The 486,469-nt window shown below is 43.7% G+C and overlaps 2 protein-coding genes and 1 long non-coding RNA gene across 11 annotated transcripts; 2 read left to right on the top strand and 1 right to left on the bottom strand.

Moving 5' to 3' along the window:
- Positions 1 to 70,089: 70,089 nt before the first annotated feature.
- LOC139277625 (translocating chain-associated membrane protein 1-like 1) lies at positions 70,090 to 186,148 on the top strand. 2 transcript variants are annotated; one of them, XM_070896345.1, is made up of 11 exons: positions 70,090 to 70,396; positions 129,492 to 129,555; positions 147,507 to 147,625; positions 158,924 to 159,040; positions 159,134 to 159,192; positions 164,492 to 164,576; positions 167,384 to 167,454; positions 169,785 to 169,889; positions 174,739 to 174,882; positions 179,213 to 179,373; positions 182,574 to 186,148. In XM_070896345.1, the coding sequence occupies exons 1-11, from the start codon at positions 70,277 to 70,279 to the stop codon at positions 182,645 to 182,647; spliced, it is 1,119 nt and encodes a 372-aa protein (XP_070752446.1). In that variant the 5' UTR covers positions 70,090 to 70,276; the 3' UTR covers positions 182,648 to 186,148. The 2 variants fall into 2 exon arrangements, with proteins under 2 accessions (XP_070752446.1, XP_070752447.1); XM_070896346.1 differs by lacking the exons at positions 164,492 to 164,576; positions 167,384 to 167,454.
- Positions 159,291 to 194,694, bottom strand: LOC139277626 (uncharacterized). Its single transcript, XR_011596121.1, has 3 exons — positions 194,616 to 194,694; positions 177,248 to 177,407; positions 159,291 to 159,732 (listed from the first exon to the last, which is right to left on the bottom strand). It is a non-coding gene; the product is annotated as an uncharacterized lncRNA (long non-coding RNA).
- Positions 194,695 to 196,862: 2,168 nt separating this feature from the next.
- On the top strand, positions 196,863 to 407,380 carry LOC139277623 (nuclear receptor coactivator 3-like). Of its 8 annotated transcripts, none has more exons than XM_070896338.1 (24): positions 196,863 to 196,915; positions 277,311 to 277,423; positions 323,749 to 323,946; positions 337,374 to 337,449; positions 354,904 to 355,011; positions 358,096 to 358,268; positions 360,896 to 360,996; positions 361,274 to 361,448; positions 364,398 to 364,586; positions 367,645 to 367,749; positions 369,336 to 369,476; positions 371,405 to 371,552; positions 372,799 to 374,113; positions 376,109 to 376,280; positions 379,157 to 379,357; positions 383,475 to 383,708; positions 384,700 to 384,829; positions 385,985 to 386,156; positions 388,666 to 388,971; positions 393,042 to 393,143; positions 393,936 to 394,143; positions 396,080 to 396,254; positions 397,607 to 397,793; positions 400,795 to 407,380. In XM_070896338.1, the coding sequence occupies exons 5-24, from the start codon at positions 354,923 to 354,925 to the stop codon at positions 400,804 to 400,806; spliced, it is 4,335 nt and encodes a 1,444-aa protein (XP_070752439.1). In that variant the 5' UTR covers positions 196,863 to 196,915; positions 277,311 to 277,423; positions 323,749 to 323,946; positions 337,374 to 337,449; positions 354,904 to 354,922; the 3' UTR covers positions 400,807 to 407,380. The 8 variants fall into 8 exon arrangements, with proteins under 8 accessions (XP_070752439.1, XP_070752437.1, XP_070752438.1 ...); XM_070896336.1 differs by lacking the exon at positions 196,863 to 196,915 and adding an exon at positions 203,020 to 203,111; XM_070896340.1 differs by lacking the exon at positions 196,863 to 196,915 and adding an exon at positions 203,051 to 203,070.
- The last annotated feature ends 79,089 nt before the right edge of the window (positions 407,381 to 486,469 follow it).

Below are 486,469 nucleotides of genomic sequence, written 5' to 3'. Positions count from 1 at the left end.
ATTACAGCTGCCACTTTTTCTTGTAGCTGGAGTAAAAATAGTTTCCGATACACCAAGGAATTACATAGAATTGTATAGAATTTACAGCTCAGAAACTATGCCAGTGTTTATGCTCTATGCAATCTTCCTCCCACTCTATTTACTTCATCTCACCCTAGCAACATAACCCTCTATCTTTTCTCCCTCATACACTTATCTAGCTTCCCTTTAAATGCATCTGTTATTCGCCTCAACCACTCCAAGTGATGGCAAGTTCCACATTCTCACCACGCTCTGAGTATACAAGTTTCTCCTGAATTACTTATTAGATTAGTGACATTTTGGCCCCTAATTTTGGACTCTCCCACAAGTGGAAACATCTTCTCTACGTCCACCTTATCGAACTCCTTCATAATTTTAAAGACTTCTATTAGGTCACCCCTCAGCCTTCTCTTTGCCAGAGAACAGAGCGCCAGCCTGTTCAATCTTTCCTGAACAGTCCTTCCTGAAGGAAGCAGGACAAGAGGGCACAACTTCAGGATTGTAAAAGTCAAATTTGAAATATACACAGAGAATGATCGACAACCTACAGCTGGTGTAGGTTGCCCTGGATACTGGCTGAGGCCAGGACATAGACCCATTTAAGAAATAGCTGGCTGCTGTAATGGGAAGATGGTTGGTCTGGCATTCTGAAAGGATGAGATCAAATGGGCCAAAGCTGTCGGCACATACCAGGTGAGCTAAATGGCCTGTTTCGGTGCTGAAAATTCCAGATAAAACAGCATTTCTGTCATCCAAACCTAACATAGGAACAGGAGTAGTCCATTCAGCAGCTCGAGCCAGTTACATTCCATTACATCATGGCCAATCTATACCGATACCCTATTTACATATCCATTGATAACTTCACCTGACAAAAATCTATCGATCGCAGTCTTGAAAATTCAATCGACTCAGCATTCACAGCCATTTGGGGGAGAGTTCCACATTTCCACAACTCTGCGTGTGAACAAGTACTTCCTCATTTCACTCCTAGCTATACTATGCCATCACGTTCTGGATTCCCTCATCAGGGGTAATTTATATATATTTACCCGATTGAATCCCTTTATCATTTTAAACACCTTGATTAGATCACCCCTTAACCTTCTAAAAGGAATACAGGCTGAATTTATGCAACCTGTCCTTATAATTTAACCCTTTAAATCCTGGTATAATTCTGGTGAATTATGGTATCATATTTGACCCTGAAATGAGCTTCCAACCACATATCTGAGGCATAACTAAAACCACCTATTTCCACCTCCGTAACATTGCATGCCTGCCTCAACTCATCCGCTGCTGAAACCCTCATCCATGCCTTTGTTACCTCTAGACCTGACTACTCCAACCCACTCCTGGCTGGTCTCCCACATTCTACCCTACGTAAACCTGAGGGGGCTGAAATTGCCCTCCTTAAGGTCCAGGTAATGGTGCGGATAGGCCTCACCAGATGGGCCGACCCATCCTAAACTACCCCCGGGCCGGAAGCAGCAGGAAGGGGTTTACAAGCCGCCTATGCTGCTGCTCCTTCAGGCATGCGCTGACCCCCACACCGACCGGCGGCGACCCCCTTTCCACCCCACACAGGGAAATAGCCCTGCAGGAGCAGAGCAGTCGCTGATCGGGGCCATTGACAGGTTCCCCTCCCGGCGGGAAGCTTTGTGTGCCTGGGCAGCACGTCCACCCATAAAGGGGAGGGCCCGTTGCCGGCGCCTCCATTTTATTTTAATTTTCAGCCGATTCCGAGGTCGGCCAGGCCGCCAAAGGCTCCCAATTAAGCAATGTCTTGATTGCAAAATTCTCATCCTTGTTTACAAATCCCTCCATGGCCTCGCCCCTCCCTGTCTCTGTAATCTCCTCCAGCTCCGCCTCCCCCCCCGCCTCCCCCGCCCCCCCCGCCTCCCGCCTCCCCCCTCCCCCCGCCCCCTCCGCCTCCCCCCTCCCCCCCGCCTCCCCCCTCCCCCCCCCGCCTCCCCCCTCCCCCCCCCGCCCCCCCCGCCTCCCCCCAAGATGTCTGCGCTCGAGCATCCCTGATTAGAATCGCTCCACCATTGGTGGCCGAGCCTTCAGCTGCTTGGGCTCTAAGCTCTGAAACTCCTCCGTAAACCTCTCTGCCTCTCTTTCCTCCTTTTAGACACTCCTTAAAACCTACCTCTTTCTGCCATAATTTCTTCTTATGTGGCTCGGTGACAAATGTAATTGTTTTGTCTTGTATCACTCCTGTGAAGCGCCTTGGGACGTTCTAGGGTTAAAGGCGCTATATAAATACAAGTGTTGTTCTTGTTGTTGTTGAATCTGCACTGTTACCCTTCCATGGGGAGGAGGGAAGTGTGAGATCAGGGCATGTGGGGGGAAAAGGGAAGAGCGGCGATCAGGAGGGAGGGAGCGACAGATTGGGACATGTGGGGGGAGGGCGTGAAGTCGCCGATTACGGCACGGGGAGAGAGGCCACGATCGGCGGCCGGGGGGGGAAGCCGAAGACTTCCTTGAGTGGCCTGCTCATCCTGGCATCCTGGCCCACAGGGACTGCTGTAAAAAGCACTTACCTCTGGAGCTGGCAGCTCCCATCTCCCTTTTACTGCCGGGTTTTGTTGAGCCCTGGGAAACCCGGCCGGCAACTGTTAAATTGAAATCAGACTCCCAGTTTGACTGTGGGAGCCTGATTTAAATATGCTAATGAAGTGTCCCGATTGTCGAGGGTGGGACACTTGCACGGGGGCACACTACATGCTGCCATAAAAATGGCAACGGGCAAGCACGCAGCGGGTTGGGAATGCAATACCCATGCTTTAATTTTAAACTCCCCCCCCGACCCTCTCCCATCTGTTGTGGGGGGGGAAGTTAAGGGTCGAAATTGCCCCTTTCTATAAGGGCTCTGGCTGCCTGAAAGCGGCAGCCACAGGTCGGTGTGGACTGGCCGCCTGTTCAAAAATGAGCCTTCCTCAGGTTTGTAGCGGTGCAGGGGACCGCTCCGCCTGTTTTCCCACCGTGGCGTGCACCCGCCGACCCCTTACCAACCACCAGCGACCCCCTTCCCGAAACTGCCCCGCAGGAAATTGCTCCTTTCCCGGAATCGCCCTGCGGGAGCGGAGCTGCCGTCGGTCTGTGCCCCCCGACAGCTTTTGCTGTCGGTACCCTTTCTGTGGCTTGGCGGTGCGGCCGTCCTTAAAAGGGGAGGTGGCACTGCCGGCAACATCACGTTGTTATTTTTTTTTTTTTTTGTCGGCTGACTGCCGAGTCGGGCCGACAATTACGCTCCCGCGTTTGGCCGGGCCGCCTCTTGGGTGCCAGGCCGCTGGTCTGGCCGAAACCCTCCCTGGTGGCCCAGAGTTGGCAGCGGCCCTCCCCTTTAACTTGCTGGGGAGGGATGTTGTGACCCGCCAGCGCGATGACTTCGTGCATCGGCTACTCTGATCCACCCCCACTTCCACCCTGCTAGTGACAGACACACCGTTCTCATTTCAGCTCCCATGTTGAGGCCACTTCCGACCCGCCCCAAAAAAAAAAGCACAAAGAGCTGAATTTCTCCGGTTAGGCCGCCCTAAGCACTGGGGCGGTTGGAACACTTCAAAAGCAATAGGTGCAACTCATTTCTGGCAGTGGGCAATTTCGGCCCCTTAATATCAAGGCCTCTGTCTCTGATGATGGATTCCAGTAACTTCCTCACAATTGATGTTAAACTGAGAGGTCCGTAGTTACCTGGTTTCTCCCTCCTTCCCTTCTCAAATAATAAAATGATGTGTGCAATTTTCCATCCAAAGACACAATTCCTGAATCTAGATAGCTTTGGAAAATTTTGACCAACACATGTGCAATTTCTTCACCTATTTATTTTTAATATCATGGGATGGTAACCATCAGATCCTGGAGATTTGTCTATCTTTAGTTCCATTACTGTTTCTGTTACCATTTTTAAAACTTATATTAAATTCCTCCCTTTGACTAGTATGTTGTCCTCTTCCTCCACTGTGAAAATGGTTAAAAAGTACTAACTTAACAAGTCTTCTGATAATCTGAAATTAAAAAAATATTTCAGAGCAAAAGTTTGCAATTCCCCTTAACCTTCTCTGCTCTAAGGCGGATAGCCCCAATTTCTCTAGTCTCTCCACAGAACTGAAGTTCCTCAACTATTTTAGTTGTGCACTTTAAACAAATGCTCCCCTGTAAGGGGGGTCACACTCCAAAATAATTTTTTTTTCCAGTGCCCCCTTTTTTGGAGGGGGGTGGTTTTAGGGCACTAAAAACAGAAATTATACAAGTACCCCCTGGCTAAAAGGGGTGGGGCAGGGGGGAGGGGCGGGGGCACTAAAACCAACAAATTAAAAAATTAAACTTTAAACTTAAATGATCAAATTAAAATTTGGTTCCCTTATCTCTGGTATCACTCTGGTAAATCTTCTCTGTGCCCTTTCCAAGGCCTTGACACCTTTCCTAAAGTGCGATAGCCAAAACTGGACACAATACTCTAGCAGAGATTTATAAAAGTTTAGCATAACTGAGCTCCTTGCTAATGAAGTAAGCCACAAACCTGCTTTTAGAGGTGTATTCCCGCTTTGAATAGGCCTCTGGCAGATCCGCCGGAGATTGCACGCCGGAAACAGGCAGGTTTCCGGTCAGCTTAGCCAATTCAGTGGGAAATCCAGAGAGATTATAATGAGGCCTGGAGTTAAGTCTTAAACTGCAAGCAAACCTCACCCCCGAAAACTGTACCGGAGTTAAAAATCAGGGCCAAAGTCACAAGTGTATTATATTCAATAGGTACCTGGAGTATTCTGTTTGTACAATATCTAGACTACAAATGATCAACTTTTAGATGGTGGCATGAGGTGATATTAACCCCGATTACTATTATGAACAGGGAGAAATGTCCGAAAACTGCAATTGTAGCAGTATGGCAAGCACCGTACATCACTCTGCCGTTTCCTGTTCTTCCCCACATCAGAAGATGTTGAAATCTTTTTATCCTCCTTAAAATAATAAAAAGCTGAATGAACCTTGCTAGGATTCAAACCCATGGCCCTCTGACCTCTAAATGGCTCAATAAACTACAAATTAAGAAAAGAGAGGGCAATTTATTACAAATACAGGTGATGTAATGCATAGAATATGTGGCATTATTAGAATGTACTGGAATAAATTAGGCAGTGTGTGAGTTTTTTTTGATTTGCTCTGTAGCCGTTGCCATGGCAATAATAAGAGGGACTGTTTTCACATTAGTTTAGGTCTTGTGTGATTAGCACATTCATTGGCAGCACTGCGGTTGCTATGGAAACATTTGTTTACCTTGGGATTTGTCGTACAACATGGAGAATTTTTTTTTCACTTTAAGAATTCAGCATTTTCTGCAAAGGGTGAAGAAGTTATTTTATTGTACTTTAAGGTGCTCCTCGCGTCTGGCCTGAAACAAAGCAATGGCGGGGAGCAAAACGGAGCAGGTATAATGTTTAAATTGGGGGAAAAAAAATCTTCGTTTTTATGGACTGCTCACTTAAGGCATGAAAATACTCTGTAAACTCTCCACTTCGGGATCAAGACATTTCCTTTGGTGGGGAAACCCAGAATAGGTCTTAAAATTAGAAATAGGCTAATTAAGAGTGCAATCAGGAAGTACTTTTTCATACAAAGGTTAATGGAAATGTAGAATCATCTTTCCCAAAAGGTTATAGATTCTGCGTCATTTGAAATTTTCAAGATTGAGATCGACAGATCATTTTTTGTTGAAGGTTTTACGGGATATTGATGAAAGGTGGGGAAATTGAGTTCAGATACAGATCAGCTATGATCTAATTGAATGGCATAACAGGCTCAAGGGGGATGAATTGCCACCTCCTGTTCCTATGCTCACCACAATACATCCAGCTGATCACCAACAGATTCTCAGCAGCAGCGAAGACCTCTGACCTCACTGTAATGTATTTGCTTCATGGGTTCTTTGCTTAAGAACTCATGAAGCAAATATATTACAAAATGGCGACGAGGATGGGATTCCTGACCTCTATATTCCTATGTCCTCTTGAGTTTCCTTGGAACCCTCACATCAGCCCTAGTGCTAGCTTTCTTCCTAAGATCTTGTCAAAGGCTCCCAAATTACTGACATAGCTTGTTGTCACGTCCATATTGCCTTCTTAGCTTAATCATCATCGTCATAGGCAGTCACTTGGAATCGAGGAAGACTTGCTTCCACTCTTAACATGAGTTCTTAGGTGGCTGAACAGTCCAATATGGGAATTACAGTCTCTGTCACAGGTGGGACAGACAGTGGTTGGAGGAAAGGGTGGGTGGGGAGTCTGGTTTGCCGCACGCTCCTTCCGCTGCCTGCGCTTGTTTTCTGCATGCTCTCAGCGATGAGACTTGAGGTGCTCAGCGCCCTCTTGGATGCACTTCCTCCACTTAGGGCGGTCTTTGGTCAGGGACTCCCAGGTGTCAGTGGGGATTTTATCAAGGAAGCTTTGAGGGTAAATAGTGCTTCTCCGCCATACTTTAGTGCCTCAGTGGGGATTCGTTGCCTTGTTGTTCTTGAGCTGGCGGATGGCCTTTTCTACCTCGTGCAGGGCTGGGGTTTTGTTGAAATGGTGGCAGGTAGCATGCTGCAAGCGAACCCAAGGTGGGCAGAGGAAACTCCTCCCACTCTCCTTCATCTAACCTCGTGGTGTTACAATTGGTTTCAGTGTTCCTGCATTATGAAGGGGGAATTTGGATCGGACTTCTGCTTTTGATTATCATACTGCAACTCTTGCTGGGAGTGCACCCATTTGGATGTTAATCGAGGACATAAATTGGATTGGCTGTTATGTTATTCCCTGCACCTGTCTTACTCTCAAGCTGCACCAGGTATTGAGACTGGTGCAGTGTTGTGTAATTCTGTAACAAATAGGTTGCCTAAGTAACTAAAGAGTTTACTTTGTGCAAAACAAAGTATTTCTTTAACTTGCTTTGAGTAACTATATTCAGAGTAACCTGGACAAGCAAATGAGTCAAATGGATACTCATTCTGTGAAACTACTTGTGACATCATTAACCATGGCAGAAAAAATGGACTAAATAATCTCAAAGCATGCATGCCAATTGAAATGATGCTAAAATAGTCCCAAGTTATGTGCATAACCAAGTGTGATTTCAGCATGGCACGGAGCCTGCTTTATTGACTTCTAACCTGTTTCTTTGTCTCAGTTAAGTATTATTCTATCTAACTGTGTCCGGCTCTCTATCTGAAGTTTATAATGAAAAAGGGGTCGCGGTTATATTCTGACAGACTCCGAGCTGAGACACCACAAGCAATTCCTATTACGAGTATTATCTTTTGAGATACTTTCATAGGTTATGGGTTGTGAGATCTCGCAATGTCCCTGAACTCAAGGGCGTCTAGTCCAAGCGGTACCAAGTTTGATTCAGTAATCCTGTCCCAAGTGGTGCTCGGACCTCTGAATGGGGGTTTGTTGACTGATTGTTATCTCATGTGATTCAACTGATGGTTAAGCCCTCGGAGAACTGGATGTAATCTACGCTGGATTTACACAGAACTTCTTGTTATTCAGTGATGCTAATGTTTTGGACATCACATTTTCTTCGAGCACTTTTCCATCTAACACCATTGTTGGGAGCACCATCAGCACAAGGGCAGCAATAGTTCAATGAGAAGGCCTATGTCCATCTTCTCACGGCAACTAGGGACGCGCAATGAATACAGCTTTCTAGTATCACCTACATCCCGAGAATGAATTTTTTTTAAAAGGTTGGTGCTAATGAACTATGAGTACTGAGGGATTTAAAAAGGTTGTCAGATGATAGGTGCCATTGTGTGTTCAATGACTAGTTCTGAATTATATGGGAAATATGGCACAATTGGTTATGTAAGGCCAAATTGGTAAGTTACAGTATCACATTTAGGCACAAGCATTTTATATAACAATCATAAGCCGTTTTTATTGTGAATGGACTAGTGTATATTACATTTATAGGCTTTGGCAGAAACTGATGTTGACGTGCTGACCCAATAATGGAACCATTTTGCTTGTTCTGAGACAATATAATTCTTCAATCAATGGTGAAGAATGGACTACAAAACCAAGGTCCAGCTGGGACACCTGGGGCTGGAATTTGGACAGCATTTCCGACGCGTTTTTCGGCAGTATTCCTACTTTTCGGTGGAAAACCAGGTTTCGTCAAAGTGTTCCGCCGGCGGTTTCGAAATACCGCTGGGGAGTGGACCGCTGGCGTGCAACACTGAAAAAACCATTTCTGCCCGAGTTTGGTGGTAGCGGTGTTCCGTAGTTGAGGAGAGAAAAAACGCCAGGGAGAAACCAGCCGGAGCAGCCCTTCGATCGACCGTAGGTATGAAACCCTGCAAAAAAAGGTAAGTTAAAGTTTAAAAAAAAAATTCTTTTGCATCGTTTCAGTGGAAAAGGGTCGTGTGAATATTTTTCGATGTTTGATTTTTTGAAAAATATTGTGTGTGTTTTCCCCTCTCCCTAGGCCCAACTCACAGCCTCGGACTAAATTTGATTAAAATAAGACTGAATTTGACCAGGATTGCGTTTTCCGCCGTGAATCCACGTGGAACACTGATTTTTCCCGCCGGGCGGATTTTTTTTACATTTGTTGATAAATTTTCCGCCGATCTTAATTGAATAATCATACCTTTTTTTTTGGTGGCAATTTGGTGGTGGTGATCTTTGACCAAATTCCAGCCCCAGGTCTCTGCAGAGTATATCATTCTAATGTGTGCCTGAGCAACGTGTATGTTAATGTTCTTGCTAATTTTTGCTGTTTTATTTGCTCTCTATATGGTCACCCAAGGATTATATTGTTCACTTTTTATGCAGGGATGGTAGATGGGTATACCAGCAATTTGTGAAAGGGCATGAACCTTTTGACTTAACTCTTTAGTCACACACTCGCACAGTCACATACTGAGCATGATAACCTGATGGTGCACTGCACTGCCACTGATCAATCATAGAATCATAAAATCATAGAAATTTACAGTATGGAAGAAGACCATTTCGGACCATCGTATCTGCACCGGTCGACAAAGAGCTATCCAGCTTAATCCCACTTTCCAGCTCTTGGTCCGTAGCCCTGTAGGTTACAGCACTTCAAGTGCATATCCAAGTACTTTTTACATGTGGTGAGGGTCTTTGCCTCTAACACCCTTCCAGACCCCCACCACCCTCTGGGTGAAGACATTTTCCCTCAAATCCCCTTTAAACCTCCTACCAATTACTTTAAATCTATGCCCACTGGTTGCTGACTCCTCTACTAAGGGAAATAGGTCCTTCCTATCCACTCTATCTATGCCCCTCATAGAAACATAGAAAATAGGTGCAGGAGTGGGCCATTCGGCCCTTTGACCCTGCACCACCATTCAATAAGGACATGGCTGATCATTCACCTCAGTATCCCTTTCCTGCTTTCTCTCCATACCCCTTGATCCCTTTAGCCGTAAGGGCCATATCTAACTCCCTCTTGAATATATCCAATGAACTGGCATCAACAACTCTCTGCTGTAGGGAATTCCACAGGTTAACAATGCTCTGAGTTTATACATCTCAATAAGGTCTCCCCTCAGCCTCCTCTGTTCCAAAGAAAACAAACCCAGCCTATCCAATCTTTCCTCATAGCTAAAATTCTCCAGTCTAGGCAACATTCTTGTAAATCTCCTCTGTATCTTCTCCAGTGCAATCACTTCTCTCCTGTAATGTGGTGACCAGAAATGTGTGCAGTACTCTAGCTGTGGCCTAACTAGTGTTTTATACAGTTCAAGCAAAACCTCCCTGCTCTTATATTCAGTGCCTCGGCTAATAAAGGCAAGTATTCCGTATGCCTTCTTAACCACCTTATCTACCTGGCCTGCTACCTTCAGGGATCTGTGGACATGCACTCGGAGGTCCCTTTGTTCCTCTACACTTCTCAGTGTCCTATCATTTAATGTGTATTCCCTTGCCTTGTTAGCCCTCCCCAAATGTATTACCTCACACTTCTCCAGTGTGAATTCCATTTGCCATTGTTCTGCCCACCTGACCAGTTCATTGATATCTTCCTGCAGTCTATAGCTTTCTTCTTCATCATCAACCACACAGCCGATTTTAGTATCATCTGCAAACTTGTTAATCATACCCCCACATTCAAGTCCAAATCATTGATATATACCACAAAAAGCAAGGGACCTAGTACTGAGCCCTGCGGAACCCCACTGGAAACAACCTCCCAGATGCAAAAACACCCATCAATCATTACCTTTTGCTTCCTGCTGCTGAGCCAATTTTGGATCCAACTTGCCACTTTGCCCTGGATCCCATGGGCTTTTACATTCATGACCAGTCTGCCATTTGGGACCTTATCAAAAGCCTTGCTAAAATCCATATACACTACATCAAATGCACTACCCTCATCGATCTTCCTTGTTACCTCCTCAAAAAATTAAATCAAGTTAGTCAGACATGGCCTTCCCTTAACAAATCCATGCTGACTGTCCTTGATTAATCTGTATCTTTCTAAATTAAGATTTATCCTGTCCCTCAGAATTTTTTCCAATAATTTTCCCACCACCGGGGTTAGGCTGACTGGCCTGTAATTACTCAGTCTATCCCTTTCTCCCTTCTTAAACAAAGGAACCACATTAGCAGTCCTCCAGTCCTCTGGCACCACACCTGTAGCCAGAGAGGATTGGAAAATGATGCTCAGAGCCTTTGCTATTTCCTCTTTTGCTTCTCTTAACAGCCTGGGATATATTTCATAATCTGCTAGTGCTTACCTCTGTCTTAATCCCTGTCCCTTCCTTTGCCAGGTCAATCAGTCTACTCAGTCACTACAGTCAGACTGATGAGGATAACCCTGAAGACAATACATTGTCCTTCTCTATTACACTACCAAGGACCAGCATAGAAATCAGCATCCGTGTGACTTAAGGAGTTTGAGGTGACTGCACTGAGGAATTCACTGAGTACAAGTGTGCAGGAGCAAGTGAATGTAGCATGGAAGGCCCAGGAAAGAGCTAACTGGCGGGCCAGCTCATGTCCTAGCTCTACTGAAGAGGACAGACATACAGACTTCAGGGGGCCAGATTTTAAAAGAAAGATTTTTCTGTGAGCCAGCAATTGTTGAGCGTGTTAGATTGTCTGTCAGGGAGCTTCCAGAACATGTTGGATAACATGATGGCGTCCACTAACAGCATTATGTGAGGTTCTCACACGTGACGTCGACACACTGCAGTCAACCATAGAGCATGTGGTCACCTCAATGTCCGTGCAGCTCAGCCCCCACTGCCCTCCCACCCATGTTGCTGATATCCCCTGTGGCACCAAGGACGGAGCCAAAGTTCGGGGCTACAATGGCCTTGACTGCAATAGGCAATGCTGTGCTGTGCTAGGTGCAGCGTTTGGTTGCAGGTCCTCTTGCAGGATGTGACACAACTCTCGCCAAAGCTTCCCTAAAGATCAAAGCCTCCTTATTCAGTACTCCTCAGGGAACTGCAGATGTGTTGTTCTCGGACTATAGACTCTGTTGGGAGGGTAATGATTCCTCCGAGATTGTCTCCTTCTGTTTGCTCTCTCTCCAGCTGCAGCTTTTTTTGCTACTGTCTCCTGCTCCCCCTCCACCTTCTCCCAGAGTGTGATTCCGAGAAAGACCCAAAGAAAGAAAACTGCAATTCCAGAAGCCCCGTAACACTTGAGAACGTACAGCAAGCGCTTTCAAGTCCTTTAAGTTCAAAAACACAGAAGCTACTGCAAGAAAAATGTTTCCAAAAGCTCTATATAGCTTGACAGCATGCGAAGATATCTTAAAGTGGCTGCCTCAGGACTTGTACTGCTTGTAGTTGGTGGGTGGGAGAAGGAAGTGGTGTTCATCACAATGACGTCACTTGACCACAATTTCAATTTACTCATTCGGCCTCTGCCTGTTTCAGACAGGACTTCTGGCCATCAGGATTGATGTCCCTCAGAAAATCTGACTAGCTGTAAAAGTAGCAGTAAGTGGGCAGGACAAACAGCCATTTTCTTCTCCACCTGCTACCGCCCCATGTCTGAGTGTAAATGGGGAGGCAAAGAGTTGAAAATTGCCCCCATTTTGTCAAACAATAAGCTATCAACTGTTTTGCCACAGATGTAATGAATGCTTCCAAAACATACAGTTGCAATGAAAACGTTGCGCTACTAATTGGCTAGCAGAACTTGCCAGAGAAGCTTTCATTACATCTACATCTTCAAAGTAGCACAGCTTTACATTCGCTGTAAGAGGCCATGAAAGGGTAGGGAAGACAGAAAACAATTAACCAGGGTTCCTGCCTGGAACACATTGCAGGAAATGCCTAGACTGATGATATAAATGGCAATTGGAAGGCTCATTAGTGAAATCAGTTTGAAAAGTCTCAATGTATGTCAGAGCCGTGGGCAGATTAAACCATAAAAAACCTCCAGAAGGCATTATTTTTCTAGCACTCCTTGTGGGCCAGGAGAATGATTGCTCTCCCGGCCCCTAAAGCCTTCCTTCTGCCGGTTGCGACCTCTCTCTAGCCCCTCACGTGATGGGAACCCCAACCCCCAACCTCCGATCTGAATCTAGCCCCGCCATCGTGGCCGTCCAAATCGCCCGTCCCCACAAATGAAGCCTGCCGCAATGATTGCATTTGCCGGGGGGGGGGGGGTGCGTTCTCAAGGGTTTCTGCCTGCAGCCTTCTGCCATTGGTTTCCTGCCTGGCAGCCAGACAGCCTTTCAATTTAAATGGCTCCCAGGTGGGAAACGGAACAACAAAGCGATAATGAGGCCCTGCTGTTAAATTCAGCAGGACCTTCATGTCCCCGGCTTGCCCCTGCACCCGCCCCGTCTCCCCGTAAATATCGGCATGTAATTTGCGGCCTCTCCGGGTGCGTACGATGTGCGCAGGTGCCCGGAGATTTGCCGCAAATTCCGGGTTTAGGCGCGAAAAGCACATGTACCGAAACCTGGCATTTGCGATCTGTCAAAATATCGCACGCATTCCTAGGAGAAGGGCCTTCGCGGGCGGAGAGTTGGACTATTTGCCCAACTCTTGCCCAGTGAATGTCTTTCAAACTCTTACGCGGATGGCCTGCTTTTACCAGCCTAAAAATATTAAAAGAAAGAAAAAATAAATGTCATTACTTATTTTTATATTAAAAACCCTGCCCATGAAGGTAAGTTTATGTTTAACACTATTAAAACAATTTTTTTTCATTCAAAAAAAATACATTTTTCTCTAAAACATTTAATTTAATTCAATGTTTATTTATTTTTAAAAAGTGAAGTGTTTTTTTAAATTAATATTTGTGTTTTATTTGTTTTTAGGGGCCTCCCCATTCATAGTAATGGGAGCTCGGAGCTCAGAGCTCCCATTGCTATGAACCTCTCTTATCCGGGACTCTCTTATCCGGCACCACCCCTCGTCCGGCACCATTCCCGGCCGCCAGGTGGCACATGCGCAGATAACTTTTTTCATACTCACCAATATTCTCTGTTCTCCTGAAGACGGAGACTCCTTCCTCGTCTGATTCTGAAGGCACTAATTGCCTAAGTGGCCTTGAAGGTGGGTATTCAAGTTGGTAGGGGTGGGGGGCGGGGGGAGGAGAGAGAGGTTCAACCTGTACTACTAATAATCATATTCGGAATTAAATTCTAAATAAAAGCTTGTTAAAAGTTAAAAAAAATATATGTTTAAAGCTGCCTGCTGGTTTTTCCGCATTGCTGAGCTTGGCCGCTATCTTTCTCCTCGATGCCGGGAACTCCTGTAACCACAGAGCCGCCATAGCTCCGCTTACCCTGGGCGGGCTTTGCTCTTAATGTAATCGCGGCTCAGCACACGGATTGCACTGAGTCCCATTGACCTGACTCCCGCACCCTGGCCGCGTCCTGGGCTGGCCGCTCCTCCCCTCTGCCGTCGGCGCTCCCTCTGGGGTCGGGCTGGTGGGCCGCGTTCTCGGACTTGCCGCTCCTAGCCTCCCCGCTGCCCTCGGCACTCTGCCAAATGAAAAGAAAATATCTCTTCATTACTTTAAATGAGTCTTGGAGATTGTGGGGGGGGGGAGGGGGAAGAGAGGGCGGGGGCGGTGGATTGCAGGGTCGGGAATATTTGTATCAGGGCTGGCTGGCTGGGGCTGGGAGTTGTAAAAGACAGTAGAACATGTGACCTCCCCATGTTCGGCGAAATCCCTTATCCGGCACAGGCCAGGTCCCGAGGGGTCTGGATAAGGGAGATTCAACCTGCACTGCATTTTCAGTGGTGGTCCAGGCCCACATGCTCTCAGGAAGCACTTGTGTTCTAATCACGCTTACCTACCCTGGTTCCCATATCCCTTCAACCCCTTTTCCTTCATCTACCTATCCAATCTAATCTTGAATGTGGACTTTAGTTTTTGCCTCGCCCATTAATCCTGGAAGTGAATTCCACATCCTCACAAATCTGTGCAAAGAAATTTCTCCTGCCCTCTGCTCTAAATCTCTTACATTTAATCTTGTAACTATAATTCCCTCATTCCTGTCCCCTCACCTACTGGAAACAGTCTGCTTCTAGCTAACCTGCACCATTCCTTTATAATTTTAATCACTTCTATCATATTGCCCCACAATCTGTGTTTTTTCGAATGAACATAGACCCAAATTTTCAAGTCATTCTTCATGTATATATTTGTTGCTAGCTGGCATCATCCTTGTGAGTCCACATTGTGTCCTCTCTAAAACTTCAAGGCCGAGAAATTGGCCTCCTTAGGTCTCCCGTTATTGCCACTGGGGGGCGATAACGGTGCGCTAACGACATACCGACCGGGCGTGGCAAGATGAACCACTCCTGCTAACTTGGAGCGTAACACCTTGCGCTACGACCTCCTGCGCCCAGAGATCGTAATGTCATTGCCGTGCGCATCACCCCGGTAGCGCCCCGGACCCGAACTTCGGGTCCGCCCCCTGCAGTATCGACCGGGCAAAAATACCGGCAGCTGCAGGAGGCGTTGTTCGGGAGGCCGGGAGCTTGGGAGGCGGAAGTTAAAAGGGGAAGTTGGTGTGGGTAAGAGAAAAATGTTCACAATGTGCTCTGCAGATTTTTTCAATTCTTCCTGGCCACGATCGATCAGCCCGGCACTCTGCTAGAGTGCTTGGGGATGATGGGGCTGGATCGTGGCTGCCGTCGAGGACCAGCTAACTGGTCGCGATGCAGAGCCTGCAGCGATGGCCCTTCCCTTTAAGGGAGGGAAGGAGCCTCGGATCGCGGCAGCGTTGTATGGGACATTGTGCAGAGCTGCACCATTACCGCCTCGCCTGCGTCCTTCAGCGCTCCAGGAAGGATGTGGAGCGCTTGATTTAACGCGCCTGGAGCACTAACACCGAATTTAGAAAAAGCTAGAAATCATTCGCACCTGGCACTAATTTTTCCAGCTTTCAAAACTTAACGCCCCAAATGGGACGATACCAAATTTGTACCTCCCAAAAGTTTTCCTATGTTTATATTGACATTGGGTATAAGAAATGGGGAAATCTTACATTTGCTGTATAGAGATTGCTCAAGCTGCAAGTCAAAGTCAAATACCCCACTGCTTGGAATGATAAAGAACATCTGCTTGCACCGCTGCCTGGAAAATGTGATTCTGAACTGATCCATCTGCTATACAAAATGAATTATGATTGGCTTACACGTTAGAACTTCTGACTCAACTGATGTAACCTGTCATTAGCGTGATCTGTGGACAAAAAAAATAAACTGATAAATCCTTGGTATCTGCCCAGTTCAATGTCTTATTCAAGTATCATGAGACTTAGGTAAAAAAAAAATTAAAAGCTCTGTTATTTTGAAGAAGTGATGATTTACTGACAAATTAGCAAATCTGATTAAAAAGTAACAGAATTGTTGGACTTCATGGCCGATTCTTGTTGTGTCCTTAAACATTAATACAGCTTTAGCAATTGTTCATAGTGAACCAGCATACAAAAATATGTTAAACTGGAGTATTGCAAGAAGAAAAATATTGTTTAGTATATTGTAAGAATAAACAGAAAGCATAATGCCATACAATTATCTGAATACCAGGGAAGTCATTAAGAAACAGCTAACCATAAATAGTAACCATGTGTCACTTTCCATTGTACACAATTGTTTTCAGCAGTTCAGTAATGGGGCTGGTAGTGCTGATAACTATGTGCAGTCCACCCAAGATTCTGGAAAGTAGGCCACTGTGCTTAGATAGTCATTATGAAAAGAACTATAGGTCAGACAAGTGCGAAGGCATTCATAAATTCACTCCTTATACAAGCTAAGTACCAGGCTTCAGTTTCCTTCAGTGTAGACTGGTATGTATTTTCAAAAATAAAACACTGTTTGGGACATATTTTTGGAAATAATGATTTCTTATTTGTCATCGCTCACTTAAGGAAACGCTAATGGATGGTCCTGAGCCAGCTGAAACACGATGTACTCACAATCAGTACGGATTAAAAAAAGATTTTGAGACCTTTGACACAATAAAAAGCTTCAACAGTATAGAGAAATGTGGAGACTCAATCGCATGGAAAAGCAAGCTGTCTTTCAAAAGAGTTCGCTAGTAGTTTGGTTAACTCCATTTGCAAAGAAGGAAATAACTAAAAAAAAGTTTTAGCCAGCCATTTTTTCTCTCACCAATTTTCTACTTTCCCTACATCTTATGAAGACTTTGAATCTTGCTCCAGATGCACAGGCAAAGAGGACCCAACAATGCCTACAATATTCACATATGAGCTTTGAAAGTGAAAGCTATTTAACTGTGTTGGCATCACAGCCATGCCCAACATTTACACATATGGACTTTCAGCAGGATAATGTTTGAGACTAGAACATAAGAACATAAGAATTAGGAACAGGAGTAGGCCATCTAGCCCCTCGAGCCTGCTCCGCCATTCAACAAGATCATGGCTGATCTGGCCGTGGACTCAGCTCCACTTACCCGCCCGCTCCCTGTAATCCTTAATTCCCTTATTGGTTAAAAATCTATCTATCTGTGATTTGAATACATTCAATGAGCTAGCCTCAACTGCTTCCTTGGGCAGAAAATTCCACAGATTCACAAGTTTCTGGGAGAAGAAATTCCTTCTCAACTCGGTTTTAAATTGGATCCCCCGTATTTTGAGGCTGTGCCCCCTAGTTCTAGTCTCCCCGACCAGTGGAAACAACCTCTCTGCCTCTATCTTGTCTATCCCTTTCATTATTTTAAATGTTTCTATAAGATTACCCCTCACCCTTCTGAACTCCAACGAGTAAAGACCCAGTCTACTCAATAGAAACCCTAAGCGATTATACTCTCCCTAACGCAAGGCACTTCGGCTAATTATAGCATTGTTGCCACCTCCCCCACCTGACACGAGCTAACTCAGTATAGGTTAGGGATTGAACTTGGGACTTCTCTGATCGAAATTGCTCAGGAACTTGGTGAACTATTACAGGAGCTGAACATGGAGTATTAGATGGGCAATTAGATAAGTTATACAGAGGCCTAGCATCCTCCAGTTGGGGCTAAGAAGCCACCTTGGTACTTTGTCAGCTGTGGCTCAGTGAGTAGCACACTCGCCTCTGAGTTCAAAGGTTGGTGGTTCAAGTCCCACTCCAGGAACCTGAGCACAGAAATCTAGGCTGACACTCCAGTGCAGTGCTTAGGGAGTCATCATCATCATCATAGGCAGTCCCTCAAAATCGAGGAAGACTTGCTTCCACTCTAAAAGTGAGTTCTCAGGTGACTGAACAGTCCAATATGGGAATTACAGTCTCTGTCACAGGTGGGACAGACAGTGGTTGAAGGAAAGGGTGGGTGGGGAGTCTGGTTTGCTGCACACTCCTTCCGCTGTCTGCGCTTGATTTCTGCATGCTCTCGGCGACGAGACTCGAGGTGCTCAATGCCCTCCCGGATGCTCTTCCTCCACTTAGGGCGGTCATGGGCCAGGGATTCCCAGGTGCCGGTGGGGATGTTGAACTGCACTGCCGGAGGTGCCGCCTTTCGGAAAGACATTAAACCGAGGCTGCATTTGCCCTCTCAGGGGGACGTAAAAGATCCCATTTTGAAGAAGAGCAGGGGGGCTATCCTTGGTGTCCTGGCCAATATTTATCCCTCAACCAACATAACAAAAACAGATTATCTGGTCAGTATCACATTGCTGTTTGTGGGAACTTGCTGTGTGCAAATTGGTTGCCGCATTTCCCACATTACAACAGTGATTACACTCCAAAAAGTACTTCAAAGATTGTAAAGCGCTTTGAGATGTCCGGTGGTTGTGAAAGGCGTTATATAAATGCAAGTCTTTATTTTTTTCCTGACCCTGCAGTATCTAAAAGTAATTTTATATCGAAGCTGGGGGGTGAAAAAGTGAAATTGAAATGAAAAATCATAACCTATTTGCACATTTCTCTCCTACTTACCTCTCATTCTGCTGTCATGTGTTCTGTTTTTCCTTTGGTGGGTAGTTTATCAATGGAATCTTACATGTTTTCACTGCTGCATAAGCACAAATAGAGGCCTCTTACCATTACTAGCACAACAGCCATTTCAGTCTATCACGTTTCTGGACTTTTTGACCATTTTTTTTTACAGAGAGGATCTAGACACAAATTATTTTAAAATTCGTTTTGAGCTAAGGCTTGCTTTAAAGGAGTTAATTTCTTGGGACTGCCCTATCCAGTGTTGTGAATCCAAAGTCAGATGAAATGTGGTTAATTAGCTAATTGCAATTGTTTTCTCAGAGGCCAAACAATGAGCAATTCGGTGGCTTGTTTCTGGAATAGATAAACACCCAGCACCCAATGTTTAGGAGGGCTGTGCAATAAAGCAGAATCTTAAATAACTACTAAGGTAGACTGACTTTCAGAAAAAGGGACTGCAAAGCCAATCAGTGTGGTGAGAAGGTTAAAAAGGACAGGAGACTGCAAGGAGAAATATTTGGTTTTGGGCCATGTGACAGAATGCAGAAAGACGTCACACTAAAGTGGGTTGGCATGACATGCTCTTTATTCTGTATCATTACACAAACATAAGTGGTACAGATTGAACAAGTAACTCTAATGAGATCTGTTACTCTGTATGTTTTACCTTACTTCAGAGTCAAACAGTTTATGAATTAAACCAAACCTTCTCTCGTGTTAACTTGATCCAACTTTGAAGAGATTGAGGAATACACATGCAAAGAGAAATTCAGTTGTTTAGCGCCAGAGAGAGGCGCTAAGGGGCCGCCAAATCCCAACCGCCGCGCTATAACAGCCTGCCGCAAATGTCATTGGTGGTTTAACGGCGGTGCTGTCGTTTAGCGCTGCGCACTCTAGCGCCAGCAACTTGGCGACACCAAAAATGTGCAACGTCCCCTTTGCGTTTCTGAAATTGACTGCTTTCACCTGCCATAGCGTCTCTCCCGACAGGGGGAAGCAGACAGTGCACAGAGGATCCCTGGCCGATATCGCAGGGAATGAAGAGGTAAGTGTTGAGAGTCCTATTTTTAACAATTACTTACCTCTCTTACCTGTGGAAGACTGTTGGTAGCCTCCCTTCCATTTTTTTTGCAGGTTTCACATGGTTGACCTCACCTCCTCTTTAGGCGCTAGGATGCCGCTATCCTCACGCCTCAACTTGAGAAGCACGCGCTTCCGACCTTTAGTGCCCGAAGAGGATTGTGCAAAGCTTCCATTAGCACTCCACTCTCTTCTTAGGGCGATACAACTGAATATCGCACTTTGAGGCAGAAGACATCGCCCGGCGCTAAAGGCAGCAGCACCTCAGCAGCTTCACCACCTCAAAATGGGCGATACCGTATTTCTAGCCCATTGTGATTTAGTCAGGAATGCAAGAGAATTGACTTATTACACTCCCAGGTCCTGCCACTGTACAAGTAAGTATCGGGCAGTATGGGTTAATGCCCATAAAAGTAAGGCATTTGGATTGTTTACAGGAGCAACTAATACCACTGAACTCAAGAATGCATCTAACACAGACCTGAATTCAATATAATTGGTGGCAGCTACCTTGGATACTGAGTTACACTGGTAATGAAGGACGTTGAAATGGTTAAAATGCAAAGACTGGAACATAAATAGTGATATGAAAAAATGTTCAAATCAAAAGTAGTAGAGCTTGAATTGGCGAGGTTGGTGGCTGATGAGAAAGTGAAGGAGAGATCGTTTCAGCTAACAGAATGTGAGCTTCAATTAGAGCACGAGTAAAGTAGACAGGAAGCGAGGGAATTGCGTAAAAGGAGGCTAGTATGAGAAGAAACAACATCAGGACAAAGCTACCAAGAAGGAGAAGGAGAATTGCTATGCTCTTGAACTGGAAGATAAATATGCATCAGCAGTTAGTCCGATAAATGGCGTACAAGAAGTCAGGGCCCAACTTTGTGTCAAATCTTTTTCAAATTTTAAAGAGAGATTAATATCTATAATTTTAACCAAATATTTGAATTGTTAACTGGTTACCTCAAGTGCTATTAAAAAAATGGTACAGGCAAGTCACAAAGTCAGTAAACAGAAAAGTGCTCAAAGCATTTTCACATGCCAATCCTGCTGATAGTATGTACTGTGATGTAAAGTATGTTGTTCTCGGGTTGGTATCCTCCCAGGGGATTTGCAGGATCTTGCGGAGACATCGTTGGTGGTATTTTTCCAGCGATTTGAGGTGTCTACTGTATATGGTCCACATCTCTGAGCCATACAAGAGGATGGGTGTCACTACAGCCCTGTAGACCATAAGCTTGGTGCCAGATTTGAGGATCTAGTCTTCGAACACTCTCTTCCTCAGGTGACCGAAGGCTGCGCTGGTGCACTGGAGGCGGTGTTGGACCTCATCATCGATGTCGGACCTCATCATCGATGTCTGCCCTTGCTGATAGTAGGCTCCCATTGGGCGGACCACATCATCCGCATGCCCGACACAAGACTCCCACGGCAAGCGAGCCCTAGGTGGACAGAGGAAACGTCTTAACGACACCCTTAAAGCCTCCTTGATTCAAAGACTGTGTGTCCCACCTGTGACAAAAACTGTAATTTCCATACTGGACTGTACAGCCACCTGAGAACTCACTTTTAGAGTGCTAGCAAGTCTTCCTCGATTTCGAGGGACTGCCTATGATGATGATGTTGTTCTCGGGACTTATGATTTAATACCTGAAGCATACAGGCAGAAATTTTAAAAACTAAGCAAGATGAATAGGGCTTTCTTAGCAGGGTCTTTGAGTGCTCCAGCATTAATTTTCCTGCGGCATGTTTCTGTTGCCGTCGCTGTTTTGGGGCTACATTGATGGAGATGACGGAGCGGATTAGACGGTGGTCTGTCCAGCAGTCGGCAGCTCCTGTCATGGCGCAGGTGATGCGTACGTCCTTGTGGTCCCTCGCTCCGGCGATGACGTAGTTGAGCAGATGCCAGTGCTTGGAGAGGGCGGGTAAGTGGAGCTGAATCCACGGCCAGATCAGCCATGATCTTGTTGAATGGCGTAGCAGGCTCGAGGGGCTAGATGGCCTACTCCTGTTCCTAATTCTTATGTTCTTATGTTCTTATTCCAGAAAATAGTTAGAGGGAAAAGTATCCAGCTCAAAGACACGTGACATAAAGTGAAGGCATCACAGAACAAAGGCCGTTGCCATTTAATGTTAAAGGGCAGATTTCTGGAAATAGCTCCAAATGATTTAAGAAGCTAGTTACTTGATTAGGAATGTAAAACTCAAGCAGATCGGCACACTGATCATTTTATGGCCTTGCAAAGACAGGTAAACCGTTGAATGATTGCAAGACTAGATGCCTCATGCTGTGCCATGGACAAGCTGCACAGCAAGCCAACTACTCAACCCGCCCCAGGCAATGCTAGAGGGGAACAGCCACCAGATGTCGACAATGAGATCACAAGTGTTTTAAATGTGGTGAGAGATGCCACAAGGCAAACCAGGGGTGGTCTCTTAGAAATCCCACGATGCAAACTGGGAAGCTTATAGATAAGCAGTTCAGGGAAGAAGAAAGCAGAGTGATTCAACACAGTGCATTAATCTGGAACAGGTAGCTGCAGAAGTCACTAAGTTGCACAAGGTCTAGGGCTCCACACAAATGAAGTAAGTCAGAAAGCTGTGGCGATTTCAGGTGGAGGCCTTGATGGGTTGTCTCCATGCACCGCAGAATGGGGAAAGGGGTAGCAAAGAGCATGCCAGGGATACACACATAGTACAAACCAAGAAGTGGCAGAGGGGATTGGAGGAAGTGCAGCTTGACAACCACATCCAAGGCCTCAGAAAAAGGCAGACAAAAATCTCACTGTCCACCTTGCAAACTGAATTTAAAAGGACCGTTGTAAGCTATTGAGGAAATGTAACTTTTTCAGGCCAATGTGTATTGATAACGAGTTCAATGATACGTAGCATCTATAACATCTGTAGGGCTGAATTTTGCCTATGCTGTTTTTTTTGGAGCAGACTAAAATCTGCAAATTTCACCAAGTTTATGTACCATTCTGAAGCAGGTACGTCCGATTTTTTTAGTTCCCGATTTTTTTACGTCACTGGGGGCGGAACCTGCCGGGTATGCCATTTAAGCGAGTTTGGCCAAGTAGGATTTTTTTCTAAATCAGCGCACTGCACCCTTCTGGAAAATCTTCCCTACACTTAAGGAAATCAGTGCAGAGATGAGAAAATCGGCAGAGAGAAGATGCCATTGTTTCAGCAGAGCTGAAGACACGGTGGGGGTGGGTGCGGGGTCTTTTCGGCCCAGGATAGGTGCGGGCCAGTGCGGGGTCCTTTCGGCCCGGGATAGGTGCGGGGTCCTTTCGGCCCGGGATAGGTGCGGGCCAGTGCGGGGTCCTTTCGGCCTGGGATAGGTGCGGGCCGGTGTGAGTCCTTTCGGCCCGGGATAGGTGCGGGCCAGTGCGGGGTCCTTTCGGCCTGGGATAGGTGCGGGCCGGTGCGAGTCCTTTCGGCCCGGGATAGGTGCGGGCCAGTGCAGAGTCCTTTCGGCCTGGGATAGGTGCGGGCCGGTGTGAGTCCTTTCGGCCCGGGATAGATCGGTGCGGGTTCCTTTTGGCCCGGGATAGGTGCGGGTCGGTGCGAGTCCTTTCGGCCCGAGATAGTTGCGGGCCGGTGGGGGAGGACCTTTCGGCCTGGGATAGGTGTGGGCCGGTGCGGGGCCTTTCGGCCCAGGATTGCAGCAGCACCGGCACAGTAGAGGTGAAAAAAATCTATAACTGCTAAAGAGGAATAAAAGAATTTCATATTGTTTCATATATTGAGATTTCAGTCTGTTGTTCCAAGTCTCACTTTGTGATCTATTTATAAAGGGGAAGTGCTTTATTTGTGTCTCAGCCCTTCAAAACACCTGTCGTTACCCTGCCAACCTCTGTTTTTCGGCACAGAGCTTAAGCTCCACCCACAGTTTAAGGACATCTGCGCCGCTCCAAAATGAAAGGTTATGCCGGCGAAACTTGGAACTTTTTTTTTTGCCGCAGTTGGGCCATGAAAATAATCGGATGTAGCTCTACAACTGCGCCAAAAAAAGTCCATGTGGAATTTTGGGCCCTGCCTTCCAGTAACTTAAGACATTACTGCATTTGAAACAGAACTATTTACTTTACTCAAATCGCTACTTGGAAAGTGAAACCGAATGAAACAGACCTAATTGTGTATATTGTCAAGTTTGTTTTCTGTGTACCATATGATCTGACTTTTCTGATTGTCATTTGCCTCTCTGCCTCAATAAACTGCATGAAGATTATTGAACTGTTGCTGATCTGAACTTGGTAATCAAAAAAGAGCAGGACTATGCTAAAGATATTGGCAGTGTGGTTTCCCCTAGATTATTGCCTGGTTTATTGCCTAGCCATTTTAAGATCTTTATGACCACACCTTAATGACCAAAATTTCTGCTGCCAGTACTTTTTATGATTCACGGAAAATAGCAACTAATAAAAAGCCACGCTATTTAAATAAGTGATCTGGATGAGGCAACAATTGTTGCAATGGAGCAATAACATAACTTAACTGTAGGCAGCAAGTATATGAGTTACTAACGGCCACAACATGATGCTGCATTATGTAAGAATGCTCTGTGTTGTTAGGGGACTGTAAAACCAACTGGTTCACAAAATAAATAGACCACATGAATATCTGTTCAACTGCTGCAAATGTTTGAAATTGACATATTTTTCAAATGGATGTGGTAATCCTTGGGTCTGTTCGCGATATAAAATAAAGCTTATTAAGTAAGATTAAAGATATAGGCTAGAATTTCCCCAAAGCCCACCAGCGCCCAAAAAACCAGGAAGGTTATCGCCGGTGAAAACTTCCCCAAAAATTTTTTTCAATCCACCCAGCGAAAAACATGGGTCTTGCACCTCCAATCTGGGCGTAAAAGTGCAATTTAGGCTAGATTGGGCGGTGCCTAAAGAAAATGGGCGAAAATTTTTTTAAATCTATAAAAATTTACCCCGAGGCTGCAGATTGGGCCTAACACCAAAGAAAGAATAAAAATAATTTAAAAAAAAACCTAACTAAAAAAATTCAAAAAACATTCCAAGGCACTTTTAAATTAAATCACCCCAACAAATTTTTTAAATAATTAGGAAAAAAAACAATCACTTACCTTTTTCTTGCAGACCTACTTACCTACCGCCAGCTCCGCTGATCCCTGAGGGTGTTTTTTTTAATATACTTACGTATGGGTCACCGCTCAGACAAAAATCGCGCCAGAGCGATCTTTGGACGGTGCATGTGGGACGTCGAAATCATCGGTGTGCCTCAGGTAAGGAATTTTCTGCTCACCTGATTACCGCCCACAATAGCCAATACCGCCCAGAAACCAGGCCGCAAGCCATAGGAAATTCTAGCCCATAGAAAGTTTCACTACTGACAAGAGCACATTCAAGGAATGCTGATCGACATGTTGGGGAGTTTCCATTCTCCCAAAGCGGGGAAGGAAAATAAGAGGATAAGTCAACAACAACAACAATTTATATTTATATAGCACCTTTAACGTAGTGAAACGTTCCAAGGTGTTTCACAGAAGTATTATGAGATAAGATTATGAGCGTGGAGGGCCCGACCTGCGAGGGAACATCAGCGGCAGGTCGGTGATTGGAGCGTGGGCAGATGCAGCAGGAATGGCGAGAGACTGTAGAGGAACGTGATCTGGGCCCAGGGGAGGTGCGAGTTCGGGGCCGGAGCCCAGGGGCAACACGGACCAGCCCACACTGCGATATGTGTGCGCACTAGGTCCATGCAACAGAGCTGGTTTCCAGTTGTCTTGGTTCACCCTTGCCATTGGACCAAGACCTAGCTGTTAAGCCCGTGTGGTGGCCAACTCACGTTAAAAACATTCACACACAGACATCTTCCACCTTTCAGGATGTAGTTTGGGTCTTTCATTGAAACACCTGCGAACTCGTCCTTTTTTTGGCGTGGAAGCAAGTCATCCTCGTTTCAAGGGACCGCCTATGATGATGATGATGAGATAAGAATTTGACACCGAGTCACATAAGTAGAAATTAGGACAGGTGACCAAAAGTTTGGTATGTTTTAAGGAGCATCTTGAAGGAGGAAAGATAGATAAAGATGCGGAGAGGTTTAGGCAGGGAGTTCCAGAGCTTGGGGCCTAGGTAACAGAAGGCATGGCTACCAATGGTTGAGCAATTATAATCAGGGATGCTCAAGACGGCAGAATTAGCAGCAGCACAGACATCTCGGTGGGGGGGGGGGGGGGGGGGGGTTAGTGGGGATGGAGGAGATTACAGAGTTAGGGAGGGGCAAGGCTATGGAGGGATTTGAAAATAAGGATGAGAATTTTGAAATCGAGGCATTGCTTAACCAGGAGCCAATGTAGGGGTGATGGGTGAACGGGACGATGCGAGTTCGGACACGGGCAGCCAAGTTTTGGATCACCTCTAGTTTACGTAGGGTAGAATGCCGAGAGTCTCATCGCCGAGAGCATGCAGAAATCAAGCGCAGGCTGCGGAATGAGCGTGTGGCAAACCTGTCCCACGCACCCTTTCCCTCAGCGACTATCTGTCCTACCTGTGACAGGGACTGTGGTTCTTATATTGGACTCTTCAGTCACCTAAGGACTCAAGCAAATCTTCCTCGATTCCGAGGGACTGCCTATGATGATGAGAATGAGAGAAGACAGCTAGGAGTGCACTGGAATAATCAAGTCTCGCGGTCAAGTCAATCCTTATGTGGGCCTAAACATCTCTTGGCTCTGAGCTTTAGCACATTGATGGTGGAGGCCTGGGTAGATTTCACTTACCCACCCTCTTGGTCACCAAGGAGTAGGTAACTATTTTGGGAATGGGTGTTATGTATGTAACTATGTAATACTTGCCACCAGAGGGCACGATTGTTGGTGTCCGAATGGTCACCTGCACACACGTGCAGGGTCAGCATAAAAGGTTGGCTGCCATGTTGTTTAGGCACTCTGGAGTTGTAAAAAAGAAGACTAAGGTCACACTAAGTTTAGCTCTCAGTACTGAGCCTCGTGGAGTTCTTCTATACACAACAATGGGGATATTGTTAAAGTATCTTTTTCTCTGCACAAGTTCCTTATGTCATGCATCCAACTTTAATGCTACATATCCCAGGTTTGATCACTTTTGTTGTCCAACTACTAGTAGGCAGTGAATGTGAACAAATTAATCAACTCTGTGCTCAATTTCTTTCTCTCACTAGAAATTGGAAACCCACCGTGTTGAAAAGCTCAAGAATGAGCCTACCACTCCATGTACAAAATATAATGAGCTTAACATCCTACATGACAGAGCCAACTGCATATTTTTCTCATGACAAACTGCTGTAACTACAGACAGCTGTATGTCTATAAACAGAACTACTGTAATTACAGAAGATACAAATGGGTATGCATAAGTTATCTGATTAGATGTCTGGAGAGAAGTGCATGAAAGGGAAAAAAAGAAAAACTGTTTGAATGTTCATCCATTTTTTTGCTTCTGAAGGCATTGGCTTGCAGTTTTTCAGGCACTGGTCACCTTCCAGTACTTCACCTGAGGGGAAGTCTTAAAATTAAAGCTGAGTTGATGTTGGTAGGCTCCTCAGTTTTAGAACGTATCACAGCTAAGCCCAATGCTATCCTCATCTGATTTTCACATACATGCACTGGAAAACAAGAGTGATTGAATAGCAATCTGGAGCAGGAACTGTGGTTGATTCCTCCTTCCCTTCCTAGCCGTAGGGGAAGCTAAATTGTAGCTCTCCTTATAGCATGCCACTCAGATCAGCTAACTCAACGCAGAAAGACACACTTGGACATCATAATTCCAATATGTGAAAATGCTAACCTATATGCTTGTTTTCAGATTTTACTTCTAACAATGATTCATTATTGACAGTTTTTGTTAATAAATGTTTTTTTTATCATTATCCCCTCCCACTTATGGGATCCTTATACCATATGTCAACCCCTGTCAAGAGGGCAGGCTCCTAGCTCTCTGTTTGTGTCACTGTATGAATGAGAATAGGAGGTGCCCCAGAGTAGTTTTAAGGAAGATCTTCCTCTAACTTTCCTTATCAAGGGGAGAACTTCTAACCTCTGAGCAGTGTTTTTTTTTTACAATGACATAGCTGAGATTCGGAACTCACTCGGGTATTGTGGGCATGAACCTGGTGTAACACAGTGGAACTCCAAAATGCTATGGCAACATGCCACCGATATAGGCATATCATGTCAAAGCAGCAAGCTAGTAAATGATTTGCCATTTTGAAATGATTTAGTTACTAAGGCCCCAAGTTTCCCCAACCCCTTTTTCCAGCACACTTACCCATGGCGCGCCGACTTTCTACTCCAAAAACCGAGGCGTATGAAAGCATGGGCCTTACGCTAAACATTAGTAAGACAAAGGTCCTCCACCAGCCTGTCCTCGCCGCACAGCACTGCCCCCGAAACATCAAGATCCACGGCGTGGCCCTGGACAAGGTGAACCACTTCCCCTATCTCGGGAGTCTCCTATCAACAAGAGCAGGCTTTGATGATGAGATCCAACACCGCCTCCAGTGCGCCAGTGCAGCCTTTGGCCGCCTGAGGAAAAGAGAGTTTGAAGATCAGTCCTTCAAAACTATCACCAAGCTCATGGTCTACAGGGCCGTAGTAATACCCGCCCTCCTGTCTGGCTCAGAGACGTGGACCATGTACAATAGACAGCTCAAGTCGCTGGAGAAATACCACCAGCGATGTCTCCATAAGATCCTGCAAATCCCCTGGGAGGACAGACGCACAAACATTCGCGTCCTCGTCCAGGCCAACATCCCCAGCATTGAAGCACTGACCACACTCGATCAGCTCCACTGCGCAGGCCACATAGTTCACATGCCAGACCCAAGACTCCCAAAGCAAGCGCTCTACTCGGAACTCGTCCACGGCAAACGAGTCAAAGGCGGGCAGAGGAAACGTTACAAGGACACCCTCAAAGCCTCTGATAAAGTACGACATCCCCACTGACACCTGGGAGTCCTTGGCCATAGACCGCTCTGAGTGGATGAAGTGCATCCGGGAGGGCGCTGAGCACCTCGGGTATCATCGCCAATAGCATGCAGAAATCAAGCGCAGGCAGCAGAGGGAGCGTGCGGCAAACCAGACTCCCCACCCACCCGTTCCTTCAACAACTATCTGTCCCACCTGTGACAGAGACTGTCATTCTCGTATTGGACTGTACAGCCACCTAAGAACTCATGCGAAGAGTGGAAGCAAGTCTTCCTCGATTCCGAGGGGCTGCCTATGATGATGATAACTCCAAAAACGGCGCCGAAAATGTAGCTGCTGATTCTCCCCGCTCCGTGGACCGTCCTAGGCTCTGGCGTGGCATGGCAATCACAGTGGGGGGCGGAGCTACAGCCCTGCATCGAAGTGCTGACAGCTGCGCGCATGCGCAGTCGCACCTTGCCCTCCCAGTGCGTCCCGATGCTCGCCGCTCCTATGTCCTGCCGCAAAGGCCGGTCGCTGCCTTCCCTCCCCATGCAGGTCGTGGAGCTGATCGTAAAGCAGCACAATATGGTGAACCTGCCCTTCACCGGCAGCGCAGGGCACTGTCACTTTGCCCACACACACTGCATCGGCCCTCTGCTCCTCCTTGGCCTTCGTAAAGACTGGAGACGGAATATGGCAAAAGGGGAGGGAACCCTGGCCCCAGCTCGCTGTACAGTCACTCAGTCCACTTCATCCTTGATGCACTCGATGCTGTCGCTGAGCTGCCGGAGTCTGGCCATCTGTTCCAGTTGAGCCACCGGACTGCCTCTTCCCTCTGTGGGCGCAGAACCTGGGGCTCGGTGCGAGATGTCCACCACTCTGACCCAAGCACTGATCTGCTGGAGGTTCTCCAGTAACTAGCTCAGAGCCCCGATCGCCACGTCCTCAGCCGTCCCCTCCTTGGTCACCGACAGCTTCAGGACGTGGATTAGGGGGGGGGGGGGGGGAGAGCCACCAACTCAGCCTGCATCCGGGCAGCCTTTAGTTGGTTGTTCTCGTTCTTGAGTTGTTTGACAGAGAGTCGGAGAGCCTCGTTGTGCTGCAGCAGTAATGGCGAGTCCCTGATCTGCACCGGGCCGGAACCCCCCCCGAAACCTGCACTGTCTCGGAGATCGCTCCTGCTGCTTGTTGCGAGCCTCCCGCCCCTAGCCCTGGCTGAAGGGCTCGCCATTGCGTGCTGCAGTTGGCGAGGTAGGACTTTTTATTTTTTAGTAATTGATTTATTTTTCATTTATTATTGATGATGGTTTTTATGCTTCTTTAATGTTATTGTGAAGATGTTTAGTGCTTTGCAAAATCCTGTCACTTCCCTCCCCCCGCCCCCGCCCTCCCCACCCGCGCTGATTTCTTAATTCACTACAAGGTTTTTCTGAGCGGACACAAGTGGCCTCATATGCTGGCCTAATTTAGTTTGGAGCTAAACTTGCTTAAATGGCCAAAACAGGCGTAAGTGGCTGGTAACGCCCCATTTTGGAAAAAAAAACTGAACTAAAAATAAACCTAACTAACTCACTTACACTGGAGCAAATTAAATGGCGGGATTTGCGATTTTTAAGTTGCTCCAAAATAAATGGAGCAACTCCTGGGGAAACTTGGGCCGTAAAGCCCTGAAATGGGGCCCTAGTTTCGGGCCGTGCCTAAAACGGCGCAGCCCGGACATGGACGCCCGTTTCTCGCGCCACAAAGTGCGCCTAAAAAAAACTTAACAATTCTCCGGCTCCCTGCAGGCCCTCTGGAGCTGGGCGCGGCGCAGCATGAGCTGTTGTGGGCGGAGCCAGGTCCCTGTGCTGAAAACAGTGCCTGGATCTCTGCACATGCGTGCTACAGTGGGCACGCATGTGCAGTAGCTCCAGGCGCCCAAAACTGTGGGAGGGGCCCGAAGTACGCAGCCCCTAGCCCTGGCCGAATGGCCTCACTGGGGCTGCGTGGATAAGGCTCCTCCCACCCGACTGGACCCGACCCCCACTCTCCCCCCCCACGACTCGACCTCTGCTTCCCCCCGCTCCCCCCCCCCCCCTCGGCGACCCGACCTCCGCTCCCCCCCCGGACCTCCGCGACTCTCTCACCCACCCCCCCACCCGACCTCCGCGAGTCTCTCTCCCCCACCCCCCGACCTCCGCGAGTCTCTCTTCCCCCCCCCGACCTCCGCGACTCTCCCCCCCCTCCCGACCTCCGCGACTCTCCCCCCCCTCCCGACCTCCGCGAGTCTCTCTCCCCCCCCCGGCCTCCGCGACTCTCCCACCCGCCCGACCTCCGCGACTCTCCCCCCCCCCTCCCGACCTCCGCGACTCTCCCCCCCCCCTCCCGACCTCCGCGACTCTCCCCCCCCTCCCGACCTCCGCGACTCTCCCCCCCCCTCCCGACCTCCGCGACTCTCCCCCCCCTCCCGACCTCCGCGACTCTCTCCCCTCCCCCGACCTCCGCGACTCTCTCCCCCCACCCCCCCGAATTCCGCGACTCTCCGCCGACCTCCGCGACTCTCTCCCCCCACCCCCCCGAATTCCGCGACTCTCCGCCGACCTCCGCGACTCTCTCCCCCCACCCCGCCGAACTCCACGACTCTCCCCCGACCTCCGCGACTCTCTCCCCCCACCCCCCCGAATTCCGCGACTCTCCCCCGACCTCCGCGACTCTCTCCCCCGAACTCCGCGACTCTCTCCCCCCACCCCCCCCCGACCTCCGCGACTCTCTCCCCCCACCCCGCCGAACTCCACGACTCTCCCCCGACCTCCGCGACTCTCTCCCCCCACCCCCCCGAATTCCGCGACTCTCCGCCGACCTCCGCGACTCTCTCCCCCCACCCCGCCGAACTCCACGACTCTCCCCCGACCTCCGCGACTCTCTCCCCCCACCCCCCCGAATTCCGCGACTCTCCCCCGACCTCCGCGACTCTCTCCCCCGACCTCCGCGACTCTCTCCCCCACCCCCCGAACTCCGCGACTCTCTCCCCCCACCCCCCCCCGACCTCCGCGACTCTCTCCCCCCACCCCGCCGAACTCCACGACTCTCCCCCGACCTCCGCGACTCTCTCCCCTCCCCCGATCTCCGCAACTCTCTCCCCCCACCCCCCCGAATTCCGCAACTCTCCCCCGACCTCCGCGACTCTCTCCCCTGACCTCCGCGACTCTCTCCCCCACCCCCCCGAACTCCGCGACTCTCTCCCCCCACCCCCCCAGAACTCCGCGACTCTCTCCCCCCACCCCCCCAGAACTCCGCGACTCTCTCCCCCCACCCCCCCCGAACTCCGCGACTCTCTCCCCCCACCCCCCCCGAACTCCGCGACTCTCTCCCCCCACCCCCCCCCCGACCTCCGCGACTCTCTCCCCCCACCCCGCCGAACTCCACGACTCTCCCCCGACCTCCGCGACTCTCTCCCCTCCCCCGATCTCCGCAACTCTCTCCCCCCACCCCCCCGAATTCCGCAACTCTCCCCCGACCTCCGCGACTCTCTCCCCTGACCTCCGCGACTCTCTCCCCCACCCCCCCGAACTCCGCGACTCTCTCCCCCCACCCCCCCCGAACTCCGCGACTCTCTCCCCCCACCCCCCCCGAACTCCGCGACTCTCTCCCCCCACCCCCCCCGAACTCCGCGACTCTCTCCCCCCACCCCCCCCGAACTCCGCGACTCTCTCCCCCCAACCCCCCCGAACTCCGCGACTCTCTCCCCCCACCCCCCCCGAACTCCGCGACTCTCTCCCCCCACCCCCCCCGAACTCCGCGACTCTCTCCCCCCACCCCCGCCGAACTCCGCGACTCTCTCCCCCCACCCCACCCGAACTCCGTGACTCTCTCCCCCCACCCCACCCGAACTCCGCGACTCTCTCCCCCCACCCCACCCGAACTCCGCGACTCTCTCCCCCCACCCCACCCGAACTCCGCGACTCTCTCCCCCCACCCTCCCCGAACTCCGCGACTCTCTCCCCCCACCCCCCCCGAACTCCGCGACTCTCCCCCGCCCCCCTCCCCCCCGAGACCCGACGGCACCTACCTGTAAATCCAGCCCGAAGTCTTGGGCCCAGCCGTTCAGCCTCCTTCTCTCCCTTCCCCTTCCCCTCCCCCCCCCCACTCCCTCCTTCCCTCCCGCCCTCCTCTCTCTCCTCCCCTCCCTCCCTCCCTCCTCTCTCCTTCCCTCCCTCTCTCCTTCCCTCCCTCTCTCCCTCTCTCCTTCCCTCCCCCTTCCCTCCCCCTTCTCCCTCTCTCCTTCCCTCCCCTCCCTCTCTCCTTCCCTCCCTCTCCTCTCTCTCTCCTTCCCTCCCTCCCCTCTCTCCCTCCACTCTCCCCCCCGCTCTTCTCGCCCCTCCTTTCCTCCTCCCCCCCTTCTCCCCCTCATCCTCCCACCCCACTTCTCCCCCTCATCCTCCCACCCCACTTCTCCCCCTCCTCTCGCTGTCAGAAACACAGACATTGACAGAGAGATAGAGACACACTGGGGGGGGGGGCGTCCCAGCACGCTGTTGGAGGGCTCCCGGTGTTGCAGTCGGTAAGTAGAAAATGTTTTATTTATTGATTTAGAACAAAAATTATTTCTTATTAATTTTTTTTGATTGATTTATTGGTTGATTTATTGATGTTTTAATCATTTATTATTGATGATGGCTCTTTATTTGTAAAACTGAAGTGTTTAATGTTTGTAAACTTCCCTTTAAACCTCCCCCCGCCCCCCATTCCCTACGCCTGATTTGTAACCTACGCCTGATTTTCGAAAGTGTAGACAAGGATTTTTCGAACATACAATAATCTTCACTTACTCCATTCTAAGTTAGTTTGGAGTAAGTTTTCACTGCCTAAACTTTGAAAACAGGCGTAAGTGGCCGGGCACGCCCCCTTTTGAAAAAAAAATTCTGTTCCAAAGTGAAACTGTTCTCACTGACTAGAACTGGAGCAAACTAAATGCCGAGAATTCAAATTTCTAAGATACTTCATTCTAAACCAGTTGCTCCAAAAAAACAGGAGCAACTTAGGCCGAAACTTGGCCCCATAGAAAGGAAGTCTTGTTACAACCATTTCCTTATCAATAAACTTTATTTACAGTATGCATTCACACCATATGTTATAAACACAAGAGAAGAAAGGTTTCCAGCAATATCACGAACCAGAGAATTATTTTAAGAGGACTCTGTCTCTCATTGGATCAACAAGACGCTAGCCACTATATTATTGAGTTTCAAGACTCTTTGCTATGTGTAAGTGGAAATATGCCATCAGGACAATTTGGCAAACAGTTACACCAAACTGTAATAACTACTACTTGTACTTTGTCACAATTCATTAACTTTTTTGTTATCAAGTTCCCATTGCTCCCCCTCACAAGAACAAGTAATAGAACTCATTTATTACAGTCTTACAGCACAACCTTTAAGTCAGAATTGTGTGCATCTTGACAGCCATAGTGAGTAACAATATCCCATTAATTGGAAAATGCACAGCGGAAGAAAATAAATCATTAAAGCAGCCAGACAAAAGGGTAAATTAGTTTTCCAAGGAAGACACATATCTGACTGGTCTGACCTGCCAGCTTTAAGATGGAAAAAATGTTGGGTTAAAAAGTTGTTCTGGATAATGGTTTTACTTACCATAATGGTCTATTTTTGCAAAATCTGTACTTTCCACATCACCATAAAGAAATCTTTCTGCCGTGCTGAGGCAGCAAAGAATTTCCTTTCCACACAGTTCTCAGTTAGATGCTAACATGCCCACTAGAGACAGGGATTTTATACTTGACCAACAACTGTTGGTCAAATCACCATACCACCCGCGCACATTAAATAAGCTGCAACATATTTGGTGGAAAGGACAAATAAGCTACCTGCATGCCATAACTGATTGACAATGCTCAGTACTAAACCACACTTTTTCATTCCTCATGTACATTCCTGAATAGTTATTGACACTCAGAAAAGGTGGGGTAACCAGCTATTATCTATCCTGCTTCCTAGTTGTTCATTCTCATAAAGCATTATCAGAGAACATTTCTGAGAATGGAACCAGAATAGATGTTTATCTTATTTGTCTTTCTATATATGTATCGCTGTACCCAATATAACTTATTGTGCCAAAACTAGTTTATACAAGATATTTATTAAAATAGTCATGCTTGCACCGTCTGCTGCAATGTGCTTCAACTCTGTCCTCTCATTTCTGGGGTCTGGGTACAAATCTAGCCCAGACTGCTGGGATGAAAGCATCCTCCTGTCAGCCTTGCTTGAGTGCCCATACTCTCACCTTTAATTCAGAAGGGTGTGGATTCCAGCTGATAACTTCAGAGCAGTACTGAGGGAGTGCAGCTCTGCTGCATCTTTTGGGTGAGATGTTAAATCAAGACCCCAGCTCCCTTCTTAGGTGTATGTAAATATCCATGGCACCATTTGAAGAAGTGCAGAGGAGTTCTTCGGGGGAACTGGTCAACATTTATCCCTCAACAAACACAATTGAAACAGATTAACTGATCATCTTATTGCTATTTGTGGGACCTTGCTGTGCATAAATTGGCCACTGCACTTACCTACAAAAAATAACAGTGACTGCACGTCAAAGGTCATTTATTGGCCATAGAGGACTTTGAGACATCCTGAAAGGTACTATATAAATGCAAGTTCTTTTGTTCTCTCTTCTGGATGCTACATAGAAATGTTTAATGTTTAAATAGTCTCAGCTGTGGGTCCACAGTAAAAGACTGTGCATAACTTGGTACAAATTGTCTTTAAAATATTAACTTCATTCAGAGAAGCCATAATGTGAGGCAATAAAAATGTTCGTGATTCAGAATGGGATCCTTTCCTGACTTACGCTGAGGCATACAAATGGGACAAAATAGAAGGAGCTTTACCCTGCATCTTCCCATGCTATACCTAGCCTGGGAGTGCTTGATACTAGCAATTGAGGAACAAAGTAGCAAAGCGCCCTATTCCCTGGCGACACCTCTCTCCTCAATAGCAAATAATAATTTTTTTTTAAAATGCGGTCGTAATTAAAGCAAAGAGATGAAAATAAGACAAACTATTGCCTGAAGTAGATTGAAGGATCTTTTATTTCTACCTTTTACCAATCTTGCTCACAGATAAGTAATTTTTCTATCCTTCACTCTGCACTTGATAATATACCAGATTGCTCAACTGGATTGATCTCACTAAATCATGCTACTATTTGACTTTGCCATTAAATTCCAAATAATCCATCCTGCCTCCTTGGCTATAGACACAGTAATTTAAATCATAAAAGACATAGGGATTGGAAATTAAGATTCAAACTGATAGGTCAGTGGGATAACTTCCCACTCAGCCTCGCAGGAGTCATAGTCAATTAAAACCAAATGCTTGCTAAAATATAGATCTGCAGACATGTGGGTGAATACAGTGGTAGTGTGATGATAAGCCATACAAACTGAAAAGGTTACAGAGTTGATACCTTCCATATTAAGATAGACGAATACCCTAAGTGTTGGCTGCTGGAGCTCTCATTCCCTCAAATCTAAGTGCACGAGCTTCTACTTTAGAAAGATTCAATGGATTTCAGCCGTATATTCTATAAAAGGCATAACAAACAGAACCTCATAGGATAGCCATGTAGATCAAAAAGTTATAGGGAAATAAAAATGATCTAAGACTGTGATTGGGTGAGAACACATTTTTATCTCCTTTTTCTCCCCTCCTTTCATCTCTTGAAGGTGGCAGTTCCTTGCTAGTCTTATGGTTCCATGATGACACATCATAAATTGATCGTTGCTGTCCCTCCTGAACAGATGTGCCAAGTGTGCAGCTGAATTTGAAAAAATAGCATATGGACTGAATGATTCCCAGGTTATAACTAGCCGTGGAGACAATTTGGATACCAATTAATCAGGTTTTGTTTTACGCAAGGTAATTGTGTAATTCCAACATGTATACATTAAAACAAATGCAGATAGAATATTAGAATCAGAATAGTACAGCACAAAAAGCAAACTTTTGAAAGAGCAATCCAGTTAGTCCAACTCCCCAGCTCTTTCCCCATATCCCTCCAATTTTTGATCCTTTAAGTATTTATCCAATTCCCTTTCGAAAGCTACGATTGCATCCGTTTACATCCCCATATCAGGCAATGCATTCCAAATTTGTTGCATAAAAAGCTTTTCCTCATGTCGTCTCTGGTTCTTTAGCCAATCAGTTTCCAATGGAAACTATTTCTCTTTACTTACTCTAGCTGCACTCTTCATGATTTTAAACATATCTATCCAATCTCCTCTTCGTCTTCTCTGCTCTAAGGAGAATAATTTCAGCATCTCCAGTTTATCCATGTATCTGCATTCCCTCATCCCTGAAACCAATCTAGTGAATCTGTTCTGTACCCTCTCCAAAGCCTTCACGACCTCACTAAAGTGTGGTGGCCAGAATTGGACACAATACTCCAGCTGGGGCTGGAGTGTTTTATGTAGGTTTAGCATAACTTGCTAGCTTTTGCACTCCATGACTCTATATATAAAGCTAAGTGTCCCATACACTTTATTACTGCTTTGTTAACCTGTCCTTCAAAGATTTGTGCACAAACACCCCAGGTCTCTGTTCTCGCACCTCTTTTAAAATTGTACCATTTAGCTTGTATTGTCTTTCCTTATTCTTTTTACCAAAATGTATAACCTCACAATTTTTTGCATTGAATTTCATCTGACATGTGTCCAGCCATTCCATGAGCCTGTCTATGTCCTCTTGAAGTCCATTACTATCTTCCTCACCATTTACTACACTTCCAAGTTTCGTACCATCTGCAAATTTTGAATTGTGCCCTGTACCCCCAAGTCCAAGGATGTGAAAATAGAATAGAAAAGAATCATAGAATAGTTACAGCACAGAAGGAGGCCATTCGGCCCATCGAAGCTGTGCCGGCTCTCTGCAAGAGCACTTCCTCCAGTCCCACTCTTTCTCCGTAGCCCTGCAAATTATTTCCCCTTCAGATATTTATCAAATTTCCTTTTGAAAACCCCGAAGTGGAGTTGAGGCCAGGATCTTTAGGACTGCTGATCAAGGGTCGTGCGGCTCTTTGTCGGCCGGCGCGGACATTATGGGCCGAAATGGCCTCCTTCTGTGCTGTAAATTTCTATGTTTCTATCAGATCAACCATGATCTTTGTTGAATGGCAGAGCAGGCTCGAGGGGCCAAATAGCCTACTCCTGAAATAAAATCTGAAATAAAAATAGCAAATGAAGGAAATACTCAGCAGGTCAGGCAGAATCTGTGGAGAGAGAAACAGAGTTAATGTTTCAGGTCCATGACCATTCTTCAGAGCTGGAAGAAGTTAGAGATTTAGCAGTTTTTAAGTAAGTGCAGAGCCAGGGCAAAAATGGGTGTGTGGGAGGAGGAAAAATGAAGGGAAAGGTCTGTGAAAGGGTGGAGGCAGGAGTAATTAAATGACAAAAGGAATGACGATACCAGACAAAGGTGGGTGGTAATTGGATAAATGAACAAAAGATGGGTCCAGAGGAGGTGTAATTGGTTACAGCAGAACCGTTACCAGTACCTGCCATCCAAGAAAGTGGGAGCGGTGGTTATAATCTAAAATTGAACTCAATGTTGAGGCCGGAAGGCTGTAAAATGCCGAATTGTAAAATGAGGTGCTGTTCCTCGAGCTTGCGCTGAGCTTCACTGGAACAGTGTAGGAGTCTGCGAACAGAGAGCTCAGAGTGGGACTGGGATGTTTCCAGCATTTTCTGTTTTTAAATGTGGGTCTATGAATCTGCTGTCGGATTAAAGTCTCCTGTTCCAGGAAAATAAACACAGGGAACCAGACTCTCACATTTGAACTACAGAGTAATTGGATTACTGTATTCACATTGTAGCCCAATAGCATGACAAAGACTACACCTAATGGAAATGTTAAAAATAGGAGAACAATGCTCTTGAGACAGGAGTTTTTTTAAAAAAAGGTAAGTGCAATAGCATCTAATTATTGTCATTTGTTCAGTGGTATCTTTGTATCTCTTTATGCTATCTCTCCAGGTTCTTTAAAATAAAAAAGTGCCAAGGCCTCAACCTGGTCAAAGAAACAGAGATCTTATCAAAGCAAACTTCTCTAATTTCACCATATGTTAAGATGAGGATGAGGCCAGGCTCCTCTGTTTCAAAATAGCCATCTGCATTCTGTGAGCAGCATCTCAACTGCAACAACATATTTTGTTTATATAGCACCGTTAACGTAGTAAACGTCCTAAGGTGCTTCACAGAAGTGTTATAAGACAAAACCGATAAATTTGACACTGAGCCACGTAAGAAGAAATTATGGCAGATGACCAAAAGCTTGTCAGTACATGCACCCTCTCTCATGCCCAGAAAGCACAAGACCAACTGTAGATCCAAAAATGGTGTCCTGTATAGTTAGATCAAATTGAGCAACTACCGCGAAAAAAAATGAAATCTCACCTTATTTCCACAAGTGGTATGGTGCGTATGTGAAAGCGAACTCTTGTGAAAAAGATAACAATTATGGGTGACTCCTCATTTTTAATGTGTTTTGGTATCTTGTATGTCTTAAAATAGCATCCAGCAAGGTCATAGAGCTGATAGGAAATCATGTTGCAGACAGCAGTAGTTATGCAATTTTTATATGTAGCGATTGGTAGCACATTTTTCTGGGGTTGGATGGCTCCAGTTTGGGGTTTGAAGCCATTCAAAATAAAGGGAGCTGTTCTGGGACTCAGACAGATTCTCCTGTTTGTGGCTCTTGAGGGAAAGAGACCCAAAATTGTAAGGCCTCCATTGGGCAGCAAATTTTGACATTTTATTTTGAGTAAAAAATATTTTTGGAAGTTCGCTCTGCGGCTTGTGTGAGTCATACAGAATAGTTCCAGGTTCAATGCCTTGTGTGTGTGTGTGTGTGTGTGTGTGTGTGTGTGTGTTGACTTAGCTGCGGCTACAGCAGAAATGCTACAATTGCCCTTCTCCGCCCTGGACTATGGATGAATGCAATTCAGAGTTCCTGCTTCTGATTAGTGCTCAGTGACCTGTACTGGAAAATGTCTATGTGTGGCTGTCAGGTTGGGACAACATCCAGCTCGGTACTGCTGCCACCCCATGGTTGAGAGCTGGCATTCAGTATCTGCGCTTACAGATGAAGGGTGGCCACTTGAAGTATTGGAGAGCTCCAGGTACTCAAGAAACTGGAGTTCAGGAGTGGTGAAGGATGGAAAACGAGAAAATTGGAAAGGAATAAATCCAATCATTTGTATGATCATGTTATTTTCACAAAACAATGGGACGTATTTTGAACATTTCCCCAAGACGTTACTGCCCCTTTAGAGGCATATTTCACTTAATTATTCAATTATACTACGAATTAAGGAAATCTCTAATAAAACAATCTAAAAGCATATTACTAAACCTTGCATACAATAGCCTCATAATGAATGTAAAATAACAGCTCGTGAATGTTACACAAAATTCATCGTTTTTCCATTTTCACAAGCAATCTATTTTACCCATGTTGAAAGCACTATCTTGTGAGTAATGACAATAGACAGACAGTTGTGTGAGATGGAAGTACAATGATGAGGTGTTATAATGTCTAAGGCCAGCCTTGATGATGAGCTGAATTGTGCTTTGCAGGACTGAAATGTATGTACCCACAGATGGTTTTTGTAACTGGAAGCCTTATCTGGAAATGTTGGTTAGCGAATTACATGAATGGGGATCAAGCCTAACGCAGGTTGGTGAGGCTAACTGCAATGCCCCCATTGCTGCCCTTGCTGAGATCAGCTAAATCAGCACAGAACAGGAACGGAAGTGGGACCTTCCTGGAGTACATGGTTAAGCTATTCTCTGGATAAACTTGCTGAGCCACCAGGAGAGTATCAGACTAACCAAATGGAGATGAGCATTGTCAATAATGACCAGTGGTCTGGAAAAATTATAATTTTGTAATGTCTCTGGAAACAGCAGTTTCAAAATTATAGGTGAGGTGGGATCGGCGCATGGGGGGTGCCAGGGCGAGCAGCAAACTCACATACTGGTACAGCCCGAGGCTCGCAAAGATTTCAGCTTCTGGGCCTCACTTCTATAATGTAGAGTTCCACCTGAAACCATTCAGGATTTGGGAGGTAACATTTGCGGTTGGGGAGGAGGTGGAGGAAATCTGAAGCAGGGTGGCCCAATGTTTCCTTGTGGGGCCCAGAAGAGCAATCCTGCTCCTCTTAGCCCAGAGGAACCCTTGTAAAAAAAAACTTAAAACTTACGTGGGCCTCGATCCAGCTCCCAGCAGGTTTGGCTTGGCCAGGAAGCCACAACTGCTCCTCGTCTAGGCCTCAAGGGAATATTTGCAATCAGGCCCAATTACATCATCAGATCCCGATCTGAAGAATGCAGTCGACCAGGTTCTCCCCCCTTGCTTCTCATCATTTATGTTGACTAAAATAGGGTTAAATTTCTCTTGAAACCTTGCGTTACCTTCAAGGAAATCTGCAGACTCTGAAAATGTAATATCTAAAATGCTCATTCAATCCTCCATTAATCCTATGACTAACTTGCTTTCTGAATCACACAGTGAACAAATATTTCACATTAAAAAGATTTCCTGGTAGATTGTTAGCAGAATTTGTCACCAGGTAATTATGTCATGCTGCTTGCTTATAGACTGTAAATAGCAAACAATAAATCTTGTCTCCCTTTACATTTAAATTTCAAATATATAAATTATTCCCAATAAACAAAGCAAGCATTTTCTTTACATTAATGGCCACTGCACTCTGCTGGAAGACAAAATTAATTTAAAATACATGAGGGGTAATTTTGGCCTTGTGTGATGGTAGAAAGCAGCAGGTGATAGTGAACTGGCTGCCCTTTTTATGTCTCTCCCAATTTTGATTTCCGTTGAAGTTAGTGGAAATAAGAATCAGGTGAGATGTAAAACAGGCTGCCAATTTGTTATCACCTCTTTTACACTATTGCACCATCATATTTACCTCCATGGTGTTTCTTATTTTTTATGTTTCCAGTGCAACAATGAGCTTCTGAGAGATTTTTTTTTAAATTATAGCAACACTTCTTTAAAAGCGATTTATAAAATAGAGCAGGGTACTTTCAATCCTTGTTGGGTTGGGTAGAATTATGGTAAAGTAATGAGGCCATTGTGTGTGACCCTTTTAACATGCTTCCCAGGAAATCCAAACGTGCAAATAGCAGTTCTGAATAGGTAGAAACATGTCGATACAGTTCTAACACACCACCCGCACATTCCTGCTTTAAGGTGAAGGAATGCAATATAATCACTGTTGAAACATTGTGACTGCTGAAAATACTTCACTCCATCTGCCTGTGCAAACTAATAGGATCTCTTGCAAAGAAAACATTGTTTGGGGGAAAAGGTGACGTGTCATAATAGTATATGTAATAGCCCAAACTAAATCACCATAGATTAAATGATTCAGTTCCCATATTTAATATTTTAACAAAAATGATCAATTCAGACATATAAAACAGAACATTCTGTTTGGTGGTAAAAATTCGGTATATGTGATCCATGAATTTGAAATGAAATGATGCATTTTACTGCTGAATAAATGTAATCTCCTGTAAAAACTTAACCCAATGTCTACAACAAAATAGGTACCATATTACTTTTATGCTCTTTTGCGTACCAGCTGTGGCTCAGTGGGTAGCACTCTTATCTCTGAGTCAGAAGATTGTGGGTTCCGTCAGAAGATCAAGTCCCAGGAACTTGAGTACAAAAATCTAGGCTGACACTCTAGTGTAGTACGGAGGGAGTGCTGCACTGTTAGAGGTGCCGTCTTTCAGATGAGATGTTAAAGTGAGTTTGTTCTCTCAGGTGGATGTAAACGATCCCATGGCACTATTTCAAAGCAGGGGAGTTATCTCCGGTGTCATGGCCAATATTTATCCCTCAATCAACAAATAACAAAAACAGATTATCCAGTCTTTATCACATCACTGTTTGTGAGAGTTATTGTATGCAAATTGGCTGGAATATTACAACAGTACTGCGTTGGCTGTAAAGCATTTTTGGACGTCCAGTGGTCATGAAAGGCGCTATATAAATGCAAGTCTTTCTTTCTGAAAATCCCAAATATCCGACCTTAAAAATTATATTGTGTGTGCTAAATGTATTATTAACTTAATCCAGGAATATCCACAATATTAATCTTCAAGTAAGTTAATTGAATCAAGAGAAAGATTAGCTTAATTTAGGAGTAAAGCTAAGCAGAGTGCTTGTTATACTCCATGGGCTGGATTTTACCAACCTCGGCGGGTCCGTGGTGAGCGACATCAGTGGTGGGTCCCGGCCTTGCTGCTAATTCCAGTCCGCTGTCCAAAATCATTTTACCTGGATGGGGCTTGTTAAGCCCGCTCAGCATGTTTCCCGGCCAATTGAAGGAAGCGGGTCTGATGACATCATTTAGTGATGCATCAGCAGCCAGTTTCCTTAAAGGGACCATGCACAAATTAATTTTGACATATGTGCTGTCAGTATTCTAAAGCACTGAGATGTTGCAAACACTGACAAGCACTGCACAAAGGCTTTCCCATGATGCCCTCCAATTGCTTATGGAGGGAGTCACAGCATGCAGGAAGGCTCTCTTCCCTTCAACGCGGCCTAGTTTCACACTGCATTGGTGGGCACAAGCAGGGATGTCATCAGGAGGACCAGGGTGCAGTGGCGCAAACCTTTCAATGATCTCAATAGACCACGAAACGATACTGCAAAGCCACACTCAACCGTATCCTGCTGTGCCACTCGTCACATCCCCATCACTCTGCCTTCCCAACCCTACTCCTGCACATTCTTACTCACTTCAACTTACCTTGCACCTCCACCTATCCCTCTCTATCTACTTTATTACTTCCCCATCTCACTAGCCACCCCTCACACTCATCCTTGTCCAATCATACCAATTAACAACACACAAGGGTAGACACTTGTGTGTTTTAGCCAATGTTCATGTAAAGTTTCTGTTAATGTGCTGTCAAGCATTGAAATCTTTATTTTCATAGAAACATAGAAAATAGGTGCAGGAGTAGGCCATTCGGCCTTTCGAGCCTGCACCACCATTCAATATGATCATGGCTGATCATGCAACTTCAATACCCCATTCCTGCTTTCTCTCCATACCCCTTGATCCCTTTAGCCATAAGGGCCACATCTAACTCCCTTTTGAATATATCTAATGAACTGGCCTCAACAACTTTCAGTGCTAGAGAATGCCACAGGTTCACAAATCTCTGAGTGAAGAAGTTCCTCCTCATCTCAGTCCTAAATGGCTTACCCCTTATCCTTAGACTGTGACCCCTGGTTCTGGACTTCTCCAACATCGGGAACATTCTTCCTGCATCTAACCTGTCCAATCCCATCAGAATTTTATATGTTTCTATGAGATCCCCTCTCATTCTTCTAAATTCCAGTGAATATAAGCCGAGTCGATCCAGTCTTTTTTCATATGCCAGTCCTGCCATCCCGGGAATCAGTCTGGTGAACCATCGCTGTACTCCCTCAATAGCAAGAATATCCTTCCTTAGATTAGGAGACCAAAACTGTACACAATATTCAAGGTGTGACCTCACCAAGGCCCTGTACAACTGCAGTAAGACCTCGCTGCTCCTATACTCAAATCCTCTCGCTATGAAGGCCAACATGCCATTTGCCTTCTTCACCACCTGCTGTACCTGCATGCCAAATTTCATTGACTGGTGTACCATGACACCCAGGTCTCATTGTACCTCCCCTTTTCCTAATCTGTCACCATTCAGATAATATTCTGCCTCCCTGTTTTTGCCACCAAAGTGGATAACCTCACATTTATCTACATTATACTGCATCTGCCATGCATTTGCCCACTCACCTAACCTGTTCAAGTCACCCTGCAGCCTCTTAGCATCCTCCTCACAGCTCACACTGCCACCCAGCTTAGTGTCATCTGCAAACTTGGAGCTATTACATTCAACTCCTTTGTCCAAATCATTAATGTATATTGTAAGTAGCTGGGGACCCAGCACTGAACCTTGCGGTACCCCACTAGTCACTGTCTGCCATTCTGAAAAAGATCCGTTTATTCCTACTCTTAGCAACATTTTGCGTTCTTGGACAGATTTGTGCGAACCTTTGGAAGTGGCTTAGTGAGTTTCAGTGAATGGTGAGACATAACAGTACTCCCTGCAATGCTGATGAGTGTGAAAGGAATGGGATGCTTTATGATGTTGGTGTGGGGTGGTGCCAACCTGGCACATCATGTGGCAGCCAGGATTGTACAGCGTCAAGTGAAGTAAATCTGGCCATGGTGAGACCATCCCGGACGTCCTGGGCAGCAGCAATGTGGCCGGGTGCTGATGCCCTGTGACCTTTGCAGCGTCAGTTGATTGCGGAGAAGGTTGGTGTTGTTCTTGGTGCTGCTGGTGTGCCTGGTGCTGCTGGTGTTGGGGCTGATCGTGGTGGGATTCTGAGGACCAAGGTGAGACAGTATAAACCGTACCCATTCTGATGTAATAGATGGCAGCTGAAATAGAGATGACAGAAGTAATCTGTCAATGGTGAGAGAGGTTGTTCCAATGAGGTGACACTGGAGAGTTTTCTCAAAACACTTTCAACCTGCATAAAGCTCAATAGGGGAGACTTTCACCTTCATTTTTGGCGTTTTTCTCAGCTGTTTTTGAGAGAGAAACCACCCGGCGAAAATGTCCCCCTTACTTTTTAAGTGGAACAGCCCACATCTCGAAACGATCACTAAGAGCAAACCGCTGACGTGCACCGCCGAGAGAATCGCCAGGGCATAAGTTTGGCCTCAACGGAAGCCCAACCTATTCGCTGAGGGAAGTGCCCCGTGGAAGCAGCCTGAAACGGGGCGGTAGGTGAGTACTCTGCAAAGAAAGGTAAGTTAAAGGTTCTTTTTTTTTTAAATTGTAAAACGGCGATTACTGTCTTGGGAATGTTTTTTTAGAGTTTTATTTTTTTTTGTGAATTTTTTTTTTTAACGTTTTCCCCCTCCCGAGGCCCAACCACAGCCTCAGAGTAAATTTAAAAACATTTTTTAAGAACCGCCCATTTCACCTTTAACTGAGAATACTGGTGCAAGATCCATTTTTATCACCGGGCGGTATTTCTTACCTTTCTTATGGAAATTTTCGCCAGCGTTAGTTGCAGAACGTTAGTGGTGTTTCTGTGTGGCAAATGGGCATTGAGGGACTCTAGGGAAAGTCTAGCCCAAATATGTCTTGCAAGTGCATTAAGAAGCAGCTTCTGAGCTTGGAAAGTGAACAGCTACGAGATGGAAATGTGCTATAAATGCTCCCAACTGTCAAGTCATGGTATGATTCCAAGGCCATTCAACTCCCGCCCTGCTTACCTGACATGATCGCCGAGCAGTGTGGACCCTGTGGGTGGCCTGGTAAACTCTGAAGGCGAGCTGAAAATAGTTGTTAACTTGAATTGAAGATTCCCCTCCCCCACGCTCTGCCACTGCGTGTCAGGTCTGCTCCGTGCTGACATACTCGACATTTGGGAAAGGCGTGGGATCCCGACCCACTGTCAAAAAATACAATTTACCACCTGACCTGCCACCGATCGCGACGCTGACTGCACCCACCCCACCCCCGCAAAATTATGTTCCATATCTTTCATCTTTCTGCAACAAAAGAATTAAGTGAATAGTTTCAAAGTGCATATTTTCAGAATTTTGCACAATTACTTTGACAATGTGGGACCTGGCTCAATCTCACAATGTGCACTGAGCAATGTAATTGTGCCATGATTGGGACACGTCATACGAAATTGGAATGAAGTTTCTGGATTTACTACAAATGATTCTTATACTACCAGTTTTGAAAATGACAAACATGACATGATTTTAGGCTCAAATTCTCAATCAGAGATGTAACACAACAAACAGGAGTGAGGGGAACTGAGTGGTGAAGAGGGTTAGACTCTGGCTTTTTACCCCTGGAATCAGGGCTCAAATCTAGCCCAGCCTGATGGGTGAAAGTTCTTTCCATCTGCTGCCTGTAAGGACGATATATGAAATGTCTTTAGACACTGTCCCTAACTTGGTACTAAAGTAATTGCCAGTTTGACCCAGTGAGGCCATAGGATGACTGATGTGGAAATAGAAGTAATGCCACACTAACACAGTAGGGAGTTTTCTTCTGAGACTGGAGCTGAGCATACTCTGCATCTTGCAGCGCTAGGCCTGATCTGAAAGGGCTTCACAATTCTTGCCTGACACGGGAAGAGTTCCATTCCCTTAGCACTCACATCACTTACCTTGATGAGTGAGAAATAAATGCAACAAATTCCTATTGGGACGAGTAAGCACAAAGTCGATGAAGTGTTGTAAGGAGAAACAACTGATTGGGATGTTGGCATAGTGCATTGGAATACCAATGTAATGCGAGATGTGACTTTGAATCCCCAATTCCTCACAAGCTGGAGTCATCAATCTCAGCAATGCAACTGTAGCACTGTACACTTTTATTCAGATCAATCTGCACAAATTGCTCTCAACTTAAACTAAGTCTAACCTGTTGAAATAAAAGCAAGTTTTACAGTTGTAGCATGGTTTATTGAGGCACTGCAGATGTCCAATGATTTTTTTGGACTATCTTGTCTTTGATATGTCAAAAACAGTAATATGTCATTTTTTTAATTACCATTTCATAAAACACAATTACTAAGTGTTAAATTCTATCAGTTTCATAGAAACATAGAAAATAGTGCAGGAGTAGGCCATTCAGCCCTTCGAGCCTGCACCAACATTCAATAAGATCATGGCTGATCATTCCCTCGGTACCCCTTTCCTGCTTTCGTGCCATACCCCTTGATCCCCTTAGCCGTAAGGGCCATATCTAACTCCCTCTTGAATACATCCAATGAACTGGCATCAACAACTCTCTATGGCAGGGAATTTCACAGGTTAAAAACTCTGAGTGAAGAAGTTTCTCCTCATCTCAGTCCTAAATGACCTACCCCTTATTCTAAGACTGTGTCCCCTGGTTCTGGTCTTCTCCAACATCGGGAACAATCTACCCGCATCTAACCTATCCAGTCCTATCAGAATCTTGTATGTTTCTATGAGATCCTCTCTCATCCTTCTAAACTCCAATGTATAATGGCCAAGTTGATCCAGTCTCTCCTCATATGTCAGTCCAGCCATCCCGGGAATCAGTCTGGTGAACCTTCGCTGCACTCTCTCAATAGCAAGAACGTCCTTCCTCAGATTAGGAGACCAAAACTGAACACAATATTCCAGGTGAGGCCTCACCAAGGCCCTGTACAACTGCAGTAAGACCTCCCTGCTCCTATACTCAAATTCCCTAGCTATGAAGGCCAACATACCATTTGCCTTCTTTACTGCCTGCTGTACCTGTATGCCAACTTTCAATGACTGATGAACCATGACACCCAGGTCTCGTTGCAACTCCCCTTTTCCTAATCTGCCACCATTCAGATAATATTCTGTCTTTGCATTTTTGCCCCCAAAGTGGATAACCTCACATTTATCCACATTATACTGCATCTGCCATGCATTTGCCCACTCACCTAACCTGTCCAAGACCCCTGCAGCCTCTTAGCATCCTCCTCACAGCTCACACCGCCACCCAGCTTAGTGTCATCTGCAAACTGCAGTTTGAGTCACTTGGGTGGTTGCATCTTAAATTGTTTGCTGCATTTCTTTATTTCCCCAAATGTCTCACTATAATCCTTGCAACCACATCTCAAGCACATAAAGACAATTAAATTGCAACTCTTGAGGAATGATAATGATATCTCACAAATTTTTGGCTCCTCGTCTTACCATATAATATACTGATAGTTACTTCTACATAGCTGCCACGTGTAATTCTCATTCAGTGCAATAGCCCATTTTATGGGTGGAAAAACGTGTTTAAAAATTTAAAGCAGGGTTTTATAGATGTTGTTACATAGCAAATAAAAGAAACTGATTGTAAATTGGATTTGCTGTATTTTACAGCTTTGCCAGTATGGCCGTTGCGGCTTTAAGATTAAGTTTAAATGAAGAAGGGACTAGGTAGCACAGTGGATTAAGCAAGGTGCCATTTAATTTCTAGTAGTTGTGGTGCTTTATTCCTCATTGCCTTTCTTAATTCCTCTGCAGTATTTAAATACAAATGACTACACCATCCTCCTCCAACATCTATCCTCCATTGTTTTGTTTTATGGGACCTTTGCATAATTCCATTCATGCTCAATTGAATGTTGCCAGCACATCTCTAGCAATGGTTTCTCTGTACTTCCTTGCACTGTCAGCTGCAAAGTCCTCCTGAGATCTATCGTTCCTCCTCTTCCTCATCTGCATGCTGTTCCTTAGTAACAACATCTGTAGGCAGGAGATCAGCTTCCATATGTAAAATGAGGACACCTACCTCTACCACCTCCCTTGACTTTTTGATCACTTCTTTGACCGTCAGATTTCTTGACTAACATTCAGTCTTGGAATGAGACGCAGATTTGTTCAGCTCAGTATCAGGAATAGCAAAGCCATCAGCTTCAGCCCATGCCACAAACTCCACTCCCTAGTCTGTATGGTTCAACTATTCACTAAAGTTGTTGACGTTTCAGGGAAGTCCCTTATGATAATTTACCTGCTAATATAGTTTAAACGGGACAACTATTAAAAGGGACTAAAACATCAGCTGTGACTGCCTATTTCTATATTTATTTGAATAGTGGATGTGTCACTCCTTACTTGGTAAGTGTATAAAAAACAATTTGCTGTAGCTTACATAACAATCATGATCCAAGACAATACTCCCACATTGCCATGGATTGTTGCTTTACGGTAAGTAAAGACTTTTAGAAAACATATTAGGAGTGCATTAGGAGTGCATTAAGGAACATTAACTTCTTTCCACGCTGATTTTTGCTCAATTTATGTAGGCAGCCTACAGTTCTAAACATTTAACAAAGCCCCTTATTTCAAAGTAATGATCAAACAAGTTGATGGCCTGATTCTTCAATAATCACCCTCATTGGACAAAGGTGTCTTTTACTGCACTTGATGCGGTATTGTTTAGTGCAATGTTATATGTCGAAGTAAATATTCTGGGGTTATTCTTCCATTTCTGTAGTTGTAGAATGAGATAAATACAGATGACTCTTGTCACCATTATATTACCTGTGCCTCATCTCCATTGTTTGCCTTAGCATTTGCTCACTATACTAATATAGTAAGGAGTTATTATATTTATTCTGATTGGAATGGCACTGCTGGTTTGTGGTATGAAATTTAAACTTGGGAAGATGAAATAAACAATTTTGAAGCTACAAGAAAGACAAAAATACTGTAGAAAAACAGAATGACATGGGCCTTATGAGTCAAGAATTTTGTATGTATATCAACATAGCGTTTGTTTTACCAAATACAAAACAAACTGTGGTTCAGTAACAGAGTGTCCATCTTTGATGAAAACGTTATCACCTGAGTGCAACAGTCAGTATCTGGAACAAATATTCATTAATGAGGACAAGCAAGGTCTGCAGTAGGTTTGATGGAGAAAGTGTTGTAAACAGCAATCCTTATTTAGAGTTATAACATAGAACCTTGGTTAGAATGTGAATCAGTTTCACTGAAAGAACACGTTCCTATCTTTAAAAACACCCAATGGATTTGTTACGAATTACAGAAATTAATTACTGTGCTTGCAGAACATATTAGAATTACTGTGACATAAGTACCATGACAGAAAAGAATATAGGTTTAAAGTAATTCCTCCTCCTCCTCATGCTCCTTCAGTCTGCACATACTATGTATCATTACCCAAAAATGTAGGAAGGCCTATGTTCCCAAGGTTCTGTTATAACTTGTCTCTGGGGAATGAAAAACAATGGCAAGGGTACACCCAAACTCTAATTTTAACTTTCAATGGGGTGGGTGGAGTTGGGTTGGGGAGTCCCTACCTCTGTTCAGCGCCTGCCATTTGTGTGTGGAAAATCATAGAAATATTTCATAAGTTTACTTTATACAACATGTTGGTGCCCTTCACTAAATATTTAATTTTCTTTAGTTATTGTTTTTGCTAATCTTATCTGGGGCCGATTCTATTTACAAAAACACAAATCTGATTTCAAGATTTAGGAGCATTCCTCTGCATTTTTTCCTTTAAATTGTTAATTTTTATTAAAATAAGTTGCCGACACAAAATACAATTTAAATTCTTTCAGTATTTCAGATACAGGACAGAGTTTCGAGAATTTAATTTGAGTAACTGCTTTTTATTTCTGTGCTGTTGACATACCAGGTTGTTTATTATTGCATCACCAAACAGTCCAACAACAACAATAACTTGCTTTAACGTAGTGAAACATCCCAAGACGCTTCACAGGAGCGTTATTAATCAGAATTTGACATTGAGCCACATGAAATATTAAGACATTCACCAAAAGCTTGGACAATGTGGTAGGTTTTAAGGAGCGTCTTGAAGCAGGATAGAGAGGCAGAGAAGCGGAGAGGTTTAGGGAGGGAACCCCACAACTTAGGGCCGAGGCAACTGAAGGTGCTGCTAATGGTGCAGTGAAGAAAATCAAGAGGATATCAAAACCATGGCAGCTGCAGCAAACCAGTCAGTGACATTAAAATATGTCTACAAACTTCAAAAGAAAGACATAGGGCCCGAACTTAGTGGCCTTACCGCCTATTGCTGCTGGCTGCGGCCGAGTTTTTTGGGCGTTCTCCCCTCGGTGTCATTTTCCACTGGGCCTCTCGCAGGCAGGAGGGGAGGACCGCTGGGAACCGGCCGCCGACGGTCGCTAGCGCGCAAGGCACGTAAGTGACCTCCCGCCCGCCAAACTGCCATTTTGATGTGGGCGGCAGCAGGGGGAAGGACCGCTGCGTGGAGGCAGGTCTAACCCCAACGGTAAGTAAGAAGATCTGCAAATGAAGGTTAGTGAACTTCTTTTATATTTTTTTTCAGCGATTTATGTGGATGGGGTCCCCTGAAGGTGTTCCAGTGTTTTTTTTATTTTTGGCTGTAAATTTTTATTTTTAGCTGCTCCCCCCTCCCTGGACCTGACTCAATCCTCGGCAGCACTTTGACGAGGATCGCATTTGCTGTCGAGATTGGGAGCTCCCATCTGCTGCCGCCCAGATTCACGGCACAAGTCATTTTTTTGCCGCCAGGAGGTACTGGCATATCTTTTAGAGGAATCTTCCTGGCAAAGTACTGCCAGGTCTCTCAGCGGTCCTTTGGGCGGGCCTTGGCTTTCACCAAGCTTGGGCCTTTTCATTTATATAGTGCCTTTCACGACCATTGGACGTCTCAAAGCACTTCACAGCCAATGAAGTACTTTTGGAGTGTTGTCAGCCAATTTGCGCACAGCAAGCTCCCACAAACAGCAATGTGATAATGACCAGATAATCTGCATTTTTGTTATGTTGATTGAGGGATAAATATTGGCCAGGACACCCAGATGACTCCCCTGCTCTTCTTCAAAATAGGATCTTTTATGTTCACCCGAAAGGGCCTCGGTTTAACGACTCATCTGAAAGACAGCACCTCCGACAGTGCAGCACTCCACTGGAGTGTTAGACTAGATTTATGTAATTCATGTCCTTGGAGTGGGAATTGAACCCACAACCTTCTGACTCAGAGGCGAGTGTGCTACCCACTGAGCCACAACTGACACTGTAAAGTATAAATGTTATAAACAATGGCTATGGTTTGTTTACAAAATTATTTATCTTTTTACCTTAGTCATATGAATCATACAAATGACAGAGACAGAAGAAGAGCATTTGATCTACTGAGTCTGTCTCATTTACCCTTGTTATAGATAAGCAACACAATCCACAATACTACCCACCCACCATGCAGCCATGTAATCTCCTGGGAAAGGCAAAAAAACAGATTAAAAACGTAGGCTAATTTGGAGAACAAATAATCTTGGAAAATTCATCTCCAACCCCTGAAGGCAATCAAACACACATTTTCTTCTTATTAATTCTTGTGATGTGGGCGTTGCTCGGAAGGCCAGCATTTATTGTCCCGAGTTGCCCTTTGAAGGTGATGTGCTGCCTTCTTGAACTGCATTGTAATGATATGTTACAACTGAGTGGCACATAAAAACCAGGTAAGGATGGCAGGTGTCCTTCCCCAAGGATATGAGTGAACCATTGAGATTTTACAACAATCCAATTGCTTAAAAGCCCCTTTTTTTTTTTTACTGATATCAGCTTTTTATTTCCAGATTTTTCTTAACTCAATACAAATTCTCAAACTGCCATGGCAGGATTTGAACTCACTTTCTCTGAATTACCAGTTAAGTAACATAGCCACTGCACTACTGATCCAGAGATAACAATGACCACTAGGTACATTACCCAACATCCCATCTACCTTTTGGATTCAGCACTATCAGCCTCCTCCAGGAATTGATCCAGCTCCCTTTTGAATTTTTGCAGCAAATCTGCAACCGCGACATGATCTGGAAACCTATTACAAAGGTAGGTCTATGCTTGCACGCATGTCCCCTCATTTTCCCCAACTTACCTAATTTAATTAATCTGTCTACATGTGCACAGTCTAGTCCCTTCATCATTTGTAAGCTTTTCTGCTCAATGGTTCTGACACCAGCACAGATCTTCAGGTCATCTGCAAACTTGCTGACAGTATCCCCAATGCCTTCATCCAGATTACTGATGTATCAGATCATACACAAAGAGTAATGGCTCTAACACCGATTCCTGCAGAATTCCAGTAGTAACTGGTTTGCACACGGAGCCACTACTATTTACGGAAATTGTAATATCAACTAAATCCATGGAGCTATTAACAAAATTCCATCATCCCCATGATAAAGAACATGATCAAGAACTACTCTTATTTAGAGACAAAAGATAGATAGGATCAAAGGAGAGGGAGAAGGGATCAAAGATTGAAACATAGGCATGATAATGGTCAACAATTCAGACGCTATATTAAAAATGATTTTATTTGTGGCAGCACACAACTTGTTCATAAGGTTCACATGCTGGCAGCCAAATGGCCAATAGTTGGCAAGTGATTTCCGTTTATACTGTTTGTACGCATTGCACATTCCAGATTTATTCTCTGATTTCTGGGAATGGTACTAGGCAGCAACAGCAGAAACTCTTCTTCTTAGAAAACAAAACAATATTTGAAGTCATTTTTCATAACTTCCTTTTAGACTATCTATATTGTAATGTAGGTGAAGAACAGCAGAGGGCAGACAGGCAGGCAAACTGCATCCATGCTTCAACCAATGCTGCTCTGGAATCATCCAATAGGGAGGTGTATGACAAATCAAATACCCCTTGGTCACTCACTCAGTGATTGTTCCCACCCTGTGAAAAGCACCTGAACTCCGTTTGATGTCTCCCCATAACAGCATCGACACAGTAATTGTGGGGTTTATGCAACATTTACAAAATATTCTACAAACACATTCTTCAATATTCCCTTATTTCCATAGCTAATAATGTTACTAGTGTCAGAAACTACTTACAAGGTAATTTTGTGACAGTGCTTTGTGGACTCCTCCCATTACAGAATGAGCTTCAGAGTATTGCTGATTTAAGAAGAAAAGCAAAAAAGTTATTTATTGCAGTTCAGTTTGATTCTTGGTTTTTCATTTATTTTACAGATCGAAATAAAAGCTTATTGAGAAGTAGTGAAGGTGGTTTTCTCGGGCGTACCGAAAACGCACCTCCTACTACAAGTTCTAGACGAAAGGGATTATATAGACAGATCAGACTCGGACACACACTTTTCGGGCTCAACTATATTGTGTTTAATAAGATTAACAACACCGCTCATAAACAGTGCAAAACAGTACAACCCTGGCTTATCCAATAAGCCCTGCCGTGCTAAGTTACCACGGCTTAAAAAAATAACCCTCCCGTGAAATAAACTAACACAGGACCCTTCCCAGCACTAAACCCCTTGGGTTTGGTTGGATCCTACAATCACCCCCTTACACAGCTAAGTGGTCTTGTGGATGTGAAGACGCAGGCAATATGCTCTCCCTGATTGCCCGCTGTCTTGCTTGCAGCTTCTTTCTGTACGTCTCGCTCCTGGTTCCGTACCGCCGACGCAGTATCCAAGTTCCAGTTTGAGTCGAGGTCCGTTGGTGAGGGTTGAAGAGCAGCGCTCAGCTTCTGGCGGTGTTTCGTTGAAATGAAGAGAGCTTCGAACTTGAGCTTGAACTTCAGCTTCAGCTTGCCAGAGCTTCCGCTTGAGCTTTTTCCTGAGCTGAAGCTTGTTGCAAAACGGCTCCTTATATCCTCAAAACCCATCACTGTTTCTCCCGCCAATACTGACTGATGGATTGACTCCGGTGATCTGTCTGGACTACCCCCGCTGTGGCCTGGAGTGGTTCGTGGCCTTTGAAATCTTTGAAATGATATTTAGTTTGCCCGCTCCCAGGCCTTGCATATGGAGAGACAATGGGTGCTGATTACTGGATGTCTGTCGTTTCCTGAGTTGATGGCCTCCATTGGCAGGTAATGGATTTCGATCTTAAACCGATACTGCTTAACTGGCTTATCTCCTGGAAGAAATGGCCCGGTCATTTCCTGCCTTATACCAGTTTCGGTTGGGACTGAGTCGCGGTGTCTCTGAGTTATCCTTTCAGGGTATGGTTCCCAGTAACGACTTTAGATGGTGATGACATCAATCGGCCTGGGTTCCCTTCCATCCAGCCGATCAGTGTGAAATGTCCGTTTGCATATGAACGCACCTTAGTCAGGTTACAGTTCTTTCTTGGAGGTTTTGGATTTGAGGATTTAAAGTAATATTCATAAAAATGTCCAGAAAACTGGTGCTACAGTAGCTAGTAAATTACTCTCCTTAGAAATGCTACAATGGCAGTCATCATAGGCAGTCCCTTGGAATCAAGGAAGAATTGCTTCCACTCTAAAAATGAGTCCTCAGGTGGCCGAACAGTCCAATACGAGAACCACATTCCCTGTCACAGGTGGGACAGATAGTCGTTGAGGGAAAGGGTGGGTGGGGCAGGTTTGCCGCACACTCTTTCTGCTGCCTGCGCTTGATTTCTGTATGCTCTCGGCGATGAGACCCGAGGTGCTCAACGCCCTCCCGGATGCACTTCCTCCACTTACGGTGGTCTTTGGCCAGGGACTCCCAGCTGTCAGTGGGGATAGGATGTTGCACTTTATCAGGGAGGCTTTGAGGGTGTCCTTGTCACATTTCCTCTGCCTACCTTTGGCTCGTTTGCCTTGAAGGAGTTACGAGTAGAGCGCTTGCTTTGGGAGTCTCGTGTATGGCACGCGAACAGTATGGCCTGCCCAGTGGAGCTGATCTAGTGTGGTCAGTGTTTCAATGCTGGGGATGTTGGCCTGGTCAAGAACGCTAACGTTGGTGCGTCTGTCCTCCCAGGGGATTTGTAGGATCTTGCAGAGACATCATTGATAGTATTTCCCCAGCGACTTGGTGTCTACTGTACATGGTCCATGTCTCTGAGTGTCATGCTTGGGTTTACTAGCCACGAGGTGGCGCCACTGTCGGAGGTCATTGGGCTATGTGCACGTGTGTACGACCCAGGTATAAAAGGCCAGCCATCTTGTAATGTGTTCACTTTGGGCCCTAATAAAGTAGCCAGGTTTGTAGCTGTTCAGAGTTTATAGTATTCAGTCTATTGAGTTATTGCATACACAACACTAAGCGATACAGGAGGGCGGGTATTACTACAGCCCTGTAGGCAGTAGGCAGTGACTGACTCAGAGATCCAACACTGTCACTCAACTCCAAATGGTAAACCTTTCTGATCGAGTCACTACCATTTTGTTAAGTGAGTGAAATAAAATAAAAATTTATTGAAAATCAGAAAATTATTTGTTTGGGTTTTGGTGATTTAATTTGCTGTTACATTCAAAAAAAGACATTATAGGCAGCATGTTTACATTGTACTGTTTAATATTATGGGCTAATGGCTCCTGATCCTACTTGCTCTATCTAAAATTCACTTCTGAAAAATGATCAATTAGACAAAACTTGGAGGGCTGTTGGCACCCATGGAACATGGCCCAGGTAAGAAAGATCCTTTTCGGGAGAGGATGGGGTGGGGCAGAAATTGGCAAAAGATAATTCATGCAAAGTTAAAGTTAAAAAGTTAAAATAAAATGGAAACATAGCAGCTACATGATAATCAGTGGTGACAAATGAGAAATATCTCCACAATTTCTGGAACTGTTTTGTGTCAGTCAGTGGCTCGTTTGGTAGCACCCTTGCCTCTCAGTCAGAAGGTTGTGGATTCAAATCCCACTCTGGAGATTTGAGCACATAAGCTAGACAGTGCAATGCTGAGGGAATGCTGCACTGTTGGAGGTGCTTTCTTTTAGAGGAGATGTTAAACTGAGACCACCTGCCCTCTCAGGCAGATGTAAAAGATCCTGTGGCACTATTTCAATGAAGTGCAGGGGAGTTATCCCCGGTGTCCTGGCCAATATTTATCCCTCAATCAACATAACAAAAATAGATTATCTGGTCATTATCACATTGCTATTTGTGAGAGTTTGCTGTGTACAAATTGGCTGCTTTGTTTCCTACATTTCAACAGTGACTACACTTCAAAAAGTACTTCATTGGCTGTAAAACGCTTTGGGGCGTCCGGTGAAAGGCGCTATATAAATGTAAGTCTTTCTTTTTCTTTTCTTTACCTTTCGCACTGCTTTTCAAAACATAATTTCAAAAAAAATGTTTTTTAAATGACAGACTACTATCCCTTCTAATATGGAAATTAAACTGATTAAAGGATTTAGCTTGGGTCAGGTCTGGAATTTGACAGTCATGATTGACTTAATGAATCTTTGAGGATAGGTTATAAAAACATAATTTTGAAACAATGATAAATTTCTAACCAAGAATAAAGAAGAATCGAGAATCCTGTCCTTGTCCTGCCTTATAAAAGTAAAGTAGACCTGTGGTGTAATATGTTACAGACTCAGTACCTGCACTTGAATCACGGATTCTTAGGCTTGCCACAGATGCAGAATTGCTGATCTCAACTGAGTGTCAGACGCAGCACTGACTGAAGTTGAGCTGTGTAATTGATGCTTTATATTTCAACACATTTAGCTGATTTATAGCAAAGAGGCATTGCCAGATGTTCTGGAGATGTCTGTAGTTTCTCACTTGACTTGTCAGCTGGAATCTAGGGTGAGCGGGCTTCCGAACTCTAAAGAAAAGAGAAAAAGGATAAAGGTATATATCTGGCAAAAAAAGTAAAAATGTAATTTAAAAAACATTAAGTTACAGAGGGAGTCACAAAATCCATCACAAGGATTTAGAAACATAGAAACATAGAAAATAGTTGCAGGAGTAGGCCATTCGGCCCTTCGAGCCTGCACCACCATTCAATGAGTTCATGGCTGAACATGCAACTTCAGTACCCCATTCCTGCTTTCTCGCCATACCCCTTGATCCCCCAAGTAGTAAGGACTACATCTAACTCCTTTTTGAATATATTTAGTGAATTGGCCTCAACAACTTTCTGTGGTAGAGAATTCCACAGGTTCACCACTCTCTGGGTGAAGAAGTTTCTCCTCATCTCGGTCCTAAATGGCTTACCCCTTATCCTTAGACTGTGACCCCTGGTTCTGGACTTCCCCAACATTGGGAACATTCTTCTTGCATCTAACCTGTCTAATTTTAAACGTTTCTACGAGATCCCCTCTCATTCTTCTGAACTCCAGTGAATACAAGCCCAGTTGATCCAGTCTTTCTTGATATGTCAGTCCCGCCATCCCGGGAATCAGTCATGTGAACCTTTGCTGCACTCCGTCAATAGCAAGAACGTCCTTCCTTAAGTTAGGAGACCAAAACTGTACACAATACTCCAGGTGTGGCCTCACCAAGGCCCTGTACAACTGTAGTAACACCTTCCTGCCCCTGTACTCAAATCCCCTCGCTATGAAGGCCAACATGCCATTTGCTTTCTTAACTGCCTGCTGTACCTGCATGCCAACCTTCAATGACTGATGTACCATGACACCCAGGTCTCGTTGCACCTCCCCTTTTCCTAATCTGTCACCATTCAGATAATAGTCTGTCTCTCAGCTTTTACCACCAAAGTGGATAACCTCACATTTATCCACATTATACTTCATCTGCCATGCATTTGCCCACTCACCTAACTATCCAAGTCACTCTGCAGCCTCATAGCATCCTCCTCGCAGCTCACACTGCCACCCAACTTAGTGTCATCTGCAAATTTGGAGATACTACATTTAATCCCCTCGTTTAAATCATTAATGTACAATGTAAACAGCTGGGGCCCCAGCACAGAACCTTGCGGTACCCCACTAGTCACTGCCTGCCATTTTGAAAAGTACCCATTTACTCCTACTCTTTGCTTCCTGTCTGCCAACCAGTTCTCAATCCACGTCAGCACACTACCCCCAATCCCATGTGCTTTAACTAATCTCTTGTGTGGGACCTTGTCGAAAGCCTTCTGAAAGTCCAAATACACCACATCAACTGGTTCTCCCTTGTCCACTCTACTGGAAACATCCTCAAAAAATTCCAGAAGGTTTGTCAAGCATGATTTCCCTTTCACAAATCCATGCTGACTTGGACCTATCATGTCACCTCTTTCCAAATGCGCTGCTAATTGATTCCATCATTTTACCCACTACTGATGTCAGGCTGACCGATCTATAATTCCCTGTTTTCTCTCTCCCTCCTTTTTTAAAAAGTGGGGTTGCATTGGCTACCCTCCACTCCATAGGAACTGATCCAGAGTCTATGGAATGCTGGAAAATGACTGTCAATGCATCCGCTTTTTCCAAGGCCACCTCCTTAAGTACTCTGGGATGCAGACCATCAGGCCCTGGGGATTTATCGGCCTTCAATCCCATCAATTTCCCCAACACAATTTCCCGACTAATAAGGATTTCCCTCAGTTCCTCCTTCTTACTCAACCCTCTAACCCCTTTTATATCCGGAAGGTTGTTTGTGTCCTCTTTAGTGAATACCGAACCAAAGTACTTGTTCAATTGGTCTGCCATTTCTTTGTTCCCAGTTATGACTTCCCCTGATTCTGACTGCAGGGGACCTACGTTTGTCTTTACTAACCTTTTTCTCTTTACATATCTATGGAAGCTTTTGCAGTCCATTTTAATGTTCCCTGCAAGCTTCTTCTCGTACTCCATTTTCCCTGCCCTAATCAAACCCTTTGTCCTCCTCTGCTGAGTTCTAAATTTCTCCCAGTCCCCGGGTTCACTGCTATTTCTGGCCAATTTGTATGCCACTTCATTGGCTTTAATACTATCCCTGATTTACCTTGATAGCCACGGTTGAGCCACCTTCCCTTTTTTATTTTTACGCCAGACAGGAATGTACAATTGTTGTAGTTCATCCATGCGGTCTCTAAATGTTTGCCATTGCCCATCCACTGTCAACCCCTTAAGTATCATTCGCCAATCTATCCTAGACAATTCACGCCTCATACCTTCAAAGTTATCCTTCTTTAAGTTCTGCACCATGGTTTCATTCTCTATCCTAATGTAGAATTCCATCATATTATGGTCACTCTTCCCCAAGGGGCCTCGCACAATGAGATTGCTAATTAATTCTCTCTCATTACACAACACCCAGTCTAAGATGGCCTCCCTCCTAGTTGGTTCCTCGACATATTGGTCGAGAAAACCATCCCTTATGCACTCCAGGAAATCCTCCTCCACTGTATTGTTTCCAGTTTGGTTAGCCCAATCTATATGAATATTAAAGTCACCCATGATAACTGCTGCACCTTTATTGCATGCACCCCTAATTTCCTGTTTGATGCCCTCCCCAGCATCACTACTACTGTTTGGAGGTCTGTACACAACTCCCACTGGCTTTTTCTGCCCCTTGGTATTCCGTAGCTCCTCCCATACTGATTCCACATCATCCAAGCTAATGTCTTTCCTTACAATTGCATTAATTTCCTCTTTAACCAGCAACGCCACCCCATCTCCTTGTCCTTTCTGTCTATCCTTCCTAAATGTTGAGCACCCTTGGATGTTGAGTTCCCAGCCTTGGTCACCCTGGAGCCATGTCTCCGTGATGCCAACCATATCATATCCGTTAACTGCTATCTGCACAGTTAATTCGTCCACCTTATTCTGAATACTCCTCGCATTGAAGCACAGAGCCTTCAGGCTTGCCTTTTTAACACACTTAGACCCTTTAGAATTTTGCTGCAAAGTGGCCCTTTTTGTTTTTTGCCTTGGGTTTCTCTGCCCTCCAGTTTTACTCATCTCCTTTCTGTCTTTTGCTTCTGTCTCTATTTTGTTTCCCTCTGTCTCCCTGCATTGATTCCCATCCCCCTGCCATATTAGTTTAACTCCTTCCCAAAAGCACTAGCAAACACTCCTCCGAGGACATTGGTTCCGGTCCTGCCTAGGTGCAGACCGTCCCACCTCCCCTAGAACTGGTTCCAATGCCTCAGGAATTTGAATCCCTCCCTGCTGGACCACTGCTCAAGCCATGTATTCATCTGAGCTATCCTGCGCTTCCTACTCTGACTAGCACGTGGCACTGGTAGCATTCCCGAGATTACTACTTTTGCGGTCCTACTTTTTAATTTAGCTCCTAGCTCCTTAAATTCGTCTCGTAGGACTCATCCCGTTTTTTACCGATATCGTTGGTACCAATGTGCACCATGACAACTGGCTGTTCACCCTCCCTTTTCAGAATGTCCTGCACCCGCTCAGAGACATCCTTGACCCTTGCACCAGGGAGGCAACATACCATCCTGGAGTCGAAGTTGCGGCCGCAGAAACGCCTATCTATTCCCCTTACAACTGAATCCCGTATCATTATCGCTCTCCCACTCTTTTTCCTGCCCTCCTGTGCAGCAGAGCCAGCTACAGTGCCATGAACTTGGCTGCTGCTGCCCTCCCCTGATGAGTCATCCCCCTCAACAGTACTCAAAGCGGTGTATCTGTTTTGCAGGGGGATGACCGCAGGGGATCCCTGCACTACCTTCCTTGCACTGCTCTTCCTGTTGGTCTTCCATTCCCTATCTGGCTGTGGACCCTTTAGCTGCGGTAAGACCAACTCACTAAATGTGCTATTCACGTCATTCTCAGCATCGTGGATACTCCAGAGTGAATCCACCTTCAGCTCCAATTCCACAACGTGGTCCGTCAGGAGCTGGAGGCGGATACACTTCCCGCACACGCAGTCGTCAGGGACACCGGAGGCGTCCCTGATTTCCCACATTGTACAGGAGGAGCATAACACGTGTCCGAGCTCTCCTGCCATGTCTTAACCCTTAGATTAACTTAAATTGGCAACAACAGTGCTAAAGGTTACTCACTGTTATAGAAGAGAAAAAAGAAAAACCAATTACCAATCACCAATTTATGAATGATTTGAACTTTAAAAAAAATATATTAAATAGATTTTTGAGAAGGATTTGGATTGGAGTTAATGGCTTTGTGGATTTATCCATTCTATTGTTGTCAGGGAGCTGAATTAATATTAGTAAATACTGTGGATTTTGGTCATAATGATTGAATTAGGCTGATCTGTATTTTTAATCATTATAATTGACTGTGCATCAAGACTGACAAATGCTGTTGTCCTCTGATCTATTTCTACACTGCAATTAACCTGTCAATAAGTGGAATTTGTTGTTGAATATATAGAAAGATAGAAAGAAGAATAGTAAAAGTGGAGGGCAGAAAAACCCAAGGCAAAAAACAAAAAGGGCCACATTACAGAAAAATTCTAAAGGGACAGTGTGTTAAAAAGATAAGTCTGAAGGCTCTATGCCTCAATGCGAGGAGTATTCGAAATAAGGTGGACGAATTAACTGCGCAGATGGCAGTTAACGGTAATGATGTAATTGGCATCACGGAGACATGGCTCCAGGGTGACCAAGGCTGGGAACTCAACATCCAGGGGTATTCAACATTTAGGAAGGATAGGCAGAGAAGAAAAGGAGGCGGGGTGGCGTTGCTGGTTAAAGAGGAAATGAATGCAACAGTAAGAAGGAACATTAGCCTGGATGATGTGGAATCGGTATGGGTGGAGCTACAGAATTCCAAAGGGCAGAAAACGCTAGTGGGAGTTCTGTACAGACCACCAAACAGTAGTAGTGAGATTAGGGACAGCATCAAACAAGAAATAAGGGATGTGTGCAGTAAAGGTACAGCAGTAACCATTGGCCACTTTAATCTACATATTGATTGGGCTAACCAAACTGGTAGCAATGCGGTGGATGAGGATTTCCTGGAGTGTATTAGGGATGGTTTTCAAGATCAATATGTCGAGGAACCCACTAGAGGGCAGGCCATCCTAGACTGGGTGATGTGTAATGAGAAGTGACTAATTAGCAATCTTGTTGTGTGAGGCCCCTTGGGGAAGAGTGACCATAATATGGTAGAATTCTTTATTAAGATGGAGAGTGACACAGTTAATTCGGAAACTAGGGTCCTGAACTTAAGGAAAGGTAACTTCGATGGTATGAGGTGTGAATTGGCTAGAATATACTGGTAAAGGATACTTAAAGGGTTAACAGTGGATAAGCAATGGCAAACATTTAAAGATCACATGGATGAACTTCAGCAATTGTACATCCCTGTCTGGAGTAAAAATAAAACGGGGAAGGTGGCTCAACCATGGCTAACAAGGGAAATTAAGTATCGTGTTAAAGCCAAGAGGCATATAAATTGTCTAGAAAAAGCAACAAACCTGAGGACTGGGAGAAATTTAGAATTCAACAGAGGAGGACTAACGGTTTAATTAAGAGGGGGAAAATAGAGTATGAGAGGAAGCTTGCAGGGAACATAAAAACTGACTGCAAAAGCTTCTATAAATATGTGAAGAGAAGACAAACGTAGATCCCTTGCAGTCATATTCAGGTGAATTTATAATGGGGAACAAAGAAATGGCAGACCAATTAAACCAATACTTCGGTTCTGTCTTCACGAAGGAAGACACAACTAACCTTCTGAATGTACTTGGGGACAGTGGGTCTAGTGAGAAGGAGGAACTGAAGGATATCCTTATTAGGCGGGAAATTGTGTTAGGGAAATTGATGGGATTGAAGGCCAATAAATCCCCGGGGCCTGATAGTCTGCATCCCGGAGTACTTAAGGAAGTGGCCCTAGAAATAGTGGATGCATTGGTGATCATTTTCCAACAGTCTATCGACTCTGAATCAGTCCCTATGGACTGGAGGGTAGCTAATGTAACACCACTTTTTAAAAAAGGAGGGAGAGAGAATGCGGGTAATTATAGACCGGTTAGCCTGACATCAGTAGTTTCATCCTCAATTATTAAGGATGAAATAGCAGTGCATTTGGAAAGCAGTGACATGATTGGACCAAGTCAGCATGGATTTATGAAAGGGAAATCATGCTTGACGAATCTTCTGGAGTTTTTTGAAGATGTAACTAGCAGAGTGGACAAGGGAGAACTAGTGGATGTGGTGTTTTGGACTTTCAAAAGGCTTTTGACAAGATCCCACACAAGAGATTGGTGTGCAAAATCAAAGCGCATGGTGGATAGAGAACTAGTTGGCAGACAGGAAGCAGAGAGTCGGGATAAACGGGTCCTTTTCAGAATGGCAGGCAGTGACTAGTGGAGTGCCGCAGGGCTCAGTGCTGGGACCACAGCTCTTTACAATATATATTAACGATTTAGATGAAGGAATTGACTGTAATATCTCCAAGTTTGCGGATGACACTAAACTGGGTGGCGGCATGAGCTGTGAGGAGGACGCTAAGAGGCTGCAGGGTGACTTGGACAGGTTAGGTGAGTGGACAAATGCATGGCAGATGCAGTATAATGTGGATAAATGTGAGGTTTTCCATTTTGGGGGCAAAAACACGAAGGCAGAATATTATCTGAATGGTGGCAGATTAGGAAAAGGGGAGGTGCAACGAGACCTCGGTGTCATGGTTCAACAGTCACTGAAAGTGGGCATGCAGGTACAGCAGGCGGTGAAGAAGGCAAATGGTATGTTGGCCTTCATAGCTAGGGGATTTGAGTATAGGAGCAGGGAGGTCTTGCTGCAGTTGTACAGGGCCTTAGTGAGGCCTCATCTGGAATATTGTGTTCAGTTTTGGTCTCCTAATCTGAGGAAGGACGTTCTTGCTGTTGAGGGAGTGCAGCGAAGATTAACCAGACTGATTCCGGGGATGGCTGGACTGTCATATGGGGAGAGATTGGATCAACTGGGCCTCTATTCACTGGAGTTTAGAAGGATGAGAGGGGATCTCATAGAAACGTATATGATTCTGACGGGACTGGACAGGTTAGATGCGGGAAGAATGTTCCCGATGTTGGGGAAGTCCAGAACCAGGGGACATAGTCTTAGGATAAGGGATAGGCCATTTAGGCCTGAGATGCGGAGAAACTTCTTCACACAGAGAGTAGTTAACCTATGGCATTCCCTGCCGCAGACAGTTGTCAATGCCAGTTCATTGGATATATTCAAGAGGGAGTTAGATATGGCCCTTACTGCTAAGGGGATCAAGGGGTATGGAGAGAAAGCAGGAAAGGGGTACTGAGGGAATGATCAGCCATGATCTTATTGAATGGCGGTGCAGGCTCGAGGGGCCGAATGGCCTACTCCTGCACCTATTTTCTATGTTTTTATGTTCAACAACACATGATCCGTGCAGTTGCATTTTAAACATTTAGAGCCTCATTTTGAACAGGAGTATCTTTAAAATGCCAAGTGGCAGAATGCTTGTTGAATATATCATCAGCTGATAATTACACATTCAACAATGTGTATTCTGCTCACCGAACAGCACATTTTGTTTTTAAATGAACTTGCTCCACAGTAAGTTGGGTGAAGAAAGCCAGAGAACAGGGACTCAGGCAGGTGGGTGGGGAGAGGCAGATCATCTGGACTCAAGTGGGTGAATAGTTGAGCAGCTGAGGAGTAGCAGAGCATGAGAATTGAAGGGACAGGTCCGGAAAGGTCGAGGTTTAAAAAGAAAAGGAAGAAAAACTTGTATTTATATAGCGCCTTTCATGACCACCAAACGTTTCAAAGCACTTTACAGCCAATGAAGTACTTTTTGGAGTGTAGTCACTGTTGTAATGTAGGAAACACAGCAGCCAATTTGCGTACAAGCAAGCTCCTACAAACAGCAATGTGATAATGACCAGCTAATCTGCTTTTGTTATGTTGATTGAGGGATAAATATTGGCCAGGACACCGGGGATAACTCCCCTGCTCTTCTTCGAAATTGTACCTTGGGATCTTTTACATCCACTTGAGAGAGCAGACGGGACCTCGGTTTAACGTCTCATTCGAAGATGGCACCTCCAATAGTGTAGCACTCGCTCAGCACTGCACTGGAGTGTCAGCCTAGATTTTTTTGTGCTTAAGTTTCTGGAGTGGGACTTGAACCCACAACCTTCGAACTCAGAGACAAGAGAGCTACCCACTGAGCCACAGCTGACACTTTAAGACTCAGAAGGGTGGGAAGAGGCAGCACATAAGGACTCAAGTGGACAAGGTAGAACATTCAGACTTGAAGACAAGGGGGAGAGTGAATAGGCTAATGCACTGAGACTCGGGGGCTAGTAAGGAGTTGCAGATCATCCAGGATTTAGGCTGCAAGCAACTCAGCTTCCATTAGATGATGCTAATTTTTGTGTTTAGAACCATCGTCAGCCAGAAGTGGCAAATGGACAATTCTACTTAGCCTCCTCATGAGGTCACTACTAATGGTCCCGTTCATTTTTTTTGGATGTGTGGCCCCTTTATGGGGCTGCACGGCCTGTTCAAAATACTACGCATATGTGGTTTTTCCTATTTAAAAGCCGGTGAGCCGGCTGTGTGGGAGCTGCAGAACGTTGTGCGGCCGCGTAGCCTAAAGGGAACATTGGTCACCACCATCACAGATGTCAGTCTTCAGACAATTTGTTTCACTCTACGTGACATCAAGAATAGGCTAATGCACTGGACACTTCAAAGGCTGTGGGCCTCGATAACATCCCAGCTGTAGTGCTGAAGACCTGTGCTCCACAATTAACTGTGCCCCTAGCCAAGCTGTTCCAGTACAGCTACAAAACTGGCATCTACTCGGCAATATGGAAAATTGCCCAGGTTGGTCCTGTCCACAAAACACAGGAAAAATCCAACCCAGCCAATTCATGCCCTAATCAGCCTACTCGCAATTAACAACAAAGTGATGGAAGGGGTCATCAACAGTGCTTTCAAACAGCACTTAATCACCAATAAACTGCTCAATGGTGCTCAGTTTTGTTTGCACAAGGAACATACAGCTCTAGACCTCATTACAGCCTTGATCCAAACATGAACACAAGAACTGGAATTTCAGAAGTGAGGCGAGAGTTACTGCCCTTGACATTAAGGCAGCTTTTGACCGAGTGTGGCACCAAGGAGCCAGAAAAAACTGATGTTAATGGGGATCAGGGGGAAATCGCGCCATTGATTGTCGTCATACCTGGCACAAAGGAAGATAGCTGTGGTTGTTGGAGGTCAATTATCTCAGTCCCAGGACATCAGGGCAGCATCCTGGGCCCAACGACCTCAGCTGCTTCATCCATGACCTACCCTCCATAAGGTCAGAAGTGTGGCTGTTTGCTAAAGATTGCTCAGTATTCAGCTCCATTCACAATTCCTTCAACAATGAAGCAGTGTACTGCCTACAGGATGCACTGCAGCAACTTTTTCAGCAGCATCTCCCAAACTCAAACTCCACCAGCTCGGTCAAGGGCAGAAGGTGCTCAGGAACACTGTCACCATCAAATTCCCCTCCAAGTCACACACCATCCTGATTTGGACATATATTTTTCATCATTGCTGGGTAAAAAAACATGGAACTTCCTACCTAATATCATTGGAGGAGCACCTTCACTACACGAACTGTAGAAGTTCAAGAAGGCGGCCCACTCCCACCTTTTCAGGACAACTAGGGATGGGCAATATATGTCAGTGACACCCACACCCCGAGAGAGATTTTTTTAAAAACTCAAGCAGATTAACTGTGCTGTAACTTTCAGCATGATAAAACAATTTGCAATTTGTTGAAAGAATGACCAAATGACTAAATTCCACTGATTACAAATGAAAGGAACCACACAGAAACATATGGGTTGCAGATTGATCAATGCAACCAAATGATCGCTGTAAGCAGTTATCACTAAAATCAAATTCCATGGCACTATCACTAACCCAGCTGTGTATAAGCCCTGAAACCCTGCCAGTGAGTGACTTAATTGAGCACAGTCTGAATAGACATCCATCATGCAAAAGATGCAAATTACAAGAAATACAGCAGGGAACTTAGTTCTCTAACTTTCATATGAAAAAAGACTTGCATTTATATAGCGCCTTTCACAACCTCATGACGTCCCAAAGCACTTCACAGCCAATGAAGTACTTTTGAAGTGTAATCACTGTTGTAATGTAGGAAATGTGGCAGCCAATTTGTGCACAGCAAGCTCCCACAGACAGCAATGTCATAATGACCAAATAATCTGTTCGAATGATATTGATTGAGGGATAAATATTGGCCAGGACATCAGGGATAACTCCCCTGCTCTTCTTCAACATTGTGCCATGGGATATTTTATGTTCACCTGAGTGAGAAGACAGGGCCTCGGTTTAATGTCTCATCAAAGGATGGTACCTCCAACAGTGCAGAACTCCCTTACTACTGCCCTGGAGTGTCAGCCTAGATTTTTGTGCTCAAATCTCTGGAGTGGGACTTGAACCCACAACCTTCTGACTTACAGGGGAGCGTGCTATGAGGGGTGGCCTTCCTTAACTGTAGTAATTTCACATTCTCAGCTGTCTGTGATTCACTGAAAAACTGCAGTAGGGGGCAAAGAAACCTAGGCTGAAGTGCCCAAACTACAGATCATGGTCCATATCCAACCAGCTACAAAGTCTGAGCAACTCTGTTGTACTTGCACTTCTATTTCTTGTATGCTGATAGAATTTCATGGACTGTGGTTTAGAAGAAGCTGTTCTTAGTGGAGCCATTGGTGATTAAATTATAAATCAGACACGTGGATCTGTTATGACACATATTCAAATTAACAGCAGTATTGATTTGAACATTATACATGGCCCACAAGGCTGTAACATGTGCCTTTGTGGCCTCAAAGACAAAAAGCTTGGACACTCCTGGTTTAAACAATCCCACACAAAGCAACAGGTTGCAGTAACTCACCCAATTTTCCCTTCCTATCAGGGATACTCTCAGCCTCCACTTACCTCTTTGACAGCTCAGCCAAGACTGGGGAAGTCTGTGAAAGGAGATGTCTCTGGCATGTTCCCATGTCAAACTATTCTGACGAAGGGTCATCGACCCGAAACGTTAACTCTGCTTGCTCTCCACAGATGCTGCTTGATCTGCTGAGATTTCCAGCATTTTCTGTTTTTATTTCAGATTCCAGCATTTACAGTATTTTGCTTTTGTCAAACTATTCTGTGCTGCAATATGTTTGTATACCAAGTAATATTTCACTAATCAGCTTACACTACAATATTCATTTATACAGCACTTTTAAATGTACAAACCATCCAAAGAGAACTACTCAGCAAATTGAAAAAGTCAGCACTGGCTAATGGTCAATTTTTAACAAAATCTTAAACACCAAACCCAATGTTTTAAAGCAGACATGCTGCCATGTAATCCTGTTCTCTCTACATCATGCCAGTGCATCTGTTTTACTTGGCATAAAACAGGTTGGATTAATACAGTAAAAAGTTTTCAAACATAAAAGTTTATTTTTGTTGAAAAGAAACTAGTGGTCTCTGAATAAGTAATTAACATATGCTTACAGATTGAGTTACTTCTCTTTTAAGTACCCAGTATGTGTTCAGTACAGCATCTATTGGCAATAAAGAAGGCCAAGACTTCAGAACAGGTCACAGTGCCCTGGATTTCTTTGGTATCACAAGTAGAAAATCACTTCTTACAAATTGGGAGGTTACATGTTTCAACAGTAATACTTCTGTGAACACATCTGCAGGAATATACAGATGAAGCTTGACAATTTCAGAATGTGGAATCATTTAGCAATACTGTTGCTGTTAGCAAGTAAAGGGGCATAGTTTTGAAGTCTGTGCTAATGGCACTATTCAAATGCAAGTTGGTTCAAAAATGTCCAAAAATGAGTGGATTCACTTTTGAGTGAAATGTAAATGTATTTAATTTTAGTTAATGTTATTTGAAAGGGAGTCTCAAATTGAACAAAAGAAAATAGCTACAAATGGAAAAGTTATTGCCACCACCTCATTGTTTTATATTGTTCATTTAGTATGATCTATGCCGTAAATACCTACTAAATGGACAGCCACATCACCAGTGAGAGACTCACAGACAACACCTTTCCTGGGAACGACTTGACAGTTGACGCTTCACCTGGCAGCCTGGCCAGAAGCCATTTGCACTTGCGCAGAACAACGAACGGTTCACTCGTCCCACCCTCCGCGTGTCTGATTGGCTGTCAACGTCAGCCCAAGAAAGCAACCGGCCATTCTGAGTGGCCGAGCGGGCCGTCGATCAGAGAACAATCACCGCGAGGGAGGGAGGGGGTTGTCAGCACGCCCAAAAGAGGCCGTTAGGGGGTGGGAGGGCGAGACAGTCTCGCGCTGCGATTGGTCGGCGCGGCTGTCAATCAAAGTGTGTAGGCGTCGGGAATGGGTCGGCGAAGCTGTCAGCCGAGCAGCGTCAGCGCCGTGCAGTTGTGGGAGTCGGAGCAACGAGGACGTGGCTTGGTTAACGTCAAAAGAGCCGAGAAAGAAAGAAAGAGAGAGAGCGAGGGGAAGGTTTTTTTTGTGTGTGTGTTTTATTTTTGTTTGCGTTTCAGTTTGGAGAAGGGGAGGTGAAAAATAAAAAGTAGTTTTGATCGTCAGCCATCATGGGTCTGAGGAAGAAAAGCAAAAATCCTGCCGTCTTCAGCCATGAGTTCGTGATCCAGAACCATGCGGATATCGTGTCGTGCGTCGCAATGGTGATTCTGCTGGGGCTGATGTTCGAGGTAAAGGCAAGGCTGAAAGAGCACAAGGGCAGAGGCCCAGGCACCCGACCCCGTTCAAGCCCTCCCGCGGCGACAGAGGGGGAAGTAGGCGGGATGGTGACCTCGAATGGAATAGGCCAGGTGTACACACAAACTAGTAAGCGTTACTCCCAAGACGCGCAGCCTACTTGCGTATTTTGGGGAGGTTTTAACACAGGGGATTGTACACATTCGTCAGGTTAACCTGCTGCTAAGTGGCTGATTGCTCTTCATTAAACTTCCTGTTCGTATTTTGAAAATGAAAGCTGTTGAGTTACAGGTGGTCAGTTTTATTGTAAACAGTCTGAGTCGTACTCTTTGCTGCTATTTCAACTTCTACAACATTTCATCATGTAATTCCGATTTTTCAAAAAAATGAGGCGTGTTCAGTGAGTGCTGAAGAATTTATAATAAGCCGTGCAGTTTTACTTCTAAAAGGAAGTGCTGTTACAGTGAAGCAGTTCGACAGAATCTTTGTTGCCTGCTGGTTGTCTTTGAAGTTATATTATAATCTGATGGTGATGGGTTGTTCGTTGTTGATAACCGCTTTTGATTCCTCCAATAAATACATGTTCTCCTATGACTGTGAACCCTGATATTGGTGAACAATGTTTTCCAATACACATGACAACATATGTCGGATTAACCTAAGGGCTGATCTTGCCTTCATTTCCTTTGTGTTCGCTTTTCTTCAGTTAGCTGGATACGACGTGCTTTGTCGTGCCATGGTGAATCATCTTTTGTCACTTTTTTCTGTCACAAGTATCATGCCCCGATGTGTCAGTTGAGATGACAGATTTTTTTTTAAAGATTGGTCTTTAGGCAATCAATCCTTCTATCATTTGAACTTAAAAAAAAATAATTTATGGAAAGTGGACGTTGCCGCCAAGGCCAGCACTTACTGCTTATCCCTAATTTGGCTAATCCATTTCAGAATGCAGTTAACAGTCAACCACATTGCTGTGGGTTTGAAGTCACTTTTATAGACCAGATTGGGTAACGATGGCAGATTTCCTTCCCTAAAGGACATTAGTGAACCAGATTGGTTTTTATGACAATCCGGTCATTTCATGGTCACAATTACTGATAGTTCCAGGTTTATTAATTAATTGAATTTGAATTCCCCAGCTGCAGTGGTGGGATTTGTACTCGTCTCTCCAGATCATTAGTCCAGACCTTTGGATTACTCATCCAGTAACATAACCCCTAGTTTTCTGTGCAACTGTAAATGATCCAGTTATCATACACATACAGTAAGAATATTCTAAATATTGCCTTGTAGCCCTTGTGTTTTGTTGCCAGTTTAATGCCACATTTTATCCCATAACCTCCACATTAAAACCATTAAAATCTACAACATTAATGGTCAATGTTGGTTGATGTTTTATATGGAATTTATCTAAAGCTTTGGGCCTAATTATAAAGTTTGTTCGAAACTATTATGATTTAAATAGACAGAATACTCTGGTTTACATCATGACCGGGGAATTCGAAATGCAGTGCAAATCGTAATTTACAAATTAAACTTAACTACAGCTTGTTTCTCTTGAGAAGTCACTAACTTTTGCTTTGACTAAATCATTTTTAAGAGGTGGGGAAAGGAGGTGAGCAATATGTATTAGGAATCGCTTTGATATGGTAAATATAAAAGCCACAGACTTTGTAATTAAAAAAAAAAGACATGAATGTGTTGGGTGCTTGCTCTTCTCACTTCTCATCTGCCATTTGATTATGGGATTGCAACAGTCGAACACAAAGTGTCAACTTGGCTCAGTGGTAGACTCGCCTCTGAATCAGAAGTTTGTAATCCTAAAGCGCTTTTCAGAACTTTTAAGTATAACAAGGCTGACAACTCAGTGCAATAGTCAGGGGTGCAGTGGATGAGATATTAAACTGAGATCTTGCCTGTATGGTCAGATGGGTGTGAAAGAACGCATGGCATGTTTTCTAAGAAGAGCAGGATGTTTCCCCAATATTCTGGGCAACATTCAACATCTGTCAGCCAACACTAGCAAAACAAATGAGCCTTGCTGTGTGCGCATTATCTGCTGCATTTGTCTACCAAACAATAGTGATTACACACAAGAAATAGGAGTAGACCATGCGACCCTTCAAGCCTGCTCCACCATTCAATAAGATCATGGCTGATAGAAACATAGAAAATAGGTGCAGGAGTAGGCCATTCGGCCCTTCTAGCCTGCACCGCCATTCAATGAGTTCATGGCTGAACATTCAACTTCAGTACCCCATTCCTGCTTTCTCGCCATACCCCTTGATCCCCCTAGCAGTAAGGACCTCATCTAACTCCTTTTTGAATATATTTAGTGAATTGGCCTCAACAACTTTCTGTGGTAGAGAATTCCACAGGTTCACCACTCTCTGGGTGAAGAAGTTCCTCCGCATCTCGGTCCTAAATGGCTTACCCCTTATCCTTAGACTGTGACCCCTGGTTCTGGACTTCCCCAACATTGGGAACATTCTTCCTGCATCTAACCTGTCTAACCCCGTCAGAATTTTATATGCTTCTATGAGGTCCCCTCTCATTCTTCTGAACTCCAGTGAATACAAGCCCAGTTGATCCAGTCTTTCTTGATAGGTCAGTCCCGCCATCCCGGGAATCAGTCTGGTGAACCTTCGCTGCACTCCCTCAATAGCAAGAATGTCCTTCCTCAGGTTAGGAGACCAAAACTGTACACAATACTCCAGGTGTGGCCTCACCAATGCCCTGTACAACTGTAGCAACACCTCCCTGCCCCTGTACTCAAATCCCCTTGCTATGAAGGCCAACATGCCATTTGCTTTCTTAACCGCCTGCTGCACCTGCATGCCAACCTTCAATGACTGATGTACCATGACACCCAAATCTCTTTGCACCTCCCCTTTTCCTAATCTGTCACCATTCAGATAATAGTCTGTCTCTCTGTTTTTACCACCAAAGTGGATAACCTCACATTTATCCACATTATACTTCATCTGCCATGCATTTGCCCACTCACCTAACCTATCCAAGTCGCTCTGCAGCCTCACAGCATCCTCCTCGCAGCTCACACTGCCACCCAACTTAGTGTCATCCGCAAATTTGGAGATACTACATTTAATCCCCTCATCTAAATCATTAATGTACAGTGTAAACAGCTGGGGCCCCAGCACAGAACCTTGCGGTACCCCACTAGTCACTGCCTGCCATTCTGAAAAGTACCCATTTACTCCTACTCTTTGCTTCCTGTCTGACAACCAGTTCTCAATCCATGTCAGTACACTACCCCCAATCCCATGTGCTCTAACTTTGCACATCAATCTCTTATGTGGGACCTTGTCGAACGCCTTCTGAAAGTCCAAATATACCTCATCAACTGGTTCTCCCTTGTCCACTCTACTGGAAACATCCTCAAAAAATTCCAGAAGATTTGTCAAGCATGATTTCCCTTTCACAAATCCATGCTGACTTGGACCTATCATGTCACCTCTTTCCAAATGCACTGCTATGACATCCTTAATAATTGATTCCATCATTTTACCCACTACCGATGTCAGGCTGACCGGTCTATAATTCCCTGTTTTCTCTCTTCCCTCCTTTTTTCAGCTGCACCTTCCTGCACTTTCCCCATATTCCACACTATCACTTCAAAAGTAATTCACTGGCTGTAAAGTGCTTTGTGACATCTTGGAGTTTGTGAAATATTTGTGTAAGTTCTCCTTATAAATGCAAGTTTCTTTTTCTTTAACTGAATAGAGGCTTTTTGAGATACTGACCGTCAGGTGCTCATCTCTAAAAGCATATCTTGGTTGTGTTTAGACCCTTCGTAGTTTTAATGTCAATAGCAAGTAAAATAATGGAATCTATTTTAAGGAGCAGGATGGAGGAAGTATTTTCTATAGCAATGTAGCAGAGGAAGTTCCTTGCTCATAAATCTTTGAGGATATTCTAAGAGAGAATATCTTGCATTCCAATTATAAGAACATAAGAATTAGGAACAGGAGTAGGCCATCTAGCCCCTCGAGCCTGCTCCGCCACTCAATAAGATCATGGCTGATCTGGTCGTGGACTCAGCTCCACTTACCTGCCCTCTCCCTGTAACCCTTAATTCCCTTATTGGTTAAAAATCTATCTATCTTTGACTTGAAAACATTCAATGAGCTAGCCTCAACTGCTTCCTTGGGCAGAGAATTCCACAGATTCACAACCCTCTGGGAGAAGAAATTCTTTCTCAACTCCGGTTTTAAATTGGCTCCTCCGTATTTTGAGGCTGTGCCCCCTAGTTCTAGTCTCTCCCACCAATGGAAACAACCTCTCTGCCTCTATCTTGTCTATCCCTTTCATGATTTTAAATATTTCTATAAGATCACCCCTCATCCTTCTGAACTCCAAGGAGTAAAGACCCAGTCTACTCAATCTATCATCATATGGTAACCCCCTCATTTCTGGAATCAGCCTAGTGAATCGTCTCTGTACCCCTTCCAAAGCTATTATATCCTTCCTTAAGTAAGGTGACCAAAACTGTACGCAGTACTCCAGGTGCGGCCTCACCAATACCTTGTACAGTTGCAGCAAGACATCCCTGCTTTTGTACTCCATCCCTTTCGCAATGAAGGCCAACATTCCATTTGCCTTCCTGATTACCTGCTGCACCTGCAAACTAACCTTTTGGGATTTTGGTGTTTCCCCCAGATCGGGGGGCACGGTTTAATGTTTTTTGTTTACTCCTAAAAGAGTTTCATGCACAAGGACCCCCAGGTCCCTCTGCACCACAGCATGTTGTAATTTCTCCCCATTCAAATAATATTCCCTTTTACTGTTTTTTTTTTCCCCAAGGTGGATGACCTCACACTTTCCGACATTGTATTCCATCTGCCAAACCTTAGCCCATTCGCTTAACCTACCCAAATCCCTTTGCAGCCTCTCTGTGTCCTCTACACAACCCGCTTTCCCACTAATCTTAGTGTCATCTGCAAATTTTGTTGCACTACACTCTGTCCCCTCTTCCAGGTCATCTGTGTATATTGTAAACAGTTGTGGTCCCAGCACTGATCCCTGTGGCACACCACTAACCACTGATTTCCAACCGGAAAAGGACCCATTTATTCCGACTCTGCTTTCTGTTCGCCAGCCAATTCTCTATCCATGCTAATACATTTCCTCTGACTCCGCGTACCTTTATCTTCTGCAGTAACCTTTTGTGTGACACCTTATCGAATGCCTTTTGGAAATCTAAATGCACCACATCCATCGGTACACCTCTATCCACCATGCTCGTTATATTCTCAAAGAATTCCAGTAAGTTAGTTAAACATGATTTCCCTTTCATGAATCCATGCTGCGTCTGCTTGATTGCACTATTCCTATCCAGATATCCCGCTATTTCTTCCTTAATAGTTTCAAGCATTTTCCCCGGTACAGATGTTAAACTAACCGGCCTATAGTTACCTGCCTTTTGTCTGCCCCCTTTTTTAAACAGAGGCGTTACATTAGCTGCTCTCCAATCTGCTGGTACCTCCCCAGAGTCCAGAGAATTTTGGTAGATTATAACGAATGCTATAACTTCTGCCATCTCTTTTAATACCCTGGGATGCATTTCATCAGGACCAGGGGACTTGTCTACCTTCAGTCCCATTAGCCTGTCCAGCACTACCCCTCTAGTGATAGTGATTGTCTCAAGGTCCTCCCTTCCCACATTCCTGTGGCCTGCAAATTTTGGCATGGTATTTGTGTCTTCCACTGTGAAGACGGAAGCAAAATAATTGTTTAAGGTGTCGGCCATTTCCACATTTCCCATTATTAAATCCCCCTTTTCATCTTCTAAGGGACCAACATTTACTTTAGTCACTCTTTTCCGTTTTATATATCTGTAAAAGCTTTTACTATCTGTTTTTATGTTTTGCGCAAGTTTACCTTCGTAATCTATCTTCCCTATCTTTATTGCTTTTTTAGTCATTCTTTACTGTTGCTTAAAATTTTTCCAATCCTCTAGTTTCCCACTAACCTTGGCCATCTTATACGCATTGGTCTTTGATTTGATACTTTCCTTTATTTCCTTGGTTATCCACGGCTGGTTATCCCTTCTCTTGCCGCCCTTCTTTTTCACTGGAATATATTTTTGTTGCGCACTATGAAAGAGCTCCTTAAAAGTCCTCCACTGTTCCTCAATTGTGCCACCGTTTAGTCCTCGTTTCCAGTCTACTTTAGCCAACTCTGCCCTCATCCCACTGTAGTCCCCTTTGTTTAAGCATAGTACGCTCGTTTCTGACACACCTTCCTCATCCTCAATCTATTACAAATTCAACCATATTGTGATCACTCATTCCGAGAGGATCTTTTACGAGGAGATCGTTTATTTTTCCTGTCTCGTTACACAGGACCAGATCCAAGATGGCTTGCTCCCTTGTAGGCTCTGTTACATACTGTTCTAAGAAACATTCCCGTATGCATTCTATGAATTCCTCCCCCAGGCTACCCCCTGCGATTTGATTTGACCAATCGATATGTAGGTTAAAATCCCCCATGACTACTGCCGTTCCTTTTTCACATGCCTCCATTATTCCCTTGATTATTGCCCGCCCCACCGTGAAGTTATTATTTGGGGGCCTATAAACTATGCCAACCAGTGACTTTTTCCCCTTACTATCTCTAATCTCCACCCACAATGATTCAACATTTTGTTCATTGGAGCCAATGTCATCCCTCACAACTGCCCTGATATCCTTTATTAACAGAGCTACCCGACCTCCTTTCCCTTCTTGCCTATCTTTCTGAATCGTCAGATACCCCTGTATGTTTAATTCCCAGTCTTGGCCACCTTGCAACCATGTTTCTGTAAAGGCCACCAAATCATACCCATTTGTAATGATTTGTGCCGTCAACTCATTTACTTTATTTCGAATGCTGCGTGCATTTAGGTAGAGTGTTTTAATACTAGTTTTTAAACCATGATTTTTAGTTTTTACCCCTCCTGCAGCCCTTTTATATTCAGTGGCCCTTTTTGTTTCTTGCCTTTGGTTTCTCTGCCCTCCACTTTTACTCATCTCTCTTCTGTCTTTTGTTTTTGTCTCCTTTTTGTTTCCCTCTGTCTCCCTGTATTGGTTCCCATCCCCCTGCCATATTAGTTTAACTCCTCACCAACAGCACTAGCAAACACTCCCCCTAGGACATTGGTTCCGTTCCTGCCCAAGTGCAGACCGTCCAGTTTGTACTGGTCCCACCTCCCCCAGAACCTGTTCCAATGCCCCACGAATTTGAATCCCTCCCTGCTGCACCACTGCTCAAGCCACGTATTCATCTGCGCTATCCTGCGATTCCTACTCTGACTAGCACGTGGCACTGATAGCAATCCCGAGATTACTACTTTTGAGGTCCTACTTTTTAATTTAACTCCTAGCTCCTTAAATTCGTCTCGTAGGACCTCATCCCTTTTTTTTTAAACCTATGTCGTTGGTACCAATGTGCACCACGACAACTGGCTGTTCTCCCTCCCTTTTTAGAATGTCCTGCACTCACTCGGAGACATCCTTGACCCTTGCACCAGGGAGGCAACATACCATCCTGGAGTCTCGATTGCGGCCGCAGAAACGCCTATCTATTCCCCTTTATGATAGGGGATTCAATCACTATCGCTCTCCCACTCTTTTTTATGCCCTCCTGTACAACAGAGCCAGCCAAGGTGCCATGAATTTGGCTGCTGCTGCTCTCCCCTGATGAGTCATCTCCCTCAACAGCACTCAAAGCAGTGTATCTGTTTTGCAGGGGGATGACCAGATGGGACCCCTGCACTACCTTCTTTGTACTACTCTTCCTGCTGGTCTTCCATTCCCTAGCTGGCTGTGGATCCTTCTCATGCGGTAAGACCAACTCACTACACGTGCCACTTATGTCATTCTCAGCATCGTGGATACTCCAGAGTGAATCCACCTTCAGCTCCAATTCCGCAACGCGGTCCGTCAGGAGATGGAGGCGGATACACTTCTTACACACGTAGTCGTCAGGGTCACCGGCAGCGTCCCTGAGTTCCCACATGGCACAGGAGGAGCATATCACGTGACCGAGCTCTCCTGTCATGCCTTAACCCTTAGATACACTTAAATTGGTAATAACAATGTTACAGTTTACTTAGATATAAAAATAAAAAGAAAAGCTACTCACCAGCCAATCACTTACCCCATTGGCTGTGACGTTACTTTTTGATTCCTTTCTACTTTTTTGCTTTCTCTCCCGCTGTAGCTGCACCGGTACGCCTTTTATAGGGCGCTCCCGCCTCTCACCAACTGCCGCTGGCTCTCGAGCTCCCGCTGGGCCTTTTATAGGCCGCTCCCGCCTATTTGGACTATTGAAAATCTTTTGACCGCGTCCTCCCATGAAAACTTCCAATTAACTTGAAAGCTATGGGAATCTAGAGCAGAGAATGGGACTGAATAAGAAGCTGGATTAATCCAAGGATGCCTGAGGACTGTACAACTTACTGGGGGATACTTGTTGAGTAAAGTTCTGCTTGGACCCCTGATGTTCAGAAATTGCCTGGATACTGAAATAATCAAATTTGTTCATGACAAAAAAAGTAGGGAGAGCAGTAAAGTTGGGGATGTAATGATTAATGAAAGGATTTAGATTGACTACAAAATGGGGCAGACAAGTGGCATATGCAATTTAACTGATAAATGTCAAGTATTGCATATATATTGACTGAAAAGACATGTCATAAGCAGTTGTCTGGTGACTGAAAAAGTCATTCAATTTTTGTTATGTGGAATTTTTAATTAGTTGTAAACACAAGCCAGAACATTCTGTTTCATTGGGCCCAAGTTTCCACAAGAAAAAAAACGGGCGCCCCTCCGAGCTGGGCGCCCGTTTTTCGCGCCTAAAACGGCGCCTAAAAAAATCCTCGGTATTCTCCACCGACTTACAGGTCCTGTGGCACTCGGCGCAGCCGGCACGAGCTGTGGGGGAGGGCGGAGCCAGGTCCCTGCGCTGAAAACTGTACCGGGACCTCTGCACATGCGCGCTACAGTCGGCACGCAAGTGCAGTAGCTCCAGGCGCCGAACTGTGTGGGAGGGGCCCGAAGCACGCAGCCCCTAGCCCTGGCCCAGTGGCCTCACTGGGGCTGTGTGAATGAGGCTCCTCCCACGGCCAGCTCCTGCTCCCCGCCCGACCAGACCCGACACTCGCCCCCCCCCCCGCCCCGCCCGAGACCCTCTCCCCCGCCCCCACCCGACACCCGCTCTCTCTCCCCCCCGACCCGAGGCCCGCTCCCCGACCCGACACCCGCTCCCCCCACCCCGACCCGACACCCGCTCTCCCTCCCCCCCCCCCCCCCGACCCAACACCCGCTGCCCCCCGACGGCTGACCCGACACCCGCTCTGCTCTCCCCTCTCTCTCCTCCCCTCCTCTCTCTCCCTCCTCCCTCTCTCCCCCTCCCTCTCTCTCCCCTCTTCTCCCCCTCTCTCTCTCTCCTCCCTTCTCCCCCCTCTCTCTCTCTCCCTCCCTTCTCCCCCTCTCTCTCTCTCTCCCTCCCTTCTTCCCCTCTCTCTCTCTCTCCTCCCTTCTCCCCCTCTCTCTCTCTCCCTCCCTTCTCCCCCTCTCTCTCTCTCCCTCCCTTCTCCCCCTCTCTCTCTCTCCCTCCCTTCTCCCCCTCTCTCTCTCTCCCTCCCTTCTCCCCCTCTCTCTCTCTCCCTCCCTTCTCCCCCTCTCTCTCTCTCCCTCCCTTCTCCCCCTCTCTCTCTCTCCCTCCCTTCTCCCCCTCTCTCTCTCTCCCTCCCTTCTCCCCCTCTCTCTCTCTCCCTCCCTTCTCCCCCTCTCTCTCTCTCCCTCCCTTCTCCCCCTCTCTCTCTCTCCCTCCCTTCTCCCCCTCTCTCTCTCTCCCTCCCTTCTCCCCCTCTCTCTCTCTCCCTCCCTTCTCCCCCTCTCTCTCTCTCTCTCTCTCCCTCCCTTCTCCCCCTCTCTCCCTCCCTTCTCCCCCTCTCTCTCTCTCTCTCTCTCTCTCCCTCCCTCTCTCTCTCTCTCTCTCTCCCCCTCTCTCTCTCTCTCTCTCTCTCTCTCCCTCCCTTCTCCCCCTCTCTCTCTCTCCCTCCCTTCTCCCCCTCTCTCTCTCTCCCTCCCTTCTCCCTCTCTCTCTCTCTCTCCCTCCCTTCTCCCCCTCTCTCTCTCTCCCTCCCTTCTCCCCCTCTCTCTCTCTCCCTCCCTTCTCCCCCTCTCTCTCTCTCCCTCCCTTCTCCCCCTCTCTCTCTCTCCCTCCCTTCTCCCCCTCTCTCTCTCTCCCTCCCTTCTCCCCCTCTCTCTCTCTCCCTCCCTTCTCCCCCTCTCTCTCTCTCCCTCCCTTCTCCCCCTCTCTCTCTCTCCCTCCCTTCTCCCCCTCTCTCTCTCTCCCTCCCTTCTCCCCCTCTCTCTCTCCGCTCTCCCTCCCTCTCTCTCCCTCTCTCTCTCTCCCTCCCTCTCTCAGCGGCACGAACGCTGCAGAATTCTCCCTGGCTGAAGCACTTTCACACAGGTAGGAAGATGGTTTATTTAATCTTTTCTTGGCTTATAAATGTTTATTCAGGTTGGATTTATTTGTATAATATTTGTAGAAGTATAAGTAAGGATTTATTGTCAAATTTAATGAGTTCCCTTCCCCCCCCACCTCGTTCTGGGCGCCTAATTTGTAACCTGCGCCTGATTTTTTAATGTGTAGAACAGGTTTTTTCAGTTCTACAAAAATCTTCACTGGCGCCATTCTACTTTAGTTTGGAGTACATTTTCACTGTGGAAACTTTCAAATCAGGCGTCAGTGGCCGGACACGCCCCCTTTTGAAGAAAAAATTCTGTTCTAAACTAGAACTGTTCTACCTGACTGGAACTGCAGAAAAAAAAAATGTGAAGAATTGCTATTTCTAAAATAGTCCGTTCTCCACCAGTTACTCCTAAAAATCAGATGCGAATCATGTGCAAGCTTGGGCCCACTATGTTAGATGTTCCTCAATTTTTACTGTTGTTTTTTGGAATCATATTCTGTGATTCTGTCCATTTTCCATGATCCAGGATGTAACTGCAAACTGGTGACTTTGGTTGTAAGTATGCAATGAGGAGAATTAGCATTGGGAGACTTGGAAAGGCATTGGGTATCATAGAAGATATGATCCTTCCAATGTTTTTAATTCATTCTTGCGATGTAGGCAAGGCTGGTATTTATTGCTTGTCCCAAGTTGCTCGTATAATGTTTTAATGGGCCCTCGTTTTTGAACTGTTGCAGTCTGTGTTGTGAAAGTGCTCTTGCAATATTGTTAGACTTGGAGGGGAACCTGGAGCAGGTGATGCTCCCATGCACCAGCTGTACTTGTTCTAGGTGGTGGAGTTTGGGAGGTGCTGCTGAAGATGCCGTGGCAGGTTGTTGCAGTGCATGTTACAGGTAGTACACGCTGCAGCCACACAATGCCGGTCATGAAGGGAGTGGATACTTGGGTTAGTGGATGACCTGCTGAACAAGCAACTTCTTTGTCCTAGATGGTGTCGAGCCTTTTGAGTGTTGTTTCAACTTCAAGTGGAAAGTATTCCATCACACCCCTGGCTTGTGCCTTGTAGATGGTGGTGAGTCTTTGAGGAATCAGGAAGTGGGTTGTTCGCTGCAGAATACCTAGCCTCTGACCTGCTGTAATAGCATGGAATTCATGTGGCTGGTCCAGTCGAGTTTCTGGTCAATGGTTACCCCAGGGTGTTGATGGCGGGCGATGCAACAATGGTAATACTACTGATGAAGGGAGATGGCTAGGCTCTCTTTTTGGAGATGATAATTGCTTTGCATTTGTGTGGCATGTCTGTTGAATCAATTACAAAAAAACCTCCGCAATAGAATGCTACAATCCATATTTAGTGTGTTCAGTTTTGGTCACTGTACAAAACGATATGCTGACAAGAAAAGAGTTACAATATTAATTACAAGGGCAAAGGGCATGAGTTATGAAATTATATTTGAAGCTTAAGCTTTCAAGTCTGGAATGGAGAGAATAAGAGAGCTCATTGCTGTATATTAAATATTAAGTGACGCTGGAATCTGGTAAATAAGTAGAAATGAGTGAAAAGTAAATTTTAAACAACTTTATATCAGGGCAACATTTCTTTACTCAAAGTGCCTCTAAAACTTGTATCTGTTTTTAAAACTCTGGCTGTTGTTGTTCTCTCCCAACTCTGCCAATAATCCTGCTCCCTCTCTGAGTTCACCCTTTCACCGTCTCGTGTTACTTGCTAAGTTTCTTTCAGTTTACTCTATACTGTTTGGTTCCCTTCATATTTCTACTTCTTGCAAGATCCTGCAAATCCCCTGGGAGGACAGATGCACCAACGTCAGTGTTCTCGATCAGGCCAACATCTCCAGCATCGAAGCACTGACCACGCTCGACCAGCTCCGTTGGGCAGGCCACATCATCCACATGCCTGACACAAGACTCCCAAAGCAAGCGCTCTATTTGGAAATCTTACACGGCAGACGAGTCCCAGGTGTGCAGAGAAAACGTTTCAAGGACACCCTCAAAGCCGCCTCGATTAAGTGCAACATCCCCACCGACACCTGGGAATCCCTGGCCCAAGACCGCCCTAGGTGGAGGAAGAGCATCCGGGAGGGCGTTGAGCACCTCGAGTCTCATCTCGGACAGCGGAAGGACCGTGCGGAAAACCAGATTCCCCACCCACCCTTTCCTTCAACCACTGTATGTCCCACCTGTGACAGATTGTAATTCCCGTATTGGACTGTACAGTCACCTGAGAACTCCCTTTTTGAGTGGAAGCAAGTCTTACTCGATTTCGAAGGACTGCCTATGATGATGGCTTCCTTCTGACCTGTTTGCTACTTGTGCTTGTTGTTAAATGTGTGATTTGTCATTAACTTGTTTGTCACAGCATAAAGCATAAAACACTCTTTTCACAATTAAAAATACTTATTCATGTCACTAAAAATAGAGCATTATAGGACAAGAATAGTTTAGGGTGTTGCCATGGTTATCGAACTCGCGGACTTGCCCTGAAATTAACCACTTTTTTTTGGTGTGCTTGTTATGTGTTAGGCCTATCTCACCAGGACCATGTGGAATTCACTATTACATTTGCTGTGTTCAAACTGTTACAATTAAAAAATTTAGAACATGGAAAAGGAAAGCATACTAATGTATGTATTGCTGAACCACTGAGATGCAGTAACTGGAAATGCTGAAAATATTCTATTATCACTGACACTCATATATATAATGTACTAACATTTGGAAACGGTTGGGTCGGACATGTGAAGTTAGTGCTGGTGTTTTTATGGTTATTTTGGAAATATTTATAGTAGATGTAGATACCAAAATCTACTTTATGTCTGAGAATATTGACTTGCAGATTTTGGTTAAAAACAGTAGCGGTTGAAGTAGAGACTGGCATAATCACATTTATTCTAGTCATACAGGTATAATTAAGCTAACCTCTGATTATCCATTCTTTTTGTGATTTAATCAATTTTATAGTTTAAACTACAACATGGTTCCATGGATCAAATTTAAAACACAAGGTTAGAAGTGGGGATGTTCGCGGATGATTGCACAGTGTTCAGTTCCATTTGCAACTCCTCAGAAAATGAAGCCATCCATGCCCACATGCAGCAGAACCGGTATGACATTCCAGCTTGGGCTGATTATGTGGCAAGTAACATTCACGCCACAAGTGCCAGGCAATGACCATCTCCAACAAGTGAGAGTCTAACCACCTCTACTTGATATTCAGTGGCATTACTATCGCTGAATAATCCTCCATCAATATCCTAGGGGGTCAACCATTGACTAGATACTTAACTGGACCAGCCACACACATACTGTGGCAACAAGAGCAGGTCAGAGGCTGGGTATTCTGCAGCAAATGTCTCCTCTCCTGACTCCCCAAAGCCTTTCCACCATCTACAAGGAACAAGTCAGGAGTGTGATGGAATACTCTCCACTTGCCTGGATAAGTGCAGCTCCAACAACACTCCAGAAGCCCGACACCATCCAGGCCAAAGCAGCCCGCTTGATTGGCACCCTATCCACCACCGGTGCACCGTGGCTGCAGTGTGTACCATCTATAAGATTCTTGCTATTGAGGGAGTGCAGCAAAGGTTCACCAGACTGATTCCTGGGATGGCTGGACTGACATATGAGGAGAGACTGGATCAACTGGGTCTTTCTACACTGGAGTTTAGAAGGATGAGAGGGGATCTCATAGAAACGTATAAGATTCTGATGGATCTGGACAGGTGAGATGCAGGAAGAATGTTCCCGATGTTGGGGAAGTCCAGAACCAGGGGACACAGTATAAGGGAGTATCAGAGAGTTGTTAACCTGTGGAATTCCCTGCCGCAGAGAGTTGTTGATGCCAGTTCATTGGATATATTCAAGAGGGAGTTAGATATGGCCCTTATGGCTAAAGGAATCAAGGGGTATGGAGAGAAAGCAGGAAAGGAGTACTGAAGAAATGATCAGCCATGATCTTATCGAATGGTGGTGCAGACTCGAATGGCCTACTCCTGCACCTATTTTCTATGTTTCTATGCAGCAACTCCCAAACCTGCAACCTCTACCACCTAGAAGGACAAGGGCAGCAGGCGCATGGGAGCACCATCACCTGCAAGTTCCCCTCCAAGTTACGCACCATCCTGACTTGGAAGTATATCGCCGTTCCTTCATTGTTGCTGGGTCAAAATCTTGGAACTCCCTCTCTAACAGCACTATGGCAGCACCTTCGCCACATGGACTGCAGCGGTTCAAGAATGTGGCTCATCACCATTTTCTCAAGGGCAATTAGGGATGGGCAATAAATGCTGGCCTTGCCAATGACTCCCACATCCCAGAACGAATATTTATTTTTAGCTCAAAATATACTTTGGGAGCAGTTATATTTTTCAAAGTTAATTTCAAGGAGAGGCGATACTTGTCTCATGGAATTTTCAGTGTGCAATTCGCTTACCAGTAACTAGATAAAAGACATGTGAACCTGTTCTTTGTATAGAAAGATTTAGAACATTGCAAATTGAATCCACTTTTAAGAAGGGTGAAAAATGTAGGTTATAGCAGATCACCTCGTTATTCTGCAACTATTTTACATTTTCTTTTGAGCTTCTTGTGTAATTATAATAGGAGTATGAAATATCCACCCCAAACTCTTTATACTGTTGTCTTTAGTGACCACACAAAAAGCATATTAGAAGATGAGTCTTGTTGTGGAGGGAGACGTCAGCCAAGGTTTCCACCCTGGATGACTATCCGTGATATCTGCTCGATATTGTGTGTGTGTGTGTGGTTGTTGGGTGCAGGCAGTTGCTCTATATGGTTAAATAGGCTGCCGGCATTTACTGTTTGGGCTCACACATGAAAAGTGCTACTGGGGTGAGATGCTAGAGAGAGCTTGATGTTTATGGAACTGAACCCCAGCAAGAATCCGAGGAGATTGTTTTGGGCAGTAGTTTTCATAAGTTACCTATTGCATTGTGCAGTGGTTCTGCAGGCTTCATTTAGGGCATTGCTCACAGTATAATTAATGTTACTACAATTTGAACACTAGCCAGTATATTTTGAATTATTTTTGAACATAGATGTGGGATTTTTGGTTCTCACTCATTTTCCCCCTTTTAATGAATAGGTCATTATCCAGCACTGGGACACTTTTCCTTTTGAGACTTTGATATCATCTTCCCTGAACAAGAGGGCCTCATTCTGTAATTGTATCTTTATTTTTTTCTTTAGTTGTCTAGAAAACCAGGAAAAAGTTGCTTTGTCATTGTGTTACATGCTGGGTTCACGTATAAATATTATGAACATATCTCCCGAGATATTTATCACAATCGAGGTTAAGATATTGCAAGATTGCTGTTTGCACATCACTGAGAATTTGGAAAGAAGTTTGTGAGAAATAGTAAAGTAGTTTTTTTTTTCAATTGGTTTGTGCAAAATAAGTGTTTTCTCATCCCCACTGCATGTAATTAAAATTTATTCCCTTCATATATTAATAAATAAATCTGTGCACGTGATGGTTATAGTTATATAAAAAAAAGACTTGGATTTATATAGCGGCTTTCATGATCACTGGACGTCTCAAAAGCACTTTACAGCCAATGAAGTACTTTTGGAGTGTAGTCACTGTTGTAATGTAGGAAATGCAGCAGCCAATAACTTCCACAAACGGCAATGTGATAATGACCAGATAATCTGTTTTAGTGATGTTGATTGAGAGATAAATATTAGCCTGGACACCAGGGCTAACTCCCCTGCTCTTCTTCAAAATAGTGCCATGGGATTTTTTACGTCCACTTGAGAGAACAGACGGGGCCTCGGTTTAACGTCTCATCCGAAAGACGGCACCTCCGACAGTGCAGCGCTCCCTCAGCACTGCACTGAATTGTCAGCCTAGATTCTTTAAATGCCGTCTTGAATAGATTTACCTGAAAGATTTTAAAAATTATTGATTTATATAAAAAGCTTCAGTTACTAATGGGAGTAGTCACTACTGGCCTTTCATTTGTTGTCATTCCTCAAACCACAGTCTGCCATTGCTGAAAGGCCTGGAGCTTAGTCTTCCTGTCCATTATTTAAAAAAAATATCCTCCTCCGTTTGAAATGTGGTTGTTTTTATATAGATTTTAAATGGGAGGCAGCCTTAATGCATGCTGTTTCCACGTGTGACTTACACAGAAACACACTGACTCGTGCAGGGAGCTATAGCCAGCTATCTTACTAGAGCTGGAACTGAGAGACTGATGGCTCTAGGAAGCCTTATGAACTCAAGCCTCAGGACTCTGAGAATGACAAATTACTGACAGAAAATTGTATTAGAGGCATTTGAAATACAGAAAATGGCATTGTACAAATAAATTTAATCAATTTCTTTTGTAAAGTTTCTAATTCTTAATGTCTTTATTATGATCTTATTTCCAGTTGTAAGTGCTCAACCTACCAGAGAAACCAGGATGGTAGCCAAAAGGGTTTTTAAATTGTATTTTGATTCGTTATTTTTCTTTTTTATTGGTAGATTTGCAGACTGCTCATCTTTGATTAGTTATTCTTGTACGTGCTCAGTTAGTCCCTATTGAAACTATTGCCTCTCCCATTACTTGATTGATTTTGTGCGTTTCACTACCTGTTAAAATGTGAATGGCTCGACTTCCTATTTATTAAACAGCAACAAATCGGGTGCAAATGGTGACTCATACTTTACTCATCAAGTGATAAAGCGCACATTAAGTGCAATGTTTTTACACTTTTCGTCGTCATCACAGGCAGTCCCTCAAAATCGAGGAAGACTTGCTTCCACTCTGAGTTCTCAGGTGGCTGTACAGTCCAATACAGGAGTTACAGTCTCTGTCACAGGTGGGACAGACAGACAGTCATTGAAGGAAAGGGTGGGTGGGGAGTCTGGTTTACCGCACACTCCTTCCGCTGTCTGCGCTTGATTTCTGCATGCTCTCGGCGACGAGACTCGAGGTGCTCAGTGCACTCCCGGATGCTCTTCCTCCACTTAGGGTGGTCTTGGGCCAGGGATTCCCAGGTGCCGGTGGGGATGTTACACTTTATCAAGAAGGCTTTGAGGGTGTCCTTGAAACATTTCCTCTGCCCACCAGGGATTCCCAGGTGCTGGTGGGGACTTTTTAAGCACTCAATGGTAGCATCAGATGTTTCCAAGTCACAAGCAAAGCGGTTCCACATTCTTTCCCATAATGAGCATAACATTTTAATATTTTCTGTATCAGCCATCTATATCGTCTCTCTCTGACATATGGGCGGTTTGGGCAAATAGCAGTTTTACCCATTTCCCTTACCCTTTACTGCAAGAGTTTTAATACAGGCATTCTGAGTTGGATTCTGCCCCATGTCTCAGAGGTGAATCGATAGAATGTAAAACCGTGGCACTCTGTTTTCCAAACTTTACAAGGACTCCTGAAATGTTCATGAACGTATTTTTTTAATGCATCTGTTGAAGTTTTGACTTCTGCATCGAAACTCCCAGTTTCAAAGAATTGGGAAGACTTGTCGACAATATGTAGCCAACTGTTCTGGGTGGAGTGAATCGACTGCAGCTGCTCACTTGTGCCTGTGTGCAGTATGATGCTTCCCTCGACTGTGTATAGGACAGTGACAGATGCAATAGAAGACTGCCTATTGTGTCCCTTGCTCCAGCTGTCGTGAAGGATGTGAGGTCATCCGGGTTAGAGGTCTGCTATAGTTACTGATTTTTTTTTTTCCCCCCTCAAAAATGTAGTGCTTCAGTGATTTAATTGCAGAAGCACTCAGTGATGTGGCATTGAGCCATACAGAGTTGAAAAGAATCATGGGTCTTTCAAATGATCACTTGGGGCAGAGGGTACTGCATTTGATCTCGTGTCTTCTGCTTAGGGAGAGGAAACATCTTCTAGGGTTCCAGTTCTGGTCACTATTCAGGAACCTTGTGTTGAAAATGTATATGATTGCCCCACAGTTCTGTTGCATGCTGAAATTGCCACACATGAAAGTCTGATTAAGTAAGAAAATTGGAAGTGGGGTGGATGTGGGGGGAGTGAGGGCATAGTAGACTTGCAATAAAAATGAATATGTCATACAAATCTTGTGTGAAAATAAATTATAATTTGCCGTATTTTTATGACATTCCAGTTTGACACTTTGTTCCTAGAAGGGGCAATTTGATAGGCTGTAAGTAGACGGACAGCAGAAGTAACACAGTCACAGTCTGACCTTTGTTCTACCCTAGTCAATGTTTTACCTTTTGAATTTCTTTGCAGTTTATATATGGAGTATTCGGTCCTTTTTGTTCATAAAACCAAATAGTTCTGTTCTTTGCTGTCGCTGATATTTTTGTATAAATTGCAAACATTCCATTTTCAATCATAGTTCTTTGTGTGCAAGAGTTCACCCCAGCTTTGTAACAAAGAACCCTTTTCTTTTGTTATAATTGTGGAATATCCTTAAGTTTAGACGGCTGTTTGTATCAGAACATAAGAAATGGGAGCAGGAGTAGGCCACCTGGCCCCTTGAGCCTGCTCCCCCATTTAATAAGATCATGGCTGATCTGATCTGATGAACTCATTCTACTTCCCTGCCTGCTCCCTTTATTCCCTTTATCGCTCAAAAATCTGTCTATCTCTGCCTTAAATATATTCAATGACCCAGCCTCCACAGCTCTCTGGGGCAGAGAATTCCATAGATTTACAACCCTCAGAGAAGAAATTCCTCCTCATCTCAGTTTTAAATGGGCGGTCCCTTATTCTGAGACTATGGGCTCAATTTAGGCCAGGATTGCTCCGTTAATTTTGGAGTAACTTGATTTTTCTGGCGTATCTTAAAAATTCCCATTTTGCACATTCAGTTTGCGCCAGTGTAAGTGAGTTAGTTATGATTTTTTAACTTTAGTTTAGTTTTTCTTAAAATCTACTTCGGCCAGTGTATGTGGCCACTTCAGAAAACCCTTGCTGAGAGTTAAGAAATCAGCGCAGTTGGGTACATCGGAGGCCATTCGGCGTGAGATAGGGGCGAGAAAGGAAGTGGTAAGGACCTGCACTTAAAGCACCAAGTCTTACAAAGCACAAAAAGTAATAAGCATTCAATAACAAATAAAAAAAAAAATAGAAGTAAGTCCTACCTACAACTGAAAACTCGGCCTGGGAAGGCAGTGGACCAGCCGGCGTGGAAGGCCATTCGGCCTGGGATAGGGGCGGGAGCGATTGAACTGCCGACATCGGAGCACACACAGCTGCAGGAAGCAAACTCGCCGGACAGGCTGCCGCAAGCAAATGGCAAAACACAAGCCGCTACAATTCCTTTCAAAAATGGCTGATTGCTAAATTTCGGCGCTACTGCGCATGCGCGGACATCATGACCCGACTCCAATGCGCATGCGCGGACATCGTGACCCGACTCCAATGCGCATGCGCGGACATCGTGACCCGACTCCAAAGCGCATGTGCAGACGTCCTGGCACTGTTTTCAGCACAGAACGCTGGCTCTGCCCCCGACTTGATTGGCTACGCTGTGCGACGACCGGGGAGAGGCCAGGCAGTGACCAAAGTGGGGAGGAATTTTTTCGGTGCACTTCTGAACGGAGAAAAGCAGCGCATCTCCGGTAAGTATGCCAAAAAAAGGGTGGGACAAAATTGAGCCCGATGTACCCTAGTTTTAGTTCACTCTGAGTGGAAATGTCCTCTCTGCATTCACTTTGTTGAGCCCCCTCATTATCTTTTATGTTTCAATAAGATTACCTCTCATTCTTCTGAATTCCAGTGAGTATAGGCTCAACCTATCTTCATAAGTCAACCTTTTCATCTCCGGAATCAACCTAGTGAACCTTCTCTGAAGAACCTTCAATGCAAGTATATCCTTCCTTTAAATATGGAGACCAAAACTGTACGCAGTACTCCAGGTGTGGTCTCACCAATAGTTGTAGCAGGACTTCTCCTTTTATACTCCATTCCCCTTGCAATAAAGGCCAACATTCCATTTGCCTTCCTGATTATTTGCTGTACCTGCATACTAACTTTGTGTTTCATGCACAAGGACCCCCCCCCTGTACTGCAACAATTTTGGGAGGGCAGCAGGAGCACTGTATCAGAACTCTCCTTTCACCTTCATTGTTTGGATTAAAATTCAGCCAAGTCCGAAAGATTACGGTCTTCTATGTCACTGGGTTGTAAGGATCCTAAGAAAATTGGAAGTCACTATTTAGTTTTTGGTGGACCAGATCCACTGCATAAAACTTCCCATAAAATAGCCATGTAACAGTCACATTCAAATGTATAAGGATTACTGGTGAGAAATGGGGAAAGTTCACATCTCTGCAGTCAGAGGTGCCCTTCCGAGGGTGTATTATGATCACACGGTAATTATGGATGAGGAAGACCATTCGGCTCATAGTTTATCCATTCAGAATGGCCCTAAAGTCTCTCATTTCAGCACCTAAATGATTCCACTACTCTATATCATGGAGTTCTATATGTTATCACTGTTTTTGTGAACAAAATCCTTCTTGATATCCGTCCTTTTACTCGTTTGGACCTGTGACCTCTTGTCCTACTCTCGCAATTTAATTTGATAGATTTCTCTTCCAATTTGTTAGGTATCTTTGACACCTCTTTAAGAGCACACCTTAGATTCCTCTTTAAGGCTAAAAAGCCCAAGTTTCTGCAGTCTTTCCTCATAACTCTTCATTCTACTGGCTTTGTTTATAGCTGCTGTGGTTTGGACACGTTGAGCGTTCAGTCCACTAAGATTCCTGGGTCTTTTTTTTTCAAAACTTCCTCCATAGCTATTTCAATACCATTCATGGCGTACTTGTGTTGGCTATTTTTCCTTCCTATTACTCCCTCCAATGAGCACTTCACATACTGACTGCATAGGGGGTCTGCCATGATACATTACTACCCTGTTCTCCCCCCACATACCCTCCCATGAAAAAAGAATAAAGTGCTCTTATCCTATTTTTTTTAAACGAAAGCAATCGCTTCAGTGTTTGATTGTGGTAAACCACTTAACTTTTGCTTATGTGCTTCATGCCATAAGGTCGCTTGTTTCTCATTGTTCGCAGGTAACAATTCTCTACATAAGTGAATCAAAGGGTTCAAGTGAAACTTGTAAGTAGACTAAAGGAACATGACAAGATCATGATCTATATTTGGGATTCCAAAACTGGCCTGTGCAGCTTAAAAATGTTCATATGAGTCTTATGATTCAATTGCAGTCTTTGCCTCACTCCTTGGTATTTGTAATGTATACTGTTGCAGGAACAGAATGTTGTAGGAAAGTACCCACTAGTGTGAAATTATAGTTTTGATACTTCAAGAAGGGTGCTGAATCAGGAAAGTAACATACTGGTGACATCAGAAAATAAGATTATTGATTGAAATTCCATAAATAAATATTTAAAAACAAATGATCTTGGATACATGATACAGGCTGTAATCAAATCTGTGGTTCAGGTGATGATTGCAAATAACCCGAGTCGATCATTTAAATTATAGTCTTCTGACCAATTTTCTACTTCAGCGCAGAGTACCAAATACTGGTATGTGATGTTCAAATCAAAAAAGAAGTTTGTTTTATTTTTTTAAATGTGTGATTTCACCAACACTCTTCCAAGTATGTCATCTGTCACGCTTGAAATAACCGCAAAATGGAGTCTGTGTATAACTGAATATGAGTGGCAGGATACGGCAGCTGCCACACTCCATTTTATGAATGTATGCGCACCATTTAAATGGAGGTGGAAAATCACTGCAACCAGTGATAACTGGTCTCGTTCTTGTGTAGACTCTGACATTTCCATAACCCTTTCTGGCGCTGCAATGTCCTGGTCCTGAGGATATCCAGTTCGCTGCTTTTCTTTCCTGCTCCCTTCCAGTCTGTAATATCTCCCTTCCCAATATGAGCTCCCAGGATGACTTCATGTATTTTTAAGTAAGACGTTCCACAAATAAACAGTACTGTTAGTTTGGCTCAGTTGGTAGAACTCTAACCGTTGTTAAAAGATTGTGGGTTCAAGCAGTACTGCATTGTGAGAGGTACTGTTCTTTGGATTAGATGTTAAAACAAGTGCTGTGAAAGATTCCATGGCACAATTAAGAGTGGAAGTTTTCCTGATGCCCGAGACAAAATTCCACCCGAGTACCACCAAAATCGATTCAGTGGTCATTTGACTTGAAGCTCTTTGTGTCCCTTTTGCCTACATAACACTACTTCAAAATAGTAGACAGCTGGACCGCTCCTTCCCCACTGGTGACCTGGCCTCTTCTGATGAGCATCACGGCTATGACTCTTCGACCCTGCCACTCCTTGCTGACCTCCCACTCAGAACTCCAGCGGACAACTGACCTTCCTAATGCCTGCCCCCAACCTCGGGCCATCTACCATCTAGGGCACTACTTGGCGCCGAGCTTGCGGCCAACATCTCGCCGTAGGCAATTAGGCTCAGACTGCAGTGCCTGGTCTCCAGTAGTCTTGGACCCCCTTGCCACTGGACCAAAACCTTGCTCAACTAAGCCTGGTGTGCAATGGCCACCCCATGTTAAAAGAACTCCCGCACAGGCATCTTCCACTCCGTTAACATGAAGTTCGGGACCTGGAACGTCAGGACCCTCATGGGCAACTCCAAGAGCGACAGGCTGCACCGCCATAGTTGCCCAGGAACTTAGACACTTTGACATCAACATCGCCGCCCGAAGCAAGACCCGGCAGGCAGGGGAAGGCCAACTCAAGAAACAAGGTGGAGGTTACATCTTTTTCTGGAAAGGAAAACCAGAGGAAGAACGCCGCTTTCACCGAGTCGGCTTCGCCAACAAAAGTGAGCTGGTCAGCTGCCTCAAAGACTCCCCCCTATGGTGTTAACAAACGCCTCATGATTCTTCGACTCGCCCTATCCACAGTCATCAGTGCGTACGCCCCAACACTTGATGCAACGGATGAATGAAGCTAAAGAGGGTTTTTATTCGAACCTCGAGACATGCATGTCCCGCGTTGACGCGGGCGACAAACTGATCCTCCTAGGTGACTTCAATGACTGGGTCGGCAAAGAGACAGCCCGCTGGGGAGGGGTGATTGGCAGAGAGGGGGTAGGGAAAGCCAACTCCAGCGGTACCCTACTCTTGACAAAATGTCTAGAACATGAACTTCTCATCACCAACACCCTGTTCTGTCAGAGGGACAAATACAAGGCATCATGGCAACATCCTCGCTCCAAACACTGGCATCTGCTCGACCATATCATCGTCTGAGCCAGGGATCGCAAGAATGTGCGAATCACCCGCGCCATGACAGGAGCTGACGACTACTGGACGGACCACCACCTAATCCGATTCATCATCGACATTAACATAGCCCCAAAGCGGAGGGGATAGCCGAAGCAGTGCTGCAAAAAAGTTAATGCCGGGGCACTCAAAGACCCAGTTAAGTGAGCCCTATACACTCAGCGCCTCACAGCTAACCTGGTGTGCCTTGATGATCCTGACTTGTTGAATGCCTACGGTGCTTGGTCTGCCCTCCAGGCCTCTATAACCAGTGCCTGCGAAGAGACACTTGGTTACTCAATCAGAAAACACCAGGACTGGTTTGATGAAAATGATCCGGAGATCCAAGAACTAATAGATTACAAGCGCAGAGCATTTCTGAGCCTCAAGCAACAACCCAACTCTGGAGCAGCAATGCAACATTACAGGCGGCTCAAGGCTGAGGTCCAACAAAAAACCCGGGACCAAAAGAACATGTGGTGGATGGAGAAAGCACAGGAGATGCAACAACTGGCCGACAGCCATGATGTGCAAGGATTTTTCATTGCAGTCAAGGCTACCTACGGTCCAAACTCCAAAGGCCCTACCCCACTGCTGGCCAAGAACGGGGAAACACTCATCAAGGACACCAAGGCAGTAAGGGCCCGCTGGAAGGAGCACTTTGAAGATCTCCTCAATCGAGACTCTGCCTTTGACTTGTGTTCTCTACTCCATCCCGCCGCCACCACCTCAGTGAAACCCCAATCTTGCACGAGGAACGCAAAGCCATAAAACAGTTCAAGAATAACAAGGCTACGGGTGCGGATGGAATCCCTGCTGAGGCGCTAAAGTAAGGCGGAGAGGCACTGTTGGCGCAGATACATGACCTCCTCTCTCTCGTTTGGAGGGAGGAGAGCATGCCAGGAGATCTCAGAGATGCAGTGATTGTGACCATCTTTAAAAAAGAGGACAAGCCCGACTGCGGCAACTACAAGGGAATCTCCCAGCTATCAGCCACTGGAAAAGTTGTCGCTAGGGTTCTCCTCAACCGTCTTCTCCTTGTGGCCGAGGAGCTCCTCCCGGAATCACAATGCGGATTTCATCCCCTACGGGGCACAATGAACATGATCTTTGCAGTGCGACAGCTTCAGGAAAAATGCAGGGAGCAGCGACAGCCCTTATACATGGCCGTTTCAATCTTACAAAGGCCTTTGACACTGTCAACTGTGAGGATCTATGGAGCGTCCTCCTCCATTTCGGATGCCCCCAAAAGTTTGTCAACATCCTTCGCCTGTTCCACGACGACATGCAGGCCGGGATCCTTACCAACGGATCCATTACAGACCCAATCCACATCCGGACCCGGGTCAAACAGGGCTGCGTCATCACTCCAATCCTCTTCTCAATCTACCTCACTGCCATGCTCCACCTCCGTCATCAAGCTCACCATTGGAGTGGAACTAAACTACAGAACTGGTGGGAAGCTGCTTAACCTATGCCGCCTCCAGACCAGGTCCAAGATCACCCCAACCTCTGTCATTGAGCTACAGTACGCGGACGACACCTGCATCTGCACGCATTCTGAGGCTGAACTCCAGGATATAGTTGATGTATTCACCGAGGCATATGAAAGCATGGGCCTTACACTTAACATTCGTATGACACAGGTCTTCCACCAGCCTGTCCTCGCCGCACAGCACTGCCCCACCCCAGTCATCAAGATTCACGGTGCGGCCCTCGACAACGTGGACCATTTCCCATACCTTGGGACCCTCTTATCAACAAAAGCAGACATTGATGCGGAGATTCAATATTGCCTCCAGTGCGCTAGTGCAGCATTCGGCTGCCTGAGGAAAAGAGTGTTCGAAGACCAGGCCCTCAAATCTCCCACCAAGCTCATGGTCTTATAGGGCTGTAGTAATACCCGCTCTCCTGTATGGATCAGAGGCTTGGACAATGTACAGAAGACACCAAGTTGCTGGAGATATATCACCAACAATCTCTCCAAGATCCTGCAAATCCCCTGGGAGGACAGGTGCACCAACATCAGCGTCGTTGTCCAGGCTAACATCCCCAGCATTGAAGCACTGACAACACTCGATCAGCTTCGCTGTGCAGGCCACATAGTTCGCATGCCAGACACGAGACTCTCCTAAGAAAATGCTCTAAGCGGAGCTCCTTCACGGCAAACGAGCCAAAGGTGGACAGCGGAAACGTTACAAGGACACCCTCAAAGCCTCCCTGATAAAGTGCAACATCACCGACACCTGGGAGTCCCTGGCCGAAGACCGCCCTAGGAGAAGAAAATGCATCCGGGAGGGCGTTGAGCTCTTCGAATGTCAACACAGAGAGCGTGAAGAGGTCCAGCGTAGGCAGCGGAAGGAGCGTGTGGCAAACCAGTCCCACCCACCCCTTTCCTCGAAGAATATCTGTCCCACCTGCTTAACCTACGCCGCCTCCAGGCTAGGTCCAAGATCATCCTAACCTCTGTCGTTGAACTTACAGTATGCGGACGACGCCTGCGTCTGCGCACATTCTGAGGCTGAACTCCAGGATATAGTCCGTGTATTTACTGAGGCATACGAAAGCATAAGCCTTACACTAAACATCCGTAAGACAAGGGTCCTCCACTAGCCTGTCCTCGCCGCACAGTACTTTCCTCCCCTCTCCTTCCCCCCCCCCCCCCCTCCCGAGTCAAGATCCACAGCGCGGCCCTCGACGATGTGGACCATTTCCCATATCTCGGGAGCCTCTTAGCAGCAAAAGCAGACATTGATGAGATTCAACACCGCTGCCAGTGCAGCCTTCGGCCGCCTGAGGAAAAGAGTGTTCAAAGACCAGGCCCTCAAATCTACCACCAAGCTCATGGTCGACAGGGCTCTAGTAATACCCGCCCTCCTGTATGGCTGAGGTATGGACTATGTACGCTAGAGATATATCACCAGCGATGTCTCTGCAAGATCCTACAAGTCCCCTGGGAGGACAGGCGCATCAACACCAACGTCCAGGCCAACATCTGCAGCATTGAAGCACTGACCACACTTGATCAGCTCCGCCGGGCAGGCCACAGAGTTTGCACGCCAGACACTCGACTCCCAAAGTAAGTGCGGAGCTCCTCCACGGCAAACGAGCCAAAGGTGGGCGGTGGAAACTTTACAAGGATGCCCTCAAAGCCTCCCTGATAAAGTGCGACATTCCCACGGACACCTGGGAGTCCCTGGCCAAAGACCGCCCTAAATGGAGAGAGTGCATCCGGAAGGGCGCTGAGCACTTCGAGTCTCAACGCCGAGAGCATGCAGAAATCGAGCACCGGCAGCGGAAGGAGCGTGCGGCAAACCAGTTCCACCCACCCCTTCCCTCAACAACTATCTGTCCCATCTGTGATGGTCTGTGGCTCTCGTATTGGACTTTTTATCTACCAAAGCACTCACTTCAGGAGTGGAAGCAAATCTTCCTCGATTCTGAGGGACTGCCTATGATGATGATGAAAATAGTTTGTTTTATGTGAAGTGCTTTAAAATGCTAATAATGGATTAGTTTTCAATTGCTCTATCAATGAGCTGGCACAGAGCTTGGGTTGAATGGCCGCTTCCTGTGCTGTTGATTTCAATGGTTCTATGATTCGGTCCCATGATGCAAATCCTTCTGCTTATGCGGTTGACCATACAGAAACTTGAGTTATCCTGCAAGTCAGTTGTGGAAATATTTATATTTAGTGGGAAGTCAACACCTGTCCTGCTTACTATACATTTCAAATCAAATGAAAATTACATTTCATATGTAGGAATGCTGAGCGTCAAATGATGGTTACACGGGCATTGTAGTACAAAATGTTGCAGCCTGGAGGAGTTCGTGTTCCATGTATACATTGAGTGCGAGAGGTTGCAGCCCTTCTTCCAATTTTTGAAGGAGCTGCCCGTGTGTGTGTGTGCGCGTGCCACGGCTCCCAATGATGGGGCGAAGAGAAGGGTGCTGCACAAAAAGGGAGAAGTCACAGGAATGGAAAATTTGTTGGCATTGTAGGTCTGTAGGGGGTTACAGGAATATAAAAGGGGGAGGGAAGAAGGATTTGAATGCAAGGATGAGGAATTTAAATTTGTAGCATTGAGACACGAGGTCAATGAGCACAAGAAATAATTGGTGAGTGGGACTTGGTGCAGGAGAGGATACCGATAGCAGAGTTTTGGATTATCTAAAGTTAACAGATGATGGATGATGGGAGTATTAGAGTAATGGTGTCTGGAGGTGACAAAGGCATGTATGCAGATTTCAGTGGCAGCTGAGATGAGATGGGGCAGATGGAAGTAGGTGTTTTTTGTGACTGAGTGGATTTGGGGTTGAACAAGTTGTAGAGTTGCAAATAGGCTGGTTCAGCCTGAGACAGTGGCCAGTGAGGGGAATTATGTCCGTGGCGAGAGTAGGGAGGAAGTTGCGTACATTCAGAACTGGATGTTGTACAAATGCAACATATTGGGCTCAAGTTTCGGCCTGAGTTGCTCCCTATTTTTTTGGAGCAACTAGTTTAGAATGGGAGTATCTTAGAATTTGCAATTCTCGGCATTTAGTTTGCTCCAGTTCCAGTGAGTTAGAATAGTTTCATTTTAGAACCGATTTTTTTTCAAAACGGCTGTGTCCAGCCACTTACGCCTGTTTTGCAAGTTTAGGCAGCAAAAACTTACTCCAAACGAACTTAGAATGGAGTAAGTGTAGATTTTTGTACGCTCAGAAAAACCTTGCCTACACTTATAAATCAGGCGTGAGGATGGGGGGGGGGGCGGGGGGCAGTGGAAGGGAAGTTTACAAACATGGAACACATCACTTTTACAAATAAAGAGCCATCATCAATAATAAATGATAGATAAATCAATAAATCAACCGAAAAAAAAATTAAGTTTCTACTCACCGACTGCAGCACCGGGAGCCCTCCAACTGGGACCGCCCCCCCCCCCCCCCCCCCCCCCATTGTGTCTCTCAGTGTCTGTCTCTCGTTCTCGTTCTCTCTCTCTCTCTCTCTCTCTCTCTCTCTCTCTCTCTCTCTCTCTCTCTCTCTCTCTCTCTCTCTCTCTCTCTCTCTCTCTCTTTCTGACAGCGAGGGAGGGAGGGGGGGGAGAGGCTGAACGGGCCCGGCCAACGAGAGGGAGCCGAGCCGAAGACTTTAGGCGGGACCCGCCCCCAGCTGCGAAGATGTGGTGGGGGGGAACTGAACCTGACCTGGGGAGGGGGGGGGCGAGAGAGAGCCGGGCCCGGAGCGGGTGGTGGGGTGGGAGAGAGCCTGCGGGAGCTGAACGAGGGTGGGGATGAGAGCTGGAGCTGAAGAGGAGGGAGGTCCAGTCGATCTTCGCTGCCCCAGTGAGCCCATTCAACCAGGGCTAGGGAAAGCGTGCTTCGGGCCCCTCCCGCACAGCCTCGGGCGCCTGGAGCTATTGCACATGCACGCACACTGTAGTGCGCATGTGCAGAGGTCCGAGTACGGTTTTCAGCGCCGGGACCTGGCTCCGCCCCCGACCCCTTGTGCTGTGCTGCGCCGAGGGCCTGGATCGACCTGACGGAGGGGAGAATATCAAGCTAAGTTTTAGGTGCGGTTTTCAGCATGGAAATCGGGCATTGCTCGCGGGGCTGCGTCATTCTAGGCGCGGCCCGAAACCTGACCTCATTGTCTGACAAATGAAAAGTTGCCCGGAACTTTTTTTAAATTTTCGTTTATATTTTAATGTAATTTAAATGTGTGCTGCAGCTGCACTTTTGTATTTTTAGAGAAAACTCAAAAGTAATCAAGAAAAACAGCTTAATTTGTGGAAAATTCTGGTAAAAATATACCAGTATTTATTCAATGAGCATGTACTCCTTGGGCAAAATAGAAATGCAAATGGCCATCTAACCAGATTACAGATAGAATAATGAATCGCGAGGGAGCATTTTGTATGAAGTACTGTTGATAGTTGACTCTCGTCCAGTCACACATCATTTTCACAGATTTAAATTAATGTGTGTGTGTGTCTCCACAGTCCACCGAGGTTTCTCAAAGATTCTAGATAAGGGGAACATATGAGCATTGCTGATAATGTGAACAGAGTACAAATAATTTCAAGAGTAAAGGGGATGAACTTTGAGGAAGACTTTTTAATCTCCATAGACTAGACAGGAGAGAGTTGAGTGAGAAATGTTGTTGAAATGTATAAAATATTAAGTATCCACAATATTTACTTTTAAATATGACAGGATAATAGCAACAGAGGTTAAAAGTGTAAAGTGATAAAAATACATTTAATTCTGATACCATAGAATTTCAACATGCAAAGTAAGGTTGATGAATGTCTGGAATAATCTGCCAGGCAAGGGATTGTAAAACTAAAGTAATCAGCTGCTCTGCTCTGAGGCCACGTCTTCTGGCACGTCTCAAAATTTCGACACCTGTTTGTTACACTTTGTCACGTATAAATTTCAACGTCATATTCTTAGAGTAAGAAAGCCACTCATTTCCTGGTTTCTTTTGACCTTCCGCTGGAACTGCGGATTTGCAAATAACTACTAATATATATAGAGAAGCAGTTGACCTGTGACCTTCCCAATCTGTGTGCGTCTTTCTGCACCTCACTGGACATCGCTATCCTTTTGGCTGGGGATGGTGTGTGGCCAGGGAGACCCAAGAAAGTGGGGAAAGAAAAGCCCTAACTAGAGGGATTCTCAAACCTTTTTGTGCATGGCACTGTCTTTGATAACTTAATAAGGTTGTCTTGAGAAGTCGAGACATAAAAACCAGGAAGTTGGCTCCTCCAGCCTGGATGATGCTCAGTTTTGCCCGCCATCCTTGGGTTAGGGAGGGGAAAATTGGTCTGTGTTGCCACCGTACAATGACTTCGTAGCATGGATATGCTCAATAGCTAATGTGCTATGGCTATGGATGTAGGGTGAGGACCGGTTAATTAGCTTGCTGACACTCACTGCCAAGAATCGCGCGTACATGACACTTGTGTGAGATACCAGAGTGCGCCTGTGCAATTGTAACCCAGTAATGCCTTCAAGGGAGAAGCTGATGGGAGGAAAAACTGGTGAAATAATTTTTTTTAAGTATATGATTCATAAAATAGGCTGAGACAGAATACTTTGAGACTACTCCAATGAAGTGGTGGTGTGCAAATATTCAACAATTGAAGGAATGGTATAAGGAAATTTATTAAAAACATGTATTCTAATCTTTGGTCAGAGGCAGGTTCCTCAATTATAGGCCTGTTATGTTGATCTTTTAAAGTAGAATAAATATTGAAGTCCATTTAACAGCATCTCATCAATAAATGCGCAAGATTTTATAAAAGATGTGTAGTATTATGGAATTTGCAGAAATAGATTTACTTGAGGTAGCAGCCAGTTGTTCATGCTTTTAAAAGTTTCCAGGTCACCATCCCTCAAAAAAAAAAACATAGGCACGTTGGAGTGCTGTGGTACCACTTGCATGGGTGGATGTTAGGCCTGTCTCTGTGCACTCGAGGCTGTTAAGCTCAACTCGCCTTATTTTGTTGAGTTGGGCTGGAATTTACAACTTTCTCAGGTAATGGTAGAAAACAGGAATTTCACTGGGCCTTGACATGTGCCTGGCATGTAGGAAGATGGGCGAAGGATGTGTCAATTCAGAGGGCAGCCAAGCTTCAGTTTTGTTTAATGGTTGTTAAATTTTGGTATCTGTGGCAACTTGTCATAGAGGATGTTAAGTGACCGATGGCCATGCCAAAGGTTTGAAGAAGCAATGCCTACTCACTGCATGTCAGGCAGATGTTCAAAAGACTTTTTTGTTCACTTTTTAAAGTGGTAGTTTTTCAGTAGGTGGCAAAAGGAAGTTTGCGGATATTCTTGAGAGATTTTCGGAAAGAATTGTCACTTAGTGCTATGATCCAGGAGCAAAGCAGCAGAGCTGCAATTATGAAAATATGTGGTTATAGTTAATCTAGAAAGGATTTTGAACTCAACATTCTGTTTTGTCTCTTTGTCAAGAGGATTTTGGCCAGGACTCTGTTTTATTTGCACTGCACAACGTTACAACATACCAGAAGAACTAAAAGTATAGATCTGTTTCTGCATGTTGAGGAAATACTGCAGATCTGATGTGAGAAACCTTTTGATTAAGAATAATCGATTTATCTGTTTAGCTAGATCAAAGAGAAAGTTGAAGTGCAAACTGTGACTAAGGATGATTAACTATAGAGGCTACTGTATCATGATGTCCGATTCCAACTGAACTATTCAGGTAGGTTTTAGATCCCCAGCAGTGCCACTTAATCACCCTGAAAAATGGATAGAACCAGCAGTACAGAGATCGAATTGGCCTAATGGGAAGATTAAACTATCTCCCTTATGAAAAAATCTATATATAATGGGCCATAATTTGCTGGAGGAGTGAATCTAACAGCATCTGTCACTAGTTAGATGTGCCTTTGCCCGTTTAATCTCGACTATACTTTGTGCTGCAAGTTGTTGGCAGTGCGAGCTGAAAAACGTGCAGAGTGAAACTGGTTATCTGGGGCCTGAGTGAACAGGACAATCAACTGTGTATCTCCTTAACCAATCAGATTGAAGAATTGTGAAATAAATGACTCAAGAACTGAGATGGAAATGTAAATTAGAATGGGTGAATTTAATGCCAAATCGGGTACAAAAAGAGAAATAATGAGAGGGAAAAAAAGATTGGGTTAAGAGAGGAAAGAAATAGACAAATGAAAAGTAAACCCTTTTTTAAAAAAAAAATTTTTTAATTTCACATTTTGAAAATATCCAACAATTGGCACCTGAAGGAATAGTTAACTAATAGTTAATTTTTGGTGTCAGAGAGGTTTACTGGCATAATTAACAATTAGCACACAGCTAATCCAGGCTTATTAAATATGTGCAGACCTAGGGCTCCACACCAAGCTCCTTCAGACCAGCTCTAACGTTCTGTGGCGAGTTTAGTTTGTATCTACCATGCAAGTACAGCAACTTCACGGTGCTCCGTGCATTTCAGTGGGAAGCCAGACAGTGAAATGCCGTTTTTGCAAAGCAAACGGAGGAGTGGCGCAACTCGTCCAGCAAGTTTTGGTTTTCTATGTTTAATCATGCATCTGCCCTCGACTGAAGTTGCAGTTACATTTGCGCATAGATAATGGATTGGGCTTTAACCTCGCCATTATTTTGCAAGCAAATTATGGCTCAATATATGAAAATGTCTGCATGCGTTTCCTGTCCACTTTTTCCATTACAAGTTCCTGTGTCAACATTGATAATGGAAACTGCTAAATTTGTTACCTTTATAATTGTACTCCCCTGCCAGTCAAGACACTATTATAAATGTGCACAGGAATTTATAATGGTAATATGAAAAGAAGAACAAAGTATCACTTTAAAATGGGGACTGAATTACACCTGTACACATTCTGGTCCAATTATCTGTCATCTGGTTTCAGCCAAAGATTACACAGTCTTGAGACCCCATGTGCAATACCATGGGAGATAGACCAGTGCTCTAAGAATCTGTCTGGCCAATTTTCTCCCCTCTCGTCTTACGGAAGCGTTGACATCTTAATGGGATATGGATGCAGGGTGCATTTCCGTACGGCGCCCAGTTGACCATTATTTACGTGTGAACTTCGCAAACTGTTGAACACAGGAGGCATCACTGAGCTGGATTCGATCCTCATCTGACTGGCACACATGCAATTCAAACAAGAGTCGTTGGATAAAGGTCAGGAGTGTTTTCTTCTTCTTCCCTTCCCAAGCCAGGAGCTCTGATGCTAGTTCTACAACATTTATAGAACTTAATTTATAAAAAGCATTCCTTGTAGAAAAATGTCCCAAGACACTTTGCAGAAGTGCGATCAGACAAAATCTGATGCCAAAGCAAAGGAGATATTTGGAAGGGTGGTTAAAAGGAAGGTCTTAAGGAGTGGTACGTGGAAACGCGGAAAGATTTAGGGAGGGAATTAAAAAGTTTAGGGCCTAGACTTCTGAAGGCATGGCTGCCAATGGTTGAGCAAAAGGGGCGGGGATGTACAAGAGCAATGAGTTGATGTCCTACTACACTACCTGGTTGAGCACAGCGAATTCAGCACAGACTGGATGGAACTTAATATTTTTCTGGCTTGTGTGCCTCAGCTATTCACAGGTTGAACTCGCTAAGTCATCGGCGGAGCATTCTAAGAAACAGTGTAAATATTTTAAGTTCCTTCCCCCCCCCCCCCCCCCCCCAATCCCTTTTTTTTTTAAGTATGAGAGTTCATATTTATCTCAGAAAATGGATTGGCCTCTGGGAACTTCAAATAAGTTTTAGACTTGGGTATAATATCAAAGTTTACAGATGGCACAAAACCTTGGAAATGTAGTAAACAATGAGGATGATAACAACAGACTTCAGAAGGACATACAGACTGAAAATGGGCACACCTGGCAGATTCAATTTAATGCAGAGAAATATGAAGTGATACATTTTGGTAGGAAGAATGAGGAGGCAATATAAACTAAATGATACAATTTTAAAGGGGATGCAAGAACAGAGAGACCTAGGTGTGTATGTACACAAATTTTTGAAGGTGGTAGGGCAGGTTGAGAAGGTTGTTAAAGTATATGGTAATCCTTCGCTTTATAAATAGAAGCATAGAGTACAAAAACCAGGAGGTTTAAACGTTTCTAAAACACTGGTTAGGCCTCAGCTGAAGTATTGGGCCCAAATTTGGCCAGGATTTGCTCTGCTTTTTTTAAAAGAGCAATCTGATTTTTTTTTGGAATATCTTAAAAATCACAATTCTGCATATTTAATTTGCGCCAGTGTGAGTTAGTTAGGATTTTTTTTTAGTTTAGTTTTATTTTCAAAAAGGGGCGTTACCAGCCACCTATGCCTGTTTTGGCCATTTAAGCTAGTTTGGACAGCTAATAGTTGTTCGAAACTAACTTAAGCCACCGTATGTGGCCACTTGTGGCTGCATGAAAAATCCTTGCGGAGAGTTGTTAAATCAGTGCAGGTAAGTACGTTTAAAGCACCAAGCACTAAATAAAGCACAAAAATAAGCATTCAGTAACCAATAAAAAATACAAGGAAGCTGAGAGGACCTGCACCAAGACTTACAAAGCATTAAACAAAGCCCAAAAAGTAATAAGCAATTAATTAACAAATAAAAAATAGAAGGAAGTGGAGAAGACCTGCACCTAAAGTATCAAGACATACTTTTTGTGCTGTGTTTAGTGCTTTGTAATAAGCATTCAATAAAAAATAAAGAACTGAAGTAAATAATTCAATTAACAAATAAAGAACTGAAGTAAATCCTATCTTCAACTAAACTCAGCAGCGGCCGCCTGTACGGGAGTCCCTTCGGCCAGGGATAGGGGCGGCGAGCATTGAGTTCTGCTCACAGCCTGCATGAGGGCAGTGGAACATAGACTTGTAACTTAAGCTGGATGCACAATTTTTATCGAGTGTGGTTCGCGTGCATCACCATTAAATGTAGATTTAAAGAATTGAAGGTTGCTCCACTTTTTAAAAACTTTGGGGAATTCCATGAGCATTAAATACTTGGATACTTGGAAGGCGAAGGCCAAATCAAAACAAATTATGAAAAGAAGCAGCTTCAATGGAAGAAACGGTCTGCTGAAGGAAAGAAACAAATCCAAAAGTGAAAAGAGACACTGATAAAGATAAAGAAAAACAGTTAGAAGGAACAAATCTCAAAAAATACTTGCCCAGTACAATGAAAGGACACCAGGAGTACTGTTTTATAATCCTCAGGAATCACGCTGGGAGGGTGAGGAGCATGCGTGCAGACTCCACTGCGCATGCGGACAGCTACAGGCACTGTTTTCGGCGCAGGGCTGTAGTTCCGCCCCCCCATTCCACTATATACGCTGCGCCACGATCTGGGACACTCAGCAGAGCGGCCAGAATGGGGGCACATTTTTTCAGCGGCGTTTCCAGCGCACAAGGTCGGCGCATCTCAGGAGAGTGCGCTGAAAAAAGGGGTTGGAGAAATTTGGGCCCATTGTGTTCAATTCTGGGCATCACAGGATGTCACGGCCTTAGAGAGAGTGTGCAGAAGAGATTTACTAGAATGGTATCGGAGATGAGGGAATTCAGTTATGTGGAGAAGATTAGAGCAGAGAAGATTAAGAGATCTAATTGAGGTGTTCAAAATCATGAATGGTATTGATAAGGAGAAACTAAAACCAGTTTCCAGTTGCAGAAGAGGTCACAGATTTCAGGTGATTGGCAAAATAACCAGAGGCGAGCAAGGAAACTTTTTATGCAACAAGTTATGATCTGGAATGTACTGCCTGAAAAGGTGGTGGAAGCAGATTCAGTAGTAACTTCCAAAAGGGAATTGGATAAATACTTGAAGGGGGGAAAAAATTACAGGGCTATGGTGAAAGAGCACAGGAGTGGGACTAATTGGATAGCTCTGCAGGCACGATGGATCAAATAGTCTCCTTCTGTGTTGTATCATTCTATGATTCTATAAGTTCTTAGTCTCCTTCTGTGTTGTATCATTCGATGAATCTATAAGTTCTTGTTACCACCTCGAGAATCATTGAGAGTTAAACCTGTTTTGAGCCTCCTTGTCTGATGTGGATCTATATTTTTGTGATTGCATGACGAAGTGGTCAATGCAGCAGCTTGGGATAAACTTCTGAAGTAAGGAGTCAGGCACGTAATCTGCTTGGATGAAATTTGCTACGTGTGTTCATTGCTTTGTGTTTTATTTGGTGTCAGTGGCAGGATAGTCATATTCATGCTTGCACTTGAATCACAAGTTAAACCAGTAACGATCATATCAAAAGTTGTGATGAATTGACTCTTTGTGGTTGTGATTTGGACATGACCATGTTGTTTTATGATGCATTATTTTGTGTTACTGAAAAAAGAGAAAAATATGAGCTGTTGCGGTTTAATAATTAGAGTAAATGATTTAAGTGTTCCCTGATGGTAATTTATGCAGTACTCAAGTTCTTCTTCCAGTGTCTGTCAGAAATTTCCTACTATATGTAACTTAAAGCTTAGTGTAATCTTGTGAACTTATGAGGTTCTAGTGCAGTAGCAATGATAGTTGGTGGATGTATCCTGACATGCATACAAATTTATGTTGCAAATAAAAACAGAAAATGCTGTAAAAACTCAAGTCAGGCAGCATCTGTGGAGAGAGAAACCGAGGTAATGTTTCTGGTTGATGACCTTCCATTAGAACTGTATTTGGTTTTTGTCACTGGTTTTTAAGTCCTGCACTAAGTCTCTTGTAATGGTCACTGATTCTGTGCCAGCAAGATCAACTTTCCATCCTTGGCTCTCTCCTATTCCTCATCCATAAGTTATCCCCAGGTAATGGCATCCATAAGCATGGGAACTGTTTTCATGTATGTGCCAATGATAACCAGTTTTATACTGCTGTGAAAGTTTTTGCTACACTGACTGTCCAGTTGCCTGTCCAATGTCAGGTTTTGGATCTGCCAACACGTGAAGCTAAACATTGATGAGACCAAACCATCCTGTTCAGCCAATGCCAAAGACTTCATACATTAGCCCTTGATCCCACCTCCATTCCTGGATGCCTGCTCATAATCTTGGCGTCCTACTCGATGCTAAGCTGTGTTTCAAATGCCACATCACCAAGGACCTGCCTACTTCCACCTCAATCCTTGTGTCAACCCATTGCCATTGTTAGCTCCAGACTTCAACAACCTTCCATAAACTTCAACTCGCTCATAATTCTGCTGTCCATCTCCAGTCCCATGTGAACCTGTCCTTGCCAACCTCCATTAGCTTCCCATCCCTCATCAACTTCAAAATGTTCATCCTTATCTAGAAATCGCGCCACAATCTCACTGCTTCCTATCTTTGCGTCGTCCTCCAAAGATCCCCCTTTATATCCTCTGCTTTTCCAACACTAGTCTGAATGTGCATTTTCTCCCCCCTCCCTCCACTCTACTGTTAACACAGCCTTCAGAAGTCTTGCCTCCACGTTCTGGAAGTTTGTCCCTCACTGCTTCCCCATTGCTGCATCCTTCCCTACCTTCAAATGCCTCTGGGAAACATACCTCTTTAATTACATTTTAGACATCGCCCCAAATTTTCCTTCTATTCCTGTTCAGGCTTGACCCCCCCACCTGAGAAGCAATAGGGGACATTTTGCTAAAGGTGCTGTTTGTTTAAATTTAAGTTGTAGTTGCTGTAAGTCTATGTTTATTTTGGGGACCTCCTGAACGAAATCTCAATACAATTGGGAAGGAAGTTGTGCTTTTGGTACCTCCTGTCTCTGCTGGTTTCACATCCTTCTGAGACTTTTACATTCTGCACTTTTTTTTTTAAACACTTTTTTTTGGTTTAAAAATTCTTGCAGCTTCCAGAAGTGGACAACATCATTTATTATTAAAAATCTCTGTCTTTGCTTTCTAACCACAGATAATTAGCTCTACAGTTAGTTGTTCACAGGTATTTGTATAGGATTCCTACTATGTTGCGAGTAATTTAGATGGCACGAAATATTGTATGCGAAGCCAACTAATCAAATTCCATTTACCCATCAATTATTTTTCAGCAGCAAAGATCTAACAACTTGCATTTATATAGCGCCTTTAACATATCAAAATGTCCCAAGGCGCTTAAGAGTGTTATCCGTTTTTTTAAAAAATTGACACTGAGCCACGGATATCAGGAAAGATGACCAAAACAGTGTATAGCGCACTAAATGTATATAACAAAAGGGGTTAATTACGCTCTTCAAATTTTAGTTCTGCTCTAGTTAAAACAAACTATCCCAGAAATAATTATTCCTGTAGAATTTCTTTTGTCAGGTATATTTCATGGCATATTTAATGCTGCTTATGGATTAAGGTTACTTTTTCCTGAACAAGTTTTCAAAATTCAACATAGAACTGAAGAACCAAATGATTCACTTATTGTAAAGCCTAAATCCCTTTAAAGATAAAGCAGTCAATCAATTGTGGTTGAATAAAAATACTATTTTGACAGGTAACAATAGCGTAAATTCTCTTACTATGGGCCCAATTTTCGGGCCACGCCTAGAACGGCGCAGCCCGGAGCTGGACGCCCATTTTTCGTGCCGCAAAGTGCGCCTAAACAAAAACTATTCTCCGGCTCCCTGCAGGTCCTCTGGAGCTGGGTGGGGCGCAGCACGAGCTGTGGGGGGCGGAGCCAGGTCCCTGCGCTGAAAACAGTGTTGGGACCTCTGCACATGCGTGCTACAGTGGGCGCGCATGTGCAGTAGCTCCAGGCGCCCAAAACTGTGGGAGGGGCCCGAAGCACGCAGCCCCTAGCCCTGGCCGAATGGCCTCACTGGGGCTCCGTGGATAAGGCTGCCTCCCATGCCCAGCTCCTGCTTCCTCCCGACCCGACCCCCCCCCGCTGGACCGGACCTGACCTCCCCTTCCCCGACCCCCGACCCCACCCCGACCCGCATCGGAACTGACCCCGACCCGACCCGTGCCCCCCACCCCCCCGACCTCCCTCCCCCGGACCCGACGCCACCTACCTGTAAATCTGGGGGCTGGGTCCGGCCCGTTCAGCCTCCCTTCCTTCTCTCCCTCCCCCCCCCACCCCCCTTCCCCTTCTCTCCCTCCCCCCCCCCACCCCCCTTCCCCTTCTCTCCCCTCCCTCCCTTCTCTTTTCCCTCCCATCTCTTCTCTCCCCTCCCCTCCCCTCCCCTCCCCTCCCCTCCCCTCCCCTCCCCTCCCCTCCCCTCCCCTCCCCTCCCCTCCCCTCCCCTCCCCTCCCCTCCCCTCCCCCCCCTCCCCCCCCCTCCCCCCCCCTCTCTCCCTCCACCCCCCCTCCTCCCTGTCAGAAACACGGACACTGACAGACAGAGATAGAAACACTGACGGACACACACTGGGGGGGGGGGGGTGAGGGCCATCCCAGCATGCTGTTGGAGGGCTCCCGGTGCTGCAGTTGGTAAGTAGAAATTTTTTTATTGATTGATTTATTGGTTGGCTTATTGATTTATTTATCATTTATTATTGATGATGGCTCTTTATTTGTAAAACTGAAGTGTTTAATATTTGTAAACTTCCCTTTAAACCCCTTCTCCCCCCCCCCCCCCCATTCCCTACGCCTGATTTTCTAAGTGTAGACAAGGCTTTTCTGAGATTACAAAAATCTACACTTACTCCATTCTAAGTTAGTTTAGAGTATGTTTTCACTGCCTAAACTTTCAAAACGGGCGTAAGTGGCCGGACATGCCCCCTTTTGGAAAAAAATCTGTTCTAACTGACTAGAACTGGAGCAAACTAAATGCCGAGAATTGCAATTTCTAAGATACTCCATTCTAAACCAGTTGCTCCAAAAAAACAGGAGCAACTCAGGCCGAAACTTGGCCCCTATTTCTTTGTCCTAAAGAAGATCCTATGGAATGCTAATGTGAATCTAAGTAACACTTGTGTGGAATCTTGGCCTGATTCAGTATCTGTAGTCAAGCAATTAAGATATCTGCTGATGGTCCTGGTTTTAAAGTTCACAATCCAAATCACTCTTGAATGAAAAGGTTCTGTAGATGCAAAGTAGATAAAGATCTATTGAGTAGTTATATTAGATTGAAGAATGCGCATGGAATCCATACATGCTTTAGAGCTGCAGCAACACACATCGACCAGGCCAAATTTCTATATTTATCATCAGTGGATGGAGCAGATCTCCCTGAAGAATGGTAATTTTGTCACCTAGCTCTCGCCACACCACTATCCTTTTTCAATAAAAAGGTCTTGGCACATTACAGTACCCATTAAATCCAAGGTTCTGGCAAAGCTGCTGCTTCACAAGCTTATACAGACTTTCTAAAGCTATTGCCATGGAAGTATTTCCCTTTTTGGCATTTACCTTGAATACCCTGGTATTGGCTAAGTCCAAGTTAACCCACAATATCTTGTATAGCACAAGGCTAGGGAGATCCTAATCTCTACCCTAAATGTCTACTAGAATCGGTCCTTTTGTAGACACTCTTTTAATCCAAAGGTCATGTGCATACTATCCAGCTTCTGATCAGTTTTAAAAAGCTCCAGTGTATGGGCTCAATTTCCCCCAATGCCGTTTTTTGGCATATTTCAAGACTTACGCCTGTTTATTTGGGGCCCGACTACGCCAAAAAAAACTTGAAAGTTTCCCTGTTCTAATTGTTGAAATTGACGCCACGCAGCCTGTCCTTTAGTTTCAGGGGGGTGGAGCCTAATGTCTGCGCCGAAAAAAGGATGCGCCCTCTTCTGCGCATGTGCGAAAAAAAGACGTTTTTTTACGTGACTGCTATGTGCACATGCCCAGTATACCTCCCGATCTGCATTCAGCCGTTTTTAAAGAGCCAGTTGTGTGTGAGAACTTCAATTCTGAGTGCTGTGAAAATTTAAAATCGGAGCTGCAATATGCAACGCTGCTCAAGGACCAAGAATTTCTCACGAGACGAAGTGGAGGCACTAGTTACTGTAATTGAGGCCAGATGGCACAAGCTGGACACCAGCAGAGGTCAAATAAAAGGTTTCACCAAAATAAATGAAGAAACGCTGGAACCAACTTGCAATGGTGGCCACCCCGAGGTCTGGAGGCCAGTGCAAAAAGAAGTGGCAGGACCTTGGTCAAGCAGTTAGTGTAAGTAATATTTTCATTTATTCAATGGAATTTCAATTGTAAATGTGACCATCTGTATGTCCCATCCAGCAGAAAGACACCCTCTCTTTAAAAAGTTATATTTTCATCTTTGCAGAAGAAGGTGGAACTCAAACAGGAGGAGGCCTGGTAAATCTTCACCCACTGACACCCGTGGAAGAGAGGGTCGCTGCTTAGATGGGTCCTGCCTGGAGAAAAGCAACCACCACTGCACAAACTGGGTCCACATTCGAGGGAGAGGATAAGTCCTGCATATTCCATAGTCTGGCTTTGCTAAATGTCAAGTACTGAGCGGGCTAGCTATGCTTCGGTTCAGGGGATGTCTGTCGGCTACGCTTCGGTTGATGCAATATGTTATCATTCATCGTGGTCCTTCAAATGAGCCTGCTGTGTGAGCCTACTCATGCCACCCTGCCCCTCCTCTGCTGCTAACCATTTGTCTATTCTGTTATATTTTGCAGAACTCGAGGCCAACCCTGACGATGCAGAAGCCGATTCAGATGATGATTCAGATGCGGACGAGCCTGAAGAGGAGAGCATCTTCCAGACCAAGAGCATGGGAGGGAGGGGGAGGATGAAGCCCCCACTGTTGTACTCACTCTGGAGAAGGTGCTGATGTTGCCCATTGAGGTGCCAGCCCCTTTCCTGAGTGGTACGAGTGTTGGGACATTTCATGGTTTCTCACACTCCGAGGCTGCGGGTCCCAGTGGGATGCATCGAGTCACACCCAGGGCCCCACTGTCTGAGGCTGCGGGTCCCAGTGGGATGTAGTGAGCCACACCCAGGGTGAGGAGGGAAAGGAGAGCTCGACGGCACACTCCTGAAGTGCAGGATGTAACAGATGTGGTTCAGATGATGGCAATGAGTGGGGAGAGCATTGACCTTACGCGATCGCTCCTGGACACCATCAGTGGGGTGGGTGATGAGGTATCGGGACTGTCTGGAGAAGTAACAACACTCGTGAGAAATGGGAACACTGTCCGGGCACATTAAGGATGGGATGTCGTAGGTAGTTGAGACGCTGTCGGGGCACATGAGGGATGTAATGTCGGAGGTAGCTACTGCAATAAGGGAACATGCCCAGACCCTACGGCCATTGACTGAATCAACTGCCACTCCCACTCCAATCCCCAGACCAACCTCTGAAGAGGCCCAAGCCGGGCCTTCCACATTATCGCCTTCCCACGCCCCCCCCCCCCCCCCCCCAATCAAGAAGTGCGCATTACCCAAGATGCTCGAAAGAATAAGCTTGGTACCAACCCGAGAAACACTGCGCCATTGCCTGCGGGCAGGATGGAGTCACCGAGCCCAAGCGCAGCGGGTGGTTTTAGAATAAGGTGGAGGAGAGATGGGTGCAGCCCTACTTTGCTGTTACTGTTGTAATTGTTCTCAAATTAAAAGTTTTTTGTAACTGATGTAAATTAACAAGTTTAAAAGTTTGTAAGTGATCTTAAAGATTAAGTGATCTTAACGGAATACTTTATAAAGTTTGATACAAGAATATTTTTCATTAAAGTTAAGTACAAACAAGTGTTAAACTTTTCAATAAAATATTTTAAATTATAACTGAATCATTTACATTATTTGCTCCATTAACACAACACAACATTACGGAGCAGGTCCAAACAGTAACCATGGTCCATTTGGAATAATTGCCGCTGAGCCTTCAGGCAGCAAAGCGTTCATGGTTGAGCTGCTGGTGCAAGGCTCGAGCAATCATTAAAGGGGCACGAAGGCCCACCCTCCTCCACCGTCGTGCTCAGGGGTCAGGTAGTTGCATGGCTTCCTCGTCGTCTTCCTCCTCATCATCAGCCACTCTCACCTCCCAGGTAGGTCTTCCACTATCAGCTGTTGCTGCCTCATGATGGCTAAGTTGTGCAGCATGCAGCAGACAACAGTGAACTGACTGACGATCGCAGGGGAGTATTGCAAGTAGCCTCTGGAATGGTCCAGGCATCGAAAATGCTGCTTCAAGATGCCAATGGTCCTCTCAAGCTGTGCATCGCAATGTGGGACATGTTATATTCTTGCTCAGCTTCCGTCCGGGTTACGCATAGGGGCGTCATGAGCCAGTTGGCGAGGCTGTACCCTTTGTCCCCCAGCAGCCAGCTCTGCCCCTCTGGCTGCTGCTGAAACATGGCAGATATAGCGCTCTTGCGTAGGATGAACGCATCATGAGTGCTCCCAGGGTATCTCGCATCAACTGTCATGATGCAATACATGTCGTCACAGATGAGCTGCACGTACATTGAATTGGATGCCTGTTCCTGTACATCTCTGAATCCTCCAAAGGTGTTCGCAAGGCGATGTGGGTACAATCAATGCAGCCCTGTGCCTTTGGGAAGCCAGCAATCCTGGAGAAGCCCACAGCCCTGTCACGCATTGCCTGGGCGACCATGGGGAATTTTATGTAGTCATTCCTCCGGGCATATAGTGCAGCAGTCACCTGCCAAATGCAGATATGTGTTGCATGTTGAGAAATGGTGCACACATCCTCAGTTGTGGCCTAGAATGATTCAGATGCATAAAATGAAAGTGCAGCTGTAACCTTTTACTTCAACTGACAAAGCAGTCCTCCTGACGCTTCTAGGGTGCAGGTCTGCATTTATTAACTCAGATCTCAGTTACAACTTCTTTGCGGAAACGCAGCCTTCTCACACGGTCTGCATCACTCAGGTGTAGGTATGAACACCTGTCTTGATATACCCAATGTGGGTAAGGACTCCTGCCCATCATTCCACGTGCTCTGAGGTTCCTCAGGCGAAACTGCCTAATCAATCTTCTCTTCTGCAACACAATCGTGCAGAAGCTTGCACGATCTATTGCATTGTCAATATTGCCCCCAATTTAATTGTAGCTTTGCAAGAAGCTCAAAATAGCAGGAAAGAAAGCACTCTCAAACCTTCTTTCCTCTCTCTCCCCAAGTTGGACGGCCTAGTATGGACCACACCCTGGTCTGCGCATGAGCAATAGACTTGCTTAGAATGGGAAGCTAGACATTCAATGAAGACATCTGGAGCAACGAATTCTAATGCAATTCTTTAATAATTTTATTTTTTTTCAAAGTACCACCTTACCGCTGACCGAACGTCTCCTCACCGGGCTCTATGGTCTACCACCCCCCTCACCCCTCTGGGCTTCTTTTGAAGCTACTGTATAGCCTAAGGTTTCTCATTACTTATATAAGTGTCTGGCAGTTCAGTTCAGCTTTCATCTCAATCCACACCCCCCCCCCCCCCCCGGGCTTCTCTTGAAGCTGAGTTTCTGTGTTCGGGCGAGTGAGTGATTCTGCTGGCCGACGTTCCGACCCTCTAGCCCAGTGAGGGGACGTTCGGCCGGTAGTGGGGTGGTACTTTGAAAAAAATCAAAATTAAAGAATTGCATTAGACTTTCATTTTCTCCGTTTGACTTTGAAACAATTAAGTTTCATGATGCATATTCTTTGCCTTCTTGACTCCCTCCAAAACGTCACCTTAAAAACAATGGCGTCTTTCTGTGCCGATTTTGTAATGTGTGCTGGTTTTTAGTTTTTATTAAGTGGCCAGAAATTTTTTGGGGTGTGGTCACATACGCCGTCCTAGGAAAAACGTAAGTTGGCCAAAATTGCTTAAACGTGAAAAACTGGCGCAGACGTCTGGTTCCGCCTCCTATGATGCAAAAAAAATCGTAACCTGAAAAAATCGTACCTAACTGAATTATGCTGGCGCAGAAACTTTGGGGAAACGTGGAGATTTTTATTTACTCCAAAAGAAAAACGTGCACGCGCAGATAATTGGGGTAAATTGAGCCCTATAAATGGAAGAGTAGTAATCTGAGTACTAATCCCTTTCGTTTTCTTTGGTGGGCTTTACTTTTGATAGGATTGAGGATCCTATTCAAGCACTATGCAATTTTTGTCCTGTGGAGCTAAGACTCTTCGCTCCTGGTAACCATTCTTTGTGTATAGGTTGACATGAGCTTTGTGGTTCTCCTTGTCATTAGCGCTGTAGTCGAATGATTCCAACTGGGCTAGTTTCATACAGAAATCGGCACAAGATATTGTAGGTCAGCTTTTCGAGGAATCTGCACATTAGTGTTTTGATCTGTTGTCTATAAAGGACATGCAGGTTGCCACAGCTGTGATGCATTCCATCTTGGGCTCTCATTTCGTTTCTTTGCTATTGTAATTACTAATGGGTAAGTACCTATGGTTTGGGGTATAATGAATAACAAAAATTATACTTTTCTTGACCATACAGTGGTTGTGTTAAGTTTTTGAAGTAAAGTATATATTGTTCAACTTTCTGGATCTGTATTTGGGATCTTGGTAGTGCATTTCTTCAGTGGGCAAATTTCTGATGTAAACTGTTACGACTGTCCTATCCTGTGAGGTCATAGCCTAAATTATCCGGTCAGTGTTCTTTTAACGCTACCATTAACCCATTTATTTTAATCTGAAAACATAGGCTGCTGTGTCCTGTCCAAAGTACTGAGCAGGAATGCCAGCTTTCTGGAAGGAGATGATCCCTTCATTTCAAGATGACACAAATAGGAGCTGCTTACAGTTTCAATCGTTACTTTTTTGATTTTATTTAGATGGATGACTTGATAAGTGGAACATGTGGAATAAGCCATACAGCTCAAGAGGATCTAGCAACTCAAAACTGGGCATCCATAAGGCACTGTGGACCATCAGCAGCAGCAGAATCTTATTTCACCACAATCTGTAACCTTATGGCCTGGCATATTCCTCATTACCATCAAGTCACGGGACCAACCCTGGTTCAATGAAGAATGCAGAAGACCATGCCAAGAGCAGCACCAGGCATATCTAAAAATGAGATACCAACCTGGGGAAACTACCACACAGGACGACATGCATGCTAAACAGCAGAAGCAGCATGTTCTAGACCGAGCTATGCGATTCCCACAACCAACAGATCAGATCAAAGCTCTGCAGTCTTGCCATATCCACTGGTGAATGGTGGTGGGAGGAGAAGGCTCTGTGAACATCCACATCCACAATGATAGCGGAGCCCAGCACGCGAGAAACATAGAAAATAGGTGCAGGAGTAGGCTATTCGGACCTTCGAGCCTGCACCACCATTCAATAAGATCATGGCTGATCATTCACCTCAGTACCCCTTTCCTGCTTTCTCTCCATACCCCTTGATCCCTTTAGCCGTAAGGGCCATATCTAACTCCCTCTTGAATATATCTAATAAACTGGCATCAACAACTCTGTGGTTGAGAATTCCACAGGTTAACAACTCTGAGTGAAGAAGTTTCTCCTCATCTCAGTCCTAAATGGCTTACCCCTTATCCTTAGATTGTGACCCCTGGTTCTGGACTTCACCAACATCGGGAACATTCTTCCTGCATCTAACCTGTCCAGTCCCATCAGAATTTTATGTGTTTCTATGAGATTCTCATTCATTCTTCTAAACTCCAGTGAATACAGGCCCAGTCGATCCAGTCTCTCCTCATGTCAGTCCTGCCATCCCGGGAATCAGTCTGATGAACCTTCGCTGCACTCCCTCAATAGCAAGAACATCCTTCCTCAGATTAGGAGACCAAAACTGAACACACTATTCCAGGTGAGGCCTCACCAAGGCCCTGTACAACTGCAGTAAGACCTCCCGGCTTCTACACTCAAATCCCCTAGCTATGAAGGCCAACATACCATTTGCCGCCATCACCACCTGCTGTACCTGCATGCCAGCTTTCAATAACTGATGTACCATGACACCCAGGTCTCGTTGCACCTCCCCTTTTCCTAATCTTCCGCCATTCAGGTATTCTGCCTTCATGTTTTTGCCACCAAAGTGGATAACCTTAGATTTATCCACATTATACTGCATCTGCCATGCATTTGCCCACTCACTTAACCTGTCCAAGTCACCCTGCAGCCTCTTAGCATCCTCCTCATAGCTCGCACCACCATCCAGCTTAGTGTCATCTGCAAACTTGGAGATATTACACTCAATTCCTTCATCTAAATCATTGATGTATATTGTAAATAGCTGGGGTCCCAGCACTGAACGAGTGCAAAAGGCTGATGCGTTAGCTACCATCTTCAGCCAGAAGTGCTGAGTGGATAATCCACTTTGGCCTCCTCCTACAGTTTCCACCATCACCAAAGCCAGTCTTCAGCGAATTCAATTAATTCCATGTGGTATCAAGAAACAACTCAGTGCACTGGATACAGCAGAATGTCCAGGTATGTCATGTCCACAAAAAGCAGGATAAATCCAATCCGGCCAATTACCGCCCCATTAGTCTACTCTCAATCATCAGCAAAGTGATGGAAGGTGCCGTTGACAGTGTATTAAGCAGTACTTACTCATCAATAACCTGCTTACCAATGCTCCTGCTTACCATTCGGCTCCAGACATCATTACAGCCTTGGTCTAAACATGGACAAAAGAGCTGAATTCCAGAGGTGAGGTGAGAGTGTCTGTCCTTGACATCAAGGCAACATTTGACTGAGTGTGGCATCAAGGAGCCCTAGTAAAGTTGAAGTCCGAGGGAATCGAGGAAAACTCTCCACTAGCTAGAGCTATATCTAACACAAAGGAAGATGATTTTAGTTGTTGGAGCCAAATCATCTCAGCCCCAGGATATCACTGTAGAGGTTCCTCAGGCCCAACTATCTTCAGCTGCTTCATTCCCACCATCACGAGGTCAGAATGGAGATTGTGCAATCATCAGCAAACTTGTTCAGTTCCATTCGCAACTCCTCAGATAACAACAAAGCAGTCCGTGCCTGCATGCAGCAAGAACTGGACAACATTCAGCCTTCATCATTGGGCTGATGAGTGGCACACAAGTGCCAGGCAATGACCATCTCCAACAAGAGAAAGTCTAACCACCTCCCCATGACATTCAACAGCATTACCCTCATCAAAACCCTCACCAACATCCTGGGGGTCACCATTGACCAGAAACTTAACTGGACCAGCCACACACATACTGTGGCTTCAGAGGCTGGATATTCTGCAGCAAATGACTCACCACCTGACTCCCCAAAGTCCACCATCTACAAGGCACAATTCAGGAGTGTAATAGAATGCTCTCCACTTGCCTGGATGAGTGTAGCTCCAACAACACTCGAAACTCAACACCATCCAGAACAAAGCGGTCCGCTTGATTGGCACCTCATCCACCACCTTAAACATTCATTACCTCCACCATCAGTGCATTATGTTTGCAGTGTGTGCCATCTACAAGGTGCACTGCAGCAATTTGCCAAGGCTGCTTTGACGTCACCTCCCAAACAAACCCATGACCTCTGCCACTTAGAAGGACAAGGGCAGCAGGCGCATTGGAACACCATCACCTGCAATTTACCCTCCTAGTCACACACCATCCTGACTTGGAAATATATCGCTGTTCCTTCATCATTGCTGGGTCAAAATCCTGAAACTCTCTACCTAACAGCACTATGGGAGTATCTTTACCTCATGGACTTCAGCGGTTCAAGAGGTGGCTCACTACCACCACCTTGAGGGCAATTAGGGATGGGCAATAAATGCTGGCCATGCCAATGATGCCCACATCCCATGAATGAATTTTTAAAAAAGTATCTGATCTATGCTCAGTTAGTCAAACAACACCCCTCTATTTATTTTTTGACTTCTGATTTTCCACACTTAGCCACTGGAAGCCACATAGAGTCTCCAGCCTATTACTGTACTATCCAATAACTCATGCAGACAATATATTTATAAAATCATTAATTCCCTTGATGGCTTAGTGCAGGGATGTCCAACCTGCAGCCAGTGGACCAGATGCGGTCTTCAACCCCGGAATCCAGCTCTCAAAGGCAACTTGGTACAATTTGTACTTGTATTTTGTTACTCAATGCTTTATCCTGTTTGAATTCTGTGGGCCGAGGAGTTTGGCTGTTCTTGGCACTGTTGGTGGATAAAATCTAGATCACAGAGTACTACAGGAGACTATTTGACCGATCGAGTCTGCGACGGCTCTTTTGAAGTGCAATCCAGTTAGTTCCACTCCCCCCCGCTCTTTCCACATATCCCTGCAATTTTTTCTCCAAGTATTTATCCAATTCCCTTTTTGAAGGCTACAATTGAATCTGTATCCATCACCCACCCTATTGGGTGGTGCATTCCAAATCCTAACCACTCGTTTTCCTCATGTCGCTTCTGGTTCTTTTGCCAATCACATTAAATCTGTGCCCTCTCATTATCGACCCTTCAGCCATTGGAAACAGTTTCTCTTTATTTACTCTCTCTAAATCCTTCATGACTTTAAACATCTCCATCAAATCTCCCCTCAGTACCCCCACCCTCCCTACTCCAAGGGTAACAAATCAGAACACAAAGATCTGTTGGTATCAGCCGTTTGAAATATACATTCTGCTTTTAATTTGAAGTTATTAGACTAGAGTTAATCTGAATTAAGATTATTTGAAAGAAAACCCTCCTGTGCCTTTTTTTAAAAAAAATTAAGGACCTGCATTTACATAGTGCCTTTCACAACCTCAGGCCATCCCAAAACAATTTACAGCCAATGAAGTACTTTTGAAGTGTAGTCACTGTTGTAATGTAGGAAATTATTCAACTTGCTTAATTTGAATTACTGGATAATTCACATTTTTTCAAGCAAAAAGACTTTGAATTAATTGTAGAATGTATACCAAATAATGGAAACATTTCTTTAAACATTATGTGTAGCTTCTGAGGTTCCACATATGAGGCAGCCAATGAAGATAAAAGCTCTGGCTTATAGTGAGTAAATGCATCATGTGGAATGAGCCATTTAAGCCAAGGTAGCCTTGGTATGTGCTGCGTTAAGCAGGATAGCGGTGTCAGTGTTATAGTTGTCCTTTGTGACCCCAGGCTATGGAATGGAAAATTGCTTGGGGTTCTCTGCTGATTACATTCAGTAGACCCTGCTGGCGATGTAAATATGTGGATATCTGTTGACTAAAAGAATGGGACCAGATTTCCCCATTTGACAGGTTCAAAAAGGCTACTGGAACATTGGCCTTTATCTCAAAGGTGCTGGAATAAATGGGGAGGAAGTTATGCTTCAGTTGCACAGAATCCCACGTGGAGTACTGCATTCAGTTTTGGGAAAGATGTATTGCTTTGGGAGGGTTACAGTGCAGATGCACAAGAATATTACCAGGTTTAACGGGTTAAATTATGAGACCAGGTTGCATTAACTTGGCTTTTATTCTCTTGCATTTAGACGGTTGAGGGGTGATCTAATTGAAGTGTTTAAAATGGCAAAAGGATATGATAGGGCAGATGCAGACAAAATATTTCCTCTGGTGGGGGAATTCAGAATGAAAGGTCATTATTGTAAAATTCGTGCAAGGTGATTCAGGAATGAAATCGAGAAACACTTTTTCACAAAGTTTAGTGGAAATATGGAACCCATTTCCCGCAAAGGGCTGTGGATGCTGGGTTGGTTGAAATGTTCAACAATGAGATTGATAGTTTTTTTTGTTGGGTGAATCGAGGGATGTAGATCAAACGTGAGTAAATGGAGTATAGGTGGTCAGCCATGTCTGATTGAATGGCGGAACAGGCTTGAGGGGCTGAATAACCTACTTCGTTCCTGTGTTGTACCTGATGGGCTCTGGATGAACACATTAACGCTTGCACAGGACATGAACCTCTCCCCATAGAACTATATCTCATCGTGAGTCGCTGGCTTCAACAGAGATGGCCTAAGAAGGTGAAAGCAGATTGGGGAGGATGCATGAAACATAATAATATAAGAACATAAGAATTAGGAACAGGAGAAGACCATCTAGCCCCTCGAGCCTGCTCCGCCATTCAAAAATATCATGGCTGATCTGGCCGTGGACTCAGCTCCACTTACCCGCCCGCTCCCCATAACCCTGAATTCCCTTATTGGTTAAAAATCTATCTATCTGTGACTTGAATACATTCAATGAGCTAGCCTCAACTGCTTCCTTGGGCAGAGAATTCCACAGATTCACGACCCTCTGGGAGAAGAAATTCCTTCTCAACTCGGTTTTAAATTGGCTCCCCCATATTTTGAGGCTGTGCCCCCTAGTTCTAGTCTCCCCGACCAGTGGAAACCATCTTTCTGCCTCTATCTTGTCTATCCCTTTCATTATTTTAAATGTTTCTATAAGATCACCCCTCATCCTTATGAACTCCAACGAGTAAAGACCCAGTCTACTCAATTTATCATCATAAGGTAACCCCCTCATCTCTGGAATCAGCATAATGAATCCTCTCTCAACCCCCTCCAAGGCTAGTATATCCTTCCTTAAGTAAGGTGACCAAAACTGCATGCAGTACTCCAGGTGCGGCCTCACCAATACCCTGTGCAGTTGCAGCAGGACCTCCCTGCTTTTGTATTCTATCCCTCTTGCAACGAAGGCCAACATTCCATTCGCCTTCCTGATTACCTGCTGCACCTGCAAACTAACTTTTTGGGATTCATGCACAAGGACCCCCAGGTCCCTCTGCACCGCACCATGTTGTAATTTCTCCCCATTCAAATAATAATCCCTTTTACTGTTTTTTTTCCCCCCCAAGGTGGATGACCTCACATTTTCCGACACTGTATTCCATCTGCCAAACCTTAGCCCATTCGCTTAATCTATCTAAATCTCTTTGCAGCCTCTCTGTGTCCTCTACACAACCCGCTTTCCCAATAATCTTTGTGTCATCTGCAAATTTTGTTACACTACACTCTGTTCCCTCTTCCAGGTCATCTATGTATATTGTAAACAGTTGTGGTCCCAGCACCGATCCCTGTGGCACACCACTAACCACCGATTTCCAACCCGAAAAGGACCCATTTATCCCGACTCTCTGCTTTCTGTTAGCCAGCCAATTCTCGATCCATGCTGATGCATTTCCTCTGACTCCGTGTACCTTTCTCTTCTGCAGTAACCTTTTGTGTGGCACCTTATCGAATGCCTTTTGGAAATTTAAATACACCACATCCATCGGTACACCTCTATCCACCATGCTCGTTATATCCTCAAAGAATTCCAGTAAATTAGTTACACATGATTTCCCCTTCATGAATCCATGCTGCGTCTGCTTGATTGCACTATTCCTATCTAGATGTCCCGCTATTTCTTCCTTAATGATAGCTTCAAGCATTTTCCCCACTACAGATGTTAAACTAACCGGCCTATAGTTACCTGCCTTTTGTCTGCCCCCTTTTTTAAACAGAGGCGTTACATTAGCTGTTTTCCAATCCGCTGGTACCCCCCCAGAGTCCAGAGAATTTTGGTCGATTATAACGAATGCATCTGGTATAACTTCCACCATCTCTTTTAATACCCTGGGATGCATTTCATCTGGACCTGGGGACTTGTCTACCTTGAGTCCCATTAGCCTGTCCAGCACTACTCCCCTAGTGATAGTGATTATCTCAAGGTCCTCACTTCCCACATTCCCATGACCAGCAATTTTTGGCATGGTTTTTGTGTCTTCCACTGTGAAGACTGAAGCAAAATAATTATTTAAAGTCTCAGTCATTTCCACATTTCCCATAATTAAATCCCCCTTCTCATCTTCTAAGGGACCAACATTTACTTTAGTCACTCTCTTCCGTTTTATATATCGGTAAAAGCTTTTACTATCTGTTTTTATGTTTTGCGCAAGTTTACTTTCGTAATCTATCTTTCCTTTATTGCTTTCTTAGTCATTTTTTGCTGTCGTTTAAAATTTTCCCAATCTTCTAGTTTCCCACTAACCTTGGCCACCTTATACGCATTGGTTTTTAATTTAATACTCTCCTTTATTTCCTTGGTTATCCACGGCTGGTTATCCCTTCTCTTACCACCCTTCTTTTTCACTGGAATTTATTTTTGTTGAGCATTATGAAAGAGCTCCTTAAAAGTCCTCCACTGTTCCTCAATTGTGCCACCGTTTAGTCTGTGTTCCCAGTCTACTTGAGCTAACTCTGCCCTCATCCCACTGTAGTCCCCTTTGTTTAAGCATAGTATGCTCATTTGAGACACTACTTCCTCACCCTCCATCTGTATTACAAATTCAACCATACTATGATCACTCATTCCGAGAGGATCTTTTACTAGGAGATCGTTTATTATTCCTGTCTCATTACACGGGACCAGATCTAAGATAGCTTGCTCCCTTGTAGGTTCTGTAACATACTGTTCATAAAAAAACAATCCCGTATGCATTCTATGAATTCCTCCTCAAGACTACTCCGTGCGATTTGATTTGACCAATCGATATGTAGGTTCAAATTCCCCATGATTACTGCCGTTCCTTTTTCACATGCCTCTATTATTCCCTTGATTATTGTCCGCCCACCGTGAAGTTATTATTTGGGGGCCTATAAACTACGCCCACCAGTGACTTTTTCCCCTTACTATCTCTAATCTCCACCCACAGTGATTCAACATTTTGTTCATTCGAGCCACTATCATCTCTCACAACTGCCCTGATATCATCCTTTATTAACAGAGCTACCCCACCTTCTTTCCCTTCTTGTCTATCCTTCCGAATTGTTAGATACCCCGTATGTTTAATTCCCAGTCTTGGCCACCCTGCAACCACGTTTCTGTAATGGCCACCAAATCATATCCATTTGTAATGATTTGTATCGTCAACTCATTTACTTTATTTCGAATGCTGCTATTGGTTGCTATTTCAGTATCTTGGTTACTCATTTTTTTTTTTATCTCTTCAGCCCCATTGCTTATGTTTTAAGTGCAACTTTTGGTACCTGCTGAAGTAAACAGCCAGGTTGCTAATGGGAACATTTGACTGTTCAAAATATGAATAGGAGAGAATAGATAGAACCAGCAATATTTGAAGCTATATGCACGACTCACCCATTGATAGATTGTTGCATAGGTTTGATGTTCCATTAATGATGAAAGTGAACTATATGCATTAAGTTTTATCAAGTTAAGAGTCAGGGATCGGTGTGCACACAGATTTGAATGTTTCTTCATTGAAGATACTTCACCATTATTGAACTAATTTTGTGACAATTGGACTTAATTATCTTTAAAATTGGAAGGAGATGGCAAAGTGTAGGATGTAGATTCACACCTGCAATTCTTAAGTCGCAAATTCTGCAGCTAGCGGATGATGAGAATTGACTGGTGGCATGTGATACATTCCAAGAGCTAAAGTACGGTGCCACACTTCTCGGTCTTGCTGTCATTTACCTAGATATCAGGCGGGTAAAGGCACTCCAGTTTGAAGAGAATGTGAGGTCGACTTGTAGGAGTGGCCAGTGACGCTGAACCTGAGTATCTAGTGTAAAAAAAAATGTAGGACCATTTATCATAACTGAAATTTTAGCTTGTCTTTTCTCTACGGCTGTTGACTGACTTGGAGTGTATTGTCAGCATTTTCTGTGTTTTTAATTTCAGATTTGCAGTTTTAATTTTTATTTGTACGATAGGCTGTGTTTTTTCTAAAGTTTCTCTTGGTATTACTGTACAGTAGTAAGATCCCTCCCCCTACAATTCTCTCAGACTAGCTTAACACGTAGCGCTGCTTTAGCAGTTTTTTTTTCCCCCCGTGAACTATTTATAAATTGAATTCAAACCTTTATTGTAGTTCCCCTGATGATTTAATAGATAATTGTTTGGTACAAATCGAGAAGTTCCCTTGTTTGATTCCCACCGTATAGCGAGTTAACCGAGACAGCAGTTGTGGTGTTTCAATCGGCTGCAGTGGAAAAATCAGCCACAGTTCCTGCTTCTGATCCTAATTAGTGGTCTGTGTTGGATAGCAGATGTGTGTTGGATCTCTGTGTCAGAAAGGATTGGGCTCCGCTCTCATCGCCTCCAAGCGCAGGCTCACCTATAAAACACCGACACTTAATCCAGCACTTTCAGAAAGGAAGGGGAGATTTTAAAAAAATGCTGTTTACTTTTATTTTCTGTTTTGCCCAGCACTTTTCTCCACTCCCCTTCTAAAGGCTTCGGTTTCTTGCTGGGGGGCGGGGGGGTCACCTTTCAGTGTTTTACCTAAGTAGCAGTTCTTCATGTGCGAGCCTAAGCAATAATTATTGTCAAGCTGTTCTACCACTACGACATCACAATTGAGCCCAATGCTGTATTCACCTAATATTTGAGTGTATACTTCCAGCAGATGCCACTTGAGGTTGAGTACGAAACCTGTAATGCATTTCCCTTTCTTAATTCCGAAGTGGTGAGACCAACTGAAATCAGCTAATTCAGCAGAGATGTGGTATCAACTGGTCTGTGGACATATTCCTGGTCTGTATGGCTCAGCTATCTGTGATTTAACCTACTGAACCATTGGAGGAGTAGTGTTTTTTGTGTGCACGGCTCCTTATAACTGGCTGCGCGGCCCATTCAAATTTCCGCAAATGCGCAGATTTTTTCCATTGGAAAGCCGGCAAGCGGCCTGCACGGGAGCTCCAGACAGCTGTGCAGCCATGCAGTTTGAAGAGAACATTGTGGAAGAGCTACCTTTTTCTTTACTGTGTTAAGCATTTTATTCAAATGTCAAACAGCGAAAGTTGAACAATGACTCTAAATTGCACCTAATTCAACTTGTGACTTTAAGTGAACACTTTAATCATTACGCATTAAATCTCTTTATAATATCTGCAGACTGTTATTTCTCAATAACTAACCGGTTACATTTGCAGAACTAATGTTGAATTGTCGATCCTTTTGTGCAGGCATCAAAAGAGAGAATTCTCAGAATATCACAGTTTGTATAATTTTTGAAAATAATTTGCATGAGTGATTCACTGGTTCAAATGAGATTCATCCGAGCTATTTACGATGTCATCTGAACCATTTATAAGATTGATTTTTAATCAATTCCACATTAAAACTCCTAATTTTTGAACTAAAGCGTAACCTTGTTCCTGTACCATATAATTTCCCCATCGCAATGAACTGATTTCTGTCTAATCTGCAACAGCCTTTCATCATCCAAGGGCTTAAACAGCTGAATTGCTGTCAGCAAAACGATAAAGTTTTTTTTGTTGTTTATATTGCTATTGTTAAATAGAGTAGATATTTTATATACATCACCCTGTAGCGAGTCTACAGCAAGTTTTTAAGCCGGTGAGGTTAGCAAATCCCCTGTCTGTGGGAGTGTGTGGCCAAGGAGGGAAGGAAGACAAATATCCTTACCTGAAACACAATGGCTAACATTCAAAATCTGAACTTGACTTAAAAGATAAAAAGATTTAGTCAATTTATGGAAGAAAACAATTTCTGGAGAAGCAAATATTCAGTAAAAGCTGTTTAGGACATCTTTAATTTCTTTGTTGTCTTTAGCTCAGTTGACTATTAAAATAATTTATTCTTGGGATGCAGATGTCACAGGCAAGGCGGGCATTTATTGTTCATCCCCAGTTGCTGTTGAGAAGGTGTTGGTGGCTCACTGCCTTCTTGCGGTGAAGGTGCTCTCTCAATGCTGTCGGGTAGGGAGTTCCAGGATTTTGATCCAGCAATGATGAAGAAACCACGATCCATGTCCAAGTCAGGATGGTTTGTATCTCTCGATACCCATTCCATCTTGAGTTTAAGATTTTAGATTGCTTTGCATCTTCACGATACTTATTCTTAACCATTTTAAGGTCAGTGATTCCATCTAAACCCCTTTGTCATGCCAATCCCTTCCCCTATTCTTAATAGTTGGCCCAGAAGAGGCGAGGGCCTAGGGGCAGCACGGGCCAGCCCACACTGCGATATGTGTGCGCAGTAGGTCCGTGCAGCAGAGCTGGCCTCCAGTCGTCCTGGGTAATCCTTGCCGCTGGACCAAGACCTAGCTCTGTCAAGCCCATGTGGTGGCTGGTGTGCAGTGGCCACCACACGTTTTTTTAATAAAAATCCACATACAGGCATCTTCCACCCTTGGGGATGCAGTTCGGGTCCTTCATTGAAACACCTGTGAATACATCCTTTTTTGGCATGGAAGCAAGTCATCGTCGTTTCGAGGGACCGCCTATGACGACGATAATCTTAAGAGTTTAAAATCACACCCACAGGATGTTGCTGCCAATTGGTTCCGATGGAGTCTACCTCTCCAATAACTATTTGTTTCAAAACTGGTTCCAATACTCCACAGATCTGAAAACCTGCCTCCTACTCCACTCTTTTAACCACATGTTCAGCTTTCCAATCTTCCTCTGCATGTCTAGCTTAGTGTCTAGCACATAGTATTCTTGAGAATACTAACTTTGATCCTTGCTTTTTATCTATCTTCCTAGCTCCTTGTCTTCCCGATGCAAGACTCCTTCCTGTTCTACCAATGTTGTTCTGACATTGACCATGACCACTGACTGCTGACCGAACACTGCCCAGTGTCTGCCTGCACATTCCTGGGTGTCAGAAGGAGGCCTCTTTGAAAGAGTGTCCCTTATCCTGCCACCAGAGAGGCGGCATGTGACACAGAGCTAACAGTCTTGCCCCATCTGATTTATTGAGTCTTGCACTATTAAAACTTTCTCCTCCTATGCTCGTTGCCCTCTAAGTGGTACCATATTCCTTGGGGTCACATAGTCTCTACCTATGTTCTTCTTCTTTCCTTCAGAAGCTATCTTGAGACTGATCCCCTCACATTCTAGACTGAAGAAAAAGTTGGCTAGGTTGAGCCCTGGTAGGCTCCCACCCTGACCGTCTGCCTCCTGATTACACCTAGCTTCCTTTTTTCTTTGTCATTTTCACCCAGGCCTTCCCTTCCACACTTTCCCATCCATGAAGCAAAACATATGTTCTACAAATTTCTTCCCAGCCAGTGTAATGTATACTGTGTAATGCATCGCGTTGCTCTCAAGGTTATCAATCTACTGTTCAGATGTTGTGACTGAATTGTTCATGCAAGCATGCACATCCTACTTGCAAATGTATACATATTGCACCATACAATTCATTGGTCTCACTTTGTTCTTTTTAAATAACTTGCAACTTTATTTTAAAAACAATACTCTTAAATACCTGAAATTTACTGTCTCATCCTTTGTCTTTTGCAAAAATAAATGCAGACAAATTCTTTTGAGTGGTACCTGTAAACTGAAAGTAATTTCAATATGTAATTTGAGCATTGGAGGAAAATATCCAGCATATGTGTCCATTCCTCAATTCCTGTTCAATGACCGATGCATATAACGGCAACGTAACCAAGGCTGGAATATTATGATACAATATTAATAACGTAACACACAGGAAAATAGTAAAGTTCTGCTGCAAACAAACAAAAGAATGTAAGATTTGAATAATACCTCAAGCACTAATCCTAAAACAGTATAGTATCATCAAATGTGGAGAAACAGAATCAAATAACTGCAACTACAAGGGGAAATCTGCTAAATAGAGAAACATTTTTTGATACTTTTCTAAAATCATTGTTCTTCACCAACCCCTCTCCCGAGTCTGGAACCTGTGTGTTGCAGACACATGTACGGGATTACAGTTACTGCCACTTTCTTGCAGTTCATAACCATCTCCACAGACGATCATAACCAAATGTTCCTTGACTTAACCTCATATTTTTGGTGTCCCTCTTTATTCCCTCATCCTTTCCCCAACATTTTTTAGGCCTTTCCCAGTGTACATTTATGAAGAGGAAAATGTGGGCAAATATAATTGTGGAGAACATCCACATGGAGCATAAATTTATGGATTTATTTACTACAGTAAAAAATGTGGCTTTGGACCACAATAGAAATTGAGTGTCAAGAAAAATATTTTATTACAGACCTTCAGATCCATTTCCCAATTATATTTTTTGTTTGATTCAAATGCATGTAAAATGGGTTGAGTCTAAACTCTTTGTTTTTTTTGTCTACAGGTCACAGCCAAGTTTGCCATCATGTTCATCACCGTGCAGTACAATGTTACATACATTAATATAGGTAAGAGAAAGTTGTTGGATATTTATCCTGGTTGGCTTAACGTGAGTGTGGAAAAAACTAAATATGTCCGAGCTCTCTGAGGAGTCAGTAAATCTTGGAAACAAATCCACATACATATTATGGGCTGGATTTTTGGCTCTGCCCATTTCGGGGCGGTAATGGCGGAGGGGCGGTAAAGTTTGCGCCCGGGAACGGTTTGCGCCTCAGTCAGCAAAGTTCATCAGTTGGGCCCTGAGTGTGGGGCAGAACGCTAAGGAAGGCATTACACATCTCTCTTGGGGCGCTAGGTCGGCTGAGCAACTGAAAATCCCGAGCTAAACAGCCGGCCTCGGAGCGCTGTAAGAGAGGCTGGGCTGGGCTGGGGGGGGAGAGGGGAGGTGGGGGAAGAAACCTTAAAAGAAGCCCAACCAAAAACATTCCTAATAACTAACTCACGCCATCACAACATAAATAGTAATAAAAATAAAATAGAAAACAATCACACTTACTTGGGGTCGATATTACTTACCTCATTGCAGCCACTGCAGCTCAAGACCGCCCACTTTCACAGGCACACTATGGATCGGGCGGTGTCACAACCAGGGGCGCTGCACACCGGTTCGCCTCTTCTGGGCGGTAATGCTCCGCACCCCCTCAAAACTCGGCACCGAAAACTCCGGCGGGGCGCTGAAAGGTGGCCGCAGTGCTTCTTGCCGCCCCTCCGGAGCACTAACGGGGCAGCAGAAGAACAAAAATCCAGCCCAGTGATTTTTGCCTCCATAGTGTGCTGCATCTCAAAAGTAGTCAAAGGCTCAAATATCCCGATAAAAGACCAAGTAATCAGAAGCAACTTTTAAATGAATTATGTTGATTGGTTGGAGGGTTCCTTCCAATCACCATTTCTTCAACATAAAACTGTAACCAGTAAGCACTAGAAAAGCAGCCAATCAAATCAGTCAAAGAGCCCTCATCTTGATTTGTGAGCAACCCAGTTTATGCTCATACCCATTATGACATGATAATCCACAGATAAAACATCAAATAATCCACACTAAAATTATAAATCTTACCCCTGCAGTTGTCTTCTCCGTGCTGCCATCCCTGCTGCAATTGTTTTCCCCAGAGGCCGATCCCTGTCTCAGGGGCTTGGGACTTGACCTTCAGTTGCTTGGCTGGAATGGTTAACTGCTGTTTTCCTTTATTTTCTGTGATCTTTATTTGAATGCCTTTTGCCAGTTATTTTTGATCCTTTTATTATCGCTGAGATTTTATTTTGTGCGTTTTGGAATTTGTGTCTTCTAATTATCGGCCTGTGCTTATGTGTGTGTCCTTTGATCGCACTCCAGGTTGTTCCTCCCATCCACTCTCGAGGGGTATTTATGTACAGTTTGCACAACAAAATTGATTTTTTAATGTGTGGTTTTTGTAAAGTGTAGTGTAATTATTGAAAAGTTTGGAGCAAGTTTTTGGATTTCACAATTTAGATTTAACCATTTAAGTTTTACCGAGCATTTTATTATATGAATCTCCCATAGCCATGCTCAGTAAGGATGACCAGGACAGGAACATTATACCATGTAAATAGAATATAGCTGCGTATTCCTTTTTTAAAGATTAGAAGGTGTAATTGCTCTGTGTTCTTGAAATGAATGTTGCATTCACTTACAGGCCAGGTTTATTCGAGAACTGTGAGCTTATTTGATTGACTGGTCAGTTAATAAACTTGAGAGAGTTTGGGAACAAAATGTTCTTTGAGAGAGTAAGCCAAAATAAACAGCATTTTAAGAATACTTTGTACCTGTAAGAAAGAGAGCCAAGTGTAGGACTTACTCTATAAATTACTCTAATTGTATGAATCTTTTTTTAAGTTTCAACTTTCTGACATTTGCAACTAGACTGTTCAATTCTTTTCAGCTGTTTTAACTTATTTCTATGTGGTCTACTGCAGCTGTTGGGGAAAGTGGAAATCAAAGCTGGCATGACCTGCATTGGAAGTTGATCATGGAAAGAATGACCCAATCAGATGTGGTAGAATGAATTGGTCCAGGTGTCACTGAGAAATGTTACAACAGAGAAATGTTGCAGAACGTATATGACAGTGATGTTATATGCAAGATTTTCAGTAAGATTTTCAAGATGGTTGCTGCTAGGCTGGCAGTTCCATAAGAAGCTCTTAATTGCTTCACCTCTATCCATGGGAATCTGCTGGCATCCTTTGATCTTTCTCTTCCAAATCTCCTCTCTCCCACTGTTAAGTTCCCCTGGCTCCATTAGTTTGTGCATTTTAGCCCTAACTGAAAGTTAACTACAAGTTAACTGCTATTTTAAACCACCACTACCCACCCCCACCCCTCTGCTCTCTGCTTCTCTCACTGAGCTGCTGAATTCTCTTCTCAAATTTGGTTTCTGAATTCCTGCCCTTCTCTGGACATCAAGCCTATGCTCCTGCACTGGATTACACCATAAGACATCTGCTGTGTCTCTGATTCTGTGAATACATTTTGAAGTAATCATTTGATCATCTTCCCCCACTCTTGCTGTTCTCTGCAGAGCTGGATGACCTTGTTCTCCTGGTTTTCCAACTTTGGTGTCTGGCTAGCTTTTGTTTCTCTGCTGAGCTGGGCGGCACCTTCTAGTTTTCCAGCTTCGTTGGCTGCTGGCTCGTGGGTTTTACATTTCACCGCCACTTCTGATCTACGATGACCTCCAGCTTCGTGTCAACTGTGCCATCATCTTTCTGCACCGCAACCGATTATCATTCCTGTGGCAATAACCTCCATACTCCAATTCCCTACCTTCAAATAGCTTCTGTATTTCACTAGCCCAGTACACCTGTCTCCGAACTTGGACAACAGTTCGTTGACGCTCCATGCCGACTCCATCCTAACGAGGTCAACTTTTTCCCTCCATGGGACCTCTGACTTTAACTCTGGACTCCCTACTATTATCTCCAGCCTAACCCCGGTTGGCACCAGGAAATATGTATCCCAATAATTGTTACATAACCAGGCCTATGTAACTTGAGTTTTTCCCTGAGACCATTCTGTCATGTATGTGCTTTTGGAATCACTAGCCACTAGATGGCATCATTGTTGGAGGCCATTGGGCTGCACGCAAGTGTGTGCAGCCCAAGTATAAAAGGCCAGCCATTTTGTATATTAGTTACTTTGGGCCTTATTAAAGCAGAGCCAAGGTCATACCTCTTGGAGTTAAACAGTACTCAGTCTAACAGTTATTGCGTACACGAACATTTGCATGCAGAAATGAGCACAATTGGATTGTTGGAGCGATTTGTGGAAGGAGAAGATTGGGCAGACCTTGTGAGCCGTTTGAGCCATTTCTTCGTGGCCAACAAAATGGAGGAGGTCAGTGACGCAAATCGGCACCGGGCAGTGTTCCTCACAGTTTGCGGTCCAAAAATTTATGGTCTGATAAAGAATCTACTCCTGCCTGTGAGTCCAACAGAGAAGACATATGAAGAATTGTGCACACTGGTACAGGACCACCTTAAGCCAGACGAAGGCATCATCATCTCGAGATACAGATTTTACACGCACTTTCGCTCAGAGGGCCAGAATGCGGCGGAATTTGTTGCCGACCTGAGACGTCTAGCGGAACCGTGTAAGTTCCTGGCTGTGTTGGTAGACATGCTGCGGGACGACTTTGTAATCGGCATCAACCACGAGGTAATCCTGTGTAAACTACTGGCGGTGGAGACGTTGGACTTGAACAGGGCCATCATGATCGCTCAGTCATGCATGATGACTGATAGAAGTCTAAAACAGATATCAGTGAAAAATCGAACCTCGGCAAGTACTGTAAATATGATTGATTCGGCGTTCGGCATAGCAGCACATGGCAGGGCCTACCCGACTGCATACGTGAAACCTGTGGCTGTCCAAAGTCTGCCCGCGGGAATGCATTCGATTTCTCCGTGTTGTCATTGTGGGGGAAATCACGGGCACCAGCAGTGCCGAATTAAGCAAGAGAGTTGCAAAAGCTGTCTGAGAGTGGGGCATCTCCAGCGCAAGTGTCCACGGATGAGCAACGTACTGCGACACACCACGTGGAGGATGATGGTCAGACTAGCGCGGATCCGGATACGCAATCCGAGATACCAGAGGAGGAAGTGTATGGACTGTACTCGTTCCTAACTAAGAGCAAACCGATAATGATCAACGTGAAATTTAATGGGGTGCCGGTATCGATGGAACTGGACATGGGGGCGAGTCAATCAATAATGAGCCAGAGGGCATTCGACAAGCTGTGGAATACTAAGGCTGTGAGGTCCAGGCTGAGTCCAGTCAATGCCAAGTTGCACATGTACATGAAAGAACTCATAACGGTGATTAGCAGTGCCACAATTAAAGTGTCGTATGACTGTGCGGTTCACGAGTTACTGCTATGGATTGACTCAGGCAATGGCCCAATGCTGTTCGGCAGGAACTGGTTTGAAAAAATCAGATGCGATTGGAACGACATCAAGGCGTTGTCGTCGGAGAAAGATACATGTGCCCAAGTACTGAGCAAGTTCCCCTCCCTGTTCGAACAAGGCATCGGCAACTTCACGGGAGCCAAGGTGCAGATCCACGTGGACGCGGATGCAAGACCCATCCATCATAAAGCTCGGGCAGTTGCGAATATGACGAGGGAGGAGGTCGAAATCGAACTGGACAGACTCCAGCGTGGAGATCATATCACCGGTTGAATTTAATGAATGGGCCATCCCCATTGTTCCTGTGTTGAAAAGTGATGACACAGTCAGAATCTGGAGACTACAAGGCTACGATCAACAGGGTTTCGAAACGGGATCAGTACCCATTACTGAAGGCTGATGACTTGTTTGCAACGCTAGCCGGGGGGGAAGTCGTTCACCAAACTGGACTTGCCGTCGGCTTACAATACACAGGAGCTGGTCGAGACGTCGAAGAGACTTGCATGCATTAACACGCATAAAGGATTGTTTATTTATCACAGGTGCTCTTTTGGAATTCGCTCGGCTGCAACAATATTTCAGAGGAACATGGAGAGTCTACTAAAGTCATTCCCAGAACCGTTGTGTTCCAAGATGACATCCTGATCACAGGTCGTGACTCCGAGGAACAGCTGAACAACCTGGAAGAGGTTCCACATCGTTTGGACAAAATGGGACTCAGACTGAAACGCTCGAAGTGCATCTTTATGGCACCAGAGGTCGAACTCCTGGGGAGGAAGATTGCTACTGATGGCATCAGGCCCATGGACGCGAAAACCAAGGCCATCAAGAATGCACCCAGAATGTGATGGAGCTGCGTTCGTTGCTGAGTCTATTCAACTACTTTGGTAACTTCCTACCTAAATTGAGCACCTTATTAGAACCACTGCACATGCTGCTAAGAAAAGGCGACAACTGGGTGTGGGGTGCGTCTCAAGACAGCGCTTTTGAGAAAGCAACTAATCTGCTTTGCTCTAACAAGCTGCTGGTACATTTTGACCCATGTAAACATTTAGTATTGGCTTGTGATGCTTCGTCATATGGAATTGGTTGCGTACTCCAACAAGCTAATGAGTCGGGTAAACTTCAACCAATCGTGTATGTTTCAAAAAGTTTGTCTAAAGTGGAAAGAGCCTACAGCATGGTAGAGAAAGAAGCACTAGCCTGTGTGTATGGGGTCTGTTTGGTCTTCGGTTTGAACTGGAGACCGATCACAAGCCGCTCATTTCACTGTTCTCTGAAAACAGAGGTATCAATACCAATGCTTCATCCCGCATCCAGAGGTGGGCGCTGACATTATAGAAGCATAGAAACAGAAACATAGAAAATAGGTGCAGGAGTAGGCCATTCGGCCCTTCCAGCCTGCACCACCATTCAATAAGATTATGGTTAATCATTCACTTCAGTACCTCTTTCCTGATTTCTCTCCATATCCCTTGATCCCTTTAGCCGTAAGGGTCATATCTAACTCCCTCTTGAATATATCCAATGAACTGGCATCAACAACTCGGCGGTAGAGAATTCCACAGGTTAACAACTCTGAGTGAAGAGGTTTCTCCTCATCTCAGTCCTAAATGGCTTACCCCTTATCATTAGACTGTGTCCCCTGGTTCTGGACTTCCCCAACATCGGGAACATTCTTCCTGCATCTAACCTGTTCAATCCCGTCAGAATTTTATATGTTTCTATGAGATCCCCTCTCATCCTTCTAAACTCCAGTGAACACAGGCCCAGTCGATCCAGTCTCTCCTCATATGTCAGTCCTGCCATCCCGGGAATCAGTCTGGTGAACCTTCGCTGCACTCCCTCAATAGTGAGAACGTCCTTCCTCAGATTAGGAGACCAGAATTGAACACAATATTCCAGGTGAGGCCTCACCAAGGCCCTGGACAACTGCAGTAAGACATCCCTGCTCCCTATACTCAAATCCCCTAGCTATGAAGGCCAACATACCATTTGCCGCCTTCACCACCTGCTGTACCTGCATGCCAACTTTCAATGACTGATGTACCATGACACCCAGGTCTCGTTGCACCTCCCCTTTTCCTAATCTGCCGCCATTCAGATAAGATTCTGCCTTTGTGTTTTTGCCACCAAAGTGGATAACCTCACATTTATTCACATTATACTGCATCTGCCATGCATTTGCCCACTCACCTAACCTGTCCAAGTCCCCCTGCAGCCTCTTAGCATCCTCCTCACAGCTCACACCACTACCCATCTTAGTGTCATCAGCAAACTTGGAGATATTACACTCAATTCCTTCATCTAAATCATTAATGTATATTGTAAATAGCTGGGGTCCCAGCACTGAGCCCTGCGGCACCCCATTAGTCACTGCCTGCCATTCTGAAAAGGACCCGTTCATCCTGACTCTCTGCTTCCCGTCTGCCAACCAGTTCTCCACATCAACATATTACCCCCAATACCATGTGCTTTAATTTTGCACATGTGTGGGACCCTTGTCAAAAGCCTTTTGAAAGTCCAAATACACCACATCCATTGGTTCTCCCTTATCCACTCTACTAGTTACATCCTCAAAAAATTCTAGAAGATTCGTCAAGCATGATTTCCCTTTCATAAATCCATGCTGACTTGGACCGATCCTGTCACTGCTTTCCAAATGCGCTGTTATTTCATCTTTAATAATTGATTCCAATATTTTCCCCACTACTGATGTCAGGCTAACTGGTCTATGGGGTCAAGTTTCTGCCGCCCGCTAGAACGGCACACATCGGAGAGGCCCGCCTAATTTATAGAACAAAAATTGCACCGAATACTTACCTCTAAACTTGCAAAACAGGTGTAAGTGGCTGGACGTGCCCCTTTTGGGGAAAAAAAACTCTTCTAAAATGAAACTGTTATAACTCACGAGAACTGGAGCTGCTGGGGACGGAGCTACAGCCCTGCGCCGAAAACAGTGCCGGCAGCTGCGCGTGTGTGCGGTGGAGGCTGCGTGCGTGCGCAGTAGCTGCCGGCGTCCTGTCTCCAGGGCAACGACCCTATCCCAGGCAAAAGGGACGTCGCCCCTATCCCCGGCCGAGTGGCCTGCGCATCTTACCTCGGCGGCGGGGCCCGGCCTCTCGCTGGAGGCGGGATCCGCCCGAAGAGTCGGCGGCGTCACCAGTCTGGTATCTGCTGCATGCGGGCCCCGTCCGAAGTCCTCGGTGGGGCCCGGCTTCCTCGTCGGCGGCGGGGTCCGCCCGCCCACATCTCACTGGGGCGGGCCCCGCACGAAGCGTCGGCAGCCTGGCATCGGCTGCGTGCCGGGCTGCTGCGTCGTCGTCTTCTCTCTCTCTCTCTCTCTCTCTCTCTTTCCCCCCCCCAATCTTCCTCTCTTCTCCACCCCCCCCACCATCTTCCTCTCTCCTTCCGCCCCCCCCATCTTCCTCTCTTCTCTTCTCCCCCCCCCTTCTTCCTCTCTTCTCTTCCCCCCCCCAATCTTCCTCTCTTCTCCACCCCCCCATCTTCCTCTCTTCTCTCCCCCCCCCTAATCTTCCTCTCTTCTCCACCCCCCCCATCTTCCTCTCTTCTCTTCTCCCCCCCCCCCCATCTTCCTCTCTTCTTTCTCCCCCCCCCCCATCTCCTTCTCTCCTCCCCTCCCCCCATCTTCCTCTCTTCTCCTCCCCCCCCCATCTTCCTCTCTCTTCTCCCCCCCCATCTTCCTCTCTCCTTCCCCCCCCCCCATCTTCCTCTCTTCTTCCCCCCCCCCATCTTCCTCTCTCCTTCTCCCCCCCCCCATCTTCCTCTCTTCTCTTCTCCCCCCCCCCCCATCTTCCTCTCTTCTCTTCCCCCCCCCATCTTCCTCTCTTCTTTCTCCCCCCCCCATCTCCCTCTCTTCTTCCCCCCCCCCCAATCTTCCTCTCTTCTCTCCTCCCCTCCCCCCATCTTCCTCTCTTCTCCCCCCCCCCATCTTCCTCTCTCCTTCCCCCCCCCATCTTCCTCTCTTCTTCCCCCCCCCCCCCCATCTTCCTCTCTTTTTCCCACCCCCCCATCCTCTTTTCTCCCCCCCCCTCTTTCCCCCTCCACCTTCTCCCTGGTGCTGCAGTTGGTGAGTAGAAATATATTTTTTTAATTGTGATTTTTAATTTTTTTTAAATGTTTTATTTAATTTATTTGGATTGATTTATTGGTTTATTTATTGATTTATTTATCATTTATTATTGATGATGGCTCTTTATTTGTAAAAGTGAAGTGTTTAATGTTTGTAAACACCCTTCCCCCTCCTCCCCCCCCCCCCCATCTCTCGTTCCCTACATCTGATTTTCTAAGTGTAAGCAAGGTTTTTCTGAGAGTACAAAAATCTACACTTACTCCATTCTAAGTTAGTTTGGAGTAAGTTTTTGCTGCCTAAACTTGCAAAACAGGCGTAAGTGGCCGGACACGCCCCCTTTTGGAGAAAAAAACTCTGTTCTAAAATGAAACTGTTATAACTCACTAGAACTGGAGAAAACTAAAGGCCGAGAATTGCAATTTCTAAGATACTCCATTCTAAACTAGTTGCTCAAAAAAATAGGAGCAACTCAGGCCGAAACTTGACCCCATTTTCTCTCCCTCCTTTTTTTTAAAAAAGTGATGTTACATTAGCTACTCTCCAGTCCATAGGACCTGATCCAGAGTCTATAGAATGTTGGAAAATGATCATCAATGCATCCACTATATCTAGGGCCACTTCCTTAAGTACTCTGGGATGCAGACTATCAGGCCCTGAGGATTTATCAGCCTTCAATCCCATCAATTTCCCCAACACAATTTCCTGCCTAATAAGGATATCCTTCAGTTCCTCCTTCTCACTAGACCCTCGGTCCCCTAGTACATCCGGAAGGTTATTTGTGTCTTCCTTCGTGAAGACAGAACCAAAGTATTTGTTCAACTGATCTGCCATTTCTTTGTTCCCCATTATAAATTCACCTGATTCTGACTGCAAGGGACCGACGTTTGTCTTCACTAATCTTTTTCTCTTCACATATCTATTCTATAGAAGCTTTTGCAGTCAGTTTTTATGTTCCCAGCAAACTTCCTCTCGTACTCTATTTTCCCCATCCTAATTAAACCCTTTGTCCTCCTCTGCTGAATTCTAAATTTCTCCCAGTCCTCAGGTTTACTGCTTTTTCTGGCCAATTTATATGCCTCGTCCTTGGCTTTAACACGATACTTAATTTCCCTTGTTAACCATGGTTGAGCCATCTTCCCCGTTTTATTTTTACTCCAGATAGGGATGTACAATTGCTGGAGTTCATCCATGTGATCTTTAAATGTTTGCCATTGCCTAGTCAACCCTTCAAGTATCATTCGCCAGTCTATTCTAGCCAATTCACATCTCATATCATCGAAGTTACCTTTCCTTAAGTTCAGGACCGCTTATGATTGTCATTCGCCATAGACCTGGCACCGAGAATTGTGCCGATGCTTTGAGCCGTCAGCCGTTGCCCACATCGGAGGTGGAAACACCACAACCGGTGGACCTATTGTTAGTTATGGATGCTTTTGAGAGTGAAGGAACCCCTGTCACGGCTCAGCAAGTTAAGACCTGGTCCAGCCAGGACCCGATTTTATCGGTGGTGAAGAGTTGCATCCTCAAAAGTGATTGGTCTGCCATACCCAAGCAAATGTGCGAGGAGACCAAACCTTACATTTTGTCGTAAAGATGAACTGTCTATTCAGTCGGATTGTATGTTGTGGGGCAATCGTGTTATACCCAAGAAAGGGAAAGAGAAATTTGTACGTGAGCAGCACACATCCCGGCATTGTAATGATGAAAGCCATCGCCAGGTCTCATGTATGGTGGCCGGGAATTGACTCTCAGCAGGAATCATGTGTACATCAGTGCAACACTTGCATGCAGCTCAGCAAAGCACCAGCGGAATCGCCGCTGAGCCTGTGGTCATGGCCATCCAAACTATGGTCCAGGATCCACATAGACTTTGCAAGTCCCTTCCTGGTGAAGATGTTTTTAGTTGTGATGGATGCATATTTGAAGTGGATAGAGTGTATAATCATGTCATCCAGCACATCCACAGCTACCATTGAGTGTCATGTTCGCGACACATGGTCTGCCTGACATCGTTGTTAGTGACAACGGATCGTGCTTCACCAGTCAGGAGTTTCAAGAGTTCATGAAACTCAATGGTATCAAACATGTAAGGTCAGCACCGTTCAAACCTGCATCCAATGGGCATGCAAAACGTGCTGTCCAAATCAAAAAGCAGAGTATGAAGCGAGTAATCCAAGGGTCACTGAAGACCCACCTGTCAAGCATACTGCTTAGTTACAGGACAAGACCATGCATGCTTACTGGGGTCTCGCCTGCTGAACTAATGATGGAGAGGTGTTGAGACCAAGCTATCTCTTGTGCACTCTGACTTGAATAATCATATTGAATATAGAAGACAAAGTCAGCAAGGGTATCACGATCATGCAGCTGTGTCACGTGATATTTCTGTAAATGATCCTGTATATGTTCTGAATTATGGTCAAGGTCCCAAGTGGATCGCTGGTACTGTCATGACCAAGGAAGGCAACAGAGTATTTATTGTCAAGCTCAAAAATGGGCAAACATGCAGGAAACATATGGATCAGACAAAGCTGCGGCATACAGACGAACCGTAACAGTCAAAGGGAGAAGCAATCGACTGCCTGCTGGGGGCTAATCTTGCCACTATCCTCCCCGTCCAACTCGTCCCTCTGGGTGCTGACTGTGTGGACGCTGGCAATGGATCAGCCATCACCGACCCTCACTGCATCTCCCTTTGGGAATGTCCATTCACTTCTGAACAAGGCCCTTGCCACCCATGAGCTTATTGTGGATGATTGCATTGACATTATGGCCCAGATGGAAACTTGGCTGAGGGTGATGACACTTTACCCCTAATTGAAGCCTCCCCACCTGGCTATACTTACCACCACATTGCCGTGGTGGCGGTGTGGCTCTCATAATCAAATCACACTTTGGTCAGTCTCTACACCTTCGGCACGTTCTCCTCCTTTGAGCATCTCGCTTTGTTCCACCCCTCTCATTTAAAATTCTCATTCTCTGCTGCCCATCCAAGTACCATAAAAATGTTATCACCGAGATATCTTCACTGCTTTCATCCCTCAGCCTCTGCACTGTGTGACTGCTCATCCTCGATTGCAACCTCCATCTCAACTCATGTTCTCACCTCAGAGTTCACTGCCCTATCCTCACTTAATCTCTCTCTCTCCATGTAAACTCCCCAACCCATATTCACAGTTTGCCCCCTCAATCTTGCCATCTCTCGTGGCCTCACTACTCCCATCGTGTCAATCGCAGATAAGGCCATCTCTGACCACTTCTTTGTTTTGCTCTCTACCCACGGCTTTCATCAAAGTCACAAATGATATCCTTTGTGGCAGTGACAAAAGGAAATGATCCCTCCTTGTCCTTCTCTACCTATCTGCAGCCTTTTGACACTGTTGACCACTCCTTCCACCGCTCCACTATTGTCCAGCTGGGTGGGACTGCACTTGCCTGGATCCATTCTTAGCTATCTAATTGTAGCCTGAGAATCACCTGCAACAGCTTCTCTTCCTGCCCCTGCATCGTTACCTCTGGTGTCCCCCAAGGATCTATCCTTGGCCCCCTCCTATTTCTCATCTACATGTTGCCCCTCTGCGACATCATCTGAAAACACTGCATCAGTTTCCACATGTACGCTGATGACGTCCAGCTCTAACTTACCACCACTTCTCTCAACCCCTACATAGTTTCTAAATTGTTAGACTGCTTGTCCGATATCCAGTTCTGGACGAGCAGAAATTTCCTCCAATTGAATATTGGTAAGACTGAAGCCATTGTCTCCGGTCCCCGCCACAAACTCCGTTCCCTAGTCACCGACTCCTTCCCTCTCCCAAGCAACTGTTCGCAACCTTGGTGTCACATTTGACCCCGAGATGAGCTTCTGACCACATAGCTGCAGCATAACCAAGACCGTTTGTTTCCACCTCTGTAACATCGCCCATCTCCGTTCCTACCGCAACTCATCTGCTGCATTTCCCACATTACAACAGTGACAACATTCCAAAAGTAATTCATTGCTTGTAAAGCGCTTGGAGACGTCTGGTGGTTGTGAAAGGCGCTATATAAAAGCAAGTCTTTCCTTCCTTCCTTCTTATTCTTATTCTTATTCTTTCTCCTCTTCTTTCTTATTATTATTCTTCATTCTTCTTCATTCTTTTATTCTTATTTTTATTATTTTTATTCTTTCATTCTTATTATTCTTTCTTATTCGTTTGTCCTTTTATTCTTTCTGTCTTATTCATTCTTTTATTATTTTTTTATTATTTCTATTATTTCTTTTATTTATTTCTTCTTTCTTTCTTCATATTCTTCTTTTATTCTTTCCTTCTTTCTTTTTCTTTCTTTTTCTTTCTTTTTCTTTCTTATGCATTCTTTTATTCTTACTCATTCTTATTCATCTTTTATTCTTCATTCTTCTTCTTTCTTTTCTTCTTCTTCATTCTTCTTTCTTTCTTATTCATATTCATTCATATTCTCTTTCTTATTCTTTCTTTCTCTTATTCTTAGTCGTTCACTCTCTCTCTCTCTCTCTCTCTCTCTTTTTCTTTCTCTTTCTTCTCTTTTTCTCTCTCTCTTTCTCTCTATCTCTCTGTCTCTCCTTTCTCCCTTCCTCTCTTTCTCTCTCCCTGACTTGACTATTCCATTGCACTCCTGGCTGGCCAAGTTCTACCCTACGTAAACTTGAGGTCATCCAAACACTGCTGTCCGTGTCCTAACTCGCACCAAGTCATGTTCACCCATCGCTCCAGTGCTCGCTAACCTACGTTGGCTCCCGGTTAAGCAACGCCTTGATTTTTAAAATTCATCCTTGTTTTTAAATCCCTCCATGGCATCACCTCTCCCGATCTCTATAATCCAACCCCACATCCCACCAATATATCTGCACTCCTCTAATTCTGGCCTCTTGAGTATCCTTGATTTTAATCGCTCAAACATTTGGTGGCCTTGCCTTCAGCTGCTTCGGCCCTAATCTCTGAAATTGCCTCCTTCGACACCTCTGCCTCTCCTCCTTTAAGACACTCCTTAAAACGACCTCCTTTGACCAAGCTTTAGGTCATTTGCCCTAATTTCCTCTTGTGTGGCTTGGTGTAATTTATTTGTCTTATTATACTCCTGTGAAGCGCCTTGGGACATTTTACTATGTTAAAGGCACTATATAAATAAAAGGTGTTGTATATTAATAGCTTTATTGAACTATTCAACATAGTTAGCATCTTGGCTGCATCTTACATTGGTTTATTTTAAAACTTGTTAAGAATAAAGTTTTTTTTTGACAATAAAAGTGCATGTAGATTTCGCTATTTGTACCCTGAAAATTTTCACACCATTATTACTAGTTGACCTTCAAGATATTCAGGGAGTGGGTCACTCACGTGGGGAATGCGAGGTCAGGGAGCAAAGCTGGAGTGGAATGGAACAAAACACACAGCCCAAGTTGAAGCAGACATGGAGCAGAGTTGGTGGGGCCGAAATTCAGCTTCCCCGGAAACCTGGCGTACCTACCGTTTAGGTCGCCTCTTTCGCGAAATTCAACTCTGTCGTTTTTTTAAAAGCGGCCAGGAAGTCGGTGATAATGGGGGCGGAAGTGCGGGTGAGGGGCGGAAGCGGAGGCGGGACGAATTCTCCGCCGCTGTCACTCGGCAGCGGAGCGTCATTGGTGCCGTTATTGTGAGTCTGCATCACCACGCATCTCCCCTCCTTTTTTAAAGGGGAGAGAATCGGCGATTATTTAGGATCGGCTTCTGGGCCACCACGGAAGGTTTCGTCCGGGCCAGCGGCCTGGCACCCAAGAGGGGGCCCGGCTGAACTAGGGGGCACACTAGACCGGCCGACATAGAAGTCGGCCGGCAAAATAAAATGCCAACCGTGGCATTGGGCCTTTGTCTTTAATGGCAGCCGCACCGCCAGGGCTTACTGAGGGAATGAAAGGTGCACCGACAGAAAAAGCTGTTGGAGGCACTGCTCGGCAGGCATAAGATTTTTCGAGCTGAATTTCCAGGGTGGTGGGGGTCCCGGCGGTGCGTGCAATGATGACGCACACACGGCTGCTCGCCAGCAGCGGGGCGGAAGTGGGAACCGCCAGAAAAACTCCCTTGCTGAATTTGGCTGGCGGCAGCCATTTGACCAGAAATCGGCAGCCATTCCGCCGCCTGGCCGCTGCAATCCGGAGTTAACGGGCCCTATTGGGAAGCTGAATTTTGACCGCGGTGTCTTGTTACCTGAAAACTTGAGTGTGGCAAAGGCTAAGTCCTTGTGCTGTGATTGGTGGGAGTAGCAAAATCATTATGTATAATATAAAGCATTGTTTTATTACTGCTCATTATATGTATGTCTTTGTATGCACAAAGTTGCATTGCTTTTCCTGTCACTTATCTTGGAAAGAGTTTGAAGGCTCATACTTAAAGAAATTCCTAGCCTCCCTCACATAATCACTACTTGTCATAATAACAGTGCCTGGATTGCTATTGCAAAGAGCTGACTTGGATATGATGGACTGAATGCCCTCTTTGTGTTGTAAGCTTCAATGATTGTATAGTGATCCTGAGTTATTGCTTCAATATATAACCAAAACTTGTTGGAGAATGTCACTACCATACAATTTCCTGACCGAGAAATAGAATGATTTGTATATGGTATGGTTTAATAGCTGTTTTTACATTTTATTTGTGTGATGTTGTATGAAAAACTCCAGGTGTCGAGTGGCAGGTCATTGACAGGAAATGCTGTTGGAGACATAAATACAGAAAAAGCAACTGTGTGGTTCAGGTTAAGGATATTTATTGTGAATTATGTAATTTTTAAAAGATGTGTTATATTAAAAATCTTATTTTTGGGTACTGTGCCCTCAGGTTACTTACAAAAGAACATATGGTGGGACAAAGGCATTAAAAAATATGTTTTGAGTGATTCCTTTGGTTTTCTTTTAGTCAGTTGCTTTGTTGCTGTTGTATTCTGACCGCTGATTCGTGGTTAGTAGTTAGTGTACCTGTTTGCCACTTGTTTTTTGGTAGGTATTCTCTTTGTTGCATTTTAATTTGTTTCCATTTGGTTAAAATTTCATGAACAAATTAGGCATACTTGATGTGACTCCTCAGGTGAGATGCCCAAGAGGCTGAAGACTTAATTGGATATAGATTATATTATTGGATACCAGGGGCCAGATTTTTGGCTTCCGGGTTTATTTGGCAAAAATGGTAGCGATACGTGGAACTTACCGTTTTTAGGCCGAATTCTTGGGTTTTATGCCTGCTGTAAGGGGGGGGGGGTGTTGCACAAGAATTTGCGGCGCAAAAAAGCAAGTTTCGCCAAATTTAGCCCAGGGCCGAGAGCGCTGTGATAGAGGCCTTGGGAGGGGGAAGGTGGAAAGAAAATTGCAAAAAAAACATTCCAAAAACATTTACAAAACCCTTAGCTAGCAAATCGCTGAAAAAGAATTTAAAAATAAAAACTTTGACTTACCTTTTTTGCAGGTTTTCACACTTACTGCTGCTGATACCTGTCGGTATTCTGGGCGCAGCGTACGGGTTGGGAGAGTGCCGAATATACGACAGTAACACAATCCGTGTCATTACACATCGGCGCACCTCTCCCCGGTGGTGCTTGAAAGCGCCACCGCAAACGGGGGTACCCGAGGATCCTACCTGGGCTTAGCAAACCGGGTTTTCGCCGCGGAGGATCAAATCGTGGCGAAAATCCGGCCCAAATTTATTTTTTGCTTATGCTTGCAGCGGTTGTTAAAGATTATATTTTTCATGTTTGGAATCAATTCTAGTAATTATCAAAAACTTTATTCCAAACTTTGAGACACAGTTTGAAATTTAAAAAAAAATTCTGATGCTTTCCAGAATTAATGCTAAGAACATGGGTTCTCTGTACAAGATGTTTTTAATGATCTGTCTTGTTAACATTCTAATATAAAAGTGTATCCACCGATGTACCATGGTCAACAACATAGACAGTCCATGATTTGAAGATCAATTTTTCCATAATTAATATTGGTCATTTTGTACATTTAACCATCAAAGCTCACCTATGTCACATTTCCGTTTCCTAATTCAGCCATCCTTATGGTTCTCTTAGTGAGATTTAGTGCTTCATATGTGCAGTTTAGTGACGTGCACTCCATTAGGGTTTAGTCTTAAAAAGTGGGGGAGATGGCGTGGGGAGAAGGAGTGGGCTTTCGTTTGATCATCATGTGCTAGTTTCCAACCCAAATCCCAATCTTGAACTACATCAACCAGGGCAGAGGTTGTTGGGTTGGGGTTTTCAATGCCTTATATGAGATGGTGATTAGTCTAGTCCTGGGTTATGGACCTGATTCAGCTTAGAAGGAATCAATTTGATCTTGGATCACTTCAGCATTGAGTGGATATTTAAATCTAAATTTGACTTGCTCTTCGAATGCTTCACAGCTGGCAGTTATTTGACAGCAGAAGGCTCTCTCATAAAATGGATTTTTCTTCCTGATTATTTCATTTCTTCCTTCTCCATCTTCTCTTGACATCACTACAGCCAACATGTTGCAGACATAATATTCAGTGAGATGTTCAAGTATGCTGTTACCTCTGCAGTACTCTGCTCAAAACAGGTGACCTTGATGTACAGTGAGAAGACTTACTAAAAATTATTTAAGTTAAACAAGTATCATCCTTGATTCAGAAGGTAGTGGGCTTAAGTCCCACTCCAGGAACTTGAGCACATAATCTAGACTGACACTTCAGTGCCCTACTGAGAGAGTGCTGCACTGTCTAAGGTACCATCTTTCAGATGAAATGTTAATTTGGGCCCCGCCTGCCCCCTCTGGTGAATGCAAAAGATCCCCTGGTAGTCTTTGAAGAAGAACTGGGGAGTTCTCCCTGATCAATATTTCATCTGGCCATTGTCACATTGCTGTTTGTAGGGTCTTGCTGTGTGCGTTTCCTGTTATACAACAGTGACTACACTTAAAAAGTACTTAATTGGCTGCAAAGCTTTGGGACTTCCTTAGGTTGTGAAAGGAACTATATAAATGCAAGTTACTTTTTTAGTTACAGCTTGCTAACAATATAGCAATAGCCACAGTAAGAACAGTCTAGGGTTCTCCTATTTAGGAGTCCTGTTATGAGCTTAATTAGATAATAGTGCACTATACAACATGCTAATATATAACTTGCTGATTTAAAAAAAAAATCAATTTTGAAATTACGAGACTCCTTCCCCTTCACACAGATTAGAGAATTTGGTATGTGGGTGAGTGAGTCTAATTCGCAGTACTCCTGATTTTCTGGACATTAAAATCAATAACCATAAAATTAATCATGCCCTGAATCGACGCCCTGAACTCCATGCTCGACACACCAATCTGCGCTCCTACCAAATGGGACTGTGCCGGGAGCAGGGCCTAGCAATTTTGGAATTCTAATGTCAATTTATTGCAAAATGTGTTTATATTTGCTTAACTGTTTATTTTCTTCTTTACAGATGAGGGAACCGATTCTATCAGCTTCTATGAGTATGGCTTTAAAGACGTGGCCACCATATTCTTTTATATGTTGATAGCAATCATTCTACACGCTGTGATACAAGAGTATATTCTGGATGTAAGTGAAAAACTTAGATGCTTCTTCTTTTTATATTTGATTAAAGCTCCTGGGGACAATTTAATGCAGGTGACTCGGATAAAATATGTCTTGTGTTAGTCACACATACTGTATTTGTAAAGGAGGAAGTACTATATTTCCTCAAAGGTCTAAGAATTGTATATATCTGTGTCTGTTCATCCTTCTGACACAGTAGCTTATTATTGTTTTCTTAATTTACAACAATGACTAATATGGCAACCATGAGTCTCGAAAGGCAATCAGTTACTTTGCCATGCTGCAACATCATGAGTGGTTGAAGAGTCCAATTCTTGAACAACAGACATTTGTCACAGATGTTGCAGGTGTAAGTCACAGAGCCAGATAACGATGCCTGCGCAGTATTAACTCTTGAAGCTTGATATGCTTTGCTCTACTCTCTCTGCTCTCTTTCCTTTCTCTTAGTCACCTCTCTTCAGCCTCTGGCTCACTACATCTTTGTATCTTGCAATTTTGATGTTAAAAGCTTTCAAGTCCCTCTTGCAAACGTCTTTAAACCTGAGTCTATGTTGGCCCAGCGGCCTTGAAGCATCTGAAAATTCTCCATGCAAATACTCCCTTGGAATATGCTCATCTTCCATCCAACCACCTGTGTTTGAGAGGAGTTATTAGACATGGCAACTTAGCTTCCTCAAGTACTTTGGTGACAGGCACTTTGTGTTCCTACTTGATATTTAGAATAGGAGAGACAGAGGGTGTGGACACTGTTTAGTCTTTTCTCATACCTGCTGTTGGTGGTCCAGGTCTCTCTGGCATACAGCAGTGTGTTCAGAATGCACATTTAGTAGACACGTATCTTACATGTTCTGTTCGCCATATTATAAGAAGGACATGGAGGCACTGGAGATGGTGCAGAGAACAGTTACAAGGATGATACCAAAAATGCACAGGTATACCTATCAAAAGAATGAACAGGCTGGGTCTCTTTTCTCTTGAAAAGAGAAGGCTGAGGGGTCTTTAAAATTATGAAAGGTTTTGATAAGAGCAGGTACAGAGCGAATGTGAAGAGCATCAATAGTCACCAAGAAATCAAATGGGGAATTCAGAAAAAACTTCTTTACCCAGAGTGGTGAGAATGTGGAACTTGCTATCACAGTGAGTGGTTGAAATGAATAGTATAGATGCATTTAAAGGGAAGTTAGTTAAGCATATGAGAGAGAAGGGAATAGAAGATTTTGTTGATAGATGAGGAAAGATTGGCTCGAGTGGAGCAGAAACGCCAGCATGGACTGGTTGGGCCGCCTAGCCTGTTTCTGTGCTATATATCCGATGTAATGTTCAATGTTAATTTCCTATTTTCCCCCACACATGCTTAGTCAAGTTGGCCAAATATGGTTGTTGCCTTTCCGATACGAGAGTTTAGCTCGTTTTGAGTTGATCTTGGGTGGCAGAACTGGTGCACAACTTCCAGCATGTTAAATTCTGGTGCAGTCAACATGCCCGATGCCATTATCACTGTTTGATTTGGATTGATGGTTAGTCCAGATTCATCACAAAATGAAATGAAAAAGGATCTTTTCCAATTGCTGGAGGATATTGGTTGAACTCAGTCCTTTTGGGTCTTCTTCAGTCTTTCCATTTGTGGTGTTAAGGCTACAACCCACTATAATGGGAATCAATCTGACAGTTTTGAAATATATAGTGGTGTCAAACAGGGATGTGTTTTGACACCAACAGTCTTTAGTATGTTCTTCGCTCTGCTCCTTCTTTATGCTTTCTCATCTAATGCCGAAGGTTTATTACTCCATACAAGATCAGATGGAAAACTTTTCAGTATTGTACACTTAAGATCAAAATGTAAACTCAAACATCTGTCGATAAGAGAACTTTTTGCTGACTATGCAGTGCTCATTGCACACAGTTACAACAGTGATTACACTTCAAAACTACTTAATTGACTGTGAAGCATTTTAGGACGTTCTGAGGCCATGATGGGCAATATGTAAATGCAGATTATTTCTTTCCTGTATTTAAAATATCATTGACTTCTGGTTAACAGATTTTGAAGTAGTGAAATAGAAAATTATATAAGGACATCAGAATTGTACACTGGGGCTATTTTCAGATTATGGTAGCTTTTATAATCTGTGACACTTGAATTGACTGAACAGCAGCTGGATTTTAAATGATCAAATCCAAGTTCTAGAGAACCTATTGTGGATATCATCAGGGGAAAACTTAAATGTACATTATTGATTTAAAGAAGTTGCACACTTCTCAAGTCATGGTAGAATACAGGATAACCAATTATATCCTGCTTTGTATGTTCTACAACACTTGCTTATACAGGTGCAGCGTCGAGAATCTGGTGATCCGGACTCCGGACCGATCGGTGGCTAGCTCTTCTGGAATCCGTAAAATGTTCCAGAATCCGGGCCCGACAACCCTGTCGACTTTGGGCCCCGGCGCCGTTTGCCTCACCGCCACTGCCCTTACCTCAGGGCCTCCTCGCCAGCCCGCCCGATGACCTCCTCCTTGGTGGGGCCCGCCTGTCCCGAACAGCTCCTCTGCGGGAAAATATCTCCTCCCCCACCGCGCCCCCCCCCCCCCCCCCCACCGCCAAAACCCGGAATCTGGAACAGCCTCGGTCCCGGGAGTTCCAGATTTTAGGCACTGCACCTGTTTATACATCAAGTATCCTATAGAGCTATACAGTTCTTAACATTTGAGTAGGGTTAGTAGTTGGCAGGGTTAGGTTTGCTTATGAGGAGGCTCAGTGTGGGAAGGAGAGGGAAGACCGAGAGGGGTCTCTGGCATTATATTGTGGTGTTTGATATCTATGGGAGAGAGGGGAAGTCCATCCCTTCAAACGTCGGCACTGTAGCACCTGAGGAAAGGCACCTTTACAAACATGGATTTGGGGAGCCAAGAATCAGGAGAGACATTCTCTTGCATGAAGAAATGTACTGCATATATTGTTGGCATGTCTGAGCAAATTGATAACCCTTTTATTGTGCTAGATTTAGGCTCTTGAAGATTGTCTGGAGAAACCTCATCTGCGATTAATAATCTGATATACAGCTTTATCTTTGCCTGTTGCAATATTTTTGGAGCTTTAAGTTCCAGTCTTGGCTTAGTGGTAGCACTCTTATCTGAGTCAGAAGGTCATGGGATCAAGACACACACCAGAGACTTGAGCACATAATCCAGGCTGGTACTTCAGTGCAATACTGAGTGGGTGTTGCACTGTTGGAGGTGTCGTCTTTTGGATGAGATGTTAAACCAAGGACTGCTCTGCCCTCTCTCTAGTGGATGTAAAAGTCCCACGGCACTAATCGAAGAAGAACAGGGGAGTTCTCTTCATGTCCTGGGCAATATTTATCCCTCAATTAACATCATTTAAAAAGAAAACAGATATGTGGTCATTTATCTCATTGTTGTTTGTGGGACCTTTCTATGAGTACTTCATTAGCTGCAAGGCGCTTTGGGAAAACCTGAGGTTGTGAAATATGTTGTATAAATGCAAATTTGTTATTTCTTGCAAAGTACCCAGCACATTTTCTTCAGCTACTAATTCTGTTACATTCTCAAAGCATACCACTAAATCTCTTAAGCATAACCTGCCCTTTACAAATCAATGTTATTTCTTTTTGTGCTGTTGCTCTTGTTCGATGCTCTTCAATTGCTTCATTTTATTATGAACAATATTTTTCCTCTTAATGTTGAACTAATAGGCCTATAATTCAGGAGAATGGTCTGATTTTGGACACTGCACAATATTACTGTAGTGTTCTGATACCACCAGTATGTTCTGTGAGCTTTGGGAATTTTTCACTGCTGTACATTCTACTCCTACACTCATTTAATTTAATACTCCGATGCATTCTATTTAATCTGATGCATTTGATCTGCTTCAGCATGGATCACAATTCCTACTCCAGGTCTCGCTTTGTCCAGCCACTCTGCTCCCTGCCCTCGTGTGGCATTCTGTGTCCAAATGCTTGGTTCCACTCATGGTGCTCTTGCTTAACTGCTGCAACTGCCAGTCCATATTTCAGACAACTAATGACAAATCCCTTTTATTTAAATGGGAAAAGTTGAAGTCTTGAGTGAAAGAATAATGTATTAGAAGTCTTGTGTATACGGTGCATTTATGTTGTCCTGCTATTTCCATCATGCTAAAATAGATTTTCCATGCATACCTCTTGTGCTTCTGGCTGATTCTTCAGTTCATTCCTAGCTTGGTCTTCCGAATGGCATCTCCCAGCTCTGTACGTCAATAACTTAGCACAGGATTCTTTGCTACTATAATAAGAATTTTATTGCTTCTCTTAATCTTTTTTTTAATGTGCTACAATAAAAATATTAACTAAAAAGTTTGGAAGTACATAACTATTTGATTTGACCTGAAAAAAAAATAATGAATTTTTCTGAACCTAATCTTAAAACAATATCTGAGAGATTCATGTGCTACAAGAACAATTTGAACTATAATTTGCAGCTCTGTATAAATGTATTTAATTCCAGTGCTGTCATTCGTAACGCCCATTTCAACATATAAATAAATGATGTGTTAGATCGTGAACGGCCAACTTGAAATAAAAGTGAATTCTCCTGAACACAACCTGTAAATAATTACTACTGTAACATTGGTTTGCTCAAAAAAAAAATTGTGCAGGACTCTATACAGTCTGCTGATAATTCAATCATTTTTGGTGCAAAAGGATTGAATTATCCCGTAATTTAAATTTAGTAATGTAGGACAGTAGGAAATTAGTATTAAAATTAATTTGAATTAAACAATTTTAAATTAAGAGCAGTAGATTATAAATATATATCAGCGTTGCTATTCCCAGAGGCCATTTCAATATATAAATAGTGTGCAGGATGCCTACATCTTAGTTAATAAAGGCAAATAAAAATGAATTCTCCTGATCCATAAATAATTAATATATTTTCCCCAACCTATAAATAATTTAATAAATCCTCCTGACCCCAAATTGTAAATAATTAATAAGTTGTGCCCAACCTATAAGTAATTAATGAATTGTGTTATTTATGTAGCAACAAAAATATCAAATACAAGGTGTAGATCTACAAATCTTATTTCATTCTTGTGTTAGTGCTCCCAATGCCAATTATTGTATATAGATAAACAATACATGAGATGCCAACCTGCAAATAATTAATAAATTATTCCCAACACTGACATGTAAGTAATCGATAAATAGTAAACCTGATGCGCTGCAAGAAAAATATTAAATACAACCTGTAGGACTCAGTAAATACATTTATTTCCAGTGATGCTGCTCCCAACAGCCATATCTATATCGATCTATCTATATCTGATCGGTTTCTTTTCATATATAATCTAATATATATATTTTAATATTATTTATTTATATATATATATTTATTTTATTTATCTATTATATATATTTTTTTATTTGTTATATATATTTATATATTTTTATATATATAAACAGATGGAGGCCATTCAGTCCCTTGTGACTGTCCTGCCTCTTTGAAAGAGCTACCCAATTAGTCCCACTCCCCTGCTCTTTCCCCATAGCCCTGTAAATGTTTCCGTTTCAAGTCTATATCTAGTTCCCTTTTGAAAGTTACGATTGAATCTGCTTCCACCACCCTTTCAGGCAGTACATTTCAGACCATAAAAACTTTCCCATCTCTCCCTTGGCTTTTCTGCTAATTATCTTAAATCTGTGTCTTCCTGGCACCGAGCCTCCTGCCAGTGGAAACAGTTTCTCCCTATCTACTCTAATCAAAATCCCACACAAATAATGTGCGAGAATGCTGTCCTTGCCGATCGTAAGCCCACTTAAAAAAACATTTATGATAGCTCTCTGGCCCATCCTTTAATTAATTAAATAATTGTTTCATTGGGTCCTATTTTCAGCAGATTTGCTGAGATTCCACTTGTATGTTGAAGGCAATTAGGCTTACACAGCAGTGCCTGGTCTCCAGTCGTCTTGGACCGCCTTGCCACTGGACCAAGACCTTGCTCAGCTAAGCCTGTGTGGCTGGCAGTGTGCTGCGGCCACCCCATGTTAAAACAACTCAGCACAGGCATCTTCCACTTCGTTAATATGAAGATCGGGACCTGGAATGTCAGGACTCTCATGGACAATTCCAACAGCAACAGGTCGGAATGCTGCACCGCCATAGTTGCCCGGGAACTTAGACGTTTTGACATCGATATCGCCGCCCTAAGCAAGATCCGGCGGGCAGGGGAAGGCCAGCTCAAGGAACATGGCGGAGGTTATACCTTTTTCTGGAAAGGAAAACCAGAGGAAGAATGGCGCCTTCGTGAAGTCGGCTTCGCTGTCAAAAATGAGCTGGTCGACCGCCTCAAAGACTCCCCCTGCGGGGTTAACGAACGCTTCATGACTCTTCATCTTACCCTATCCCGGAACCAATGCGCCACACAGTCATCAGTGCGTACGCCCCAACACTCGATGCAACAGATGAGGCTAAAGAGGGTTTTTATTCCAACCTCGAGACATCCCTGTCACGCGTCCCCACGGGCGACAAATTGATCCTCCTAGGTGACTTTAATGCCAGGGTCGGCAAAGACACAGCTCTCTGGGGAGTTGTGGTTGGCAGAGAGGGGGTAGGGAAAGCCATCTCCAGCGACCCTGGTCTCGCTTAGGGCGGCGATATCGATGTCAAAACGTCTAAGTCCTGACAAAATGTCTAGAACATGAACTACTCATCACCAACACCCTGTTCCACCAGAGGGACAAATATAAGACATCGTGGCAACACCTTCTCTCCAAACACTGGCACCTGCTCGACTATGTCATCGTCCAAGCCAGGGATCGCAAGGATGTGTGCATCATCCGCGCCATGACAGGAGCTGACGACTGCTGGACGGACCACCGCCTAATCCGATCCATCATCAACATTAATATAGCCACAAAGCAGAGGTGACAGCAGAAACAATGCTGCAAAAAAGTTAATGCCAGGGCACTCAAAGACCCAGCTAAGAAAGCCCTGTACAGCCAGCGCCTCACAGCTAATGTGGCAGGCCTTGATGACCCTGAGATGCTGAATGCCCACAGCGCTTCAGGCCTCTATAACCAGTGCCTGCGAAGGGACACTTGGTCACTCAACCAGAAAACACCAGGACTGGTTTGATGAAAATGATCAGGAGATCCAAGAACTAATAGATTGCAAGGGCAGAGCATTTCTGAGCCTCAAGCAACAACCCAACTCTGGAGCAGCAATGCAACATTACAGGCGGCTCAAGGCTGAGGTCCAACAAAAAACCCGGGACCTAAAGAACATGTGGTGGATGGAGAAAGCACGGGAGATGCAACAACTGGCCGACAGCCACGATATGTGAGGATTCCTCACTGCAGTCAAGACCACCTACGGTCCAAACTCCCAAGGCCCCACCCCACTCCTGGCCAAGAACAGAGAAACACTCATCAAGGACACAGAGGCTGTCGGGGCCTGCTAGAAGGAGCACTTCGATGATCTCCTCAATTGAGACTCTGCCTTTGACTCGTGTTCTCAACTCCACCCCACAGCATGCGACCCGCCACCACCTCAGTGAAACCCCAACCTTGCACGAGGTATGCAAAGCCATAAAACAGCTCAAGAATAACAAGGCTACGGGTGCGGATGGAATCCCTGCTGAGGCGCTAAAGTATGGTGGAGAGGCGCTGTTGGCGCAGATACATGACCCCTCTCTCGTCTGGAGGGAGGAGAGCATGCCAGGAGATCTGAGATGCAGTGATCGTGACCATCTTTAAAAAAGGGGACAAGTCCGACTGCGGCAACTACAGGGGAATCTCCCTACTATCAGCCACTGGGAAAGTTGTCGCTCGGGTTCTCCTCAGCCGTCTTCTCCCTGTGGCCGAGGAGCTCCTCCAGGAATCACAGTGCAGACTACGGGGCACAACGAATATGATTTTTGCAGCGCGACAGCTGCAGGAAAAATGCAGGGAGCAGCACCAGCCCTTATACATGGCCTTTTCAATCTCACAAAGGCCTTTGACACTGTCAACCGTGAGGATCTATGGAGCGTCCTCCTCCGTTTCGGATACCCCAAAAGTTTGTCAACATCCTTCGCCTGCTCCACGACGACATGCAGGCTGTGATCCTTACCAACGGATCCATTACAGACCCAATCCACATCCGGAGGGGTCAAACAGGGCTGCGTCATTGCTCCAACCCTCTTAATCTTCCTCACTACCATGCACCACCTCAGTCAACAAGCTCACCGCTGGAGTGGAACTAAACTACAGAACCAGTGGGAAGCTGCTTAACCTACGCTGCCTCCAGGCCAGGTCCAAGATCACCCCAACCTCTGTTGTTGAGCTACAGTATGCGGACGACACCTGCATCTGCTCGCATTCTGAGGCTGAACTCCAGGATATAGTTGATGTATTCACCGAGGCATATGAAAGCATGGGCCTTACACTTAACATTCGTATGACACAGGTCTTCCACCAGCCTGTCCTCGCCGCACAGCATTGCCCCACCCCAGTCATCAAGATTCACGGTGCGGCCCTTGACAACGTGGACCATTTCCCATACCTTGGGATCCTCTTATCAACAAAAGCAGACATTGATGCGGAGATTCAACATCGCCTCCAGTGCGCTAGTGCAGCATTCGGCCGCCTGAGGAAAAGAGTGTTCGACGACCAGGCCCTCAAATCTCCCACCAAACTCATGGTCTTATAGGGCTGTAGTAATACCCGCTCTCCTGTATGGATCAGAGGCATGGACAATGTACAGAAGACACCAAGTCGCTGGAGATATATCACCAACGATCTCTCCAAGATCCTGCAAATCCCCTGGGAGGACAGCTGCACCAACATCAGTGTCCTCGTCCAGGCTAACATCGCCAGCATTGAAGCACTGACCATACTCGATCAGCTTCGCTGGGCAGGCCACATAGTTCGCATGCCAGACACGAGACTCTCTAAGAAAATGCTCTAAGCGGAGCTCCTTCACGGCAATCGAGCCAAAGATGGGCAGCGGAAACGTTACAAGGTCACCCTCAAAGCCTCCCTGATAAAGTGCAACATCACCGACACCTGGGATTCCCTGGCCGAAGACCGCCCTAGGTGGCGAAAATGCATCCGGGAGGGCGTTGAGGTCTTCGAATGTCAACACCGAGAGCGTGAAGAGGTCAAGCGCAGGCAGCGGAAGGAGCGTGCGGCAAACCAGTCCTACCCACCCCTTCCCTCGACGAATGTCTGTCCACCTGTGACAGGAACTGTGGCTCTCGTATTGGACTGTTCAGCCACCAAAGAACTCACTTCAGGAGTAAAAGCAAGTCTTCCTTGATTCCGAGGGACTGCCGATGATGATGATGATTACGATGCTGAAGACACAAGCTCCACCTCTCCCCAATCTCTCTCTCTCGCTCCACTTCCTCTGTTGCCAGAGCTGCAATTTCCTCCAGTTAAACATTAGGAAAACTGAAGCCATTATCTTTGGCTCCGCCACAGACTCCATACCCTTGCCATCATATCTCTCTCCCTCTTTGACCAGTGGCTCAGGCTGAATCGGACTGTTCAATGTCAGCATATTATTTGCTCCCAAGCTGAGCTACTGACCCCAAATCCTGTCCATCCCAAAGGCCACATACTTACACCTCTAACATTACATGCCTCCACTTCTATCTCAGCCCATCTGCTGCTGAAACCCACATCCATGCCATTGTCGCCTCCAGACTCAATTTATCTGAAGCATTCTTGGTCGGCCTGCCATTCTCCACCCTGCATAAACTTTCAGCTCATCCCAAAGTCTGTGCGTATCTTATCTTGCACTCTGTCCCACTCACTCCTCACTGCTGTTTTTGCTGCCCTACAGTCACCCTCCCCCAACTCGCAACACGTCAAATGTAAAATCTTCACTCTTGTATTTTAATCCCTGCATAACCTTGCCTCACCCTATTTCTGTAACTTCCTCAGCTTTACTACTCTCCCAGACTCTCTCTCCCTCTGAATCTCCTCCCCCTTTCAGCTCACCATTGGCAGTTGCGCCTTCAGCTGCCTGGGACCCATGCTCCAGAAATCCCTCCCTTAACTCCTATGCCTCCACCTTCTTTTCCTCCTTTAAAATTTTCTTTTAAACTCCTCTTTCTCAACCCTGCTAATATTTCCTCCTTTGGCTCACCATCCTTTTTTTTGCTTATTCTTCTGTGAAGCGCTTTTAGACATTTTTCTATATTAAAGGTGCTATATAGACCCGTTGCTGTCATCGTCTTTCTCCCACCATTCCCTCCTTCAGCACCATCTGAACTTTCTCCTTCTTATTCAAACCATCAAACTTTGCAACTCCTAAATGTTCATTGCTCCCCTTCACTCTGCCCAAACCTCCACTTTACCACCAGCGTATTTCCCACTCGCCACTGTCCACCTTTTCCCACTCGCTGCTTCTGCACCTGCTTTCAACTCCTTGCATCGTTAATGTTTTAAGCCTCTTCACCGCTATCTCAATTAGATTATATTTTTTCTGAGAACTGAGAAACACCATTATTGAGTCACAGTAATTAGAAACTTTACTATTTATATAAAAACATTTCCTTTGAGCAATATCTTCACATACATTAACCCTTAAAAACAGATGTTTACTTTTTGCATGTGGAGTCAAACTCGCACAGGTCATCTGTTGCAGACTTGTGAGCCAAATGCAGGTAGCCCAATATAAGTTTGTATTTGGAACCCCAGCCATAGAATTGTCTGTCATCTAACCCTAATCCCTAGCCAAGACTTGGCTGTCAATCAAAGTACCACTATCTCAAACCGATTCCCTGTTCCATGCCAGAAGGCTTAAACTCAATCGGTCAGGAATCGGCTATAGGATTACTAATTTACATGGCTCATACAGACAACTTTATGTAGGTTTAGTCATTGTATATCATATTTCTATGTGATATACAACCCCTCAGCCGCTGCCACGAATAACAAAGGATCCAAACAAAGGTGGACTAGACATTTCGATTTTATTGGAGTGCTTCCAAAAATGGGGAAACCACAATTTCTGTTAACCGCTCATGGATAGATATAGAAGAGAACTGTGAAGAAGACAGTTTGGAAAACTGTGGACTCAATGCATAAACCTAAGTTACCTCCACTTTGATGCAGTAGCGTTATCTGGTCATGTCATCAGAAGTACAAGAATTGCAGATATTCAGAATGTAACTATTTTTAGCTCCTGGGTGAGGTATCACATTGGTTTGAACCTGCATCTTGAACTGGCATTTAGTGGTAGCCAGGTTTACATTTTTTTGACTCGAGGTTGCAGGATAGATCTCTCAACCATTTTTACCTCTTTCAGAAAATAAACAGACGGCTGCATTTGTCCAAAACGAAGCACAGTAAATTCAATGAATCTGGCCAGCTGGCATTCTTCTATTTGTTTTCCTTTATCTGGGGAGGAAGCATCCTGACTGGAGTAAGAATATATCTTTCACATATTTCATTCTCGAATTTGTACCAAATCATAAAAGTTCTAATTTACTGATGATTTTTCATTTTTTCTCCCCAGGAAAAATTTGCAACAGATCCTACTCTCTTATGGGAAAGATATCCACACTCCCACATGTTGTAAGCACAGGTTTCGAATTTTTAAATGGAAATAAAATACATTTTTGCTTTTTAAAATAAAAATTACTCGGTCTTATGTAATTTTGAAAGCTGAATAATTATATAGGAGTAATCACTAGGAATTCAAAGTAGTTTTATTCCATGTTTAACTTCGAAGCTCTGTGTTCAGCCATTCCAGTAGAGTGAATGTCATAGGGTGATGTTGGTTTATGCTGGTGACCCCTTGTAGAATATCCACATAACATTGGTATGACCAACTGTGCATTTGTCTATCTCCACTTTGTTTGCCAAAATGCAGCAAATACACCTTCCCTGATGGCTTAGTAGATGATGAGACCACTTGGTGCAACACTTAAGCCATTCTGGTCAGATTTAGAAGATACTAGTTTTTATTTGTAATTGTAATAGGCTAGCAACATCACAATAGCAACAGTTGGGTTATGGAGTGGAAAGTCAGCCAGGGTTCCCACGCCTGGGTGTGAAGTTCCTCTTAATGAGAAATGGACGAATACTTCTTTCTTTTCTGCCACTGACGACCTGCTAATGAAATCACATGTAGATTTGAAACATGTACTATCTGAAAACACAAATTTGTTAGCATGTCCTGAATTAACGAATAGAAAATAAGCATTGTCTTTTTAAAAAAATTTTTGAGGTCCTGGTTGTTTATCCGGTGATTCCTGCTCAGAAGTGCTTGTGCGGATGTTGAGTGAAAACATCTACCTTAGCACTCATACTCTGCACAGCTAAATAGACTGTTGATTAGTATCTGAACGTTCTCTCTCCAATGTGACTGTGCTGGTGTGTCAGTAAATGGGATTATCGATTGAATCCCTTTCCACATACAGAGCAGTGAATGGGTTCTGCCCATTAGGAGCATGCTAGATTTTCATGGGCTAGGTTCATACATGTATGTCACTCGGGTGAGATACTGGAGGGCTGTGGGTGCCCATGGAATTGTACTCCAGCAAGAGTTGGCAGCTTTGGGAGAGGAAGAGAAAAATAAAGAAAGGAATGAATATAGCTTTGACAGAAGCTGATGAAAGCAAACAAGAAAATACTTTGCATTTGCTGCATTTAATATCCGTATACGTATCTACAATCCCCTGTTCTCAATCCCTACAGTCAAGTTATTTAAAGAGCAACATACTTTCATGTTAAAATATTCATTTTTCTTCATGTATTCCAGGACCTCTATTTTCTCCTTTCAACAGACTACTTTTTACCCCAACAAGCCTTGGTTGAAGGGCTCATTCATCTATACCACAAAGCAGATGTTTCAACTAAGAAGAAATTAATCTTTTTTAAATGTTGGTTTAATATAATTATAGCTTAGCCTTACTTTTAAAAAAAAATGTAATTGACCAATGGTGGAATCAATTTGGTCTGCTGTTGTAGACTTCCTAGTCATTTATTACTGATTGAACAGTAATGATTGAACTGATTAAAAAGCCTTTCAGCTTGGACAAGTAAAGTGGGGAGACCAAAAAGAGATGGGGGGGGAAATTTATGGCGGGTGGAAGAAATAAAAATGGGCAGAACAAGACGATTGAACTAGCAAAAGACTCAAAAAAAAGCCATCAAACTCCATTAACAGCCTGGAATTTGGGTCTATGACATAGTTATAAAGGGCAAAGGAGGGACACACGTTTGTCATAACTTCAGTTGCAAGTATCCCAGCAATGTATCACTTAGAGTGGAAGCTTATGGAGAAATTTCAGGCTACTTGTTGATATGTACAGGTATCTTCTCACTAAATCTGATCGATTGTGTGTATAATTGCCAGAATTACACGGAGGTACTTTTCTCTCTCCTGTCCTTCCCCTCCCTCAGTTCACGTTGGCACATACACTGTAAATTTTTGCTCCTGTTTTTTTCCATGGAACTTTTTAAAAAAAAAAAAGATTTAAAGGTTGTCTAGAACTGCTTTTATAAATATCTTTTCATCGCTTTACTGCGGTACTGAGCACTGGGAAAATATGCAAATAGTTGACCTGTCATGGGTTTGCACATGGTAATTCGGAGAATGTGGTTACACTCGCCTGCCTCTGATGTCTTTGTTGGATCTCTCTCTCTCTCTCTCTCTCTCTCTCTCTCTCTCTCTCTCTCTCTCTCATTGCTTGTCCCTTAACTCTTTTTGCATCTCCCTGTCTTCTTCCATTTCTCTCTCTTTTTTTGAGTGCGAGTTGATGTGGCAGGGAAAGCAGGTACAGGCTGCATTTAGAGTGGGGGTTGCAGGGAACATATAGCCCTCAGAGGCACCCTTCCTATTCCCTCGCCCAGTCACTTGTGCTTCTCCACTCCTTCTTTCCTATCATCTTCACCATCCTATTTACCCCTTCACTTTATGCTATCCATTTCCCTTCTTAGCAAACCATCACTGCCCAACCTCTTCCTTTTTGAACTGCCTGCTCCATCCCTGTATCCTCTCCATCACCTTGGTTCACTGCCACTCACCTTCCATCCACTCTTTTCTCCACCCACACTTGCTTTCTGTAAGGTTGGGTGACAGGAAGCCCCCAATCTCCACCCCCACCCCCCCCCCCCCTTCCTATTTTGATGGCATTGACTGGTCTGGTTTCATGGGCACCGGCACCTGGGTAGCCATTTTTCATGTGTGAGCCTTGATGGTGAGTGTCGGCAGGCTGTTTAACCGTGAGGGGCACCACTGATGAGCTCAATCCTATACTCATCTAGCAATACATGTGTGTTTCTAGCTGGATACTGATTAAGAATAGGAACTCTTGCTGATTTTGTTCTCTTAATCTAGGGGGCCTAACTCAACTGTGTCACCCCAACTGCCACCTAACTGAGATCAGATAACTCCGTACAGAAAGGGTTACAGCTTTTGATAGAAAACATAAACCAAGACCAGTAATCCAATCTAAGAATGACATGCAAACCTTGATAAGAGAACAGTTCTGCCAGACACTTCCTTATATTTGATTCCTGTTAATGTTTAGGTGATGTGGTGCAGCATGCCTGTGCTTTAGTACTTTCATATCCTTGATTCACTGTATGTTGAACTTAGAATCCCAGTTGTGTTTTTTGGGGAGATGCTAAGCACTTGGCTTTAGGATCAAAGGCAGATTATTTGAGGTCATTTACCTGGACTTCCTAAATCCCGCCTGCTCTTGACTGGAGTATGATGCATCGTGCAGTGATTCTTGAAGAGGAGAAAATATTTCAAAGATTGTATTTGGTATATCTAAGGAATCACTCATATATCCATTGGAGGTTTTGTTAAAGTACCGCAAGAACATGGACCTTTTTCATTTTGCAGCAGTAATTGAGAAGTTATTTTGAGTTTCTAGTTCTGCAATAAGTTCTCTGTTGCTGATATAGCAGCAAATTTAATTACAGCAGGAGTCTATTGATCTAATACTGTGTTTACAATATGCTTGGCTGGAAAGAGTAAGAAAGAAGGAAATTGTGCTTTATAACATAACATAAGAATTAGGAGTAGGCCATACAGGCCTTCGAGTCTGCTCCGCCACTCAATAAGATCATAGCCGATCTTCGACCTCAACTCCACTTTCCCGCCGGATCTCCATATCCCATACCTATCTGAGCCTTGAATATACTCAACGATTCAGCATCCACAGCCCTTTGGGGTAGAGAATTCCAAACATTCCCTATGACCCTTAGTTCTAGACACTCCAGCCAGGGGAAACAATCTCTCAGCCTCTACCCCGTCAATTCCCCTCAATCTTGTATGTTTCAATGCGATCACCTCTCATTTTTCTAAACTCCAGAGAATACAGGCCCAATCTACTCAATCTCTCCTCATAGGACAACCCTCATCGCAGGGATCAATCTTGTTGCACTGCCTCTAAGGTATGTATGTCCTTTCTAAGATAAGGAGACCAAAACTCTGCCTTATCGCATCCTAGAACTCTTCACCAGTGAGAAATTACTTGTTGAAGTGCAGTCACAGTTATATACTGTCCAGTATGGAACTGAGCCATGCAAACCAATTGTCTTATTCAATCCCCAGTCAAGAATGGCGTTAACTGATCTTAGCCGGGAAGGCAGTAGTGATGCCACCATTGCCATCAGCTCCACTGGGCTAAGGAAGGGAAATAAAGCACCCAACATTCCCACTTAAGAACACTAGCCAATCATTCCTGGTAGAAAGCATGCCCATGAGGACAGGTTGGGGTTAACGGAGATAGCCCCACATGACTGAATAATCACTTGGGCTTACTTGGAGAGTAGCCACTTGGCTCAGCCATGAACTCATTGAATGGTGGTGCAGGCTCGAAGGGCCAAATGGCCTACTCCTGCACCTATTTTTTATGTTTCTATGTTTCTTTGAGATACTAGAGTGGTACCAAAAACCTGTGGATGATGGGACAATGGGCTCTTTCAAGACTAAGATAGATAGGTAAGGGTCTCCAGGATTGTTCTGCAAAGATAGATAAATGAAGTTGAGATGGAGATCAGCCATGATCCAATTGAATGGTGGAGCAGGCTCAAGGGGCTGAATGGTCTACTCCTGTTCCTATGACTGCAAGAATCGAGGCTTTTAAGTGAGGGAAGCAAATTTGGGATGGGAAACAATCTGCTTTTTAAAAAAAAAATTCACAGGATGTGGGGATTGCTAGCAAGGCCAGCATTTATTGCCCATCCCCAACAGCAGCCAGATTGTATGTAAATGCTGTTTGAAAATGTGGTTCCCGCAAAATAACATTTTCATTTAAACTATGACCTGTCATTAATTTTGAGTGACAGTAACTGCTTTTTGTGAAAAAGTAATCTTTGTATCTCCAGATGTATTAATTTTAATGACTGCAATCTGGTTCTCTGTCTCTCCAAAAAAACCCTCACCATTTCTAATTGTCTTACCATGACAGTACAGCTGCCATTATCAACTAACCTTCTCAACCTGTTTAAAATGCCTCAGTACATCTACTATTAATATATTATAACTATGTTTTTATTGTAGGGTATGTGACTTTAAAAAAAAAAAAAAGAATCCCCTCCTTTTCAATCTTCTGCCACTTCCCCAGGTTGAGAAAGATGCCACTCTGAAAACAGCATCATTTCTGCCCTATTTCATTCCCTACTTGTAGGAAAGTACCTGATTTCCACTTGATTTCTGCCTGTGACTGCCCAAGTCCCATGATTCCCCTCGAGGGGCCGAATGGCCTACTCCTACTTAATACTAACTCATTCTGTGGTGGATCATGGGCACAGAATTCTTTGTTTTAAAATCTGATCTCTGTTTTGCAAAAACTGAAACACGTTTATTGTTGATTATATAGCTGCTGTACTTTCAATATGTTATTTCGTTCAGCTTTCAGGTGAAATTTTTCTACATTTGCCAGATCGCCTATTGGCTCCACGCGTTACCAGAGCTGTATTTTCAGAAAGTTAGAAAGGTGATTATGTATACATTTGTTGTTGTTTACACCATCAAAAATCATCTTGCCATTTAAAATCAAATGTATCAACAGAATTTGCGTAATTGGAAACGAATTGTTATGAGTGGTTCACTAGCCTTTAAGATCGGGCACCCTCTGGTCAGACACTGCTTGGATGTCTGGTTCAAACCGTCTGAGGAACTGATACTCTTTAGAGTTCAAAAAGGATGTTGAATTGTATGCAAATTCTGCTGAATCTACTGTCTACTTCCTTGCTGGTTTGTAAGTTCTTTCTCTCTCCACAAATGTTGCTGGAGCCACAAGTATATTAAAAGAAACATCTCTCAATGGTGTGACTGCTTCTGAAGTCCTGTACCCATTTTGTTGCTTATGCAGAGCTTTTTACACTACTTGCTTCTTTGCCAAGACTACCTTCCTCATTCTGTACACCAAGTGATTATTCATTCTAGGTCATTTCAACTTCCACCATTTAATTTTACTTCCCTCCTCTCGCTCTCCTTAATTGCTCTGCCCTTTAACCTCACCTGTCACATCAACTCCTGCACTCAACCTTATGACTAGCCCTTTGACCACACCATCTCACATAACCTCAAGCACTGATGTGAATATTTCTGACCACCTTGTCTCCTTTACCATCCACATCTTCCTGCCTGTTTCCAACTCCACAGTTATTAACTTCACCCTCAAAAAATATCATTCTCTCCAAACCATCAGTAATTCACTCTCTAACTCTCATGAGCCACTCCTCAGGCTTTCAACCATCAATGCCGCCGTTGATCTGTAAAACAATCTCTCGCTTCTGCCTTCAAAGCCCTCATCGTGATCAACACACTAACCATTTCCCAACACTTGCCAACACACACCATTGAGTCTGGGGTTGCAAACTTCAGCACATTTGGCACCACTGCCCTCCACTGTCAAATCTAGCTGCACTATATCGAGCATTACCACAAATCCCCCTCAGTGCTCCAACTTTCCCACTACTACGGATTCTACTGAAGGGCTGAAAATAATTCACAGCTTTTCCCCATAACAACCTGTCTTCTCAAACCTGTTTCCTTTGCCACTTCAAACTCGCCAACTACAAGGAGCTTGTGGATTACTTCATCTCAAAGATTAAGATGATTTATGCAGATGCCTCAGGTGCCACCTCCCCCTTCCTCCCCACTCCAACTAATCATCTTTCTCTCATTTTAACTCCATCCCCCTTCCATTTCTTAGCTTCTTTCCCATCTTCTTCCTGCCCTCTCTAAGCTCACCTCTTCTATCAGATCCACTTACCTTGATCCCCTTCCCACCATATTACTGACTGATAGACTATCTTTAATGGCCCCAATGCTTGCCAACATTGTTAATGGCTACCTCTAATCAGCTTGCTTTCAAAGCTAGTCATCAACCCCTCCTTAGAAAGCTCATCCTTGGTCTATCTATTCCCTCCATCAACCCAATTTATAAATCTCCCCGTCTTGCCCGAAGTCCTTGAACGAGCCATTGCTTTCCACTACTCATGTTTGAATATTTTTAATGCTGTTTCCACCCTGCTTGTAGCATTGAGATTAGGTAATCCATTACCTGAGCCAAGCAAGTATGCATTATTGCAAAGGCACTGTTAGTAACTGACTATATAGCCTGGCTCAGTAATTGGAGGTAGAGGGGTAGACCTGTCTCTTGGGGTTGTGATTCTTCCCAGTTGCCTTCAGATAGTCTTGCAGGTCAATACTGTCGTGGGAAGAGTGCTCCTTGCTGGATGAGTCGCTTACCAGAGCTTTGTGCTGACTTGCTATGTGGATATAGCTAGTTAGACTCCAGTAGTAACTCCTGTGCACAATTGGGGATTCTTAATCCTTTGCACCTAAACTCTGAATTTGGGTAAGTGGGATGTGTCCCTGTGTCAATTGTGAGAGTGCACTCCATGTCAAGGAAACTGAAGCTGCCTATTTTGATTTTCAGTGGGTTGGTTTGAAGACTCTTCAGCATGATGGTATTTTTCCACATCTACCAGATGCCCAACTGGTCAAGAAAAACAATAGATATTGGATTCAAATTAATATGCATATAAATTTGCCATCTTTTTTTGCACATAAGCAAGATACAACCCACGAATACATGAATTTATGGTAAATGAAACATGTCGCATGCTTTTATTCATTGAACAGAAATATTCTGCTGACTGAGCGCATCCACTACGAAAAGGTGGAAGTAATGTTTTGTGAACTTTTTCTCTACTCCACTTCAGAGGAGATGTCCATGACTTGATCTGAAGACATTGGTGAATGCTTCTAGAATACGGAGGACAATAAATAGATCTTAAATAATGACTGAAATTGTGGTTTAAAGTTCATCAATTTTAAGAAAGAGTTTATATATATATATATATATATAGGTTTTGAATGCAAGGAAATGATGTGTGGGCTCCTTCTGTTGAATCATTGTTGTATCATTTATTTTACTTCTAAATTGTTTTTATTTTTGCATTCCTTGTTAAGTCCTCCCACGCCACTCCTCAAGTAAGAGAGCAGGCGGGCAGACAGATGCCAAATCTGTTCCAAAGCCTCTGCTAATCCAGTTCTTCATCTTTGCTGCAAGATGTGCAAGAGTGCTTGAGGTGATGTTCCTAACTTCTCCCTCCCTGTAGGGAAGCACCTGGTTTCCTCTCGGCATCATCTTTAGACAACATGACTGGTATTGGGAACAAACCTTCTGGGGAGTTGTGGGGCTTGCATCCATGCTTCATGGCACACATGGTGTCTTTTCGATTTCTTAATTTCTGTTCCTCATGTGTTTCAAATTGTTAAATCTTACAGGAGGATATCGCTCGACAGCTGTACTACATTTGCCTTTACATATTCCATATCACTGGTGCCTATATATTAAAGTAAGTTTTTAAGCATGTGTCTGCTGCAGAGTTATTTTTAAACTAGATCACATTTTGGATTTATTTTTGTGTAGTGAAACTTCGATTATCTGCCAAAAAGGATCTCTTCTCTCTTCCCTTGTCCCATTGTATTATGGAAAATGGTGGGTAATCGAGAGTCCCTTGAACAAGATGCACAATAATCCATTGTTCAGCAGTGCAAGAAGCCCCTTGTGTATGGCCCTCCTTGCATTCTGTATCTTTTTAGATCTATATTCAGTTATTTTCAAGCTCACAAGTTTTTTTTTTAAAGGAACAGAATGTAAGGATAGCTACCTGTTGATCAGTGCACTTCTCTTGTATCCCTTTCTTCTAGTGATCTATCCTCACTGCTGCCACTGGCCCTCTGCTCCCTTTTGCACATTGTTCTCCTTGCATTCTATTTCTTTTCAAATCTTTTGATTGCTAGAGAATATAACTAACTAAAAGATTTCAAAAGAAGTGGTACAGAGTAAAAGCGGCTAGTCAGCCCATTCTGCACATCTATTCAGTGTAATCCTTTCATTGCTCCCTGCTACAGGGCCTGCTAATATTGACTGTTCTGAAAATTCTTGTGGATAATATGAGCAGGAAGAATAAAAATTCCATTGTACTATATTATGGTGTACAGCAGTTGGATTTATTGCAGTCTAAAGGACGAATCTTCGTATTTTAACTTTCCCCTGGCCTTAATGATGTTGCTTAGTTAACTCATTTTGTCCAACTTGCATTACTGAAAACATTCTAATTCTCCAATTTTTTCTTGCTTCTCAGAGTCTGTTTAAAAATACAAGACATTTGACTTGTTGCTCTGATGCAATCCATCAATTGGTTGCATACCACAGATCTTGCATCAACTTGGATTAAGGAAATGACTTTTTTTTCCATTAACTTTTTCAAGCATATTGTTTCATTGCGAGAATACAGTACAATGTTTTTTTTCATGATTTAATATTTTTTGCTTTGGATGTATTAAACCCAATTCCAAATCAGTTGGCTGGGAAGTAATAAAGGAAGTTCTCTTAGTTTCTAGGTCAGTGTGACCAAAGTTTGACATTTGTGTGGTCAGTCACAGTGAATTTGCTTAGGAGCCTCACATTGTTAAAAAATTCTATTTTTGTCATTTTGTCATAGACCAAGTTAGGAACTGACAATCCACTCACTTGATATTGAACAAATGGACAGTGAGGGTTTTTTTTCAAATACTTTAACTACTTTTTTTTTGTAATGCATATTATCCACCCTCCTCCTTTTTTTGCTTCTACATGCATCCCAGTGTGAGCATGAATGTTTCCAGTGGAGATGTTAGGCACCCATTGACCTCTTCCTGAGTTCTGCTGATATCACTGGTTGGGAGAATTGAGGTGCACTTTAAGGTAGAATCCATGCTGATTTTTCCATCCATGCTATTGATTGAATATCTAGCTGAGATTGACAACTTAAAGTTTCTAAGTGTGAATTCAAGCCTAAAATGGGATTTAATGCTTGGATTTTTCCTACATATTGTAGAACACTGCTGTATAACACTACAGGTCACCCTGTGGAAATTCAGTGTTTTTGCACTTGGAAGTTCTGAAATTGATTGTCAGTGGTTATATTGGATTTAATTATTTATGTATGCTGTAACCAATAAAACCATTCACAATAGCCTCAGTGCCCCTGGGTTACAGCTAAGGAATCAGCTAAGGTTCTTGCTCCTGTTTACTCTCCAGTGACATCTGCTGGAAAATGTGCATGTGTTGATGTTGGGTAAGGACAACATTAGGCTTGTATGTCCACAGTTGAATAATCTGCCAATACTTGTTGTCAAAGCTTACACATGAAGGATAGCCATTTTGGTAAGCTATCAGAGGGAGCCTGTGGAACCTTACTCAGCAGAATTCAATGTCCTTCGGAAAGTGGGGTGAAAATTGGAGGGGCGGAGAGAGCAATGACAATATTAAACCATTGTTTACTGGGATCATTGGTGTTGCTTCACAGTATTCAGATGAGCTACTTTGTTGCTTCAGGAAAGTAGCCAGTAGTTAATGCACTGTCTTAACCCCCTCTTTCACTGTATTTCTTTAATACAGTAATGCCAAAGTTTACCATGTCCAATCTGAAAGTAAATTTTGCCGCATGTATGATGCCTTCAAATTTAAGTAGACTGCTGATGCCTTTGATAGCTGGTTTAATGAAATATATTGTGTAGATGTGGCTGTTTCAAAGTGGGCATTCTCTTGAGAATAACAGTCCAGTATGATATGTAGAAGTATACAGAATTCTTGCACCTTATTTAAGGTTGGTTTTGTACATGATTGTTTTTCTTACAGCCTTCACAGACTGGGCTTGATTCTCTTGGTGCCGCATTACCTGGTAGAGCTCTTGTTTCATGCATCACGATTATTCTACTTCAGTGATGAAAACAAACAAAAGGGGTAAGAGTAGTTTTGTAGACATTTTTAGGAGTATGAATTTTCAAAACTGTATTTGAGTACAACTAGGCGTTTTTCTTTTTTCACCATTAAAATAATATATATAGGGCTCACTCCATGACTCTGCAAATGTATCCAGTAAGTGGATAAATTAGTGGGACCCAACTTCAATCCAAGTTCGCTGATCTCAACAAGGGCAGCACTATTGGCATAATTAGCCATGGCACATCTGGGCTGGAGAGTGGAAAACTTGCTTCAGTTTTGTTCCAATGCTAGATGCAAGTGCGGACTTCCGATGAGGACAAGATTAAGTTCAATTAATGTCACCAGCAGTCAAAAATCCTGCCAAGTCGCCCACATAAACAGTGGCTACTGTGAGTGTCCTAACTTATTACCTGTAGATGGTGGGGAAAGTCTAGGCTTGGCACCAGAAAAAGGAGCAATAAAACAATTGGAGTAGAAGTTTAAAGTGTAGCTGAAATAAATAGTGAGGGAATATTAACAAAAGAGAAAAGGGGAAGAGGCTTTGAGGTATGAAAGCTAAAAACACTGTTGTATAGGGGCAAGAGATAAAGTTAAATGAGAAAACTAAGAACAAGAATGAGCCACCCTGCCAAAAGTCAGGAATTGCAGTCAGGATCAAGTATTGTGCATCTGAATGCACAAAGCATTGAAAACAAAATTGGAGAATTAATAACTAAGATGGGATATTGTTGGTATAACAGATAGGCTTGGGTTTGGGCAGGACCAGAACTTAATATTCCAGTTTATACCATTTTCAGCAGAGATGGCGCAGGAAAAAGGGAGTGGATTGTCAGTATTATTAAAGGATTTTATTACAGCTCTAGAATGCGAGGATCTTCTAAAGGATTGTGATATGCCAGAATCTATATGGATAGAATTACAGAATCGGAAAGGAAATGAGACTTCTCAGTGTACATTACAGGCCACTAAAATCAAGGGAGATAATTTAGAGGCGAAGATTTGCAAACAGTTCAGAGAGATATCTAAAAACAGCAAGGCAATAATGTTGGGTGACTTAAACTTATCCCAAGTGAGCTTGGAGGTAATGAATGTGGTCAAGGTGGGAAATGCTTTTTAGAATGCATCCAAGACTGCTTCCTAGTATGTTTCTTGTCCAACAAGAAAAGAAGCATTGCTTGATTAATTCTGGGAAATGAAGTTGGACTGTTAACTGATTTGAGTGGAAGAGAATAATTGCTAAATAGTGACTATGACATAGTTATGTTCAATGTGAAAACTGAAAAGGATAATGAAGAGTTAAAGATAAGAGCGCTGAACTGGAAAAAGGCAAAGTTCACTGAGATAAGGAGCAAACTGGCTCAAATTAATTGGGCAGAAACATTAGCAAACAAGTTGTGGGAGATCTTCAGATATGAGATGGGCAAAGAGCAAAATAGATACAAGGTAAAAAGGAGTACATGACAGGATAGAATTCTATGAACAAATTTAACCACACGGGACTGCAGCGGTTCAAGAGGGTGCCTCACCACCACCTTCTCGAGGGCAATTAAAGATGGGCAATAAATGCTGGCCTTGCCAGCGACACCCACATCCTGTGAATGAATTTTTTTTTAAAAAGAAAGATTTAAACTATACTGAAACCTAAGAGGAAAGTTCATGATGAAACTAGGATTAACAATACTTTTTTTTTAAAAACATGATGGTTGTAGAAAGTGTAATGGAGAGATAAAAAAGGGAGATTTGAAGCAAATATGAAAAAAGGATGGCAGATAATATGAAATGAAATAATAGGACCTTTATAAGCATATTGAAAGTCAAAGAAGAAGAAAGCTGCGGACTGCAGGAAGATATCAATCAACTGGTCAGGTGGGCAGAACAATGACAAATGGAATTCAATCTGGAGAAGTGCGAGGTAATGCATTGGGAAGGGCTAACAAGGAAAGGGAATACACATTAAATGGTATGATACTGAAGTGTAGAGGAACAAAGGGACCTGGGAGTGCATGTCCACAGATCTCTGAAAGTAGCAGGCCAGGTAGATAAGGTGGTTAAGAAGGCATACGGAATGCTTGCCTTTATTAGCCGAGGCATAGAATACAAGAGCAGGGGGGGTTATGCTTGAACTGTATAAAACACTGGTTAGGCCACAGCTGGAGTACTGTGTGCAGTTCTGGTCACCGCATTACAGGAAGGACGTGATTGCACTGGAGAGGGTACAGAGGAGATTTATGAGGATGTTGCCAGGAGTGCAGAATCTAAGCTATGAGGACAGATTGGATAGGCTGGATTTGCGTTCATTGGAACAGAAGAGGCTGAGGGGAAACCTCCATTGAGGTGTATAAAATTATGAGGGGCCTAAATATAGTGGATAGAAAGGACCTATTTCCCTTAGCAGAGAGTTCAACAACCAGAGGACATAAATTTAAAGTAATTGGTAGAAGGTTTAGAGGGGATTTGAGGGGAAATTTCTTCACGCAGAGCGTTGTGATGGTCTAGAACTCACTGCCTGAAAGGGTGGTAGAGGCAGAAACCCTCACCACATTTAAAAAGTACTTGGATGTGTACCTGAAGTGCTGTAACCTACAGGTTACGGACCTAGAGCTGGAAAATGGGATTAGGCTGGATAGCCTCTTGTTGGCCAGCATGGACACGATGGGCCGAAATGGCGGCCTCCTGTGCTGTAAACTTCTATGATTCTATGAATAGTTAGAGAGGGTAGAAATGTTCAGAGGTGAAGGAAGAATGACCGAGATATATTTTGTCCGTTTTTATAAATAATAGTGGAGGTGAGAATAGAGGAGAATTTGGAACAATTGTTCCAAGATAACTAATTAAAGGAAAAATTGGCAGAACTCAAGATAGATAAACCACTGGATCCTGATGGCGTGAACCCTCTGCTGTTCAAGGAAGTTGGGGAGAAAATTGCAGAAGCTCTGACGCATTTTTTCCCAAGTCTCCTTAGATATGCAAATTGTGCACTCGAAGATAGCCAATATAACACCTCTATTCAAGAAGGGAGAGAACGATGAGCTGGGTCACTGTGGACCAGTTTGTCTAACATCACTGTGATATCATAACCTGTTGACTTTACAGGTATTGACTGACCTGCTGTGTATTTCCAGCAATTTCTGTTTTAAATTTGGCCTAATTAGTTATGAACTGGTTGACTGACGGGAAGCAAAGGGTTCAAGTCAATGGGTATTATTCGGTTTGGAGAATTGTTCGATGCGGGGGTCAGTACTTGTTCTACTCTTATTCTTGACTTGGACTATAGGGAACACTGTCAGAATTTGTTGATGACGCAAAAGTAGCGGGTTTAAAAACTCTGAGGAGGACTGTAGCTTCAGAAGGATAGGTTAGTGGAATAGACAGCCTCATGGCTCACACAAGTTAATGAAGCTGAATTTGTGGCCCCTACGGGCACATACAAGGTGCGCATACGAGTTTCGGGTTTAAGCAAGCGCACTGTGCATGCACTGAAACCTGGAACTTCTGATCTGTCAAGAATCCTTTTGACCGATCGCTTGCAATCCCAGGAAAAGGGCCTCTGTAGGCGGAGAGTTGGGCTATTTGCCCAACTTCTGTCCAGTGAAGGCCTTTTAAATTCTTACGCCTGGTAAAAATTTTTAAAAAATAGAAAAATAAAATATTATCGCTTAAAAACCCTGTCCAATAAGGTAAGTTTATTTTTAGCCCTATTAAAACATAATTTTTTTTCTCCCCACTTTTGTTTAAAATATTAAATGGAATTTTAATGAATTTTAAATCTGTAATATTTCTTTAAATTTATTTCATGTTTTCGTGTGTATTTTTTTTTAAAGTGATCCCCATTCATACTTTATGGGGTTTCCGTACGAACGGAATCCCCTGCAGATCCCCAAAAATTATGAATGGGGACTCCCTTTTTTTTTATTGGTTGGGCAAGCCCATGTGATCCCAGGGGCACTTGCGAACCGGGATACATGGGCCTCTACCTGCGGGTACCCGGAGAGGTGCAGGAACGCGAATCTACGACTCCCGGACCACCAGGTAAATTTGTGGATTTTTTGCATCTGCCCGCGGGAAGCCTCCGACCGCAAATTTTCCCTCAATGTGGAGGGGTGTGAGGTAATACATTTTGGGAGGTAAAACAAAGAATAGGAATATTCACTCAATGAAGCATGTGGATGAACTGAGAGATCTACGGGGTACAAATATAAATTGCCTGAAAGTGTGGGTGTAGTTAGATAAAGCCATAAATAGCCAATAGCATTTTAGATTTTATAATTAGAGGCATAAAGTACAAGATAATAAATTTGTTCAAAACATTGGTTAGGTAACAGTATTTTGTGCAGTTTTGGATGCCTCATTGTAGATTGGACACAAAGCCAGAAAAAGTATACAGCGTGGATTCACCAGAATGATACCAAGGATGAAGAACTATAGTTGAGGAGAGACGTGAGATGCTGTAACTATTACCACTGGAGCAGAGAAGGCTAAGAACAGATTTTTAAAATTATGATGGGTTTTAATAGGATGAATATGGAAAGACTGTTTCCACTAGTTATGGGGAGTCGGTGAAAAGCCGTTATCAGTTTAAAATTGTCACTGAGAATGAGGAGCAAAATTAGGAAAAAATTATTTACCACCTGGGGCATGGGATGCTTTGCTACACAGTAGTTGAAGCAAGATTACTGTATTAGTATGCTAATACATTGTGCCACTCAATTAGAATGCGACAAATAACTGGTGATCACTGGAACTGCAGAATAGATTTAATATAACAATGTGTTGAATGAGTACCAGAAAAAGATGATATAAACATATTCACCTTTTTCATCAATACGGTTTTAACAATTGATCTAAAGATTTTTTTTTTCCTCCCCAGCTTCACTCTCTGGGCTCTACTTTTTGTAATGGCTCGCCTCCTCACACTGACTCTGTCTGTCCTCACTTTTGGCTTTGGCCTTGCGAGAGCAGAGGATCAAGACTTTTCAGTAGCAAATGGAAATTTCAACACATTGACTGTCAGGTGGGTCATTGAAGTGACGCATGTAGTCTGACATTTTGAAAAACAGTCGTACCTATTGTTGCCGGAGCGAGGATATGTTTGAGATGTTATTTTAACATTAAAGGTATGGGTCACTGTTATTTTGGTTCCCGGGTTATGAATTGCTGATATTTTAGTGTTAAATATATGTCTTAGTTACATTTTGGTAATTTTTTTTCAAAAAGTGTTTTTCTCCTCGTTTTCACTTTTGTTCGTGCCCCAGTGTCTTGCGTCACCCCTGGCCAAGGTGACCACTGGACCTTCACCAATACCACTTAGTAACTAACTGATAACTGTTGTGCAAGGACAGTCCAGGCGACCTTTCATTAGAATTTTTCCTCCTTTTCTGTGGAGAAGTATCTAGTCTGACCTCCGAAGCTTTGCAAAATAATATCGCTGAGATTGGTAATGCAGCCTACTGGAAACTGCACACCTGAATTGCCATTGGTGATCTGCTAGCATATATTAATTGTACAGGAAAGTTGCAAATTTAGCCTGAATTATGTTTTCTTGGTTCCAAGAAATTAAATTTTCCCAATCTTCTGACGAGAGACATTGGTTGCATTCTTTGAACTTCCCTTTCTCCATCCCCACCCTAAGAATTCATTCTGGTCTCTTATTCCCATTAGCTAGAGTATAACCCTGTTGTAGTAAGTGGCAGGTTATTGCACAGGTTACCCTCTCTTAAATGCAAATAAGTTCATTTTTAACTAAGTTTGTCACCACCCCATATCTTCATTTATTTAGTGCGAATAGGTTTAGCTTCCTTAGCATCCTTCAATGATCTAAAGCCTTCTTTGAATCCTTTCCATTACTTTACTATATTTTTGCAAGTATACTAGTACAACACACTGTGATATCATATTGTTTGATAGTGTCAGTATCAATTCCTTAAGCTTCTAGTGTATAGATCTCTGTTGAAACCATAACAATTTGTGGCTTTACTGCTGCAGCCGCCATGTGTTGTTAATACTTTTAGATTTTTGCATGTTTAGATTTTAACTTCAAAAATGCTGTTTTACCCCCACAGTTGGGTACTATATCCATAAGCTCAAACAACATAATGCCTAATGCTTTCATCTAGATCGTATATAAAAATAATGAAGACCATTCTCAGGAATAATATGTAGGGGCACTCTGCTGGTCATAATTATCCAATTTGAACTTCAACTGTTTATTACACTTTGTTTCCACCTTATTAACCTATTTTCTACATTTTTTAAATCCTTTATGTCCCAAATCTGTTGAGGTATAATTTTTTTTTAATGTAGAATAAAATAAAAAAACTGACTACCATGTTACTACCATCCACCAATATTTAGAAATGTAAATATTTTTTATTCATCTTTGAGCTTTATGCAATCTATTTGGGTTTTTTTAATGCCCTGGCAGTATATTTAGTAAAATGGTTGGCATTTGATAGAACTGTTTTAGAACCTCGTCTGAAACTTTTCCCAGGATTTCTTGTTTAAAAAGTCTGGAGGAAAACATGCTGTCACAGTTTTAACTGGTAGCTGTTGGGAGTGCAGCCTAAGTGACCCTTCACTAGAATTTGTCCTCCTTTTCTATGGGGAACAGAAAAAAAAAAACAGAGTGGTTGGAATGTGAAACTTGCTACCACATGAAGTAGTTGAGGCGAATAGCATAGATGCATTTACGGGGAAGTAGATAAGTACATGAGGGAGAAAGGAGTAGAAGGATGTGTTGATCGGGTGAGATGAAGTAGGGTGGGTGGAGGTTTGTGTATAAAAAGCAGCATAAATCCCAACATAGACCAGTTGGGCCAAATGGCCTGTTTCTGTACTGTAAATTCTATGAAGCATCTGGTCTCTGAAATCTTGGATCAATTCTACTGCGTTCATTTTTTCATACAGTTGGAACTACGAAAATATGCCCAGTCTAGCTAATTCATTATTGCTTTTGAAATAAAAATGTAGGTAATCCGATTTCTAAAAAGGATGAATACTGAAGTTTATTTTTTTGTGTTAAAGCATAACTTGTCATGAATTGCCAAGCTGATTAAAAGCTTGTTTTGCTTGTGCAGGACCACCTCATGAGTGAACATTATGTGGGATAGGTAATGGAAAGAATGTCTTTGTATGTTGATTTAGCTGGTCATGAATTATGAGGCAGAATAAAAGCTCATTCTATTCATGCAGCTACCCCTATCATGGGCCAAAATTAAATGTGTTTTTCTGGACTCCAAGTAATCTACTAAAAGCAGCCCTCATTGCTTTTTTTGCCAAGAATTATTATTATTTGAATCTATCTCGATTTACAAAGATATGCATTTTCTTAATTCCATAGTCCAACTTAGTATTAACATTAAATCTGAAGAATTGCAAACCTTTTTTCTCCACTTTGATGTTCTATTGTTTGAAGAGGGTGAGCAAAGGAGGAAGGATGTTTTCCTCTTTCTTTAAAATGAAGTTTATCCGTCAGATAGATTTTGAGGGTTTCACTTTGTGGCAACTCTCTTTTCTCATGTATTAGTTAGAAGTCAGTGCCTTGAGAGAAAGAGGAGAAGAAATGAGCAAGAATAGGGGAGAATAATTACCTGTTGGGACGGGGATGGGGGCGACCTTCTCCACAGAGTATATTTTTTCTGCATAGTATTTTAAAACTCCTTGAAGTGGAAGTGTGGGGGGAGGGGGCAGTTGAGAAATCCAATGATTTGCATAACAAAAGCCCATGATTCTGTGTGAATCATCAAATTTCCCTAATTTTATGGAGCTTCAGGGATTCTACACACAAACACAATCTGTTTAAAAACTTACAGCCCTGCCTTATGAGGTCATCTCGTATCAATTTGGCTCATTCGGAAGCTTCTCACATCTGAGTTGCACAGTTGTGGACTCCAACTTCACTCCACGAAAGAGTCACATAATCTAGGCTGACACTCCATTGTAGTACTGAGGGAGTGCTGCACTGTTTAAGGTGTCATCCATTGAAGTACGGAAATGTTCAGAGAACAAGTTTTCCCAGTGTCCTGGCTAACATTCCTCCTTCAACTAACTAGTCATTTGTCTCATTGCTGTTTGTGGGATCTTGCTATGTGCACAAATAACTGCTGTTGTCTACATGACGGTGGTAGCTACATATCGGAATAATTCATCACTGTATGCAAAGCATTTTGGACTGATCTGAGAAATGTAATGAGGCACTGTATAAATGCTAGTTATTTTTTAGTGAAACAGATCATACAGAGGGCAGCAGTAATTTTGTCAGTACCATTTTCCCTGGGATGAGAGGGTTGTCCTATGAGGAGAGATTGAGTAGATTGGGCCGATACTCTTTTAGAAGAATGAGAGGTGATCTCATTGAAACATACAAGATTTTGAGGGGGATTGACCGCGTAGACGTTGAGGGGCTGTTTCTCCTGGCTGGAGTGTCTAGAACCAGGGGGCATAGTCTCAGGATAAAGGGTCGGCCATTTAAGACTAAGATGAGGAGGAATTTCTTCACTGAGAATCTGTGAATTGTGAATCTTTGGAATTCACTGCCCAAAGGACTGTGGATGCTGAGTCATTGATTATATTCAAGGCTGAGATAGATAGATTATTGGACGCTAAGGGAATCGAGGGATATGAGGATTAGGCGGGAAAGTGCAGTTGAGATCGACGATCAGCCATGATCTTATTGGACAGCAGAACAGGCTCAAGGGAGCGTATGGCCTACACCGGCTCCTAATTCTTCCGTTTTGATCTTATTTTTTTTGATGAAGCTTCAGGAGTGTTGATTTTAGCCTTGGTTTTTAATATGGGATCTATTCCTTGAAACAAATGTAAAATGAATAGCATTAGATCTGAGCTTTCTTTTTAAAAAAGAAAAAACTTCATTGTATTTCCTCCTCCTCTTTAGATTTCACTGTCACACACCATCCCCTAGTCAAGATAGCAGGCTGCCTCCCAAGGCTCAGCAAATGCGGGTCTGTAACTGGCCACCTAGAGATGTAAGATGGCTGTCTGAATTTTACTTCTTCCCTGCAGAGAAACAGTGTATTTATGTTCTCAATTGCCTTGGCAATTAGGAAGTCACTATATGGGGAATTGTGACTGGCCCCCACTCCATCGCCCAATACGTTTCAGAACCAATGCAGCACACAGGGATTTTGTTGTAAACTAAACGGTGCTCTGCTGAAATTGTATTTCCAGATGACTAAATGCTGAAACAGTACAAAGATATTTAATATAATTTGTGATATAACTGGCCTTATGGCACTGCCTTCTAGATTACATTTGTTTTTGTGCAAGTTTTTAGTTTGAATAATCATGTAGTTCACTGACCGGTGATTGCCTTTATGTTTAAACAGGATCAGTTGCTTAGCAGCTATTTGTCTAACACAAGCATGGATGATGTGGAAGTTTATTAACTTCCAGCTGAAGAAGTGGAGGGAGCACACTCAGAATCAGATCCCCAGAAAGAAAGTAGCTAATACCAAGAACAAACCTTCAAAAAAGGAATACAACAAGGGTCAGTATCAAAACCTGGAAATCTCATTACTTTTTCTCCTTTCCTGCAGCCTCCATTTCACAATTTAATCTTTTAAACCAAAAACACGCTCAACATTTTGCTAAATTTACAAACATGATTCACTAAATGATACCTGTATTTATTTTTTTTAATTCAATAAACCGACCCTGAAATTCTGTGAAGGTTGTCAAAATCTAATGCTGTAACTTCAGTGGGAGATAGCAGTAACCTTAGGAAAAAAACAGCATAAATAGCTGTTTCTCTGAGAATCCTGTGGAAATTCAAGGGTACCTATATCTAGACTTGAGCACAAAAAACTAAACTGGCGCTCCAGTGCAGTGCTGAGGGAGTGCTGCACTGTTGGAGGTGCCATCTTTCGGATGAGATGTTAAACTGAGGCCCTGTCGAGTGGACATAAGATCCCATGACCACTATTTCGAGGAAGAGCAGGGGAGTTATCCCCGCTGTCCTGGCCAATATTTATCCTTCAATCAACATAACAAAAACAGATTATCTGGTCATTATCACATTGCGATTTGTGGGAGTTGCTCTGCGCAAATTGGCTGCCGCGTTTCCCGCACTACAACAGTGACTACGCTCCAAAAAAAAGAACTTAATTGGCTGTAAAGCACTTTGAGACGTCTGTTGGTCGTGAAAGGCGTTAAATAAACAAAAGTCTTTCTTTAAAATACTTTACAAACGATATATTGTGTACCAGATGTCACACACCAAGCTTTGTTACAGCTGCCCTTAGAGCTGCGGTACTTTTGGGGCCAAAAATGATCTGAAAAGAACAACTTCTTGCAAGAGCTAGTCTTTGGAGAACAAGCAAAGGTAAATGGAACACCAAAAGATGGTCTTATTAGGAATGAACCAAGCAGGAGTAAGAAGGCTCCACTTTCTTCGCTGAATTCCCCGAAGTGTCTGTAATGCTGCCCAGGTGCTTCAGCCACATTTAAGCTCGAAGAACAGCACCTTAATGAGCCTTTTGCATCGGCTGTGTGCAAGCCCCTCACGTGCGATGTGCTGCCTGATCATGCATAAGTAATGGAGTCAATCTCAGGCCACGGTGTCCTATATTTGCTCTGCTGTTTTGCATCACATTGTATCGATCTCGGAGTAACATGAACTTGTTTTTAGTTCCCAACTGTTAGACTTTGTTGCCTTAAAAGAATATAGCTTTTCGGAATAATTCGTGTTAAATCTCCTGTTATTCTGAAACAGCATTATCACCTGTTTTACCATGAGTAATACCATGGAAAATCTACAGTTTTAATTAAAATTGCCAAGCTTGTTAATTCATTTTAACGGGCAGCTGCTCCATAACAAATGTATGGTTTAAACTACACATTATTTTCTTTCCATTTGTTACATTTTTTTGTGGAAAAGGCATATGTGGTCACAAACATCTTCCAGTGATATTCATCCTTTGGTGGTTGTTCTCAACTACTTGTCCTTTCAGAACTGTTCAGTATAACATTACAGATATAATGGCACATGAAAAAGGTGCTCTGCATATCTGACTTGTACTCTCTGTTCAGCGAGGTGATTAGAATGTGTTATAGAATCTAATATCTAAAGGTTTATGCTAGTTAGAAAGTAGACCTGCAAAAGAGAAACCAGTTCAAAAAATTCACCTTGATTCTTACAAATAGTTGACTGTTCATGAAACAACAACAACTTGTATTTATATAGCATCTTTAACACAGTGAAATGGCCCAAGGAGCATCATAAAAGCATTATAAGACAAAAATTTGACACCCAGCCACATAAGGAGAAATTAGGGCAGGGGAGGATTGGTCAAAGAGGTAGATTTTAAGGAGCTTCTTCGAGGAGGAAAAAGAGGCGGAGAGGTTTAAGGAGTGAATTCCAGAGCTTGGGGCCTAGGCAACAGAGGGCACGGCCAATGGTTGGGCAATTATAATCAGGGATGCTCAAGAGGGCAGAATTAGAGGAGTGCAGATATCTCGGCGCGGGGGATTATGAAGCATGGGGCGATTAGAGATAGGGAGGGGCGAGGCCATGGAGGGATTTGAAAGCAAGGATGAGAATTTTGAAATCATGGCGTTGTTAACCGAGAGCCAATGTAGGTCAGCGAACACGGGTAATGGGTGAACGGGATTTGGTGCGAGTTAGGTCATGGGCAGCTGAGTTTTGGATGACCTCCAGTTTACGTAGGATAGAATGTGGGAGGCCAGCCAGGAGTGCGTTAGAATAGTGAAGTCTAGAGGTAATGAAGGCATAGATGAATGTATCATCAGTGGATAAGCTGAGTCTGGGCGTAGACAGGCGATGTTACGGAGGTGTAAATGCCGCGGATATGTGGTTGTAAGCTCATGTCAGGGTCAAATATGACACCAAGGTTGCGAACAATCTGGTTCAGCCTCAGACAGATGACGGGGAGAGGAATGGAGACAGTGGCTAGGGAGTGGAGTTTGTGGCGGGGACCGAAAACAATGGCTTCGATCTTTCCAATTGGAGAAAATTTCTGCTCATCCAGAACTGGATGTTAGTCAAGCAGTCTGACAATTTTGAGACCGTGGAGGGATCGAGAGAAGTGGCAGTGAGGTGGAGCTGGGTGTCAAAATTAATTTAATTCTGCTCCAGTTGATTTCAGCTCTCTCTCTGTGATATTACTGTGGATTTAGGATCCCTAATTAGTCACATCTAAATTCAGAGTGTTTTTATTACACGCTGTCTCTGTAAATTCACAGCCCTTCTATAGTAATGTTATGCTTCTAAATGCTATTGCTATACGAGATGGTATTTATGTATGTCCCTAGATGCATTTCTCTGATAAAAAAAATAATTTCATACCATTCCTACAGATACTTTAGTCATTCTTATGTCTTTTTGCAGCCTACAAAGAGTAAAATGACCACCTCCAGGCTCTCCGGTTAATTCATGTAGGGATGTAGCATGACTTCTGGTTTTTCATGGAGGAAAGTTCCTCTAAGTACGAGTCACATCAGCTAAGTGATCAAATAGAGGAGAAGCTCTAATATCCTCAAGGTCTCTAGGATAAGAATAAGGTGGCAGGTCTGTAGCCCATCCCATCTCTAAATAGGAATATGGATCTAATCCCAATTAGACGTGGATTGATGAGAATTATCAGTAAGGGCCACACCCCTATTTTGGGTGTATTATTTGCACAAAGTTTTTTGTCACCTTACTGTATTTTTTTTATAATGTTTTTGCAGCTAATGCATCTAATGGAACAGTGAAGACAGAAAGTGGAACATCACCACGTGCAAGGAAAGCAAAAGCTTCATGAAGCTGGATTTTAAAAATTGAGAAATTTCTGAGAAAAAAAACTGTGATAATTACACATCTGTTCTATCCCTTCTCACCCCTAAACCACTCTACTTTCGTCACTATCTGCTGATCAGAGTTGAGCAAAGAAAATGATGGCTGTCCCTGTTGAGAGGCTCCTCTTCTTGCAGCCTTGTGAATGGGCGTGAGATATGAAACATTGTTGCTTTACTATCCCAAACAGATCAGCTATTGGAAAAGGCCTCGAGAGCGCTAAATGCTCAGCTCTGATGGGGTGCATGCCTGCAGTTTTGGATAGAGGCTGGAGGACACCTAAATGATGGGAAGGTGGCTGTGGTAATTTGGGGTGAGATAGAAATCAGCCAATCGGATGCCTTTACCAAAGGCTGTTGTGGGCCACGTTACCAGTGCAACAGACATGAATTTTGGACTTTGTCCTAACAGTGTGTTCAGCATTAAATATGAAGATTGTCTTATTACCTGGAGACTGGGCCTAGCACAGCTTCACTGATTTATTCTTGCATTATCTCCCCGTTCCCCGTCCAACACCCCGCAATGAGTCTATTGTGCTGTTTACATTTAAAGAAGTACAAGAACACCCCAGATCCTAACGAACTGCGAACACAAGTTCAAGTAAAAAATGTAACCGAGTTCTTTCTACTGTATTTCCCATAGCACCAAAAAGAGAACTCCACCTCACCCTGGCTGGTTACTGTGTAGCAGCCTCCAGTGTTGCACTAAAGATGGGTTGACGTGAATGAATCAATATGTCCCTGTAGATACATTGACACATCATTGAGTGCTGTTCACACCATAAATACAGACCTTGGCTCCAATTTGTATTTTATTAGGTTGGCTAAACATGTAATTAATCTCTCGCTGTAGAATTCCTGCAGCTTGTTCAAACCACAGGGTGAGGATTTTTTTTTTTTTAAAAGGATTGATAAATGCTGCCAATTATACCCCAAATTTTTACATGGGGTTTTGTTTTACTTTTGTGACTTTTCAAGAGAAAATGTGTATGTGTTTGGCCGCCATCCCTCTACCCCTCCCCCCAAACGTTCTTTATTCAAGTGTCCTTGATGTGAAATGTAAAAATGACCAGCCAAAAACAACCATGTTACAATAACATTGTAATTGAGCAAAATGGTTCTTTAAGGGGGAGTTTTTTTTTAAAAGTTTATGTTAAGTGAGCAAATTGGTCTGTTCCTGTCTGTGTTTGTGCGTTCTCAATCATTTTAGTTGCTTCAAGCCTAAGTGCTTTGTCCATAGGTGCATGATGGGGACTGTGCCTTAACTTTGACAAATGTTGTCTACTTCTGTAGTCTTAACATGAAAAGGCATCAAAGTTTAACCACTATGTCTAGTACCTTTCACTGTTGATTCTTTCATCTCAAACAAAAGTAAACCTTTAATTTCTTGTGTTTTTATAGCATTTTTAAGGATTGTTTATTTTAATCAAAGAAAAAATCGTTTTGCTGTTTTAAGATGTGGGTTCTGGACCCAACTTGTCCTAAATGACAATTGTCATCAATAGTATTTTACATGACAGAGTTAAAAATTATTTTAAAACAGATTATCCTCTAAACACACTTATTGTGGAACCTGCTTTGCGCCATAATATTTCCTTCTAAGAGGCAATTAAATGTTTTTAACAGGCTGATCCTCTATGGACATTCTCTTTAGTCAGACTCGTTGTTTAGGGCAATCTCGTTTAGCAAATCCTTATTGTGGGGTATCTTTATGGAGCTTCTTAACTAAGGGATTCTTTGCAGAATATGTTTTTGTTGGGTGTTTGGCTGACAGCACCTGTTCAAGTTTTATATATCTTCAAAAATTACTTTATAGTAATTCCCACTCTGTGACAAAACTGTGCAATGGGAAGGTACCTCCTATTAATTTAAGCTTAGTTTCTACCATGCACTCTAGTAAACCTGGTCGAGCTAATGCCCAATGTGAAAGTTTCATGGTTTTGAGAAAACACCTGCTAAATAGAGCTTTGTACATGTACCCATTCATCGTTTTCAAAATCCTTTGTACACATCCATACTAAATCATAGTGTATTTGTGTGCATCAAATTTACCAAATGAGCATGTATATACACATGCTCACTTGCCCAATTATCTGTGCCAAATCACCACATGTACACATCCGCGCCTTGTATACAAGCCTACACTGATTCATATGCACTGAATCACTGCATATACACTTCATATCATTTTATCAAAACACTGGGTGTACAGACACACTGACCATGTGCCATATTACTGTGTATGTATGTAAACAAAAACACATACACACTTGTATATTGAACCACTGAGTTGAATAAACTTACCTGTTTTGTATTTCTATGCAAATAGGAAGCTGCATTGTTCTTGTAAACTATGAACAATTCCATGAATTGTTTCCTAAAACGAGGTTTGAGGTAAATCCCACTATTGCATACTGATTAACACAATGTGTTGGTGCCTAAATTGGAGCACAGTCCAAGTTTCTTTCATCCTTGCCCACTGCTCTGAATGTTGCATGTAGAATCAGCATACAGGAGGTAAAATACTTGACAAAATACTGTTAAACTATCTCCAGCTTGTGTGTTTGGAGTTGAGGACAACATTTCACATTCTGACAGTGATACCATTTTTTCCAGCCTAATTGTAGTACCCTAGCTCTGTGACAATGGACTATGTACAGGGATTATGTTCTTCTTGTCTGCATACAGACATTTATTGCATTTTCTCTGTAGACTGGAAAAAAATATGATTGCTGCTGTACTTTAATCAGTACTTTAGGGAGATAGGACATCCTGTGTGACTGACAGGAATGAGCAGAGCTGACCAGAATATTGATCTTATTCATGAGGAAATACTGAAACTCCAATGGGATACCTCAAAAAGCAGAGACTTCCCAGCCTATTTTCTTACAAGTATATATAAATAAATTTAATTGTCCTTTTTTATTAAAAAAGGGGCACTGTGGGTAAACAGCAGCTTAAACTTTATTATGTTATGACATAAAACATAACCACTTAGCTGGTTACAGTTAAAATGAGGATAGTCCTGAATGTCAGAAGTCTTTCTAAACTCAGTCATGTAAATGTAGTTAATTTGTTTTTCTAATCCATTTTGTGAATCAATGTAACTGTAACAGCTTCTTGTTCCCAGTCCATTTGCTTTTGTGTTCAGATAAATTTGTGGCCAGGGAAGTGGGAGCCTTTTTTTTTTTTTCCCCTCTACTGGTACAACAGAAGATAGTTCAAGGTGACTTTTATTTAACTTTACATTGTTTGTCATTTTGTTATATTCAGTTGTGGGTTGTAGAACACAGTACCGTGTCTTTCAGTTGCTAATCCAAACATACCTTCAAATGCCAAGCTCTCTGTGTAAGTGTATGTTTGGCGGCAGGGTCTTGTAAGTTGAACATACATTTTGAATCTGATGTTATAAAACCACTATTTCTGTAATCTGGAAAATAAACTTGTTGCCTCATCTGTAACATTTTAAATTGCTTGTGATCTTTGATAATTTGACATTTTATATTCTAAAGGTGCTGTGTGTTCTTCGCAGAATGGGACGGTTCAGAGATTTGTTATAAGAACATAAGAAATAGGAGCAGGAGTAGGCCCCTCGAGCCTGCTCCGCCATTCAATAAGATCATGGCTGATCTGATCTTGGCCTCAACTCCACTTCCCTGCCCTCTCCCCATAACCCTTGATTCCCTTATTCTTCAAAAATCTATCTATCTCCACCATAAGTTTATTCATTGACCCAGCCACCACAGCTCACTGGGGTAGAGAATTCCAAAGATTCACCACCCTCTGAGAGAAGAAATTCTTCCTCATTTCCAGTTTAAATGGAAGACCCCTTATTCTGAGACTATGCCCCCTCGTTCTAGATTCCCATACTCAGCATCCAACCTGTCAAGCCCCCTTTTGGAGGAAGACCACTTTTTTTAAACATAAATATTGTCTACCATATAATAGAGATGTACAATACTCAGCAAACAAATACCAGTTGTGTATAGACATAATCTATGCCGTACACGTAGTTTGCAATTAGATGTAGATCCATCAATCCAACATGTAGAGATGCACACTGATGAATACTGACATTATAATCCATGTAATTAACTCTGAAATAGAGTTGCACTGTCCTGTGCAAGGAACCTAGACCAGACATTCAACTGAAAGTTTCTTGATTCTACAACTGATGGGTTGCACACAATTTGCTATTCCTGCTCCTGAAATTACCTTGAAGTTGCTGTTGCTCTTTCGGCTGAATTTTACAATAATCATCCAAAAGCCACAATTGGCAGTTTCTCACTACAGTCGACCTCCAATGGTAACCAAATTCATTCTTCTCCAGCAGTGGATCATTATCATTATAGGCAGTCCCTCAAAATCGAGGAAGACTTGCTTCCACTCTCAAAGTGAGTTCCCAGGTGACTACAGTCCAGTCTCTGTCACAGGTGGGACAGACAGTGGTTTAACGAAAGGGAGGGTGGGGAGTCTGGTTTGCCGCATGCACCTTCCGCTGTCTGCGCTTGATTTCTGCATGCTCTCGGCAACAAGACTCAAGGTGCTCAACGCCCTCCCGGCTGCTCTTCAGGAACTAATAAACCCCAAGTGCAGGGCATTTCTGAACTTAAAACAGCAACCCAATTCGGGAGCAGCAAAGCAGCTGTACAGGTGGCTAATGGCTGACGTCCAACAAAAAACCCGCAACCTAAAGAACAGATGGTGGGTGGAGAAAGCACTGGAGATCCAGTAGCTGGCCGACAGCCATGATGTGCGAGAATTCTTCACCGCAATTAAGTCCACCTACGGCCCAAACACCCAAGGCCCCACCCCATAGCTGGCCAAGAATGGGGAGGCACTCATTAAGGACACCGAGGTAGTCAGGGCCCGCTGGAAGGAGCAGTGGATCAACAACAACAACAACAACTTGTATTTATATAGTGCTTTAAAAGTAGGGAAATGTCCCAAGGTGCTTCACACGAGTATTATGAGACAAGAAATTTGACACAGAGCCACAAGGAGAAATTAGGGCTGGTGACCAAAAGTTTGGTCAAAGAGGTAGGTTTTAAGGAGCATCTTGAAGGAGGAAAGAGAGGTTTAGGCAGGGAATTCCAGAGCTTAGGGCCTAGGCAACAAGGCACGGCCACCAATGGTTGAGCGATTTATAATCAGGGATGCTCAAGAGGGCAGAATTAGAGGAGCGCAGACATCTTGGAGTTGTAGAACTAAAGGAGATTACAGAGATATGGAGGGGCGAGGCCATGAAGCTATTTGAAAATCAGAATTAGAATTTTGAAATCAAGGCGTTGCTTTACCGGGAGCCAATGTCAGTCAATGAGCACAGGGGTGATGCGTGAGCAGGACTTGGTGCGAGTTAGGACATGGGCAGCCGAGTTTTGGATCACTGCTAGTTTACATAGGGTAGAATGTGGGAGTCCAGCCAAGAGTGCATTGGAATAGTCAAGTCTAGAGGTAACAAAGACATAGATGAGGGCTTCAGCAGTGCATGAGCTGAGGCAGGGGCGGAGACGGGTGATGTTACAGAGGTGAAAATAGGCGGTCTTAATTATGCTACGATATGTGGTCGAAAGCTCATTTCGGGATCAAATATGACACCAAGGTTGTGAACGGTGTGATTCAGCCTCTGACAGGTTAGGGAGAGGGATGGAGTCAGTTGCTAGGGAACGGAGTTTGTGGCGGGGATCGAAAACCATGGCTTCGGTCTTCCCAATATTCAATTTGCATTTATATAGCACCTTTTAATGTAGTAAAATTACCAAGGTCCTTCACAGGAGCATTATTAAACATAATTTAACACTGATCCACATGAGAGATTAGGACAGATGATCAAAAGCTAAGTCAAAAAGTATCTTCGAGTGGCAGAGAATCGGACAGTCACAATCTAACTGTTGTGGTTCTTGAGAGGTGGAACGTCCAGTCATAATGCAACATTCAGAGAGGTTAGCTGGCTATTTATAATCGAGGTGTAGAATTAATGCATTGTTTCTAGTATTGTTTTAATATGAAACATTTCTACAGTAGTTGTGCTGAAGTACTCTGCTATGACGGAAATAATTAAGGATAGTGTGCTTATGGAAAATTCATTTGTGGAGTTTTGATGTTGCGCATTTCATTCTGTGACTGATTTTATGATGTTGGACTCATTCCGAACTCCCTGGATAACAAACAAAATCTCCGAGATGGCAGTCTATTGCTCTGGAAACCAGGTCATATTGTAGAGTTTTTAAACTGTTACCTTGTCACAGCAGCGGACTGGGATAATTCTATATATTCAAGAAGCTACTGCCTATGATTAAAAGCAAATATCTAGAGTCTTTGTCAAAGGCCTCCACAATACCATGAGAAGCTGTAAATACTTTAAATCTTTGTCATTCAGTTCAAATTTTCTTTTGTTGAAAGGATTTGAGGGCCTTTGTCTGTTGAAGCTTACCAGTATCTTGCTTTCTCCCTCCTGTAAGTAAATTACTCTGCTTGCCCATACCTCGTATAAGCCTGAAATGTAGACGTTGCATTGCACTTAAGGGACAAATAAAAGAGGGGGAATTTGGATTTCCACTTCTGATATACTATCCAATGAGGATATAAGCACAGCACTGAGGGACTAGAACAATGTGGGAGGTACTACCTCACCAAGACTCTGCCCTTGCAGATGGATATAAAAATCCCATGGCACTATTTGAAGAAGGGATGGGGAATTATCCCCAGTGTCCTGGCAAATATTTATCTCTCAATCAGCATCACGAAAACAGATTATCTGCCCATGTTCTCATTGTTGTTTGTGGGAGCTTGCTGTGCGCAAATTGGATGCCGTGTTTCCTACATTACAACAGTCACTGTACTTCAAAAGTTCTTAATTGTCTATAAAGCGCTTTGGGACGTGCCGCGGTTGTGAAAAGAGCAATATAAATGTGAGTTCTTTAGCAGTTGCAGGCTGGTTAGCAGAAGAGTTGAAATTCTAAGAAAGCAAGCTGGGAGTTTCTACCTCACACTGTAGTAACATCGCTGCAATTCCAGCAAAGTTACAATGACTGGGAGGGACCAGTTACAAAGAAATTCAAGGCTGCTGCTTGAAATGTGAGGCAAAGAACATCTGAGACAGGATTTTTGTGCACCCACTACACCAGTGGGAGCAAGAATTGCAAGTACAGACTGCATAGGTGGCTAAAACGCACAGATGCGTGAATCGCGAATATAAAGGCTACTAGCAGCAGCACCAGGGAGCTCAATCCTCTATTCTGGGAGTTTCCTGGAAATCCGGGAGGGTTGGCAACCCTTGGTCCTATGTAAGTCAGAAGACCCTGACTTGCATGTCGTAATGAGGTGGGTGCCTGGGTTGCTTCATCTTTCTCTCAACTAGCACCCCGCTGGAGTGGAACTAAACTATAGAACCAATGGGAACCTGTTCAACCTTCGTCGCCTCCAGGCTAGATCCAAGGTCGTCCCTTCCTCTGTCATCGAACTACAATACGCGGACAACGCTTGCGTCTGCGCACACTCGGAGGCCGAACTCCAAGCCATCGTCAACACCTTCACCGAGGCGTACAAAGTATAGGTTTCACACTAAACATCCGTAAGACAAAGGTCCTCCACCAACCTGACCCCACCACACAGCACTGCGCCTTCCCCCCGCCCCCCCCCTCCCGATCATCAAAATCCACGGCACGGCCTTGGACAACGTGGACCATTTTCCATACCTCGGGAGCCTACTATTAGCAAGGGCAGACATTTATGATGAGGTCCAACACTTTGAAGACCAGGACCTCAAATCTGGCACAAAGCTTATGGTCGATAGGGCAGTAGTGATACCCGCCCTCCTATATGGCTCAGAAACGTGGACTATATACAGCAGACATCTCAAAAGCGCTGGAGAAGTACGACCAGCGCTGCCTCTGCAAGATCCTGCAAATCCACTGGGAGGATTGATGCACCAACGTCAGTGTTCTCGCTCAGGCCAACATCCCCAGCATTGAGGCACTGATCATGCTCCGTTGGGCGGGAGACTCCCGAAGCAAGCGCTCTACTCGGAGTTCCGACACGGCAAGCGAGCCCCAGGTGGGCAGAGGAAACATTTCAAGGACAGCCTCAAAGCCTCCTTGATAAAGTGCAACATCCCCAACAGCACCTGGGAATCCCTGGCCCAAGACCGCCCAAAGTGGAGGAAGAGCATCCGGGAGGGCGCTGAGCACCTCGAGTCTCGTTGCCGAGAGCATGCAGAAATCAAGCGCAGAGAGGGGAAGGAGCGTGTCTCAAACCAGACTCCGCACCCACCCTTTTCTTCAACCACTGTCGGCTCAGCTGTAGCAGAGACTGTAATTCCCGCATTGGACTGTACAGTCACCTGAGAACTCATTTTTAGAGTGGAGGCATGTCTTCCTCGATTCGAGGGACTGCCAATGATGATGATGGCAGGCGGGGTTGGAAGGGGTAATAAGGCGGTAAATACAGCTCAGCTATTTTAGGGCTGCTATAGGCCTGTTAAAATCGGCCCTCCCAGCTTTATTCTGTTGCTGGAGTCACCGACAACTGCCACTCAGATTCTACTGTATACCACCCAGTGGCCAAAATCAGGAGCTACATAAACTCACAGCAGCTGATCTGCAGCGTGAGTCAAAAATTACTCTGTTGCACATAGGTTGGGTGTGTAGGTGCGCAGTGGTGACTATCTCCACTGAAATAATTTTGAAGAAAGTTTGTCAAAGGGAATTTTTTTTAAAAAGAAATTTAAATGAAGTGAAAAAAGTGGAATTCAGAAAAGTAAATTTAAAAAAAATCAAAAATGGAAGGAGAAAAAAACCATGTTGATGAATCAAATAAACATAAATTGGCACTTTCCTTGTGAATATTGCCATGAATAACTGGAAAATTAGGGAGAAACATTTAAACAAACACATACTGGATTAGTCACCCTTGTCTATGCTGACCTAGATTGGCTCCCAGTTAAGCAACACCTTGATTTAAAAATTTTCATCCTTGCTTTCAAATCCCTCCGTGGCCTCGCCCCTCCCTATCTCTATAATCTCCTCCAGCCCCACAACCGCCCGAGATAGCTGCGCTCCTCTAATTCTGGCCTCTTGAGCATCCCTGATTATAATCGCTGTACCATTGGCAGCTGAAGGCACGCCCACCAAATCCCGAAGCTCTGGAACTCCCTCCCTAAACCTCTCCGCCTTTCTACCTCTCTTTCCTCCTTTAAGGTGCTCCTTAAAATATAGAAACATAGATAATAGCAGTAGTAGGCCATTCAGCCCTTCGAGCCTGCACCGCCATTCAATATGATCTTGGCTGATCCTCTATCTCAACACCATATTCCCGCTTTCTCCCCATAACCCTTGATGCCTTTTGTGTCTAGAAATCTATCTATCTCCTTCTTAAATATATTCAATGACTTGGCCTCCACAGCCTTCTGTGGTAGAGAATTCCACAGGTTCACCATCCTCTGAGTGAAGAAAATTCTCCTCATTTCAGTCCTAAATTTCCTACCCCGTATTCCTGAGACTGTGACCCCTTGTCCTTGACTTCACAGCCAGGGGAAACATCCTCTGCACATCCAGTCTGTCCAACCCCTTCAGAATTCTATACATGGTATAAACCTACCTCTTTCATCTGCCCTACTATCTCCATATGTGGCCCATGTGAAATTTTGTTTTATAACACTCCTGTGCTGTGCTTTGGGATGTTTTACTATGTTAAAGATGTTATATAAATGCAAGTTGTTTTTTTGTGTTGTAGTGTCCTGAATTTTCACAAGGGTTCTCCTGAGACTCTGTCATACCTTCAGCAGGAGATCGGTGGGAAAACCTGAGGAAATAGCATGAAAGGACATTCTGGGCTGTAATCTACAATAATCATTTTGGATCTCTGCAATCCTCCAGCCTTGGCTCATGCCACATTATATCCCAACCTTTCGACAGATTAACTGGTGATCTGGAACAGGAACCTTGGCTGATTTCCTCCTCTGCTAGCCCAGGGTCACTGCGACAAGTTGTATTGCCCTTCACTGCTGCTTTGAGTGATAGCAGAGATCAGAGGTCAACCCTGGGACTTTTCTAGTCTGTGTATCACAACGGGTAGCAATCTCACGCTATTCAGGCTTTTCACCAGGTATAGTGCAACTCCAGTCTACTGCTTAGCAATGTTACAAATTTTGAATCATATTAGCATTACGAGAGACATGAAGCTACTGCCGACACTCAAAACATTGGGCTGGATCTTGCTGGAGTGGGGCATCTCGCCGTTTGTTAGACTTTTTTCTGCATCCTTCAGCTTGAAAATGTTTTGCCCTGTAACTTGCTGGAGGTGCAAACTGATAATGGTGTGGCAGGAGCAACAGGGCATCTGAGATCTCGGTGAACAGCAGGGTCAACAGTTTAGCTCCTTAACCAATGAGATTTAAGGATTAAGAAAGAAACATAGAAAGTAGGTGCAGGAGTAAGCCATTCGGCCCTTCGAGCCTGCACCACCATTCAATATGATCATAGCTGACCATGCAACTTCAGTACCCCATTCCTGCTTTCTCTTCACACCCCTTGATCCCTTTAGCCGTAAGGGCCACATTTAACTCCCTTTTGAATATATCTAATGAACTGGCCTCAACAACTTTCTGTGGTAGAGAATTCCATAGGTTCACAATTCTCTGAGTGAAGAAGTTTCTCCTCATCTCGGTCCTAAATGGCTGACCCCTTATCCTTAGACTGTGACCCCTGGTTCTGGTTTCCCCAACATCGGGAACATTCTTCCTGCCTCTAACCTTTCCAATCCCATCAGAATTTTATATGTTTCTATGAGATCTCTTCTCATTCTTCTAAATTCCAGTGAAAATAAGCCTAGTCGATCCAGTCTTTCTTCATATGTCAGTCCTGCCATCCCAGGAATCAGTCTGGTAAACCTTCGCTGCACTCCCTCTACAGCAAGAATGTCCTTCCTCAGATTAGGAGACCAAAACTGCACACGCTACACAAGGTGTGATCTCACCAGGGCCCTGTACAACTACAGTAAGACCTCCCTGCTCCTATTCTCAAATCCCCTCGCTATGAAGGCCAGCATGCCATTTGCCTTCTTTATTGCCTGCTGTATCTGCATGCATACCTTTAATGACTGATGTACCATGACACCCAGGTCTCGTTGCACCTCCCCTTTTACTAATCTGTCACCATTCAGATAATAATCTGCCTTCCTGTTTTGGCAACCAAAGTGGATAACCTCACACTTATCCACATTATACTGCATCTGCCGTACATTTACCTAACCTATCCAAGTCCCCCTGCAGCCTCCTCGCATCCTCCTTGCAGCTTGCACTGCCACCCAGCTTAGTGTCATCTGCAAACTTAGAGATATTACTTTCAATTCCTTCATCTAAATCATTGGTGTATATTGTAAATAACTGGGGTCCCAGCACTTAGAACCCTGTGGTACCCCACGAGTCACTGCGTGCCATTCTGAAAAGGACCCGTTTATTCGCGCTCTTTGCTTCCTGTCTGCCAACCAGTTCTCTATCCATGTCAATACATTACCCCCAATACCATATGCCTTGATTTTGCACACTAATCTCTTGTGTGGGACCTTGTCAAAAGCTTTTTGAAAGTCCAAATACACCACATCCACTGGTTCTCCCTTATCCACTCTACTAGTTACATCCTCAAAAAACTCTAGAAGATTTGGCAAGCATGATTTCCCTTTCATAAATCCATGCTGACTTGGACCGATCCTGTCACTGCTTTCCAAATGCGCTGCTATTACATCTTTAATAATTGATTCCAACATTTTACTGATGTCAGGCTAACCGGTCTATAATTCCGTTTTCTCTCTCCCTCCTTTTTTAAAAAGTGGGGTTACATTAGCTACCCTCCAATCCATAGGAACTGATCCAGAATCTATAGAATGTTGGAAAATGACCACCAATGCATCCACTATTTCTTGGCCCACTTTCTTAAGTACCCTGGGATGCAGACTATCAGGCTCTGGGGATTCCACGCTGCTTCCGACCTCCGCTCCTCACTGATTCCATCCTTCGCTCCTCGCCGGTTCCGTCCTCCGCACCTCACCGGTTCCAACCTCCGCTCCTCACCGGTTCCAACCTCCGCTCCTCGCCGGTTCTGACCTCTGCTCCTGCCCGATTCCGACCTCTGCTCCTCACTGCTTCCGACCGCCGGTTCTGACCTCCGCTCCTCGCCGCTTACGACTTCCGTTCCTGCCCAATTCCATCTGCCGTTCCTCGCCACTTCCGACCGCTGCTCCTCGGCCGGTTCTGACCTCCGCTCCTGCCCGACTCCATCTGCCGCTCATTGCCGCTTCTGACCTCCACTCCTCACAGGTTGTGACCTCCGCTCCTGCCCGATTCTGACCTCCGCTCCTCACCGGTTCCAACCTCCGCTCCTTCCTAATTCCATCCTCCACTCCTCGCCGGTTCTGACCTCCGCGTTGTTGATTCTGCTGCTATAGTGGCTAGATTTTTTTGATTTGCCCACAGCTCCAGCCTTGTGCTCCAAACTCCAAACTGCTCCTCTGACTGTCCCAGGAAGTCGGGCTTTTAAAATTTTTCCCACAGCTCCAGCCTTGCGCTCCAAACTATGATGTTTAATGGGCAATTAATGTGCAAATGCAGCAAGTTTTAAAAAATAATGGGGAGTCTGTAATTGTGAGATGCCATTTGTGCCAAGCAAATGGCGGAGCAGTGTAAATCGATCAGCAAATTCTGGCGATTCGCAACTCATGAGGTATCCCTTTATTCCCTGAACTTGCTGACCCATTTGTACATTAACATCGCAGTTATTTTTCCAGCAAGATCTGGCCCATTAAAAATTATTCACCTATGGAGCATAGCTCCCTGCCATGTATATTATATAAGAACATAAGATTCATACTCCAGTATCAGGGTAAGTCATCAAGGGAGCTTACAATCCCTCTTTAATTACAAAATTAAAAAAGATTTGATGAAAAGCCCAATCACAAGAGGAATGGCCAGTACAGTGGGTAAAACGTGTCCTCTTATCTCTGGTACTTAAGTTTGAAGCCAGTCCAGTCTGATGGGATGGAAATCTCTTCACTCTGCTGATTGCAAACCTCGATAATATTGCCCATCTGCTTCTGAAAGCCTTGCCAGGCTTTTGTTACCTCCAGACTCGACTACTGCAATGATATCCTGGTTGGCCTCCCATCTTCCTCCCTCAAAAAATTTAAGCACATCCAAAACTTTACTGCCTGTATCCTAACTCGCACCGTCCCATTCACCCATTACCTCTGTGCTCGATGAGCTACAGTGGCTCCCGGTCCCCGAACATCTTGATTTTAAAATTTTCATCCTTGTGTTCAAATTGCTTCATGGCTTTGCCCCTACCCATCTCTGTAGCCTCCTCCAGTCCTACAATCCTCTGAGAACAATGCGTCCTCTAACTCTAAGCCCAAAGCCCTGGAATTCCCTCCCTCTCTGCCTCCACCTCTCCTTAAAACCTTCCTCTTTGACCAAGCTTTTGGTCATCTGTCCTAATGTTTCCTGCTTTGTCTCGGTGTCAATTTTTGTCTGATTAAGCTCCTTGGGACATGTTACTATGTTAAAGGCATTATAAAGCTGTTGTTAAACTATACATTGCACTGACCTATGCGTCTATTTTGAGGTTGAATTTAAGGCAAATTGTTGGGGCAACCTGAATTACAGAAGATATTGTTAGCTTCCACCTTAACTTTAACGTGCAGCTAAATGTAACACCTTCCTATATTAAAATACTGTGAATTGAACATTCCTAGAATTTTCAGTCACCTGAGAAAAACAAAGTATAAAACCCAAATATATGTTAAACCGCTAAACATTAATCAGAGACGTTAATTCCTAATGTGGCCTGGTGCGATACAGATTAATGTTACGGCCCCGATCCTGTCTCCAGTTGTTAAGTCGCTCTGGGTTACAGGAGAGCTCGTTATTAATGGATGCTTAGCTAGCCCATACTGCTCAGCCACAAGGAAACTGGTCTATAAACACGCTGTCTTTTTTTTAAAGCAGTTTCACTTTCACGAAGCAGAGCGGTTAAGATCAGACTCCATTTGCAAGGGGGTCTCTTTCAACCTACAAGGCAACGAATGGACACTATTATCAAGACAAAGTATGTAGCAAACAGAAAGTATTCCACTTGCTGAGTGATGATACAATTACGCGATCTAGATCTTCAATCTACGCGACGCCTCTCTTCCAGTCCCGAATCTCTGTTGAGACCCGCGGTTCTTCTGCTGAAGGTCTCTGTTCGGTATGAATATATTTATATTCCTTCCTCCAATAAAGTTGCACTAATATTACATTTTTAGGCAAAAGTTGTTTCTTACTGGCATGATTCAGATTTTTTTTTTGGGGGGGGGGAGGAACCAGTCCTTAATTTGTCAGTATAATAGGAATTTTAAATAAAGTGAGTATTTCTTTATTTCAATAGATTTAAGAATGTAAGGCAGCAGGGGATTCCACAGGTCTGACAAAAAAAGCCACAGACTAAAGGAGGAAGAACAGCCTGGGTGAAAGGTCCCATAAGAAATCTGGGGGTATAAAAGACCCTGACATGGTGCAGCAGAGGGCGTGTGTGTGCGCTTTAAATGCAGGTCGATGAACGCCCCTCGCCCATTCTCCACCACTAACTTGCGCACTGTTGTCAGGACTAAGTATTGGTCGATTTACACACACACACACTTTTAAACGTACCACTGACACGCAAGTGCTCCACCCCCGCTCCTCCTCCCACCGCTCACCCCAGCTCCAGACACAGCCGCCCACATTCTTCCACAGACCAATGCGCATTTTTCTAGGCACTGCACGTACACACAAGCATTTTTTTAAAAATACAGACTTTGAAATGCACTATGGGATATTACCATCACATAAAATACTGGTGTTAAATTAACCCTGTTAACGCCAGTACTAAATTACAAAGAACGGAAATGCACATAACCCGATTAAGAGCAGGTGTAGGCTTATTATCCCATTCTTTAATTTCAAGCCCAAGTTTTTTTTAATTACCTGTGGACGGAAAAGCACAGGACCTCAGGTAATCTTCTGACAGTCTTAAATCAAAAGTAGGGAACACAAAACAGTACTTTATTTAAATGCTGCAGCAGATCAGTGACAGAAAAGATCAGAACATGTTGGAGCAGACTTTAAAGAGTGAAATTCCAGTTGAATAATGTGCTGAGCAAACCACCTCTTGGAATTACCGTGATAAAATAATTCTACATTGTTACTCAGTTCTGAACCACACTGTCTGCTCGGAATTAAATTAGTCCCAACCGTTTAGTATTTGAAAATCCACGCATGGCAAGTGGAAACATTCATGTGAAAAGGAGATTAAAGCTAAAAATATCCCTGTTCGCATTCCTGAACCACGACAGAAGAAGGGGGCAATGGGCATGGTCAGAGAAGCAATGGTGGTTCAGCATGGGGGGGGGGGGGGGGAGGGAATTGGGAGAGATAAAGATATAATAGATTCCTCAGGAAAATGGTGATGTCTCTATTCTAAATTAATGCCCAAATTTAATGAGGCCTGTTTCTACACTTACATGGTACGTATAGACATAGTAAATAAAAGGTTTAAAACTAGTCTATACGGAATCCTATTTTTCCATCTTATATTTAGTCTGGCTATTATGGTCTTGATCTTTCATGCTGTATCTCTGTTTTGCTCCGTAATGCCACAGGTCTCCTGCTCATTACACTCCCTTCAGCCTACAATTCCAATCATGGTGGTTCACAACCTTCTTGTCACAAGTCAGAAGTGAACCTTCTGACATTGTATGATCAGATCACCAACACAGATGCATGCTGCAAATTTAATAATTCAATTTCTATTACTGTGGTGACATCACAGGGGCAGCTGGTGCTCCCATCAACAGAGTGATCTCTGTCTCGGTTAGAGAGGGGTTCTTTGATTTGAGATTATACTCAAATTTAGGTCGAAGCTCTCTGATGTGAACAATGGTAAATTTGAAAATTTGCTGGCAGTGCTCCAGATAGTTTCCTAAAAAGTTGAGAGATTTGGGACTAATGCCGTTTTTGTGTCAAATTAGCTTAATGGAGGTTCTGGTTTATATTTGTAGGATGCTTAATCAGTAGAGGTGGTATAGAGGTGGGGAGAGGGAATGTGATACTAGACTTTGTAAATCAGTGAGTACTAAGGGATGAGTGAGTTATGAGGTTAGAATGTCATGAGTTGGTGCATTTTTCCTCCACACAGTTCCTAAGATGTGTATTTCATTAATATCAGATATATTTATTTCCCAGTAATAATGATTTGATGATTTACAGATTAATTATTTTATGAGATCTGTGATTCATTGAAGAAAGCAAACAATACTGGGATGATTGTGACATCATGTTATAGACATTACTTCCTGCATTTAAATAGAACACTTCTGTTCAAAAATAGAATCTGAGCGTTGCAGGATCAAAATAACAATGATTAACCTGTCACTTAAATAAAAACATATCTTGAGTGTAACAGATGCAATCAAACCAAGATCAGTTTTGGGAGTAATCTTTTTAATCCTCTTCTCAGCTCCACAATGGCCACTAGAAGTGAAATTTATAAACAATGAGTTCGTAATCCAGGTCTTGTTGAAATCAGTCCTTTATTGTTGAGTCATTAAGAAGACAATGAATCTTTACATTCAATCTTTATTTGATACAAATTCCTGCTATTCATTTAGGTTATTTTTGGCCCTCCAATTTATGCCATACACTATTCCATTGTATAGCAAGCCTGTTTGAAGGCTCTGGTAATTATTCTTTTGCAACTGGATGGTCTCTCAAGGGGTGTTCTGTATGGCACTCATCATCATAGGCAGTCCCTCAAAGCGAGGATGACTTGCTTCCACGCCAAAAAGGGATGAGTTTACAGGTGTTTTAATGAAGAACCTAATATTCCAGATCCTGAACATCTTGAAAGGTGGAAGATGCCCATGCACGGATTTTTTTTTAACATGTGGTGGCCGTTGCACACCAGCCACCACACGGGCTTGAAAGAGCTAGGCCTTAGACCAGTGGCAAGGATTACCCAAGACAACTGAAGACCAGCTCTGCTGCACGGATCTAGTGTGCACATATATCGCAGTGTGGGCTGGCCCGTGCTGCCCCAGGGCCCTCGCCACTTCCGAGCCCCAAACTCACGCCTCTCCTGGGCCCCGGTCACTTCCCTCTACAAACTCTTGCCGCTCCTTCGCCCCTCCTGCTGTGTCTGCCCGCACTGCAATCAGCGACCTGGCTTTGCAGCCGTCGCCCTCCTGCAGCAGCACGCACTGCTTCCTGAAGTGGCACACCACCGCCGCATGCTGCTCCCTCTAACGGCCCCAGCCTTCTGATGATCTTGCAGGCCGGGATCGCGCCGATTTCTGGGCCGGGCCACCGCACGCTGCTCCCTGTAATGGCCCCGGCCTGTTGTATGGCACTACCACTGTACTGAATACCCTGTATACACAGGGACCTGAACGCCACCTGTATACTTGCACTGAATGATTTGTAGAATTTATGCCACTGTCTCATATATATGAAGGCACTATGCTTATTCCCTGCATTAAATACTCCAGATAACTGATGGCATTATCCTGATTCTCTATACCATATTTCCTGTATATCCTGTCACAGCATTGAGTGCTCTCTCTATACCCAATTCCCTATACTGAATGCTCTACATATCATCCAGTGGCAATGTCCTGAATGCCACCTTATGTACTGTGACTACATTCAGTGCCTGGTATATCTGATTTCATTGTCCTAATTCCCTGCCCAAAATTCATTGTATTTGCACTGAATATACTTGACTCCTTTAAATAAATGCTGTTCATAAATGCGGGAGAAGGGAATAGAGATATGGGAGCAGAGTAGGAGGAGGCTTGTATGGATTCTAAACATAGAGCTGTTGTAGATTTTATGTAATTCTATAGCCAATTTTTCCATTGAATGCAGTTATCTACGTTTAAAACTTCCATGTACCTAAATAATTGAGTTCTGATGAAGGTACATACCTAAAATGCCATAACCTGCCTTTTCTCCAATATAGATGCTGGCTAACCTGTTGTGTATTTCAAGCATTTTCCTTTCTTATTATAGATTTGCAGGCATCACGCCGCCCTTCCTCCCTCTATCACCCGAGTACTGAACACGAGATTTTCCCCCTTCCCTCCATCAGTTATGGCTCAGTTGGTAGCACTCTCGCCTCTGAGTCAGAAGGTTGTGGGTTCAAATCCCACTCCAGGGACTTGAACACATAAATCTAGGCTGACGCTCCAGTGCAGTACTGAGGGAGTGCTCACTGTTGGAGGTGCCATCTTTCGGATGAGATGTTAAAACGAGGCCACATCTGCTCTCTCGGAGTATGCCATTCAGCTCCTTGACCCTGTTGCACTATCCAATTAGATCACAGCTGATCTAGATCTTAACTCCATCTACTGGCTTGACTCCGTCATCCTTAATAGCCTTGCCCAACAAAAATCTATCAATCTCAGTTTTGGAATTTTCAATTGACCACCAGTCTCAACAGCTTTCTGGGAAAGAGAGTTCCAGATTTTTACTATCACTTGTGTGAAGAAGTGCTTCTTGACATCTCCCCTGAATAACCTAGCTCTAAATTTATGGTACAAAATAAAAACAGAAAATGTTGGAAACACTCAGCAGGTCAGGCAGCATCTGTGGAGAGAGAAATAGAGTTAACGTTTCAGGTTGATGACCCTTCGTCAGAACTAATTTTATGGTTATGCCCCCTTGTTGTAGACTCCCCAGTCGCGTAAAAGATCCCATGGCACTATTTTGAAGAGCAGGTGGAGTTATCCTCGGTGTCCTGGCCAATATTTGTTAACTCAATCAGCATCACTAAAAAAATGATTATCTGATCATCATCACCTTTCTGTTTGTGGGAGCTTGCTGTGCGCAAATTGACTGCTGCGTTTCCTACATTACAACAGTGACTACACTTTAAAAAAAAAAAGTGCTTCATTGGTTGTAAAACACTTTGGGGGATGTTCGGTGGTTGTGAACATAGGAACAGGAGTAGGCCATTTGGCCCCTCAAGCCTGTTCCGCCATTCAATGAGATCATGGCTGATCTGTGATCTAACTCCATATATCCGACTGTGCCATATCCCGTAATACCATTGGTTAACAGAAAGCTATCAATCCATTTAAAACTAGCAATTGATCTAGCATCAATTGCCGTTTGCAGAAGAGAGTTCCAGATGTCTAATACCTTGCGTGTGTGTATAGATGTGTTTCCTAATTTCACTCCTGAAAGATCTGGCTGATTTTTTTTTTTTTAAAAAGACTATCCTCCCCCACTTCCCCTCCTAGTTCTAGAATTCCCTAACCAGCAGAAATAGGGTAGATAAGAGAGAAAATATCAGTTACTCCTTAATAACTTGAAAACTTTGAACAAACATGTTGGTTTTTTTAAAAACATGCTGTAAATCAAATCAAGTGCCCCCTGATTAAGGGAGAGGTGGTGGGGGTCACCAAAACTGAAAAATTAAACACATGTACTTTTAACAGTAATGGTTCAAATTAAAATTTGGTTGCCGGGGGTGATGATGCACTCCAGTCCCTCCGGTGCCCACCTCTCCACAAATGTTGACAATGGCTCTCCCTCCTTCCACACAGTTGCTGAGTAGTTGAATGGCAGCTGTTCCTTCCCCCTCTCTCAAACTCTGCAGCAGTAACAAGAGTATTGGCAGCTCTCCCTCCTCTCCCCTCCGCAGGCAGCAGCAGGCCTCCTCCCAGACACTCAGAGTCTACCTGTAGATGTACCTAGAAGGCAGCTTTTCTCCCTCCTCCTCTCACAGGGTCCTGGGTTCACTCTCACTGTAGTTGTAGCAGTATTAGCAAAGGTTTAACAATCACACTGCACATTACCAGCTCAACTATTTTAATTGTGCACTTTAAACAAATGCCCCTGCAAGGTGGGGGGGGCACACACACATGCCAAAATAATGTTTTTTCCAGTGCCCTCTTTTTTTAGTTTTTTTTTAAAAGGGCATTAAAAACAGAAATTATACAAGAGCCCCCCTTTTTTTTTGAGGGCACCAAAAACACAAATTATACAAGTGCCCCCTGGTTAAAAGGGGAGGGGGGGGGGGCACTAAAACCAGCAAATTAAACTTTAAACTGAAATGATCAAATTTAAATTTGGTTGCAGGGGAATGATGATGCACTCCAGTCCCTACCTCTGTACAAACGTGTTGTTGCTGGTGGGTCATCTGCACACCTGGTGCCTGCCAGCCGGACTACAACTCCCAGCAGGCAGTGCGGGGGTGGGGCCCGCCGGAGCGAGCATGCGCAGTGAGCAGCCCTCCCCTCCCCTCGCTGGGAGTGTTCGAGATTTAAATAAACAAGGAGCAACATGGCGGCGCTTTTACTCGGCTTCTTTAGGCAAACGAAGGTCAGGATACTGGAATGTTCCTCCGAGTAACAGCCAGCGCGGTAAGTGGGTGTGAGAGCAAGGGGGTTGGGGGGGGAGGGGAGGGGTGAGGAAAATAGGCCGCGGGCCTGAGGTGAGGGGATTTTTTTTTAATCATTTAACCCACTCCAGCTCCTCTTTGTGGGGAAAGCCTTTGCCTCCTCCCCGCGCGCCCCCCGGCTCCGTCCCGCGGTGAAGTTAACGTGTGAGCGCCCTCAAAAAAAAACTAACCTGTTCACGGCCGGGCGGGAGAGGCCTTGCAGTTCACTCACACCCGTTGCCCTGCTCACCCCGCCGCTGGTCCCCGGGGTCAGGCTGCCGCCGCGCCGCCCCCTTTCCCCTGCTCCCTTCTCTTCATCAAATCTTGGTCTGGGACAACTTCATTGCTGAGGCCGAACTTACCCGGCGCTGGTCCCGCCCCCGCCCCGCCCATTGGCTCCCTCCCCTTGTCTCCTGCCTTGCCATTGGCCGCCGCCCCCTGTCACTCAACCAACCTGTCGCCATCGCATTTTGTCCCTTGTCACATTAGTTTGCAGGGAGGGGAGACGGAGATTGATTCAATTGTGCTGTCAATTTTTAATGGTGTTTCTTTTTCTGTTGTATTTTATCAACGAAAAATAGGTGCATAATATCATCCTCGCCCAGCTGCTTGTGCAGTGAGAGGAATACTTGCCCACTACATTTTTAAATTAACTTATTTCTGAATTTATTTGGATGCTTGGATCCTTTGCTTTTTATGAACATGCCTTTTTTTTTCCAAATTCGGGCATATCTCTGACAGGCTGTAACTTGTACAGCTTTATCCTAATGTCTTTATTTTTAGCAGCATGTTCACTGACAGTTTACACGTTTCTGTGCAGTCCAGTGAGCATTTAAAGTCTTGCGTTAGCATAATTTGTAGATGTGTTTTTTTAAGGTTTTTGTTTGCATTTATTTTAACCCTAGCTGTGATTAAATGACTCGTGTTGGATACGGTACCTCGGGTGCTCGTGGCTTGTCATCTTTATGCTCAAATGGTTATTCTTCAGGTCAGGACACTCACTAGGACAGTAAGTGTTGAGGAGGAAGGGTCTTTGAGGGTAAATTGTCCCCAAAATTGTGCTTTTTGGATAAGGTTGTTACATAGCAATTAGGAGTGAGAATCCTGTTTTTTATTCATACTACCTTGACCCCGATGCTGCCGAAGCCAACTATTTCTGCCGTGGCTGAGATTGTTCAACCCAGAATAGATCAGCAATTGAAGCTAGGGTGTTCCCAATCAATACAGTGTGGCCCATTTATCAATTGCAGAATCAGGAAAACAGATGAGGTGCACACTTTTGAATATATTAACAGCAATGGAGTAAATCATTGTGGAGCATAGGTTTTCAAACTGGACTCTTGTCCCCAAGCTGTCCGAGGGGATTCCAGGGAAATCTCCAAGGTCATCCAATTTCTGTTTTTCTCTACTTGTTGACTTACTAAGCATGATAGATAGATTTTTAACCAATAAGGGAATTAAGGGTTACGGGGAGCGGGCGAGTAAGTGGAGCTGAGTCCACGGCCAGATCAGCCATGATCTTGTTGAATGGCGGAGCAGGCTCGAGGGGCTAGATGGCCTGCTCCTGTTCCTAATTCTTATGTAGCATGGTATTTCTATTTCTGTATGCTACTTAAACAAAATCTTCAGTGTTTTCGTTGGGGTAGCTGACTGAGATTAGGATGACAGTGTGTCAATATTTGTAAGTGGTCTCTCTCAAGTTTGGAAATCGCATTTTACCACACATGGAGCCCACGTAAAGCCGCTGTGAAAATGAGCAAATTCAGTTTCTGGCTCTGCAGTGAAGTAGTTATGTACTTGCTAACAGAAAAAAACATTTTGCATTATATGATGCACATGTGTCTAAAACACATTACTTACATGTTATTTTTGGAACATGTTATTTTTGGAAGATTTGCTCAGAAGGTCTCGAGTATGATGTGTTGCCATACATGTATTTTTTTTAAACTGTAACTAATTGGGCTGTGACGATGATTTATTGGATTCGGTTGTAATTTCTGGCGGTTGCCGTAGCACTTGAATGGTTTTAATTTTAAATCGGTGATTATACCTGCACCTTGTGCATTAGAAGAGCACAGCGTTGTTTGTTGAGCAGGATAATTCAACGTGACAGTTCCTTGATGGCTTGCTTCTAATTGTGGCTGTGCAGGGCGGCAGTCGGATAGGCTCCTGTGCTGTCGCCGAGTCTGGTGACAGCGTGCTGGGGGACTTCTGCCATTGGCTTGTTTGCTGATCGCACTCGTAAGCCGCTGTCATTGGTGTGTCTGTTTGAGACCCTGTTGATAGACAGCTGCTAACGTACTGGTGGCTCTGACATCTACATCTTGTTTGGATGCCATTATTGGCAGGCCTGTTAGAAGAGCCTGGAGCTACTTTTCATACAGATACAGACTGAGCTAAATGTTTTGCTATTCTGGAGTGTGCAGTATTTCCGTGCACACTGTCTATTTACAACCCTCATCTGGCATTAAACCTCTTTTTCTGGTTTGGCCAGTTTTTTTTGTTGGGGGGAAAAAAGGTACTGAACTGTTCTGCACCTGGGGGTCAAAAGCCTATTTAGATGACGATAAGGTTCGTGATGGCGTTGATTTGAACCGAATACAATTTCTCGTGTTGTTTCCTTTATACCAAGAAGTGAGGGGACAAAATGAGAGGTAGGCAGGAACATTCCAATTTAGTCATCAGATGAATACTCGATTAGACTTGATGTGTGAATGCTTGTGAAATATGTGTGCCGAGGAGTACCGAAATTTGGAATGCAATACTTGCATATCTTTGATTGAAACCACTTGCCTTCCTTTCCACAGGACACTTGCTGATTTTCCAAAGCTGACATGCTGTGGCATTTTTTTTAATACTTGCAGGAGGAAAAAAAATGATTTCGTTTCCATGTTTCAGATGCATCCTATTAAAATGTCTGAACAAAACTATAAAACAGTTTTGTTACAGTTTTATGATGCACCTTCCATGGCTGGCACTGGATGGAGATGGTCTGCGACTGAGTGTGTGTTTCTTTTTAAATGGTGGCTGCTAAAACACTTTGCAGAAGCAGTTCTTCCTCCAGCCCGACTGTGTTTTCTGTTTGGGAGCGGCTGTACATTTTGTGCACAGGTTAAAGAGGCGGAGGTCAGTTTTTCCTCTCCGTTCAGATGGTGTTAAAGACTCTGGATCAAGCCACCGGCTTGACTGCAACTTCGACTCAATTCTTGCGTCAGTCTGGAACAGCCAAGGATGTTGCTATAGCAACAGCACAAGATGACCTCGCGTAGTGTTTAGTTTGACTGCAGTTACTACCAGAGCAGTTCGGTAGAGCTCGCTGGGTTACAGTATCTGCAGCCACGTGGGTGCTGGAAACATATTTTTGATAGGCTCTGACCTTTTTTTTGCAAATTTGTACAAGTGTGTTCTATTTATGATAGAATGATCACATCGATAAATATTGGCAGCTTGTGGGATGGGTTCTCGGCACAATTTTGCAGTTTGCAAAACAAAGGAGACTTTTAAATAACAGTGCAGCATTGACGGGCATGTTTTTTAAAATATTTTTTATTGCTCCATTATATCTGTATAAAAGTTTTTATTATGGCATCTATGTTTGACTAAGTTGTTAAAACTTAATGTTTAGCATCTGACTGATGAATGTTGCTTTTATTTTTCATGTACAGTTGACGGCCGTGCCAAAACATTAAATTTAACCCTTTAAGAAATGCAATAATATTTCACCACCTAAATGGAACCAGATTTTAGTTTGGCGGAATATTGTGAAATAAGCAGTATTTAGTAGAACATACGAATTAGGAGCAGGAGTGGGCCATTCGGCCCCTCGAGCCTGCTCCACCATTCAATAAGATCATGGCTGATCTTCTACCTCAACTCCACTTTCCTGCACTATCCCCATATTCCTTTTAATATAAAAAAATATATCGATCTCTGTCTTGAATATACTTAATGACTGAGCATCCACAGCCCTCTGGTGCCGAGAATTCCAAAGATTCACCACCCTCTGAGTGAAGAAATTTCTCCTCATCACAGTCTTAAATGGCTCACCCCTTATTTTGAGACTGGTACCCCTGGTTCTAGACTCCTCAGCCAGGGGAAACAGCCTCCCTGCATCTACTCTGTCAAGCCCTGTAAGAATGTTGTATGTTTCAATGAGATCACCTCTCATTCTTCTAAACTCCAGAGAATATAGGTCTAGTCTACTCAATCTCCCCTCATAGGATAATCCCCCAATAATACTTTTTAATATCATTTTAGCTAAAATTTTTGTGGCTATTTAAATATAAATGAGCAGCTGGTGAACATTAATTCTGCATCCTTCTCATCTCGGCCCCCATTTTGTAAACTATTTTCTCCTGTTTCCTTCCTTGGGTTGCTTCACACTTATGTACTGTTCCTGGCATTTAAAAATAAGTGCAAGTCTGTGAAATGGTTGACTTAACATGTCCTCCATAATAGATTATGCACAAATGTATCTGAATTTCTGCAGCGTGCTATAGCAGGTACAGTAAGAGGGATTTGTTTTACTGAACAAAGAATTTCAGTCATAATACATGCAAAATAATCTGTTGCAGTATATACTGTGTGCTGCATTGCATCCGACATGTTAGTTTTCCATGATTACTTGTAATGCTATTTATAACAATTTTGTAGTTTGGAGAGAAGGAGCACAGTATACCTGCTCCCTCCACATGCAAAAATGTGTTTGCAAGTTGCTGCACAATTTGAACATTACGTAACGTATACACAGCAGGGTTTAAAAATGTACAACAAAAGGGTGTGTTTTGTATCTTGTGGGGCTACTATGCTTTGTTGGTTATGTGAACATAAGATAGTATTAAGGATATTTGACTTTTTAACCCAAAAATCAGCTGCTCAGTTTTAGAAACAGAAACATAGAAAATAGGTGCAGGAGCAGGCCATTCAGCCCTTCGAGCCTGCACCACCATTCAACATGATCATGGCTGATCATGCAACTTCAGTACCCCACTTCTGTCTTCTCTCCATACCCCCTGATCCCTTTAGCTGTAAGGGCCACATCTAACTCCCTTTTGAATATATCCAATGAACTGGACTCAACAACCTTCTGAGGTAGAGAATTCCACAGGTTCACAATTCTCTGGGTGAAAAAGTTTCTCCTCATCTCGGTACTAGATGGCTTACCCCTTATCCTTAGACTGTGACCCCGGTTCTGGACTGCCCCAACATCGGGAATATTTTTCCTGCATCTAACCTGCCCAGTCCCGTCAGAATTTTATATGCTTCTATGAGATCCCTCCTCATTCTTCTAAATTCCAGTGAATATAAGTCTAGTCGATCCAGTCTTTCTTCATATGTCAGTCTTGCCATCCTGGTAATCAGTCTGGTGAACCTTCGCTGCACTCCTTCATTAGCAAGAATGTCCTTCCTCAGATTAGGAGACCAAAACTGCACACAATACTCAAGGTGTGGTCTCGTCAGGGCCCAGTACAACTACAGCAAGAGCTCCCTGCTCCTATACTCAAATCCTCTTGCTATGAAGGCCAATATGCCATTTGCTTTCTTAACTGCCTGCTGTACCTGCATGCCTACTTTCAATGACTGATGTACCATGACACCCAGGTCTCGTTGGACCTCCCCTTTTACTAATCTGCCTTCATGTTTTCCACCAAAGCGGATAACCTCACGCTTATCTACATTATACTGCATCTGCCATGCATTTGCCCACTCGCCTAACCTGTCCAAGTCACCCTGCAGTCTCTTAGCATCCTCCTCACAGCTCACACTGCCACCCAGCTTAGTGTCATCTGCAAACATGGAGATAGTACATTTAATTCCTTCATCTAAATCATTAATATATATTGTAAATAGCTGGAGTCCCAGCACTGAACCTTGCGGTACCCCACTAGTCACTGCCTGCCATTCTGCAAAGGACCCGTTTATTCCTACTCTTTGCTTCCTGTCTGCCAACCAGTTCTCTATCCACGTTAATACATTACCCCCAATCCCATGTGCCTTAATTTTGTACACTAATCTCTTGTGTGGGACTATGTCAAAAGCCTTTTGAAAGTCCAAATACATCACATTCACTGGTGGTTTTCTGAAATTACCACATTTATTGGTTCCAAAATATCTAGAATCATAGAATCAACAGCACAGTCGGAAGCCATTCAGCCCATCCTGCCTGTGCCGGCTCTTTGAAAGAGCTATCCAATTAGTCCCATTCCCCTGCTTTTTCCCCATAGCCATGCAAATGTTTCCTTTTTCAAGTGTATATCCAATTCCTTTTTGAAAGTTACTATTCAATCTGCTTCCACCGCCCTTTCAGGAAGTGCATTCCAGATCTTGGCAGCTAGTTTGCAACCATTTGCCTTGTCTGAGCTGCTTTCCCTCTTCCATCCAAATTGGCAGTTTTGCTTTTAGTAAATGGAAAACTCATCATAAATCAAGGTAAATTTATATTTTTGGAGGGAAGGACTTAGTTTCTTAAATTTAGGATATTTTTATATCAATTTTAAATTGAAATCTCCGGTTCAGAATCCATGCAGTTTAACAGGTTATAGTTCAATGAATCTGATGACTCTTTACTTTTGTCTAAAGTTATAGCTGCCCAGGATATAGCCCTCACATCCTGTATCCACAGGTATTATGCATTTTTTTTTCCTATCCTTTCTCAGTTTCCTGGCAGAAGGGGTGGGGAGGTGCCCATCAGCTGCAGTTAATGGTGCTTCATGACTGATTGTTAAGTATAAGAATTTGGATCATTTGCACCTTATTTTTATTTTTCCCCTTTCAAAATGCACAATGCTAATTAATTTGGTAGATTTGCACATATTACATATTGTACTCAAACTAGTAAGATGCAAACTTATTTAATGAGAGATTCATTTGAAGTATGCAGACAATGTTTTTGGAATAAAGACCTGAACATTCTTTTACCATGCAGCACACCTCACTCCACTGGTGCAGATAAAATACAATTTCAGTTAGTTAATTTTTATAGGGGGTCAGAACTTATGTAAAAGATGAAGGCATCTAATGAGGTGGAGTGCTGTGCCGTACATGGGAATTGAATTTCACTTTGCAGTCCAAGATCCTGAAAACCGAGATCATGGAACCCGTTACCTTGTTTTAGATCAGGTAATGAGATGCACGCTGGTGTTGGATATGTGTAGTTATTTTGTCAGTGTTTGAGCTTTGCATAGGGCCATTGTAGGTCTTGTTGAACAAATATTTAATCTGCTTAGGCTGTGTAAATAGCTGACAGTGTAAAGAAAACTGCATGGAGAAGTGCTGCTTCAGCAAAATTGGGGTTGAACATGTGGGATAGGGCTGATGTGCATTAAACAATCCAAGAGTTGTCCTCAGCTGCAAAAACTACTAAATGATTTAAGCTACCATTAGCCAAATGGCTAAAAGCAATTTATTTAATTTCTCTTTGTTGATTATCACTTCCCCGCCCCCCCCCTCCCCCATTTAAGGTTGATAAATTTTGGTCTTTATTATTTATCTGAATCTGTGGTCGTTTTTGTACAATGAATAGGACTTTTCTAATTGGAGTAAAACAAGAGGGTTTTTAAGATTGGATTTGTGGTCCATTTTGGGAATTTATCATATATTTTACTGGTAAATTTCACTCTTCAAAGAAAACTTGAGGGAGATAATTGGTTGGTAACAGACAGGTGCCACACTTTGCATCTGGAACTCACCAGCTCAATACAGGTTGAACCTCTCTTATCCGGGACCTGGCCTGTGCCGGATAAGGGATTTTGCCAGACGAGGGGAGGTCATGTTAAATTGGATGGTACAGGTACTGAGCAAGGGGATATCGGGGCTGGCTGGCTTGAGGCTGGGAGTGTGGCAGAGAGATCGTTGGGGGGGGCGGTGGATCGCGGGGTTAAGCCAGCGATTGTGGGCGTCGGCAGCGAGGAAGGACTTCAATTTGTTCATGTCGGAGCGGCCGGGAATGGTGCCGGATGAGGGGTGGTGCTGGTGTAAGAGAGTCCCGGATAAGGGAGGTTCAACCTGTATAATTGAGGGTTGATGCATGGTAAAAGTCCCTAAAAAGGAATGTTACTGAATCATTGTAACATTTCCATTTCCCCTTGAAAGAGACTTTCTGACAAGTACTTATGAACACTTCTCTCTGTCCTGTGCCCCTGAGATCTCGGGGTTGAGGCTTCAAAAAACCTTTTGGGAAAGGCGATGGGCGGGGAAGGAAAGTGTTTTTAAAAAAAAAATAGTGCAATAATCTACTGTTGTCAATGCATCACTTTTAACGTCCAAGTTTCTGTCTACAAGGTGCTTGATTACCCTAATGTGATGTCATTTTATTTTGGTGGATATCTAATTTTCCATAAAGTATTCAAATAACTCCATTGTACCTCAAGTTATTTTGGTTCAGAGCAAGGCTGTATTTCAGGAACAAAAGACTGCATTAATTAATAGTATTGCTACTACAGTCCATAAAACAGTTAACGGAGTGACCCAGGTAGTAGCCATTCCGTCTATTTTATGTTTTGGACTCTATATATCTTTAATTAGCATAAGGTGAGCTTTGTATTCCTCGTCTCGGACCATTCTGTGGTCCCATATGAAGAAGGAAGAGAAGCAGTAAGGTGTACCTGATACCCATTTATACTGTGAATCTGAATTTCTATATTAATTTGCTCCGTTTGTACTGCTGGGCAAATTTAGAGACTGGAAACACTGGAGTAACTGCCCCTGCAACATTAGATGATCATGCGGTCATATAGGTGGGATATAGACACTTCGAGCTCGTTGGGCTGGAATTTGGATCAGCATTTCCGTTGCGTTTTTTGGTGCTGAACCTCCCGGTACGAGTTTGATCAAAAGTGTTCCACCGGCAGTTTTGAAATACTGCTGGGGAGCGGACCACTGGCGTGCAACACTGAAAAAAACGCTTCCGCCCGAGTTTGGTGGTAGCGGTGTTCCGTAGTTGCTGGAAAAAAAACGCCGAGGAGAAAGCAGCCCTTTGATCGGTGATAGGTGTGAAACGCTGCAGAAAAAGATAAGTGAAAGTTTAAAAAGAAATGTTTTGCAGCGATTTGCTGGAAAAGGGTCCTGTGAATGATTTCCGATTTTAAAAAAAAAAAAAAAAAAAAAATTTTTTGAAAAATATTTTGTTCCCCCCCCCCCCCTCCCCTTCTCAACTTGTAGCCTTGGACTAAATTTTGACTAAATACCACTGAATTTGACCAGGATCCTGTTTTCCGCCGAGAATCTGCGTGGAACACCAATTTTTTTCTGCCGGGCAGATTTTTTTCCTTTTTTTGATTAATTTTCCACCGATCTTAATTAAATAATCCAGTGTTTTTTTGGGTGGTAATCTGGCGGTGGCGGATCTTGACCAAATTCCAGCCCTTAGTGTACAAACAAGTGCATTGTGCGCTTATATCTACACAGCAGCACAACATCCTTATTGTAATGGTTACACCTTAAGTTCTTGATCTTCAGATGTTGCTTACAAAAAACAAGATTTAAGTTTGACATGTCTGTTAAGTTAATAGTCCAAATTTCATGAATTTAAGAGTCTGACCAGCAGAGAAGGTGCCATAACTATGGGTCTGTGCACTTCAAGAAAAAAAATGATTTGTGAGAAGTACTTTGTGACGTTTCAATATGATACGATATATAAATGCAAGTTAGAGAGAAAACACTCTGCTATTGTTACATAAATGTAACAGTGTGTTAAATTCTAAACAATCAAACTAGACCACGATCCAGCACTTGGTTTGTGAACATTTCCATTACTTATCTTCGAGAAGTACATTTTACAACTATTGTCTATCCTAATGATGCAATGAAGTTTCTGTTGGCACGTATGATTTAATAATGGCCTGGAATCCAGTTACAATTTGGAGTAAATCACGATAGATGGTGCCCAGTGTTGATGAACACTTTGCTATCCAGAACTCCCAAATATTTTTGTGACAGACTGGAAGTGTTGTTTATATGAATTCCGCTGGTTGTAAGCGCCAACAATAAAATTGTGTATTAGAAACCTAGAAACATAGAAAATAGGTGCAGTAGCAGGCCATTCGACCCTTTGAGCCTACACCACTATTCAATATGTTCATGGCTGATCATGTAACTTCAGTACCCCACTCCTGCCTTCTCTCCATACCTCCTGATCCCTTTAGCCGTAAGGGCCGCATCTAACTCCCTTTTGAATAGATCCAACGAACAGGACTCAACAACTTACTGTGGTAGAGAATTCCACAGGTTCACAATTCTCTGGGTGAAAAAGTTTCTCCTCATTCGGTCCTAGATGGCTTACCCCTTATCCTTTAGACTGTGATCCCTGGTTCTGGACTTCCCCAACATCGGGAACATTTTTCCTGCATCTAACCTGTCCAATCCCGTCAGAATTTTATATGCTTCTATGAGATCCCCTCTCATTCTTCTAAATTCCAGTGCATATAAGCCGAGTCGATCAGTCTGTCTTCATATGTCAGTCCTGCCATCCCGGGAATCAGTCTGGTGAACCTTCGCTGCACTCCCTCAATAACAAGAATGTCCTTCCTCAGATTAGGAGACCAAAACTGCACACAATACTCAAGGTGTGGTCTCACCAAGGCCCTGAACAACTGCAGCCAGACCTCCCTGCTCCTACACTCAAATCCTCTTGCTATGAAGGTCAACATGCCATTTGTTTTCTTAACTGCCTGCTGTACCTGCATGCCTACTTTCATTGACTGATGTACCATGACACCCAGGTCTCGTTGCACCTCCCTTTTTCCTAATCTGTCATCATTCAGATAATACTCTGCCTTCCTGTTTTTTCCACCAAAGTGGATAACCTCACACTTAACCACATTGTACTGCATTTGCCCACTCACCTAACCTGTCCAAGTCACCCTGCAGCCTCTTGGCATCCTCCTCACAGCTCTCACTGCCACCCAGCTTAGTGTCATCTGCAAACTTGGAGATATTACATTCAATTCCTTCATCTAAATCATTAATATATATTGTAAATAGCTGAGGTCCTAGCACTGAACCCTGCGGTACCCCACTAGTCACTGCCTGCCATTTTGAAAAGGACCCTTTTATTCCCACTCTTTGCTTCCTGTCTGCCAACCAGTTCTCTATCCACGTCAATACATTATCCCCAATCCCATGTGCCTTAATTTTGCACACTAATCTCTTCCGTGGGACCTTGTCAAAAGCCTTTTGAAAGTCCAAATACATCACATCCACTGGTTCTCCCTTGTCCATTCTACTAGTAACATCCTCAAAAAACTCTCGAAGATTTATCAAGCATGATTTCCCTTTCATAAATCCATACTGACTTGGACCGATCCTGTCACTGCTTTCCAAATGCGCTGCTATTGCATCTTTAAAAATTGACTCCAGCCTTTTCCCCATCACCGATGCCAGGCTAACCAGTCTATAATTCCCTGTTTTCTCTCTCCTTTTTTTAAAAAGTGGGGTTACATTAGCTACCCTCCAATCCATAGGAACTGATCCAGAGTCCATGGAATGTTGGAAAATGACCACCAATGCATCTACTATTTCTAGGGCCACTTCCTTAAGTACTCTGGGATGCAGACTACTGAGTATTGGGGCTAAGGTTGGGCAAATGAGCAAATATAAAATAATAAAGTGCTCTTTCACTGAAATATTTTAAGGGAAAAGAAAAAAACTTAATACATTCCAATTTTAATATGTTTATTCTGTGGTTTGTAATACTTCTTGAATATCTTAGTCATAATATCACTAAGATTTTATGAAGCAATCTCACGAGATGAGAAGTCCCATACCTCTGATTTTAAAGACACTTTTTGAATGATCATCCACTTATTTTTACTGAGTTGTTTCTGCCTGTATATCACTGTAACCATGATCGATAGTGCAATACAGAATAGAACTAATATTTTGACATCCTGGTAAAGTGATGCTAACCCATATTTTTGAACATTACATCTCTTGCTTTAACCTATTGCGTGGGTGGGGAGAATCATGTTTTGCTCACCTGTTTCTTGTGACTGTGAACTATACTGTACTCTTCTATTCATTTTCTACATTACAACAGTAATTATACTTCTTCAGAAGTACTTTATTGGCTGTAAAGCGCTTGGGGACATCCTAAGGTTGTGAAAGGTGCTATATCAATGGAAGTCTTTATTTTACATGTAATCAAAGTTGTTATTAACCCTCTAGCTGTTTATAGAATTAGAAAGGTCTGTCCATTGGAAATGTGGTAGTGGTCATATTGCCTGAAACCACCCCCGACCATCTTGTCACGTATTAACTTTACATAGAAATAACATTGAAAATTAGTGTTAAGAAAATATTGAGTGCATAACAAATGCATCTTAAAATTGCTTCTTTAAAATTAAATTACATTTTTTAAATAGATTCAATTTCATTACAAGTTCTGCTATTCATTCATTTTCTCTTGTCTCTTGGAAACAGAAAACAGTTATAATGTAAATGCAGCCTGAATCCACATTAAGGTGCCAGCCTGACACCACAACAAGGAACAATTACAATCCCTAGAGGAGGTCGTCTGATCCACTTTGGGAGTCAGCTTGGGCATCAACAGTGAGTGGTAATAGCTGTCGGCTATGGGGCCTTCCAGCTGCTGTCCCTCATTATCATCATCATTGGCAGTCCCTCGAAATCAAGGAAGACTTGCTTCCACTCCAAATATGAGTTCTCGGGTGACTATACAGTCCAAAATGGGAATTACAGTCTGTCACAGGTGGGACAGACAGTAGTTGGAGGAAAGAGTGGGTGGGGAGTCTGGTTTGCCGCATGCTCCTTCCGCTGCCTGCGCTTGTCCTCCGCATGCCCTTCTGGATGCTCTTCCTCCATTTAAGGCGGACTTAGGCCAGGCATTCCCAGATGCAGGTGGGGATGTTGCACTTTATCAAGGAGGCTTTGAGGGTGTCCTTGAAACGTTTCCTCTGCCCACCTGGGGCTCGTCTGCTGTGTAGGAGTTCCGAATAGAGCGCGTGCTTTGGGAGTCTCGTGTCGGGCATGCGGACGATGTGGCCTGCCCAACAGAGCTGGTCGAGTGCTTCGATGCTGGTAATGTTGGCCTGATCGAGAACACTGACGTTGGTGCGTCCATCCTCGCAATGGATTTGCAGGATCTTGCGGAGCAGCGTTGGTGGTATTTCTCCAGCGCTTTGAGGAGTCTACTGTATATGGTCCACGTCTCTGAGCCATACAGGAGGATGGGTATCACTACAGCCCTGTAGACCATAGTTTGATGACAGAGGTTGGGATGATCTTGGATCTGGCCTAGAGACGACGAAGTTTGAACAGGTTCTGTAGTTTAGTTGCACTCCAGCAGGGAGCTTGTTAAGTGTGAGGTGGAGCATTGTAGCAAGGAAGATCGGGAAGAGAGTTGGCGCGGTGACACAGCCCTGCTTGACCCCGGTCCGGACGTAGATTGGGTCTGTGATGGTTCTGTTAGTCAGGATCACAGCTTGCATGTTATCGTGGTGCAGGCGAAGGATGGTGACAAACAGAGAAAAATAGAAAATAGGTGCAGGAGTAGGCCATGCGGCCCTTCGAGCCTGCACTACCATTCAATATGATCATGGCTGATCATGCAACTTTAGTGCCCCAGTCCTGCTTTCTCTCCATAACCCTTGATCCCTTTAGACGTAAGGGCCACATCTAACTCCCTTTTGAATATTTCTAACGAACTGGCCTCAACAACTTTCTGTGGTAGAGAATTCTACAGGTTTACGATTCTCTGAATGAAGAAGTTTCTCCTCATCTTGGTCCTAAATGGCTTACCCCTTATCCTTAGACTGTGACCCCTGGTTCTGGACTTCCCCAAGATCGGGAACATTCTTCCTGCATCTAACCTGTCCAATCCTGTCAGAATTTTATATGTTTCTATGAGATCCCCTCTCATTCCTCTGAATATAAGCCGAGTCGATCCAGTCTTTCTTGTCAGTCCTGCCATCCCGGGAATCAGTCTGGTGAACCTTTGCGGCACTCCCTCAATAGCAAGAATGTCCTTCCTCAGATTAGGAGACCAAAACTACACAATATTCAAGGTGTGGTCTCAGCAAGACCCTGTACAACTGCAGCAAGACCTCCCTGCTCCTATACTCAAATCCTCTCGCTATGAAGGCCAACATGCTGTTTACGCCTTCACCGCCTGCTGTACCTGCATGCCAACTTTCAATGACTGATGTACCATGACACCCGGGTCTCGTTGCACTTCCCCTTTTCCTAATCTGTCACCATTCAGATAATCCGCCTTTCTATTTTTGCCACCAAAGTGGATAACCTCACATTTATCTACATTATACTGCATCTGCCATGCATTTGCCCACTCACCTACACTGTCCAAGTCACCCTGTAGCCTCTTAGCATCCACTTCACAGCTCACACTGCCACCCAGCTTAGTGTCATCTGCAAACTTGGAGATATTACATTCAATTCCTTCGCCTAAATCATTAATGTCAACTGTAAATAGCTGGGGTCCCAGCACTGAACCTTGCGGTACCCCACTAGCCATTCTGCAAAGGACCCGTTTATTCCCACTTTTTGCTTCCTGTCCGCCAACCAGTTCTCTATCCATGTCAGTACATTACCCCCAATACCATGTGCTTTAATTTTGCACACTAATCTCTTGTGTGGGACCTTGTCAAAAGCCTTTTGAAAGTCCAAATACACCACATCCACTGGTTCTCCCTTGTCCACTCTACTCGTTGCATCCTCACAAAACTCTAGAGGATTTGTGAAGCATGATTTCTCCTTCATAAATCCATGCTGACTTGGACCGATCCTGTCACTGCTTTCCAAATGAGCTGCTGTTACATCCTTAATAATTGATTCCAACATTTTCCCCACCACCGACGTCAGGCTCACTGGTCTATAATTCCCTGTTTTCTCTCTCTCTGGGGCAGCCGAAACAGAGGCGGACACCCCATAGTCTCTCGCGGTTGACAGTGTCAAAGGCCTTCGTAAGCGCAAAGAAGGCCATGTGCAGGCCAGATCCAAGACCGTCGAACTACAGTAAGCAGGCGACACTTGCATCTGCGCGAATTCGGAGACTGAGCTCCAGGATATAGTCAACATCTTCACTGAGGCATACGAAAGCATAGGCCTTGCACTAAACATTCGTAAGACAAAGGTTCTCCACCAACCTGACTCCGCCACACAGCACTGCCCCGCCACACAGCACTGCCCCCCCCCCCCCCCCAGTCATCAAGATCCATGGTGCGGCCCTGGACAATGTGGATCACTTTCCATACCTCGGGAGCCTTATTATCAGCAAGAGCAGACATCGACAATGAGGTTCACCACAGCCTCCAGTGCGCCAGCGCATCAGGCCCTCAAATCTGCCACCAAGCTCATGGTCTACAGTGTTGTAGTGATACCCACCCTCCTGTATAGCTAAGACATGGACCATATACAGTAGACACCTCAAATCACTGGAGAAATACCACCAACGATATCTCTGCAAGATCCTGCAAATCCCCTGGAAGGACAGACGCACCAATGTTGGCGTCCTCGATCAGGCCAACATCCCCAGCATCGAAGCACTGACCGCACTCGACCAACTCCGTTAGATGGGCCACATTGTTCGCATGCCTGACACAAGACTCCCAAAGCAAGCGCTCTACTCGGAACTCCTACACAGCAAGCGAGCCCCAGGTAGACAGAGGAAACGTTTCAAGGACACCCTTAAAGCCTCCTTGATAAAATGCAACATCCCCACCGACACCTGGGAGTCCCTGGCCAAAGACCGCCTTAAGTGGAGGAAGAGCTTCCGGGAGGGCGCTGAGCACCTTGAGTCTCGTCGCTGAGACCATGCAGAAAACAAGAGCAGACAGCGGAAGGAGCGTGTGACAAACCAGTCCCACCCACCCTTTTCTTCAACTACTGTCTGTCCCACTTGTGACAGAGACTGTAGTGTAGTCAGTCACCTGAGAACTCACTTTTAGAGTGGAAGCAAGTCTTTCTCGATTTCGAGGGACTGCCTATGATGATGTAGACCATAAGCTTGGTGCCAGATTTGAGGTCCTGGTCTTCGAAAACACACTTCCTCGAGCGAACAAAGGCTGCACTGGCCCAAATAGGACATGAGTCTCTCCACACTTGGGAACGGAGTGCTCCTCAGGTGCGTTGAAGAGGCAGGAAGTTTAATATCCTTGGGAAACTGTTTCGACTTCACACTAACATTAAACTTGTGAATGTTAATGGAGTGTTGATGCGCAAGGTGACTTTCAAAGTAGAGCAAGACGACCTCCTCTAGGGATTGTAATTGTTTCTTGTTATGTCAGGCTGGCACCTTTTAATGTGGATTCAAGCCACATTTACATTATAACTGTACCAGTATCACAACATCATCATAGGCAGTCCCTCGAAACGAGGATGATTTGCTTCCACGCCAAAAAAAGGATGAGTTCAGAGGTGTTACAATGAAGGACCTGAACTACATCCTGAAGTGTGGAAGATGCCTGTGCATGGATTTAAAAAAAAAAATGTGTGGTGGCCGTTGCGCACTACTCACCACACGGGCTTGACAGAGCTAGGTTTTGGTTCAGTGGCAAGGATTAACCAAGACGACTGGAGACCTGCTCTGTTGAATGGACCTAGTGCGTGCACACATCGCAGTGTGGGCTGGCCCGTGCTGTCGTTGTCCCTGAGCCCTCGCCTCTTCTGGCCCCAAACTCGCACCTCTCCTGGGCCCTGATCACATCCCTCTACAATCTCTAGCCGCTCCTTCGCACCGACCTCGCCGTTCCTCCTGTATCTGCCCAAGCTCCAATCACCGACCTGGACCTTGATGACTTCCCTCTTTGCTGACGTCGCCCTCCTGCACCAGCTCGCGCAGTACCTTGCAGTGGTAAGCTGCCCATGGCTGCTGCTCGCCGCTCCTTTTATGGCTCCGACAACACTGATGGTCTCTCGCAGGTCCCATTCGCGAAAAACCATCATTATCTCAAAAGTTGTAGTGGAGAAACGCCACTAGTCGTGGGTTCAAATCTGGCCCAGATTGGTGTGGAATCTATTACATTTGCTGGTTGTAAGGTCCCTGTGTTTGGTCAATGTATTTTTTAAGCTGGTCTGAGGATGTGGCCACTGACTAGGCCGCATTAATTGCCTATCTCTAGCTGCCCTGAGAAGATGGTGGTAGGCCTTTTTCTTGAATTGCTGCAGTCTTTAGAGTGATGGTACAATGTTGTTAAGTAGGGACTTCCAGAACATTGGCTCAGCAATGATGGCAATGCAATATATGTCCAAATCAGGATGATTGTGTGACTTGGAGGGGAGTTTGGAGGTGGTGGTGTTTCTACGACATTGCTACCCTAATCTTTCTCGGCAATAGAGGTTGCAGGGGGAAGAGGTGCCGTCACAGTAATCTTGTTGAGTTGCTGCTGTGCACCCTGTAGGATGTACATAGAAACATAGAAACATAGAAAATAGGTGCAGGAGTAGGCCATTCGGCCCTTCTAGCCTGCACCGCCATTCAATGAGTTCATGGCTGAACATGCAACTTCAGTACCCCATTCCTGCTTTCTCACTATACCCCTTGATTCCCCTAGTAATAAGGACTTCATCTAACTCCTTTTTGAATATATTTAGTGAATTGGCCTCAACAACTTTCTGTGGTAGAGAATTCCACAGGTTCACCACTCTCTGGGTGAAGAAATTCCTCCTCATCTCGGTCCTAAATGGCTTCCCCCTTATCCTTAGACTGTGTCCCCTGGTTCTGGACTTCCCCAACATTGGGAACATTCTTCCTGCATCTAACCTGTCTAACCCCGTCAGAATTTTAAACGTTTCTATGAGGTCCCCTCTCATTCTTCTGAACTCCAGTGAATACAAGCCCAGTTGATCCAGTCTTTCTTGATAGGTCAGTCCCGCCATCCCGGTCTGGTGAACCTTCGCTGCACTCCCTCAATAGCAAGAATGTCCTTCCTCAGGTTAGGAGACCAAAACTGTACACAATACTCCAGGTGTGGCCTCACCAAGGCCCTGTACAATTGTAGCAACACCTCCCTGCCCTTGTACTCAAATCCCCTCGCTATGAAGGCCAACATGCCATTTGCTTTCTTAACCGCCTGCTGTACCTGCATGCCAACCTTCAATGACTGATGTACCATGATACCCAGGTCTCTTTGCACCTGCCCTTTTCCTAATCTGTCACCATTCAGATAATAGTCTGTCTCTCTGTTTTTACCACCAAAGTGGATAACCTCACATTTATCCACATTATACTTCATCTGCCATGCATTTGGCCACTCACCTAACCTATCCAAGTCGCTCTGCAGCCTCTTAGAATCCTCCTTGCAGCTCACACTGCCACCCAACTTAGTGTCATCCGCAAATTTGGAGATACTACATTTAATCCCCTCGTCTAAATCATTAATGTACAGTGTAAACAGCTGGGGCCCCAGCACAGAACCTTGCGGTACCCCACTAGTCACTGCCTACCATTCTGAAAAGTCCCCATTTACTCCTACTCTTTGCTTCCTGTCTGACAACCAGTTCTCAATCCATGTCAGCACACTACCCCCAATCCCATGTGCTTTAACTTTGCACATTAATCTCTTGTGTGGGACCTTGTCGAAAGCCTTCTGAAAGTCCAAATATACCACATCAACTGGTTCTCCCTTGTCCACTCTACTGGAAACATCCTCAAAAAATTCCAGAAGATTTGTCAAGCATGATTTCCCTTTCACAGGTCCAAGTCAGCATGGATTTATCATATTACCTCTTTCCAAATGCACTGCAATGACATCCTTAATAATTGATTCCATCATTTTAACCACTACCGATGTCAGGCTGACCGGTCTGTAATTCCCTGTTTTCTCTCTCCCTCCTTTTTTAAAAAGTGGGGTTACATTGGCTACCCTCCACTCCATAGGAACTGATCCAGAGTCAATGGAATGTTGGAAAATGACTGTCAATGCATCCACTATTTCCAAGGCCACCTCCTTAAGTACTCTGGGATGCAGACCATCAGGCCCTGGGGATTTATCGGCCTTCAATCCCATCAATTTCCCCAACACAATTTCCCGACTAATAAGGATTTCCCTCAGTTCCTCCTCCTTACTAGACCCTCCGACCCCTTTTATATCCGGAAGGTTGTTTGTGTCCTCCTCAGTGAATACCGAACCAAAGTACTTGTTCAATTGGTCCGCCATTTCTTTGTTCCCCGTTATTACTTCCCCTGATTCTGACTGCAGGGGACATATACAGCAGCCACAATATGCCTATGATGGAAGCAGTCGACATTGAGTCCAATAGTAGACTGATCAAGCGACCTACTTGGTCCTGAGTATGACATCGTATCCTGACATGAGTCAAGTAGACAGTGGGGTGGCTTGACCCATCCACCTCCACGGAGGTGTGTGGGGGACCTGACCCATCCACCTCCATGGCACGAACCTGGTATTGCAGTACTTCCAGGAACGGTGCAGTGGCTCTAGGCCTTTTGGCTAAGAGCATTGGCGCAGAGTGATCCTTGGCATGTGCAAGGTGACCTCTGGCGTTTGTGATTTGACAAAGAATTGGAACGATTGGCTACGAATTTCAAAAAAAAATGAGTCAAGTAGACAGTGGAGAGATTTTGAGGGGGTTAGGGCATGAGATGAAAATATCACTCCACTGCATTAGGGAGTGCTCTTCTGAAGTTTGGGCTATGGCACTTTAAATTAGAATGGGAAAATTATGGCGGTATCTAACAGTGACTTGGGAGTACTGCACTTGAAGCTGAAATGGAGACCCCGTGCACTAAAATCTGATGATGCAACAAAAAAAAAGGGGAACATATTCAGTTCAGAAAATATCGATGTTCATGTGGCAGATTTTGTAGCTTTGCTAATATTTTTGTTGAATGGCTTCCAGCAGCCCTACTGTAATGCTTCAGTCTCAATAAAGGGCATTAGCCAAGAAGAAATTTTACTATACAGTGTTGCTAGATTCTGAGATGGTCCACAGCATAACCATTGTGAACAAATGCTTCTTAATTCTGAAACCATAATGACTGGCTAAAGTACTGTAGGGATGTATCTTCTTTTGTTCAGACTAGGACTATCCTGTTTGACTCCAGAGTTTGATTCGCTTTTAAAGACAATCTAAGGCAGATGAACGTCTACCATTCCAGTCAGTTGGTATGATTACTCACTCCATGTAGTGGGAGTGAACAGTTCAACCTTTGTTATTAAAATAAACTTTTTGTGCAGAAGCCATTAAATGGAACTGAAAATAAATTCTGGTACTCAACTCTTGTATACAGCAGCACAGTGAAGACTTGTTTCCAACACGCCCCCCCCCACCCCCAATCCCATCATGTAAAGTTTCTGTGACTGAGCATGGATGGGCTACAGATAATGAGGCCTTTTACAATGCAGATCAAGAGCCTGCTGCTGGGAAGTGCACAAGAGCGATCACGGATGGATTTTCCCTTCAGCTTTTCCCTCTTCTTCTAGAAAACTCGGTTGCCTCAATGCAACTGTCTTTTTCCCAATCCCCTACACGTTCACTGGACTAAATGGAAAATTAATTTATGCCCAACTGCTTGTGGTACAAGGTGTTGCTACACACCACCTGATGTCACTGGCCCTGTACAAGCGAACCACATCTGTAGTATGTTGACCACATTTTGAACCAACTTTGGGCCCTCCATAGTTGGTGATCATATACTGAGAGAAATGAGAATTGTTAACTTTTAGAGTTGACATTCGGAGGTTCCTGCAGCCAGTTTTTGTTGTATTCTTTGCGGATTCAATGCAACATTTTTAACTTGGGTTCACAGTAGAAAAGTAGCTTCAGTTAGTAGACCGAACTTGAACCGCTGCCCCCCTTCATGCTATAAATGGTAAAGCATGCCACAGTTCTAACAATTACACTTGAATTATGATTTGATACAACCGAGATCAAATGGGATATCCACCATACACTCGTATCAACTCCAAAAAGAGGTAAATACCACACTTCACATTGACCTGGATTTTGTGGTCAGCAGCAAGGAACACTGTTCGCCAGTCACTATACCTACAGCTGCCCACAGACTTTTTGTGGAGTTTTGAGTGGTAACATCTGGTTACTAGGGATGCCCTTCAGTGTGGCACCCTCGACTGTGGTCTGTCTGTGTGTGTGTGTTTGTGTGAGTGAGAACAGGACAAGCAACAGCATGCATGTTCAACCAATCAGATTAATTCTTTGAGTTCATTCTAAATTTAGAATATTTAATTCACTGTAAAATCATGTACAGAAAGTGAACTAGTGAGGGAAAGAAAGATGGGATTGAGAGAGAGAGGGATGGAAAGAAAATGTTTTTTAAAAAAAAAGTAACTTTTTAAAATCTCTGACAATAACTAAAATCTGAAGGAATGAGACTCCACTCTTGTAAAAGTAAATATTCAGGGCCAGAGAGATTGTTTGGCAGTAATTAAGATTTATTATGCCGTTACAAATTCACTTGCAGCTAAATGCACAAGCCCTCACTTTTTCTGCGTTTCGGGGCCACTCATGTGCGTTAATGCTGAGTCTATCGGTGCGGTACTGATGTAGCAAAGCTTGTGGAGGAGCCAGGAAAATCAGACAGCAACTTCCGGATTTCCATGTTTAACTCTGTCGGGTTGGCAGAAGTTTCTGTCCAAATTACTCCATTATAAGTAAGACTATTGGATAACTTTACAAGAAAGGCAGCTACAACAAACAACTGATGGTACAACTACTTGGAAAACAAACATTGAATATGTACTCAAATCTTTTAAAATATCACCTTCAGAATGTATAAAAGCAAAATACTGCAGATGCTGGAAATCTGAAATATAAACAGAAACTGTTGGAAATGCTCAGCAGGTCAGGCAGCATCTGTGGAGAGAGAAACAGAGTTAACGTTTCAAGTTGATTACTCGTTCTGATGAAAGGTCATCGACCTGCAATGTTAACTCTGTTTCTCTCTCTACAGAACCTGTCTGACCTGCTGAGTATTTCCAGCATTTTCTGATTTTATCTTCAGAATGTATTTCAGTCTAATAATCTGTAAGACTTTGGGAGAAAAGCAGTCATGATGATATGTTTACATGGGTGAGGCAATAGGGTGCCTACTGTAGAGTCCCAAGTGCCAATTCAACAAAATGAATTGAAATCCAAAAATATTGAATGGGGGATGGCCAGAAATACCAGTGCCTCTTTGCATGACGGGAATAATAATGTCACCAATGTTAAACTGGAGACATTAACTGCATTCCTTTTGAGGTGACCACTGAGGGGTTAGATTAGAAATCATGAATTTCAGTTTCCCTCAATCTGCAAATTTGTAGACATTAACTCCTGAAATGGGAATCACAAGACATTAGGTAATCTTCTGACACTACTAATTTCTGAATACAGGCAACAATACTGAGGGAAAGCGCCAAGGACATGTGAATATTATTGAAATCAGGAAAGCTTTGTATGTTGGCTGCTTTTGTGATCTGAGGAATAGAATTTTTTTAAGACGCATCTTTATTTGTCTTTAAAGCGTATTGCTGTCTTTATCTAGAGTCACAGGAAAAATATATAATTTAGAAGTTTTCCTTATTTCTCATGAATGGCAAAATTCTACTTCCACCACCTTGTCACATGGCATGGTCTGTGTCAGGGTCACTAGTGCTACCACGATCACTTTCAAACCTAAACTGTAGGAAGTATTCTGTGTACAAGTTAAGTGCCCTTTGTAACTTTCCACTTCTTGAAACGTTTGATAGCACTGGCTTTCTTACAAGTTTACGTTTAGTTCCTCAATAATGCAGATTTTCAGTATTTATACTGTACTTTAGCACTCATTAAACTCTTCCACTACGAGGAAAAATGATTTGTGTGCATTTTACTTGGGGGTGGGGGGGCATTGGAAAATGGTTGATATTCCTTAATACCTAATTTATGGAGCTATCGAAAGTCTATCATGTATCTAATGCTTTCTATATTACTATTTTTATGTATTTGGAAAGTTTGCAAGGAATGCAAATTTTAGAATTTTATAAATAGGCGATTATAGAAAATCCCTTGCCTGTCTGGAATCTGAGAATTGTCTCTCTGGGTTGGAGGCAGTGCTCTTGAAGATTTTGGATAGGGTATAGATTGAACTTCTTTTGAAGATTGTGGTGATCTAATAACACTTGTATTTGTATAGTGCCTTACCACAGACATGCCTCAAAGCTCTTCATACAATGGATTACTTTGGAGTGCAGTGACTTTTGTTGTGTAGGTATATCTGGCAGCCATTACGTTATGAGCATCCCACATATTGCATTGAAATGAATGACAAGTTAATTTGGTTTTGCTAATGCTATTGGTTGAGGACAGTATGCTGGCTAGGAATAGTGCTATGGAACCTTTAATATGTATGGGTAGACAGATTCTCTGTTTAACTTAAAACAATTAATTCTCGTAATGTGGGGATTGCTGGCAAGGCTGGCATTTATTGCACATTCCTAGTTGTGCTGCGTTTGATACAACTGAGTAGCTTGATAGGCTACCTTAGCGGGCAGTTGAGTCGATCATGTTGGTGTGGGACTGGTGTCCCATATCGGCAAGATCGGGTAAGGATGGTGGGTTTCTTTCCTTAAAAGACATTGTGAACCAGTTTGGTTTATATGACAATCCTGGTACACTCATCATAAAGGTGGAAACTGAGTACTGTGTACAATGAGCAAGTGTGACCATATCTCCTTTTAATAAGATTCCAGAATGCAGGTACCTCATATATATACTGTGCTCCCAAGGGATGCTGGGATCCCTTGGGAATCCAACAGGTAGGTTCTGTGCTGGTGGTCAGGTGTCATGCAGGTTACAAAGGGTTAAATACATAACAAATCCGATAACTTTATGATCACTTTTTTTACTGATGCCAGCCAGGTTTTTATTTCCTGATTTTTTTTTCTTCAAATTTTCAAACTAGTGTTCTCTGGATTATTAATCCAGGCCTTTGGATTACTAGTCAAGTAAAAGAAACACTACACCATCCTACCCAGATATCTTACCTGAAACATATCTGAAAATGCAGTATTCTCGTGCAGTAATATCTGTGATGAACAGATTGTTTTCAATTAATAGTTTCCAATGCTAAGAAAATATATTACGATCATTAGAAAAGGCTGAATAGCCCAGTTATGAATTTATGCTTCCTTTACTCTGCAAGCATTCTCCAACACATTAACAGATTTAGAGTAGGCACTCTACCCACTTTGCTGGCCCCCCCATTCCCCACCCAATTTTTATCATCCAATGGGGTTAGCTTCCACGGGTATGCTGATGAAGTGTAGCTCTCTATCTCCACCATTTGTCTGGATGCCATGACTGACTCTTTGTTGTCAAGAGTGCTTGTTTAACATCGTCTTGAGTGAATCCAACTTGATATTTGAAAAACTGAAGACATCGTCTTTGGCCATTCCTTTGGGATGAACCAGACTGTTTGTAATCTTGCTGTCTTATTTGACCTTGAACCTTGAGTTTTAAATCCCACATCCTATTTATCATCAACATTGTCTGCGTGCACCCCATTTTCTTTGCTGAAACCCTTGTACAGGTCTTTGTCACCTTCAAATTTGACACTTCCGGTATTCTTGTTGCTGTTCTCCCATCCTGCTCCCTCAATAAACTGCAGCATTTGAAATTCCACCGCATGAACCCTGTACTGCACTAAGTTCAGCTCACGCATCACTCCTGTCTTTAGTGACCTACACTGACCCGCAACCCCGACACACAAAATTAAAATCTTCTTTCTCATTATAAAGTTCTCCATGGCCTAGCCTCATCATACCTCTGCAATCTCCTCCACCCTATAACCTTGTTTAATGCTCTGTTTCTTTGACTCCAGCCATCTATATGTCCTCTTTTTCCCTCCCTCGCACCCCCAGCCTGTGTTTTTTTTGCTGCATTATTGGTGGCAGAATCTTCAGCCACCTTGGTGCTACCTCTCTGGAACACACTCCCTGAACCTCTGCTTTTCTCTCCATCTTTAAAGAAAGACTTGCATTTATAATAGCGCCTTTCACGACCATCAGAGGTCTCAAAGTGCTTTACAGCCAATGAAGTACTTTTGGAGTGTAGTCACCGTTTGTTGTAATGTGGGAAACCTTTTTAAAGACATCTCAAAATCGTTCTTTTCAACCGGTCTTATGATCACTCTTCCTAATTCTTTCTCTTCCTGGTTCACTGTCCATTTCTTTACATCCACTTGTCAAGACATTCTTTACATTAAAGGTTCCTTATTATTATAACAACAACAACTTGTATTTATATAGCACATTTAAAGAAGTAAAACATCCCAAGGCGCTTCACAGAAGTATGAGACCAAAAATTTGACACCAAACCACATAAGGAGAAATTAGGGCAGGCGACCGTAAGTTTTAAGGAGCATCTTAAAGGAGGATAGAGAGGCGGAGAGGTTTAGGCAGGGAATTCCAGAGCTTGGGGCCTAGGCAACAGAAGGCACGGCCACCAATGGTTGAGCGATTCTAATCAGGGATGCTCAAGAGGGTAGAATTAGAGGAGTGCAGACACATCGGGGGTGGGTGGATGGGGGAGTAAGTTGTGGGGCTGGAGGAGATTACAGAGATGGGGAGGGGCGAGGCCATGGAGGGATTTGAAAACAAGGATGAGAATTTTGAAATCGAAGCATTGCTTAACCGGGAACCAAAGTCATAGTCAGTGAGCACAGGGATGATAGGTGAGCGGGACTTGGTGCGAGTTAGGACATGGGCAGCGAGTTTTGGATCAGATCAAGTTTACGTAGGGTAGAATGTGGGAAGCCAGCCAGGGGTGCGTTGGAATAGTCAAGTCTAGAGGTAACAAAGGCATGGATGAGGGCTTCAGCAGCGGATGAGCTGAGGCAGGGGCGGAGGTGGGCGATTATAAATGTAAGTAGTTGTGTGTCTCTGTTAAAGATAGCAGTAATTCTTAGGTTTTGTGTATATTAACTGTACGAGGCCCCATAAGCACATGCTTTGTGAATTCTTGGGTATAACCCTGGTCTCATGGGATTTTTAAAACTATGCTGAAGTGTTGACTTAAGTTTGATTTTTTTTTAAAACACAAAATGGTGCTTTGATAGTACTGGAGTATATATAGGAATGGCTTAGAAATAATCTACTGTTGCACACATATTAGCATTGTTTTGTCCTGTCCATGATTTATAAAAGGTTAAGTCAGCTTGTAATGAAAGCTGAATAGTTTTTACTAATCTGTTACCAGCAGGAATTCTCAATGATAATTGTGTTGTCTCTAACAGCTGGAGCAAAAAGCATTAGCAGGAATCCTAGAGACTGTCGTGGTTAAAAGACCTGAAGATTTGGCGGTTTGTCAGGACTGGACTGTAATTCAACTAATGAATTCAATATGTGTACCATTTTCTTCTGGGCCACACACTGTCTTGTGCATGCTTAATTATTGTGAACCCAGTAATAAATAACTAGCCCTATTAATGACATTGAGATGTACAGGATAATTTGGAATATTTGTCCATGGAATCAAAAATGTAGTTTTATTAGGAATTTGAAGCTTTTTGTAGGATTTTCAGGAAATGACAGGCCAAATGCAGGTTTGAGAGTGGAAGGGTCATTGGCAGTGTTATTGATGTATTGTCCTTTTAGACTGTTCGAATGTGTGATGTATTTCTGTCATGTTCTAATTGCTTTACTCAGTATCAAGCAGTCGAGCAGAGGATGCGGTTCCTTGAATTCATAGAATCTAAATTATATTTTTGTTTAAAATTCAGTTTTAAAGGGGTGAGTTTGGCTTATTATCCCTTTTTCATGGTTTTGAATTTACATTTTAAAAACTGGATTTGTTCCTGGAAAATCTGTTGCTGCAGAAGGTGAAACAGCAGTATCCTTACTGAGATCTATTTATATAAACTCTATTGTAATCTTTATAAAATGGCTCCTGTTCTGCTTCATACTTTGGATCTGGTGTTCACTAAACTCCACCCTACTTTCCAAATGTATTTTTGTTAATTAGCAATTACATAGTTGACATTTAATGTACTAAAAGCATTAATAGAACAAGTTAATGTGTTAAAATTGACTTAATCTTATTCCTAGATTAACTAAACCTAGATTGCAACTAAGAGCTGAATGGTTGGCATATTTTTAGTTAATGTGAATTTCTATATTGGGTTACTAACCCAAGGGGAACCCAATAAACATTTGGTGTTTGAGAGTGAGTCAGTCTAGTTAGATAAATCATTTTTTAAATAGTTGTTTGAATTTAGAGAACTCTGGTGATTTTTTTTTTCTGTTCCTTCTCTGTCATTTGTCTACAAGCAGTGCTATAATAGCATTTACATGTGCTTCTTAGAGCAAAACTGAATCTTCAACTGTTAGTTGCAGGGTCAAGTCTCAAAAATGGTGTCTTTCTTTAATGGCCAACTCCTTCAGTTTCAAGTCAGTGTCAAACAGTCTGCTGACATTCTACTCTCTCAAAACAAATGGTCACTTGTACTGGAGAGCACCAGTAGTACCTTGCCCTGGCAGATGTCAGCACCTTCAGAAGTGGCAGGTAGAAGATTGTAAGGGGAGGGGGAGGATAGAAAGGAGGAGAATAGATTTTGTGTGCCCCCGCCCATCTGCCGTAGTTCTTACAGGTTTTGAGCAAGACAACCTTAATTACCACTGACTCTTCATATAATGCAAAATTACCACTTGTCGACGGTACTTAGTTTAAAAAAAAATCCTAAACAATAGCTAAATTTGTTGTGATTGTATTGTATTGTTCTCTCGTTACAGACTACACGGGTCCTTTACAGGCGGACTGCAGCCGATGAAATGTGGTGTTGCTATAGTAACAGACTAAGTGCAGCCTCAAGGTCGGTCAGTTATGACAGTGATCAGTCCCTGCTCAATGTGCAGGATTGTACAAGCTGCATTTGAAAGATTATTGGAATGCTTCTGTGCCAAAGTCTGCTTATGCACTTGTATTTGTAAAATTCAGAATGTTAATGAAAATATGAAGAGGTGTCTGCCTTGCAGCTTACTTGGGCCCCAGTTTTCAGATATTTGTTTTAATAGAGGTGGGAAGGGGAGAACATTGTACAGAATTGGGTACAGTACCTAATAATTCTTGTAAAAAGAATCAAAGTTTTCAAAGTTAATTTCATTAAATGTTTGGGGGGAAAAAAAACTGAATTTGAGGTATTTTTAAAAACACATTTAAACATCCATGGTCCATTATTTGTTCCTAAGTGATTAATCATGTAGATGAAGCCAAATATTGTTTCCTGTCACTTCGGATGGGGGTGGGGGGCGGCGGGGGGGGGGTGGTGCGGTGGGAGAAAGGAGGATGGATGTGTGAATTTAAACAGCAGTCTTTGAATATTTGACAGAACTCCTTTCTGAGATGACGTGGAAGGTTTCAGCTGGTCCTTTTTCATGAATCTTTAGTGCTTTGTTTCATTTAGTTTTTATGGTTATTTTGTGAAGGTTTGAAGCTTTGTTGCTGGCCTCACATCTCTGGTCTGGGTTGTGCTTTACCAACTCTGAACATATAAGCAGATAAGCCATAAAGTGAATATAACATGCATCATAAAAGTATCAAAGCCATTAAAGAGTGGATTGCGATAAGCTTGCTTTTATTAGTTGAAAAATTCTTGCTAGAGGTTTGCAGCACTCTTTGCCAAACTTGCATTGGACACAATGGGTGCGTGTGCTCAGAGAAGGGGTGAAAAGGAGAGCAGCTGTCCAAGGCAAAGTGGCAGTCAGGAGCATGGGTACATAATGTTTGAACGTTGAATGTAATTTGCATGGCTAGTCAAATTCAAATGCTTTGGAAGCTCCATTTTCTACACTCTCTATAAAGAGGATTTTTTTTGTTCATGTATTAGGTATTTGCATGTTCCCAGCCCGTAATTATCCTCAATTATAATTAATGGATAAAAAATACGGACTGGGCCACGCAATTTCCTGATACGTGGTTCAGACATGCCCTAGGAGCGCTGAAGTGGAAAATCTTCTTTTTAACAGATTTTCTGATTATTTGTTAGAATTTTTGCAGCACAAAGCCTTGAGTGAAATATTGCAACTACATAAAAATTTATTTCATTTTATATTCCTGTGCCTAGGGTATCACTCTACTATTTATATGCAAGAACAACTTTTGGGGACACGAGAGTATCTGGCAATTTCTTATGTATTTTAGGGGGGGATCCCCTCCATTATACAGATATTGCTAGTTTCACCATACCCTAGATTTCTGATAATCTGTTGGCTTTGAAGAACTGAACCAAATGATGATTAAAAATTGGCATTCAGATTATAATTTAGCTTTGACTTTGAGTGTCAAACGTCCGATGCTGTTGTTACTTATGGTAGCATCCAATAACACTGCAGACAATTGAGGAACTGTGTGTTTTTGTGGGACTTGGGAACTAAAGGATATGAAGTAAATTTTCTGTTCTTTGTGTGACAAAAATAAATTATGGTAATGTTTTTTTTCTTTTTGTCGTGGTACATATGGAGGTTTAAGAGCAAGTTTCACTCTCAGAAAATAGTCCAGCTTGTGTTGATATACAATAGGTCAATTTTTTGTTGTTAACTATGCCTCCACAGAAAATAGAAAAGACTCTAACTCCTAGAAATACATAGGCCCGGAATTTGTTGTAAATTTGTGATCTATGGCACTCCAATGTCCCAACAAGAAGTCAGTCAGCTCCATGAATAGAAAGGGTTTCCATTCACCGTCTGTGATGCCTGGCAGCACATTTTGCACATGAAGGATGGATCCTGTGTGAAAAGGCATACCCTTTGATGCCATGTCTGCTGCCAGTTTGGGACCCCAGAATGCAGCTGAGAAGTGATAACCACGTCCATGTAGCCGACCTCTTAGGTGGTTGAAAGGAGCCCCGAGTTTCTCAACAGCTGCCTGGACAGATCTGGGAGTGTCCTGCAATATTCATAGAAACATAGAAAATAGGTGCAGGAGTAGGCCATTCGGCCCTTCGAGCCTGCACCACCATTCAATGAGTTCATGGCTGAACATGAAACTTCAGTACCCCATTCCTGCTTTCTCGCCATACCCCTTGATCCCCCTAGTAGTAAGGACTTCATCTAACTCCTTTTTGAATATATTTAGTGAATTGGCCTCAACAACTTTCTGTGGGTAGAGAATTCCACAGGTTCACCACTCTCTGGGTGAAGAAGTTTCTCCTCATCTCGGTCCTAAATGGCTTACCCCTTATCCTTAGACTGTGACCCCTGGTTCTGGACTTCCCCAACATTGGGAACATTCTTCTTGCATCTAACCTGTCTAAACCCGTCAGAATTTTAAACGTTTTTATGAGATCCTCTCATAGAAGCCCAGTTGATCCAGTCTGTCTTGATATGTCAGTCCCACCATCTCGGGAATCAGTCTGGTGATCCTTCGCTGCACTCCCTCAATAGCAAGAATGTCCTTCCTCAAGTTAGGAGACCAAAATTGTACACAATACTCACCAAGGCCCTGTACAACTGTAGTAACACCTCTCTGCCCCTGTACTCAAATCCCCTCGCTATGAAGGCTAACATGCCATTTGCTTTCTTAACCGCCTGCTGTACCTGCATGCCAACCTTCAATGACTGATGTACCATGACACCCAGGTCTCGTTACACCTCCCCTTTTCCTAATCTGTCACCATTCAGATAATAGTCTGTCTCTCTGTTTTTACCACCAAAGTGGATAACCTCACATTTATCCACATTATACTTCTTCTGCCATGCATTTGCCTCATCTGCCATGCATTTGCTCACTCACTTAACCTATCCAAGTCACTCTGCAGCCTCATAGCATCCTCCTCGTAGCTCACACTGTCACCCAACTTAGTGTCATCCGCAAATTTGGAGATACTACATTTAATCCCCTCGTCTAAATCATTAATGTACAATGTAAACAGCTGGGGCCCCAGCACAGAACCTTGCGGTACCCCACTAGTCACTGCCTGCCATTCTGAAAAGTACCCATTTACTCCTACTCTTTGCTTCCTGTCTGCCAACCAGTTCTCAATCCACGTCAGCACACTACCCCCAATCCCATGTGCTTTAACTTTGCACATTAATCTCTTGTGTGGGACCTTGTCGAAAGCCTTCTGAAAGTCCAAATACACCACATCAACTGGTTCTTCCTTGTCCACTCTACTGGAAACATCCTCAAAAAATTCCAGAAGATTTGTCAAGCATGATTTCCCTTTCACAAATCCATGCTGACTTGGACCTATCATGTCACCTCTTTCCAAATCCGCTGCTATGACATCCTTAATAATTGATTCCATTATTTTCCCCACTACCGATGTCAGGCTGACCGGTCTATAATTCCCTGTTTTCTCTCTCCCTCCTTTTTTAAAAAGTGGGGTTACATTGGCTACCCTCCACTCCATAGGAACTGATCCAGAGTCTATGGAATGTTGGAAAATGACTGTTAATGCATCCGCTATTTCCAAGGCCACCATCTTAAGTACTCTGGGATGCAGACCATCAGGCCCTGGGGATTTATCGGCCTTCAATCCCATCAATTTCCCCAACACAATTTCTCGACTAATAAGGATTTCCCTCAGTTCCTCCTTCTTACTAGACCCTCTGACCCCTTTTATATCCGTAAGGTTGTTTGTGTCCTTAGTGAATACCGAACCAAAGTACTTGTTCAATTGGTCTGCCATTTCTTTGTTCCCCGTTATGACTTCCCCTGATTCTAACTGCAGGGAACCTACGTTTGTCTTTACTAACCTTTTTCTCTACATATCTATAGAAGCTTTTGCAGTCCGTTTTAATGTTCCCTGCAAGCTTCCTCTCGTACTCTCTTTTCCCTGCTCTAATCAAACCCTTTGTCCTCCTCTGCTGAGTTCTAAATTTCTCCCAGTCCCTGGGCTCGCTGCTATTTCTGGCCAATTTGTATGCCACTTCCTTGGCTTTAATACTATCCCTGATTTCCCTTGATAGCCTCAGTTGAGTCACCTTCCCTTTTTAATTTTTACGCCAGACAGGGATGTACAAATAATTGTTGTAGTTCCTCCATGTGGTCTCTAAATGTCTGCCATTGCCCATCCACTGTCAACCCCTTAAGTATCATTCGCCAATCTATCCTAGCCAATTCACGCCTCATACCTTCAAAGTTACCCTTCTTTAAGTTCTGGACCATGGTCTCTGAATTAACTGTTTCATTCTCCATCCTAATGTAGAATTCCACCATATTATGGTCACTCTTCCCCAAGGGGCTTCGCACAACGAGATTGCGAATTAATCCTCTCTCATTACACAGCACCCAGTCTAAGATGGCCTCCCCCTAGTTGGTTCCTCGACATATTGGTCTAGAAAACCATCCCTTATGCACTCCAGGAAATCCTCCTCCACCGTATTGCTTCCAGTTTGGTTAGCCCAATCTATGTGCATATTAAAGTCACCCATGATAACTGCTCCTCGGAAAAGGTTAAGATTGCCATGAGGGAAAGTCCAAGCCTCGACTGGGAGAGGGGCTAGAAGATCCTGAGCTGCTTTAGGTGTTGGAGCCAAGTGGTGTTGCATGTTAGCATCCGGTATTGCTTGGAGAGGGCATATTTGGCTGAGGTTGTCACCGACTGCATGCCCCCACAAGGACCGACTGTGAAAAAGGGTCACATTCAACTTGTAAAGAAACTGAGTGCCCTGTGTGGAACCTCCAGGCTGCTATGTGGCCGCCCAGCTTGGTGGGAACGTTGGTGTCACATCGCTATACTCGAGTTCAAAAAACGCTTTATTACAACAGTAAATTTCAAAGCAGGACAGGTAACTTTTTTTTCTCAAATTCTTGTGTTTGGTTATTTTATAAGAATATTTGTTGAGCTCATTTTGAATTATTTACAATTACACTTTTTAACTTTAAACTTTAATGAACTTCAATAAACTTTTAACTTTTATAGAAGAATAACCGTTCCAAGTGACAACAATTAAAATGAAAGTAACCATAACGGTGACAATTACCCCCGCCCCGGACAAAGGTGTAAGAGGAGGTTGTAGAGCCAGCAAACACAGCCACCCTACTCCTTCCAGGCACCCTGCATTACCCTGGTGCCTAGACAAATCTTTTGGCCAGCTATTCCTGCTCCATGTACCAATTTCTGGATCAAATATTGGATTCCTGATGCCAGAATGAGGAGTCATGAGGTTGTGGTTGATCTCTGCTAACAACAGTTGGCACCTGGCACAGCTGCCGCTGGCACCTTCCCAGCTTGGGCTCCTGTCATGGAGCGATAACAGGCGCAGGTACTCACCAGACTATGGACTGTCTATGCCGACCTCAGCCTCCACCACTGCCACAGTGCTGCAGTAGCGTGCAAATCCCACCATGTGATTTTGATCACTCCTTAACATTATGCCCTGCAAAGACACATCGGAAGAAATGTTAGGTTTGAAGTCCATCACATGTGTACAACCCATGCAACACAACAGGTGACGGGCCAATGGGAATAAATTGGTACTACATTTTGAGGGAGGTGGGGAGAGGGATTTGCAACTACCTCACTGATCAGGCAGTGTTCCACTTTAGAGTCTTGAGTGTGATGATGCCCAGGGCGGCTGAGGAAGAAAGGGAGAGCATGCCGTTTGTCTTGCCTTCCCAACTCTAGTGAAGTCATTAAACTTTTTATGGTACTGCCCCAATGTCCTGGGGGCAATGGAGGTGGCTCGCTCACTCCCTCTCCATGCTCGTCTTCTGACCCCCATTTGCTGACTGCTCTGTCAGGGAGCTCAACTGCTCTGTCAGTCCCACCTTCACTTGATCTGAAGGATGTCCTCTGCAGAATTGTAGGCCCCCTTCCTGCCAGCCTGAACATTGTTCTGATTGGTCATCTATGAGAAGAAAATTTTTTTAAGACAGTGGAAACTCTCTGGACTCAGAAATCAGAGAGAGTTGTCTGCCACTTACCTTGAACTCCCCAGTTTCGCTGTGAAGAATTGTATCTCCCCCACCTTTTTATAGAACACTGCCTTAGTTCCCTGGGACCTCAGTAGTTGCATTTAAACCATGCTGATCTTTTACGCTGCTCCTTGCATTCTCTGCACAGAAAATTTCTGTGTAAAAATGGTGTAAATTTCATCGTAATTTGCTGATTATGCCACCAGAGGAAATTGCGAGCCACACGTACGACTGCTGTACTCTTATCCATTTACTGGAGACACTTTTGATTGCTTCACTGGCGCAGAGGGATTACTTGACCTGTGAAAGAAATTGCTTGAATTTCAAAGGAAAGACATCCTTAGAATTTGGTGATCTTTCTGTTATACATGTCGGTGCATTGAGCTCTGAAAGTAGTACTTGCATATTTCTCATTAGTTTAGAGACTGTAGTTGGGATGTTCCTCCTACCATGATTCTCTCCCCCCTCCCACCTCCCCATGCATTTGAATGCTGTTTTTTTTGCTTGCTTGATCCTGACAATTTCTATATATTGCACCTCATTTTTTAGGAATTTGCATTTTCTTCCTTTTGTGCCCAAGATTTTGCAGTTGAGTTATGTTTTTTTTTTAAAAAAAAGCAAAATGAATTTGCACAGATTTTTTAAAGTGTGGGCGTTGAAGATACGCATGAAACTGAGATGAGCCAGTTTGTGGAATGTCACAATTTACAGTTTATTTCAAACACAATTGCGGGCCTATTGTCTCAGCCCAGGTTCATTAGCCAGGATCACCAGGAACATTAGGCTCATATTAGGCTCATTATCTCTCATTAGCTGTCCAACAAATATTCTCAGAGGTGAGGGCAGTTCTATTCACGTGGACAAAATTTAACAAGAGGAAAACTCATGTTTGGGGGGCAGTCAGATTTTGAACAAATGACATTGAGGTACAAACCTTGGCCTGAAGTTGGAAGCTAAAATGTAGCAGCTCAGTTTTTGCAGTTGAAAGTTGTCTAGAAGGAAAGATATGCCATAAACAATCAAGTCAGGTGAGGGAATTGGTGTGTCGTTTATTTCCCGTCCAATTTCTCAAGGAAAGAAGCGAGATTGAGTTAAACAAGTGAAGTTTTCTTAACAATTAAGGATTTGTATTTGGCCTCGTCTCGAGTGTTTTAGTTTGCCTTCATAAAGATTGGAGATTGCACATGATAGGGCATGCAAAAGACACAATATCCACTGGAGATCACATTTGGGTCCTCTGGATTACCATATTGTTCATTTATATATTGGGTGTTACGGGCACACTCCTGAACATAAGATGCTCCGACCACTCACTGGAGTGACCAGCACCTGAGAGAATATATAAGGCAGACCCAAAACTTGTAACCGTATCATATGACGTCACCCTGTCATTCCCTCATTTAACTGTGCCAATGTTCCCTTTGAAGCTGTGCAGCGCTCTGGATGTCCCTACACAGCCAGCTCACCGGCTTTTAAATGGAAAAACCTCGCGTGCGGGGAATTTTGAATGGGCCACGCAGCCCGTGAAAGGGGCCAGACGGCCCAAAAAAAGAATTAGAGGGAACATTGTGCCTGACCATATTTGAATGGGTGGTCTTGGTGTCCAGTGAAAATGTCGCTGGAAAACCAGATTGAATGCAAAAATGGGTAGGATTCCTGTATAAAGTGTTCCTGCTCAATCCTCTGTCTCAATACGACCGATTAATACAGAGGAAAATCAAGAGTTTCCTGAGAGAACCTTGGAAAAACTGAAGGTTATCCTAGATTGCCAAGGTGTAAACTGCTGAATGTGCTGTATAGTATCTTGCCTACGGTTTTACTTCCATGAACTATTAAATAAATTTGCACAGTAATTCGGGTGGATGGGGGAAGTAGATGTAAGGTTGAGAGTGAGATGACTGACCATGCAGCAATGTAGAGGGGGGAAATATTAGGGATAATGAGTAGTTCCGATGAAGAAGTATGGGGGTGGTAGGAAGGAGAGGAGAAAGTAGGAAGTTGAAGAGGTAGGGTATGCGATCGGAACATGAGGATGGGAGGAAGCATGACTAATTGAGGGTTGGAAATGGAAGGCGCTGCTGAAGGCCACAATTTCCCTTCAACCCAATTCCAAATGACGCTTACAGTCACTAGTCACACCACCCACTACCTCCCACTGCAAGAAAAGAAAAAGACAGAGAAGCAAAAAGAGTTAAAGGGAGATGAGCAAAAGAGTGGAGCAAAAGACCAGAGACTGAGGGAAATGGCAACATAAAGACTTGAGAGACGGGTAAGAGAATTACCATATTTTTTGACCTACCATGTGCAGTGTCACGGGAAATCAACATGTTATAATTGCTCTGTTAAAGTGTCTATCTATCATGTTTGTCTCTTCTTTCATGCAAAATAGTTTTTTTTGTAGTCTAACGACTTCAGCAATCCTAGAAGCTCGTCTTTTGGTTCATCCTTCACGGGAGTGTAAGAAACATCGTTGTGCTTTCATTATGGAACTTTTCTGACATGTTTGACATAAAAGAAAATCTCCAGTGCTCCAGCCGAGTTCATATTTAAAGACATTTCTTACTTTGAAGCTTTACTGTGTCAAAAAATTGCACTGTCTTCTTATTTCCCGGGAACATTAAAAAAGTCTAATTTACAGCAGAGGTGACTGTGTGTTAGCTCAGCTGCTGACACCTTGCAGTTTTCATTTCCATTTTAAGTACACTGCTCCCAATGTGGATTAAATAGAGCTTTTATATTAACTAATTCTTGATCAAAAGAATTTTCCATTTCCCTCGGCCTAACCCTCTAGTGTACCATAGTATAACTGCCATTATAACCTTTTTCGAAATGCCTGCCAAGACAAAACTCAATTTTTCTCACTACCAAGGCAATCTTAAGAATGAATCAATCAGTGCCTTTAGTTTATACAATGGTTTGGTTCTGACAGTGGGTTAGCAGAGCCACACCAACAAATTAATCCACAAGCCAGGGAAGCTGAATGCTCCAGTGAGCTTTTGAGAAATCATGCGTATGAATTAATTAACTTGATTCAGAACTTATCATGGAAAAGAAATACAGGTTTCCTAATTAAACCTCTTTGGATCCCGTCAGCATTTCTCAGCATCTGGTTTGGCGAACACCAACTTTCCCTGGCTGCCATCGCAAACTGACCGTCTAGAAGTCTGGGACTTCAGCATCATGCTTGATCCCGATCTTGGCTTTCTCCACTGCATCCACTCCAGAGATTGGTGTGCAAAATCAAAGCACATGGTATTGGGGGTAATGTACTGACGTGGATAGAGAACTGGTTGGCAGACAGGAAGCAGAGAGTCGGGATAAATGGGTCCTTTTCAGAATGGCAGGCAGTGACTAGTGGGGTGCCACAGGGCTCCGTGCTGGGACCCCAGCTCTTTACAATATACATTAATGTTTTAGATGAAGGAATTGAGTGTAATATCTCCAAGTTTGCAGATGACACTAAACTGGGTGGCGGTGTGAGCTGTGAGGAGGACGCTAAGAGGCTGCATGATGATTTGGACAGGTTAGGTGAGTGGGCAAACGCATGGCAGAAGCAGTATAATGTGGATAAATGTGAGGTTATCCACTTTGGGGGCAAAAACATGAAGGCAGAATATTATCTGAATGGCAGCAGATTAGGAAAGGGGGAGGTGCAACGTGACCTGGGTGTCATGGTTCATCAGTCATTGAAAGTTGGCATGCAGGTACAGCAGGCGGTGAAGAAGGCAAATGGTATGCTGGCCTTCATAGATAGGGGATTTGAGTATAGGAGCAGGGAGGTCTTACTGCAGTTGTACGGGGCCTTGGTGAGGCCTCACCTGGAGTATTGTGTTCAGTTTTGGTCTCCTAATCTGAGGAAGGACGTTCTTGCTATTGAGGGAGTGCACCTGACTGATTCCCAGGATGGCGGGACTGACATATGAGGAGAGACTGGATCAAATGGGCCCTTATACACTGGAGTTTAGAAGGATGAGGGGGGATTTCATAGAAACTTACAAGATTCTGACGGGACTGGACAGGTTAAATGCGGGAAGAATGTTCCCGATGATGGGGAAGTCCAGAACCAGGGGACACAGTCTTAGTATAAGGGGTAAGCCATTTAGGACTGAGATGAGGAGAAACTTCTTCACTCAGAGTTGTTAACCTGTGGAATTCCCGACCGCAGAGAGTTGTTGATGCCAGTTCATTGGATATATTCAAGAGGGAGTTAGATATGGCCCTTATAGCTAAAGGGATTAAGGAGTATGGAGAGAAAGCAGGAAAGGGGTACTGAGGGAATGATCAGCCATGATCTTATTGAATGATGGTGCAGGCTCGAAGGGCCGAATGGCCTACTCCTGTACCTATTTTCTGTGTTTCTATATTGCCCAACTGCTTTTGTCTACCTCCATAACATTGCCTAGCCGTTCCTTTCAGTTGCCAGAATCCTAGTCTGTGTCTTTCACCTCAAAGCTTGACTTCCTCAATACTCTTCTAGCTGACCTCCCTATGTAAACTCTCCACAAGATACCACTTACTGAACTTACTGCAGCCTATGTCCTCACCTGCACTAAGTTCAACACTCATCCGATGTATTCCTACGCTCCACTGTGTCAGCTTTTCCTCCCCCTGAATTCCCATCCTTGTTTTCAAATGTTTTCATGGCCTCCCTCATCCTACTCTAATATCTTGCGTCTCCTGCCCAAATTTTCCACTGCTCTAACTAACACTGGACATCTTGCTCCTTTCACTCCACTATTTGATGCTCATTCAGCCACCGTGCTCCTGCTCTCTGGAATTCTATTCCCAATTCCCTCCACCTCTGTCCCTGCTTTCAAAACCTCAAAGTCCTACTCATTAACTGCCTTTGGTTCTCCACCCTAGCCTTTACATTCTCTTCCCCATTCCTTATTCAGTGTCCCCTGTATCCTTGTTCTCCTAATGAGAACTCTGAGATGTGTTCCTGCATATCTGGTCTCCACATTTTGAAAAAGGATATGAGAGGTGTTGTGTATGGAGAAAGAGTCAGACTGAGCACTGAGAGCTCAAAGTGAAGTGTGACTGTAGTCTTTTATTGCAGGTCTCCAGAGTGCCTCTCCAACCTGTGAAGCCTTCTTAAATACCTGTGCTCCCAAGAGATTATGGAATCCCTTGGGACTCCGGGGAATGAGCCCTCTGGTGGCTGTACAGAGTAAATACAAGTCCACATATATATAACAAGAGACACTGGAGAAACAAATGGAGTAAGATACCAGAACTGAGAGACTATACCCATGTGGAAAGATTGAACAGGCTGGGGCTCGCTTCTCTTTATTTAAAAAAAAAAGTGAAGACTGAGGGGTGACCTGATAGAGGTCTAAGATTATGAAAGGGTTTGATGGGGTAGACATGGAGAGGATGTTTGCACTTGTGCTGGAGAACAGAACTAGGGGCTATAAATATAAGATAGCCGCTAATAAATCCAAGAGGAAATTCAGGAAAAACGTCTTTACCTAGAGAGTGGTTAGAATGTGGAACTTGCTATCATAAGGAGGAGTTAAGGCGACTAGCATAGATGCATTTAAGGGGAAGCTAGATAAACACATGAGGGAGAAAGGAATTGAAGGATTTGTTGATACGGGTTAGATGAAGTTGGGTGGGAGGAGGATTGTGGAGCATGTATCTGTTGGGCCGAATGATCTATTCCTGTGCAGTAAGTACTATACAATATGAGTATATTGAAATACATATTGTTTTACTGCAGCTGCTTACAAAGACCTGCAGGATGATAGGATGGTATTCTACTTGAAGTTGAACACTTTCTGGGCGCACAATGGTATTGTTGGGTGTTCTTCTAGCAACAGTGCTAACCTTTGCATCCAGCATTTTCACCCCCTTTTTCTCCTTTACATCTGAACCATAAAGGTTACAGTAGTCGCCAAAGGCTGATCCTTGAAGAGACATAAAATTTTCTTTGTCTTTTTAAAAAAGAAATACCTAATGGCAATTGTTTATCGTAGGCAAGATAATCTGCTTTCAGGACAAGGGAAATTAATACTTAATGTTTAGCCCCATAATGGGATCTGCCTCAATCTTCCATATTAAAGGTGTATGCAATTGAGATTGTAGTTCACTAATAAAGTATTTTAGGCCAGTCTTCATCAGGGGAAATGGTTGAGTGCAATCGGAACAATGAAAACCATGGGACAAAATGGGGAGGCAATCCGACTTCAACTTATTTTATGTTTCAAAACACAAGTAGAATTCTTGCAGCTAAGGGTTATGCAATGTGGGACTTGGGGTGGTGTAGAGGGAGTGAGAAATGCATTGTTGGAGGAGTTGGGAGGGTATGTGCAGGATCAGAAGGTAGAAGGAGATCATTAATGACTCTCATTCAACTTTACACACTCTCATCGCCTTCATTTAAAAGCATTTTCACCCCTTCATCGGTCTGTTGCATTAATTATAACCCTCTCCATATGGCACTGAATCGTGAGCGCTTTGCAGCCTGACTCTTGAAGTCCTGCTTTTGTTTGCCGTGGAACTGTGTTCTATTTTAGTTGAAAGTCTTTTGAAGCGCCCGGTTCATATGTTTTTCATTGCCAGAGTTCCACATGGATGAGACATGATGATAATTACGCAAAAGGGGAGGAGCTCAGCCGACCTAAATATTGTTTGATGCTGTCCGAGAGTCATCTGACTGAAATCTGTGCTATAGTGTTCTGTCGGCAAGAAGTGTTCTGTCAGCAAGAGAGTTAAAGGTTTGAGAGCTGTAGCGGTAGTTTGTATTGAGCTAAAAGTACGTGCAGTGTTAGTCTTCACTGTTTTAGAGTTACCAGGGGAATAGTCTTGAGAACAAAATGTTCCTGGTATCATGTTCGTAAGCTGTTTAATTATAATTTTTTTTTACACCAGTTCTCATCAGTTTGAAATATAAAAGTGTTTATGCTGAAAGGTGTAATGAAAGTTCCAAGATTTAGGCGTATTGTAGATCCTTGGTTTGAGTGCATGTAAATTGCTGGCAGGATTGTGGTGATTCATGCCATATGAAGTTTCTCTGATGGTCTACCTCACAGCTGCATTAAATCACCCGAATCCCTGATGAAGATAATTCACTACAGCTTTTAAAATTAAAACCATATTCGCTTTTGTGCAGTGGTGGAAAAAATGAAAAGTTTAAGTTTAATCAAATAAATGGATATGCTTGTGTAATAATTCTGTTTAAAACCCTAATGAAACCATTTTTTTTAAAGCAGCATATATTGTCAGATAAAAATGCCAGCTTCACATGTCCAATCATCATGTTACAGTAATGCTAATCTAAAATTACCAGATTAGTTTCTGTTTTTACAAATGCAGCTTCGAGACAAGGTGCCAGCAATACTGAAAAAAGATTAATTTCTATTTCTAAAAATCTTCCAGCGAATTGACGCAAGCTGTTGAGATTGAAAGTAACTAGCTCAAATATCAAGAGGTATCGATTATAAAAGCCAAGAGGCAATGACTAAGCTATATAAAACACATACTTGCATTTATATTGCGCCTTTCATTACCTCGGGATGTCCCAAAAGCGCTGTATAGTCAATGAAATACTTCTGAAATGTAGTTACTGTTATAATGTAGGAAACCATAATAAGATCTCCGTTAGAGTACTGTGTTCAGAATTGAACTCTACACTTTAGGAAGGATAGTGAAGCTTTAAAGAAAGCACAACAAGAACTTGTATTTATACAGCACCTTCGTCCCATGGCACTTAACAGGAGTGTTATCAAACAAAATTTGATACTGAGTCACGAGATATTCAGGCAGATTGGTCAAAAAGGTAAGTTTTAAGGAGTATCTTCAAGGAGGAAAGAGAGGTGGAGAGATTCAGGGAGGAAATTCCAGAGCTTCAGGCCTTGGCAGCTGACGGCACAGCCACCAATGATGGAGCGATTAAAATCGGGGAGGATCAAGGCCAAAATGGGTGGAGTGCACAAATCTTGGAGAGTTGGAGGAGATTAGAGATCATGGGCTCAATTTTGGCCCACCCCTTTTTTGGCACACTTACTGGAGATACGCCGCTTTTCTCCGTTGCTAAGTGCGGCGAAAAAAATCGCTCCCCACTTTGGCTGTTGTCTGGCCTCTCCTCGGTTGTCACGCATCATGGCCAGTCGAGTTGGGGGCGGAGCCAGCGTCCTGCACTGAAAACCGTGCCTGGACGTCTGCACATGCGCATTGGAGTCGGGTCGCGATGTCTGCGCATGCGCAGTAGCACCGAAATTTGGCAATCGTCCATTTTTTTTTAAAAGGAATCGTAGCTGCTTGTGTTTTGCTGTCCGGTAAGCTTGCTTCCTGCAGCCGGTGTGCTCTGATGTCGGCAGTTCCCACCCCTATCCCTGGCCGAGTAGCCTCCTGGTCGTCCCGCACCTATCCCAGACCGAGTGGCCTCCCGCACCGGCCGACCCGCTGTTGAAGTAGCTGCTTTGTTTTGTCCTTGCTGCAGCCTTTTGCAGCCTGTCCAATGAGTTTGCTTCATGTAGCCTGTGTGCGCCTTCCCGGGCTGAGTTTTCAGATGAAGGTAGAACTTAGTTCTATTTTTTATTTATTGTTGAATGCTTATTACTTTTTGTGCTTTGTTTAGTACTTTATAAGTCGAGGTGCAAGGTCCTCTCCGCTTCCCTTCCCGCCCTTATCCCAGGCCGAATAACTGCCTATGTACCTACCTGCGCTAATTTCTTAACTCTCCAAGGGTTTTCTGAAGTGGCCACATACGCTGACCAAGTAGATTTGGAGTAACTAATAGCTGGCCAAAGTGGCCTAAATGGCCAAAACTGGCATAGGTGGCTGGTAACGCCCCATTTTGAGAGAAAAAACGAAACTAAAAAAAATCCTAACTTACTCACTTACACTGGTGCAAAATGGGGATTTTTAAGATACTCCAGAAAAATCAAGTTGCTCCAAAAAAAAATGGAGCAACTTCTGGCCAAAATTGAGCCCCAGGAGAGGCAAGGCCATGGAGGGATACGTAGGGATTACATGGGATATACAGCACGGAAGCAGGCCAGCGTTTATCTCCACTTGAACCTCCTCCCATATTTCCTCATCTAACTATCCGTATAATCCTCTATTTTTTCCCTCAAAACAAGAATGAGACATTTTTAAATTGCGGCGTTGCTTAAACAGGATCCAATATAGGTCAACGGGTGACATGTGAGCGGGACTTGGTACAAGTTAGGACACGGACAGCAAAGTTTTGGATGACCAAGTTTACAGAGGATAGAAAATACCTGGCAGCTGGGGAATTTAAATTCAGTTAATTAAATAAATCCGGAATAAAAAGCTAGATCATGGTGATCATGAAACCAGATTGTCGTAAAAATCCATCTGATTTACTAATGTCCTTTAGGGAAGGAAATCTTCCGTCCTTACCTGGTCTGTCCTATGTGACTCCAGATCCATAGCAATGTGGTTGACTCTTAATTGTCCTCTGAAATGGCCTAGCAAGCCACTCAGTTGTAACAAAACGTTACAAGAAACAATAAGAATAAAACCGGACGGACCACACTGCATTGACCTCGGCACCGGCTTCCGACACGACAACGGCACACCCAGCCCAGTCGACCCAGCAAAGTTCTTCTCACCAGCATCTGGGAACTTGTGCCAAAATTGAGAGAGCTGTCCCACAGACTAGTCAAACAACAGCCCGACATAGTCATACTTGCAGAGTCATACCTTTCAGCCAGTGTCCCAGACTCCTCCATCAGCATTCCTGGGTATATCCTGTCCCACTGGCAGGACAGACCCACCAGAAGTGGCGGCACAGTGGTATACAGTCGGGAGGGAGTGGCCCTGGGAGTCCTCAACATTGACTCCAGACTCCATGAAGTCCCATGGCTTCATGTCCAGCATGGGCAAGGAAACCTCCTGCTGATTACCACCTACCACCCTCCCGCAGCTGATGAATCAGTACTCTTCCATGTTGAACACCACTTGGAAGAAGCACTGAGTGTAGCAAAGGCACAGAATGTACCCTGGGTTGGTGACTTCAATGTCCATCACCAAGAGTAGCTCGGTAGGACCACTACTGACCGAGCTGGCCGAGTCTTGAAGGACATAGCTGCCAGACTGGGCCTGCAGCAGGTGGTGAAAGAACCAACACGAGGTAAAAACCTACTCTACCTCGTCCTCGCCAATCCACCTGTCGCGGATGCATCTGCCCATGACCGCATTGGTAGCCGTGACCACTGCACAGTCCTTGTGGAGACAAAATCCTGTCTGCACATTGTGTTGTGTGGCACTACCACTGTGTTAAATGGGATAGATTCAGAACAAAACTGGGCATCTGTGGGCCATCAGCAGCAACAGAATTGTATTCCACCACAATCTGAAACTTTATGGCTTGGCATATCCCTCAATCTACCATTACCATCAAGCCAGAGGACCAACCCTGGTTCCAGGAAGAATGCAGAAGAGCATGCCAGGAGCCACATCAGGCCTACCTAAAAATGAGAGTTTTCCCAGGTTGGTATATCACACAGGACTACATGCATGCTAAACAGTGGAAGCAGCATACTATAGACAGAGTTAAGCGATCCTACAATCAACAGATCAGATCAAAGCTCTGCAGTCCTGCCACATCCAGTGGTGAGTGGTGGTGGACAATTAAACAACTGACAAGGTGGATGCAGAGAGGATGTTTCGACTGATTGGGGAGACTAGAACTAGAGGGCATAATCTTAAAATAAGTGGCCGCCCATTTAAAACTGAGATGAGGAGAAATTTCTTGGGGTTGTGGATCTGTGGAATTCGCTGCCTCAGAGAGCTGTGAAAGCTGGGACATTGAAATTTAAGACAGAAATAGACAGTTTCTTAAATGATAAGGGAATAAGGAGTTATGGAGAGCGGGCAGGGAAGTGAACCTGAGTCCATGATCGGATCAGCCATGGTCGTATTAAATGGCGGAGCAGGCTCGAGGGGCCGTATGGCCCTCTCCTGCTCCTATTTCTTATGTTCTTATATTCTAACTAACGGGAGGAGGAGGCTCCATGAATATCATCTTCCTCATTGATGGCGGAGCCCAGCACACAAGTGCAAAAGGGCAAGGCTGAAGCATTTGCAACCATCTTCAGCCAGAAGTGTCGAGTGGATGATTCATATCGGCCTCCTCCTGAGGTCCCCACCATCATAGAAGCCAGACTTCAGCAAATTCAATTCACTCCATGTGATGTATAGAAATGGCTGAGCGCACTGGATACAGCAAAGGCTATGGGCCCCGACAGTATTCCGGCTGTCATGCTGAATTGTGCTCAAGAACTAGCCGCGTCCTTAGCCAAACTGTTCCAGTACAGCTACAACACTGGCATCTACACTGATGATGTGGAAAACTGCCCAGGTATGTCCTGTCCACAAAAAGGAGGATAAATCCAATTACTGCCCTATCAGTCTATTCTCAACCATCAGCAAAGTGATGGAGGGTATCGTCAACAGTGCTATCAAGCGCTACTTACCAATAACCTGCTCACCGATGCCCAGTTTGAGTTCTGCCAGGACCACTCCGCTCCAGACCTCATTACAGTCTTGGTCCAAACATGGACAAAAGAGCTGAATTCAAGGTGAGATGAGAGTGGCTGCCCTTGACACCAAGGCAGCATTTGACAGAGTGGAACCCTGGTAGAATTGAAGTCAATGGGAATCAGGGGAATACTTTCCACTGGCTGGAGTTATACCTAGCACAAAGGAAGATGGTTGTGGTTGTTGGATAATCATCTCTGCCCCAGGACATCGCTGCAGGAGTTCCTCAGGGCAGTGTCCTTGGTCCAGCCATCTTCAGCTGCTTCATCAATGACCTTCCCTCTATCATAAGGTCAGAAGTGGGGATGTTCGCTGATGATTGAACACAGTGTTCAGTTCCGTTCGCAACTCCTCAGAAAATGACGATATTCGGGCTTGGGCTGGTAAGTGCAAGTAACATTCACGCCACACAAGGGTCAGGCCATGACTATCTCCAACAAGTGAGAGTCTACCCACCTCCCCATGACATTCAATGGCATTACCATCGCTGAATCCTCCACCATTAACATCCTGGGGGTCACCATTGACCAAAAACGTAACTGGTCCAGCCACATAAATACTGTGGCAACAAGAGCGAGTAAGAGGCTGGGTATTCTGCGGAGTGTGTCTCACCACCTGACTCCCCAAAGCCTTTCCATCATCTAAATGGCACAAGTCAGGTGTGTGATGGAATTGTTTCCACTTGCCTGGATGAGTGCAGCTCCAACAACACTCAAAAAGCTTGACTCCATCCAGGACAAAGCAGCCTGCTTGATTGGCACCCCATCCACCACCGTAAACATTCACTCCCTCCATCACTGGTGCACCATGGCTGCAGTGTGTATAATCTACAAGATGCACTGTAGTATCTCCCAAACCTGCGACCTCTACCACCTAGAAGGACGAGGGCAGCAGGCACATGGGAACACCATCAACTGCAAGTTCCCTTCCAAGTTACGCACTCTCCCGACTTGGACATATACGCCGTTCATTCATCGTTGCTGGGTCAAAGTCCTGGAACTTCCTAACAGCACTGTGGGAGTACCTTCACCGCAAAGACTACGGCAGTTTAAGAAGGCGGCTCACCACCATCTTCTCGAGGGTAGTTGGGGATGGGCAATAAAGGCTGGTTTTGCCAGCGTCGCCCACATCCCGGAACGAATAGCAGCAGCAGATGAGCTGAGGCAGAGGTGGAGTTGTGTGATACGGAGATAGAAATAGGTGGTCTGCATGTTGGTATGGATATGTGGTAGGAAGCTCATCTTGCGGTCAAATATGACGCCCAAGTTTTGAACAACCTCTAAGACCGACTCAACGCTCCCGAAAACCTGGGAATTAAAATTGCAGCAGGCTTGGGCACATCAGGAGCTACCTGCAATGGCTTCGCTGCCTGCTCTTGCACCATTACCTCTCGAGTCCTCCAAGGATCTACGCTTGCGCTCCCACCCCCCCCATTTTTCATTTACATGCTGCCCCTCGGTGGCAACATCTGCCAGTTTCCACATGTACACTGACGACACACAGCTCTACACTTCCACCTTTCTCTGACATCCAGTTCTGCATGAGGCATAAATTTTCTTCAAATATTGGGGAGACCGAAGCCATTGTTTTCAGTCTCCGCCACAAACTCAGTTCCCTAGCCACTGACTCCATCCCTCTCCCTAGCATCTGTCTGAGGCTGAACCCCACACTTCGCAACCTCGGTGTCATATTTGACCCGGAAATGAACTTCCGACCACGTATCCGCGGCATTACTAAAACCGCCTATTTCCACATCTGTAACATCGTCCGTCTCCGCCCCTGCCTCAGCTCATCTGCTGCTGAAACCCTCATCCATGCCTTTGTTTCCTCTAGACTTGACTATTCCAACTCACGCCTAGCCGGACTCCCACATTCTACCCTACGTAAACTAGAGATGATCTAAAACTCTGCTGCCCGTGTCCTCACTCGCATCAAGTCGTGCTCATCACCCCTGTGCTTGTTGACCTACATTGGCTCCCGGTTAACATAGAAACATAGAGATTTACAGCGCAGAAGGAGGCCATTTCGGCCCATCATGTCTGCGCCGGCCATCAAAGAGCCACACGGCCCTTGGTCAGCAGCCCTAAAGGTTACATATAAATCTATGAACAATGACGGAAAGGCAAAGAGCACCCAGCCCAACCAGTCCGACTCTCACAACTGCGACACCCCTTATACTGAAAACATCTACACTCCACTCCATCCGGAGCCATGTGATCTCCTGGGAGAGGCAAATACCAGATTAAAAACCCAGGCCAATTTAGGGAGAAAAGATCTGGGAAAATTCTTCGCCGACCCATCCAGACGATCGACACTAGTCCAGGAGATCATCCTGGTCGTATTCTATTCACTGCATCACCCTGGCCGTATTCCAATCACTGCAATGCCTCGGTTTCAAAATTCTCATCCTTGTTTTCAAACCCCTTCATGGCCTCACCCTTCCCTATCTCTGTCATCTCCTCCAGCCTCACAATCCCCAGAGATATCTGCGCTCCTCTTAATTCTGCTCTCTTGAGCATCCCTGATAATCTCTCAACCATTGGTGGCCATGCCTTCAGCTGCCTGGGCCCCAAGCTCTCGAACTCCCTGCCTAAACCTCTCCTCCTGTCGCCCTCTCTTTCTTCCTTGAGGCGCTCCTTAAAACCTACCTTTTTGATCACTGCCCTAATATCTCTTTATGTGGCTCGGTGTAATTTTTTGTTGTATAATATTCCTGTGAAGCGCCTTGGGACATTTACTTTGTTAAAGGCGCTATATAAATACAAGTTGTTGCATGCTAAATGCTAGTTGTTCTCCCCAGAAACTGAACAGTCAGCAATTTGTTAGCTTGCCTAGGTATTCAGAAAACATCTCACGCCCATTGTATTGGGAATTATTTTGAACACATGGTAGTTGGAGAGAGCGACGAGCTTTTTAGCACAAGAATGCTGCCAGTGCAATGAGACGTTTAAACAGAGATGTGACTGCTTTAAACAGGCTCTAAGTCAGAAATGCTGGAAGAGTAGTTAGGAAGATTTCTAACTGTTTAAGACATCCTACTAAAGTGGGGAAGTGTGGTGTGTTGTTTGCTTTGCATAATTATCCAAAGATAAGTTGTACTGATTGAAATAAGTGAATGTAATCATAACTTGTGCTCTGAGTGTTCACTCACTAAAATATAGCCACTTAACAATTTATACCAACCCTCCCTGCAATGGGGCCCTTGGTTTCATCTGAGTCATGGGCTATTTTATGTAGTCAGGAGTTTGCATTACACGCTGGTTTGAGCAGTTGGAAGTCTTTAGGCAAGTTATCATCCAGACTGCAGTTTTTAACCAGATTTTAACAAAAAAATAAGTGAAAGTTGAATGAGAGATTACTGAAAATAAATTTTACAAAAGTAAAGTGCCTCGAGTGGTGCTACATGAATTTCAAACCATTGCACTTTTAAGTTTGTTAACTCCAGCAGCAATTGGGTTAATGATTTATGTGGCTTTGTTTTTTTAATTTTAAATTGATAAGATTCCTGAAGGGAACATGTATCTAATTTGAGAATGTTATGCCGTTCAGCCTGCTTTTCCAGTGACTTCAACAGCAATTGACCTTGGTCGGTTGCACTGAATATATTTAGAAGTTTGTGTGTACGCTGCACACATTCGTTAAAAGTTCATTACTCAGCAATGTTGCTAAATGGTAATGCTGCTGGAAGTTGCTCACCAATTAGCAGGTAGAATGTATTTTTAAAATTCAGTTAAGCTACATTATTGGCCTGAAAAACCAAAGATTTAGCTGGTGAAGTTGACTCTGAAATAATGATTAATGTCGGATCTGGTGGAAATTACATATTGATCCAAAGAGTAGAGATTATCAATAGTTTATACAGAGATGTTTATATGTATACAATTTGTGTCTGTTTCCCGTATCATTGGAAGTGAAATAGGGAAAACCTGCTGCAAAGGGTCTGATGGGCTACTACGGTTGGGTAGAAAAGTGGTTATAGAAATTTACAGCATGGAAAGAGGTCATTTCGGCCCATCGTGTCCGTGCCGGCCGACCGAGAGATATCCAGCCTAATCCCACTTTCCAGCTCTTGGTCCGTAGCCCTGTAGGTTACGGCACTTTAAGTGCACATCTTTTAAATGTGTTGAGGGTTCCTGCTTCTACCACCCTTTCAGGCAGTGAGTTCCAGACTCCCACCACCTTCTGGGTGAAGAAATTTCCCCTCGTATCTCCTCTTAACCTCCCCCCAATTAGCCACTTTCATTGCATGTGGGATTTGTGTGTGATGCTCCATGTATGTTTGGTGATTTGGATTCTGATTGGTTTGGATTTCGGATCTGGATATTTAGTGAATCTAGGCCAACTTGGAGGCTTGCTGAAGCACCAGAGCTCTAATTATTTAATGTTTCAAGCAGATATTTGGCTCTGCTGAATTAGAATATAAATAAGGCACATAATTGCCATGCTGCACAGATCTATTAGTGAAGTTACAAGAGCAAGGATACAATGGGCAACAGAGTTGAAGACTCTGACCTTTTTTTGATGCTATTATACCTGTTCCCGTTTGTCTGACTTCACTGATGAAGCATTGGAAACGGATGGAGTAGTAGATTGATTGTTTGGAAGAACTGGAAATGGCTTTGTTGTTTTTTCTAGGTTTATGTTGGAAAATTACCCACTTCTGGTGAGTAGCCAGTGGAATTTTCCAGTCCTGTTCCACTATAGTGCCTTTCCTTTTTGAATAAAGGTTTTGCTGAAATGAATTTTCAGTTTTGTAAAAAAAAAAAGAATTCCGTTTCTACAATGGTCTCCAAGTGGTGAATGGTTTGAATTGATTCAGATTGGTTTGGGGATTCAACAGCATAACATGGCTCCTTCCACAGCTACAGTAGGAATAAAAGTTTTCAAAATTTATACATTGTCCAGCATAAATTGTACAGATTTGCAAGGAAGTTTTAGGGTTGCATATCAAGTTTGAGCTTTTTGCACTGCAACAGAAATTCTGTTGTGATTTAAAGGTAGGATTTGTTCAGCCATGAATTCATTGAATGGCGGTGCAGGCTCAAAGGGCCAAATGGCCGACTCCTGCACCTATTTTCTATGTTTCTATGTTTAGGATTATACTGCACTTGATGTAACTTCAAACCACTGCGAGGTGACTTTGCACTTAACTGTTTTAGTGCAGTAGGTAGTTTCCAGAGTTATTCGGTTAGTGAATGCTCCCAAAGCTGTTTTGTGTTAACTGGGCAGAGGCAGTTTACTTGCATGCTGATGAAAAGATCATCATCATACAGGTACTTTCATTATAAGGAGGTTTGCTTGAAACATGTTTCGTAAGTATCCTTTTGAGTACTGAACTGTTTTTCCAAGTTCACAGCATTGAATAACTGCAGAAGTGATCACTCTCTCCTTAATTCTGATCATTCTTTAAACTGATGATTGAGAATGGTGAGCATTTATTAAATAGCCTTTTAAAGCCTTCAGTTGTCCGAAATTGGATTCAGAATTGCTTTAGCACATCTGCAGATGAAACTTGCAGGTTTTTAGCTAAGCTGATGTTTCAGGCAGATGCTCATCCCTATGCATCATATTCTGAAAATTGCACTGGTGTGACACTTGTCTTAAATACATATTAATTAATTTATCCTTTTTTGGAATTTGACCCTTGGTGAACTGCAGATTGGCCTAAATCCACTTCTGGCATTGATCAGAATCTTAATCATTAAGCACAGGGGTGTCAAACTCAATTTATATGGAGAGTGTGATTTGACATTCTAGCACTTGATGTGGTCCACATTTCAGCAGAAGTTGTTTGAGCATAGTGGGGTAGAAATTGGTATTTGTTGGGCATAGAAAATGCGCAATGTATACCAATTTCTGGGCATGAAGTCCTGCATCCAGTTTGCACCGGTGATATGGCTATGGCCGTTGCCATATTGGTGCTCACTATCTGAAAGCAGCATTGGATCAATTTAAAAATGCAAAGAAAAATACTGCACCTGTTTCAGGACCCTTCTGCAAAATGCATAGAAAACTAGGTTGAGCATGCACTGTGTGAGCTGCGACTAGTTTGTGCCTGCCACAGTACAGACGCGGCTCTGATCGGGATAGTTTGCCTTTGATTGTGACAAAGGCAAACTATCCCTCCTCGTCCTTCTTGACTTGTCTGCAGTCTTTGTTGCGGTTCACCACTCTATGGGCCTAAGTTTCGAGCCGCGCCTAGAACGGCGCAGTCCTGACCTGGACGCCCGTTTTTCGCGCCACAAAGTGCGCCTAAAAAAAACTTCCAGATTCTCCAGGTCGTTTGCAGCTCGGCGCAGCGCAGGTCCCTGCGCTGAAAACAGTGCCAGAACCTCTGCACATGCGCTACAATGGGCGCGCATGTGCAGTAGCTCCAGGCGCCCAAAACTGTGTGGGAGGGGCCCAAAGCACGCAGCCCCTAGCCCTGGCCGAATGGCCTCACTGGGGCTGCATGAATAAGGCTCCTCCCACGCCCAGCTCCTGCTTCCTCTCGACTCCCGCTTCCCGCCTCCGGACCGGACCCGACTCCCGATCCCACCCCCCCCCCCCCCCCCCCCCCCCGGACCGGACCCGACACCCGCTTCCCCCCGCCTCCGGATCGGACCTGACACCAACACCGACCCGACTCCCGCTCCCAGCCCCCGGACTGGACCCGACCTGACCTCTCTTCCCCCCCGACCTGACCTCCCTCTCCCTCCCTCCCCCCGACCCGAACCGAACCGACCTCCCTCCCACCACCCCCCGACCCGCGTTCCCGACCCGACCCAACGCTACCTACCTGTAAATCCGGTGCTGGGGACGGGCCCTGCCCGAAGTCTCGGGCCTGGCCCGTTCAGCCTCCCTCCCCTTCTCCGTTCAGCCTCCCTCCCCCTTCTCCTTTCTCTTTCCCCCCCCTCATCTCCTTTCCCCCCCCCTCATCTCCTTTCCCCCCCCCTCATCTCCTTTCCCCCCCCCTCATCTCCTTCCCCCCCCCCCTCATCTCCTTTCCCCCCCCCTCATCTCCTTTCCCCCCCCCTCATCTCCTTTCCCCCCCCTCATCTCCTTTCCCCCCCCCCCTCATCTCCTTCCTCCCCCCCTCATCTCCTTCCCCCCCCCTCATCTCCTTCCCCCCCCCTCATCTCCTTCCCCCCCCCTCATCTCCTTCCCCCCCCCTCATCTCCTTTCCCCCCCCTCATCTCCTTTCCCCCCCCTCATCTCCTTTCCCCCCCCCTCATCTCCTTTTCCCCCCCCCCTCATCTCCTTTCCCCCCCCCTCATCTCCTTTCCCCCCCCCTCATCTCCTTTCCCCCCCCCTCATCTCCTTTTCCCCCCCCCCTCATCTCCTTTCCCCCCCCTCATCTCCTTTCCCCCCCCCTCATCTCCTTTCCCCCCCCCCTCATCTCCTTTCCCCCCCCCTCATCTCCTTTCCCCCCCCTCATCTCCTTTCTCCCCCCCTCATCTCCTTTCTCCCCCCCCTCATCTCCTTTCTCCCCCCCCCCTCATCTCCTTTCTCACCCCCCTCATCTCCTTTCTCACCCCCCTCATCTCCTTTCTCCCCCCCCCCTCATCTCCTTTCTCCCCCCCCTCATCTCCTTTCTCCCCCCCTCATCTCCTTTCTCCCCCCCTCATCTCCTTTCTCCCCCCCTCATCTCCTTTCTCCCCCCCTCATCTCCTTTCTCCCCCCCTCATCTCCTTTCTCCCCCCCTCATCTCCTTTCTCCCCCCCTCATCTCCTTTCTCACCCCCCTCATCTCCTTTCTCACCCCCCTCATCTCCTTTCTCCCCCCCCTCATCTCCTTTCTCCCCCCCCCTCATCTCCTTTCTCCCCCCCCTCATCTCCTTTCTCCCCCCCCTCATCTCCTTTCTCCCCCCCCCTCATCTCCTTTCTCCCCCCCCCTCATCTCCTTTCTCCCCCCCCCCTCATCTCCTTTCTCCCCCCCCCTCATCTCCTTTCTCCCCCCCCCCCTCATCTCCTTTCTCCCCCCCCCCTCATCTCCTTTCTCCCCCCCCCCTCATCTCCTTTCTCCCCCCCCCCTCATCTCCTTTCTCCCCCCCCCTCATCTCCTTTCTTCCCCCCCCCCTCATCTCCTTTCTCCCCCCCCCCTCATCTCCTTTCTCCCCCCCCCCTCATCTCCTTTCTCCCCCCCACCCTCATCTCCTTTCTCCCCCCCCCTCATCTCCTTTCCCCCCTTCCCCCTCATCTCCTTTCCCCCCTTCCCCCTCCCCCTTCTCCTTCTCCTTCTCCCCCTTCCCTCCCTCTGCTCCCCCCTCCTCCCCCTCCCCTCGCTGTCAGAAACACAGACACTGACAGACAGAGAATGAGAGACACACACAGACAGAGAGATAGAGACACTGGGGGGGGGGGGCATCTCAGCACGCTGTTGGAGGGCTCCCGGTGCTGCAGTTGGTAAGTAGAAAATGTTTTATTTATTGATTTAAAAAAAAAATTATTTCTTATTAATTTTTTTTGGTTGATTTATTGATGTTTTTATCATTTATTATTGATGATGGCTCTTTATTTGTAAAACTGAAGTGTTTAATGTTTGTAAACTTCCCTTTAAACCCCCCCCCGTTCCCTACGCCTGATTTGTAACCTACGCCTGATTTTCTAAAGTGTAGACAAGGTTTTTTTCGAGAGTACAAAAATCTTCACGTACTCCATTCTAAGTTAGTTTGGAGTAAGTTTTCACTGCCTAAACTTTGAAAACAGGCGTAAGTGGCCGGACACGCCCCCTTTTCAAAAAAAAATTCTGTTCCAAAGTGAAACTGTTCTAACTGACATGAACTGGAGCAAACTAAAAGGCGAGAATTCCGATTTCTAAGATACTCCGTTCTACACCAGTTGCTCCTAAAAATCAGGAGCAAATCATGGCGAAACTTGGGGCCTATCTTTCTCCAACACACCTACTGTCGCATAAGCTGCACTCTCCTGGTTCCATTCTTATCTATCTAATTGTAGCTAGAGAATCAGCTGCAACAGCTTCTCTTCCTGGCCCTGCATCGTTACCTCTGGGGTCCCCCAAAGATCTATTCTTGGCTCCTTCCTATTTCTCATTTACACGTTGCCCCTTGGCGACATCATCCAGAAAAACAGCGTCAGTTTTCACATGTACGCTGATGACCCCCAGCTCTACCTCACTAGCACTTCTCCTCCACAGTCTCTAAATTGTCATACTGCTTGTTCTCGATGAGCAGAAATTTTCTCCAGTTGAATACTGGAAAGACCAAAGCCATTTTATTTGGTCCCCGCCACAAACTCAGTTCCCTAGATTCTGACTCCATCCCTCTCTCCAACTCCTGTCTGAGGCTGAACCAGACTGTCCGCAACCTTGGTGTCATATTTGACCCTGAAATGAGCTTTGGACCACACATCCGCAGCATAACTAAGACCGCCTATTCCCACCTCCGTAACATTGTCTCCGCCGTTGCCTCAGCTCATCTGCTGCTGAAGCCCTCATCCATGCCGTTGTTACCTCTAGACTTGACTATTCCAGTGCACTCCTGGCTGGCCTCCCACATTCTACCCTACGTAAACTAGAGGTGATCCAAAACTTGGCTACCTGTGTCCTAACTTGCACCAGTCCCGCTCACCCATCACTCCTGTGCTTGCTGACCTACATTGGCTTCCAGTTAAGCAACGCCTCGATTTCAAAATTCTCATACTTCTTTTCAGATCCCTCCATGGACATCTCTGTAATCTCCTCCAGCCGCACAACCGCCCGCCCCCCCCCCCCCCCCCCCCCAAGATGTCTACCCTCCTGAGCATCCCTGATTATCGCTCAACCATTAGTAGCTGTGCCTTCTGTTGCTTAGGCCCCAAGCTCTGGAACTCCCTGCCTAAACCTCTCTGCCTCTCTATCTCTCCTCCTTCAAGACGCTCCTGGATGTGGTGTATTTGGACTTCTAGAAGGCATTTGATAAGATGCCACACACCTTGCTGCACAAGATAAAAGTTCACTGGGTTGGGGATAATATATTAGCATGGATAGAAGATTGGCTGACAGAAAACAGAGAGTCGAGATAAATGGTTCATTCTCTGGTTGACAATCAATAATGAGAGGGATGCCGCAGGGATCAGAGCTGGGACCCCAACTATTTACAATCTATATTAACAACTTGGAAGAGGGGACTGAGTGTAACGTAGCCAAGTTTTCTGACGATACAAAGATGGGAGGAAGGGTAATGTGTGAGGAGGACATAAAGAGGCTGCAGGAGGACATAGACAGGCTAAGTGAGTGGGCAAGAATTTGGCAGATGGAGTATAATGTTGGAAAATGAATGAGCGGTCATGCACTTTGGCAGAAAAAAATCAAAGAGCAAGTTATTATTTAAATGGTGAAAGATTGCAAAGTGCCGCAGTACAGCAGGACCTGGGGGTACTTGTGCATGAAACACAAAAGGTTAGTATGCAGATACAGCAAGTGATCAGGAAAACCAATGGCATCTTGGCCTTTATTGCAAAGGGGATGGAGTATAAAAGCAGGGAAGTCTTGTTACAGCTGTACAGGGTATTGGTGAGGCCACACCTGGAATACTGCGTACAGTTTTGGTTTCCATATTTACGAAAGAATATACTTGCTGTGGAGGCAGTTCAGAGAAGGTTCACTCGGTTGATTCTGGGGATGAGGGGGTTGACTTATGAGGAAAGGCTGAGGAGGTTGGGCCTCTACTCATTGCAATTCAGAAGAATGGGAGGTGATCTTAGAAACGTATAAGATTATGAGGGGGCTTGACAAGGTGGATGCAGAGAGGATGTTTCCACTGGTGGGGGCATGGTCTTAGAATAAAGGGCCGCCGATTTAGAACTGAGATGAGATATTTCTTCTGAGGGTTGTGAATCTGTGGAATTTGCTGCCTCCGAGAGCTGTGGAAGCTGGGACATTGAATAAATTTAAGATAGAAATAGACAGTTTCTTAAATGATAAGTGGCTATGGGGAGCGGGCAGGGAAGTGGAGTTGAGTCCTTGATCAGATCAGCCATGATCTTATTGAATGATGGAGCAGGCTCGAGGGGCCTTATGGCCTCCTCCTGCTCCTATTTCTTATGTTCTTATTAAAACATACCTCTTTGACTAAGCTTTTGATCACCTGTGCTAATTTCTATTTGTGCAGCTCGGTGTCAAATTGTTTTTGCATAATACTCCTGTGAAGCGCCTTGGGACTTTTCACTGTTAAAGGCACTATATAAATACAAGTTGGTGACGTAAACAGCAATCCTTAAATGGAGCGCAGTTGAGCAGCTGTGTTCCTCCTGATTCCACAGCACTACTGTGGGCCATTGCCAGCCTATACTCTGCCCTCCTGCATCTCACCCCTCCGTGTATTGGAGCTCGTGATGTAAATTGAGGGCGTGTAGCTCCCTGTGCGCAGTGAGAATGCTCAGTCGTCATCCCCTTCTTCTCCATTCACTCGCCAGTGGAAAATATCTTTCACTATTTGGCCACAGTAAGGTCCCCAGGTTTCACTCTCCTGTTTACTGCCTACTCCTCTCTCAGCAGCCCGTGTTGCTGCTGCTCCTGGCTCTGTGGGAAATGCTGGTGCCACACCCACCCCATTCCCCAATCCTCTCTTTTTCCCCTCACTGGCCAAATTCCAACCTCCCTCCCCTCCTACCCATTCTTACCCCAGAGCCCTGTTCCCCATTTCCCAGTCTCTGATCCCCAGAGCAATCTCCTGGCTCCTACTCGCCAGTCTCCCAGTCCCAAATTGTTTTTCTATGTTAAACACCCGCCCCCCCCCCCACCCCCTGCCAACTCTCAATCTCCTGCGCCTTAGTCTCTGGTCACCCTCTTCCAGCCTCGTTCTGTCTCTTTCACTCACCCCTCCACTGGCTGATTCCATTTCTTGGTACCTATACATGTGTGCTGCTGGCCTGTGACGTCAGAATTGGGAGGACTGCATATCTGATGCAATACCCAGGAGATTCATGTCTCACTCCAGCATGCATGGTACATCACCCTGCAGGCCTGCTCAAATGGTTCTGTGGGATGTATGTTTGACACCCCCGATTAGGATACTCCTGGATCAGCAATATATAGCCAGATCATGATGGTCTATGATTTGGATGTGATGGCGTTCCCAAGATATTGCTGGTTTTGTCCTTCTTGGAGGTGGAGCCAACGGGGCTGGGCGGTGTTGTCACTGTAACTATGGTGAGTTGCAGCAGTAAACCCTGTAGATAGGACATACTGCTGCCACAATGCACCAATGGTGGAGGGAGTGGATACAGTCCAGTGGCAGTGATGCAAATCAAGTTTTGTCCCAATGTACCAAGATTCTTAAGTGTTGTTTCACCCAACCAGGCAAACTGAAAGTATTCCTGAGTTGAGCCTTGCAGGTGGTGGAAAGGCATTGAAAGGTAGGAGGTGAGCCGCTCATCAGAGTACATAGCTTTTGCCTTGCTATTGTAGCCATGGCTGCACCAGTTAAGCTTCTGGTCCATGTGTGTCTTTTTGGGTAAATGTTATATCACAGTTCAGGTTTAACGCAGACCTATGAGCTAACGGGCACAGAATGTAATTTTTACTTTGTGATGGCAGTTCACTCAAAGTGCTGTCCATACAACATGACTTCTTTATAGGATAGGGAAAAAACTGCAATGAAACATGTTGCTGGACATTAAAAGGATGCAGACTGGAAGCGGTATTCTGTATTTGCCAGTTAGATTCGCTCAGTTTTGTACTATTTCCAATCTCTTGATTGAAGCTGGAACTTTTAATTATGCTTTTAGGAAGCTGGAATGGTTCAGAGTTCCAGAGAACTGTGATGTACTTGCATAATAGACGTGGATTTTGTTTTGTTCAATCACGCATTAAGCATACGCCACAGAAAACATTGCAGATTTCAGTATAATTCCTGAGTTTGTGTGGAGTTAGCAATTTTACCTGTCTGGGCAGTTGTAAGATCTAATTTCAACGTACTTACTGGAATTATGCTGCTGGCACTATAATGTAATTAAAATAGTTTGAGACTGAACTGCTAGTTTAATCTAGTTCTCAAAATTCTTAGTGAGTTAGTTTTACAAAAAAATGTTGAAACCATGGCAACTTTTAAATCTCTTGTTTGAGTATACCTAAAGTTCAATTAGTGAATTAAGGGTGTTTTAAGTTTTCTACAATTTCTGCTTGCATTCACTGCTTTCTACATCCTCCATCCATGTGGTACTTAAGGGGTTAATTACTTGGCGTAAGTTTGAAGTTCAGTTAGCATAACCTCTCTCTGATTGGATGCTGAAAGGTGAAAATAAAAGCACTGTAAACTTTTGACCCTTCATTGGTACATGTTCTGCACAACGCCCACCGCTGGTGAATTGTAGAATGCTGTTTCCCTGTAAGTTAACTGACGAGCAGTGTGACACGTAATATGTCGTATTTGTCGATCCCTTCTTCGAATTTTAAAGGGAGGGGAAAAAAACACTTCTAAGTGCACACTCGGTAGTGTGTTTCCAGCTCAAAGCTAAGCGGATTCCCGATATGATTCTTTAAATTAAAAAAAAATTAACAAAACTTCATAGTTTACCAAAGCACGATTTAGCTTTCCGTCTTCATAAGTAGCTCATATTGGCACGCGTACTGCAGGGCTTAAGAACTACCTCTACCAGCTCCTGTTTGCAGATGTCAAATGCTTCGAAGCAACAATCTGGGCATGACACCAATTTTTTTTTTCTGGAGCTCTTGCATTAACGTCCTTTCTTTTTAGTTGGCAAACAGTTTAGAACTTAATTTAACAGGACATAAAAATTTACATTGGTCATTCACAGACTTTAGAGAGGTTTTTTTATAATTACATTTTTCAGATCAGAAGTGCAAAAAATGAACATTTTTTTAATGCATAATTTATGGATAAAGCTAGACTGTACAATAGATTTTCCATCTGAAATAGAAGTGGTGGTGGCACATTTGAAATCTCAATCTTTCCAATTGCAGTAATGCATGTATCTTTGCCAAAACCTTAAGTACATTGATTGTAATTGGTCTGAATCTGTACCACCAGTGTTTTAAGAACTTTTTAAAAGTTGGAAAGCATTATTTTTTGCTGAGAGCTTGAATTGCTCCCTTTTTCCCCCCTTCCCTTCACGGTTATAGATTTCTTTATGCCTTTCCCCCCTTGTGGCTGAGAGGGCACCCCACCCGCCTTACTTCCACTCCTCTGTCAACGCTGCCTTTCAGCCAACCTCTACAAAATGCACAACCTGGAAAATTGGCAGGAAGTAACATCGTGCTGCTCGATTGCAATTCTAGTACTTGTATCCAAATCAAATTGAGACATTGGTAAAGGCCTGAAATTGGGTCGCTTGCCACCCTTTTATCTGGGGAACGGTGTGTCACGTAGGAGACATCAGAATGGGAGACATTAAGTTGCTTAAACATGGTAATTAGTGGGATATTTAAGGAGCAATGGCAAATGTTGCAATAGCCTAAAAGTGGAATTTTTTTTCCTGTCGAGGAGTTGGATTGTTTGTGTCGCAACAATCTCTTGAACGGTGCCTCATGCATATAACAAAATAAAGTATTTAAAAAAAAATTAATACTTATGGTGGGTCACCATTATTTCTTCTGTAATTTCTAACCCACAAATATGTATATTAAAAGGATGTACTGTTGTAAGCAAATGCACTGATTTGGGTTTCAATCAACAACAGTATCATCGAACATGCCTTGGTTTTTAATTTAAAGAAGAAACATCCAGTTTGGTTGGAACCTCAGGAAGTGAAAAGGACTGTAATACAGCTTTTACTATATCAAAGAACCATTTGTTCAACAATTTTTGTTTTATGTGTTTCAGTAGGGTTCGAACAAAACTTCAGAACTTAAAACGCTTTAGAACTTAAAGAGCCTCTGACTCTTATATTCCAGGTTTTGAGCTGTTACTGACCCTACTTCCCTCACTGGCCGGAATTGTATTTTCCACTCCCTATCTTTACATGCACATTTACCCAAAAGGATTAAACTTGGATATTCAGAACTTCAAAATCCCAGAAGACTTGGTTTGTTTCTGCTCCAATTAATAGAACATAATAGGTTTTAAAAGTTTGTGGGGTGGGGTAGATTTGGATGTGTCTGTGACCCTATTCAGGAAATGGTGTCGGGAGTTAGTCTTTTTAAAAAAAAAGACTTTCATCATTTAATCTCAAACTAAATTCTGCAGTAAAAGTAGCGTGTTATGGGGATGTTGGTATTGTGTGTCCTTTGTCTCATTTTGTCATTTCAAAGTGAAAATGATTCCAGCTGGGATTCCGTAGGGCTCAGTACTAGATCCCTTGCTTTTTGTGGTATACATCAATGATTTAGACTTGAATGTAGGGGCTATGATTAAGAAGTTTGCAGATGCTTAAAAATTGGCCATGTGGTTGATGACGACGAAAGCTGTAGACTGCAGGAAAATATCAATGGACTGGTCAGATGGGCAGAACAGTGGCAAATAGAATTTAATCCAGAGAAGTGTGAGGTAATGAATTTGGGGTGAGCTAGCAAGGCAAGGGAATACACATTAATTGGTAGGACACTGAAGTGTAGAGTAACAGTGGGACCTTGGAGTGCATGTCCACAGATTCCTGAAGGTGGCATGACAGGTAGATCAGGTGGTTAAGAAGGCATTTGGGATACTTGCCTTTATTAGCCAAGGCATAGAATATAAGAGCAGGGAGGTTATGCTTGAACTGTATAATACACTAGTTAGGCCACAGCTAGAGTACTGCGTGCAGTTATGGTCACCACATTACAGGAAAGATGTGATTGCACTGGAGGGTACAGAGGAGATTTACGAGGATGTTGCCTGGACTGGAGAATTTTAGCTATGAGGAAAGATTGGATATGCTGTGGATGTTTTCTTTGGAACAGAGGAGGCTAAGGGGAGACTTAATTGAGGTGTATAAATCCATGAAGGGCCTTGATAGAGTGGATAGGAAGAACCTTTTTCCCTTAGCAGAGGGGTCAATAACCAGGGCGTATAGATTTCAAGTAATTAGGAGAAGGTCTAGAGGGGATTTGAGGAGAATTTTTGGTGAACTCACTACCTGAAAGAGTGGTAGAGGCAGAAACCCTCATAGGATTTTAAAAAGTACTTGGCTATGTATTTGAATTGCTACAAGGCTACGGACCAAGAGCTGGAAAGCGGGATTAGGATGGATAGCTCTTTGTTGGCCTGCACAGACATGATCTCCTGTGCTGTAAATTTCTATCATTCTATGGGACATGTCATCCAACAAGTCAAGGTATTGATATTGACAGTGGATTTTTAAAAAATAAATTAGAGGGCACAGTATTTTTCAGTTAAATACTTTGAATAATGTGGAGATAATTTATTGCCCAGAATATGGTGCTCCCTAGTCATACAAGCTATTTGGATGCACAACATTCATGCACACAGAATTGGTTCAATCCAGGGCATATAGCCCATATGGTGTGGAGCAGTAGAAGATTGTGATAGAGTGTGTGTGTGTGTGTGTGTGTGTGTGTGTGTGCGCGCGCACGCGCATGAGCATGTATAACCGGCACAGGCATGATGGGCCGAATGGCCTCCTATGCTGTATCATTCTATGATGTGTAAATTTTGAGTGGTTAATTGCTGAGTCATTCTACTGTCAGTAAAAGTGCTGTGATGTTTGTCAAGTTGGGATGGAAGGGGTTGCAAGTTTATAACACCTGTTTCCAATGTTTGAAATGAGTTACAGAAGCTGCAGACCAAAATATCATTGAGCGGTTCCAATTAAAACAGATTATATTGCAATTTTCCCATACTCCAGAAACATGTAGACTTGTTGGCATAAGTGCAGATGTAAGCTGGCACGAATAGGACAAACTTTTTGTCAATCACAAGAAGAGCACAACAGTATGAAGTTTTTTCCCCATCACATGCTGTCATCCTTTCAGATGTGGAGCAGGAGGGCCATTTAACTTTAAGAAATCTCCCAAGGTGAAAACATCATAAACTAGTCTGACATGATATTAGGGCTTTACATACTTGCCTATTAGTGGAAGATTATTATGCTGAGTATCATTATACAGACTTGCACATTCTGAATGCTCCAGCAATCCTGTTTCAACAAATGATGATTAACTTTACACTTGACCTTCTGCAACAGCGTGTCTCAAAGTTCTGCAGGTGGAAGAAGCAGTATGACCATATTCCCCTCTGATTTTTTGAATTGATAGGAGAATGTTGGGGTCTGCTGCAGAAATTCTTCTGTCCCTAGATTAAATAGCAGCAGCTTTTGTGCTGCGACAGTCATAACTAAGATTGACAGCTCAGTGCATCCCCTTTTTTTTGAAGAGGATAAACTTTTTGGCATGGAGTGGATCATTCTTTCAACCACTAGTCTGCTTGGCTTTGGGATGTACTGAGTCCTGCGGCAGAGCTAAATTATAGTCTATCAAACATGACGACAATATTCCCTATAATGGTGAGGCAAATAATTGGTCCTGATCATGTTTGTCTGAGTATTACGCAATATTTACAGCACAGAAACAGGCCATTCGACCCAACAGGTCCATGTGTTTATGCTCCACACAAGCCTCCTCCCACCCTTCTTCCAACCCCATCAACATAGCCTTCTCTTCCTTTCTCCTTCATGTGTTTATCTAGCTTCCCCTTAAATGCATCTATGCTATTCACCTCAACTGCTCCATTTGGTAGCGAATTCCACATTCTAACCACGCTCTGGGTAAAGAAGTTTCTCCTGAATTCCCTGTTGAATTTATTAGTGACTATCTTATATTTATGGCCCCTAGTTCTGGTCTCCGCCCAAAATGGAAACATCTTCTCTACGTTCACTCTATCGAACCTTTTCATGGTCTGTCAGGGCATCCCTCAGTCTTCCCTTTTCTAGAGAGAAGAGCACAAGCCTGTTCAATATTTCCTGATCGGTATAACCTCTCAGTTCTGGTATCAGTCTAGTTAATCATTTTTTGACCTTCTCCAGTGCCTCTCTATCCTTTTTATAATATGGAGACCAGAACTGTTGTGTGGTCTAGCTAAGGTTCTATATGTTTAACATAGCTTCTCTACTTTTCAATTCTATCCCTCTAGAAATGAACCCCGGTGCTTTGTTTGCTTTAAAAAAAAAATTACTTTATTAATGTGCTGCAACTTTGTGATATGTGTGTCTGTACCCCCACATCTCTCTCTTCCTCTACCTCATTTAGACATTTATTTTCCAAGGAGTATGTGGCCTCCTTATTCTTCCTATCAAAATGTACTACCCCATACTTGCCAATATTGAAGTTCATTTGCCGATTACAAACCCATTCTGCAAGTTTATTAATGTCTTCCTCCACTTTATCGCAGTCCTCCTCTGTATTAACTACACCGCCGCCCACACCCCCCCAAAATTTTGGGTTATCCACAAACTTTGAAACGATACTTCTGATTCCCGAGTCCAAATGGATTATGTAAATGGTGAACAACACTGTTCCCAGTACTGATCCTTGTGGAAAACCACTTCCCATCATTTGCTAATCTGAGTAACTACCTTTAGCCTCTGTGCTCTGTTTGGTAGCCAGCTTACTCTCCATTCTGCTGCTTGTCCCCTGACTATACATGTTCTGACTTTAGTCAATAGTCTACTATGCTGTACCTTATCGAAGGCTTTTTGGAAATCTAAATAGTTTACATCTACTGCATTACCCTTGCCCTTAGTATAAATCAGTTAAGGAGCTGAATGTTTGTAACGGAGAAGTTTTCAACACCTACAATCTAGATGGGTGGGCAACTTGTTTGTACAGCTTGACAGTAACTCGATCTTCAGGGCAATGAAGATAATGCATTTATTATCCAAATCTGTCAGTACCTGCCTGCAGTGATTTCAGTTACCGTTTGTCTTTCAAATGGGGATGCTACTTGGGGCAGCTGTTTAATGATGACTGAATAAACCAAATTCTGTTTTCATTGCATGAGATTCTGGTATTTCTCAGATTACATTCCACAATTCCATCCGTTTACAGTTAAGTAGACTGATTTACAAATGGTAAATCAGTCAATTTCTGTTTTTATTATGTAGATTCTGGGGGATCATCTTCTGGGATTCTACGACAACAGCCATTTTGTCGAATGGTGCCATATAAACAAATAAAGCATCATTTAAAAAAAAAAATGACATCCACCAGTTCATTGATAAAGATAAGGTGCATAATGGTGCCAAACACAAATGTTAACTTTACCTTCCCCTCTCCATAGCTGCTGCCTGTCCCGCTGAGTGTTTCAGCATATTCCCTTTTTATTTCACACTTCCCAAAGGGACTTTATGCAGATGTTGTGATAAGACAATGAACAAGTATTCATTTGTAACCTAATGTTTGTCTCCTCCTGAGCAGGTTGCTTATCTAGTACATTAGCTCATCACTTGCAGTAAAAATTACATTTGTGGTATAACTTAAGGATTTTTAACATTCCAAAGACAATTTTGTTTAATACTTAATTACACCTTTTCACAGCATCAGATTAGATGTGTAGATTATTAACATTTGTACTGATTTTTAAAAAAAATCCCAGCACAGTCCCAATTCCTCAATGTTTATCTTGCACAGTCTTTCTATTCACTACTCAGTAACTTTTGTATGGCATTTTCTTTGAATGTCTCCAGAAGAAATCTAACTCTTTTATCTCTCGTTGGCAAACACCAGTTTAGCACAGCAAACCACATTAGTTGTGTGATCATTTTAACTGTTCTACCCGCCTGTGTGACTGGAGCAGTGTGGAGTGGGATGAGGGTCGGTAGGAGTTCTAGTAGATCCATAAAAATAAATGTTACTGAAGGACTTGAGAAAGGCGTAATAAAGTAAAATAAACTTGTTATAAAATGAGATTTTAAAAATTGCGGAGGAAAATTTTACTGAAAAGATTGTGACATTTTATTATTGTGGAGTTTTACATATGATTCTATATGTTTTACACATGCAGATTTAGTTCAGTAGATCCAACCTGACAGCAGTACAGTCCCAAGTGAACTCAGCCCGAGTTAGAATTTGCAACACTGCTAGCTTTGTTGCGTGTTTAAGGTCAATCATTTAGTAGCAGCTTACTCAGTCATGTCTGGAGACAGGATTTTTTTCTGGGCGTTCAAAAGTGATTGGTACAAAAGCACAACATTATATTAAATTGGGTCAGCAGAACCTATAATTTTTGTTGAAATAGAAGCCTGTAATTTCATGTTGTTAAGACTCCCTTGTTCTCTTGAGCTTAAAATAAGACACTATGTTGGAGAGCTACCATGGAAGAACATGTCTGTGCATGCATATGAGAGCAACTGTGCCATGAATGTCTACAACCTTTTGGAACACAAACAAGTGGAGGAATAGTGTGTCTTTACTTAAGCTGTGGAATTGCTGATTATTAAATAGGGTAAGGGTTAACTTTGAGAGCCGATTTTTGAGACTTGCAGAATTTGTAGCACCATGTGATTTTGTTGAGTAGAAGAAACTACATTCTCCTTAGGGTGGCCAATTTATTGTAATGTCTCCATTTTGAGGGATTGCAGCTCCATAGAACTAAAGTTGCGTTTTGTATTAATGTTCACAGAAGTGTTCTTCCTATTTATCGCCTGAATTTTCCTTCAGCCTTGAAATCAGTCATAAAAGTTTGAGACACGTCAGCTTTTGCAGTTGCTGCACCAGTACAAATTTTCCATGTCCCACAACAGTGGATTGCTTTTTAAGATCTATTTGTCCTGTTGGTGAGTGTGATAACTGTAGTCTCCTTTTCTGTTTTGAGGTGAAATGCCAACTGGCAGAGAACTGACATTTCCCAAGTAAGTTGGGGAAATAGGCACCGCTGGAACTCGCTCGCACATGAGCGGAACATACATGAACAACTGTTCTCTTGTACCGTTCTAATTGGTACGAATCAGTCACACAACTGGTTGAGGATTTCAGTTTTCCTTTACCTTTTTATTTTTCTGGACCATTTGTTGCATTCTATTTGCAGTGCTATTCAGGTTAATCCTTTGTGTAGGGTGAATCATACCTGAGTTTATCATCTCTGATTCTCTGGGATGCGTTTTAAAAATATTTGGTTCATTTTTGAAAAGGAAACTTTCCTCGGTGATCACCAGAATCGAGGTCTAGCTGCTTACAACTCAAACTCCTTTTTTAAAGAACAATGCTTTTGTCTTTGGATCTCTGGAGCTGTCATTAAAGACCTTAAATGCATTAAAATCACACGTAACATGTTGTGAAGGATGATATTTGAAATAGGCACTGCTGGAACTTTCCTGAAAACCTGAAAGAAGGTATTTTATGTCGAATTTCCACTCTAATGGCATCATGAGGGTTAAGGAAAATACTCAATTGGTACCACTTCATGATGTCAGTGAAGAGGGAATTTTGCAGAAAATGTTTGCCTAGTAGTTTAAACACATAAAACAAAGGAACACTAGGACAGGGAGTAGCAGTGAGTGTTTTATCTACTTTTATATGCAACATTTAGGATTATATGCAACAATTCTGTAGAATACGCAGTGCTTCTAAACGTTCAGTGATAAAGGGAATTAATTTGTAAATGGTGCAGTTGATTAGATACTGCCCTTCCACCTCTAGCTATGAAATCAGCACCCAACCCATTCTGTTGGCTGTAAGAGTTCTATGTGAAATGAGTTTAGGCTATCTCAAACTAGTTTCTGTTCAGCAAGGACCCATGATTTGCCAATGGGATTGATCACTTATAGGTCACAAGGATGGCTGGTGAAGGACATAGAGATTTACTTTGCACTTAACACTGTCACTGAATTCAGTGCAGACTGGGACGTAATCGACTTCCTACTTTTCATCCTTTCTCCAGAGTAGAAATCACTGCCGTTGATGAGCATAAAATGTCATTTTTTTTTTTTTAAACTTTTAATGGTGACTGGATTCCACAGCACAACATTTTGTTCAAATACTTGAAAACTTGTTCCAATCTACAGTATGTTTGCCTGTGATTAGCACTTAATTTTGGGCGAATGATCTGTGCTCCATGTTTGATCGTTGCTTTATGGTTGATGCAAGTCTTTGAAATATGGGGTAGGTTTGGGCAGTTCTGCAGCTCTTTCTTTTCTGACTAGATGTTTTTGGTTTGATAATAGTTCAATGTCTTTGATAAATAGAGAATATAGCCCTTAAATGTGTTGTCGCCTCCCAAATCTGTGCCCATTTTTCCCGTAGTTCCATGTTTGAACCTCTCTGATCAGGTTTCATAAGAACATAAGAAATAGGAACAGGAGTAGGCCATACGGCCCCTCGAGCTTGCTCCGCCATTCAATAAGATCATGGGTGATCTGATCATGGACTCAGTTCCACTTCCCTGCCCACTCCCCATAACCCCTTATCCCCTTATCGTTGAAGAAACTGTCTCTCTTTCTGTCGTAAATTTATTCAATGTACCAGCTTCCACAGCTCTCTGAGGCAGCGAATTCCACAAATTTACAACCCTCAGGAGAAATTTCTCCTCATCTCAGTTTTAAATGGACGGCCCCTTATTCTAAGATCATGCCCTCTAGTTCTCGCCTCCCCCATCAGTGGAAACATCCTCTCTGCATCCACCTTGTCAAGCCTCTTCATAATCATGTACGTTTCGATAAGATCACCTCTCATTCTTCTGAACTCCAATGAGTAGAGGCCCAAACTACTCGACCTTTCCTCATAAGTCAACCTCCTCATCCTTGGAATCAACCTAGTGAACCTTCTCTGAACTGCCTTCAAAGCAAGTATATTCTTTTGTAAATATGGAAACCAAAACTGCACGCAGTATTCCAGGTGTGGCATCACCAATACCCTGTATAGCTGTAGCAAGACTTCCCTGCTTTTATATTCCATCCCTTTGCAACAAAGGCCAAGATTCCATTGGCTTTCCTGATCACTTGCTGTACCTGCGTACTATCCGTTTGTATTACATGCACAAGTACCCCCAGGTCCTGCTGTACTGCAGCACTTTGCAATCTTTCTCCATTTAAATAATAGCTTGCACTTTGGCAGAAAAAAATCAAAGAGAACGACCTCATACTTTCCAACATTATACTCCATCTGCCAAATTTTGCCCACTCACTTAGCCTGTCTATATCCTTTTGCAGAATTTTTGTGCCCTCCTCACACATTGCTTTTCCTCCCATCTTTGTATCATCGGCAAACTTGGCTACGTTACACTCGGTCCCTTCTTCCAAGTCGTTAATATAGATTGTAAATAGTTGGGGTCCCAGCACTGATCCCTGCGCCACCCTACTAGTTACTGGTTGCCAACTCAAGAATGAACCATTTTCCGTCCCTCCCGTAGCACAGAAACGGTCCTAATCAAAAAGCAAATAGCATTTCCTGTGACTGTGACTATTGCTTCTCATTCGTCTTGTAGCTTTTGACATGGTTGACTGCACCATCGTTCTCCAATGCCTCTTCTCCGTTATCCAGCTGAGTGGGACTGCGCTTGCCTGGTTCCACTCTTGCCTATTCAGGCGTAGCCAGAGAATCTCCTGCAATGGCTTCTCTTCCCAGCCCCGCACCGATCCCTTTGGAGTCCTCCAAGGATCTATCCTTGGGGCCCCTCCTATTTACACATTCCACGTGTACGCTGATGACATCAGGCTTTATCTCACCACCTCCTCTCTCGACCTCTCCACGGACACTGTGCTGCCTGACTTCTTGTCTAACATCCAGTCTTAAATGTGAAGAAATTTTATCCATCATTAAACATTGGGAAGACCAACGCCAGTGTCTCCGGACCCTGCCACAAACTCCATTCCCTAGCCCTCCATCCCCTCCCTGGCCGCTATCTCTGGCTGAACTGGACTATTCACAATCTCGGCATCCTATTTGACCCTAAGCTGAGCTTCTGACCCCATATCCTCCCCATCATAAAAACTGCTTACTTTCACCTCTAATATGACCTGTCTCCACCCAAGTTGCTGAAACCCTCATCCATGCTTTTGTTGCCTCCAGATTCCACTATTCCAATCTCCCCTTGCTGGCATCCCATCTTACACCCTGTATAAGCTTGAGATCATCCAAAACTCTGCTGCCTGTATCCTAACTTGCACCAAGTCCTGTTCACCCATCATGACATGTCATGTCACCCCTGTGCTCGCTGACCGACATTGGCTCCCAATCCACCAACACCTCGGTGTTAAAATTTTCATCCTCATGTTCTAATCCCTCCATTACCTTGTGTGGAGGATCGACACCAACATGGACAGTTGCACCAGAAGGGCTTTTTCCATTTTGTATTATGGATACCCTGCTGTATTTGCTGTCGTAGCTCACAAATGAAGAACGGCAATTCGATTGAGGTACTGAAGGGTGAGCAGCTCTGTGGACTTGAACCCAGCAAGTAACTGGTGCCTTTGATGGAGGAAAGGGGGCGAAAATAAGCAAGGGAAAAAAATGGAGCACTTTTCTTTGTCAGACAGTGACCCTGTTCCAGTTTATAATGCAATGGAATGAGTGTTGTCACCATTTAAAAGGCATGTCATTTCAAGGAACATTTCAAGAGTTGCTGCCATAGTCTCCCCTCATAATTGGCATCTCCTTGAGGTTGAGATGGCTCCAAGATGACATGTCTGGAGATGGAAATTTGGAACTAAGTCAACCCACTTCAGCTGGTGCAGTCATCCAACACAAGAACCAAGCAGGACCTCAATATTGGGCACTGTTGACGTTTGACTAGCTAATCTGGTTTATGAATGGTTGACCAAAAAAACTCTCTTGATATTACTCGGGTTTAATCTACTCATTGTCCTTCTGATAATACTGGGTTTAAAATCCCAGGTAGTCCAGTAAGGACTCTCCTCATCCTGAGATGCTGATACCATAATCTCTAGTTCAGTAGCCCCCCAAAAATTCTATGATCTTAGATGGAATGTACACTAAAGCAGAAGAATATAAGGCACGAATGTGATCCATGTAACTAAAATATTAACATATCTAATTGCAAAATCCTAGCCTTGTTTACAGTTCACTGTGTGAAAAGCTGTATAAGGATCAATCCATAATTGTCACGTAAAATGTTTTTTTTGCTCACACCCCTCCAAAATATGTAATTGTCGTAAGTTATTTATATGTAACGAATAACCCCTCTGAGCTCTCTGTAGTTTTGTGAAAACAAATAACCATTATAGACCTACCCTAATGCTATAATTCTGATTTTGCATGGTTCCCAAAGCCAGCATTTGTGAGACTGAAGTCAATTAGCTTTGTAATATGATCTACATGTCTCCATAGTAAACATGTTGATGCACAAGTTATCTAACATGTACTGATTTTATTTAGGGCAATGTTTTTGTATCTTTTTCAACTGAGGTCAGTACTAAACCAGAACTATGTTTTTGTTGCTGCTGAGTGTTTGTTTGAAAAGGGAAAAGGTCTTTAATTTAGGCTCAACTCGGTTGTTTGGCTTTTGCATACTTAATTTTGATTGTTGACCGGTTATTCACAGATTCAAGTTCCAGGCAACATGCAAGATAATTATGTCAGCTGTGGCTCAGTGTGTAGCATTCTCCTCTCTGAGTCACAAGGTTGTGGGTTCAAGTCCCATTCCAGAGAATTGAGCGCACAAATTTAGGCTGACGCTCCAGTGCAGTGCTGAGGGAGTGCTTCGGTTAGGATGTTAAAACGAGGTCCTGCCTGTTCCTAAGGTGGCATAAAAAATTCACTATTGCGAAGATGAGCAGTGGAGTTATGCCCGGAGTCCTGGCCAATATTTATCCCTCAAATCAACATCACTAAAAACAGATAATCTGGTCATTATCACATTGCTGTTTGTGGAAGCTTGCTGTGCGTAAATTGGCTGTAGCAATTCCTACATTACAAGTACCATACTTCACAACTACTTCATTGGTTGTAAAGCACTTTGGGACATATTGAGGTCGTGAAAGTCTGTCTTTAATTAAAACTGAAGTAACGTTTTGATGGGGTAGAGGGTGAATTTTCGTTCATCAAAGCAAGGCAGCTCAGTGACATGGGAATAGCACCCGTCGCCGGCCTCGAGCACACCCAAGTGACTGGTAGCGCTGCCAGCTGCTGAATGAAGTTCGCCACACTGTTCCTGAACTGTGCCTTAATAACCCTGCTCTCAAAAATGCCCCTTACTGCACTAATGTGCATTTTCTCCCCCAACATCCACACTTGCCATCGTTCTGGCAATGTGCCTTTCTTAATGGTGAGAGCAGACTAACCGGTTATGTTGGAGAGAGGCAGTAACAAGACTCCGAGGCTGTGATTGAAGCCACAGTCTGAGAGAAAATGGTTAGTGCAATCTTTGCCTCCCTTCCTCCCTTTTCGCCTCGCCCTCATTTAAGAGCTGCTTTTTGCGAAATTGCTTTTTAATATTTTAAGTGACTTTTCATTGTGCACAATTTGGGGTGCCGTAGCTTTGAAAGGGTTAGTAATATTTCTGCAGCAATTTTGCTAGATAGCAATCAATCAAATTGGGTATGCATGCTAATTTTTGGCTAATATTTTTTCTGTCAGTTATCTTCTTAAATGGAACTGCCTTTCTGGTGTGAGCTAATTTCAAATTAATGTCTATTGTCTGCCTGTACGATAATTCAGCTTCTTGCATTGTGTCTTGTGCCTTGTTTATGGTTGCAGAAAGAATCTTGAGTTCCAAAATTGTTTTTTTTGAATTGGTACAGTGTTATTTAAGCATTGTGGTGGGAGGGGAAGAGAGAAAAACCACCAAACGTGTCAGTGCATGTGAAGTTTAACAAATATACTTTTTAAAAAAAAAAAATCTGGTTTTCATTTATGCACTGTAATTGAAGGCACCTAAGTAAAGAGCTGCAGAGGTGGGAGTTGCTGAAGCTAGCCAAAAACTTCCATATACTGCAGTGAAAAAGGCTAGCCATTGTGTTGCAAGATTTTCCAAAACCAGTTATTGAAGTTAGCAATTCTATAGGGCCTCGTTCTGGCAAGTTCATTTCAAAACCCGTACCATCACCTGAGACCAGTAACATAGAGAGTGACTTGTCTATGAAGCACTACTATGTTCACGCAGATGGTGCTGTACTGAAGGGTACTCCTAGACCACAAGGCTAAAATGGTTTCTGCGGCAGTCGGTAATGTTGATGGGCTGAGGAATGATTTTTAGAAACCATTTCAATCTGATGGGGTCACTTTGGGTTCACATTGATCATCCTTGTAAAACGTCCTACCAGAGTGGCTCTGGGTGCACGTGAAGATGCCAAATGGCGAGTCTGGATGCTAACATGGACTAGTGAGTAAACTGACGATACTACTACAACTATATGTTTCAAATAATACTGTAATTAAATATTTTATGCGGAGAGTACTTTCTGTAGCCTGTCTTTCCACTTTGAACTCCTTAGCATGCAAGTTTGTCACAGCAAAAGGCATTTACTGTAACGTACATATAAATTATATAAGTGGTTGGTATTTAATTAAATAGCTTATGTTCATACAAGCACAATTTTAAATTGAAGCAGTATCTGCATTAGTGAAAAGCTGGGAAGGAGTTTCCTCGCGATGCTGAAGAATGATTTGAGGCAGGGAGTGTTCTGGCTTACAAAGTCATTTGAGAGTTGGGGGGAAAAAAATAGAGGTGATACTTTCCTGAATTAAATCCCATTTGACTCGTCCTGGCATTTGTAGTTTTTAAAAGTGTGATCCTTTGATTTGCTCTTGCAAATAAAATTAAAGTTGGCAAAGTCTGATTCCATAAAGTGGAAACCTCTAGTCCTGTTTAACAATGATATCTATCTATCAGTGCTTGGCTGCTAATCACCTGCTCTTAACTATTCTGAAGATGGCTGAAAGAAAGTTTTAAATGCAGACATTTTCAAAATGGAAGTGACTTCAAGCTGGAGAAGGTGGAGTGCATAATGGGATTACGGCATAAAATTATACGTCGGGTGTTATTGCAGATGCAAAGTATAGCAGGGGTGCAATTTATGGAGGAAACTATCGTGACTGCTTAAAAATAACCCCATCAACAAAAAACACAATCTAAAAACTGATTTCTTTGATTGTAACTACAATTAGTGTTTTGCAAACCTATGGGCATATTTGAACAGCACACGGCTGTAAAAAAAAAAAATTTAAGAAGTAATTTTTTCCCAGGTGTAGCATAGAGGGTCTTTTTTAACTTTTCTGGATGAAGAGATTTTCCTCCCATTCAATTAACATGCAGTTCCCTTTAAGTGAACAACAAACAGAAAGCGTGTATTCCTATTGTACTGAAATAATTGAGATTGTTGCAGCAATAATAGAAAAAGGGATCATTGCTGAAGTAACCTTGATGAGAGCAACGATATTGTCAGTGGAAGAAGGAAAATTTACAAATGTAAGCAAATCATAAAAGTAAGGATCAGGTTACTAATGCATTGGTCTCGGTTCTGTTTGCACTGGGTTGCACACTTAATGGCAATAGTACTGCTTGCTAATGCATTCTGACATTCTTCAGTCCCAGACCTCTGCAATGGCACCACTTGTTGGTTCCAACTGTATTAATAACACATGTCTGGACAGTAGGTGAAGTGAACTGGTTTTAAGTATTCGGATATGCAAATCTAAACTGACTAGCTGGATGGCTAGCTTTATTTTATTTACTTTTTTAAAATTCATCCATTACTATGTTAAGTTGTGGCAGGACATAATTGTCCCAGTATGTTACAAAGCAAACTTTGATGTCATTCTTTTGGAGCCAAATATAAATTATTCCAGCTGTGGTGAGAATGTTATTAGACCAAAGCTGTTGAAGTCCGGATTTAATATGAAGTTTGGCTTCCCAGAGAAGATCTCTCTGTTCAATAACCTTTGTCCTTCATATGACTGCTTAGTATGGTCTTTGGGTCTCAAGTGTAAGCTATCCTGACTTGTAGTAGTCAGTGAATTGATGCGAACCTATATGGGGGATAAACGTTTTATAATTGTAGTGGATTTTATGTTACAGAATGCCATAGCCTTCAGGACTGCTCAGCACTCAAGAAGTTCATGCATTTAATGGAACCTGAGTTTTACAGACGAAAGATCCAAACTGACCTGATTTCTGGGGACGTGCACTGGGTATGGTATTTCATTAACTTGATTATTACTCTAGCTGCTGTCAATTACTTATCCATTTCAAAAATCCTTGCTCATGCCTTGTGTACATATTTGAATACAGTGATAAATTCAAGATCCTCCATAGACAAATATTGCGCTCTCCTGTAGATTTTTTGATTTTAAGAACACTTTTTTTTAACGTAAAAAAGGGCTCACCTTTGAAGTGGGCTGAATATAATATGATTGACCAGTCGTTGCCATCGCCATCTTGAAGTTTATATCTTTCCAACAGAGTTTATTTAAGCTGTCTTATTTGGGTGAGATTGCAAGTTCAACATGCTCCTAACTTACCCCCACCCCCAAACAGAAGTTGGCGGGGCTAAGATGACCGATTTTAAACTCTTAATAGCTTGGAGGCTACATGTTGTTTAAAAAGGTTAAAACCAAAGTTTGTCGCGATCAGTTGTGGTTTCTCGGCAGTGTTAATTGTTTGGCCAAGGGGCAGTCTTTGAGGAATTGTAGGGTGCATCAACCTTTCACCAAGATCTCCACACATCTTCTGTTGCATTGGCTGATAGGCCTGCCATCTGTGGGTTCATATGTTGAAGAATATAAAGATCACGTAAAGATAAATGTACTAGATTCTTAATCCTTTTACATTTCCGCTTTGGAGCTGCAAAATAATTCCCATTACATCTTCCTACCGATCACATTCTGGAGTGATTCTATCAGAAATAGACTCTCTTCAGTCATTTCAGCCAACATTTTTAACTCGTTTAAATTGTTCTCATATTGCAACTAGAGTATATTATAAACAATCATAGCTGGTGGATAGTAAATATGAGGCTAAAGATTAATCTCCGCGTTCATATAACATCCTTAAGCTACTCAGACCATACTTCTGGACTTTGTCTAGGTCCGAAAGATAAATAATTGCCTTATTACTTGCTCCTCGCCATCTGTAATTGTGTATGTTCTTCACCTAGAAAAATAACTAGCCCATCAAGATTATCAGTTTAAATATAAACTTTTTCATTCTGTTATCTGTTTGGATACATGGTAGTGCTAGTTTAACTACATCATGCACAATGCTGGTTTTGGGTCGTCCTCATTCTCTTTCATCTCTCTTTCCCCCCCCACCCTCCAAAAGCCCCCAATGCATGACTGAAGACAAATGGAATCCTGTCATAATCAATCCAATCACCATTCTATAGATCCTACTTGTTGTCACCTAATCTCGTGTATTGTGTTGATCAGATGTTTCCTTAAAAAAAAAAATGACAAGTAATAGTCTTTAAACATGTAGTAAGTGGGAAGGAGTTGGACTGGTATCTGGCTCAGATGATGTTCGGAAGGCAGTTAAGTGAAATTCCAGGTTTATGATCTCTAAGCTACTTGATTGAACTCCAGCCTTTTACTCATTGCCAGGTATTTGTTCTATATTTAAAAATCTGAGTTCATGTTTGGATGAGTAACTTAAATTCAAGACATGACATTTAAAATTGCTTGTACTTGTCCCTTTTGGTTTACTATTTAACACGAGTATAATAGCTCATAATGGGCTAGCACTGTACCCATGGTGCTAATGTTTAATGTGAACAAACGTTGATATTAGTGCATGTATAAAAATCAAAACTGAATGTTGGACATTTGCAGTATGAACAGAAAATGTTTGAAATATGCAGCAGTACTGAATGGGAAAGGTTTGATGATTTGGGTATATGCCTTGAAGGGCCATGCTTGAAATGTTCACTTATCCTGATTGACCTGCTTTCAATCCAGCAGTTTTCCTTTGATTATCAATAAAAAGTGCAGTTTAAATTACTTTCTAAAATAATTAAGCATGTGGAATTCTTTTAAAGGTTCTTTAGATCTCTTTTATGTGAGTGGTTATTATTGAAGTAATGTTGCACAACGTTTCTGGAAGATTTGTAATCGCAAAATGCTGTAACGTTGGCACCTTTTTAAACGAGATTGTATGCTTTTAAATCCTTACCCAATCGTTGCAAGAATCATTTCGGTTATGAAATGAAGATTAGATGTTCTGCATGATTGTGTTTTTATTTTTTCTCAATAAAAACTTAAAATAGTTGCCCCTATTTATACAAAAGCAAAATACTGCAGATGCTGCAAATCTGAAATAACAGAAAATGCTGGCAATACTCAACAGGCCAGATAGCATCTGTGGAGAGAGAAACCGAATTAACCATTTCAGGTCAATGACCTTTTGTCAGAACTAATGAAAGGTCATTGACCTGAAACTCTAACTCTGTTTTTCTCTCCACTGATGCTGCCTGACCTGTTGAGTATTTCCAGCATTTTCTGGCCTTATTTATCGTTAAGCAGTCTAAATTAGTGAGAAAAAAATCATTTTTAACACTTCTATCGATTGTATTGATTTGATAATCACCGGTAAACATTCTTGCTGGCCAATAGCCTGAAATAAGGATATTGGCAAGAAAGAAATTACATTTTTATGCATGTCTTTGGAAGTTGTCATACTGCTTCTCAGCCAATTATTTCTTTTGAATTGTAGTTACAGTTGCTATGTAGGCAAATCAATATATCAAAGGAATGCAGTCTATGAAGGCACCCCAGCAGCCTTATACATGGCCATCTATCCAGATGTGCATCCTTCATTCCTTCCCTTCTACATGCAATGGCTGACTCCCCAATCAGTTCTGCCATCTTCATGAAGGGTGATGTAGTGCTCACCCTGGGGTCCCAACACCCATTCTACTTTATTGCAAACAATGAGCGGAGGGAATGTTGGGCAATTCCTACCTGTGTTGTTTAAGCATCCAAGATTGGATTATGTTGTGAGGTTGGTGTTCTAAAACACAGCAAGCCTGCTGTGTGGTATTGTTTTCAAATGAGAAATTAGTTAAAAAATATTGGCGGAAAGATAATTTACATTTTAAAGGCAATTATTGTACTCTAATAGTGCTGGTGACTTGTATATATTTGGGTGAATGTTAGATCTGCATTGTTTTAAAAAAAGCATTTTCAATCAGACTGAGGAACATGTGAACTGTTGGCTCAGTATTTTCCTTGAGGGGTTTATCTGCAGTTTTAGATGTTTATATATTCCAAATATTGCAAGGATTTGGGTTCCTTTTATTACATTTACACTTGGTAATAATTACATTAGTGCACTGTAGAAATGCTTGGCATTGCATATTTTCCTCTGAGGGCATGGCCTGGCAGCGATGGACATTCAGTTTGTGATATGAATTATCAAATCTCCATGCAGCTATTGTTTCTTGGGATTATTGTGGAATGATGTGCAGTCTGTTCAGGTGCTGGGGCGATAATATTAAACTGTTTACCTGATTCGCTGTTTAGGCCAGCATGATGTAACTAATCTGTGTTGGATCTTCAGACACGCATGAGAATGCTGGATAAGATTTTATTTTGTTGTTGATGGCCAGAATCACTTGAGTTTTTTGCTGCAGTGGCTAGAATTGGTGATTTAGGGTCACAGCAGCCGTAAATGTTCATCTTTTAATGTAACAAGTGTGGTAGAAAACATTCACAAAATCCACACACATTGAACTTTCGATTTAGAGAAATATTGGGATGAGATATAACTGCTGAAATGTTTGTGCAATGTCGAAGCAAGAATATTTAACTTACTCTGTAGTTACAGAACTAGTCTGATGCTTTTTCTTTTTTCCCCTGCCACTTTTCTCTCCACACTGCCCCCGCTCCCCCTCCCCTACCGCCACCTAGCAAAGTTACCTGCATTTCAGGGCTGTGGATGACCACAGAAGTAAATGCCTGCGGCCAGAGTTTGTCTAGTTACATAAGGCTCAAAATTGGCCAGGAGTTGCTTTGTTTTTTTTTGGAGCAACTTGATTTTTCTGGAGTATCTTAAAAATCCCCATTTTGCACATTCAATTTGCGCCAGTGTAAGTGAGTTAGTTAGGATTTTTTTAGTTTAGTTTTTCAAAAGGGGGTGTTTGTTATCAGCCACCTATGCCCATTTGGCCATTTAGGCCACTTTGGACAGCTAATCGTTACTCCAAACTAACTTAAGCCAGCGTATGTGGCCTCACAAAAAAACCCTTGCGGAGAGTTAAGAAATCAGGTAGGCACGTCAGAGGCCAGCAGAACTTAATGACTTGACTAAAGAATGTGAATAGGATCAAACAGCTATACAGCACATCATATGACAAACTTCGTAAAGTTAATTTACTATACAACAGAAGCATTCATGGAAGCTTAAACTACAAAAATAAAACAAGTAGAGAGACAAAACCTATATTTACGTAATTATTTTTCAAAATAAAATAGAAGTACCTCCTGCTCGTAATTCTTATGTTCTCCCAGCCGCCTAAGCTCACCCACCATCATAGAAATATTTAATAATTCTTCTCTCTCGCGCCCCCCCCCCCCCCCCAAGAAAAATGTATTTGAGCATGTGAAAAATTAAACTGGCAACCTAATGACGTTTATAATCGTTTTTCTACAAAAATACTTGGATATAACTTTTGAGATGGATTTCAAAATAGACAATTCTACCTGAATCTTTACAGGGCAATGTCCTCAAGTCTTCAAGTTGTGTGTAGAATATTGACACAAAGTGGCAATAATGCAGGCAGCCAACAAAAGAACCAAGTGCTTTGAAAGAAGGCAGGCTTCTCAAAGTCTCGTTACTGTGCGGCAGGCCACTAGGCCCGGGATAGGGGTGGGACGCATCGGGTCCCACGCTGCAGCACGCACACACAGGTTGGGGGCAGGAGCTACTGCGCATGCGTGCACACTCCAGCGCGCATGTGCAGAGCTGCCTGCACTGTTTATGGCACAGGGCTCTAGCTCCGCCCCCCAATCAACTGGCCGCGCCGCACCAAGCCCCGGGAGAGGCAACACAGCTGCCAGGATCGGGGAAGATTTTTTTGGTGCCGTTTTCAGCCCACAAAGTTGGCGCATCTCTGATGAGTGCGCCGAAAAAAGGGGTGAACCAAATTTGAGCCCATAGGGTCTACAGAAGTCAGAGAATTTGCATTCATGCCATTCGATGTCTTAATAAGGAATGATGTTAATACAGAGGGCATTATGGAAAAGCAGCTCAGGGAAGAGATCATCAGTGTGTTGCAATAAATGGCCAGCCTCACTACTCCAGCACACGATAGCTGCAGAAGCCGATGATTGAGTTGCATGAGATCTGGGGCTCCCTACACTGGAAGAAACTGAGGCTGAAATGATGCCAGGTGCCAGGTCGAATGGCAGCATTGGCATGCTGCTCCTTTTAGAGGGGTTTTATCATCCATGAAACTCTGGGCAGTTCAAGAAGGTCTTCAAATTGGGCTCGTTTTCTTGGGCACAAGCACTAGTAGGCATGTTTTAAAAGTTCTTACACGGGAAGAATATTTAGTTTACCAATAAACTGACTTTGTATACACCAATGAAACTAGTGAATGGATTAGTATAAATTTTAAGTCATTTTCAGTGATTTAAAATCCAGTTGCTCACAGTTGGAGGATTAGACACTTATTAAAAATGCTTATTTTTTTTGTGAAACCCATTTTCATCTGTATTTTTTAAAAAAAGCACCAGGTTACCACTCTTATCAATAAATATATTTTCATGCAAAAAAATATATAAACTATGTTCTTCTGTTATGCCGACTGACTGCACTGGTTCATGGCAGATTTTACGTTTGGGATTTTGCTCATACATTTTAGCGGAAACTTGAACTGTAACCTAACCAGTGCAATTTCAAGCGCAATTTATGCCAAATTTCCCGATTGTACCCAAAGTGGAAACTCATAGAATCGTAGAATAGTACATCGCAGAAGGAGGCCATTCGGCCCATCGAGTCTGTGCTGGCTCTTTTGAAGAGCAATCCAGTTTGCCTCACTCCCAAGTATTTATCCAATTCCCTTTTGAAGGCTACTTCAAATTTGAATCCTCGATTCGAGGGACCGCCGAAGAGAAGACGATTGAATCTATATCCACCACCCTATCGGGCAGTACATTCCAAATCCTAACTACTCGCGTAAAAAAAAAAAGCAGCTTTTCCTCATGTTGCCTTTGTTCTTTTGCCAATCAGCATAAGTTTGGGCCTCCTTGCTGTTGACCCTAAATGTTACCCCTTAAGTCAGTCTGTTTTTTGGACACAGGCAGGCAGCAAAAGGTTATAAATGGACAATGCTTCTGCCCTAGGATTGTAGAACAGAATGCAGAGAGGTTATTCTGTTCGTTAAGTAAGACGATCAACCAAAGTGAGATAGCATTGTGGATTTTTAAATTTAGTATCATTGTGAACATAAGTTACACCGAGCGAACCACGTGACTGACTGTACCTTTAATGATGTATGCATTTCACCTTGCGATGGAATGAAGAAGTTTATGAATCAAATCAAATTTTGCCACAAGTGTTAACTTGGTCTGTTGTTGGAGATTTTGAAGAAAAACAGGTGCAAAAAACACACATGCGTTCCAAATTGCAAAGGGGCTTTATTGCTCCTCGGGTCTCGCTATTGTACAAATAGATATAAGGCAGTGTGAATCAACTGCCATTAAAGAAAGATGCTTGGGCCGTTTTATGGGACTGACTATTACCAATGAACCCGCTATCTATGGGAGATCCAAATTTGTAAAAATAGCTTACTTCAAGTTACTTACTTTTTGTTAACCTTTGCTTCTTGCTTTTTTCTTTATTCTGTTCTTCTCTGCTCTGATTATCTTCAATTCAGATTTCTATCTATTTTTCCATTTTTGTTTCTGCTTGCTTTGCTCCGCAAGTCCCTATGAATTCAATCTGAGACGTTATTCCACTTAACTACGTGGATTTTTCTCTTCTCTTACTCCAAGCCGTCTTATTTCACACTTGCTTGATCTGTCAGCAAAACTGTCTGGTGTTGCTGCCACAGTGAGAGTCAGAAATTGCTGTTGAGACGCAGGGCTCCCAGAACAATATGAAAAATTCTCATGGCTCCAAGAAAATGAAACCTATTATTGTAGAAAACCTGGCTTTAATTCTCATTCAACGTTGGGATAGCCTTGCCACTCCATAAGTTTGCAGCAGGAGCTCATTGCGTTTGTGCCAACACTTGCAGAGCATTCCAAAATGAATCCCACTCACTTGCTCGTGCTCTCTCTCCCTTCCACTCTTCCTTTAAAAAATGAATGCAGTGCTCTCTGCCTCAACGTCAGTGAAGGGGAAACTTCTTGTGACTATATTACGGGCAAAATTATTTTCACTTGGAAAAAATGATTTATTTAATGATTTAATGATTAACACCGATTTGTGAATGGCAAATCGAGCTTGCCAACTTGGTTGAGTTCTTCCATGAAGTAATGGAGAGGGTGGATGAAACTGGTGCAGTTGTTTTTATATGGACTTTCAAAAGCCACATCATAATAGGCTCGTTAGCAAAATTGATGCCCATAGAATTAAAAGGGGAGTGGCAGCTTGGATACAAAATTGACTAAGGCATAAAGCAGAGAGTAGTGGTGGACAGTTGTTTTTCACACTGGAGAGAGAAAAACAGTAACATCCTCTAAGGTATTGGGACCCTCGCTCTCTTTGATGCTTATTAATAACCTGGACTTGGGTATAGCGGGCATCATTTCAAAGTTTGTAGATGACACAAAACTTGGAAATGTAGTAAACAGTGAGGAGGTAAGTAGCAGACATCAGGAGGACATAGATAGACTGGTGAATTGGGCAGACACATAACAAAAAATGGGATGGGGGGGGTGGGGGGGGGAGAGTTGTTTTGCATAGTGGGTTAGACATTGTCCTCCCACTTGTGAGGCCTGATTTCAAATCCAACCTTGACTGATGGAACCCTAAACCCAGATCCTATGGGGCACAGGCTCACAGCACAAAATCTGGAACTCGCTACCACGGAGTAGTTGAGGCGAATAGCATAGATGCATTTAAGGTGAAGCTAGATAAGTGCACAGGGGAGAAAGGAATAGAAGGATATGTTGATGGGGTTAGATGAAGTCTAGAGGGGGGAGGCTCGTGTGGAGCATAAACACCGGCACGGACCAGTTGGGTTGAATGGCCTGTTTCTGGTCCGTTTACAAAAAAAAATTCTATGGCAGATGATATTTAACAAAGAAGCGTGAAGTGATGGATTTTGATGGGAAGAATGAAGAGAGGCAATATGAACTAAAAGCTACAATTTTAAAGGCGTTGCAGCAACAGAGAGACCTGGGCCCCAAGTTTCCACACGCTACAAAACGGGCGCCCCTCCGAGCTGGGCGCCCATTTTTTGCGCCAAAAACGGCGCCTGAAAAAAAACGCGTGATTCTGGAGCGCCCTGCAGCTCCATGTCTGCTTGGCGCGGCGCCCAGGGAGGCGGAGCCTACCACTCGCGCCGATTTTGTAAGTGGGAGGGGGCGGGCACCATTTAAATTAGTTTTTTTCATGCCGGCAACGCTGCGCGTGCGCGTTGGAGCGTTCAAGCACGCGCAGTGTGAAGGAAACATTGGCACTCGGCCATTTTTGTAGTTCTTTGTAGCTGTTTAATTTTTGAACATTTTTTAATAAAAGCACATTGCCATCAGCACTGAGGCTTCTTGGAGCAGTGAGAAGGCTGCAGGAAGCCTCAGAAGTTGAGGCAGCCGTTTCCCGACGGCCTCTTTCCCCCCCCTCCCCCCTGCCGTCGGGAATGGCTGCTCAACTTCTGAGGCTTCCTGCAGCCTTCTTACTGCCTCCTTCCCTCCCCGCCCGCCGTCGGGAACGGCTGCCTCTTCCCTCCCTCCCGTTCGCGGGAACGACGCCACACCGCTGAGCTGACTAAGGCTTCCACCTCAAGTGGAAGGCTGCTTGCTGCCTGCTTACTGCCCGACTGCCCCTCCCTCCCTCCCATTCACGGGAATGACGCCACACCGCTGAGCTGACTGAAGCACTTTCACACAGGTAGGAAGATGGTTTATTTAATCTTTTCTTTGCTTATAAATGTTTATTCAGGTTGGATTTATTTGTATAATATTTGTATAAGTATAAATAAGGATTTATTGTAGAATTTAATGACTTCCCTCCCCCCCCCCCCCCCCCCCCCCCCACCTCGTTCTGGACGCCTAATTTGTAATCTGCGCCTGATTTTTTAATGTGTAGACAAAGTTTTTTCAGTTCTACAAAAATCTTCACTTGCTCCATTCTAAGTTCGTTTGGAGTACGTTTTCACTGTGGGAACTTTGAAGTCAGGCGTCAGTGGCCGGACACGCCCCCCTTTTGAAGAAAAAATTCTGTTCCAAAGTGAAACTGTTCTAACTGACTAGAACTACAGAAAAAAAAATGTGGAGAATTGCGATTTCTAAGATAGTCTGTTCTCCACCAGTTGCTCCTAAAAATCAGGCGCAAATCATGTGGAAACTTGGGCCCCTGGAGTGTATGTACGCAAATCTTTGAAGGTGGCACAATAAGTTGAGAAGGCTGTTTTTAAAACAAAAAGCATATGGGATCATTGGCTTTATTAATAGAGGCAGAGAGTACAAAAGCAAGAAAGTATGCTAAACCTTTCTAAAACACTGGTTAGGCCTCAGCTGGAGTATTGTTCAATTCTGGGTACCACACTTTAGGAAGGATGTCAAAACCTTTTTTAGAGAGAGTGCAGAAGAGATTTACTAGAATGGTGCCAGGGATGAGGGACTTCAGCTGGGCTTGTTCTCCTTAGAGCAGAGAAGGTTAAGAGGAGGCTGTTTAAAATCATGAAGGGTTTTGATGGAGTGAATAAGGAGAAACTTTCCAGTGGCAGAGGGTCAGTAACCAGAAGGCACAGATTTAAGATGATTGGCAGAAAAACAAGCGGCAACATGAGGAAACATTTTCTGACACAGCGAGTTGTTGTGATCTGGAATGCACTACCTGAAAGCAGATTCTGTAGTAATTTTTGAAACAGAATTGAGTATTGACTTGAAAAGGAGAAATTTGCAGGGCTATGGGGAAAGAGGGGAGCTGGAATAATTCGGTAGATCTTTCAAAGAAGCATAAAGAGCAGAATGTGCGGTTAGATTCTATGACCATGATTTTAACTCTTTTCCCCCTTCCCTTCTTGCTGGGTTTCCACCAGTTAGGGGTCGTCAAAATGAGGGAAACAACCCCCCCTCCCCCCCCCCGGACATCATCAGGATCCAATGTACTATTTTAGTCCCAGGCCTGAGCGGGTGAATCAGTGGTGGGTTCCCTGTCAGGCCAAACCTGCCGTGAGAGCGATCGTGGGTCAGATGAGGTCAAAAGTTTAGAAAGTTTTGCAGAAACTAAAACAGCCAATCAAGAGAATCGCGCAATGCTGCATACACTTTGACCCTATCCAAATGGAATTTTTTTCTTTTTGTGTGTGTGTGTGTGGCTGTGGGCACGATCTACAATTGATTCAACATGCTGATTGTAGTTTTAAGGACTAAAATGTATAAACTGTCGAGACAACAGGGCTGTAACTAACTTTGCCACATAGATAATTCACAAGATCGTGGGTCAAATTTTATATCCGGTTTCCTTGTGGGCCAAGAAGGGCCGGTGTGCACCTCCGGGCCTCGTAAGGAAGCTGGGCTTCCTTACCTGATCCCGCGGGTCCCTGGCTACGGCCTCCTGCTGGCCATCTTCTGCTCCCTTCCACCGGCCAAGTAGTGCATTTTGGTCGGGGCTCCGATTTAACTTATGGAAATGAGACCACGCAGTTGAGATCAGCTGGGCCTCCACGTCCCTGAGTGCACCACTTCTTCGGGGTTTGTGCGCACCATAACTGCTACCCCTTTAAAATCATGGGTCTATGATTCTATGAACAAATTTCTGCATAAAGGAATTTATTTCAATCACTTTCATCATTTTATTAACCCCTTTAAATGGATGACCCTTGTCATTGACTTCCTAGCCAGTGGAAATAATCTTTCCCTATTCACATAATCAAAATCTTTCATAATTTTAAAAAGCTCTATTAAATCTCCTGTGAATTAATGGGATGGTTGCGGTAGATCAATTTCTCAGCAGTAATTCTTGCTATAAAAGCTGAAGTGAACAGATATTTACAGAGGTAGAATGGACAGTAAAAGCACAGGGAAGAACATTGGACTGGGATTCCTGAAAATTATTATTTTTTTTGGTCGCTCTCCCACTATTTGGATCAGATCTATGTTTTTAAAAGTGTGCTCATTGGAAGTGTTGAAATTGTCAGTGACACTTTGTTTCGGGTTCTTTTGGCAGTCGTGTAGAATTGCCACATGAAAAACACACAGTCATGCAGGACAAACATTTTTTTGTCGATACACACCATTCTTTATGGTAAATGTAACTTGTGGAACATGTTATTGAATAATGAGCAACAGTCCTAGAAGCAGATGGCGCAAACTAGGCTTTCTGCAAGTAAATCACCGTGCCTTTAACTTATGTTTGAAATTCCTATGGTTTTTGTTCGTTAATTATTATGCAGATGTTTTAACAAAATCATTTTCCACTAAACTGAGAAACTTGTGAATTATCTATGTGGCAAAGTTAGTTACAGCCCTGTTGTCTCGACAGTTTATACATTTTAGTCCTTAAAACTACAATCGGCATGTTGAATCAATCGTAGGTCGTGCCCACAGCCCCACACACAAAAAGAAAAAAATTCCATTTGGATAGGGTCAAAGTGTATGCAGCATTGCGCGATTCTCTTGATTGGCTGTTTTAGTTTCTGCAAAACTTTCTAAACTTTTGACCTTCATCAGATGGAGCTATGTAGAATGCAGAGTAGTTGGCAAGAGCTAAAAATGCTGTTTTCCTGTGCTGGGTTATGTGGAGTTCTGGAAGCAACTGTGTTGCATATTCACTAACCTTTATCAAGGAGAAGGGAAAAAAAATGCAGGTTTTGTTCAATTTCTGAATTTTTAGCAGCTTTATACAAAGCACATGGAACCCAACGTGTGCCTCTGGGCAAAAGTGCTTTATCCTCCAGTGCATTGTTCCTCATCAGTGCAGTACTCTTAACATAATTAGTTTAAATTACCAAAGCTTCACATAACCACAAATGCACTATATTTGGATATCTTTCAGAATCACATTCCAGGGGCTTGTCTGAGGTATGGTCGCGTGCTTAGCTACTGTCTGAAATGCTCCAGAAGAGCACGTGTACCTATATGGAGCACTTTCCACTGAGGTTGGCCTAAATTGGGGATACAAATCAATTTTTCCCCCACGTGAGCTTTGAGTATTATACCTGGGACAGCTTTGGATCCAAAACTGTATCAAACTGGGATGTAAAGCAATTCGGGAAAAGTGATCAGCTAGGAGGTGTGGGAAAACAGCCTTTGGTTACTCCTTCACTTGTTTTTCACTTCTTTTTCCCCCCCCCCCCACTCCCCATATGGTGTTCCCCTCAGAAATCTGAGAATGAGGCATTATCATCCTCACCTGATGCTGGGTTATAGTCCGGTTGGCCACTGATATGACGCTCAAGTGGTTATTATTTATGGGTAGACTTAAAGGGCTGGATTTTTGGCTTCTCAATTTTCGGGGCGAAAACAGAAGCGGAGCAGGAAAATGACTGCCCAATTAACGTTATCGATTAATTGCTTAACTTTTGGCATTTGAGGTCTGCGCCAGGGGTACAGTGCAAAGGGAGGCGTTGCATTATTTTTGCAGAGCATAAACGGGATCCTCGCCAACTTTAGTGCGGGGCCAAGATCGCTCCGAGCGAGGCCTTGGGAGGGGGAAAAAACCCTAAAAAAAAACAATTCAAAAACACCCTAACCTCTCAACGATGCAAAAATATATAAAAATAAAAACTTTAACTTGCCTTTTTTTCAGTTTATCCAACTTATTGCCGCCGGCAGGGCTGGACTACGGTGTGTTCCCTGGCGATCGGCGCGGCATACGGTTCGGGTGAGTCTCTCAATTCTGGACGGTGTCGCAATGCGAGCCGTTACACCCCAGGGCAGCTCTCCCCGGGAGTGCTTCTAAGCACCGCGGCAAAAACCGGCCCGAAGATCGCGACCGGGCGAAAAACAGCTGAGCGCCCCATTTTTCGATGCGGAGGGTGAAAACCCGGTTGCAAACAACCCGAAAATCCAGCCGAAACGGTGAATGGTAGGCCTGTGATGGGGGTCATCACAGTAGTGTTCAATCCTTCCCTCACCTAATGTTCATATGAGCACTTTCAAAAAATGCAGTAGGATACCAATTGGGAGTAGGATATCATAGAATTGTTTTTCTCCAACCCGGGACATTGTGGCAAATTGTAGCACCCCTGCTACTACCCTGCTGAGATCAACAAATTGAGCATAACCTAGGATTTTACTGATTTGAATGGCTCAGCTGTTTATGCCTTAACTAGTTGACCATTAGGGAGCCTATACCTGCTTATTTTATGTTTAGATTCACCATGCAATAAACCTAATCTGCACCACCATCTAGCCCAATCTTCTGCCAGGTTCTTTATGATTTCCCTGAAGTGGTATGCAAACAAATTCCCTGGCAGAACAGATGTACTAACATTAGCGTCCTCGACCAGGCCAACATCCCCAGCATTGAAGTATTGACTACACTTGATCAGCTCCGCTGGGCGGGCCACATCGTCTGCATGCCAGACACGAGACTCCCGAAACAAGCGTTCTACTCTGAACTCCTTCATGGCAAACGAGCCAAAGGTGGACAGAGGAAACATTACAAGGACACCCTCAAAACCTCCCTGGTCAAGTGCAGCATCCCTACCGACCCCTGGGAGTCCCTGGCCGAAGACCGCCCTGGGAGGAGGAGATGGATCCAAGCGGGTGCTCCGCACCTCGAGACTCGTCGGCGAGTGCAGGCGGAAGATGAGCGCAGGCGAAGGAACGTGCGACAAACCTGTCCCACTCTCTCTCGCCCTCAATAACTGACTGTCCCACCTGTGGCAGGGACTGTAACTCTCTCATTGGACTGTTCAGCCACCCAAGAACTCATTCTAAGAGTTGAAGCAAGTCTTCCTCGATTCCGAGGGACTACCTTTGATGATGATGATGGTATGAGAGTCACTTAAGATAGTAACTTGCTGTATGTTCCAAACCTTTCCTCTTTCCTTCCTCCTTTTTTGGAAAAGGCCTCGTATCTCGTTCTGTGTCTTAATCAGCATTCCTATTGATTGAGAATCTCCATTTATGCATTTAAACTCATGTTAATAATTCAGTTTTTAGAGAAAATTTGGTTGAGTGAGTTGATATACAATTGGGGGAAATTTGAGTCCTTTAACATTGGCGTCTCCCTTCCTGGTCTTTTCTGTGAACTCGGATAGTAACTTGCAATCTGCAGAATTCTTTAAGTGCTTGTTTGAGCTAGATTCCCCAAATACCTTGTGGCATCTCCTGAGTAGCTGTAATATTAGAGAATTGCCATTGCACCCACCTCTGCAGGGCTTATTTTTCTTAAGTACTTGGGCATTTGTTAAATAACACTGGGGAAAAATTTTGTGCGCTATTTGTAGTGAAATCATAAAAGTGAGCATAAAGAACAGATTTACAGTTTTGTAACAAACTGAGGAATTCCCCATTGACGCTTTTTAAAAAAAAAGCATTGAAAAGTGGTGATTGATTAAGATAGAATATTCCTTTTTATTGTGTTCTTTAAGTCGAGCAGTAAGTTCCAGCTGTCATTTTTGGCATGGTAGAGTCTGTAAAAAATATGGCCTTACATCAGTAGCTGCAGCAGAAATGTGGCTTCAGAATATTAACTGTGCCTTCTTATGATTAAGATTAGATATTTGAAATTCTGGACTAGTTTATGACTGAAAATATCATTGACTTAGCCAAGACTCTAAACAACTCCTGGATGGCAAAGCGGTATTTCGCACCATGTCTGTAGAAGATGGCAGATGCTAAATTATTTTGAATAAATTCTCCAAAGACAAAAGTTCATGTGTCATGTATTCAACTATCATTGTAACCCATGTATAAGCTGACCTAAGTTGTACACCTTGAGAACATTGACCACAAGGGGGTAAACTTGTGGGAGACACTCCTAACCTGGACTTTCAGGTATAAAAGGGGAAGCTCCACTCACTTTCATCACTTGAGGTCTTGGTAATAAAGGTAATTGGTCACAGAGTAACCTTCTCTCAAGTATGGGCCTCGTGTGCATTTATACTGTATAGTAAGGACGTATCATCATGTATTTAATTCAAAAATATACTATGTTTTGTAACTCATTGTATTGAACAAATCTAAACCATCTGTGTAATTTCCTCACTTTCCTGCTTCAATTTATTTAATAGTTGCAATGCACTTTGTTTTAATAACTAAAATATTCCCATACGTTTAGTGGTCTCCTTCAATGTAAATGCAAAATATTTCAGAATCTTCCTCACATTTTGTATCGTTATAACTGTGACATTCTACTGTAGTCCATACAGGGTTAATCTCAATATTACAGTACTTAAATATGACCGCAGACATCAAATTTGGACTTGAATCCTTGGGTTCCTCTTTTGGGAGCATGCATTAGAATTTTGTACCTTTCAAATCTTGTGGCATTTGCACATGCCTATTATTACTAGGTAACCATGCATTTGATTTCCCCACCCTCCAGCCCCCACCCAACAATGTAAATATTGTACTTCCATCTTCAAAAAAAAGGGCCAAAGGATAAACATCTAAGTTTGGAACCTTAGTTCCACTACAGGTATTGGGAAAGTGCTTGAAAATATTGAGGGATAATACAAGGGAGCATCTTGAGGCGCATGAGCTAATCTGTGATAGATATGGTTTTAGGAGTGGGAGATCATGCTTGACTAATTATTGGATTTCTTTTGAAGAGACAACAGACCCAGTAGCTAGGGGAGAGATGATGGACATTATTTACCTGGATTTCAGGAAGGCACTACATAAAGTCCAAGCCCTTGGGATAGATGGGAATGTATTTAAAACCAATTAACAAATATTTGGTTGGTAAACACTGATGAGTAGTAGTGCATGGGCAAGTATTTAGTTGTCAGCCAGTTACCAGTACAGTGCCATACATCTGGAATACTGCATGCAATTTTGTTCTCCGTTTCAAAAAGGATGGTCAGTTATTGGAGGTGGTACAGGGAATGGCTTTACAGGTGATCCCATATTATGACGTATGAAGAAAGATTGACAACCTGGGTCTTTTCTAGGAACATAGAAACAATAGTAGGCCATTCAGCCCCTCCAGTCTGTTCCGTCATTCAATTAGCATATGGCTGGTCTGTATCTTGACTCCATGTATCCGCCTTGGTTCCATATCCCTTATACCCTTACCTAAATTGACCTAGCCGTAGCAGCTCTTTGGGGGAAGAGAGTTCCAGATTTCCACTACCCTTTGTGTGAAGTGCTTCCTGACATCACCCTGAACGACTGAGATCTAATTTTAAGCTTTTACACTCTTGTTCTGGACTCTTTCTTCCTCCACTCGCTCTCCCACCAGAGGAAATAGTTTCTCTCCAACTACCCTATTCAATCCTTCAATCATCTTAAACACCTCAATTAGATCTTAATCTTCTATACTCAAGGGAATACAAGCCTAGTCTACGCATCCTGTCTGCCTTCATATGCATCCCAAGACCGCCCTAAGTGGAGGGAGCATCCGGTAGGGCGCTGAGCACCTCGAGTCTCGTCGCCGAGACCATGCAGAAATCAAGCGCAGGCAGCGGAAGGAGCGTGCGGCCAACCAGACTCCCCACCCACCCTTTCCATCAACCACTGTCTGCCCCACCTGTGACAGAGGCTGTAATTCCTGTATTGGACTGTACAGTCACGTGAATTGAATGGAAGCAAGTCTTCCTCGATTTCAAGGGACTGCCTATGATGATGATGTCTCTTTTGAAAAGAGAAGACTGAGCGGGTATTTAAAATTAGGAAAGGTGTCGACAAATTGGATTCAAATAAGCTTTACTGCTGTGTACAGAATTTAAGCACAACAGGTCACTTTTACAAATGAAGGATGACAAAAGAAAATAGGAATGCAGGAGGAGTTTTTTTACTAACTGTGTCGTAAGTATGTGGAACATATTACCAGCATGGCTGGTTGTAATATATTTGCTTCATGGGTTCTTTGCTTAAGAATTCATAGCAACACATTACTATTAACAAAGGTTTAACAATCGCACTACACATTACCAGTTCATCCACCAGGCTCACAACCACCCTGCCTCATTGTGGATCCCCCTGAACCCAGCTGGCTGGGGTTTTATTGAGTCCTGTGAACATCACTTGACTGGCTAAGCCACTCTAACTCAACAGCTCTACAACTATTTTGTTGCAAACTTTAATCAAGTACCCCCTGATTAAAGGGGGGGCGAGGCACACTCCAAAACATTTTCAGGTGCCCCCTTGTTTTTTTTTTGAGGGCACCAAAACACATTATACAAGTGCCCCCTGGCTAAAAGCGGGGTGGGGGGGGGGGCACTAAAACCGGCAAATTAAAACAAATTAAACTTTAACCATTAAATTCAAGCATACTCACAAGTGCATACATTACAGTGGTGGAACAGGAAACCTTAATGGGTTTCAAGAAGGAACTAGACCTGTTCTTGTGAACAAACAAAATTTAGGGTTATTCAAAATGCACCAAGGGAATACTGTGAACAAGTGGGTTAGATGGACTGAAGTTTTTCTCCTGTCTGAAACTTCTATGTTAATGAACTTTTTGGGAGAGAAAGGACAAAGGATGACAAACCGATTCCCATGGATAGAGATGAAGCAATGAGTAGCTCCCGGTGGAAATACCAACCTAGGAGCCATCTAACTTTTATAGAAGTAACTGTACATTTATATATTAAAACCAAAGCAAAATACTACAGATGCTGGAAATCTGAAATAAAAACAGAAACTGCTGGAAATACTCAGCAGGTCAGGCAGCATCTGTGGAGAGAGAAACCGAGTTAATGTTTCAGGTCAATGACTTTTCATCAGAACTGAATGTTTCAACCTGTTCAACGAAGTGGCTGAAGCCATACTGGCCAGCAAAATACTCTTCCTGTTGCTGGCTCATGTGAACCGTCTCCAACTGTTGGGCTGATTCCTGGAAAATGATTGCTGCCTACAGCATGAACGGGTTTAAAAGTGGGTCAAGCTACTGCAGAAAATGTCTTGTAATATAAACCGGCGTTTTTTATAGGAATGGGAGTGGCAATTGGTATTCATGAAACTGTCTACAAGCTGAATGCAGTGTTGGAATCGGATGGACCAAGGCTCATAAAGGATTTGTGTTTCAACTTGTGTTCAGGTATGAGCAAATGACTAAACCCATACATAACTCTATCATGAACATGTATTTAGATTGTGGCAAGTACAGTCTATAAAACAATATGAAGAAATACAGGCAAGTTGGAGAGCGAGCAGGACATAATGGGTGGAGGGTAGAAACTGGTGGTGTATAAAGTTGGATCATAATGAGTAGTTGTCTACAGACGTTGTGTAAGAAGTGGGAAAAAAAAACCTTCAGACAACATTGAAATTATCTGACATTTGCAGATGTAAATACAGAATTACTTGCATTTATATAGTGCCTTTCATGACTTCGGCACATCCAAAGCGCTTTACAGCCACCTTTGAAATGTAGTCACTGTTATAATGTAGGAAACACAGCAGCCAATTTGTACACAGCAAGCTCCCATAAACAGCAAAGTGATAATGACCAGAATATATATCTTTTTTGTGATGTTGATTGAGGGATAAATATTGCCTTGAACACTGGGGATAACTCCCCTTTTCTTCTATGAAATAGTGGCATAGGATCTTTTACGTCCACCTGAGAGAGCAGACGGGGCATCGGTTTCACATCTCATCCGAAAGGCGGCACCTCCGACAGTGCAGCACTCCCTCAGATCTGCACTGGAGTGTCAGCCTAGATTTTTGAGTTCAAGTCTCTGGAGTTGGACTTGAACCCACAACCTTCTGACTCAGGGAAACTAACCCTCCAAATATTTTTGTGCATTTTACATTGCCCATGTTCTGTGAACTTCAACAGAAACAATAGCAGAGTTGAACACACGGTTTTATGAAATGTCATGCTAGGTTGTCATGCTAGATTTGGATGAGGGAATTGAGTGTAATATCTCCAGATGACACTAAGCTGGGTGGCGGTGTGAGCTGTGAGGAGGACGCAGGGTGACTTGACAGGTTAGGTAAATGGGCAAACGCGTGGCAGATGCAGTATAATGTGGATAAATGTGAGGTTATCCACTTTGGTGGCAAAAACACGAAGGCAGAATATTATCTGAATGGCGGCAGATTAGGAAAAGGGGAGGTGCAACGAGACCTGGGTGTCATTGTACATCAGTCATTGAAAGTTGGCATGCAGGTACAGCAGGCGGTGAAGAAGGCAAATGGTATGTAGGGGATTTGAGTATAGGAGCAGGGAGGTCTTACTGCAGTTGTACAGGGCCTTAGTGAGGCCTCACCTGGAATATTGTGTTCAGTTTTGGTCTCCTAATCTGAGGAAGGACGTTCTTGCTATTGAGTGAGTGCAGCGAAGGTTCACCAGACTGATTCCTGGGATGGCAGGACTGACATATGAGGAGAGACTGGATCGACTGGGCCTGTATTCACTGGAGTTTAGAAGGATGAAACGGGATCTCATTAAAAACCTATAAAATTCTGACAGGACTGGACAGGTTAGATGCAGGAAGAAGGTTCCCAATGTTGGGGAAGTCCAGAACCAGGGGACATAGTCTTAGGATAAGGGGTAGGCCATTTAGGACTGAGATGAGGAGAAACTTCTTCACTCAGAGAATTGTTAACCTGTGGAATTCCCTACCGCAGAGAGTTGTTGATGCCAGTTCATTGGATATATTCAAGAGGGAGTTAGATATGGCACTTACAGCGCAAGGAATCAAGGGGTATGGCGAGAAAGCGGGAAAGGGGTACTGAGGTGAATGATCAGCCATGATCTTATTGAATGGTGGTGCAGCCTACACCTGCACCTATTTTCTATGTTTCTATGTTTCTCTCAAGTCTTTGAACGTGTTGTTGCCTCTCAAATCCGTGCCCATCTTTCCTGGAACTCCATGTTTGAATCCCTTCAATCGGTTTCTGCCTTTGCCACAGTACCGAAACGGCTCTCATCAAATGACCGTCTTGGTGACTGTGATGAAGGTAAACTGACCTTCCTCGTCCTTCTCTACCTGTCAGCAGCTTTTGACACAATTGACCACTCCATCTCCCTCCAACGCCTCTCCACCATCTTCCAGCTGGGTGGGACTGCACTCGCCTGGTTCCATTCTTATCTATCTAATCGTAGCCAGAAAATCACCTGCAATGGCTTCTCTTACTCCTGCATTGTTACCTTTGGTGTCCCCCAAGGATCTGTCCTTGGCCCCCTTCCTATTTCTCATCTATATGCTGCCCTTTGGTGACATCATCCAAAAACACAGCGGCAGTTTCCACATGTACGCTGACGACACCCAACTCTACCTCACCACCACTTCTCTCGACCCCTCCACGGTCTCTAAATTGTCAGACTGCTTGTCCGACATCCAGTTCTGAATGAGCAGAAATTTTCACCGTAAATATTGGGAATACCGAAGCAATTGTCTTTGATCCCCACCACAAACTGCTTCCCTAGCCACCGATTCCATCCCTCTCCCGAGCATCTGTCTGAGGCTGAACCAGATTGTTATTTAAGGAGGGATTATACTTGCATTGGAGACAGTTCAGAGAAGGTTCACTCGGTTGATTCCTGAGATGAAGGGTTGGACTTAAAGGTTGAGCAGGTTGGACCTATTCTCATTGGAGTTTAGAAGATTGAGAGGTGATCGTATTGAAACATATAAGATATTGAGGGGGCTCAGTGGATGCAGAGAGGATGTTTCCATTCGTGGGGGAATCTAGAACTAGAGGGCATGATTTTAGAATAAGGGCCCGCCCATTTAAAACTCAGATGAGGAGAAATTTCTTCTGAGGATTGTAAATCTGTGGAATTCTCTGCCCCAGAGAGCTGTGGAGGCTGGGTCATTGAATATATTTAAGGTGGAGATAGACAGATTTTTGAGCAATAATGGAGTAAAAGGTTATGGGGAGCGGGCAGGGAAGTGGAACTGAGTCCATCTGTCATGATCTTATTAAATGGCAGAGCAGGATCGAGGAGCCAGATGGCCTACTCCTGCTATTTCTTTTATTCCATGAACTCATTGAATGGCGGTGCAGGCTAGAACGGCTGAATGGCCTGCTCCTGCACCTATTTTCTATGTTTCTATGTTCACAACCTTGGTATCATATTTAACCCTGAAATTAACTTCTGACTACATATCCACGATGTAACTAAAACCGCCTATTCCCACCTCCGTAACATCACCCGTCTCTGCCCTGCCTCATCTCATCTGCTGCTGAAACCCTCATCCATTCCTTTGTTAACCTCTAGACTTGACTATTCCAACGCACTCCTGCCTGGCCTCCCACATTCTACCCTACAAAAACTTGATGCCATCCAAAACTTGGCTGCCTGTGCCCTAACTCGCACCAAGTCCCGCTCACCCATCACCTCTGTGCTCGCTGACCTCCCATTGGCTCCAGGTCAAGCAACTTCTCGATTTTCAAAATTCTCATCCTTGTTTTCAAATCCATCCATGGCCTCGCCCATCCCTATCTCTGTAATTTCCTTCAGCCCCACAACCTCTTTACCACCCCCCGAGATATTTGCAGTCCTCAAATTCTGCCTTTTTAAGCATCCCTGATCATAATCGCTCAACCATTGGTGGCCGTGCCTTCAGTTGCCCAAGCTCTGGAACTCCCTCACTAAACCTCTCCTTCTCTCTACCTCCTTTTTTTTTCTTAAGATGCTCCTTAAAATCTACCTCTTTTTGGCCGAGCTTTTGGTCATCTACTGTAATTTCTTGTATGGCTCGGTGTCAAATTTTTGTCTCGTAACACTGCTGTGAAGCAATTTGGGACATTTTACTACATTAAAGGCGCTATATAAATACAAGTTGTTATTGTAAATGTATGAAAAGACCATACATTTACATTGGACAGTAGCAATCAATATGATGGCTTTCTTGCGCGTCTAATAAACCGGGATTCAGAATCCATAGTTTCATTGGGAAAGTTTAAAAGACACAATCCAATGACCTTTGATGCAGATGTGATGAAGTTCTGAATCTCTGGAAAACCTGATTAAGTTTACTAGTCAGTGATATAAGATCACAATAGACACTAGACTGTAACTAGAAGATAGGCCATATATTATTGAAGACTGAAGGGCATTCTCTTAACTACATCATGCTGCATTTCCCCCAACCCAAATGATGTGTTGTTACTAAATAAGTTTTGGCAAATTTGTTGCATTATGAAGCCATAGAAGAAACATCACTCAACTGATAGGAGAATGTAAGTACACTATTCTGCAAATGCTATTGTCACAGATTGTAAAATTTGAGGATTTTAAAAATATTTAAAATGTCAACAACTTCTTCAAGCAGGTGAAACAAAAAGAGCGACTGCTCGAAACATGCAACAGCAGGTCCTTCAACATCTGTGGAGAGAACAGACAAGTTGAGGTATCAGTTGTGATCCCTGTCTCTTGCTGCTGATGGCCCTGCTCAGAATCACCAGCAGTTTGTTTTTGTTTCAGATTTCTGGCATTTGCAGTTTCTTGCTTTTTATTTATATTGTTAAAAAGTGACTGTGTTTTCTTTGATTCTCTTTTTTGGGGGCAGCAGCTTAATTAATTAACTTAATTTGTTAAGTGTAAATGCCGGGTCCTGTGTTTTGCAACTGTTAATAGATAGGTCACTTCAAATTGATCCCATTCAGTTCAGTGCCACAAATCATTTCATGTGTATTACTCCAGACTCCAATGTTGCATGTTAAAATGAGCTAATTGGTCTGTGTGGAAGTGGCAGTGGACTGCTTTAAAATATCCTCCTCCTCTTTTTGGTAATAACTGCAACATTCCTCTTTAAAGAAATAACGGGAATAAAAGCAGGCACATCTGTAGTCTTTCTGAGCTCTGAAAGCTCCTTCGACTGAAGAGCTTTGTGAGTGTTTGGCTTGTGAAACTCTACCTGAGGAATATGGCTCCAGACAGCAGCTTGTTACCAAGATACACAAGCACTCGGCAATGTTATTCACCAAAAGACTGCTCAAATCCAAGAGCCTGTCTTAACTGCTGGAGAAGAGCTGTTGTGAGCTCTGTACAACTGCATGCTATAAATGGCAGTTTTCTTGTAGGTACTCTCATGTTGGTTTAATTTGTATATTTTATAACGTTGCCTGATTTTTGTAAATGAATTTAGTGGCTTTAGCCTGTCACATACTTGGCTGGCATTCCATATTTTGAATTCTATCCAAAGTGAGTTTGAAGACATATCTCAACCTGTGCCTATTCTAGTAGCGTTTATGGTAATTGTGATAATTGCAATTTTCAGGGGCAAAAAGTGAAAAAGATGCAGACTTCAGACGATAAGGGAAACAGTGTGCTTAAGGAAGCTGTCATAGAGTATTGAACAGTGCAAATAATTCCAACAGCGACAAATTGCCTTTATGTTGCGTCGTTAATGTAGGCGCTTCAAAGGCATACGCAAAAATATGAACACTGAGCCAAAGAAAGAGTTATTAGGATGGGTGATCAAGAGCCTGGTCGAAAAGTTATTTATTCAAGGAGGAAAGGGAGGTGGAGGTGCAGAGGGGTTTGGGAGGAATTCCAGAGCTGAAGGCACGGCTGCCAATGAAGGGTGAAGGTTGGCGGTGGGTTAGGGTGGAGGATGGGAATGCACAAGAGGCTGGGGTCAAAGGAACAGAGTTTGGGGAGGAGTTGTTGTGGTGGTGGAGATTAGAGATAGGGAGGGCTGAGGGCATGGGTGGATTGAACGAGGATGAGAATTTTAAATTTGAGGCAAAGAGCGACCGGGAGCCAACGTAGATTGGCGAGGACAGAGGTGAAGTGCGCCTGGGATTTGGTGTGGGTGAAGTGCAGGTGGGAGGCTGGCAGGGGAGCATTGAAATACGAGTTGGAGGTGACAAAGTCACAGGCAAGAGTTTCAGTGGCTAGTAGGCTGAGGCATGGTCGAGGAGGGCGATGTTGCATGTGGAAGTCGGCAGTCTTTGTGGTGAAGAGGATGTAGGATCAGAAGCTCAGATCAGGATGGAATCCGATTTATAATTGCAAACAGTCTGATGCTGCTCAAGCTGGGCGCCATGCAGGGGATGGAGTTGGTGGCAAAGGTATGGAATTTGTGACGGGGACGACAGTGGCATCCATCTTTCCAGTGTTCAGCTGGAAAAAATTGCAGTTCATCCAAGACTGGATGTTGGACAAGCAGTTTGGTGTCGGAGGCAGTGGAGGGGTCAACAGATTTCAAGGAGAGGTAGAGCTGGGTGTCATCAACATACATGCAGAGAATGATATTGCCAAAGGCAGCATTTAGATGAGGATGATGAGCCGAGGCTGAATCTTTGGGGATACGGTTCGGAGATGGGAAGAGTAGCTATTGATGGAGATGCTTTTGTTATGATCAGATAGGCTAGAGTCTAACCACGCAAGGACAGTCCCACTAAGCTGAACAATGGAGAGCTGCTCTGGAGGATCATGTGATCGACCATGTCAATGGCTGCAGAAACGCTAAGGGCAGCATAATAAAAATGGCATCAATTTTCTTGCATCAAGAAATATTTTCACATTTGCAAGCCTGAGAAAAGCTGTTGTATAATTTGAATATCTTAATGAAAAACTTAGAGGATTTTTTAGTTTAGTTTTTTTTTAAATAAGCGACTTGGAAGCTACTCACATTTCTATGTCTGTTGACAGAAGAGTTGCAGACTAAATATGTTGAATTATTAAATTTTAACCAAACCTATAAGATCCTTCCTCTCGCCAGATACTAGAATTATTTTAAAAGTGAAACATTACTGCGACCCCTAGTACTAGTGCTCAACGTGTTTGAAATCAGCAACAAAAAGCAAATGAATGATGCTGTATTTTGAACAGTGGGCCCTTTTAGCTTACAGTACCAGCTTGACGAATGTTTGAAAATTGCTGCAATCTTTCTTCTTTTCACAGAGGATGTTAGTGAGCAATACTCAGATTTCAAATGAAGTGTTGCCTATGGTATTCAGTAACTAAGAACAAGAACGTACAAAGCTGAGTTCTGTTGCAGTGTTTGTGCTTTTTGGAGTGGGTGGTTTTATAAATGCAAATGTGAAAGCATCAAGAAAAACAGGAAATGTTTTAAGTTTTGTTCCCTGCCCTCAAACCACCATGAGTGACACTGAATTCAGATCATCTGCTATAACTTCATTCCCTTTGTGGCTGTACCAGCAATGTGAGCCAGTAAAGCAGGCCAAAGGCATTACTGCAGGGGACCATTTTTGGAATGATTAAACTGTGATTGTGAATTTCCTGTATCTACTCTGCTAGTGTTTAAAAAATACAGTAAATCTGGGCAGGACTAACCACGAGTAATAAAGGAATTTAAGAAAGAAAGAATGTACATTTGTATAGCGCTTTTCACAACTTCGGGACGTCCCAACGCACTTCACAGCCAATGAAGTACTTTTGAAGTGTAGTCACTGTTGTAATTTAGGAAAACGTGGCAGTCAATTTGCACACAGCAAGATCCTATAAACAGCAATGTGATAAACAAGCACAATCTGTTTTTTGTATCCATGTTGGTTGAGGGATAAATATTGGACACGGCACCGGGAGGATTCTTCTGCTCTTCGTGATATATGCCATGGGATCTTTTCAGTTTAATGTCTCATCTGACAGACAGTACGTCTGACAGCGTAGTGCTCCCTCAGTACTACACTGAAATGTCAGATTACGTGCTCAAGTCCTGGAGTAGGATTGGAACTCTCTACCTTTTGACTCGGATGAGAGTGCTACCATTGAGCTATGGCAGGCACTTTTTCTACTGGTGAAAGAAAGTGCACGCCACTGAGAGAATTGGTTTGAAACTGCTGAGCTAAATGGCTGAAGCATTCACGCCCACATATACAGGCCAGCAAAGTATTTCTCCTGTTTCTAGCCCGTGTGAACCTTCTCTGACTACCACTGATCTAAGGCTGCCACTTAATGTCACGCATTTCAGGATCTCAAGATGTTCCACAACACATCCCAGCCAACTTAGTACTTTTGAAAGGTAGCCACAGGAAAGTCCCACAAACAGCAATGCGATAAATGACCAGATTGTGTTTTTGATGGTTCAGGAATAAATGTTGGCCAGGAGACCAGGAGAGCTCCCCTGCTCTTTGAATAGTACCATGGGATTTTTTTGCGTCCACTTGAGATGACAGACAGGGGCTAGGTTTAATCTCTCACCCAAAAGACGGCATCACTGACAGTGGAGCACCCCCTCACTATTGCCTAGATTATGTGCTCAAGTCTCTGGAGTGGGGCTTGAACCCACGACCTCTATCTACTTACATTATAGACTTAAATAAAAAAACGAAAATGCTGGAAATACTCAGCAGGTCAGGCACCATCTGTGGGCAGAGAAACAAAGTTAACATTTCAGGTCGATGACCTTTCATCAGAACTGGTTAGAGTAGGTGTAAATGGCAATAACTGAATCATTACCTAGAGCTGTTGTCTGGAAAAAATGGGAGCATGGGTTATGATCTGAAATGGTTGAACTAAGTGAGTCCGGAAGTGCCTAATAGAAAGATGAGGTGCTGTTCCTCGTGTTTCCGCTGAGCTTCATTAGAATCGTGTAGGAGGCTATGGTTCACAATTTATATTAACAATTTAGACATTGGAATCAAAAACACAATTTCTAAATTTGTAGATGACACAAAATTGGGGGGGTGGGGAGAGGGAGGAAAATAGTCAATACTGAGGAGGACTGCAACAAATTACAGGAGGACATTAATAAACTTGCAGAATAGACATATAATTGGCAAGTGAAGTTCAACACTGATAAATGTGAGGTATTACATTTTGGTAGGAAGAATAGGGAGGTCACTTATTACTTGGAGGGTGAGAGTCTGGGTGGGGTAGAGGAACAAAAGGATCTTGGAGTACAAATACACATCACTCAAAGTTGTGACACAGGTTAGTTAGCAAGGCCATGGAAAAAACAAACCAAGCACTAGGGTTTATTTGTAGAGCCTGAGGAAGAGTGTTTGAAGACCAGGACCTCATCTGGCACCAAGCTTATGGTCGACAGGGTAGTAGTGATACCTGCTCTTCTATACAGCTGAGACGTGGACTATATACAGCAGACACCTCAAAACGCTGGAGAAATAACCACACGTGCTGCCTCCGCAAGATTCTACAAATCCCCTGGGAGGACAGTCACACCAACGCCTGTATTCTCGCTCTGGCCAACATTGAAGCAGCTCCATTGGGCGGGCCACATCGTCCGCATGCCTGATGCGAGACTCCCAAAACAAGTGCTCTACTCTGAACTCCTACAAGGCAAGCGAGCCCCAGGTGCGCGAGGACACCCTCAAAGCCTCCTTGATAAAGTGTAACATTCCCACCAGCACCTGTGAATCCCTGGCCCAATACCGTCCAAAATGGAGGAAGAGCATCCGGGAGGGCGCTGAGCACCTCGAGTCTCGTCACTGAGAGCATGCCGAAACCAAGCGCAGACATCGGAAGGAACGTGTGGCAAACCAGGCTCCCCACCCACCCGTAACCTCAATTCACTGTCTGCCCCACCTGTTGGAGACTGTAATTCCCACATCGGACTGTACAGCCACCTGAGAACTCACTTTGAGTTGAAGCAAGTCTTCCTTGATTTCGAGGGACTGCCTATGATGATTTATAGAATTGAAAAGTAGGGAAGTTATGCTAAACCTGTATAGAACCTTGGTTAGACCACACTGCATACAGTTCTGGTCGCCATATTATAAAAAGGATATCGAGGCACTGGAGAGGGTGCAGAGATTTACAAGGATGATACCAGAAATATGAGGATATACATATCAGGAAAGGATGAACAGGCTGGGTCTCTTTTCTCTTGAAAAAAGGCGGCTCAAGGGTGACCTAATAGAGGTCTTTAAAATTGTGAAAGATTTTGATAGCGTGGATAGAGAATGTTTCCACTTGTGGGGAAGAGCATAACTAGAGGCCATTAGTATATGATAGTCACCAAGAAATCCAATAGATAATTCAGAAGAAACTTATTTAGCCAAAGAGTGATGAAAATGTGGAACTCACTACCACAGGGAGTGGTTGAAGCGAATAGTAAAGATGCATTTGAGGAGAGGCTGGACAAGCATATGACGGAGAAGGGAATAGAGGGTTATGCTGATAGATTTAAATGAGGAAAGATGAGACTCAAGTGGAGCATAAACGCCGGCATGGACTGGTTGGGCCGAATGACCTGTTTCTGTGTCGTATATCCTATGTAATGCTGGAAGTGGGGCAAATAATTAAAATGACAGGCAAATGGAAGCTCGGTCATGCTTGTGGACTGAATGGATGTGCCAGTTCTGATGAAAGGTGATTGACTTAAAAGGTTAACTTTGTTTCTCTCTCCACAGATGCTGCCTGTGTATTTCCAGCATTTTCTGTTTATATTTCAGATTTCCAACATCTGCAGTATTTCGCTTTTGTACATTATAGACTTGCCTACAGTCGTTGGAGACGTGCAGTGTGAACAAACATAGCTTGGTGTTCAAACCTCTGGGTATTGCTGGCGGTAAATAAATATATGACATCCACAACTGGCTGAAAGTATTTTCAACATTGTTGGCCTAGACAGACCTTTCTCCACCATCGGGGAAGGCTCTGGTCCAAGTAGCAAATCTTACAAATCAGCAGTTGTCTGTGATCTATATAGAGCAGATTTTTCTTCATCACTTCCCTTCCAACAAATGTTTTATTATGCACACATTAATTCATTCAAATTTGGGCATTACACTGAAAAACACCATAGTAATAGTTGTGTTGTATCATGCTTGCTTTGGTACTAAGATTTGTTTCTATTTAAAGGTAATCACTGTGTAGTTAACAACACTAAAAATTCTTGCGCAGTTCTATGCGGCACAGTGTGTGCTAAAGGTTTGAGAAGCAGCAAAAATGCAGACATGGCCAGGTTTGGAACAATCTTGAATACTGAATTATGCTTCAAAAAAGATCAATAAAGTTTGTGAAATAAACTTGCAACAGTTTATTAATACACAGCTATGTTCGTCATTGGACCTTTATGGGGAATAGTGCAGAGCAAAGTTGCAGGAATAAATTGAGCTGACTGTTTAAAACATCACATTATTATGGTTTTTGGATTGTGTAAAGAGCCATTTATTGGAAGTATTACACTGGGTAAATCACCTTGTCAACCCGGGGTCACCATTGACCAGAAACTTAACTGGACCAACCACATAAATACTGTGGCTGCAAAAGCAGGTCAGAGGCTGGGTATTCTGCAGAGAGTGACTCACCACCTGACTCCCCAAAGCCTTTCCACCATCTACAAGGCACAAGTCAGGAGTGTGATGGAATACTCTTCACTTGCCTGGATGAGTGCAGCTCCAACAACACGCGAGCTCGACACTATCCTGGACAAAATAACCAGCTTGATTGGCACCCCATCCACCACTTTAAACATTCACTCCCTCCACCACCGGTGCACTGTGTACACCATCTACAAGATACACTGCAGCAACTCGCCAAGGCATCTTCGACAGCACCTCCCAAACCCGCGACCTCTACAACCTAGAGTGGTCTAGGTGTCGCACACCGTCCTTCATCATCGCTGGTTCAAAATCCTGGAACTCCCTCCCGAACATTGTAGGAGTGCTTTCAAAACATGGGCTGCAGCGGTTTAAGAAGACAGCCTTAACGGCAATTGGACACGAGAATGAATTAAAAACACATTATGTTGAAACATTTCAGGAGTGAAATTGGGAAGCACTTTTCCACACACAAGATGGCAGAAAGCTCCCTTCCCCTGAAAGACTGGATGTTGAGTCAGTTGATCTTTTCAAGACTGAGCTTGGTAGATTTTTGTCAGGTAAGGATAGCGAGAGATATAGAGCAAAAGTAATAATCTCTCATGTGGAACCTTGCAAGTGCCTCCTGAAAGTCCACGAAGACAGCATCCATAGACTCCCCTTTCCACTATGCTAATGACCGCCTCAAAAATTTTAACTACGTTATTGAGACATGATGTACCCTTCAGAAATCCATGCTGACTCTCTTTCTTTGGTCAGTTTATATTTGTCCAAGTCCTCCGTCACTGGTCTCGCCCCCCCCGCTTCCCCCCCCCCCCTCTGGGACCCTGCCTGGCGATGAGGCAGTTTAAAATAGGCCAGTTACTTACCCGCTTTGATCCCGGCGCATCCCGATGTTAACCAGTTCTTTTGTGCAGGAGAACGGGACACCTGCGGGAAGGAAGTGTTTTTTTTTTAAATACTACAATTTTGTCGGTGGCCTCAAAGGGGGAGCAGTGATGGCTATCCGTCAGACCTGCCCTGCCAGGAGCTGGATTGTGTACCAGAAGAGACCCAGGCAGGTAAGTAAAATTTGATTTCCTTGCCACGGAATACGAGGCATGGACTTCCAGGTATAAGAACGTAAGAAATAGGAGCAGAAGTAGGCCATTTGGTCCATCACTGAAAAAGATCATGGCTGATCTGATCGTGGATTCAGCTTCACTTCCCTGCCGCTCCCCATAATCATTTACTCCCTTATCGCTCAATCTGTCTATGTCCGCCTTAAATATATTCAATGACCCAGTCTCCACAGTTCTCTGGGGCAGAAAATTCCATAGATTTACAACCCTTTGAGAGAAGAAATTTTTCCTCATCTCTGTTTTAAATGGGCGACCCCTTATTCTAAGACTGTCCCCTAGTTTTAGATTTCCCTATGAGTGGAAATATCCTCTCTGCATCCACCTTGTCGATTCCCCTCACTATCTTATGTTTCAATAAGATCACCTCTCTTTCTTCTGAACAATGAGTATAGGCTCAACCTATCCTCATTAGTCAACCTGCTCATCTCCGGAATCAACCTAGTGAACCTTCTCTGAACAGCCTCCAATGCAAGTATATCCTTAAATACAGAGATCAAAATTGTACTCAGTACTCCAGGTGTGGCCTCACCAATACCCTGTACAGTTGTAGCAGGACGTCACTGCTTTTATACTGTCTTCCCCCTTGCAGTAAAGGCCAACATTCCATTTGCCTTCCTGATCACTTGCTGGACCTGCATACTAACTTTTTGTGTTTCATACACAAGGACCCCCAGGTGTCTCTGTACTGCAGCACTTTGCAATTTTTCTCCATTTAAATTATAATTTGCTTTTCTATTGGGCCCAAGTTTTGGGCCGCGCCTAAAACTGCGCAGCCCGGACCTGGACGCCCTTTTTCCGCGCCAGAAAGTGCGCCTAAAATAAACTTACCAATTCTCCGGCTCCCTGCAGGCCCTCTGGAGCTGGGCGCGGCGCAGCACGAGATGTGGGGGGCGGAGCCAGGTCCCTGCGCTGAAAACAGTGCTGGGACCTCTGCACATGCGCGCTACAGTGGGCGCGCATGTGCAGTAGCTCCAGGCGCCCAAAACTGTGGGAGGGGCCAGAAGCACGCAGCCCCTAGCCCTGGCTGAATGACCTCACTGGGGTGCGTGGATAAGGCTCCTCCCACCCGACTGGACCCGCCCCGATTCTCTTTTCCCCCCCCCCCCCCCCCCCAAAAGCGACCTGGCCTCCGCCGCCCCCCCCCCCCGAGGCCCGACGCCATCTACCTGTAAATCCAGCCCGAAGTCTTGGGCCCGGCCATTCAGCCTCCTTCTCTCCCTTCCTTCCCCCCCCCCCCACCCCTCCTTCCCTCCCTCCCTCCCCTCTCCCTTCTCTCTTCCCCCCCCCTCTCCCCCCTTCTCACCTCCTCCTCCCCACCCTACCCCCACCCCCCCTCTATCTCCTTCCTCCCCCTTCTCCCCCCCCACCCCCCTTCTCCCCCTCTCTCCTCCTCCTCCCCCCTTCTCCCCCTCTTCCCCCCCCCCTTCTCCCCCCTCTCTCCCCCCCTTCTCCCCCTTCCACCTCTCCCCCTCCCCTCCCCTTCTCCCCCTCCCCTCGCTGTCAGAAACACAGACACTGACAGACAGAGAGTGAGTCACACACACACAGACAGAGAGATAGAGACACACTGGGGGGGCCGTCCCAGCACACTGCTGGAGGACTCCCGGTGCTGCAGTCGGTAAGTAGAAAATGTTTTATTTATTGAATTTTTACATTTTTTTTAATTTTTTATTTATTTATTTTTGATTGATTTATTGGTTGCTTTATTGATGTATTTATCATTTATTATTGATGATGGCTCTTTATTTGTAAAACTGAAGTGTTTAATGTTTGTAAACTTCCCTTGAAACCGTCCCCCCCCCCCCCATTCCCTACGCCTGATTTGTAACCTACGCCTGATTTTCTAAAGTGTAGACAAGGTTTTTTCGAACGTACAAAAATCTTCACTTACTCCATTTTAAGTTAGTTTGGAGTAAGTTTTCACTGTCTAAACTTTGAAAACAGGCGTAAGTGGCCGGACATGCCCCCTTTTGAAAAATAAATTCTGTTCCAAAGTGAAACTGTTCTAACTGACTAGAACTGGAGTAAACTAAATGCCGAGAATTCAGATTTCTAAGATACTCCATTCTAAACCAGTTGCTCCAAAAAAACAGGAGCAACTCAGGCCGAAACTTGGCCCCATTATTTCTGTCAAAGTGGATAACCTCACATTTTCCCACATTATGCTTCATCTTCCAAATTCTTGCCCACTCACTTAGCCTGTCTTATTATCCCTTTGCAGATTTTGTGTGTCCTCCTCACAATTTGTTTTCCCACCCATCTTTGCATCATCAGCAAACCTGGCTGCATTACACTCTGAAGAATCATTTCAGAACCAATTAGATACTACAATGGGGATGACTTGCGCATCTTTCGAGATCGATAGGGCAGAATGGCTTTCCTCGCCCATAATTACCTTGGGGTCTTTCACTCATTCTATAGTTGCTGGGATCGACCAGCTTCCTAAAAGCATTATTTTTAAGCTGGAAAACAGGATAAGGGGAACCTGCACTGTATCCCAGCTCTCATCACATCGCTTGTTGCAGTAAACCTGCTCAAAAAGTATAGATGAAGAGAAGGTGGGCTGCAATTGGGCCCAAGCTGTGCATTAATATCGCGCCTTTCACAACCACCGGACGTCTCACAGCGCTTTACAGCCAATGAAGTACTTTTGAAGTGTGGTCACAGTAGTAATGTGGAAAACGCGGCAGCAAATTTATGCACAGCAAACTCCTACAAACAACAATGTGATGATGACAAAATAATCTTGTTTTGTTATGTTGATTGAGGGATAAATATTGGCCGGGACACCGGGGATAACTGCCCTGCTCTTCTTCCAAATAGTGCCATGGGATCTTTTACATCCACTTGAAAGAACAGATGGGCCCTCGGTTTAACGTCTCATCCGAAAGACGACACCTCCGACAGTACAGCACTCACTCCAGTGCAATGCTGAGGGTCAGCCTAGATTTATGTGTTCAAGCCCCTGGAGTGGGACTTGAACCCACAATCTTCTGACTTCGAGGCAAGTGTGCTACCCACTGAGCCATAGCTGACACAATGCACCATTGTCATAAACCCCCTCGTAGTTTATTGCCTCCTTTTAATCTCTCATTGTGATTCACTTTCCCAGCAATCCATTTACACATGCCATTAGGTAAATAATGTGAATGGACATGCTGGGATTCTTTTGGACAAGATTTTGTTCAGGTGTATCCTTGTAAAAATAAAAGGGTTCATTTAGTTACACTTGCCACTTCTTTCTTTAACTGCACATGTTCATCAAGCATCTTTCTGCAATGAAAGGTTGAAGTTTGAGATCTGATTCTTTCTTTCAGCTTGTTGATAGAAATATAAAAACTGAAGAGATGTCATTGTTCTTAGTCTGTGTTGAGTCACCAAATTGAATAAATCTCATTATGTGGGAACTTGTGTGATGGTAAAACATTGAAATTCTATTTTGTAGTTTCTTTCCCTGAAACAACCTCCCCTCAAATGTGGGAAATAACGAGATATTTATGCACTGAGTCACAAAGGGATGGGCAGAGTATCAGTTTGTGCAGTCCATGTATGCTAGCTACCCATGGTGGGTCATTGCTCTCACTACCTACTGTTGTAGAATCAAATTCAAGAGCATGGAACTGTAGTTTAGCTGTTACTTTTCTTCTGCCATTGACATAGTGAGATGGTAAAATGAAATCTAATATTTAATATATTTAAAAATATATATTATATCTAATAATTGAGCTGTTTGTTGGTGGCATATTTGCTTTGCTTTAGAATATGGTGTATATATTTCTACATCTGCCATATACAGGAGGTGATTTTGAGTCTCTGCAGTTGGTAGAGAGCTTCACCAGTGGAAGCACAAATTACCCATTGTTTTCCACCCATTTCAAATGAATGTGCAGTGCATGCAAGAATTTCTGATTGCATTGCTGGTGGGTAGGGCTCACTTTTGGCAACATGGGCTGATAAAAGTATCCCTGAGCATACACCATTATGGGATGACTGTTTCAATGAAATTGCAATCTTAAAATAGAGGAACAATTTATGTATGGGTAAAACTCACACGTGAAATTTCAGACTAATTAGGGGTGTTTTTATTAATAGGAGGGAAGGAGACAAATTTCATTGATTTTGTTTCATTGCAAATTTGATTGCGTAGCGCAATAGTCAAAAGTGCTCCTCATTAGGAAGAAATATCTTGGCATATTTTACAGTGAGGAGGATAAGTGGACAGAGTGGAGGGAGGGGAGAAGAACATGTAGAATGGATTTAAGGAGCAGGGCTAAAAGAAGTGAAGAGAAATGTCTCTAATAGACTTTTGCAGGCTGAAAGGAAGGGTATTGGGCAGTGGTTTTGGCAGAGGTTTCCAAATGGTAGTCAAGGTGGCTAAAAGAATGATCGAGTGAAAAGGACTGGGAACAAGGAATAGACCAATGTCACAGGAGTGACCATGGGAATAGGACTGTGATGCTGAAGGAGGTAACTAACTTGGGATGGGACAAGGCTGTGGAGGTATTTGAAGGTTCTTGAATTCGATTTGTGAAGATGGTAACTCTTTTTCAAAATATCATATCCATAGTATGTGTATTATTCTACCCGTTATTTATATAATTGTTCAAGTGCAAATACTTGGACTTTTTTTTCTTAATTAGAACCTCAATCTTGGCAGCCACTGCACTAACAAGCTCCAATTTTATTGTAATAATTAATCAAGCAACTAGAAGTGTATCTTCCCATAAAAGCACAAAGTAAAAAGTGCACTTTGTCCTCAACATGGGCATTGCAATTGATATTCAATCTTCTGAGGAAAAAAATATAATACTAGTTGAAAATGTTTCTTCATATAGCTTGTGATCAGAATTAAATAACTAAAACAGAACTCTTCCACAATGAGATTAAAGCAGGCGGCTCCAGTTGAAGAACTTGAATCAAAGCCTCCCTTATAAATTGCAAGATCCCCACTGACACCTGGGAGTCCCTGGCCAAAGACTGCCCTAAGTGGATGAAGTGCATCCAGGAGGGTGCTGAGCACCTCGAGTCTCATCGTCGAGAGCATGCAGAAATCGAGCGCAGGCAGCGGAAAGAGCGTGCAGCAAACTTGTCCCACCCTTCCTTACTCTCATCGACTATCTGTCCCACCTGTGACCGGGTCTGTGATTCTCGTATTGGACTGTTCAGCCACCTAAGGACTCAATTTAAGAGTGGAAGCAAGTTTTCCTCGATTCCGAGGGACTGCCTATTGATGAAGAATGGGTTGAGAGGTCTCTTTCTATGCTGTAAATTCTACGTGAGCGAGACTTGCACACACCTGTGATGCCTGGATCTCGTTTTTTACCCTTACCCAAGGCATTTAAGTTGCAGAGTGAGTCTTTTCTATTTTCAGAGATTAATTTCACGTTAATGTTGCATGTTCCCTTTATGCAGGATAAGTGCTGAGGATAGAGAGAAGGGTATGCTAACAGGGTGTTGTAGTCCCCTCTCTTGAGGGTCATGAGAAACTGCAGCATGCCTTGTTTTTATTTATGTATACAGATAGACAATAGAGGAAACTCTTGAGTTGATGATGATAAATCCCATGTGCTGCACTTTTTTAGTCTTGGGTGTAATTTTAGGTGTAATTACTTCAGGGTATTTAATACAATTTCTTTCTCTTTTTCTCTCTCTTGTACTAAATATATTTTCAGCATATGTTGCATCATTATAGCATGTTTGAGAGTTTTGAGTAAATCCTTCAATTCTTGGTGTGGCATTGCCTAAATAAATGGCACTTTCCTGATGCGTGCTTTCCCCCATATCTGGCATTACTGCTGCTCTGCACTGTACTGTGCAGCTGCTGTGCTGTTTTTGCTCTGCCCACTCTACCTATGCTGGAGTTGCGCATGTTTTTATTCCGTTGCATTTGCAGATTTTTGTCACACTTTCACTTGAAGACTCAAGTTTCACAGTAGCTAATCACAAGTAAACTGGTAAGAACGTTTTTGGGGGGAGTAAATTATAATACGGTGATTATGAGCAAGAAAAAAGTGTATTATTATTTGTGAAGTCACCAAAAAGACTGAGGGAAGCATTTGCAAGGCTTCAGCAGAAAAGGCTCACATGACAAATATGAAAAGGGTCCCTTTGGGAGCTCGGGGAGCCGCAGGCTGCAGAGTCCCATGAGAGTTGGCAAGTGAAGATAAAAGATTGGGGGGGAGGTGGGGTGGTGTTGGTTTGGATGTATCCAAATATAATATTTCATGATTAAAGTTGCGCAACATTTTTTTTTAAACACATGCTAGGAAGATGAATGGGCACCTGAGCTGAACTGGCAGCCCCTGCTGTTATGCCGTCGACCATATCTACAGATCTTGGCACATCTACCTGCCAGTGACCGGACAACTGCCTCTGCTGGCTGTGTTGGAAGTAGGTCTGATGAAAAGCTTTGAAATATTGGCACAACACTGTTGTTGGCAGGAAAGGTCAACTTTATGCCTTCTGCTCACTCTGTGCAAGCACTGCTGCATCAGGTCATTTTGTGGCTACACAGGTATCAAGCAGATGACTGATGCATCGGCCAGCATCGCCAACACTTTCATCTCCTCGCCTATTGAGGAGCAGCAGGTAGCTGACCAGCTTTCCAATGTCACCACGCCAGTGCATTTCATAAAATACAGTGAGGTCATTGACTGAGACCAGCAGCTCCTTGTGCATTTTGCCTCACTGTGCTACCTCGTAATGCCATTAATTGCATTCTCTGGGATGTGTGCTATTGCTGGCAGGTTACATTTCCAGGTCTACAGTGACAGAAAAGGAACAACTGCTGGCTCTAAGACATACCTTCACACAAAGTGGGCATCGCAAGATTATTATGTGTGATGTTTGGTTTTGTGTAAATCTCTGGGTCTGAGAAAGGAACGAGAAAAAAGAGCAGAATGGTACTGGTCTTGAACTTGGGTGAAGCCTGCACCTTCCCCTACTCCCTCGTTGTGTTATCTGCTAGGATATCTCGGAATCGGGCCTGTAGTTACTGAGCTTTTTCGCAGTTCAGTTCTGTTGTGCAAGCAAAGAAATAATCTTCAAATGATGCAAGTTGAAGGAGTACATACACGGTGACTCACCTTGTTGGTTGTCCTGGGTGTCAGTAAGTGACTGCATCAAGCAGGTAGGTTGTGTTACAATGAAATTGTGTATGAAACCCTGAGCAAGTGTAGTAAGACTTTCAGTTGTAAGTTGCAGCTTGATCTACAAGTTATGTGTGGGATGCAATGAAAGGGGGACAAGGTTGAGTTAGGGCAAGTCATGAATGTGGACTAGATTGACTGGCGACTCTTTATGGAGCTCTCAACCTGTTGGGTGGAATTGTTGGGTAGTTTTACTTTGCCAGGTCCCAGAAGTGTGCAGTCTTCTGCAGATGCAGGTAGCATACACACATGTTAAGCCTGGCCATCACCTTTTGCCAGGCATAAAATGGGGGTGCAGTATTGCACTGCCATATACATCTTTCTCTCCCTCTCCCCATACATATGCAGCCACTTGCCTTTAAATGCAGCAAAATTCAGCTGAATACCTTTAAAGATTGTAGTCTCGTTTTTCTCTCTCTCTCTCTCTCTCTCTCTTAGGCATGCTTCTGCACAAAGCACAATCCTCACATGAAGCTCTTGAGTTTTTATGTTAATGAATTGACCTGGCAATATCCAATGAGGCTAGCCTTTAAAAATATGTGCGCTGCGATTTGGTTCCACCAACCTTGCCTCGATTTGAATATCTACCCTGCAGTACCTACATAAGTGTACAATGACATATATCAAAGCACTTCACACAATGCGATACTTTTTGAAGTGCAATGACTAGACGCAGTTATTGTATAAGCCAATTTGACAGGCGTTCTGCACCAGCAATGTCTCGTAAACAGCCGCAAGATGAATGATCAGTCTATTTTAAGGTGATATTGGTGAGAGAAAAACGTTGGTCGACGCACTGGAAGAGGCAGTAGGGTTCTCAACTTTAATATTAGCGCCACCAACAAGCAGTATCTCCTCAGTACTGCGTTCGAGTGTCAGTCCTGAATATCTGCTCAAGCCCCGGTGTAAGGCTTGAAATCGCAAACTTCTGACCAGAGCCAAACTAACTGTTGGACATTGGCTATTCCACACTCACTCATGCACTATTGTACTGACTGCTGATTCATTTCAGAGCATACGGGGCTTTGAGATAAACCTACTGATAGCATTCCTGCTCCTTGCTCTCTAAAGGAACAGCTGTGAAAAGTTCCATTTCATGGAAGATGATGTTCATTTATGAATACACCTCACTTCACTTAAAGACACACAAGCATATGAATAGTCCTCAGAGGAAGTGCTCCCAAGCATTATTGTGTGTGTGTGTGTGTGTGTGTGTGTGTGTGTGTGCGCGTGTTGTGTGCGTGCGCGCGTGTCGCTGTGTGTGTACTGTTCTCTTGGAGGAGTGGGAATAGTACTTTCTATGTGGCATTGTTAGACATCAATTATTGTGCAAATTATGTTCATTTATGAATACACCTCACTTCACTTCAATTACAATTGTAGGTTGCTCAAACATAAGAATACATTAGTATATAATGGGAAAACTTTGGGAATACTGAGAAATGCATTAAAGAGTAGATTGGAGCATTTGTGGGCCATACACAGTGTAATCATCATCATCGGGAGCCCCTCGAAATGAGGATGACTTGCTTCCATGCCAAAAAAGGATGAGTTCACAGGTATTTTAATGAAGGACCTAATATTCCAGGTCCTGAACTATAGTGTAGGGTGGAAGATGCCTGTGCGTGAACGTGTGGTGGCCGTTGCACACTAGCCACCACACGGGCTTGACAGAGCTAGGTCTTGGTCTAGTGGCAAGGATTAACCAAGACGACTAGAGACCAGCTCTGCTGCGCAGGCCTAGCGCGCACACAATCACAGTGTGGGCTGGCCTGTGCTGCCCCTGGGCCCTCGCCTCTTCTGGCCCTGAACTCGTACCTCTCCTGGGCCCTGATCACTTCCCTCTACAATCTCTCGCCGCTCGTTGATTGGAACAGTGTAATACTGTATACCAGTAATTAAGGCAACTTCCCCGATGTACAAAGGAAGTAGTGGTTCAAGTAACAGTTACGCGTCTCTGTCATTTTTTGTCCTTTTGCTTCCTTTTGGGGCTTTTTTCATTTAGTAATTTTTCTCAACTGATCTGAGTACCTGATAACAATTCTTTCACAGAAATAATGCCCTGACCTTTTAAGGGAAGTATAAAGACAAGCAATAGAGCTTTGTGATCTCCCTATTATAAATAATGCAAATAGCTAGAAAAATCTTTAAATGTTTCAATTAAAAAAATATATTTATCCAAACTATTACGTTTTGGTCAGACTTGAGGTTCCACTCGTGTTTATTCATGAGGTCTTGGCAGAGATGTGGGAGGGCTGCTAAAACTATTAAATGCACTATATCAGCTCTTTAATTTTAGTGAACAATTAACGTTTTCACTTCAGGGCTTATTCATTTTGAATAAGCAGTATCTTAACAATATCAGGTTCAATTTGAAAAGACCCCACATGTTTTATAGTGATGATTTCCTTAGGTTTTCTATGTACGTGAAATCCTTTTTTCCAAACTCGCTGCCATTTCTTACAGCAGTTGGGAAAGTCCCTAAAACTAAATGGTGCCACATGCGTTTGGGCCTGTTGTATTTTTTAATGACTGCCAGTGCTGGAACGCAGTACAGCAATAGGACTGTTTAAGATCAGTTTTGACTGAATTACCCTGATAAATCCCTGATTTATTATTTCGGCTGTGAATCTGTAAAAGCTGATTTCAATTTCAAATTGAGAGGAAAAAAAACTCCCAAAATTTCCCACTTTTTAAAAATAATGCACATTGTATCCGTAATGTCAGGACACAGATTGAAGAGCCTTGTTAAGGACTGCAGCTATGTTCTTAACAAAACAGATACACTGCACAGAATGATTGTAATATATCATTCATAGCACATGCATTACATTTTAACATCAACTATTTCATATTTCTGTCCAACTTGAAAAATTTATGCTTCGCCATACAATGTTGGCAGGTATTAATTTTAGCAGTCAACATTTTGCAGTGCAGTCTATCCACAAATACTAAAACTGTATTTTACTGGTTAAATAGCCTGATAGTATTTGGTGATCATCGAACCTTGTATTACTTTTGGAATTGCCATTGACGACATAAGTGGTATGTGAACTGTGTATATAATTGTAGTATGCCACTTTGCTTCGCTGTGCCTTGTTGGTCTCGCGCTTGTCTTCTGGAAGTCAAATCTGATTTTCTCTGGAGTTTGTGCAATAATTTATTCCTCTGATTGTTCTGTGAGCATTCCCATCCTGAAACAGGGGACAAAGCTGAAATCTTTGCGACATAATGGGCCCAAGTTTCCACATGATTTGCGCCTGATTTTTAGGAGCAACTGGTGGAGAATGGACTATCTTAGAAATCGCAATTCTCCACATTTTTTTTTCTGCAGTTCTAGTCAGGTAGAACAGTTCTACTTTGGAACAGAATTTTTTCTTCAAAAGGGGGCGTGTCCGGCCACTGACGCCTGATTTCAAAGTTTCCACAGTGAAAACGTACTCCAAACTAACTTAGAATGGAGCAAGTGAAGATTTTTGTAGAACTGAAAAAACCTGTTCTACACATTAAAAAATCAGGCGCAGGTTACAAATTAGGCGTCCAGAACGAGGTGGGGGGGGGGGGGAAGTCATTAAATTCTACAATAAATCCTTAGTTATACTTATACAAATATTATACAAATAAATCCAACCTGAATAAACATTTATAAGCAAAGAAAAGATTAAATAAACCATGTTCCTACCTGTGTGAAAGTTCCTTAGGCAGGCCTTTAGGAAGCGGTTTGCCGTCGGGACCGAAGGCTGAACGGGCCGGGCCCGAGATTTCGGGCAGGGCCCGTCCCCAGCACCAGAGGTAGGTGGCGTTGGGTCGGGTCGGGGAGAGAGGTTTGGTTCGGGTCGGGGAGAGGTTCGGTTCGGGTCGGGGAGAGGTTCGGTTCAGGTCGGGGAGAGGTTGGTCAGGTCGGGGAGAGGGAGGTCAGGTCGGGGAGAGGGAGGTCGGGGAGGGGGAGGTCGGGGAGGGGGAGGTCAGGTCGTGGAGGGGGAGGTCATGTCGGATCCAGTCCGGGGGCGAGAGTAGAGTCGGGTGGGAGTGGGAGCGGCAGACGCAGACGGGTCGGGTCGGGTCCGGTGGGGGGGCGGAAGCAGGAGCGGTAGCAACAGGCGGGTCGAGTCCGGTCCGGGGGGGGGGTGCGGAAGCAGGGGGGGGGCGGAAGCAGGAGCGGCGGGGAAGCAGGAGCGGCAGCGACAGGCGGGTCTGGTCGGGGGGAGCGGGAGTCGGCAGGAGCTGGCCGTGGGAGGAGCCTTATTCACGCAGCCCCACTGAGGCCATTCGGCCAGGGTTAGGGGCTGCGTGCTTCGGGCCCCTCCCACACAGTTTCGGGCGCCTGGAGCTACTGCACTTGCGTGCCCACTGTAGCGCGCATGTGCAGAGCTCCCGGCACTGTTTTCGGCGCAGGGTCCTAGCTCCGCCCCCTACAGCTCCTGCTGCGCCGCGCCGAGGGCCAGAGGACCTGCAGGGAGGTGGAGAATACGGAGGGGTTTTTTTAGGCGCACTTTGTGGCGCGAAAAACGGGCGCCCAGCTCGGAGGGGCGCCCGTTTTTTATCGTGTGTAAACTTGGGCCCCTTGAGTGGGCAATCCTATTCTCCTCCTCCTGAGGTCTCAAACACTGTCAAAGACACAAGTGTCAAGCCAATGTAGTTCACTCCACATGACAATAAGAAGCAGCAGAATGCAATAGACACAACAAAGGTAAGGGCCCTGGCAACATCCCAGTTGTAATGCTAAAGACCTGTGCACCAGAGCTTGCAGAGTAGCTAGCCAAGCTAGTTTAGAGTAGCTATAACACTAACAACTACCTGACAATTTGGAACATTGCCCAGATATATCATAGCCACAAAAACAGGATAAATCTAACCCAAATCTATCAGCCTCCTCCAATCATTAGTGAATGAATGCAAGGAGTTATCAATGGTATTGTGGAGTAACACTAACTCGTCAATAACCTGTTCAGTTCAGCTTCCACTAGAATCAGTCATACCAGACCTCATCACAACCTTGATCCAGACATGGATGCAGGAGCTGAATGCCAGAGGAGAGGTGAGAGTAGGATAAGGGGTCGGCCATTTACGACAGAGATGAGGAGGAATTTCTTCACTTAGAGGGTTGTGAATCTTTGGCATTCTCTGCCCCAGAGGGCTGTGGATTCTGAGTCTCTGAATATATTCAAGGCTGAGATAGATAGATTTTTTGGAGTCTAGGGGAATCAAGTGATACGGACATTGTGCGGGAAAGTGGTCGATGATCAGCCATGATCTTATTGAATGGCGGAGCAGGCTCGATGGGCCGTAGGACCTACTCCTGCTCCTATTAAATTCTTAGTAGCTACCCTCGACATGAAAGCAGCACTCTATATGGTCCCAAGGAGCTGTAGCAAACCTGAGACCAGTGAGTGTTAAAGGGAAATCCTTGGGTGAATGAAGTTAAAATCAACAGAAAGGAAGGTAGTTATGATTGTCAGGGGCCAATTATTGCAGCCTCATGACGACGATCAAGAGGTTTTTCAGGGTAATATTCTTGCCTATCTTCAATTACTTTATTAATGGCCTTCTCTCCATCAGTGCTGTAATCTACAGGACTACGGACAAAGAGCTGGAAAGTGGGTTTGGGTTGGATAGCTCTTGATCGGCCGGCACGGGGACACTGGGCCAAAATGGCCTCCTTCCGTGCTGTAACTTTCTATGATTCTATGATAAATTTGAATGGGGGGTGTTCACTGATAATTCCACATTGTTCAGCTCCATTCATAACTTGTCTGATAATGAAACTTGCACTGACACGTGGCAGGTAACATTCATGTTGCACAAGTGCCCCAAACAAGAGAAGGCCCAATCATCTGACTTTCACCATCAATACCCTTGAGGTTATCATTGACCAGAAACTTAAGTGGACTTGCTATATCAACACCATGGTTACAATACCAGGGCTGAGGTTGGGTGCTGTTCGACAGTGTCTCACCTATCAAAGCATCTCCAACATCTACAAGGCTGAAGTGAGGAGTATCATGGAATACTTACGACCAATGTTCCCCCTAATTATTTTTGGGTGCATGGCCCCATTAAGGGGCTGCATGGTCCATTCACAGTCTTCACGCATGCGCGAAACTTAACATTGGAACTGCCCGGTACCGGCAGAGAGCTGCATGGCTTTGCTCATGACTTGCCTGGATGGGTACAGCCACATCAACTGTCGAAGCTAGACATCATCCAGGACAGAGCACTTTGGATGATTGCCAGAACAATTCGAATGATTGCCAGTTTTTCCATTAGACTCATTATCCACCAATTCCATCGTTGGTGCACTCATCAAGGATACTTCGACATCACCTCCCTCCCCTGTGATCTCCACCACTGAGAAGGACAAGAGCGCCTATGTCACGGGAACACCATCACCTCCATGTTTCCCTCCAAGTCACATGCCACCCTGACTTGGACATATATCGCTGTTCCTCCTTCGTCATTGGGTCAGTAAATTAGCAACATCACCAATAGGTATGTATAGGAGCAACTAGGGATGAAGTCATAATTGTGACCTTGCCAGCATTGCCGACACCCTGAGCATAAATGAAAAAGGATGACCTCATGATGTGTAGGGAACAAACATTGATAAATAGAATTAGACAATGGCCAACTGGACAGCACCCGTATTTATTGATCTCCCAACCAGAAAATAAAATCCAAGATGTTATGATGGAAATCAGTAAAAACTACTTTAATAATTCTTAAGGACATCTAGTTTGCTACTAAGTCTGGCTTAGTGACAGAAAACAGAGAGTAGCGGTGAACGGTTGTTTTTCCAATTGGAGGAAGGTATACAGTGGTGTTTCCCAGCAGTCTGTGCTAGGACCACTGCTTTTCCTGGTATATATTAATGACTTGGACTAGGATGTACAGGGCACAATTTCAAAATTTGCAGATGACACAAAACTTCGAAGTACAGTGAAGAGGATAGTGATAGACTTCAAGAGGACAATGACAGATGAAATTTAACACAGAAAAGTGTGAAGTGATACATTTTGATAGGCTAGAACGAGGAGAGTCAATATAAACTAAGGTGTACAATTCTAAAGGAGATGCATGAACAGAGACCTAGGAGTATATGTGCACAAATCGTTGAAGGTGGTAGGGCAGGTTGAGATAGCAGTTAAAGTATACGGGATCCTGGGCTTCATAAATAGAGGTGTAGAGTACAAAAGCAAGTGAGTTATGATAAACCTGTATAAAACATTGGTTCGGCCTCAACTGGAGTATTGTATTCAATTCTGGGCACCGTACTTTAGGAAGGATGAGAAGACCTTTTGAGAGGGTGCAGAAAAGATTACAAGAATGGTCCCAGGGATGAGGGACTTCAGTTATGTGGATAGACTGGAGAAGCTGAGGTTGTTCTCCTTGGAGCAGAGAAGGTTGAGAGGAGATTTGATAGAGGTGTTCAAAATCATGAGGGATCTGGACAGGGTAGATCGAGAGAAACTTGTTCCCTTGGCGGAAAGATCAAGAATCAGAGGACACAGATTTAAGGTGATTGGCAGAATAACCAAAGGTGACATGAGGAAAAACTTTTTTACGCAGCGAGTGGTTAGGATCTTGAACGCTCTGCCTGAGAGGGTGGTGGAGGCAGATGCAATCGTGGCTTTCAAAAGGGAATTAGATAATTACCTGAAGGAAAAAAATTTGCAGGGTTACAGGGAAAGGGTGGGGGAGTGGGACTAGCTGAAGTGCTCTTGTAGAGAGCCGGCACGGGCGACAGGCAGAATGGCCTCCTTCTGTGCTGTAATCATTCTATGATTCTAAGAAGTCTGATGTTACAAAGTCAAATATTTGCATGAGTGCCTAGACCTTTGTCCAGTAGCACAGTAAAAATTGAGAGATCCTGGCAGCAGCATTTTATAGATCTTTCAGAAGGCCAGTCAATTAATGTTTCATAAAAAGCAGATGTATCTTATTATAGTCTTGCTAAATTAAATGTTGCGTGGCAGGGGTGGGGGGTGAGGAGGGGGGAGGGAGAGAGGGGCATGGGTTTAAGATGGTTTGATTCAGTGCATTGTTATTCACAACAAGCCCTACAGGATCCATTTGAATATGCTGGACTGCGACTGCCATTTGCATTTAGAGATATTGCTGTTTGCAGGCAAGCAATTGTAAAGTGAGAATGGCACATTAAGCTATTTTTTAACATGCAGAAATCTTGTGTTCTAAGGACGTAGCATCTGTTTAATTTACATGTGTATATATTTTAAACCAAAAGCTCCAAGCTGCTGCATTGCTCTCTTTCACAGATAGCAGTACTTGTGACATAGTCCTCCAAAAATAGTAGATACAGAATAATCTAAGTGGAAAATTTGTCTGAATTTTTTTTTAGTGTATGTGGAGGGGGGAGGGTGTGATTTTTGATTCTGCACGCAAGCAGAGATTGATATAAATAGTAAGAGATAGCTCAGTCTGTTGCAGTTATTCCAAATACTGGGTTTCTTGACTTGTGTTCAGACTACGTTACCTTCATTGTAAAAAAGCTAATTTAAAACAGGCACAGAGTGACGCTAGCAGCTTTCAGTTAGAGTAATTAAATAGAAATATCAAAAATAACCCAATCAGAGCAACATTCTTTGAGAGCACTGTGCACGCCAGAGAGCAGCTTGATACGTTCTTGTGGAGGAGGAGGTTGGGAATTTTTCGGCAATCATTACGATTAGTGTAATAATTCTGCCAATACAGGAAGGGAAATGCATTGGCTGCTGACTGGGCAAAGATCACGTGAACTAAGTGAAACAAGCTGATGAGTTTTGTTGATTTGTTTCCTGTTTTCTGTTTTCACCAGGAACAAGCCGAGGGCTCTGAATTTTGAAAGATCTTCAGCTCATGTAATATTTGGGCTAATGTTTGGGAGGACGGGGGTGGAAAAATAGAAAAAAACCCAGATAATTACTTCAGCCAACTGGTCGGTACTTGACTTTTTATCGGACTGCCAGAACGATCTTGGCAACTTGCCCTATTTCAGCAATCTCATTGGTTAAAGGTAAGCATCAGTTTCCCCCCCCCCCCCCCTGTACTATCAGTTCACTGTGCTGACTTCCTCTACATAAAAGGCTTCTTACTGGAAGTGCCGTGATAGTGACTCTGCTTCTCGGGTGTGTGGGTGCAGTTATTTCAGTTTTACTTGCCAAAGATTATTTTTAGAAATTATTCTAAGTATAAAAGTTTTTTTTATGTTCGAAGCAGTTTTGGTGCCAATGTTTTTAGTGAAATAAATGTGTAAATTTGCTATAATGATGGACCCTGGAAGGATAAACATGTAATTTTCAGCAGTGGGACTGTGATGCATGTTTGAGAAATGTTCCTCTATATGACTAGTAATACAGATCCATCTGTTAACATTTTATTACACGTACAGATGTCTTGTAAGCCAGTTTTATTTGTTGATGTGATATCCAGCATGGTTTTGCGTCTCTTGATAATTGTATCTTAATTCAATTCCTTCACTTGATTGATCAGCAATGAAATTTGATGAGACTTAAAAAGTACTGACAGGAAAAAAAACTCAAGATCTCTAAACTAAGATGAATGACTCTGAATAGATACTATATGTAAACCTAAATGATGAAAGTTAGATGGACTGAAAGACTCTTTCTCATCCCTATCTCCTTATCAACATATGTACAGCATTTTGACGTGTATTTTATAAATGGTTTGAGAGCATATTACTTCAGATTTTGTACGTCTGCCTTTTCATCAGAATTCTGAGGGAGGGAGAAGCATTATTTGTTCAAGTGACCGTGCTAAATGGAGTAGGGAGGCTCACCATTGTGAACTGTCACCCCTAAAAGAGGGTATACAGCTCCAAGTCTCACCTATGCATAAGAAACGCAGAGGCTCTTTTTTAAAAAAAAATGTATAGAATGACTGGTAGTGATTTTAATGCTGCAATTTTGCTGATCATAACTCACTCCTCCAGTTTTCCGATCACTAGAATTGGGTGGAATTGCAGCTGTATAAATTGCAGCTTGCTCTTAATTATCCATTATATGGTGGTAGTGGCTGTGGATTATCATAGTATCACAGCAACAAAAATATTTCCCCTCTCTAGCCCTTCCTGCCATATGACCCAATATACCTGGAATCATTGTGAATAAAAGCTGCTGCACTTCCTCCTCCTTTTAACTAGCAAACTGCTGCTACCTTTGGAAGGCTGACATAGTGGCAAACTTTGTAGCACCGTAAATGTTTCTACGTATGGAAAAAAATTATCTATAATCTGAGGGTGGTGAATCTTTGGAATTCTCTACCCCAGTGAGCTGTGGCGGCTGGGTCTTTGAATATATTTAAGATGGAGATAAGACAGATTTTTGTATGGTAAGGGAGTCGAGGGTTATGGGAAACGGATGGGGAAGTGGAATTGAGGCCAGGATCAGATCAGCCATGATCTTATTGAATGGCGGAGCAGGCTCGAGGAGCCAAACAGCTGACTCCTGCTCCTATTTCTTATGTTCTTATAATAAATTCAGGACTCTACACAATTCCACGCTTTATAATTCATCTGAATGCCTGGATTGCATTATTCTTGTAACCCCCTATTATATTAATTTATATACATTACAAGAAGTATTTTCTTGTTTTTCTATTGGTCCCAACCTATGTGCTGCCGTTGGCCATGAGGACTGTCGGGTGACCAATGTCACTGTCATTCTGAAATAGGCCTGTAGGAGGTGCACAAGAGTGACTTCTCTTCATTCAAAATACTTGACCTCCAGCCAGCTACTCACTATGGTAACAAAACTGAGATTGGAAACTCACCTATGTGGGTAATTTTGACTTAAATGGAAAAGAAATCAGGTGGGATGCATGACTGGCGACCGATCCAATATTGCTTGTTTCATTTATTTAGTCATTCATGGGATGTGGGTGTCACTGGCAAAGCCAGCATTTTGTGCTCATCCTTAATTGACCTTGAGGAGGTGGTGGTGAGTTGCCTTCTTGAACCGCTGCAGTCTGTGTGGTGAAGGTGCTCCCATAGAGCTGTTCGGGAGGAAGTTCCAAGATTTTGACCCAGCGACGATGAAGGAACGACGATATATTCTCAAGTCAGGATGGTGTGTGACTTGGAGGGGAACTTGGAGGTGGTGGTGTTTCCATGCGCCTGCTGCCCTTGTCCTTCTAGACGGGAGGTGCTGTCGAAGAACCATTGCCACAGTTAAAATTACCCCCACTGTGTGGTGGATTGAAGGTATTGATCTGCATAGCTCTGATCTGTGGTGTACTGTCCCAAAATTCTGCACTGCTGAATCTCTGAAGTTTTAAAATTGAATGCAGAGTACTATGGTTTATAATTTAAAAAAATATTTTAAATAGGACCATCTCCACATGATATCAACACCTCCCACAAGGTCTAACAAATGTGCAGCATGTCAGTGACAGCCACTGTGCTGTATGGGTTATTAGCTTTGTCTAAAAATTTATGCTATGGGATCAAGTGGGTCGGTCTTAATTTATATCTCCCCATGGCAATTAGTCTTTCTAATTGGGCTGAACATCCACAGCTTTTCTTAATCCTGCAAGGCTTTTGCACTAGATCAGTTCTATAGCACAGCAGCGTGACAAAACTTTTGCGACTTTTCAAAATTAACGAGATTTTTTTTTAATGCTGAATAGTTGCACTGTTACATCACCTTTTTGAGAAGTGCCTCAGATTATTTCATTGTCCTTTCCACTTGATGGGTCAAAATCTGGTGCTGTAACAGGGGGGAAAGGAAACTATACCACCACTTCACTTTTTACTGTCCTCTCAGTCAGACCATTCTCTGCTGTTCATTTTATCAGTTCAAGCAGATGCTTCCTCAAATTGGTGTAGAATGCACACATTCTGCACCTGCATGTGCATTTGTGCATAAGGTGGGGGAGGGGGGTGGAGGTTGCCTATATGTTAATAAATATGTTCTAACATGTTTTACTGTTCACCCTAAATAAGAGTAATCAGTTGTCTGAAGATTCCTTCTGGGAGTACCCTGCTGGATACCAACCTAGTGCATTCTAATCTTCACTCGGCGTGGCTATGTGGAGTGGGGTTTGAACCTTTCAACTTCTGACTCTGGGGCAGAACTGCTACCAAATTGACCAAATCCCAGGAGTCTTTCTCGTCCTCAGCTGCCACTCACCTCGCAGACTCCAGCCACGGCGTTCCACCAAGAAGCAGCGCTGGGCTAGGGAGTGGGACATGGCGCACACAGATTATTAGAAAGGGGCAAAGCACTGTAGTGGCAGGCACTAGGTTCGGAGACATTTTAAGAAATTATAGTTTGGCATGCGAATTGTAGTACATACACAGAATCTAATTTTTGTGACTGGAGAAAGATATGTACAGTAAAGTGGTGTGGTCTCCCTGGCAAATGTGTAAAAAATATTTTTTTTAAAAATCTGCTCAGAACCTATATTTTCAACTTTGTTTTGAGCCATCTCTTCTAAAGCTCTTGCTAATGTTTAGCATCTAACAGTGAGACATATTGGGTGGGCCGTCTGCTATTCTTTCTTGATGACATCAGTGGGGGGCCTGAACCATTTTCATGGTCGGATTTCATTCAAATATTCATGGTGAGCTGTTGGCGCTGTTCATGCTACCGATGGGCAGTCGCCCATTAGGATGGTAGGAATTCCAGCAGTGCTGTAGCTATTTAACAGCAGCCTCTGCTTCTTAAAGGGGAGCAGTACTTGTTGGCAGGCAAACTTTGATGCTGATTTTGCATCTCGAGAACGGAAGCTAACTGCAGTCAGGGCCCCCCGTGTTTACAGATGATGCTGTAGAGGGAGCTGCTGGAGGAGGTGCTTTTTCCTAGTGATGGGCACCCAGACAAATAGCATAGCAGCAATGGAGAGTGGTGGCTGCCAGTGTCACAAGAAATTCAGTGACTTCACCAGAGCTGCTAAGCTATAACTCCCATTCACATCTCTGTGGTACATACACAAACAGCCCTGGTAATTTCATCAGTTTTTATTCTCCAGTCAAATTTTCCTATCTTGTACGTGCACAAGTAGCAGAAGATAATGATGTGGGTATTGTAACCTGCTGGCAGTCTTTTTTTCATTGTGCCTTTATTGATGGCTTTCCTGATTTCTGCCAGTTAATGAACCTACAATATATTCTATGCTGTGCCTGTCGGGTTGATTGGCAGCTCTCCGTGAAAGCCATCGTTTGGGTCATGTTGCAGCTGGCACTATGGTCATCTTTATTGGGAAGGACAATTTTTCCCTTTCTTTGCTGGTGGAACTATTAGATTATCCTGACATGGTGTATAGTAGCTGATTCTGTCGATGGTGTATTTTCAGTAATTTTACTGTGAATTGGATTTTGCCTTTGGTGCAGCAGCAATCCCGATAATACTATATTTCACTACACCAACCATCCAAGAGTGGCAGCCAATTCTAAAATTTTTGCTTTTCTTAAATTTCACTTGGAAATTAAGTATTTCACTAATTGTATAATGGGTTTGTCTGTTGCATTGGTTATTGCGGATCTGTATTTTGAATTCCATTTTCTCATCCAAATATCAAGGTGAATGATTTCTGTATGTGGAAAAGCATGTAGTCTCACTGTTTTATTCAGAGGAGTTGTATACTGATTCCTATAATCTTATAATTGATTGTCATTTGGATTAATTTCACAGGCCTGTCAGTATCCACTGTAAAGGTGTAACTCACTCTTCATTCTGGATTATCGGAACACTCACTAATTTTTGATCAAAGAACACAATCACAAACAGTGATTTATTTCAAGATGGCTGGTTGTTCATCAGCACCTGGTTTTGCATGGAAATCTTCAAAAATTGGGGCATTTAAAATATTTTAGAGGTCCTTTTCAAATAGAAGAACAAACATTTCCCCACTCCCTCCCCGGCACATAATACACTTTGTTTATGAAAGATTGGATGGTTTTAACACACAAATGTTATATAATGCAGATAAAAAATAAATTACACGAAACTGAGGCTGAAAGGTGCAGTTATCACAAAGTTTTATTACTTTTTTTGCCACTTTACAAAACCTTACTTAAGATGCACATAACTTTGTTCTCTTACCCTCCCCTACACCCCCAAACCAAAACCTCTGAGTTATTTATTGCATTCTAAAATTACTTGTTTGCTCATCCCATGACTGTGGATTTATAGTATTTGCTTAAGACACAAGTTTGTCCACCCCTGCGCTCTCCCCCAAAATCTTCCTCCTGCTTGCTTATTCACATAATCAACCACAACAGTATGTATAACATGGGGGGAAAAAATCCAACATTTCACAAAATGGTCACATAGCTAGGAAATAAGAAATTCTGATAGCTGACTAAATGCTTGGTTGCAAAGATGGGTTTTGAGCGATTTTTTTTTTTAAAAAGGGGGAGAGGCAGTGAGGTTTAGGGAGCACAGATCAGGACTGAGGCAGTCGAAGGCTCTGGCACCAAATATGGGGTGGAGTGATTTAGGGAGTTGCATATAAATCCAGAGTCAGAGGACAGTGGGGGAGTCCGTATTGGGCTGAAAGAGATTGCAGACATAGCATTGTGTGAGGCCAATGATTTGAGGATGAAGATTTTCACTGTAATACATTGGGTGATGAGGAATGCAAGGCTATGGTTGATGGCCAGGCAGGATAAAGAATGGCAGTGCTTAGGATAAGTTGTTTATGGAGGATGAGTTGCCAACAAGAAGGGAATTGGAGTATTCAAGTCTGGGGATGACTAAGAATTTCAATGATGGAGCGACTGAGGTAAGGGTGGAGATGAGCGGTTTTTGTGGTGGTGGAAATGGTCTCCTTTGATGATGAATAGAATATGGAGTTTCAAGCTCCGCTTAGCTAAGCTTACTTTAGGGTCAAATAGCACAGCGAGCTTGTACGCAGCCTGGTTCAACTTGAACAATTGGATGGGAAGGGAGGTGGAATTAACAGCAAAGGAGCAGAGTTTGTTACGGGAACCAAGAGTGATGTCTTCAGTCTTCCATATGTTAAACTGGTGAAAGTTGCAGCTTATCCATGACATAAATTTGGATAAGCAGCCTGACCGCACAAAGGTTGTTGCGGGGTTCATGAAAGTGGTCAACAGGTAGAGTTGTGAGTCACCAACATATGGAAATTGACCCAGTAGTGATGAATAATGCCACCGAGGAGGCAACATGTATATAAGTAAAGGAAGTCAAGGATAGATTCTTTGGGGCTCCCAAGATAATGGTGCCTGGGAGGGAAGAGAAGCCGGTACTGGAGAATTGCTGGCTGGTTTCAGATGGGTAGGAATGGTTTTATGAAAGGGAAATCATGTTTGACAAATTTGTTGGGAGTTCTTTGAGGATGTAACGAGCAGGGTGGATAAGGGGGAACCAGTGGATATGGTGTATTTGGATTTCCAGAAGGCATTTGATAAGGTGCCACATATGAGGTTACTGCACAAGATAAAAGCTCACGGGGTTGGGGGTAATATATTAGCACGGATAGAGGATTGGCGAACTAACAGAAAACAGAGAGTCGGGATAAATGGGTCAGTTTCCGGTTGGCAAACAGTGAATAGTGGGGTGCTGCAGGGATCGATGCTGGGTCCACAACTATTTGCAATCTATATTAATGACTTGGATGAAGGGATAGAGTGTAATGTAGCCAAGTTTGCTGATGGTCCCAAGATGGGTGGGAAAGCAAATTGCGAGGAGGACACAAAAAAATCTGCAAAGGGATATAGACAGGCTAAGTGAGTGGGCAAAAATTTGGCAGATGGAGTATAATGTGGGAAAATGTGAGGTTATCCACTTCGGCGGAAATAATAGAAAAGCAAATTATAACTTAAATGGAAAATTGCAAAGTGCTGCAGTACAGAGAAACCTGGGGGTCCTTGTGCATGAAACACAAAAAGTTAGTATGCAGATACAGCAAGTAATCAGGAAGGCAAGTGGAATGTTGGCCTTTATTGCAAGGGAGATAGAGTATAAAAGCAGAGAAGTCCTGCTACAACTGTACAGGGTATTGGTGAGACCACACCTGGAATACTGTGTACAGTTTTGGTCTCTCTATTTAAGGAAGGATAGACTTGCATTGGAGGCTGTTCAGAGAAGGTTCACTAGGTTGATTCTGGAGATGAGGGGATTGACCTATGAAGATCGGTTGAGTAGGTTAGGCCTGTACTCATTGGAGTTCAGAAGAATGAGAGGTGATCTTATGGAAACATATAAGATAATGAGGGGGCTCAACAAAGTGGATGCAGAGAGGATATTTCCACTCATAAGGGAAACTAAATCTAGGGTACATAGTCTTAGAATAAGGGGCCGCCCATTTAAAACTGAGATGAGGAGGAATTTCATCTGAGGGTTGTAAATCTATGGAATTCTCTGCCCCTGAGAGCTGTGGAGGCTGGGTCATTGAATATATTTAAGGTGGAGATCGACAGATTTTTGAACAAAAAGGGAGTGAAGGGCTATGGGAGCGGGCAGGGAAGTGGAGCTGAGTCCAAGATCAGATCAACATTGATCTTATTGAATGGCGGAGCAGGCTCGTGGGGCCAATGGTCTAATCCTGTTCCTATTTCTTATGTTCTTATGGAACCATGCACAGGCAGCCCCATAGAGCTGGACAACACAGACAGTGAAGGAGAATGGCATTGTCAACCATGTCACGGTCTATGGAAAGGTCAAGAAGGGCAAGTCCAAATAAGGTCACAAAGGATATCATTTGTGACTAGGGGCATTTTGATGTTATTGGGATGGCAGAACCTGGATTGAAGGTATTTCAAATGAAAATGGCATATCATCATAGACAATCCTATTGATGCCTATGATGATATGCATCAATAGGATTGCCTATGATGAATCGAGGAAGACTTGCTTCCACTCTTAACATGAGTTCTTAGGTGGCTGTACAGTCCAATGTGAGAAGCACAGTCCCTGTCACAGGTGGGGCAGGTAGTCGTTGAGGGAAAAGGTGGGTGGGACTGGTTTGCCACACGCTCTTTCCGCTGCCTGTGCTTGATTTCTGCATGCTCTCGGCGATGAGATGTGAGGTGCTCAGCGCCCTCCCGGATGCACTTCCTCCACTTAGGGCGGTCTTTGACCAGGGACTCCGGTGTCGGTGGGGATGTCGCACTTTATCAGGGAGGCTTTGAGGGTGACCTTGTAACGTTTCAAATGAGAATGGCATATACCTGGGAGCTGACAACATGATCAAAGATCCCCAAGGAATGGGAGTCTAGAGAGAGAGCAGTAGCTACAGGGGCCATTTGGGATGAGGATTTTTTTTTTTAAGGGGGGGGCGGTGATAGATTTTGAAAAGGAGAGGGATAGTCCCTGAGGATGATGCCAGCAAGCGTGGGAGCCCGTGGGGAATTTAAATGATAGAGAATTGAGCGAGGAGGTTATTAAAGGGGAAGAAGATAGGTCTCCTGGAATATATGAGCTTGGATTTGGTAAGAGAGGGGAAGAGGGGAATAGTTTTATTTCTTATTTCCCATAGTGGATTTGTAGTTTTGCATCCTCCTTTCATCACAATGTGAACATCAGGTTAATGCAGCGAAAACCTCAACCCAAGCCACACGATTATCTCAATCCTTATTCAATGATTTAAATTATATAACATGTTGAGAGGAAAAAAATTACTTTTTGTTCTTCTACTCCCCATGGCTTACACCTCAGTTTGTAAATGTTCTGCCTGGTTGTGACACAGGTTGTCAGGATACACTCTCAACGCGCATGCAGGGTGAAAGCCTGATCCCATAGTGCATGTGTCACTTACTCCACAATCTCGCGCAGGATTTGTCAGAGATCTGGAAATCCTCAGTACCCACTGCCCAAGTGAAATTTCCAGCTCAAGTCCCAGGCTCCAGACAGCATGAGTGGTCTGTGTGGGAGAAAACTTCATTGCTAACATTAAATAACCAAGAATTGTAAATTCTATGTGCATCATGTTGTAAATGTCCGTATTAGCTACATACACTGACTTGAGTGAAGAAGGAAAATGGCAGCCAAAAATTGTGAAGAAATATTTGAACAATTTGGCAGATTTTGTGCTACTTGATTTGTGAATGGTATCTTTTGAAGAAAAAAATGTATTTATTGCTCTGTTTCCTGCTGGTTCCTCATTTCTCCTTGGTACTTTTTTTATACTGTGGCTGAAAATTTTCAAAATTAGTTTACCCACTGAGGCTGTGTCATTTTTTTCTGGACTTGCTGTCTGAGGTAATAAAAATAATTCAAGTCCTTTTTCAAATGTAAAATGAAAGGTTTATTGTAGTACATTAAGTGAGTAAGTAGTCATGTTGGAACATGCCTTGTGCCTTGTTTTTCAATGTTTGAAGAAAATTATTACGTTTACTGGTAGATTTTAACACTAAACTAGTACTGGTCACATGAGCTCTAAAAGATGAGAAGAATAAGGAAAAATGTTGAATTGCTATTCATTGCCAGTTTAGTTGTTGAATAGCATTTAAGTGCAGTATTACTAGCTTAAAGTAAATGATAGAAACCTAGAAACAGGAGTCAGCCATTCAGCCCCTCATGCTTGTTCCGCCATTCAATTAGATCATGGCTGATCTGTATCTCAACTCCATTTACCCGCCGTTGTTCCATATCCCTTGATACCCTTGCCTAACAAAAATCTCAGTGATAAAAATGTTAATTGACCCAGCAGCCACAGCCTTTAGGGGAAGAGTTACAACTTTTTCTCTACCTTTTGTGTGAAGAAATCTTCCTGATTTTCACTTTTAAATGGCTCAGCTATGATTTTAAGATTATGCCCTCTTGTTCTGGACTCCCCCACCAGAGGAAATAGTTTCTCTGTGTCTACCCTCTTGAATCCTTTAATCATTTTAAATGCCTCGATCAGATCACTCCTCAACTGTCTAAACTCACAGGAACACAAGCTGAGTGTATGCAACCTGTCCTCATAATCATTCTGGTGAATCTGTGTTGTAACCCTTCCGATGTAAGTATATCTTTGCTGAGGTTTGGTGCCCAAAACTCAACGCAGTACTCCAGATGGGGTCTGACCAAACTGAAGCATCCCTTTTGAGTTTCAACCCCCTTGAGATGAAGGCCAACATTCCATTAGCCTTTTTTGATTACGTTGTGTACCTGTGTAATAGTGTTAATGATTTGTGTACATGTGCATCAAATTCCCTTTACTCATCCACAGTCTCTCACCATTAAGAAAATAGTCTGATTTGTCTTTCTCTGATCCAAAGTGGATGGCCTTGCACTTCCACTCACTGAACTCCAGTTTTACCCATTCATCTAGCTGCTGAATAACACGCTGTTTTGTACATATAATGACTTTGAATGAAGGATGAAGAAAGAATTGTTTGTTCTCTTCTGATGCTAAAAGGATTCTAATGGAGTTTTATGTATTGACCTATTTAAATCAAAAAGTAGAATACATTGGCCTCCCATCACTAGTTTAACGATGGCAGTAACCAGTTTAAAATGAATGCATTAAGCCTCAGTGATTATTGTCCCAGAGCCTAATTTCAGGGCCATAGTTACGAGAACTTAGATTACTAGCTTATTACTACCTGCAATGGGAGTAATAAGTTTAAAGAAAGAACATTAGGCCATTGATTGTTTGTGGTAAACTCTCTGACTAAAAAACAGTATAAGGTTGACATTCTGATATATCAGCCTCAATTCAGGGTGAAGGAAGGCTGTGGTGCAAGAGGAGGCGAGCTGAGAAGACTTGAAAGAATGCCGGGTTTATTGGCGATATAAATTTGTAATGGGTATTGACACTGAATTTTCTCTGATCGAGCAATGTACCGAAGGTGGATATCTTGCAGTTGAAAGATGGCGTTTGGGGGCAGGTGTAGTCGGGCAGAAAATGAGGTGAAAGTAGTAACGCTGGGTCTCTCCTATGAAGACCAGGTCATGCCAATTTCCTGCGGGAACCAGGGTGGGTCCCGTTCACCCTTGGAAGCCTGGTGTTCCAAAAGGAGATGGGGCCAGTGGGATGCCATCATTGACGCATTCCCACTGTTCCCATCTCCTGCTCCAAACGCACTGGATGGTTTATAATGCAGCCTAGAACTGCAGCGAGCCAAAGTGCTGGGTGTGCAGACGAACTTGGCGCAGGCAAACATGGCTGGAGCTCCGGGAGGCAGTGCAAAAAAAAATTTGCAAATAAGCGACCAAAAATTGGGGACCGCAGGGGTGTTCCTGGCCAGATTTACTTGATTAAACACTCCACAAGATGACAGTTTGTGCAATGTAATTTGGCCCTCTCATAAAAGGGTCCGATTTTACAGATTCCAGCGACTCCACATCATAAGGACATAAGGAATAGGAACAGGAGTAGGCCATACGGCCCCTCGAGCCAGCTCCGCCATGGCTGATCTGATCATGGACTCAGGTCCACTTCCCCGCCCGCTCCCCATAACCCCTTACCCCTTATCGTTTAAGAAGCTGTCTATTTCTGTGTTAAATTTATTCAATGACCCAGCTTCCACAGCTCTCGGAGGCAGCGAATTCCACAGATTTACAACCCTCCGACAAGAAATTTCTCCTCCTCTGTTTTAAATGGGCGACCCCTTATTCTAAGATCATGCCCTCTAGTTCTAGTCTCCCTCATCAGTGGAAACATCCTCTCTGCATCCACCTTGTCAAGCCCCCTCATAATCTTATACATTTCGATAAAATCACCTCTCATTCTTCTGAATTCCAATGAGTAGAGGCCCAACCTCCTCAACCTTTCCTCATAAGTCAACCCCCTCATCCCTGGAATCAACCTTGTGAACCTTCTCTGAACTGCCTCCAAAGCAAGTATATCCTTTTGTAAATATGGGAACCAAAACTGCACGCAGTATTCCAGGTGTGGCCTCACCAATACCCTGTATAGCTGTAGCAAGACTTCCCTGCTTTCATACTCTATCCCCTTTGCAATAAAGGCCAAAATTCCATTGGCCTTCCTGATCACTTGCTGTACCTGCATACTATCCTTTTGTGTTTCATGCACAAGTAGCCCCAGGTCCCGCTGTACTGCAGCACTTTGCAATCTTTCTCTATTTAAATAATAACTTGCTCATTATATTACATCACATTAAATAATATGGCTTTCAAGTGCTGTATTTTGCGCTCTCCCAACTTTCCTCCAAATTTAACAGGTACCCAAGATGTTCTATACTGGCACAGGGGCTATCTGTTTTATTCAAATGTCCGACACACCAGCCTCGCAGATGAATCACGATTCCCACTCTGCCAGTTAGACATTTGGGCCCACAGTGCATTTGGACTCGAAACAGATCTTTCTTTTTTGGAATGACCTTGGCCTGTTCCATATTTTTGAAAAAAAACTGCAACAATGTTTTGTGTATCGGATGAGATAGCAGTAGAGAGATTTTAACTTGAATTTTCTTTTTCTGTTTGAAAATAGGTCAATGGTGAGCCTATATATGATGAAACTCGTGTTGCTTGCGGCAAAATACAGTATTCCTACTCCCTCATGTTCCCATGTTTTGCACACAGTGATTGAGCTGCTGGAATATATACTATACAGCTATGACATTTTAGCTTCCAACTGAATTACTGTAATAACCATTAATAAATGTTGCATTGATGTGTCTCCGTGTCCTTGGAACTGTTTCTCATCACATTAAATTGAAGATGTCTACCCCCTTCCCCCAACCCTACCAAACAAAGGTGCAAAAGTTCAACACAATTTTTATCACCACTTGGCAGAAAATGTTACTTTAGGACATGAATCTCTCTCGCCTTTAACTAGACCCTTGCACTGCTAGAGAAACATTCGCAACAAACCTATGATTAAAATTCTTTCGGGTAACTTTTTAACACTGGTGTGGATGAGTAAAATTGATAACTTTACCATAAAACTTCCCCCTAACTATGATTGAGATCAGGAAGCTATCACATGTGAAACTCGGGTTACTGTATCACTCCATATGTATGTTGGGCAGCCAAGCAATGTAGATTTAAAAAAGAATAGTTTCAGAAGGTTCTTTTGTACAGGATTAAACGAGTAGAATTCAAAGTGAAAACTTCCATTTCTGAATTAAAACTGAAAAGAAAATTCTTCCTCGGCCTTCGGTTATCTCTTCAGTAGTTGCAGGGTTTGACAGTGATTGGTGAGGATAACATCCAATGCTGTGATGCAGTTGCCCAACAGAAATGTTAATTGGAAGTATCCCACCTCTTTGTGCCAAAAGTAAATCATTCAACAAGGAGGAGCAAGTTTAAACGTGGAAAGGCACTGCACCATGCTCTGATGCACACAAAGTTACTGCTAATATAGGGAGTGAACACATTGGATTGCAGTCTAGTTTCATTTATTCACTCCAATACTTCTGTGGAAATGACCGTGCTAGCTGTTTGAGTGTTTGGAAGAAAATGTGATCCAGCCATGTATACATGTGTACAGATAGCAGAGGTTCATGAATGAGGTAACACTGGCTGCATGTTTAGTGAAGACTTTAATGTCTCTGTTGCTTTTCAGATATGACGCATGATGACTGAAGGCACTATTACGAGAAGTTGCAGGGTCATCCAGATGTTTACAGATTGAAGCTGAGGTATATAGTGACTAATACTAGTAAAATTTGGGGCCATTTTCCCTTGCAGAGGAACAAGTAAAAATAATGAGGTTTCTTGAAGAATCAAGATCTATTCTTCAATCATTTTGGGGCCGGGCTTGGTGTATCCTTGGTGCAGTTTATCCAACTGTAATATGGGTATTGAGCTTAATGCTAGTTTTCACATTTATATGAAGTTTGACACATTCAGCCTGAATATTAAGAACTAATAATAATTAGGTTTGTTTGGAGTATCTGATGCACAATTTTGGTTGTGAAATCAATAGCTCAGATAAGAACCTTTGTTAGATATTAAGACGACCGAAGCCATTGTTTTCGGCCACAACACAAACTCTCTTCCCTCTCCATTTCCCTCCCGGGCCACTGTCTCAGGCTGAACTAAACTGCTTGTGAGCTCACCATAATATTTGACCCTGAGCTGAGCTTCTGACCCCATATGCTGTCCATCACAAAGATCACCTACCTCCATCTGCATAGCACTGCCTGCCTCAGTCTATTTGCTGCTGAAACCCTCATTCAGGTTTTTATGACCTCCAGACTAGACTATTCCAGTGATCATCTTGCCAGCCTCCCAACATCCATCCTTCATAAACTTCAGCTCTTACAAAACTCTGCTGCCCATGTCCTACCCCGCAACAAGTCCTGCTCTCCACTGTGCACAATGACCTATATTGGCTCCTGGTCCACCAACTCCTTGATTTAAAAATTCTCATCTTTGTATTCCAATCTCTTCAATACCTTGCCCCTCGTTATCCAAAAACTCTTTCTCCAGCTCTGTCCTCTTGAGCATCACCAATTCCTTTGCTTCATCAGTGGCATTCCATAAAAGCTCGAATTTACTCCCAAAACCTCTCCACCTCGCTCTACTTTAAAACCTTCCTTAAAACCTACATTATTAGTCATTTTAGTCATCCACCCTAATATTTTTTAGCTTGGTGTCAATTTTTGTCTGATTATGCTTCTGTGAAGTGCCGTGGTATGTTTTCCTGTGCTAAATGCATTATGTAAATGCAAGTTGTTGTAAAGAAAATAATGTGCGGTTGATTAACGGCATTTTGTATGGCCACCATATAGTTTAATAACAGAATACCTGTGGAGCAATAGAACAGACAAAACTATACAGGGCTGGCTCCTGTCATCTAATTTCTTGAATATTGTTCCTTGCACTATATATATATTTTTTTGTTTTTATGGCACTAGTGTACGAAGAGCTATGAATTGGCAAAATATAATTTTAATTATCTGTACCTACTCTGCATGTACCTAAAATAACACTGATAAAGTGTAAAGCTACATCTCCCAAGAATCTTTATAGCTATGCATATTTGCTGGCAAAATTGCTCCTCAGCAGCTTTATTACATAAATGAATTCCCTGCATCCCTTGACTGTTTCTATGTATGTACTGACCAGGGAAATAGACTTTAAGTTACTGCGTAGATTAAAGATAAAACATTCAATGATAAAGCCTGCAACCTCTTTATTTTTGCTGCAGTAGAAAGTGTTACTGATGCTTCCAAGACTACAGGAAAGTGAATTTCCAATGGTTTAAGAGGCTGAATTGTAGGCTGGCTGTGCGGTTTTTAATTTGTTTCCATTTGTAATACTAAAAAAAGCACGGGCTGCAGTAGAACTTTTATTTGAGTGTAAATTCCCCTCCTTGGAGGAATAGTGGTTTTTCTCATAATCTAAAGAGTACTTGTATAGATGTTTGAGAATTGTACACATTGGAGAAAGCGATTCATTCATTCTATTCCCTGAAGAAAATGAAGCAGCATAATACAGAAGCCCTGAAGTTTCTTTAATGGAATATTACGTAGCAATTTAATGAGCCCTCCATTCTGTGGTTGTAATCCTATACAGTGGCCACTCATCTCCACAGCAGAATGTTCCTAACCATTCCCTTCTTGTCCACATTTTCTCCCCTTCTGGAGGTGGTGCCCCATGCTTGAGTAAAGCTGTTTAAATAGTAAAGAATAAGTTAAATTCTGCGTTTAATGCACAGTATTACGGAAATTTTCCAAATTTTTAGGTCTTCGAATTCTGGGATTCTGTCTGCGTTTGCTTGAAAATTATAAATGCTCTTGATTAGTTTGTTCTTTTACCTGTGAATTTATATTTACCGTTTAGCTTTCTTAAGCATAGGGTATAAAGTGAGATGGTAAGTAACATGTAGCAGATTGAAAGTAAATATGTGTTCATGGAATCATAGAATGGTTACAGCATGGTAGAAGGCCATTTGGTCCGTCGAGCCCATGCCATCTCTCAGCTAGTCCCACTTCCCGCCCTTTCCCCGTAGCTCTGCAAATATTTTTCTTTCAGATATTTATCCAACTCGAATTTGAAAGATAAGATTGAGTCTGCCTCCACCACCCTTTCAGTCAGTGTATTTCAGATCCTAACCACACTCGCTGCGGCAAAAGGTTTTTTCTTGTGTCTCCTTTGGTTCTTTTGCGAATCGCCTTAATCTGTGTCCTCTGGTTCTCGACCCTTCTGCCCATGGGAACAGTTTGCCTCTATCTACTGCGTCCAGACCCCTCTTGATTTTGGACACATCTATCAAATCTCCCCTCAATTTTCTTTGCTCCATATGAAATTCCTCATTCTGGAATCATAACCGTAAATCTTTTATGCACCTTCTCTAAGATCTTCACATCCTTCCTGAAGTGTGGTGCCCAGAATTGGACACTGGGGCTGAACCAGTGTTTTATACAGGTTCGTCATAATTTCCACACTTTTATACTTTATGCTTCTATTTATGAAGCCCAGGATCCCGTAAGCCTTTTTAAGTGCTTTGTCAACCTGCCCTGCCACCTTCAATGATTTGTGTGCACTTACCCCCAAGTCTTTCTGTTCGTGCACCCCTTTCAGGATTGTACCCTTTAGTTTATATGTCCTCTCATTCTTTTAACCAAAATGTATCATTACACACTTTTCTGCGTTAAATTACATCTGCCATGTGTCCACTCATTTCACCAGCCTGTCTGTCATCCTGAAGTCTATCTCTCTCCTCCTCACTGTTCACTAAACTTTCAAGTTTTGTGCCATCTGCAAATTTTGAAATTGTGCTCTGTACACCCATGTCCAAGTCATTAATATATATCAAGAAAAGCAGTGGTCCTCGAACCGACCCCTGGGGAACACCACTGTATACCTTCCTCCAGTCCGAAAAACAACATTCACCACTACTCTCTGTTTCCTGTCACTGAGTCAATTCCATATCCATGCTGCCACTGTCCCTTTTATTCCATGGGTTTAGGCTTGCCAGCAAAGTTGATTATGTGGCATTTTGTCGAACGCCTTTTTGAAATCCATGTACATTACTTTAACCGCATTACCCTCATCTACCCTCTGTTACCTTATTAAATAACTCAATCAAGTTGGTTAAACACGATTTGCCTTTAAAAAATCCGTGCTGGCTTTCCTTCATTAATCCACACCTATCCAAGTAACTGTTAATTTTGTCCCTGATTACTGTTTCTAAAATCTTCCCCACTACCGAGGTTAAACTGATGTTCAATAATAGTGATTAGGGAAGCGCTTATGGGGACATTGCTGCTTATAAGGTGGGGTGGGGGGGGGGATGGTTGGGAGATGAAGGGGAAGGTAGCACAATATCTCTCTTCAGTTGTGGGTGGAGGAATCAATGTCTTGGTGTATGTATATAATATTTTTGCTCCATGGGGGAAGGGGTGGGGCAGAGGTGGTTCAAGGCTGGGGGAGGATAAAATTTCTTGTTGGGGCCTAAAATCCTCGAGGTTGGAGAGGTAGTAGGTTTGGGGTTTGCGTCATTCGATTTCTGTTCCTTACAGGGGATAGAAGATTGAGGTTAGGATTAGGTTTCTTTTCCTTAACCACTTTCTGCTCACTATGGGGGGGATTGGAGTTTGAGGTTTAATTGTTGCTATAGCTTCTGTCTTTACTTCGTGGGGTACAATATTTTTTGTATGATCCCTTATTTTTGCTTGGTGGGGGGAGGAGCACTAATATGTTATAGATTAAGGCTGCTTACATGGCACCCCGTCTTTTGTCTGGAAATATCATCAGAGTACTTCTGCCAATCTAGTGGGTAGTGTTGCTGCTTACAGTTTCCCTTTGCTATCTGATAAAGACATTTAGGTCGTCTATTTCTGATCATTGTGTAGGTGCATTTACTGCTCAAAGGAATGGGAGGGTCCACCTAGATACTTGGGCTTGGTACTTTAAGCAGCTGTTTGAGTTTGTAAGTTCAATCTGTTGAGCTCTAAATGTTTTGTCTCCTGGATCACCACAATGGCAATTCGGCATGTGCAGCAACATCATTCCACTTCCACTTAAGGGGCCCAAGTTTCCACATGATTTGCGCCTGATTTTTAGGAGCAACTGGTGGAGAACGGACTATCTTAGAAATCGCAATTCTCCACATTTTTTTTTTCTGCAGTTCTAGTCAGGTAGAACAGTTCTACTTTGGAACAGAATTTTTTCTTCAAAAGGGGGCGTGTCCGGCCACTGACGCCTGATTTGAAAGTTTCCACAGTGAAAACGTACTCCAAACTAAAGTAGAATGGAGCAAGTGAAGATTTTTGTAGAATTGAAAAAACCTGTTCTACACATTAAAAAATCAGGCGCAGGTTACAAATTAGGCGTCCAGAACGAGGTGGGGGGGGGGGGGGGGGAAGGGAAGTCATTAAATTTTATAATAAATCCTTATTTATACTTATACAAATATTATACAAATAAATCCAACCTGAATAAACATTTATAAGCAAAGAAAAGATTAAATAAACCATCTTCCTACCTGTGTGAAAGTGCTTCAGGCAGGCCTTTCAGGATCAAAGGCTGAACGGGCCGGGCCCGAGACTTCAGGCAGGACCCGTCCCCAGCACCAGATTTACAGGTAGGTGGCGTTGGGTTGGGTCAGGTCGGGGGGGGGGGAAAAGAGAGAGGGTGGGGAGGAAGAGAGAGAGAGAGAGAGAGAGAGAGAGAGGGGGGAGGAGGAGGAGGAGGAGGGGGGGGGGGAAGCGAGGGTCGGGTCTGGTCGGCGGGGGCGGGGAGCAGGAGCTGGCCGTGGGAGGAGCCTTATTCACGCAGCCCCAGTGAGGCCATTCAGCCAGGGCTAGGTGCTGCGTGCTTCGGGCCCCTCCCACACAGTTCGGCGCCTGGAGCTACTGCACTTGCGTGCCCACTGTAGCGCGCATGTGCAGAGGTCCCGGCACTGTTTTCAGCGCAGGGACCTGGCTCCGCCCCCCTACAGCTCATGCTGGCTGCGCCGAGGGCCAGAGGACCTGCAAGTAGGTGGAGAATACCGAGGATTTTTTTAGGCGCACTTTGTGGCGCGAAAGGGCGCCCGTATTTTTTCTTGTGGAAACTTGGGCCCATTAATTCAGCTGTTCAATACTCGTTCAGGATCGTAATAAATCCTTGGTAGTTTTTTCGGTCAAGCATTTTTCCAGTTTTGAATGTTTTGCACTTGCAGGGCTCCCTTTATAAAATTTATAGATTGCCTCGAATAGATGTACCTTTTTGCTTTAGCAAAATTCCTTTTATTCAGATGATGTGTGTATCACATTCAGGCAAGCGCAGGCTGTTTGACAGTACAGTACTGTCGTTCAGTTTGCTGGTTTCTGCAACCATGATTATTTTTTGAGAAAGGAGCACCAGTTGATTATTAGCGGATCAATTAGTGTCTGCATGTAATGTTAGGTGTTGCCCATTGTTCTCAATCACCCACTTTCCCCAATGACCCTTCCCCCACCCCGCACAACCCCACCCCAGCGGTCGAAACAGCAGTGTCAGCCGTGGCTCAGTGGGTACCCTCACCTCCTGAGTCAGAAGGTTGTGGGTTCAAGTCCAGCTCCAGAGACTTGAGCACACAAATCTAGGCTGACACTCCAGTGCCGTATTGAGGGAGTCTTTCAGATGGGACATGAAACCGACGCCCTGTCTGCCCTTGCAGGCATACGTAAAAGATGCTATGGCACTATTTTGAAGAAGAGCAGTGGCATTAACCTCATTGTCCTAGCCAATATTTATCCCTCAGTCAAACATCACTAGTACAGATTATCTGGTCATTATCACATTGCTGTTTGTGGGAGCTTGCTGTGTCGTGTTTCCTACATTACGACAGTGATTACAATTGGTCGTAAAAGGCGCGATTTAAATGCAAGTCTTTCTTTCTCAAAGAGCGTTACATTCACGTTGCCATCTACACCTTTGCAATCCTGAAACCACTTGCTGTCTTTAGTATTTTGCTAATCAATCTCCTGTGGCGCACACAGGTATTCGAGTCCATTGCAAATCTTTCAGCACAAGCAGAATTAGAGGGTGCTGGATAATGGAACAAATATGGGGGAGGTAGGAGGTGGAGGCAAGGGAGAGAGGAGAGTAGGGCAGCAGGGAGGGGGGAAAACTGGGAAGGATGAAGATTATATAAAGAAAAGGGGAGCCGGAGGGAGAGGATGTGAGTGCTGACAAAGAGGAATTCAGATCAGCTGGGGTAGGGGGATTGAGGCATGGGAGGAGAAGAAATACAGCCATTGTGGGAGTGGGTGGTGAACTGGATTGGAAATGCTGTTGGGGAGCTTACTGTGAAAGGGAGAATGAATGGCAACAGGAGTATCCTGTGAGAAGGTACTTCAGCAGCAGGGGGTTGGTGGGGAAAAGGTTTGTCAGCTTGCTGGTGGATTGGAACAGGAAATGCAGGGAGGGAAAATACAGCTAATTGTGAATGAACAGGAATTTGAACATGTAGAGCTGGAATTATGTAATCCACAACTTGGTGCTCATTGGGAGGGGGGGGGGTGGGTTGGAATCCATTAATCCTACTCAGTTGCGGGGCGGAGACTTATTTATTGGTGAGGGGTGAGAAGCTTTTGGTTTTGTCGATCATTTTACTCAGATTCACGGACTTCCAGTAGGGTTTCAGATGGTTTGGACTCTTATTTCAGCCATTTTCCTCAGAAATTTTTGAGTTCTTTGTTTCTGTTCATTTTGTGGGGTGCGAGTGGTCTTGATGTATGCTGCGATGTGGGGGGTGGTGATTATTGGGGACTCTGTGTTTACATGGCAGGGGGTGGGGGTGTCAGATATTTACTTAACATGGGCTTTACCACTTATCAACTTGGTAACACTTTCTGTTCAGCTGCTTTGGCACTTCGATTCATTTTCTTGCTATCTACTCCTGACAATCGGCTTTTTGCCTAGTTGGAAATGTATTACTTTTTTGCCTTTTTCTGCTGGCCTTCGAGGGCCCCCTTTATTTCTCTACTTCATTTAGTTTCCTGTTTGGTTCCACCTTTTCAGCGTTCAATAAATTGAATTCCTTTAGTCATTTGCGATTGCATTTCTCACAATGTTTTTATATTTCATTTCAATTTAAAGGATTAATGTATTGCGCTCGGTCATGTGTTTTATCATTACTGTCGTCTGTGACGGTCTTTTATTCCATAGGCACTGATCCTTTTCTGGGATGAATGCATATGACTTATTTAGAGAGTGATTTGGGCTGTCACGTAACATTAAGTGGTACACCATTGTTTTTAATTTGTCACTAAACTGTACGTTGACTTCGCCGCCTTCTGGTGCATTACTTGTAGAATCCTGAGACTACTCACCTTTTTAAAATATGTAATAGATAAGTACAAAAATGGCATGTCTGTCACATTCCAGACATCACACTTTGAAGTGAATGCAAAACGATATTGCAAGGAAAGACTGTGTCCTGAACCCTGAAAGCTACAAGTGATTTACTGATCTCGGCTACAATTATAAGAAGCTACAATTACCTGGATTTCTATGGGTCTATATATTTCAACCAAGGAACAATTACAGTTTTAAAAAGCAAAACATCTACTGCACCTTACAGTATGTGAATTGAGAGCAGTGTTGGAGAGGCTTAGGAGCAGATTGTTTGAGCATCCACTTAGCTGATGAATCGCAGGTGGCTCTGGATCACAGTGCATTGAAAATAAAAACATCTTAGAAAATAAGATGAAAAATAATTCTTGCTAAAATGTTCGGCGAGTAAAGGGTGCTCTGGCTCCTGCCACAAGCTCTGTTCCCAAGCAATAAATCGATTCCATTCCCCTCTGTCTCGGGCTGAGCCAGACTGTTTGCAGCCTCAGCCTTCGATTTATCTGAGCCGAGCTTCTGACCCCATATCCTCTCCATCACAAAAAACGCCTACTTCCATCTCTATAATAACTCCGTCTCACATCCGTACAATTGTTACCTCCAGACTCAACTATTCCAATGCTTTCCTGGCAAATCTCCCATCTTCCACCCTCCATGAAATTAAGCTCATCCAAATCTCTGCTGCAAACATCCTAACTTGCACCAAATCCTGTTCACCCATCACTCCGGATTCACCAATGGCACGATTTTAAAATAATCATCCTCGTGTTCAAATCCCTCATTTTCACTGGCCTCGTCCTTCCCGGTCTCTCCAACCTCCTCCAGTCGAAGAGGCTCCCAAGAACAAGAGTTCCTCTAACTCTGGCCTCTTGTGCATTCCTCGCTTCTTTCGGCCCACCGTTGGCAGCCGTATCTTCAGCCTTACCAACAGCAACAACTTGTATTTATAAAGCGCCTTTAATGCAGTGAAATGTCTCCAGGTACTTATTTCTGGAATTACCTCTCTAATCCCTACCACTGCCCCACCTCCCGCTGCTCCTTTAAGATGGTTTCTAAAGCCTAACTCTTTGACCAAGCCTGTTCTATTGTCTCCTTCCTTGCCTTGGTGTAAATCTTTGTTTGATGACACTCCTGTGAAGTGCCTTTAAACAGATGTCTTCTCTACCGGTGTTGATGACCTTCTTAACAATTTAAATGTTTAAATAGAATAACTACCTTAAGTTTAGAATGAAGCTTTGTGGTCCGTTGCAGTTTATTTTAATGCAAGCTCCAACTAGCCTCCATTTGCAACATATTAGTATCTAAATTCTTCATAGCTTCTTACCAAAGAGTTGGAAAAATATTAGCACTGCAGTAATTATGATTTTGAGTTTGATTGATACAGGTCGTTACTGCAGCATTTTAATTAGTGGTTTGCATGAAGAACCCGTGGTTATTTTTTGAGCCACGCTGTTCTTTTATACTGTGCTGTAAAAGCCATGCTGCTTACCCACATCTGCTGTGTTTAGTGTTAGTGTTTCGAACGCAAGGAGCAGTAATTAAAGTTTCATGACCTTATTTTATATAATAGGCTTTGGAATTAAAACATTAAATCTGAATTATAGTTATTAATGTTAAGCTAATTAGGTATCTAATAAGCAGAAAATAACATCTTACTGGTCAAATTAAAGCATTAAGTCTTTTTACGTAGATGTTCTAATTCAAAATTATATTGAGGATTGAAGACTTGTATAGAGTCTCTTTTCAAGACTGGTTTAGATCCAACCTAAAAGAGGGAGATTGAAGGATTCTCATTGATGAGTGATGGACACAATTTTTTTTTTACTTTGCATTGTACAGCCAGGTGGTGTAGTGTGTTAGTACCAAGCATGCGGAGACTGATGTTTAGATCCTGCTCTCCACTGTGACACTTGGGAATTCTTCCTCAGACTGAAGGATGCCCATCACCATTAGGAAATTAATTGACACTGCTTGTGTTTCTGTCATTGACATATCACCAGCATTGCACTAAACATGAGAGAGACTGATGTGGAATAATTCTGAATTAGGGATGAATAATTCACTCTGTCGATATTTGCGGCCCCTATGTACGAAGTGTGAACGAGCACGTGCGCGAAAACCCGGAACTTGTGATCTGTCAAGAATTTTCTTGACTGGTCCAACGCATCCCCGGGAAAAGGGCATTCGTGGGCGGAGAGTGGGTTGTCCAACTTCTGCCCAACGAATGGCTGTAAAATTCTTGCGTCTAGTAAAAGCAGGTAAAAGCAGGCTTTAGTCCTGCTTTTATCAGCGTGAGAGTTTTTAAAAAAAACATAACATTTTATGTTTATTTTTAGCCCTGTTAAAACATGTACATTATTTTTCAAAAAATTAAATTTTTGTTTTGAATATTTAATTAAATGGCATTTTAATTCATTTTAAATATGTAATGTTAAATTTATTTGACAGTGTAGTTGTATTTTTTGGGGTACCTGTATTCCCATTCATACTTATGGGGATTCCGCCCATATACGGAATCAACCATAAGCATGAACAGAGATTCCCTTCTTTTATTGGTTGGCCTGGCCCACGTGATCCTAGGGGCGCTTACGAACCTCCTGTGCCCCCGAGATACGCAGGCTTCGACCCGCAGGTGCCCGGAGAGGCCCAGGACCATGAGTCTCCGTACCTCCCTGACCACCATGTACTCAGGCATTTTATTTGCGGATCGGAGGCATTTCCTCGCGGGAAGCCTCCGACCACAAATTCAGGGCCACTAAATCCATGAACCTCACTCGTGCAGTTACAAACTTTGAGAAGAGTAATATTAATTTACATTGCCAAAATTACTTCATGCAGATTTAAACCATTAAATGTAAATAATTTTTTGTTTATCTTTAAATCTTGTGCCATCGTGGGCACCATTCCTCAAGCCTCTGACCATGTCTGTTTTGAACCAGCCACCAGAAATTGAACGAGGGAGGTACGTGGCAGCTTGCTGTCCTAGTTCCTCCTAGGGCAAGCTGCTTGGTCTTCTCTCAGTATCTCCCTCGTTGGTCCAGGGGAGGTAGGAACTTGCCACGTGGAAAATTCTGAACACAAAACCTGTATCCTAGCATTGCATCGTACAGTGATTTAGAGCACCAAAGCACTGCCTTGGCACATCTTAAAAATTACACTGCCTGGTTCACTGGGGAATTGAGCTCATGACAGCATAAATGGAGTAGGCAGCATGATCAACAGAATAATAAAAAAATGAACTGAGTCTGGAAAATAACAGCTGCATTTCCTAGACCGCTTGCTAAACCGGAGGAGGAGGGAGTTATCTTGAGAAGAAAGGCTGTGATTTAAATTCTTAACTCTTTGCCTGCTGAATAGGCAGCAAATGCATGTAGTTTTCACCATGTTATAACTATTACTTTTAACTATTCCCTTGCTGAACTAATATCATTCTGTACAATTAGCATATCTACTCATCAGTGCTTCAAGCATTAAGACTGACTATTTTGAGTGCCTTGGGGTCCAGAGGTGACAAAGGCGGCATGTATGAGTGTTTCAGTGGTGGAGGACCTCGGCTAGGAGACCTGGTAGGTAGTGTTCCAGGGGTAGAAATAGGTGGTCTTGGTGATGGATAGGATGTGGGGTAGCTCAGGGTTGAAGAGGACACTTAAGATTGCAACTTTCATAAAGAAAAAGCAAAAAACTGCTGATGCTGGAAACGCTAATCACGTCAGACAGAATCTGTGGTGACAACAGACAAAGTTTCAGGTTTGGACCTTTCATCGGAATGGTTTGATTCAGCCTCAGAATATGGTTGGACAGGGAGATGGAATCAGTGACAAGGAAGCAGTCTGTCTTGGGGGTGGGGGGCCAAACTGGAGGAAGTTGAGACTCATCCAGGACTTGCTGTTGGGCAAGCAGTCTTGACAGTGTGACGCGAGTCAGAGGTCAACCTGGGTATAAGCAGCTTGCGTGTGGAAGCTGACCGTATCATGTATTTCTGTTATCCAAGTTTTTGTGACTGAAAAAGTTTTATGGTTATTTGTCACGTCTCTTGTTGAATGTGGTCTTGGAAGTCGACCATCTCTATGTATGGAGCCTCGATCTGAAGGTGCAAAGCATAATTATTTGCATGGGAATCTGAAAATGAGATGGGGAGGCAGGTCTTCACGGGACCTTGATGCCTCTATTCTGGAATCTGCTGGTTTGAAAGAAAACTGCCAGTCACTGCTTACTGTGTATATATTGGGGATGATCATAACTGATCAGTATGATTTTGAGATTCACTTAACATAAGAAAAAGTGAAGATCAGTCAACCCACCCAGCTTCTTCCTCTCCTATTACAACTTCTCCAACCCTGCATCCAACCACCCCTCGAACTCCTCCAGTACCATTGAGTCCTCTACTTAACTGGCAGATTATGCCAAACATTTATCACCCTATTGAGTAATCTTATTTTAAGATTTGTTTCTAATTTATTTTTCAATAATTAAAATTCATGCTTTACTGACCTGGCTTCACCTTATCTATGCTTTTTGCAACTATGCCTCCATAATGTCATTCTTCTTTCTAGGTGATAGAGCTTAAGCTTTTATAATCTTTCCTCATCGTCCATTTCTTCTACACTCGTAGTCATTGTTATTGCTCTTTGCACCCTTTCCAATGCATTCATGCCCCTACTGAAGTGTGGCAAATAAAATAACACAAACTATGCTAAGAGTAGTCTGGTTGAGATGCAATATGAACTTTCAGCATAATGTTTGTCCACACTTTTCCACTGCTCTGGCTATGAGTCCAAGCATTCTGTTTCAGCTGTGGCTCAGTGGATAGTGGGTGGAGCTGGAGTGCCGGGCCCTGGAACATTGTGGGCCGCCCCGACCTGTGCGAGAACACCACCGCAGGTCGGGGCTATAAATAGAGCTGGAGCGCCGGGCCCTGGAAAATCGTGGGCGAAGGTGCGGCGAATGAGGGTATTGGGGCAGGGGCAGCACGGACCTGTCCACACTGCGATATGTGTGTGCACCAGGTCCGTGCAGCAGAGCAGGTCTCTAGTTGTCCTGGTTCAACCCTTGCCACTGGATAAAGGCCTAGCTCTGTCGATCCAGTGTGGTGGTTGATGTGCAACGGTCACCACATGTTAAAAAAATCCATGCACAGGCATCTCTTTCTCCGCCCCCCCCCCCCCCCCCCACCGCCTCAACTGGAGTTCAGGACTGAAATATCGGGTCCTTCATTGAAACATCTGTGAACTCTCGTGAAAGCAAGTCATCCTCGTTCGAGGGACCACCTATGATGATGATGATGAGCACACTTGCCTCTGAGTCAGAAGGTTGTGGGTTCAAGTCCCACTCCAGGGACATGAGCACATAAATCTCGGCTGATGCTGCAGTGCAGTGCTGAGGGAGTGCTGCACTGTTTGAGGTGCCATCTTTCGGATGAGACGTTAAACCGAGGCCCCGTCTGCTCTCTCAGGTGGTCGTAAAAGTTTCCAGGGCACTATTTCGAAGAGCAGGGGAGTTATTCCAGGTGGCCTGGCCAATATTTATCCCTCAATCAACATAACAAAAACAGGTTATTTGGTCATTATCATATTTGTGGGAGCTTGCTGTGCGCAAATTGGCTGCCATGTTTCCCACATCACAACAGTGACTGCAATCCAAAAGTACTTAATTGGCTGTAAAGCACTTTGAGAAGTCTGGTAGTTGTGAAAGGCGCTATATAAATGCAAGTCCTTCCCTCCCCTCCCTCCCTCTCTCCCCTCCCCTCCCTCCCCTCCCTCCCTCCCTCCCTCCCCTCCCTCCCTCCCTCCCTCCCTCCCCTCCCTCCGCCCCTCCCTCCCTCCGCCCCTCCCTCCCTCCCCCCCTCTTCCTCCCTCCCTCCCCTCCCTCCCCCCCTCCCTCTTTCCCCCCCTCCCTCCCCTTTTCCCCCCCTCCCTCCCTCCCTCTTTCCCCCCCTCCCTCCCTCCCTCTTTCCCCCTTCCCTCCCTCCCTCTTTCCCTCCCTCTTTCCTTCCCTCCCTCTTTCCCTCCCTCTTTCCTTCCCTCCCTCCCTCTTTCCTTCCCTCCCTCCCTCTTTCCTTCCCTCCCTCCCTCTTTCCTTCCCTCCCTCTTTCCTTCCCTTCCCTCCTTCTCCACACCGGGGTAGATTGTAACTTTCGGGTGGCCGACCCGTGGAAGGCCTAAGCCATTTCAAGGCCCGGGCCTCATTAACAATGCACCAGCAAGCTGCAATCCCCTAGGAGGAGAGTGGTTGCGGAGCGGGTAAGTACGGGGCAGCAGCACCACACTTGATTCCTGTGGAACATGGAGGAGCACACCATTGTCTTTACATCGTAAATGAGAAATCTATAATCACTCCCAGGTCTCTTTCAAAGTCTCCTTAATACTACTTCCTTCATTGTATACAGTCGTTGCCTATTCTTCCAATATATGTATTACCTGCACTTCACATTTGTCAATATTAAATTTTTATTTCCCATTTATTGGTATCATTGCAAAACATGTTTAAATCTTTCTACAAAATCATAACTGCTTTCATGGTTCTTATTGTACGCCCCATTTTAATATGGGTTGCACAAGTAATGTGCTTTCAATCGGTTGCTTCACTCTATGTAAATAAGAAATATCAAAGGTCCAAGCACTGACCTCTGTAATACTCCACATTATCACATCTCCCCTGGCCTGATGGTATGCCTCACTATATGCTTTCCTATTTTAATGATCAGAGTTCTTATCCAGTCGCATAATTCTACTTTGAATCCCCATGTAGTCTTTGATATAAGAATTTATTAAAAGTTTTCTTGAAGCTGAAATAAATGGCTTTATAGCCCCTTCTGAAATCTCTGTTACTTGTAACATTCTCAAAGAAGCTGAGGAGGTCTATCGAGCAAGAACTTTTCCTCCTAACTTCATGCTGTTACTTATTAAACTATTATTATACAAACACCCTAGTTACTTATTAAGCTGTTGCTGCACAGGTATGCCTCCAACTTACACCGCAGTATAGTTTCCATTGTTTTACCCAGTTTCTATATGAAGCTAATGGGTCTATGTTTGTTTGGGTCTAATTTTTCAATATGCCTTTGTCACACATGCACAGGATGGTGTGTAAGACAATGAAAATTACTGCACTAACCATTTTCCTTTACTGTACAAACACCATTTGTTTAAAAAAAGTTTATATATCTATGATCCAGAAAAATCTAATTTGGTAATGAATCTAAACGTGCTCGCCAAATTATTTTAAACTGGATGTGAGATTTGAACGTTCTTTTGTTTTGTTTCAGTTGGTTTAGTTGAACGAATCTGCGAGTGTTGCAGGGAATAAAAAACTTCAACTTCCGGCCCTTGTTTACAGGAAGTTCTGCTTAACCATCGTCGGGTTCCCTCCCAGTCAACTAAGCAGCAAAATGGGGGGAAAACAACTGTTTCCAGCAAATAAGAAAAAATTACTCTAACTGACAAACAGTCATTAAAATTTGATGAAAATCTGGTTAATGCAGTACTTGCTGCCTATAAAAAGAATAATGAGTGCTCTTGCAGTGTTTTTAAAAGAACTTTGGATGTAATATATTTTATTTTAAATATATTTTTATATCTTTTTGTGTAATGTGGTGCTGGAGACTGTATTGAGAGCTGATGCTGACTCGTTAAACTGACCTTGGTGTTTGCTGGAAATAAAGATAGACTGTGGCACAGCACAAACACTGGTTTCTTAAAGGGCCCAAATTTCCCCGTGAGTTGCACCGTTTTTTTTGGTGTAACTTGATTTTTCTGGTGTATCTTTTTAGTTGCAAATATGGCCATTTAATTTGCGCCAGTGTAAGTGAGTTAGTTAGGTTTTTTGTTAGGTCAGTTTTTTTTCCAAAAGGGGGCGTTCCCAGCCACATACACCATTTATGCCAATTTGGCCAGAAAAAAGTTATACTAAACTAACTTAGGGCAGCGTATGTGTCCACTTTTGTCTGCACAGAAAGACCTTACTTACAGTTAAGGAATCGGCGCAAGTAACTACATTTAAAGCACCGCCAAACACCAAACAAAGCACAAAAAGTAATAAGCAATTAATTAACAAATAAAATAGAAGGAATCCCGCACCTAAAGCACCAAGACCAAATTAATAAGCAATCAGTAAATAACAAATAAAAAATAGAAGTCCTACCTTAGGGAACGCAGTGGGTCGCCGATGAGGGAGCCCATTCGGCCAGGGCTAGGGATGGCGTGCTTCGAGCCCCTCCCACACAGCCTGCAGCGGGCATTTGCAGAAACGGCCTGCCAGGAGCTACTGCACATGCGCGCAGACTCTAGTGCGCATGTGCAGAGGTCCCGGCACTGTTTTCAGCGCTGGGACCTAGCTCCGCCCCCAATCCATTGGGCCACGCTGTGCCACGACCGAGGAGAGGCTGGGTAATGACCAGAATACGGACGTCTTTTTTCGGCGCGCTTGGAGGCGGACAAAAGCGCCACACCCCTGGTGAGGGTGCCAGAAAAACAGATTAGGGAAATTCTAGCCCATAAAGTCAAATCCTGTTTTGGCACCAGATGGGTACTTATTGCCGTGAACTTCTGTGTCACGATGATAACATTGTTGAGACAATAGCTTCAGAAGGAGAAGTGTTTGTAAAGCTGTGCTGGCTGCATTCAAAGCAGACTTTTTGGATTGATGCAGAATATTGATGAGGAACTGCAGTCACTTGCAGAATCAGAGGTCTGGCTTTAGTGAGGTCAACCGTTGTGCCACCCCAGCTAGAATCTTGCACAAGGCTCATTTTGGGGAGGGTATACCTTGGCATGGCATAGCCCATGCTCATCCAATTCACTAACAGGTGCATGGCTTTATACCAAATGTTGCCAACTCTGGAGATTCACCCCCTACTCCTCTGTTGTGGAATTTGTTTTAGAGTTCATGATTTATGTAGGCAATTTAAACATGGAAAATTACGTTCAACTTCCCCACCTGAATTGTAATATTTTAAACACATTCTGTAAATTGGGACTATTGGCAACCTTGGAATAGTGAAGATTATTATGACGTTTGCACTTACTGTCGTGTCTTCAGAGGCTCCTTATTAATGAGTATTTTCTGAGGGTGCATCAACACTATGTTTCGTAATGGTGTGAAGTGATTTTGGCATTACACTGCTAATTTTTTGTAATTGACTCCTGAAGGAACACGGAATGAAATCTTTTCCCCTTGGGAGTCTCCCTGTATCCATTGGTGTCCGGTTGAACCCTGACCATGAATTCAGGCCACATTTAACTGCAGCCAGAATCCCAATGCAACCAGCACAGGCTGAGATCTGTATGGATTTTTGCATTCTTTGTACATATGCATTCACACACATTCCTCGGTGAGGTGTGATTAGTTCCAGTATGAAATCAGATAGCTTAAAATGCACATTTCTTCTATCATCTGTCAGAGTTGTTTATGCAAATTGGATGAGAACTGGAACAAAGTAACTGTCATCTTTAATGTCAACCAACTATTTCTTTCAAAATTGAAAGGAAATGAGGGTCACGTGCAGGACAAATGGAAAATGACGCACTTAATGCCTCTACAGAGGTGGCACAATGTGAAAGCACAAGCCCTAGTCACTTTGTGGCCATGATTACGCTTGGCATGCTTAGTTTTTGATTAAAACTAATCATATTGGTACATTAGATATTCCACTGTTCTAGTACTTGCATGATCTGACGTATAAAGCTATTGGTGTGTGTGTTTGGAATGATTTTTTTTAAAACTTGTTAATTTGTTACTGGATAAGAAAGATTCTTCTGATCAGTGACCTCTTCCAAAGAGGGATAGTATTTGAGTTGAGTCCTTATCTCTTCAGTTTTGTTTCACAGTCGCTGATATGTGTTTAAGATGAGTGGACCTGGAGAAAACGCATTGGATCCGGTGAATTCTGATTCAAGGAAACGAAAGCTTTCTTCCTTTGATGCTCAGGGATCGAGGTATGTAAGGAGCTACAGTTATGGTATCTTCTAAGGTTGATCCGGTTTAAAAGGCTGTAATTCTGGGAGCAAAAAGTCAATTTTCTTTCCCCTCCACCCCCCCCCGCACGCCCCCCCCCCAGGCCCACTGCCCAACACCGCAACCAATTTTTCCAAAATAATGATTTCAATATTTGTAGCCTTCTGCAGAGAGTCTCGGAAGAAATCTGATATAGGCACCAGGCACCCCATTTGCGGCTCTACTGCAGTGTTGTGAATGGGGCAGTTTGGAGAAAGAATTTTATTTTTCTCTCCTTTTTATATTTCCCGCTTTGGGAAAGTAGATCTTTGGTTACCCCAGGCCGTAGATTAGGAATGCATCTCATGAGGAATTTAAAGATATATATTCTAGCCCGCTAGTACAAACCTGTGAGAACTTCACTATGCCTCAAACGCTCAGTAGACCCTGAATTTACACCATTGGACTAACTATGCGTAACAAGTGGTAAATGATGCGCTTTGGTAGACCTACTTCTTAGTTCAATTCATAAGGTAATTAGTTTGAATATGTTGGATAGAGGTGAAAGAATGTTTTTATTATAGAAATGGCTGTTCACTTCAGGAATTAGGCAATAGTTCTCCGTTTTTCATTGTCAGTTGGATGCAGTTGGTTGCCAACTTGTGTTTGTACATCTTTTTAGTCTAAGCATCTTTATAGAGATGATGCTGAATGCCACCTGTGACTGATGTAAGTGACTGAGTTCACCTTGGATTGTTTGACCTCCTTGAAAAAAATGGAGTGAGAGTTTCCACTTTGGGCACAATCGGCGATCCAGGCGCAAATTGCTCACGGAATTGCATTGGTTTTACAATGTTTTTTTTTTCTTGCTTAAGTTTCTACTCAGACTTATTTAAATATTGCTGGATGTAAAATCTTCCATGAACCAGGGCAATTGGGCAGCATTTTAGAATGTAATTTAAAAAAAAAATTGCATTCAAACATTCCTTGATATGTTTGAGTGGTACTTGGTGCAATATTTTTAATACATATGAAAATTGCTTGATCACAAAAATAAGCATTTTAATCAGTGTCTAGTCCACCACCAGTGAGTAACCTGATTTTAAATAACTGAAAATGACTTTAAATCAACTATACAGAACCATTTACTAGTTACATTGGTGTAGTCAGTTACTTAGTAAATTTAAAAATTGTTTTTAAAGCTTTTAAAACATGTCTATTAATGTCCTTGTGCCTTTAAAAAAAAAATGCAGCTTAATTTTAAGAGGCTACTTGATGGTCCGCAAATGGGCACAATTAACGGAAACTCCAAAAGGTGATCAATTCAATCTGGGGATGTAGCCAGATTTGTGGGCGTGGCCATATGTCGCACAAAAGATCGTGGAAACTTGATTTGCGCTGGAGGTAACTTGTGCTTGACATCACTCGATCTTTTGCTGTTTTCAGGCAAATTGTATTGGAAAAAAAACAGCGCAACCTGGTGGAAACTCCAGGCCACTATATTTAGTTGGCATGGGCTTGGAAGTGGAGTTGAAAACTGTTTTTGCATTTATGAGAGATTAGGCATTTCTGGGTTTTCTGGCAAAATACTGAATCTCCGATTGGTACAGCAAGGTATACAAGTCTCTGAAATAATACTGGGAAATAAAATTAACATGTTGCAATTCTGCAGACTTTTCTAAACGTGTTGCAGAAGACTTTGATTTGTCCTGAAAAAATATAAATGGATTTCTCTACATCTATCCATTAGCAATGTTTTGTGAAATGGAATTGTTGTGTTTAAGTGCCATGCAGTAAACATTTCCATTTTACTCATCTATTCCAGGAACAGTCGCTTTCTTTCTTCTGAAACATGGCTATTTAGACACATTCCCCAGGGCCAAATCTTTGTCGCTAGTGATTCTTACTATATTCACATTCAGAGTGAGAGTTTGTACCTTGTTCATAATCGTAAATAGCTCAATTTGTTCTGAAACTAGTTTGGCACAATCAATTGTCAGATGATTTCTTGGGAATCATCACTGATATAAACCATACCTCTCCAGGCTCGGTCCCATGACAATACTGGATTGGCAGGAGTATAAGCTGGTTGTGGACTCTTGATCTGAATTTCTCCACTCCCCAAAATACTGATTGACTCAGCTGCCCTGTGAATTTTCATACAAGTAACGCAGGTGCAGGATCTAAAAAAAAACTACAACTGCCGTATGCATGTATTTGGTGGAACTTGCCCTGCAGTATAAGTGCTCTTACCTTCGCGAATCTGCCCAGAGCTAGGTCTTGGCAAAAACAATGTATTGTTTTGAATTGCATCAAAGATGTCTGAGGAGCTGGAGATTTTAAGTTTAAGGTTCTCCCTTCTTGTGAATCTGCTTAAAGTCATAGGCGTGTATCCTGTTAAAGTCATTAATGCGCTGCCACCTGTGGGAAGATCTGCAGTACTGCGCTCATACTTTTTTTTTCTTTATATATCTCATAAAAATATTGGCCAGAATTTCCTGGAAGGTGTGATTGGAGGCATAGGCTGTAAATTACGGCATTTCACAGTTTTTCCGTTGCGAACTTGCAGTGAAATATCCTGGCAGTCATTTGAATGTGCCACAGAAAGCATAACGTGGAATCAGGAGCTCAGAAGCGGCTAGCCAATACCTCTTATTCATCAGCGAACTAATTAAGTAGATCAATATTGGCATGATCTGAAGTTCAAATCCTTTCACTATGCTGCACTTGATCACTTATAGTTAATTGTTTGAGTTGTGAGCACACCCAGCTGCTGTGTTCAGTTTTCAGGAACATTGCAAGTCCTGTCTTGGTGTACCAAATTGATTGTTCTTGATTATGCTCGTTGATAACTAAGTTAGAGGCTACACAGCTTGCAGCATTTTGCTCTGATTGACTTTCTGTTCAGTCTTGTTACTATTAAGTAGAAGTTACTGAATTTTGTGGCAAAAATGAATTGCAGAATATGCAGATTGTGATGATACAAAATTGATATTGTATTCTGGCAGGGACTAGACTGTTATGAGCTTATTTGTTGGTAGTGATTATTGGAGTGTTCACCGTCCTGTATAACTTGTGTTTGACAGTGTGAACTGCAGCATTGAAAAGCGCCGTCGTGAGCAAGAGAGCAAATACATTGAGGAGCTGGCTGAACTGATCTCCGCCAACCTTAGTGACATTGACAACTTCAATGTCAAACCTGATAAATGTGCAATCTTGAAAGAAACTGTGAGGCAGATTCGTCAGATAAAGGAGCAAGGTAATGTAGTACATTATAATCCTGCCACAAAGTTTTACTGTGGAAAATATCCAATGGACTGAGCCACTGGCAAATTTTGTATGCTACCGCCCCTATGATGCATGTTAGGATATTTTACTACATTAAAGGCACATTATACATTCAATAAATAAAGTTGTGAACTTTGCATGAATTGTCTTTGAAGTGCAGTGTCTTCGAAGTTAGGACTGAATCGTTAATTGGAGACAGAAAAATAATTGGAGCCTTATGTCAGGCACTAAAATGCTTCAATAAATCCCCCACCATTCCCATAACTTTGCCTATATTAGCCTCAGAAGAACTCTTCCCACTGCAATTGTCTTTATGCTCCCTCTGCTTAAAATCAGATTCCTCTCCTTTTTAGCCATTAATTGCAGGTCAGCAAAGGCTTTGATTTAGAAGTGGCTGGAACAAAGCTAAATGGAGGTCCTAGAGCAGTTGTTTAACTAAGCCCCTCTGGGATGCTGAGCAACATATGAAAATGACTTCTGATTCTTCAGCCTAGTGGATTTTTCCCCATTCCCTTTCAAGAATTATATTGTAATTGCTTCATTTTAAGTTGCCAAAAATGCCAGTGTGATCCCAGGGCAAAGAGATTGAAGCCTTGTTCTAATATGATGTGCTGTATTTTGGACATTTGTACAAAGTTCCACAAATTAATTTCAGTAGAATTATTGGAGCAAGATGGACCATACGTGTTAGCCTGGCAGAAAAATGTTCAAATGTTAGGTGCTAAACTCTATTGGAATCAGTTCTTTTTGTCCATTCATAATCAGTGGGTGGAATATTTAGCCCTGTATTCTATACTTTTTTTGTGACTTCTGAGATAACATACTGAATTTTATTTACCTGTCACTAAAAAAAATCTAGTAGATTTTACTGATCATCTCCAATTTATCAGGGTTTTTGGGATTCAATCTTGTCCCTGATTTTCTCCCATTAGTGTATTTATACTAAAAATAGAACCTGTAAAATACCAGAAGACCTAGATTTTTGAAAAATAAATCATTTTAATATAATGTTTAATGATCCTTACTCATCCTCTGGTTTCCAAAAATATATTGTAAGCAATGACCAAAGTCAGCATGTTCCTTGTCCTTGTCTTCAAATGCTCCACCGTATCTCTGCAATTTTCTCCAACCCTATATCGTCTCCTGAACTCTCCATTACTCTTGACTCCAGCTATTTGAGCATGTTTCCCCTTCACCCACTCGCTCCAGCACTGGTCTTCAGTTGCCTGGTCCTATTTTCTGGAATTCCCTCCCTAAACATCTCCAACCCCTCTCCTTTTATAAACTTTCTGAAATACCATCTTTTTTGGTCACCACTCTTGGGGCCCAATTTCAGCCATGACTTGCATCAATTTTTTTGGAGTAAGTTGTTTTTTTCTGCCGTAAGTTTTAAAAAATGCCATTTCCCCCCCCCAAAATAAATTGCTCCAGAGTAAGTCAGTTAAGTACGATTTTTTTTTTAGTTCATTTTTTTTTCAAAAGGGGGCGTTTCCAGACTATTACGCCAGTTTTGGCCATTTATGCCACTTTGGCCAGCTAAAACTTACTCCAAATCGACTTAGGTCAGCGTATGTGGCCAGCTCTGAAAAACCTTGCAAGCAGTTAAATATTTGTCGCAGGTTAGTATATTTAAAGCTCCAAGACTTACCGAGCACAATACAAACACAAAAAGTAATAGGCAATCAATCAATAACAAATTTTAAAAAACTCGAAGTCCTACCTTTTTATGTCAGAATCAAGTTTTTTTTTTTTTAAAGTGCCCCAGCCCCGCCCCCCCCCCCCCCCCCCAAATCAAAACCTCAAGCACAACCGTCAATAAATAAAAAAATAAAACTGAAGTCCCACCTCGGCCCGGGAACTCAGCGGGGCCGGCCGGCCGGTGCGGGAGGCCACTCGGCTGGGGATAGGGTGCAGCGAAGATCGGGGCGCCCCTTCGACCGGCTATAGGGGCTGCGAGCATCGGGGTCCTGCTCACAGCCCGCAGGACACGCTGGGAGGGCAGGAGCATGCGCGCAGACTTCACTGCGCATGCGCGCAGCTGCCGGCAGTGCTTTCTGCGCTGGCCTGTTGCTCCGCCCCCCCCCCCACTTCATTAGCTACGCCACGCTGGGACACTGGAGAGTGGGCAGGATGGGGCCCCTTTTTTTTTCGGCGCCGTTTCCAGCGCGCAAATTCGGCGCATTTAAGGTAAGTGCGCTGAAAAAAGGGGTTGGGGAAAATTGGTCCCTTAATCTTTCCCTTCTTGTCTCGGTGTCCTTCCTTTCGTTATGCCTATGTGTGAAGCACATTGGGATTTTCTGCTCTGTTAAAAGTGACTTGTTGTTGAACTTCGTAAAGTTAAGATTGTTAAGCTGTTAAGATTGTTAAGCTCAGAAGCTGGTGTAGTGCACTTGTGATCGAAGTGTGATGCTTTTTACTGCTTTCTTTTCCTGACCTATATTCAAGAGCTCAGTTTACAACTCTAAATTTAAAAATGTGACCCCAAAAAATACTTTAGAAACTATAGACATTGGTGTGGCAGTGAAACTTAAGCACATTCTTTATATTTGTTTTTTTTTTTGTTGCTGTTTCATCAGAGATGATTGTTTTTCTTCACAGGAAAAGCATCTTCAAATGAAGATGATGTGCAGAAAGCAGATGTATCTTCAACAGGGCAAGGAGTCATTGACAAGGATTCATTGGGGCCACTCTTGCTTAAGGTAAGCCTCAAATGCACAATAGATTATTTTCATGTTTATGCATGTAAGCACTTCTTCTTTTGAGGTGGGAGAGCCTTTCAGTGCTGGACAGTTTAATTCTCCCAGTAGACTTCAGGAAGAAAAGTTTTTTTTTTAATTCTATGAATATTACTGGACATGTATCTTTTAAAATATACATCTTCACTTACTGCTCTGAAGTAAGGCCTGTGGTGAATTCTGATAAATATTCCTACAGACATTTTACACAGCGAGACATGGTTTTCTTTGTGGTTTGTAGGCCTTGGATGGCTTTCTGTTTGTGGTCAATCGAGATGGAAACATTGTGTTCGTGTCTGAAAACGTTACCCAGTACCTTCAGTACAAACAGGAGGAGCTCATGAACACTAGTGTGTATACTATCCTTCACCAAGAGGACCGTGATGAATTTCTTCGAAATCTGCCAAAATCTACAGGTAGGAAAAGTATTTTAAAATTACCGCATTCTGGTGCGTGCGCCTCTGTGTGTGCGTGCGCGCGCGCGCGCGCGTGACCGTGTAATATTTCACAGTGGCCCCTCCTCAAGGATCTGGGGACTGACTTCTTTGGGCAGTGTTCGAAATAGGTACTTCGTTCCAGCTGAGTCTCACTATTATCGGAATATTTGATGATGCTGCAGCTCAACATTCCCATCTCTTTGGAGGAGGCACGGTTTCAACTCAATGTTAATTATGCGTCCTATAGGTGATGGTAGCATGGTACAGTCTTTAATGAGTCTGTTACAATTGCACTTTGATTGTTGAGGCACCGGCTATCAGTAAGTGTCAGCTGATGCCTTAAAATTGTGGTTGAGGAAGTTAAGTGTGTAGTTCCGGCTGCGATTCCCTACCCCTGTCCACCATCTTATGCTTCGGTTTGGTACCGCATGGGGGCACCCATCTTCTTGAAGCATGGATCGAAAGGCTATTCGTCCAACCAAGCTGTTTGGCAGATAAACGGATAAATGTGAGTGCTTATTTTCTTCAGAAAAACGGTCCACAACAAACCAGTGAGACTCAGACAGCCAACACCACCATAGAAAGGTACACAAACCAAACGCGAGTCAACTCAGACCTTCAACAAATTAAGTTACCGTGAGATAGAAACGACAGTATTCCAGAGGAACTAGTGGCTGGAATTTTATTACAGGTGTTGAGACAGTTAAGCAAGAGCATTAGATGGTCCCTCCTCAATCTTCCTTCTATTTCCTATGATAGTCAAGATCATTCACAAAATCCAAGTAAGAGCTGACTGTTGTCAGAGTGACCATTACTGGCAATAATGAAAAGCTGATTCTTGGACTTTAAGTGAGCATCATTTGACCCCGTTGCATTCCTTGTGGACACGGTCTGAGGCAGGAGAACACTGAGGCAGTGGTTCTCAGAGATTCCGTTTGACTGCTTGAACTTTTGAGGGAACTAGCCTAAGTAAAGGCAAGATTTATTTCCTTCAGTAATCGATACCTTACTAGCATCTTAAAGCTTTCACTGTAATAGTCTATAATTGTAGTTGTCAGTGAGAGATACATTTGTGTCAAAGATATGACTACAACCCATTGGGGCATGGCATTCAGCAATTTTAATTCACAGTTACTGCTTCCTGGGACTTTCAAGCTTGCTCACGGAGACACACCATATGCTTTCCTTTGGCAGAAAGCTTTTTTGATAAACAGCTAATGGTCTCCAGGTTCATAAAAGGCACATAACACATTTTGTGTGTCAATTAACGCTTACCTAGGATTTAGATTTTCAGTTGAAATAAGGTTATGCCGACCTATTTCAGTCATGATTTCCTGCATTAAAAAAAAACACTGTCACTCAGATGTATATGATGCCCAGCAATCAGGAGGGAGAGATCAGGGCTGGAGTGAGGGGGGTGGGGGTCAGAGCCTGGCAGGAAGCTTGAGATCGGAGTTTGGTGAACGGCGGGTGGGGCAGATTGGGGTTGCCGATCGTGGCAACGAGGAAAGGCCACATTCGCAGAAGGGAAGCCAAAGGCTTCCTTCAGGGGTGGTGGGAGCACTCCTGCTCCTCGTGGCCCACAAGCAATGCTCTAAAAAGCACTTGCCTGCTGGTGCCGTTTCGCTGCTGGATTTCCTGAGCCCTGGGAAACCTGGCTGGCAGCTGTTGAATTTAAATCTTGTTGGGGGTCACATCCCCTGATTTTAATTTTATTTTTATCCCAGCCCTTTCCTGCCCATCTTTGGGGGTTGTGTGGGGGGGGGGGGGGGGTGGGTGGGGGGCTGGGCTAATATCAAAGCTTACATTTCTCTTGATACACTAACTTGCATGCATTTAGCTGGCAATATTAACTGATTGGATGGTCAAGATGATGAATGCCTGGGTTCCATTTGATCTCAACATTGAGAATTAAGTCCGACGGTTGCTCGCCCCTAATATTTTGTACTACTATGGTAAAGGTAATTTATATACACAAGTTCATGGGCTTGGGGGGACGGGATGGAAGAAGAATGTTGGATTACCAATTGTAAGGTAGTTTAGCCTCCGCATACAAAAGCGACTGCTCTATCTGGACATTCCAATTTCAAACTTGCTGATTCTCTACAGTAATGAATTATTCCTCCTCATGTTCCCTTGGTGCTGCAATGAATACTAATACTTTTTAAGTGGGAAAGACTGCCACCTGAGGAAATAAGAATGGATAAAAAGTATGTTTGTTTTTTAAAAAAAAAACATTTTTTATTCTTCGTTCATGGGAGGTGGACATCGCTGGCAAGGCCGGCATTTATTGCCCATCCCTAATTGCCTCTTGAGAAGGTGGTGGTGAGCCACCTTTTTGAACCACTGCAGTACGTGTGCTCCCACAGTGCTGTTAGGGAGGAAGTTCCAGGATTTTGACCTAGCGACGATGAATTATGAAAAGCAGTTATGATATCCCAACACTAAATGACACCAAAGCAGAGTGTTAAAAATATTGAATATACTACTAACGTTTATATACTGCACAGTTTCTTTGTTTCCGATTGAGTTTTCTTTATATTTACACACATTGGAGAAAAAGCATTTTACAATTGATTGCTTCTATACTTTTATTGGATTCTCAGTTACACACATTTCAGGGAAACCTCCAAAGAAATGCAGTAACAAAATGTTTAGTGTATGAGAAATGACTGCTCATGGTCTGGGATCCCTGAGAAGTGTGCTAAGCTTATTGGCAGGACGAGGTGCAGCCAGGTTTTGGAGCAGCCTAAAGACATTCCAGTGAGATGATTAACCCCTTTGAATCTTTAGCCTACTGGCAGCTTTGCAAATGTATCGTGATGCTGCCAATGCCTACATGTCCAGATTTTACAGATTGTACGTCAGATTAGTTCACCATAAAGATTACCGTATTATTGTTTATGATCTGTGTTCATGTTTTCTCAGTGAATGGGGTTTCATGGGCAAACGAGACGCAGAGACAGAAGAGCCATACGTTCAACTGTCGCATGTTAGTTCAGATGCCATATGATTCTTTGGACGAGTCAAATGGAAACCACGAGCCACGTCAGAAATATGAAACCATGCAGTGCTTTGCACTTTCTCAGCCAAAGGCTATGACTGAAGAGGGTGAAGGTAAGCCTCTAATATACTAAACCAATAAGACTTCTATTTAAAAGCTGAAGTGATTTGTTTCTATTAAAGTGGGTCACTTAGTAAATTAGCTGTAATGTTCTTCGTATCAAGTGTTGTAACACGAAAGGGAGATGGGGTAAAGTTACTGAGTTGCTCTCTAGAGCAAGTTTTTTAAAGTTACATTTCCTATGGTCAGAAACTGGAAAATGTTCTTAAACAATTTAAATGGATCTGCAAACACAGCACTGAGGTTCATTTCTGGAGGGATAGAATTTAAAAGCAGAGAAGTTATGTTAAACTTGTTTGGAACCTTGGTTAGACCACACTTGGAGTACTGTGCACAGTTCTCATCTGTATTATAAAAATGATATGGAGGCACTGGAGAAGGAGCAAATATGATTTAATAGGGTGGTATCAGAACTGAGAGATTATACCCATCAGGAAAGATTGAACAGGCTGGGGCTCTTTTCTAGAGAAAAGAGAAAACTGAGGGGTGACCTGATAGAGGGCTTCAAGGTTATAAAATGGTTTGACAGGGTTGACGTAGCGACCGGAACCAAGGGCCATAAATATTAGTCACTAATAAATCCAATAGGGAGTTCAGGAGAAACCTCTTTACCCAGAGAGTGGTTAGAATATGGAACTCAGTATCACATTGAATAGTTGAAATGAATAGCATAGATGTATTTATTGGAAAACTAGATAAGCACATGAGGGAGAAAAGAATAGAAGGAAGTTGTTGGGGTTAGATGAAGAGGGGTGGGAGGAGGCTTGTGTGGAGAATAAACACCGGCATGGCCTGTTGGGCAGAATGGCCTGTTTCTGTGCTGTAAATACTCAGTGATGCTTCAATTTTCATAATATTAAAAGCTTTAATTAGGTCATCTGTTTTTTTTTTCTTTTCCATGAGGACAAGCCCAACTTCCTTAACCTTTGCTTATAACTTTGATTTCTGAAATCCAGAATCATTTTAGTTGCTTGCTTTTGCACATTTTGAAGCAATAATCTTGTCCCTATGATTAGGTAATATGCAGTACTTGAGATGGGGACTAAACCATGCTTCATCAACAATACCAACTTTTGATTTGTGCTGTCATTCACTGCAAATGCATCCAAGTAACTTTTATATACTTTTTTTTGTTCTACAGCCAAGCACTTGGCTGATGAATTCATAGATTTATCTACACAATTTTACCCCAGATCCATTTCCGAATCAGGATGCTTTATAACTGTTGTATTTAATGCAAAAGCAAAATACTGCGAATGCTGTAAATCTGAAATAGACACACAACGCTGGAAATGCTCAGCCTGTCAGGCAGCACCTGAGGAGAGAGAAACAAAGTTAACGTTTCAGGTCAATGACCTTTCATCAGAACTGGAAAAAGTTAAAAACCCAACAGGTTTTATGCAAGTACAGAGACTGGGAAAGGAGGAGAGGAAAGAACAAAAGGGGATGTCTATGATGGGGCGGAAGGCAGGAATGTAGGAACATAGGAGAGATTAAACGACAAAAGGGATGATGGTGCAAGGCAATACAGATGCAGCGTCGAGAATCCGAATGTTCCGGATTGGTGGCAGGGTCATCTGGAATCCGTAAAACGTTCCGGAATCCGGAACTGCCGACGCTGTCCGACCTCTGGGCCTCGCCCCTGCTCGTCGCCACTGCCTTACCTCGGGGTCTCCTCGCCTGCCCGCCCACCCACCCGAACACCGCCTCCTTGGCGGACCAGCCGGCCCAAACAGCTCCTCAGCGGGGACACCCCCTCTCCCCCCCCCCCCACTCCTGACCCAAACCTGGGCTTTGGTATTTCCGGATTCGTGATGGCAGAAAGACAATCGAAAGCCCAGAATCCGAAACCCCTCGGTCCCAAGGGTTCCGGATTCTCGACGTTGCACCTGTATACACTTTTAATGCACACTTTTATGGTTCCTTGGTTCCCGTAATTTTATTCTTGCACTCTTTGAAACATCACATGCAGCATAATGGCCAGGAATTTCCTTGTACTTTTTGGTGTAACAGTAGTATAGTGCCGAATTTTAGCTAGAAAACTCGCATCTGAAATATTACTACACCAGTTTCCTTCGATCTTTCAGGCTATTGTTTGCTAATTGTTTACTGTGGCTGAATTTGAATTAGCTGCAATCTTTAATCAAATTGGCCATCATTAGTGCTCCACTATCCATCTAGACGGACAGTTCTAATTACAGCATTTTATTCCAGATTAAATGAAATGTCCTAAAGTGATACTTAAAAATCTGCAAAGATCAATAAATTGACAAAATTAACATTTTCACCACTAAACTAATAAAAATAGAGAGAGGTGAATAGGAAAAACTGGAAGACTTAAGAATAAAACACAAAATGCTGGGAATACACAATAGGTTAGTCAGCGTTTCAAAGAAAGCAGTCTGTGATGAGGAAGGGAACAATTTCTGCCAGCAGTGCCTGATGCGAAGATATGGTTCCACAGGTATCGGCAGTCTCCAGCACCACCTCATAGTGACCATTTTTGTGTGTGATCGCAGGCAGTGAGCTTGTGGGCTAGTTCGTCAGGGAGCACATCACAGCGGTGCTCATGTACACGCAACATCCCAGACTTCTGCCCCTCCTCCCACCCGATTTCTTTCCCCCTTTCCCCAAGTCTGGTGATGCTGACACCAACTGCAATACTACCAGAGCTGCCCTGGCTGGGATGAGATAAGATAATTTGGCACAGACCAAGGGTGAAACCTGGAAGTTTCCGTAACTCTTTGTGATGCCAAAAACGTTTGAATGTGGATTGGGTTGGCCTAGTTTTTCATCCAGATTCATGCTCATTGCAATGAGTCAATTTTTCCACTAAATTTGTTTTATTATACCAGCCGTACTAGTTTGCTATCTCATTGGGGTGATGGGGTGAGCTGCCGTTTTTCATTGTGTTGAAACCTGTAGCTGTGGTGTATCAGGCAAATAAATAGTGTGAAATATTGTCTATTGTAATAAATAATTTTGTTTGTTTCTATAAAATGAGCTAAGCCTTCTAACTTGGAACTGAAAAGTCTGGTTTTGCTGTTTCAGATCTGCAGTCCTGTATGATTTGTGTAGCAAGACGGATTACACCAGTGGAGAGATCCCAGTTTCCCTCCAGTCCTGAAAGCTTTGTCACAAGACATGACATGACAGGTGAGCACTCCACCCTGATTAATTTAAAAGGTCTACTCAAGCTGTAAAATTTCTAATTTAATTCATGTACCATTAAATTAGTTGTGTAAAAATGCTTTATTTATTTTAAAGCCATTATTTTAAAGCTTTGACAGCTGGGAGCAACGGGAAATTCCTCGCTCCCTATGCTGGCCATTTAAAAATATCACCTTGTGTACTGCATCATTAAAACACGGTTTTTAGTGATCGTTTTGCAACTATGTTTAATCCTCTGCACATAAAATAGCATTGAAACAGTTTATAAATATGTTCTAAATACTTGGTTCACATTTCCCCCCCTCCACTCCCCATTTACTCTTATATTTTCACTTTTTTAAACTTTATTTCTGGCCTTATAGTAAGTTTTCTGAATATTTTCAGTGTTCAAACTACTTGTTTTGAGTCTCTGAATCCCAAGCATTCACTTTGGAGGTGGGACCCACATCTTCCAAAACTGACCATTGATCGGATGAAATCAAGTGCCAAGGGTATATTTTTTAGCCAACTGAGGCTCAGGATTTAAGATTAAGCATTTGAGGCATCAATTTCATCCCCTTTCTCAGCTTAAAGATTTAAGCCAAACCTCTCACTGCACAGTGTTGGTGTTCTGTTCTACCATGAGCTGAATTTCAAACCCCACCTGCAGTTCATCGCCAAGACTGCCTGCTTTCACCTTTACAATATTACCCAACTACATCCCAACCTCTTCCCCACCACCCTCAGCTATGCTTTTGGCAGCTTTAGGCTTGACATGGTGCAGTGCTCAGTGCATTGGACAGCCTACTGAATTCTTCCACACATCCAGAATCCTGCCACAAGTGTCCCGGCCCATACTAATCCGTCATGCCTGTCACCTCATTTTCGCCAAGTTCCTTTGGCTTCTTGACCCCCAGTACATTGACTTTCAAATTCTTGTCGTAGTTTTTAAATTCCTCCAAGGTCTGCCTCTTCAAGCCCCAACCTCATGTTGCTGCAAACAACACTTATTTTCAAACTGTGTTCTGCTGTGTGTTAGCCCTCACCCTCTTCCACTCTAATATTGTTTGCAGAACTTTCAGCTACTTCACCCACACTCTGAAATTCTGTTTCTAAACCCATCTACCTCATTACCTTTCGCTCCACTTTCAAAAGCATTCTCAAAACTTATCTCTTTGACAGTGCCTTCTGTCATTTTTCCTAATTTCACTTCTTTCTGCTCAGGACACACCCCCATCCCAATATACAACTTTGGGACATTTATTTGCATAAAAGACTTAAAAGTCCAAGTTGATGATGTAGATACCATTATTGATCTGACCACATAATTCAAACCACCAGGTCAATCTTTATCAATCTCTTTGAATATGAAATAAAATTGTCTGACCACTTCAGCCAACTTATTGATGGTTGAAAGGTGTTAGCAATTTCCAGAATTTTGGTTAGCTCTGTATTAGACCCAATTCCGAGGCTAAACGCACTATATAAATGCGAATTCTTGTCACAATCCCTGACTTACTTTTATTCTTTTCTGTTTTAACAGTTGAGCTGAGAGTACATAAAGTTCCTTTCCTCTTCTTTCCCATTTTCAGGCAAGATTACTTCAATAGATCCGAGTTCCCTGCGTGCCTCGATGAAGCCAGGCTGGGAAGATCTTGTAAGAAGATGCATTCAGAGGTTCTTTCACCATAATGATGGACAGCCGTGGTCACTGAAAAGACATTACCACGAAGGTGAACTGCTTCAAAATGGCATTGGCCTAGAAATCAGCAGTAATTGATGAATTATGAGGAATAGTTGCATACATACTGGTATTTCTAAGTAGAATTTAGATTGGTGAGTGATGTGGGGTGTAAGAACAGAACAAGTCCTCACAACAGGTTTAGTAAAATCAAATACATCCGTATAGCTAAAGACACTATGGGGCAGAATTTGCCCTGTGCTGGGTTTGCAGCACAAAATTCAAATTCATTTTTTGTTGTTATCGGCGCGGATTTGGTCTCTGAGCGCAACAACTTTTTTGCAACAGAGCGCGCTCGCCAGGCCCTATGCTCAATAGCACAGCGATGACAGCGCGGCGAAGACGTGCCGCATCGCGCTGACCCCTCACAACATTCCTCCCTCTTTAAAGGGGAGGGCCGCTGCGAACTCTGCAGTTTCTTTAGTGGCGCTCACTGGGCCACCAGCGAGGGTGTCGTACGGGCCAGCGGCCTTGCACCCAAGAGCTCCCACCTCCCCTTTAAGGACGGCCGGCGCGCCACAACCACCGCACCGCGAAGCTGTTGTTGGCATCGCACCTCGTGGTGCCGAGAGGCAAATTCCCCCGAGTGGCGCAAAGGGGTCAGCGCACACAGTGATGTCATCGCCGTGCGTGCGCTACAGTGGTGCACTAATCGGCGAATGGGGGCAAATCTCCTTGTGTCGATCTCCTCGCCTCCTCATTAGCGCTGCGTTATCGCTGGCCGACGGCGCTAACTGGCACTGAGCAAAGGGACAATTTTGGCCCCTATAGCTTCACAAACTACTCACCCACTGATCAATTTTTAGATAACTGGATCTGAAATGTTAAAGGGTGCACAGGAGCAAGATACACTCATAACCTCTTTCAAGCTTTCGCTGGCATGTAGCAAAATCATTCTGGTTATCGGGGCTTGCCCATTCAACTATTTATTATAGTTGCTTAATTAATCAGTGTCAGTTCCCTTCCTCTCCCTCGCCCCAAGCCACACTTTTTTGACTGAGCCAACATGATGGGAGTGCGTGGATTGCTGCTGTATGTTCCAACTCTTCCTATGTCTCAGCAGGTTGCTTAGATTTGTATATAGTAGGTCGTGACTGGCACAATGAGCTCACCTAATTCTTCACCTCTCCTTAGAGTACATCAAAGGCCATCAAGTCCAACCATTTCAGAGTGTGCTACTTTTTGGGTAATTTTTTTAAAACAAAAGTAATGATAAACTATAAGTAGTAGACAAACCAAGCAGATGGCTGTTGCTTCCCAATTTCAAGGTAGTTTATCCTCTCCCTGTAGCCCTGGTATATGTGGTTGTATTTTGTCTACTCCCTTAGTCTTATTCTTTATTTCAAAATTCTCATCCTTATTTTCAAACTTCTCCATGGCCTTGCCCCTCCCTATCTCTGTAATCTCCTCCAGCCCCACAACTGCACCACCCACCCCCTCCCCCCCAGAGATGTCTGCACTCCTCTAATTCTGTCCTCTAGAGCATCGCTGATTATAATCACTCAACCATCGGTGGCCGTGCCTTCTGTTCTGGAACTCCCTCCTAAACCCCTCCACCCCTGTACCTCTTTTCTCCTTCTTCAAGACACTTCTTAAAACATACCTCTTTGACCAAGCTTTTGGTCACCTGCACTAATTTCTACCGTCGGTGTCAAATTTTTATCTCGTAATACGTTTCACTACGTTAAAGGTGCTATATAAATGCAAGTTGTTGTTCTTTCAACGAATGTTTTCTCAATGCAATGCAAAATATGTAATAGCAAATTGTGTGTAAGGATTTTGGAAAGTCCTATTGCATTACCAGCTCTACTGTTACTTAATGTAATTGGCATATTGACTCAGTAGGTTATGTTCTCTAAACTTTCATTGATGGTATCGGCTTGTTTGCATAGTAACATACTTTTTTCCCCTCCTATTTAGCCTTGATGCAAGGCCAAGCCGAGAGTCCCCTTTACCGATTCTCCTTGTCGGATGGCACTATAGTTACTGCACAAACCAAGACCAAGCTTTTACGCAACCCAGCGTCCAATGAGTCCCTCGGCTTTGGCTCTACACACCTGCTGCAGAGGTACAGGAATGTGCTGAGATCTCTCAATTATTTTATAGAAAACAAATCTTTGTTTCGTTGCAATATCTTAGCAGTGCAGCTTTTATACAATGCTCGTCATGTAGCTGCCCATCAGCTGTTCCATATATTCGAACAAGAGGTAGCTGCACAAAGGCACACTATGTAATCTATTGTCTTTCTACTTTTTTTTGTATCCCCACGACGCACTATTTTTAAGAACTGCCATGTCTGTGTGAATTCCACTCTTTAGCAGATCGGCAGATGGCTTTTGAGATTTGCACAGATTGACTTTGCTTTCTGCGTTCCCTCACTTCTTGTCTAAACTCATTACCTCCATCGAAGGCCTAACTGAGGCCCAGGGCTTGTGGTGTGGGAAGTCATGTCCTAGCTCACCATGGTTATTGCACCTACACCATTTTGAATTTTGCTTGTATCCAATATCAGTTTATCATTTGGCAATCCTACTTGGGATCAAAATTCAGTCTATTTTTGTGATCCTGCAATAAGGAATATGTTCCATTACTGCCACTGCAGAGTTTGTGCAGGTGCAGACCAGTTAGATCTGCAAGGTTGTTGCAGATTTTGTCATTCAAGGAGCAAAGCAGTACAGTAAGACCAGTTCTGCAACACAGCAGTTCATGATTTGCGTCACTTTATTTTTGAAACTATTTGGTACATTGTGGGCTTCTGCCTTTGTCTTCACTTGAGAATATTTTGAGTTTTCTGGAAATCGGGCCCCGGTTACTGAGGTTCCAAAAGAGCTGAGTAAAGTTTTGTATTTGTGCTAATCCAGATTATGCTAGTGTACATTATTTTTTACATTTGCCCATTCTGAGTTGCAAGTCATTTTACTTTGAGGGAGAGCCAACACTGTATGGCACATAGTGATTTGTGCTTTACAGCTGTTAAAAATTCTACTATAAAAGCTTCAACTAAGTTGATGGTTGCTACACTAGATTTCAGTCTGTTCACTAAGCCAGTAACTGTAAGCGTCATGTTAATTTTGGATTGTGGCACCTTTGAGGGGATTGAAAGTCATAGATATTGATAGAGCTGAAGGGAGTAGGGAGACCTTGGGTGAGGCAATGGGGTAAGCATGCCCAGCGTTTTACTGACAGCAATGTCTAAAATGTGGAATTATGATGTGTTTTGCATTGAATAAATTACTATAATTGTAAAAACTGCAATTCTTTTTCCTTCAGAGAAAAGGAAAGTCTAATTGCTGATAATTTTCTTCTATTTATAGGGAACAGAATGGTTGCAGATTGAACCAAACCAACATGGGGCAAGAAATGATGAAGACACTTGCCACAGCAAGCACAAACTCTTCGGGCAATATGAGCATGCCATCAGGGGCAGCAGGACAGGGAATGCCAGTGCAAAACAATATGACCTATGGTGGAAATAGCATGAATGACCCCAGTTCTATGGGGCAAATGGGAAGGTTTGGTGCAGGAAGTGGGTCTGCTGGTGCAATGAACCACGGGTCTGGTATGCAGGCACCGAGCTTACAGGGGAACAGCTATGCACTCACCATGAACAGTCCCCCACACAGTAGCCCTGGGGTGAACACAACCCAGCAGAATCTGATGCTTTCACCGAGGCACCGGGTAAGTCCACGAATGGGACCCAGCCAATATTCTTCGACGGGTGGCATGCAGTCGCCGGTGGGACATATAAACAGCACAGGAAGCAGCACCTTCTCGAGTAGTTCCCTTAATGCACTTCAAGCCATTAGTGAAGGATTAGGAGTTTCACTCCTGTCATCACTATCATCGCCTGGTCAAAAAATGGAGACTTCCCCAAATGTGAGCTTGATCCAGCAGTCAAAGATGGGTAGCATGGATCTGAAAGATTCTCCTGGCCTTTTTGGGGAGCACAACCAAGTAGAGAGTACAGTGGGTCGACCAGAAAGCAGAGATGCTCACAGTGAGCAGAAGAACATTAAGGAAGGAAATCTGAACCTTTTTGGTAGCAGTGACAACATAGAGGGCCAGAGAAGATTCCATGAGAACAAAAACCACACCAAACTTTTGCAGTTGCTGACCTCCCCCTCGGATGACATGGGGCTAACATCGTTAACAAACTGCAACTTGGATTCTAGTATTAAGGACTCTGCTGCAGGCATCGCAAGTGCAACAGGGGTCTCCTCCACCTCGGCTACAGCTGGTGGCAATTCTGCTGCAACTGCATTGCATGGCTCTTCTTTACAAGAGAAACACAAAATTTTGCACAAGCTGCTGAAGAATGGCAACTCTCCTGCTGAAGTAGCCAAGCTTACTGCAGAGGCTACGGGCAAAGAGTCCTGTCAGGATTCAGGCAGCATGACGCCAGTGGGAGACGCTGTGATCAAACAAGAACAGATGAGCCCGAAGAAGAAGGAAAATAATGCACTACTGCGATACCTGTTGGATAAAGATGATCCAAAAGAACTCACTTTAAAGGATATTAAGCCTAAAATTGAAGGAATGGACAAAATGGATCCTTGTAATGCAGCAAAGATGTCAGGTTCAATACAGGTAAAAGATGAAGTGCGCATCAAGACTGAACCAGCTGACCACGTAAGAGAAAAATATTGAATTTTATTACTTGAAAGAATGTGTGAGACATGGAGTTGCATGTTTTATAGCCTATGTGTGTTTTATTAATAGAAATAGATTACTCATTGGGTTATAAGTAGCTTGGCATTGGATGTACAAATGCTCTCAGAATCCATGCGGTAGAAGTGTGCACATAAGATTTCTGACAAATGGGCTGTATTGGCTCCCCTCCTCCCATCACCTTTCCTTTCAGTGTGCCTCCATCTTGCTGTTCTGATACAGCAAAATAGATTCGAGAATCAGCCTTGGGAAGTGGGATTAATTCAGCATTCCTTGTACTCTTAAACAGGCCTATTACTATAGGGAAACTGACCTTTTTTCCCAGAGAATGGTAGAAGTAGGGATCTCCCTATCTCCCAATAGTGTTTCTTCATTATAATCTCATTGTGTGATATGTCACAATCTGATAAATTATTCTTTAAAAATGCCTGGGAATATGTTGCAGGGTGCATCATATATTCCAGGTTCCGATTGCAGTATTTAGTATGTTTGTGATCAGCACAGTAATTTCATTAAATGATCACTACTGCTCACTACACAAAAGTGTCACCTTGATAAAGTCGTACGTTAAGTGAAATAATTTTTTGAGAGTTTCTTCATGTTTTATTTCTTTTCCCCAATTTTCTGCCTTCATCACCTGAAGGTGCTGACTCTTGCTGAGGAATGTTTTTTTGGGTGAGGCTGCTATCCAGTACCTTGACCAGAAGAGAATGAGTGTTGGCAGACTGTTCAGTTGTTGGGAGAACATCACCACCGAATCCAGTCTTCTTATCTAAAGTCGCACATAGACTTTTTAGCAGGATTACTGGATATCGTGCAGGAGCAGAACCTTGCTGATTCCCTGCCGTTCAAGGGTATTGAGGCCATCTGTAGTCACTGAACTGCTGACCTCATTGAGATCAGCTTCATTCTGCGCCTACGAGCATTAGAACCTGGGACCTCACTGGCTTTATGACTTCGTGCAACACTGGGCAAGAGCTTTACACACGTGGCCCTGAATTTCTTGGGAGTGTGAAGAGCAATTCTTGAGCGCACTGGCAATGTATGGGGAGGGTGCGTGAACTCTGATCTGCCAGAGTTCTGCACTTTTTCAGCCCCATCAGAAATTGTGCTGCATTTGGAGGCGAGCCATTAATACATCCGCCTACAAATAGGCGGCCATATTATACGCAATATAAATGGATCATTCGACTTTCCTCATTTATGTCCTTAGCAGCGCTGAGTGACGGGGTTACTTGTGAATCGGACGCATCCAACATTGCTAGGGCCATGAGGGTAGGGGAGAGTGTAAACATACAAAGGCTGGCGTTGCTGTTCAATCATTTGCAGAAACCATCAAAATGAAGAAACTGGATCATTTTTAAGACTTCAGCCCTCCCTCTTGAGGGGCTCACTTAAGCTCCATTTCATTGACAACAGCTCAGGCTCATCCTAAAACGTTGAAATGATGCTGACCCTGGTATTTCAGAGAGGGTGAGGGAAATCCGCAGTGGGTGGGAAGAAGTTCCATTTTGCACTATTCTGCCCCTCAATTTCGGCGCCATAATGTTCTTTTGATCTCCACTTGGGCTTGAGTGCTATATTCATTTACTTTGGATACACTTTTCGCTTAATTCATTATTTGTCCTATTTGTAATAATTTATTGTACATCCCCTTGGTAATTGGGTTTAATTATGCAGTCATGCCCATCGAACTGCTGGTGACAGGGCCTCATTGTGAATGACCTATTTCCAGTTAAATAAAGCTAATCACGCGCACAGATTTTAGATGAAATAAATAGTGTATGAAAGGTTTTTTCTGTTGAACTCACTTTCTAAACAAAGCAAAAATTATATTTAGTTGCCCAGCGGGTTGAGCAAACAAGCAGTTACTGTGTTTATTTGCCATAAATTTGTAGTCAGTCAGTATGGGCCTTAAACTCCTAATATTGATTTTTCTTCTATGTTATATTTCAGACAAGCAATGAATTGGACACTTTAGATGATATTCTGGGTGATTTGCCCCAGTATTACACAGAGTCTGGGAACAGCAGCACTATGATAAACAAACAAGCGATGTTTCAGGATGTCATGGCATTTGAAAGAGGTCACTCACCTTCCCCGGGAACGCCGAAGCAAATTCGTGGCAGTAAGTTGGTTCTGTTACTGACCGTAGAATCGTTCTTCTGTTTTATGGGAAGGGAAGCTGCACCACCTGCTGTCTGAGTCTGCCAATGTATCCAGCTTTGAACACGCAGGAAGCTTTAGTCTTTGGGAGTTGTGGTAAATCATAAACAAAGTGCATCATAGCAGGGGATTGGACTAGAGGGTTTGGAGTACAGAGAGCTGTACCATATGAGAGACTTCGAGGGTTGGAGTAATGGATACTTTGGTGGTTAAGAGTGGGCACATTGTTGTACATAGTTGGTCACAAAGAAGTCATACTACATCATGTCAGAAGATTTAATTACAGAAGGAGCATGCCTCTAATATGTCGCTGGGCTTTGGTTATGGCTTGTCATGCTTTGATTAGAGAAGGAGTCTCTTCTCTGGGCTGTGGGTGGTGGAATGGAATATGTTAGAAGGTTGGTTAGGGAGAAGCGCCACATGGACAGTGTGTGGTTGTGCCAGTTGCTAGTAAACTAGCGCAGTAAGTACGTTGTAAGATTGTGTCCAGGAATTGCACTGTTGAATATTACAGTAGCGCATAATCTCCTGATGTTCCCATTCATTATGTAGATCTTAATCCTAAAACAAGGCACAAAATATTTCTGATTTGATGTGTATTTAAGAGGAATTTGGTGGTCGTATAACAATACCATTGCCTAAATGCCAAAACGCACACAAACCTGGTTATCCTTCTTAAGCCAACATCTTGTAACATTTAATAGGCCGTGATTCAGGTCCCTGTCCCTGTTACGTTGCCCTAGGATTTCTGGGGCTTGCCTTGAAGGGGAGGAGGCAGGGCAGGCTAGGTTAAGGGTTGCTTTGGTAATGACGCAGAAGCCATCTTTCCTGTCTTTCCCACCTTGTTTTCCTCTCCCAATGCTGGAAAGAAGCCCATTTTGAGAGAGGGCCATTGGTCCTGCACCCAGCCCTTCTCCAAGCACAGGAGGGTCGAGCAGCAAAAACCAGAGGAGCCTTTTTCTTCCTGGCACGGGGCTTAGCACTGGAGACCTTTTGATTGCTGTTCTTGTCCAGTAGCCAAAAGGCCCCAAAGCTGGTGGTCATTCCCACTGCTGCTGGAAACCCCCGTATCCATTCTTACAGCACGGACGTGTCAGGGGTAGGAGAACATCCTGAACCTGGAGTACAGGCAAGTCTAGGTCCTTGCACGCACAATGCACATCAGATGCTTTTTGTCTGCCTAGAACGCAGCAAAGGTGGGGGGGAAGGAACTGAAAATCAGCCCAATATATCTCAACAATGCATTTTGTTTCTGATTTTAATTCTGAATAAGTTTGAATGCTTGGTTTGAGAATTTTACGTAGTCTAGAGAATGTCTCTATTTGAGTAGTAGAGTTCATCAGGATAAAATAAGTACAAATTTCCAATATTGACAATGGAATTATGAATTTAAACTATCACTAGGTCCTTTTTACATAAAAAAAAATTAAACACTGAAACTTTGTAATTGAGTTTATTTTCAAGACTACAACAGTCAGCTGGGCCTGTCTCTGTTGTCTTTTGTGGGATTGCATTCATAGATTCATATGACCCAGAAGGAGGCCATTCGACCCATCGTGTCTGTGCCAGCCGAATTGTTTTGATATTGCGTATCCTTTGTTGTACTATATCAAATGCTGATTAATTCATACCCTGCTGAATATGTATTCAGCCAAGTTTGTGACAACTATTTTTTTTTTGAAAAGAGGAAATCTTCAAATCGAGACTCATTTAACAAAAATATATATTACTGTATTTTTTTAAAAAAACAAGCATTTGTATTTAAATAGTACTTTTTATGTTCTCTGGACATCCCAAAGCACATCACACCCAATGATTTACTTACTTTCAAGTATAATTGCTGTTTTATAGGCAATTTGTGCACAAATAGCAATGTGATAAATGACCAGTTACTTTGTTTTGGTGATGGTCATTGAGGGTTGAAAATTGGCCAGGAAATTCATTTATCATCAAATTCAGTGCTCAAGTTACATCCGCATACAGGATTTGCACAACCCATTGGGGAATGCAATTTATGCACCATTATATTTTCTCTTAGTTTAGAAGTTCAGTGCACCTTCTTACATAAGTGAGACCAGCTATCAAACTTAATCATAGTCTCTTTTTTTAAAGTTTTGCTTCTGTTGGCTTAAATATATAGTTCTCATTTAAAAAGACAGTGCCGAGGTCTTTGTTTGGGAAATGGTTTTGAGATACGATTGATCCACCATCGTGAGAAAGCTGAATTAATATACAGTTACAACAAACACCCTGGATTAATTGCCATCACTGAAATTCAATGCTCATTAAGTCATTTTTGACGATGATACCACTACTTTTTGCTTAAGGAAACATATTTAAAATGATCTAACATTATTTGGGGGATTTCTCTCTTTCTGTAATATTCAGCAGAATATTTTTCATAAGTCCTTCAAAATAGATGGCCTTGGGTTTATTTTATACCCCTTATTCTGAAAAATGGGCAGAAATTCCACTTTGTTACTGTGAGTTTGACTTTCAGTTCCCTGCCTCCATACACTTTAAACTCTAATGCACAAAGCTGAAACCATTTCAATAACGGTAATGATGTAAGAGCTCTTTACTCTATAGATGTGAACAAACATATGGAAAAATAAAATTCGGGGAAGGATATGGGAATGGCACTAAGTGATTCTTTCAGAGAGCCGGTACAGACGCGATGGGTAGAATGGCCTCCTTCTGTGCTGTAACATTCTACGTGAATGCAAGTAGAAAGGCCAAGATTTATTTTACATGTATTCTTCACGTTTTGCTTCATGTTGTTCCTGGGATAGAACCGAATATTCCTAATAAGGTAACTCTTTGTGGCAATCCTCCTAGCTTTAAGCAGTCCACCACCTATGCAACCCTCCAGACCTCGATTTAGCCGAGCCATGTCCTTGGATATTAACACTCAGGGCCAAGTCAGTGCGGGACTTGGCCCTCCTCTGAGAAGCAGCAACCCTTATGCGATGATAGCAAAGCAAGCAACGATGACAAACCGAATGGGAGGCAGCCAAGAAAGTTTTCTGGGGAGTGCAGGTATGTTTCCAATGTCTTAAATGTATCGACCACTTGTGGAAAAAGTTTTAAATACACTGGGAAGAACTGTTTAAAAACTTGATGCCACTGCCATCTTTCACTTTGCTTTTTATCCACAAAAGACTTTGAGCATCTCGTCCCATCAGAAAGGAGAAATTTCATATTGTGCAGCAAAATCATAAATTTGTTGTTAAATGACATGTTTACAATCACCTTCTCAGTGTTTATACGGAATAGATTATAGTGAAAATCAGTTATTCTGAAGTGTATTAACTCATTTAGAAATGAAGCACTGAATAACTATCTGGCTAAGAATCGAATTAGAGGTTCTAAGGATAGCATAGATAATCAAGTTCTTAAAGGAGCACAGTGGTTCCAATCAGTGTTCCCTAATTTTTTTTTTTGGGGGGGGGGTGGATTTGCGGCCCCTTTAACGGGCTGCACAGCCTACTCTATTTAAAGTTTTGCGCATGCGCAAAATTTCACATTGGAAAAGCCCGTCATAAGAACATAAGAAATAGGAGCAGGAGCAGGCCATTTGGCCCCTTGAGCCTGCTCCGCCATTCAATAAGATCATGGCTGATCTGATCATGGACTCGGCTCCACTTCCTTGCCTGCTCCCCATAACCCTCGACTCCCCTATCATTCAAAAAACTGTCTATCTCCGTCTTAAATATATTCAAAGACCCAGCCTCCACAGTTCTCTAGGGCAGAGAATTCCACAGATTTACTTCCCAGAGCACTTTACAGTCAATGAAATACTTTTTGAAATGTAGTCACTGTTGTAATGTAGGAAACACGACAGCCAATTTGCGCAGAGCAAGCTGCTGCAAACAGCAATGTGATAATGACCAGATAATTTGTTTTTAATGGTGTTTATTGAGGGTCAAATACTGGCCAGGATACTGGGGATAACTCCCCTGGTCTAATTTGCAATAGTGCCATGGGATCTTTTATGGTTCAACGTCTCATCAGAAAGACTGAATATTCCTCGATTCTTGTTTGAATAATTTGAGAACTAGAGAAAGTTACATGAGCTTTATGTTCAAGGTTTTACCCTTTAAGGTATACACTTTGGGACAAATTGTAATGGCCTGTGGAAAGAGCGGGTTTGGTGGAATGAGTGGCTTTTGCTCATTCCATACTTTCTGTTCTTAGCAAATAGAAAAATAAACTTTTTGCACTGCCCACTTCACAACAATTTTGTTAAAACTTGGATGTACAAAATGATAGAAAGATTTAAATATATTTATGGTCCTTCGTGGGTTTTTTTCCGTGATTTATATTCTAGTAATTTATATCCATGCTCCTTTTGAATAATTAAAACATTTATTCAAAGCTTGTAGTGACAACAGGGATTCTGTACTTACTTATTCACCAGCTGAACAACTAAAGGATGTTCTCAAAAGCATGGAAAGTTTCCTCAGGGGCCTGCCTTGAGTTACAATGCCAAGGATTGCCTTTTTTGTAGCCTTATGTACTCCTGCTGCCAGTTTAAATGACCTGTATACCAGCACAAGATTCCTCGGCTCTGTTGTCCATTTAAAATCGTATCATTTTAAAATTCTCATCCTTGTTTTCAAATCCCTCCATGGCCTCGCCCCTCCCTATTTCTGTAACCTACAACCTTCTGAGGTATCTGCCCTCCTCCAATTCTGGGCTCTTGAGCATCCCTGATTTTAATCACTTCGAGACCCTACGCCCTGAAATTCCCTCTCTAAACCTCTCTGCCTCTTTACTTCTCCCTCCTCCTTTAAGATGCTCCTTAAAACCTACCTCTTCATCTGTCCTAATCCCTCCTTATGTGGCTCAGTGTCAAATGTTGTTTTAACGCTCCTGTGAATCTCCTTCGAAATTTTCAGTATGTTAAAGGCGCTATATGATTGTAAGTAGTTGTTTTGCATTTCCTTTTCCTATTCTTTCAAAAGGTATTACTTCACATGTTTATACATGTTTATAAAAACATAAATAGGAGCAGGAGTAGGCCATATGGCCCCTCGAGCCTGCTCTGCCATTTAATACAATCATGGCTGATCCAATCATGGACTCAGATCCACTTCCCTGCCTGCTCCCCATAACCCCTTAATCCCTTATCGGTTAAGAAGCTGTCTATCTCTGTCTTAAATTTATTCAATATCCCAGCTTCCACAGCTCTCTGAGGCTGCAAATTCCACAGATTTACAACCCTCAGAAGAAATTCCTTCTCATCTCAGTTTTAAATGGGCGGCCCCTTATTCTAAGATTATGTCCCCTAGTTCTAGTCTCCCCTATCAGTGGAAACATCCTCTCTGCATCCACCTTGTCAAGCCCCCTCATAATCGTAGATGTTTCAATAAGATCACCTCTCATTCTTCTGAATTCCAATGAGTAGAGGCCCAACCTACTCAATCTTTCCTCATAAGTCAACCTCCTCATCTCTGGAATCAACCTAGTGAACCTTCTCTGAACTACATTGAACTTTCCTATCTGCCCAACCTGCTAGCCTATCAATGTCCACCTGTAGCCTTTTACGATCCTTGTTGTAGTTTGCTATACCTAGCCCTGTCGGCAACAAATTTTAAGTATTATTCCCTCTATTCTTAAGTTCAGATCATTTATAAATATAGCAAATATGAGCCTCCCCAACACCGACTCTTGTGGAGCACCACTCATCACATCTTTCAAGAAGTGTCCTTTTCTTTGCCTAATCTTTGCCTTCTGACCTCCAGCCTCCCAGTCAATGTGGCCATATTACCCGTAATTCCACATGCTGTTGGAATCATACTGTGCTGCATTGTCAGAGGTGTTGTCTTTTGGATCAATCATTGAACGGGGGCCTGTTGTGTACACGTAAATAACTGACAAACTGAGCCAGGAGAAATGTAACTTAACTGTGCTTTTATGCAACCCAAAATGGTGTCCCAAACCGGCATGAACCTGCACGAGTACAACAACTGTGAATAGCTCCCGCAGGGTCCTAATGCCCGTCCTGTGAGCTGTAAAAAAAATAAAGAGTATGAATACAACTCTGTCTGTTTACATGGATGTAAAATAAGGGACGCAGTCTCCCAGTGTCCTAGCCAGCATTTTCCCCTTCAACTGATACCATGAGAAACAGATTAGAAACATAGAAACATAGAAAATAGGTGCAGGAGTAGGCCATTTGGCCCTTCGAGCCTGCAACGCCATTCAATGAGTTCATGGCTGAACATGCAACTTCAGTACCCCATTCCTGCTTTCTCACCATACCCCTTGATCCCCCTAGTAGTATGGACTACATCTAACTCCTTTTTGAATATATTTAGTGAATTGGCCTCAACAACTTTCTGTGGTAGAGAATTCCACAGGTTCACCACTCTCTGAGTGAAGAAGTTTCTCCTCATCTCGGTCCTAAATGGCTTACCCCTTATCCTTAGACTGTGACCCCTGGTTCTGGACTTCCCCAATATTGGGAACATTCTTCCTGCATCTAACCTGTCTTAAACCCATCAGAATTTTAAACGTTTCTGTGAGATCCCCTCTCATTCTTCTGAACTCCAGTGAATACAAGCCCAGTTGATCCAGTCTTTCTTGATGTCAGTCCCGCCATCCCAGGAATCAGTCTGGTGAACCTTCGCTGCACTCCCTCAATAGCAAGTATGTCCTTCCTCAAATTCGGAGACCAAAACTGTACACAATACTCCAGGTGTGGCCTCACCAAGGCCCTGTACAACTGTAGTAACACCTCCCTGCCCCTGTACTCAAATCCCCTCGCTATGAAGGCCAACATGCCATTTGCTTTCTTAACCGCCTGCTGTCCCAGCATGCCAACCTTCAATGGCTGATGTACCATGACACCCAGGTCTCGTTGCACTTCCCCTTTTCTGATCATTCATTTATTTGCTGTTTGTGGGACTTTTTATTTCAGTGAGATACCAGCTATATGTAGGTGGTCTATAGAATGGAAAAATATTTATATAGATATGCAGTGCGAACTGAAGTGACCATTCCAGAGTGGACTTCTCTCAACTTTGCAAATGTAATTATAGAAGGAACATTAGTGCATTCAAATCTTGTTGCTATCAGAGTCTGAATATATGATGTGACTCAGGATTTTTCATTGTTGTTAGTCATATATGTATTGCACATTGCATTTCAGCAGGTGCACATGGAGGTATGAGCATTGCTCAGCAAACAGCCTTGGCAACAGGAGAGTGGGGATTGACAAACTCTACTGGAAATGCAGGTCCTGCTTCTATGATCAGACCAGGCTCAGACTATAGCTCATCTATGCAAAGAGCTATGGTAGGCAACTCCTCACTTGGAATGCAGATGCGGTCTAACGGACAGTCCGGTGCCAGAACATTGCTTCAGCAACAGATGATGGGAATGAGTAAGTTTTTTTTTTTCCCCCCCTCCGCCTCCTCTCCTGAAACCATCTGACAGAAATGAATGCACCCTGATTTTTGAATTCTGCATTTTGATTGAAGGATAGACTAAAGCTTATTTAAGTACAGTCTGACCTCTAAAGTCAGCCCTTTCATTACATGGCTCACTTTTCTGTCAATTATTGTGCATGTTTCTATAGATGATCTATGTTTCTATAGATGAAGTCCTTACTACTAGGGGAATCAAGGGGTATGGTGAGAAAGCAGGAATGGGGTACTGAAGTTGCATGTTCAGCCATGAACTCATTGAATGGCGGTGCAGGCTAGAAGGGCCGAATGGCCTACTCCTGCACCTATTTTCTATGTTTCTATGTTTATATTTTTGTTTCTCTGGTCGGAGCAGTTATTCTTACTTGTCGAGAATTATGGAACAACACTTGTTACAGTAAGATTTTTCTATGTAAAGCAAACCTGTAAAATATTTTTGCATAGATAATTAAGCAGATTGAGGATCAGGTTGGGTTCAGCCGTGAGCCATTATCCTGCCAGTGCTCGCTGTCTAGGCTCAGACTCAAAGAATGGCTTACTCGGGTGTGGTTCTGGAGGGTGCTTGTTGAATCATATCCCAGCATTAATCAAATGAACAGGGGAGAACATTGATGAGGACATTTTAAAATGGACACCAGAGGTAGAACGGTGTGATTCTCTACATGGTGAGCTCAGGATATTGTTGAAGAGGACACTGAGAAAGCAAGGAGATAGAACAATTGGAGCAGTGTCTGAGCTATTCTTAAGCACCTGCATCCAGCATTCTTGAGTTGTATTGGTGGAGGCAGAGGAGCAGACCATCAACTTCCAGCTAAGAGGACGGGTTTATGTGTGGTCGGCGGGGGGAACGATAAAGATCTGTTGATATATTTAATTTTACTGTACAGCATCTAGATTTTTTTTTTTACAAGTCTTCAATTTTTTTCTTTCCATTATCTTATTACCTAGGACCTTCAGAAATGGATATGGGTCTTGGAGGTCCCCAGTTTGGGCAACAGCAAGGTCCAGCCAATCCAACTACATCATGGTCAGATGGTGTCCTTCAGATGGAACAAGGACCTTCAGGCAATCAGAGCAGGTTAGTTTATCGGTTGTGCTGGAAACAAAATTGGTTGGGCTGCTTGTTTTAGATTCCACTGACAAAGGTTCACATTTGGAGTAAACGTTGACACTCGAATCAGCAGGACTTTAGCCTTTGATGGCTTTTTTTGTGTCCGCTTCAAGCATTCCCAGATGTCGCACTAGTTAAGAGCAGACTAAAACTCCGTCGACAATTTACGAGCAGCCCCATCATTGACATTTCCATTTGCTGTATTGGGCATCTTTGTGGCCTCTCTGAATTATGATGTTAATTAGTGCAAATTACAGGTCGGTTGTTGCTGTGCTGTGTTCTGAGGACTGTTTTGAGACTGCCCAAACTCACTTAATGATTAGGATACATTCATGCCACCATTTGGCTGGGTGCCAACACACGGCACCAACCATCCCACGTATTTCCATTTCTATGAAGTGAGCTTGTCAAATTGAAGTTGAGTTGGGTAATAGGTTGTCCAAGGGCCAGTGATTAGCAGTTTCTTGGACACCAAAGATAAGTTTCATTCTATTCAAATGTTGAGTAAGAGCAACAAGGAGTTGCCCTCCTATCAGTTTTCTCTCCTTCATTCCTTGGCCAGCCTCCAGCATCCATTCAGTGCCTCCTTCTGATGGATGGCCAAGATTGGGAACTTGCATTACAAGGAAGGAGGGAACTGAGCCTGTATCTTGACACCCTGTGGAACTTTGTGTGTGAACAACAGCATGCACCTCAATCTCCCAGCAGATTTTCTTTGGTTCCATTTTCAAAGTGCTAAGAAAGGGAGATAATTCCAGCAAATGGAACTATACATGTGGACCTCTCGGGGATACTCACGCTAGTGGTTGGAGAACGTGGCAGTGGAATTAGTTTTGGATTACTCGCGCAAAGAGCCAATATAGACACAATGGGTCGAATGGGCTCCTGTGCCTTAGGCATCTCTGATCTAAGTACTGGAGCTGTTAATATGATAAAAATGCGAAAGCTAATCTCAGTGATTCACTTGAGGTATAAGGTGAAAGGGGATGCAGATGGTGGTCAGGACGTCCGGTTGATATGTATTGAAGCTGTCACTTACCTTTCTCTCGCCCAAGTTGTTTGTGGTAAATCTATTTATACCCACAGTGTGATGCATTTGGTTGTAAATACGGTCTGTTGCAGGCAGCCCTTTGGAAGCTCCATGGATGATCTTCTTTGCCCTCCCACTACTGCAGAGGCTCAGAATGATGAAAAGGCTCTATTGGATCAGTTAGACACACTACTGAGCAATGCAGATGAAATGGGTCTCGAAGAAATTGACAGGGCATTAGGAATTCCAGATCTCATCAGTCAGGTACAACAATCAACCCTTTCTGTTTTGTATTTTTCTTTTATTGATTTGTGACCATAATGGTAAGGGATGTCAGTACTGGGGAATGGTAAATAAAAGTTTGTACATTGTGCTGCCATTGAGCAGCCTTAATGTTGGTACTTTATGACTAGAGGCAGGTTGCATTCATCAATGTAACCCAGCCTCAGAAAAGCACCTCTCCGCCACCCCCCCCCACCCCCCCCCCCCACCCCTCCAAGCCCCCCACTGCACAATGCATCAGTATGGCTTTGCCAATTTCCAGAGAAAGCTTTCTGGGGAATCTTTCTTTGCTGTTTGGCAGCATGTGTTGTGGAAACAAAGGTAGGCTGTGGGGGGATAAATCAGTAAGTAGTTGGAGCTTTCCTATGTGACTACCGTGCAAACTGTGCTTCGGCCAGCAAATAGGTCACGATACTCTAAACACGGATCAAGATTCAGCTGCATTTTGGATTGAGCATCTCCTCCCCATACTGCATGCCCAACATTGTCTTGGTATTAATTTCACTTTGGCTGCTACTCTGTTCTTCTTTGACTTGGTCTGCCGGCTCAGTACCTGCACCGCTGGTTAAACGTACAGGTGTTGGCAGCAAAGTACGGATGATGGTGGTTTGTGTTCACGGAAAGCAAGGGGACTATCCAGTTTCAGCACTAACAGTTCATTTCTACATAAAGTTTCACTGAAGCACAATGGACAGATTTGTGCGTCGGCAGGGAGTGAAGTAAATTGATGTGGGAGGAGCAAAGGGATCAGTCTCTCATTTATGTGTGATTAGGTTTTTAAATATTAAAGCTGAAATCTATATCCCGTAGGTATCTGTAGAATGCCTACAGTCTGAGTGCCTGGGTTCTGCAACTGCCTTCTCAATTAGGGTTGGCTGGGATATGTATCTAGCTCAATTAAGATGTGTGAACAATTTGAGTTGATAAATCCCATGAATAATGTTCAAAAAGTATACTACCCCTCCCCCCTCCCCATTGTGGTGGTAGTCACTCCTGCTTTGAAGAGGAGTGTCTTGAAAGTGGTTTGTTGCAATTCCATATTTCTACTGAGTGATTAATGGAGCAGATTACCACCATAATAAATCTCCTTCAATTACTTCAGGGACACTGCTTGGCAGGTGGTGGAAGAGCAAGAAAGAGAATTTCTATGTACTTAAAATGGCCTAATTTTATGAAATTTAGTGCCCTAGCAAAATATAGTTTAAAATTCTGACTCACCAAACTTGTTGTCAGATGCAAGGCAATTCACTGTCTGTAAATGGAAAAAGTGCCGGTGTATTTTGTATATTTATTGTATCAGAGTATGGTAAACATTTTCTAAGAACCACATTTACTCCATTTAAATGCTCCAAAGGAAATTCAGTTCAAGTTGGAGAAATGGATGAATGTGCTACTCCTTTAAATTGAAGATTGTGGGGCAGAAATTGGACTCCATTTTGTCAGTTATTTGAGCGTAAAATAGGAGCAAAAAATTACCAATTTGCAGAACAATGACCGCTCCTCAAGGGAGCCAGAAATACATCCGACGTCCCGTTGGCTCAAGCAATATTCAGATATCTCTGGTGGCTGCCTTAAATAAGCATTCACTGTCTTGCATATGCTACTGAAGCACCTAAGCCTGTTTACGGTCCCTGTCCGGGAATTGGTCAAAAACTAGAGGGACCTTGCGCTGTGCATGATCTGACCAGTCTTTCAGACTCTACAGTAGCCAAACCAGCAATCCTTAAAGGCAAGGTAAATCAACTTGTTTTCACTTGGCTGACTATGGAGCTCGGAGGAGCAGGTGTGATCCTGGCTCCGCAGAAATACTGCTGCCGCTGCCACCCCCCCCCGCCAAACCCCCTTCCCCCCTCCGGGGATCTACTTGAAGGGGCCGGTGGTTATGCTGTCTGATCTTGCTCTCAGCCTGACTGGTGATCAGCAATGTGACGCCCCGTTGGCACCCACAGATTGCTGGTATCCTGCTAATGAGGCCGGAGGACTAATTTCAGGGCATCCTCGGGTCGATGTCTTCAGGCAGGAGTGGCAGCCTCCTGTTTCATGCCCACAGTCAGGCACTAACCAATTTCTTCCCCGTGGTTATTTGGATTTGATGAAAATGGTTGACTAAACCAGCTTAATGAAATGCTTTCTTTTACTTGCTCTGTGAAGTTTTGCGTGCTTTTCGCAAACTGTCAAAGAACAAACCTTTCATGTGAAGTGCATTTTTAGTCCGATAAAAGTTTTTTGTGTTGTAGTCCAATTCTGCATGTGACTTGTTTGCCACTTTACACACACAAGTTCTGTGAAGAGCCGGGTTATAGTGTTGTATCAGACAAACTGGGTTGACAGATCTGGGAGAGTGGTGGCATTGTCCCAAGAACTAGGCTGCAATCTATATATAGAACTTAAGAATTTGAATTTTTTAAAGATGACTATGTTGAATACTTTCACCTTTTATTGAGATTTTGCAGAATTAATTGGATTAACCCTTATTATTTTCACTGCCTAGGCACAACCTCTTGAGGCACACTCGGAGTTGTTCTCGGGGCAGGACACAGCCATGATGTTAGAGCAGAAAGCTATGTACGGTCAGCCATTTCCTTCCCAGGCTGGTCCAGTGCAGGGATGTTACCCTTCCATGCAGGGCCAGCAAGCAGGCTTTAACCCCATGATGAATCAAATGGGTCAACAAGGCAGCTTCCCCCTTCCCCACATCAATGCCAGAGCAACCTTCGCCCGACATCGCATGATGAATGCTTCTGCTCCCAAGCAGCTTCGATTCCAACTGCAGCAGAGGTTACAAGGCCAGCAGCAGGTAAGAGCAGCTTGTGCGGTGAGTCCCATGGTCCATATTGCAGATGTCTGCAGGGTGACTTGGACTAGTTAGGTGAGTGGGCAAATGCATGGCAGATGCAGTATAATGTAGATAAATGTGAGGTTATCCACTTTGGTGGCAAAAACAGGAAGGCAGAATATTATCTGAATGGTGACAGATTAGGAAAAGGGGAGGTGCAACGAGACCTGGGTGTCATGGTACATCAGTCATTGAAAGTTGGTATTCAGGTACAGCAAAACGGTTAAGAAGGCAAATGGCATTTTGGCCTTCATAGCGAGAGGATTTGAGTATAGGAGCAGGGAGGTCTTACTGTTGTACAGGGCCTTGGTGAGGCCACACCTTGAATATTGTGTACAGTTTTGGTCTCCTAATCTGAGGAAGGACATTCTTTCTTTCTATTGAGCGAGTGCAGTGAAGGTTCACCAGACTGATTCCCGGAATGGCAGGACTGACATATGAAGAAAGACTGGATCGACTAGGCTGACATTCACTGGAATTTAGAAGAATGAGAGGGGATCTCATAGAAGCATATAAAATTCTGATGGGATTGGACAGGTTAGATGAAGGAAGAATGTTCCCGATGTTGGGGAAGTCCAGAACCAGGGGTCACAGTCTAAGGATAAGGGAGAAACCATTTAGGACCGAGATGAGGCGAAACTTCTTCACTCAGAGTTGTGAACCTGTTGAATTCTCTACCACAAAGTTGTTGAGGCCAGTTAGTTAGATATATTCAAAAGGGAGTTAGATGTGGCTCTTATAAGCTAAAGGGATCATGGGATATGAAGAGAAAGCAGGAATGGGGTACTAAAGTTGCAAAAATGATCAGCCATGATCATATTGAATGGTGGTGCAGGCTCGAAGGGCCGAATGGCCTGCTCCTGCACTTATTTTCTATGTTTCTATTATCTCTCGTGGACCTTTTCAAAGTTTGATTTTAGATCATGTGAATGAGCCTAGCAATTGGTTTGCGCTGACAGTCCGATCCCTGTGCCGGAATGAGTAGGCCCGAGGCACAATATCATGTATATTAGACTGGCGAGCTGCGGGCACCTGCTAGGCATCTCCAGCCAGCTTGCTGGCGCAGGACATTTGGATTTGGGCCGCTGGGCACTGACAACAGCCCTCGGGTCGATGTTAGGAGAGCGACCAGAAGAGAGGGTGATCGAGAGGGGGCCAAGGCGGTGATCAGGAGTAGCCTCGAGCAGTAGCCAGTAGTGGCCCGTGGTTTTAATGTGGCGCCTTCCTGATCCTCAATAAGGTCATTATTTTACCTTTTTGGTGGTGGCCTGCAGCGGTCCCTTTAAGGATGGCTGGCTAGGCCACCTGCCGACTTGTTGTACCTGAGGTATCAAAGGAACGTTTGACCTCTTATTTGCATATGCAAAACACCTAGCACCTGCTTTAGATGTGGGCTTTTGATGCCTACACTAATATGAGGCGAGGCAAACTTCCGGCTCAATGTTTGGCACCCATTTTACATCTGTACAACAGGTGCGGCATCAATTATTTTCTAGGCCATTGTTCCTTGTCCTGGTCAATAATTGTTATTGTCTTAATTTCACCATAGTAATCTTTCTGGCAGTTCAGTCAACCTAAGTATTCAGATGGTTTAAAGTAAAGAACTGAAGTTGAATTTCTTGAAACTTAAGTGGTGAAGCATTACTATTTTGGTTTGAAATTGAAACCCCTATTTCTACAGTGCCCCATTTGGTAATTGAAGATGCATAGAACCTTGCCTGTGGAAAATTTCACATTCTAAATACGATTTGTTATGAAGATATTTAAATGTTTAGTAGCCAAGATCAAGAAGAGGAAGTGAAGGTTTTGTGTACCCACACTGCTGACTTCCTCATGCCTGGCTCCTGCCAATCACAGAGCCAGAAATCTGACGCAAAGAGCAGCTATTGGCAGCGTAAATATACAGAGCACAACAAACTTCACAGCCAATTACAGTAGTGTGATTTTCGTCTATTCTGTATTTCACTACTGGTGAGGTTCTTTATATCATCCCTGGATGTAGTTTTGGGGCCATATTGCTTACTGGCACTGATGGAATTCATTAAATCTGATGTTTTAGGGCATTGATTTTACAGTGTGCTCTGCAACAAAATAGCATGGCACAGTTCTGTGCCCTCAATTCCTCAAGCATCCTATTTCCTCATAGATGCTATGATTGTGGCGATTAGAGAGTGGTAGGGAGTCAAAGCTTGTTACTTACTCATAGCGAAGAAAAATCTACTGTTTGCTTTCTTGATCTCTGGCTACAACGGTTACTTCGAGTAACTTTGTTTACCTTTCTGCAGTTGAGCAAAGGAGGGCAGTTCTTGTTCTTGATAATTGAGTTGGCGGCAGAGGTCAGCTGATTATGTCACTGTTCAATCTTGTTATAAATTCTGGCTTCTCTCAATGTGTGAGATATAAGAGCATTGGCCCCAAGTTTCCACATGATTTGCTCCTGATTTTTAGGAGCAACTGGTGTAGAACGGAGTATCTTAGAAATCGGAATTCTCCACATTTAGTTTGCTCCAGTTCTAGTCAGGTAGAACAGTTTCACTTTGGAACAGAATTTTTTTTTCAAAAGGGGGCGTGTCCGGCCACTTATGCCTGATTTCAAAGTTTCGTGAGTGAAAACTTACTCCAAACTAACTTAGAATGGAGTAAGTGAAGATTTTTGTACGCTCGAAAAAACAATGTCTACACTTTAGAAAATCAGGCGTAGGTTACAAATTAGGCGTAGGGAACGAGGAGGGGGGAAGGGAAGTCATTAAATTCTACAATCAATCCGTAGTTATACTTATACAAATATTATACAAATAAATCCAACCTGAATAAAAATTTATAAGCAAAGAAAAGATTAAATAAACCATGTTCCTACCTGTGTGAAAGTGCTTCAGGCAGGCCTTTCATGTTGGAGACAGGCAGGGGTGTGGCGTCAGTGTCTCGACGGCAGCGGCAGCAAGCTTCGAGCTGAGCTGCAGTGCTTGAGGCAGGCCTTCATTCTCTTTGTGGCTGGCCGCGAAGAAGCAGCACCGGACGGACCCGAGGCCATTCGGCCATGAGATATCAGCGGCGTCAGTGGCTGGCCGGCAGCCGAAGAATCAGCGGACCGATGTGAGGCCACTCGGCCATGAGATATCAGCGGCTGGCCGGCAGCCGAAGAATCAACGCAGGACACACGCAGCTCATTAAGGTTCTTGAGGCCATTCGGCCACGCTTTAGGGGCTGCGTCAGTGGCTGGCCGGCAGCCAAAGAATCAGCAGCGGACAGACGTGAGGCCATTCGGCCATAGGATATCAGCGGCGTCAGTGGCTGGCCGGCAGCCGAAGATACAGCAGCAGCCTTCGAGCTGTGAGGGGGACTGAGGCCATTTGGACAGGGAGAGGCAGCCACATCGACAGTTTTATATTTAAATTTGCAGAATGGGTGCTGCATTGTCAACACCACGTATTATTGCAAAGTTGAATTGGCACTCTTATTTCTCCAAACACACAGTCCTTAATTTGCATGCACCAATGCAGCACCGGTTCTGCAAGTTTAGCAGTGAAAAGCTGAACTCACTGATTTCAGCAGGTGATTTATTCAGCAGTGCTGCCAAAAGCACTCCCTCACACAGAAATATTAAAAAAAATTAAATTACAAACCTTTGCAGGGGTCCAAGAAACAAATCTTCACTTTTTCTGCAGTATTTTTAAAAATGGCCGAGTGCCAATGTTTGTGTGAGACTGGGCGCACGCTCCAACGCGCACGCGCAGGGTTGCCGGCACCACGAAGGCTAATTTAAATTGTACCCGCCCCCTGCTGCTTAGAAAATCGGCGCGAGTGTTAGGCTCCGCCCCCTGCTGCAAAGAGCGCGCCGCGCCAAGCAGACATCGAGCAGAATATCGGATTTTTTTTTAGGCGCAGTTTTCGGCATGAAAAACAGGCGCCCAGCTCGGAGGTGCACCGTTTTCACCGCGGCACGAAACTTGGGGCCATAATGCTGCATTGATGTGTGCATTATATATTTGAATCAGAATTAGGAAGACATTCTTGAAATTTGTGTTTTGAAGCTTATGAATCCAAATCGTCAGTCCCTTGGAGTCAAACTGGAAGGTCCGAGTGCAGTCAGTCCAGCTCTCCGGCCAGGCATACAGCAGCAAATGGTAGCGCAGGTAAGTGGCCAGCATTCATCCTTTACTTTTAATATTTTTTATCCGTGTTTACTGCATAAAATAACAAAGTAGTTTTCCCAGTAGGCTGATTTTGTTAAGCGATAAGATGTGATTTGTCACAGATTCCTAGTGAAGTGTGTCGCATTTTTCTATAGTTGAGAGTCTATCTTGTATTTTCTTCCTTCGAGGTTGTGGTATAATGAGACCCCTGAATAAATGTATAATGACTTCTAATCTATCCTAAGTAATTACAGCACCCTACTACACACTTCTATTTTCTGACTTGTCATGAAGACCAAGAATAGTTTTGGATCAAAAAAGGTGTAATATCAAGTAACTGCATATCATTGTTAAACCGTGTTAATGAGAGTCCAGGGGAGGTGGTGAAGATTACAATTACTGAAGTATAATGGCAAAAGTGTATTCAGGAAATTAAGCAGCTATCTCTATCAGCCCTGAGCCAGCGGAACCTATGCTGTGCAAAGACTTTATTTTTTTAACATAGTTATCTCTGGACAAGCGCATTGTTCAAATTATCATTGCTCTAGGCAGACACTGATCAGGACTGTCCTAGAAAGCCAATGTTGGACAAGTTATAAAATTATCCCGTGTCTGTTTCCTAGAGCTGGTCTCCGGTACTGATATGCTGCTGAAATTATTCCTTGCTTAACGTCATATAAATTTAAACAGAAATCAAGTGATCACACTCCACTCCTAATAAATTGGTCTGTGGATCATTTGTGGGCTGCTTATGTCTTTTGTACTCACTTGTTGGGTTTTCTCAATGCACAGATGATGGCCCAGCGACATCGAGAGCTCCTGAGTCAACAACTGCGTCAGAGGCAGATGATGAATCGAGCTTTGATTATGCGACAGCAGCAACAGCAGGGCTTCAGTCCACCACCCAATGTAACGGCTCCCACTGGCATAGAAGGTCCTATGGGAGGTCCTCCGCTAACCCCGGCATCACCACAGCAATTCACGTACCCTCCAAATTATGGTATATTATTCATCTTTTTTTGCCTTTACTTTATCCCAGCACCTCTTATCAGTTGTCAGCATCCTTCTCCCTCTCCTCCCTCCCTCTCTCCACCACCCCCCCCCCCACCCCCCCCCCCCCCACAAATATGTCTGACCATTGTGGTTTACAGTTCACTGCAGGGCATTCCAGTATCACACTCCCTACAGAATGATGAAAAAGTGGGAAAACGGATCAGGTGGCTGTATGAATTCAACCTGACGCTGGCAGTCAAGCTCAGTTACTCACGCCTTTCGTTGAAAGCGGTCTATTTGAAGCCCATCTGCTGAAACTCTTATTCTTACCTTTGTTAACGCCAGACGCGACGATTCCAATGCTCTCTAGTTGGCCTACCACTTACCATAACCTTGAGCTCATCCAAAACTGTGCTGCCCATTTCCTAACTCGCACCAAGTCCCATTCATCCATCAGCCTCGTACTTGCTGACCTACATTGGCTCCCAGTCTGGCAATTCTTCGATTTTTAAAAAATTCTCATCCTTGTGTTCAAATCCCTCCATTGCCTCGCCCCTCCCGACCTCTATAACCTCCTCCAGCTCTACAACCATCTGAGATCTCTGCACACCTCCAATTCTGACCCCTTGCGCATTACTGATTTCCTTTGCAATATTAGTGGCCATGTCTTCTGCTGACTAGGCACTAAGCTCTGGAATTCTCTCCATAAACCTCTCCTCTTGTCTACCTTTCCTCCTTTTAAATCGCTCCTTGAAAACTACCCCTCTCTCCAAGCTTTTGATCATCTATCTTAATATCTCTGTGACTCTGTCAAATTTTGTCTGAATACGTGGCTGTGAAGTGTCTTGGAACATTTTATTGCATTAAAGGTGCTATATAAATGCAAGTTGTTGCTGAAGTCAGTTTGCATGTCTCATCTCGAACAGCTTGAATTACGCTGGTGCGATCTCTTTGCTGAATATAAATGCAAATGTTTTGAATCTGAATCTAACTGTTCTTCATCTTATTGGCAAATTTACTATTCTAAAACATTCTATGTGCTCATTTTTAAACCTTCCAACAGCCTCACATTATTTCAGGTATAATTTAATTTTCTCAAGCAGTTTTACAGTTTTTTTTTGGCTTAAAGTGTATTTATTTGAACTATTTCTTCCCCAACATCTCTTCCTGTACTTTGCTTAAATTGCTTGGTTAATTTATCTGCTTTTTCCCCCAATACATTATCCCCCGATACTATCCTTGTATCTCTATCTTTTGTTGACCATGTTTATAATAAATAATAGCGGGAACTTTGTAGTATTTATTATCTAATTAAGATCTTAAAAGATGCCCAGAATGGGATATTTTAAATAGCTACTTGGTAAATTATGGGCACCATAGTCTTGATTTTCACATGACCTCCGAGATCTAGTGGTGACCCTTTAGCCATATAGACCAGCAGCTGATGGGTTACTACAAATAGCTTCAGCGTCTCTGTACTCACAAGGCGAAAAATCAACCTGGCCTCTTGTTATTGATCATTATCCAGAGATCTTCCGCCAGAAAATGTGCTTGTGTGGACATGAGGTGAAGCCTCAATCCAGCTCGGTGATCTCTGCGACCCCCCCTGCCCCAAACACCGTCAACTAATCTGTTGACGTTCATTGTCTAGGCAGACACGAGAAGAATTACCATATAGGCAAGATACAGGAAGGCTACCATTGTCTGTGGAACCTGACCCCAGTAAGAGCCAGAATGGAAAAGACTCCAGGAAAAAAAGGAAATCTGTTGATTTTTTGCTAGAATTATAATGATACGTCCTTGTCATTGACCACAAAGGGGTGTTTTAAATAGTGAGGTGGTGAATGACTCTAATTTATTTAAAATTTGACATGATTGGTTTTGGTGTTTGATCTTAATGTTAGTTGTCGAGACTGGATTAACTTGTAGTTTTCTTTGCACAGGGCTGAATCAACAACCTGATCCAACTTTTGGCAGGGCTCCCAGCCCCCATAATGCACTCATGTCGAGAATGGGGCCTTCCCAGAATCCCATGATGCAGCACCCTCAGGCTGCTTCTGTCTACCAAACAGCCACTGACATGAAGGGCTGGTCCACAGCAAACATGGGTGGAAATAGGTATGGTATATGGAGTTGTTGTAACCTGCGGGTTACTTTTTTCAACAATTAATTTTGTTCCGTTTCTTGTTCAGCAAGTCATTTATTCTTCTCTCACCGGGTTCATTTTTAGTTATTGTATTGTTACATAGACACCAATTGGCCCCTGGGTATTTCTCTCGAGGGTCCATTACCCGCGTATTCACCCTAACCCTATGTATTAATGCGATATGTGCGCGCACTAGGTCCGTGCAGCAGAACAGGTCTCCAGTCATCCTGGTTAACCCTTGCCACTGGATAAAGGCCTAGCTCTGTCAAGCCCGTGTGGTGGCTGATGTGCAACGGTCACCACACATTAAAAAAATTCACGCACAGGCATCTTTCACCCCCTCAACTGGAGTTCAGGACTGGAACATCGGGTCCTTCATTGAAACATCTGTGAACTCTTGTGGAAGCAAGTCATCCTCGTTCGAGGGACCACCTATGATGATGATGATGATGATTAGTTAATACACGTGAGCAATGAGGAACGATTAGATCTTAGCCTTAAAGAGGTATCGGAGGGAACCTGACAGCTACAGTGTTGGTTCCAGCCAGACAGCATATTCTTTACGCTGCCTGCCTGGAACTTCCATGCATCTGCTCGGGAGAGAGCTCTGTGAATATGTGGTTGCAGAGCTCTTCTCCCAGCAGCTAAATTTTAAATGTTTCGATGTTTTATGTGAGAGGGTGGCAGCATCTGCGTTCCATAAAATTTAAATTAATGTTGATTAGGTTTTTAAAAAAAAAAAATCGGGTTGCCTAAGGGACTGCCTCTGTTTCACTCCACACTGCAATAACACTTCATGCACTGTCAAATCGAAGCAATACAAGACTGCCCCTTCTTGAGTCTCACACAGCTTCTCTTTTTGGAGTCTGGTTAAGCCCTGACTCCAAATTTATACTACAACTTTAGAGTGGGATGTGAAGTAGAAACCCCTTTACACCAATGCTAAATTGTAATGTAAACACATCCTGATACTTGATGTGGCAGAGATAGTAAAGCTAAAACGATACTTTTCAGATATGCCACGGCTACAGGCTATGAAGGTCAGGCAGCCATATTAATTTTTTTACTTAGAAGGTGATCAAAAGCTGGGACAGTGGCTGATGCTAGCATTTTGGGCTCGCCTAAGAAACTGCTAGTTGTTGCAAGAGGAAGAGGTAGGGCTGGTATTTTGGAAGGATCAATTCAGAGGCCAAAAGGCCGTCTTTATCTAAACCTACTTTGCTCCGTGCGCATTTCACCATCTTTAATGGTCTACCATGCCCAGATTAGGGTTACAGAGGTGTACATAAGTTTATTTTATTGATTTCATGTTTGTCTTTTGCAGCTCATTTGCGCAGCAGTCTCCACAGCAATTTGGGCAGCAGACAAATGCCAGCACGTACAATACCCTGATGAATATGAACACCAACATGCCAGTAAATGCCAGTGGCAACAGTATGGGTCAGATGCCAGGGCAAATGGGCATGGCTCCAATGTCTGTGTCAGGGATGTCAACCATGGGTCCAGAACAGGTAGGGATAATTACTCATCCAGCCCCAGCTGGAGTATTGTGTCCAATTCTGGGCACCACACTTTAGGAAGGACGTGAAGGCTTTGGAGAGGGTACAGAAGAGCTTTACTAAAATGGTTCCAGGGATGAGGGTATACAGTTACGTGGAAAGACTAGAGAAGCTGGGTTGTTCACCTTGGAGCATAGAAGGCCAAGAGAAGATTTGATAGAGCTGTTTCAAATTATGAAGGGTTTAGATCGAGTTTAGAAAGAGAAACTGTTTCTAGTGGCTGAAGGGTCGCTAACCAGAGGGCACAGATTTAAGGTGATTGGCAAAAGAACCAGAGGTGAAATGAGGAAAAACATTTTTATGCAAGGAGTGGTTAGGATCTGGAATGCACTGCCTGATAGAGTGGTGGATACAGATTCAATAGTAGCCTTCAAAAGGGAATTGAATAAATACTTCAAGGAGAAGAAAAGTCCAGGGATTGGCGGGGGGGGAAAGTGGGAATAACTGGTTTGCTCTTTAAAAATGCTGGTGCAAGTTCGATGGGCCGAATGGCTGCTTTCTGGGCTATTTCCTTCTGTACTATTCTATGGTTCTATGATTCTATTCATGAAAGAAAGAAAACATTTGCATTTATATAGCATCTTTCACGACCTTAGGACATCCCAAAGCACTTTATAGCACTTTAAAGTGTAGTCACTATTGTAATGTAGGGAAATGCAGCACCAATTTCCACACAGCAAGCTCCCACAAACAGCAGTGCGATAATGGCAAGATAATCTGCTTTAAGTGATGTTGATATAAGTATTGGCCAGGACACAGGGGAGAACATCCCTGCTGCTCTTCAAATGGTGCCATGGGATCTTTTGACATCCATCCACCGAGGGCAGACTGGGTTTTAGTTTGATGCCTGATCAGAAAGGTAGCACTTCCGATAGTACAGCACTCCTTCAGTACTGCACTGGAGTTACATTAGGATTGATATTTGCATCCCTAGAATAGTTTTGACATTTATTCGAATTAATAAATTCAGATTTGAGATTATTGGCTAAAATGCAGCACCAGTTGTGGTCCTGATCCATAAAGAAGGCCCGAGGTTTGATCCTGGGTTATGCAGGATTTGGTGGTGTTGTCTGGTACAATGGCAACATTGGCTTCATTTTCCCTAGGCTCCAGAGGGGACATTCATTTCTTGCTACTCGATTACTAGTGCAGATTATTGTTTTAGCCTTCTGCTGAAAATGAGTGTTGGTTTTGCACGGGAACAGGATCAGGTACAGTTTCACAGTCCAATCGCCTGCTGACCACAATTGTCGAGACCCATATATAAAGAATGTCGCTGCCTTCTAGAAAAGGGAGAATATTTGAGAGGCAAATGAAAATGTGATTTACAGACCTACAGTGCCCTCATTTACTCGTGATGATGATGCTATTGCTTAGAAGGTTCAAATTGGTGGCAGTGGGTCTGCAATAGAACACCAACTGCTTGCCGTTGAACATGTGATGCGTTAATTTGATTTTATTGCTTGAACAACTTTCCCTTGCACTGTAGCGTTTAGTGTAGCAGAATATTTGAGTTTCCCGATGAGAGCTAGGGTGAGACACTGATACCAAGTAGGTTAGGAGATTTGGGGCGACTAGACATGAAGATACAGATGAAGTGGTCGCTTTTTGGGGAGAATTTTGAAAGTGAGGAGAGCTATAGGGAGTTAAGAAGAGAATTTAGCTACTGGGCCCTGGTGACAGAAGGCCAATTGAGGAGGGGTGAAGGCAGCACATAGAAACATAGAAAATAGGTGCAGGAGTAGGCCATTCGGCCCTTCGAGCCTGCACCACCATTGAATAAGATCATGGCTGATCATTCACCTCAGTACTCCTTTCCTGTTTTCTCTCCATACCCCTTGATCTCTTTAGCCATAAGGGCCATATCTAACTCCCTAATGAACCGGCATCAACAACTCTCTGCGGTAGAGAATTCCACAGGTTCACAATTCTCTGAGTGAATAAGTTTCTCCTCATCTCGGTCCTAAATGGCTTACCCCTTATCCTTAGACTGTGACCCCTGGTTCTGGACTTCCCCAACATCGGGAACATTCTTCCTGCATCTAACCTGTCCAGTCCCGTCAGAATTTTATATGTTTCTATGAGATCCCCTCTCATTCTTCTAAACTCCAGTGAATACAGGCCCAGTCGATCCAGTCTCTCCTCATATGTCAGTCCTGCCATGCCGGGAATCAGTCTGGTGAACCTTCGCTGCACTCCCTTAATAGCAAGACAATAGGCTGAAGTCGGAGGAATGAAAGGTGAAAGTTTTGATGTAGGGTTGGAGGGATATGCGCAGATTGGATAGCATGGAGTGATTTATAGATGAGAATGAGGATTTTGAAATCAATACGTTCGATGGGCAGCCAGTGGAGATGAGTGATGAGAGGAATGATAGATGAGTGGGATTTCAGGTGGAATAGGATGCAAGGCCCACAGTATTGAGTGAGCTGGACCTTATTTTAGGGCATACTTTGGAGGAAAGGCATCTGGTGCTTGGTTCAGTTCCTCCTGCCAAATACGGAGAGTATTCCCATACTCTGAATCACTCCAACCTGCTAGTTCTTTGTGAAATTCTGATTCTTTAAAATTGACCAAATATGACAAATTTTTACTTTATTTACAATGTCTGGAAATCTATATTTATTTTGAAAACCCCGCATATGAAACATTGGTAGGAGCCCGAGGAGTCGTTTGGAATTTAAAATGAATTTGAAATTAGAATTCTGCAGGCGCAGAAACATGTTGTTGGGGCAAAGTGGAGGAAGCTGTGCTCAGTGTCTGGTCTGTGTATGGCTTGCTAGGAGCAAAAGTACATTGTGTTCTGCAGCACAGACTTCTGGAGCAACAAAATGAATCATGTGAATCACTTCACTCAATTGTGTGTAGGTTTCATATTGAAGTAGACTCGGGTAAATATCTGACTCAACATTTTCTCACATTACTTTCCTTTTCTCCCCTTTCCCCGAAATAGAAATATTGCTGACAACTCAGGACGGCTGATCATCAATCCAAAAAGGTTAATTTGGGTCCATTCGGCTTTTGAGAGCAATGCACTGTGAGAATCTACAGCAAAGACACTTACACAGAGAAGGAAATGGCGCCACCTTGTGTGCTGCTGGGGATTGGTGCAGCCCAACCAGAACCACTGTGCCAGCCTGCTAAGGTGTTCATTTCTTAAGAAAAGAGAACTGTTTCTCTGTTTTTATTAGACGTGTTTGTTTTATCAAAAAGACTCTTGGCAGCAGTACACCGCTGGGTCGAAAACTCAAGTTGTTTAGGATTTGCTTTGGTTTTTAATTGTCCTTTTAATGTCATCTGATTGCTACCTTTTTCGCTTGCCAAATCTTGCATCTACTTTAATGCAGTACCTAGCCTTGTTTTTTTTTTCTGGCAGTATTGTGAAATGTCACTCATAATATAGTCATTACATTTACAAACATTTGGAAACAAAAATGACTGCCGAGTGTCAGCATAGAACCGTGTGCGTATTGATGCACTTTAGAGAAGGCGGAAATGGTCGAGGATCACTGCAGTGTTTCATGATCTGTGTGGCCGTGTCTGCACATTGGCAAATCCTTGCTTATGTTTTCCAAATCATCTTTGCGTTAAGTATCCCATTGGTATTTCGAAGATCACAGTGGAACACAAGTGTATGTATACCAACATCCAACTTTTTAAATCTGCATATGCAATGCCAAGCAATAATCGTCTTCATTTTAAAATATTGCAGATAAAATTTCAAATGGGGTAAAATACAAGGTGTGTGCTGTTGACTCAAAGCAAGGTACTGCAGCATAAAACACCTGAAGCTGGCTCCTGTGAATATATCTTGTAAATAATGAATACAATATTATATTATATATACACTTTTATAGGTCACATTTACTGATTTTTTTTTTGCACAGCATTGGTGAGGCTAAATATTTGACATACTCTTATTTCTGTACACTTGCCTTTTAGCACCAGTTCAAGTTGTCAATCCTGTTTCTATCAGGCCTTGACAATTGAGCCAATCTGTAAGAATGTGCAAAAAGTTCAGATTTTCCCCATATTGATCACCCAGATTTTATCCTGTGCCGCCAATCTAGCTTTTAACTTTTTAAAAGGCTGCATTTCTCTCTCTTCTCCTCCCTCCCCATAATTGCATTTATTAAAAAAAAGGGATGCTTCTGAAAAGTGCAACTGCAGCGATCTTACCTGAAAATCAAGGCTTAAAACAGCCAAACCAGCTGATCAAAAGTTTGATTTATTTCTCACTAGTACTCATTTTAGTTGATGTTGAGACAGACTTGCCCATCAAGTGCCACTTGACCATCCTCACCTCCTGTGAGAGGAAGAGAGGGGTTACCTGTAAATTGCTGAGCTGTAAATAAGTACTGAACCCATAGTGTCTGCTATGGTGATGGATGATGTAAGGATCATTGTGAAGAGGGAACTTTGGCATTCCCACCACTTCTATAAATGCAGGGAGATGCAATGAGATTTGCATCATTAAAATGCGATTCAATTCTGGTGACAGGTTTCAAGTGATATTGCCTCAAACAGCAGCTTACTTTACATAGTTGTGCTCCAAAGGAGGAATAATCAACTTAATTTCCTTATTTTGAGTGTAAATTATTGATTCTGTGTGATTCTGAATGAGCAAGCTCCATGATGGTTTGATGAGTCACATGACTGAGCAACATGCAGTTCATAGTGACGATGTTTAATTGAATATTTATGTTTGACTGTAAAACTAAATCTTGATTGCTTTTGATTTTTGCGGGTAATGATATTCTGGGGGTGTATCTTCCCTTTTTCTTTGAAGAAAGAAATTCTGTTCAGATTGATCTGGAAGTAACTGTTTTAGCAGTTAATGCCTCTGATTTCAGGGTGTGTTCGGATTTGTTTAAACAAAATGTAACTCTCGGTTGCAGTGTCTTTTTGAAAGTTTGTTAGAAATATCAAAGGAGTACTGTGGTTGAAAGAAACAGATTGAAATATCGATGTTACACTGACAAATCAGCATAAAGGTAACATGTTCAACACCGGGACATGGAATCATTTTGCACATCTAAGCTTGTAGTTCGTCTCCCTTAATGTTCATTGTTCTAGTTAATTAGTTCTTTTTTTTTACATCTATCTTCCCTCTTTCTTCCATCATTTCGTTCTACTTTGCATTGTTTGATTTGCTGCAGCTTAGTGTTTCACAAGGTTGGGTATGTCTGCTAGTGCATTAATTTTTTTTGTTTTTTTTTAAAAAGGAAAAAAATGTACTTAATGGTTATTTACACAAAATCGTGACTAGCATTTTAATGCAGAATTGGTTACTGCCACTGTCACAATGAGAACTTTTATTTTCCCAAAAAGAGACAGCAATCTAAATGGATTCGTCTTCTTCCTAATGACTGCGGTTAAATGTTCAGTTTGTGCAGAAATCTATGCAACAATCCAACTGAACTCTGAGGTTTCTGTGCTAGTAATGCAGTTTGAGCCGGGCCACAACTGCAGTTCTGTCTCTAGATATGTTCATTTAAAAAAAAAATCAATATATACAATGTTACTGGAGCTACCGCAGATAAAGACAATGTCAAACCTGGTTTAACTTTGTTATTGTAACTTACATTTGTAGACGATCAACTGTTGGATAAATGGGATAGGAAAATGCAAAAGCAAAACACTGTGGATGCTGGAAATCTGAAATAAAAAACAAAAATGCTGGAAATACTCAGCAGATCAGGCAGCATCTGTGGCGAGAGAAACAGTTAATGTTTCAGGTCGGTGACCTTTCATCGGAGCACTGTTATCCGCAGTATTTTGCTTTGATATTAGGGATAGGAAAAATGCTGTGACTGGCAGTTTTTATAAATATTATCTCCAATTTAATCTACCTTAGTTGAAGCAATGGGTATGTTTTGTGCAGCTAATGGCCTGAGGCCTCCTCTGATCATATTGATCACTTAAAGAGTTTAAAAACAAACAACTAGTTGCTTTCAACAGTAGCAAATACATTCCACATCTACTGAATAGTTGTATTTTATTTAGTGACCTCCCCATCCCCAGGAGAAACAAAGCAAATATTTAATGTAATTTGGATGAATTACTGACTGAGTGTCGACTGTCCTTTAAACTGAAAGAAGCTTTGCTTTATCGGGAGAGATTTGATGAGCAGCACGTGATTTTTTTGTAGTTTGGAAGAATCCCTCTGTGACTCTGCTTAATGTGGTTAGGGTTTTTTTATTTTAATGATCTAAGAGCTGTCTATGAGCATTGGTGTAGGCTTCTTTCAGCAGTTAATTGCTGCAATTTGCACATGGGGCCAACATTTGGCAGCCATTGACTGGTGCTCCCTGGTGTGCAAATGAGCCCAAAGTAAAATGTGGCCGTCTGATGCCGTCCATGCATAGATGGAGCAGGAGCAATGCATGAAACAGAGGCATTACAGTTCAACTGTTGCCTGGCCAACTTGTCTGGCAGAAAAATGGCTGAGTGACCGTTGTTTCCACTCAGTTAGAAATTGAGCCTCAATCCTGGAATAATGAAGTGGGACAAAAAAAATTTAAAATTGCCTCATTTATACATGGGCAGTTCAGAGTGAAAGTGTTCAGAATTAAAAAATTAATTTCAGTGTGCATTGACAGGTTTTACGTGAGGTGGGGGTGGAAATCAGTTACTTTGGTTGCTAAGTGATGAAAATACTCGGGTTTGCTGTACATCTAGACTGTGGTCAAAACTAACCAAAAAAAACCGAACAACTAAATTAGCCTGAAATTGTGAGGAGTTTGGTTACAATACAGTAACCTGACGTAGTTGAGGGGTCGGGGGTTAACCAGTAACCTGACGTCGTGAGCGGTCGGGGGTTAACCGGTAACCTGAAATTGTGAGGGGGTTAACCCAGTAACCTGATGTAGTGAGGGGTCGGGGGTTAACCCAGTAACCTGATGTAGTGAGAGGTCGGGGGTTAACTAGTAACCTGATGTTGTGAGAGGTCGGGGGTTAACTAGTAACCTGATGTAGTGAGGGGTTGGGGGTTAACCCAGTAACCTGATGTTGTGAGGAGTCGGCTACAATGCGGATTCATAGTATGAAGAGCCATGTGGAAAACTAAATGTTTGATTTATATCCAGTTGCACTTTTCTGTGTCCTGAGGAGGAGGTAGATATTAAAAATACTATGATTATATTCAGTGAGGAGTTCCCAAGAATATAACCAATTAAAGTGCATATTTTATTGTTCACTGATTATTATTTTATAATTCTCGCTTTGTGGAGAAATTACTTGCTTTCCCTATTTAAATGTTGGCATGATAATATAGCTGATCTCCACAATCCTGTACTGAAACCCTGCATACTGTGGTCATTAAGCAGGATTCCATGTATTAAATGTTTAGATCTCAAACCGCAGCCCAGTGTATGAACATTCCTCAGTGGCAGGAAATGCCCAATTACAGCTGGTGACCTGGTACCCTGTGCAATGGGGGCATTTCATTCTCAACACAAAGGTGAATTGTAGAGCTACTTGTCTGATTCAAGGATTTGTTCTTTTTGTATTGGTTCATGGTGCATGGCAGTGGATAAATCACTCGCATCTCGCAAAAGAGGGGCGTTACTCATATTGTATAGCATTTCCACGTTTCAAAATGAGTTCATTTTTACATGATTTAAAGGAAATCCCGGGCTTTTTAGAAGCAGTACGAGATTCTTGCATTTTATTTTTTTAAGTTTCTACAGCTAATGACTACAAGCTTACTTTAAAATCATTATTGTAATGGCAAGCTCTGATAAAGGGTTTTTGTACAGAAAGAGATTTATAAAGGATACAAATTTAAATTAACTGCTGATCGTCTCAACTCAATCCCATTTTTCTTAATTTAAGCAATATTTACAAAAGATCAGTGCGCCAACTCCTATTTGGGACATGTTTGTTGCTTCAAAGAATGGAAAATTACCAGTGTTCCCAAAGGGTGCAAGGCAATCAATATTCTGACTCACTCATGAGATGTACAATCGACCTCACGACAGAAGTTAGAAGTGTTTTGATTCCCTGATACCTCAGCAGGTTCATCTGGGGACTAGCTGAGTCATTCAGACCAGAATGGCTCCAGGTTTGATCCCTATTTTGTGCTGAGTTAGCTGATGGGGGAGAGAAAGGCGCACTACAAACGTCCTCATGATTCTGAGTTGGGGAGGAGAAAGCTGGCTTAGATTCTTGCTCCTGGTCCTGCTGGAATTTAGGCATAAATGGTTATCAAGGGAGCATAGATGGCAAGGTTGGCTAGAAGCCTACTGAGGTCAAGTACTGATGATGCATACTCTCCAAGATTGCGGCTGAGTAATGGCCACTTGGATCAGGTGCCTGAGACACCCAGTGCCTGCGGAACAATGCTCCAGCATGGATTCAATGCCTTCAGGAAGGGAGGGGAGAAAAGCTTATTTCATGGGACTTGTATCACTTATTTTAATCAACAACTTAAAACTACTCAGATTTTATTCCACATGAAACATGAACACTGTCTACGAATTGGCATCATTCTCTGAGCCTGACCCTTGACTAATGTCCACAACTCATTTTGGAAATTGAAAGGGCTGGGGCTGCAGGTCTGTGTGCAATCTCCAGACCTCCTTATTAGTTTTCACTCCTTCCTGACAGTAAGTGACCATTTTACCCAATAATGCTTCACATCACAGAATGAGTTCAGAGCACTGTGAATAAAATGGAGTTATATTTTTAATGCAGAAAATGACTGTTTTCAATTCCTATACAATAATTATTATGTGCGATCTGAACTGGGTGCTCGAGGAGGTTTGGGATTTCTAGGTAAAATGTGTGCGATTAGAGTATAGATTTTTGATTTTTTTTTTGTTTTTAGATTGCATACTGCTATAGAAATCTGATCATGTATATTCAAATCCTTTTCTTACTGATAACACCAAATTGTACATTAATATAGTTAATGTATAGGTTTACCCAGTGGAGCAAACTATTTATTATTTAAATAAGAAATAATTAAATGCAGGTATTATAATGAGTCACTTTTTTTCTTTTTATTTCTCCCTTTAGCCTCAGCCTAATTTTTATGTTAATTTTCTGTATCAAATTTTGTTGGTGGTAGACACCTGTATAAAAAAAATAATTAAATTGATAAATTTATCATGCTGTAAAAGCAATATTTGAAAGGCCAACTGGAGAAGACCTACAGTATTGAAGAATAGTGAGGATTTAATTTAGCTCCGTCTAAAGATTTCTAATATTGCTATTTGTATTCCAACGTTACATTTCATGCAAAGCAAGGTATAATAGAAATTTGTTTAAAAAAAATACAAAAATAATTAAAAAAAACAAAGTTGTTAGCAGATATTGCTTTTACTGATTTATTTGCCTCTTGATGTTAATGTTGTAAATAAAGATTTCTATTTAAAATGTCTTTGGCGATTTGTTACCGTATCTTGCTATTCAGCTGTTTGGAAACAGATGTTGTAAGAAAGCATTCTGTAAAAGATGTACATTAAATACACACAAGCCATGTCTGAATAAATTTTCATGATATTAAAGTGTGTGAATGTGAATGTTAAAAGAAACATACAGTTGTACCATGTTGTGTATCATTTTATTTACTGTTAATGGTTAAAATATTGTCCGACATACTCCATCAGGGAAAAAGATGGTCTCAAAAGGAATCTTGCTGTGTAAACATGGAAACATAAAAAATAGGTGCAGGAGTAGGCCATTCGGCCCTTCGAGCCTGCACCACCATTCGATAAGATAATGGCTGGTCATTCCCTTAGTACCCCTTTTCCTGCTTTCTCTCCATACCCCTTGATCCCCTTAGCTGTAAGGACCATATCTAACTCCCTCTTGAATATATCCAATGAACTGGCATCAACAACTCTCTGCGACAGGAAATTCCACAGGTTAACAACTCTGAGTGAAGAAGTTTCTCCTCATCTCAGTCCTAAATGGCCTACCCCTTATCCTAAGACTCTGTTCCCTGGTTCTGGACTGCCCCAACATCGGGAACAATCTACCCGCATCTAACCTGTCCTGTCCAGTCAGAATCTTGTATGTTTCTATGAGATCCCCTCTCATCCTTCTAAACTCCAATGTCTAAAGGCCCAGTTGATCCAGTCTCTCCTCATATGTCAGTCTAGCCATCCCGGGAATCCGTCTGGTGAACCTTCGCTGCACTCACTCAATAGCAAGAATGTCCTTCCTCAGATTAGGAGACCAAAACTGAACACAATATTCCAGGTGAGGCCTTACCAAGGCCCTGTACAACTGCAGTAAGACCTCCCTGCTCCTATACTCAAATCCCCTAGCTATGAAGGCCAAAATACCATTTACCACCTGCTATACCTGTATGCCAGCTTTCATTGACTGATGAATCATGACGCCCAGGTCTCGTTGCACCTCCCCTTTTTCTAATCTGCCACCATTCAGATAATCTGTCTTCGCGTTTTTGCCCCCAAAGTGGATAACCTCTGATTTATCCACATTATACTGCATCTGCCATGCATTTGCCCACTCATCTAACCTGTCTAAATCACCCTGCAACCTCTTAGCATCCCCCCTCACAGCTCACATCGCCATCCAGTTTAGTGTCATCTGCAAACTTGAAAATATTACAATCAATTCCTTCATCCAAATCATTGATGTATATTGTAAAGAGCTGGGGTCCCAGCACTGAGCCCTGCGGCACTCCACTAGTCACTGCCTGCCATTCTGAAAAGGACCCGTTTATCCCGACTCTCTGTTTCCTGTCCACCAACCAGTTCTCTATCCACGTCAGTACATTACCCCCAATACCCTGTGCTTCGATTTTTGCACACCAATCTCTTGTGTGGGACCTTGTCAAAAGTGAACATAAGAAATAGGAGCAGTAGTAGGCCATAGGGCCCCTCGAGCCTGCTTCACTATCCAATAAGATCATGGCTGATAATCGACCTCAACTCCATTTTCCTGTACAGTCTCTATATCCTTGATTCCCCTCGAGTCAAAAAATCTATCGATCTCAGCCTTGAATATACTCAAAGACTCAGCAGCAACAGCCCTCTGGGGCAGAGAATTCCAAAGATTCACAACCCTCTGAGTGAAGAAATTCCTCCTCATCTTTGTCTTAGATGGCCTACCCCTTATCCTGAGACTGCCCCCTATTTCTAGACGCTCCAGCCAGGGGAAACAACCTCTCAGCATCTACCTTGTCAATCACCTTCAGAATCTTGTATGTTTTAATGGGATCACCTCTTATTCTTCTTAACTCCAGAGAGTATAGGTCCATTCTACACAATGTCTCATCATAGGACAGTCCTCTCATACCAGGAATCAATCTACTGAACCTTTGTTGCACTCCTCCAAGGCAAGTATATTCTTCCTTAGATAAGGACACCAAAACTGTGTACAGTACTCCCAGGTGGGTCTCACCAAGGCCTTGTACAATTGTCACGGGGAGCGGAAGGAGCAGCGTGGCGGTGCGCTGGAGCAGGAGAGCAATGGCAGTGAAGAGGGCGACTGGATTCGACGTCACCAAGATCCAGGTCGCTGATTGGAGCGTGGATAGCTACAGCAGGAGTGGCGAGGTCAGGGGCGTAGGAGTGGTGAGGGCACGGGGCCAGCCCACATTGCGATATGTGTGTGCACTAGGTCCGTGCATCAGAGCAGGTCTCCAGTCGTCTTGCCACTGGACCAAGACCTAGCGCTTTCAAGCCCGTGTGGTGGCTGGTATGCAATGTTAAAAAAAATCCACGCACAGGCATCTTCCACCCTTTTGAGATTTAGTTCGGGACCTGGAATATTAGGTCCTTCATTGAAACACCAGTGAACTTTTTGGCGTGGAAACAAGACATCCTCGGCTCACAGGACTGCCTATGATGATGATGTACAATTGTAGCAAGATGTCCTTACTCTTGTACTCCAACCCCCTTGCAATCAAGGCCAACATGCCATTTGCCTTATTGCTTGCTGTACCTGCAAGCTTTCTGTGTTTCTTGCACCAGGCCACCCAAATCTCTCAACACCAACATTTAAAAGTTTCTCACCATTTTTTTTTTAAAGTATTTTTCTATTCTTCCTACCAAAGTGAATAACCTCACATTTCCCTATACCTGTATTATACTCCACCATCTGCCACTTCACTGCCCACTCAGTCTATATCCCTTTGCAGACTCGTTTGTATTCTCCTCAGCTTACTGTCCCACCTAGCTTTGTATCATCAGCAAACTTGGAGACATTATACTCGGTCCCTTTTATCTAGGTTGTAAATAGCTGAAGCCGTGGCACTGATCCTTGTGGCACCCCACTCGTTACAGCCTGCAAACCTGAAAAAGACGCGTTTCTCCAGACTCTGCTTTCTGTCAGTTAACCAATTGCTGCTACTATATTACCCCATGAGTCCTTGTGTAATAACCTTTTACACAAAGGCACCTTTTTGAAAGCCTTTTGGAAATCCAAATATACTACATCCACTGGTTCCACTTTATCTACTCTGCTAATTACATCCTCAAAAAACTAATACATCTGTCAAACATGATTTCCCTTTCATAAAACCATGTTGACTCAACCTAATCATGTTATGATTTTCTAAGTGCCCTGATACCACTTCCCTAACAATAGATTCCTGCATTTTCCTGTGTTTTTGTCCTTTTGCTTTCAGAAACATAGAAAATAGATGCAGGAGTAGGCCTTTCGTCCCTTCGAGCCTGCACCACCATTCGATAAGATCATGGCTGATCATTCCCTCAGTACCTCTTTCCTGCTTTCTCTCCATACCCCTTGATCCCTTTAGCCGTAAGAGCCATATGTAACTCCCTCTTGAATATATCCAACGAACTGGCATCAACAACTCTCTGTGGCAGGGAAATCCACAGGTTAACAACTCTCTGTGTGAAGAAGTTTCTCCTCATCTCAGTCCTAAATGGCCTACCCCTTATCCTAAGACTGTGTCCCCTGGTTCTGGACTTCCCCAACATCGGGAACAATCTACCCGCATCTAACCTGTCCCGTCCCATCAGAACCTTGTATGTTTCTATGATATTCCCTCTCGTCCTTCTAAACTCCAAAGTATAAAGGCCCAGTTGACCCAGTCTCTCCTCATATGTCAGTCTAGCCATCCCGGGAATCAGTGGTGTACCTTCGCTGCACTCCCTCAATAGCAAGAATGTCCTTCCTCAGATTAGGAGACCAAAATTGAACACACTATTCCAAGTGAGGCCTCACCAAGGCCCTGAACAACTGCAGTAAGATCTCCCTGCTCCTATACTCAAATCCCCTAGCTATGAAGGCCAACATACTATTTGCCGCCTTTACTGCCTGCTGCACCTGTATGCCAACTTTCAATGACTGATGAACCATGACACCCAGGTCTCGTTGCGCCTCCCCTTTTCCTAATTTGCCACCATTCAGATAATATTCTGTCTTTGTGTTTTTGCCCCCAAAGTGGATAACCTCACATTTATCCACATTATACTGCATCTGCCATGCATTTGCCCACTCACCTAATCTGTCTAAGTCACCCTGCAGCCTCTTAGCGTCCCCCTCACAGCTCACACCGCCACCCAGTTTAGTGTAATCTGTAAACTTGGAGATATTACACTCAATTCCTTCATCCAAATCATTGATGTATATTGTAAAGAGCTGGGGTCCCAGCACTGAGCCCTGCGGCACTCCACTAATCACTGCCTGCCATTCTGAAAAGGACCCGTTTAGCCTGACTCTCTGCTTCCTGTCTGCCAACCAGTTCTCTATCCACATCAGTAAATTACCCCCAATACCATGTGCTTTGATTTTGCACACCAATCTCTTGCGTGGGACCTTGTCGAAAGCCTTTTGAAAGTCCAAATACACCACATCCACTGGTTCTCCCTTGTCCACTCTACTAATTACATCCTCAAAAAATTCCAGAAGATTTGTGAAGCATGATTTCCCCTTCATAAATCCATGCTGACTTGGACCGATCCTGTCACTGCTTTCCAAATGCGCTGCTATTTCATCCTCAATAATTGATTCCAACATTTTCCCCACCACTGATGTCAGGCTAACCGGTCTATAATTATCCGCTTTCTCTCTCCCTCCCTTTTTAAAAAATGGTGTTACATTAGCTATCCTCCAGTCCATAGGAACTGATCCAGAGTCGATAGACTGTTGGAAAATGATCACCAATGCATCCACTATTTCTATGGCCACTTCCTTAAGTTCTCTGGGATGCAGACTATTAGGCCCCGGGGATTTATTGGCATTCAATCCCATCAATTTCCCTAACACAATTTCCCGCCTAATAAGGATATCCTTCAGTTCCTCCTCCTCACTAGACCCTCTGTCCCCCAGTACTTTCGGAAGGTTATTTGTGTCTTCCTTCATGAAGACAGAATGAAAGTATTTGTTCAGTTGGTCTGCTATTTCTTTGTTCCCCATTATAAATTCCCCGGAATCCAACTGCAAGGAACCTACGTTTGTTTTCACTAATCTTTTTCTCTTCACATATCTATAGAAGCTTTTGCAGTCAGTTTTTATGTTTCCGGCAAGCTTCTTCTCGTACTCTATTTTCCCCCTCTTAATTAAACCCTTTGTCCTCCTCTGCTGAATTCTAAATTTCTCCCAGTCTTCAGGTTTGCTGCTTTTTCTGGCCACTTTATATGCCTCTTCCTTGGATTTAATACTATCCTTAATTTCCCTTGTTAGCCACGGTTGAGCCACTTTCCCCGTTTTATTTTTACTCCAGACAGGGATGTACAATTGCTGAAGTTCATCCATGTGATCTTTAAATGTTTGCCATTGCCTATCCACCGTCAACTCTTTAAGTATCATTTGCCAGTCTATTCTAGCCAATTCACGCCTCAAACCATCAAAGTTACCTTTCCTTAAGTTCAGGACCCAAGTTTCTGAATTAACTGTGTCACTCTCCATCCTAATAAAGAATTCTACCATATTATGGTCACGCACAACAAGATTGCTAATTAGTCCTTTCTCATTACACATCACCCAGTCTAGGATGGCCAGCTCCCTGGTTGGTTCCTCAACATACTGATCTAGAAAACCATCCCTAATACACTCCAGGAAATCCTCCTCCACCGCATTGCTACCAGTTTGGTTAGCCCAATCAATATGTAGATTAAAGTCACCCATGATAACTACAGTACCTTTATTGCATGCATCCCTTATTTCTTATTTGATGCTGTCACCAACCTTACTACTACTGTTTGGTGGTCTGTATACAACTCCCACTAGCGTTTTCTGCCCTTGGTATTCCGCAGCTCCACCCATATCGATTCCACATCATCCAGGCTAATGTCCTTTCTTACGATTGCATTAATTTCCTCTTTAGCCAGCAATGCCACCCCGCCTCCTTTTCCTTTCTGTCTATCCTTCCTAAATGTTGAATACCCCTGGATGTTGAGCTCCTAACCTTGGTCACCTTAGAGCCATGTCTCCGTGATGCCAATTACATCATACCTGTTAACTGCTATCTGCGCAGTTAATTCGTCCACCTTATTCTGAATACTCCTCGCATTGAGCCACAGAGCCTTCAGGCTTGTCTTTCTATCACACTTTGCCCCTTTAGAATTTTGTGGTAATGTGGCCCTTTTTGCTTTTTGCCTTAGGCTTCTGCCCCCATTCTACTTCCCTCTGTCTCCCTGCATAGGTTCCCATCCCCCTGCCATATTAGTTTAACTCCTCCCCAACAGCACTAGCAAACACTTCCCCTAGGACATTGGTTCCAGTCCTGCCCAGTTGCAGACCGTCCGCTTTGTACTGATCCCACCTCCCCCAGAACCGGTTCCAATGTCCCAGGAATTTGAATTCCTCCCTGCTGCACCACTGCTCAAGCCACGTATTCATCTGAGCTATCCTGTGATTCCTACTCTGACTAGCACATGGCACTGGTAGCAATTCTGAGACTACTACTTTTGAGGTCCTACTTTTTAATTTAGCTCCTAGCTCCCTAAATTCGTCTTGTAGGACCTCATCCCCTTTTTTACCTATATCGTTGGTACCTATATGCACCACGACAACTGGCTGTTCACCCTCCCTTTTCAGAATGCCCTGCACCTGCTCCAAGATATCCTTGACCCTTGCACCAGGGAGGCAACATACTATCCTGGAGTCTCGGTTGCGGCCACAGAAACATCTATCTATTCCCCTTACAATTGAATCCCCTATCACTATAGCTCTCCCACTCTTTTTCCTGCCCTGCTGTGCAGTAAAGCCACCCATGGTGCCATGAACTTGGCTGCTGCTGCCCTCCCCTGGTGAGTCATCCCCCTCAACAGTACCCAAAACGGTGTATCTGTTTGTGCAATGTCCATATTTTTAAAATCAACTCGCAGATTTTCCACGTTATTGTGAGTTGAAAGTTTACAATAACAGGGATGTCATGCCAAGTAGAATTACCAATAACATGCACTTATCAGCATTGGAGGCATTGCGACGGGAGCCTGGGATATGACAGTACTAGGTTGAGTCTTGGTCTAGCAGTATATTGAAGCAGGAGGGATCTCAGAGTTTGGCTGCCCTGTTGGGGAGCTTCCAGGCTTCTGGGAACATTAGGTCAGGTACTGGGATTTTGGAAGGGAAGTTTCAGGTCTTGGAAGCATTAAGGAGCACTGAGAATGCAGTCTAGAGGTTTATGAGCACTGAGATGGGGGTTCTTGATACTAACAGGACTATGGAAATAATCTGACAGTATTAGGGAGAAGAATCAAACTGCTTTGTAGGAAAGGAGGCCTAGGAGTGTGAGTCCCAAAAACTGGCTTTAGCCCCTTTCTAAACCATCAGTTCCAACCCCCACCAAGTTCCTACCCATTAGCCTCCTGTTTCTGATAAAATTAATGGAAGGACAATCACAGACTACGAAGTGCAATTTCCTAAATACGTTTCTGGCATGGTCTAGAAGTAAAAAAGTTAGTGCACTGTTAATGAGTTGGCCAACATATCGAGTCTTTGTTAAACAGCTTTCCATATAAACAGAAAGCTCATAAAATGCTCAAAGGTTCATCATTTACATTATTCAGAAGAGAGATTTTTTAACTGAATTATCAACAGCATTCTTTATGAATAATTTCTTTTCTTTGCTTTCCTTTCCAACCATCATCAAAGAATTTAGGGCCTTCGCAGCCGTTCATGTGTACTGTTTCTTACAGCTGTTCATCTGCGAAAAGTTCAGAACCGTCAAGTTCATGTAACACTTGTCGGCAATAAAAGTTTTGAGAAAATCTATCCACAACTTTTGGTCATGGAGGAGGGGGACGCAAAGAAATTCATGAATCCTCACTAGATATCGGGCACACCCTTCAATTCAGATTCTATGTTGGGAAATTTAGCAAACTGCATAGGCTCAAAAAGTGCAGATGTGATTGAGTCAACGGTCAGGCTTTTGAGAGAAGCTGACACCTTGAAGTAAAAATATCAATAAAGGTCCTAATGACGCAAAAGATAATTCAATGAGAAAATATTATTGTGAAATAGCTTTGCTTGTTTTAGATATCAGACATTTTAGTTAGGAAATAATAGCATATCAGATGATTTATGTGCTTCACTAGATTTAGAGGGAACTGTTTTTACAGGGAATTTCAATGTTAAATGTTGACACAATTTTGCAGACTTTTATGACAGCAGGAAGTGTAGTTTAGATGGTCATTTTGACGAACATCTCCATTCTGTCCCCAACTGTGAACCTGAGTTCATTGTCACTTATCATTTGAACTCGCCTCCCACTTAGATAAGAACATAAGAAATAGGAGCAGGAGTAGGCCATTTGGCCCCTCGAGCCTGCTCCATCATTCAATAAGATCATGGCTGACCTGCCATTCCCTACTTCCCCATTAGTGGAAGAACCCTTTACTCTGTCATCTATATTAGTGCATCTATCATCCTATTTAAGATAAATGGGTTAACTCCTGGGTTAACATAACACATAGAAGAATGTTGTGAACATATTGTCACTTCGCCTCAGTATTTACCAGGGTGACTAACAAGGTGGGCATGACATTAGAAGAAAAGATAATTGACAAATTAATGAAACTTAAAGCATAATACTCTTGAATTGCATCCGCACCTATTCAAAGAAGTTAGGGAAGAGATGATAGACGCACTATTACATATATATAAAAATTCATTAGTAAAGGAAATAGTGCCAAAAGACTGTTGTTCTAATGTTATTCCTACATTTAAAAAGAGATAGAACAAGTCCATGGAACTATAGACCAGTTAGCTTAATGTTTGTGGTAGGAAAGGTAAGGGAATCATTACTCAAAGATGTAATAGAAAACCATCTGACACTGGCAATCCTCCCAGTTCAGCTCATCTTCGGCCAACGTACAGTATACCTACACGATGCAGATGTTTTATGTTGTACGACGGTAGTAAGTGGAACTGACTGCCATTAGGAAAGTGGAAACTCCACAATCCACGTTAGCACTTGTGTCACTGCACAGTCCTGTCTTGCAGATAACATTACTCCCCAGGGAAGTTTCACTTGGTCAAATACACCCACTGCTGAGTTCAGGAGACTGACACGGGCTTTGGCCTCCGCCAGTGCTGCTCTGCAGCCAGATGTTGCGAGAGACACGAGTGGCTCAGTGATTCATTTCCCAACCCCTCTCAACCTCATAGGGTGGTACCTGGCCTCTGCTTCAGTGCCTCCCCACAACTACAATTAGGAAGTATGTGTGAGGAGTTGAATTTATGTTCTTTTATTCATGGTGACGCCACCATAAAAGCACTGTTTACTAATTTAACGCTGAGCACCTCGAGTCCTGTCGCCGAGAACATGCAGAAAGCAAGCGCAGGCAGCAGAAGGAGCGTGCGGCAAACCAGACTCCCCACCCACCCTTTCCTTCAACCACTGTCTGTCCCACCTGTGACAGAGGCTGTAATTCCCGTATGGGACTGTTCAGTCACCTGAAAAGTCACTTTGAGTGGAAGCAAGTCTATGGTGTTTACTAATATCTCAGCTACAATTTATAATACTACACAAGTTAATAAAGAACATAGTTTTTTTCGCAAATAACTTTATAAGCCCATTCGGCAACAATTGCTGGCATTGTAACTACAAGAAGCCTAATGCTAAACAGTTACTCATTTGCTTTAAGGCAATAGGATAACTACAAAGTCTGGAAAAGTGGTGAATGAATAAAGGTTCCCATCTTCTTTGTTACTCAGTCACTGAGTCCCTCATCATATCCCAAAGTTTAAACAGCACAATAATTGCTTGCTATGTCACTAATATGCTTATAGATTTATTTTCTACTAGCCCTCCCCTCAACAATTTCAAATTAGCTGGTTTGGTTGTAGAATTCACATTGCAGTTTGTTGACTGTGCAGTGGAATTTAATCAATCTAAGTTGCTCTGAAATGTATCTTGTTGTATGACTGTCATTTAACTCAGCATTTTTACTCAAAGTACTGCTCTACTAACAATTTTTTAAAAATTGGTTAATATCACAACATTTCACACAAACAAGAAAATGTCCATTTCTTTGCTTATTCCTGATCTCCCCTTTTTTCCATGTCCCTCCTTCATTCTTTGTTTCTCTTCCACTCTTATTTCCGTCTTCAGTATGCCTCACACAGGTTTTTCGCATTGTAATGTCTGTATCTTTCTGCTTGTACTTCATTGGCTGTAAAGCACTTTGAGACACCGATGGTCGTGAAAGGCGCTATATAAATCGATGTCTTTCTTTAATTTTTTTTTGTGCTTATTTCTTTCTCTGGTCAGTCTTTATGCCTCCTTCAAGCTGTCTAGGTGCATCCTCGGAGTCGAGGATGACCTGCTTCCACACTAAAAATTAGTTTTCAGGTGACTGAAGAGTCCGATATGGGACCTACAGTCCCTGTCACAGGTGGGGCAGACGGTGGTCAAAGGGACAGGTGGGTGGGGGAGCCTGGTTTGCCGCACGCTCCTTCCGCTGTCTACGCTTGGCTTCAGCTTGCTCCCGGCGACGAGACTCGAGGTGCTCAGCTTCTTCCCGGATGCTCTTCCTCCACTTTGGGCGATCTTGGGCCAGGGATTCCCAGATGTCGGTGGGGATGTTGCATTTTTTTCAAGGAGGCTTTGAGGATGTCCTTGAAGCGTTTCCCCTGCCCACCTGGGGCTTGCTTGCCGTGTCGGAGCTCTGAGTAGAGCACTTGTTTTGGGAGTCTCGTATCGGGCATATGGATAATGTGGCCCGCCCAACGGAGCTGATCGAGCGTAGTCAGTGCTTCAATGCTGGGAATGTTGGCCTGAGCGAGAACACTGACATTAGTGTGCCTATCCTGCCAATGGATTTGCAGTATCTTGCGGAGGCAGTGCTGGTGGTACTTCTCCAGTGTTTTGAGGTGTCTGCTGTACATAATCCATGTCTCTGAGCCATATAGGAGGGCGGGTATCACTAATGCCCTGTAGACCATAAGCTTGGTACCAGGTTTGAGGTCCTGGTCTTCAAACACTCTCTTCCTCGGGAGACCGAAGGCTGCACTGGCACACTTGAGGTGGTGTTGGACCTCGTCGTCGATGCCTGCCCTTGTTGACAGTAGGCTCCCGAGGTTTGGAAAATGGTTCACGCTGTCCAAGGCTTCACCGTGGATTTTGATAACTGGGGGGGGGCAGTGCTGTATGGCGGGGTCAGGTTGGTAGAAGACCTTTGTCTTACGGATGTTTAGTGTAAGGCCCATGCTCTCGTGCGCCTCGGTGAAGGTGTTGATGATGGATTGGAGTTCGACCTCCAAGTGTGTGCTGACGCAAGCGTCATCTGCGTACTGTAGTTCAATGACAGAGGATGGGACGACCTTGGATCTAGCCTGGAGGTGGCTGGTCTCGGCCCCTGTTGCATCAGACACACATTTCTGATGAGGTTTAGGCAGGGAATTCCAGAGCTTGGGGCCTAGACAACAGAAGACATGGCTACCAATGGTTGAGTGATTATAATCTGGGATGCTCAAGAGGCCAGAATTAGAGGAATGCAGATATCTCAGGGGTGGGGGGGAGGGGGGGAGTGGAGGGGGGGTTGTGGGGCTGGTGGAGATTACAGAGGTAGGGAGGAGCGAGGCCATGGAGGGATTTGAAAATGAGAATGAGAATTTTGAAATCGCGGCGTTGCTTAACCGGGAGCCATTGCATCTCAGTGAGCACAGAAGTGATGGGTGAACGGGGCTTGTTGCGAGTTAGGACACGGGCAGCCGAGTTTTGGATGACCTCAGTTACATGTTGGGTAGAATGTGGGAGGCCAGCCAGGTGTGCGTTGGAATAGTCAAGTCTAGAGGTAACAATGGCATGGATAATCAGAGAAAACTGTTCTTAGCCTCTAGACTGGCAGATGCCCTTGACAGGCGATAAGTGATTCTAGACTGAGAGGTACCCCTGACAGATGATACGGGATAGGGAGATGTTAGTGGTCCTAATGGACATTTTATTTCATGAAACAAGTGAGCATGGAACTTCAATTCATGCTTCAGTATATTTCTATAAGTAAAAATAAAGAAAAATTTCTTAGTATCTCAGTTGATAGCAAACTCTCTGCCATGACTGATATCCAGGAATGAGATCAGGTGAAGTAAACTTTGTGGATGTTTGTAAATTAGCCTAAAAGAAACTCTTTGTAGCAACGCTCACGACCTTCGCCGTCGCAACTCTAACCAGGTCACAGCAAGGCCAAAGAGATGAAATTAAAGAGGAACATCTGCTTATTTTTCTTACTGAGGGAAAGAATGAGAAAAGAACTAAGGTACAGATGCAAGGGAACGTGTGTAAGAGGCACAGAGAGAGAGGGAGGAAGATGAACAGAGAGGGAAAGACAGTATTTGAGAGTGGAAGAGGAGCAGAGATGTTGAGAGAAAGACTCTTATTTTTGTAGGTGAGCAACACCATGGCAGACTAACTAGTATGTCTTCTACAAATGCTCTTTGATTTAGTTTTTGATATAAGAACAAATTATACTCAGCTCGTTGGTTATTTTTCTGAGGTGCCGCCGTTCCGAATCTTGCGGACCCATTATAATCAATAAAGCTGATCGGGAACATCTCCTTGTCAGTGACATCTCAGGAGTGGCCCCGTAGCAATGATAGCAGATCTTCGTCGGAAGTAAACCTTGTACTTCTGAAGAAAGAGTCGACATTTTTTTAATTGAAGTTTGCCGTGTACACCTGCGATGGCTGAGTGGTTAAGGCATTGGTCTTGAAACCCAACAGGGTTTTCCCCGCGTGGGTTTGAACCCTGCTCGCGGCGGATCTGCTCAGCGATGCATGCAATGCTTCAAATAGTCTTCTGAGGTTGCTGCCTCTGCTGTTCTGTAACTGGCCATTTTGAGATGTGCAGGTTCAGCCCAGATTGAGTTGCTCTCCCATGTACCCCCTCCCATTCTTGTGGGGGAGGCAACTGCTCCATGTCCAGCACTTCCTCTCTCCCTGGGACCAGCAGTGAAAGATCGGAGTCCAGGAGAGGCGCGCGTTCGGGGCCCAGGAGAGCCAAGGGCCCAGGGTTGGCACGGGCCAGCCCACACTGCGATCTATGGATAGTAGGAGCATGGGTGCGCACTAGGTCCTTGCAGCAGAGCTTGGTCTCCAGTCGTCTTGGTTAACCCTTGCCACTGGATCAAGACCCAGCTCTGTCAAGCCTGTGTGGTGGCTGGTGTGCAACGGCCACCCCACGTTAAAAAAATCCACACACAGACATCTTCCACATTTCAGAATGTAGTTCGGGACCTGGAATGTCAGGTCCCTCATTGAAACACCTGTAAACTCATCCCTCTCTGGTGTGGAAGCAGCTCATCCTCGATACAAGGGACTGCCGAATACTAATACCCTGGCACCTCACTGAGATTCGGGTCTCTGCATTACCATCTTTCATTTATTTCTCTGAAATCTTCTGGTACAAATAACAAATTCTTGCTTCTGAAAAAAGGAGGCTGCAATCTTTCTGCATATGCGGATCACATAAGCATCCAACACTGCCATGAAATAAGTAATAATGTACATGCCACTGATAAAATAAATTACCTGGGAGTCTGGAGGACTGCCTTCTTCACGCAGTCAGTGGGCACCAACCTATATTTCCAGGGAAGTTTTTTGGTGACGTCCACTAAATCGATTTTGACACTCTTTTGATTAATGTTAGCCCCCAATGTGTTTTACAAATTTAACTATTCCACCTACAGCTTTCTGATCTTCATCTACAACAGTGCTATTCAATTGGAAGAGAAAAAATGAAATTATTTTATAAGCTGCATCTAAATGTGAGTCACTCTATACATGCAGATTTAGACTTTAGGAGGATCTGGTGGGAGGCAAGTACATCCAGCGATATCTTTTTAAAAAAAATATTCATTCATGGGATATGGGCGTCACTGGCATGGCCAGCATTTATTGCCATTTGTGAACCAGATGGAGTTTTACGACAAACCGGAAGTTACATGGTCACCATTATGAGTACTAGCTTTTTATACCAGATTTATCTAATTGAATTTAAATTCCCCAGCTGCCGTGGTGGAATTTGAACTCGTGTCTCTGGATCAGTATTCCAGGCCTCTGGATTACTCGTCCAGTAACATGCTACTGTTCTGTGTACAGACAAATAACTGAAGGTCTCTGTCTCTTTGCCATATATACAGAGGCAGAAAAATAAATGGGGGTGTCTTTTGAAATCTGCACTTTGACATGTAAATTTGGGTGTCCTTAGAGGAAGCTGCTGATGTATTTGCCATGTAATGTGTGATATATTCACAGAGCACAGCACACACAGCTTCCAACATGGCAGGCAGCTCTCTCGGAAGCCTCCGGAAATCTGCCTGGTTCTGTTTAATGATTAACTGTGCAATTGCAGTACACAATACGTCCACATCCACAGTGTGGAGCTACAAACATTACAAGCTTACAGACATTACACTTCTCCCTCCTTAATGAAGAAGCCATCATAACAAACATCATACCTAACTTTCATTTTTATACATAACACAGGATATAGACCTATTTTTTTCCCCCTATTTACAAATGTAACTTTACCACTTGTTTTCTGTTTCGAAGAGGATACCTTCGCTCTCGAACAGAACCTTCCAAACATGGTGTTGAATCTAAACTCATTCGAGGCTCATCCTGAGGAATGTTTTCCTCCACGGAATTTCCTTGATTTTCATTTGAACTCACTCTAACTTCAGGCTCTTTGTTTTCCTGACTCGGACTCAGACTTTCATTCTGATTCTCTCCTGGATTTGTTTCCAGTACATTGGATTTAGGATTTGCTACTGGTGTATCAAAACTATCTGATGAGTCAGAAATAATTGAATCATTCCCACCTTCAACTCCTTCCATGTCTGTAGGTAAAATATGATCAATATGAACAAACCTAACCTGTCCATTATCAAACATCTTTACCAAATATGTGCAAGGACCACATATCTTCACCACTCTTCCTGGTAACCATCTTAATCATTTATGGTGATGGTTCTTCACTCTCACCTTCTGGTTTAATTTCACACTTCTATATTTTATTCTACCTCTATCACGATTCTCTTTCTGTCTTAATTGTGTCTCTTCTACGGACTGTGCCAAATTTGGCTTTAACAACGAGAATCTGGTTCGTGGCTGTCATTTGAGAAACAACTCTGCTGGTGTTCTACCAGTAGTTGTATGAGGAGTATTTCGATATGTAATCAAAAAATTAGCCAATTTGTGATCCAATGACAACTGTCGTTTCCTTGGATTTAGATCTAACATTTGTTTTATGAGGGCACGTTTTACAATTTGTACAGTGTGCTCTGCTGCATCATTCGAAGCAGGATGGTATGTTGGAACCTTGGTATGTTTCACTCCATTTTTGCTCATGAATTGTGCAAATTCTTCTGGATGAAATTGTGGTCCATTATCCAAAACAATCTCTTCAGGGAGGCCAAATGAAGAAAATAATTTTTGTAAAATGTCCAATGTTTTACTTGTTGTTATTTTCCACATTGGAAACACCTCAACCCACTTCGAATGGCTATCAATCACAATGAATAATTGTTGTCCTTCTAACTCAGCAAAATCAATATGTAGCCTTTGCCAAACCGTGGGAGGCCATTTTCATGGCTGTAAAGGTACTGGTAGTGGTTGCTTGCTTGCTTACCGATTGACATGTCGTACACTGACTCACGATGTACTCTATATCTTTATCAAGACCTGGCCACCATAAATAACTGCGTGCAAAACTCTTGGTCAAGCACATTCCCAGGTGCTGGTCATGGAGGTCTCCTAATAATTTGGACCTGAATTTATTTGGTATAACCACTCTTGCACCCCACATGATACAATCTTTATCGACTGATAATTCATTCCTACGAATGAAGAATGGATGTGTATCTTTGTCTGTTACCTGGTTTGGCCATCCATTTGCAATATAATCATACACCTTTGACAGCTCTGGGTCACGTTTGGTTGCTCTACCAATCTCTTCAGCTGTGACTGGCAGTTCATCAAAGAATGAAAAATAAAACACTTCTTCCCTATCGGGTGTAACTTGTGATGGGGAAGGCAATCTAGACATTGCATCAGCATTACTGTGATCAGCTGATCGTCTGTATTCAATATCATATGTATATGCTGACAAAATCAAAGCCCATCTCTGCATTCGGGCTGCAGCTAATGTTGGAACTGGGGACTTTGGATAGAGGATTGCTGTTAGGGGCTTATGATCCGTAACGATGGTAAACTTACAACCATACAAGAATTTGTGAAACTTCTTGACCCCAAAAATTAATTCCAAAGCTTCCCTTTCAATTTGCGCATAATTACTCTCACTGGCACTGAGAGTGCGTGAAGCAAAAGCAATTGGTCTCTCCTCTCCACTACTTAATACATGAGAGATTACTGCCCCAACTCCATATGGAGAGGCATCACATGCTAGCTTAATCTCCTTAGATATGTCATAGTGAACTAACATGGTGCTCTCTACCAATTTGCTTTTACACTCCTTGAATGCTGTATCGCATTCTTTTGACCACTTCCAATGGACCTGTTTTTTCAAAAATTCATTCAGTGGATGTAATACTGTAGCCAAATTTGGTAGGAACTTCCCATAATAGTTCAAAAGACCCAAGAATGAATGAAGTTCAGTGACATTCCTAGGAGTGGGTGCATTTCTAATTGCATCCAATTTTTCCATGGTTGGATGTAAACCAGCTTTGTCTACTCTGTACCCTAAGAACTCCACTGAGTTTTTAAATAACTCACACTTACGAGCAGACACTCGAACTCTGTGCTTCTCTAGCCGTTTGAGGACTTCATTCAATATGTTATTATGAATTTGCCTATTTGGTGCTGAAATTAGTATGTCATCCAAATAACATACTACCCCTTCAATACCTTGCAAAATCTGGTTCATCACCCCTTGGAATATGGCAGGGGCGGAAGCACTCCAAATGGTAGCCTATTAAATTGATATAGGCCTAGATGAGTATTTATAGTCAAACATGACTTGGATTCCTCATCTAGTTCAAGCTGTAAGTAGGCATTCGTAAGATCCAGTTTTGAGAAGATCTGACCACCTGTCAGTGTTGTGAACAAATCTTCTATATTCGGCAATGTATTGGGGACATTACCCTCTAGAACCTGGTTTACGGTTACTTTATAATCACCACACAATCTTACCTTACCATCGGACTTAGGTATAACAACAATGGGTGTAGCCCAATTACATCGATCTATCTTACAAATAATGTTCTCAGTCTCTAGTCTTTTGAGTTCTTGCTCAACTTTCTCATTGAGTGCATATGGTACGGAACGTGGCTTGTAGTAAACCGATCTAGTGTCCTTCTGTACCCTGACACTCGCCTTGAAGCCTTGGATTGGACTGCCCGTTTCGCAGAACACCTTCGGATACTTCTTGATAACCTCATCCGTTGATGAAAATCTCGCTTCCACACAGAAAATCTTACTCCAATCCAGCTTCAGTGAGCTCAGCCAATTTCTTCCTAGTAAGGCAGTCTTGTCTCCTTTCACTACTATTAGAGGCAAGTTCTGAAATTGATCTTTATATTTCACCGGTACGGTGATACGACCTACCACAGGAATTTTCTCTCCCGAGTAGCCTCGCAGCTCTATCTTGGATTTCTCCAATTGAAAATCACGCAATTTGTCGCGATATAGTGACTCCGGTATTACACTCACGGATGCACCTGTGTCAATTTCCATTGGTATCTTGAATCCCGCAACATCTATGTGGATTTTGATGCTTTCCGAATCGCTGTCCGTTAACCTCATGCTCCTGATGACGTGTAACTCTAACATCTTCTCGTGCTGTTGTTGTTCTTCCATGCTATGTAGTCTCTTGGGATTTCTACTCATATCTTTGAACGCTGGACTCATAGCTTTAAAAACTGCTTTACCCTTCAGTCGGCATGCCTTCGCAAGATGCCCAGTCTTCCTGCAGAAGAAACACTTCACGTATGGACAACTTTGAGCAATGTGTTGTCCCAGGCACCTATAGCACGACTTCGACGCTCTGTTAGAATTTCCAATTTCTGAGACTTTGGGCCCTACCATCTTTTACTTTGAACCTGCAGGTGATTTACCTCGGTTGACTGACGGCTGTAATCATTATTTAATTCTCGGGAATATTGTTCGGCCATGCCCATCGACCTCGCTGTCTGATAAGCAATCTCAAAAGTCAAGTCATCCGTCGTCAATAACTTCCTTCTGATCGCGTCATTTTTCACCCCACAACAAAACGATCCCGTAATGCTCCGCTTTGAAAGTTTCCAAAATTACAGTGCATCGATAGCTTTTTTTAATGTTCCAATGTAACATTAACCACTGATACTTTCATCAGTCTTTTGATTCCGAATCCCAAAACGATAGCTTTCAGCGATTTCTAACGGTTTGAGGTTATAGTGCTGCTCCAGCTTCATTAAAATCTCTTTAAGCGTTGTGTCCTTTGGCTCGTCAGGCACAAGCAGATTTACAAGGGTGTCATACAATGCCGGACCTGCCTCTGATAAGAAGATTGCTCTCTTACGTTCCAACACAGCCCGGTTCTGGACTGCATTGTCTGAAACTTCGATTATGTTATTTGCAGTGAAATACATTTCTAGCCGATCCACATATGCTTTAAAATGTTCCGGGTCGTGTCTATATTCCCCCAAATGTCCCATTACACCTGCCATTTTAATCTCTAGTTGTGAAAAAATTTCTTTTCAAACGAGTGGTTAGGATTTGCAATGCACTGCCCGATAGGGCGGTGGATACAGATTCAATAATAGCCTTCAAAAGGGAATTGGATAAACACTTGAAGGAGAAAAATTGCAGGGATACAGGGAAAGAACGGGGGAGTGGGACTAAGTGGATTGCTCTTTGAAAGTGCCGGCACAGACTCGATGGGTCGAATGGCCTCCTTCTGTGCTGTGCTGCTCTATGGTTCTATGAATAAATGCTTTGCCTCGCCGTTTTGAGATTCCCCCACCTTGATGGTTCCATTGTGTAATGTCTGTAAGCTTGTAATGTTTGTAGCGCCACACTGTGGATGTGGATGTATTGCATACTGCAATTGCACAGTTAATAATTAAACAGAACCAGTCAGATTTCCAGTGGCTTCCGAGAGAGCCGTGTGCTGTATTTTACCTTGGACTTTGTAGCTTTTTTCCAAAGACAGAAACTTCCAACGTCTCTCTGTCGGCTGGCTGAATCCTTCACCAACAAAATTTAAGCTTTAAATCATCCGAAAAATCCCATCTCAATCGCCAAATGTGATATCTTCACAGAGCACAAGCACACACAGCTTCCAACATGGCAGGCAGCTCTCTCGGAAGCCTCCGGAAATCTGCCTGGTTCTGTTTAATTATTAACTGTGCAATTGCAGTACGCAATACGTCCACATCCACAGTGTGGCGCTACAAACATTACAAGCTTACAGACATTACACAATGGAACCATCAAGGTGGGGGAATCTCAAAACTGCGAGGCAAAGCATTTATTCATAGAACCATAGAGCAGCACAGCACAGAAGGAGGCCATTCGACCCATCGAGTCAGTGCCGGCACTTTCAAAGAGCAATCCACTTAGTCCCACTCCCCCGTTCTTTCCCTGTATCCCTACAATTTTTCTCCTTCAAGTATTTATCCAATTCCCTTTTGAAGGCTATTATTGAATCAGTATCTACCGCCCTATCGGGCAGTGCATTCCAAATCCTAACCACTCGTTGCGGAAATAAATTTTTTCTCATGTCACATCTGGTTCTTTTGCCAATCGCCTTAAATCTGTGCCCTCTGGTTATCGACCCTACTGCCACTGGAAACAGTTCCTCTTTATTTACTCTGTCTAAACCCTTCATGATTTAAAACAGCTTGATCAAATCGCCCCTCAGCCTTCTCTGATTGTACCAGCGTCAATGTCGAGCATTTTCAGGTTCGGCACAGCGCAGTCAGGTGCAGGAGGGCGAAGGGATCCAAGGAAACATTTAGCTGTGTGAAATTTAGATGGAGTGCTGAAGACAAAGCAGGTGAGACTGATTCTGACACAATGTTCTCTCAATGAGAGTGGAGGTCCGAGAATCAGGCATGGAGCCTAGCACGTGATTCACAGCGCTCCCCATTTTGTTCAGGTGCATGGGTCCCAGGACACTCTTCTTAAATTGTCAGTCCTGACAAAGGCATTGCTGAGATCCAGACCCAAGGTCTCCTGCTTAGTAGGCAAGTGTCTTAGCCAGCTACTCTCAGACCTGAGCGTATGGATTAGACTGACTCTCCAGTGCAAAGCTGAAGGAGTGCCGCATTGTTGGAGGTGGCACCCTTTGGTTGAGAAATTATACGGAGGTCTCATTTGCCTGTTCCAGTAGTCCAGGTGGATGTATTCCAAGGACACCTAAGGAGTTCACTACTCTTTCTTCAGCCAAATGCTACCAAAAACAGATGCACTAATCATTAATCTCAATACTGCTTGTGAGCATCAAGCATTTTTGGGTTAGGATAGTATGCAGGTACAGCAAGTGATCAGGAAGGCCCATGGAATCTTGGCCTTTATTGCAAAGAGGAAGTCTTGCTACAGTTATACAGGGTATTGGTGAGGCCACACCTGGAATACTGCGTGCAGTTTTGGTTTCCATATTTATGAAAGGATGCACTTGCTTTGGAGGCAGTTCAGAGAAGGTTCACTTGGTTGATTCCAGAGATGAGGGGTTGACTTATGAGGAAAGGTTGAGTAGGTTGGGCCTCTACTCATTGGAATTCAGAAGAATGAGAGGTGATCTTATCGCAACGTATAAGATTATGAGGGGGCTTGACAAAGTGAATGCAGAGAGGATGTTTGCACTGATAGGGGAGACTAGAACTAGAGGGCATAATCTTAGAATAAGGGACTGCCCATTTAAAACTGAGATGAGGAGGAATTTCTTCTCTCAGACGGTTGTAAATCTGTGGAATTCGCTGCCTCGGAGAGCTGTGGAAGCTGGGACATTAAATAAATTTAAGACAGAAATAGACAGCTTCTTAAACGATAAGGGGATAAGGTGTAATGGGGAGCGGGCAGGGAAGTGGACCTGAGTCCATAATCGGATCAGCCATGATCACATTAAATGGCGGAGCAGGCTCGAGGGGCCGTATGGCCTACTCCTGTTCCTATTTTTTATGTTCTTATGTCGGGACTGCGACCAGGTGCAGAAGAGCAGGCAGGATCCAAGTAAAACATAAATGGAGCTGACACATTGGCCCACATAACTATCAGTTCTCATTGTTAAGTGCTTTCAAATGTTTCTGGGTAATAAGATTAACTAATTATTAATAATTTTCTAATTATAATTAATTAACTAACACAAAGGCAAAGCTTTCTTTCCCATTAACAAAGGTGAAAGGGTTCAACATTTGGCTGATATTATTGACCATTAACTAAAAGGTAATTCAGACCTTCTATCACCAAGGCTCGTTGAACATAATATAAACATAAGAACAGAAGAATTAGGAACAGGAGTAGGCCATCTAGCCCCTCGAGCCTGCTCCGCCATTCAACAAGATCATGGCTGAGAATTAGGAGGCACCTGGAAGATATTGTATTATAAGCTGGAAGTGGTTACTTTAACTCTTAGAAGTAAATTCTGTTGGTGCAGTTTCAACTTACCTGATACTTCATATCAAGGGTTGCAGACACATCCGGAGCGTTCTCTATCCATTCTGTCAGGCTGCCAGTGAGGTGAAAGATGCCGTAATCCGCTGCTATAACCGTTGCAGACAGCACTAAGTACACAGTGATCATTGCCATGCGTATCAGACACTTCTTTTCTTTCTGAGACAGTTTCAATCCTGTCGTTTTTTGTTAACTTCCCAGCAGCGGCCAGAAACTGCGAACAATCAGTTGGACTGCTCCTGGCCAGTTTGTCCAGCTTCCTTGTAAGGTATCTGTTGTCAAAGTCTAGATCTGTCAGATAACGAGCCAGGTACCAGAGTGATACCGCAATCAGATAAAAGAAGAGAAAGTCAGCAAGCGCTCTGTGCAGCAACAACGTGGCTCGATCCATTCACACTTGTACACTGTGAAAGTCTCCGTTTACCCGCTGCCTGAAGTCTGTCAAAGTAATTCTCATTGTTTTTTTTGGATCAAAGTCTGGTGCTTTATTTAAACCTGCAAATTCAAAAACTTTCTCTAAGCCTTGTTTGTCCCAGCAAGACAACGCTTGAGACACTAAGTGAGTAGAGTTTAAGATAGCTTCTGTTGCACTCAACATAATACACTGAGAGTTACCTAGCATCATCTTGATATTTCGGACAAAATTTGGGATGACATTTGCTGTAATGAGTAAACAAACAGCAACTGGATAGAAACATCTTTCGACCCTGTTTGTTGCCCAATGTTGGTATTAGCAGGGTAAATACGCACCGGACAGGATGCACCAGAAACAGAAGCAGTAGAACAATGCAGGTAAGGGTGCCTGCGGTTACACCGGACACGTCCTCTTTGTATTGGACTGTCTGTGACATCCAACGATAAAACAAACCCCCGGCAGCACCAGCAATAATCAAACAGGACAGAAACAGGATGAAAAGCTCTTTACCATTGTGTGGGGTTGGCTTGGAATAGATGGACCAAGCACAACGCGACTGGTGTTTTGCACCGACTGACCATGTGCGGAAAGTATTGGCGAGGCTTAAACAGGCGGACATCACGCCGACTCTGCAAGGAGAAGTAGGGAAACAGAAATTATTTCTGGTTATATTTGGGTTTTATTGCATACTAGGTATTAACCTTACAGTACTGTAACAAATATTTGGGTTTGGTGGCATCAGAACTGTCAGCTGTGGCCCCGAGGGGTGGCACTGTTGCCTCCGAGTCAGAAGGTTGTTGGTTCAAGTCCCGCTCCTGAGACTTGAGCACATAAATCTAGGCTGACACTTCAGTGCAGTACTGAGGGAGTGCTGCACTGTTGGAACATAATATAAGAACATAAATAGGAACAGGAGTAGGCCATACAGCCGCTCGAGCCTGCTCCGCCATTTAATACGATCATGGCTGATCTGATCATGGACTCAGGTCCACTTCCCCGCCTGCTCCCCATTACCCCTTATCCTCTTATCGTTTAAGAAACTGTCTATTTCTGTCTTAAATTTATTCAATGTCCCAGCTTCCACAGCTCTCTGAGGCAGCAAATTCCACAGATTTACAACCCTCAGAGAGAAGAAATTTCTCCTCATCTCAGTTTTAAATGGGCGGCTCCTTATTCTAAGATCATGCCCCCTAGTTCTAGTCTCCCCCATCAGTGGAAACATCCACCTTGTCAAGCCCCCTCATAATCTTATGCGTTTCTATAAGATCACCTCTCATTCTTCTGAATTCCAATGAGTAGAGGCCCAACCTCTTCCACCTTTCCTCATAAGCCAACCCCCTCATCCCCGGAATGAACCTAGTGAACCTTCTCTGAACTGCCTCCAAAGCAAGTGCCATGTTTCGGATAAGACGTTAAACCGAGGCCCTGTCTGCTCTCTCAGGTGGATGTAAAAGATCCCGTGACAGTATTACGAAGAAGAGCAGCGGCGTTCTCTCCTGTGTCCTGGTCAATAGGTATCCCTCAACCAAAATCATTGAAAGAGATTATCTGCTCATTATATCATTGCTGTTTATGGGAACTGTGAGTGCATCAATTGGCCGTCACGTTTCCTACAATACAACAATGGCACTCTAAAAGTACTTAATTGGCTGTAAAGAGCTTTGCGATGTCCTGAGGTTGTGAAAGGCGCTATATAAATGCAAGTCTTTCTTTGCTTTCACATGTAACAACACTGATTTGTTTAAAATCAAAATGACACAAGATTTAGTGTAGTGTATTTTTGTTGAAGGTTTTAGTATTTGGAAATGCAGATGAGGAATCTAATGGTGAAGTGGAACTGAGTTTTGAAAAATATGCACAGTTGTCTGGGAGCAAATTAGATATTCTGTGTATCTGTTTATATTGGACTCGCTGCCTGTCTGCAAACTGCATTGCATATTTGTCCATATATGTCTATGTTACCCTCATACCTGCAGTCACTTAATTTCAAAGAAATTCACGTATGTGAAGTATTTTGAGATGTTTTTGAAAGACGTGTTAAGGTGCTATGTAACTGCAGGGTGTCAGCCTTAGCTCAGTGATAACACTCTAGCCTCTGAGCTCAAAGATTGTTGGTTCAAGTCCCACTCTAGAGATTTGAGCGCATAATCTAGGCTGACACTCCAGTGCAGTACTGAGGGAGTGCTGCACTTTCGGAGGTGCCATCTTTCAGATGAGAGATTAGGTGGATGTAAAAGATCCTATGGCACTATTTGAAGAAGAGCTGGGGAGTAATCCCAGGAGTTCTGGCCAATATTTATCCCTCGACCAACATCACTAGAACAGATTATCTGAACAGAACTTTGTGACCTTGCTATGCACCAATTGGCTGCTGTTTCCTGGATTACAACAGTGACTACACTTTTAAAAAAGTACTTAATTGGTTGTAAAGCACTTTGGGAAATTCTGAGGTTGTGAAAGGTGCTATATAAATGCAAGTTCTTCTATATGTTTGTCTGAATTGTATAGCCTAGAAAGTATGATATTGCATAAAAGTTTAATTCAATCATATGACACTCCTATATTTGCTATTCCAGTGGAGGTATTGGGGCTAAAATTCCCATCGGAGGCTTCCTTCGGACGAACGCCTCCGACCCGGAAAAAATCTACGAATCTACCTGGTGGTCCCGGAGGAACTTGGAGATCCTGGTCGGAGGCCTTCATTTGCTGCGCAGCGCATAGGGACCTGTTTTCGAGGTACGCAAGTCCAAGCTGGAGTCACGTGGGCCGTGACAACCAATCACGATGCAGTATTCTCATTGCTAATAATGGGAACTCTGTTTCTCCGAGTTCCCCATATGAAAACAGCCAAGCACAACATAATAAATAAATAAATAAATAAAACACCTCACAAATTTAAAATGAATTGAAATTAAAGTTAATTAAATGTTTTAGAGAAAAAAAAAATCTTTTGAAATTTTTTTTAATGTGTTTTAATACGGTTTAAAATAAACTTACCTAAACGGACAGGGCTTTTAACATAAAGATGTGTTTTTAAGTTTACTTTTTATATGTTTTAAAACTCTTACACTGGTAAAAGTAAGCTATACGCCTGCTTTTACCAGGTGTAAGAGTTTGAAGGACATTCGCTGGGCAAGAGTTGGGCAAATAGCCCAATCTCTCCCGTCCTTCTCCCGGGGATGTGTTAAAGTTGGTTTTCGGCACATGCACATTGCGCCCCAAAAATCGTTTTTTGCGAGGCCTCGCCGGGTCCATGCGCACTTCGTACAGACTCGGCGAAGCTGGAATTACAGCCCCAATAATCCTCCATTAAATTAATAGACAGAGGACTTTATGATCCATGTTGAGCGTTCATTGACTAATATCACACACAATATTTCCTAGGCTTCTTCTTACAGTGCACTGCATGCTTATCTATGCTATCTCTATATGTACAATTGCCTATCCTGCACCTGTCTACGTTCTATGCATGTCTGCACTATTTGTATTACAGGTATTTCTGAGCTAAATGTGCTTCTGCAGTGCATCCCTCCTCTAAAACATTAATAAATAACTGCTAATTAACCCTTTGTTAATTCTTAAGGCGCAACATGAAATAAAAATGATTATTCAACAGAGTCTAAAAAGCATTTCCTACATAATGGTCTATCTCCAAATGGTAAAGGCAGGCAATGGCTTGTCTCTGTGAGCAGGAGCAGTATATACGAGATGGGTATCATCTTATCAGATGTAAAATGTATTTATTTTACCAGCTGGAAGAAAAACTAAATTATTTTTAGCAGAAACATTTCTCTTTGCTATCTTCAGCTTCTCGGCCTCCTGCAGCGATTGCAGATAACGGATTGACCAATACCCACAAATTTAAATTAAACACAAGTTGTCATCATCATCATAGGTGGCCCCTCGAAACGAGGATGACTTGCTTCCACACCGAAAAGGGATGAGTTCACAGGTGTTTCAATGAAGGACCTAATATCCCCGATCCCAAACTACATGTTGAAGGGTGGAAGATGCCTGTGCGTGGACTTTTTTAACGTGTGGTGGCCGTTGCACACCAGCCACCACACGGGCTTGACAGAGCTAGGTCTTGGTCCAATGGCAAGGGTTAACCAAGATGACTGGAGACCAGCTCTGCTGTTACCAAAGCTGGTGGTGGCCACCAAAAAATTGATCGATGTTAGTGTGGCACATCCGTCACACTGATATCTGCTTTTTCTGTGCTCGACAAGGTAGATGCATAGAGGATGTTTCCACTCATGGGGGAATCTAGAACTAGGGGGCATAGTCTCAGAATAAGGGGCCACCCATTTAAAACTGAGATGAGGAAGAATTTCTTCTCTGAGGGTTGTAAATCTGTGGAATTCTCTGCCCCAGAAAGCTGTGGAGGCTGGGTCATTGAATATATTTAAGGCGGAGATAGACAAATTCTTGAACGATAAGAGAGTAAAGGGTTATGGGGAGTGGGCAGGGAAGTGGAGCTGAGTCCATGATCAGATCAGCCATGATCTTATTGAATGGCGGAGCAGGCTCGAGGGGTCAAATGGCCGACTCCTGCTCCTGTTTCTTATGTTCTTATCTATCAATGTCAGTCTTGAAAATTTCAATCGACCCAGCAGCCACTTTTAGGGGAAGAGTTCTATATTTCCACTACCCTTTGTGTGAAAAAATGTTTCCTGATTTCACTCCTGAATGGTTCATTTATATAATGTTCCCATTCTTATAAAACCATATCTCCAGAGGAGTTTTGCCAGTATCGTATAGCATGCATCCATCACACTCCAGCTCTCACACTTTGCTACAGATCAAAATGATCTCTAATGAAGTATAAGAAAGTCAATCATTGACAAGAATCTACAAGCAATTGCAATTGCTCTCTGACTGCCCTCAGGGGTTTACAAGCATCTACAATTATCTGGATTTGCCTGTTTAGACCACTTTCCCACAAGGAGTATCACAGCAGTGGTCTTAAAGAAATAAATCAGGTTAGCAACTATTCATCACAATCATACCCCAGGACCCAGGCTAACCATGAGCAATGCCATAGGAGATCAACTAATAGGTTAATTTTTTTATGCCAAAGGACATGGTGCGTGCTTATTGTTTGCTGAGTTTAGTAAACCTCATCATTTGGTTTGGATATCAAAAGCTGTTCGTCTCTGCCTCTTGCCACCCCAACACTATCAGCAGATGCAGGTATAGTTCTAATCCATACATAATTAGTCCTAGTACACACAGATCCAATCCTGATTCAGTTAATACACTAAGGGGCTGAAATTGCCCTCTGCCCGAAATGGGGCGCACCTACCAATTTTTAAGTGTTCCGTCAGCCCCATTGCATGGGGAGGACAATTCAACGATTTTCAGCTCTTTGTTTCTTGTTTCCGGTCGGAGCGGTATTGGTGTCGGGAGAGGGGTGGAAGTGGGGGTGGGTCGGAGCGGCTGTCGCGGACGTGCTGTGTTGCGCTGGCGCATCACAACGTCTCTTCCCTTCGGTTAAAGGGGAGGGCCGCTGCCAACTCTGCAGCCACTTTAGTGGGAAACACTGGGCCACTAGGGAGGGTTTCGGCCGGGCCAGCGGCCTGGCACCCAAGAGGGAGCGCCAGGCTGCTCGTTGTCGGCCCGGCCGAACCCATGGGCGTAATTGTTGGCCCGACCTGGCAGTCGGCCGACAATACAATGGAGTCGCCGGCAGCCGACCTCCCCTTTAAGGGCGGCCGCGCCGCGAAGCAACAGACCGCTCCCCGACAGGGAAAGCAGTCGGTAGCACCCGCAGTGCAATACTGCGCCAGGGGCTGAAAGGGGGCCACCGCCGCTGGTCGGTAAGGGGTCGGCGCGGGCCCAACGCGGCGGGAACACGGGCGGAGCGGAAACCCGTTCCCACCGCTTCCGGCCCAGGGTCGGGCCGGGTTGGCCCACCCATCTGCCCTCGGTCGGAAAGGCCTCTTCGCCTCTTAGAGGCAGTAATGGAGCTTATGGAAGTTGGCAATTTCTGCCCCTGAGTGTTAACAAGAAACTGGAATAGACTGTATCAAATAGCACAAGTGGTCAACAGAAGCATTAAACAGATGAAACTATTAATCATTAAATAGCAGGATTATACCAGAACAAATGCTCCAGACTTGTGTTTTGTGCAATATAGTCTTGCTCCCGCTAAGTTATTTATAGACATAAATACAAACTTACACACATAATTAGCACAAAATTATGATACCAAAGCAAACCGTGATACTTTCAAACATAAATGATGAGAGTCATTGTGGCAAATGAGGTACTAGACTTGGGTGATACTTTACCGAGTCCTTCTTTATTGAGAAACCAATGGAAAGAAAGAAAGACTTGCATCTATATAGCGCCTTTCACGACCACCGGACGTCTCAAAGCACTTTACAGCCAATGAAGTACTTTTGGAGTGTAGTCGCTGTTGTAATGTGGGAAGCGGAAGAATCAAGGCTCCTGGTGCAGGCTAGTACCGAGGTTACAAAGAGTAACAATGAATGTAAGTCAGGAAATACATACGAGCTGATGCCCAGCCTGGGTTTTAGAAGCCTGAAGATTGCAGGAGGGAGCAGTGGCAGAAAAAGTTAGTGAGTGTCACAGTTTAATAATCTGGAAAGTGTTGGTGAGATGAGGAGACTGTGTTATGGTAAATATCACCAGGCCCACTCTGCTGCTGGGGCCGTGCCTGCTGCCATTTACTGCTATGTGTATCAGTTCTAGTAATAATTAAATTACCCTTTTCTTTATTCTGATATCACTTTATGTGAAGAAAATGACTTGTTTCCCGTAACCCTGACCTGCAGAACCAGGAGCTAATGCTCCAGTAATCTGTAACACTGGAGGGCGCTGTCACCTTAGAAATCTGAATAAACACCAGTATTGTTGCACCCACCACCCTGACAGCACACAAATCCTGAAGATCTGAGACCAGTGTTGATATGTCCTTACTGTACAGTATAAATGCACACAAGGCCCATATTGAGAGAAGGTCACTCTGTGACCAGTTACCTTTATTACCAAGACCTCAAGTGATGAAGGTGGGTGGAGCTTCCCCTTTTATACCTGAAAGTCCAGGTTAGGAGTGTCTCCCACAAGTTCACCCCCTTGTGGTCAATGTTCTCAAGGTGTACAACTGAGGTCAGCTTATACATGGGTTACAATGCTGGTTGAATACATGACATCACCTCCCCACCCAAAGTCTTATTGAGATCACAGGTTAAGTCTCTCTGGTGGTGTACGCTCCCTTGTAGAGCGCCTGAGTTGGGGCTCCGGTTGTTGGGCGCTGGCCTGAGTGTCTGCTGTTTGCGGTGCCTCAGGCCTGTCCAGACTGCCCACAGTGACTGGACTCTCCTCCACTTGGTTCCGGTGTTCGGTCACCTGTGGTGGAGTAAACTCTACGTCGTGTTCTTCCTCTGCTTCTTCTATGGGGTTGCTGAACCTCCTTTTAGTTTGATCCACATGTTTGCGGCAGATTTGTCCATTGGTAAGTTTAACTACCAAAACCCTATTCCCCTCTTTGGCAATCACAGTGCCTGCAAGCCATCTGGGCCCTGCAGCATAATTAAGGACAAAAACAGGGTCATTGACATCAATACATCGTGTCCTCGCATTCCTGTCATGGTAGTCACATTGTGACTGACGCCTACTCTCAACAATTTCTTTCATAGTAGGGTGTATAAGGGATAACCTGGTTTTGAGCATCCTTTTCATTAGCAGCTCTGCGGGTGGAACCCCTGTGAGCGAGTGTGGTCGGGATCTATTGGCCAACAGGAGGCGTGATAAGCGGCTTTGTAGGGAACCCCCTTGGATTCTGAGCAACCCCTGTTTGATTATCTGCACTGCTCGTTCCGCCTGGCCGTTTGAGGCCGGCTTGAACGGTGCCGTTCTGACATGGTTGATTCCATTGCCTGCCATGAAGTCCTGGAATTCAGTGCTTGTGAAGCACGGGCCATTGTCACTGACCAAGACATCCGGTAGACCATGGGCAGTGAACATTGCCCGTAGACTTTCGACCATGGCAGAGGATGTGCTTGAATTTAAAATGGCACACTCAATCCATTTGGAGTAGGCGTCTACTACAACCAAAAAGGACCTGCGTAGTCCACATGGATGCGTGACCATGGCTTGGCGGGCCAGGACAAGAGGCTAAGGGGGGCTTCTCTGGGTGCGTTGCCCAGCTGAGCACACATGTTGCACCTGCGAACACAAAGTTCCAGGTCTGCATCTATCCCTGGCCACCAAACGTGTGACCTGGCAATTGCCTTCATCATGACAATGCCCGGGTGCTCATTGTGAAGTTCTCTGATAAACACCTCTCTGCCCATCTGGGGCATGACTACTCGGTTTCCAAACAGTAGGCAATCGGCCTGAATCGAGAGTTCATCCTTGCGCCTATGAAACGGTTTAAATTCCTCAGGGCATGCCCCGTACATGGCTGCTCAGTCCCCATTCAGGACACATTTCTTAACTAAAGACAGTAGTGGGTCTTTATTTGTCCAGGCTTTAATCTGACGGGCTGTCACAGGTGAGCCTTCGCTTTCGAAAGCTTCAACAGCCATGACCATCTCAGCATCATGCTCAGTTGCCCCCTCAGTAGTGGCTAATGGGAGCCTGCTGAGTGCATCGGCACAGTTTTCAGTGCCCGGTCTGTGCCGAATTGTGTAGTCATAGGCGGCTAACGTAAGTGCCCACCTCTGTATGCGGGCCGATGCATTCGCATTTATGGCCTTGTTGTCGGCCAAAAGGGATGTTAGGGATTTGTGATCTGTCTCCAGCTCAAATTTCCTGCCAAACAGGTGCTGGTGCATTTTTTTTACTGCATATACACATGCTAGCGCTTCCTTTTCTACCATCCCGTAGCCCTCTTCTGCCTGGGACAGACATTTGGAGGCATCAGCCACTGGCTGTAACTGACCATTGGCATTCACATGCTGCAACACACACCCGACCCCATAGGACGACGCATCGCACGTTAGAAAAAGTTTCTTACATGGGTCATATAATGTTAACAGTTTGTTGGAGCATAACAAGTTGCATGCTCTATCAAAAGCCCTTTCCTGGCTGTCCCCCCCAGACCCAATTGCGACCTTTGCTTAGGAGTACGTGTAGTGGCTCTAACAGCGTGCTCAATTTGGGAAGAAAGTTATCAAAATAGTTCAGGAGTCCCAGGAACGAACGCAGCTCCGTCATGTTACGGGGTCTGGGTACTCTCTGGATTGCTTCCGTTTTGGACGCAGTGGGTCTGATCCCACCTGATGCTATCCTCCTCCCCAAGAATTCTACCTCTGGAGCTAAGAAGACGCACTTCGCCTTTTTCAGTCGCAGTCCTACCCGGTCCAGTCTGCATAGCACCTCCTCCAGGTTGTGGAGGCGTTCTTCAGTATCGTGACCCATGATGAGGATGTCGTCTTGAAAAACCACTGTCCTTCGAATCGACTTGATAAGGCTTTCCATATTTCGCTGAAAGATCGCGGCGGCCGAACGAATCCCGAACGGACATCTGTTATACTCAAACAACCCCTTGTGTGTCGTGATGGTGGTCAGCTTCTTCGACTCACTCGCCAGCTCCTGGGTCATGTAAGCTGAGGTCAGGTCCAATTTTGAAAAAAATTTGCCACCGGATAGCGTTGCAAAGAGGTCCTCCACTCTCGGTACTAGTCTTGGAGTGACACCCGATTGATGGTGGCCTTGTAATCGCCACATATCCTGACCGACCCATCCACCTTAAGCACCGGCATGATCGGGCTCGCCCAGTCACTGAATTCGACTGGCGAGATGATGCCTTCCCTCAGCAGGCGGTCCAATTCGCCTTCTATCTTTTCCCGCATCACGAACCGCACCGCTCTGGCCTTGTGGTGTACTGGCCTGGTGTCTGGGTTTATGTGAATCACTACCTTGGCCCCCATGAAAGTGCCGATGCTGGGTTGAAATAATGAGTCAAATTTGTCCAGGACCTGTGAACATGATACTCGCTCCACGAAGAAATTGCATTGACATCGCCCCATTTCCAGTTCATGACAGCAAGCCAACTCCGCCCCAGTCGTGCGGGACTGTTTTCGGGACAATCCAGAGAGGCAACCTGTTCTCCGAATCTTTGTGGGTCACGACTACCATGGCGCTGCCTAGCACTGGAATGATCTCCTTTGTATATGTCCGTAGCTGTGCGTCAATCAGCAATAATTTTGGCCTCCTGGCCTTGGACACCCACAACCTTTCGAACTGTTTGATACTCATCAGGGACTGGCTGGCCCCTGTGTCGAGCTCCATTAATACTGGGATGTCATTGAGGAGCACTTTCATCATTATTGGTGGCGTCCTGGTATATGAACTGTATATGTGCTCCACATGAACTCGCTGAACTTCAGCTTCCAGCGATTTCCTCCAGTATTCATTTGGCCTCGTAGGGTTTACATCGGGCCTGTCCTCCTCGTACATCAACCTGGCTGCAGGCTTCCTGCACATACGACCCAAGTGACCCCTGACGTTGCAGTTTCTGCAGGTGTATTGCTGATACCTACAAGCTCTGGCTGGGTGTTTGCCTCCACACCTCCAGCATGAGCTGGAGGCCCCGTTGTTGGAAACAAAAGGTCCATTACCAGTCGATCGTCTCTGACTGTCTCTGTAACTGTCCTTAAGCGCACCATTAATAGGTGTTGATGGCCCTATTACTGGCCACATTGTCCATTGTGATGGCATGAATCGCCATTCAGCTAGCCATTGTCTCTGTTGAATTCCCCCTTTGGGTTCGACTACATTCTTGGGCATGTCCGATTGCCCTTGTCTGCCTAGAGAACTGTGTGCCGCGTTAACAATGTTGACTCCCTGGTCGTTTGCTGCATTTGAGCCAAGATTTTTGTCATATATCATTCTGGTCTCTTCCTCCCCTGAGATAAATGTCTGGGCTATCAGAGACGCCGCTTCCCAGGTCAAGTCTTTGGTCTCAATCAGTTTCCTGAAAGCTCCAGCGTGCCTGATGCCCTCAATAAAAAAGTCTCACAGCATCTCCGCTCTGCATGCATCTGTGAACTTATATAGGCTCGCCAGTCGCCAGAGATCTGCCACGAAGTCAGGAACGCTTTGCCCTTCTCGCCGCCGGTGCATGTAAAACCGGTGTCTCGCCATGTGCATGCTGCTCGCCGGTTTAAGGGGTTCCCCGATCAACTTACCGAGCTCTTTGAAAGTCTGGTCCGCCGGCTTCTCTGGCGCTAGAAGGTCCTTCATCAGGGAGTACGTTGTGGATCCACAAACCATCAGGAGATGAGCCCTGTGTTTGTCGGCCGAATCCTGTCTCAACCATTCCTTAGTGACAAAACTTTGCTGTAGTCTCTCAATAAAGTCGTCCCAATCATCACCAACACAGTACCTCTCCTCTGTGCTGCTAGTGGCCATGCTCACGTGGTTTAAATCTCAGTTTCTCGTCGACAATGATATGTCCTTACTATACAGTACAAATGCACCCGAGGCCCATACTTGAGAGAAGGTCACTCTGTGACCAGTTACCTTTATTACCAAGACCTCAAGTGATGAAAGTGGGTGGAGCTTCCCCTTTTATACCTGAAAGTCCAGGTTAGGAGTGTCTCCCACAAGTTCACCACCTAGTGGTCAATGTTCTCAAGGTGTACAACTTAGGTCAGCTTATACATGGGTTACAATGATAGTTGAATACATGACAAGTGTTTAAAAAAAATAGTGAGTAAAGAAATACTCCAGGCTAAGTCCCACATCCCCAGCACCCAGCCCTCTCCGAGCCCCATTGGCTCCCCTGTGCCCCACTGTGTTGATTTCAAATCTCTCCATGGCTTCACCCATCCTATCTTAGAAAGAAAGACTTGCATTTATATAGCGCCTTTCACGACCTTGGGACATTCCAAAGTGCTTTGCAGCCAATTAGATAATTTCTGACGTGTAGTCACTGTTGTAATGTAGGAAATGTTGCAGGCAATTTGCGCACAGGAAGCTCCCACAAACAGCAATGTGATAATGACCAGATAATCTGTTTAACTGATGTTGATTGATTCGCCAGGACACCAGGGTAAAACTCCCCAACTCTTCTTCGAAATAGTGCCATGGGATTTTTTAGATCCACCTGAGAGAGCAAGCGTCTCAGTTTGACGTCTCATGTGAAAGATGGCACCTCTGACAGTGCAGGGCCCCCTCAGTGCTGCATTGGAATGTCAGTCTAGATTTTTGTGCTCAAGTCTCTGGAGTGGGACTTGAACCCACCACCTTCTGACTCAGAGGCGAGCGAGCTGCCCGCTAACCTTACATCTCTGCATGTGCCTGGCTCCCCCATGTGCCCCTCGCTCCGTGTTCTCCTCTAACTCCAGACTTCTGTGCCCTATTCTTTGATGCCTGCTGACTTTAGCAGCTCCTGCCCTCGGGAATTCTCCACCTCTTTCCTTGTTGCCTCCTCCCCTCACTCACTGCTTATAAAACCCTCCTCTCTCCATTCCCCGTCCTTTCTTCCACACGTTTGAATTCCAAGGGTAGCCCCTTGTTCCTCATTGTAAAATGTCTCCCTGCATGGAACAAGCACGACATAAATGAAGATTGGCGGGAATGAGAGGGAAACAGGCTGGAGAAGTAAAGTTTGTAGAAATTACATTTTTTAGCGTATGAATTTCCCCTTGTCCAGTTCCACCAGCCGCTGTAATGTGGAGCGAGCTGTCAACATGTCCAAATGGGAAGGCCCAGACCCCATCCCATTCATGGAAACCGTGTCAGCTACTTACCCGGGGCAGATAGATCAGTGACTCCTCAAAAAGCAGTAATTATATCCTAGAATCGGGACGCAGCATTTTTGTGTGTTCATGACACTTCTTTGTCCAAAGCAGAAGCGGGAACTTGCCATTTTAAAAAACTGTGGATGGAGAAATGTTATAAAACAATGATTTCTAAGCTTTAATGGTTACATTTCCAAATACATATTGAAGTACATCTGAGTTCAAAATATATTTAAGAGATCTTCAAGATCGAGCACTATAGCAGCTGCATATAAGTCAGCAGTAACACCTAAAAATCCACCACTTTATAGCAGAACCATACAGGCCGTTTGTGTGCTTTGCCATGGACCTTTGTGTGTGGGACAAGCAGGAACCTAGTGGGTGCAGCGTGGAGATTAAGCATGTGAATCATTTTAAATGGTTCTTACAGGAAAATTTGCCGTGTGATTGGGAAATAGTTGTGTTATTTTGAAGGAGTGTATAATGGAGATGGTACTTTCTAAAACCTTTTATTTTGCAAATGAATTTGACAAGTCCTCAGTTTTGCAAATCCTCTTCTAAGTGAGTTATGGCTCGGGTTTCTCACCACCCCCAGTCTCCTGAGGGCACAGGGGTGTCGGTCCTGGCATTAAACCTGTCAAACAAGATATCCAGGAAACTGCACATCCTAAGGCTTGCTCTGTGTCTTCACAAACATCAACAGGCACTGCGATTAATTTGCAAAGAATCTGCTGAAGAACAAAGAAAGACAGACTTGCATTTATATAGCGCCTTTCATGACTTCAGGACGTCACAAAGTGCTTTACAGCCAATGAAATACTATTGAAGTGCAGTCACTGTTATAATGTAGGGAAAGTGGCAGCCAATTTGTCCACAGCAAGCTCCCACAAATGTTGTAACAGTGACCAGGAGAGGCGTTGGTTCAGGGCCCAGAAGAGGCGAGGGCCCAGGGATCCAGGGGCAGCCCACACTGCGACATGTGTGCACACTAGGTCCATGCAGCAGAGCAGGTCTCCAGTCATCTTGGTTAATCCTTGACACTGGACCATGACCTAGCTCTGTCAAGCCCGTGTGGTGGCTGATGTGCAACGGCCACCACATGTTAAAAAAAGTCCACGCACAGACATCTTCCACCCTTCAACATGCAGTTTTGGACTTGGAATATTAGGTCCTTCATTGAAAGACCTGTGAACTCATCCCTTTTTGGCGTGGAAGCAAGTCATCCTCGATACAAGGGAGCGCTTATGAGTGACCAGATAATCTGTTTTAGTGATGTTGGCCAGGACACCAGGGAGAACTCCCCTGCTCTTCTTCGAAGTAGCACCATGGGATCTTGTACGTCAACCTGTGAGGGTAGACAGGTTAATGTCTCATCTGAAAACGGCACCTCCCTCAGAACGGGACTGAGGTGTCATCATGGATTATGTGCTCAGTCTCTGGAGTGGGACTTGTACCCAAGCCTTCTGACTCTGAGATGAGTTTGCTACCCACTGAGCCAAGGCTGACACTTTGAGACAAGGGTAAAGAGACAGGGAACTTGGAAGCGACAGACACAAATAAAACAAAAGGAATCCCAGGATACTGATACGAGTCTTCAGCCAAGGAGTAGCCCAGTGTTTTAGTCCATGTCTAATGGCTGTTGAAATGGAGGTGGTGCTGCATGACTTGTTAGAGCTACCAATCCAAAATTTCTGAAGGGGAGAAATTTTTTTTTTTGTTCAATTGTCAGATAAGATTAAGGCTGATGTGCAACTCATTGAGGCGCTTCAGATGAAGATGAGTCAGTCATTCGTATCTCTCAGTGATGCAGCATTCCCTCAGCACTGCACTGGGAGTGTCAGCCTAGATTTATGTGTTCAAGTCCCTGGAATGGGACTTAAACCCACAGCCTTCTGACTCAGAGGCAAGTGTGCTGCCCACTGAGCCATGGCTGACACTAAAGCAAAGCATTTTCTGCTGTCTGCGCGTGCAGGTATGTAGGTACGATAAGATGGGCACAGCACAGCTCTCGGGCAGCTTTCCCTCCTCGGTATAAGTCGGCTGACCCTTCTCTTCCAGTTACCACTGGGAAACCTATTAGTGCCAGTATTATGGCCGAGGGGGAAATTAAATCACGTAGCAATAGGCACTAAAAGGCTTTGGAGACTTTAAAGATGAAGAAAACTTAAGAGATGGCAAAATTGCAGTTGGTATTATGTTATTGTATCTGTTCCATGACTACCAGGACACCTAGCAACACTGGACGCCCATTTCGAATCGGCATTCTTTACGTTTGATGTCCTGCACTCCAGAACTTGGCAATTTTTATTTTATTTATTCATTCCTGGGATGTGGGCGTCGCTGGCAAAGGCCGGTATTTATTGCCCATCCCTAATTGCCCTTGAGAAGGTGGTGGTGAGCCGCCTTCTTGAACCGCTGCAGTCCGTGTGGTGAAGGTGCTCCCACTGTGCTGACATGCTCACAAATATCGTCACATTCACAAATTAATGTTTAAATGAAAGAAAGACTTGCATTTATATAGCAGCTTTGAAGACCTCAGGATGTCCCAATGCGCATTACAGCCAATGAAGTACTTCTGAAGCGTAGTCACTGTTGTAATGCAGGCAACGTGGCAGTACAATTTGCAATGAGATAAATGACCAGTTTTTGGTGGTGTTTGAGGGATAAATATTGGCCAAGATTCTGGAAAGCACTCATCTGCTCTTCTTCGAATAGTACCATGGGATCTTTTACATCCACCTAAGAGGGGAGACAGGCCCTCGGTTTAACGTCTCATCCGACAGATGGCACCTCCAATCGTGCAGCCGGCTCCCTCAGTACTGCACTGAGAGTGTCAGCCTGCAATATGTGCTCCGGTCTCTGGAGCGAGACTTGAAACGCCAATCTTCTGACCCAGTCAGGCAAGAGTGCTACAAACTGAGCCACGTCTGACGTGAGTGTTTCTACTGCCACTGGTACCAACCCTCGGTTAATGTATTGGGAGGAAAACTCAGTGCATTTCCTGTGGGTGGAACCTCTGCCATTTTCTGATACCAGCCGTTTGATTAATTGGGCAGCAGCACTGACTGGAGAGCACTGACTGAAGAGCAGTACTGTACTAAAGCACCCGGTGTAATGGTTTTGGGAAAAAAAAGCTAAATGTGAAGATTGTAACAAATTAAGTTTTTTTTAGAATGGTGACAAATGCTCAAACTACTGTCGGAAACAGGGGAATTAATGATCCAAATGACAAGAGAACAATGGCCCTTCCTGTCGGGTAAATAGACAAACCAGACCTGTAGCCTATAATGGTGCACAGAAGCCAGTTCAAGACCTGTTGCTATCAACGGTGGGGTATCTTAATCTCCGTCCTAGCCACTCGATTGTCATGGCAATGGCCCTTGAAAGAAACAGCTGTGGAGAAGGAAACTGGTCTTTCGGGATCTGTCCTGATGACATTTGGCAATCTATAGGTCAGCCTGATGAAGATAATTAGACTGGAGTTCGAAAGGCTCTTTTTATTTTACTCTATGTTTGGATTCTCATTCTTTCTCTGGTTCTCTGGCTGTTGCCAGGTATTAAGACTGCATTGATTCCAAATTCTGCTTCTTTAATAGTAATTTAGAACACCATTGTCTATGAGGGAGAAGCATTGATTTGGCTTAACCTGCCTTGCTCAGTACACGGAGTGGGGCCTGTTGAAACAGGCTTAATTATTCCTGTTGCCAAGTTTGATTCAGCATGGCATGTGGCATGTGCGGATTTTGTCCCCTATGGGGAACAACGGACATGACCTTTGCAGCATGACAACTGCAGGAAAAATGCAGGGAGCAGCGCCAGCCCTTATATATGGCCTTTTTCGATCTCACAAAGGCCTTTGATACTGTCGACCGTGAGGCTTTATGGAGCGTCCTCCTCCGTTTTGGATGCGCCCGAAAGTTTGTCAACATTTTCGCCTGCTCCACGACGACATACAGGCCGTGATCCTTACCAGCTGATCCATTACAGACCCATTTCACATCCGGGCCGGGGTCAAACAGGGCTGCGTCATCGCTCCAACCTTCTTGTCAATCTTCCTCGCTGCCATGCTCCACCTCACTGTCGACAAGCTCCCCGCTGGAGTGGAACTAAACTGCAGAACCAGTGGGAAGCTGTTTAACCTACGCCGCCTCCAGATCAGGTCCAAGATCACCCAAATCTCCGTCGATGCCTGCTTCTGCGCACATTCTGAGGCTGAACTCTAGGATATAGTCAATGTATTCACTGAGGCGTATGAAAGCATGGGCCTTACGCTTAACATCCGTAAGACAAAGGTCCTCCACCAGCCTGTCCTCGCAACACAGCACTGCTTCCCAGGTCATCAAGATTCACGGCGCAGCCCTCGAAAACGTGGACCACTTTCCATACCTCGGGAGCCGTTTGTCAACAAAGGCAGACATTGATGCAGAGATTCAATATCGCCTCCAGTGCGCCAGTGCAGCCTTCGACCGCCTGAGGAAAAGAGTGTTTGAAGACCAGGCCCTCAAACCTACCACCAAGCTCATGGTCTACAGGGCTGTAATAATACCCGCCCTCCTGTATGGATCAGAGGCATGGACGATGTACAGAAGACACATCAAGTCGCTGGAGATATATCACCAACAATTTCTCCGCAAGATCCTCAAGTCCCCTGGGAGGACAGACGCACCAACATCGGTGTCCTTGCCCAGCATTGAAGCACTAACCGCACTCGATCAGCTTCGCAGGGCAGGCCACTTAGTTAGCATGCCAGACACGAGACTCCCTAAGCAATTGCTCTGCGCGGAGCTTCTTCACGGCAAACGAGCCAAAGGTGGGCAGCGGAAACGTTACAAGGACACCCTCAAAGCCTCCCTGGTGAAGTGCAACATCACCACTGACACCTGGGAGACTCTGGCCAGAGACCGCCCAAGGTGGAGAAAATGCATCTGGGAGGGTGTTGAGCTCTTCGAATCTCAACGCTGCGAGCGTGAAGAGGTCAGGCGCAGGCAGCGGAAGGAGCGTGCGGCAAATCAATCCCACCCCCCCCTTCCTCCAACGAATGTCTGTCCCACCTGTGTCAGGGTCTGTGGCTCTCATGTTGGACTGTTCAACCACCAAAGAACTCACTTTAGTAGTGAAGGCAAGTCTTCCTCGACTCCGAGGGACTACCTATGATGATGATGATGGCTGTACTAATGGATAACCTGGCTTCTGTGCCTCGAACCATCAGCTCTTGGTTTCATAAATTGTGTCCGGCATTCCATCTGAACTTTGTTATGAACGGAAGGTGGGCTGTATCTCAGGGCCCAATATCTGGGAACAAAAGATTATCAGAAGTAATAATAAAATACCTGTTAAAAATAAAACTGGAGTGATGAAAAAGAAAAACAGGGGGGAAAAATTGCGGTCGGAGGCTGCCTTCATACGAACGCATCCGACCCGAAGAATTCTACGAAACTACCTGTTGGTCCCGGAGAAATGTACGATTCTGGTCTGAGGCCTTCATTTGCTGCGCAGCGTACGGGAATCTGTCTTCCACGGACGGACGTCTATGTTGCAATCACGTGGGCCTGGACTACCAATTATTGTGCAGTATTCTCATTGATAATAATGGGAACTCCGTTTGTACAGGCTCCCATTGCTATCAATGAGAATAACCCCCTGAAACTCCGAAACACAGCACAATAAATAAAAAAAACACCTCGCTTATTTAAAATTAATTGAAATTAAATGTTTCAGAAAAATAAATTGGGGGAATTTTTTTTAATGTGTTTTAATAGGATTAAAAATAAACTTACGTTAAGGAGCCAGGTTTTTAACATAAAAATGAATGATTACATTTAATTTTTCTATGTTTTAAAAGTGTTACGCTGGTAAAAGTAAGCTATGCGCCGGTTTTTACCGGGCGTTAAAGTTTGAAGGACATTCGCTGGGCATGAGTTGGGCAAAGAACCCAATCTCTCCCGCGCGGATGTCCCTCCTGCGGGGATGCGTTCGATCTGTCGGAAGAAGTTGTGACAGATCGGGAACGCCGGTTTTGGGCGCATACGCATTGTGCCCCGAGAACCGGCTTTTGCGTGGCCCCATCGCATTTCTTACGGACACGGCGAGGCTGGAATTTTCAGCCCATCAAATTGCCTGTATAACAATGCGCAGAGCATTAGCAAACAGAAGTGATCGGTGAAAAAGTGTGAGAGATACACCATCAATGTCAGTGATGCTGCTGTTAAGATGGGCGATGTGATTGCCCATGAAGTGGCACAGTCAGCAAAACCATTTTGGGAGGGCAAATGTTTAAAGAACTGCATGTTAAAGGAGACCATAGCCTCTGCCCCGATTTTGTCACATAGTAGCTGTTGATGTTTCTCCCGTTCCCGTTTACACCTCTTCTAGACTCATCTTCTGTTTCCTTACTTGTCCCATTACCATCTCCTGCTTTGTACTATCGTCCCTTTTGTCTCAATCACTTCTGTCTTAGACCTCTCCTTTTGTCCTTTCCTTGTCTCTGCTTAAAACCTGTTATGCCTCTAACTTTTTCCAGTTCTGACGAAAGATCACCGACCTGAAACTCTGTTTCTCTCTCCACAGATGCTGCCCGACCTGCTGACTATTTCCAGCATTTTCTGTTTTTATACTAAAGAGGATGCTTGATAAATACATGAGAGAGAAAGGAATAGTGAGCTATGTTGATGGGGTTAGATGAGGTAAGATGGAAGGAGGCTTGTGTGGAGCATAAACACTGGCACAGACCAGTTGGGCTGAATGGCCTCTTTCTGTGCTGTACATTCGATGTAATTTGGCCTGTGAGTCTATCAGGCCCTGCACCTTGAGCGCAGCATAGAGTGACCAGTAGACGTGGCACATCCCATCTGATGTGGGGAAGAGGAAGTGGAGCAGCAAGTAGCTTTGCCAATCCTACCCGAGCTGTCCTGGCATCTCCAGGAATTAAAGATTGATCTCTCAGGCAGTCCTGCAGCAACCTGGGAGAAACGTCACGGGGAACTGGCGCTCGAGTTGGCATCCCTTGCCCGCTTGGCCGCCTTCTCCCACTGATGCCCCTCGAGTGGAAATGATGGCGTGGCAACCGAGAGCGGATCGCCCGAGGAACACACCGGCTGCGGACGAGTCAGAATGCGTGACATCTATTTGGCAGGACATTGATTGTGGCGTGAAGTGGGCAGGAACTCCGTGCAGTTTGCCACGATATTTCCAGGGACTGTTTGGCGAAAGGTGTCGAACTTCACATCAGGGCCTGCAACACAAAGAGGGATGAGAGAGGGCTCTTGAACTCTTCGCTCGAGGGGTGTCGGAGCAGCCTTTTAAAGTCAGCATTTTCTCTGCTGTGGTGCGTGTTTATATTTTGTTTCCATAAGTGCCCCGTATTGTGTTGCTACAAGAAAGGTAAGTTTCATTTTACAATCAGAGTATTTCACTTATTAATTCTAAAGGCACAAACGTTCTGAAGTGTCATCATCATCGGCAGTCCCTCGGAATCGAGAAAGACTTGCTTCCACTCTCAAAGTGAGTTCTCTGGTGACTGTACAGTCCAATACGGGAATTACAGTCTCTGTCACAGGTGGGACAGACAGTGGTTGAAGGAAAGGGTGGGTGGGGAGTCTGGTTTTCCACACGCTCCTTCCACTGCCTGCACTTGATTTCTGCATGCTCTCGGCGACGAGACTCGAGGTGCTCAGCGCCCTCCCGGATGCTCTTCCTCCACTTAGGGCGGTCTTTGGCCAGGGACTCTCAGGCATCGGTGGGGATGTTGCACTTTATCAAGGAGGCTTTGAGGGTGTCCTTGAAACGTTTCCTTTGCCCACTTGGGGATCGCCTGCCGTGGAGGAGTTCCGAGTAGAGCGCTTGCTTTGGGCGTCTCGTGTTGGGCATGTGGACAATGTGGCCCACCCAACGGAGCTGGTCCAGGGTGGTCAGTGCTTCGATGCTGGGGATGTTGGCCTGATCGAAAACACTGATGGTGCATTTGTCCTCCCAGGGGATTTGCAGGATCTTGCGGCGACATCCCTGGTGGTATTTCTCCAGCGATTTGAGGTATTTACTGTACATGGTCCACATCTCTGAGCCATACAGGAGGCCGGGTATCACTACAGCCCTGTAGCCCTGAAATGTAGCTGCTTGACGTCAACATGACGTAATCTCCAACCAGACTTGGCAAGTCTTCATCCCGCTGTGAGGGTACAGCAGTGGACTAAGCTAGAAGCAAGGTTTGAACGAACCAAATAGAGTGCACAAGTAGAAATTTAGTATTGACACTGAGAAAGCTGCGATGAATAATACCCGATCTGACTGAACTATTCCCATTTACCAGGCATGCACTAGGTTTACAGCAACTTACATTAAGACGCGCACAAGCCATACCAGAAGTGAATGAGTTGTTCCCTCTGAGGCAGCAGGTATTATATGTGGTCATGTTTGATCTGTCCTAGCTTTTGAATATCACCTTTTTTAAGGTGTTGAAATGAAAGGCCACTCTGACTTTATCGCAGCTGTTGGTGTTATGTCTTCAGTTGAGTAAAAGTTTCGAGTTGCAATGGGAGACTCTGCAGAGAGTTAATGGGACTACAGCCCCATTTAAGAGAATAAAAGTTTGTGACCTGGAATAGCTTGAAAGGGCACCTTGTGATCTGTATTAGGTCAGTCTGAAGTACTGAGGCTGTGCAATGCGACAGCCAGCACTTGTAGATAAATGGCCTATTCATTTCATATCGAGAAACAATCCCTAAACATAGTTTACTGCATGGTGAAAGAAAGAAGCATTTGCTGATGCTGACTGCTCCTGTCCTGACCCTGAGTGAGAATGGAATTAAACTGAGAGGCTCTGTGATTGTAAAACTGTGTAAAAGACACTCCATTTGTTACAGAATCTGATGAAGTGAAGAGCAGTTCATATGTACAAGGCCATCCTTCACTTCCTTTTGAAATGTATGGAAAGATACAGTTGCATTTTTTTTCCATACCTCTCCTATGATTAATGTGCAGCATCGGGACATGAGGTGGTGCTAGAGGGCCACGGGTGGAAGGTGGTGATACACATCCAGCAACATCTCTGCCTTGCCTCGGCTTTACCTGCATTCTGGTTACATTGCTTCTGCGTTAATCCTAATGTAATGCCGTGAAATACGAGAGAAGGCGTGGGAGTGGTTTACTGTAATCAGTCACTTTTTTACGAATGAGACTTCTCATAATACTTAGTCATGGGATAAACTTCTCACAAAATACGCACAATTATGCAATTCCATTCATTCAGCACAAGCATTCCGAGATGAGAATATGGAAATCAAGAAATGTTTACCAGTAACTAGAAAGAGATTGAGAAAACTGTACTTTGATCTCAGTATTTCGATTGGAAGCTGTATGTTCAGACATAAAGAAAGATAGTCTTGCATTTATATAGTGTTGTTCATGACCTCGGGACATCCCAAAGAGCTTTACAGCCAATTAAATACATTTTGGAGTGGAGTCATTGTTGTAAGGTAGGAAAAGTGGCAGCCAATTTGCGCACAGCAAGCTCCCACAAACAGCAATGTGATAAGTTATTTAAATGGAGAAAGATTGCAAAGTGCCTCAGTACAGCGGGACCTAGGGGTACTTGTGCATGAAACACAAAAGGTTAGTATGCAGGTACAGCAAGTGATCAGGAAGGCCAATGGTATCTTGGCCTTTATTGCAAAGGGGATGAAGTATAAAAGCAGGGAAGATTTGCTACAGCTATATAAGGTATTGGTGAGGCCACACCTGGAATACTCTGTGCAGTTTTGGTTTCCATATTTTCGAAAGGATATACTTGCTTTGGAGGCAGTTCAGAGAAGGTTCAATCGGTTGATGCCGGGGATGAGGAAAGGTTGAGTAGGTTGGGCCTCTACTTGTTGGAATTCAGAAGAATGAGAGGTGATCTTATCGAAACGTATAAGATTATGAGGGGGCCTGACAAGGTGGATGCAGAGAGGATGTTTCCACTGATGGGTGAGACTAGAACTAGAGGGCACGATCTTAGAATAAAACAGAGATGAGGAGAAATTTCTTCTCTCAGAGGGTTGTAAATCTGTGGAATTCGCTGCCTCAGAGAGCTGTGGAAGCTGGGACATTGAATAAATTTAAGACAGAAATAGACAGTTTCTTAAACGATAAGGGGATAAGGGGTTATGGGGAGCGGGTGGGGAAGTGGAGCTGAGTCCATGATCAGATCAGCCATGATCTTATTGAATGGCAGAGCAGTCTCGAGGGGCCGTATGGCCTACTCCTGTTCCTATTTCTTATGTTCTTAACGACCAGATAATTTATTTTGTTTGTTATGTTGATTGAGGGATAAATATTGGCCCAGGACACCGGGGATAACTCCCCTGCTCTTCTTCAAAATAGTGCCATGGGATCTTTTACATCCACCTGAGAGAGCAGACGGGACCTCGGTTTAATGTCTCATCTGAAAGACGGCACCTCTGACAGTGCAACACTCCCTCAGTACTGCACTGGAGTGGCCAGCCTAGATTTTTATGCTCAAGTCTATGGAGTGGGACACGAACCCACAACTTTCCTGAATATGCCAAGTACGTTGACCAAAATTATTATTGTGACTGTTCTAGTACCGTTGGTGGGTGATATATCCAACCAAGAGGCTTTGACAGCACTGCAGACTTCTAAAGTAAAGCCTTTCCTGCTGCACTTACCTCTCCATTTGATTGTTGGACTTGTCCTGAAGCTGGAACTTTAAACACCACCTCTCCGTGTATTACATGCCAAAGCTCTTGATTGGTTTCTCAATTATATTAATTATATTTGGGGCTTGAGCTCACAACCTTCTGACTGAGAGGTAGAATGTGCTACCCACTGAGCCACAGCTGACATAGGCGCACATGGGTATGGTTTGGGACACTCCTCACAAATGCGTTAATATGATTTAGAATCTGACAATGGAAAGTTTATCAATCCAACTTCCTTGATAATTTAAACATAGAAACATAGAAAATAGGTGCAGGAGTAGGCCATTCGGCCCTTCGAGCCTGCACCACTATTCAATAAGATCAGGGCTGATCCTTCACCTCAGTGCCCCTTTCCTGCTTTCTCTCCATACCCCTTGATCCCTTTAGCTGTAAGGGCCATATCTAACTCCCTCTTGAATATATCCAATGAACTGGCATCAACAACTCTCTGTGGCAGGGAATTTCACAGGTTAACAACTCTGAGTGAAGAAGTTTTTCCTCATCTCAGTCCTAAATGGCCTACCCCTTATCCTTAGACTGTGTCCAGTAAAGAGTAAATTCGCTGATGCTTTGGTGCCAGCAGCAGGTGATAGATAGGGCTACAACACTGTAACACTAACAACTTGCATTTATATAGCACCTTTAAAAAGAGAAAACATCCCAAGGTGCTTTACGGGGAAGGGAGAGTGGGAAGGGGGGCGTTGGTGAAAAGAAATAGAAATAGATATAGGACAGGATGTTGAGCCATAGATGGAGAAATTAGGAGAGGTAAGAAAAAGATGGGTTTAAGAAGGCTTCTAAAGGTTGAGAGGGGAAGAGAGGGAGTTCCAGATGGTAGAGGCACGGCGACCAAAGAGACTCTTGTCAATGATGGAGGCAAAGAGAGGAGGAGCTGTATAAAAGGCCATAATTGGAGAAGCAGAGTGTCGGAGGGGATAGAGGATTGGGGGGCGGGGGGCGGGGGTGGGATTGTAGGGGCGGCGTGAGGCAGTTGAGTGATTTAATGATAATGATAAAGATAAAGATTTAAATTTAATGCATTGGCCAAAGTAGGTCAGAAAGAGAGAGGGGGAGGGGGTAATATGCAAGCAGGACTTGGTGTAGCACGGAACATGAGCAACTGAGTTTTGGATTAGTTGAAGTTTGTGGAGGACGAGAGGCAAGTGAGAAGAGTGTTAGAGAAATTGAATCCAGAGGTGATAAAGGCATGGATAATGGTTTCACTGAAGAAGTTGGGGCAGAAGCAGGGTAAGGCTGTAGAAATATGCTGTCTGGGTGATGGTTAAGTCATTTGAAACTTCAGGTCTGGGTTGCACAAGACACCAAGGGTTTACATAGAAACATAGAAAATAGGTGCAGAAGTAGGCCAATAGGTCCTTCGAGCCTGCAACCATTCAAAACGATCATGGCTGATCATTCACCTCAGTACCCTTTTCCTGCTTTCTCTCCATACCCCTTGATCCCTTTAGCCGTAGGACACTGTCTCGCTCAGCCTGAGTGAGTAGTCGGGGAGGAGGACGGAGGCACGGGAGTGAGGTTTGATGGCGGGAGTTGTAAACAACACCGTCAGTCTTCCTGATGTTCAGTCAGTGGAAGTTGTCACTCATCTATGACTTGATGTTGGGCAGGCAGTTTGACAGAACGGGAGTACTCACCGGAGTCAAAAGAAATGGTGAAGTAGAGGTCAGTATCCTCAGCATATATATGGAAGCGAACCCCTGTACCTATGGATGATCTGTCTGAGACAATTCTGTAACTCAACGTTCCAGTTGGACACAGCTCCCCTCTGGAGATTTATGAATTTACCCTTAAATTTATGGATTTAGCAGAAAATGTTGAGCTATTAAATTAAAGTAGGCTCATCCAATGGATCAGTGAATTTATCTCGAGAGTCACTATGTCTGACAGACCAGAAAAGTCCCAGGTTTGATTCCTGGTCTATGCCAAGTCAGTTGATTTCAACGAGCATTGGGGGGTTTGGGGTTGGGGGGAGGGGGTAGAGAGAGAGTGGGGGTGGGGGGAGAGGTGGGGGGAGTAGGCTCCAACTTGCCACAGCACAACCGAGTAAGGGAGGGGAAGGTTCAGTGATACATAAGAACATAAGAACATAAGAATTACGACCAGGAGTAGGGCATCTAGCCCCTCGAGCCTGCTCCGCCATTCAACAAGATCATGGCTGATCTGGCCGTGGACTCAGCTCCACTTACCCGCCCGCTCCCCATAACCCTTAATTCCCTTATTGGTTAAAAATCTATCTATCTGTGATTTGAATACATTCAATGAGCTAGCTTCAACTGCTTCCCTGGGCAGAGAATTCCACAGATTCACAACCCTCTGGGAGAAGAAATTCCTTCTCAACTCGGTTTTAAATTGGTTCCCCCGTATTTTGAGGCTGTGCCCCCGAGTTCTAGTTTCCTCGACCAGTGGAAACAACCTCTCTGCCTCTATCTTGTCTATCCCTTTCATTATTTTAAATGTTTCTATAAGATCACCCCTCATCCTTCTGAACTCCAACGAGTAAAGACCCAGTCTACTCAATCTATCATCGTAAGGTAACCCCCTCATCTCCGGAATCAGCCTAGTGAATCATCTCTGTACTCCCTCCAAGGCTAGTATATCCTTTCTTAAGTAAGGTGACCAAAACTGCACGCAGTACTCCAGGTGCGGCCTCACCAATACCCTATACAGTTGCAGCAGGACCTCCCTGCTTCTGTACTCCATCCCTCTCGCAATGAAGGCCAACATTCCATTCGCCTTCCTGATTACCTGCTGCACCTGCAAACTAACTTTTTGGGATTCATGCACAAGGACCCCCAGGTCCCTCTGCACCGCAGCATGTTGTAATTTCTCCCCATTCAAATAATATTCCCTTTTACTGTTTTTTTTTCCAAGGTGGATGACCTCACATTTTCCGACATTGTATTCCATATGCCAAACCTTAGCCCATTCGCTTAACCTACCCAAATCCCTTTGCAGCCTCTCTGTGTCCTCTACACAACCCGCTTTCCCACTAATCTTTGTGTCATCTGCAAATTTTGTTACACTACACTCTGTCCCCTCTTCCAGGTCATCTATGTATATTGTGAATAGTTGTGGTCCCAGCACCGATCCCTGTGGCACACCAGTAACCACCGATTTCCAACCCGAAAAGGACCCATTTATCCCAACTCTCTGCTTTCTGTTAGCCAGCCAATTCTCTATCCATGCTAATACATTTCCTCTGACTCCGCGTACCTTTATCTTCTGCAGTAACCTTTTGTGTGGCACCTTATCGAATGCCTTTTGGAAATTTAAATACACCACATCCATCGGTACACCTCTATCCACCATGCTCGTTATATCCTCAAAGAATTCCAGTAAATTAGTTAAACATGATTTCCCCTTCATGAATCCATGTTGCGTTTGCTTGATTGCACTATTCCTATTTAGATGTCCTGCTATTTCTTCCTTAATGATAGCTTCAAGCATTTTCCCCACTACAGATGTTAAACTAATCGGCCTATAGTTACCTGCCTTTTGTTTGCCCCCTTTTTTAAACAGAGGTGTTACATTAGCTGCTTTGAATATAAAGGGGCTGCAGGAGGGGTCAAAACTAAAAATCATGGTTTAAAAACTAGTATTAAAACACTCTACCTAAACGCACGCAGCATTCGAAATAAAGTAAATGAGTTGACGGCACAAATCATTACAAATGGGTATGATTTGGTGGCCATTACAGAAACGTGGTTGCATGGTGGCCAAAACTGGGAATTAAACATACAGGGGTATCTGACAATTCGGAAAGATAGTCAAGAAGGGAAAGGAGGTGAGGTAGCTCTATTAATAAAGGATGATATCAGGGCAGTTGTGAGAGACGATATTAGCTCTAAGGAACAAAATGTTGAATCATTGTGGGTGGATATTAGAGATAGTAAGGGGAAAAAGTCACTGGTGGGCGTAGTTTATAGGCCCCCAAATAATAACTTCATGGTGGGGCGGACAATAATCAAAGGAATAATGGAGGCATGTGAAAAAGGAACGGCAGTAATCATGGGGGATTTTAACCTACATATCGATTGGTCAAATCAAATCGAACGGGGTAACCTTGAGGGGGAATTCATAGAATGCATACGGGATTGTTTCTTAGAACAGTATGTTACAGAACCTACAAGGGAGCAAGCTATCTTAGATCTGGTCCTGTGTAATGAGACAGGAATAATAAACAATCTCCTAGTAAAAGATCCTCTCGGAATGAGTGATCACAGTATGGTTGAATTTGTAATACAGATTTGAGGGTGAGAAAGTAGTGTCTCAAACGCGCGTACTATGCTTAAACAGTGGGATGAGGGCAGAGTTGGCTAAAGTAGACTGGAAACACAGACCAAACTGTGGCACAATTGAGGAACAGTGGAGGACTTTTAAGGAGCTCTTTCATAGTGCTCAACAAAAATATATTCCAGTGAAAAAGAAGGGCTGTAAGAGAAGGGATAACCAGCCGTGGATAACCAAGGAAATAAAGGAGAGTATCAAATTAGAAACCAATGCGTATAAGGTGGCCAAGGTTAGTGGGAAACTCGAAGATTGGGAAAATTTTAAACGACAGCAAAGAATGACTAAGAAAGCAATAAAGAAAGGAAAGATAGATTACGAAAGTAAACTTGCGCAAAACATAAAAACAGATAGTAAAAGCTTTTACCGATATATAAAACAGAAAAGAGTGACTAAAGTAAATGTTGGTCCCTTAGAAGATGAGAAGGGGGATTTAATAATGGGAAATGTGGAAATGGCTGAGACCTTAAACAATTATTTTGCTTCGGTCTTCACAGTGGAAGACACAAAAACCATGCCAGAAATTGCTGGTCACGGGAATGTGGGAAGGGAGGACCTTGAGATAATCACTATCACTATGGGAGTAGTGCTGGACAGGCTAATGGGACTCAAGGTAGACAAGTCCCCAGGTCCGGATGAAATGCATCTCAGGGTATTAAAAAAGATGGCGGAAGTTATAGCAGATGTATTCGTTATAATCTACCAAAATTCTCTGGACTCTGGGGAGGTACCAGCAGATTGGAATGTATGCACCTGTGAGTATGCTCATAGATTTGTAGAGCTGTTGCCAATATTTGAAGGGGCTGCTCCTCAAATTCTGGTTGCACTTCAGTCCCACGCTCCTGATCTTTGGGCATCCTGTGTGGAGGGGAGTGGGCAGGTCGGAAGGCCTCCTCGTGGGACTGCTCCTGGGCCTGGCCAAGGGGGCCATTAACCGGTCCAGGCAGCAGGCAGTGGAGGGAGTCATTCAGCCCGACTCACCTGCCTCTCTTCCGCGGTTACGTTCAAACCAGGGTTTCCCTGGAGATGGAGCACGCAGTGTCCACCGGTGCGCTCGTGGCCTTCCGCGAGAGGTGGGCACCGGAGGGACTGGAGTGCATCATCACCCCCAGCAACCAAATTTAAATTTGATCCATTAACGTCCAAAGTTTAATTGGTTTATTTTGTCGGTTTTAGTGCCCCCCTTTAATCTAGGGGAACTTGATTTACTGTTCAACTTTAAAATAGTTGTGGAGCTGTTGCCAATATTTGAAGGGGCTACTCCTCAAATTCTGGTTGCACTTCAGCCCCACGCTCCTGCTCTTTGAGCAGGTGGAGGGAGTCGTTCAGCCCGACTGCCTGCCTCTCTTCAGCGGTTACGTTTGAGCCCGGCTGTTCCTGGAGATGGAGCACGCGGTGTCCACCGGTACGCTCGTGGCCTTCCGTGAGAGGTGGGCGCCGGAGGGACTGGAGTGCATCATCACCCCCAGCAACCAAATTTTAATTTGATTTAAGGTTTTGTTAAAGTTTAAAATGTTAATTTGTGGATTTTAGTGCCCTTGCCAAAAGGGGGCTTTGATTTACATTTCAACTAAAATAGTTGTGGAGCCGTTGCATTGTGAGTGGCTTAGCCAGTCACGTGATGTTCACGAGACTCAATAAAACCCCAGCCAGTTGGGTCTAGGTCATCCACAATAAGCTGTGAACCTAGTGGATGAACTGGTAATGTGTAGTGTGATTGTTAATAAACCAACTAGTTCTTAATAGCAATGTGTTGCTGTGAATTCTTAAGCAAAGAACCCATGAAGCAAATACATTACAAGTGACAATTCACATTCTTTTTTTTATTCATCCATGGGATGTGGGTGTCACTGGCAAGGCCGGCCTTTAATGCCCACCCCTAATTGCACTTGAGCAGGTGGTGGTGAGCTGCCTTCTTGAACCGCTGCAGTCTGTGCGGTGAAGGTACTCCCACAGTGCTGATAGGGTGGAAGTTGTTATCCAGCTCGATGACAGAGGTTGGGGCGGTCTTGGACCTGGCCTGGAGACGGCGAAGGTTGAACAGGTTCCCACTGGTTCTGTTGTTTAGTTCCACTCCAGCGGGGAGCTTGTTGACTGTGAGGTGGAGCATGGCAGCGAGGAAGATTGAGAAGAGGGTTGGGGCGATGACGCAGCCCTGCTTGACCCCGGTCCGGACGTGGTTTGGGCCAGTAATGGATCCATTGGTAAGGATCGCGGCCTTGGAGCAGGCAGAGGATGGTGACGAACTTTTTGGGGTATCCGAAATGGAGGAGGATGCTCCATAGACCCTCGCAGTTGTTAGCGTCTTAGACCAGGCCAATATCCTCAGCATTGAAGCACTGACCACACTTGATCAGCTCCGCTGGGCAGGCCACATTGTTTGCATGCTAGACACGAGACTCCCAAAGCAAGCGCTCTACTCGGAACTCCTTCACGGCAAATGAGCCAAAGGTGGGCAGAGGAAATATTACAAGGACACCCTCAAAGCCTCCCTGAAAAAGTGCAACAACCCGACTGACACCCGGGAGTCCCTGGCCAAAGACCACCCTAAGTGGACGAAGTGCATCTGGGAGGGTGCTGAGCACCTCGAGTCTCATCGCCGAAAGCGTGCAGAAATCAAGCGCAGGCAGCGGAAAGAGCGTGCGGCAAACCAGTCCCACCCTCCCTTTACCTCAACAACTATCTGTTCCACCTGTGACAGGGACTGTGGCTCTCATATTGGACTGTTCAGCCACCTAAGAACTCATGTTAAGAGTGGAAGCAAGTCTTCCTCGATTCCAAGGGACTGCCTATGATGATGATGATATCCAGTGACTTTGATAATAGTCCACATACACAGGCACCAGGTGAGGACAGTGTTGGGCACAGCAGTAAATGCCTTTTGTGGAAGAACAGTCTGCTGACACTCACTGTCAAGGCTCACATATGAACAATGGCTATTTTGGCAAGGCACAGAATGGTAACTATCCTAGCAAGGAGTTAACACCTTCAGGAGTGGAGAGGAGAGGTAGGTTCTAAGTAAATACACTGGCAAATAGGATGGAATGAACTGCTAATAGATTCCACCTGTACTGTACAGGGAATCTGAGGATAGTGGGCTGAATGAAATACTTGATTTTTCAGACCATCAGTATGTTCGCAGTTTACCTGCACAGGACAAGCAATCATCCATTGTTAATTAACTAATATGTTTCTGGTTTCACTAGTGCTATTGCCACATGTGTTATTAGCTGCAGGCTATGTAATATCTAAAGGGGAGATTATAAAGGCTGCAAGCTATTATACTCATTTGCTTAAAGGATCCTTTGCCAACAGTACATCTGGTTCAGGAAATTCAACCGACGTGTCCTCTTAAATGTGTTCAAAAGATACACTGCAATCAGTATATAATTGGGATCACTGACATCTGTCTGATTAAATGATATTAATCCTATTCACACAACCTTCCCAATTTCATTCCACACTGTTCTTGTTGGAAGTCCCATGGTATTAGGAGTGGTTCCTGTTTGACGTGAGTTGTCCAGTCTTAGTTCTCAGTGTGACACTTGTGAAAGTTGTGGGTTCAAGTCCCACTCCATAGCACAAAAATCTAGGCTGATGCTCCAGCGCAGGTAGGGAGAGCTGCACTGTCGGAGGTGCTGTCTTTCAGATGAGACATTAAACCGAGACCCCATCTGCTCTCTCAGGTGGATGTAAAAGATCCCATGGCATTATTTTGAAGAAGAGCAGGGGAGTTATTCCCGATGTCCTAGATAATATTTATCCCTCAATCAACATCACTAAAACAAATTATCTGGTCATTAGCACATTGCTGTTTGTGGGAGCTTGCTGTGCACAAATTGGCTGCCGTGTTTCCTACATTACAACAGTGACTATACTTCAAAAGTATTTCATTGGCTGAAACGCTCTTTGGGATGTCCTAAGATTGAGAAAGGCGCTATAGAAATGCAAGACTTGCTTTGTTTCAATGTTGTGAACTCTTTTATATGACAATGTTTCTGGGTAGTTCTTGCAGCTGTCTGTTTTCTGCACATGGTTTCAAAAAATCATTCATAGGCAGATAGAACTGGACACCACACCGAAGCCAATTGCAGGTAACTTTAGTTAATATCTGTTCATTACTACATTGGATGGGGAGTATCAGTTACAATATTAATATCACTATTATGCCGTCATTAGTAATTATAAGGTATGGATGGGATGGTTACATCGAGTGGTGTATAACTAACGATTACTCATACAGAAATGCTGGGGCGTGTACAGATCTAGAATTTGCACAGTGACATTAATAACTCCAGGGGACTATGTGCCAACACGCTCGGTGACAATATCTATGTTGAAGGAGCAAAGACTGATGCTAATCAATAATTGAGTAATTCTTTACTATTGAAACAAACCTTGTAAATTATTGATCTTACAACCAAAGAGGATGCAATGGCCACAGACAGTAAAATGACCAATGCTGGACTTTACAGATAGTAATCCATATGTATTGCATTCCATTCACTTATCCTCAATTTTAGTGGTAGTTCAGTCTCTCACCTGTGTTGTTCTAAAACATGTTCACTGCTCATGTCATTTACCACAGATTTACTCTCTTCTTGAATAAGACTGAAAACATTTCAGATTTTGCAGCTTTTCAAATATGAAGTTGGACCCCTCTCGTTCTGTTTCGTGAGATGACAGGATTTGATTTACAAGGAGACAGAAAGTGCCTTCTATGGTGAGGAGCAAAGAGACAGTGTCATCTACAGTGAGGAGCAAAGAGACAGTGTCATCTACAGTGAGGAGCAGAGAGGGACAGTGTCATCTACGGTGAGGAGCAGAGAGGGACAGTGTCATCTATGGTGAGGAGCAGAGAGGGACAGTGTCATCTACAGTGAGGAGCAGAGAGGGACAGTGTCATCTACAGTGAGGAGCAGAGAGAGACAGTGTCATCTACAGTGAGGAGCAGAGAGAGACAGTGTCATCTACAGTGAGGAGCAGAGAGGGACAGTGTCATCTACAGTGAGGAGCAGAGAGAGACAGTGTCATCTACAGTGAGGAGCAGAGAGAGACAGTGTCATCTACAGTGAGGAGCAGAGAGAGACAGTGTCATCTACAGTGAGGAGCAGAGAGAGACAGTGTCATCTACGGTGAGGAGCAGAGAGGGACAGTGTCATCTACAGTGAGGAGCAGAGAGAGACAGTGTCATCTACAGTGAGGAGCAGAGAGAGACAGTGTCATCTACAGTGAGGAGCAGAGAGGGACAGTGTCATCTACAGTGAGGAGCAGAGAGAGACAGTGTCATCTACAGTGAGGAGCAGAGAGAGACAGTGTCATCTACAGTGAGGAGCAGAGAGAGACAGTGTCATCTACAGTGAGGAGCAGAGAGAGACAGTGTCATCTACGGTGAGGAGCAGAGAGGGACAGTGTCATCTACAGTGAGGAGCAGAGAGAGACAGTGTCATCTACAGTGAGGAGCAGAGAGGGACAGTGTCATCGACAGTGAGGAGCAGAGAGGGACAGTGTCATCTACAGTGAGGAGCAGAGAGAGACAGTGTCATCTACAGTGAGGAGCAGAGAGGGACAGTGTCATCTACAGTGAGGAGCAGAGAGGGACAGTGTCATCTACAGTGAGGAGCAGAGAGGGACAGTGTCATCTACAGTGAGGAGCAGAGAGAGACAGTGTCATCTACAGTGAGGAGCAGAGAGGGACAGTGTCATCTACAGTGAGGAGCAGAGAGAGACAGTGTCATCTACAGTGAGGAGCAGAGAGAGACAGTGTCATCTACAGTGAGGAGCAGAGAGAGACAGTGTCATCTACAGTGAGGAGCAGAGAGGGACAGTGTCATCTACAGTGAGGAGCAGAGAGAGACAGTGTCATCTACAGTGAGGAGCAGAGAGAGACAGTGTCATCTACAGTGAGGAGCAGAGAGGGACAGTGTCATCTACAGTGAGGAGCAGGGAGGGACAGTGTCATCTACAGTGAGGAGCAGAGAGACAGTGTCATCTACAGTGAGGAGCAGAGAGAGACAGTGTCATCTACAGTGAGGAGCAGAGAGAGACAGTGTCATCTACGGTGAGGAGCAGAGAGAGACAGTGTCATCTACAGTGAGGAGCAGAGAGGGACAGTGTCATCTACAGTGAGGAGCAGAGAGGGACAGTGTCATCTACAGTGAGGAGCAGAGAGGGACAGTGTCATCTACAGTGAGGAGCAGAGAGAGACAGTGTCATCTACAGTGAGGAGCAGAGAGGGACAGTGTCATCTACAGTGAGGAGCAGAGAGAAACAGTGTCATCTACAGTGAGGAGCAGAGAGAGACAGTGTCATCTACAGTGAGGAGCAGAGAGAGACAGTGTCATCTACAGTGAGGAGCAGAGAGAGACAGTGTCATCTACAGTGAGGAGCAGAGAGGGACAGTGTCATCTACAGTGAGGAGCAGGGAGGGACAGTGTCATCTACAGTGAGGAGCAGAGAGACAGTGTCATCTACAGTGAGGAGCAGAGAGAGACAGTGTCATCTACAGTGAGGAGCAGAGAGGGACAGTGTCATCTACAGTGAGGAGCAGAGAGAGACAGTGTCATCTACGGTGAGGAGCAGAGAGGGACAGTGTCATCTACAGTGAGGAGCAGAGAGGGACAGTGTCATCTACGGTGAGGAGCAGAGAGGGACAGTGTCATCTACAGTGAGGAGCAGAGAGACAGTGTCATCTACGGTGAGGAGCAGGGAGGGACAGTGTCATCTACAGTGAGGAGCAGGGAGGGACAGTGTCATCTACAGTGAGGAGCAGGGAGGGACAGTGTCATCTACAGTGAGGAGCAGGGAGACAGTGTCATCTACAGTGAGGAGCAGGGAGGGACAGTGTCATCTACAGTGAGGAGCAGAGAGAGACAGTGTCATCTACGGTGAGGAGCAGGGAGGGACAGTGTCATCTACGGTGAGGAGCAGAGAGAGACAGTGTCATCTACGGTGAGGAGCAGGGAGGGACAGTGTCATCTACGGTGAGGAGCAGAGAGGGACAGTGTCATCTACGGTGAGGAGCAGGGAGGGACAGTGTCATCTACGGTGAGGAGCAGAGAGAGACAGTGTCATCTACGGTGAAGAGCAGAGAGGGACAGTGTCATCTACAGTGAGGAGCAGAGAGGGACAGTGTCATCTACAGTGAGGAGCAGAGAGGGACAGTGTCATCTACAGTGAGGAGCAAAGAGACAGTGTCATCTACGGTGAGGAGCAGAGAGGGACAGTGTCATCTACAGTGAGGAGCAAAGAGACAGTGTCATCTACAGTGAGGAGCAAAGAGACAGTGTCATCTACGGTGAGGAGCAAAGAGACAGTGTCATCTACGGTGAGGGGCAGAGAGGGACAGTGTCATCTACAGTGAGGAGCAGAGAGGGACAGTGTCATCTACGGTGAGGAGCAGACTGACGGTGCCTTCTACAGTGAGGAGCTCTACCAGCCACCGCTCTGGAAATTAAATCACGATCATGCTGTGCCTTATATTAGGGATTCAACAAGGCCTTGTAAGGGGCAGATCCTCTGCTTGGTCCTTGGAAGACTGGTGGTATGGGAGAGATTCGGGCCAGGGTAATGGACGTCGAATTTTAGGGAGTCCCATTGCCCCCAGCTTCAGAAAGATCATTAATGGCAGTATGCCGAGTGTGGTCAAACCAGGTATACCAGGCCTCCAAATTGTGGGCCTCAACAGGTTCTAGGTCAAGTATCATGGCTTGGATTGCTAAAGATTTCAGGCAAATATGTTCAAAGTGGCCCCCCTTACAAAAGGGCAGTTCCTTAATCTTTCCGGGGTTGTGGGGGGGTGGGGGGGTACGGGGGAAGCTCCAACTATTCCCACCAATTCCCACTCTCCAAACCCGGTATAGTATGTCACAGTATGTGGCCTCTTTGGCGGTTGAGCGCCCTATATTTATCCCCAGTGTTGTGGATGTCCATCATTTACATTTTAATTAAGGCACCTTCTCCCGATCTTGCCCAACTTTGGTAGGGTCAATGGCAGAGGTTCCGGGCATGGAAATCCAGCACTTATGCTGGGATACTCTCTTTCCCTGCAGATCTTTGACCCCAAACCGGCTAATAGTTCACTTACATCTGATGCTGCACTATTTAAAACTATCTTTGTAGTTTACCCCATGTTGTACAATGCATTGAGATAACACAAGTTCACCCGGTACGATACTCAGTGTTGTACAATGCAATGAACCAAAACAAGTTCGACCCTATAGTTTACTATATTTCGTACAATACACTGAGCCAAAACAAGGCTACCCTGTAGTTTGCCCCATGCTGTGAATCCAAATCAAGTTCACCTTATAGTGTACCCTGTGTTATTCAGTGCATTGAATCAAGACAAATTCAGCCTGGTTGGTTTAGTACCACAAACCATCAGACCGAACACTGCAGTGTACTCCGAATTATCGGCAATTAAATATGAGTTAATAACACAAAGCTTCAAGAAATGTAACAATAAAATCAATAAGACCAAATTTGATCAATTTAATAATATCTTTTTGTTGATGAAGCAGCCTAGGCTTAAAATTGTAAATTTCAGAAAGGAGCAGGGCTATCAGGAAGACTGCAATGCTCTAAACATTATCGGTTTTCATGAAAATTGTATTTTTATGCCAAAATCACTGTTATCGCTTCCCTACAGTTTTCAGGCCTGATATTCGGCCTTTAATTTGCGCAGCAGTAAAAATCGGTGCTGCACGAGGAATCGCGGCGCAAACCGCGAATTTCAGCAACTTTAATCCGGGGCCAATAGCGCTGCGAGAGAGGCCTTGGGAGGGGGGAAAGCAACAAAATAAATTGCAAAAAAAAACCCCATTCACAAAACCCTTACCTACTAAATGACTATTTTGCAGGTCTTTATACTTACCGCTGCTGACAGGGCTGCAACGCAGGCTTTTCCCCGTCGGTATTCTGGGCGCAGAAGACAGGTGCGGTGTTTCACGTTGGCGCTCCTCTCCCCGGCGGTATCTGGAAGCGCCGTCGCACAAAGGTACCCCAAAGATTCCGCCAACCGGGTTTTCGCCGCGGAGGGTGAAATAGCGGCAAAAACCCAGTCGCAAAGTCGGCGAATTTCTAGCCCTAAATATTCACTCCCTCCAGTACCGGTGCACCGTGGCTGCAGTATGTACCATCTACAAGATGCACTGCAGCAACTCGCCACGGATTCTTGGGCAGCACCTCCCAAACCCGCGACCTCTACCACCTAGAAGGACAAGGGCAGCAGGCGCATGGGAACACCAAGTTCCCCTCCCAGTCACACACCATCCTGACTTGGAAATATATCGCCGTTCCTTCATAGTCGCTGGGTCAAAATCCTGAAACTCCCTCCCTAACAGCACTGTGGGAGCACCTTCATCTCACAGACTGCTGCGAATCAAGAAGACAGCTCACCACCACCTTCTCAAGGGCAATTAGGGATGGGCAATAAATGCTGGCCTTGCCAGCGATACCCACATCCTAGGAATGAATTTTTAAAAAACGCACATACAACGTTAGTAACAACGTTAGTTCACAAATCTAAAGATTTATTTCTTGGCACAAAAAGATGTCAAAGCATAGTCAAAGAAGGAATGTGAGCACTTAAAGACAAAGGTCTTATACTTATTGTGACGATTAGGGTGAAAATGCTTAATATTTATTTTCTGCTTTACAGCCAATGAAGTACTTTATGAAGTGTAGTCACTGTTGCAATGCAGGAAATGCTGCAGACAATTTGCGCACAGCAAGCTCCCACAAACAGCAATGAGTTAATTTGATTTAGTAATGGTGGTTGAGGGATAAATAGTAGCCAGGAGACTGGGGAGAACACCCCTTCTATTCTTCGAAATGGTGCCTTGGGATCTTTTACATTCACCTGAGAAGACAGGCGAGTCTCAGTTTAACATTTCATCCAAAAGACGGCACCTCCGACAGTGCAGCACTCCCTCCGTACTGTACTGCAGTGTCAGCCCAGATTAGGTTCTCAAGTCCCTGGAATAGGGTTTGAACCCACAACCTTCTGGCTCAGAGAGTGCTACCATTGAGTCAATGCTGTCTACTGGAGATAAATATTCAAAAGGACACAGTGTTAAATAAGTTCATGGGAGTAAAATTAGGAAGTCAGAAAGCTCAGATGGTTTGCATCCCACAACAGTGAAGAGGACTGGGAAACACACCATAGAAGCACTAACTGTAATTCTCTAAATATATTTGGAAATGGGAATTGTACCAAACGACTGAAGGGTAGCACAAGTTACACCACAAAAAAAAGGAGCAGATCCTTGAGTGTAGAATTAGATGGCAGGAAGGAGATATTCTCCAGAGGCACGACACAGTTAAGAGGTCCATATCATCTTGAGGGTATAGGTGCTGAACTCCCCTTCCTACCCCCACCCCCACCTGTAGGTCTACAGCAAAAGAGGGTGAACTTAGCCCCATGTGTTGGAGACTGGGTCCATTTATCGATATATATGCAGCTGCAAACACATTGCTAGAAACTCTGCAATATCACAGAGCTGGAGAGCTGGTTGTCACAGAATGTGGCTTATTTTTGTGATGCTCACACTAGTGAGACTCCACCAATCCTTTCTCATCACACACTCAATTCTCCATGGAATTAGTTGAAGCCCATCTTAGGGAAAATGCTGAGGCATCATTCAGAGGCCGTGCCATTCCTTCCTAAAGGTGACCCTGTGGGGGGGGGGGGTTACCCCATTCCTCCCCAACTACCTTGGATAATGATGTATGAAGTCTATAAATATACAACAAATATACATAGCATTGTTGCAATCTGACTTTAAAAGTCATTTATCTGTGTCAAATTTGTGTTACTATTACATTTAAAATTGCATGGTTTCAATTGGATGGTGTACCAATGTATAAAATAATAATATAGCCCTTAAAATGATTACTGGAGTCAGATATTTCTTAATATCCCCGCATGATTTACAGGATATTGTTTACATAGGAAATACAATGTAATGTACAAAGATACTTTTTCTGTTATTACACAGGTGTATGGAATAATATTTTTTGGAATAAATTGATTTGTTTAGTCACTTCTTTGTGCTGTTCTATTTTCTCAGATATGGCAATTTCTGCCTCACATTTCATACGAAAGTTACACATGAGCGTTTAGGCACTATACAGCCTTCTGGACTCAACATCGAGTTCAAATATTTCAGAGCGTAACTGCTGCCAATCTTTGGCTCCCTTCCCACCCCCAACCCCCCAACCCCGTTTCTTTCTTTTTTTCTCTTTCTCTCTAATTGTTGGTCATTATCCCGCCATTCACACCTTAACTTAACTAATGTTTTTCTAATTCCTGGCATTACTAATTTGAATTTGGCCCATCGTCCCTCTAATCTCTCTAATCTCTCCTGCCTTCCACCCTATCACAGACCTTCCCTTTTGTTCTTTCTTCCCCTCCCCCTTTCCGTGCTTGTTAAGAATCTGTTTTTTCCAAACGCTCTCCAGTTCTGACGAAGGGTCATCGACCTGAAACGTTAACTCTGCCTCCTCTCCACAGATGCTGCCTGACCCGCTGAGATTTTCAGCATTCTCTGTTTTTATTCCAGATTCCAGCATCCGCATTATTTTGCTTTTGTATTACACATGAGCCCCAACTTGGAAATACAATGCTAGCTGTGCTTCAAGAGGAGCTTGTGAAATGATGTGTATTGTACAACCTTTCTTTATCCTTCATTAATGTAATATGGTTTAGATTATATGCCATTTCAAAAATCTATGTATATTGTAATAACTATACATTTACACATGTTAATTTTGAAGTATTTATTTCTATGTCATTGCAGCATCCTAACACAGATTATGTTACAAAATATTAATGCTCACCCATGTATAACTCGGTCATTGGCTTATCACTGTTAATATCTGCAAAGGGGGAAAAGTTGCACAATACAATAACTATCATGAATTAAAATATTTTGTGAGCAAGTACTTTTCTGTCTTGCAGGGGCAGTTTTTAAACCTACTCGGAGCTGATCTAAGTTGGGCAGATGAAGTAGATTTTATGGTGGATGATCTGATATATTCCTACTTTGTTTGGATCTTCCCTCTTATAATTCGCTGATTTGCCAGATTTTGAGACCCTGCAGAAAAGGTTTTCTGCTCAGGATAACGTGGGACATGATGATTTGGTGCGCTGAAAATTTGACCTAAGCCCAGATTTCCCCACACAAACTACAATTATCTGCCCGGTGATAAAAAGGCAGAGAGTTTAGTAACAGTTGTCCCCCTTATATTTGAACGTGATTCAGGGTTAGTCGAGTGACAGAGTGTTACAGTTATGGTATACATCGCGATCATTACCGGTCCCAAAGTGCACAGAATACTGAAGAGCTGTTGCAAGGGAGAAAAGCATTTTTCACTATTTGTGTGAATTAGCGCACACATTAATACAATCCAGACCATTTGCTCCTGTACTACAGAAATGAAAAAAACATCCTTGTTTATAAAATCAATCTACTTTCAAAGGTTTTTTTTAGGCAAATTCTGACCCTAGTTCACCATCCATAAAGTTAACAATAGCCCTCGAGTTACAGGAGTGACCTTGACTGTATAATAATCATGACCACCTTTAATTTTGTGCTTTATAGCATTCTCTGTAAATCAGTGAGCTGCAAAGAAAAGCCAAGGGAGTTCAATCTTATTGGAAAAAAGTGTAAGTGGTCGTGTGGGAGGACATAACATGATACATTTTTTAAAGTTGTAGGAATTTATGCTTTGACTGTGCTTTTCAAAGGGATCATATGATTTGTGCAGAATTCTGATTTTTTTTTTTACTTTCTCAAATCAGATTGGATTGGATTGATTCAGATCAGACTAGATTGGAACGTGGTAGATGAATTTAGATTGGATTCGTATGGATCACATTGACTAGATTTGATTGAATTAATTCCAATTGAATCAGGTTAATTCTAACTGGATTATGCTGGATTATTTTAGATAATTTAGATTCATTTTTTTTGGATTAGAATGGAATTAATTCAGATTGGATGCATTGACTCATTCAAATGGGATACGAGTAGATTGGTTCACATTAACGTGACGCAGTGCTGATCATTTGCTATTTTCATTCTGTCAGCTATAATGTCGGAACACAGATGAGACTGTATTATAAAGTTTGAAAATTGAAGCCACCTTACGTTTTCCTCAGGAGGAAAACAAATTTCTCCTCCCAATAATAATGTTTAGACTTGTCATCCTTTTAGATCTGAAAATAACTGATAGCTGTTTGGCTCCAGGTCCATGTAAAGGTTGGCTACATATTGTGCATTGGAAACCTACTCATTAACATTAGAAGTGGTTTTCTGCTTTTCCCCCCTTAATGACACCAGGCATTGACACAAGGCATTATTCATTGACCAAGAGGGCAAGCAGGCCATTTGTTTGCTCGCCTCTGCCATGCTCTTCTTAAATTGGATGCTCATTGGTCATCAAAAGCCACTTGAAATTTCATCCTTGATTTCTATTCCCGCCCCCCCGCTCTGGGAAACTATCATTCTCTGCTTTCCACCTCAACACAGCCGCACCATATCGGCGATTGTAGGTCTGAAGCTGTGTCCTGCTCGTCATTGGGTACTGGATAATCAAGGTGCATCCAAATGAGACAACCTCCAAGCAGAAGAGAGCTCTGTTTGTGGTCTAACCAATGATTAGTTCACGGGGTTGGGGGTAATGTATCAGCATGGATAGAGGATTGGTTAACTAACAGAAAACAGAGAGTCGGGATAAATGGTTCATTCTCGGGTTGGCAATCAGTAACCAGTGCGGTGCCGCAGGGATCAGTGCTGGGACCCCAACTATTTACAATCTATATAAATGACTTGGATGAAGGGACTGAGTGTAACATAGCCAAGTTTGCTGACGATACAAAGATGAGAGGAAAAGCAATGTGTGAGGAGGACACACAAAATCTGCAAAAGGACATAGACAGGCTAAGTGAGTGGGCAAAAATTTGGCAGATGGAGTGTAATGTTGGAAAGTGTGAGGTCATACACTTTGGCAGAAAAAAAATCAAACAGCAATTTATTATTTAAATGAAGAAAGATTGCGAAGTACCGCAGTACAGCGGGACCTGGGGGTACTTGTGCATGAAACACAAAAGGATAGTATGCAGGTACAGCAAGTGATCAGGAAGGCCAATGGTATCTTGGCCTTTATTGCAAAGGGGATGGAATATAAAAGCAGGGAAGATTTGCTACAGCTATGTAAGGTATTGGTGAGGCCACACCTGGAATACTGCGTGCAGTTTTGGTTTCCATATTTTCGAAAGGATATACTTGCTTTGGAGGTAATTCAGAGAAGGTTCACCAGGTTGATTCCGGGGATGAGGAGGTTGACTTGTGAGGAAAGGTTGAGTAGGTTGGTCCTCTACTCATTGGAATTCAGAAGAATGAGAGGTGATCTTATCGAAATGTATAAGATTATGAGGGGGCTTGACAAGGTGGATGCAGAGAGGATGTTTCCACTGATAGGGGAGACTAGAACTAGATGGCATGATTTTAGAATAAGGGGCCGCCCATTTAAAACAGAGATAAGGAGAAATTTCTTCTCTCAGAGGGTTGTAAATCTGTAGAATTCGCTGCCTCAGATAGCTGTGGAAGCTGGGTCATTGAATAAATTTAAGACAGAAATAGACAGTTTCTTAAACGATAAGGGGATAAGGGGTTATGGGGAGCGGGCGGGGAAGTGGAGCTGAGTCCATGATCAGATCAGCCATGATCTTATTAAATGGCGGAGCAGGCTCAAGGGGTCGTATGGCCTACTCCTGCTCCTATTTCTTCTGTTCTTATGTTCTATTACAGACACCACTGTCTCTAAGGTTTGGCCTAATGCTTCGTTTGACTGTAATCATTCTTGGGGCAAGGGAATTCAAAAGAGGAAAAAGATGGGCGGAGGAATTAAAATAAAATCCTTGCCGCAGGCAAAATATATGGAATATGATCAGAGCTGTTGCTAATTTCAACGCTGTTATAAAGCTGCTTGGGAGCAGCTTCTAATCTTGCCATGTTCTTCAAGCTACTGCTAATCAGCATGACGGATAACATGGGAGCAGATCTCCAATCTGTTCTCTTGGGTGGTTAAGGTGCGTCACACAGGAAGGGGAATAACTCAATTAAAAATATGGCTGCTGCCTCTAATACATTCTGTTATGTGTGTGTTTGCGTAATCAGTCATACACTGATCTATTGCATCATTAAACCAGTTTTCCAATCATACACTGATCCATTGCATCATCAAACCTGTTTTCCAAGAGTCCTTTGCTCATTGTGAGTGCAAAGTGTGCAATTTAAAGCTTTTAATTGTGAATCTTCTTTCTAGTTTTCCATATGTTTCATATCCGCTATCATTGAGTGGAATGAGACTGTGTGGCTGTTCTAATGCTTAACATACCCTAATCGGAATTTGCAAAGACTCAGAACCTAATTGCTCTTTCAATCGTATTTTCTTAATAAACTGATTAAAATGTAAATAGTTGTCATTTTCCAGGGACTGAATCTCAGTCCTGGAATGATAACATGATGCCACTTTTTATCACTAGAAACTGGTCTGTTTTTGACTGTCGTGCATCCCACTTACCCAATGGCTGAAAGCTGCGACAATATGGGTTCAGCTGGTAACAGGCAGAGTGGTGTATTCTGTAGAAAACTCGCTGGGGTTAAATGGTTGAACACCATGTTGTGAGACAAAAGAATAAGTTACAACAAAAATCTCTGTGATCTGTCACAAGGGAAATGGTCGACACATAGAATTGTGGCAGAATGGGAAAAAAAATCAATAAGGAATCAGTGTTCACTAAAGCAGCTGTTTATCAGGTGAGATAGTTAAGAGCAGTTAGACACTAGACTAAAAAACATCAGAGATCAAGAACAACATTGATCAAAAACGAAGACATAGAAGGCCAAACTCACTAATAAAGGAAGACATATCAGAATAGATCATAGATAATCCATGATCAGGGGTTCAAGGCCTTAACACTTATTCAATGTGGATTTTCCTCATTTATAACATTCCAGTTTTATATTATTGGTGAGCTGCTTTGAAAGGATGCCTGTTCAGATTTACACAGTCCAGTCAACAAATCCTCTGAGAATTGTGGTAAAAGTTTTAAAAGTAAGACAATGCTGAAAGTTCCACTTTTTAAAAATAATTCTATTCTCTGTTAGCTTCTCTCAGTAAATTCTTAACATTTTAGTTTTTATTGAATTGTATTGGATAAATAAGAATGATTTTTTCTTCTTTTTACTTGTTTATTATCTTTCGCTTACTCCTACCTCTATTGTTTTAGCTATTGTGCTTCCTCATATTGAGGTTACACCTCTTGTGTTGTAATTAAGCTGCCCTACTCTGGTCATGTAATTGCTTACCCATACTTCCCTATTGCTGTCGGTATGAGGCTGTTCCATGGAGAACCCATCACAATTCATTTGTCCACGATTGGAGAACTATCCCTTTCGATTCAGCCAGCAGCAAGATCAGAGCCTTCCTCTGTCGTGCCGTCAAGATTGGGGATTTTCGTTCAGCTACAGCTGGGCAGCAATTCCCTTTCTTTCAAGGAGCAGGATCAATTGGGTGAGTCCCAGGGCTCTTGTCAGTCCCAATTGATTGCTTCAGTGGGGTGTAACCTCGATCTGCCGGTTACTTCCAAACGACTTGCTTCAGTTGGATGAATCTACAGCTGCCTGTTACTCCAACCTGCAGACTTTATTTGAAGGAGCCTCCAGTTGCTTGTCACAATAATCCATTTGCCTCGGTTGAATAAATTCCAGGGCTGTTGCTCCAACTCATGAGTGAAGTTTTGTCACTTATCAACCTTAGACAGAGCATACGGGAAGTAAAGTGGTCCCCTTCTTGGAGGGATGGATGTATAAACAATTATAGGCAATTTGTTTAATTCAGAAGTCAATATCATGCAAGGAATTCTCCTCCCCTGTTCTCCAGTGGCGTGGCGTGACATTTCCTAGTTTAGAGTTTGAATTGTACCATCTCCAATCTATGAACAGAGGGGAGCTGGGAAGATGGTCACTGTTGAGATGACTTGTCCTCCTGGCTGGAAGAGATTACATGGTGATGAGAGTTGTGCAAAGGGGTTACACATATTATCATTGCAATACCCTGTATTAGTGTTAGGGTTAGATATTGCAACACCCTATATTATCATCGGCAGAAACTCTTCTATAACTCTCCTGCATTAACAACTATAGGATTAGTTTGTTTTTAAAAATGTCAGATTCGGCAAAAGCACTCTGTGATGACGAAGATTGAATACATATACTAAAACAAGTATATGAGCACGACATAGTCACTCTGGGTTACTACTCCACTCCTAGGACTACCAAAAGATTTTTGTGATGAATTATTGTACAGCAGACTTCAGTCCCTGGTTTTGAGCGGGTTCTGGAACATGATTTTTAAAACATTTAACATGCTTTTTATGTTCAGAGTTTGTGCCAAAATGGTCTATGAACACATACTGCCACCGGCCCCATATTATGCTTCGTACGAGGATCTCGCATTCCCTGTGTTGGGAACTTCGGGCTTTCTGACCTTCAAATCAGTTCAATGGACAGTAGTGCGGATCGCATTGTGCGAGCTGCTGTGATGGCAACGAGCTGTCTAAGCAGCCAATCAAAAGAAAAAAAGACTTGCATTTATATAGCAACTTTCACGGCCACCGGACGTCTGGAGGTGCTTTACAGCCAATGAAGTACTTTTGGAGTGTAGTCACTGTTGTAATGTGGGAACCACGGCAGCCAATGTGCACACAGCAAGCTCCCACATACAGCAATGTGATAATGACCAGATAATCTGTTTTAGTGATGTTGATTGAAGGATAAATATTGGCCCAGGACACCGGAGTTAACTCCCCTGCTCTTCTTCGAAATAGTGCCATGGGATCTTTTACGTGCACCTGAGAGGGCGGACGGGGCCTCGGTTTAACGTCTCATCTGAAGGACGGCACCTCCGACAGTGCAGCACTCCCTCAGCGCTGCACTGGAGTGCCAACCTAAAATTATGTGCTTAAATCCCTGGAGTGGAACTTGAACCCACAACCTTCTGACTCTGAGAGGCGAGTGTGCTACCCACTGAGCCACAGCTGACACTAAAAGGCAGAATTCTCACAGACAGTGAACAAGGAAGTGAGTAAGCTCTTAAAATTCTAGCTTTAAAAAATAGTTAGAGAGAGCAAAACAAAGATTAGGGCTCTCACATGGGGAAAAGGCAAACCTGAAATAAATATGGACAAACTTTAACATTTTAAAAATTAAAATGGACAAATGTCACACTGCACAGAATTAAAATGACTTTTCTAGGCCCTTAACCTTTGTTTTGCAGTAATAACAGTCAAACCCTCAGTTATACCGCATGCCTTTGGGGAATTTAACAGTGCACTTACTGCAGAAGAGCCGAAGTTTTGGTCAGTTTCAATGATTTGGGTGATTTCACTGATTGCCAGCTCTGTTTCGGAGCTGGCAGTGACAGAGCGCAACTTCAGGATTTCCGTACGCACCAAATCCCGAAGTTGCGGTCAGTTTCAAAGGCGGAATGACAGCAAACAGTCCCAGTTCATCGTCATCCCAACCGCAAATTCTGGGCCCACATGTATTAGAATTTACCTATGAAGTTTTGAACAAAAGCCCTTGGTGAGAGAATTTGATGTCGAATTAGGGCCAAATCCCTTTTTTTAAACTGCTGCATAGAGTTTCCGGTATTTGGCACCTTTGTGTTTGTGTGTTTATATCCTCTACATTCACGAAAACTTGCTTTTTAACATATTTAATGTTATTCACATCACTCCTGCTATGGTTATAATAATCTATATTAATAACTGATTACCGAAGAATAGTTTTTGAAAATCATCTTTTAGAAGATTACCCAAGCCTGATGTTTGAGTAACCACAAATGCTTGCTTTGGACTAGCTGTCTAATTCATTATGCATGTTTTAAATCTTTCTTGATTTTACATTAACACACAAAAAAGGTTTTTTCTATTACTTTAACAGGCTCAATGTTGAATCACTGGCAGAACTACTCAACTGCTTTTTTTATGGAGCTGCTGTGGTTGAGAGACACCAGCACATGATTAACATATGGCAAGTACACATTCTGCATCATTAGTTATTTATGAAGTGCCTTTTACTGTTTGTAGTCAAACTTGATAAGAGATTGTTTTGCAAGATGACTGCTATAACAATGATTGGGCAGCAAAGCAGAACCTTGTTCTAATTAAGATGAGACGAGGGAATTATTAAAATAAAATAAAGTGTGTATCCTTATTTGCTACCTTGCCCTAAGGGGCGATAGTTGGTAAAGTGAACATAAGGTTCACAGTGAAAATAAATCTCCAAATGTTTATCAGCTATGCAGTTGATTAGGCAGCCTTTTTTTTTAATTAATCAAGATTAAAATGACCTATGGAATAGTTATTTATGGAATTAGAACAGTTTCCACACTGCATCCTGTGGGAGTTTACAATACTTGGGTACGGCAGTGTTACTGGACTAATAATCCAGAGACCGTCAGTTCAAATCGCACCATGGCAGTTTTGAGAATTTGAATTTGGTTTAAATAATCTGGATATTAAAAAGCTGGTAAAAGTGACCACAAAGCTGTGGGATTGTAGTTAAAACCCCAACTGGTGCACGAATGTCCTTCAGGGAGGGAAACCTTCTGCCCTTACCTGGCCTTCAGTCCCACACCGATGTGGGTGGCTCTTACCTGCCCTGTGAAGTGGCTTCACAAGCCACTCTGTTGTTTCAGTGCACCTGGGGATAGATGGGCAATAAATGCTGGCCTTGCCAGTATCATCCACATCCTAAGAACGAATTAATAAAAAAAAAACGTGAAAGTCAGATACGGCATTGGTTTTAATAAAATTGCTCCTTTTACAACACCTTGATCTTTTCATGGAAGAGCCATATACGTGAGACAGATATATAGGGGTGGTGCAGTGAGTTAGATGCTCAGAGTGAACAGATGATATAAAAATCCCTTCGGCTGCAAAATTTCTATATGAAATAAGTTTGGGCATTCTAAATCAAGTACTTAGTGGGCATGAGGCCACTCTCGCAGCACAAAATTACCCCTTATCTTGGCAATAAATTGACAATATTATTCACAGAGGTCACACATGTGGAAAATGGAAAATGCCACACGGGTTGCAAAGCGCGAACTGTTGAGGTTGCAGCTGAGGCAAATTGTTGGGGCAAAGCCCCGTTGCTCAGCACTGACATCTTTCACCTTTGAGTACAAAAATCGCAAAAAACATTTAATATGGAAGAAAAGGCTGACAGATTTGAACTTGCTTTCAAGGAAAAAAGAAAGACTTGCATTTATATAGCGCCTTTCACGACCACCAGACGTCTCAAAATGCTTTACAGCCAGTGAAGTACTTTTGGAGTGTAGTCACTGTTGTAATGTAGGAAAGAAGGAAAAAGATGATTGTGAGGGAAGGTGACCAAGAGTTTAAACTGCTGGAAGGCAAAGACATGCAGGCACTATTTAAAATGCCGCTGCATAACTGGAGAACATAAGTAAAAAAGTGTCAAGCCTCAAATGCAACTAGAAACTGACATTTTTTTTTCTCATAGAATAACAGATATATGGAACGACTTCCATCAATGCCTTGATGATTAACTCCTTTAAAAAGGGCTAGGCAGGAATAGAATAAAAATTTGTAAAGATACAGACTCTATAGAGCACTCCTCTTCCAGAGTTGGGGTAACGGAAATCTCACCCTTACAGTACAACAGGACAGAGTTGATCAATATAGAATCATCATAGGCAGTCTCTCAAAATTGAGGAAGACTTGCTTCCACTCTAAAAGTGAGTTCTTAGGTGACTGTACAGTCCTATACGGGAATTACAGTCTCTGTCACAGGTGGGACAGACAGTGGTTGAGGGAAAGGGTGGGTGGGGAGTCTGGTTTGCCGCACGCTCCTTCCGCTGCCTGTGCTTGTTTTCTGCGTGCTCTCGGTGATGAGACTCGAGGTGCTCATCACCCTCCCGGATGCTCTTCCTCCATTTAGGGCGGTCTTTGGCCAGGGTCTCCCAGGTATCGGTGGGGAATGTTGCACTTAATTAAGGCGGCTTTGAGGGTGTCCTTAAAACGTTTTCTCTGCCCACCTGGGGCTCGCTTGCCATGTAGGAGTTTTGAGTAGAGCACTTGCTTTGGGAGTCTTATGTTGGGCATGTGATCAATATAGATCAATATAGATTATAGTGCCAAATTGATATCCTGGAATTTTTGATGGGTTATCTTCAGATCTAAGGGGGAAACATTTCACAAAGTTCTATTATAGCTTGGAAATTTTGCTTGTAATTATTCACCTCCCTCAGAAAGCTGAACAGGTTGAGCAGTGCAAATCATTTGGAGGCATTGCTGGAGAAAACAGTCCAATGACTTTTTCATGATCCATACTTTCTCATGTTAACCTCAGACATAGAAGCACATTCTCTATTACAGCAGTATAAGCAATTATATTCTCTCTCTCTCTCTCTCTCTCTCTTTTCCCCTCCTCCCCTCCTTCCAAGTTCCCACATTGCGAATGCCATTTATTGAATTTCAAACAGATGCGTTGTGTGGAAGCTGGTTAACAGCTAATTAGACTGACTAGAGGAAGAAATGTTCTTATGGGAATGGAGCGGATGTGAGGGGCAGGATCTCCTGATCCAGAGCCTCATTCCAACTGAAATGGGTCGAAAAGTAAACCATGCTGAGGTAGTCCCATCTGACAGGACTGCGTCAGTGTACTTGAGGACTGCATGAAAGCAGGAGGTCTCTCCCCACAATCCCCCGCACCATGGGGTCCTGATCGGAGTCGGGTGGTCTGAGGAGATACTTCAACCTGTGTTATTTCGGGACACTTCCTGAGCCGGTGAAAAATGAATGGGGGAGTAGTTAATTTTTATTCATCTTGTTCAAAATGGATGTGTTATCCTTACAAGATTTATTTTAAATTGCCTCTAGTTTTGTCCTAAAGTTTGTTACAGTTATTTATCAAATAAAGCATCAAGGTATTTTTTTTTCCAAAATGTACCAAAATTGTTTATAAAAAAAAATGAATGGCTGAACATTTGAGTATTTTTTAGATGTTCTGTCATTTCCAGGGTTGAAAATGTCACCAGAACTGCTTGGGTCATTGAAAAGAGGCTGAGTTGTATTCAGGGCCAGTCTATATAACATTTATGATGGCTTTGAGATTGGATTATGTTGGACAATAAAAAAATAGGAAGCAGCAGTTTGTCTTTTTATTGCCAATCCCTTAAGGGTCAGGTAACGAGTATTTTTTGAACTATATATTTTTAAATAATTTATTTTTTTTGGCAAGTCTTTTTTTCTCTCTTTCTCCTTATCAAGGTGAGGGATGTCTTGTGCTGGTGACTGCAACACTTCCTCCATTTTTGGCAGCCAGAGTCAGCATCAATCATCCCCAGATTAAGTTTAGCACAGCCCGATGCGAAGCAAACGCTCCCTTTAGTCTGTCCAACAATGCAGCTCAACTCTAGCCTTGGAAGAACATCTTCCCACTCACATTGTGAATTTTTATGTTTCTATCACCAGCCATTCTTAAGGGCTCTACAATTGATATTGTCAACATACCAGTGATTTGTGCAGAGTTATGGGTAGTTTGTGCAGTATATCCGTGCTCCATATCTGGGTTAAGATTAACCAAAATTACTTTTCTTATTTCACTTTGCAGCCAGCAGACCATGAAGATCTTAATTTCGTTTGCTAGGGCAGTATCGGAAACTGAATCTGTGAGATGAAGGGTCACTGTTGTGCCCCACTGCATCACTCACGTCCAACTGTTTTTTTTAAATTCCTGGGATGTGGGCATCGCTCTCAAGGCCAGCATTTATTCCCCATCCGTAATTGCCCTTGAGCGGCTCACTAGCCCATTTCAGAGGGGCATTTAAGAGTCAACACATTGCTGGGGGTCTGGAGTCACATGTAGGCCCGACTAGGTAAGGACGGCAAATCTCCTTCCCTGAAGGACAGTAGTGAACCAGATGGGTTTTTAATGACAATCCGATAGTTTCATGGTCACCATTACTACCCTTTTATTCCAGATTTATTTAATTAGCTGTATTTGAATTCCCCAGCTGCCGTGGTGGGATTTGAACTCACGTTCTCCGTATTATTGGTCCAGTAACATTACCACTATGCTACCATTCCCTGACTTGAACTATTTATAAGAAATTTAGATGGGGCAGATCTTCATTTTTGGGAAGGGTGGCTGGGAAAGAGCACTTGCTGCCCACCGGCAGGGGCGAAGAGGCCCAGAGCCACTTGGAGGCCTGGGCCTCAGTTACATTGGCCCGGTGAGCTGCCTGCCCCAAACATGCATCCCGATGCAGCTTGAAGGAGTCAGGTTAGTGCAGTATTGGGTGGACCAGAGGCAGCCCGGCGGCAGTGAGGGAAATCCTGGGGGAGGGTTCACGATCGTAGGGGGAGGGGGCAGAAGCGGCCCAGATTATTTTTGTGCAGTCAGGAGCTGTGCATTCCAGCTTTTTGGAGGCCTCTTTTGCTGTAGGTTGTGGGATCTAGTCCCACTCCAGGGACCTGAGCACAAAAAATCTAGGCTGACACTCCAGTCATCGTCATCCCTGATGGGATTGGACAGGTTAGATGCAGGAAGAATGTTCCCAATGTTGGGGAAGTCCAGAACCAGGGGTCACAGTCTAAGGATAAGGGGTAAGCCATATAGGACCGAGATGAGGAGAAACTTCTTCACCCAGAGAGTGGTGAACCTGTGGAATTCTCTACCACAGAAAGTTGTTGAGTCCAGTTCGTTGGATATATTCAAAAGGGAGTTAGATGTGGCCCTTACAGCTAAAGGGATCAAGGGATATGGAGAGAAAGGAGGAATGGGGTACTGAAGTTGCATGATCAGCCATGATCATATTGAATGGTGGTGCTGGCTCAAAGGGCCGAATGGCCTGCTCCTGAACCTATTTTCTATTTTTCTGTTTCTATCATAGGCAGTCCCTCGAAACCAAGGAAGACTTGCTTTCACTCACAAAGTGAGTTCTCAGGTGACTGTACAGTCCAATACGGGAATTACAGTCTCTGTCACAGGTGGGGCAGACAGTCGCTGGAGGAAAGGGTGGGTGGGGTCTTTCAGTGCAGTACTGAGGGAACGCTGCACTGTCGGAGGTGCCGTCTTTCAACTGAGATGTTAAACCGAGGTCTCATCTGCTCTCTTAAGTGGATGTCAAAGATCCCGTGGCACTATTTCAAAGAAGAGCTGGGGAGTTATCCCCAGTGTCCTAGCCAATATTTATCCTTCAATCAACACAAAAAAAATAACAGATTATCTGGTCATTATCATATTGCTGTTTGTGGGAGCTTGCTGTGCGTAAATTGGCTACCCACATTACAACAGTGACTACACTCCAAAAGTACTTCATTGACTGTAAAGCGCTTTGGGACATCGGGTGGTCGTGAAAGGCGCTATATCTTTCTTTTCTTTTACTGCCAGTAAAACTGGTCAGAGCGTTTATAGTGCACACTCCGCTCAGTTATCTCCTAAAATATCTATCGGAGGTCTTTGATACAATACAAATCCTAAAGCTGTGAATTTCACTCTCTCCCCACTTCACCATGGGACCGCGATCTGCATATGGAAAGGGACTACCCCCTGAAACCGGCGCGCCCTTCGGCCACCGAGTGGTAAACACAAAATGGCAGAGGTTGGAATGTTGCCATTAACCGGGCGGTATGTCTACCGACCCTATTTTGAGACCGCTAACGTCTCGTTAATGCTGATTTGGCCAGGTTAAAATTGTCCCCAGTGACTCTCGCTGCAAATGTTTATTTCACCATAAGGTGTAAAACAAAATGCAAGATCACTACATGGATTGTTTTATTGACATCAGCTACAGATGGTGCGGAGGGGCTTGGTGTTTGTGCTTGGAAGTAAAAGCAGTATTTCACCCTTTAACCTAAGATAAAGGGCGTCTGCATTCCTTGTGCCCAGTGTCACCAATTGCATCAGCGGGAAAGTTTAAACTTAGAAGCCTACTTTCCATTGGGTGCAGAGCGCCCGATGGCAGGATGGACAATGGCCTATTTAGAAATGGGCCACTTTTTACATGCAGCTGGTCCAATGATGCCGTGGCGAGGGGCCACAGGCCATCACTTGAGGCGGGTATCCTATCTGTTCCGCTAGTACAAGTGACCCCCAGAAAGTGGAAAGGGTCAAGGTGCAACTAATGAGCAGGTGGGAACCTGACCCCATCCCACAATACTTAGGGTGACCCGGCTGGACCAGAGGAAATTCCTGGCTTTAATATCACAACCCACTGTAACGCATGGCGGAACCATCTGTATTCACGATTTGCGGTGAAATCGTAAAAGTGTTCTTTGCACTTGCCTTGATCATTTTTTCATTTCAGTAACAAATTGAGGAAATGTTGCCACTGAGAGTTTGGCTATGTTGGGATACAAAGATCTTACTTTCCTTGGTTCCATCCAGTTTCTCTCTGATTCAACAAGTATGTTCTGTGTTTCAAATTTTTGGATCAAGAACTGGTCTGATGAAAGGTCATCGACCTGAAATGTTAACTCTGTTGCTCTCTCCAGAGATGCTGCCTGCCTGGCTGAGTGTTCTCCAGCATTTTCTGTTTTTATTTCAGATTATTTTGCTTTTGTGATCCCTACCTATGTTTCTATGTCGCGTAATCGACGGCCTGCGTGGGCTCAGTCCGTGTTAACGTGCTGTGGTACCCAACTGAGTAACATACTGTCCCTTCTTATGCGTTACTGAGCAATGCATCCAACCTTGCATTGGACACTATCCTGAGTGATGCACTAACATACATGGTACAGGTACTATACTGAGTCGAGTATTGACCTGTTGTGCTGTGGTGTGGTATGCTATTAACCTCCAGCTGGGGGTTAGAGTGCTGCCCAGTCCTGACACTTGCCTGTGCTCCAGTCTAAGGCTTGCCTGCACACTGTGCCGTGCAACACCCTCTGCCTGATGCACACTGGCGAGAGCACAGATCAGGAGCCCGCTGCTGGCTCTGTAAGCAAAGCTGCCTTTTTTTTTCACGTTGTCCTGGTTGTCTGAATCTGTAAAATGGACCATGGATTTTCCTGATGCACTGAGCTGCCGCCTAATTTGCTCCAACCAAATCGTGCGGCTCCGTGTAATGAAAAAAATAGCTTCTCTTGACTTTAACTGATGGAGCATGGGGCCCTGGGCACTGTCTGGTGTTCAGTGAGCAGTGGCCCAGCCTCGCTATAACGGATGATGTGCCATTGTGTTAGCGGCTCAGCGCTCTGTCAGATCAGCACTCTGCCGGCTAGTAGGCATGGTAACCGGCCGTTATTTAGTGGAACAAGCCATCCATATCCATGTCCAGCCATTTGTCCTTGTCTAATTATTATTACTTTTTCACATTTTCTTATCTGCTATGAGTAATGGAGGCAAGTAACATGAAAGGGAAGGTGCAGAGAGAAAAAAAGTAGTGATCCTTGGTAAAGGTATTCTATCATATCCAGCAGTGCATCTGTCTTGCTGTACTCGGCTCTGGTCAGACAATTTTTTTTGGTGTGTGTGTTGGCTGCAATAGTTTCTTTTTATGAATAATTTTTTTTCACTTTGGGAAAATGACAAGCCTCAAGATACAGCCCACGTCTGTGTGTGTGTTTTGTGTGCGAGGTGGTAGTCTCTTTCACAGAATGATTGAGGGCTGCTAGTCTGGCGAGCTTGGTGCTTTTAGCTGTCACAGACTGTGTTCACAAATTGTCACGGCTTATCAGTGTCACGCGTAACGCTAAGTGTTGCTGACATAATCCGTGCCGGCTGAGCTGCACATTTACCACGAGCAAAAACATAATTTACAACTCTCTTGTTTAACACGATAAACCCATTACTCTTCATATTTTTTTTCCGCACTTATAATATTTGCAGGTAAATGGTGCAACACACTTTGTTTATGTAACAGTCTGTCATCCAGCCTGCCCCCACCTTTTTGCTACTGCGGCACATTAGCAGAAATAGTGCTAAATAAAATATAGAATCAAATAAATTAAAGTTTCTCTTAATGGCAGCACTTTATATTACATGTTATATTTGTTTCCACACGTAAAACATGCCACCATTTCAATTCACTGGTACAGTATTTGTAGAACTGATACTTGTAAAATATTATGCTGCTGATTAAATCCTATTATTTTTCTATCGACTGCCTACGATAGTGAATTGTTTTTGAGGGATGATGCTATTTTTTGCAGTACTGGGGAACTCTCAACACTGTCACGAGAGTATCAAGTAATTATTATCCACTTGCGCCCTCGTTAATGTAAAAGGCACTGCACTCTTTTCAATGAGGTGAATGGGTCGAGAGGGGATGGCACAATAATTGGGGTATAGGTCAAACGTGCTTTCCGAATTCATGGGCATGTCCTTCTTTGTTATTGGTGTAACATGAGCTTTTCCAAGGTTACGTGAAACCCACTTTGAGAAATGTAATTAAATATAATGTTCCTCTTATTGAAGGGGCTGAAACCCCTTACCCTTCATCTGGTTCCTGTTGTTGCTAAATCTCGATTAATTATTGAACAACATACTCTGAACCCCCCCCCCCCTCAAAAAAAAACATTTTTAACCTAGTGAGGAACTCCAGAGTAGTCCAGCAGCCAAATCAAAATCAATTGCACCCCCCCCAGTTTAATCTCGGATGCTGTGAATTAATAAGATTGAGAATAACTTCTTGCACAGGCTCAGAGGTGTGAGGAAGTGGAGCTGATTGCATGAGCAGCACAAGCTTTAACAGGGGCCTTCAAATAAATGGAACATGTTTGGCAGATTAATTAATTAACAGAAATAAAACGAATTTCTGATTTATTACAGCTTTTGATTTTGAGTGTATTTCGTTGGGTGAATGCAAGTGTTTGTTTTTAATTGAATGCGGGCGTTTGGGGTTTAAATTCCCAAATGCTTGCCAGTTCTAAAGGATAGACACAGTCTTAGATGATGAGAGTCTGTTCAAGAACTAGTTTGGTTCACTGTTCGTCCTTGGGTGGCACCACCTGCCAGTCTGCGCCAAGTGCTTTATCTTCATTTTATATTTAGGAGTGAGTACCAATGCTCGATTGTCCTCATGTTCTGTTTAATGTTCGAATGCCATGCCCCTCTGCAATTCTCCAAGAGCTCACAGCTTCTTGTGATTGGTAGGATCAGTATAGTTAGTTCGAGGCTTGGCCAACATCTCGCTGTAGGCAACGAGGTCCAGATAGCAGTGCCTGGTCTCCAGTTGTCTTGGACTACCCTTGCCACTGGATCAAGACCTTGCTCAGCTAAGCCCGTGTGGTAGCCGGTGTGGAACGACCACCCCGCGTTAAAAGAACTCACGCACAGGCATCTTCCACTCCACTAACATGAAGTTCTGGACCTGGAATGTCAGGACCCTCATGGACAACTCCAACAACGACAGGCCGGAACGCCGCACTGCCATAGTTGCCCGAGAACTTAGACGCTTTGATATCAACATCGTAAGCATGCAGAAATCAAGCGCAGGCAGCGGAAAGAGCGTGCGGCAAACCAGTCCCACCCACCCCTTCCCTCAACGACTATCTGTCCCACCTGTGACAGGGACTGTGGTTCTCGTATTGGACTGTTCAGCCACCTGAGGACTCATTTTAAGAGTGGAAGCAAGTCTTCCTTGATTCCGAGGGACTGCCTATGATGATAATTAGTTCCTCAAGAAATGATGTGAAAATGAAACCAAGAAAATGACACCAAAAATAACCGGAACACCAAGGGCCCGAAATTGGTGAAGGCCAAAGCCCACCCAAGTACCTCCCAAACGACCGCCGAAGGCCGCTGAGAGACCAGGCGGCACTTTGCCAGGAAGATTCCTCGAAGAGAGGTGGCAGTACCATCCGGCGGCCAAATAACGGCTTACGCTGTCAATCTGGGCGGCAGTGGGCGGGAGCTCGCAATCCCAAGTGCCGCCGAGGATGGAATCGGGGCCCAGGGAGAGTGGAAGACCTGAAAATGAAAATCATCATCACAAAAAAAACACTGGAAGATCTTCAGGGGAGCCCATGCAGGTAAGACGCTCTTAAAAAATTAAAAAATAAAAAATAATTAAAAGATGTTCACTAACCTTTTTTTGCAGGTCTTTGAGCTTACCGTGGGGGTTAGATCTGCCTCCACGCAGTGGTCCTTCCCCCTGCTGCCGCCGATTCCCGCCCGCACCAAACTGGCAGCTCGGCGGGCGGGAGGTCGCTTGCGTTACTTGGCCACCAGCAGATGTCAGCGGGCAGTTTCCGGCGGTACTCCCCTCCCGCCTGTTGCAGCCCAAGTGGAAACTGGCACAAAGGGGAGACCAGCGGCAAAACTCGGTGGCAGTGGGCGGTAAGGGCCACCAATTTCGGGGCCCGAGTTTCTGAGTTTTTAGTCTATTGAGGTAATAGTTCTGGTGAAGATGTATCGTTGCTGCTGTTTTTGTTGCACT

This window comes from Pristiophorus japonicus, chromosome 12 (genome assembly GCF_044704955.1).
Source record: "Pristiophorus japonicus isolate sPriJap1 chromosome 12, sPriJap1.hap1, whole genome shotgun sequence".
Lineage (NCBI taxonomy): Eukaryota > Metazoa > Chordata > Chondrichthyes > Pristiophoridae > Pristiophorus > Pristiophorus japonicus.
Note: the sequence above shows the minus strand (reverse complement) of the source record. Positions and strands in the feature narration are given on the sequence as shown.

What these genes read in the sequence shown, in the direction of transcription:
- LOC139277625 (XM_070896345.1), top strand. Translation starts at nt 70,277, where the DNA reads ATGGGTCTGAGGAAGAAAAGCAAAAATCCTGCCGTCTTCAGCCATGAG. An exon ending in TATCCACACTCCCACATGTT is followed by an intron (nt 159,193 to 164,491) that starts GTAAGCACAGGT and finishes TATTTCGTTCAG; the next exon opens with CTTTCAGGTGAAATTTTTCT. An exon ending in TTCAACACATTGACTGTCAG is followed by an intron (nt 174,883 to 179,212) that starts GTGGGTCATTGA and finishes ATGTTTAAACAG; the next exon opens with GATCAGTTGCTTAGCAGCTA.
- LOC139277623 (XM_070896338.1), top strand. Translation starts at nt 354,923, where the DNA reads ATGAGTGGACCTGGAGAAAACGCATTGGATCCGGTGAATTCTGATTCA. An exon ending in TCTACACACCTGCTGCAGAG is followed by an intron (nt 371,553 to 372,798) that starts GTACAGGAATGT and finishes TTCTATTTATAG; the next exon opens with GGAACAGAATGGTTGCAGAT. An exon ending in TTCCAGATCTCATCAGTCAG is followed by an intron (nt 386,157 to 388,665) that starts GTACAACAATCA and finishes TTCACTGCCTAG; the next exon opens with GCACAACCTCTTGAGGCACA.